Below are 576,716 nucleotides of genomic sequence, written 5' to 3' on the forward strand. Positions count from 1 at the left end.
GCAATTACGAATTGTGTTTATATGTATACGTAAATATATAAGCCATAAACATAACATGAAGAAAATCCATGAGACACACATTAATGCTAATATATGGCACTGCAGATGTTAATGTACTCGTGAACGGGAGAGGTTTCAAGTGAAAGTCTAGTGAATGTGTGAGAAATAGAAAAATAATAATTATCATAACAATTATGGTTGAGGTGCAACTAAAATAGGAACTTTTTACCTTTATTTAAAGCATAGTTTATTATTGCTGATTAAGAGACGATTTAACATGGCTGAATATTAACAGAGTGCAGATAACCCAAGTGTGCTGTAATCCCAAGCATACATTTTTCTATCAGCATCTTGAATTTAAACAGCTATTGTTACGTGTTTGTGAAGGTTATCATTATTATCTATACACATATTTTGTGAGTATCATTTGATAATTGCTAATTTTATATTTGAGTTTTTCAAACATTATTTTAAGGCTAACAAGTAATAAAAAGTTATGTAAAAATGCCGTAATCATGGAAAATCATCGAGTCCTCTGAGTTTGAAATACATTATTTGATTGAAATGATGCAATTCCAAATATAATTGTATATATATAACCTTTGTATATTATACAAAGAAAAAAAGAAATATTTGTTCCACAGAATTTTCGAAAATTCTTTTTTTTTTATTTTGTAAGTATTTATAAATAAAATTTATGTTTGACATACAGGAAAAAAATAATAATAATAGCGCACAAAATAAAATATATAATATACATATAATTCAAAATAATTAAAAAAATAAGACCAGAACAGAAAAAAAAATATTTTCTGACTTATAATAAATCTTGAAAAAGCTCTTTCTTCAATCTTCACACACACACACACAAAAAAAAAAAATCATACAATTCATGCACAGAACGAATATACAGACAGACATACACACACAAAATGCATGCAATTGCAACGAATACACATATAAGAAGAGATTGTGATCACAAAATCACACATCACCTTCTCGTAATTATATAAAGCCAAGCAGCTTTCTTCTTTTTCTTAAGAAGGAGATATATATAATATATAGAACAATATATATCGAGATAAAAAGAGATTAGAGATAGATTCGTGAATATATCAGGCTACACTGCAATACATCGAGTGTAAATGCTCAAGGATAAGCTTTTTTTATTATTTAAAGGGTTCGTTGTTTCACAATATATATATATCCAACAAGGCCTCTGGATTAAATTAGCGATGCACTTTTTTCATATTCACCAGCAGTTCTGACGATTTTTATAAAAAAAAGTTATTATTTTTTGCGATTTAACAACAGCGAAAAATCAGCAAAGAGTTTAGAACAGAGGCTTCTGTGCACTTGAAAAAAAGCTAAAGAGTATATTGTCACCAGACGTCGCTTTCATTATAATAATTATATTTTTTTTCCACACAGTTTTTTTTTTGACAAATACACCACTTTCACAATGAAACACAAGTATATATATAATATATATAATTTTTTTAATGGAAAGTTCAAACAGGTATTTCCTCATCATTTCATAATAGATTCTTTATACATTGTCTTTGGGTTATATAAAGGAACAATAATCACATCAAAGGTTTCTCAATGGGGGGGGATGAACAGAGGTTTTTGTGTGTATTTTTTGGGGTGAAGGACAAAGCATTTGACAAGGGGGTGGGGGTAGGTGGGTGTTTGGGACAGAAAATGATCTCATGTCTCTCATAGTTCCAACTGCCAGATGCGAAACAACCGGACACACAATTAAAAAAAAAAGAACAAAGTTTTTTTATACATAAAAGTAACTGGACACACCATAAAACAAGTTTTTTTGCTTAAAAATGAAAAAGAAATGTTAACTGTAGTTTTTTTGAAGGCCACCACATCCATCGTATTCAAGCCTTTGAAAGACAGTGAAGTAAAGTGTCTAAACAAGTTTGACTTCTTTTTTTTTTTACATGCAAATATTCCAAAAAAATAAAAATAAAATACACAAAAATGTAAAAAGAATGCATATACATTTTTCCATTCGATGCGATGACCAGATGTCTCATCCATATTAAATCTGTCACCAGTTTCAAAAAGGTACGGGATTTTTATAAGAGAAAAAGCACTGGTGTGTAACACTTTCAGCCCAAAGAAGAAGAATAGAAAGGAAAACACAAAAAAGCTTGTCCACAAAAAGGTTTTTTTTTTCTTTCATCATCTATACCTGAGAGAAAACACATTCCAATCTGTAAAAGAAAAATCAAAATAAGTTGGAATAATAATGAAAATAATATGTGTTGCTACAAAATTAAGCCTAACACAAACCACTTTTAGATTTAAAAGATAGTACAGTAAAACTCCTCTTTTGCCGACACTCGTAGGGAAAAAAAAATTTCTGTGAAAGACGGGTGACTATCAAAGAGGGTTCCTGTATTAATTGTATTATATCGTATTAACAGCAATTGAAATGGTTCTTTATTTGAATATGAATGAAATTCTGGCAATATGTGATATGCATTTGAAGTCATGGAAATACATAATTATTGCATAGACACAAAATTAAAATTACAAAAGAAATATTATACAAAGTTTGCATACTGGATTTACATCTTTTGGGAAAACTGGTCAGTCGACTTTTAGTGAATATTTCAACTCCTTCAAAATATATTTTAAGATGAAAGATTAAATCCAATAACTTTCTGTCAATGCGTTTACAGAAAAAAACCTATTTAATCAATGCATTGAATTCATCTGCAAGAGCACGAACTCCAATTTTGTTTTTTACTGTATTTGACAGATATTTTTGATATTTTTTTCCTCAGCAATAAAGAGTGACAATTATACTAGAGCTGGCCAACGGGGGAATAATGCAAAACATAGGAGCACAATCAGCATGATTTCAGATTCTAAACGGACATCAGAGGTGCCAAACATTAACAAACTTCAAGCCAAAATTTCATTCAAAAGTAGCCACAGTATAAAAGAGTTGATCAAATATATAACAAAAATTTCGCTGCCATCTAGCGAGCATAATTCAAATGAAATGCAGAAAAAGAATGCATGAATAAAATAAACGAAAAAAAAAACACCTAGACATAATATATCAGATGAATTTGAAAAACGAAAACAAAAAATACTAAAATAAAATACTAATAAAAATGTATTAAAAATATAATTAAACATAAATAAACTGGAGGTCTTACAGTTCTTTCATAGGCCTTACTGGGCCCATTCGTAACCCCACAATCAGCCAAGAGCTGGGCATGGGGGTAACAATTTGATTCTATTGCTACAGTTTAAATAGATGATTTCTAAAACACTTTAACCCCTTTAAGTGGCAAATGACGAGATATCTCGCCTCCATATAAAAGCCTCTTACTTCAGCATTTACAAGCCCAGATGTTTTGTGAAAATGATTTCTCAATGGAAAACTTTTCCCTATACCCCTTAGTTTGCACTTGCTAAAAATCTGAAGAGAAAGGGCCTAATTCATTAAAAAAATATGATACTTTGAAGGGAGGTTTAGTGATTTCTAATTGTCGCTTAAAGGGTTAAATTGAACGAAAGATATCTAAGTGCCAAATTAATAATGGAATGATTTGCCTAAGTCTTTGACAGGAGGGATTCATGAGGCGCTCACCCCGATAAACCCCCCAAAAACGAATTGGGATAATTCATGGAATTTTTGGAACTTCTATATGATAATATTGCATTCAAACATTCCGGTAAGAAATGCATCACATTCTATACTGTGAATAAAAAATAAAATTGAAAAAGAGGGAATTTCTCTTTTCTGAAATGTGAAAAGCAACTCTAAAAATGGTTACATGCTTCAATTCAATTTGGCAGCACTGTGTGGCGTATAATTTTCGACTTCTTCATCAGTGATTCAAGTTCATTGAACGGGAGCGAAGAATAAAATGATGGGAAAAAAGAAAAGGAAATAAACAAATTCAAGGGCAAGAGAATTTTAATGGGATTTTAGAAATTAAATTATTATTTATATTTGAAATGAAATTATTTATTATTATGATGATGTTTTGCTGAATTCACTGTGATTGCGTTAATCCTCAGTGCAATCCATAAGAGTAAATATTCAGAAGACATGAAATTGGTTAAATTTCACAAAAACATTTCAATTTACATCAATTTTCACCTCTGTCACATGGTATTTTAAATACAAGACTGTTAGATTTGAGTGTTGTATGATGGGACTCCACCTCTTGATGGAAATTCATTCATTAAAAAAATTCATTTGAAAACAAGTTGAAAATTTCAAGAACAACATGGATATCGTCCCTGCATGGCATTTTTGCAATTTTTTTTGGATAGCAAACTTATCATCAGTCCTAAATCCAGCCACTGGGGTGCTTGAGTGGTCAAAGTGACGGACCCGGGTTCAAGCCCCAACATTATAGTGGTGGTCGGTCAAGCCGCTAATGCGAGCCAATCTCCCTGTTAAAAAGCATCACCACAGAGAGCAACTCGCCTACAACGATACAATAATTTAATGATAACACTTCACTCATAGTTAGAAAAATTGATGGCAGCACTTAACCAGCATTACACAGAAACAAACTTCACATTTGATTCACAACACATACATTCCAACATGTACCAGTTCATTAGAAGATCCGCGGAGGAATGTGGACGAGGTGCATGTCCAATTCAGTAGTAGCCCTAAATCCATGTGGCTTTGGGCTGTAGAGATATCTCTTAAACATCAAAACTGTGATAACATCAGAAATTTGCAGAAATAGAAAAATGTGATTTATCAATATGTATTCATAACCTTCCGTTAAAATGCTTCAGTATGATGGAAAAGCCAACAGCACACTTTCACCATGTTGCGGAATATCGTAAAAAAATGGGAAAAACTATTAGCTTATCATTTGTAAAATTTTTTATATTGCGTGAAATCAATAAATTCAGATTTTTCCCCGTTAGCGACTTTTTAAATCAATTTGTTCTGTAGACCAGTGTTTCTTAACCTTTTTTTGCCCGTGGCCCCCTTTGAACCATATTTTTTTCTCGTGGCTCCCCTGTCTCTCCCAGAGTTTTCAACTCTCATCTAGAAGCAAGACACTTTATACGTATTGAAAGGATTCATATTTCCTATTTATTTTCAAAATTAATTGTATTATACAAAATATCATAAGGTGGGGGTCACTTATGGGCATGAGGCCCCTCACAAGAGTGGGACTCACAGAGCTACAGCCCGGGGCCTAATATGGTTTTCATAATTTTTTTGTTTTTGTTTTTCATACAATAAATTTCAAATAGGGAAGGGGTGTTGTGAAAAATTTAGCCGGGGACTTCAGAAAAACCCCATCCTAGGGAACTTGTTGCAAAATGTAGGCGGTGAGGCCTGGGTGGGTCCATGCCCTAAAGAAGACGCTGGTTTTATGGGTGGTTTTGTTGGATTCTCTCTCTCACTGTAAGTGTTAGTCACTAATATAAAATCTTTATTTCTTCACACCTTAATTTTTCTTCTCAGCTCTCCCAACCACCTGTCATGGCCCCTTTCCCCATTTTCTTCCGTGGCCCCCTTGAAGTATCCCAGTACCACAAGGGGGCCATATGGCCCCCGGTTGAGAACCACTGCTGTAGACCACGAAGGCCTTCTGTATACAATTTTCAATATTTTTTAAAAAAGTGTTCTGTTGTTCTGCTCATACAGTAGTATGGTATTTACCTCTGCACTGATCATGCTTGGCAGTTGTAAAGCTTTCTTTCCATTCAGTGGTATCCATTGGTGAAAGCTGCAGCAATCAGTGGCCCCTGCAGTGTTAATAGAATAAAGAAAACAATCATATATACATACAATTATATACCATATTGTGTATACAGTGCACACATCAAATAATATACAATATTCAAAATTTATAATCTTTATATCTTTTCAGAAACAGATATATTAGCAGAATCAATAATTAATGTGACAGTTACATGTTTGATGGAACGAGGAATGATGCAAAACAAAATAGGTCAAATTAATATGGACTGAAAGAGAAATTTTCTTTATGAATACAATATTAACCACTGAGGTTTCGATAGCTGGTTGATGCAAAGGTAAATGCAGGAATGAAAATTCAACTGGCCTTACGGGGAATGGAACCCACGTCCTATTACTTGCCAGGTGAGCATCCTAGACTACAAAGGCAACAAATCCTCTTTTCTTCGAGTTTTATAGTCTCAACCAACAAAAGAGAGGATGTGGGCTCGATTTTTCCGCAAGCAGGGTCGGTTTTGGGTATGACAAGTGTCAAAAACAGGTCTAAGCTGTCAAAAACTTGTTTAAATCATAAAAAAACTACCAAAAAACCTAAATCAGTGCTTTTTGATAATGTTTTGGACACAATAGGTATGTAACATGATGAAAACTTACTTTTTCGTGCATTACAATTTTTAAACACTAATTAAAACAAAATATATAATAATTAAAATTTACAGTTTTGAATTTTTTACTGATTACCCACGTTAAATTTACTAAACAAAATAGAGTTGTTTACTCAAAATATGTGTGATAGGATATCACAGGAACAGTTTTTGATCTCAGAATTGCTACCGCAAGGGGTTAGTGCACCAACTTCTCGATGATAAAAAACAAGCCTGCAGTTCAGATTTGGCAATAAATTGTAGGTCCTGGTCTAATTAGCCCCTGTGTGCAGAAAATGACCACGGTGTGACAAAAATGATCAAATGATCTCAGAAACTTGCTCTGTATTAACAGTCCAAAACTTACTGCCAATGTTGTCAAATAATTTTTCTAACCTGAGTGATATACTTTCTTTCTTTCAAACCAAGCACAACTCAGGTCTATCACCATCTATGGCCAATTTACTACCTAGTGAGTTGCGCCGGAAGTGTAAATATGCGTGTACCTAACGGTCTGAGTGTGTATGTAGTGTTGTGTTCGATTTTTCAGTGCTGCAATCTGTGTTTCAGAAGTGAAGTGAGTAATGTGTTATGATTGAATTACATTTGTACTGTTTGTAGGTCTGTTGCTTTCTATGGCGAGACTTTTTAAAGGGGAGATTGGCTCGCATGAGTGATATACTGAATAACAAAAAAACTTAAGCAAGGTTTTCCTGGGAGCAGGTTGGTTTTCCTCCACTGGGTGAATCTAATATTACTATTTAGCGTTGGCAGAAACGTGTAACTTAATGACGTGTTTACGTTTTCCTAGTGTGGCACATAAGCTCTGGGCAGCTATATAGTATGTGGCCCTGGCACCAGCTATTCTGCTGTCTGTATGCTCTGGTTTAGAGGGAAGGAAAAGAAAACAACCAAATTGAAAAGAAGATGTGTAAAATGTGTGGTGTATGACACATTTGATTCCTCTAGAAGCAGTTGGCCAATCACACCCGACGTGAAGCGCTGTCATGAGGCGCATTGTGCTCTGTAGGAAAAGAGTTGTACTGCTTTTCCTGTTGATAAGTGGATGGATGGCGTGTCGCGCTAGGCAATTCACGTTGCACAGAAAACCTGCTCCTAGGAAAACCCGGCTTAATTTACTTCTATGCAGAGTTAATGTATTTATTAATTTATTATATTATATTTTATATAATGATTATAATAATAAATTAATAACAATTATTATATTTTAAATAATATGGTGATATTGACGTCCAAAGATATTCAATTTTTTTTGAATATCATATAAATATTTACTTCGTTTTTTGATGCACTTGGTGTCCCTTATGCAAGATAGAAGTGTTGTAGAGTGTTGTAGAAGTCTTTGATTTTCATATACAGGGTGATTAAGAAAGAATCATCCAATTTCAAATTGATTCTACACTTGAAATCGACCATTAACAAAAATTGTTCATAAAACGTAGACACAATTTCCCCCATATAAATAGATATTATTTATCATTCTATTCTGTGCTTTTAATTTTTAAGAAATATACAATTTTGAAATCGGGTGATTCTCTCCAAGCCACCCTGTAAAAGTGCTAACTTTATATCATCTCTCACATGCACCAGAAGCACGAATGTACAAATTTTCCCTTTTTTTTATTAGCTGTTTGGACCTTGCTCTATTGAAACACACATTACAAAATAGTTTGGGAAAATAACTTCTATAGAGTAACATGGGTAGAGTCATAGGCGTACGCAGAATTTTCTCAAGCGGGAGGGGGGGGGGTTAAGTTTTTTCCTGCAAATACCACTATAATCACGGCTTGAAGCAGGGGGTTGCGGTTAGAACCCCCAAAAAAAAACCCTTTTTGTACGCCAGTGGGTAGAGCAAACATTCAAACACCATTTCCCATGTCTTTTTCTTTGCAGTCATTGCACATTCCTGATTCTGCCATAACAGAGCTGATGCAGTAATTATTGTAAAGTAGAATTTGATAAAATCACATTGTATGGTACATGGTTATTGGCTTAGCTGAATAACGGCATTCTTTAGTTTCGACACATTTTTTAAAGGAAAATGAATTTCTTATTTGGAAAGTTTTTAAAGGAAAATGAATTTCTTATTTGGAAAGTTTTTAAATGAAAATAAATTTTTGAGAACCTCTCGCGACCCCGCTAGTTCATTGGCATGAACTCGTGACCCACAGTTTGCGCGGCTACCGTTGTTTCATTTACTTTAGTGAAAATATTTATTTTAAACACAGAAAAATCACCATAGAATATTTCTTTTTTTTATCCGGGAATTGTTTATTATTCTTGTTGGCAATTTTTATTATTGTTGCGATATTTCAATTCATGTCGGGATAATTTTATTATCTTATTTTTTCCATTATTGTTGTGTTTTATATGCTGGACATTTCTTTTCTTTTTGCATCAGTTTGTCGAATTGTGGCGACTTTCGTCAAATGTGTTTGGCGCCAAGGAAAAAAGTCACCAAAAATCTTCAATCTCTGGATTATACGACAGCTGTTTCAGTAAATCATATAGATACTGTGTGCTCCGTGAAGTGCAACATCTCAAATTTTTCTAAATATTGACATTAATATATTTTTTTTACGTCGTGTGATAGCAGTAGTGAGCGAGCAAGACTTTTTCGAAATTATAATTTTAAAAAAGAAATGAACTCTTTTCTATAAATTATTTTTGAGCAATTAATCGATCATTTTAATTTTTCTCGTTCACATTTTATAATGAAGTACTTACCCTACTTACAGCGATTGGTGGGAAGCCCGTGGGTTGGGGACTGGTTGCTTGCACGTATCCAACGCTGTCTTGGCCAGTCGAAGCATACAAATCGATAGGACCAGGACTGTTGGTGGTCGGGAAACCACGACTGTTAGCTGGAGATGTTGGCGGAGCAAAGCTCTGGGGGCCATAGCTGTTGATCACTGTCAATGGTACAATCAAAAAATTAAATATTACTATATGCGGAGGTAAGTTATTAATTTTTCAGCAAAACATTCACAAAAAAATTTAAAATGGATGTTCATAACTATTTCAGTAAATCAGTAGACACTGTGATGAAAAATTTATTATTAAATTGATTATACGAGAAACCTTAAAACCGAGGCTACGACACTGAAAAAACTAGGCAGTTTTAGTTATTTGTGTGATCGAAAGTTCCTCTGATTAAACTATCTGGCGTGATAAAAACAGGGCCATCTTAAGAGCATCACGGGCCAAGTCATTTTTCTTAGGCCCTACCTGGCAAATTGTCAAAAAATGCAACTACTTCTCATTTTTCTGAGGCCCCCCTATTCTCTTGCGGCCCCTGGGCCATGCACAACCTTACACAAAAAAATAAATACAAATTTTGTATTGCTCTTCCATTGTTTTCAGTGATATTTGTACAGTAGAATTTTCCCATTTTTTATGGAAACGGTTCCATATTTATTGTTCAGATTGTAATCACACTGATGATGGTTACGGAAGAAATATCATCTGTTGCGTGCATATAACTTCAATCTTTCTAGTATGCTCAACACCAAAGTTGCCCGATCCTTAAAAAATTCCTAGTCAAAAATCATTCTCTAAAGTAGCGCAAAATATTTTAACTTATGCTGCCATCTAAGAAACAGCACACTAACTACAGTATTCAACAGTAATCTAGCCTACAAAAGGCAGTGCTTTACACTTTCTCTTGTAAAAAGAACCCCCCCCCCACAAACTTTCCTTTCCCCTCCAAAGAAAAAATTGCAGTTAAAAATTTTTTTTACCAAATAAATTTAACATCAGGGAAATGTTGTGAAAGTCCAGGCTAGACACTCGTTATTCCCCCCTGGGCTGTTTTAATGCAGGGACACCCCCCTCCTGGCACGACTATAACTGGGCTACATAGAGGGACCTAATGACGATGAAATTCGGTTCAATGAATCCAAACTTCAAAGAGTAAGTATGTTAATTGGTAGATAGGCACCTCCAGACATGTTCCCTCGAGTGTAGGGCCAAGAGGAATTATTCTTACCGCTTTTTGCTTCTTCACACAAGAAATTCACTAAAGTGCAGCCAGCTAAAGATCCTACCAAGGGGCTCTGCTGCAGAATGCAGGGAAAGGGCATGCGTTCAGGACAACCTGTCCTGTTAAGAAGGCTCTGATCTTCAATTCATGTTAAGAGCATCATGGGGGGCAGAGATACAGGGAGGCATTGCCCCCGCCCCCAGTGTCAAAGGAACGTTATTAATGGAATGCATATGTATACTTGTATATATGAATTGACATCATCGTGCCTCCTCAGACTTTCACGTATGTCTCCTCATAAAAGACATCTGGTCAAAATTTTCAATTGTAAGCATATGCAAATTGAACGGCACAAATATATAGACAAGTAGGAGGGGGGGGGGGGGCACGCTAGGAAAAATCACTTTTTATGCTATGCCTCACCCCCCCCCCCCCACTTGGATGTATATTTGTGAAACTTTGACCAGATTTCTGTTCAGGAGCCCACTGCCGCTTTTAAAGCCCTCTCTGTTATAAGAGGCCTACTGGATTCTAAAAGGAATAGGGGGGATCATGCTTTCCCCGCCATTTTTTAAAGCTCAAATGCATCACATCTGTTTCTTTCAGGGCCCCTGATCTGATATCTTCTGTAGAGCACACTTCCTCCCGGGGCTAGATTTTTCCTAGGCTCCTGCATAGTGAATGCATATCTGTAAGCGGCTGGATCTGTCAGCCCCACCCTAGCGGAGGTCTATGGTTTCTTTCACAGCAGGGCTTGAAAAATTGAGAAAAAACAAACCATTTAGGTGCTAGCCCAATTTCTTAGGAGTCAAACATGGTATTTTGCTCAAGAAAAAAAACGGTTTTAAATTATGTTTTCTTTTAGACTAAAACTTTACCAAATGTGCCATGGATCGCTCAAGTGTTCTGGAACTGTGTCACAGATCACTTAAGTGATACTCGAATGCACGAACAGAATGTAAATGTACCCCAGGCCAATAAGAGTGATCTGAAAATGTACCACTGGCCATTTAAATGATGTGGAGTTATGCCACGGGTCACTTAAGCGATTTATAAATGTGCCGCTTAGTTCATTTTTAAAAAATTAGGTGTGAGGGGGCACGCCACATCAGATAACCTCCAGGGTCATATTTCGCCCGCGGGGCAAGGAAGTTCCATATATGGCTTAAAGGCCGGGTCGCAATGAATTTCAATGAACAGAAAATTTGAGTTCTTACCTTTCAGAACTCAAAAATTAACGAAACTCTTGAAATTAACAGAAATTGATTAAAATAACATATAAAGGGTTTTTTTTAAATTTTCATGAAAAAAAGAAGTTCCCGATCATCTGAGGGTAGGGGGCAGCGCACATCTCTGATCCCACCCATATGCATTAGGAGGTGTGGGGGGGGGGGGGCAGAGCTAATGAAAGTTTGCTGACAGGGGGGGGGGACGGCTAAAAATTTGCTGACTTAATACTTGAATGGCCCTAAATAGGTGAGGGCTGAAGTGAATGAAAAGAAACAATTCATTTGCTCTCAAGCAAAGAAGAAAAATATATACAGTGCCGCAACTAGATACTTCGTTACCCATGCAAGTCGGAATTTTGGCGCCCCTTGAATGTCGAGAAAGCAGTTAAAGGGTGAATTCGGCGCCCCTTCTGGTTCAGCGCCCGGGGCACCAGATTCACCTACTCCCCACTAGTTGTGGCCCTGTATATATATATATACAGATTGTGAAATTATCCACGAAAATTGTTGAACGCTAAACCTAAACATTTCCCGCTGAAATTTTTTCAAATCAACCCAATTTGGCGGGAAAACTCGCGGAACAGCTTCGGTATAAGGGGCAGCTTGGCGACTTTCAGCGCCAAACATGTCCGACGACCCGATCAAAAGTCTCTAAGGCCGTCAGACACATTACGGGCGCCAAAAAAAAAAAAAAAAAATCGCCAGCATAAAAAACCAACAAGCACATACCCTCTCAAAGGCACAAACACATAAAACCTTTGGTATGGACGTTTGTTTACTGTTGCAAACGAGACCGGTGAGTTTGCCTTTGTATTAGCTGAGCCTGTGATTAATTTTTCAATGAGGCTTTTTCGGATCACGTGATATTTCCCTTTTTCTTGAGGGACATACGAGGTAACCAATATGGCAACTTCCTGTGCGACTCATGAAAGAAACAAATCTAAATTAAAGAAACGTAAAAATGAATCGTTTTTTTTTCTTTTTAATGGGAGATCTAGATATTTCAAAATTTCTTTTTAACTTCAAGTTATCGATCTAATAAATAATCAACGTTTAGGCCACAGCATTTATCGTAAGCCTACTCACACCAACAGATATGTGCATAAGCTCTCCAATCATCATCCTCACCAAAAACGAGGCGTACTGAAAACCTTGATCGAGAGGGCAAGAAGACTATGTGAAGGAAAAGATCTAGGTAAAGAGATTGAGCACTTAAAATCAGTTTTCCGCTCTAATGGGTACACGAAAGACGACATCAAGAAAGCCTTACGCTCCATCAAGGAATCACCAACGGAAAATGAGCAGTCACAATCAATTGGAAAAGCTGTGCTGCCTTTTATCCCCGGAGTGACGGCAAGAATCAGCAAGGTCATGAAAAAACATCGTATAAAGACCATTTTCAAACCAACCAGAAAAATATGTGAAATGCTGCGATCAGCAAAAGACCACCGTGACCCTCTATCAACACCGGGGATCTACCGAATACCGTGCACCTGTGGTCAGGTATATATTGGAACCACAAAAAGATCTGTGGCCACGAGAATAAAAGAGCACGAACGATGCTGCAGAATGGGCCAAACAGAAAAGTCGGCGGGGGCAGAGCATGCGCTTTACGACAACCACAGTGTACAGTTCAGCAAAACACAGGTAATAGCTAATGTTGACCACTTCTTCCCACGAATCTACAGAGAGGCTATTGAAATATACAAGCACAAAAACAGCTATAATAGAAGAGAAGAAACTTATCTGGATCCGTCTGTAACCTCACAGTCAGCCTCAACGGCTGGGAATGGGGGTGAAAATCTAATGCTGGTCTGGCTGGAGACTCCGGAAAACTTGACTTTGATCCAGTTTATCAATTCTCCTGATGATGCCAACCACTAGTGTTGGGGAAACGTTGAGAACAAACTCAAACGGACGACGGTCTTCGAACCCGAAAAAACAATTTTTATCAAATGATGGCCGCGAAAACCTTATAGACTATCGATCTAATGCTTCATTAAAGCTGCGGAATTTCTTCATCGGTTCCTATGAGGGGAAAAAATTATTTCGGTTTACGAACTCACTTCACGAACGAATTAAGTTCGTAAGCAGAAAGTCGACTGTATGAAGCTTGTTCAAGCTGACGATATATAGGTGGTATATATTTCTTCCATCTTTAACGAGGAAGACTTGACTATTGGCAAGTTCTAAAAAATTCAAACAGAATTGTGCGTTACTTTTTTTGAAAACGGAAATTTTCTCAAACTCAAAATTTTGCGATTGTTGCCAATAATGTTGGGCAACGGCAGAACTATTTGTTCGTTCGTCCTTTTACAACATGTTTTGGGATGTTCCGTAAATCGCAAATTCAGATTCATCTTCGTTTGATCTATACATAGATGTATATATACTCCTTTTATGCAGTTTTTACATAGGATGAAATATATACGCACAAAAAAATTCTTTGGATGGATCCATCTCCAGATCACCCATCACGTGGTGGCAGGCTGGTAGCCAGAAATTTTGTTCGGAGGGGGGGGGGGAGAAAAGGAACTTTGGAAAGAACCAAAGTGATAGAACAATAGATTTACCCATCTTTTCCTGTTTTTTAGTCATTTTCTCACGTTTCGGGTGGGGGGGGGGACCAGACCCCCCAAGTGCGCCTTTATGGTGGTCGAGTGGTCATAGTGACGGACTCGCGTCGCGAGGTCCCCGGGTTCGAACCCCACCGTCGCCACAGTGGTGGTCCGCTGAAGTTGGTTTTCTGTGGTTCCAACTTCAAGGCGCGAATGCGAGCTGATCTACCGTTTAAAAAGTCTCCCCACAGAGAGCAACAGACCTACAGACAGTACCAATGTAATTCAATCATAACACATCACTCACTTCACTTCTGAAATAAAGATGGCAGCACTGAAAAATCAAACACAACACTACATATGCACTCAGACTGTTAGGTACACACACAGTTACACGTCCGGCGCAACTGACTAGGTAGTAAATCACCCATAGATGGTGATAGACCTGAGTAGTGCTCGGTTTGAAAGAAAAAAAGAAAGAAAAGACCCCAAGTGACGCCTATTCCTACGGAGTTCTGTGGTGACAAAAAACTCTTTTCGATATGTGTATATGTGCCGAGTATCTATAACAAGGGTGGCCAACCCACGACACGCGTGCCACAAGTGGCACACAAACGCTTTTTCAAAAATTAACGAAATTCTACTTCATTTTTCCCAATCAAAGAAATTTTCTCTATCTTTCAAAAATGCATAGGTGTCAGAATTATTTCAGATCTGCGCGTGCTCAGATTGAGTTTTATGCAGGAAATTGTGATTTATGATTCAATGCTGGGGTCGCTCTAACCTGTTCTGCAAAATTCGAGCACCCACAGAACCCCTGGCTCCAAAGCCAGTGAAATGATCTTGTAGGCAGCCAAAACAATGCGTTTCTGTAACATTTTTCATCTTTACGTCCCAAAGTACGCCCGTGTGTTGTTAGACGTCCCATGTGTACGAGATTCAGGATCGTTCGCATGGGGGGGGGGGACATGCATTGTATAATACAATTACAGTGTATATCCATGAATTTTTTGGGATGGGGTTGGGATTGGACTAAGACCTTTTACAAAGTTTATAGGGGAGGAAGGCCCCAAGCCACGACCTCCTATATAGGTTATATAGGAGGTCGTGCTCAAGCACCCTGAGCCCTCAGGTTCCAGTGCCTGTGCACAACATGGTGTAAGGATAGGATGAACTTCTATCGATATACGTACGTACACACTCTGCATTGCGATAATGGAATTTATGACTCAAAAAATTAAAAACAACTTAAAACTCAAAAGAGAGGCAAACTGAACATTTTTTTACGAAAATAAGAGGACAACCGAACAAAATTTTGAAGGAACGGAGAAATTACTGGTTACCCGTAAAAACGAGGCGTATGGTCTGCGTTTTAAAATTTGTAGAGTGGCACGCGCAACGAAAATAACCTTGATTGTGGCACGGCTTGGAAGAAGGTTGAACACCTCTGGTCTATATTAAGTTGTTACGTTCTCATGTTCTAAGCTGTCTACAGCCTTAACTATCTGTAAGAAAACTGAGAAATTTTGGGAACGTCTCAATAAAGGGATGGGAAAGAAATCGGGATTAGAGTGTTGAGACCAAAACACGCCAACTTTAATTATAGATATCCTCTACGTTGTTTTAAACAATATATATATATCTTCTTTTTTGCAACATTGAAAAATAAATAGATATTTGTTATTAGTAATCATAGGGATTCATGCAATCCGACTGATTTTTCAAAATTCATTTCATGGCCATTACCTGACAGTGCTTGAGTTAGTAAGGGAGGAGATGTCTGTTGACCATTCAGTTCCACTATAATTCAAGAACAACAAACACACAAAAAATATATTGGATTAGCAAAACACATGGGTTCAAACATTACCATTCTTGCAATAACAAAAATCTCAAAAATATCCATCAAATAAATAACAATAAGCATGCTATAAGTCACATATTAGTAATATATGCATATATGTTTAATATATTAGTAATATATTATGCGGAATGTTTTAATTTAAGTATGTTCATGTCTCTAGGGCATACATTATGCACAGAAAAAAAAAAGACGAATTCTGAAATTATTTTTCCTTCAAACATGAGGTAGGAATTTTCATTATTTCTGATATTTTCTTTTAATATTAGACATGAATTTCCATCAAGACTGAAACAATTTTTTTCATTAAATATAGTCTTAAATAATTCTGAAAATATTTCTTTCATTATTTCTGTAAATATATCTCTCATTACTTCTGTAAATATATCTCTCATTACGGAAGAATTTCTCTCATTAACTCTAAAATTAAATTTCTTTCAATACATCTGAAATCATTCTCCATTAATTATGAATTTATTCCTCATTAATTATGAAATTATTCCTCATTAATTATGAAATTATTTCTTGCATTAATTATGAAATTATTTCTCGCATTAATTATGAAATTATTTCTTGCATTAATTATGAAATTATTTCTTGCATTAATTATGAAATTATTTCTCGCATTAATTATGAAATTATTTTTCGCATTAATTCAAGAATTCATTTCTTCGTTGAGGGTTTTTTCCAGCATTTATATAAATTTTCTAAGCGTATAAGAATTTTCGTTGGAGGCAGCCGTCTTAAGGCATGGGCCCCCCCGGGCACGGCCTGGGGGCCTGAAGAGAAAAGGGGCCTCAAAAAATGAGACTTGGTTCAAATTTTCAAGAATTTGCCAGGTAGGGCTTCAGAAATATCACTCGGCCCGGGGGCCCATGATGCTCTTAAGACGGCCCTGGTTGGAGGACTACATATGTGTGCCACGGGCCATGTTTTGAAGACCGCTGTATTAGGCGGTAGTCCTGCTGACCTGGCTACCACGCCTAAATTTTATTTTTGGAAAATGCATCTCAAAATACATTGTCATAATACATAGTCAATCATTCGTCACGACATTGAAAATATTAAATATCCATTGGTTCTACTTCCTAGTTAATTCCAATTGTTGAACGGAAACAAATTATGTTCACGACTGTTAACTAACTAATCGGTTGCTCTCGACCTGAAGTAAGGAACTGAATAGTTTCCTAGACATTGTTTCTCACTATTGAATATGTAACATAATGAATAGCATAATGCTAAGGAATGAATAATCGAAAATCCATGATTAAATAGGAGAAACACGAAATTAAATAATGCTTGATTAAACAATTTATGTAATCTGGGATTTTTATATACTCAAGGAATATCGTATTTAAATGTTTTGGTAACTAAATAGTTCTTTCAAGAATTTTAACTATTTAATCGTATTTACTTTAAGATAACTCGATGTAGTGAATTTAGACGAGTCTATTTATCAAGCTTTTGATGCAGAGAAATGCCTTCTATCAAGAAGAATAATGATAAAATTTCTCAAGAAACGTCACGATTCAACTAAATAAGAATTTTTTTTCAAATTTATCTAAAAGTATCGATGGGTTTTGTACAGCTAACTTAAGTCAGGCTGAAAACAAGAGAACATGAGAAATTTATTTAATTAATCACTTTTTTTACGAAATCTTACCTCAAATTACATCAATCCAGATGAAATATGGAACTGTAGGTTCCATTCAAATGTGTCAACTAATCTACAAACTACTAGTGGATCAACTACAACGGGAAAAGGTCTAATTTTTCTAAAGGATATGTCTAAATTGTTTTTACAATATAGGAAAAAAAAACCACCAATCCTAGAGACCTGGTGTGAAATAGTTTCTGAGAGAGATAGAGAGGGATTTCATCAACAAGAACTATGAGAAATTGTATAGATGTCTAGTGCTATACGGGAAATAGTCTTGGTAGGGTGCTATCCCTATATTAGGGCTCTCTTTTACCTAGATAGGTCCTAATGGCTTCTAAATACTGAGGCAGTGAAGTGGGTATTGGTCCTGCTAAGGACCAGTTAGATGGATTCAAGAAGTTTTTCAGAGAAGAGGTTGCACGCGTAAAAATAATCACTAAAAAAGAAGATCTAAGAAACAAATTTTTGAAAACAATTGTGTCACTGGATATCAAAAGAAAGAAAAAACAAACTATAACTGAAAAGAAAAAATAAAATTATTTTCTAGTAGGAAGTATACAACACAGCAGTGGATATTCAAAATATTTCTATGATACGAAGTACTAAGACGAAACAGGATTTACAACAGTTCTCTATATAAAAACAAGGAAACAGAGATTTTACGATATTATATATTGCTAGAAACACGTACTTGAATTAATTTGAGCTATTATGCACAGTTTTTTTTTTTTTTGGATAAAGTGATGATAATATTGAGTTATGAGAATTTCTATACCGCACTCTGCTTGATGTGAGTGTTAAGTGCTACGTATAAATTCTCCGTATACCTGTTTTCCTAACTTTAGCAATATCAAAAAATAAGACATTGCACAATGCACACAGGAAAACACAAAACAAAAAGACACAATCTCAGAAATAAAAAAATTATATCAAAATTTGAAACAAAAATATACTCGAAAAAAGCGTATGAAACATTACATTCGTAAAATAATACAATGATCCTTGTTGTATTATTCTGATGATACCCTAATCTTTTAATGAAGTCTGATAGCATGCAACTCAGGAGCATGCAGCTAATATATGATATATGAGTCCAAAATAATCTCTAGAGTAGTTCGAGATGTTTTCAGAAATTAATTGGATAACATGCATAAATCCGAAATGGGAATTATGTCACAAATTATAAAGGGTATTTCGATTGTTCAAATATACATATTGACAGCTAAAAATTTCCAGTGAGTTAATGCCCTTAAGATAGCTCTTCTCTTAGGGGGGAAAAATACTTCTAAAGAATTTACTTATGAAAAGTCTTTTGTCTCTGATTTTTTTAAACCCAAAATGACGTGACATGCGGCGTGAAATCACAATGAAATTACGATAAGAAAAGACAAGATTCGCCAAACAGGCAGAATCGGAACTGCTGATTGATGTAATAACATTGCCCACACGTACCTCCGGACAAATCTGCTCCGTTTGTGGCTCGATGACGATTTTATGATTAGGTGTTGAGTAATGACAGGTAATTTTTCGATAACTGGTGAAAACTACACAAATTAGCGTTGGATTCGTTTTCCAAAGGGAAAAAATCCCTGCTTTGTTTTTCAATTTTTTTTATGCAAGTGAATATTTTTTTCTTTAAATTTTTTGAAACAAGTAAATCCAAAGATAAAATTTAGACTATTTTTAGGACGTGTAAAAAAATCGATTCGGGTGTGTCTATTATTTTAAGTCACATGCCCGATTAGGCACGTGAACTTCCGGTGATTTGTCCAGCCTGGTTAGCAGCAATGAACTTGAAGAGAATTATTGTATTTCTCTCAATACAAAGTTATTCTCGTTCCAATTCTTCTTGTTAGAAGTGAACGTATCTAATATGATAACAAGGAATAATTTGCAATTTTTATTAGGTTCTACCACATTGATAGGGATTTCGAAAACTCAACCTACTTATTATTTTAAATGAAATTAAACGAACAAGAATCTAAATATACAAAACATAGTTATAGCAAAAAAAAAACAAAAAAAAAAAAACACATCAACTCAGTACAACATTATAATTATGCATAACATAAAAAAAACATTTTAGTACCGTCATTGGGAAGCTATATAGGAATTCTCACGCTAGCAGGTTCCATTTGAGATATTGTCATTAGTTATCATCAGGAAACCCGTAAATGTTCAGGAATGTGTTAGTCTAAAAACAAACCTCTACAAGAGAGTGCAGTGCACATTTTTTTTTCTTGAGTAATTGGGTACGTGTTTCTAACATAGAAAAAATACATGAACATGCGTGATAAGGACTAATACTATGTTTCAACGAGTAAAGAGGGTTCTTGCAGTACTTTTTTTTTTCATGAAGGCTATAACTACAAAATTATATTTCCATATGAAAGGTTCAGTTTGTACTAATATCCTAAATTCTACGCTATTCAATGCAATACAACACACTAATGTAAAAAAAACCAAAAACCTATGAATTTTTTTAGATAAAACGAAAAAGTTTTTCTAAATCACTAACTAACAAGTGATTTTTATTTTCTTTGAACATCATAGTTGATTCATTCCAAGCTGAATTATTCTGGAACTGTATAATCGCCGTCATCCTCTCACTGCTCAGATTCTGTTTCATCTTCAAGACTCACCAACAGAAAAGCTTTGTTTTTTTTTTCTTTCTCGACATTCATCAGGAAAAGCAATTGAAAAATTCTCTGCAGATTTTCTTATACATATTGCATGCATTCATTCACTTAAGAGACAATATGAGCTATATAAATATGTATAAAAACAGTTTTGGACGGAAGAAATTCAGTCCAGAATTATGCACACGTATGAGAAAGTTCCCATGTGGAGAAGAAGAAAAAATTTGAAAGCCAACAGCTGGTGCACCAGAATACATGCATTATGCATTACAGAAAATGATACTATCACTAAAAACTCATTCTCCTGCATATATTTTGTACTGCCTGCTAATACTTTTCCCTCGTAATGCCTAAAATGGTTTCCGCTGTCATCATAGATAATTTATAGAGCTGTTATATTTTTCCCTCCTTTTATAGATAGAGAATTATCTGAGGAGTTAGCTGAACAAAATGTGAAATTTTTTTTTTCAAATTATCAAAACTCCAAAAAAGAAAACAAACCATCATTATATCTAACAGTTTAGGGTACTTTATGTATTATTCCCAATATGTGGATTTCACACAAAAATACTCCTTATTTATAGGACGCAAAAAACTGTTCTCAGATGGATAAATTAATTAGACCTACAGATGCTGGTTAGAGCCATATTCCGAATTACTCGACAAGCATAAATACTTCGCACGCACACAACTGGGTCAATCCCATGTAATCCTTCCATAGTAAGCATTTTATTTACTTGGGGGAAAATCTTGAACTTTCTCAAGGGAGGTAAGCTAACGAAGCTGTGTGGTCTGAGCTTCGAAAATATAAAATCTCTTCCCAAAGGAGATTTGCGTCACTCCTCCAACCAATGGTGCTCAACCTTCCCTTCAGAGAGAGCGGATGATTTCATTGGTTTGTAAACGTGTCGCGGGCCTCTTAATTAAGTGATCTGAAACAGCGCCGCAGTTCATCTAAGTGATATGGAAATGTACTACTGGCCAATGGAGTGATGTGGAACTGTGCTGTAGGAAATTTAAGTGACCTGTGAATGTGTCACTGACCGTTAAAGTGATCTGTGAATGTGTCGCAGACCGTTCAAGTGATCCGTGTCACGGGTTATTTAAATCATCTGCAAACGTGCCACGTGTCATATGTAAATATGCTGTGGGTCACTCAAGTGATCTGGGAATGTGCTGCGAGCCACTTAGGGGATCCAGGAATATGCCACAGGCCATTCAAGTGCTGTGGAACTGCACCTCGTGTCACTTAAAAGTGATCTGTTTATGCTCCCTTAGTTAGTTTTTACAAAATCAGGTGTGATATTGCGGGCCACATAAGATGACTACGAGGATCACATTCGGCCCGTGGGCCGAGCGTTGAGCACGGCCATGCGTTGAGCACGCATGCATGCATTAAGCCCTATTTGGATCAAAGTTGTAATCAAGAAATGCCTTCCGCAAAATTTATTTTAAAATTTACGTACTCGCCTCACAACTCTCTCCCGGGACATTACATTTTGGCAACTATTGTGGTGCTACATTTCTTAACAGTTCAGCAACGAAACCTCACCATCAATTCCGGTAAATAAACATATTTTTGTCCAAAAGAGATTCATAACTAACAACTTTTGTTCATTTTGGAAGAATAATTTATTTCAAGACATTTAACAATCGGGAATAAGCAGAAAATGAAGTTCCAGAGCAAAATATGAATGACATAAAAAGCATGTAAAGAAAAAGGAGAGAGAGATAAAAAGACGAATAAAAGAAAAAATAGAAAAAAAAAAATCAGAAGAAAAAAAAAGTGCGGAACAAATATTATAAAATTTTTTCCGATAGTGCAACAAATCGACAAAAACCGTTTTTTTTTGTTCGTTTTTTTTTGAAGTATATAATATGTACAAGACACAAAATAAGCCCAGCATAGCTTTGCAACGCAGCATTTTCGGAGAAATAGATCATTTTTGTATTTCCTCCCTTTCACATTAAAGCGCAACAGAAAGACCTCAATTATAAATATTCTCAAAATAGTGGAAACAGTTTTTAACATTGGAACAGTAAATAGTTGAGCAAGGCAGACTTTTTTTTTTTATCATTTAAAACAGCAAAATGAAAGCGAAATACATAGTAATAGTTACATAATATATTTTTTTTTAGAATGATATTTGTAGTATATAAGCAATAACAACTGGCAAAAAAATTCAGTGCAGAAGCTGAATTTCTTATGCATACAAAAATTATTTTTATTATAATTACCATTTGAAAATACAAACTATAGTGGTGATCATTCCGATATGGTACAATTTATGAACTAGAATAATTAAATTTTTTCGATTACGGTAAATTTTGGGGGCAATGAAACGGTTGCAATATTATACGGGATATGCGTTTATAATGCTCACGAGCTTCAGCTTATTGCAGAGACTATTATTCTATTACTATATTTAACAGTAGGCCTACATGGAAGTGTAGAAGCAAATAAAGAATTGGATAAAATTAGACTATTAAATAATTTGAAATCGAAAAGAGAGAGAAAACATTTAAGAGCATACTAACGCCTCTATTTTTCTCAGCATGGATTTGCAAACATCTTGCATAATTGAAATAATTTGTTATTTATTTATAAATTTATGAAAAAAGTAATTTGAGGGCAGTTTAAAGGATTGTTTAACTGTGTCCTATGAATTCGTAAACAATTAAAAAATAATGAAAATTTGAGAAATTTGTATACTTGAATATGGTTTGCGTAAAAGTTGCCCTCACGAAGAAAAATATTTTTTGATACAGAAGAACTCAGTTCGAATTTTTGTTAATAGAGAACTCTGCACGAAAGCAAATCAGTGGAAATATGCAAATCAGAGCCCTATAAATGCCGGGTGTACGATTAACATGTCATTTCTAAATTTCCCTGGAAGTGACGTTTACATAAGGGTTTCATTGTGATGTTGACATTAGTGAAGATACTTCACCCCAGCGATGAAGTACCAGTCGAAGTTATACGATCGTTTCGAACATAGAAAAGATTGAAGAAAGTTCAGGTTCAATCACCCTCCCCCCTCTCCCGATTTGTTTTCGTGCGGAGCCCTATATTCACAAAAAAAATTGAATTAATTTTTTTCTGCACCGAGTTCCCCCTTCGTGAGAATAACTTCTGCGAAAATCGCATTCAAATATACCAATTTCTTCAATTTTTATGAAATTTTAAGCTATTTATATCCCTAATGTTGAAACTTAGCGGGAAGTTAGTAATATCGGTACCCCCCCCCCCCCCCCGTTAGTAATCATGAATATCTTTTACGGCCTTGTGTCTAGTTTTTGTGGAGCTACCTCACGGCAATGTGATTATTTTCTTGTCATTTAGCAATGTAAAACAAAAATTGTATGGCTATTGTATTTGTCAACTTTGGGTCAGAAATAATCCGCTGATTTTGAAATAACATGAAGGAGATGGTGAATTTTTACCACAACCAGCACAATTTTTGAAAACTCTTTAAGGAATATCATACTTTGAAACATTTCTGGCCATAAATATTTTATATCACTATATTCGTTATACTAATTGATTTGATTGAAAACAAAGACATGTTTTTATTCGCTAAAATTCTTTAAAATTTTGAATTAATACTTTATTAGGTTGATGATTTTATAAAAAAAAAATTTGATATTTCGCACTAGAAACAAATTGACCATTTGTAATTAAAGTTATCGATGAATAACTTTATGAATATTCAACCAAATTGTATAAAATACAAACTTCAAAACTCAGATGGTTTCAGATTCGCAAAAAGATCGAATTTCGTTTGAATGAGAAATATTTCCTTGAACATAAGATGCTAATCAACTAAAGAATTGATTTAAAATTTACTAATAAGTAAACAGTCAGAAAGAAAATACCCATCAAAGGGGAATGAGATTAAGAATTATTCATATTTGATACCTTTTCCAATCATTATGTCATAAATTTACGAATTTTCACTGCGGATAACCAGATTTTTGGAACTCAACCTCACTCTGGTAGGACTTAATAGCTCATTGCATGAATTCTTAATAACTAGAACTGCCAAATCAAACATTTTACAATGAAATACTGTTTGAATGTTTATGCAAGCATAAATAATTTCAACTTCTGCACCGAAACAAATAACAAGCCACAGACATTACCAGTAAAAAAAGAAAAGTGCACAAGTTGGCATGTTGGATGGGTTTAACTTTTCTTATCTTAATTTCATTGAATGTGCCTCCCTGAAACATATCAGAAACATGGCTGGAAGCAATGAGATATGTTTGGCACTGAGACAGAATATAAAGCACGGCGAAAGGATGGCAAGAAATTCATATGCATAGTTTTGAATATTTGCTAACGCACACAACAAATTCAATAAATACGAAAAATTACCCAGACTGAACTATTTCTCTTACCCAAAATAACAATAACAATAAAGTTAATAAACCCTATCTTATCTTTGATCAAACCTTGCGAATCAAATTGAAATTATATCTTATCTTTCGTGGGAATTAGAAAAAAAAGAAATACAATATATATTGAATACGATTGTCAGAAAACATTTTCATTCGTTCGCATGTTAGTCATTACCTAAATAAAGGAAGACTAATTACATACTTTCATTCTTAAGATAATTGAAAATAAAGGAAATATCAACTAATAACTCAAGCATCAAAATTATTATTATCATAAACCCTGACGCATGTTGCGACATGCAGAAAGAAATCAACTGTCAAAAAACTTGGGGAGAAAAAGTATTTGAAGTCTATTCGCTCATGTTTGTCTAAACTTATTCTTACTTTATCTTCGCTTTTTTTATTGCTTCTGAGTTCCAATCGAAATACCGAGATCGAATTTGATTATGTCGATACTAAAACTATAATAACCAGCATATATATATATTATTAGAATCGAATAACTTGATTAATGTCATAAAAACCTGTAATAGTTCAGTCTAAGTTTCTGAAATATCATATAGAGCCAATAAAATTTTAAGGGATAATCATTTACTCATGCAGCGAAGGATGTTATATAAGCAGCACACTTAGTTATACGAAGATAGACAATATTATATATTCGAACGTACATACACAGTAGTATTATTTATACAAGTTTCTAATGATGCTTTCATTCATGAACTGCAATATTCGATTGATAAAAAATTAAATATCTCATTTGTAAGTTATATTTTTAAGGGAATTTCAAATGAAAGATAAAATTATTTTTACTCTTTAAAAACACCGGCGAAGTAAATTAATTTATGAATTGAAAGGAGCTAAAACGTGATAAAGTTTACAGAAGATTATGGATGTAGTATTATATCCATATTATGGATATGTATGGAAGTGGATTATGGATATGTATGGAATTGGATTATGGATATGTATGGAATTGGATTATGGATATGTATGGAATTGGATTATGGATATGTATGGAATTGGATTATGGATATGTATGGAATTGGATTATGGATATGTATGGAATTGGATTATGGATATGTATGGAATTGGATTATGGATATGTATGGAATTGGATTATGGATATGTATGGAATTGGATTATGGATATGTATGGAATTGGATTATGGATATGTATGGAATTGGATTATGGATATGTATGGAATTGGATTATGGATATGTATGGAATTTTTACGTGAACATTCTATGAAACAAGAATTTTAATTAATTTTTTTTAGAATATTGCAGTTTCACAATCGATTAAAAGACATTAAATTTTTCTATTCTATTAAAAGTGAAATACATTGAAGCAAAACAACGGCTTTTCAGTGTATTGTCACTTCCTATATATTAAATTTCTCACTATATATTTAACCACAATTCACTATAAGATATCTCCTCGAAACAGTCACTTCAAATGGAATTACCGAGGCTATAAAGAACGGTACATAAATGTATTATGTAAGAGTTAAGATTTTTAATTTATTTTTTACTATTCAATCGCAAATAACTTTCTCTTCTGCGTGTAATTTGTAAACTCCAATTAATACTTAGGGGGGAAAAAAGAAACGAATAAGAGAAGATAGAAACAGGTAAAAAACGATACGATTTCTAAATGATGTACCATGCTGCTTTTGGATACGTAAGAAGTAATCGGGACAGGGACCAACAACTGATGTATCGTAGCACTTTAGGGCGCCACGTCACTAGAATGTCTCTAATCCCGAAAGATGCCGTGAACGTTGAAAGTTTGTGAATCCCTGCTGCATTTTCATTGAATCAATGAAAAACTAGGGGGTTCACTGAAAAAAAATAGGTGTCATCGTTTCTTCTTTTGGTGATATGAATTTTTGATGCTATCATATATGCAAAAAAAGTAGAAAAAAATTGCAAGCTTCATTTTTCAAGTGCCTCAACTTGAGCTGGGGGTTTTTACGTCTGGCTCAAGAAAATGGTGGTTCCGAGTGCTGCTTTCTGTATTGACGGGTAGCAAGCACTCTAGGTTGCAAATTATGAGGATGTGACGTAAATGACTCGAAAATGGGCCGGACTGAATGATTTACGGTCTCACGAAAGACTGAGAGTGCAAAATGCAACCCATGAGCCAAATGTCACGGAGAACAAATGTGACCAGTAGAAATAGTAATTTAGCCATCAAAAAACATTTTTTTTGAACTTTTAGTTTCCAGGTGAGAAATGAAATACTGTAAAAGTAATATGATTTTGTGTTGTATAACGTAAATCTTCCAGAAAGTGATAAGTAACAGAAAGCATACTCATAAAATCAGAAATTCGGTTCACAGATTTTTTTCCCCATGCTATTAAAGCTAAATAATATGAAAAACGTTAAACTGCAATTGGATTTTATTTTATTTTTGGCCCAATTTAAGAACTGACACGTTGAAGCGTGTCAAATCCTTCAATTCAAAAAAAATATATTAATAAAGGAATTATTATATCTCACACGGTCATGATGAATTAAAAGATTAAAGAAGCATGTGGTACTTTATTCACCTGAATTCTGTGATTGACACTATCAAAGGCTATTTTAAGGTTAAGAAATATGACAATAGTTTCTTCATATTTATCAGTTTTTACTATTGCGTAACTATAAAAATGTTTGTAGAGAATTTCTTTTTGGCAATTTATTTTGAGCCTTTATTTTATTTAGGATTTCTTGCTTTCCTGATCTAGTGAAAAATTAAAGTACTCTTAAATCAAAAAATGTTATTATTATTAATTAAATATAGTCAAATCATACAGTTTTTTTTATCTTTCCCAACATTTTATTATACCGTTCTTTGTGGCATCAGCGCTAGTGCAACTTTACATAGATCTTGACATACATACTATGCAGTTACGCCGAAAATACATGATTCTATTCTAAATCTATAGTATACACGCACACACACACATACATATATAATGTATTATATATTATAGTCTACAGAGAGATACATATATATAATTTTGAATTAATCCAAAGAGGAGTCTGGAATATCCACTGCAGAGATATAAGTATCAGATCAATAAATATAGAGAAGCCAAGACTGGTTGTGGAAATACATAATCTTCCTGACGAGTAAAATGTTCCAAGTAGATGGTTTTGGACAACAAAACAATTTCAGATTTAGGTAGGAATTAGAAACAAAATTAAACTATCACGGGACTTAAAATTAATTGGTTATAGATATCACACGCTGTGACAATGCAGAAGTTTTTTAAAGTAAGAACGATAAAAAAACAACAAGAATTTGAATTATAAAAATATTTTCCCTGAAGAATATTTCTAATAGAGCTTCAATTATGAAAATTTAAGAATTAAAAAAAAAAAAAAAATCATTATGGAAGATGAGTAACTAATGCAAATGACAACGTGATGTCAATTAAGGGAAAAAAACAGGTAATTTAAATTCTCCTTGAAGCAATCTAATTAGAAATGGCCATCCAATTAAGATACAAAAAAAAGCCCTCTTCACATAATCGATCACTTCTCTAAAAAAATTATCAGATTTTTGCAGTTAGTTTTTATGCTAAAAATAAAATTTATTGCTATTTTTTCCCTCCAGGTAGAAGTATACAAAAAACACATCAGCAATAAATAAAAATAATTATTTGAAGCTCTTTAAAAATTTTTTTCTTGTTTTTAAATATTTGGACCAGAAAATTTTGCTTATTCCTGATTGACCGGAAAAAATTAGCAAATTTTTCATTATTGGGTGGAAATATAATCGTTGTGTTTCCGTATACGGTGCATCATAGTATAAAATGGCAAGTAAAAATGATTGGCCGGAATTATACGTGGATGGTTATTGAGAAAAACGTTGTGTAAAAACAAGAAGTATTATCATTCGGCAACTTCTGCATTTCACAGAGAGATAGGAATAAAATGAAAGAAAAGGGACACATTTTTTATTTAAAGAGGACAGAAAAACATAAATAAATAAATGAATATGTATATAATATACAACTGAAAGAAATTGGTTCGGGGACAAAAGAAAAAAAAAATGACCATCGAATCATTTAGAGTTCCAAGAAAAACACAGTCGGCCACAAAGGGGGCAAACCTGGATTACCTTTAGGGGAAATGAGTTGCTCTGCAGGGTTTATAGGAGGGACCAAGGATCGACCAAGGGGTGTAGTTGTAGCAGAGGCCCAGTCGACAGGGAGGGCGCCACCGCTGGTTCCTGCATGAAAATATGAGCAGCCTATTTGTGTTGGCACAATATCAATTAGTGTAATTATTTGCTTTTTTTTTTTTGCTTAGCAGAATCTAATTCCCGAGAACATTAAATCAAGAAATAGAATGAAATGCAACCGTTTGACATACAAATACAAAATTGGATTGAAAACAAACTAATTTTCTTTTGTAGTATTTAAGAGAGTTTTCTAAAGTTAAGAAAACAGGCGTAAATATTTTCATTTTCCTGGGCTTTCTCTAAAATTTCGATACATAATATGTTCGGCGATTTTTTTTTTTTGCGGCTAATTTAGTTAAGGAATCTTATTATCGGGTGAAGATTTGTTACAGTGTTAAACTAATTGCTTAGTCGACAACAAACATGACATTGAATGAAGCAAGAACTGCTGTGCAGTAGGATCAATGACAAGAGTGAAAGAATTGCATTTGACTTTTTTTTTTTGTTTGTTTGTTTGTTATGAAGCAAGAGTGCAATAGTTAATGCTTATTAGAGTTGCATGGCATGCAAATTGCAGATATTCACGGCTGATTCCGATAGCAAAGGTAGACAAAGATGGTGAGGAGGACTCACACTCATACCTGCAAATGGATAGCTGAAACTCGGGTAGCCAGGGAATCCTCCTCTTCCGTAGCTGTATGCAGCGAATCCAGCTGCTGAAATAAAAATTTATAAATCATCATCCACTATGATCTATTTTGAAAGCTCGTATAATCACCTCTAATTAATTATCATATATATGTATGTATACATATGTATTTATACAGAGTATGTATACATATGCATGCATAAAGTGTCCTATAAATTCGTAAATAGTTTATAAATTCATGAAAATTGAAGAGGATCGGCATATTTTAATATTGTCCTCGTGAAAAGAGGTTATTCTCACGAAAGGGGATTTTTTTTTGACGCAGAAAAAAAAAATTAAGTTCAAATTTTTTCGATAGAGGGTGCTGCACAAAATCACGAAAGAAGCAATCGGACTAGGGTTACGGTGTTCGAAAACGGTGCTTTATCCACCGATGCAAACATCGCAACAAAACCTTATGTAAGCGGCCAATAACGAGAAAATTCAGAAAAGAGTTATTAATTGTGCACCTTACATTTTTATATATGACTGATTCGCATATCTCTAGTGATTTGCTTTCGTGCAATGCCCTGTATCGACGAAAATTTAAACTAACTAAATTTAAAAAAAATCTCCCTAAGTGAGAATAAGTTTTCTGCACAAATCGCATTTAAACACAACCAATCCCTTCAAATTTTTATTAATTCATAAACTATTTACGAATTTATGGGACACCCTCTCTAAGGTGAATACAAAATTAAAATAAAAGTTACAACACACACACACAGTCGAAATTTTAATTGAAAGTGAGCTGTGATGTGTAAATTTCATAAACATGAGAATTATTCTATTAAAACGTTGCTAATCAAAATTCGCTAGTAAAGTTATGATGTAGAATTTTATATCAGTCTAAGTTGTGTGAAAGCTCGTATTATGTTCCAGTCTAAACAAACAATGATGTAGCTGGACGAGAAGTTTTCGGGGCAAAAAACAGCCACTGGGAGTTTATTGTTCTCAACGTTTCATCATCAAGCGGTTTCTAAGTTGCGTAACCGTATACGCAATTATTATCAGATTATTTGTTTAGAGACGGAACTCCAAGACTTTTCAACCGCTGACCGACCAATGATCACAACGTCTACTTATGCTTTTACAAGCCTATCTGGCAACCCTTCATTCTGATTAGTCAGTAATTTGTTGAAAAGTCGAAACAAAAATTCGAAAAGTTACTACCATGGGAAAAGTTGTCAAGGTTTATTAACGTTATTGACATTATAAGAGATTTTACAAATAAAATTTATGCTATGAATTTTCCAAAGTGCTGACCAAGATGAAACGTGACGAAGGAGACATTTCTTATTCAATTGTAGCTCAAAATATATCAGTTGGCATGTTACAAATAGATCTATGAATTTTTATATTATGATTTTATCGGTCAAACATGATTTTTCAAACATGAAGAGTCATATATCATTCCATTTCAATAATTGAAAGGCTTCGACGAAAAAAAATGCGCATTTTTATACCGAAAAAATCGTGGTGTGAAGGTAAGAACTATACAAAGATTTTATAACAGTTGGTTGATGCGAAAATATATTTTTTTTTGGAAAGAGTGAAAATTCAACTGCCCCTGCGGGGAATCGAATCCACGTCCTTTCACTTTCCGGGCGAACGTCCTAGATCACTCAACTACAGAGGCAACGAGTATCTCAATCTATCCATGGAGCTCATGTGCACTGAACGGGATGCTGTGGAAGACAGAAATGACCGCTGACCGCCCAGTGAAACCATCTTGGGATGGTTTGCGCTTTTCTCTTCCCAAAAAAATATATCTTCGCATCAACCAGCTGTTAAAAACCTTTGTATGGATAGCAGAGAGTGACATCATCCTCGGATAAGGTAAGAACTCGCACATAACGAAAAATAAAGCCTCTCATTGTGCACAAAAATGACTATCGTCATTTCTTACGGGTCGAGAATCGCTGAGGTAACAATGTAAAAATTCAGCTTTTTCAATATAATAAATTTATCAGACGCTTTTTTTTCGTGAGGAATTTTCTAAACTTCAAATCTTTTGCAAAAAAACAAAATCCAACAAACGTATTTATACTATTATCAAATTTCGAAATTTTCGGTTCAGTATTTTTTTGGTTTTTATATTGAAACTTTAGGTATATATAAATTCATAAGTTAATGATATTGAATAATTTATATAATGATTGTTTTTAACAAACCGCAATGACATTCACCATCTGTAATAAGTAAGATTAAAAATCATGATTATACAGGGTGGCCTGTAAGTGCTAATGTGGCATTTATCTCATCACTCATCAACCGTCCGTCGTAGAGTACTAATTTATTTAAATACTGCTCAAGAGAGGTGTTAAGAAATTACCCAATGTACCAATTTCGTAATGTACCAATTTCGAGAGTTAAAATACAGTGTGTAACAAAATAAAGAGCTACATTTTTTATACGGTTTCCCTTTTTCCTCGTAACTTCCAATTAGAAAGTTGTTTCTTCTGTCTTTTTTGAGTCCAACAAAAAAAAAAAATCACGTTTCCAAGTGCAATATTCGCCGAGATATTCGATTTCAAGTACCAGAGAGAAGGTGGGAAAGGACAGCATAAATGAAGTAAAGGAGCGTTGTCCGTAACAGTTTTTGCTGTTATTTCATAATTTTTCTCCGATTTTTGGATTAAAATATCTCGGTGAATATTGCAGTAGAAAACATGAATTTTTTTTTTGTTGGGCAACAACTTTCTATTTGGAAGTTAGAGGTCAAGCGGGACTGTATAGAAGTTTAGATTTTTTTGTTATATTTCACACTGTGTTTTCACTCTACTGCTGTAGGGTAATTTTTGAACACCTTTGAGCAATATTTAATAGAAACTATACTTCTACGACGGACGGTTGATAAGATAAAAGTTGCATTAACACTTACAGGACACCATGTATATAAAAATGTATTCACATTGAATGTAAAATAAAGAAAGAAATTTAAGAAAACAGACAAGTACTTCGAGAAGCTGTAGTAAGCGGGACACAGAGCATCCCATCATTACCATCAGTCAATGCTCCCAGTGGCCATACAAGATCTGCAACAACGAAAAACAAATCAAACAATACTGTAGAGGTGTCCGAACGAGGATTCATTCAAGAAGAAATAATTATAATAATTGCCCTTTCGGAATTTTCATCGACATGTTTCGACGCCATCATTGATTATAACCAGTGTTACTTGGAAAATATTAAGATTACCAACTTTAACGCACAGGGCTGTGATGCTGGAGCAGGGCTACTGTGTTGTAAATTTTGTTGCGGCCCATACATCTTAAATTGCTATCGGACCTTCCTTTAGTCATCAATTTTACTCTCTAATGAATTTATAGTGAAAAATAAGTTTCAGGGCAACTTTATTGAAGCTTGGCCTAATTCTGCGTGGCCGGGTATTTTCGATACATCTGATGTATATAAACAAGCAGATCTGTGATCGATACAAAAATATACATGTTTATAAATACTCTAGGACGGGGTGGGGGGGATCCTTCAACCTTTCAGACATCGTGGGCCACCAATTCATGCTGAGGTATAATTATAAGAAAAGACTTCAGATTTAAAGGGCTTCTCATGCAATTTATAGTGATGCCTTAAATAGATGGCCAACGAGGCCCGAGTTAGACGAGGACTAAACGAAGTGAAGAGATTCTTATTTATTTTGATATTATTTCTTTTTTTAATTATACATTCTTATTAGTTCTGAAATAATTTTCCCACCAATTTTGGAAGTTTTTTTTGGTTAATCGTTTCTTTTTATCTGAAATCACTTCAAATTATTCTGCAGTTATATTTATTTCGGCAATTCTGAAATTATCTCACGTAACATTTTGAAATAATTTACTTTCCAATTTATCTTGAAATTGTTTCTTTTATTAATGCCGCAGTGTAACACTCAGTGGTCTGCGGGCTCAATCAGATTATTGTTTTTCTTCTTTATCGTCTTTAAATTAACTAAAACTACACTAAGGGCCCTGCATTGACGCAATCGATTCAGAAGTGAAATATTACAGCAAAAATAATTAGTTCATAAATTAATGTACAGGGTGGGTGAAATGTTCATGACACCTTTTAAAAATTAATAAATAATCAACCGATTAAGTTGAGAAAAGTGTGGTTTGCACTAAAATACTGATCATGGCGTAGAGTTTTCTCATTATTATTAATAATTAAAAAATAGTTTAAAATTTTACTCAAAGATGGCGCTGAACCATAAAAAAACTAAATAAAAACGACACAAACAGAGCATAATTTATCTGTAGAAACAGTATGAGTTGTTGCAGCATTATAAAATTACAGCATTCGATACGAGCAACCTTGAATGAAGGAGGAATTTTTAAATTAAAAAAAAAATTATTTTAACTTTAGTTGCTCGAGCTACATCGGATCAGGCTACAGGCGATATTGTCGGATTACATTCCATTGTGCTAAGCAACCAGCTGCAAACAATAATGCTGTTTTACCATGATGCGAAACAGCTCATTTCTGGATCACTTTTCGCTCACCCTGTACATCGCTGGTGCACAACCTCTAGCCTGTGAGCCGAATGCAACCCACTAAGCTGTTCCATCGGGTCCGTGAAAGTTGTTCTGGTAGAAAAGTATCAATACATACAAAAATACAAATACGTAGGATGGCCATTTTTCTTTCTTAAAAAAAAACGGAATATCGCCAAAACAAGCTTTCAAAGTAAGCGAAGTTACCGACAAAAGATTTGGCAATGGCAAGTTAAGTTGCCGCTCATCGCTGAAACTGCTGAAGAATAATCAAGCTCGGGAAATTGTGGGTTCTGCAAGTCAAACTGTAATTCACCAAAAATAAACGTTTATGCTGACAAATACACGAGATGAATATAATCTGAGTACAGATGTACAAGGATTACCAGATTTTCTAAATACAGAATACAGACTCCCAAGAGCACAAAATGATTAATACTGAATTTACTTCTTCAAAATGAAGACAGGACTGAATATCCTGTTATGGTGAATCACATCCAATCAGTGCACAGAATCGGTCCAATCACCGGTGATTACTTCAATGGAGACAAAACCAGGGCAAGCAAATTATGGACGTATAAGATGTTTAATCTGGCCCTGAGTCGAACACGTGAGACTTGCTGTCAATCATGGGTGAAAAATGGTTTGGTGGTTGGTACTCTTTTTTTCCTAGTTACTTTCATGGGGGCCGTATAAGGGCTGCATTATTTCGTCGAGGATTAAATATGAACTAAAAATGAAAACACTATTTCGTTCAGTGCTAATAGTGAACGTCAATTACAATATTTGTAATTCACTTTATTCTACTTGATATAATATATAAGGGGTCATTCAAGTATTACGTCAGTATCGCGATGGGTGGGGGGGAGTTTGGATAATGCTTACGTCATCAATCACCCTTTATGAAAAGATAAAATATTCTTAATGGTATCTTACTCGGTGCGCTAAAAACGAGAAAAATCTTTCGATAGTTTGTGGGCACTTGAAGTAACATTACCACTATTGATAAGTCCCCTACAGAGTCACTTTAGTGATCTCTAAATGTTTCTCGGATCCAAGTGAAATGTGTCCGGGCCGTTTAAGTGCTCTGGAACTGTGCCACGCATCACTCCAGTGATCCGTCATTATGCCGCGGATCACTTATATTATATGAGAATATGCCGCGAGTAACTTGAGTGATGTCGAACCGCACGGAGGACCGCTTAAATGCTCTAACACTATGCCACATGTCACTCAAAGAATCTCTAAATGTGTCACGGATCGCTCATACCATTGAAAATACCATTGAAATTAACAGAAAGTTATTAGCATATAAATTTTTTTTCTTAAGAAATTTCAATTTAAAAATAATATTTTTTTGCATCAAAAAAAAAAAATGTTTGATCGTGGGGGGGGGGCGGGGTACGAGCCTCCTATGTCCCCTTCCCCCAGTGTACGTCTCTGATGCCACCAATATGCGTGTTAGGATTCAGAGGAGCAGAGCTGATGACAAAATTTTGCTGGCGGGGGGGGGGGGGGGGGGTCACAGTTTTGCTGAATTTTGCTGACAATGTGGGGGGGGGGTCAAAAATGACTAAAAATTTGCTGACGTAATACTTGAATGGCCCTTAACGTCAGGTCCTTTGAATGATAGGATTTTGAATTGCTTAGCGGGCCGGAGTTTGTGCACCCGCATTGTCAATATTAACGTGCACTGCAAGGTATGCCGGACCTCACAAAAGCTCTCCGAACCTGCAGTGTATGTAGTGCACGCGAATTCGCAACACTAATATGCAAAAAAGAGGAGAGGTAAATTATACTAAAGGCATAAAAAAAAAATAAATATTGGGAAGATAAAAAAAAATAAAAAAAAAATAAGAATTTCAAAAATGTGCGAGAAGAAATACAAGAAAAGAAGAAAAGAACACATGTTAGTCAGAAGAAAAATGTATCAAATAATCGAATCACAGAAATTCATAATCATAACAATATCGAACATAAAAAAAAAATAAATTGCGAAAAAAATTCAAAACAACAAAAAATTTATGCACACAAAAAAAAAATGTACACGCGAGAGATAATTATTGCAATAATGACGAGACGCTAAAAAAAACGATGGGTGTAAATGGCGCTATTCTGCCAAAAAACAGGAAAATGTTTTTTTTTTTTGTAAAAAGTGAGAAACAAATAAAAGATAAAAAGGTAAGGAATTTAATATAAAGGAAGAAAAAAAGTGAAAGTGAAAGGAAGAAAAGAAAAGTTAAAATTGGAAAAGTGGGGAGGGGTGTTTTTATAGGAAAGTGAAGAAGTAAGAAACAGAGTCGAAGAAAAGAGAAGAAAAAAGACAGAGAAGTTGGCATGTAGCGCCACCTACCGTACGTAGCCCTACCTGCTCCCCGGCCACGGGCTACGTTGTTGGGCATCATGACCTCCTTGGGCTGGGCCTTTTTGCATTCCACCTGAAATTACAGAAAAAGAAAGGAATGAAACATTATTATGTCGAACCGTCTCAATTAATTTTTAATTTACTCGATACAGTAGAAACTCCCGATAACGGACATTCATGAAACCAAAAAATTTGACCGCTAATGGAGAGTGTCCGCTATTTGGAAGGTACGATATACAGGGGAACCTCATTTATACGACTTTCACATTTACACTCGGTAGCAATTGGTTCATTTTATTAATCATCATTAGTCATTATTTTAATGTTAGAATGCATATATTACCGTGTGCAAAAGTATATACACACAGGTGGTTATGCATATTCACCAATCGTCTCGATAAAGAAAATTTGATTAAATTTTTTAATCAAATTTACAAATTTTCACATTAAAACAGCGATTAGGCATGGTTCCCAACTGAAGTTGGAAAGTTTGACAAACGTGAAATTCCTCTTCACTATAGCGATTAATTATTTTTACCTGTACATGATATGTGCACTGAATATATTTTTCAATCAAAATTAAATTGAAAGAAATGTGAAGAGGATGAAAAGATTCATGAGAGAACATTATCAGTCGTGTAATGTTGGCTTCCTTCACACACACTCAACAAACAAAAACATTGCCATTCAAATTCACCATCCTAGACCATAGTTATGTTCATTTAATTGATGATTTATTATATTCACCAATACGAGCTTAGGATTAAGCATAATCTTTGTTGAATACGTGATAAATCCTCGATTTACAACCAAAATTGATGAATTAGAGTGTGCTTGATTTTAATGTGCGCTATCAAGAGTGTCCGCTAACGGGGAGTGAAATACATTAAAGCCCTAATTCCACTGGAAAGGAGAAAAGTGTCCATTAACTCTTTTGGGCTAGGTGGGTTAAAAACTGTCCCACCTTTTGCTTAGCTTTTTATGCATGTGGGAATATATTTTAACCCACCTCGAAAAGTTGAAGTTACTCATGGTCATTACAGTTTAATATTTTATCTAAAGTTTTTCATTCAGTTGGGGCAATGCTATGCTATAATAAGAAAAAAATTCTGTGTAACTAGGGTTTTTATTTTCTTTAAAATCGTGTGCCTCAAAGAGTTAACGTGGAAGTTCCACTGTATATATTCACTCCTTTAATATCTAATAAAATTCGCTGAAAAAACAATCTCGGATGCTTGAGCTGGCCCCGGAGGCAAAATATGGCATCTTCTACTTCAAATTCCTCTAGTTTAAGTTTCTCCGATTTTTTTTTTAATTTCCCAAGTTCATTTGTTACTTTTTTTTTTTTAATGTGTGATATTTTCGTACCAGAGAACTTACTCTGTGATTTTGTTATAAACATTGTGTTTTTTTTTCTCTTATGACAGAATAACATGAATTCTGAACTGGTTTTTAGTCTGGTATTGTCTTATAGGACTTCTTTCTAAAAAGATTTGATCAGTCTGAAGTTAAAACTAAGGCGCTCAAACATAAATCCCATACACAAAAATTCTGTCCTGACTTAGGGCACCCGTGCCAAACTTTGGACAGGGGCCATTTTAATTTTTTGGGTACTATATGTATACCTAAAAATTTCAAATTAGCAGTATGAAGGGCCTAGACACTCTTGAGAATGTGGGTATTTTTATTTTTTTTTTTAATTTTAACCTTTCATTGAGGGGTTGTTTTTCCGCGCCAAGTTCAAAATTGTCCCAAGTATGGACCCTGACTGGACCTTAAATATTTATAAATATAATATAATATATATATATATACATATACATATACATACATATATATATATATATATATATACACACAGGGTGATTATAAAAAAAACTATCCCGACATATGGGCCCCTAACTATCATACCATTCACAGAAACTGAATGAAATTTTGGCATAAGTTATTTTGAGGTATGCGCTCAAGAATGATATGGAAAACAACAGTGTCACTCTAACAGTTACAGTGAGAAAATTTCGAAAATATCAAATGACAACACCAAGTTTTTTGTATTGGAATGTGATCACCATTGTGAAAAACCCTAAATAGCGTTCGAACGGCAACTGTAGCATGAAAATCACCGGCGGTAGATAAGATAAAAGTGAGGACAACCAATAAGGACAGAGAAGCAGCATAAAATAAAGCATTTTATTGTGTTTCACAAATTTTCCACATGACCTTGTGGAGGACTAATCAGGCTGCGATCTCAGCCGAAGAAACGGTGTGACGAATGAAACAAACATTAATGCTCTGGTGCACGGCAAAGTCCTTTTTCCTTGCCTAGCTCCGGGGATTTTCGTGCTACAGGTGCCATTCCAACGCTATTTAGTGTTTTTCAGTATGGAGATCGCATTCCAATACAAAAAACTTGGTGTTGCCATTTGATATTTTCGAAATTTTCTCACTGTAACCGTAACTGTTAGAGTGACACTGTTGTTTTCCATATGATTCTTGAGCGCGTACCTCAAAATACCTTATGCCAAAATTTCATTCAGTTTCTGTGAATGGTATGATAGTTAGGGGCCCATATGTCGGGATAGTTTTTTCATATTCACCCCGTATATATAATATACATAATTAATACTTTAAATATTTATACCTACTATATTGAATTATCTTTTTGAATTATAAAATATATTTCTTTCTCATGTTTTAATCGTGTCTCTTATTTTGGCTCATCTAGTTTGTTTTTGGATTTATTCATGCACATTATTATTTTTTTCACCTTTGGAAATGAAGTAACAGTCAATTTACTTGCCATGTAAAAATTTTAATTTTTATATTCCTCCCAATTATTATTTTATGTAAGTGTCACAATCACATACATTTTTCCCTTGCTTTGCTGAAATTTGTTTCATATTTAACTTCGATCTTAGAATCAACCTTCAGAATTTTTATTCTTCTCGGCAATCTTCATCAAACACATTTCGTATATGCAATTCCATACAGAATTGCCCGAAAAAATATGTAATTACTTTCGGAAGACATGCTTCTAGACAGAGAAAGTTCGAATAATACTTATTTATTATTATTTACTTTATATATTATTATTACTTATCCGAAAATCTAGCTCAAGTTCCGTTTTCAGCAAAATGACAGGTTATTATTAGAATTGACGTTAATCAGCAGCACTTCGTTATTAAAATACGTTTTTTTTATATATAAATGGAAATAATTAATATTATTATCCGCGGTACGATACATTTATTTCATTTGTCTTCCGTTGCAAAAATAACTTCTAAAAGTCTTAATTACCATTTTATTGTTGATTTCGTGGAAATGAATTTCGCAGACTTTATCCACAACGTCTTCGTTTTCAAACGTCACGAAACCAAAACCTGCGGGAGAAAAAGGGATTTTCACGAATAAAATATAAATATTTCCCATTACGCTTTTAATTGAAATCATCATCATAGTACATAAATTGGATGAAAAAACAACTTTTCTCGACGATTATCAATACCCTATGGAAATCATGAGTTTACAAGGTGATTAGAACAATTGAACGAAAAACACCGTATATACAGTAGAACATGGTGGATTCGAATTTTTTCGAACTCTCCTTGAGTTTCTTGTCTAATTTAATGTTGAAATTTCTCGTTTGATTCGAAATTTTTTCCCAATGTTTCGGATAATGTTTGTTTTGCTGGAATCCATACTGATTGGCTGCAATAAAGTTATTATGGTTTAAGAAGCTAATTAGTTTCCCATTCATATGTTTTTCAATAACTTTTGAAAATATCGGAAGAACTGAGGTTGGTCTGTGATTTTTCATATTTGAGATCCATTAGGTTATTTTTTTTATGTACAAGGGAGAACTCCATCATAAAAATGACTTTTACTTAGTGAAGAATCAATTAGGTTTTTCAAGATGTCAATGTGGTAAAGTGCAATAATTTCAACACTTTTTGTGTTGTCCCATCATGCCCTCTTGATTTATGTTCATTCAAATCTTTGGACTTCGAATTAACCAAGTTTGACTGGATATGCGAGATGGCTACAGTTCGCGAGCCAAAACCTGGTGGAATTACCGTGTTGTGCGGAATAGATATACTTATTAGAAACGCCTTTCACGTTTACCTGTCTAACTTCATTGACTCACATGGTTCCTACCCGAGGACAAAGATGGCTGTGGCTTGGTGGAACGGTTGGAATCTACTTTCCGGGACATAATTCATGCACCCATGCTATAGTGGGGGATGGGGGATAGTACAGAAACTTCACATTTCCGTTCTAATGAAAATCCTCTACAATTAAGAGGAAGTGAGGTGTGTGAGTTGGACTAAAAATGACGATAGATAGCGATACAGAATGGAGAAAATAAATTACCACATTTTAATATACTTATTATTCGTAGTTCTTGTTCCGTAACACTAGTTAGTGGATTTTGTCAGTGTACCTGTAATATTTGAAGTGACCCTCAAATAAAGAACTTCCTTCATACAATACAAATACAAATACAAATACAACGCCACAACAGGCAAATTGCCCAACGAGGTGGCTGACTTAAGAACACCATGGATCCCCGAGCCATTTTTTGGAGGCCCTACCTACTACTACTACACCCCACATGCATACGTACTACATCTTTCGCGACATCAGTCTGCTTACAAAATATTTGACTATTTTTTTCAATATGGTTCGAAATTTCCTAAAGTTCTCTCATAAAAAAATAGGAAAAAACAGTAGCCTACATCTTTCTCACTGAACAGTTCTCAGGTTTTGTTATTAACCTTCAAATTTGTCAATGTGGTATTGTAGGTCAATTGTAGTTAATTTTTGGATACGTTGTATGTATTCGATATTCATAAAACAAAGTTGGGAAAAGATTCCCCCACATAGACATACACAATCAGTACTTTTTTTCCTTTCACTGAAATGAACGACTCTTTTTGACGACATCGTTTCTGTTGAAAGTAGAAGAAATTAAAAGGGAACACAGACCCAAGATGAGTTTGTGCTGAGGGTAATTATGTGAGGGGTAATTCTGGCCATGAAAACGGCTGAAAGGGAAATAAGGTTCTTTTCTTGCTTCATGCGACGACGACGACGACGAATTACATAACATAACAGGTGAGCGAAATACAAAACAACCAATTTTCGTCCGCTCATTAGCTCGGCGACGGAGAACAAAAAAGGAAAACAACTCTGGTGATTAGAAGGCTTCTTTCGGCGGACGAGGTTGGAAGTGTCGTCGAGAGTCAAACAGTGAATGCCGCTTAGGCTTAACTAAACGAATAGATATCCACCCGCGTTTATTTAAAGGAGACGTGGAAGGTAAAGAACGTATAATGCGGAACAATCGGTACACACAGTGGAGTAAAGAGAGCAATTCCCAAGCGGCGTTAAATGGAGGGGAAGCACATTTTCGTTCGTTCATTCGTTCTGGGGTAGAACGGACCCCCCGAATCTTCTCCATCATCCACCCCCCTAGACATCGAAACAACAGCAACCGATGCTCTGCACCTTCTTCCTATCCCGTCAGCTGCAGAAGCTTTCAACCGTAATGGGGTGATAACGGGCACAAACTAACGTTAACTGTTTCGTGAACTAATCGAAAAGCCTTCCCCGAGCCTTCCGAAATCTCCTTCTCCATCCTGCAAAATTAACTGTGTGTTGTCGTTACTATGAACTAAAAGTTGCGCACGTCGTGCCATTTATTGCTGCGACGTCGTGTGTGTGAAGGACGGACGAATCTGCAAGTTGGGAGCAAAAGGATGGAGTGGACGACACGGTGGAATAGCATTCCTTCCATTTCCATACGCATACGGAAATTCACTCGCGCATGCATGCATGAGAGATCCCCTCTCTCTGTCTCTCAGGGATCCCTGCAGATTCAGGCAGACAGTCAGAAAGAGAGATAGAGAGAGAGTGAGACAGACAGCAGTTTGTCTGTTACGCCGGTAATTTCGTGACAGAGACTCCGTTATTACCGATTACCCAGCTCTGGATAATTATAGAAATGCGTTTGAACATCAATACGTAATTTTATGTTTGCCCTCCCCTCCCATGTCATTTGCCCCCTCAAACTATTGCAGCAGCAGCAGAAGCAAGACGAGACGTTAATTCAATGTTGATTTGTGCCAGCGTCATTTTCCACACACGGATGAACGTTTTGAGATTTTCGTTTCAAAGGCATAACATAGTGCGAGATTGTGCGCCGTAAACCGCAATGGCTTGTTACAGATGATGCATGGTGATCGTAAATTAGATACAATCTCTCTATCTCGCTTTTGGATTTCAGTGAGACTGGATGCAATGCATTAATTGTACGCGTCTAGGGCCTCCAGAGAACTATTTGCGAAAGCCGAAAACTATTTCTGTCATCTAATGGCTGGCAAAATAAAATGCCGTTGTGTGACGGAATCGCATTTGTTAACACTCGAAGTTACACGCGAGGGGGGATATACGGAATAACTGAACGAATTATTTACTATGGAATATCCTTTAACATACATGCATGCAAAAATATCATGTTCACAGAATCCACGAGCATTTTAAACACAATGAAATGACAGTTGTACAATTGCATACATGAAATGCAATCAGTTTTGTAGTATTCATTTTAATAAAAACTGTATTTCTCATGAATATTCTGATGATTTATGAATTGATGAAAATGAGTAATCTATCATCGACAAAACTGATTTAATGATATTCATTTTTGCAAATTGAATGTTTGCCGTCGACTGTCAAGTCAGAGCGCCGGGCCAAAGGGACTAGCCCCATCTACTTTATCTTTAGAATCAGTTCAATAACAGTTTCAATTCTTCTTAACAAATAGTTATTGGAAGTAATGTTGGCCTATTTGGTTATACACCCGGGCTTTCAGTATAAGATTAATGTCAGGATTAGGTGCTGATCATTCTAGTCCAACTTCATGATTGTTTCCAAAACATTCTGTTTTGTTGATGCAGACCCGTAATCCGTAGATTATATTATAAAAAACTTCTGAATCGTCCTGACTCATTTAAGTTGGTTCTGCCATCTATATTGTATGTTTATAGCTTTCTAAAAAATATGTGATTTTTATTTTGATTTTTGAATTTCAGCAACTTATGCTTAAGGAAATAAGAGAAAATTTCAATTTCTACTCAAATCGAAAAATTATTTTATGTCTATTATATATATATTGACATATTTCAATGGCATTTTTTTATGTGTAGAAAAAGTAATTAATAAAAATATATGTTCATTCACTATTTGCTGCGTGACAGAATCGCAATTGACAACCTTGAAAGGGTTGCGATCTATAGTATCTCCGTAGAAGCCACGGAAGTTTTAAACACGTGAAATGCAATCAGTTTGTAGCATTTACTTATTTACTTTAACGAAAATTGTATTCTTGTATTCACATACACACACACACCAACAAACCTTTTTTTTTAATGAATATTAATTTGTTGCGAATTGAATGATAACATTCGCGTATATACACTTGGTGTATTTACTTGGTGTAATATATTGCCTTTTGAATCTCGATTGGATTAGGAGTTGGGAATCCAATATTTAATGATTAACTCACTTGATGATTAATTTCTAACCATTTTTTTTTATTGATACCCATTAATGTATATGTATAGGTACCCGTTTTCCTATAATCCACGGATTATATGTAACAAAATTCAAATCAAGATCACTCCGGTGATAATACATATAGGTTGCTGTTGCTATCTAACTTTCATGTTTATTACTTTATTGAAAAATACATGTCCTATAGTCTAATTTTCAAAATACAGCAATTCATACGCGCGCAAAAAATTAAAAAAATTGAGTTTTTATTCAAAACCGAAAGGTTATGATAGTATGTTCAAATAAAATTTCATCAAAAGCATTATTATTGTTGTTTAAATAGACGTTAAATTAAGTAGCTTTAAATAACAGATGCGCATATTTAAATGTATGAGCACACTCAGTTGTGGTTAGAACTCATTTTATGATTCATGAATACAATGAAAATTGTAATCATGAATCAGGGATAGTTTTGTGATTAATGAACAGATAGAAATGAGGACTCTCTCTATCATCGACAAGGCTCTTTTAATGAATATTCAATTTTGCGAATTGAATGTTGGCCTGTTTAATTATATCCTTGGGCTAATATTACTTCTAGGATTGGATCAATGCCTGGGTTAGGTGTTAGCCATTCTATTCCAACTTCATGGTTTTATTGATACAAACTTATGCATAGGTAACAGTTTTCCTACGTCACAATCCGCGTATGTAAGGTATAAAACATTTGGGTTTTAACTAGGGTTACAAACCGTCATCCTTTTTGATGTCATTTCAAGCGTCCTTCTACGTTTCGGAAAATTCGCCCTCTTGTCTCTTCCTTTTCTAATTTCCGTAATTATTTTTCTTTTCTTCTGGGGAAATTTTTCCCCCCACTGTGAAACACATATTTCTTCATTGATACGAGTGTTTATTGTGGTTTTTTTTACCAACACGCATTTACAAATAGCCGCAGAAATTCTTAGAATTTTTTCTGTTTCTGCTGTTTTTAGCGGTTCTGTTTCAGAGTTGGGAAAAATTATTGTTGTGTGGCCAGTTTTACATTGGTCAGAATAGTAGAACCATCTATTATAAAAATTGGGATAAGTAACGTCACTAAGGGTGCGTGTGCAGGCGTCCTCCTTTCTCAGTTTGCGAACCTATTAACCCTAGTTGTAACCAATGGAGATTTGAATCCTGACTTAGGGGAGTTTGTGCTGCCACCTCTATTGTATATTTATAGTTTTATAGAATATATTTGTCTTGCATTTTTATTTCCTAAATTTAGCAACTTTTGTGCAAAAATAAAAGAAAATATAGTTTTTGAATGTTAAATTTATATCCAAGCGAAAGAAGTATTTTATGCATGCTGTATTGATATAAATATGTATGTATATGTATCGGAATTTTGAAAAATGTGCGCGCGCTTGTGTATACACATGTATATATATCATTGTAAATATTCAAACATTCAATGGGTTCATATTTAAGGCACTGTTCAAGACAATGGTGGATAAGACAATTTTCCGCAAAAGAAAGTGTTATTTTCTTTTTTTTCTTCCCCCATCAAATATTATCATTTTATGCCACCATCACCAAACATACTCCCGCTCTGCCTCCAATGGAAGATATAAGCTGTGAGTATGCTGGAAGAATCAGCCATGCCATTTCATGCCATGTTTTATACCAATGTAATACTGTGTTACTCCATGATGAAGGAGAATATGGCTCTTTTGAGCTCGGTGCTCTGTATAACGTTCAACGGTCACGGTGGTCACAAATCATAATCCAACATTGAAGCGTTCATGTTGGAATTTCTGCGAGTGATTATCTTGCTCTGCGTATTCTGTGCAGATTTTTTCCTGAGAGGAACGAATAGAAAAAACGAAATTTCATACGCGGATTATCGCAGGAAATTATGATAAGTGTTATTGGAATGCTTTATCGTCCCCGCTAATTTTTCCGTCGAAGGCAGAAGATTGTTACTAAAGGCATCCTTAGCGAGCGATATTGGGTAGTCCCATTCATTGCGAAGCTTTCACATACTTTAACAGATTCTTTTCCCCGATTTGTCTATGCCTGAAAAGTACAGTGAAACAGAGATGGAGCGCGAAGGGAGAGCGAGCTTCCATCTACTCTTGGGTGAGATATCTAACCTTTGTATTGTTGAAGTACTTAATATCTTGATTTTACGTTTACACACTCACGTTGTGCGTTGCCCTTGAGACATTCGCTGATCTCTTGAATGTGAATGGGATGACATGACGATGACAGGCTACACTGACTCGGAAGACAAGCAACGAAAGTCATATTTGTGATGATCCGTCGGCAGTCGGTACATTGAAAGACAAGTTGCACCTCTTGGAGTTTGTATAATGAAGACTGTGGCCCTACGATCGCAACCAGTTTGTGAGTGGGCCGGAAGAAAGAAAATCACAAGTCTTGTTTATTTAATTTATTACCTCAAGGTCAAAGTAAGCATATGTAGACCTATCTTTAGGGTTGCTATAACAATAATCCTTACGCGTATTACGAGCTAGTAAAGTTATCGAAACGCCAGTAGATTTACAGAGCTATTTTATAATTATCGCTGGGATACCACAGAATCGGCACTTACAGCAAAAGTTGGAATTTGGCTCCTACTTAGCTGAGAAATCGCTGTATTTGGCTTAGGGTCCAGATAATACGCAAGTATATCTTTGGTAAAACCTTTCGCATTCGTTTTGGATGTTGGCTCCGTTCATATTTTATTCAGAAAATACCCACACTTTGCATTTAAGAGACTTATTTATTATTTATCTTATTCGTTATTTTTAAGTTCAATTAAGAAAACATGATAATATACAGGAAATTCACATTACTTTTTTTTATGAATAATAAATAAAATTATGAAAACGCAGGAAAATCGATTCTCAACATGGAGACAAAATATCCCTGGATGTTTGCGTATTATAGCGTATAAGATGTATGCATGACCGAAAATTCACATTAGCGTGATTACATATAGCAAAACATTGGAAGTTTGTCCTAATTAACGCCGACTTCATTAGCGGACGCCCCTAAGCCTCTCTTTACGCTGATGATGATGATGACGTCGTTATCTTAACAGATTACTCGTTCCGAACAGAGAGTGTGAGAGGAAGCCCCATGCCTAATGCCTTGGATAACGCCCTAGAAGACTGACGTCCATCTAGCCTCTCTCTCTCTCTCTTACTTGAGAAGATGGGAGAAAGAGGTTCACCTTGGGAAACGCCGTCAAAACGGGATGATGATGGTGATGGTAGCGATGATGCCGCTGCTGCTGGCAACGACGGCACTGTGTATGTTAAGTCTTGTTCGCAGCGAATAGTGCGGCTTATTTGACGTAATTAGCGTTAATTATTCGCATGATGACGAGATTCCAACATTAGATCTTTCGATTTAGCGGACGGTATAAAAGGGTGGGGGAGCCGTTGGTTGACGATTCGGATTTAGAAGACCCCCCCACCACATCGGAATAGATTGGCATGAGCAAAGAGGAGAACTAGGAGGAACGGATGGACAGCGACCACATCATCATCTTCTCATTAAGGTCAATCTCGAGGCTATGTGTGTTGTGGACAGGCACAATGCGATTCATTACCAATATCTCTCAAAAGGAATGATAGCAGAATAATCCGTTCTTCCCCGTAGCCGAAAGTGTGAATGAAGCGTTTCACGCGCATTTGCACTGTTTTGATCCTCGTCCGCCACGTAATACCGTCGGTATCAGATGCACTTTCGAAAAATCAAATAATACTGATCTTAGAATAATGAATACAGGACTTGAGAACTGACAGACTCTAATTTAATCCCGTCAATGGTGAAATCGCTGTACTAGTAGCAGCCATTTTAGAAAAGAACGAGCACAAGCTGTATTTACACTGATCTCGGTCATAACGACCTTTCGTATTGTGACAGAGGGTGATCTTTTCAAGTAAAAATCGATACAAGAATCAGATGCTATCATGAAGGGATTATTTCACCTTAAATCAGGAGTCCTTTATGCGTTCCATGGATCCATTGAATTAATAAAGGGAAAGCCAAGAACCCTTTTCCAGAATACACAATAAAAATAATGAGGCATTTTTTTCCCTCTTTCAACCTCACTGACTCCGAAGGCTCAGGGAATCCTAAGCGGTCCGTGGACTTCTGGTTCATATTGTGATCTTCACTGAACCTTGCTCTTCCCGTCATGCCGGGAATGGACCAGACCCCAACATTCAAACCTCGAATTATGCTGCTTGCCGTCTAATGCAGGGGAATAAGGGAAGGAAAAACACCACTTGATATACTGTATTACTTAGAACCACTTTGTGTGTGACGCATAAATAGACACACACAAATCAATATCTCCAGCTCACCATAATGCCTCCAGGAGCCGTGATGCACATTTTGAGAAACAACTACTCTGCTTATTAACATGCACAGTTAGGTTTCACTATGATAAAAAATTCCAACACAGCCACGTTTTCGGAAGTGAAAAGGTAGTATAAAACTGTATTATTCGTGCATTATAAGTACAGGGAAATGGACTGCTGATTTTCAGTTCGAATTCAGAGTCAGATGGCAGCACTTCTCTAAAGTGAAACTGAAGAAATTATCAAGGTCACGAGTGAATTGGAGAGGTGGAATTGTCGTCGAGGAGTAGGGATGTTGCACCATTTTTTGTCATAAATGGGTTAAGAAAATTGATTGATCAAAGTTTTGGTTGTACTTTTTGGGATATGATTTTAACAACTTTCTACGATTGCTTATTATTGGTGCCAGTAGGACTGATTTTCATTCGATTCACCCAATTTTTCGATTAAAATGGTTTTCATTACGATGCACTATGTGTAATCTTTGACATCTCAAGAAATTCTGGTTTTGCCAAAGATTCTCGGGTCCCCCTGGACGGTGGAGGGGGGGGGGAAGGCAAAGTACTTACGTTGCTTCTTGCTACAGAGCTTGTGTGTCTCGTGTTGTGCCCAGTTCCTCCTCCAGCGCTTCTGTAATTTTCAGCTTCGATTTATTTACCTCTATCATAATTTTTCGATCATAAACTGTATACTTGTTTACTGGCGAAGTGCATAATCACACCTGCCCCTGCATATATATCTTGCTCAAGCTAAATAAATGGTTAGGTTCCCCGGAGGCACCCGAGTCTCCTAGGATAATGTGATAATATGTGACAGAGATTAGATGTCTCTCGGTTCCTATCATAGCTTCGAGGTGCAAATGCGAGTCGATCTCCTTATTAAAAAGTCTCCCCTCAGAGACCAACAGGCCTACAACGTTACAAATCGTCGACTATTACACTTTACTTATAGTTCGAAAAATAGATGGCGATAGAATAACAAGCATTACACAGAAACAAACTTCACAACACGTACACGCACATTCCAACATGTACCAATTCCTTAGATGTTCCACACAGGAATATGGACGAAGTGTATGTATGGTTAAGTAAAATAGTAGCAGTAGTAGCACTTCTGCAACGCATAACATGAAGTCCCCTTGACCTCTTACTTTCTTCACTTTTTATTTCAAGGCATCGATGGGAATGTTGGCAAATTCGCAGATGACTTAAAGCTAATGGGGGTAGTCGGGTAAAATCAAAGAGATAGGGAGTTGCTCCAGATCAACCTAAACAGTATTGCATCGTGGGCAAATGAATAGAGCATGTATTTTAGCATTGATGTGCATGGTCACTCATTTTGATTCGAACAATCCCCGTTTCACTTACGAGTTGAATGATGCTATTATTCCGGAACCAACTAGGATCACCGATCTAGGTATTATTATTGATGAGCGACTTAGGTTTTCTGAATACTATTCAGCGGAGCGGTGGTCAAAAGAAAAGGTCTCTTCGCATTCCTCTAAAGTGATCCTCTCACTTTTCTGAGGCTTAGTTCTTACTGGATTGAAGTATGCCGCCAGGTTTTGGAGACCATACCTACAGAGGGACATAGATTTGGTCGGAAGGGGGGGGGATGCAGCAAAGAGCCGCGCGTGCGTACCTATGAAGAGAGAATGGATTTTTTATGAAAATGCTTACATTGATTAGCGCAGGTGTCGGGGAGATATGTTTGAAGTGTTTAAAACTTTCAACGGGATGAATAGGATGGACCATGAATTATTTATACATCGTCAATCAATTGCTTTGACAAGGGGCCACCAGTATCGATTGGTAAACGATAATTCTAGGTTGTGGTGTCGTAGGGATTTTTTTTTATAATAGGGGGTTTGCGAATAAATGGAACAGCTTACTTACCTCCGGGGGTCGTGTTTCTAACAACACAACTGACACGCTTAAAAAGAAGTACGATAAACATATTGGGATAAATCGAGACGATACTTAGACAAGACACAACCATAAATATTTTATGGCAGTGTATTTATATTTTATGATAATCATTGTTTTTTTTATTGGGTGTGTTGCTGTATTTTTATATGGTTTAGATACGTACTGGACATCCATATTTTTTATGGGCATCTTTTTTTCAGCAGCCTCGTTGGACATTTTGTCCGTTGTGGCCGCCTTTGTATTTGTATTTAAATCCTTAAAATAATCACATTAGGTATACACAGCATTTTTCTGCATACACCGATTCATTAAACCCCCCTTCTCCCCCATAAAATAAAAATGTGAACGAATTTGTTACGTTGGAAACAGATGCGTCATGGTTTCCCCGGAAATTATGATGAATCATGAATAAATCATGAAATTAAAGATGGATTGCCAGATATTGTCCTCCAGTCGACATTTTTTTTTACCACCGAAGGTATTCATAATTAAAACGGATGCAGCTTATTATCTTAATCGCATGTGCACTGACTGCTTGGGAAAAGGGAAAAAGTGCCTTCTCTCTCCCGCCCCCCCCCCCCTCCCATTAATTTTTCATGATCGACATGGAGGTGGGGGCGATATCATGGGCATAACCACACCTAACACAGCATATAGTTTCACGCTCTTCTAAACCCGCGACGTTAAGACTCGACAGCCACCGCCGTCACACGCGAAGCCTCATTTTCTATAACGAAGTGATCATCATCGTCATCAAGGCCCCCGTCTTGTTGGTCACGCTGCTCCAGGAACTGAGGAAGGTTGGTCGGTCCATGATGAGATTTTTCCGGTTCAGGGGACCCCTTCCTCCTCCTTCTACCGTTAATTCCAACGTTAAAGTTTCATGAAAATTCACTTCGCGGTCACTGGATATAAAAGATATGCTCGGAGATTCATTCATTTTCGGTAATTACACGATCCTTGCCCACCGCCTTCTATGAATTGTCGTCTTCATTATCGGAGTGTGATGATCACTCACGATATTTTAATGAATACCTGGTAGTTTTCTCTTTTCTTCTCCCGTCAATTTCGGAGACACGTTTTCATTTTGGAGATACGTGGACTAATAAACTTACAATTCGAACGAAGATTTTAAGACAGATAACAAAGGAATTTAAGTGATTTGACGCGTTTCGGCACTCCTAGGTACCATTACGAATATATGACGTAACAGTCAATCTACAAAAACGGAACGTCCGTTACTTTCACCGTGCGATTGGCCGTCATCCCGATCTTCCAATTGGACAGTTTATGTATCTCAGGCTATATTGAAAGGGACCTGAGGCTACTAAAATGACCATGCATAGAACCAGGGCCATTTTAAAAGATGGGGGAAGGGGTGCATCCAGCGCTGTCTTAATGGGCTCACCCGGGCCTCAAGAGAAATGAGGCCTCCGAAAAAGGAGAAGTAGTAGAATTTTTCATTAATATTCCATGCAGGGCTTCAGAAAAATCACTTGGCCCGGGGGCCAAGATGTTCTTAAGACGGCCCTGGGTGTATGGTTTTCGGAAGACTATCGCAACTTCTCTACTTCCAATCAGGAGCACGATTGATAGTTGTTTCAACCGGTCAATGCCCCCATTCCCTCATCTACATCCACCAGCGCTAGAATTGCTGCTAGTAAGCGACGTGAGTTGGAGTGGTCAGCTATGAGTCCAGACCTAAATGTAATAGGAAAACTTTTATGAGGGGGGGGGTATCTATTAATACTTCGTATTTATTCCCAATGTCGTCCGTTTTCAAGTATCACGGCGAAGTTGGTTTTCTCTGGATTTCGTTCTTCTTATACGTCTAGGGAAGGCCAGAGGCCAAGTTTCCGTCAGAAATTCTGATGTCGATCAAGTATTTCAAATGATCTGTTGCAATACAACAAACTGCAAAAATTTTTTACTCTTTTAATTTTTGCTAATTCCATTCTTGAGAAAAATTCTCTTCAACTGATGTGAAATGACTTTACCTGCATGGGGTTCATGTATAAAAGATTTGAGTGGAAAAAATGCGGAACGGGTGACTTGCTATTCACGAGAAACGACTGTCTTTTTGCCAGAGGGTGCATGCAGGTGAGACAGCACTACATAGAACCCCCGACGAAGACCCACACTGAATCAGGCGTCGATCTCACTCTTATACGTCTCGTACAATCGGGGTGACCTCACAAATATTTGAAATAACCTTAGACCACAGTAGGCTTATTCTTGCCCAAGAAGAAGTATGACTTTATAACGAGATCCAAATAAACAAACACTATATTGTAAACCATAAATCCCACTTCAAGAAGAAGGAGAAAAAAATCCAGCTTCAGTATAACCAATTGTATGCAAACTTTTTTCCACGTGAACCAAAAAAAAAAAGGTCTCATCTCTCCCCAAAAGCAAAATAAATTCGCCCAAGACGTTATAGACAGCGCCCTCTGCACACTTGAACCAACCAAAAAAAAAAAAAAAAAAGTTAAAAACACGGGGGTCCCCCCCACACTCGTTAAGCTTTAAATCCTGTAACCTTAACCGCAAAGCGATTTGGAGAGCAGCCAAGCATGCTTGAAAGTGTAATCCACCAACTAAGCAAGCAAGCAAAAAGAAAAAAAAAATCGAAAAATGAAAAAAGAAAAATCTCTTTGAAAAAGGTAGATTCTAGTGAAAAAAGAAAAAAAGAAGAGAAATTGAAAATCGTGAAGAGACGGAGAGCAAAAGTTCTAGGAGACGAAGAAGAGGCCATACTTTTCAATGGCTCTCTCTCTCTCTCTCTTTCTCTCAACCCTTTTAATATCTTTTTTAATGCATCTAGAACGTTCTTCCTAATGGATGGTTTCACCTGGTTTCCCTCCACATATACGTATAACAAGAGAGAGAATCCTCTCCATGCTCTTTTACCACCAAAGAAAAGACTCTCTTCCCCAAACTCTTTCTTTGGTTTTTTTTTTTTTTGCCTGCCCACAAACTACAATTCAGTCCATCTTCTTCATGGATTCCAGAAAAGGCGACCGGGAACCCCTCAGCTCTTTGTGTTGTTCAACCATGGAACAGTTTTTTTTTAAAAAAAGAAGAAGTTATGAGTGAAAACTGGGTGGGTTTTTTTTTTTATTCTTTTGACTTCACAAAAGAAAGGCCATCAGTTATCCGAGGGGGTAATTAGTGCAGGAGTTTGCGAAGTTTTCCGGTGAAACCAAGCGATAAATTCGAATTTTTTATTTTTTTTGGTATTATATAATAGAGAATTATCAATTTTTCGTCTTGCTCTTATTCTCTGACATGATGATGGACGGATATATCGCAACGCATTCTCATTATACGGATTCTTTATTATTATTTTTTTTTTGGAGTTACCGTGATAAGAGAGAACCTGCAACGAGAATCTGTATGTGGAGGGAGTTTTCCGACTATAAGTTCTATTTAAAAGCTTCGCGTGAAGTCGGGAGGGTGCTCCGTACAGATTCTTATTCTATGAATTTTATTATTATTATTTTTTTTGTTTTGTTGTTGAAATATTTAAGGTGAATTTTTTGTTATGATTACTGCTTTTAAAATGTCGAGGAGACTCCTTTTTACAGTGAAATGTTTCAGGAGTTTTAGGACGCCTTCAGTATAGTCAACGTTGGAGATGGATGTGAAATTTTTTGGTGAAAATAGTTATTTTTTCTTCTTTAGGTTCGAGGAGCCTTCTTCTGGCTGACCTATTTCAAGCCGTCGTTTAACAAAAGAAAAATTTTGTATAAAAGCCAGGTATGAAGTCACAACGCGTCAGTGGCGCAGGGGTAAGATGCTCGTCTTCCTCTATGAATGTCGCCGTCAAGGTCATAAATGAGTTCCAATTCAGCCAAAAGAACATCAGAAAAAAGTATAGGGTGGGAAAAAATCCGTAGAAATTTTTAAAAATTTGTAAAAACCGGAAAAATAACCGAAATAAAAGTATGGTTTGCAGGGTTAGTATCGCTAGGTCACGGGAATTTTTTTTATAGGAAAAAAAACAGCCGATTGGTGGTACTTGCCCGGGTGTAGCGATCCGGTGCATTCAATCTGTCGGAACTGAGAGATGCGACCCGCCGAGAGGTGTCATGTATACATCCGGACCTGCCGCACTCTGCCGTTGCTGGATTTGTGACTCGCCTGCAATGTATGTTATCCCCCCTGTGGTGGTGGTCATTTGGAACACATACTGCGGTAATAAACGATTTGGAGGCATTCTGTTCGTTATTTGCGTATCTTTTCTTTGACTTGTGTACGTCAGCACCACCTATCGGCTGTTTTTTGAGTAATCTTTTTTTCCCAGTCAATATTCCCGTGACCTAGCGATGCTAACCCTGCAAACCGGTTTTTATGAATTTTTAAAGTTTATATTTTTGCCGACCATGTATAAGACGTTACATGCTTAACTTTTGGAAGCGAGTATATATAACTGAAGTGTTTTGTTATTGGTACTGTGGTGATCGAGTGGTCATATTGACGGACTCGTATCGCGAGGATTCGGGTTCAAACTCCACAGTGGTGATCGGCTAAAGTTCGTTTTCTGTGGTTCCGAACTTCGAGGCACAAATGCGAGCCGATCTCCCCATTGAAAAGTCTCGCCGCAGAGAGCAACAGGACTACAGCGGTATAATTATTCATCCATTACACTTCACGCACTGTGAGTTGAGCAAAAACTCATACTTTAAAAAAATTTATTGCAGATGGCAGCACTGCACATAACAAGCATTGCACTGAAACAAACTTCCCTGAAGGTTCACTATACATACATACATACATTCCAACATGTACCATTTCGTTAGAGGTTCCGCAGAGGAATATGGACGAGGTGCATGTCTGGTTTAGTAGTAGTAGTATCTTTTCTTTGACTTGTGTACGTCAACGCCACCTATCGGCTGTTTTTAGTTATTTTTTGCTTTCGTTTTTTATCTCGGTTATTTTTCCGGTTTTTTGTTCATTTTTAAAGTTCTTACGGACTTTTAACCCACCCTGTAATTTACACCCAACACTTCCTGGTTCATTCTATAGCCGATTGGCAAACTTTAGCCTTCACATTCAATAACCCTCTCAGACCCGAACATTCATTTTTTGGTATTTTCAAAATGTTTTTGTGCATTTTTGAAACTCAAAAAATGCATTAAAAACATAAATCCAAGCAAATCTTAATTTTTTTAAAATGTTCAATTCCTTTATGATTCGAAGAAATGATTCAAACCCCACCGTCGCCACAGTGGTGGTCTGCTGAAATTGGTTTTCTTTGGTTCTCAACTTCGAGGCGCGAATGTCAGCCGATCTCCCCATTAAAAAGTCTCGCCACGGAGAACAACAGGCCTACGACGATACAATAATGCAATCATTAGACTTCACCCATAGTTTGAAAAATTTATGTCAGATGGCAGCACTATAACAAACGTTACAAAGAAATCAGCTTCACTTTACGTTCTCAACACATACCCATCATGGCCCAGGTATTCGACCACCTGCCAAAATCTCTTTATTGAGACAGAGCGGTGGGCCAGGATCTGGTAAGCAGGAGGAGCTATGATGATGCAAGATATATCCACCTTCACATGCAATTTTTTCCCGAATCTCAATGCTAAATTTTATTAAATTAATCACACTTTTCCCGGAGGCACTTTCTCCTGGAAGCCATCTTAAAGACTCCCTGAAAGTTCACATTTAAGTGCTGCCCTCTGATGAAAACCTGCGATGTGCATATTGACCATATTTTTAACGCAAATCTTATGCAATCCTTTAAGTCATGGTTTCTTGACACTGTTATATCCAGAAAGCTTCTTGAGGTCAAAAGAGAAAATTTCTGCAGTGAGAAAAAGTAACCCGCACATTTGTGGCATCAGGGTCTGAAAGGGTTAAGGGACATCACCGAGAGGTCCTAGAGGTCTCTGCTCTAACAACTCGGTGTGGGAGACATTTTACAATCACCTTATGCATAATTTTACGGTCGTTTTGGCTTCATTTCTCTTTCGCATGTTGTACTTATGTATAAGAAAATATTTTGATAAGGACTGCGGTTAAACCTCTGAAGGACTGCGGTTGAACCTCTGAAGGACTTCGGTTGAACCTTTAAAGGACTTCGGTAGGCAAGTGTCCTATTATCGATACGATATACAATTTACCTATACAATATTTATTTTGCATTTCGATACGATGCAATTTAAAAATCTTTCTAATGTCTCAGCTCTTATAACCTTGGTTTGCGTAAAGTTAGAGTCATATAAGCTTATCTGTATTCACATCATGAATTCATATTTCCTACGAACATATAAAAAGATCACAAAGCTTTTTCGATGCTACTCATTATTTATTAACATATTATTATGTCGCGCCGCCGGGTCACTCGTCGAACCTGTGTCACCAGATTCATCCCGTGTCGCGCGGATCTCTCCCGGGTTCTTCGCCAAGGACTTGAAGATGGGTAGGCATTCACAGGAACGAGTATTCGAGAACAAATAATCGCCTTTATTTACATGAACTAAAAGTGCTGCTAAAACTAGAGCAGCCTTCGAAACGTCTTCTCTCTTCGAATTCTACTGTCCGAGTCCATTCAGAATCTCGTTCTTCTATTCTTTAACGATCGCGTGTCACGCGTACCTTGCATGCGTTCACAGCCTCTCTTCAAATTATACCCTTCGTAACAATATTATTCAGCAAGCACTGTTATATTCAGAAAATTTATTGACGGGAATATGTCTTTAATAAGACGGGATGCCCGTCTGAAAACTGAGCAGATTTTGAAAGATTATCCGCTATGAGAAATAATTCCACGGTCGAGGTATATTTTGGCTAGCTGAGATTTGAACGCTTCCTGTGTGATAAAACTTGAAAGCCTGTCTTTCTAACATGATTTTCACGAGAGGGGGTTGTAAAAGGCTTTTCAATGCGATTGATGCACACAGTGAACTTCGCAACGCTAATTCTATTAGAATATAAAGAATAGATATCGGATGAGAATAACACACATATCGAGTCTATTCCATTCATTGCGGTTGCAACGCTCAGAGACTGCGGATAAAATATCAATAACTTGCCAACGAAAACCGAAAATTGACAATTCCGATGTCTTTCGACAATATTTGCCAGCTGAAATACATAACGTCAGATAGATCTCGTTAAGGCAATTTTGACGACATCTCATTTTGAATAACGTAACAAAAAAAAAACAAAAAAAAAACGAGTCGATAAATAAAAGTTTAAAGAGCGCTCGGGTGATGATGCAAAAATTATAATGGCAATGCATTTCCTCAATAATTACAATAATCACCGGCCAAAGTTGACAAATTTGGTATCTGAGGACATTATCTCTTGAGAAATTCCTAATGGTATACAATTCGCATCAATCCAAAAGACAAGGATGAACTTGGCCAGCTGCAGAGTGAAGTGTTCAGCTTGTAAAACCGTTTCTTAGCGAGTCAGTGGAATTCCATTTAATGCATGGGCCGGCCTTTGATAAATCAAATCTTATTCATATCATTTCCATCAGATTTATTCAGAGAAATGATGTACCAAAACAAAAAAAAAATGTCTTCTATAATCTGAAGAAATTTGAGCGGTGTTAAATGCGAAATTGACGATGTCGGGAAGCTCATACAAATACAAAATCTAAGGCCCCAACAGCCGAATTTTTCCAACAAGGTGACTGTAAAAACATTAAATCAAAATGTTATCTCCGAACACATCCTACGTGTTGTAATCTGATTGAAAATCACGGTCCTCCACCACATCCGGAAGCAGAGCTCCTTGACTGGGATCTTTTATGGGCCTCAGACCATTTCACGGGCCCCTATATAGTCAATTTATAATGAGAAAAAAAAGAACGCTGTTCCGGTTTGGAGCCCTGTCAGCCCTACCATTGTCATGAGGAAAATGTGAAGAAATCTCTTTTTTGTACGTATTAAGTTAATAAACTGATGAAAAAGGACTTCATTGGCTCTTAATTTGGGTGAATCTAGCATTATGCGGATATTGTAAATAATAATAACGAGAAATGAAAATATGTTGCTACGTCATTAACGAAATTTCGCGCTTTTCCTCGTCGTGGCAATTTGACATTGATTGTCGATGCAATATGTATGTGGCTTTGACTGGAGCAGGACTCGAAAACGGGTAATCACTGTATTTTGAAGCAGCTGCGGAAATACACATACACACACACACATAGCGATAAATTAACGGTGCTTTGGCTCTCTCTCTCTAGTACAGTCATATAAGATTCAAACGGGCTTATACGAGGGTGGTTCCAGGATGAAGGCGAAACACTGTTAATGACAAAGTGACAAAGGTGCGGAAATAACTGGAAAATGTTGGAGAGAGAGAGAGAGTTGACACATAGAAGAGAACCACCACGAAGACTGGTGGTTTACACAGAAAACCATACTAGAGAGAGAGAGAGAGAGTGCGCGCGTGTGTGTAAGGTCTGGAGGATTGAGGATGGCGAAGAGGATGAAGAGATGGCAGTTTTCACTAGGCGGTAGGAAACGCAAATTGAACCAGATGTATGTCATTAAGTCGAAAATCCGAGCTTTACCTTCACCAAAACTAACGCTCTCTCTCTAACTCTCCCAAGTGGCGAGGAGAGGCCCCCGAGACAGAAATTTAATTAAAACTCGTGACCGCCCGTTGAAGCGATTCGATATTTCTGCTGTCAGCGGTGGCAACGGTAGACGTGCCAAAATGAAAAAAGAAATGAAAAAAAAAAAAATCTTAAGGAAAATAATAAGAGAAAAGAGAAAGAAAAAGCTTTCGTGCCAAACCGTTTCTGGCAGACGCGAAAAATACACGCTCGTTTTTATTATATATATATATTTTTCAGGGTTTTTTTTCCCCTCCCTCTCCCCTCTAGAGACGGATTAATAATGAAAGAATAATGAAAAAAATAAAAAAAAAAAATCCATTAAAAATGAACACACGAAAAATATCTTTCCAGATGAAGTGTCATGAGATTTTTATCGCAATTTCGCTATGGCTTTTTGAAGCGAAATTATAGTAAAGGCCTGAAATAATATGTTCTCTCGGACTTGTATACCCGTCAATTATTTACTCGTAATTGAAGGGTTTCTCGTGGCAGGTGATACAAAGTATCACGGGCTCTTTTTTTTTTTTTTGTTTTTTCATTATTCCTCTCTCTATTGCACGAAATTTTAATTGTATTCGGTTTTTTTATTTGTTTGGTCAATTCTATAGCGGTCATACATCAATTATTTTTCTTGGACTTGAAGAAAATTTGTAGTATCTCACTGATTGGTTGCAAGATATTGAATGTGTAATATAATATTAAAAATTATTCAGAAAGGAAGAAATGATGGTTTGATGAACGGAATTTTTTTTTTTTTTGGAAAAGAAAACAGAATAGATTAGGAAGTCACCAATAGATGGCGATAAAACGCATTATAAGTCACCGATATATGGTGGTGAAATGCACCAATAGATGGTGTTAAAATGCGCTACAAGTCACGATAGATGGCACTAAGATGAACTATAAGTCAACGATAGATGTTGATAAAATGAGCTATGTCATTGATAGATAGCGTCAAAATGCGCTACAAGTCTACTACAAGGATAGAGGGCGCTAAGATGCACTTTTAGTCAGGGATAGAAGTTGGGGAGTTGCGCTTTAAGTGATCGATAGATGGCAATAAAATTCACTATAAGTCACGTTAGATGAGACTAAATTCTCGCTATAATTCAACGATAGATGGTGCTAAGGCCCGCAACTCCAGGCGGATTTATAGAAGTTAGGCTGCTAATAAATTGTTGTTTCTTCATTAGAAGCCAGAAGCTTGATTTTAATAATATCCTTCATATGTTTCACTTCAGTGTCATCTATTGATGACTTCAGACTTTTTTCAAAAAATTCAGATCTGTCTCTGATCCTAATTCATGCAAACCATGTATGATCTACACCATAGTTTCCCAACTATTTTTGTCCTATCGCCCCCTTCTTCAGAATTTTTTTTCTCCCAACGCAATCCAACCCATAGGATCCTATGTTATACCCGTAACTTCTACCGCCACCCTGGAACATTCCATCGCCCCCCAGGGGGCGTTAACTCCCACGTTGGGAATCACTGATCTATACTGTTATTATTTTTGAAGTCTTACTTTTCCGCTAACTTTGTGATTGAATGCGATGGATGGTGCTGCCTTCTGCTTTCAAAATTTGCAGTGAATAATTGTAATGAAAATAATGAAAATATGGATGCGTTTTATGGATGCGTAAATATGCAAAATGGTATACTCCTCATTTTGTGGTGTTTTTTTTCCTGAAGATAATCGAGTTATTTGGAGTAGTAGTTCTCAACCCTGCGCTATATGCCCTCTCTCTTTTCATAAGTAGGGTAAAAATCCGGAAAAATTCGTGGAAAATAAGCCATTACAGATGACTAGGGGGGGGGGGGGGTCCACATGGAACCGAAAAAAAAATCACATCTACGGCAATTATTACTCAGATAAGGTATAATTTTATGCTGAGATCATTTGATCACTTTTGTCGCACCACGGTCATTTTCTGCACACGAGGTAATTAGTCCTCGTGTGCGGAACTAATTACGAGGACCACACACGAGGACATCTCGTTGTTGATTACGGTACCGGTCTACGACATCGCCGATTCCGAACGGCAGCCTGTTTTTATACTCACCGAGAGGTTGGTATGCTAACCCCTCGATGCTCCTTGCGGTAGCTTCTTAACATCTTTTTCTGTGGTGATGTCGCCGTGTTTCTGATATACCCCTGCGTCAGGAAAGTTCCTAACAAGTCGGGTATCGAACTCGCGACATCCTCCAACCTTTGGTACTTCAGGCAAGTATCCTATCGACCTGAGCTACCGCGCCATTTTACGCTTAAAAATCAAGATTTCAAAAAAAGAGCAAAAGTTGAAGCTTATCTGTTGAAAATTAAATTAATAGAATTTTTTTAAATCCTCTAATTTACGAATTTACTAAGCGAAATCCTATTAATAAATTAACGGAATCAGTTAATTATCGATTCCACGAGAAAGAATATTTCATCTATCAAGTGTGTGAATGCAGCGTGAGAGTTTCACGTATAATAAATTACATTGCGTACTCATATTGCCCGAGACGGGTTTCAGTCTTCAGGCACCGATGTTTTAATGCATATGATCCTCCAAATAGGATCGCCTCATTTGAATTATAATCCCTCTCTCGATACAGAGTGGAATATGATTGGTAAAGAAATAATGAAGCTTAAAGTAAATATCTATCCAGAATTGAACGTAGCAATTGAATTATGCGAGTTCTCACCTGAAGGATATGGTGTATAGGATAGGATAGGAGAGAGAGAGAGAGAGTAAAAGATGGGAATAGCAAATCGTTAGTCAGGGGAAAGTGAGATATGCCTCGGCAACACAGAATCACCAGCTGTAGTGATGTGCAGTTTCCGGATCACGCATCTCGCTTTTATTTACTGCTTACCAGTCTGTGCGCTCGCGAGCGACGGACGGCCGGAATTTCCAAAGCTAGTCGAGCATCCGCCAATTCGCGAAAATGTTAGGCAGTAGCGGCGGTAATGAATGGTTAAAGCTGGTAGTTTCGGCCTGCAAGCCATCAATTCTACGGAGCGAAACTAAAGGGTTACCCCCCCTACCGTTAGTTGTGCTTTGCTTGCGCCGAAAGTTCGAGGAGGCGAAACCTTAAATACGTCAGTGCTGAGAATAGAATAGAGTATAGAGAGGGACTGGCTGAGACCTTTCACGGCTTACGTGCGCGCGAGCGAGATAAAACAGTATTTATTGCCGCTACTGGCATCGGAAGCTCTTCCCATCAGCACAGCAATATAATACAGGATGCCTACAAATTTGAGCTGCTTCAAGATTACTCTATCCGATATATGATTATCATATTTTAAAATTACACGGAAAAACTCATCCAGTACATCCATTTAACTGAATTGGCATACGTCATAGTGTATCAGGCTGTGAACCTGAAGACCCACGTTCAAATCCACCTTGAGGAAGTTAATTTCTTCTCAGCCACCTCGTTGGGCATTTTGTCTGTTGCGGCGTTGTATTTATACTTTTTGGCAGGCTACAGCGATTCGATAGGTGCCCCTTAAGTAGTTTCACAGACATCAATTCTGTATCTGCTTCTCGTCATGTACAATGATTCTTATCGAAATTGAAAGAAACATCGTCGATGATAACTCGCAGTTGTGGAAGATCGGCTGGTGAAGGAGCCATCAAATGCTCATCTTGAGCGTCTGAATCCGCGTGCTATGCGTTGCCTTTGAGTATTTTGCTGAAGTTTCCCATCAATGTATATGGATGGCGCAGAATATTTCATTGCGAGCCAAGCAACGCGCGTTTCACGAGCGTTGAGTTCGAGAGGACCCATGGGCGGTCGTTGCATCAAAGATTTGAGTTACTGCTCTTGGATTTTGTATAACGAAGTTTGAGGCGAAGTGATCGCTTACCGGTCTGTTCACAAACTCAGAAAATGAGTTTGACAATGATTTTTCTCGTCCTTTGATATCATCCTCCAGACTATAAGACAGGTTCGGTCCACTTACGACCACAAATAGGAACCGAAATGCTTTGATTTTAGACCTTATGGGCAGCAGAAACGTCGAATGAAAGATTTGAAATCCTTACGAACTTTTCTAACCACAATGGATGCCGTCTTTGGAGAAAAAGAAATAGGATTCGTCATACTATGTATGACCTGGAGACCCCGTGAAAACTAGCGGGACGCTTCTCCACCACAGGTTGCTCATAAACAATTTCAAAGTCCCGCTTGATATGATAATTTCAGCGACTTTTCCCCGCTTAATCGAATATTACGGTTCACACGACAAACTTATAAAATGGCAATTGAATTGTTCCCGGAATAATCGGATACCACCTCCTCCTCCAAACCAGATAATGGCTCGCCGCTCTGTCTCAACGAAGAGATATAAGCCGGTGGATAAACCTGCACAAAAATTTCCGGCATGTAACCATTCGTTAAAAATACCCCTATATATAATGTACACCCACTTGAGATTAGAATAAGCGATATTATTATGCAAAGAATCAACGACAGTTGCTAAGAATCACGGAACGAACACTCAATTTGCACTTAAGATCTTTTTTTTTTTGTTTCTTCGAAATCTCTCTCTCTCCAAACCATTATCAAAAATTGCATTCTCTTACTTCCCATTTCCTGACTGAAAACTCAATGAAGTCAGGGAATGACTCGAAACCACGCTCGTAGATTTTTGAGCTTCTGAAAACGATTACGTATCAGTTCGACTTCAGTTGAATCGTGGCTCCCATCGCACCGAAATTGAACAGTTGAAGAAAACTTCTTGGAAAATAGAAGCTCCTTTTCAAAAACGTTGGGAAATAAATTCTACTTAATTGTTTTAGTTTAGAGGAAACATCGGTTAAACTAGACAATAAAATCTCGAAAATTTTCCGAATCTAGTCATTAAACACGGAGGCAATTCTCGAGCTAGAAAGCTTTTATTTTTCGATACGCACACGCGCTCTCTCGCTCTCTCACTGCAAGTTTCCCTTCTAACCCCTTGTCGAAGATTCTACAGAGGAATATCGAATAGAGAAACTGGAGCTGGAGAGAGAGAGAGAGAGAGAGAGAGAGTTAGAGGGTAAATGTGCATGTGTTTTGTATGAACTTTTCTCCTTATCATAATACGAGGCCTCCCTTAAAACGCGATGCGGAATTATCTCGATGAATTTTCCATTAGCAGTTTTAGACAACGAGCCTCATTTCCGTCTCAGAGCCAGCTAGCAAGCAAGCAAGCCCTTGTTCTGCTCGTTTCGTTCGTGGCTGTTGCTACTACTTTCCTGAGCTTTCTGGCAAAATAGATCGAAATTTTGTGCTCCGGGGTGGTAACGAACAACGGAAACAACAACAACAGACTTTTATGACCTTCTTTGAATGTCACGAGCGACGAAGATGTTGCTCGTAAATGGATGTAGGCTCGATTCTGATTCTATCTCTTTGTGTGAAATACGGATACCGTTAGGTAAATCCAGGTCTAAATATTATCACTATCTGGTTTAACTTTCAAAGATCCGGATACAGTTCAAACGAGCTTTAGAGGTCTCTACAAATTCAATAGAGCATGGCAAAAAGCAATTTGAGCTGAAACAATCCGAGTATGCGAAACTTTCAGGTGATGCTGTAATCGATTACCGTTAATTAAATGGTTCTTGCGGGTCTTTTTGAACTAAAATTTCCATAATATTTCCCTTTTCGAAACATATTTAGCAATTGAATCAACCCTTATTATAATGTCTGGATACATAATAACAGAACGTAGTGGATTTTCTGTTTTCTGAAGGAAGGCATTCTGCAACGTCCAGTAATCGACAAGAACAGACTTCAGGGAAATCCAGACATCTTTCCCAATTGATAACCTTTTGCCTTTTGCAAAGATCGATACCATTATATCGATCTGTGCGAGGTAGAAGTCAAAGAGAATTCTTGCATGATTTTGACAGCTAGTCACACACAGTCAATTTCGAAATAGTAAATTGAAATACTCGAACCTGATGAAGAAAATCGATACCTATGGAGCTGTGAAACAGTTGAGACGCTTGTGAAACCATTGGTGTTAGTACTGAGATGTAAAACTATTGCGTGATGTTAGTATTGTTTGGAAAACTGCGATGTTCGAACCGGTATTGTTTGAGATACTCTGATATTCTTACTTATGTTGAAGAATTGCGTTGAAGGTAATGGTGATGTTTGTTCTGTTGAAAAGGATTGTGATGATGGCAACATTCGAAACAACCGTGATATTGGATGCCATACAGCTAAAAAAATATTTCAATGTCAGTACTTTTTTTGTTTGGAAAAATGCAATATTACAACTGCTGTACGAAATTGTGGTGTTGGAACTGCTGTAAACTTTTGTTGTGTTAGAACTGTTGGAAAAAAATGTCTTACAGCTGGCTGTAAATAATTGTGACGTTAGAACAATGTCAGTAAACAATTGTGGTGTTAGCATTATTCAAAACAATTGTGGTGTTAACAGTTCTAACGTCACTTATGTGAAACAATTGCGATGTTGACATTTATGTAAGACAATGATAAAATACCATTAATATCCAATGGTGATGCTACTAGTACTGTTATGATAAATATTTCAATGTTAGTAACACTTGAAAAACTGTGATGTTAAAACTTTCGACGAGACAATTAATATATGAGCAATATTTCAATGATGATACTGTTTGAAACAAACGCTATCTCATAATTGTTCTGTTATCAGCCCGGAAAAAATACCGTAGCCTTATTTGAAAGTATCCGTTCCTATAAGAGTACCCTGAAACCTTTTTCATTCATCGCAAATATCTATTGGAAAGACCAATTTCGAAGAACAAAAACCATATTTTTTTAATATATATATGTTTAAATACAAACGTTCGCCGCCTCTTCACAGTTCAAGAGAATTCCGTATTCAATTTTGCTGAAGTTACTTCACACTCTAAATTAATTACTTATAAGCAAAAAAAAAAAAAAAAAAAAACAATTCCTATGAAAAGTTTATAATTTGCTTTTAATTTTTTGAAAGTGATCATTTCCATAGCACATGTGAATATTAATTTTTTTCATGGTTTATTGGGAAAATGAAAATTTCGTAAGTTTTATTTTTTTGGAATTCCAAAAATACGCACGTTTCTACGAAGCAACCGATCGGAATAAAAATTCAAGCGCCTCACACACACACACACGAAGTCAAGCAAATCAAGTATTTTAATTATTTCACTAATTAACTTTTATAATTTTCTTCTGCGTCGTAAAATGAAAAATAGTCAGTCAGTAAAAAAATAAAATAAAATGCATAGAGAGGCGTTTCAGGGATGGGGGGGGGGGCTCTTTTAAGGCTTTAAAAAGCCCTTTTTCTGATAAAGACAGAGAAAGAACGACATATATATACACACACACACACAGAGACCAATGTGCGTGACTCTTTAATCATCGTGACACATAATTAAAAGACACAGAAAAGAAATAATTAAGAATATCGGAATTCGAAAGTGTTTTGCATTTTTATCGAGTTCGAATCCTATAATATATATATATAAATTTTTTTTTTCTATTATTATTTCTGTAGATAAAGGAAATGGAGTTCGATCGATTGGAAAGCGCTTCCCCCCTTAAGCTCTGTTCATGTGTGTGTGTGTGTGTGCTTTCATTAAGCTGAACTAGAGAAATTTTCTAGTTTTCAAAGAGAACTGAGAAAGTTTGATTAAAAAAAAAAAGCCCGTCAATTGTTAGAATTGCTTTCGCGATCGTATTTGTCTTTTTAGAAAGGTTCTATTCTCTCTCCGAATTCAAGTCCGTATTGTGGGTTCTATAAATCTCGAAATTCACCGGTAAATCCCAACATTACTTTAATGTTTTCTATGGCTCCCCAGATCCGTGTTTGTACAACTGCTTCAAAAAAAAAAAGAAAAGAAGACGGAAAGAATTAGAACAGGGTGTCCCGTAAAAATTCGTAAATAGTTTCAAAATTCATAAGAATTGAAGGAATTGCCATATTTGAATGCAGCTTGTTAAAAAGTTATTCCCACAAAGAGGGAGAGAGATTTTTTTTGGTACAAGAAAAAAATTTGGTTTCAATTTTTTGTCAATGAAGGGCGTTGCAAGAAAGCAAATAACTGGAAATATAACAATCAGATTCCTATAAGACGCAGGGTGTGAGATTAACAGCTCCTTTTTCCTGTTACTAGTGCTTACATAAGGTTTTCATTGTGATGTTGAGATTGGTGGATAAAACACTACTGGTGAAGTTGTTTTACTTTACCTACGAATCGACGGTTTAAGCTTTACGAACGTTTTTGACAAAGAAGAGATTGAAGAAAAGGATCAGATCTAATCATTCTTTCCGAACATTCATGCAGCGTCCTCTATAGACAAAAGTTTGAACTAATTTCTCTTTCGGTACCAAAAATAATCCTCCCTTCGTGAGAAAAATTTTTTGGCAACTCCCATTCGAATATACCAACCCCCTCATTTTTTTAACTATACACGGATTTATTGGACGCCTTGTTGATAAATAAAGCCCGATGATATACAATCTCTTCCTCTTTGTTTAGAGCATCCATAAACAATAAAGTGGTAACAAACGCCCATTGTCGAGAGGTAACGCATAGGTGAAAAAAAAATTGCTTGTAAGCTTTGTAAGAAGAAACACTTTCCCAGAAGAAACAGTTTTGAAGCTAAGAAATCATTGTCAGATAGATTTTTTTTTTATTGGGGTTCGGTAATAGTTAATGGATGACAGCCATTGCACTGTTTGTTATTCTCCATACTAAGGACTATTAGGGTCGTAAATTGCCGTGAGTTTTCGGGTATATATGACCATCAGAGCAAGGAAGCCTATTTGACCGCATTTGAACGCAGGGCTATATAGTAAGGGCTGTCTCATCCCTTTCAATTTGCGTTTTTCTACCGCCTCGGCTCAGTGGGCGTGGTCCTAGATCAGATTCGTGACGTCACACCAGGGTAGCCGATGCCAATTAACCGGTTCAGTCAGGGGGCGAGGACATATTATTAATATTAGCTCATACCGACTACGACACGTCATGAGACAGCCATTATTATATGGCCCTGGGTTAAACGAGGTCTAAAGACTGTTGAGTAAATGAGCGAATGAGCGCTAAAGTAAAGGGGTATGCAGATTACTAGAGAGAGAGTTAACTTATAACCACGGGCGAACAATTTTTAAGGCTAAGAAAGAGGTGGGAGGAGGCAGACGTTTGAGGTCCACTGACCTATGGATAACAACCCTCCAACTATAAACGATAAATTGTTTGTTATATCATGCGTTAAAATTTATTTTATAGTAGATAATCTTGTGGAAAATCTTTCCCATAGTCAAAGAGAGGCATCATTTGTGAAATCGGCAGTAATTTAAGGAATATTAGTATAGTTTTGATATAGTATTATATTAGTATCGGCAACAAGAGAAATAATGTGCTTGCTTCTCTTTATTTTTGATGCCGGTGGTTTTCTTTTTGAACGAAGATCACAAAATGAAAAATGAGCTTAACCATCCACAGCGAAATCTCGTTATCGAGTCTTATCTTGTTCTTCATCTGGTTCTTCAGAAAGGCGAAAAGAAAAAAGATTGTCGTCTTTCAACTCTAATTTCTCATCATCTTCATATTTTTTCTAGGAGGATGTGAGTCCTTGGGATCACTGTGGACATTCCTTGTTTTTTTGACGCGAGTAAGCCTTTTAAATCATCTGACAATACTCGATGCATTCGCAAAAAGTTACGTAACGAAATAATTTAAACGCTCACAGGATCTCAGGAAGTATCCAGAACACATCCATGTTTTGTATGAGCGCGGGTAGATCTCAGTGAGACAAATTGAATAATGCTACTCTGGTTTTAGTCTTTCTTCTGGTCTGGGCTCAAGGCTAGCGATCCACTTTCGTAACGAAATTGTTTTCCCGCTTTATCTCGAGAGGTGCTTTGCAAATAGGCGACATTGATATCGCCTGTTAGCTATTCTAGGGACACAAACCCGAGATACCGATTTAATTATGTCAGTATTTAAGACGAAAAGGTAAGCCCAAAGAACGTATTCACGCAAAACCTTGCTTCCACGTCTATGACAGCCCACTCCAACTTTTTTGATAATGCCAAACATGAAATTTTATGCCCTGGGACTAGATGCGAATATCTCCTAACCGACGAAAGCTCAAGAAAGTTGTCAAAGGGGAGGTAAGCAACGATAAATTATTTACTATATAAAATATATAAACACTTACTTAACACTTCAAAATCATCCAATGCAGTCTTTTTTTTATATGTGTAGGCTTTCTATTGATTTTCAGCAGGTACATGTAAGGAAAATCAATGCGTTTCATCGAAAAATCAGCGTTGCAAAATATCTGGGTTTGTCTTCTCTAAAATAAAAGGCTTTTATGAAGACGAGATATATCGTCAATGCCAGTGAGAGAATTAAGCGGTGAATAATTTTCTTCCTTACTACACGTATTCCTTTCCAAGAGAGGTATCGTTTGTGAAATCGATGGCAATTTAAGGAATGAGTATCGTTTTGATAGTGTTATTACTTATTAGTATCGAGCAACAAGACAAAAATAATGTTTCTTTCCATTTATTTTTTCGGCCGGTGTATTTTTCTTTAAAATAAAAAAAAATGACCATTCACAGCAAAATCTCGTTACCTTTATCGAGTCTTATCCTGTTCTTCTTCATTTCGGGGTCAAAGATTATAATAAGAGAGAGAGAGAGAAAACAGATTGTTGTCTCGCTGCTGACTTTCAACACATCTTTCTCATCATATTTATATATATTTTTTTTCTAGGAGGTTATGAGTCCTTCGGATCACTCTCGACATTCTTTTAACTTGTGGTTTTGTAACGTTAAACATGCAATTCTATGCCCTGGGACTACTACTTTACCGCACACCAACTCAGGTCATATATCGGCATACGGCAATTCCCAACCAGAGGAGTTGGGTGGGAAATGAAGGCTCCATCCATCGGTGGTCGCCCCAGTCTCAGTAGGTAAAAAACTTGCTTCTAACGTTCTAACGTTTCTGCTCAAGAAAGTTGTTGAGAGAGACAACGATAATTTATATTCCTTATATAAAATATATAAACTTATTAAAGACTTTAAAATCTCCCTGAACACCCTGTGAAGTGACATATATAAATTTTTAAAAAGATGTAGGCTTTCTTACGATTTTCAGCAACGATAGGCAAATCGATGAATCGGCTTCACAAAATATCCGGGTTTGTTACGCCAAAATAAAAAAAAATAAAACTTTTTAGAATGCGAGATATCTCGTCAGTGTCGGTGAGAGGGTTAAGGGTGGAGAATTATATGGAAAATTCTTCTTACCTAACTACGTGTATTCTTTTCCTAGCAGAGGTATCGTTTGTGATCATAAAGGGGTACGCAGAATTTTCTCAAAGGGGATTTACGTTTTTTCCGGCAAAATAACACTATAATCTCGGCTTGGGGGAGGGGGGTTATAACCCCAAACCCACACCCCCCCCCCTTTGCGTACGCCAATGTTTGTGATATCGATAGTAATTTAAGGAATTAGTATCGTTTCGATAGTGTTATTAGTATCGAGTAACACAAGAGAAATAATGTTCCTTTCTCTTTATTTTTGCAGTGTTGTTTTTCCGTTTTTAAAGGGAAAGAAAATGCGCTTAACCATCCACAGCGAAATCTCGTTATCTTTATCGAGTCTTGTCTTGTTCTTCTTCATCTTGGGATAAAAAAAAAGAAAAAAGAAAAACAGATTGTTGTCTTGTTGCTGACTCTCAACTTCTTTCTCATCATCTTTATATTTTTTTCTTTCCTGGGAGGATATGAGTCCTCCGGATCACTCTCGACATTCCTCTCCCTTGTTTTTTTTTGTAACGTCAAACATGGAATTTTATGCCCTGGGACTAGACGTGAATATCTCTTAACCCACGAAAGCTCAAGGAAGTTGGTGGAGGGGGGGGGGGGACGTAAGCAAGTAAGTAAAAGTAAGAAAGGCGATATATGAAGAGGGGGGAGGGTGGCGGGGGAAGGAAAGATGAAGGGAAAAAGATTACCTTCTCAAACCACTATAATCAAAGGGACATATCATGTATTAGCTGAGCCGCCAACTGATATTGATCCCAAATCGTTATCTTGTCTCCGCGGGGGGTCCTTAACTCGAAACAAGTCTCCTATAATCTTGCCTTCCTGGTTTTGCTCTCGCTCTATTCCCCCACCTAGTCTCACCATCTAAGGGCCCCCCCTTCCCTCCACAGCCACTAGTGGCACCCACTACTTACATCCCGTTGTTGGAGAATGGCAAAGGCCCCTCCCACACCGGGGTGACCTAGATTGTCACGTGATTTATCCTCGTATCCGCCAGGAACAGGCTGCAGTCGACAATGACGCAGGAATAGGGACCCCATCATCGATAACGGCGGAAATCGATATCGTCCATCGTTGCGTAAAATTAATCGTAACATTTGTCTCCAAACGACAAAGGGAACGAGAGAGGGAGAGAGAGCTTATACCGCGTATTTTAGTCTATTTACTTTTATTTCTCTAAAAAGAACGCTAAAAGAGTTAAGCACTTTTCTTCTTTCATTTAATATTAGGCTCTATTTCATTTTCCGCACGAGATACTCGATTTAAGAGGCAATAATTTATTAGAGTTATTTATTTCTTAATAGAATGCGTCTCCAGAAATGCTAAGCCTTTGAATCACGATTTACAGGGGGCATCTCTCTCTGTCGGATGGCTTGGCATCAAAGATATCTTTTTATTTATTTTATCTTTGTGAGATGCGTTTCGAGTTAATCCACGTGAAATTCTAAATAATCCCAAGTTAACGAAGTCAGAAAGATGGCAGCCGGAAATACATGGCTGCGAAATAGAGATTCCTGTTTGTATGAGTTTTGTTTTAAAATTTGTGCCATGTAGTGGAAAAGATTTCTGATCATCAAGTTTCTTGAAATATTATGAATAAAATGCGTGTTTGACTTTATAGGGTGACTTTAACTGAACTAACGGTATCGAGACAATCGCGGGGGCTGTTTGTGGTGCTTGCACCAAGAAACAACTGCTGTAAAAAACAATTATGGTGATAGCACTATTAAAAACAATTGTGATGGTGGCACTTATGTGATAAAGTTTTGTTGCTGATACTTGTGTGGTACAGTATTGTTGCTGGCACTTATGTGATACAATTGTGGTGTCGAGCAATGGAAAGTAAGGGTGATGTTGAAATTCATGAGAAAAAATAACGGTGACACTTATGTAATATAATTGTTGTTTGTCAGCTTCTCTAATACAGTTGGGATGTTGAAACTTTATGTGAAATAATTGTGATGGTGACACTTATGTGGCAATGATGTTGACACTTATGTATGTACAATGACGTTGACATTTATGTGATATTGCTGTGATGTTGACACTGATGTGATAATGCTGTGATGGCGACACTTATGTATGTGGCAATAATGTAGACATTTATGCATGTGGCAATAATGTAGACACTTATGCATGTGACAATGGTGTAGACACTTATGCATGTGGCAATGATGTTGACACTTATGTATGTACAATGATATTGACACTTATGTGATATTGCTGTGATGGCGACACTTTTGTATGTGGCAATGATGTACACACTTATGCATGTGGCAATGATGTAGACACTTATGCATGTGGCAATGATGTTGACACTTATCCATGTGGCAATGATGTAGACACTTATCCATGTGGCAATGATGTAGACACTTATGCATGTGGCAATGATGTTGACACTTATGTATGTGGCAATGATGTAGACACTTATGTGTGCAGCAATGATGTTGACACATGTGTCTGAAGCAATGACGTTGACACTTATGTGAAACAATAATGAAAGAAAGGTTAAAAGATTTGGGAATTTTTCTTATTCTTTCATTTAATATCAGGCTCTATTTCATTTTCCACGCTAGATACTAGATTTAATAGGCAGTAATTTATTACACAGTTATTTATTTCTTAATAGAAGGCGTCTCCAGAAATGTTAAGCCTTTGAATCACGAACTACAGGGCATCTCTATCTCCCCTTCTCTGTTTGTCGGGTGGCTTGACATCAAAGATCTCTTTTATTTATTTTGCATATGAGATGCTTTCCGAGTTAATCCACGTGAAATTCTAAATAATCCCAAGTTAACGAAGTCGAAAAGATGGTGGCTGAAAATACGTGATTGCGAAATAGGGATTCCCGTGTGTTCGTAAGATTTTGTTTTTCTCGTCTTTGAAGCTTTCGATATGTTTTAAAATTTGTATTATGTATGTGTAGTTGAAAGATTTATAACTGATTGTCAAATTTCTGAAAATATTGCATATTGATGCGCGTTTGTTTTTAAAGGGAACTGGAAACATAACTGCAATAATCGTCCTAAGACACTCGCAGTACCTGTTCTTATTGAGAGATAAGAGTAAAAGTGGGTGTGTACATGATATGTTTATGAAGGAAATATTATTGAAATCATCGTCTCTAGAATGAGCAAGAATGTAGTGTTTGCATTGACAACCGCTGTAAAACTTAAATTTTCAAGCACCGTCAGTTTTATTATAACCATCACGTATTTTGAGCATGAGCATGACGAAACACTCTCAGAATTTTAATTGAAACACGAGTGCTCTTATATCTGTTAAGTTTTTGCTTATTATGTAGATTTTTTTCTAAAGATTGAATGTGGGGTTTCATAATTGAATAAAAAATAATCGGTGGCAATTTTTTCAAAACCAGGGATATGGGTGAGAAAAAATATTTACTGATAACGCAAAACTAAAAAACGCCTGCACTTCAACTGGAAACCGAATCAAAAATTTTGATTAGGAATTCCCTCAAACATAAAAAAAAAAACGTTCGAATTTTCCGAAATAATCGAATAGTCTCGAAGCATTCGATTTAAAATTCTTGAATGTTCTCGTATCGATATTTAAAGTATAAAAAAAAATCTCCTCAGGGAAATAAATTTAAAACGATTTTTTTTTCTGAAAAAAAAAAAATTCAAAATTTTTTTAATATATAAAATGAGTCGAACTACGATTAAGTATTGCTAAGATATTTTTGTTTTCGTTACGAAAAGGGACCGAAGTTGTTGAATATTTCATGGCACTTTTAGGCAAAAGACACACACATGAACATCGAGAAAGGGAGAGATTCATGGAGAAAAAGAGCCACAGATACAAATTTACTTTGGATTAAAACTGTGGCGAGAAATACCGAGATATTTAGGGCTGATCGCTGATGAAACACAAAAATAAATGTCAATGTAAAATACTAAAACAATGCAAATTATCGTGTTACTGGCAGTGGGGTATATATTTTTGCTTTTTCAACAAAATTTTCACATCTATCGTCTAAAATATTCTTCCTCACAACTCCACATTTTTACTAGTGGTGATAATTTCAACCATTTTTCTATCGAATCGTATTTCATGACAAAAGCAGGTACAAAAGTAGGATTCATGAAGGCGCTGTAAGTTTTCGCACAGCACCAGTTTGATTATAACCACCATGCAATTTGAGTATGAGCTTGAGGGAATACTCTAGGATGTTCAGTTGAAACGTGAGTACTCTGATAACTGTTCAGCTTAAGCTTGATAAGTAGAATATTTTTTCAGAAGATTCAATGGATGTGTTTGTGTGTGGAGTTATAAAATTGGAAGCGTCGATATGAAAAGTTCGTGAAGGATTTCAAAAAGGAAGATTAATCGAGAGGTACGTCTGCAGGTGGAAAGCGGTTGGATATCGAGTTGGCGCTTGAGTTCAATAACGGAGGCGGAGGATGACCAACAGTTTAAAATCGCCCGAGTGACGTAGTGGTAAGGTGCTTGTCTTCCACTATGCAGATTTCCGTCAAGGTCCACGGGGTTGATCTCAGCCAAAACAACATAAGAAAAAGTTCTTTACCTATCGAGCCTGGGGCGACAATCCATAGATGGCGCCTTCATTTCCATGGAAATATGTAATATAATAATATATTCCATATGGCGATATATGACTGCAATTGGTGTGCGGTAAAGTAGCAGTTTAAAATAAAGCTAGTGGGCTTATTTTGAATAGATTCCAATTTGTCTATATTGGAGAGAGAGTATGGGGGTTCCAGACTTCACAGGCATATGAGAGTACAGGAAGGATATAGGAATCGAAAGAGAATGAAGAATACAAGAATATATATATATATATATATATATACACAGGATATAGGAAGCACACGCACACAGTGATGTCTGAGGTGAGAGTGGAGTTTTTAAGGCTTCGACGAAGAAAAGAAAAGAGTTTTTGTGAAGACATCTATGAAAATGCAAAATCAACACGTAGGTTCCAAAGGAGGTCGGCAGAAATACATAATTACACCTAGATATTTATAATATGAAACCTTACTGATCAAATGGTGATAAAAAAAATTGTATGCACGGGAAAAATATATATTTACCGATAACATACGCAGAAAACGCTAACACTTCAGCTGAAAACCGAAACAAAAATTTTGATTACGAAGAGCCCAAAAAATAACGTTCGAATCCTCCGAAATAATGTTATAGTCTCGCAACATTCGGTTCAAAAAAATCCGCATATATATTCTCGTATCTAGAAAGTATATATAAAAAAAATCTCCTAAGGGAAATAAATTTGAAAGTTTTTTTTTTTTCCTGAAAATTCTTTTTTCATACATGAGTCGAACTACGATTAAGAATTGCTAAAAATTTTTTTTTCGTTATGAAAAGGGTCCGAAGAAGTTGAAGATTTCATGGCACTTTTAGGGAGAAAGAGACACACACACACACACACATAGACATCTAGAAAGCGAGAGAGAGAGAGACTCATGGAGAAAAAGAGCCAGTGTCTCATAAAATGTGCTTCAGCATCGTAAAAATCTAAAGGCAGGAAAGAAATGAAGACCGAACACATTTTTTTTTCCCTTCAAGATTCGATTCTCCTATACGCAACCTAAACTACACACACCAAGAGAGATAGATAGAGAAAGCAGAGCATGGGCAGCATGTTCTCTCTGAGCATGCTCCTCAGATTACCTCGTTTTCGGAACTCATGTCTGAAGCATTCAGAATAAAAAAAAAATCCGAGAGTGAGAGGGTTGGTGGTGAAGTCTGGCTTCTCTTGCAAGTTCCCATTTCACAGGATTTCCAATATACTAAGATAGATGTTATCAAATAAAAGGCCGAGCGTCTCTGGGGCATCCTCACTATCAAAATTTTCAGCAAACAGCCGTATCTTTATTTTTCGGTGCTGAAATTCTTTATTCGATACCACCGTGAAGAAATATATTACGGATTCCTTTTACTTTTTTATATTTTTTCACGCTATTTATTTATTACTATTTTTCTAAAGATATCTCTCATGTGTGTGTGTGTGTGTGGCACAATTTTTTTTTTCTTTAGATAAAGAGTTTTTGGCGGTAAGGTTTGTGTGTTGAGAGCTTTGAGAATCACGGTTTACCTCAAAAATAAACACGGAATTTCGAAGTTGATAAATTCGCTAACGCAGTAGGCTTCAGAGTTCTTCATCTGATGGCCGTCCGAGCTTTTGTCTGTGGCCGGCCGACCCTGTTTAGAAGGGGATCCGCTAATTTCGCCCCAGACGTTTCGTTTCCGGTACATTTCACCACCAGAAATTTCAGCCCTGACATTTCGCCCCTGCTACGTTTCGTTACCGGAAATTTTGCACCTGATATTCAGCCTGCCCTGACATTATGAATGAGTGACCAAGTGGTTAGGTGAGTGACTATATATGTATGTGAGGGACCTTATGAAAGAATGAGAAGACTGTGAGTGAGACTAATTGATTAGGTGAGTGACCATATGAGTAAGTGAATGAGAGACCATATAAGTGACTGAGTGAGTGAATGAGTGACCATGTAAGTGAGTGAGTGACCATATAAGTGAGTGAGTGAATGAGTGATCATATAAGTGAGTGAGTGAATGAGTGACCATATAAGTGAATGAGTAATCATATAAGTGAGTGAGTGAATGAGTGACCATATAAGTGAGTGAGTGAATGAGTGATCATATAAGTGAGTGAGTGAATGAGTGACCAAGTAAGTGAGTGAGCGAATGAGTGACCATATAAGTGAGTGAGTGAATGAGTGACCATATAAGTGAGTGAGTGACCAAGTAAGTGTGTGATTGACTGTATGAGGGAGTGAGTGAAGCATGAGTGAGTGAATGAGCAATTGGCTGTATGAGTGAGTGAGTGAGTGAGCGACTGACTGTAATGAGCAACTTAGTGAGTTGATGAATGACCTAGCCAGTGAATGACAAAGTGAGCGACCTAGTGGGTGAACGGCCTACTGAGTGAGTGATCGAGTGGCATTGTGTGAGTGACTTGGTTGACAAAGAGAGTGGCCTATGAGTGAGCGATAGAATGAGCTACCAGTGACAGGCCGGTTCCGCTAATTCATTCACCAAGTCACTCACATTCTTATTCATTGACTCACTCGTTCACTTGCTTACTCGATCATTCATTCACTCGTTCATTCACTCATGTCGAATTCAGGTCGGTGAATTTTCCTGGTGGTGAATCACTGTCAGTGCTTTTCCCGGACACGCTTCATGAGATTCTATGAGTATTAGTGAATTAAGTGACTTCAGTCTAAGTAGATTCAAGTACAGTTCTCTTTCACTTATGTATTGCTGCAATGGAGCAAGAAAAATAGGTGCAGAAGTGAGAGAGGCGTATAAGTGAATATCGGAATATTCACACGAATATCTCTGATCGGGAGTGCAGAAAACCGTCTTATAACTGAGAGAAACGTATAAGTGACAGGGGTTCTAATTGAGAGATTACGGTTGGATTAGGGTGTGGCAAACCTGCGGCACGAGTGCTATTCATTGCATGATATCACAGGCGAACGTTTCCCAAATTTTTTTGAAAATTTAAAAAATTATCAAGGGATGGGAAAATTTTCGAATATCCACGTAAGAAAAAATATTTTGGTTGCAAATGAAGAGAGACTGTTTTTCGTATGTGAGTACATACGATATTGCAATATACGGATATTTTTTTGTCACTGTGAGGTAATGAGGATCCAGGTTTGAACCTCGTTAGTGGTCGGCTAAAGTCGGTTTTCTCATGTTTCCCAACGTCAAGGCACGATCCCCTATTGGAGGAAAAAAAAAGTCCCTTCACAGAGAGCAGGCAGACCTCTATCATGATGAGTTCTGATACGGTCCCACCCTTTTTTCAAGGGGACAAATGTTCAAAACTGTCAACAGATCATGGCCGTGTACGGTAGGGAAAAAATACCTTAAACCCAAAATTTCAGGCATCTACCGTTTTCACTCCCAATGTGAAATACAGATGGCATCACTATGAAACACGCACAAGTTTGACAACATAAATATCAGCGCTATATTTTTTCATTTGAGAACGAACATTCCGACATGCGTGGTTAAGTAGTAGTTGTATACAGGGTATTTCAAAAACATCGCCGAAATGAAAGGACAAATCACAGGCATACGATTACAATCCAAAATCACATAGAAGTATAGATGCGCAAACGCCATCTCGAATCAGCAGACGTCAGTTAAACTAATACGTAATACTAGGATGACGAAGTAGATTTCTTCTACACTAATTTATCTAGGATCAAAAGTCTTACACTAGAGGCTCAATTTATGCCAGATGCACTGACACACGCATTACATCGCCGCTGCACGAACGGCTATACCTTCTCAAAAATACCAGGTGCATTTACAAGTGTGTGACAACAACGCCCTTTGGGGCCGTATTCACGGACATGGTTTAAACTGTAGTCACAATGTTTTAATAACAGATTGGCACGGATTGGTTAAAAACCTGAATTTAACCAATCCGTATCGATCTCTTATCAAAAAATGGTGAGTATAGTTTAAACCATGTTGGTGAATACCGCCCTTAGCGGATCAGGATGGCGTTCATATGCGATTTTGGATTGTTATCGTATTCCTGAATTGCCCTTTCATTTTGGCGATGTTTTTTTTGAAACACCCTGTATACGAAATAGATAAGTTTCAAGCCCATAGAATCAGTAAATGATGTAAAAGTATAAAATTCGAGTTAGAAAATACTGAAATAGGAAAAAAAAAATTAAATTTTTCGGGTTAAAATTACCCCAGACACGGAGATTTATCGAAATACGCGTCAAAATCCAGTAGATACGAGATATCTGGCAACCCTAAATGAAGACAATGGTGGAAATGAGTGCCACGTGTAAAGGATTTCATGTTTGAGAGCAGCAGGGTTAACGTGCGTGGTCTTGATAATTTCACGGCTAGGTATATGTTGCTCAACGATATGATCTGAATGTTTGCTTCTTTACATATTTAGTGTTATGGCAGTGAAACCAACACCGCAACACATGATTTTATTTCTCTCGCTCAATAGCGAGTGAACTCGCCGATGAAATAGGCCTTTGAAAATCAAATTACGTTGCAGAGAATGACAACACAGAAAAGCTCTTTTCTATTGTCACATACGATTCATAATCATTCTTCTCAGTAGTGATTCGAGATTATGTCGTAATGCTCGTGGTTTCTCATATTTCTAACCGTTCATTACAGTGAAAACTTGTTATGAAATGTTATAATGATACGTGTTTTTAGGATATTGTTTTTTTCCTTGTGAAGTGTCTTCGTTAGCAGAGTCACAAGATTTGCAACTCAAACACTATGGATAACGATGACCATATTACTTGGATAGGAAAGCGGGACAAACACAGGTCTGTCTCTCGGGGCAGAAATGTCAAGATGCTTGTGTACCACCATGAAGGTCCACGGGTTCGATCCCTGAGAAGAACGTTGATACTTTCTTTCCCTACCGGACCTGAGACAACCACTGATAGATGGCGCCTCCTCGATATGCTCTCGCAAAGTCTGCTCAATGCTTAAGACGAGTACGGAAGTATATCATGAGATTTTCTCCAGAAAGAAAGGTTGCCGACCCAACTTCGATCGGTAGTAAATTGCAATATGGCGATTTGAAATTGGTGAATATACGATGTGACCGTAGTTGGTGAACGGTAATGTAGTGGTAGCTCAGTCTCTCAATAATAAGCTATATATTGGGTGGCCCAAAGTCAGTTAACGTTTGGAAGTTCAGTAATTCAAGGAATGATGCTCACAGAGGGAATGAAATTGACCCATATGCTGGTAACGATATGTGGAGTTTTACTAAAACCCTAAAAAAAAAAAAATGGCTAACAGATGTCGTTTCATCTGATAACAAAGCAAAAATTAGCATTAAAATGCATCTGTTAGCAACTAGAAAGTAGGCCGGTTTTATATTGAGCCATCATTTAAGTATAGTGCATGTATTATTCCAGAAACAAAAGGTTTGAGTATAATCTACATGAAAATTTGAGTATTATTTCCGTAATGTGACGGTATATGCATATCTGTTAAAGCAAGGGTGCTCAACCTTAAGTAGAGTGCGGGCGACTTCATTGGTTTGAGAACGTGAAGCGGACCACTTAATTGATCTATAACAGCGCCGCAGAGCACTTAAGTGTTCTGTAAATGGGAAACGAGTAACTTAAGTGATCTATAAATGTGTCGAGGATCACTGAAGTGATCTGGAAATGTGCCGCAGGCTGCTTGATTGATATGGGATTGTACCGCGGGTGACTTAAGTGATGTGGAACTGCAACGCGGGTCTCTAAAGTGCTCTGGAACTGTGCCTGAGGTCACTTAAGTGTGCTGTAAATATGCCGTGGGTCAATTAAGCAATCAGTAAATGTGCTGCGAGCCGCTTTAGTAAGGTATAATTTTTTTTTGAAAATAACGTGATTCTCACGTATTCCCAAGGGATCAGTATGACCCGTCCAGGGAATTTGTTAGCGTTAGTAAACATCCATGCTCGAACCGGGATTCGAACCCAGACCCGCACAGTGAGAAGCAACTTCCCTAACCACTCGACTGCCAGGCGGCAATTGTACCATGGTTCGCTTGGGTGATCTGGAACTGTGTCGAGGATTGCTCATGCGATCTGTAAATACGCCGCAAGTCACTCAAGTGATCTATGAACTACTTGTCCCTTGATTGATCTTGAAATGCGCCACTTTGTTCATTTTTTTTACAGAATTGAGTTTGGGGTTGCGGGCCACATCAGATATTTCAGATGACCACACTTAGTTCGTGGGCCATAGGTTGAGCATGTATAGGCTAAATCATATATTTTGAGTTTTTTTCTGAAAAAAAAACAAAGCCTCCATGAACTTAAAATTCAAAAAAATAAGAGAAGTTAGTGTTTCCTCCAAAGTGAATTTACGCCGACGTGTAATGACGAGTCATCTCGGCTCAGAGACGTGCTCGAAATACTTAGGTTAACGTGCCAATATGTGACACTTGGCAAAGACGGCGGGGGAAAAAAATATATTTACATATTCTTAGAGTTACATTTTTGTTTTTTGGCTAGACACTGCTAAAAAAAAAAATGCATTCCGTCGTCACGTACCGGCTATGAAAAGGTGTTACCGTTCATCGTCGGAATATCGTCACGGCCATAAACACCTGAAACTGCGATGGCTGCTGCACCTTCGGCAGCTCTTCATGCAAATCGTTAGGAAGCCGAAATCCCAACGTGCCATGAAAGTAAGGAGACTTTATCATAATGTCAGGTACTATGGTTGTAAAAAAGATGGCTGAAAGGGGCGAGGTGTTCTTATACTCAACGCTATTAAGCTAGGATGACGTCACAACCAGAATTTTTAATAGTTTTGGTTTTCTGCCTGTCATAACAACACGTTAGCTTTGATAAAAATTTAAGGCACTAGTTTTTATTACTTTTTGAAACACTCTAAGTGTACTTCGGTTCTCACACCCAGAGTGATATGATATGTCTGTGATACTCAATTCATATTCGGGCACGTCCAGTGGCACTTAGTTCACATTGTCACACTCCTCAAGTGGTAAGAATGAACGACATGGAATCAATGACAGCGATTCTATAAGCCGTGGCTAACTTTGAATTCCGGAAGATAATCACACTAACTACAACCCGACATGCACTTCGTGCACATTCCGCTGCGGAATTTCTAACGAAACGGCACATGTTGGAATGTGCGTGTACATATTGTGAACCTGAAGTAAAGTTTGTTACTGCGTGATGTGTGTTATGTGTAGTGCTGCCATCTGCCATCAATGTTTTAATTATGTACAATGTAGGTAGACCCGTGGTTCTCTGAGGAGAGACTTTTTTAAAAGAGGAGATCGGCTCGAATCATACTAACTATGAACTCAGAAATTATGCAGCCAAATGCATAAACACCGATCAGGAGATCGCGAAAACAGCTAAGTATTACTATGACAGACGCAACATGATGATTGCAATTGACGGAAATGTACGAGTTTAGGATTAGCAGTTGGCATTCTAGTTCTAACATTTTATAACGGTATCCGTGGGGTGCAGAGGGTAGACAGACCTTTAACACGATACTTACGTGACGTGAGAATGTAAGCACTCACCACCTTCACTTCAAAATATGCAAGGCATATGGCAGCACCAGCAAGAACGCGAAACAAACATAAAACTGACAGTACAAATAAGTTAAGGGTCATACATCTACTCACAACATGCATTCCGGCATGTACCGATTCGTTAGAAATTCCTCAGAGGAACGTGTATGAAGTGTATGTAAGGTTAAGTAGAAACAATAGCAGAAAATGCCAAAACACGTCTGGAATTTTATCATTACATGATGGTTATAAATAGACTGACACTACTCAGACGTATGTAGCGCACATTCTGATGGAGGTATATATATATATATATATATATATATATATATATATATATATATATATATATATATATATATATATATATGGTGCACGGTTAAAAAAAAGAAATAGTCGATACAGAAAAAGGAGTTTGATTTTTTGACCGCCAGGTGAGAAAGTGGCGCTTTTTATCGCAGTTATATTTTTAATCACTGTCTAAATAACGTGCTGCAATGAAATACGTCCACCACAGTGGGTGCCACACGAGTCAGAGTAGCGTCAGTTTATTTATAACCACCATTTATGAATGTTCGTCTTCAAACCTTGTTTTTAATTACTTTTCTAATTGTTATTCACGTCACATTTTCCATACTTCCGAATGGTATACAGTTCATATTCTGATACTTAGAATGTGGTTATTGACTCTTATTCTCCTATATACACCCTAAATTGTATTCAGTTCACATTTTTAAAATCAGAATGTGGGTATTCGGTTCATATTATTATAATCCCAATAATGATATTCAATTCACATTTTTCACACTTCCACTAATGGTAAATATATAAAGAAATACTCAAAATTTCGCACCCAAATGCTTTTTAGCAAGGTGTGCATACATCCCTGATTGACAACAACTACTACTTCAAGTAGAATACACAAATGTAGTAATTAGAATATTCTGTAAATTTTCTCTCGAGAAAATTTCTAAAAGATGCCAGATAGCTATTCAAGCATATGATGACGAATATTTTAGATTAAAACCACTCATCAAAGTCAAACGTGCCAAAACGAGTTCCAAATGGTCTCAATTTCTACCGTATGTTTTAATGATTCATATCCAAAATTATAAAATGATTTAAGTATTTATATTCAAAAATCATTATTGTGATTAATATTGAAAATTACATGATATACTGCTGATATCAACTCTTTGCGGTCCAGAAGGTTTTTCCCGGCATTTAGTTGGTACGGTTCGTATTTTACAGCACCTACCCAGCTATGAGGAAGACCCGTGGAAGTTTGTCCCTTTGTAGTTTTTGAATAGCTTGTGAGAGAGTACAGATAAGGACGAGAAACTAACATAACAGTGGAGGGAACCCTTAGTACCTGGCTGAATCCACCAAGAGGAAGCATCGTTCCCTACTTCCGGAGGAGATTTTTGGTGTTTGGTGGGGCCCACCAAGAGGAATCACCGTTCTCTAGTTCCGGAACTGGATGGGCCCACTAAGAGGGAACAAATTTCAACATTTTCGTCTGAGGGCTCTGTCAGAAGATCTAGAAACTTTCATCAGACTATATGTAACACAGAATAAATATAGGGCGTGCGATGTGCTGTTACCACAGCTCCAGAAGCTGAAGCCCGTCTGGGTAATCGTTTCTCGAACTAAACAAATTCTCCGTGTGGTCCGTGGTCGTTGGAGAGGGGAGACGTCCGTGGGAAGTCCTCTGAAACAAGCTGGGAAACCAGGCGCCTGGAAGGACTATGTCCGTTCAGGGGTCCGAGAACCCTGGTGCTCATGAAGTCTTGAAAGCTTTTTCCGCTTTAACACACCCCCTCAGGGGTAGTAGGCAGTAAGTCATCATTTGACAGGCCGGGTTTGAAGTCGGTTATAGAATACAATACGGCTAAGGAACCGAATTCACAGGGGTTTTCCCTGTTATCGTTGTAACGATGAAATACCGTTGTTTCCAAATGCGAAAGGTCAAAACTCGCAAAAGGTTAAAACATGGTGTCCCATAAATTCGTAAATAGTTTAAAAATTCATAAAAATTGAAGGAATTGGTATTTCAATGCGATTTACTGTGAAAAAGTTATTCTCAAAAAAGGTGGGAGATTTTCTTTTTTTTACAAAAAAAAAATTAATTCAAATTTCTTTTTTGATAGAGGGCACTACGCGAAGGCAAATCAATGGAAATAATCAAATCGGAGTCCTATAAAACGCTAAAACGCATGGTGCATGATTAACAGCTCATTTCTGAATTATCCTGTTTTTTTTGGCTAAAACATAAGGTTTTCATTGTTATGTTCACATTGGTGAATGAAGCACTGTTGGTGAAGTTGTTTTACTTCAGTCTACGAATCACCAGCTGAAGCTTTACGGACATTCCGGACATGAAAGAGATTGAAGAAAGATTCAGGATTCAGGTAAAATATCTCGTGCAGGACTAGTTTGTCGCTGTGGTGGTCGAGTGGTTATAGTGCCGGACTCGTGATGCGAGAATCCGGGTTCGAACCCCACAGTGGTGGTCGGCTGAAGTTGGTTTTCTGTGGTTCCCAACTTCAAGGCGCAAATGCGAGCCGATCTCCCCGTTAAAAAGTCTCGCCACAGAGAGCAACAGTCCTACAACGGTAAATCATTCAACCATAACACTTCACTCATAGTTAGTAAAACTGGGGGCAGATGACAGCACTACACATAACAAGCATTACACAGAAACAAACTTTACGTCAGGTTGCACTACACGTACACGCACATTCCCGCATGTACCGATTCGCTGGGGGGTTCCGCGGGGGGGGGGGGTGCATGTGTGGTGTAGCAGTAGTAGGTAGGGGCTCGGTGATTCGTGATGTTCTTAAGTCAGCCACCTCGTTGGGCAATTTGCCTGTTGTGGCGTTGTATTTGTATCTTTGTATCTTTGTAGTTTCTAGCGCCTTCTATCGACAAAAATGTCAAAACTAATTTTTTTTTCTACATTAAAAAAATCCCCTTTCGTGAGAATAACCTTTGTTGCAAACCCCATTCAAAGATACCATTTCCTTCAGTATTTATGAACCTCCAAACTATTTGCGAAGTTATGGAAGACCCTGTAGATATTTGCTCATGAGGTGGCGGTGATTACTTCCTGATCAACGTGGAAGTTGTTGAAAACCCCGTCTAATAAAATCACAGTAGGTACACACATCGGTTAAAACTTACGACTAAACTGAAAATTTACTGGCAAGCTGCCAAATTTCAGTCCACGAGCAGAAAAAAAAGGGGAGAGCTATCAGATTTTATAGAATTTCCCCCGGTTTAATACGGTAAAAATAAGTATCCAGTGACTACGTAGTGGAAATCTGACGGTAATGCTGAAAAGTTATGGAGGAGAAGGAGACGCGAAACCGTCGAGGACGCAAATTCTTGCTTTTCTCTAAGTGCCCGAGAACCAGCCTCATCCTCAATACCCCACGGTCCATGCTTATCGGTCTTTGTGTTTGCACAGAACCCTTAAAATATTCCAGTATTCTTCTCTCTCTTTCTCTCTCTCTCTCTCTCTGTCCTAGTCGAACCTCACTCGTCACCAACACCCTTTCTTCCTACACCGGCAGCAGTAGCAAGCAGTAACATCTACTTTATTCCGTCCCATTTCGTAAGCGCCAAAACTCCAAGACACGCGTCAGGCCGATAAAGCGCCGTAGATGTCTTTATCTCCGAGCACAGATAAAGTAGCGCTTTTCCTGCAGAGCACGGATCTAGAATAAAAGTGGTGTTAGAGATGCCAACCCTCCCCTTCGGCTCTATAACACCCTTTCCCCCCTCCTCCGGGTCTGCACATCTTGCAATGCATGTACAAAGACTTTTAGAAGAGGAGGGTCACATTTCAAGACACAGAGAGTGAGAGTGAGAGAGTGAGCACATACATAAACGGGAAACCTTCCTCGTGCAGGCAGTATACTCGTAGTTTATGCCAGACAAAACAAATACCAAGAAAATCACTGAAGATGAAGCGTAAGACGAGTGGAGAGATGGTGCGAGGATACGACTAGAGAACAGGGTATGGTTTGGTATTGTATGCACAAGTAGGGTACGACGAGAGTAGAGAAGAGATTAGAAGCGAAAACTGGTTTGTGATTTAGCAAGAAAAAGATGGGCGAAGCTTGTGTTTCGGATTATATATATCAAATATACAGGGTGCTTAGCAGATAAGGGGGTATGACATTTTACTGGCGAACCGTTGATCCTAGAGACGTAATTCCAGTTAGAGAAAGTTTTCAAGTAACGTGTAGTACCCAGATATGTCATTTTTGTTTCAAGGGGTTGTATAATTATTAAAGCAAAAAAAATTAATTTCTTATAGTCTTTCTTCCCTGTCTCTCCTGATACCAAAAATGAAAATTCCATGTTTCTAAGTGGAATAGTCACTGAGATATTGGAATTCTAAAACGGAGGAAAATTGGGGAAAAAAAACAGCGCTAAATTGGGGGAAAAAAACAGCGCTAAATTGGGGGAAAAAAACAGCGCTAAATGTGGAAAGACCGTTTTACACGTATCAGTATTCACAACGTCTCTGACGTCACGTGGTCCCACGTCAGCGTACTGGCGTTCATTCATTCATTCATGCACGCGGCGGCTGACCATCGTTTGTTGCCCTCTGCTCTCATTGTCAACTTGAATGATGATGCAATGAGGATATCATTGAATTTGTATTAAACAGAAAAATAAATCCGTAAATAATCATTTCGCATGTTTCTGTTCCGATTTCTTGATAAAATACATTATTGACTGAATGACTAAACACATGAGAACGATGTTAGTAATACAGTCTTCAACGGGGATTAAGTACTTTTGAAACGATCTACTCGACTGAACGCCCCCTGAGAATAAAGAAGCCTTGGCATTGAGATGTTATAATACGAATCCGTTACACACAACAAGTGAATTAATTAATTGGACCAATGTCATGAAGAAAACTGCTTCCATGAATAAATATACTGCCATAACTCGCTTTTTTTTCTTCTTCGGACTCAGTGAAATAAAACACCAGAACTGACACAGTGTGTAATATATACGCGTATGAAACTTCCTCGGGGATGTAGACCGTAAAATAAGTTATACGGATCAGTAGCCATTCTTTCCCGCCATTCATAATGTATATCGAGGAGAAAGTAACGTTCCCTTACTCCACTGGATCAATTCCCAATACCATACAATTTCCATTCATTTTTAATAAATTTTTTTCCCCGATATATTTATACGTATATGTATGTATGTATGCATGCCACTAGCTCCACTTTCGTGTCAAGTCATGGTTCAGGAAAGATGATTTCTGAGTCCGGCCAACTATCCGACATCAATCAAACTAGGTATCCATTACAGCGCGCGAGCCGCTGATACTAAATCAATAAATCTCTGGCTTTCCAAAGCCACGTCTCCCGCTCACTGCAACCAGTGCTGGTGCTCCTGCAAAAAAAAAGAAAAAAAACAGGACCCCGTATCTTCAGCCCATAAAAAAAAGACATCTCAGCATCATCCTTTTACATCAGTTTCGGGATGATTCCTCTATATTGAATTTTATTCAGAAATTCACGGTCTCATCATCTATTTGGACCATGTTATGTATATTCTCGATAATCTTCCTCCTCGTTCCGTGGTTGTGTTGTTGTATGAGTTTGACGGATAAATCTTTCGGTCGCGAGCTGCAAATTTTGCTAGTGATAGCTCCATTGTCAGCAATGTGCAGGGTTTTCCATAAATTCGGAAATAGTTTAAAAATTCATTAAAAGTGAGGAATTGGTGCAAGTTTGCGAAAAAGTTATTCTCACGAAGATATTTTTGGTAGGGAATCGGATTTGGTAGGTTCGAATTTTTGTCGATAGAGGGCACTGGACACCATTCCGACATTAGTGATTAGACCCCGAACGTTCCTTCAATCTCTTCCGAGTCCGAAACGTTCGAAAGATTTAGCCGTTGATTTGTTGGTTGAGGTAAAAAAACTTAACCAATAGTTTTTGCCCTCCAATATCAACAATGAAAACCTTAAGGCAAGCAAGCGCCGGTAACGGGAAATTTCAGAAATAAACTCTTAACCGTACACCCTCATTTTATGGGACTTTGATTTGCATATTTCCAGTGATTTGCTTTCGTGCAGCCCCATGTGTTGACAAAACTTTAAACTAACTTTTTTTTTTCTGTACTGCTAGATTGAACCGGACAGAAGCTCTGTAACGGAGGGAATTAGACGGTAGCCCTGCACTAGATCGAACTGAACACAAGCTTTGCACTAGAAGAAACTAGTTAGACGGATGCTCTGTACCAGAGGAAACTAAACGGAATCCCTCCGTTAGCTTTAACCAGACAGACGCTCTGCACCATAGGAAACTAAGCGGTAGATCTGCACTAGATGCATTGGAAATGAAAATTCAGGCGTTTTGCAATCGGTTTGCAGAAAAATTTTCTATAAAAGGTACTTCCAAAGCCCGAAATTGGCCAGTTCGCAAATTGGTCGATTTCGTTGAATATTGACCCGGCTAATGTGTCCAAATTTCGGGGCTTTGGCCAGCCAGTTCGCGAAGTGGCCGGAGATTCCTTGACGAAGAAGGATAACAAAAGAAATGATTCGGGGTTATCAGTAAGTTGACATATTTTTTTTCACGAAACCACGGTCACGCTCCGGTATTAAATTTTTTCCTGCAAAATTTGACAGAAAAACTATACTCCTATATCATTATTGTATATAAATGTATTTTATCTCAAATTTCTCTCACCAAGAGAAGATAATCCAACACAGCTACTACATATGGCCATGTATCATTCATTGGCGATGAAAAAAAATGGATTTGGCGCCTACCGGACCATCTTACTTCAGCACATCGAACTTTGGCCAGGGATCTCCGGCGACTTCGCGAATCGGCCTTCCAAAGCCCGAGTAATTTCTGAAAACCTAAGTTTGTCAAAACCTCTCGGCCATTTCGCGAATTGGCCTCACTTCGGCCTCACACTTGGCAGTAATATACATACATACGAGGTGGAAATGTTCGGGTACATTTTGGCTTAGGTGTGTCCCGTAGGGATGGATTTCAGAAAGAATGGCGGAAAACAAGCCCAGATATTTTTTCGATATTTCTTGAGATGAAAATGAGAAACAGACGAAGGAAATTTCTAAAAAAAGAAAAGGAAAACTTTGGCGCAAATCGACGAAGTAAAATAAAAACAAAGCAAAACTGCAGGAGATGATGGGTGAAATTGATTTGGGTGGGATCGATTCCCAGTAGCTGCTCGGAATAACGTGACCCTAACGTCGTTATAATGTCTACGGCGGACAGAAAACAGATAAAATTCCTCTTTTTACGAGCGATATAAAATTTTATGAAATTGGAAAACTGAAGCGAAAGAAAACATCAAATATTTAAGTGTTTGAAGAGTTTTGGTTATTGTGACGTTCAAAACACACCCAAGGTAAGAAAAAACCATCTCTTCCCTGAAACAACAGAAAGCAAGCCGCTAGTATTTGAGCATTCGGCTTCTTTTATGAGCGAGGAATCTGTTATTTTGGAAGCGCGACACTCTGTCACAACAACACAAGATACCTGAATCAAGCAGCATGTGAACAAAAAAAAACAAGAAAAAAAAACTAGGAAAGGTATGAAAAAAATGTGTGTTTAGAGCCTTTCTCTCATAAAAAAAAGAAGCCCGTAACATGCTCCTAAAGCATGCAAATGCCGAAATCGTTGGCCGTACGGCCAGAATTACGTAACAGATTATCTTGAAGAAAATTGTATGAAAACTGTAATAAAATCATGTACAGATTAAGATAACAAATCATCCATAAATACACATCCTAATACATTTACGAGTTGAAGAAAAAAAATCAACCATGAACAGAGAAGAGAGACATCATCCATGAATTAAGATGAAAAATTATATATGTAGAATATCTTATACAGAGATTACTGAGAAATCTTATACAATTTGAAATGTAAAATCTTATGCAATTTGAAATGTAAAATCTTACAGATTATAACAAAAAAAATAATCTGTAAAAAAATACAGATTAAAATGTATCATCATGTACAGATTAAAATGTATCATCATGTACAGATTAACATGTATCATCATGTACAGATTAACATGTATCATCATGTACAGATTAACATGTATCATCATGTACAGATTAACATGTATCATCATGTACAGATTAACATGTATCATCATGTAGGCTACAGATTAACATGTATCATCATGTAGGCTACAGATTAACATGTATCATCATGTAGGCTACAGATTAACATGTATCATCATCTAGGCTACAGATTAAAATGAGAAATCATGTACAGATTAAAATGAGAAATAATGTACAGATTAAAATGAGAAATAATGTACAGATTAAAATGAGAAATAATGTACAGATTAAAATGAGAAATAATGTACAGATTAAAATGAGAAATAATGTACAGATTAAAATGATTCCTCATCATAATTCATATATATTATTTTTGTCTGTACATGATTTTTCATTTCATTTTAATCTGTACATGATTTTTCATTTCATTTTAATCTGTACATGATTTTTCATTTCATTTTAATCTGTACATGACTTTTCATTTTAATCTGTACATGACTTTTCATTTAACCCCCTGTACATTTTTATTTATCTGAGTATAATTTCCTATGTATACAATTTCTCATCTCAATTCTTGGATGATTTCTCTTTTAGTTCATGGATGATTTCTCATCTCAATTAATTCATGGATGTACAGTAAAACCTGTCTAAGTTGGGCACCTACGGTTTCATTAAAATCTGTTGAAGTTAGAGAATTGTCCAAGATAAATAGAGGTTGTAGTTTTATGAACATTCTGTGTTATTTAGGATTACGGTCGGTCCCATTCAAAACCGTCCATTTTCGGGAAGTGTCCAGGATATAGAGGCGTCTAAACTGACAGTTCCTGCTGTGACAGGATGTCTATTCATGGATGATTTGTTATCTGAATCTTCACACGATTTCTTCCGTATACGATTTTCAATCCAAATTCATGGCTGATTGTTAATCTTAGCTTATGAATGATTTCGCATCTGAATTTATAGACGATTTATGATCGCAGATTACAGATGTATCGTGATATATATTCATGGATAAATACTCTTTATTCACGGATAATTTAGCATTTATCATTCATTTAATTCATCATTTCAAATCCTATATGATTTCCATCATCGCCTAATAAATAAAATCTTTCATTCTTTTCGACTCAAAAGTTCTTGTCTCAATTTATATGTAATTTCTCATCTCGATCCGTATCGAGTTTCTTTCCTTATGTTGAATACACAATTTTTCATCTCACAATTAATGTTATCGTATTTTCGTGAGTACAATACGTAGACGCGTATTGTCGAATATGCAAATTTCTTTCACCACTGATGAAATCTTAATGGGTAGAAAGAGAGAGGATACTGGTCGTTTTCTTGTACATAAAAATGTTTAATATACTTTTGGCATATTTACGCTGTTTAAATACTTTTTACACATCAATTTTTTGAATTATTAAACCTCTTTTTTATTTTATAATATTTCTATATTCTGTGGTGTATAATCAGCGCTAAGAAATCCCGATGTTTTTTTAACGAATACCGTGTATAGGTTATACTGTGGTGGATTATTTTGAATCCAGAATGATTTTCATAAAGAATCCTATAGTTTTAAGTATCTCTAGAATTGAAGTATTCGATGAACCGAAATTGAGCTTCAAGACCGTGCTTTTAAATCAAGAGCTACATATTTATTTTCTAAGTAGAATACGTGGTGAATCATTGCAGAAAATAGGAAAAACTTGTACCTTGACCATAGTAAACTTTGAAACACTTGAAATAGTTTTGATAGTACTGTTTTTTCCTCGCTGATGTTTTTCGAGTGCAAGAGATCAGAAATACATAACCTTACAACCGAACGTGGTTTCAGCTCTTTCTCTACGGCACTGGCAGAGATTTAGCGAGTAAGCACATAAAGTAGAAAAATTGTATTTTTGTTTTTGATGTGTTTCTTCTCCGCGTTTCAAGTGAACTATATTTAGTAAGTATACTGCTATATATGTATTTTCCTGATAAATCGTGCCAAGTGCTCAATCATACCAAGCACCATGAAAGAAGTTATTAATATTGTTCACAAATAATATAGCATCGCGTACCTTGAAACAAAACAGATTGTGTAGCTTGGAACAGCATAAACCTTAAAATTTTCGTAGTTTACTTTGGAAAACTCGACCTACATTAATTTCTGATCCCTTTTTTTTTTGCTTTTAAATACAATTTAAGTTCTATACTTTTTTCCTATAAATGCTTCAGCTATATTCATTTCTTTTCTTACATTCACATTCGTTTATTTCCTGGTTAAATCAGTTGGAAAAAACAAATTTTTCAATTTGGGATGCGATTTATAGCAATTTTTACCAAGTGAATTTCCTTAGAAGGAGAGGTGAGAAATTATTTTATTGTTTTATACAGCAAATGTTGACATCACGGATATTGTATCTCTAATGCAATCATCTAGTATCAAAGAAACTGACAGAACTGAAGATTTAGGAACATAATTTTCCTTTCTACAAGTATAATAAAGAATAGTTATGCATTTCATTTCTATAAATACGTTCCTGCCTCAATTAGTGTTACTTTTGTTTCAAAAAATCCATATTTCATGATCGCAGTAAGAAAAAAAAAACCAGTATACAGTTTCTAAAAATGAATTTTGAAATTTGAATGAATGAAATTTTACTGCGAAAATTGGCTGAGGGAAAAAAGTTTGAAAAACTTTGTCTCAAAGTATAACAGTCTCCCTCATATATGCATTCAGGGAAAAAAAAAATTTTCCTTAATTTAAACTCATGATGACAAAAATATGCTGGATAAGGTCACAGCGAGGAATCAAACGGATAAAGGAAAATTGGCCAGAAAATGGAAAGATCAAAAATTTCAAAGAAATCAATGATTTTTGCTCTCTATTCGGTTCTTCCCCCTGACGTAAAAGAAATTTCCCCAACTTTCTGACGGCTTTAAAAAGCCTCAAAACATACCAATTTTGATTACAGACATCGTGATTCATAAATCAATAAAAAAAAAAGTCTTAATCCAGAAAAAACTCGATACCATAGAAATTCACGATCGATTAAACATCGAAAATGCAAATTGAAAATTCTTAACACTTTAATTTATCCTCGCAATAACCCTTCATCTTTAAAGCCGAACATTTCCTTCACGATGAATACATGACACACTAAAAAAAGGAGTAATTTTGACGCAATACCGCATTCATACAAGATATAATAACGTTATTTACGCTTCTTCAATAATAAAATAAAATTCCACGGTTTCAAAGAAGAAGAAAAAAAATTGATTTTCACTTACTCATTCAAATCGATAAGATAAAAAAGAAAAAAAAACCATGATTGAGAAATGTACATAAAGCACTCGATTCGAGTCGGAAATGCCTCGTTATTTTCCCTCCTATCTTAAAGACAGAAAGTTGAAGTAAAGAACCTAAGATATATTTAAAGGATAAAAGTAAAAAAAGGAAAATTCCAATTTTTCTTATTTTTTCCTATTGAAAAATATCGGCAAATACGTCCGAAGATGCCCGTCATTCATTCATGGACTCCGCCTCTCAATAAAGATTCATCCGATAAACGTTTCCTTTTCTTCATCGTTATCGTATCGTTCGTGAAATAAATCGACGAGAAATAGGAAAAAAAAAAAAAATATATATATATATATATATATATAGACGAAAATGAAAAGATCGTCCAATCAAAATGTCAGGAGAAAGTGGGCGGAGTAAAAAAAAAAGAAAAAACTACATATATAAAACGGACATTTTTCGACAAAAATCTCTCTCTCTCTCGAAAAAAAATTGCAAGATATGTCCTAAGCATGCTAGCAAAAATGACATTTTCGCTTCTATATGCATCATTGATTTTGATATATTTAAAAAGGATTCGTTTGAAAACTCGAGGCCCGAACGATTTTTCACTGAATTCGAGATTGACGGCAGTTGCGCTCTCGACCGAAAGAAATATCCGCCAGAATGACTAAAATAAGCGAGGTATACTTCGAGGGAATATATATAAGCTTAGCCTATATATATATATATACCGTTTCTCTATAGATCCATATATTCATACACATACGCCCAGTGAAGTAGCTATTCGTGTGATACTTAAGGTGGCGGCGGTGGGAGAGAGAGAAATCCTTGGGAATATCTCGAGGATTATTTTATAGAGGGAGTGTTTTCGAGAGAATTGTGAGAAATTTTCGCAATGTTCTACGGATTTCGTCTCGTCTTCCGTGAAACGCGATTACAAGGGATAAGTAAGTGTGTCGTCCTCTGGAACCAAGTACTCACTTTGAAGTGAAAATTTTCACTCGCCATGAGATGAATATACCTATATGGATCCAGAAATATTCATATGTATGTGATACCGCAGGTTTGTCTAAAAACGAGGTGTATCCGTGTATACAACTGCTTCTGTTTGCGTCTTGAGGTAATCCACATATAGCATAAATGCTTTTTTTCATGGTGCCTGAAAATGGAAATGTGTTTACATACGGGGTGGTTATAAATATATTGACACTACTCAGCTGTATGTAGCTGCCATTCCCATGGAGGTATTTTGATGAAACTTGGTATATAGGATATATGGGAGAAAAGAAAGATTCAATAAACAATAGTTCAATTTCTGACCACCAGGTAATAAAGTGGCACTTTTTTCATCGCAGCTATCTTTTTGCCGTGGTCCAAATAAACCAAGTTTCAATGAAATACGTCCACCACAAGGCCGCTACACAGGTCGGAGTCAGTTTAATATTAAGTCAGTACCGTGAGGGGGAACGTAGGTGTTCCGCCAAGAGAGGAAAATGACTAAACTCTTTCTAAAGTAGTCCACACACATCATTTCGTAGCTCTTTTTCATGTTTTGTTTCAGAAATGTTACTTAATTTTTTATTACCATAGTGATAAAGTGCTTTTCTAAATTCCTAATTTTCGCCCATTCTTGAAATCTGCCTTTTCCATCAAGGAAGAAATAATTCCAGAATTCTGCTTTTCTAGGTAATCAAAGCAGAAATAATTCTAGAATTCTTTACTTTCTCATCTAGAAAAAAATAATTCTTAAATTTTCTGCATTTTTTATCTAGAAAGAAATCGTACCAGAATTCTGCAATTTATCTACAAAAAATAATTCTGTAACTGTGCATTTTCATCTAGAAAGGAACATACTAACGGCCGTATCGAGACATTATGAACTAAGTACAGATAATGTACAGATATGTTTGTGTGCAAGAGATGCGTGTACTGTACATATACCGACCTCCTCAATAGTCCTGCAGGCTGATGACGATAGCATAGACAACATAAAAACCAAGTCTGGTTAAACGTCAGCTTCAACATACCGAAGAGTAAAATTGATAGCATAAATTGAAGCCTCGATTAGATTTTCGTTTACGTTATGACACTGGTACGGTTCGTACTCAATTTTTAATGACTATACTATAGCATAAATGATCGATATAATTGAAGAAATTTTTCATATCTAAAATGAACTTGAAAAAATTTCAATTTCTAATAATTAACCAAATCACACACAGGACAATAATACAAATTAATTTTGATGAAATATTTTTTTTTGATATATTGTTATCAGAAATGAGTTGCTAGATTAATTTTTTATTTGTAAAAAACAGTTTTAAAAATTGATCAATAGAGGACGCTAAAGAGATACATTTTGATTCCGTAGCCAATATTTACGTCCACACCCGACCTATAATCTCAGGTTGACCGATTGACATCTGAAATATTTTCTGGAGCTTGCTGTTATATATGTGTGCGTGTACGTGTTTAAACGTAGGTTTCGTTAACTGTTAGTTGCATGTAAAAAAGTACTGCCTCCTATATTTGAAATGTAAAGCGAGGAACTCGAAGTGAATAAAATATTGGAGGAAATTTTTTGATATTTGGCTCGATATATTGCTCACAATAAAGGCTCCACACTCTTCCGCGTTTACTTTTCGAAGCTGTGGGGGATCGAACGTTGCAAATCGCCCTTTTTTCAAGTTGACCGGTTGATTTTCTAATACGCGTTTTAAATCATCTGACGATACTGGATGCATTCACAAAAATTTGCGCAACGAGATATAATTTAAATGCCCATACCTTAGAAAGCATTCAGAATATATCAGTGTTTTGTATGTCTGCGGGTAGATATCGTTAAGACAAATCCAATGATACCCCACTCCGGTTCAAATACCTCTTCCGGTCTGGTCACCAGGCTAGCGACCCCACTTTTGCAACGAAATCGTTTTCCGATACATTTCGAGAGGTTCGCAACGCAAGCATAACCCAATTGTGCCATCTGATTCGCATTTTTGAGACGAATCCTGTGACATCGCTCTCGTTTCGATACCTCTTCCAGTCTTGGCACCAGATCCGCGGTCCGTATTCGCAGCGAAATTGTTTTACGCTACATCTCAGGACTGTATGTTCACAACGCAAAAATAAAAGACAGGTATATCGCCTGTTATTCCAAAGACGACCCTTAAAAATTTCAATACGTCTTCCGATCTGGACACCATGTACGCGGCCCGCATTCATAACAAAACTGTTTTACACGCTATATCCCGAAAAGTTCGGAACACAAATAGACATCATTGATATAATCTGTTAAGTTAGTTATTTCAAGGATAAATTCGATGATTCCATTATGTCAATAGGTAGGCCTAGAGAACGTATTCTCGTCAAAACTTGTGGTCGTGCCTGTGACATAGCCTACCCCCTATAAAATTTGTCAAAGCATTTTCAGAAACTTCGTATTTTCCATTCACATTCTTGTTCGTAAAAACGGAAAACGGCGTAAAATTCTTCCACATTTTACCTATTTTTAAATTTCCAAAAATCGATGGTTTTATTTTATTCCTCAACTCCGATCTATAGACTAAAGTAAATAAAGTCTAAACAAAAAAAAAGTAAGAAAAATGAGAGAAATCGTAACGGACGAGAGGGAAAAGTTCCGAAACCCACATGACATAAAACAAAGGCCGTCGCATTCAGTTGCGGAACGTGGGGCTCGAATTTCATTCTCCCCGAAACGTGTGGGAAACGAAAACTCCAGGGCTATCATTCAAATGCTAGCGTCAGTTTCAGGTGGCCTGGAAAAGCGACTCAGTGTTGTTCGTTGGCGGGAGGCAAAAGGAGTCGGGCTCCGTTCGAACAATGGAGTAACGTCAGTGGAGCTGATGTGCAAGAGTCAGCTACGCCCCTGCCCAAAACAGCTGAAGGACCATAAAGCAAGACGAATTGCTTATATAAGTGCGGAGCCCTTTTGCAGAGGCGTGGCTTAACCCCTGGTTTGTTTGGAAGTGGCGGCCTGTCCGGATGTCCCTTTTACGAAAAATCTCTCCTTTTTTTTTTCTTGTATATAATATATTTTCCTCTTCACTGTAAATCTCGTTCATCCATTTTTATTTTTTTTCTAAATTTATTTCCCATATTTTTCAGATAAATTTACAACTTGCAACAGCCCCTGTGTGTTAAAAATTGCCCTTCTTTTCCTAGTCTTGGAGAAGTAATTTGTTCCTTACAGCTTCATAGGTCGAGTGTTGTTCGAAGAAAAGTTTCTGCATTTTATTTGATTTTTTTTATTAAAGCTTGAAACATACCTCTATGTCAGATAAATTTATTAAGGAAAAAAACTAAGAATTGAAATTTTCTTCTCTATGAATGTCAAAAATCTTCTGCTAATGATATCCATCTGCACAACATTGCTTGAGTTTTCTCAACGATAGATTGTGTGAGAATGTGCTCTAAAACAATGTTCCTCAATGTTCTAACAACTACACACCGATGAAAATAGTTGGGAGATTTTGTAATTTTGCAGACAGGCTGAAATGGGAGGAATAGTTTGCGTACCAGCAAAAAAAACCTATATATGAAAATTAATTTGAAAACAAAAATACTGAGTGAAAATTTTATAAATAAGATTGATAAAATTGAACCTGCGTGAAAGGACTTTTGAACCCTGGGTGAGTCACGGATCCCGGGGTAAAAGGGGCCGACCATCCTTGCCAAGAGCCAAACTATAGTCATACTTGATTAATTTGAATTTTCCATAAGTTCAAATTATCCAAAAAATTTGAATTGTCCGATTAATCAATCCTGAATCCGTAAAATGACTACATATAACTTAATCATCACCATTCACATACGAAAATAATGATTAATTATTAAAATTTTACCATCAGTTATGAAAGTGTTTCATAACTTCTAGTAATTTATAATTATAAAATGTAATTGATCATAGCTGCTACGTTACGCCACTGTTCTGGAATCAGCATCACTCCAAAATTTCTTGGTCTGGTTCAAAGCCTGATTTACGGAAAGAGTTAATGATGTTACCAGTTACGAAACTCTTTCCCAAATTTTGCTCGCCATTCTTATATTCTTCAAAGAGATATACTTTCATTAACGCATAACAATCTGAGAACTTCCCGTTAACCTCCTGGACTCTTAATGAGGGCAAAGAGATTCAGATTTTGAGTGTTACACTTTGATCTATAGGTTGAAAAGCATAATCGGTATCAAGTGACACACAGTCTCGATGCACACTTTAGTTAGCTGAACAATATTAAAATGGGCATTAAAAATTATCAAAAAAAAAGAATAGAAGAGAACTAGGATTTTCAAACGTTTATCAGTCTTTAAAAATTTTTTATTATATAAACTTGATCGAGAAAAGCAAAGTTTGGCTTCTTTTGTAATTTTTCCAAACCAAATTTTCTCATATAAAAATGAAATGATCTCCCTCCAACTCCAAATTATCCAAAAAATTCGAAAAGAACTCAAGTGAAACAAGAAATTTCACTATTTAATCAGAGCCGTCTTAAGAGCATCATGGGCCCCCGGGCTAATTAGTTTTTCTGGAAAATTCTCAAAAATTTCAATTAGATCTAATTTATGTGTGGCCCCTCTTCTCTTGAGGCTTCCGTGCAGTGCCCGGATGAGCACATGCGTTAAAACGGCACTGTATTTAGTTGCATAGAAAATTTAAGGAGAGTTCGTAAAAGTTCAAATTAACCAAGTTATACTTTATGTTGAAAAAGTTGGTCCTTCACGTGAAATAGGCGACGATGTAACGGATGTAAAAAATGGGCTTCGTAACTGTTCAACGTACCTCTTATATATTGCTCTGGGGAATTTCTAACGAAATGGTACGTACAGGAACGTGCTGTGTTCATATGCGTGGCTCCAACGAACCAAGTTCTACCCTTGGCAAGAGTTCAGTAAGCATCCTGTTTGTAATGGAGGGGAAGGGAGTTCTCAAAATCAAAGTGGTTACCAGGGCAAAGGGATGGTCTGGGGCTCCGTACTTAAACTGTTTGATATTTGCATACTTAATCGCGAAGATCGTAGTCATAGTACCTGAACTCATCATGCAGGTTTTCCATGGGCATGAGGTCCCCGAGCCATGCTCGGATGGGCCTGTGGGTTGAGGTGATGCAGCACCCCTTACGTTTCCGGGATGAGAACTACTGGTCTAGCAATGGGCCTGACTTTGTATCGCTTGTCTGATTTCCCAGTTTGCAAAGAGATCGACCAGCGACGGTTCCTGGCCAATGAACTTGTAAAATATGATGTGAAATTTTTTTATGCAGTTCTTGGTCACCTTTCTATTTGACCCACACTTAATAACACTTAATTCAAATAGGCTTCAGAATCCGGCCACTATATCCGTAGACCGAAAATCCTGAGCTCAAAATCAAACATTTCCAAGAATTCGTGCGCCCATGCTGTAGATATGGATTTACAGACACCTAGGGCAGCATAAAATGGATCTGTACCTCCTTCTCCTTTCGGGGTGGTATCGATATATTAAATCTACTATAATTCTGCAAGAAGGAGTTTATACTCTCGCGCTCTTTGAAATAAGGGAGCACGAGATGTAGGGGGTGGGGGTGGGGAAGGGGTGTGAGAAGCATTTCGCACAAGCGGAGGTTATAAAAGCTAGTGGTCGTCAATTTTGATGGCAGACATTAAAACAACACTTGGGCAAAGTTGTGGAGATAGCTTTTGATATTATCGGGTAGGGGGGGAGGGGCTTCTGTCCTCAACATTTTCGGTAGTAGTAATCTGTCGACGACGACGAGAAATGTCCCGGACAAACCTTGCGTAAGATTAGCTCGGGGGGGAAAAAGGGTAGGATAAGGAGTAAACATTTTAGTACTTTACACTCAGTTTTCAGTTAGTTCTGGATTTTATTGCCCTCTAGCTATCGCTCGCTATAGTTTTGTTTCCTTCTCTCACCCATGTTATTTCATTTTTTTTTTCAAAAACCACCATTTCGTAATGTGTTCACCCCTTAAACTCTCACGTCGCCATTTAATGTGAGCTGATAAACTGGTTGAAACGCGTTTGAAAAATGTCCTCAATTTTTTTTTTTCCTATATACTTATATTTTTATTTGTTTTTTTTTGTGAAAATTTAACCATTATATTTTAACAGCATCGTTGGGGGGGATTTTCGAATTTTATTGAGCTAGTATGGAATGTGAAGGCGACGGACATGCCATGGTCTCTCTCTCTCTCTCTCTCTCTCTGTCTGATGGTGTTGTGTGTGTGGGGGGAAAAATGAAATTTTCCGTCGATCCGAGATACGAGTTTTCCATTTACGTAAATTGCCGGAAGCGTTAAGCAGGTAATATCCACACAAGCGATACAAATCCCCCGATTTTAGTAAAAAAACATTAAGCCGGGATCAATTTTCTTTTTTGTTCAAAAATATAACTTCGGATATAAAAGTAGGAGGAAAAGCGTTGGATTTACTAAAAAATATTCTTATAAATGCTAGATATTTCAGGATAAAAAGTATCGGGAATTCGAATGAGATGGAGACTCTCGATGTTTTCAAATGTTGTTAGCATTGCATCTATTGGGATTTTAGCACGTAATCTTTATAAATTTAACAATAAATAATCACGGTGTATGATTGATTTCGTCGGATAATTGAACGTCGTGGTCTGTTTCAGTAATGTATGGAATGGGACTCTCTCTATTTTTTGAAATTAGAATAATATGTTATTATTTTAAATTTATGTTTTCATTTACATTTTAATTTACCGATGTTGGAGAAATGGTATCGAGTCCCAAGTTCTTTCTTCACATCAAAATGCACGTCGAGAATCGGTGCCTAGGCAGAATCGTGGCTAATTAGAACTCAGGGCCCTACTGAAGTTGGATCTAGGGTCCATTTTTGCTCTGCAGCTTGCAAGACACTCTATCTCGTGTGAGGGAGGAGACACGGGAGGGGATTATTCTGGTAAATATACATCTATAATGAAACATTCAGGAAACAATAACTCATGAACCTATGGTCTGGTGGCAGCGAGTGACTGACTGACTTCGCGAGTGAGCATTGTGGCTTAAAACTTTATTTGGACGTGTTGCTGCTCTCAAGCAACATGGTTTTCTTATAATTTTTAAATAAATGAGTTGTATATTTTTTGATCTCGTTTCGGCATTGATACTTTCAAGCAACTCCTACACATTCGATTTTTACTTGTGAGTTATTCATGAAGTTTCTGTAATTACCAGCGGAATGGTCCAAAGGTACAAACGCCTCCCATTTCTTGATAAGACGAGCAAGTACGATTTTTGACTTTGGAATTTTGGAGGAAAGTCATGTGTGGAGGAGACATATTGCTGTGCATTCTTCAACAATGATAGGGAAGTAAGTTGGCAAAAAATAAGTGATATTTTTATACTATTCAAATCTATGTAAACCTTATAAATACAAGGTGTTCCCTGAAGAGCAATGTTCCATATTTTTTGTTTTTTTAATATCGACAGTAATTAATGAAACAGATATTATCTGGATGAGAAAATGCCAAAGTGAGCTCGGAAAGAAAAGTCATCTGGTCTCCACCGGCCCCAATTGTCCGGGGAAAATATGTTGTAAAACAGTTTGTATGCTTTTTTTTTTTCTGACACAAAATAAAGTGTTCCAGACTTTGCCACGAAGCTGGGCTGGAAGAGATCTCGGCAACGGGATAAGTCCAGTGGCAAAGTTCTGGCGTTCATTCATTCATGGTCTCCACCGGGACTCAAGCCCTGGCCCTCTTGCTACACAAACCGGGACATCATGCTATTATATACACCACTGGAGATTCGACCCTGCCTGCAAGAGGGCCGGGACTCGAGTCCCGGTGAAGACCAGATGACTTTTCGTTCTGAGTTCACCTCAGTATAATGTCCAGAAAATATTTGCTTCCTTGATATCTTAGGCTGACAAAAAAGCCGTCTATTGACAATAATTTCTCTCGTCATGCAATATCATTCAAGGCACATCATTTTCTTAATATAACCCCTCAAAAATGTTCTCCTTTGAATATTTCAATGCTTGTCAATCAAAGGGTAAAGGTGACTGTGTGAAAGGGCCGATTTAGGGTCACTCCAGATCTGTTTGAAAATTATTTTCATAAACAGCAGAAGACAAGAGGCGTTACATTGCTTGCCTGAAATTGTGATTCAACCTGTTTACCATTTCCCAACGATTGTCTAATTTATTCATTATACTGCATATTATTAAAAGTTAAAATAATAAAAACTAACGAAAAATAATTTTATAAAAGAAATCCACTGATGTTTAGGAAATTAGATGCGAGTCATTGTACTCACGAATGTTATAAACATGCAATTTTTCCCCGGAAAATTTCGAATTCAAATTCGATAGGGGGGAAATTACAACAAATTCCAAAAAAAAAAAAAAATCGTATTCGCAAAAAATTAGAATACATGTCAATGAGATCAGCACCAAAAAACACAGCCCTTCACTGAAAACAAGCAAAAAATAAAAGATATAAATATCCAAAAAGACAGATGAACTTCTAGTTTTTTCTAGTAAAACAACATCCCCCAGCACGCAATAGTTTTAGAGAACCTTATTAACCAAAAAAAGGGTGACCTATAGCCTTTATAAAGGCCTTCCCATGCATCCCCCATAAGCCAAAAATGAAATGATACAAATTCCAGAAAAACGAATGAGGGAAGGCCCTGGCCGTGGGCGACAGTGCTGGCCATTAGTGAGAGTATAAAAGTATAAATGCAAGTTATTTGTATGCATGGTAGGTGCAATCGCGCATAGAATTTTGGGCGCCAGAGTGTGTATGCAAATTATACGAAATGATATGAAAATACAATGAAGTTCGAAAGAGGAGAGGGTATTTATGTGCGAATACGAATGAATACTCTCAATATAAACAACTCTTCACATCGGAGACTGACAAAGTTTTTGAAAAAAAAAAATGCAAACATATTCACATTCAAAGTCCTGATTCTCAATTATATATCCCATAATATAGGGAATTGAACATGAATCATTACTCTCACGAATGTCATAAACATATGACTTTTCTCCCGTAAATTTAATGTTCAAATTCGATAGAGAAACATTGACAAGAAATTCAAAAAAAAAAAACCTCATTCACAAAAAATCAAAATAAATGCCAATGAGATCAAGTCCAAAAATGAAAAAAAACAAAAAAAATACAGTCATTCACCGAAAACAAGCAACAAATAAAATAGAACAAAAACCATATAAAAATCCAAAAAAAGACAGATAAATTTCTATCTTTCCCTAGTAAAATAACGTTCCCCAACACGCAATAGTCCCCGGGAAACCCCCCGCCCTAATCCCAAAAAAAAAGAACGACTTATAGCCTTTATATAAAGGCCTTCCCATTCTCCATCGCATACATCACCGAATAAGCCAAAACTAAAGTGACACAAACTCCAGCAAAAAGAATAGGAGGAGGAGGAAGAGGCCCTGGCCGCGTGGGGGCAAACAGAAATCCGAGAGGAGGCAAAAGGTTAAAGAAAATAAAGTCCTAAAAATCACCGGGGCATAAAGACTAAACAAAAAATAAAATAAAACGGGACAGAGATGGCGAATATATTTGGATACATTTCCATAATGGCTACGAACAGTCTTCCATGATCTGAAATAAGAACAAATATTTACCACACACACACACAAAACTCTACTTACCCTCCTCCCCCCCCCCTTTCTGTAAAGTAGATTAAGGGGCGGCTGAGGGGAGTTTTAAGGATGGAAATCGAAAGGGACCCTTTATACATACATATATAAGAATTCAGCTGAAAGTTATATACATACATAAAAAAAAACTTAAATATATACATACAAAAATCCGCGGAATTATTTATTTATCTGAATCATGAGGAAAGAATTCTGGTCTTCGATCGTATTCTATTTTATTCTAAAAACTGAATTCAAAACACTGCGGGATTAAGTTTAAATAAAATAATAAAAATATAGATATATATAAATTGACGTCGAGAGACGTTCTCCTCGAGGATTTTTGTAAACCAAATAAGATGTACTTATAGCAGCAGTATGTGTGTGTGTGTGTGTGTGTGTGTGTGTACTTTAAGAGAAGGAAAGATAAAATATATATATATAACAATTGTGTGAACTGAATACTGATAAAAAATTATGTTTATGTGACACGAAAAACGCATATTTAATCATATTATCGTGTCTTTCATTTCAAAAACCTCAAGATGTCTCTCTCTCTCCTTTTTCTTTCCTGGAATTTATGTGAATAGAAATGGAGGAAAAGAAAGATCACACAATTTCGGAAGTATATATATTTTTGTGTGTGTTTGTGTTTCTTTTACTATATCGAAGACTCATTTGGTTTGTATCTAATCAAGAATTCTGCTCGGATGCGGAAAGACCTTTTCAGGGACATGACAATGAATGGCAGTTCCTTGTGACCGAGATAAAAGACACCACAAATAAGTAGAAATAAAAAAATCAAAATGAAAACTTTCTTTCGATCAAAGTACTTCAGTCGTCTTTTGTCTTCGAAATGAAAAAAAGGAAATATTTCTGATACCTTCTCGAATATATATATATATCAATAGCATAAATGAAAAGTTGTAGCTACTATAGATAAAGTTCATTTTCCATCTGCTTGTATTTGCTCGATAGAATTCTTTAGTATTTGATCCCCCCATAGAATTTTGCTGAGGGATTCTTAGGGAATGTTTTCAACAGCGGAGATTCTTTTTAAATTGAAGTAGGAATTTGTACGGACAATTAGGGATATTTTGGGATTTTCGTAAAAATTCGGAAGATTTGAGAACTTTTCGGGCGGTCGAGATGAAGCTGAAATTCGGGAGACTTGGCAGCTATGGTTTAACATATGAACCCATCAGTTATGAAAATTCGTAAAAATGATTCGAGTAAGTTGAAAGTTGGAATAAGTATGCCCAATACTACACATTTATCTACCGAAAATATTGAATAAGCTACACGCAAGAAGGCGTTCAGCTGCCATACATTTATTTGTATTATAAGTAGCTGAAGGGGCAGAATAACTATAATGGAGTTACGTTAGCGTGATCTATTCTCATAAAGGGTCTAGAGCAACTATTTAATATAAATTCAAAAACAGATTATATACGAATAACGTTAAAAAAATGAGTACGTTCCTTATTGGAAATCTTTGAAAAGAAAAACATTTCCCAATACATGGTTTGGGGAAAAATGTTCAAGAAGAGAATATAATTCTTGAATATCTTCACCAAAATAAAGAGTAAAATATGGTAATTCAATAACATTTATAGTTTTATGATGAAATATCCATAATGAGATTACAAAAATATGTATATTTTGATGATAAAACTGATCAAGAAGACTCGAAGATCAACAAGGAATTGAACTTGATAGGATTAAATTTGTAATGGATAGTCAGCTTCATGGCCTAATGGATTTGATACAAAAATGTTAAGGATATAAAATTTGCTTTGAAATTTCACCTCCATCATCGCTTTTTTCATGAACCGTCTCATGTAAACATGTAAAAACTTAAAGGGGCATAACATTTTATTTAACATTTCATGTGGTTTGTTTTTCAAAATTTTACTTATCCACATTATTACTGCTGCAGTGGAAATCACAAAACTTTCTAGAAATTGCCACCAAATAAGTTTTTTTTTACAATATTGTGAGTTGATAAATGGTTTCCTACAACATCCGAAATAATAATACAGTCCACATCGCTTAATGTGATCACATCAGGACTCAAGTTTTCTGACAATAATAACCAACTGATAACTATATTCGAAAAAGTTTCGTTTGCAAGTACGGTGATCATACATCCCGTTTTATCGAACGGAATTTATGGCAAGTGGGTATTGGGAAAACGGGACTAATTTTTTTTTCCTCTCTCCCACGTGATTGGTTGCAAAATGTTCAATCGTTCCATTTTAAAAATTTCATTCACAAACGGAACTTTTTCTTTTTCCTTTAAGCTTAAATACTGCATTTGTTTTTTTTTTTATTCAGCCACACATAGTGAGGCGTTAGAGTGAAACTGTCTAATGCGCGTTACGAATCAAAATACTTTTTATAATGGTATATTCCATACACTCCCTTTTGAGAAAGTCTCTCGGAAAAAGGAATTTGAATCTGTTCAACTGAAAGAAACTGGTGAAGAACTGAACGGAAAAGGCTTTTCTTTGTCATACATGTGCTGTCCCAGAGCTGCTCTCAGCGTCTGGGGCTGATACTCGAGAGGTCAATTAATACCACTCAATTATTCATTCCTGTCCTCAGGTCGGAGTAAATTATTATTTATTTACAGCTATAACAAATAATGTATATATGAGGATGTATTTAAATTACATGCTTTTAAATCAGTACATTTGTTTTATGCTACTAATCCTTGAGCGAGAGAGGAATGGAGAAAGCAATAGGTCAAGACTTACCCCAGACTTTCGTCATCTTCCGCTTCTTCCACTTTCCTCCAAAAAACCCCGGACAACCACCTCTGATCAAGACCTAGTTCGTTCTGTCTCTTTCAACCACCTTCTCTCCTCCAATTTCCTCCTGTTTCCCTCTCATTGGTTCCGTCTCCTACACGTCACACCCCCTCCCCTTTGGGTCCCAGACTGGAATCCCTTACTGGAATCTCGCTGCTGCCCCGATGTCTACATACCAATGATAAATCCATCTGCCACTCCTTCTCAAGGTACCACTGCCCAAAAGGGCAGGGTCAATTCTGAGAATCTACAAAAGACGTTGGAGGTAACACCTGTGCAAATAGGTGCCTCACCTATTTCTATACACGATACCTGAATAAAAGTCCAACCCAGTTCCCAGACTGTCTGGCGTCGTAAATAAAATTATATTCTAAAAGGCTTCATTAAAATTTAACTACAAATTAATGTAACAAGTTAGCGAGTAGCTTGTTACATTCCTCCCCCCTTAGAAAAGAACCTGCAGAGAAACGAGCAGGTTCGGGGAAAAAAAAAACGCGGCCGTCTTTCTATCCTTGTCCAAACCAAAACTAGGCAAAGTCCTATAATAGGTCAATCCAATCTCCTCCTCTTTTCACACAGCATCAGTTGACCGCTCCTCCCTTGGACTTGCGATAAGTAGTAAATGCCAATCAAAGAAGAGGTATTTCCGTATGTGCTTTCTCCCTTCCCCTCTCTTTGTTACAGAACAATGGACCACAGCACCTTGTGGATGCTTATCACTACACAAAATTATACATGTTTATCAAAGAACAACATTTCGAACACCAATTAACATATTCAACCATAAAAGAAGGAAAACAATCTGAACAAGAAATTGCTTGATACCTAATTAACCTATCTATGCAAAGATAGAATGTATCTGTAGCTATAAAATCAATCTGCGTCAGTGAAAAACGTTCTGCTGAAATCAATATTACATCCGAACATAAAAATCAAAATTTTAACTTTGTTCTTCAAATATCGCAGAGTCACTAATATCACATGAGTTTTCAAAGAGAAAATAATTATATAATTGTAATGAGAGATAATAAAATATATGACGATAGTTATTCACAAAGCTGAAAAAAAAAACACACACACACACACACATAAACCAAATAGCACTCTAATTCTTATAGATGCATGAAGAAATATCCAAATTGTATCGAAAAGTTCTCTACAATCGATCAGTTCATCTTCACCTGAGTTTTACCAACGATAATAGACAGCATCGCTTGCTGTCTACGATGACACTACGATCACACTACTCGCGATCCACAACTATGCATCTGTTGATGCCCTGATGAGATGAATCCACTCCTAAGACACAGCTTTCCAACCGCAGTACGAAAACTATAGCCGGGTTGTTTTTCACGCACGTAACTAAATGTCTATTATGTAATTTTACATAAGTAGAATTAGTCTAGTGAATGTAGAGAAAGCTACTCTACTTAGTGTGGCGGGACCTCCCCACGTTTCAGTTGGCAGTCAATCATCTACCGTCTAGGTAGGGGCAAGTGTTCCTTGAAATTCGGTAAAATGTATAATAGGCACAAGAACCGCTAAGCTACGTGGTAGTTCTTTCCCTCAATAACATATAGCTTATTGGGTTCCTGAATTTTACCAGTCACGGGTTGCGTCGAGGTATGTAGCACTTTCTGACATATCTGATCGTTATACCTCGAGTCGAGCGGTAAACTTTACGAGCACAACATTGAGCCAGTACCGGTTTCGGAGCTGTGAAGACGATTAGTGCAGAGATGTGAAACCATGATAGTTCAGGTGATCTCATCGTAAACGAGTTTGTCTTTGAATTCGGCATGGAGAATTCTACATTCAGACATGAAGGCTCACTTTGAATCAGCGAAATGAATAAAAAGGGTAAAGTCTTACAACTAATTGCCATCACCACTCTCTCTCAGCTCATTACAATATTATTACTTTTTTTTTTTTTTTTTTTTTTTGAGAATAAATATTTTGATATGCACAGCAAAATTGTTATCGAGGACAAAACAAAAATTCACATGAAAAGTTAAATGAGCTTATATTCTAAAATTGCTATTGCACTATAAATACGATCAATTGCGGTCTAACCTTGTTTTCTCGGTTCCATTTATGTTTAGTGGTTGTCTGATCCATGAGAAAAACCATTCTGACCATCCCTGGTCAGAATCTGGGCTCAAGGTCCCTTGAATGAAATTGGGAGACGAATGAGCAGAACTACTACTTGAAGCAAGGCCAGCTGTCTCGTTATATTTTGATGTCCCTGTGGTACGCATTGTTCTAACCTGAACCGCCGTTTTTGCTCGCCCTGTTTCATCTCTATCTCTTAGATTATACGTATGAGTAGAGCTTGGCGGGAGAGGAGTTACTGGACGTGTTTGATTAGGGTAGGTTGTGGGTATAATGGGAGATATCGGATCCTCCTCATCTTCTGAAACAGTTTCAAGATCAAATTGTCTCCTAACTTCAGGCTGTAGGTATTCAAAAGGCAGGGATGCAAGTAGCTGTAGTTGGTCGTCACCAGTGTCTTCTAGGATATTACTATCGGAATCATCCCCTTCATTTGGAACTGTGTTATTGCCCTCAAACGGTATTGATTCTTGTGGTATAGGATCCTCTATAACTTTTACTTCTGTATTTTCCATGTTTCTCCCCCCGTCCAAAAATTCCCTTGCTAGGTTAACTTTTGTTAATCTATCAACGTGAATTAGCTGAGTATCCCGAGGATTATTGATATTTTTTACACTGAATAGAACTGGGGACCGTTGCTCCTCCACCCGATAGGGTCCCTTTGATTTCCTGGTGAGATGTCGTGATTCCCCTTTTTGTATGTTCGGAAAATATACATAAACTAAATCTCCCACCTTTATGTTTTTATCTGTTGCCACCCGAGAACGATAATACTCTTGTTTCTCTACCGCCAGCTGCATGTTTTTTCGTACTATCTCGTGCGCTCGGCGCATTCTAGGTAAAATCTGCTCAGCGTAGTTGTCAAACGCAAAATAACTTAACCTAGAGTCTTGTAGTATATCAGGGTAGATTGGCATGTCTCGCATAAATAATAGAAAAAACGGGGTGTCCAATGTGCTCGAATGAATAGAACTTCTATAGGACATTAAAATGTGTGGAAGCCATTGATCCCATTCTGATGTTTCGTTTACCATACATGATAACGTGTGACCTATGGTAGCATGACTTCTTTCATTTTTGCCATTAGTGCTTGGGTGATAAGAAGACGTACTTAACTGCCGAATGTTTAATTTATCTAACATTTCCTTGAATACAGATGCGTGCAAATTCGCACCTCTATCACTTAGAACGTAATCGGGCTTACCGTATCTACAAACGATTTCCGAATAAAAGGTGTCTGCTAACGTTTGAGACCTCGTGTTTGGTAATGCCACCGCTTCTACAAATCGAGAAAAATCGTCCATCATAACAAATATATATTTATTTCCCCTTTCTGTAGTAGGAAATGGTCCCATGATGTCTACTGATACAAGTTGGAAAGGGTAGTCGGGCTGAAAATTTCTCATTAATGGGGCTTTCTTATTCGCTTGATAACCTCGGCTTTCGATACAAATTCTACAACTTTTTACGTATTTCTGACAGTCACTGTAATAGTTAGGCCAGAAGTACGAAGAACGTAACCTCTCAAACGTTTTCTCAAAGCCTAAATGGCTGCCCAGGTTATCATGAACTTCTTCAAAGATCTCTCTTTTCATAGCTGAGGGAATAACAACTTGCTCTATATATTCCGCACGAATCGGTCGGATGTGACTTGGGGCGTAGTGACAAAGAATACCGTCTTTTAAAAAGAACGCGTCCGAAACTTTCTTAACTGCCAAAGGGGTTTGTTCGGTCAGAGACTGCATTATAGGGGCTAATTGTGGATCTGTCTTTTGCAATTCTCGAATACGCTTTTGCCGCTGCTCCTTTGTATCTACGGTGATTATGTGCGCTACTTGTCGAGAAAGAGCATCCGCTACCAGATTTTGACTTCCCGCTTTATGGGTAACATCAAAGCTGTATTCACCAAGACTGAGAGCCCACCGGGCTAATCGGGGGTTACCAGTCTTCAAAGACAAAAGGTATTTCAATGGTTTGTGGTCTGATTCCACCGTGAAGTGTCTGCCTATAAGGTATGAGCGGAAATAATTGATACCCTCCATGATTGCTAATAGCTCTAATTCAATAGCCGGGTAATTTTTCTCTGGAGGTTTCAGTTTTCTTGACATAAATGCTATTGGTCTAGGACCTTCTTCATGTATTTGATATAAATATGCAGAAATGGCTATTTTAGAAGCATCACATCCGAGATAAAAGTGTTCATCAAATTTTGGATATGCTAAAACGGGAGGACTGATTAGAGCAGCTTTTAAATGCTGGAAGGCATTCTGCTCAACTTCAGTCCATCGGAAGTTAACGCCTTTCGCGGTTAAATCTGTTAACGGCTTAGCATTCAACGCGTAATATGGGATATGACGTCTAAAAAATCCGCACATGCCGAGGAATCTCCTAACTTCTTTGACTGTTTTAGGGGCTGGGAAATCAACAATGGCTTTCACATTATCGTCATGTGGTCGAATGCCCTGTGACCCAATAATATGGCCCAAATACTTTATTTCGGCATGAAAGAACTCGCATTTCTGAGGTGCTAACCGTAAATTATATTTGCGCAACATTTCAAAAACCTTGTGGAGTTTATGTAAGTGTTCTTCAGCAGTTTTTGACGCTATAAGCACATCATCGATAAAACAAAATATTTTATCATCATGAAGTTCGGAAATGAATGCATCAGCCATTCGCTGAAACGCAGAAGGGGCAGTTTTTAATCCCATCGGCACCGTGTTAAATTGGAAAACCCCCTCCTCGTTCCAAAACGCTAACTTCGGTCTATCTTCTGGTGCAACTTCTAGTTGATAATATGAAGACGTCAGGTCTAAACTACTAAAAATTTGTGCACCATCGAGTTGTGCTAATATGTCTTGAAGTAATGGTAGAGCATAACTGTCATTTTCAATTGCCATGTTTGTGCGTCGCAAATCCACACACATCCTATATCCACCTTGTTTTTTTTTCACCATCAAAGTCGGAGCTGGGCAAGAGCTTACGCATTTAGATATAATATCTGCCTCTAACATATCATTTATTTGACGTTTTAGTTCCCCTCTGAGGGCATAAGGTGTACGGTATTTTGGTGACGTCTGAATAGGTTGACCGTTCCAAGGAATTTTGTGGGTTGCTAAAGATGTGCGACCCAACTCCGTAATGTCTCGGGCAAATATATCACTATATTGCTTAAGAAGTGCTTCTAACTGAACGCTAAGCTCCCCAGGCACATCGCCTAAATTGAAATCTTTTCCAGATAAGGGGGGTAAATTCTTTTTTGTCAAGGGCACTGGTTCTTCCAAACAATTTTTGTCCTCATCAAAAGCTCGAGCAGTTCCTAATTTCATACTTTTATTTAAGTGACGGGGTACCTCGGACATATTAGAAATTAACACCTTAACTTTTCCTTGGTCATCTACTGTGCCTACCGAATGGGCAATTCTAATATCACTGTTTTGTTGTTTGTCAAGGGGTGTGATGAGAATTTCACTACCGACTGGGAACTCTGCAGTGGCTACTGAAATGACCTTTTGTGTACGAGCAGGAACTCGCAATTTCTTTGTCAACGTTAATGTTTTGACAACTTCTTCCCGATCCAACAATGTAGCTATGACATTTTTATTACATAGTATGCCTTTCTCAGAATCTAACGAAAATTTGCCATTCTTTAAAAAATCATAACCTAAAATTGCTTCGTACTCGTTACTTAAACTATTTTCAGTGACATATACCTTTTGATTAACGCAAAAGTTATTCAAACAGATTGGTACAATATAACATGCCTTATAATTAAGTATTTTCCCTGTAACACCTTTTATTTGAATATCATCATTATCTATCTTTACGCCTTCTTTACCCTTAAGTAATTTATTCATGAGACTACTTGTAATCAGAGAAATAGAGGCACCAGAGTCACATAATGCTGAAAACGTTTCATCGTAAGCATTTACTTTTATAATAGGAAGGGGAAAAACCTGTACATTGGAAGACGTTGCGTGACACGTCGGGACTGAACGGCGAGCTACTGGATTTTCCCCACTTGATTGTCAATTGTTTGTCGGAGGTCCCTGCTGGTTTCGTTCAAAATTTTGGTTCACGGGATTTCCTTGAAAAAATTCACTTCCATGGAAATTTTGCCCGGTCGTGTTTGGTGAAAAATAATTAGCTCCGGAGAAATTGCTGGTATTTAACTGCTGGGTGCGTTGGTGTCCGGCTATCGGACAAAATCTCTTTACGTGAGGTCCCCCACAGATATAGCACGCAATGGCTGGATTATTGCCATTGAATCTCCGATTCAAATCTCGTCTGTATCTAACTGTATTATTGTCTCGAGAAGGACGTGCGAAAGGTGAGACAGACATTGAAGCTTTTACCTGTGCAAGTTCCTCAGTTAATTTCTCAATCAACTCCCCCTGTCTCTGAGACTGGTGGAGAACTGTGGCTAATAATTCCTCCATAATTTTAGAATTTGAGGTTTCTACATTTTGTGCACTCGATGCATTCACATCACAATGTGATTTAGACAAAACTTTCTCATTTCCCTCAATTAAGGCGGCAATGCGTACTGCACTATCAAAATCTGCTGGGTTTTGATTCATTACCGGTAGCTGTATAGTTGGAGTCAGCCCCGCGAGAAATTGGGACAGCCGTGTTCTATCAGCCAATTTTTCTGCTGCTGCATTGGATTCACCATCGCTCTGTAAGAGACCAAAAGCTGCCCTGCGTATTCTAGAAGCATATTCTCTCACCGTCTCCCCTTTTTTCTGCTGACAAAATGTAAATTCTCTTAATTTATGAACTAGAGGGAGTTCCTGTTCATGAAATTCTAAAAATGCTTTCTTGAATGTCAAAAAATTTTGCTCTACCCTTAATTCTGGATTATTTGCCAGAAATTCAGCAGCTTTCCCGCGTAATTTAGATTTCAGCACAATAATTTTCTCTTGGGAATTCCAACCCGCTAAATCAGCTACTTCTTCTAACTGCGAAATGAAATAGGACGCCGGAAAATCTGCCTCAGACCCACTAAACATTGGAAGTAATGATATATAACCAGGAATTGTACTCGATTGCGAACGTGAACCGTTACTACTACTAAGTTCGTCCATTGCCATGTCAAATATAAATACAATATGTAAATAAAAAAAACAAATAATTCAAAAATTTACTTCACTATGCATTAAAATATTTGAACGAATAAATTTTCGTGAAACCTCAATGAATATAATATCAGAATATCATATCAGTCATGGCAATGGCAAGGTCAGCGGCACCATTTATGTCCCAGAGCTGCTCTCAGCGTCTGGGGCTGATACTCGAGAGGTCAATTAATACCACTCAATTATTCATTCCTGTCCTCAGGTCGGAGTAAATTATTATTTATTTACAGCTATAACAAATAATGTATATATGAGGATGTATTTAAATTACATGCTTTTAAATCAGTACATTTGTTTTATGCTACTAATCCTTGAGCGAGAGAGGAATGGAGAAAGCAATAGGTCAAGACTTACCCCAGACTTTCGTCATCTTCCGCTTCTTCCACTTTCCTCCAAAAAACCCCGGACAACCACCTCTGATCAAGACCTAGTTCGTTCTGTCTCTTTCAACCACCTTCTCTCCTCCAATTTCCTCCTGTTTCCCTCTCATTGGTTCCGTCTCCTACACGTCACACCCCCTCCCCTTTGGGTCCCAGACTGGAATCCCTTACTGGAATCTCGCTGCTGCCCCGATGTCTACATACCAATGATAAATCCATCTGCCACTCCTTCTCAAGGTACCACTGCCCAAAAGGGCAGGGTCAATTCTGAGAATCTACAAAAGACGTTGGAGGTAACACCTGTGCAAATAGGTGCCTCACCTATTTCTATACACGATACCTGAATAAAAGTCCAACCCAGTTCCCAGACTGTCTGGCGTCGTAAATAAAATTATATTCTAAAAGGCTTCATTAAAATTTAACTACAAATTAATGTAACAAGTTAGCGAGTAGCTTGTTACAGTGCCTTCACTGTAGGAAGGCCATTGTAAAAGCAGCTTCAGGCGTACATGGAGAATGCAGCGAATGTTACGGACAGATCACGATATTAAGTACGGAAATGTTGGTCAACATTGGGGGGGGGGGAAGGGCGTGAAGAAGAACACTTCCCTAGGTTATATTTGCATGCATGATGTTCTTTTTGTCCGAATAAATTTCAACAGAAATGCCGCTTTAACGTTTGCGGAGCGGCCGTTACGAAACGCGCTAGCACTTTTACGTTTCGTGTTAGACCATGCATTATTTGATGACAATTGTTTGTATTGTACTATCACTTCTTAAAGTTTTTCTGTCTTTTCTGAATCACCCTGTGTATATATATATACGCTCTTTCGAGGAACCTTTTATTAACAAGCGGAGATATAAAATTTCTACACATATGTCGCCATCTGGTGGCCTATGGCATTCACGAGCTATAAGTTCATTGCAGCCGCCGTCCATTTACGGAGCCTTTCAACGCATATATATACGCTCCAAGGGAGAATTGTCCTATCTTTTGCCATAGTTTAGTTAGTAGAGCACTCGCCCGGCAAACGCAGAGATCGGGGTTCGAGCCCTCGTGGAGGCAGAGACGAATTCTCTTCCCTGCAATCACCATCTCCAAAATATAACCAGTCTTTCGAGGAATCTTGCAATACAGATATTATTGATCATTATATTATTTGTTATTATACTCTTATTCATTTAATAAATATTTCGGTATAAAGATATTAATCTCTGAGATTATTTCCTCTAAAAAAATAATAAATTTTATAAATTTTAATGTAGCGAAAAATAAAAAACCCCCCATAATATTAAAAATTCAGTCGGTATGTAAATAAATATTTTGCATTATATTAAACGTCACAACAAGTCGGCTTGAATGAGCTCCGTGGCATGTCTCGTACTAATATTCCTCATGTAAAATAATATTCCGATTCCAGACTCGTCATCACCGAAGCGTTTAACAATGAGCTCCAAATATGAATGAAAGAATGAAATTAATAAGAAAAGAGGAGGAATTTATGTGGAGGGGAAAAAAAAGAAGAATACAAGACAAATCGAAAGAAAAATGAAAAAAAAAAAATTGAGGAAAAACAAGAAAACGTTTAATATCGAGCCTACGTACACTATCGTCAACACGTAAGTGAGTAAAAAGCCTCTCGTCGTAAGATATTGTGCGTAGGAAGGAAAGAAATGGAGGTCAGATAAGGAAAAAGAAGAAACGCATCTGCAAAATAAATTGCTCCTACACATGTTAAACACAGAAACGCTGGAGAATATATACACATTACAAAAAAAAAAATTGTATTCAACATTGAACCGAAAAAAAAGTGCGGAAAAAGCAATTTGAACAGAACGCGAAATATCGTGACGTCATATCGCGTGTGTCGCTATTTTTTTCTTCTTCTTTTAATTCGTATTTTTTTTTATGTACATAAAAAAAAAAATACGATTTTTTTTAATGTACATTTCAATTTTTTCTTCGTGTTATTTTCTTCGAAGGAGGCTGCTGTCGACAGCTACGAAGCACGTGAAGCTATCTCTTATTGCCTTTTTCTTCTTCCAGGCACACACACAACAGCAGTTCGCTGCTTTCAATTACCGCTGCCTGCGCGCGTCGCGATATTCATTTATAACGTTCGCGGAATCTTCTCTAAAGATAAGCCATCTTGAATTATTCGTTATTTAGGATAAATATAGAAACGCATTTTCATTTTGTTTTTTGAGGGCCTACGAACTATATAGTTAACTTTCTCTTTAATTTAATAATTGTTTATTTATCATTTTCCCATATAATGAAATAATTCCAATAATTCTACTACCAATTTTTCTTATCCCAGTTTTGACTGACGTTTGACGTTTGCGCGGCGATTTCTTTAAAAAAATTGTTAAATTAATTTTCATTCAAAGTTTTGTTAAAAACGAACATTTCTGGATATGAGAGAGAGAGAGAGAGAGAGAGAGAGCAATAGTATTTTGTAAAATTTGTTTGTGAATAAATCATGACTTTATAAAAATGAAACTTTTGGAAATATTATCTTGATTTTTGATCTGGAATCTTTCCATGACCATGAACAGAAATAAATGTATTAAAAAAATAGAAAAAAAAAGAGAGTTTTTTCTTGAAATTTATTTTGTTACATGACGCGTGCAAGGTTTCCCGAAATAATAACAACTAATTATTTTAATTAAATAAAGTTAATTAATTTATATTTATTAAAAATTGATTAATTAGATAATTGTATTAATTGCAAAGGAAAAACACGCTATTGATGTCCAATTGTTTTATATTTCTCAAACATGCTATTCAAGTATAACTAGTTATCAGACATATATAAAAAAATCGTGCACTTTGGCCGTGAATTAGAAGAGCAGTCAAAAATGGGTAAAGGAGGCGTCACGATCTCAGAGGATTCAAAAAGTCGATTTTTCAATAATGGCTTTGAAATATATTCAAATTTAATTGCAAATCAAATGCAAATAAATGTGTGTCAATCGGTTCTTTTAAAATAAAAAATAACAATAAATGTACGACCGTGCTAACAACAAAAAGCGACAAGCGTTACAATACAAACTAAAGTCCTTTTTGCCTGTTTTAGGGTTTTTAGGACGAGTTTTAGTTAGAAAATGAGAAGTTAAAAAAAAAAAAAAATAATGTTTGTACCCTAGCCCAGTGGTTCCTAAACTTTTTGAAGTACGGCCCCTTTATGACAAGAATTTTATTGGCAACCCAAATTTAATCAACATATGGCGTTGCACCGGTAGTGTTCATTATGTGCATAATTAACTCTGCATTTCTTAGATTTTTTGAAAAACCGACGTTGCGAGATCGAGATACACCAGTGCTCGTGCTTGTATGTATATATATCCAGCGGATACATCAACTTGTGTTTGAAAAACCAATGAAAGTTGAATGATTATAGTGTTTCCTATCATCGAAATCTGCAAGCAAATGATTTCGTCAAAAATCTGATAATTAAAATTTTAACAAGGCTGTCTGCAAGAATGAAAAACAAAATAATAATTTTTCCTTTTATTAACCGTTATGCGGAATTTTATTTTCTAAACACACTGTAGTTTCTAATTTATTTAGTTTTGTGCTTTACGTTTAGCGTTTCTCACACGACACTTTTCTGTGTTACACAGAAAGTAGCTTTACGGCAATTGCATTGACACTTTTGTAGTTGGTGCAAATACCGATGTTAAAAACACCGTTGAAAGAACAAACACTGGTGATAAATTTAGAAAAATATTCAAGGCGATTTTCAGTGGAATATAAAGAATATCGATCGTTACAGCGGTTTCAAAACAACTCCAAATAATATCGTCATAGAGAAGGATATTGTTGAGTTTAACTTTAGACTATAGGCAATTCAAAAGAAGATTCGAGAAGAATATCATTGTAGAAGAATTTGTCATTGTATCCAGTATTATTGCAGTTTAATATTCAAGGAAATGTAGAAACTTAGGCTTACATACCTTGTGAGTTATCTTAAAATATTAGAAAAACGAAAAAAAACGTCTAATAAGTTTAAACACAAGAATCTTGAAATATTCAATTTTGTCATTCGATGTTGTAATTCTGTCTACTTCGATGTTAATATTTCAAATATATATCAGTTTGAGGTTCCGTAAATGGAATAAAAGATGTGTTCACAAACTTTAGCAATACGAAAACTAACATGTGAACAAAAAAAAAATAAGAACTACGTCCATAAATATTTGCTAGCGATTCGAGTCTTAAGAGTATTCTCTAAAACTCGGAACTTGAGAGTTTATTGCCAAAATAAGGTATAGAAAACTTCCTTGCCGGTATATCTAGGTTAAACTCTTAACTTTTCATTTTTTTTCCTAAAAAAGAAATATGAACAAAAGATCATCGGGCGGAAGAATAAAGTAGAGCCTAAATGGTAGGAAGATGTCCCGAAAGCTCAGTGGAGCATTAGACAAGCCGTTAGCTCATTCCAAGAGCAGTTTCCAAGACAGAAAAGGGAGCTAAACTCGTATATATATATATATGTATAAAGATTCGCCAAAACTTTTACGATTTGTAGCAGCGAAGAAGCACTTCCGTTTGGAGGAGAGACGATGGCACCAAAAGGTAAAGGCGAGATCCAAAACTCTTACGCTAAGGAGACTAGTTGGAGCAAGGAAAAATAGGAGAAGACTTCCGCAGAGGTGGACATGAAAAATTACCCCACGCAAATCAAAGAGACTGTGAGGAGGAGGAGGAGGACTTGAGCAGTGGCGTAAGCAAGCAAGTATGTACACTCGTGGTGGCGGTGGCGGTGATTGTAGGAGTAGTACTAAAGCAGCAGTAGTAGTAGTAAGCATGGTGGGATTTGGAAATGGGGCAGAATCCTCTTCCTTCTTCCATCCTTGATGCCAAGTGACAGGTGACCGCGGTCATAACTTGTCGCTCATTTCTGGAGACATATCGTCTTATATTCCTCCTCCTCTTTCTCCCCTTTTTTCCTACAGGGCAAGAGACATCACTGGATAGGACGGGAAAAATATTATAGGGAATAGCAAAAAAAAAGAACGGCCGTCCATTTTTTTTTTTTCATCATTCTTCTTCGGGATAGATAGTGGCCTGACAGTTTGTCCGCGAGGGGAAGGGATTATAGTCATATTGCCATACATATATAGGCATTTGGCTATTAAAGGGCAAAGGACGTCGCGTGTTACTTGGTGGAGCTTTATCGTGTTTGGAATCCCAAATGGATCGGCGCGAAAATTAGATTAGATCGCAGGTTTTAGGTGAATGTTTCAGCTGCTGGATGCCACTTTTTTTTTCCTTTTTGGTCATATGGAAATGAACGTTCTGTGGAGAACAAAGTGAAATTGACAGTCCTCTAAGGCAGGGTTCTTTAACCTTTTTCTATTTGCGGACCGATGAAATTAAGTGATCGATTTCGCGGATCGGCATGAATGGAATAAATACTTTGAGAGCCTTCGGAAAACATAATAATAGGAATTTTAACTAAAAAGTATTTCCCAATAAATAAAAAAAAGGAATTATATGATAAAATATGTAATATATAAATAATGAAAAACCTGTTAATTATGCATTCAAAATTCACTGGTATATGCGAGAAACTTCATTAAGCTGCGATTCCCGCTGTCACCCATCGAGTGAGAACAGAATTGTTGGTTCGACTGAAACTGGATGTTGGTTTTAAACCGGTCTGCAGCATAAAAGTGAGGCCGCTGTGGTGGTCGAGTGGTCACGAGGAACCGGGTTCGAACCCCCCCCCCCCACCGTCGCCATAGTGGTACCCGGCTGAAGTTGGCTTCCTGTGGTTCACAAATTCGAGGCGCGAATGCGAGCCGATCTCCCCATTTAAAAAGTCCCGCCACAGATAGCAACAGGCCTACAACGTTAAATTATTCACTCATTGCACTTCACTCATAGTTAGAAGAACTGATGACAGCACTACACATAACAAGCATTACACAGAAACGAACTTCACGTCAGGTTTTACTACACGCACATTCCCACGTGTACCAATTCGTTAGAGGTTCCGCAGAGGAACGTTAACGAGGTGCACGTATGGTTTAGTAATAGTAGTAACATAAAAATGAACAATATGTCATATAATACTATATTTTGTTCTTTTTTTTTATGCTCTACTACTTAACCACACACATACACCTCGTCCACATTCATCGCAGGAACTTTTAACGAATCGGTACATGTTGCAATGCACGCGCAAGTGTTATGAACCTAACGAAGTTTGTTTTCTGTGTTATGGTTTTGATACTGCTGCCATCTGCTTCCCTAATTATGAGTAGAAATGCAATGATTGAATAATTGTACCGTTTTGTAGGCCTGTTGCTTTGTTTAGGGAGACTTTTAAAGAGGAGATAGGCTCGTATTTATGCCTTGAAGTTGAGACCTCTTTTTTATGTACACTGCACACCAGTGTAAATTTTTTGGGCTAAAACATCGGTTGCTATGTTTTTACTCTGGTCGCTTTGCAAAAAGAAAAGATATAAATAAATATAAATAAATAAAACGTATTAACCAGTATTTCGGTGCATACAATTTACGCCACCATGCAGCATAAAAAAGAAACGATATATTTTTGATATCATACACACATGTTATTAATTTCTATGCTGCTCACCGGTTGAAAACAACAATAAATTTTAGTTGCAAAATTGATAGCAAATGGTTTTGAGGCTGTTTGATAGATGGCAGCAGAAGTCCTAGCCCAACTTTTTCGTTTATTTTGATTAACATAGAACCAACTTCTTTCTGTTCGCGGGCCGACATAATGGTCAGCTATAGCGTCGCGGGTCGCATCAGTAGTGCAACTTCGGTGTATAAGCCGCTCCATTATTAATTGAATTAATTAATTATTCATTAAATTAATTTCGTCACTAGAAATAAGAAGTTCGTAAACAGTTTGTTAATCAAGAAATCTGCTGTTGGAATCGATGGTTCGAATAATGATCATAAATTTTATTTTTTCACGGTACTTTCACCTTGTCGCGGGCCGCACGGAATCACTTCACGGGCAAGTTGTTGGCCTGAACGCAGCAGAAAATAAAATTTAGACTCTGAGACATTAGAGGAGTATATCTAATAATTTTTATAACAACTCAGATGCAACACAATTTTGCGGTACCGTATGTACATCCGGGACGCAGAGAACGAACTTGTATTAATGCAAGAGCGAATAGCCTAATTTATGCGATTGGGACTGCAGTGGACACAAGCAAATGTATTCAACTAAACGAAAACTCTAGACAAATGCGATGCACACACACACAGATGAACAGTCACGGGATGTTCAAAGGGCATCACACACACACATGACTGGATTCTTCTCTTCAACTCTCACTAACTAACATATATTTAATCAAGCGTTTATTCAGAATTCCGCCCAACGGGCCTACGTGTACCACAGTGGCGTAGTCGGGAAGTGTGCGCAAAGAAGAGATGAAACTATTCCGGATTTGACAAATTCGATTGCACGATTGGAAAGATGTTTGCAGATCCCGTCATTGCGTATGGAAAACTTTAACAGAGGAACGTGCTTGTGACGTGCTACTTTCATGTAATTAACCAATTAACCGATAACCTCTACTAACTTATTAACTAGCCAAGTTCGATTCACATCTCATGAGGAATTTTCAACCCAACTCGAAAGCCTTGGTGTGCGTTGAAGGATTTGCTCCCAAATCAACGTATGATTGTAGATACATCAGGATCATGAGATGTCCCTGCTGAGTGTCAGTAGCTACTCTTGAACTCTTAACCGTCACTCGTGAGATGCGGTCACCTCTATTTTGCGGCCAAATAAAAATACCTTGGCGAAAAGCCTATTTGAATAATATTTTTCGAACCCCTGCGTAACCGGACACCCTCAGATACGGTCGCGGACACCATTTTTTCATCATTCGTTCCGTTGGACTAAAACTCCCTGTACGGACACCAATAGTCGCGATTTTTGGTTCGAATTTATGCTCACTGGATGACAGCACAAGTTATGATATTTCTTACCACCGTTTTACTACGTTACAATGAATTTTATCTTGAAGTTTGTTAATGTTTGACAACTCTGATGTCAGTGTTTTCTAGTAGTGCTCGTATCTTTCACGTGATTAACGTATGTTATATTTTCAGTACTTCGTTTTCATATTGTACAGAAGAAGATGATGATGATGGATGGCGGATTGCACAGCTTACGTACCTTTCATTAATACTAGACGGCCCTCTTCATTTCCATTCATACCCGCTCTTTCTTCGTAGGGCTATCGCCAAGGCGATAAATTTTGCTTTCTATGTGTTTATGTTGGTGGTGGTGGCACCAACAGGTGCAATTCGACATCACTTCAGTGGCCCGCGGCACATTTTCAGATCAGTTGAAGAACCCGCAACATATTTCACCGATCACCTGAGTGACCCCACCTCCGGCAAAATTCCAGAGTACTTAAATGGCACATCCCCAGATCACTTGAGTAACTCGCAACACAGTTACATGCCACTGGAGTAACCTGCGACACAGTTACAGAGCATTTAAGCGGCTAGTGGTGCAGTTCGATGTCACTTATGGTACCAGCGGCACATTCACAGATTGCGTAGATGACCCGCGGTCCTGTTCCAGATCACTTAAGTGGCCCGCGACAGGTTTTCAAACGAATGAAGTGACCCGCACTCTCGAAAGAGCACTCCGGTTGAGCACCCTTGATATAATGATCCAAACCGGAGAACACTCTCGTTATTCACCAGTAGGATTCCAAAATTTTATTTCTTTTTCATTGATATTTGCATAGAAGAGATCAGAAGGGTAACAAAAACCAATAACAAAAAAAATCCCGTTGCACCAATAACAATCAGCATCATCATCTCTTTAGGGCCACTTAGCGTAGAAGGGGATCTGGGGTGGGGGGAACCGCTGCCCGCACCGAAAATTCCTCTGGAAAATGACGTACAACAACAACAACCTCAGCCGCGCGCCATCAGAATTTTTATTAGCCATCATCCATGCAATATTGTGTGATGATGGGTGGCGGGTGCGCAGCATACACATACCTTTTATTAATACGGGACGGCCCTCTTCATTTCCATTCCCCAGCACACCCTCCCCTCCCCACTTCTTCGTCGGACCATCGCTAAGGCGATCAATTTTGCTTCCTATATCTGTTTGCATTCCAGAGTGGTTGTTGGTGGTACAGACACCGCTCTGGTACGTTGTTACTGGATGGAAGAGGGGTCGGAAAAGAGCGCGTGCTCTCTCCTCTCTCTCTCTCTCTCTCTCTCTAGCTCTAGCTCTGTACAGCAAAATTAATGGGGTTGATGGGGGGTCGGAGGAAAGGCTCATACATTACAGATTACGCAAACATTGCAAATTACCCTTAGGGTAAATCTAATAGGTTTAATAATTTTTCCGTTTTCTTCTCGGTAGAAATTCGTGGAGCGAATCGCCTCGTTGCGAATCTCTCTCTCTCATGGAGCGGCTCGAAATAAACGCTAATGACACGATAATAACATTACACCCCACCCCACCCCCCCACACACACATACATACATATATATACACATCAAACAGCGGCATGCTGTTGCCCGGTTTTAATGTAATACGCGATATTTCGGATAATAGGAAAGCATTTGTTCCAGTAACTGCTGCTGCTGCTGCTGCATCGAAAAACAAATAATTCCGGTTGCGCGTAGGAATTGGGTGAGCACCCTCTCGTGGCGAGAATACACTCACGATGTGCTACATAACACAGATTATGTATTCTTTAGCTGCCGGGTCCAAAGTTCAAGCACGCAGTCATTTTTTTTTCCTCTGTCGCGTTGACAAAAGTTTGTTCATGAAGATATTACGTACTTTCAATTCTTACATCTCTGTTGGCGTGAACGCGGTGAAAAATTTTCGATACACTTTTGAAAAATATACGGGGTGACTTCTAAATTTCCCATTGCCGCATTTTACTGGCGAACCGTTGATCTTAGAGGCGTACTTTCAATTAGAAAAATCATCCAAATAACGCTTAGAACTCAGAAATATACATCGTTCATGTTTGCTTAGTTATTAAAATAAAATAATTATCCTTCTATACGGACACCCTGTTCTCCTAAGTCCAGTTAGAATGCTGTTGCCCTATCTTTTCTGAGGATAACAAAAAAAATCCCTTGTGTATCTCTCTCTCTCTCTCTCCACACACAAGAGCAGTATTCACAAGTGCAATAATTCACATTCAGTCACTGAAAGTTCAAAAACTAGATGACCACAAATACTTAAAACACCTCTAGACACACATTTCTCTGAAGATATATGGACTAAAAACCCCAACACAATCTGTCATTGCGCGTTCGAATTCCGTACGGCAATAAGACTACACAAACTCTGTGCGGAACAGAAATATAGCGTTCAAAAACCATACCAAAAAATACCACAGATTCATTCTCCTCCACCAGAAAAATATCCATAAAAATATGCAATACGATACCGTACCCAGCGTATTATTTGCCTGATAGTGTAACAGCATCCGGAAACCACATAACATTTTCAATTGAAAATGTTTGTTTGCAGTTGGACATAAATAGAATTCGATTTCCTTCATAGACTCGTATTTCTTAAAAACCGCAAGCAGTTTTTGGGAAGGGCAGTCACAAGAGGGGAAAAAACATAATAAAATTGAAAAATAAAAGAAAAAAAGAAAAAGCTCCATCTGGAGGACGTGAAAATCAAATAAAAATCCCCGGTACCGACCAGAAATAACCAAAAAATAAAATAAAAATATGTACCGAACACAAAAAAATAAGAATTTCCAAGCAGCGGCGGGAAAGAAACACAATTTCAGCTGAACTGACAAACAACGGGATGGAGACGATCCCAAAATCATTTTGTGGAGACTCTCGGGGTAACTCAATTTTATTACGAAACACAAATAAAATATAAAATATATATTATATATATAAAGAAAACACACATCGTAAACTCGATGTGACGTTCGCGATAGGCTCGTGGATTCTCCCCATCCCCCCTACACACCCTACTGTAAATCAGAACTCTGCACAGGTCCATTCACAATAGGAATAGCAATGCGATTTGGATGGAAACTGTGGTGTCCGTTTTATAAACATCACAAAAAAGCAGTGATTTTCAAACATATTTTTTTTTTGACGTTAGTGGTCATTTTGAACATTTCGTTCGTCAACTGCCGACTCGAAAGGTAGATGGCAGCACCTCTGCGCCATCAGTTCTCATTGCCCATTCGGCATGATATATCACGACTTTACTCACACCTTTTAGGAGTGAAACGTCAGAGGAATTATCTGCATGAGCAGGATTGTTGCGTTGTATGTGTTTCGGCAAAAGCTCGAAATCAGCCAGTTCGGTCGTGGCCAGTGGCGTATTTACAGAGGTGGGGGGGGGGTGCTTAGCTGACTATACACCAGGGTGGAAAATTTGAGGAATGAGTATCCAAGAAAGTTATTAGAATGGGAGAAAGGTGTGTGTGACAAAATTTATGCATCCCTTAATAAATCTGGATCTGTCACGACAGCCAGCGCCTAGATCTGTGAGTGACCATAAAATTGACCTGAAGAGTTCATAAGCATGTGAATGAACAAAAGAGCGACTTGAAGCGTGAGCAAGCAAGTGAATGGCCAAAAGAATGACTTACAGAGTGAAGGACCAGGTCAGTGAGTGAGTTAGAGAATGTGAAAGTATTTGAATGACCAAAAGAGTGATCTAGAGCTTGTGTAAATGTGTAACTGAACAAAAGAGTGACCCGTAAATCAAGGAACCACGCCAGTGAGCAACCAAAGGATTTACCTGGCGAGTGTGCAAGCGTGTGAGTAACCAAAACATTGTGCAAGCATGTGAGTGGCCAAAACATTGCAGGAATATGGTGCGTATGTATATGTGAAGCTGTAACGTATGTATATGTGAAGCTGTAACGTATGTATGCTGACAGAGTTATGTTTGTCAGCGGTCTGCTAGTGCTGCCACCTGTGCTTAAGATTTTGAAATGAAAATGACAAAAGTCTAAATTTTCATCATCATCTTCCCAAATACATTAGGGCCAAGCGTATACGTGCTCACACAGAACTTTCCCGCAAGCACAAATTCGTTATAAATTCCTTGACGTCATGCTTACCAATTGCATTTGCGGTTCAGTATTTGTACGTAAAGGAGGTTAATAACTGCACCAAAGTGCAAAATATTTGAGCCTATTTTGAAGCAAGGCTATCATTTTACAGAAAAGCTCACTCTCGGAGGAGATGGTTATTTAAATGGTATTTAAGGGTGATACATCGCCATTTATTTTTCAAATTGGAAATTCTAAGAAATTTGGTGTCATTTTCTATGTTTTGATCAACTGCCTGTCTGTGGAGCAACTTTCTTTCGCAGCACACTCTTAATGGCTATAGGGTTGATTCCATGTAGCAATAAAATAGTTATCTGAAGTGATTCTAATGATGTGTTGATGTTAGAGCACGGCCATCAGAAATCACAAGAATCTCTCCCAAGTCGAGTTATCATGAATTCATCGAGAAAAGTTATTAATGTCACATAAGAGTACAGAATTATAAGTGAGAGAACTTACCCCTGTGTCTATTCGTTTGTTTATCAAACATCAACATGGCGTCTTCTATCTGTTTAATTGAAAGAAAATAGTATTTCATTTAACAACGGATTTATAACACAATTACAACGAGAGAAAAAAGTTATACACAAACACAAATTCAAAGGCCAACAAAGACAAAATGCTCAATGAGGTGACTGAGAAGAGATGCCCATAGAAGTATGGTTGCCGAATATATATCTAAACTATATCTCTCAAAATTGTTATAAGTTATATAAATAATACATTTACTCGAAGAAAAAACATGATACAAGATTCATGATTATGAAAAAAAGTCGATTGAACACTTGGTTTGACTTCAAGAATTTAACTGTATTACATTGCTGCTCACATTACATTATGCTTCATATTACGTTAATTCCAATTACTTTACCCCAATAAAACAGTCGATGCTCGTTATATCGACCTGCCATATTTTCATCGAAAACGGACGTTATATCGGTTCGTCATTATACCCCCCACAAGAGAAAACTTAGGATAATCGTTATATGAAACATTTGGAACTTGTCGTACCAGTCGTATAACTAGCGTCCCTTTAATTGAGAGAAAAAGGGATTGTTTGTGCTTACTGTACAGGCATGAAAGCTATAACGTCTGGATGTTATAGCTTATAAGATGAATGGTGTTATGTACTTTTAGGTGCTGTCATACCAATCTCTCATAGTATTTCAAATGATTGAATATAGGTTCGGAATAAATGCAATGTTTTGGGGGTTGCTTCTGTGTTGTGTCTTACCTATCTTGATTGATGATGAGGAAAGCGGTCTACTGTGGATGGAATCGCGCTATAGAATTGGGGAATACTTGAAGCCGCCACAATGCTCTGGCTGCTGGCGATTCCACCACTCAGCCAAAGTGTGCAAGCGGGAGAGCCTTTGTAAACGGTGTGGTGAAACAGGACATAGAATAGCCGAGTGCAACAAAAATGTAGAGGTAGGAACTGCGCTGACTGTAACAGAACCCGCAGGACGAATTTGAACGCTTATGTGTTAGTGGGGAGTGCCAGGTGTTGTAAAGGGAAATAACAAAACTTAGAATGATAGGGACTATCACTACTAGACTGGTAAAAGAGTTGTAGTAAATTTAAGCACGAAATTGCATAGTTAAATTGTATAACGGTCATTAAATGGCATTGTGTTGTGCCTACAGGTTGTGTCAACATTGTCAATATATTGTCAGGATTAAATTTTTAGAGATACGTAACACTATAAAGCTCATATTGTAATAATAAAGAACTGTGGCTTTACTCCGGCGGTGACCCATCTGTTAGAAATTCTTCGGAATATGGACTGGGCCGCTGTTTCGGTTGGTAAGTAAGTCGCAGGGGTTGAGTGGGGGGGGGGACCTCCAAGAGGGTAGGATTCACTTATACTATAGTTTGGTAGTATTCATTTCGAATTGGGGCACAAGCAGTGCCTCACCTCTCGTCCTGAGCCGGATTCCTCTCCGATGTGGGATCCTCAGATACAAGCGTATGCCCTTGGGGCGGGTCGAACAAACCAAATAACTTACCTATTTTGATGGACTTTTTTTTCTTTTTTTACGTGCTTACAGTCATGTTTCATTAGTGGGAAAACACCGTCAAATCAAAACCATTGACACGGCTGACAAAGAAAAGGCCCCAGGCTATCGTCCCCAAAAAATTATGAAGAAAAAAATTGAGGTTTAACCGACAAAAAAAAAAAAAAAATTAAAATAAAACAAACCCCCCCCCCCACGGCGGCGGAATTATTAAAGCCGCAAAAATTGTTCAAAATTAAAACAATCGGCTACTCATCACCTCTCACGCTTCTTAGCAATATCTATAAAAAACTTATTTTTACTTTCTTTTCTCCAGTTTCTCTGTTTCAGAAAATAGAAAAATTTCAAAATATGATTCCACGGGATTTTTTAAAATATTTTTGTGCATATTTAAATGAGAAGAATCAGTGGTAATTTTTTCAAAACTTTTTGGAAACATCACCTTGGGACCCTTTCTTTGTAAAAGTAATTCATATTGAAAATGAAAGAATCCATTTAGTAATGTTTGCTGATCGACTCCGTGGGGAAGGCATCGAAATGTTATAAACTTAAGAGATAAATTTGACTGTGATTAGATGTGGCATTATTATCTAATTACTTGATATCATTTCAAGCAAAAGTTCTTCGAAACAACGACTTGATCGTATAATCTCTTAATTCGAGAATTTTCACCATTGGAGACATAAATGTTGGAGAGGAATGAACATAAACGCGAAAAACAACACCATCATGAAATTTCGTTTCCCCATCTCTCATCACAGATTTTCATCAAAAAAAAAAAAATAAAAAGCTAATCTCCTCGTTCCAAAAAGTTGTTTCCAGATAATAATTTTTCATTAGTTTCCGTATAACTTCCATCGAAAAATCTTTAGGCCCTCCCTCTCTTCGCCCTGGAATTTGTTGTTAGATAAAAGATGACTAATAAAGATACCACTGAAGAAGAAATAAGTATTCTTTTTTTAAAAAAAAGAAAAAGATAGAAGAAAAGAATGTGACACTCGGGCAAAAGAATTTCTCGTACTCTTTTCCACGGTTTTATCGGTGGAAAATTCTTTTTATCTTTTTTTTTTTTTTTTATTCTACGCGTCATGATTTCCTGGAAAAGATGAAAAATAATGTGTACACACCCACACATACACGCGAGAAGATAAAATGAGAAGAGAGATTTTAGACCGTGATCTTTCTGTAGAGAGAGAAAGAGAGCGTTCTGCCATGTCGTCGAATGTGTATTTGTTCAAGGTATTAAGCATCCTAATTACATTGTCGTTTAAGGTTGCGAATACACATCCAAACTCTGGGGTTGTTATGAGAAAGAGAGAGAGAGAGAGATAGAGAGATGAGAGGGATCACATACTAAATTCGGAACGTTCTCTGTGGAGATCTTTCGTGTATACATTTTTGTTTCTCAGATCATTTATACGAGATAAGACTGTCTCGAGTAGTGGAAAAAAATTTGAAGAAAATGAAGATAATGTATACATGGATAAGCTTTGGAGAAACTCTGAGAAATAATTGGCCGTTAGTACTTAAACTACTTTGCAATGTTTCTAAAATGGAAGAAAGGAATCTAAAGGTTTCTCTTTTATTATTCAAAATAATGTTTTCTTTTTTCTGCCGGAGACGTTCAGTGTTTTGGTGATATTTGCCCTTCAATGTGCATCCTGGCACATGCGAGAAACGTTTTTTTAGACTCGTATTGCTGATATTTCGAATATGAATTTATAATTTTAAGCACATGTTCCTGAAGAAAGTAGTAGGATACATTATTAAGCAAAACAATTAACAAAAAAAAAACAACAATATAGATTTCTCTTTTAACCTCCAAATTGCAAGAATTGTCAACACGAATTTAAAAAAAAAAGTGATCTTTTAAGGGTTGATAAAATTTTGATATTATTTCCCGATAAGAAAAATCCGTTGGCTTTGAAAATATTTCCAAATAATAAGTTGCTAATAAAATTTCGAAAATAATAAACATAAAATAAAGACTAATCTGACTAATCAGGTTATTTTTTTTTTAAATCGATTGACTTTTTTATTAGAACTTTTTAAGGAAAAATATCGATTCAAGAACAAATTTTAAATGAAAATAACCTACAAGAAATGACACATTTTTAAATTTAAAACCAAAATTTAAAAAAAAGTAAAGTTTTTCTGTGTTTTGGAAGCCGAAACACAGTAGAATTCTGTGTGGAAACTATGAGACGGAAATGAAACGATAAAAATTGAGAACTTCATCACGTGATTTTTTTTTATTAAAAACTCGCTAATTTTCACGCATGCGGAGTGAACATAGCGATCACAGCTCTATATTCATATCAAAATCATTAACCTAATCCAAAAAAGACATAACATTCGACATCTATATTGACACCAAATTACGACGAAGGCAGTCGAAGAAACATAAAAGACTATAAATGCGGCCATTAATAAACTACTTCACCAAACACCGGACATATCGCTATATTGAAATTTACTCCCATTAAACAAGTTAGGTAGGAAATAAAGACGCCACGTGTTCGACGGTCGCCTCAAGCTCGTTACGGGAAATATCTTTTTAACCTACATTCTTCCACCGATTCCAGACTAAGACCTGAGAGCAACCTTCACGGTGATAGACGAGCATTTCACCACTGAGTCACTCGAGCAACCCCGTTAATAAACTGGAAACGAAGAACAATTGCTCGAGAAAAGAAATTCAAAAAATAGCAATGAGAGGTTTTTTTAACGGCACTTCGGTACAAGACAGAAATGCATGTATATATATATATATATATATATAGATACCAATTTTAGTATATTTTCAAAAGCCAGGGGGAGGCAACGGTCCCAGCTGACCCTACCAAAGGACAGGCCTGGCAGTGTCTGAAAATTGTAATATCACAGTAAATCCTCAACCCAATTTAAAAAGACTTTTATGACAGGCCGACTTACAATAAACGAAGTTGAAGCAAAAGTAAAATACAGTAAAACTTCGATGAAACGTCACTCGTTTAACCGCCGGTTTCTGTATCCGTCATCGTCTAAAAAATAAATAAATGCATGAGTATCAACATTCAGACATCTTCCAAATTGTCGCGCGAGGATTACTTTCACACCCTACTGTGAATAAAGCTGGAAGTGACTGTACTGTTATGGATGGTGAGTGACTAATCGTCGGTGGCCGAGGAGTTGAGCTTGAGATCTGGCCCGCCACAAACCCATCATTAACCAATCGTTATTGTGTTACATACTGGTTTCAGTGGTGACAGAGCACCCTGTGTGTTTGAACGAATGTGCGTTTCATAGTGCCCTAATTAACTTTCTCGGCATAACGTTACGATATATAGTGCTACTGTTCTGTATTTTCAAATTTCGATTTCGCCGCTATTATATTAAAGTTTATATTCATCGCTCTGTAAAATTAAGTACAATATGTATGTATTATTCACTTTTTTAAAGGATTTTATTTTAATTTTCGTTCCAAGGCCGCAGTCAAATCACGTTACTGTACATATGTAATAAGAGGTTTCTGTTATCCGTCACATCCCTGGTCCGGACGGTGAATCGACGTTTTACAGTACTGCAAATGCGGTTATTGAAGAAACTGGAATGGAGTAATATAATTGCTGCTGAAAGTACATACAAACTAAATCGTAAGAGAAAAAGCAACGGGAGGTTTCTAATGACATTTCGGCACATAAATAGATCTTCCAGTGAAATTGACTACTCAAACGTCTTATCCAGTGTTTCTCAAAGTGGGCAAGGCAATACCGCCCTCTAGGGGAGGGGGGTGATGGAACGGTTCACAGGAGCCGTAGAAGCTACGGGTATAGCATGTGACCCTATGGGCTCTTTCGAGATGGGGGGGGGGGGGTAAGAGAAAAAAATTTTGAAGAAGGGAGCGATAAAAGCAAAAGTTTGGGAACCTATGGTCTAATCATGAAGTTGCGCGAAATATGGGCATCCCGTTTAAAAAGAGAAAAAATACATATGAAATTTTCAATACATATTGCCAACAGAAAACTTATTATACCCTCGATATGTATCACAGAAAGTCTAATGTGTTAAAGATATACATATGTACGAGTTATGCAAAATTTGAAAATACTCTGTGTATAAGAAAAAGAGTAAGCAACCCGCTCTTCTAGGATTAATAAAGATAAGGTTCCTCCTCATTATATGCCATCAATAAATCAAGTTCCGGATACAAACAAAATCCGTGTTATGTACAGACTTTTGAGTATTACATCCAAAATATAAAATGTTCTAAGATAAAATATGGCTACAAATTACTTTAGAAAGGCTTAACGAAATAATTAATCAACAAGCATTATATATACGTCTCAAGAGAGAGAGAGAGAGAGAGAGAGAAAGCTAGACGCGCATTAGCAGTACAGGTGTAATCAATACCCCCACTAACACAAATAAATGAGCCATTGCGATGGGGGGAGGGAAGTTTTGCAGCCCATAGAGGGCGCTAACTTTCGCCATGAGAAGTAAAATTCTTAGGTATTGTAAAATCGTGGTAATTCACAATGTAATTTTCATTTTAGATGTTTCATTTATATCAGAACCTTTATTAATATTGTTCCTTCATCACTTTCCAATATGCAAACTATACTAGCGGTGCTAACAACATTGTTCCCCGCATAATCGAATACCCCCGCTTAATCGGATATTGTGTGCTAGAACTGTTAACATCCGTTTAAGTGGGGCCTATTGTAGTTGTACGAAATATAAGCAGCGTCTGTTATATTTTTGAGTATTACATAGAAGATGTAAATGTTTCAAGTTGAAACATGACTGCAAATTACGCTGGAAAGATTAACGAAGTAATTAATCAACGGTATACGTCTTGAAAGAGAGAGCTAGACGAGCATTAGCAAGTACACGTGTAACCAATACCCTAACACAAATAAATGGTCCATTGCGATGGGATGAGGAGAAGTTTTGCAGCTTTCACGGCGGTGTTCAAATGGCGAACTTACGAAAGACACGAGATGGCAACTTTTTGAAAAGGCACTCAGCAACCTTTCAGGCACAGCATACACGATTCCCACACGGTGTCAAATGTTAACACTATGGGGGAAGAGAGAGAGAGAGAGAGGGCGGTGGTTGTGAAAGACAAAAATCGAACAGCCCCATCACTTCTCTTTCTTAGAAGTGCAATTTGTCGTCGTTCCCACCGTTGTTCTTTGACGACGACTTTCCATCTACCACCGCCACCAACCACTCCTTCTTAGAGTCTGGCAAGAAGGATACACACACACACACACACACACACACACACACAGCAGTGATTAGCGAGCTGACAGAACCTTTTGGTGGATAAGCAAAAGGAAGGCTTTTGCTTTCGTGGAAGAGGTCAGTTGGGAAGGTGGAGAAGAACAAAGAAGAACAGGATAAACAAAAGATTTAGCGATGCCACGTCCGAAGAGAATGATGATGACGAAGATGAAAGAGAGGTTTGGGGGGAGTGGGCGCGAAATATACCTTTCGCTCACTCGCTCGCCCTAGGATACTAAAGGCACTTCCTATCAAAGCTCTTCTTCCAATGCTATTCTTCTTATCCCTGAAGGGAGTGGGGGGGGGGGGGAGCTAGAAGAAAATAGCTGACGTCGGAATAGATCAAATTAACTCACGAGTGTTGGACTGAAGTCTATGGTTTCTGATGGATAAACGTGGAAGACAAAAATCACGCTATTTTATACGATAAGTTCTTTTTATCAGTTTTTTTTTTTGGCGAGATGATAGTGATGAAAATGAAACTTGATTAGCTTATGGCTCAGTTTTGCAACCGAAAATATTTCCTAGACGCAACTAATTGCTTTTTCGCGAATATCTGATTATTGTAAAACTCATCTCCTAATTCGATTAGCGATCGGCTTCAATTTCTTGCTTATTATTGTATTGAGAGAGGCACGTCGCGTGATTTTGGCTGAAGTTATTTTATGACGTTTTGTTTTTGCTGTATGTGTGTGTGTGTGTTATATCCTTGTTTGCGGTTGTAATTGTCTACGATGCTCCGCCCCGTGTGTGTATATGGCAGAGTATAAATAAATTCTAATTATCCACTTCGAAATGTCCCATAAATCCGTAAATGGTATGAAAATTCGTAAAAATCGAAATAATTGGTGTATTTGAATGAGTATTTTTTGTGCAGGAAAAAATAGTTTAAATTTCTGTCGATAGAGAACGCTGTACGAGACAGAGTCCATGCAAATGCAGGCGTGTGCGATCAACAGCTCACACGCAGTTCCGAATTTCTGCAATTTTTATTACCGTTAACGAGTCGGGTTGGAAATAAAGGCGCTACCCATCGGCGGTCGCCTAAAACTCATTAGTGGAAAATATCTTGCTATGTATATTCTTCTCCAGGTTCGAACCTGGGACCTGACGGCAACCTTCACGGTGGAAGACGAGCATCTTACCAGCACGCTACTCGGAAGCTAGCTCGTTTGCGTGCTACTGGCGCTCACATACGCTTTTTATGGCGATGTTGATATTGGTGTATATAAAGCACTATTGATGAAATTGTTTTACTTCGGACAATAATCGTCGGCTGGAGCTTTATTAAGACTTAGGACATAAATTGAAGAAAGGTTCTGTTCAAATTGGAATGGTTGTCGATGTGAACCAAAATTTTTTTCTGTCAACGAAAATTTGAACTAAGTGTTGTTTCTGGACCAAAAAAAAATCTTCTTGAGAAATAACTTTTTTCTGCAAATTGAATTAAAATATACCGATCCCTTCAGTTTTAAAGAATTTTTAAACTAATTATTTTGTTTCATAGCCGACTCCAAGAGACTGAAGAAATCACTTTGTAACAGCGAAATTGAAAAATAATGGAATTCCAGGTTTTTATATTGTTTCTATCTGAACTTATTTGAGGGGTTACAAAAGTTTTCGTTAACACAATACTTTTTCGCTATAACGGTATTCGTTAAAACGGGAATCGACTGTATAGTTTGGGGGAACTCACCAACAAATAATTTACAAGAATACGGTGTTTTTTTTGTAGTTTCATACAAATTTGTCGCATTTGACGTCTTTGCTTAGACATAAGCTATAGAACAAAAATAAGATTAGAACATTCATATATGCATAATTTGCAATTTATTCTCGTATTTATGTTGTAAAACACTTCTAGGTCGGTATATTTATTGTTTCTTCTAAAAGTGAACGGGAGTCTTGAAAATTTGAAGAAGAAAAAACATTCTCACAGACACGACAGAATTTAGAAGCAAAAGAAATGTTATTCGTCAAAAAATAATTGGATATGAATCCTCGCAATCTTAGATAGATGATTCAATCATATTCGAAACCCAATGAAATTTGGCTTAGTGTGAAAAACGGAAAATAAATGAGAGAAAGAGAGAGAGAAATATAGGAAAGTAAATAAATGATTTGATTCAACATAAATGAGGAACTTATTTTCAAAATGTAACAGCTCCACTTTTTCTCCAAATGCACTTTTCAACGGTTTTTGGACCTTTGGGATGAGTTCTATCGGATTATGCAACAGGATTTGTTCAAACGGGAGTAACTTTAGTTGAAGTCACAATGTTTCTACCAAAATATACATATTTCAACTGGTTCATTCACTTCGGTATTTTTCATTCAAAAGGGAACATAACAAAGCAGTTGTCCTATTGGCGTTAAGGGAAATCACTTTTAAAGTCTCATTCGACACTAGAACGTCTCGATAATGGACACCCACGTAACCGAATACTTTGTGAAACGCTAACGTGGAGTGTCCGTACATTGAATACCGTCGACGAAATTGAAGAAAGTGTCTGTCCGTTATAGGAGGTTCCACTTTAGAATGATCGTGTTTTTTATGTTATTCACAAGAGATAAGCAAGGGTACCTTACTTGGCTGGATGAAATCTGCTGAAAGCAACGGCTAGAGTAGAAACTTCCAATTTTTCTCAGACTGATACTAGCTCCAATTTTGATCAGAAGGTAACATTTCAACTAATTTTCTTTCAGAACGGAACGTTTCAAAAATTTGAATACTGTTAACTACTTTGAATGTTGATCAAGAAACATAACATTTAAATATTCTTATGCGACTGATTTATGCTACCTGTTTAGGGGTATTTTCTACATTTTGTAAAGCAGTCCAATCAGAAGAAAAAACGTTTTTCACTTCTACCGTAAATTTAGCAAAAGTAGAAACGTTCCCTTTTTGAAAATAAGCCCCTGAAATAAAGTATGACAATTCCATGGAATGCATTTTCACTACGCACAAACAATAAGTAAACATCCAACTGAATATACAGTCGAATCCTGAGATAACAAACTCCAAGATACCAGAGAAATCACTTCGCAATCACGAAATTTCGTTATAATGCAATTCCAGATTATTACATTGTTTCTATGTAAAGTTATTCGAGGGAATAGAAAAGTTTTTGTTAAAACGAGATTTTTTTTAGCTATAACGGTATTCGTTAAAACGGGAATCGACTGTATTCCAGCATTGTAAACTAAGGGAGAAAAAAACATCGTGGACAACATTCAAAAGGCAAAATCACCTCATACTAAATAAGCTAAAAGCCTATAAGAGAAATATTCGAACAAACTCTTTGAAAAAAAGATCAATAGCATCGTTTCATTCGCGGTAGTTTTTAAATTCTAGACATTGTTTTCTTTTTTAAATATTCATTAATTATACGCGGCGTGTCAAAAACCAAACAAATAAAATTTAGAGTTCCGTGAGATATTTATTAATGTTATGCTAAAAACCAATGTTATGCAAAAAGTTGAAAATTTTCCATCGGAGCTTAAATAACCTATTACAATAGTCTTTTATGCATTTTGTTTTTATTTGTTATTTAAATTAAAAAAAAAAGAACAAAAAACTGCTCCATCTGGCGGTGACCCGGAAAACTATACGGCTTTTCCTGATTACAAAATCAATATGCTAAACACATGGAAGGGAAAGAAAATGTTAACAACTTTTATCTATATTCAAACAAACGCTGAATTCAAAACGGCGAGGAGAAAAGAAGAAGAAGAAGAAAAAAAAAAAGAGACCATATAATAATATCCAGCGTAGCTGAAAAAAGAAAGCTGAATGTGCATCAGCTATTTTTGGATAAGAGCTGAATATACGGAGGAGAAAAAAAAAAACTTAGGTGTGTTTCCCCGTTCGTATAACACATGTGTTACGGTATGAAGATGAGGAGGGAATCAAGTATAACATGTACTAAGCTTGAAGAAAAAAAATCATTTTTTTTTATAAACAAGAGCAATGAAAACATACCTCATCCATGTTAATTCTTGAAACGGGATACTTACAGAAAAGCTAAAAATATTCCGACATTAGGCTTCAAGATCACGTCTCTAAGGCGTAAGAAAAGCTTCTGCATTCCAGTATGGAAACGGGAATGATCCAAAAAAAAAAAAAAAAATGTCTTCAACTCATATTTTTTCACATTACCATGTTTTTTTATACTTGACTTTTTTTCCCCCTTATATTTCTAGCCCTTTCCCGTAATGATCACCAAGTTCCCCCTGACTTCTTACAGAGTTCTGTGAATTTAAAAAAAAAAAATTGTATCCCATTTACGACCGCAATTTAAAAGGAAGTAATAAAATTCAGGAACATAAAGCACTTTCTTTCTCTTTTCTTCTTATTTTTAAATTATGGAAAAAGAATGTTGCTAATATTTTTTCTACCAATTTTATTTTATTTTGTCTGTTCGTGACGTTAAAAAGCAGTTACAAAAAATTTCGTTCCTAGCATTTCGAGTACGAAACAAATTTATTAATAGAATTTAGTCATTTTCCAAAATGCATAAAATATTGAGGGGGGAAAAAATGTGGATTGATCTCTGGGTAATAATAATAATAATAATAATATACTTTTTTGTGTATAGCACTCCGTGGTCTTATACTTGAAATTCAGAACTTCAGCTATTTTGGAAATAAGTTTCTACCTTGTATGAGTGGTTAGGAAGCATTAAAATGAAATCACATTCGTAGGTTAAATGCGAAGTATGCAGTTGTACAGGACGCAAAAATATTTAGGGCCATAAAATGAATGAAAATACATTCGTAACGTTATTCGAGTTTTCGTTTTACTTACTGGAAAAAAAAAATCCCCTGCTCTGATTGAAATTTTATTAAACTGTAGACATGTCATGGCAGTGTTACGCCTTAATAGCAAACACATTTTTAGCTGCTAGTATTACAGATGCAGCAAAATTGTCACATCGGGCTGCAAAATAACCAAGTCCATCACTACATATTCGAATGATCCGATACACTGTGGGTCTGAAGACTCTGACAGAAGCCCACCATTTAGCGCTATCGCTTTTGGCGTCTCTACTTATGCTCTGTTGTGTGAATATGGTTCAGTTATGATTAAATATGGTTTATAATACGGTTCACTTTTATTATAAATATGGCTTAATAATATGGTTAATTCTTATTAAATATAGTTCATGATATATTTCATTTCAATTAAATATGGTTAATTTCAATTAGGTCTGGTTGGTTTTGACAAAATATGGTTGATTTTGACTGAATATGGTAAATTATGGTTTTATATATATGAAAAAGCGATTCGTAATTAAAATGAATAATATTTTTTAGGTTTTCTTATAATATTCATACAGTAAAGTTATATGCAGTGAAGTATTAAATAGATAAGGTAGAGATAAGAGAATTTTTCAAGAGTCCTCTTTTTTCACTCTCGCCCTACGTGTTTTCTTTCGCTCTTACATGTATAGAAAGATGCATTATATATGTGTGGAGAAAAATCAGAAGTGGAAGGAGGGAAAGAAAAGCCAGCGTTACTTTGCGGGGGGGGGGGAGAGAAAGGATATAGACAAGAGATTATAGGCATGCGAAGTGGATTATCTTTTCACCCTCACCTTACCTGTTCTCATTCGCTCTTATGTGTATATAGTAGAAGGTTACATCATATATATGTGGGGGGGGGGAGGAGTCACTAATAATTGTATAGAAATAACAGGGAAGTAAGAAGAACAACTTCGTAGGGTTACAACAAAGCTTCGCGATGGTGAAGAAAGAGGAAAGAAAACACAGAAGACTAGTTTGAATTTATTCCACTGGTGTTTGGGCGTAATATACATCCGTGATCGTAAAGTGGTTTAGAAATTAATATAGAACTTTTAAATAACCGCGAAAGCGTGATAGCGTTTTTCAAATGCTCGAGTACTGTAAGGAATTATGAAAAGGCAAAAAGTCTACGATTTTTCTAGAAATTTTTTTCCTTATTTTCTTTCGAAAAGTAAGAAAATTTAATTAAGAGACGCAAAATTTTCTTCTTAAAAATCAGACGTTTTGGTATTTTTCTAAGTTTATATTTTCATATTAAACTTTAATAATAGAAAAGTGAGATTTTTCAAGTGGTGGGGGGAAAAAACCCCGTGTTTAACGAAGAAATAGCTTATAACGTGTTTTTTTTTTTTTCATTTAAGAGAGGTATTTTTTTAATGTTTTGTGTAACGTTATATTTTAATCTGCTCAAGATTTCAAACACAATCCAAGTAAATGATTTCACGTTACTCGAAAAAAAATTGGAAATATTTATATATAATATTGAAAATTGGATGCAACTAGATAAAAATTCAATTCCATTTACCTGCAGTAAAACTAGGGCGGAAAATTCACCGCCACGCAATTCACCGACATGGCAGTTCATCTGCAAAATGATATAGTGAGTGGATGGATGAGCAACTGAATATAATTGATCAAGTGAGTCAGGGAATTAGCGAGTGAGCAGGTGAGAAAATGCGCGAGTGAGTCACTCATGCGTTCGATCACTCATAGCATGATCACTCACTCATGCGTTCGATTACTCATAGCATCATAGCATGATCACTCACTCATGCGTTCGATTACTCATAGCATCATAGCATGATCACTCACTCATGCGTTCGATCACTCATAGCATTATCACTCACTCAATCGCTCACTCGATAACTCACCCACTCACTCACTTACTTGGTAACTCACCCACTCACTCGCTCACTAGATAACTCACCCACTCACTCACTTACTAGGTAGCTCACTCACTCAGTAGTCATTCCTACTTTAACTCACTTGGTTACTAATATAGTTATTAATTCACCCACTCACCTCATAATCCCTCGGTCATTCATACGTTAACAAACTCGGTCATTCACTCACGCATTGACTCGTATGGTTATTCACTCGCACATTGACTCGTATGGTTATTCACTCTTGCACTCACTCATGCAGTTACTCAATCGTTACTCATATGTTTATTAACTCGCTCACTCACTCATGCCGTTACTCACTCACCCACTCACACGGTCACTCATGCCGTTACTCACTCACCCACTCACACGGTCACTCATGCCGTTACTCACTCACCCACTCACTCACGCGGTCACTCATGCCGTTACTCACTCACTCACTCACTCACACGGTCACTCATGCCGTTACTCACTCACCCACTCACACGGTCACTCATAAAGTCACTCCCACACTTGATTGGTTACTCACTCGCTCACACATTCATTCACTGCTCAATCACTCTGACACTCACTCACCAGTGACACAACCGTTATCGGTGAACGTTTCCAAGAGGTGAATCCTCCTATCAGTGAATTTCGTGGCGGTGAAGTGTTTCCGATGGATTTCCATAAATTCCAAAATAAAAATCTGGAAATACATCAAGAAAGCAAATATCAAAAATATATCGTTCCCAAATCATATCAAGAACTTTCCAGAACGAAACTGAAGACGTAAATCTTTGAATGAGAAACTTCAGAAAAATTGCATCACGCAAAAAAACAAAAAATCTTGGTGAAGGAACTTTTACCAATTAAAAAATGTTTAAGTTTATTTAAATGCAAAACCTGTTCCAACCAAATATTTTGGAGAAAAAAAAAATCCATTCTGAATTTTTCGGAAAGACATCACTTGAATTCACTGAAGAAGTTCAAGGACTTCACCCGAAGAAAAAAAGGATAAAATTTCATCTTTCTTTTATAAAAGAGAGAGAAAACATGTCTCGAAGACTGCTTTTGCTTCTGAATATCTTACCAGGCACGTCTGTCTTTTTTTTTTCTCTCTCCTTCTTCAGTTTCTGTACCCACTATTTTTTTGGTATTCTCCAATGCTACTTTTTGTGAATTTTTTCCACTTCTCTTTCTGAATACATTCTTCCATAGTTTTGATTTCTGGGAAGGAGGAGAGAAGGAAAGAGAAAAGGCACGATCCACACACGCGCGTTTCTTCTCTCTCTAGAAAAATTCACATCCCACTATTTTATTTTCCTCGATGAGGAGAATAGAGTGAGAGTTTGTCCTTCTCTATGTGTATCTCTCTATTTTATTTTTATTATTTCCGATTCGGTTTTTAAGGTTCGTTAGGTTGGATTGTCGGATGAAATTTTCGAACCGGTGGATCACTGACGCTGAGGATAGTTTCGAAAGCAAAAACGTCCAGTCAAGTGTCCCCAGAAGATGGGCTGAAACTTCTTTATATTTTTCCCCTTTCACGAGCGTGTTTCGCTGAATTTGGTGGAATTCGAAAGTGTTATTTTCCTGAGATCAAAGTTTCTAAGGGATGTGTTATGTAAGAGAATTTTCCGCGGCTGAGAGATACGCATTGGAGTTGAGAATTTATTGAAAAACATAATGTGCCGCAATTGACGTGTTAGAAAATAATACAATCAGTCCCGCTTACTTTCATCTTTGGACACACTTGCTTGACGTACCATGCGTATGAGGTTCAGGATTATCGGCATGTGAGACATGCCATTGTGTATAACACGCTGTATAACACAATTACAGTGTATGACCATGAACTCTTTGAAGGGTGCTAAGCCAGCACCTCCTAGAGATAGAAGGCCTCCGCAGTCCGCTTGTGACGTCAGTAAGTGGTCCATTTTCCCTCAGAATGTTCAGGGAAAAAAATTCCCTGGTCGTGTTAGTATCATCGTTTTGAGGAAAAGAAATGATCGGGCACGGAAGTGGCGATTTCTACGCTCACATCCAATCACCATGTGGTATTTGTAAGCCAATCAGGAAGATTCTACGCCAACATAAGAAACGAAATAGGATGCTGTATTTCAAAATGTGGCAAACTTGTTACGTAGTCTGGATGACGTTTATGGCAAACAGTGCAGAGGGCTTCTATCTCTAGGAGGTGCTGGCTAAGCCCCCATACAAAGTTTATTGGAGGAGGGGAGGCCATCAGCCCGAGTCCTCAGGTTCCGGTGTCTATGTCTAACGGGATATAGGTAAGGTGAACTCATCTACCGATACACATACAAACGTAATCTGCATTGTGATAGTCGAATTCATTTCTCAAAAATAAGAACAATTTAGAACTCAAAACAGTGACAAACTGAACATGTTTGCGAAAATAAGAGGGCAGTCGAACAATATTTTGCATGAACGGAGAGGATGTCCTGTGAAAATGGGACGTGTATATAGCCTGTGTTTTAAAATTCGTAGAGTGGCGCGCGTATCGAAAATAATCTAGATAGTGGCACGGCTTGGGAAATGGTTGGCCACCCCTGGTCTATGAGGACTTTTCTCTGCAAGCCGTATAACGCGTACTTCAGTATAACGTATACAACCCTGAATAACACTTAAGCAGCTCTTATTCAAATTGATTCCTACGAAATTAATCAACGTTTTTCAATCATAAGAAACTCAAAAAAACTTAGAATTCATCAATAAAAACGCAGTTATTCTTAAGTATGATAAAATCACACACAAATAACCAATAATGAAATTTTCTCAAGTTCAACGTAAATTCAACTGTCAGACTTTTTTTCATTCTTCTTCAAGTCTTAGTCTCTATTATTTTACGATTCAGAATCAAGTCTCGGATGCAACCCAAAAAAGAAGCCCATTCTGAATATTCAGTCGAATTTTTCTCTACAGAAAAGAAAAATATTAAATAGGAGTCTGGTTTATATTCCTGAACGATTTTTTGAAAATCTCTCACGAAGGAAAAAATATGTATAAAAAATGTGTATATATATATATATACACACACACATACATATATACATACATATATTTCATATATATATATATATATATAGATTTTCTTACTTTAACTCAAAAACTCGGTCTAAAACAACGACGAAAAAGAAGAAGAAAATTCAACGAAACTGAAACTTTCGGAAAAAGAAACACTTTAAACTCAGAATAATACAAAAAAAACGGAAAAAGATTTTCGTTTTCCAGACTGTGTTAAAAAGAACGGGGGAAAGTCAAGACATAGGCATATCGAATAGTGCGATTCAGATAAGGAAAATAATAAATATAAACTATATATGCACGGAAATGTTTCTTACTTATTTCTCACGCGCCATCGCTTTAGATACCGTCCGAAAAAAATACATATGAAGCGATTCTGAATTTTCTCACCGTATGCCCTGCATTTCCCACCCCCCCCCCCTACAATTTTCTTCAACAATTTACTCGACGAATGTAAAAGCAATAATAAAGATAGAAAAAAATTTAATACTTGCATTTAAAAAAAATACTAAGAATGTAATATAAGAGTTATGCTTCAAGAAAACTGGAGGGGATAGATAATATTAAATGAAAAATAAAGGATATATATATATATATATATATAATAAATGATACATATATATAGAAAATAAATTATATATATATACAGAAAATAAATGATTAATAACAAACAATAAATGCCTAATAATGAATAAAAATAAATGGTAGATAATGAACGAAAACAAATGGTAAATAATGAATGAAAATAAATGGTAAATAATGAAAGAAAATAAATGGTAAATAATGAAAGAAAATAAATGGTAAATAATGAAAGAAAATAAATGGTAAATAATGAAAGAAAATAAATGGTAAATAATGAAAGAAAATAAATGGTAAATAATGAATGAAAAAATAATAGAAAATAAATCGTGATGAGAGAAAAACCATCAAATGAATTATGTATGTTATTATGGTTTCTATCATTTTTTAAGATGATATCGCATCAAAAGGATAGATTCGATAATTATCCATCAGTGATTATTATTTTCTAAGTCCTTGTGTCACCAATAAGATGTCAATCTGGGCTGACACCAGTTTGCACTGACAACCATGTTCCAATCATAAAAAACTCGGAGAAGTTTAATATGCATCAATAAAACGCATCTGTTCTTTGCGATAAAAATATTACCTAAATATAAATTTATATTTTATATCGACATTTTCTCAGGCTCAGCTTACATACATTTCAGACATTATTTTCATTTCTTAACTCCTCTATTATTTTACGATTCAGAATCAAATCCCTCATGTAACTAAACCAATTCTAAATATTCAGTAGAGTATTTCTCGACACAAAAGAAAATACTAAATAGGAGTCTCGTTTATATTCCGGAGCGATTTTTTTGAAAATCTCTTACGAACGGAAAAAGTATTTATCAATGTATATATATATTCTCAACGGCCGTTTCTCTCATTTTTCAACTCAAAAAACTGGGTCCTCAACAACGGACAAAAAATAAGAAACTTCAACGAAACTGAAACTTATGGAAAAGAAACACCTTAAACTCAGAATATAATACAAGAAAAAAAAACGGAGAAAAGATTTTCATTTCCCAGACCATGTCAAAGGGAACGGGGGAAAGTCGAGACATAAGCATCGAATAGTGCGATTCACACGGGGGAAAAATAATAAATATAAACTACATATATATGCACGAAAAAATGTTTCTTTCTTACATATTTCTCACGCGCTATCGCTTCAGATACAGTCTAAAATGATAACACAGGGAGCAATTTTGAATTTTCTCGCCGTATGAACTCCTACAATCCCCCTCCCCTTCAATTTCCTTCACCAATTTACTCGACGAATATAACAGTAATAATAAAGATAGGAAATTTTAATACTTGAAATTAGAAAAATGAAATTAAAGAAAAAAATAATAAGTCAACGAATATGTAGTATAAGACTTACACTTCGAGAAAACTGGAAGTTATATAATTTTTTTTGAGATAGAAACAACATTTTTGTAATATTTTTCCTCTCTTAATTGCGAGAATCGCAACCAGAGGCTGAACTCAGTAAACGAAAATGAATATGTAAAAAAAACAACAACAAAAACTAAATATATAGAAGTAAATAGACTTTGAGGAAAATAAACTCGAGATGGAGCTAGAGTTTGTAGAAAAACAGTTATTCTCGGTTTTGAATAAAGAAGCAGCAGTGAGAGAGTAAAGTTGTTGTAATTATTATTTATCGTGGTCCAGTTTATATAATTGCAGTCTTGTTTTATCGTGACGTTGTTTCTTCATTATTTTATGAGGTTTTTTGGTTCCGAAGAGAAAAATTTAAGTTTGACTTTCTTGTGTGTTTTAATTTTTCAAATAAAAAGTTATTTTCCTTTATTCAGAAATGTATTTAACAATGCAAAAAGAAAAATATATGTTTTCTTTTAAGATATATAAATAAAATAATTTATTATTTTTATGTATTTATGATTTGGTGCATCAATTTGTAGGGAAAGGTATGTTTACAATGAACGAAGGAAAAATAATATTTTTTAGTTTTTTTCAATCTATATATCTTTGATTCGGTTAATTATTTTTTAAAACAGGAAAAATTTTGTATTCGTAAAACAAATATTCGTTTAAATAAATATAATTGGTTTCTTTCTATAAATTTTTTCATTAATTATGTAAATAAAAGGAAAAGGAATAAAATTTCATACAATGTGAATATCATATTTTATACATGATTTAAAAACACATGTTTTCGATGTTTTGAAATTTCAGGAGGATTTTGATCATAATTATTTCATATATTTTGGGAATGCTTCCCATTTTGTTTTCAATGTTACGCCTAGATATAAAAAAATTATAAACAATAAATGAAAATAAATGGTAAATAATAAATGAAAATAAATGATAAATAATAAATGAAAATAAATGATAAATGAAAATAAATGATAAATAATAAATGAAAATAAATGATAAATAATAAATGAAAATAAATGATAAATAATAAATGAAAATAAATGATAAATAATAAATGAAAATAAATAATAAATAATAAATGATAAATAATAAATGAAAATAAATAATAAATAATAAATGATAAATAATAAATGATAAATAATAAATGAAAATAAATAATAAATAATAAATGATAAATAATAAATGATAAATAATAAATGATAAATAATAAATGATAAATAATAAATGATAAATAATAAATGATAAATAATAAATGATAAATAATAAATGATAAATAATAAATGATAAATAATAAATGATAAATAATAAATGAAAATAAATCATGAATATAAATAAAGAAAAAATATGTTATTCTTATACTTCATTTATGAATTTAGAAATATTTTTCTTACACAACTTATAATTCTTAAAATACTCACCAAACATTATTTTGCATTGATATAGTGATTATTTTGGTGAACGACTAAGCTCAAAAAGTGATAGAAATCGCTGTTTTTACAGCATGTTAATTAGTAAATATTTGAAAAACATTGGGAAAGTCAATGATTTCCAATATCACATGACATGTTGTAGAATTAAAAAGGTGTTTCTTAGATACATCTTTCTTTAGCTTTCACGGCTATATAAATGCAATACTTTTTAAAGAAATCTAGTCTTGATTCCTTGTCATTCGATTTTTTTGAGAGCTGTTGATAAAAGAAAACTGCATGTTTCAATTGGTCATTGTTACTAATCAAAAAATCTACTCTAATTAATTAAATTGTCGTGTTTCAGTTAAAAGTTAATGATATTGTGTTTGGATCTTACAAAAAAACTGGGCTACATTATGAGAATTACCAAACATTTTAAAGATACTAAAGTTCTAACTGTGCTGTTTAACTCTATTATTCTTTCCAAACTTGAATATGCATGTATTATTTGGGACCCAGTTTGATGATTACCAAATAAAATTACTGGAGTCAGTCCAATACAGATTTTTCAAACATTTATTTTTCAAAAAGTTCGGTGTTAATCATGATATTCTTACTGGTACGTTTTTACGCTCGTTATTTCATGTTGTTGGTCCAAGCGATCGAAGAGATCTTTTATTGATATCCTTTTTCCAATAAGTTGTTCCAGAATAAGATTGATTGTATGCAAATTTTACAGGAAGTTAATATTAATGTCCCAATGTACCGAACGAGATCTTGTAATTTATTAAGACGTACAGAACAAATTTATGTAATTTTGATCCTATTTATAGATTCAGCCAGTTATATAATTGTCGAACAGGGAATCTAGATGTTTTTGATTCCCCCTTTAATGAATTTTAGAAATCACCTTTTTAAGACTATCGAGGCGTAGTCTCCTGTTTATTATTATTCATGTAATTCATGCATTTTTCAGCTTTATTTGTTACTATTTATTTTGTTTGATGTGCAATTATGTTAATTTTTCCCCTCTCCAACTGTAACTGGATATTTCTGTTGTTAGAATGATGATGATGATAAATAAATAAATAAATATTCTAACAGCAAAATTTACATCCGTATTTGTGAAAAAAAGTTTTCAATGCGTTTTTTATGAGAGTGAACCATAGCTGGGCTATACAGGGTTTCCTGCAAGTGCTAATGTGCCCTTTAAATCATCAACCGTCCGTCGTAGAGGCATGATTCCAATTTAAAAGAAGCTCAAAAAGTGTTCAAAAATTATCCTGCACCACTTTTGTGAATGGAAATATAGTGTGTCGCAAAATAAAAAAAAATTAAATATTTATACGGTGCCCTTGTCCTCTAACTTCCAATTAAAAATTTGCTGCACTGTATCTCCTGAGACAAACAGGAAAAAAATCCACGCTGCCAAGTGCAATATTTGCTAAGATATTTGAATTCAAAAATCGGAGAAATGTTATGAAAGGAGACATAAAAAACTAATGAGTACTTAGTTCCGTCATTTACGCTGTTTTTCCCAACTTTTCTCCGATTTTTGAATTCGAATATCTCAGCGAATATTGCACTTAGAAACATGCAATTTTTTTGGTTGGCCTCAGAAGAGACAGGAAAACAACTGTATATGTGTAAGTTAGAGGACAAGGATATCGTATGAAAATTTAGATTTTTATTCTGTTAAACTGCATTTCCTCTCTCAGAAGTGGTACACGGTAATTTTTTAACACATTTTGAGCATTTTCGGAATTCAAATTATACCTCTACGAAAGACGTTTGATGAAATAAAGGGCACATACAGGACACTGTATAGTATTAATATTTAGTATATTATTATATATCCCTGCAACTATACAGAATTAATGGCCAGTTGTTTAATCGATAATATTGGCTAACTTTAGTTATTGTGCTTATTTTAATTACCAAGCATTTTAATTACTCCAAGTCCCTTAATCGCAATTCGTCAGTTTAGTGTTTGAATAGTTATTTCCGAAATGCAGGATTCATCTATGAATAACCCAGCACATACCCGATAAATTTACAATGGTCTCAGTTTTCTTTTTGCAACGGAATTTTCTCCGAACCGGGTGACTTTCAGTTTCACTCGTTCAGGTTACCAGGTTACGGGAGACTCTACTGTATTAGTTACCGTTGCACACACACAGGGTAGAAAAGGAGACAGTTGAGGAGGGTGGACGCGTGCAAACATCTGTTTCTCATTCCGGACAACGAATCTCATAAATGCTAATCACGCTCTTCTATGAACTTCTCAGTGTCTCTCTCTCTCTCACGTAAAAATCACAAGAAAGAAAAGAAAATCCGATATCCTCTGTAACGAAACGGTACACGTCCATCGAATTAAAAGGTAATTTACGTTCTCGCCGGTATATATAATACCGGAAAGAGAGAGAAAGACAGTACTTTTCAACTTTTCCCCCTCTCTCCCTTCAGAGAATCTTCCGCCCGAATAGCCTGCGAAAATTTCTGGGGCGAAAAAGCAAGCACGAGCAAACGTTGCTGCCGACGACGCTACGGGAATTAAATGACAGCGCATCTCGAGCGCAATTATTTTCGCATCACCTCTAATCCGGACAAAAGCGGGCGAGAAAAGGAACGGGGTTGCGGGGGAATAGAATAAAATGAAATAGAAAAATAAGGCGGCGCCCCCCCCCTCCCCTCCAACCCCCCACAACTTCCGCTTCAGCCCGAAAGCCGGAAGATTTCCAACCATTCAATCTTTTGAAGGCGCCAAAAGTGAAATTGATTTCTTATCTTTGATGCAGCACCATCAACCCAACTCGAAGGTGGAAAGGTGTACGTGGTAGAGTATATGTGTGCGCACACACTTACACCCGTGGAGCCGCTGCTGCCTCTGATTTAAGAAACTGCGAAGTCATTAGTAGGAAGAAGAGGGTACTTTTCTTTGGTCTTCCCAACCACCTTACCTTACCTTCTCTTTTCGCCATCTTTTGGGTAAACTCTTCCTCGATCTTGGTACTTGGCGGCGCGGAAAAATCGCTTCTTTCGTTTTCGTCGCTCTTACCTTTCCCGTCGTGAAAAGTCGACGAAATCTTTCCTCTTTTTCCTCCTTTTTTTTTTTTTGTAAAATATCTTTTGCTTTTATTTTATTTTTTTTTCCGCTATTCCCGCTGATAAATAGAGGTTCTAATTTTGTCTACAAGTTTTCCCTTTTAGAAGAGAATATCATTCTCGCCATCTCCGTTATCCTCTTTTTTTTTTTTACTCTCCCATTCTATTTTCCGGAATGTTTTCTGCTCTGTTTTCCTTTTTTTGGGAAATGTATGCATGCGTGTGATTTCTCATTTACGTCGTCGGAAGCTCTCATGGAAATTTTTCATTTGCACCCCCTTTGATGTTGTTGTTTTTTTCAGAAAAAATGGTTTGGAGATCGTGGTCTGGATGCGTTTGTCTATTCTGATTTGATGATACAATTACGTTATGGGGAAAGTCGCGGAATTTGTTGAAGATTCTGATACGCCAATGAAATTATACTATTTAATTAAATACGGAGAAAACCAACTTTTTTCGGACGCCGGAGGGACAAAATAAAATTAGTCCGTGAAAGAGAAGTGACCGTTAATTAGGGGGGTTTTAAAATGCATACTTTCATTATAGAAGGGGAAGTTATTACTTGGCCGTAAAAGAGAGGTGTATATGTTACTGCCAAGCGTAAAGTTGGACACTTTCACCGAGGCTTTCTCGACCCCGATATATCGATCCCGATGATTCGGGGTCATCGGCACGGTGGCGTATTCATTTTTTTTTCTTGTTGATAATTGAGACTATTTATGATTATTCATTCCTAACCATAATTATTATGGTCAGGTATGGCAGCCCTAACGATCAAAGAAATCTGATATCGATAACGTATTGATCCATATAAATGATTATGGTGATTATAAAAAAACTATCCCGACATATGGGCCCCTAACTATCATACCATTCACAGAAACTGAATGAAATTTTGGCATAAGGTATTTTGATGTATGCGCTCAAGAATGATATGGAAAACAACAGTGTCACTCTAACAGTTACGGTTACAGTGAGGAAATTTCGAAAATATCAAATGGCAACACCAAGTTTTTTGTATTGGAATGCGATCTCCACACTGAAAAACACTAAATAGCGTTGGAATGGCACCTGTAGCACGAAAATCCCCGGAGCTAGGCAAGGAAAAAGGACTTTGCCGTGCACCAGAGCATTAATGTTCGTTTCATTCGTCACACCGAGATCCCAGCCTGATTAGTCCTCCACAAGGTCATGTGGAAAATTTGTGAAACACAATAAAATGCTTTATTTTATGCTGCTTCTCTGTCCTTATTGGTTGTCCTCACTTTTAGCCGGTGATTTTCATGCTACAGTTGCCGTTCGAACGCTATTTAGCGTTTTTCACAATGGAGGTCACATTCCAATACAAAAAACTTGGTGTTGCCATTTGATATTTTCGAAATTTCCTCACTGTAACCGTAACTGTTAGAGTGACACTGTTGTTTTCCATATCATTCTTGAGCGCATACATCAAAATACCTTATGCCAAAATTTCATTCAGTTTCTGTGAATGGTATGATAGTTAGGGGCCCATATGTCGGGATAGTTTTTTTTATAGTCACCCTGTATATAGGGATGCACAAAGATCGACATATAGGGGCCAGCGAAAGCCCGAATTTTGGATAGTTTAGTCGTGAATAGTTTATGAATTCATAAAACATGAAAGAATTGGGGTTTATTTGAATGCGGTTTACTAAAGTTAATTCTCACGAACGGAATTTTTTTTTTGTTGCAGAAAGAAAATGTTGCAGTTAACATTTTTGTGAAAAGAGTGCGATGCATGAAAGCATATCGCTGGAAATATGCAGATCAGCATTCTATAAAATGCTGGGTGTACGATAAACAGCTCATTTTTGAATTTTCCTGCTACTGGTGCTTACATAAGGGACCGTTCAAGTATTACGTCATCATCGATGGGGGGGGGGGGCAGGGGGTTTCCGATTTGCTGACTTTTGATGACAAGGGGGGAGGGGGTTTGGATAATGCTTACGTCATCAACCATTTTTTATGAAAATACGAGTTAGGATTCAGAGGGGCAGAGCTGATGACGAAATTTTGCTAACAAGGGGGGGGGGGGGGGTCAGCGTTTTGCTGACAAGGGAGGCCCCTAAGGTATTCATTGTGATGTTGACATTAGTGAATAAAAAACGCTATTGGTGAAGTTGTTTTATCTCTCAGCCACGGAATCACCATATAAAGATTTACAAACGTTTCGAACGCAGAAGAGATTGAAGAAAAGTCCACAAGTCTGTGATTTTCTTCTGGGCCGCACCCTTTATCAACAAAAAGGTGAACTAATTTTTCCGTACAACAAAAAAAAAAAAACCACACCTTCACATGGAAACAGTTCTTTCGCAACCCCATATTCAAATGTACTAATTCCTTCAATTGTTATGAATTTTTAATATACATTATTTACGAACTTATGGGACACCCTGTATAACTATAAAACTACTTAGGCGTATGCAACTGCTGCAAAAGCGTGAAAAACGCTGGCCTCTTTGAATAAACATGAATAATTTTCTGATTGAAAGACACGATAAAAAAAAAATCCGACAAACAATAATTTAGCATATAATCAGCTACTACATTCCAATGACATTTTTAAATTATCACATCGACAAATTACTATATATATATATCAACATTTCATAACTCCATCGTATAGTTGAGATTCCCATTCCTAAATTTCACGATATATTTCTGAGATATAGCTTTACATGTTATTCCTGCTGCCTCGCAATATATAGACTTGGAAAAAAAATGTAGAAAACATAACGTATTGGCAATGATTCCCAGAGAACAGTATTTTTTTGAAGAAAATACGAGATTAAGAAAGGCAAATAAAAGTAGGAAAGATAGTGACGGGAGCAATTTTAATGCTGATATCCAGGAAATGGAAGGAATTGATGCACGCATTTAAATGCATTCCATTATCTCGAGATAATGTCACGGGAATTAAGTATCCGAGCGTCGTTCATTCGGATTCCCGAAGATTTCTAGTAATTTCGGCTAAAGTAGCTTCTCTCTCATCATCATCATTACTGGAAACGATTACCTTTTTTGGAGTTTTGTAATAGTTCTCTTCGGAGATGACGCAAGAAATAGCGTTTCCTGAATTTAATAACAAAAAAGAAAAAAGAAAAGAAAAGGCAGAAGATAAGAAAGAAGAACACGACTTTCGCCACTGACAAAGACAAAGTCATTTATTTTTACTTGCCTTCATTGCAGATAATTTGAATGCTCCTGAGAGACTTTATATAGATAGATAGATAGATAAAACACTAACTAGCGCGAGGGCAAAAAGGAGAGAAAACAAGTTTTTTAGATATATTCCGGGAGACAAATTCCATTTTCAGGTATTCTGTTTTTTCTTTGTCTCATCTGAATTTAGTGGATAATTATTTGCATCCAACCGCAAATTAATCTGAACATGTAATAGAATGGCTCCACCTTAACATTTTACCGCACTCCAAGCATTCACGAATACACGCGTTTTTCTGTTCCATTCATTTGAAATGAAGATAATCGATTTCGGTGAATGTGAGCACTATTATATAAATTTTTATGGAGTGCACATGGTCAGTGGGCCAAATGCGGCCTTTGAGGTCATCTGATGTGTCCCATCACCTCAAACCTAATTTTGCAAAAAATGAACAAAGTCACACATTACCAGATCACTTTTGTGATCCTCGGTGAAGTTCCACATCATGGTCTGCGGTACAGTTACAGAACACTCTGAGCTGCTCGCGGCATATTTAAACATAAAGTTTTAAACGCCCTGTAGGAACTGCTCGGAATAAGGAAACTCCGACATATTCGTGTCAACGACGTATCTTTGAGCAGCAGTTTATCTAATTCCACCTGAGATAGATACTATTTAACACTTGGTAAAAGATCGAATACCACGTTTAGACATCTGTGGATATGAATAAGGATCTCACACTGAATTTCATTAGCATACAAATGAATTTGAGGAGTTGATCTTTTTAATGCAACTAAAACTTGTAATTGATCATGGGTTGCTCTCTCATTATAGGGTATTAGAAATAATACTTTTGAACACACGTTTAGCTCGGACACCGTGTGTAAAATTCGGCCGAAAGTACTGAACGTGAGTTCTGAAAACCCTCGAATGTGATAATAAATGACCTTCCGTTTCTTTTGATACAACTATCAGATGCAGAGGAATACAAGCTGACGGCCTTACTCGAAAATATTAATTAGAGAAGGAATGTTTATGAGGTATATGTAGGGTTTTAGTATAGTACTATGTTAGTATCCTTACTTTGAGAGCATGAACGCGACCGTTGGATACGGCAGGATAGCGTCAACTTTCATGTCGAAAAATCCTGCACGTCGATACTGAAGAAATGTTTTGGCGACTAAATCAGCTGTAAATTACTGTGTGAATATCTTACTGAAGATCTTATCCGAAGATTTCATTGAATTGACCAAATACTGTAAAATACCGTTTTAACGAATACTGTTACAGCGAAAATCTCGTTTTAACGAACACTTTTCTAATCTCTCAGAGAAGCTTATGTAGGGACATTTTCAAATAACCTGGAATTCCTTGGTAACGAAATTTCGTTATAACGAAGTGATTTCTGCGGTCTCTTGGAGTTCATTGTAACGGGATTCGACTGTATCTTATCAGTGTGGACCTGTAGTGTTGGTATTTAAAACATACATAATAATCTAAGAGTTATTTGAAGAGCTGAAAATGGCATTACCGTTGTTATCTGGAGTATAGAATTCGAATGTATTATCAAGTCACCAGAAACAGAATGAAACGAGCAGAAAAATGCATTGTAAAGCTAGCACATTATTGCAAAAACTTATAATTAGTTTAAGAGACGCATTTTTTTTTCTACGTGGATGTGCACATCGATATATATACTCACTTATGATGCTTTTTCACTGGGTAGAATTTTAAATTAAACGCATCAAGCAATAGAAAGGAAAAACGATTCTTTTACTTGGATTTTTTTAGGGGTTTCTAAGTTAAGTTAATTATTTGACTGAACATTTGTTCTGTTCATTCGGAGTTACTAGGTCTCGCGTAAAGGATTTCGTGGACGTGGGTAAAGGAATTATAAAGGAATTTGAATAACGTAATAAATGGCATTGACGTTTGAAGATAACGTCGTTGAGGAAGCAGACTAAGATGCATCGTAGATAGTACAAACAGACCTGTAAGTGAAAATACCGTTTTTCCCCGGCCAGCTTATTCAATACTACTCTGGGAAAAACACGCTAAATGAATTCCGAGTTGACAGGCAACATTCCACGGACTGACCATTACCGTAAAAATATAGGAACGAATGTGGTTTGTAGGGTGATTCTATTCATTACGCGACAGCTTTTCGCATATAATTGCATTTGTATTTTCCAAAGAGAGTAATGTCATTTGATGCCGCGATTCAAACTGCCGGAGACTTGCCGATAATTCAATAAGACCGAAAACCCCATCCTTTGACTTTGGATTGCGCGGAGAAAAGCCTTTGTCAGCTGCCAACACGGGACAGAAACGGGCTGATAAGTACGCAGCATACACACACACACACACGAGTACACGCACACGTATAAATCAATGGATTTACGCTGAGATAAGCAGAGACAGGCCTTGTTTGTCCATGCGGAGGGGTAAGATACATTATGCAGCAGGATCGCGCATCTTGCCCATGCACACTGAGAGTGAGAGGAAACCGGAGACGGATGATCAGCAAGCACGCGCGCGATTGCAACATTACGCAGCATGTCAGCAACAGACAGGACGCGGACGTGTTTCCACGAGATCTCGATGGTCTGCACATCAATTCTCATTTCGTTCCGACGGGCTTGAAGAGCGGAATGTTTCGAAATGTTATGTGCGAAATCCTAACGAACCTTTGGTAGCGTGACGTAAGTATTCAGAACTCGTCAACATGAAGAAAAGAAACGTGCTGTGATTATATAATATCAGTTCCAGACGAAATATTTCACGCGAAACAATGGTGTAGTTAGTCACCTGGAGATATCACGTACGGAATTTTTCGGCATCTTAATTTGCATTGACGTCAGGAGACTTGCCAATAGACGATATGCAGAGTGATTATTCAATTCTCCCACTGCCGCGTTCCACCTGCAGTTAACTGGCGAATCATTGAGTCTAGAGGCATATTTCCAATTACAGAAGTTACTCCAATAACGTGTAGAAAACTACATTCATATAGCAAGGAGTTGTAAGTTATAAAAATAAAATAAAAATAACTTATTATACGGGCACCCTGTGTTCAAAAACCGAATTAGAAATGTTTTTCCCTGTTTTTCTCGAGTGCAACAAAAGAAATTCCACGTTTCTAACAAGGAAAGGATCTAAAAAAGTCCAAAAAAGGTCCTCAAAATTCCAAAACAGATCCTCAAAACGTTTCGATAAAATAACCACTAATTTTACTCATTTAATTATGCACGAAAATATAAAAGTAGCCTGCGGAAATGTTATGGATGACTCAAGAAATATTAATATTCAAATATTAATATTTTGAACGCCATTATACGCCAAGAATGAATTTAAAAATCCCGCAGCCATGAAGTCTTAGAGTGACGTCATAGACGCAACACAAGGTTAGATACACCAGAGACAGAGAAAGAGGGGAAAAAAGAAAAACAACTAGTTTCCAGAGGGGAAAAAAAAGCCGGAGAAGAAGTTTCTTATAGATATCGCCAAGAAGCGCGAGAGGGGATCAGTAGCCAGCTGTTGCCATTTTTCATTAGATTTTTGTAGCTTTAATAATCGCATTCCGCAGCTCATTTTTGTTTTTATGTGTTGCTTTGTGAGATGAATGTACTTGAATTTTTTCATAACATTTTGAGGATGACACCTTTGGACCTATACAGAAAACGTCACTATAGTGAAAAGGTGATCCGCGGCATAATGACGGATCGTTTGAGTGATGCGTGGCGCAGTTCCAGAGCACTTATGTGGCCCGGACACATTTCCAGAGCACTTGAAGGATCCGCCAAACATTTAGAGATCATTAAGGTGGACCTGTAGGGAAGTTATCAATAGGGGGAATTGTTAGTTCAGGGGCCCAATAACTATCGAAAGGTTTTTCCTCGTTTTTGGCGCACTGAGTAAGATGACATCAAAAATATTTCATATTTTCATAAAAGGTGGTTGATGACGTAAGCAACATTCAACTCCCCCCCCCTTTATCACCAAAGGTCAGCAAATCGGAAACCCACTCCCCCCCCCCCCACCCCCATCGATGCTGACGTAATACTTGAATGACCCCTAATAACAAAAGAAGTATAAGAAATTAAAAATTTAATGCTATTCAAAAAAATAGTTTCTCATAGAAAAAAAAAAATGTGCAACAAAATTTTTCATTTAATTCTGAAAATATGTTTCGCGGGGAACCTATCACTATATTAAATGAGAAAAAATATAATAATAACACCAACGAATGAGGGCTGGGGAGAAAAACGGAATCAACCGAGTGTGTTGTTTACCGTATTGTGTGTGAATTTCGCCTCTTGGCAACTGGAATTAATTTACAGGTATTTCCAGTGCGATGGCTCCACTGATGGGAACCGGTGTGCACACTTCGGGCAACGTGGTGTGAACCACAGCGTGAAACAGGCTGTCAGTTCTGTAAAACGGGCTTCTGTTCCACTAAAGTAGTTGCGTGGCAAAGCCATCTTTACACACAAAAAGAAATTCAAGTCTTACACTATCCACGCATTAGGTGTACGTAAGAACTTTTGAAACAGCACCATTAAGACGATTAAATCTAATACACAACAGGGTCGGTGAAAAGTCCATGACACCTTTTAAAAATGAATAAAAAAACAAACCCGTGTATAAAATCTGAGGTTTGCACTGAAACATGTATCAAGGAGCAGAGTTTTTTTCTTTGTGAATTAAAAAAAAATCCACTCCCAGATGGCACTGTAGCAATGAATTATCACTATTTAGTGCTAAATGTTATAACGATTATTTAATAAAGTAACGATGGAGAGGAGTCATGACGATTTATTGCTACTCGTTGGAACCTGCGTATGACCAATTAAGCTCTTCAGCAGCGTTTTAACACTATAGTACTGACTTGCATGCTCATCCTTGTCTTTCTCTTCACACGCCCGTCGTAGCAGTTTGTGTCACCCGATTTTGCCAGGAAGCGACGAACAAGTTAAATTAAGTAGGTAGGTAGTGTTTTAACGTAAGTTACAAATACCTGATTAATGATAAACTTTTCAAATTTGTCATGAACTTTTTATTCATCCTGTATTTTGATCGTGAATGAAACATATTGAAAATACCTTTGATTTCTATTTTTGCATTCCAAAATAAAAAATGCATTTAAAGCATTTTTCTATCCGGTGCAAAAAATTATTCAAAAGCATAAAAGTTTAACGAAAAAATGCTAACGACGTAATTCACAATAGCCAAATATATAGCAATGCTGTAAGATCGAAATGTTAAATTTACCGTCTTTTTTGGGATTTCTCATAGAGAATTTCATATAAATGACTAGATATTCACAGAATAGTCACGTGGGCACTTTTTTTCGTCTTTGAGGCCATTCAAGATTCATATAAAACTGTATAAAATGATGCCTACCCAAGAAACTCATTTTTCTGCTCATATTTTGATTTCTCACGAGCGATTTTGTTCATGGCCTGTTTATGGCGGCGGGGACACATTTCCTTGAGCGGAGAGTTATTTTTATGACCATATACTTTTCGCGTTTAAGGGACAAACATTTATTTAGAGCGTGGATTCTCGGAGAAAGAGCATTCACATTTGTGCTCCTGTGTTATTATTACTTTCATGTATATGCTTGGATTGCAATCCATTATAATGATTCTAGTAAATTCCGAGAAAAATTACAACGATAAGAGTTTAAGAGGTCGTGAGTAGGACTTCTTAACCTACACGAGAATAGGTTGTGATTTGATAGTACAGACAATAATGAAATAAGTAAAACTTCTTTAAGAAGCACCCCCCCCCCCGCTCCTCCTCGTTTTTCAGATAGTAAAATGCTCAAAGAATCGTGAATAGCAATGAATTCTAAAACAGACCGTATAAAGCGGTGAGATTTGTAAACTCGAATCAATGAATTATAATTTTTTCAGCACATCGCTATGGTCATTATGTACCTAAAAAAAAGGAAACAGAAGTGCTATTTGAATTCTACCTTTTATTGCTAGTGCTATTATACAGGGTGTCCTGTAAGTACTGATGTGGCCTTTGTCTCCTCAAGAGATGTAGTTGATCGTTTTCTGAAACACCACGGCCATTTTTCTGCACACGAGGGCTAATTAGACCGGGACCTACAATTCAATGCCGGATCCGAACGGCAGGCTTGTTTTTTATACTCATCGAGAGGTTGGTGCGCTAACCCCTCGATAGAAGGTACTACCTCCCTGCGGTAGCAATTTTTGCTGTGGTCATGTCGCCGTTTCTGCTGTATCCCAGTGTCAGGAAAGTTTTCTGACAAGGACGAACCGGGTAACGAAATCGCGACACCTCTGAAACATCCTTTGGTACTTTGAGCGAGTATCTTATCGACCTGGGCTACCGCTCCCAAGACATATAGTTTGAACTTATAAAATACTCAAGAGGCGTTAAAAAGTTACCCGGTACCAGTTTTGGTCTCTCTGGGCGGTCAGCGGTCATGTCTGCCTGTCTGTACCAGTTTTGAGCGGGAAAATACAGTGTGTCGCAAAATAAAAATAATAATAATAATAATTTTATACGGTCCCCTTGACCTCTAATTTCCAATTAGAAAGTTTTTGCGCTATACCTCCCGAGTCCAACAGAAAAAGTCCCATGTGTCTAAGTGCGATATTTGCCGAGATATTTGGATTCCAAAATTCGGAGGAAAGTCACCCGCAAAACTGAAATGAAATCTCGTCTAATCTCGAAAAACATTAAGACAAGTTACCTACCACGCAAGAAAATCATGTGGAGACACTGGCAAAAAAAAAAGTAGCAGCAGAAACAGCAGAGCGGACTCTTCGATTTCCAACAAGTCTCTATCACGACAGAACATGGAAAATCGACAGCGGAAAAGACGAGAAAACACACACATGCATATACAACATCCCCCGGAAAACTTGACTGCTGCCATTTTTTCTTTTCTTACTTCTCTTCATGCTTTTCCGATAGAGGATTTTTCAAAAGTTGAAGAAATAGAGGATGTGTTAAGAGGAAAAAGAAGAGCAGCAAATGGTATTCCGTTTTACACCAAAAAGAAAAAAGAACTTGAAGCAGTGGCGTAGAAAAAAAAAAGAAAGAAGAGCCAAAAGAGGTGAAGAAAGAAAGAAAGAAAGAAAGGGTGTTTTACGCTTGTATATAAAATTTCCTGAAAAACGAGAATCTTGGAAGTGCTTTGAATTGAATGTCTGTTCGAAGTATTTTTCAACTTCCCCACCTCCAACATTTCAAAATACAAGCTGTGCACTTTTCTTACTTGTTCTTCTTTATTTCCTTGGAACTCGCTTTTGGCTTCATTTCCCAATATCCTTTACACACACACACACACTCACAAAAGTTTCCCCAAACGTTACGTTTTTCTACGGCTTAAACTGTGGATATAGCGTTTTCTGAAATAAATTTTGGCGTTTCTGAGGGGGGACGGAGAAAGAAGCAGCTTTTTTTGTTTTCCCTGCCATTTATCGCATTTTTTTGTTGTCTTTTCTGCAATACGTATATGCGAATTTTTGTGCTATGGTTGTCGTCAACTGGCTTTCCAGTTGAATTTCACTAACTGAAAGTAATTGAATTTCTTGAAATGGTTTAGAGTTTACAATTTGTAGTCGATAACAACGGTTTTGTATGAGCAGTTTCTTTTAGACCAGCGGTTTTCAACCTTTTTTGTCTCGCGCGGAGCCCTTTCAAGTAGAAAAATTCTATGGCGGAGCCCCGTAGGACAGTTTTTTAATTATTAATCAAAGTTACTGATTTATTTTGTTACTATTTAAAAATATTTATAATTTTTTTTATATTTTTATTGTTTTTTTATTTTACTCCCACGCGCCCCGGAGCTCCTGGAGAGTGCACAAGGAGCCCCAATGGCTCCGCGGAGCACTGGTTGAGAACCGCTGTTTTAGACCATGGGTGGCCAACTTATTTCTGCTCAAAGGTCAACTGCAACGTCGCGGGGGCCACATTACAGTGTCGATCCGATGTATAAGCCGCACCGGATAAAATGACCCGGAAAACGCTGACTTTTGTATGCGCCATAAGTAATATGGCAAAACACGGGCAATTTAGTCGCTAAACTTTTACCCTCGGTATCGTGTTACAGTACAACCCAGTCTTAACAGACACCCCCCTAGATGTTGTCATTCCTCTTTTATTGCCAAATAATAATTTTCCCTTGATAATAAAATTATTCATTTCAAACTTTATTGTTCAACTTTTTCGTCTGTGGAATCAATTCTGATATATCCCAGTGTCAGGAAAGTTTTCTGACAAGGACGAACCGGGTAACGAAATCGCGACACCTCTGAAACATCCTTTGGTACTTTGAGCGAGTATCTTATCGACCTGGGCTACCGCTCCCAAGACATATAGTTTGAACTTATAAAATACTCAAGAGGCGTTAAAAAGTTACCCGGTACCAGTTTTGGTCTCTCTGGGCGGTCAGCGGTCATGTCTGCCTGTCTGTACCAGTTTTGAGCGGGAAAATACAGTGTGTCGCAAAATAAAAATAATAATAATAATAATTTTATACGGTCCCCTTGACCTCTAATTTCCAATTAGAAAGTTTTTGCGCTATACCTCCCGAGTCCAACAGAAAAAGTCCCATGTGTCTAAGTGCGATATTTGCCGAGATATTTGGATTCCAAAATTCGGAGGAAAGTCACCCGCAAAACTGAAATGAAATCTCGTCTAATCTCGAAAAACATTAAGACAAGTTACCTACCACGCAAGAAAATCATGTGGAGACACTGGCAAAAAAAAAAGTAGCAGCAGAAACAGCAGAGCGGACTCTTCGATTTCCAACAAGTCTCTATCACGACAGAACATGGAAAATCGACAGCGGAAAAGACGAGAAAACACACACATGCATATACAACATCCCCCGGAAAACTTGACTGCTGCCATTTTTTCTTTTCTTACTTCTCTTCATGCTTTTCCGATAGAGGATTTTTCAAAAGTTGAAGAAATAGAGGATGTGTTAAGAGGAAAAAGAAGAGCAGCAAATGGTATTCCGTTTTACACCAAAAAGAAAAAAGAACTTGAAGCAGTGGCGTAGAAAAAAAAAAGAAAGAAGAGCCAAAAGAGGTGAAGAAAGAAAGAAAGAAAGAAAGGGTGTTTTACGCTTGTATATAAAATTTCCTGAAAAACGAGAATCTTGGAAGTGCTTTGAATTGAATGTCTGTTCGAAGTATTTTTCAACTTCCCCACCTCCAACATTTCAAAATACAAGCTGTGCACTTTTCTTACTTGTTCTTCTTTATTTCCTTGGAACTCGCTTTTGGCTTCATTTCCCAATATCCTTTACACACACACACACACTCACAAAAGTTTCCCCAAACGTTACGTTTTTCTACGGCTTAAACTGTGGATATAGCGTTTTCTGAAATAAATTTTGGCGTTTCTGAGGGGGGACGGAGAAAGAAGCAGCTTTTTTTGTTTTCCCTGCCATTTATCGCATTTTTTTGTTGTCTTTTCTGCAATACGTATATGCGAATTTTTGTGCTATGGTTGTCGTCAACTGGCTTTCCAGTTGAATTTCACTAACTGAAAGTAATTGAATTTCTTGAAATGGTTTAGAGTTTACAATTTGTAGTCGATAACAACGGTTTTGTATGAGCAGTTTCTTTTAGACCAGCGGTTTTCAACCTTTTTTGTCTCGCGCGGAGCCCTTTCAAGTAGAAAAATTCTATGGCGGAGCCCCGTAGGACAGTTTTTTAATTATTAATCAAAGTTACTGATTTATTTTGTTACTATTTAAAAATATTTATAATTTTTTTTATATTTTTATTGTTTTTTTATTTTACTCCCACGCGCCCCGGAGCTCCTGGAGAGTGCACAAGGAGCCCCAATGGCTCCGCGGAGCACTGGTTGAGAACCGCTGTTTTAGACCATGGGTGGCCAACTTATTTCTGCTCAAAGGTCAACTGCAACGTCGCGGGGGCCACATTACAGTGTCGATCCGATGTATAAGCCGCACCGGATAAAATGACCCGGAAAACGCTGACTTTTGTATGCGCCATAAGTAATATGGCAAAACACGGGCAATTTAGTCGCTAAACTTTTACCCTCGGTATCGTGTTACAGTACAACCCAGTCTTAACAGACACCCCCCTAGATGTTGTCATTCCTCTTTTATTGCCAAATAATAATTTTCCCTTGATAATAAAATTATTCATTTCAAACTTTATTGTTCAACTTTTTCGTCTGTGGAATCAATTCTGAACCATTGCAGACCCGCTTTAGCACTGTATTTCTCGATAAGAATCTTATATGTATAGATAAATGTGAAAGTATGTTTGTTTGTTCCCTATACGAATCTACAATTTTAGACTGATCGTCGCCGAATTTTGTACATATACCAAACAGGACCGGGATTGAACCGTAGGCTACTTTAAAAGTTCGTCGGAGTTGGGCGGATGCCCGAAATGGGCAAAAACCGTCAGGCAACAATGGTTCCTGGGCCCCAACAGTCCCTTTCGGGATGTTTACTTTGGTTACCGTGGTTCTCAATCAATGCGTTTCAGACATGCATTCTGCCTTTACAATTGTCTGTCACATCTTTAATGATGCCAGTATTATGCATAATAAATAATTCCTTTATAGTGGTTTGTCACTTTTTCGATCCTTCCAGTAATTGAAGAAAACCTGGGCATTGCCGGGTATTATGGCTAGTTATTTATATGTAGTAAGTGGTGATTTAGCCAACAATTGGCAATGTATCTAACGAGAACTGGCGATGTCCCGTATTTATGATCTGAATTTCCTGTATTTTTCCTCATCAGATACGGTCACCCCCCCCCCCTCAAACAAGGTATTTGATTGGATCTGATCATATGTTTTATACTTGAAAAAGTCTTGAAAACGTCGACTTTGGTCGTAACGACATTTCGGTTACAATGGCGAAATTCCGTGGAATCTTCGACACCTCGTTATAACCTAGTTTGACTAACTATATAAGCATCGAAAAATATGCGCAAGGTATGCTGTTAGGTGCAGAATCTCTAAGGAAATATTTTTCCGTATTTCTCTGGAAATATTTATGTTTTAACGCATTTCAGGCAGAACAAACTGAAATGGAAGAATTTCCGTTATGGGCATGGCTTTCAAGAGAAAAAAAATATACCAAGAAGTTTCTGGATTGTGACTTTTCGTACGTGTTCGGGAATTTCCCACCTCCAACCATTCTATTTTTTTTTTCCTTTTCCAGTTTGGTTCACTTTCACCATAGAAGGTTGAAGAGGCACAGCATTGCTCTCATGATGGTGATGACGGTACTACCTTTATTTTTTTTCCTTTTCTTCTTTCATCTTCCATTTCAGCAACAATAACCCATGAGAGAGAGAGAGAGAGAAGTGAGTCTTCTTTTTCTTTTCCCTCTTCCCTTATTTCTTCCGTTTTCTCGGGTTTTTTGGGAGAACAACAACAACAACGACGACGGGATTGAGGAGAATAGAGAGGAAAGACGTTATAAAGGAGGAATGGTCAAGCTATTACCGCTGAGAGATGGTGCAACCGAAGGTAGAAACGTTATGAAGCCAACAAAGAGGAAGGATTCTTGACACTAAAATAAGGGAACGTCCTCACAGTATATTGATGTTATTTTTAGATTTTTGGCACGTTCTTAAAGAATGCCATCAAACAGACTTCGCTTTTGCTTTTTTTTTTTTGACGTGAATGCGTCTTTTGAATCGTCTGACGATACTTGGTGCATTTGCAAAAAGGTCGTGTTACGAAATAATTTAAACGCTCATATCTCTAGTATATAGGATGTCCTGTAAGTGCTAGCACGGCCTTTATCTCAATGACCGTCCGCCGTAGCGGTATGATTTCAGTTTAAAAAAATGCTCAAAAGGCGTTCGAAAATTACCCTGCACCAGTTTTGAGAGTGAAAATGCATTGTGAGATAGAATAAAATATATAAATTTTTATACGGTCCCCTTTGTGTCCTCTAACTTTCAGTTCGACAGTTGTTGCACTGACTTTCCTGATGCGAATAAAAATAAATTCCCTGTTTCTAAATATTCGCCAAGATAAATATGAACTTTCTATCCAAAAGTCGGAGAAAAGAACAGCGAAAATTAAAGGACAGCGCTCCTTTCCCTCATTTATGCTGTCCTTTCCCAACTTTCCTCTGATTTTTTTAAAATTCGAATGTCTCAATGAATATTGCACATAGAAACTTTTTTGTTGGTCTCAGGAAAGACAACGCCACTACTTTTTAATTGTTGGAACTTAGAAGACACTGCCTACAAAAAAAGAGAAACCCGTTGTTTCATCTACAGCTTCTCGATTTATCCCAATATGTTTATCGTATTTTTTTTTATACGTGTCCCAATTGAGTTAGAATTCACGACCCTCGGAGATAAGCTATTCTATTCACTCAGATCCCTATTGCAGAAACATTCCTTGCGACACCCCCCAATCTCGAATATTCCCTTACCAATCGATACTGATGTCCTCCTTGTAGAAGCAGTTGATTGACGGTGAAAACAACTTCGCCAATAGTGCTTCATCCACCAGTGTCAACATCACAATGAAAACCTCATTTAATCTCCAGTAGGAGGAAAATTCAGAAATAAGATGTTAACCGAACACCATGCATTTTAGAGGTCTCTGATTTGCATATTTCAAGTGATTTTTGTTTTCGTGCAGTGTCCTCTATCGACTGAAATTTGAAATAATATATTTGAAAAAAAAAATTTCCCTTAAAAAAAAAACCTTTTCGCAAACCGCATTCAAAAATACGGATTTCTTTCCATTCTTACGGATTTTTAAACGATTTATAAAATTTTGGGGCCAACCTGTACATGAGAGTATTAGATTTAATTCGAAACATATAAGTACGAATTTCATCTTGGAATGGAGAAGAGTCCGAAGAGGCTCGTTACTTCCGAGAAAATGTCTTTCCAGTCAGTCAGTATTTCATCTGGAAATATTAATAAGCTCGTACGGAGCAGCGCCTATCAGAGAAGATTGGAGAGCGAATAAGCTCGACACGCCCTGAGATATAAGGCATCTATGTCAGTCATGAAATTAGTGGAACATTTCTAAGTATCAGTCATGTTTAACACTCAAAATTTATATCCGTTTTAGTAACAAACAAGAAACAATAACTTCAAAAAAAAATCATAACATGTAAAAAAAATCATCTAAAACAATGATTCTAGTGCCGTCTTACTTCAAAAACAACCTCAGAAAAATAAAATTTATTATTTTCCATATCACGTCTGCATACAATACTTAGATAAACACGAATATAGGAATAAAAACATTTTGAATCACGAGGCTAGTTATACTCTTCCCTTGCATCTCGGTCTCAATCATTCAAACAATCAAACAAATCAAAATATCAACATCGATAACGTATCTCGAATGAAATGGAATCTCTACTGATAATACCAAGTAGGGAGAGAGAGAACAAAGAAAACCAAAATTAAAAAAAAAACCCTCTTTACTACCAACATAAAATAACCAGCACAACACACACAACAAATATATTTTTATACGTACGAATATCGCCAGACATTTTATATCCCAGACGCACAGGGAAATCAAATGCAATCGAGACTAGAATAACAATATAAAAGAAACATAGAAAGAGAGACGGGGAAATAAAAACCCGTAGGAAAAAAGAAACTCCCAAAATAAAAAACACAACGAAACAAGGCACGCAGTGGTTGCCACACACAAAAAAAAAAATGAAATAATAATAATATGCCATAGAAAAAAATAGAGCAAATCACTACAACCAACGCCACGAGATTCCATGGAGAGTAAAAAAGAAGCAACCGAAGGATATATAAGCAGAAAAAGTTGCAATACTTACGTACGTACGAATGGACGTGGTTGCGAATATTTTGGCAAAATTCCAAGAAGGTTTTTAAAATAATGGATTTTTATCGGGTATTTACCCTTTCAAAACTATCGCCATTATTTTTACCTTGTCGTAACTTGCTATTCTACCCCGAGTTTGCAACATCTGCAAATTTTTGCCGACCGAGCGCGCATATAAACAGCTATTTACAGCTTTCTATCTATCTCTCTCTCTCTCTCTCTTTTGAAAATAATACTGGATAGAGAGTGGAAAAACAGTTTATTGCCATGGCCTGTCATTTTTCTCCCAGCTCGTTCTTTATTCCGAGCTGTATCTCAATCTTCTGGTTTATTCATTTTGAACGGAACGAGTTAAGCAAAAAAATTATTCTAACTCAAATTTCGCCTTTAGTGAATGTCTAAACCGGTGTTTTGCAAGGAACAATGTTATAGTATCACGGAGGCGAGGTGAATCTTTATTGTTTGAAAAATCACGGAAAACGTGAGTAGCAGGAAAAGTTTCGAGATTTCATGGTTATAGTATTTGGCTGACTCTTTTGGATCTTTCTGGTAATTGATTTCGTAATTTTTCACGGTAAGGTTCCCAAACTCTGAATTTACCCCAATAGTAACCGATTTTAATTAAACCCCATAATAATGTAATCCAGTGGGTCTCAAACTTTTGTTACTCGTGGCTTTCTTGTCGTATTCATGGTTCATCTACGGCTCCCCAGAATAGTTGAGTAGATATTGTGCATCCTTAAAAGAACCACTTCAAAGCATAAATAGGCAAGCGCATCAATATTTTCAGCTCATCACGACGCCCCTGACAAAAGTTGGTGTCACGCACTTTGAGAAACACTGATATAATCGATGAAATATCCCTACAGAAGGAAATAGATATAGAGATCCAGAGGGAAAAATATCGAGATAATTTTGATGTTGAGAAAGGGGGGAAAAACTAATGGTAAAGAATAATAAAAGGACTGATAAAAATAATGGGAAGATTGACGAGATTGATATTGAATGATATTATTCATGTTGCTGATAAAGTAGATTAAAAAAAAAGACAAACAATCAAAGAACTGAAATTTTGATCAAGAGAGATTTGAAAAAAAAAAAATTGGATAGTTATGGGGAATGATGAATAATAGAATGAAGAAAATTATTGGAAGAGTTATAAATATGAGAAAGAGATTTAAATTATCAGAAGAGTGATGAAAAATGATAAAAATTGTAGTTTCATATTCTTCTTCTTCAGAAGGTCAGGGGTTGGGGCTTTTCTGGACATCTGCTCAAGTGGACTGAGTCATACCTTACTGGGAGATCTCAGAGAGTAATTTTCAATGGTTGTAAATCCTCTTCTTATGCATGTTTTTCTGGTGTTCCCCAGGGGTCGATTTTGGGTCCCTTAATTTTTATTTTATTTATAAATGATTTACCTGATTGTATCGATACTAAATGCTTAATGTTTGCTGATGATGTAAAAATTTTTCATGTTATTAATAGTGCTGATGACGCTGCTAAATTACAAGAATCTATTAACAAACTGAATTTATGGTGTGTAAATAATAAGTTGTATTTAAACATTGATAAGTGTAAATGTATTACCTATAGTGGGAGGCATTCTCCACTTATATACGATTACAGTATTGATGGTCAATTACTTCTAAGGGTTGATTGTGTGAAGGATTTAGGTGTTATATTTCACAGTTCTGTTTCGTTTAACCAACATATTAATTATATAGTGTCTAAAGCATCCAGAAGTCTTGGGTTTATGATTCGTAATAGTAAGCTTTTTCACAATGTTGGAACTATTTTGTTACTTTTCAATTCCTATGTTCGATCTGTTTTGGAATACTGTAGCATAATTTGGAATCCACATTGCTTATTTAATATAGTTAAAATTGGACGTGTTCAAAACAGGTTTTTGCGCTATGTATATTTTAAGAAACATCAGTCATATAATCACTACTTACCAAACGAAATACTTCGCTCATCGTTCTGTTATGATTCCCTTGAAACTCGCCGTCTCAGGACCCTTACTAAGTTTTTTGTAAAAATTATTCACACTGATATTGATGCACCTGATATTCTAAACCTTATTACTTTTTATTGCCCACGAATCAATCTTAGATGTCGTAATCTTTTTTATGTTCCTCCATATCGTTCTGATATTTTGAAAAATTCTCCATTGTACCGATTTCTGAGATGCAGTAATACTGATGATGTAAATTTTTAAACTTTGATTTTTGTATATATTTATGTTTTTCTTGTATTCATATATACAAACTGTAACTGGGCTCTTGCCTGTGGTTTGTATTTAAATAAATAAATAAATAATCAAAATGGTAAAAAGAGTGATGAAAATGATAAGAAGAATGATATAAATCATATGAAGAATGATAAAGAATTAAATATATGATAAGAAATGTGACAAAATACAATTATATAGTGATTAAGAGGGAAAAAATGTTAAGAAGAATGATTAAGAGTGAAAAAATACAATTATAGAATGATACAACTGATAAGAAACATTATATAGATTGATAGAGAAAGTGACAAAATGATAATGAGCATGATAGGGATGAAGGCAGTAATAGATAGATAAAGACCGACCATCACTTCTCTATATGCCAATCTCTATAGGGAAAGTGATAAAAAGTGATGCATATATGTAAAACAGTTATGAGGAACGCGATAAGAAGAATGATAAAATGATATTGAGGGAAATAAGGGATAAGAAATTTTTGAGAAATAAGTAGTAAACGAGAGATTTCTGGTCATAATAACTCCGCTTTTTTCACCAAATGATTAGAGGACCTTTTGTTATTCCGTTAAAATTCCGAACCTTATATGCCTCAAAAAACTTGGTAGAATAAAATGTTGACCGAGCAATAATCTCTGTTTTATTAAACAGAATTGAAAACTTTAGGTTCACTTTCTCTTCTACCATCTAACTCATCAGAGCATTATTTCATCCCCTACGAAAAAAAAAACCCAGACCTGAAAGATCAATCTTCAATAAACGTCATAACGAAATTCCCATTCATTCGAAAATTTTCCTAAACAATCTACTAATAATAATGCACTAGCCAAATTCCGTACAAAACGGGCAAGAACGAGATATGTACATGTACTCTCTTTCTCTCTCTCTTTTACTATCATTTTTTTCTAGTTTCCCAGAGCGGACGTGAGTTACAGACATAGCTCAGTAAAAAGTCGCTATTTTAAAAATAAAAATACCCAAGTTACATGACGCCGAGCAGATCTTCCCTCCTTTTACCAGGGCACGCAATTTATAACAGAAATCCCAAAGGCTATGAAGTAATAGGACAAGAGCAAAAGAAAAAAAATAATAATAAAAAATGGAGGAAAAGGGCGCGGTACGAGCCTAAAATCCCAATAAAGTTAAAATTTTCATTTCTCCCCGAGCTCAAAGAACGGAAGAAAGAGGGGCGCAGGGCGGTGAAAGATTCACATAATAAGCCTCATCATTTTTAACGTCAAACTTCTCATAGAAAATCCCTTCTTGCGCGCCCTCTTTCCACCCACTTACCGACTTGGCATTCTCATTCATTCGTTCCTTCATTCATTCATTCATTCCCCACCATCATTCTTTTTATTATTATTATTATTATTTCCTATCCTTTCTCTACTCTTTGCTGCCAATCGTTCTTCAATGTCTGTCTGTCTGCTCTTATTTCCAAGATAAGGACGCGAGGATTTAAAGAAGAGGAAGAGAATCATTCTCCGAATAGGAAGGCAGGCTGGTCTAGGCTAAGAAAAGCGAATACTGCTGGTAGGTAGGTAGTATTACTCCCTTCCCCCCCCCCTTCTGGTGCTATGGAAGAAAGAGAAGAGATTCATTCGACTTTGCTTCTCTCTGTCCGTACCGTCAACTGGAGGAATGAGAAAAAAAAAGGGTTGTGTGATACTTCACTAGAACTTCCTCTCTGAATCCCGGCAATTTCGCGTGTATTTCTTTTCTATCCTCCAGAACCATATGTTTCCCACTCCTTTTCTTTCCTATATAAGATGTCTTCTATTTTTATTCCTGAACGCGTCAAGGCAGTACATGATTGCTTCCGGAAATGTTGGTAGATTATGGAATGTCACTCGGTTTGAAGCTGCAGAGAGCTGTAGAGCTTAATTTAAAGCGCCTATGAGCGAACCAATTGATCACTTGCAACACGGGTGACGTGTCGCTCCAACCTACATTCTTTGATTTTTTTTTTTGGAAAAGAATGAAAAAAATATCATGACACACACTTTCAAACAGCAGCGTACGCAAGGGAAGCCAACCAGAATTTTTTTTTAAATTTTAGTCATTTATTCATACAATATTGTTGGTCATGTAGGCCTATACAAGAGAATGCGGTTGAATGTGACATAGATATTGTTTGATATTGTACACAAAAACTAATGATAGTGGGGGAGTTGACAATAGAACTGGGAAGATTTTTACATTCTCCAATGGTATGAGGAAAGAAGCTGTATTTAAAGCAATCAGCAGAGGCAAAAAATTGGTTTTATTTTAAGGAAATGGTCGAGTGTTCGGGAGATATAGGATGATTTTGCTAGAATATCAGAAATATCAAAGTTTAGATGACCATGGGAAAATCTTATAAAACAGGGTTAGTCGGGAAGTAAGACGAAGAGTAGAGATTTAGTTCGTTTTTAAGTTCAAAATATTTCCGTAAAAAATTAAAATATCTATCATTAGAAATTATCTTTTGTATGCTGGCTGTTCTTAGCAATTTCTATTAATTTAAATGATTTTCGAAGTTTGGTAACAAAAAATTTATCTGGAAGAAATTCCTTGCGCCCCTTCTCCCAAGTGTCGATCCTGCCTACGAACACACCTATATAGCCCGCACAAGCCTAACTTGGTACCTGAATCTACAATGAAAATCACCTTCTATGCCCAGTAATATTTCTTGAGTCTATTCCACGGTTTCGATCTTCTTTACTTTTGGGAAAAAATATTATATTGTTCGTATCGGCATGTGAATATTTAGTTCACAAATGTAGAAGTTTTAAAGAGCAAAAAGGTTTTGTTTCCCACGCGTTTATTTCTTCATTCACATGTATGTAGATAATCTGCAAATTTTTAAAAACGTATTTTTTTTATAAATTAATGTTATGAATAAGACGCAGCAGGATATATAATCAGCACTGGAAAATTCCGATACATTTTTTAACGCATAATCCGTGGATAATATACAGAAATATACGGTACTCACTATAAAAGAAATTCCCTAACTGGTATGTGCCATTATCTATAAGCACAGCCAAGATAAAAAGTACATAGTATACAAAGTTTTTATGACCAGAGAAAGCACATATCTATATATCGAACGAATCAGTAAAGTTTACTACGAAAAAATTAACTCTGGAAGAGATAATCTCATCATTAATGCCACATGGGAAGAAGAAGTTTTAGCGAAACTGTGATCTTATTAACGCCGAACTTGTCGCTAAAAATTTGCAATTGATTTAGTGAATGCTCATGAGTATAATCGACGTATCATTGACGATAAATTATTTCAATCTCCTGAGATATGACAATTAAATTCCTCGAAAATCCACCATTTCTCACCATTCTAACTACCGCAACTTGGAATTAGGATCAAAAAATCCAATTGAATCGGTGAGAAGAACAGTACCAGAGTAGAAACTTTGGTTAACGGACACCCATGGGACCAAAAATTCTGTCGCCTAACGGGGAATGCTCGCTAATGGGGAGGTATGATATGAAACGGGATCTCGTTTATACGACTTTCACACCTATACGACGTTTGGCTTCGGTCGTAATTGGTTCCTATACATTCTAATGTTAAGATGTATATGTTACTCTCTCTGAAAGTGGTGCACCGGTGGTTATGCATAATTACCAATCGTCTCGATGTGAAGAAAGTTCAATAAAATTTCACTAAATTTTTCGTACTTTTACCGGCAACAGTGCATATTTCCCAAATGAAGTTGGAAAGTCTAACAAATATGGAAAAATTTACATCCATTCTTATTTTCATTAAACCAACTAATTATTTCTACCCGTACATGACACATGCACCACACGCATTTCGCAATAAAAATTAAGTCAAAATAAATGTGAAAAGAGGATAAAGGAATTCGTAACATAATCAGTAATGTAATGTTAGCCTTCTTCACACGTGTCAACAAACAAAACCAACACATTATCATTAGAATTCACCATCCTGGAACATAGTTATGTTCAGTAAATTAAGTAATTAATTGATGATTTCTGGTATTTACTAACACGAACTTGAAATTAAACATAATCTTACTTATTAATGATTCATAAATTATAAATTGGAAAAAACATTGCCTGAATTTACTGTCCTCTATCGAGAGTGTCCGCTAACGGGAAGTGAAACACATTAAAGAGTCTTATTCCACGGGAACGGGGATCAGAAAAGTGTCCGTTGGGGGAGGTCCCACTGTAGACCGAAATTTTCAATTCGAGATAAACAAGTTTTATGCACTGGGTAGGTACTGTTTGTCCCACTGATTCAAAATTAAAAACCATGCCCAGAACCAATCGGAGCGGTATCTCGTAAGATATTAAAAAATTAAAAAAAATTATAATAACTGATATAAACCATTAAGTATAACCATAAGCATCAGAGAAATTGTAATTTCAGAGAAAATGTATGCAAAACCCTTCCATCTTCGCTTTTAGAATGATTACAATATTAAAAATTCAGTATAACCTCTATTAACCAAACCTTACCAACTACAGCGATGCGAAAAAAGCTGTCTTACTATGAAACACCCTCCCCACCTTGAGGCTTAATCTCAGGAGCAATAACGACCTAACCGAAGTGTTTCTGGAATCCAGTTAATCAGAGTACTTCCTCAATTAGTCATTAAGATAGGAGATTTTCGATGCGCGCATTAGCACTTTCTTTCTTTTCTGATATTTTTAATAATATTAAAGAACGGCATTTTCTGTTTTTTGTGTAAAAAATTGCAAAACAACACCATCCGTCAGAAACAACTCTAAAGATCCTCTCAATGCGCAATGGACTCCACGTCTGTCTCTCTGCAGCAAATCTTATTCTAATGCTTTACAAATATCGATAGTCTTTTCTGTTCACTACTGAAGAAAAGTGAAAATGAAAAAAAAAGTCACTGGAAAAATGCCGGCCCTGAGGATGGTGATGGTGAAATTCTGTGGTGTTTGGTCAGAACATGATAACTCCATAATCACATTTTTGAGATATATATATAAGCATTTTCATTGTCATTTAAAAATCAAAAGTAAAGCATAAACACAAATACAAATGGAAATATTATACATTAGCATGTTGTTTAGCCATACGCACGTATTTGTGCATTTATCTCACTTCTAATTAGTTATAATTAGCAAGACTCTTTTTTAGATTTTTGATCAAAAAGCCATTTTTTGGAAATATCATGTTGTGACCAAAAACACAGAATTGAAGTAGCGATGAGGCCCCTTTAATTCTCCCTTGGCGACAGGGGCCACCTGTAGCCCCTTTATATTTGCCCTCCGGCGACAGGGGCCACCAGCCCTGGCTCCTTGAGCGGGATGGGGTGAGGGTGCACTGCACCCAAAGCCCTCCCATCTTTGGCTCTCTTCGAGCCCCGCCCACGAGAGGAAGAGGGTTGTCTTGGGTGTCCTCCCTAAGAGAGGGCACCCCAGACCCCTCTCGACTGTCGTCGAGCCTCCAATGATAGACTTACCAGCAAGGGCGCTACACATGGGCAGAACCAACTGAGGAAATATCTACAGAAAAAAAAAAAGGGAATGAGGGATGTGTAGACTTTGTCTAAAGCTGTAGTCTCAAGGAAGACGTATCATTATTGTTTTTCAGTACCTACAATAGCATAGTACCTACCTACCACCTAATAAAGTGGTTTTCAAACTTTTGCCATCCGCGGCTCCCTTACCACATGACAACCCTTACAGAATAGAATATAATTAAATATAATAAATAATAGTATATAATATTTGTTGCCTAGAATAGTCTATAACAACTTTTAGTTATTTTGGTTACTGAATGGCCTGCATACTGTTTTACTTTTCAAGTCACGCATTCGTTATATAAATTTCTTTCAAATTTTGCTGCATAGTGACTCTCCTGCACATTGTATTCGTTTTCTAGTCGCGCATTTCTGTATAATCCATATCTCTTTTTGATTTTCTGCCTCGTATCATTTTGATGGAGCTCTTGACTCGTTCCTCCGGGTCGCTGGTTGGACTTTTTTCCGACACAACAACGTCCTTCGAGACACTGAGCTAAAATGGCTTCGGTGACGGAGCCTGGTCAGGACATTGAGCTTCAACGCACACTTTGAGAAACACTGACTAAATGAGACAACATTCATCATTCAGCCTATATACCGATGTTTCTCAAAGTGTGCGTCACGGCCCCTAGGCATGTCGCCAATCAGGAGCGTCGCGAAAGGTCGATGAATTGATTTGTGACCGTTCAGTGCAGACCGTTTCTAGTGGTGAATTCCGATACCTACTTCCTCGATTAAGACTGGCGATTCAATGCGTTAGCACTTTTCTTCCGTCTTTGATATTTTAATCGTGTAAAAGTCGAAATTTATGTTTCTTGAGAAAAACTGAACGCTATCTATATCACCCGCGAGAAACCACTCCGGGGACCCTCTCAATGTGTGCAGTGGTGTACCACGCCCCCTCCATCTCTCTCAAACAAACTATGTTATATTCTTGTACCCCGAAGATATCGACAGAATTTTTCTGCTGAACGTGCAACTTCCGCAGAAAAGTAGAAAAATCTACTGAATGCAGGTCGATGAGAATGGCGATGATGACGACGAACTACCAACGAGGTGGTGGTGGTGGTGACGATGGTGAAAGTGACGTTGGGATGGAAAAATGGTAGACTTACAGGAGAGCCACACATAAGCAGAACCAACGGAGAAAATGGCAACAGGGAAAAAAAAATGGAGAGATAGAGAGTGATGTGTAGATCCCTTTCTCTCTGCTATAGTCTTTCTTATTGGAAGCCGAATTCAAGGAAGACGAATTGCTATTGTCTTTCAGTAGGAGCCGCTCTCTCTGTACTATTTTTCTTATTCTATTATTTCATCCTTTTGTGCCTTTCTTGGGAGTATCATCTCCTTTCTCTATCGGTCTTTTTTATGTACATTTTTTTTTTTTTTACGGAAATGCTTTCTTTACTTTAGGGCATTTTTTTTTATCCACCACCCGGTATCTCTAGCCAATCACCCCCTGTTTTCGACAGCATGAAAATTAGATGGGCCAGGATTAATCTTCACTTTCAACGTAAAATACTGAGAGATATCTAGCTTTTTCCTCTTCTTTTTTTTGTATTTTCCCTCCTTTCATTTGATCTGTATTTCTTTTAGGCTTTTTTTGAGTTTTTGTTTTTTGAACTGATGACTCGTGGAACTTTGGTATTGGATTCGGGTTCGGAGGCGGAGGAAAAATTCTTCTGAATCCACCCTCTCGCGAAAATTATTTTACCGAACCAGTTTCAGAAGGAAAGAAAGAAATGCCTTAAGATTTATGATCGAAATACACATCCGGAGAATCTAAGAAATGAAATGATAAAAAGAATCCAATGTGGAAAGAATTTCTTTCCTTCTTTTTTTTTCAGTCAGAACAATAAGAAGCAATGAAACTGAAGTAAGAGAAGAAAATATATAAAATGATATAGGAAGTAAGTTTCTAAAAAACAAGGAAGATATCTAAGAAATTCATGTTATGAGAGCCAGCGATTTTCTTGACGGTTCTTATGGTCTGGCTTGTTTGAATTATGAGTGGGGAGGACGGAGTGTATTTTTTGATAATATGCACATATGGAATTCAGTTTTTGTGAAAAGGTATTCTAGAGTTTATAAATATGACTTGACCGATAAATGTAGCGGTACATTCAAACTCGGTTATAAAACGACATCGGTTGCAACGTCCATAATTTGCGGTCCCGTAGATTCTTCTGCAGAGCAATATTAGCAAGCGTTGCTTATAACGTGAATGAAAACGCAACGACATCGGATGCAACGGCACATTTTTTTGTCATTTTGCTTCCGTTTGTCCCGTTTTTTTTTAATCAAAAGCTTGATCCAATTCAAATACTAACATGACGGATGAAGATATAAGTATATATATGTATATTGCATAGAGATAGTAGAGATAGACAGTTTTTTCTCATCCCAATATATCAAGGAGATTGATATTTTCCCGATGTTATGCCGAGGTGAACTCGGAAAGAAAAGTCATCTGGTCTCCACCAGGATTCAAACCTAGGCTCTCTCGCAAACCGGGCAATCATATTACCGTCTACATCGCTTGAGACACGAACCTACTTTCCTTATTCCACGCACTTTGGCGTGAGGCGCTGAAGTAGAGGCAATAGTAGCCTCTATTAACTTTGATAAATGACCCCCAGGTAGGAGCTCTAGTCCTCTGAATCAAGTATATGTAACTGTAACAGCCCCCCTCATTTTTGGCCCCCTCACCACCCCTCATTTTTGGCCAGGTAGTGTGTTTTGGAAATAGTGCGAAATTTGTGCATAGGTGTCTTCGAATATCCTTTCCAAATGGCCCCCTGGCAGTAAAAGTGATAGCGGGTTGTCAATAATGGAGTCAGATGGGTTATTGCGCTCTCAATGACTCGAAATTTTTACGGTCTTTAATTCGGAGTATTTGTTGCAATCCTTTTTTTTTAACAAATTTATCAATATATAATCCAGGGCAATCTATAGAGAATATTTTTAAATTCGTGCGTATCTTCCTGTGAATACGTTGTGCGGATCTCAAGATTACTGAATAGAAATGCCTTTTTCCAACAGTTATGTCGATAATTTTGTCGCCGTTTCGTTCAATTTTGATGTGCCCAAGTCATTAGTGGCCTTTTCAAATCCTGAAATCAACATTCCTGACGAGACAGCGGGTCTCTTATTAAATTTTAAGAATCACAGCGTTTTGGGATTGTGAACGCGGAAAAAATAGTTTTTCATGATATTTTGATAGTATTTATTAATACTTTGGTGAAACTGTTATAAATATTTCATGCTCGTTCTTACACAGAATATAAAAACAAAACAAGGAACAGGAAAAGACACGACAAAACCCTCCGTAATTTCTCCACGGAAGTCCATTAAAGTGTCACATACTCGGGATGAGAAAAGAGCTAATTACTGCAAAACTTTCTGGTAAAGTTTGCCACTAAAATATTGACCAGAAGCCGTTGTATCGAGGGGCCATTATATACATAATGTAACACGAGTTTACTTTAATGCATCGGCTTCAATATAATTTTTTTTTAAAAATAATCATTATCATTGAAAGGAAACTTAATCCGGTCGAAAATGATAAGAGTAAATTAATAGAGTAATTAACTTTTGTTCTCCACGCGCTTTCGATAAATATATTAATTTTACTGGAAACGTTCGGAAGGAAAGTATTATTATTATTATTTAAAAAAAAAATAGGACGTGTATGCACGTCTCTCTCTCTCCTTCCATTATTTGATTAGCTACTGCACAGTCGCACTTTTCTCCTCTTTTCTCGCCTTATTATTCGAGACGTCTTCGATCGACAACGTACTTAACGAATTTTCCTAGGAGTTTTATCGTCGATTCTTACAAGTTCACTAATAGTAAATCACTAATAATATCCTAAGGGGGGCTGGGGAATGGGTAGAAATGAAAGGGAGGAGAAAAAAAAATGGTGAGAAGAGACAAAAGAGAGAAGAATAAGAGAAGCGCCGGATATAAGGAGATTAATTTTCTTCATCTTCCGTTTTTTCTTTTTTGTCTTCTCGTTAACGAGGCCAAATGAATTTATGTCCGAGAGCCAAGAAAGCAAATAAGATTTCGACTATCCCTCTCGGCTTTTTTGTTCTGATTCTAACACGTCTACGTCACCTTTAGACACTTTATAAAAGAGCCACAACCTCCCCGGGTAGCAAACGCAAACGATGCTTGAACGCGTATTCCTGTCGATTTTGAAGTAATTAATACCGTTATAAGCCTTATTATTTTTGCATTTTTGTTTTGCCTGCCGAGTGAGCATCAATGGAGGATAGTTTCACATGAGCGGATGGGATTTACTCTCGCTAAATGGGATGAAGAATTATTCCACTCTAATGAACCGAATGCTAAGAAATTTGGTGAAAATTCAAAATGAGGAAATATACATGTGTGAAAAGTATTTATACAACCTCAGTTTTTAAACCGTTTTGATCATAGAAACATAATTTCATTTGGAATTCAATTTGGAATATTCAAATAATGCACAGATTTCATATATATTAGTTTTCACGAGGGATTTTATTACATATAAATTTTATTAGTACTATTATTTTAAATATCATTGACTTGTCATAAACTTGTTCTTAAAACATCTTGTACTGCATATAATAAGTCGAATAAATAAAAAGTTTATTTTGTCCGGGAACACTCACAGGGATATTCCATATTGAATGAATTAGGGTGTTATATCGCGGCTTCTGAGAATTAAAAAGTATTATGCAGGCTGATTCTAAATTCATGGGACAAACTTTAAGATGTGATATAAGACGCCTAGACAAGTATTTTTGGTCATGGAGTATGTGGTGGAATTGCAATAGCTAAAAGCGCTGTAGAGGGAGTTTTTATAGAGTTTACAACAGCACTTCACCAAAAGAAAATATATTTTTCTAACGTATTTGCTGTGACATGTGCTATTAATAATTCGAGGGTGCAGCGTAATGTGGTAAGCTTCCTCATGGTGCAACCTCGATAACGCAAAATCTCTCTCTAACGCAAGTATTTGTACCGCTTACCACAGCAAGGATCCAGAGAGGAGCAATGGGGTTGACCAATCCTTTCAAAAAGCTGAATAAAGCTGGGGAGAAAAAACTGCTGTGTTTCGTTACAGAGCAATCAAACGAACCAACACATCAAATTGCCTTCTCACACATTTCTCCGGTTCCACGCCTGGCCTTCCATTGTTTAGCGCAGCATTTGACCTTGATGATAAACACACGAATCAAAACCAAATTTTGGTTTAAAAAAAGTTTTTTGTTTTTATTGGTACATATGCACCTTCGTATTAGATTGGAGTTTGGGTTTTATTCGTGTGAGGATATGCGGCGCCGAACAATGACAAGCGGTATATTGTATTGTGATAAAGTAAAGCTCAAATGGAATTTTTTTTCTACTAAAATGTATAGCAAAAGTCTATGCGCGATAAGCTCATTGGTTTACCGATTTTGTTTCATTGATATCTATTAAGGTAAAACTTCATTTACTTATTGTGTTTTTTTGTTCATCTGAAACGAAGTAAATAAATGAAAGACCTCAATGAAACATTGTGAGCTAATTACAGTAAAGAATCATGGAATTTAAATTGATAATCTCAGGATATTTCATTTGGGAACAAGGACTTTTTTGTCTGCCTCACTAAATACAGTAGAAAACGTTTCTGGATACAAATTATTGTTAAATAAGACGATAGATTTGTGAACTGCGCGATAAGCAACAATGTCTTTTGATAATACGGAAACTTCGCTTTACGAACTACGTGTAAAGCAACAATGTAGTTTGATAATACAGAAACTTCGCTTTTACGTAATACAAGGTTGTTTGATAATACGGGAAATTTTCGTTATTGAAACTACATGGTGACTAACAATGTGGTTTGATAATACAGGAATATTTTGTTTAATTACGTGATAAGCGACAACGTTGTTTGTCAGTACGCAAACTTTGCTAATCGAACTACGTGATAACTGATAAGAAACAATGTTATTTGATAATACGGGATCTTCGCTTTACGAATTACGCGTTAAGCAACAACGTAGTTTGGTTGTACGGAGAAACTTTGCTTTACATTTGCGTGATACAAGGTTGTGTGATGATATGAGAACTTTGCTAGACAAACTACTTGGTGACCAACAATGTGGTTTGACAGCAAAGAAACTTTGCTCAACTACGTGATAAGCAACAAGGTTGTTTACCAGTACGTAAACTTTGCTTTGCGATTCACGTGATAAGTAGTAGTTACGGGAAAAACTTGCTTTCGACCTAAACAATAAAGAAAACAAAATAAAATATTACTGTAGCAATTTGCGTCTTACATATCCTGAATGAAGAATATGTGAATCGTATACGGTGCTGTTTCTTGTACGCTAGGGAGAGGTCCTGTCTTCCAGAACTTTATACAAATGGTACATCTAATATTGATTAATGGTACCTACACCTCCAGCTACGACAATACATACGCCAAAGAAAGTAAAAAAAAACAGGACGTCAGATACATTGGCCACATAATACATTTAATTCGTAACGTTCCTAGAAAACTCATTAATGAATCAGTTACAGCTCCTAACATGACGTTAAATAAGCGGGTCATAAATTCTGAACATAGAAGTAATTTGCAAAAGGAACTACAGTCTTCCTTCCCCTGTATCTTCAAGAACAGAAAGCCAGCCGACATCTCGCCTAATTTACTTCGGTTCTTCTTTTTTTTAAAAAGTGCTCTCGAAACTAGATCCATTACAGGTCTGTAGCGTGCGGTTGATGATTTGCCGAGTCGCTGGTTCCTCGGAGCTATATGGACGCCTGCGATACAAGAAGACGCCAAACCCTATTTCGTTCGTTCGAAATTCAATTTTGAAATACATATTAAAATTTCCCGCGGTGTTCAGGTATGCATGCATGTGTGTGTGTGTTCCAGATACGGCCGCATCCTCCGTCGACGGCGAAAACTCTATTGTAACTCCATTAAACTGCGCTACTTCCAGGGAGAATGTAATTCGCCCAGAAATTCATCGACAACGACAGGAGGTGAGGAAAATGGAGTAGGACGTTCTACTTTAAAACAGTGTAGAGGCCAATTTCCTCGACTATTTTATACTTTGACATCCTTGACGAGAGAGAACATGGTTAAAAGAACATTTTTATTTTATCTGTGGAGTAAGTCACTAATAGGCATATCATGTACATGCGTGTAATTTTTTTTATTATTATTTTTTTTGAATTTATCATTTCATTCACTTCCACGTAACGGCGTTTTAAATTAAGGGAATAAAACAAGGGTTTGTTTACAACTTTTGTTATTTCCGGACCCCATTCTATAGAATATAAAATATTATCAATTTATTTTCCCCCCACCGTTTTCTCAGTCAGTGGAAGAGAAAAATCCCTCAAATACGGTCTTGAAAATATTTTTTTGATACATTTACTATGCGATTATATAGTTATTGAGATGACTTCAAACTCTGAATTGCCCGTGTCATCCCAATAATTGCACAAACATCTCAAATCGTGGTTTTTTCCTACCTAGACACAAAAATAATAACTAATTGGCTTTTAATAGAAAAGACGGACAAAACGGTTTGTCGTTCTTTCCAGAATAATAAAGAAAAAGACAAATTCACAAATTGAACAACAAATTTACAGACATTTTTCAACACTCAATTTTGATTTAAAAAAATATATATATACATATTTAGCAGCACACATACTAAATCCATGTATAATAATTCTAGGTAGTACCAACAACAACAGGCTTGAAAATATCTTAACATATTTGTATGAGTCCGAAGGTACATTGTTGGGTTTTAGTTCCCATGGGACAATGAGCTGAAATCACTTTGTGTGTGTGATAAAGTCTGGGTGTCTTTCGGTTCTCTCGGTACTTTGCTGGTATGGCGTTGATAGTAGTTGGTAACACAGTGAAAATTATATGGGTTCCTTCGCAATGTACGGTATATTGGTACAAAATCTTTTCAGTCCGTAAGTCAGGTATGCGGTAATTTTGCTTCTAGCGGGCACGAAACTATATGTAGGGTGACCTGCGTTTTACGGGACATTCCTGTGATTATTTTTTTTTTCATCCCATGTTTTTCATAGAATATCTTGCTTTTTGCCCTATTTTATACGAGGCTCATTTGAATTTTTGAGATCCAAAGAATCAAGTTTACAAATTTCGATAAGTATTATTATGAATAGGGACCATGAACATTCTTCGTACTAAGCAGAAAAAGTGGGAACATTATAAGTGGGATCCGCTGTTATATTCATGAAATTTTGTTGCAATTTGCAACTTTACTTGCGTTTGATAATATTTTTGTCTGTAATTGGTAACTACGCTCTCTTGATTATTTTTTGGGCTGTATTTGGTGACTTCATTTGCCTTTGAAAATTTGTTTCGGTCGTAATTGACAACTTTAGTTCCATTTAAAAAAAAAAATTAGGCGATAATTGGTGATAACCCGTATTGGTCGTGATTTCCCTAATTTTTATGAAGGAAATATGGTCAGCAAATTCATTTATCTACGCAAGAATAATTTTCTACCGGACCACTTCTCGTGGGCCGGATGGAACTCTTAGTGGGCCACAGATTGTGAACCGCCCGCGACATACCTTCCTATCGCCAATTTCCAACTACGCCAAAACAGCGATATGTTGTGCAGATCATCATTCTTGGCGATAAACAGATTCTTTGGTTGTTCTTATCGTCCAGCCTGTAACCCTAGCGAATACTTGCCAAACCACGTCTAACGAAAAAAAAAAAAATAGTTGCCAAACAGCGATGTACCGTATATATTTAGAATTTACCATACAAAATAACGATATCTATCTCATTGCATCTTTCATAGTGTTAATATATTCCGTCTGTAACGATACGTTTTTTTTCTCTTGAGTATCGTTATATACGAGTTCCATTAATATCAATACGGAAGTTATAAATTTTTGAATCCAATGCGAGGAATTTTTTTTCTCCAATTACTTCATAATGTAAGTCTCGGTAGAGAAATATAAAATAATTATTTCCCTTATATTTCTCAATCGCACACATTAATACTCAAGAATTTACAAGTAAGTATTCTCAAGTAATTATTTATTCCTTAACCATCCCTAGAAGACTTATCTCCACCATCCCCCTGACAATTCGTCATTCCGACAATTCAGAAAAAAACATTTAAACGTTGAAACGATATCCTAGCAGAGTATCATTTACTCTTTTTATTCATCGAAAGATTATCTCAGCTGACTAAGAAAGGATAAATTCAACCACGCATATACAAGTACGAATGCAGTATGACAGATTCATGGTAAAAGAATCCCTTAATCCTAGAAGTCGAGTGCTCATTACACTGATCGAACGAGAGGATCTCGGGCACGGATTATAACATATTAACACGAACCTTATCTGCATGAACGGTCTTTTTTTTACCTGTTAAGTAAATTCATTCCAAATTTATGGTGGTTCCGGTAAGAATTGAAAACCCCTTTTAATCTTAGAGAGAAATCATCACGTATTCGTAATCTCTCTACGTTTGTTTTTGCTTATTCTACTCATACGTGAATTGAACCCCCAAGAAAGTACTAGGAAATTAATACAGCTTAAGAAAATTGATCGAGGAAAAAAAAATAAGACATTTTTTCCCCCCTTCTTTCGTACATCGCCAACTTCTTCGAGAGAAAAGATATATAGGAGCGTGGATCTCTCGTTGAAATCTCGACAAATTTACCCCTCGCCCAGAAAACATCGTCTTATTTTTCTTGTTTGAAATCTACTGCATTTCGGGACATTATCGTAATTACCGCCAAGAGAATTGGCACACGCTCGATCCCGATCCTATCGTAACTGAGAAAAAAGATGCAGAAAAACAAATTTATGTGGAATTCATAGCTGTGTGTTTCCTCCAATTTTTTTCTCCCCTAAGCTGTTTGGAAAACAAACACCTACTTAAAATATAAAAAAAAAAGGAGAGCTTATTAACCTTAACGCAGAGGCGATTTATCGTCGAACCAGGCAGTTAGCGAATTGCATATTATCCCTTTTACCACCACCAGAAGCAGTGGAAACATCGCTTCTTTAAGCCACAAATCACGGAAAATGGCTGCTTCCGACGCGTTTAAGTGAGGTGAAAGCGATTTCAATAGCGGTTATAACTTTATCACCATTTTTTTCCCCCTTTTTGCTTCAGTCTCGATATTAGATACATTTTTTTTTTCCATCGGACATCCGATGAGATGTCTCCTCATTTGATAATACGCGAGATTTATTATTATTGCTATTTGAAATTTGATTTGAAAACTGATTCCCATTGTAGAGAAAATGACTTTTTTCTTCTGGTTAGAATTCGAAACGTAGTGACGAAAATCATACTGTTGAAGATTTGAAAATCACTGTTGTTTATTGCGTAGTTCGTTTCCTATTACCTTACTATTCATTATGACCTAAAGCAAAATTTCCCGTGTTTAAGCATCCGTTTCAAACGGTAAACATCATTGTTGGCTATTGCGTAAAGATTCCTTATCGTCATTGTTGCTCATCCAGAAAAGCAAAGCATCCTATCCTTATTGTCAAACAACATGTTTGCTAATCGCATGAAGCACTAAGTTTCCGTATTAACAAACTAAGCTGTTTCTATTATTGCGTAAATCAAAATTTGCGTGTTATGAAACATCATTGTTTTAGTATAAAACAAAGCTTCCTTATTATCAAACATCATCGTTGCTCATAGAGTAAAGCACAGCTTTCTTATTACCAATTATTGTTGTTTACGGCGATCGCGGAAGCCACAGTTTCCTTTTTACCAAACATCATTGTTGCTGAAAACGTAAAACGAAGCTTCCGTATTATAAAACAATGCATTAAGTAAAGGTTCTGTAACATCCAACAATGCTGTTTCTTATCGTGTAAAGTAAAGGTTCTGTATTACCCAACAATGCAGTTTCTTATTTAGTTGCATTTCTGTATTATCAAACAAAGCGGTTGCTTATCGCGTAAAGCATAGCATCCTTGCTATCAAGCATCAGTATGGCTAATCGCGCAAAACAAAGCTTCCTTATTATCAAACTTCATTGTTGGTCATCACGTACAGCAAAGTTTCCTGAAGTTCTCATATGATTTTTATTGTATGCAGCATTTATAAGACAACATTTTCACCGGTTTCTGCCTCTCTAGAGCAACCGTTTAAAAAATAAGCTAATAATAAATTTACGCCATTACATTATTTTTTGATCCAAAAAATGACGTCTTCATATGAATAGAATTTTTTTCCCCTACAAGGTCAAGAACAACGTTTAGTTGCAAATTTAATTAATTCGTTATAGTTACTAATGTATCAGCCAAAATGACGCCAAAACAAGGGGGGTGGGGAAGGAACAAAGGAGGAGATATTCACAAGACATGTTGCAGAGCCCTCTCGAGAAAACACACACACACACAAATTAAGTCAATTATTATTCTGTGGAATGCCATCGTCAACATCATAACACACACACACATAAAAGAGAAAGAGAAAAAATAAATAAATGCTTGAAACAGAAAAACTGGGGAACGGAAACATTGTTCTGTTTGCATGCTATTCATTTATCAGGCACAATGGAATCCATTCATCGTCGGTGTTATTAATAAGATGTCACGCAAAAATAGCCCTCTCTCTCTCTCTCTCTCCGCTAAAAGTACAAGACCGTTTGCCCCGGTTATTAAGGGGTGGTATTGAAATGAGAAATGGAAGCGTGTATATGTGAAATGAAACAGCGATCATTAGTTTTAGACGTTTATACGATGTATCGAGGACGCCTTCTGGAGATGCTCAAACTCTCTCTCTCTCTCTCTCTCCGTCATTAAACTGCGTCTCCTGAGCATCATCATTTCTGCAAAACTCAAATGAACGAGCAAATTATTCATCCAGAGTTGAATGTTCGTGGAAGAAAATTTTCCTATCTATTTTTTTTTTTTTTTTTTTACAAGGCATTAAATTTTAGAGGAAAAATTTCTGCATAACGTTTAAATGTACGAGAAATAAATATTACAAATCATTTAGAGACAAACGATTTGATTCGTTCTTCTTTTTTTTTTCTCCCTTTAAAAATACGCTGTAGCGATTCAATTCTAGTGTCTCTCGGATGCATAATAATGAGCAACAGCAACACAGAAACGAATAATAATAATAATAATAACAATAATGGTGATGATAACAATCCTCCAGACGAAAACATTCGCAAAATGAGAGTCTTCGTTGTAATGGATCGAGCACTTACTCTCTTTCTCCCTTGTTCCTCAATTACATTTTTTTTGGTTCTTTATCCGGATAATAGAAATATTATGTAAAATTGCGGTCGTCCCCAAACATGTTAGGAACGACGAACAAGAAATATTTGCTTTATGTGTATTAGTAATTTTTCTAAAATTCATACACTGCAAATGGTTATTAAAATTACTGCATATTTTTCGAATTTTTTTTTTTTCTCTCTCTCTCTCTCTCTCTTCAAATTTACACGACGGGATGAAGATATTCATCTCATTATTTCGATGCGCCCATTTTCATAATTAAGAGGAGAATATTTCCCGAGGCGTTCCGCGCAAAATTTTCTTTGCCTTTTCGCCCTGCACTGGATGATAGACAGCAGGGCCGGAACTAGAAAGGGGGCGGAAGGGGCAACTGCCGCGTGTCGCGAAATTTAGGGGGGGGGAGGGGTAGTTTTAGGTGAAAACAAAGAAAACCATCATAAAATTGTCGAATTTTAAAGTTGATAATATAAATAATGATAATATAAATAATAATAATATAAATAATAATAATATAAATATATGATATATATAAAGATAAACGTAAGTCGAATGTTTATCTTTTGAATCGTTAAGGATTCTCTCTTTACCAGTGTTTCTTGCTATTTTTGTCTACGGCTCGCTTTGGACTCAGTTTTTTCTGGTTATACCCAGGGATTGTTTAATGCATGGGCAAATGGGGCAAGTGCCCAGGGCCCACTATTTTCCTCAAAAATCTCTACCATCTGTATTTCAGCCATTTACTTTCCTTTCGCACAACATTTTGATGTCTTTGAGGAAGTAGCGAGGTCATTCTCTCTCTCTCTCTTAATGCAATGATGCCACAAGAAAAAGAAAAGCACCTAGATGCAGGTTCATTTTGATGATGGGATACTGCATCCGTAGATCTTTTTCCTAGGGACAATTTTAGAGTGGCATGTCATGTTGCATTATGTGATGTGTTGATATTGCAACTGACATCAAGTGAAGTTGCTTATGAAAGAACTTTGGAAATTTTTTCTTTCTTAAATTTCAAAACAGATGAACTCTTTCACAAAGCCCAAATGCAAAAAAAAAAAAATTATTCTGGAATTTTTCATTTCCATCTAGAAAAAGAAATAATTACAGATTTCTGCATTTTTATCTACAAAGAAATAATTCTCGAACTGTCCATTTTCATCTAAAAAAAATTACTTTAGAATTATTGCTTTCAAAATTTGTGTATTTTCATCAATTCTGGAATTCAGAATTTCTATGGGTGATTTTATAAGTAATTTTCACAGGTGAAATTTATTCTGAACATTCATGGTCCTGGAATTATATCTCTGTAAATTATTTCCCTTATTTTCGATATAAGCATTTTTAGATGCCGTCCGCCACTTTTCCTCTCCCACAGAATACATAAAATCGGGGCTAAGGGGACCCGAAAGACGCCTCTAGACCAGAAATTATTTTCGAACTGGCCAACGCGTATGGTAAGGGCGGCCTGGACACACCGTATGTCATTGTTTGTAAGCTCTGTCATTTCAAAAATGAGACACTTCCGTCTGAAACACCCCGTACATAGCACCGAGTGCTTAATTTCTGAATATCGATGAAGCAATCAAATTGCGTTTAAACAAGCAGAATTGGCAGAGAATCTCTGAAGCGATCTATACATAGAAACTTGATACAATGTGAAGAAGCAACACATGAGATTCACACAATCACGTATAGAATATGTTTTTTCTCCTCCTCCTTTTGCGAAACTCATCCGCTCAACAACAACTATAAGGTCAATTGTTTTCTTCCGGATCACTTCACCATCGGAATCACGATACCATAATATCTTCGAATATGGGTAACAGTACGCGAAAATAATAATAATAATAATAAGGCATTTAATTACAAACCCTTTTACGCTCAGAACCAATTTCCATTCGTTTAGGGAGTTTTTCCTTCACAATGTTTTTTGCTCTAGGGACCGCCCTATAAGCATCATAAAGCGATACACGAAGGGCTACCTCGATCCTTATTCGCTTTCCATGTGTAAATACGCTGTCGCATGAATCATACAAGTTGGTCATGAGATTGACCTCGTGAGGTTAGAAAGTCGTGCACGATTCTGGCAGGTGGGGCATGAATGAAACACCTGCTACAAGCAAGGCTCTCCATGTCGTTGTTGTTGTTGCGGCATTTCATACAAGGCCCCGAAGCAGCAACTTGCTGAATACTTTGGCATGCGGCGAACAAGTTTTTCAGCCGTGCGTATTTTGTTTTCCCATAAATCTTTCGCAATGAAGAGGACGTATGGCAGTGTTTCCTCAACCTTTTCCAGCCCATGGACCCCACTGGACATTTTTTTTCCCTACTAGTGGCCCACCCTTGTCTTATCCACGGCCCCTACCATAGTCCTAGAGCGAGACCATTTCTACTTATTGATATGAATTTAATCACAACTAAATTTATAACGGACGGACATTTTATTAATAAGATTCATCTCTGGAACCCTGGGCCACAAGTATTCAGAAGATGGGAGATCATCCCACGTTCTCCCCCCAAGAGCGGAATTATATGGGGGAGAATAGGTGTGTGTAAAATTCGGGACGATCCAACGAACCTAAACGGTAGATTGAACCTTAGACACAGGCCTGCGGCCCATGACGCTTCTTCTGCGTCATACGGGGCGCCAAAATGCCGGCTTTGTATGTACGGGTGGCAAAGTATCTAGTTTGGAAAATGCCAAACCCCCCCCCCACACACACACACAAGGGCTCCATCCCTAGTGCCTGAGACGATCCTCATCATTCTTTTGTTTTTCACGGTATTAATTCATTATAGAACGGACCCGTAAAAAGTGTGGCCAGGAGCCGGTCAAAGATTCCTATGGGTCCTGATGCAGGATGTGGAGACCCATGGATGCGGCCCAGCTCAGCTGGAAGCAACAGCTTACATACTTGGATTCGACAATCATAGCATGATATCTCATCATGTAGGCTCGGAACTCTGGCTCTCTCAAAGTGTTCCGGATTCTGCCACGAAACTGGGATGGAGGAGATCTCGGCATTCTGGGTTCGGTATGGAAGAGGCACGTAAACTGACGTGCAGGAATTTATAGTGAGGTACGGGCTTCAGAAAACCACTTTGCCCAAGGGGCCCCCCATGACGCTCTTGAGACAGCCACCCATGACCAGTCCGCGGCTTGGCGGTTGAGGAAACACTGATATTCTTAGAAAGAATATTGCAGGATCACATGGAGACCATATGGGTCCTAGGTTGAGAACTGCTGGTTTGTGGAGCCCCCGTGGAAGGAGTAGGAGGTTCCAAGTGAAAGTCACATCACACTCATATTTTCAATATTTCTTTCGAGAATGTTACACGCTTAGCGGAAGAAAATCGTCACTTGTTATAATATTGGCAATGATTTTGAATATATCAATGATCAATGTCTGTCACCAAAGTTTACGATGCGTATCATCTCTTGTGTAATTCGAGAGGGGGAGAGAGAAAGAGAGAGAGAGAGAGAAGAGTCATTCCGGAAGTGTCACTGGTGACACGTAAAAAACATGACATTATCTTTCGAAAAGAAAGGAAACAAAATATATATAAAAAAAGGCGACGGATTTTTCCGGGGCCCGGCTCTTGTTTTCGGTGGCACGTGTCATATTTACCGTCAAACATTCCGCGGGAAAATCGGAATTCCTGGAATTTCTGTGACGCTTTCACGGCGATATCCGAGAGTGGAAAATTCCAGAAACGATGCAATTTGTACGTCAAAGGATGCCTGTTTATTGCCAACTTTCCTACGAGACACGGAAGAAAAAAAAAGAAATCATCCGAATGGCAGCGGACATGTGATGCTGTCCTTATGGGGGGGGGGGGGGGGGGGAGGGGGCGGAACGAAAATCCTTTCGTTATATTTTGCTGTTTTCTTTTTCAAATAACACTTTTCGACACGTGGAAGAAGATTTCCTATTCGTTGTAACTGAATACATATTTTACTTATGAGAATCGACTTAAACATGCTTTATAATTACCATCACCAGAGAGTGGTTACCAACAGAGAATGGCTGGATCAATAGCACCCTTTCTTCTATTTCTAACAAGAAAACCAGTTTGTTTTTTTCGATTTACCGCCGATGCAGATAACCCAAATTTGTGGCCCAAAGCCAGAACGTGAAGGGGTTAAACAACACATACACGACCCATTAATTGATCATTTTTGTCACACCATTTCCATTTTCTGCGCACGTAGGGCTAATTAAACCGGGGCATACAACTTATTGCCGATTCCGAACGGCAGTTTTTTTTATATACTCGTCGGGAGGTTGGCGCGCTAACCACTAGGTCTGGGACTCCCTCAGACAGTAATCGTTTTCTGTGGTCATGTCACCGTGTGTTTTTGTACGTCGTATTTGTTGCATCTATGATCACCCATGTATCATTCGCAATTCTTTTGTATCTTTTCATAATTGCATTGTTGCTATATGCTCATATATATAACTTGTATAACTAGTTTTCGTGGGCCCCAGTCGTGGCCTGCAGGCGATGTGCGTCTCCACACCTGCACATGTTTCCCCCATTTCTTTGTATTGATATATATATCACTTCATGTATAACAAGTAGGGAAGTGTGTGTGTGGGGGGAGGGGGGGTGTGAAGTTGTGGAAGGGGTCCTGCTGCTGGTTGGCTTGTGGTCTGGTGTGGGTGGTTTGCTGGTTTTGGATGTCGTTGGATTTTCCATCGTGGCCCACGTCTGTTGAGACGGATCAGTTTATATCCCCCTTGGAGAATAGACCGGGGCAACGGTTAGTCTGGTGGTGGTCACGTCACCGTTTCTGTTGTACCTTTGCGGCAGGAAATTTTCTGATAAGGATGAACCGGGTATCGAACTCGCGGCACCTCTAAACATCCTTTGGTACTTTAGTTTAGGCGAGTATTTTATCGGCTACTGCGTCCCTTACACGACCCATTTCGACAAAATAATCAATTCATTAGAATCTCCTCAGAGGAAAATTCACGAGATACATTTGCGATTCAGTTGCAAAAGTAGTGATTCATTTCTGGCCATTGGAACTGTTTCGGTTATTTTAGCAGTAGTCGGAATCTTTGCTTACGTTCGGCATCTATTTTAATGATAACTTGTGATTTCTCACATTTCTCTTTAGAAAATATGGCAAGTGCCCTTTTCTTTTTCTTTTAAATCCACCCAGCCTCCGTCTACATTCTCCAGTTTTAGCCATTGTCTCAGTTAAGAGAGGGTACGTAGAATACTGAAAATCCCGTGTTGGTTTAAAAATGCAAAAATGCCTGAGGTGGAACGAGAAATGAACGTAAGCACTTGATTTTGAAGGAAACCTAACGAAAATGCAAGTTTCCACGATAATGCAAATTCTCGTTGAGAGGAGCAAAAACCGGGTGAGACGTGATGGGTGCGATTTCGGGGGGGGGGGATGAAACGGGAGAGTGGAGATGACGCGCTCTTAACGGGGTAATTTTACTTTTATTTTTCCTCTCCCTCAAAAACAGACTTCGACGACGACATCGTCGTGACATTTCTATAGCAACGGGCCCAGGACCATTAATAGAAAGAAATATAGATCCTTATCCGTTGTTATCAACAATGTTATCAACTAAACGAGGCTCCTTGGCATCTGCTGCTGCAAAGATGTTTTATCGCCTTCAATAACATTAGGGCGGTGGGGGGGGGGAGGAGGAGGAAAAGCTCCTTTAAGAGACACACACAACGAGAAGGAGATCCTTATCGAAATGGGCGTCCTGGAGCTGCTTCTGCTGCTGACAATGCACTATTCTTGGTAAACACACCAATCAGTGGGAAAATGTTCATACTCTCAATTTTTGCGATTTGGCTTTTTGAGGGAGCACACCATCAAAATAGAGAGCTTCCTATATAGTTTTATGCTTTCGTGGGCACCAATTTTCATCTGGGCGAGTTCTTATCTAGCCCCGTTGATGATAAGAAAATCAAGCTCTATGATAATATATTTCTTATGAAATTTTTCCAAGTGCTTTGTCGTTTTGGAAAACTTTCGAATATCTCAAACAGTATTTGGCCGAGCCATTTTCACGGGCACTGATAAGATTTCCGGTGTGCAAAAGATCCATTTTGCTCGTTGTTTCGCGATGTCGTTAACGTAAAATGCAATTAAAGTGTATTCACCTTTTTGGAGTAAGAAAATTTATTACTACCGTTAGCTTTAGCCTCATACAGGGTGTCCCATAAATTCGTAAATAGTTTAAAAATTCATAAATTAGTTCACATTTTTGTTGCCAGAAGGCACTACACTTGAAGCAAATCACAGGATATACGCAAATCGGGGTCTATAAAATGCAGGGTGTACGATTAACAGGTCATTTCTGAATTTTCCTGTTACTGGCGCTTACACAAGGTTTTCATCATTATGGTGTTCATTATTGGTGGATGAGGCAATATTGGTGAAGCTGTGTTTTACCTCAACCACGAATCGATGACTCAGGAACGTTTTGGACACAGAAAAGATTGAAGAAAGGTTTCGGTCCATCACCACTGCCGGATATAAAGCGCCCTCTATCACAAAAAGGTTGAACGATTTTTTTTTTGTATGGGAAAAATTCCCCTACGTGAAAATATACCTTTTTTTGCAAACAATATATACAAATATACTACTTCCTTTAGTCATATTTATCAATTTCATGTATTATTAAATTCCATTTTTAGCGAAAATTAGTCATCACGAAATTTCCCGCAGTATAAAGCCGCTTCCTATTTATCATTTCGAAAGATTTTAAATTATTTTCATGAACTTCTGAACTAAATTATTTCCATTTCTTTCTAATACACTCATGTCCATAAATTGAGGATAATTCACAATCACACGGAAATCGAAATCTAAAGTAAAAATTTCACCTGTAGAATTATCACACACTTCTGCAAGAATGATATGCAAATTTCAGGAAGCCACCAGATGATACCTATAGTACGTCACAATGACGAGATTGCAAGATGGGGTGGTATATAAGGAATGGTGGTAAAGAAGTGAAATTGTTCACAAGAGTTCTGTAAGGTGCTCAGTGCCATAAGCGAATAGTTATGACACAGAGGACGCATGTGGATGATTTTTTACTTGGTAGAATTATCGGTCGCCTGGAATGTGGGCGTACGCAGATGGAAGTATCCGAGAAACTTGGAATTGCCCAAAGTGTCATCTCTAGGCTTTGGCAACGATTTCAAGATAACGGAAATGTCAGTAGACGTTACAGTACAGGTCGCTCCCGAGTTACAACGCCGAATGAAGACCGGTATTTGGCAGTAACTGCCAAAAGAAGCAGACGGAGCACAGCATCCGACCTGTCTCGTCAGCTATCTGCAGCCACGGGTACCACAGTTTCGAGGCAAACCGTGTACAGACGTTTGGGAGATATTGGTCTATATGCTCGCAGGCCTGTCAGATATGTTCCGCTCACGGCAACTCACTGTCGGCAGCGATTAGCCTGGAGTAGGGAACATGCAATGTGGACATCGTCACAGTGGGCTTGTGTGATGTTTTCCGACGAGTCCAAGTTTAGCTTGCAGTCTGATTCACGTCGGACTTTCATATGGAGAACGCCAGGTACCCGTTACCACCAAGACAACATCATTGAACGACACCGTTACGGTGGTGCAGCATTGATCGTTTGGGGTGGAATTATACTGGGTTCCAGAACAGATCTGCATGCTCAAACCGGAACCATGAAAGCCCAAATTTATCGGGACATCATTCTGGAACAACATGTACGTTTGTTTAGGGGTGCCATGGGCGCAGAATTTGTGTTTATGGATGACAACGCCCGTCCTCACCGAGCAAACATCGTAAACGAATGCCTTGAATCTGAGGATATAACCCGTATGGAATGGCCAGCATTCTCACCTAACTTGAATCCGATAGAGCATGTGTGGGACATGCTTGGCGACGAGTTGCAGCTCGTCAACCACCTCCTACATGTGTACTGGAACTTCGGAGAGCATTGCTTGCTGAGTGGAGTGATCTTCCCCAAGATCAGATCGATAATTTGATACTTAGCATGCCTAGGCGTTGTACGGACTGTATTTCATCGCATGGGAGACATACAATGCATTAACCATCATACCAAGCATGTAATAGTAAGTTTTTGTAAAGGAGATATTTTTTACAATTGCTCCAGGGAGCAAAAATCGTAGTTTTTATGAATGGTATCATACATACGCCATCGTTTTTGTTCTTTATCTTTTGTTTAATAAATGGGCTTTATGAATAAGTAACGTTTGTTTTGTTTCTGAACCTTTATTTGCCGGAGCTGGCATTATCCTTAATTTATGGACATGAGTGTATAATTAAAAACATATTTTTTTTATTTCACACGATGATATCTAATATTTATCAATTGAGTTTTAAATTTAAAAATATTCTAAAGTTGAACGTACAAAACTCTTTCAAGTACAGTACTGTTCCAATAAATTCATTTGAACGTTTCTCTTATCGAGAGTACGATAGTAAAAAATTGTTATTGGATAGAATCTATTCTTTATATTGACCATTAAAATTTCTTATTTTCCTAAATTTCTAAAAAAAATTGCCACAAATGACCAACGCGAGGCTATTCCCGTTAGATAGAAATGAAAAGGGATATAGTACTCAATTTCTATTCGAAATTAGCTTCCAAACGAATTTACTGGTCTTCTCGAGAAGAAAAGGTTTTTGAAAACATCACAAAAAAAAAATATCTGTACAAAAATATGAACACTCTAAACAAAAATTAATGAGGATTCACACTTATCGAGGTTTTGAAATTAATGAACGAAGCACTGTATATAATTCCAGAAGAAATGTGAAATAGTTCAAGAATTAGTGGAAATCATTTCCCCCGAGTTAATGCAGTTCATTATCAGAAACGGCGAAAGAAATATTTGAAAAATAACTATAACAATAATTGAAAATTAAGAAACAAAATAATTTTAGAATTAATAAAAATTCAAAATTTTACTATTTAAAAGAAGTAACTCCAGAATCAGTGAAACTTTCCAATAATTTGGCATTGTTCGAAATTGTCCCACCTGACTGGTTTACTCTCCTGGCTAGTTTCGAAAACCAAACATTTTGTTAATTAGGAATATTTAATACGTATATATTTTTAAAGTAGAAATGAGTCGCAAAGTTTATCGTATTGCTGATTTTTTGTCATGGATTATAGAATGTTGAAAAAACCCTTGTTATTGACTCTCTTAATCCTGCTTCACCATTGATAAATTTTTCGTCGGTTTCAATGAAACCATTTGAATGGGTTCCCCTCGATCGACAGATAGTTGGAATTGTTGGTGTAAGATATTTGTTCTTTAGTTTGACTCTTAAAATTTCTTGTTTTTCCGAAATTTCTAAATTTCTGAAAATTCTTAGACTTACTTCTACTTTTCTACTGTCTTATTTAATCCATTTATAAGGGGTTATATTTGACCCACAAATGGTTAAAATTGTTGTATGAAATCAACTTGTTCTTTATATTGACCCTTAAAATTTCTAAATTTTAAGAAATTCAATTAAGCTACACCATAGATATACTTTTCGACTGTATCAATAAATCTATTCGAACTGTTTCCATTTGATTAGCAATTGATTAAAATTGTTGATAGAAGGGATTAGTCATATTGACTCATAATTTCTTATTTTTCTGAAATTTCTAAATTTCTGAAAATTTTTAGAATATTTTAAAATCTTGTAAAACATCGATATATTCTTCGTCTGTCTCAATAAATCCATCTTAATGGTTCCCGTTTCATCGACCGTTAGTTAAAATTGCTATGTAGTAAGATATATACTCTCTAGTTTGACTTAAAATTTCTCATTTTTCCGAAACTCCTGAATTTCTGAAAATTCTTAGACGTTTAATTATGCCACAACATCGACATGCTTTTCGACTGTCTCGATAAATCCATTTGTGCCGGGTTATATTTGATGGACAAATGGTTAAAAATGTTTGTGGAAGGGAATATATATTGACCCTCAAATATATTTATATTAATTTTATTCAAAATCATTACATTGACCCTAATCATTACATTGACATCTAATTTTTTTCCGAAATTCAAATTTTTTCAATTTTTTCTGAATTTCAATTAAGCCACACCGTAGATGTACTTTCCTACTGTATCAATATATCTCTTCGAACGGGTTCTATTTGATCACAGCCAATGATTAAAACTGTTACTAGAAGGAATCTATTCTTTATGTTGACTCTTAAAACTTCTTAAATTCGCTAAATTTCTTAAATTTCATTAAATTTTATTCATTAAATATAGATATATTTTTTGATTGTTTCAAGTTCACCAAACTAATCGACATATTTTTCTACCGTCTCAATAAATCTATTTGAACGGGTTATATTTGACAAATGGGTAAACTTGTTATTGTGTGGGAAGGGACTTATTCTTTCTTTATATTGACCCTCAAAATTTCGGAAGTTTGAAGTTTTCCGAAATTTAAATTTTTTAAATTTATTGATGAAATTTTCAACTGCATCAATAAATCTATTAGAACGAGTTTCATTCGATGGCGATTGATTAAAATTGTTACTAGAATAAATCACATTGAATCTTAAAATTTCTTATTTCTCTAAATTTCAGAAAACTTTTATTACGTTATATGCGTTTATGCCACAACATAGATATACTTTTCGTCTGTCTCAACAAATCCATCTGAACGGGTTCTATTTAATCGACCTATAGTTGAAATTTTTACTGCAAGAAATCTATTGCTAATACTGAATTCTTAAAATTTCTTATTTTCTGAAATTTCTCAATTTCTTCATGAAAAAAAAAAATGCCGCAGATAACCAATACGAGGCCATACCCGATATAAAATCCATGCAAAAGGGTATCTCCCCCCTATTCTCTCGAAATTGACTTCCAAACGAATTTAATGCTCTTTTTCGAAAGAAATAAACCTCTTTCTACGACATTAGAGCGATCTTGCAGCAATCCTATCAATGGTTTCTATGTATACCTTCATGTCTCTCTCCAAAAACATTAAAGAAAACTTTTTTTTCAAGTTCGAATGTTCAACACTGGATCGGATGGGGAGGAGGGAAGAAATAAACTAGAATAACACACGCACAAATATAAAAATAACTTATATATATTATGGAATTTTGTAAGTAATTTCCTTTGTTCTTCTCTTTCCGGGCAATTTATTTATTTTTTTTCGGTGAAAATGGTCATCCATTTCAGCCAATTTTATTCGCCCTGCCCCCTCGCCGTCCTATTCTTTTGTAAATGTAATCCCCTTTTTCTCTCTTGTTACGATATCGGTACAGTTATACTCGCATCATAAACCATATACTTGTAGAAACGGTCCTTTATTTATTTATTTTTTGGGAGGATTTTTTTTTTCTTTTTCGATTCTTCTGTTTTTAAGAATCGGTAGGAGAATTTTCGAGAATTTTCGGTAGAGCCATCATGTCTCTTTTTCTTTTCTTTTTAACATGGCTGTAAACGCATCACGGAAAAAAAAAAAAGAAAATATATTTTTATTATTTTTCTGGCTACAAAACAATGACCAGGTTTTTCTATGTGTGTGTGTTGTAATGACCTACGATGCATTACTGGGAAATACAATTTTACGTGCAGTTGCCCCCGGAAATTGTTCTCGGTTTTTTCTTTCTCCCCTATTTTTTTTTTCATCCTTTCCCTTTCGGGACAACAGGAAATATATATAAAAAAAAAAAGTAAAAATAAAATAACACGAAATTGGAATTTTTCTGCTCGCCGGACTCAAAGAAAATTATACAATCACGTTCCTGCTAGAATCAAGGGAGAGAAAGCAGTAGCGTAACCAGGTAAGATACGCTTTTCTGATCTTTCTTTTCTTACCCTCTTCCTCCAAAGAAAAAATCTATCTTTTACAGTTATTTCCCTTTCCTCCCACACACAATTTTTATTTCTGTACTATTTCTTTTACTTACGAGAGATTGAATTTAAAGTAAACTAAGTTAGCTCAGAGTGTAGTTTTGAAATGACAAGGACGTATTCCCGTTTCTCAATTTGTTACTTCTTAAATCGACGTTAATTTTATTTCCCCTCCCCCTTATAAATGAGTTTTAAACTTTCACTATCAGAGATTGATTATGTGCGAGAGAAAATAGAGTCGAGGATTGAATAACGATCCATTTCTCCTATTCTTTGAGATGGCCACGTGGAATGTAATTGAATTCAAATATTTCAATACGATAGAGGATGAAAATTAAAAAAAAAGTCTCCGTACAAATAAGTAATTTAACAAAGACATTTAACAATTTCATTCACGTCCAAGACGCCTCCACAGGCGAAAATTCCGACAATAATATTGCCATATAATACACATACGGCTTAAACTATGGGTCCACTGCTGCCACCTGTAAAATGAAAATTTAACTATATGTTATAAATTCTTCCAGTAAAATTGACTGTTGGGTTGACCGGTGTGCAGCACGAAAATGAACAACATGTGATATGTACCATGCATTATTTATTTTCCTGCTACATGTAAATGTAAATCTTGGGCACCATTATACGGTTGCTAAATGTTTATGTTTGCCGCAGAATAAATTTGTTGAAAACATAGAGCATAGCAACCGGTATTACAGCGCATAAAATGTATTCCGTTATAGCACGTGAAACTTATTCCGTTATAGAACGTAGAAATTTAATCACATTCGATATCAATCGATATAAGTTCTTTTGCAGCATAAAAACTGTGGTATCGACTATATACTATTAAATTTTTCTGCTGCACACTGGTTTAAAACCAACAACCAATTTCACTTGAAGAATTATGATAAACAGTTATGCTTTTATTTGACAGGTGGCAGCAGGGGTCTCAACTCAGAGGTGTTTCTCGCATGATGGCATATAAAGAGTTAGAAGGTTATGAAGTTTTTCTTCAATTATTGCTTCCCCGCCAGGCCACAAATTATTTCTTACTTGTGTTTTCTTCTCTTTTTCATGCCGGTCGATGAAATTGTTTAGTGTTAATTTCACCGGTACACAAGTAGAAAAAGATTGAAAGAACGCTGCTCTAAGCGGCATTGACGAAACAGCTTGGAATCCTCTTATTTCAGCATTGACAAACCCAGATATTTTGCTTGATTTCTCAATTCGGAGAGAGTAAAACTGATTCTCACCATCATATTTCCAAGTTGTGACATTAAACAGAAAACAAGCACCAATTCACACGCAATGCACAAAAATTCTTCACTATACTATTCTTACACTTATTCCAGGAATGAAAAAAAATAAAAATTTAGAACAACATGGTGAAATTTTTTAATCATTAAATTTATTCATTTAAAATTCAAACTAATCGCTTTTAGGAGGAAAAAAAAAATCCAAATATACCTAGCATAGATAAATAATAATAATAATAAAGAATAGAAATGGTGCGTTTGGTTTAACGGGGCAGAGGTAAATGTCTCATCTAAAGCAGAAAAAATAAAATAAAATAAAGAGAAGCCACATCCAGGCGTGATTAACAAACGAAGCGAATTTCCAGCTTCAGGGCAGGGCAGGGTAGGGTGAATCTCTTCCATTCATTTAGTATGAAAAAAAAAATCCACTTGCACATTGGAAAGGATGAAGGAGACAGAAATGTCAGAAGAGTGCCTACGAAAAATAATGATAACTTCAAATAAGAAAAAAAAAATAGAAAAAGGACAATTTTTAAGACATAAATGTACATGGGAAAAAAAATTAGACTCAGCAAAATTGTGTCTCTTCGCCCTTCCACTAACTCTTATCTTTGTGAAAGGCGATGCAATTGACAATAAATAGAACCTACGAGAACAGGGTAAGAAAGAGAGGAACGGGGTCTTTTTTTGTAAAAAAAAAAAAAAAACGAAGAGAAAATTTCTCATTAGTTAATTACATGGATGGGGAATTTTAATGAATCGGGGGGCGGAAGAGGTTCATTAAGAACGGCTATGTCGGTTGAAGAAGGGAGAATTAAAAAAAGAATAATAATAAAGTAGAGGGGAAAACTACGGAGAAACTAATGAATGTGGGAAAAAGACACAGCAGCAGCAAGAGAAAATAATAGAAGAAGCATTGTTAAAGAGGTTGAACACAAGAAAAATGGAAGATTTCCCACCCGGCAAATAAATAAATAAACAAATGTACACATAAACAGGAATATGAAATAAATTACAAAGTGGCAAATTCGTCAACACTCTCATGATAATAAGTATCAACAGAATTGATGAATCAACAATTAAAACGAAAACATAACTCGAAATTCTTTAAATATGCGGAATGAAGGAGGAATGTCCACACAACGTTTCCCAGGAATTGTTTTATTTTTAATGACTTCGCAATATTTTTGTCCGTGGACAAACCACATGAATGCCATAATCCACCTTTTCAGAACATTAATCAGCTCACATACAAAAATAATGAGTGAAGTATTTTCTCACCCAAGCTCGGAGATCCCCTGAAATTTCGCGAAAGACCGCCCAGAAGTTCATTGATCCCTTGTCTAACTGGTTGGAAACTTGTAACCTTAGCAATCCATAATAACGTAATGTTACTTGCGTAGAAATTACATAGTAGCCAGTACAGTCGAATCCCGTTTTAACGAATATTGTTATAGCGAAAATCCCCCAAATAAGTTTACACAGGAACAATGCTAGGTAACCTGGAATTCCTTTATAACGAAATTTCGTTTTAACGAAGTGATTCCTCCGGTCTCTTGGTGTTCGTTATAATGGGATTCGACTGTATTATATTTGACTCGTAAAACGAACACCAGTGTGGATCATGGAAAAAAATCTTATCATGCCATATACCGGTTTGAAAACGACAAATAGTCCCAGTTCCATGACAACGTTTCATGCAAATTGAAATATTACGTTAGAATATTTGACAATATTGTTTAGAAAATTCATAAAAAAGTACTCTAAATATATATCAACCGGTATTTTTTCAGCATAAAATTCACCCTATTATTATTGTTTACATAAAAATAAATACTATATAATATTATATCACGTATTATTCATTCAGTTTTTTGCTGCAAATCCGTTTAAAACTAACCGCTAATTTCATTTGAAGTAATATAACAGTTCTGTTTCTGTTTGATAGGTGGCAGCGGTATTATTAGTTCAATGATGTGTCTCGCACGTATGTTATATTTCGAAATACAATAAGTAGAGGAAGAAAAAAGAAAAATTAAGCAGACTAATTGAAGAAGACTGTCTTTTTTTATCTATCTAATTTTTCAATTTACGCAATTTTATATTTTCTTTTTTAACTGCTACTTACTTCAATTCATGAGCAAATCGCACAATTTTTTTATATATGAAAACCAATTAATTAAATAACGTATTTGAAAAGTTAAAAAAGAGAATATTAATTTAGCGCGGTTTTTCTTTCTAATTAATATAAATTTCCAATTAGTTAATTTTATAATTGATATAAATGAATTAACTTCATTTAATTAAAATATTTATTTATTATTTTGGGAAACCCCTCATCTATCACGTGGCAAAAGAAATTAAAAGAAAAAACCCTTTTTTTTAATTTATAAAAAAAAAATTAATTCTGTTCGTGGTCGTGGGAAAAAACAATTTCCAGATCGAAAATCCGGACAAAATTTCCAAAAATTTTATTTTTGAAAAAAATCAATTTTTTTCATAAAAATGTTCATTTAATACAAAAATTTAAACGAAAATAAACTAAATTATTTTTGACAAAGCGTCCCGCAGATGCAAAGTCAATAAAAAATGGCTTGCGAAAATTTTCGCACCCTTCTCTGTGTGTTTTCCTCATATCAACTTGAGGCAAGACACCAATCATATCGAACAAGTTTAATATTCACAATTTCATCAAATTACAGAAAGGGAAAAGTAGCTCAACTTCTGTGTCACTCGCTTTCGATCATCAGGGAATATAAACTGCATTAAATGGAAACCGCACATGAAACAAGTTGTATTTGAATTAGATTCGGAAAATTATCGTATATACATTTATATATATATATGATATCACAGTGTCAACTTGGCATAATACCGAGCGGGAATTAAATGGCACAAGAATATGACATTCACAGAGAAATGTTATTTACTATTATTATTATTTTATTATTACTCTGGAATTCAATTCACAAGAAGTTTTGTGAATCGTTTGCAACTGCCGGAACATTACGAGTTTATTTGCTGGCTCCAGAATAGGTTTCGGGACATATAGATGATGGTTTTTCCCCCATTGATGTTCGTTTCAACGGAAACACGTTCGGTGAGAATGAACCTGAAATTATTCCTTTTATCAATGCAATAAAATATACGAGGGTGTTTTGCTCTAGGGAGAATCCATTTTATGGCATTATTGTTCAAACCATTATTCTTGTAGTTGTTGTTCTACATTTATTGATAAGTTTTCTACATTACAATTGTGTGTGATTCGCGCAAAAGGTGTTTTTTTATTCATCCCTTACCATCGTTTGTTTAAATGTAAATGAATTCTTTCAATGGAATATATTATTTTGCCTATGAATTTGAGCAACGTTTTGCCACTCAATATTAAGAGCTAGTCCAAAAAAAAGTGAGAATGATATTTTATCTCTCTCACAAATATAACTTTGTTTATCTCCAATAGAATCGAAATCTGTGAGGGCATCAGAGTTGGTGGGAGTCACTTCAAGAAGGACCGCATAGAGCTGGACTATGGCTAATATATTTATATTTTGTAAGCAATAAAATGTAATTAATCGTTTTTCGACTGACCTTCGTACGGGGTAGTTCAGAAAGGACTCCCTAACTTTGAATCGGCAAAATTTGGAAACAGTGATAGACCGAAAGATTGTTGATGTGTAGCCATAATGGCGGACTTGCATCGCGGGGATCCGGGTTGGAACCCCACTTACGCCATAATAGCGGTCGGATGAAGTTGGTTTTCTGTGGCTCCCAACTTCGAAGTATGAATGCGAGCCTATCTCCTATTTAAAAACGCTCGCGACGGAGCGACAAAACAACAGACCTACAACAGTAAAACTTTCCAATCAATTATACTTCATTTATAGTTTGAAAAATAGATGGCACCGCTATCATTTCATTCACTCAGACAATTAGGTACGCACGCACGCTTCCTGCGCGACGCATTCGTAGTAAATTGCAAATGAAAATACACCGGAGTTGTGCTCGGTTTGAAAGAATGACAGAAAGTCAAAACAAGAGGAACGTTTGATGAACAAGTTTGGAAATTTAAATATACAGGTTTGCAATGATAATCACATTTTTAACTAATAGATGACGCCACAGTCACCTTATTCCACGATTTCTTACTATGAGGCCTATTTAAAGGCCATAGTTTACAGTAAGAGTCCACAAACACTGTATAAACTTGAATCGGCGAAGCATACGTATCCATTGAAGTAGAGACGTTGCTTTAAATAACATGGAAATTCAAGCATTCACCAACTTCACTTCAAAATATGGAAGCCACATGGAAGCACCAGCAAGAACAAGAAACAAGCATAACTCCGACGAGATCATTGAATTCGATAAAGCCATGCACTCAAAACACACATTCGAATCAGTGGAATGAGTACGAAGTGCATCCACGCGGCTAAGTAGTAGTAGAGACAGTGCAGGAAAGTTGCTACAAACTCTACTCTTTACTTTTCCAAATGACTGCCAGGTATATTGACCATTTGGAATCCATCGTAATGTGACTTCACCCATGTTTGCGAAGGACAATATCATACGCTGTTTGAAGGACATTGCACGGAGACCTCGGTGTCATCTATCGGCCAAAGTTCTAAATTCCAGAAAACGGCGTTATTGAAATTCCAGGCCTGCCCATTAAACGAAGTACTTGTTCGATCATTCTATCTATCTCCATGTTACGTCATTTCAAAATGGTGAGCCTTTTCTGAAAAATCACGTACGTTGAAAAATAGCGAACACGGAAAAATGTTATAATTAACCATTTAAAACCGTTGTTCAGCACACCTACTATCACGGGTCAACAGCCACATTTCAATCTTAATTATCACGTTATAAGTTTATTGCACACTTATTCGTTTATTTTTGCAAATGTTACTTTCATTTTCCGTAATTAAAATAATATCTATCCTAATGTTTAACAACGGCCTTTAGCAAAGTCCACCAATCTCAGCTCTATTCATGTAAAGGTCTACTCTTAAAACGACTTGAAAGACTGATTGAATCATTGAAAGCTTTAAAAAAAGAATGAAAATCCATACACGTGTTTGTGGTGTGTACAATAAAACCGCCGTTTGTTTGATCTGCAAGCACGCATTTATATATATATTTATATATATATATATATATATCCTACAATAAACGAGAGTGTAGGCACTTCAGAAGAGTATCGCAGTTGCTACACCACCACTCCCTTGAAACAGAGACAACAAATGATTCCTTTGACTTCAAAAGAACAGCACTGCGCAATACGGATACGCAACCTTACGCAACACAATATAAGCGTAATCTTATAATTCGACTGAGGAAAGAAAACAAGTCGTCGGATCTAAACAAGGACCTCAACGAACATGAATGAAACATTTGTTCGTCGAAAAAAATGATGGTCCGCGATAAAGAGTTCATTATTGTATAATATGATAATTAACGATATAGGTGACAAAGTGGTTCAAAAAAAAAACCCCCATCTCGAGCATTCTTCTTCACTGTTATCAGCCCATTTTTAACATCAAAAACTATTGCACTCATTAACTCATTAAAATGCATTAAAACCGTTCTTTACACATTTCCTCTGATTTCAACAACATAAAATGACATCAAGTTGTAACAAGCTAGTGAGTTAGCCAGTATCAGATGGAATTGTTTTTTTTTTTTCATCAGTTCTGAATTTTCATTAATTCCAGATTTATTTATTTCATTAATTCTAAACTTATTTCTTACGTTAATTCTAGATTTATCTCTTTCATCAATTTTCAATTATTAATCTGATTGTTTTTGATCACTTCTTTCATTAGGTCTGGAAATGATTTTCATGAATTCTGCAAATGCTTACATTACTTATGGAAAATTTTTTCATTAATTATATACATTTTTTTCATTAATTATAGAAATTTTTTTCATTAATTATAGAATTTTTTTTCATTAATTATAGAAATTTGTTTCATTAATTATGGACATTTTTTCATTAATTATGGAAAAAATTTTCATTAATTATCGAATTTTTTCATTATTTAAGGAAATTTTCTATTATTATTGTGGAAATTTTTTCCTTAATTCTGGAAACACAGAAAACATTATATATTGCAATATAATTAAGATCAAAGATTAAACTGATTAAATTTGGAAAAGGAGTCCGAAAGGGTGATGTTATCTCACCAAAACTCTTTACCGCTGTTTTAGAAGAAGTATTCAGAAAACTGGATTATGATGAGAAAGGAATTAAAATAAATGGAGAATTTCTCAAGCACTTGCATTTTACCGACGACACTGCTATTATCAACAGCAGTCCAGACGAACTGGAAGAAATGATACAAGAACTGGCGAAGGCAAGTATTCAGGTGTGTATGAAAATGAATCTGCAAAAGGCTAATGGTATGTTCAACTCCTTTGCTTTGAAGAAGTTGATTTTGCTCAACAACACAGAGATAGAAGAAGTAGAAAGCTATGAATACGTGGAACAAGAAATTACCATGGTCATAATCATTAAAAAATAAACAGAGGAATCAGGATCGGATGGAGCACGTTTGGCAAAAACTGTGTAATCCTGAAGAACCACGTGCCATAATGCCTGAAAAGAAAAGAGTTTAACCAGTGTGTACTACCGGCACTGACTTATGAAGCCGACCCATGAACAATCACAAGCAAGATGATACAAAGGCTACAGACAACACAAAAGAGCATGGGAGGATGTGTGATACGCATCACAAGGAGAGACAGAAAACGAATCACTTGGATAAGAAGACATACAAAGGAGTGTGATATCATAAAAATAATTAAACGTTTGAGATGGAAATGGGCTGGACATATTGCAAGAAGACAGGACAACAGATGGACCACAAGTATTCTGTTTGGTACCCCCGTGGCGTTAACGTCCGAAAACGCGTTCCCGCGCAAGATAAATCGACAAGATGCGAAAAGTGGCTGGAGCCAACTGGATGTCAAAAGTATCAGCCAGAGTAAATTAGAAAAATTTAGAGACCTTACAAATACAAATACAAATACAACGCCACAACAGGCAAAATGCCCAACGAGGCGGCTGATAAAAAGATGCCCATAAAAATATGGTTGTCATATGTTTCAAAAATACAGCAACCCAATTAAAAATGCAATTAACACAAATTACAAACAATATATACACATGATAAAATATTATACAATGCCCATAAAGAATACTTATGGTTGTCTTATTCTAAGAATGGATAGCTTCTCGATTTACCCCAACATGTTTATCGTATTTCTTTTTAAACGTGTCAATTGTGTTACAATTTACTACCTCCGGGGGTAAGCTATTCCATTTATTAACAACCCTATTGGAGAAAAATTCCCTGCGACACCATAACCTTGCATTGTCCCTCACCAATCGATACTGGTGTCCCCTTGTAAAAGCAGTCGATTGGCGGTGTACTAAAAGTTCATGGTCCATCCTATCCATCCCATTGAAAATTTTGAACACTTCGATCATATCTCCTCGACACCTGCGTTCATCCTTCACCCAACAGTGGATAGGTAATAGTTGATGATGATGATTAGGGCTCGGATTTATGTTTCATATTTTTTGCCTTTGCGTATTTCGCTATTTTTACGTGATAGAGCATATTTTCAAATCTTTAAGGCGAATTTTGTATAGTTCATGATTTTCGATAAAGAGTTAATTCCTTGCTATTCTAATCCCGCTTCAAAGTGATTTTTGCGGGTCCTGCCTCTGACGAGAGCTCTTAAGGCCAGAATTTTTATGCACTAACAAGGGAACCTCGTTGCTGATTGGTAAAAAAAATCTGAAATTAATTTTTTTTTTCAACCAATCATGCAAGAGCATAGAAATACTAGCCCTTCAACAACACTGGTGTGTGTGTGTGGGGCTGTAAATAGATTAATTATCTGAATCGGTGTCGGTGACTCGTCGGTAACTCGTGGAAATGACTAAAATTGATAGACGGGGGGGGGGGGCGTTTGCGGGCAATTTGAGTGAGTTTTTGAGTTTTTATCAAATGAAAAGAGAATCATTTATTTATTTTTTTATTTACTATTTTTAATTGTTCTTTTCTAAAGCTACACTACTTGGCAAGGTATTTTTACCTATAGATGGCAGCACATCAATTCTGAATTAGTAGGGAAAAACTTTCCCAAAAGGGAAATTTTGGCTCATACTAAGTAAAAATGAAGAATTTCTGTTCATGCAATAAGTAATGGTTGAAAATAGTTTAGACAGCATCGACACTTCTCATTATCATATCATTTTGCTAAAACTAATGTTATTTGAGATGGGAATGAAAAAAAAATTTATAATACATTTTTCGTTTTAGGGCATATTTACTGTCTTTTAAGAGAATAAATGCATATTTTATGGAGCATTTGTTAGAAGTTTTTAGAGCATAAAAATCAATGATGATGAATTAGGACGAAGTGTTTATGATGAAGTGGTTATGATGTTGCGCATTAATTTTAACATTTTTATTTTTCACGGATTTAACGTGTTAAGACGAGCAAACGTTGCAATCAATCACCTTAAATTAGACAAGTATAATATCATTATAATATAGCATAATTCTGAGGTATTTGGTCAGCACATATCTCCAAAACATCTTTTTGATCTAAAAGTAAGTCTTGCTAATTATAACTAATTATAATAGAGATAAATGCACAAATACGTGCATACAGCTAAACAACCTGCTGATGTATGATATTTTCATTTGTATTTGTGTGTATGATTTATTTTTGATTTGTAAATGACATGGAAATGCTTATATCTCAAAACTGTGATTTTGGAGTCATCATGTTCTGACCAAACACCGCAGAATTATAATGAGAATATAATAAATAATATTTAGCGTTTCAAACGTCAAACGACCCAAATCTAAAATTCACAATCAGTATTGTTGAAATCCTAATATTCTTAACAATCTCTGCTGAACACTTTTTGTTTTTTCTACTGAACACGACCCAATTCATTTTTATAAAAAAAATTTATTTCTAAAAATATCATAAATTATATGAATTAAGTCACAAAACTAGAAATCGGGTCCAACAAATTTTTACGATAGAACTCCTTCTGCTACGACAGTTTTTTTTTCCAAAATTTTTATAGTAAAATATATAATCAGAAAAAAAAAAGTCTTTTACGACTTTGACGGAGCATAAACGAAGTTACAGCTGCGTGAACAAATTCTAATTTTTTTTTTTTTCAGTTCCTCAGGCTTAATATATAATATTTTGTTGTTGTTGTTTTTTTCTTAAAGGGAACAGATTGCGGAAGCGCTTCTTTTGACGTAAGTAACAGTTGCTCTTGAAATTTATACTCAGAAGTCATTTCTCCCTTTAATTATCGCCTCGTCGTAGGTATAAGTATCTTCCAAGCTGCTTGTCTCAAGTTTTTGAAGGTCCACAAACTCAATAAGAAAAATTCAATATTCGCGAAAATGGTAGGAAAAAGGACAAAAAAAAATACACAATGAGAGAAATCCGTGTAAAAATAAATCTTGAAATTGGAGCTTTTCCCCTTATTATTTCTATTGACGAGATTTTTCTTATTTTCTCTTGAGTTTCACACTTCCAACTCAAGTGCCACTGTTTCTTATTTTATTTATTTTTTCTTCTTAGAGTTTCTTCCGCGTACTCTAATGTTCACTGAACCATTCGTGATTTTATGTAAAGCAAAAAAAGAAATCGAAAGAAAAAGAAGCAAAATAAAATTGCTAGAGGAACTCGATGAGCTTGCGTAATCAAGTAAGAAACTCTGAATTTTTCAAAAAACAAGAAGAAGGAGAAAGAACTTTGTGATTTCTGATTTATTTTTTCTTATTATTATTTTACTCTTTCTCATCCGAGTTTTCCACTGATTGTAATTACGTCTTTGTTGTAAAGTTTTTTCTTGCATGATGAAAAGTTCGTCTTACGTCGTTGGGGGGGAAAAAAATAGTAAAATGAAATTCATTATAAAAGTTAACATTAGTTAAAGTACTTATAATTCATCGTTCGAGAATGGAAATAATTTAAACAAAAATTTTTATTTTAATTTGGGAAGAACATTTTTTGTATATCATCGATGGTAAACCTGTGATGAAAATTGTAATTAAATTTAATCAAAATATGTAGGATTTTATGAATTGAATTATTTTTGACTCATGAGAAACAGTTTTTCTATAAAATGTAGCGAAATTCAGACAAAAACAATATATTAATTCATAAAATCAGACATATTTTGATTAAATTTAATTAAAATTTTCATCACAGTTTTACCATCGATGATATACAAAAAAATGTTCTTCCCAAAGTAGATTATTTCCCATTCTCGAAGCACCTCTAGTGTCTGTTATACAGTTTGTCGGTGTTTAGAGCCCAGTTGAGATATTTTCTTTAAAATCAAGCCGTTCATATCCAGGCCGACTTTCATAACATACTTACATAACATTGAAATTCAGGAATTTGCCGTTTTATTTTCCAAATATGAAGGGGACAGATGGCAACACCAGTAAAACGCATAACTGTGACAACATAAATACGTTATGGCCACACCTACACTCAGAAATCACGTTTCAGAATGTACTGTCAAATCGAGGGTTACGAGAATGTAAGAATTTGTTAGAAATATCCTAGAAAAGAGGAATGGTTGCGAGTTTCATGTATGGTTAAGCAGCTCTATTAAACCACACATATGCCTCGTCCATATTCCTCTGCGGAACTTCTAACGAATCGGTACATGTTGGAATGGGCGTGTCAGTGTTGTGAACCTAAAGTGAAGCTTGTTTCTGTGTAATGCTGTGTTATATTGCCGCCATCTACCACGTATTTTTTGAACTATGAGTGAAATGTAATGATTGAAGATGTTACTGTTGTAGGCCTGTTGCTCTCTGCGGCGAGGTTTTTTAACAGACAATGTGCCAGTGCTTATAAAAATATGGTTTCCATCTCAGAATAGAAAGCTTCATGATTTTCCCCGTTGTGAGTAACATATATAAGTTGAACAGTGAACATTGGCATAATTGAAGCTATTAATTGCAATGCTCAGTTGGATGTTATATATATATATACTGATTTTGCTAAAGCTTTCGATAAAATTTAGCATGCTATGTTAATAAAAAAATTAAGAATTTTCGGTTTCAACTGTGATCTGGTTGATTTTTTCAGCAGCTATCTAGGGGCAGAATTTGTTATGTATTTTATTGTTCGGCTTTTTTTTTTTAAGCAAAGGTTTTGATGTAACATCTGGAGTCCCTCAGGGATCGATTTTGTGACCGTCGTGTATCAGATCTTTATCAATGATCTGGCTGATCGATATAAATAGTTTACCTACATGGTGTGATCGAAATAATCTATATTTGAATATTGAGAAGTGTTTTGTCATAACATATACTCACTAAATTTCACCTTTAATCTATTCATACTATATAAACAATACCACTTTGTCACGAACCGATTCAACAACTGTCTGACAAAGAACTTGATTGTATTATGAGAATCACCAAAGATTTTGAGGATTTTAATGTTCTAATAGTGTTTAATTCTTCAATTCGATCAAAACTTGAATATGCCTGTATTATTTGGAACGCTGTTCACGATTACCAAATAAGGCTGTTAGAATCTGTACAATACAGATTTCTCAAACATTTGTACTTCAAGAAATTCTGTGTCGATTTTGATGTTCTTACTGGTACGTTTTTACGTAATTTATTTACTGTTTTAAGTTTGGGTAATCGTAGAAATTTTTTATTTTGGTATAATTTTTTTTTCTATAAATTATTTCATAATATAAGATTGATTGCATGCAACTTTTACAGGAAATTCACATCAATATACCAATGTATCGCACGAGATCTTATAATTTATTTGCAATTAAAAATTACCGATCAAATGTATGTAATTACGATCCCATTCATCAATTCTGAAGGCAAAACAATTGTCGGACCGGGCACTTGGAAATATTTCATACTCCTTTAAAAAATTTTAAAAATCACCTTTTTCAACTGTAAAAAATTTATATACTTTACTTCCAGTTTTATATATATTTATTTTAAAATTTTTACATTCATTTTTTTTGCATTTTATTAAAAAAAAAATTTTTTTTTTCTTGTAATTTTACCAATTTTTATGTTCTTTTTTTCAGTACATCAGATGCAATGCATTATTTTTGCTCGATTATTTCATTTAATTTTAAGCGTTTTTCTGTTCTTATTTGTTCTTGTATATATGTGCTTTGTCTTACATATATTTATTTTTTCTCCAACTGTAATTGGATTATCTGTTGTTGGAGTGATGAATAAAACAAAAATAACACGATCCTGCATGTACTATTCGTTAAAAATTCCGCAGAGGCATGTGTACGAGGTGCATGTGTAATTCAGTAGTAGCCAATTAGAGATCATCAGATAACTGTGATGAAACAAAAAAAATTTCTTCAAAACAGACTAAAGCAGGCGTGATTACTGAGTTTTTAGGCACTGATGGAAAAACATATGACTTAAACTGGTTACTAAAGTCACAGAATAAACTCCCATCGTGTAAGCAAACGTGTTATAGGTTACCACCACCGCCACCACTTTTTCCCTGGATTGAGTAAGTAAACGGGGATCTTCCCTTGGCGTATGTAGGCATCGTATCCAATCAGCCAAGAGTCCATACGTCAAAGGTCTAGAGGCTAGTGATACTGGATAGTGTAATTAAGGAAAACCTTCCGAATATCGAGACGCGCACGTCAAACTCTGACAACGATTCGATCGTAACAAAGTTCTCAAACTTTCACGGTAAAAAGTTGGAGAACAATTTTTTTTTATATATACACACACACAGGCCTACGTAGAAAGTTTCAGATGCGACAGGAAAGTGATCCGTCTAAACTTCCTCGCAAAATAAAAACAAGAGTATCTTCGACCCCCCATCCACTTAATGAAGAATCTAAAATAGTCTGGAGTTATTTTTACCGCCGCCACCAGCAGGCGAAGCTCATCATTTTCTCCATTGGGTGCCTTGTTTTCTCGGGAGAAGATACCTAACAAAATAGCACACCTCTTTCTCTCTTCTATCCTTTACTAACCTTGTTTTTTGTGTGTGTATGTGTGTTGTACTGTAACTATAGCTACCAACTGAAGGCAATAAGCAATGAGCGATCGTAACTAGAATCGCACGAAAATTCGCAGCAATTCCACTGATTGGAGCCCTCTTTTCGAACTCTCTCTCTCTCTCTCTCGCTCTTATTGTTCTTTCTAATAAGAGAGAGCATCGGAAAAAAAAGAACCAGGCCTACCGGGACAGAATGATAATAAAAGAACCAAAAAAAAAATATATATATATATAACAAAAATCTACAGCTAGAACGGTATTGCTTCTGTTCGCTGTCCGGTAGGAGCGTAATTCGGTAAGCAACGGTAGTAACACTTACCAGGCCCAGAAGCTAATCGAAAACTTATACCGTGTGCCCTAACAAGTATTAGGCCCACACTTTAATCAAATAGACGAAGAAAGTTGCGAAACAAAAGAAATATCCTTTGCGAAGGAGGGGGTCGTTTTTCACTTTCATGATAGCGCGCATGCAGTCGGGAAAGAAGTGTCTTGTGAAGAAGAATGGGTGGCTGATGGATGAGATGATGATGAAAGCTTCGTAATTAATGAGTTTCGGTTCTTTCATACGAACTTTTTTTTTTTGAGAAACCAGAAAGGAACGCGTTCCTCCCGTTAAAGTGTGTCAAATTCTATTAACCTCGAGTCATCACGTAAAACTCATTTTCCCCTCTTCGTTGCTGTTGTTGTTTTTTGGAAGAGAAAGTGTTAGATAGTTGAATTTTCTTGCTTATGTATCGTGTTGAAGGTTATGCCTAGTTTTTTCCTCTGAAAGGTTAGAAAATCACATTAAAATCAACTTCACCCCGACCATCGATGTGGGAATCGACACTTTATATATCAGATTATGGGGAAAAAATGAATAGTTATATGAAAATTTTCGGTAGGTTATTTTGGTTCTAATTAAAACCTAGAAACAAAAATATAGCCTTTTTTACATGGGTGGGAAAAGAGATTTCCCCTTTCAATAAATAGCTACTACGAATGTGTCCATGACCAACATGCTATTGAGCAGTGGTTCTCAACCGGGGCTGCGACAGGCATTTTCGCGGGTGCGGGATGCAAATATATAGAAAATTGTAACATATTAACTGATTTTCCCGAAAAAAAAATTGAAATTATGAGAAGAATTGAACTGACATTTTTGAAAAATATGGATCATATTGACATTTTCACACCTCAATTTTAACCTTTTTCCAGAAACGTGTCATGCGAAATACACGTTGCAAAAGTTTCTTTTTTTTTTGCCCAAAATATTTGGCAGTTTGTTTACATTCGTGTGTTACATTCTTTGTGTGTGTTATTAGCACATTGCTGCGCTTTGATATGCTACTGTCGTGAGCTTGACTCACAAAAAAACGTCGAGAAATTTATCAAATGCTAAAAAGACATATATATATTACAGTTTTTTTCCGGCGAAAACAATTCATTGAAGCTTTTCAACTAGAATTTTGAAAATTTCAAAAAAAATACGTGTAAAATTTTAGTTTAAATTTCTAAATTTTAATTTAGTTTTTGAATTAATTTAAAAAAAAGAATCAAAACATCTACTTTTTACAACAACAACTACTACAGAAAAAGTCAGAAAAGTAGAAAGAACAAAGAAAGTAAGAACCAAATTTCTTTTGGTAATGGATAGTTAATGTAATTGTATTACAAAAAAATTGAATTTCGTAACAAATAATCGTCCATTGCAAAACTTGTTCCATTTAAATTCCACTTGGATAGATTGGCCCTTGATTAATTCTAATGTTTCACTCCATTTCCGTACGTCAAGTTCTTATTTAAGGTGGGGAAATGTTGCGATGGTGTGAAATTGAATAATAACACGCTTCTCCACACCGACGTGCGAGAGAAGGTACCTATCGTATAATTCCATGTAATTAATCCAACTACCACCTTTTCTGACACGAATCATACGGATGACGAATGGCGATTCCATTGCTGATTTTTAGGCAGTTGCAGCGGCCAAAAAGACCAGACGATTGCTGGGAATTTATGGCAACCCATCATCATCAAATCCCTTCTCGTCTAGATGCTCGAATCTAATTATAGGCCTTTGTGGAAAGATTTCCCCTCTCTTACTAACTATTCATAATTTTGATTTTTTTTTTTCATGATCGAGGAAATCACAAATGTATCTAGTTTCTCAATCTACGAGTGCCATCTCTACAATGTATAATTTGCATTATTTCTAACATCCCGTACCGATGTCACGGTAAATGTGATAAATCGGTAATTATGCATACTTACCAATCGTCTTGGTAAATTTGATAAATTTATCCCACTTCTACCGGCGAATACGCACAATACCCAAGCGTCGTTGGATTTACGTAAGCGTATTTGATTAATACTAAAAACATTACCAGTTTTACCGGTGATCATGCATAATGACGAACTGTCGTTAGTAACAAGAAAACACATATTTTCTGGATATTATTCTATGCTGAGGTGAACTGGGAAATAAAAGTCATCTTTGTCTTCGCCAGTACACAAACCCAGGCTCACCATGCAAGTGGGTCTGGGTTTAGTGTAGCCGCTTGCACTTTTGCAAGTGGGCCTGGGTTTAGTATAGCCGCTTGCACTTTTGCAAGTGGGCCTGAGTTACATCTAACCACTGGAGACCAGACCCTACCTTCCTTATTTCACACACTGTGGCGTGAGGCGCTGAAGTGGAGGGCATTAGTAGCCTCTCTTCACTTCAGGAAATGGCCCCCCAGGTGGGATAGTATAGATACACGGCTTTTTTTCTTAGCTCAAGATATCAAGGAAACAGATATTTTCTGGATAACATGCTGAGGCGAACTCGGAAAGAAAGGTCATCTTGTCTCGGCGAAGTGACATGATTTTAACCCGTAGCCCTATTGGAATATCCCAAGACCTAATAGGGAACCATTGGTTCAAATCTTGGTGGCTTCACCTGTTGGCGAGGTTTTTACTAAGAATAGAACAGCTTTGTGAATAATATTTATGGCCTATTTCGATACTGCGAAATATTTTTTTATTAATTAATTTATTTTTTCAAACAAAGCGTTTTCTTACAAGGTGTCGTGTGAAAATTAATGTTACCTTTACCTCATCGACAAAGTATGTGATTCCAGTTTATAAAATGCTCAACAGGCGTTCAGAAACTACCCTGTAGCAGTTTTGAGATTGAAAATACAGTGTGTAACAAAACGAAAATTTTAAATTTTTAAACGGTCCCCCGTACTCCAACTTCCAAATAGAAAGTTGTTGCCTTGTCTCTCTTGATGCCGACAAAAAAACCTTTCATGTTTCTAAGTGCAATATTCACAGAGATATTCGGAAAATGGAGGGAAAATTTGGGAAAGAACAGCGTTAAATACGGGTAAAATGGGTACCACTGTATTCTAAAACAAGTGACACTTTTGCTCGTCATAATTCACTTGAACGCTTCACATCTGTGTTTTTTTGCACTGGTTTCTTTGATCAACTGCCACCGCTCTCTGTCACAGGATTTTAACCACTGATTTAAATCATTGTGGCACCATCTGTTGGTAAGGTATTTACTAAGAATAGAACAGAGCTTCGTGAATGATATTTGAGACCTATTTTAATAATCTGTTGCGGATTTATTTTCTATTTTTTCCCAAACTGATCGTTATCTTACATTTTTTTTTTCATTAAAAACTCTTACTGTTTTCTAATATAATTAAAACATATATATTTTTCTTTTGCTTAATGGTTCCATTTCTAATATTAAGTGTAATCTGAGGGAAGTAGTAAACACGATGTTTTAACTTTTGCAAAATTATGAGAATGTAAATCAATATACTTGTATTGTATTGTAGCAGTGGGAATATTTTATGTATATAATAATAATATTATATGATATTAAAAAAAAATCACCGATGTGTGTGGTTGTTTTTAAGCAACCATTTTGCCATTGACTGATCAATGTCTCTACCTAAGTAGAGAAACCAAGACGAGAGCTCAGTGCTCGGTACTTCGCATCGACTAGCAACGGCAACTATTAGCTCGGATTTTTATACCCTAAAAATTAAAAGTCGTTGCTGATAGGTTAAAAAAACCTGAATTTACCCCGGTCAGCAACGACGTTTCATCTTTAGGAGGGCATAAAAATCCGAGCCCTAATAATTACAAATGTCCTCCACCAAAGCTAAAGTTATTCTTCCAGATTAGGAAGAAGACGTTGTTGGTATAACCCCGTGAGACACTTGCGTTGGGAACACCCGAATTTCTTCTTGTCTTGGCGAAGATACTTCGAGGTCGGTCGGTCACAAGAAAAATACAGACCAATTTAGATCATATTGACGGAGAGGAATCGAAGATGAAGTGCATCTTATGCAATATGGATACGAATTTTTTTTTCTTTCTTAATCTACCGATTGGAGGGAGAATGTCTTCTCTACAGATCTCACTCTAGCTCTTTTATTTCGTTGCCCTACGCAAATACTGAGCGATATATTGCACACACGCATCATCTTCTCTCTCTCCTCTAATTCTATTTTTCCTCTCGACACATAAATAGGTTTCCCTCTCGTCATCGTCGTCTCTATGTTAGGAAATGTCAAACTAGTCTTCATAACAATAAGGTTTCTTCAGCACAAGCGGGAGGGGGGGGGGGGGTAGATGCATATATTCCAATTCACCAGGGCAACGAGACTACAGAGAAAGATCTCGTGCTCAATGGGAAAAGAGGGTCCGTGTAGATATTACTCGAATAGAATAAATACACACGCAATGTAGCTTTTTTTTTTTCCTGTCGTCTTTTGAAATGCACGCCGTATAGCTTCAATCTACGATTTCACGTGTCGAAAAAAAGTGGGTGGTGGAGAGTAGAGCGCGAAAAATGCTGCGAATCAATTTGCGAGGGAGTTTGTTGGAAAGCGTGATAAAAATGGAACTAAATAAAATGAAATAAAACGGAATAAAACAAAAATAAATAAATAAATGTGGAGGAAAGGACTCGGCGAAAGGGAAAGTGAAATTGACTTGGATTGAAGACCGCTCGGGAATTTCCAACTGCTGGAATTTTACTTGGGTTAAATTTATGTATATTGGAAACCATTTGGAAAGTGCGAGGGGGGAAATTTTATTCCATTCCTTTTCTTATTCTTAATATTATTTTTTTTCCCCCTCCTTATTTTCTACATTGGTTCGTGGGAAAAGAAGTAAAATTATTCGCATCCTATTTTTCGACGAAATGTCCGGTATTTTTCTCTCTCATGAAGATTTCATATGAATGCTTTTTATAATGAAAAACGCAGATTTGCATTTTTCTTTATATATATTTTTTTTTTTTACTTCATATAAGGAAATGGTTTATATTTTGAAGAAATATCGTGTCACAGTTCCAGTTTCGATCATTTCCCACCATAAAAAAAAATATATTTATATATATAGTAATAATAAATTTGAATTTAAATGTATGATGGATTCATCGATATAACTCACGTAATATTCGATTCCTGTTTCTTTTTTCTTTTTTTATAACGATTAAATATTTATTTGGAAAAGATCAAAATATTTTATTTGTAAATAGTTTTCTTAGGAAATGTTCAGGTATATATTTTGAGTTGTGGTTATTACCGACCGCAGTGATTGATGTTTCCAGATAAATTATTACTTTTTCTCTTTATGTTTCGAAGATTCTAGGCTTTAGGAGAGTCCACGCTACATTGGATAGAAAACTTACAGCTGGCCAAACAATCTTTGAATGTGCCGCAACCAGTTTAAATGCTCCGGAAATGTTCCGCGGGCCACTTGAGTGATCCGGAAATGTGCACTGGGGCCACTTGAGTGGTATGAAGCTGTACTACGGGCCGCTCGAGTGCTCTGTAACTGTATTTCGCGTCACGTGGGTGATATGCAAATGTGCCGCGGGTCACTTAAGCGGTCTAGAAATTGTTTTTTTCTTCTTCTTGTGGGCCCCACTCGTGGCTTGCTGGTGATGTGCGTTTGTGCACCTGCCTTATGTATTTCCACCAATTTTCTGTAGGATGGTTCGATTCTTCCTCCTCAGTCACGGCTAGAGTTTTTCCACCTTGACCCATGCCCTTGTGGCAAACCAGCTTATATAAGCGGGGTTCAAGGCTGGTCTTGTGGTGGTCTAGAAGTCTGCTGAGGGACCATTCAAGTCCTCTGGAAATGCACCTCAGGCCACTTGAGTGATCTGGAAACATAGAGCGGACCGCTTGCGTGCTATGGAACTGTGCCGAGGGTCACTCGAGTGATCTGTGAGCATGCCGTGGGTCACTTGAATATCTCTAAATTTGTCGTGGGTCACTCAAGTGACTTGGAAATCAAACGATTAGTTCATTTTTAGAAAATTAGGTTTGAGGTCGTGCGCCACATTAGCTGACTCCGAGGGCCATATTTGGCCCGGGTGCCATGGGCCGAGCATGTATGATATACAGGGCATTTTACGAATAGTCTCTGAAAGAAATTTAATTTCTAAATGTTTATTCTAAAATCAAAATAAAATATTTGATTTGCAATAAAATAAACTAACCACATTTTGAAGCGTATATAATCCTCAGATTTCATTATACGTTAACAAAAAATTTATAGTGTTTATTATATTCTGCTCTTTATTATAATTGGAGCTTTTTTTTGCCTAATAGATTGGAAGAGAAATAATCTTCAAAAAGAGATAATTGGCAAAACATAGTTTTTTTAAATACGACTTATAAAAAACAAAGGTAATTAAATTGATATAAAACTATAGTAAGGGTCTGCAAACAGAGGGAAAGCATGATATATGACATATAGTTATAATTTAAATAAATATAACTATCGTATCATACTTCAGTATCTATACCTCTGTTTCAATAGTTATTGAAAGAAATATAAAATTTTAAATTTATATACAATCAAATCCCGTTATTACGAACTCCAAGAGACCGGAGAAACCACTTCGTTATAACGAAATTTCATTATGTAGGAATTCTAGATTTCTTCAATTGCATTGTTCCTATGTAAACTTATCTGGGTATCAGAAAAGTGTTCGTTAAAACGAGATTTTCACTATAACGATATTCATTAAAACAAGATCCGACTGTAATATGAAAATTGGCAAAAAAGATCTATGATAGAAATTCTTGATTACTACTATGTACTACTTATTTATATGCTAAATATTTTTGAAACAAGAAGTGAAAAATTTACAAAAATTTACAAGAAATAGAATTTCTTCACAAGAATTTCTACAAAAGATATCTCGGTAAATTTAGATCTAAATCTTAAAAGAAAAATTTTTTTAGATAAAATAATAGCGGGGAAAAATGTTTTCTTGTAACAATTTTTAATTGTGTTCTGTTTAAATTTTATATTTCCCCAAATAATTATTTAGATATTAATAATTCATATGAGTTTAATCTCCGTCTTGTTGTCGATCATTTTCAATATTTATTTTGAGTTTGGAATTGAATTGAATTCCTTTCAAAATGCGCATGAAACACCTCGTATGTAATTCTGTTAAAATTTCATATTAACAATCATTTCCATACCCCCTTTTTTTGGAAAAAATGCGTTTCTATACCCTTATTATTTTTATTATTTGAACGTTTCCCGTCCAACGAGGAATACGTGCTGAATGTACGCCTCAGAATCTCCGCAAGACACGTACAGCGTTTTTTGGGACGTAAAAACTATATTCTTTTATTCGTGACCTATTAGTACCTGAAGGTAAAATATTACAACGGGTATAGAAATAACAGCTATTCTTCATTCCACTCCCGTTACTTTCTAAAGGAGAAATGGGAGGATAGGAGACACACACACACACACAAACCACTAAAAAAAAAGAAAGGTACAGCCCAACGAGTGGAACATTTTAGACAGGCGATTTTTTACAGCCCAAGGCAGCGACGGGCTCTACTTGCTTCGTGAAGTGTGACCCACCCACTGCATTAACTTTCATCTTTTTCCATACTGCGCATTTATAGTATACGACCTCAAAAAACACCGTCGAACAAATGGCCGATATCAATTTTTTAGTCCGACCTTTAACAACAGTCAATAAGCAAAATAAGTTTTAGACATTACCACCTACGCGGCAGCAGCACGTGTACCTCATACCGTACCCCCGTTGGGGGTGCTCGGGACCTCATTCATCTATCTGTCCACCGTGAGCTACGCCCAGTTTTAAATAGACAAGAATTGGTGGACAGAATAAAAAGAAGTAAATCTCCCCTTTTTTTAAAAAAAAGGTCTCATTTATGTGAAAACCATCAATTGAAGGGAGGGGAAGGACAATCTGTGTGCGCACACGATTAATCGCGTGCGACATGGATGTTGTCGAACGTCGATAAGTGAAATCTGGATGCAAATCAGAGCTTTTGAGTTTTATTACATGATCACGCAATGTTTTTTTTTTTTGTTTTTTCTCTTCCATAATAACAATCATTCAAGATTTCTTGATTATTATTCCGATATCGGGGGGTTGGCCGTTACAAGAATAACATAATTCCGGTAAACATCCATGATTATTGATCGAAAGTTATGATGTAGAAACCATCAATGATGTCCATCAGAAATAGGTTGTAGAAGTGAGTTTCAATTGAGATAATCACCTGCGGCTTAAACCTATGTCATTTCTTTGGACTGTCCAATCAAATTATCAAACCATTTTAAACTCGGATTGAAATCGATGATTAATGCCGAAAAAAAAAATTATTTCTTTCATGAATTCTGAATCATTTCTTTCATGAATTCTGAATCTTCATCAATTGTGAAATTATTTCACTAATTTTTTCATTGGTTTTCAGAATAATTTTTCATTGGTTTTCAGAATAATTTTTCATTGGTTTTCAGAATAATTTTTCATTGGTTTTCTGAATAATTTTTCATTGGTTTTCTGAATAATTTTTCATTAATTCACGAATTAATTTTCATTAATTCACGAATTAATTTTCATTAATTCACGAATTAATTTTCATTAATTCACGAATTAATTTTCATTAATTCACGAATTAATTTTCATTAATTCACGAATTAATTTTCATCAATTCTAGAAATATGTTGTTCTTTCATCAATTTCAAATTATCATGTCTGAATTTTCATCAGTTCAATCTGTTTATATTTTTATGTGGATAACTTGCAGCATTTCTAAGTATTCTGTAATATTTTCATGCTACTAGTATTTTAGAAGTTGACTTCTCTCAAAAGAACTGCATATAAAATCATTGCTCAAGAGAGACCCGAAAATGTTTGGGTCGCAGCTCAGGCCACCGGAATCGTTAAGACACTCCCTAAAACCGGTGATGCAACAAATGGATTTATAATCGAATTGTAAGGGGATTCGTACGACCCATCTCAGAAGCCACTGCGAATTAGTTTGGTTCGCGATCCATAGGTCAAGAATCTACGTATAAGAGCATTTTTTATGCATTTCTGACCACTTTAAAGAGGGTGTGGCACCTCCTCAAACTGTTTGTGTTGAAATAACCTTTCGTTGTGGGCACATGGTTTTACACCACCAACCACTTGACCGCACATACAGTTCGTACACCTTCCTCTAAGGCATTTCGAACGAATTGGTACACGCCAAGATGTGTTTTATAAGTGTATGTGGGTCCCAATGTATTTATGTTTTCAGAACTGTGTTTGTTTCGTGTTCTTGCTGTATATGTTTTACAGCAGAAATAATGTTAGTCTGGTTGACTTAAAGCCATTTCTCTCCAACAAATGCAAGTGGCACTGCTGTGCCAAAAAAAACAATGTGGCCAGGAGTGAATGAGATAGAAACTTCTTAAAGTCCATTTCAACCAGTGTTCTTCAACCTTTTTCCTACTTGCGGACGGTTGAAAACAAGTGAACGATTTCGAGGCATAAATGGGAGGAATAATTTTAGAACCGGCGAATATATTATATATATAAGATATACAGAAGACTGGAGGAGACTGGACAAGTCTTCTGTATATCTTGTATTAACAAGTGGAGAGCGACATTCATGTCATATTATATATATATATTTTTTCAATTGGAGGAAAATTTTACAACCTTCAACTCATTATATTTCAAACTCTACATGCGAAACACATCATTGAACTAAAATCTCTGCTGTCACCTATCGAAGAAACCCAGAACTGTGTCTGATATCATTTCAAGTGAAACTGGCTGTTAGTTTGAAAAGCAGCGTGCAGCAAGGAAATTAACAATATATGTGAGATAATACTGCATAAGTCCATTATTATCCTGCTGCATGCTAGTGGAAGTTTTATGCGTTAAAATACCGGTTGCTAGGCTTTTATGCTAGTCCCAAAATCGATTTTTATTTTTAAAAAAATCGCCGGTACCTTGTCGCGTAAGATTTACGCCACTGTACAGCTTAAAAAAAATCAACAACTTGTAACACTTATTATACAAATACAAATACAAATACGACGCCACAACAGGCAAATTGCCCAACGAGGTGGCTGACTTAAGAACATCATGGATCCCCGAGCCATTTTTTGGAGGCCCTACCTATTACTGCTACACCCCAAATGCACACCCCCCCCGCGGAACCCCCCAACGAATCGGTACATGCGGGAATGTGCGTGTACGTGTAGTGCAACCTGACGTTAAGTTTTTTTGTTTCTGTGTAATGCTTGTTATGTGTAGTGCTGTCATCTGCCCCCAGTTTTTCTAACTATGAGTGAAGTGTTATGGTTGGATGATTTACCGTTGTAGGACTGTTGCTCTCTGTGGCGAGACTTTTTAACGGGAGATCGGCTCGCATTTGCGCCTTGAAGTTGGGAACCACAGAAAACCAACTTCAGCCGACCACCACTGTGGGGTTCGAACCCGGATCCTCGCATCACGAGTCCGCACTATAACCACTCGACCACCACAGCGGTATATACCACCACACCACATATTATTAATTTCCGCGCTGCACACCGGTTCGAAACAATGATCAACTTTTGAAAAATTAAAAAGAAATGGTTTTTGGTTCAATTTGATAGATGGCGAGAGGAATCATGTTTCTCCATTAGAGAAGGTGGAGTCTATAGTGGTTGTTTGTTTATTGTATTATGAAGGGGGTTGAGTCTATTTAAGAAGCAGAGGAGTCCATTTATATTTTGAGTAACATTCGATTCGATTATTTCTTCATTTGCTTTATATTACTGATACGGCTGAACAGTTTTAGCTGTTTCTTTTTTTTCCCCCCACCTATATAACAGTTTCAAAAGCATTATTTCCACCATGCTAGTGGCTTTACGAATCCAGCGAAATGTTTGAGGAACACTGATCTAAACGACTTATCAAGCTGGGTTGTCGTTACCCTTTTCAACTACACCGATATTTGCCACGTCCTCGAAATCATCAAAAAGTACAGAATACTTTGTACCAAATCGAACAAAACAAAACCCTTCGTTATATTCAATTTTTTTTTTTTTTAGCCTCGCTTTTGAATTTTTACTCCAAGAAATTTCTAATAAATTTGAAACCAGACACGGTTCACCAAGAAATTATTTAAAAATAAAATAGGGAAGACACACACACAAAAATAAAATTTCCATACGAAAAACACTGTGTGAACAACATCTTCTTTTTCAAAGAAAAAAAATAATAATAATAAAAAAACGACCTCACGGAGAAGACGATGATTAGTTATTAATGGGGAGAAGTCACGAAGAAACAGTTTATTCGCAAACTTTTTAAAAAGATTAATAATTCATGAAGACTAATTAATTATTTCTTTATTCTCTTTTTTTTTTTTATCTTGTGATCTTTAAATGTTTTCTCGCAAGAAGCGATTAACGGGAAAAGCGTAACTAGATTCTTTTTTGCCCTTCTTTTCTTAAAGGTATTTAATTGCATTTAATGAAGTTCACGTCCTTTCAAGCTGTAAATTTTAATTTTTCCCTAAACCCCCTCCCCCCCTTTTTTTTTAATAAATAATTTTTTTCAAAGAAGAAAATCTGGAGATCTGGTGTCAATGGTTGACAATTTTTTCCTGGCGTTTTTAAGCTTATGAGGTTTCTACCGCTACGTGGTTTAAGGTTTGTCTGCTTCGTTATGGATTTTATGCGCTAGCTTTTTGAATTATGGTGCTTTCGTGAGTGAACGTTTCTAGTTCATATGGAAATGCCCTCTCCACTTGTTAGTACCAGATTCATTCAAAGGCCGGTTAATTGTGGAGGTGAAGATTACAAGGAAGAAATTTCATAATTGTATGTGGCCATTCAAGTATTACGTCAGCATCGATGGGGGGGTTCCGATTTGATGACAAGGGGGGAGAGGGGGGTTTGGCTAATGCTTACGTCATTAACCACCCTTTATGAAAATATGAAATATTTTTAATGGCATCTTACTCGGTACTCCAAAAACGAGAAAAACCTTTCGATAGTTTGTAGGCACTTGAAGTAACATCCCCTCCCCCTATTCATAAGTGCCCTACAGTCTCTTTAGTGATCTCTAAATGTTTCGTGGATCCAAGTGCTCTGAAAATGTGTATGCGCCGCTTAAGTGCTCTGGAACTGTGCCTCGAGTGATCCGTAATTATATGCCGCGGATCACTTAAATAACCTGAGAATGTGCCGCGGGTAAGTTGAGTGATGTAGAACCGCACTGGGGGCCACTTAAGTGCTCTAAAACTACGTCACATGTCACTCAAGGGATCTCCAAATGTGCCAAGGATCGCTTAAGTGTTCTGGAACTGTGTCTCGGGTCATTTAAGTGATCTGAGAATGTGCCACGGGCCGCTTAAATGCTCTGGAATTGTACCACGGGACACTTATGCGATCTGTAAATGTGCCGCTTAGTTCATTTTTACAAAATTAGGTTTGAGGAGGGCAGACCGCATCCGATAACCCCAAAGGCCATATTTGGTACGTGGGCCAAGGACCTTTATGCGATTTATCATTATATGGCTTAGAGGGTTGGTCGCAATGAATTTATGAAAGACAAATTTTGAATTCATAGCTTTGAAATAACATTGAAATTAACAGAAATTGATTATAAAAACATATAAAGGTATTTTCTTCCGAAATTTCAATTTAAAAAAATATTTTTTGCATTAAAAAAATAAAATTTTGATTGGCGGGGGGGGGGGGGGGCACGAGTCCCCCTATGCCCCCACGTTTCTGATCCCACCAATATGCGTTAGGATTCAGAGGGGCAGAGCTGATGGCGAAATTTTGCTGACAAGGGGGCGGGGGGGGGGAGAAGGGGGTCATAAACGGCTATTTGCTTACGTAATACTTGAACGGCCCCTTATCTGCTTCCAAAGCTTAGACGGTAGAGCACTCGTCCGGCAAGCGAGAGACCGGGGTTCGAGTCCCCGTGGGGACAGTGATGAATTTTCTTGCTTGTAATCTTCATCTCCACAAATAACCAGTCTTTCAATGAGTCTTGTAATAAGTTTCTAGTTACATTAATTTTTTTTGGAATTTGGAAATGATAACGTTATTAATGTTCTTTGTAATAGAAAGATGTCGCTTATATGTAAATGGTTATTATGAGATGAGATTAGGTAAATGTTTCGAGGTACTAATTGATGAATGATATTCGTGGGACTTGCTTACAGGGTGCCCCTTAAATTTGTGAATAGTTTGAAAATTAACAGCAATCGAAAAAAAAATGGTATATTTGAATGCCTTTTGCGAAAAGGTTATTCTCACGAAAGGGGATTTTTTTTTGCGTACGGGAAGAAAAATTAGTTGAAACTTTTGTCGATAGAGAAATCTGCACGAAAGCAAATCTTTGGAAATATGCGAATCAGAGTCCTATACAATTTTTATATGTACGATTAACAGCTAATGTCTGAATTTTCTCGTTAATGACACCTTTCGGATTGAATTTTACCTCAGCCACGAGAATCGCCGCACGATGTTATACGAACGTTTAGTTCAGACGAAGAAAAGATTGAAGGAAAAGGTTCAGGTCCAGAGTTTTGTGAGTAGATTTCTTGCCGCGTCCTCTATCGCCGAAATTTGAACTATATATATTTTTTTCTGTGCCAAACAAAAAAAATCCACTTGCATTTAGAATAAACTTTTCAAACCACATTTGACTATATCAATTCCTTCAATATTTATGAATAATTTTCCAATCTATTAGCAAATTTAGGGAGGACATCCTGTATTATTGTGTTGAACCAGTGATTTGATCAAAGAATTTTAAAGGAAATTTTTATCTTAATTTTTATATAACTATATAATTAATCCGACTTTATAATTGAATTATTCGATTGGCCCAAGCGTAGTGATAAAGTGCTTGGGAGTATACGATAAAAGGAAATCCCAAATTGCAATGGAAAGACTCTTCCGTTTTTGCCACCCAGTTGCATGTATCACTAAAGAGCAAGAAGATAATGTAAGAACAAATTATTAGACCTGTTCTTACATATGTTGCACCGGCTTGAGCTTTCGCTCATAAAAGCAATATTTGCAACTTCCAGAAACATCAAAATGATATTCTAAGGAGATTCACAGGTGCTCCAAAATACTTCAGACTAACCGACCTGCACGCTGATCTTCAAATTCTATCCATCTACAAATATATAAAGAAACTGACCAAAAAGTACTAGTTAATAATTTGCCAAGTGCTTGTTCAGATTTTTACCGCTCATTCAAAGCTACATAAAAAAAATTAAAAAAAACACTCTTGAAAATTCTTGATTTAAAGTTGATTTTTTGCGACAAGGCTCAGTCAGACCTATCTTGGGACAACCTGGGACCCATAAACGCGTGGGGGGCCCTCGCGATAAGAAGGTTTGGTTCAATGATTTTTTTTTTCAGGAGCGATTACTTAAAATTGATAAGCAAGTACATTAGACTCTCGACTATCCGATCTCTGTACTATCCGGCGTAGTTAAAAATTAATAATTGATAATTCTCTTTGATTCCAAGCTGGAAAAAAACCAGTTTTGGGGTGTGGCTACATAAAATCGATTATTAAAATCTGACCATCCGCACTGTGCTAGCCACACCTCAAAACCGAACCGGTTTTTTGCGCGGGTTAGAACGTTATTGGAGGGACATTGTATCGCGGAAGAGGACTAAAAGGAAGAAGCCCTCAGTCATCTACATCAAGAACTTTTAAAAAATAACTGCAAGTTTTGACTCTTCCATCTCAGGCCAACCTTTGACATTTGCGTCATCATTTATCAATAAAGAGTGAAATAAGTTGAAATGATTTTTTTTGTAAGAATTGGTTTTGGTTATTTTAAATGGGAACATTTTTGTGTGTTCATATTATACAGGTACGTGATTTAATGCTTCATGCAATAAAGTTAGGCATAAGGGGTCATTCAAGTATTACGTCAGCATCGAGGGGGTGGTTTCGGATTTGATCACGGGGGGGGGGGGGTTGAAGGTTGCTTATATAATATGTCAACCACCCATTTTCGAAGATATGAAATATTCTAAGCTGCTGACGAAATTTTGCTGACGGGGGGTGGAGGGGGTGGGTCAGTGTTTTGCTGACAAGGGAGGGGGGAAGGTCAAAAATGGCTGAAAATCTGCTTACATAATACTTGAATATCCCCTAACGTAATTTATCCTATAAAAGGTGCCCAAATAATTGCATTCTTGTGTGGATGATTTATTCTATAATACATTTTTGAAACGTAAAGCTCGGTACTTAACAAACATTTATTGAGTACTCATCTGTACTTAGAGGTACCGTACATGGTATAAAGAACTCACATTTATACATGGTATATCCCACCCATAGAGACAAGTGTATCAAGTGTATATGTGCTCTTCAATAGTCTGCGGAGAAATATCTGCAATTCCAACACAACATATTATATTTGTATTGATATTTGAATCCGGATTAAGATTCATTGGGACGTATCTCACAAATGCAAAAGGGAAACACTCAAAACGCCCTGTTTTTCATTGATATCAAGATCTTCCGTATTTATCATCCAATATTATCAGTATAAGATATTGAAAACCCCTCAGCATTGACGGTAGTATTTAAGAGTAAAATTAAGAGGAAAATCTGTGACACCAGATGGTTAACGGAAACTTAGGCCCCCGTCATTTTGTTTCCGACGTTTCGCCACGAACGGGACTAAATAAGTAACCGTACGAGTGACCGAGCGCATGAGTGAACACATGAATGACAATGTGAGTGGGCGTGTGACCACATAAGTGGGCGAGTGATCGCATGAATCACCAAGTGAGTGGGTGAGTAACCATCTGAGTGACCAAGTTATTGAGTGACCGTATGAGTTAAACAGTGAGCGATCGAATGAGTCAGTGACTGTATGTGTGACCAAATGAGTGGGCGAGTGACAGTATGAACGGCCGCGCTCTACCACCGTTGAAAAAGGTGCTGTCACGATCCTAGATTCAAACCCTAGGGAGGATATAGATACGATATTTTCCCGAATGAGCTTGAGACGACCGCCGATAGATAGCGCCTTCATTTCCAACCCATCTCATTAATGGCAATAAATTGCAATACGGCTGGAGTTGTTGTAGTAGTATGAATGGCTCGGGTGGGCATACGATTGCGTGACCAAGTGAATAGTGAGTTATCGACTGAGTGAGTGATTGAGTGCCCAGTATGAAAGACCCATTCCACTCTCTCATCATCTCACTCATACGGTCACTCACTTCGCCCCGTCACAAGCGAAACGTCCAAAGGTGAAATGTGCAAGGTAGCGAAACATCCTGGGGACAAAATATCGGTGGCGAATTTTCCGGATCCCGGCAAGATACCGACTATTGGTACATTCTTAGAAAGCTGGTTATCATCGATGAATTAGCCCGTTGAAATGAATCGTTTATTTGTACACCCGGCAAGAAATGTCAGCTCCAATTCATGCTTTATGTAATGAGGGAGTTTGCAGTAGACTTCTAATATCTTTTTTTGTTAGATTTCCCGTTTTCGCATAGTAAGAAACCTTTTTATTCCTCAAGAAATATTTCGTGCTGAAAGAAAAACATTCTCGTGGAACCCGTTTACAATATTGCAATACGTGGACATGAATGTCTTTAGGCAATTAATTATATTATATAGGCAATCTAATTAATAAACATCGGGTACATACAGTATAAAAGCAATATCTTCCAACACTTTGGTACCGAAAGAAATTGCTAGGGGTTCCGGGAAAAATATAATTACTTTAGTAATGGATATCGGTGGGGAAAACGCGTAGTAATGTTCTAGGGATTCCCTATATCATGTATGGTTACCAGACGTCCTCTTTTAAGAGGTCGCGTTCTACTTTTTGATATCATTGCAAGCGTCTTCCTAGGTTTCAGAGAATTGGTCTTTGCGTCCTTCTTTTCAGGTTTCCGGGATTATTCCCTTTTTTTTCCATGAGGAATTTTGTTTTTTCGTTCTGACACATTTATATCCCTTCATCGACATGAGTGTTTTTGTGTGCTTCCCCCCACACGTTTACACGCTTTGACCTATCACCCTTGAAATTAGCCCTTTGAAACAGCCCCCCCCCCAACTCCACCAACATGGCTATTAAAGCTTTTCCGAAAGCCAATGAATATAACAAAAGACAAAGTTCTTGGCCAAAGAAAACCTCGTCGTGCTCCAGGCAAAGGCCACAATGCAATAAAATTGACCGGACGGTGGGGGCATTTAATAAAGAGTGAAGAGATACGGATCACGAATCAGCATTTGTTTTTTTTCCTTCTATATTTGTTTTTTTAGTGGTTCTGGTTTAATTGGCAAAATCAATTGTGGTGGCCGGCTAGTGTAGTGGTGCCATCTGTTGTGAAAATTGAGAAAAGTGACGTTACCAAGGGTGCATGCGAAAGCGTTCTCCTTTCTTAGTTTTCGAACCTAGCAACCCTAGATATTTCTGCAATTTCAGATATATCTGAAAAGTTTGGGGGACTCAGATAAACCACTTCACCCGGGAGCCCTCTGATGCCGTTAAGATGCCCTTGAGGGAGAGGAGTGTTGCCTCTTTTTTCCAATCAGAAATACAAAAAATATTGGTAAGTAAAATAGAGTTCCTAAGGATTTTTTGTGACTGTGGTATCGGCATCTATTGTAAAAATAGGGGAAAGTGGCGTTACCAAAACTGCACGCACGAATGTCCTCCTTTCTCAGTTTCCGAATCTGGTAACCCTACATTAATAGGGAAATGCTTTTTTCACAAGGCAAAAATTTCGAGAAACTGTGGGCAACAGTAATGTATTTAGTGTTTTCCCATGATAATTTAGAATAGTATTCGGTATTGCAAGTAATATTTTGAAAAAAAGCTAAAAATTGATGTTTCAATACTATTTTTCATCGCAGTTTTTTGCATCAAGTGCCGATATTTGAATAACACTCAGTAACTAATGTAAGGCGGGGATCACACTATAAAAGTTTGATAAACCACTTTTATAAAAGTTGAAAAATGCAACCGATAAGAGCATTGGTAACATTACAGCAAATGCAATCGATCACCTTATGGTCGTATTTTTCGAGTTTTATTCAAAAAAAATGAACTTTTATAAAACTTTTATAGTGCAATCCCAGCCTAATGTTATTTTCATCATCAAACAGAAAATAAAAAAAGCTATGGAATACTTTTGCATTATATACCAGGTACCAATCAAACACATCATCTTGGAAATCTGGATAGAATAGGAACCAAAGAGACTCATGGACATGTACTTACCCTACCGAATTGCTGGAAATAGTTTTTGACATCCTCTAGAGTCGTTGGGGCTGACAGACCCCCTACAAACACTTTTTTGGTCCTGGTCACCATCTGCAAGAAGAAAAATAAATACTGTTATGCATTCATATTTACAGCAGGAAATATTCAGGAATCGATATGCCCCCATCAAATCAACAAGCTATAATGAATATGAGATGACTTAATTGCTGTACCGGGATTCCTTCAAGTTCTAATTCGACCTTTATAGCATCAACCGCTCGTATGGTTGCAGTTTAAAAACTGCTCAAAATGTGTTGAAAAATCACCCTGTATCAGTTTTGAGAGTGAAAATACAGTGTGTCGCAAATTGAAAAAAAAATCTCAATTTTATAATATTGATACCCGTCCATAAACCGCTAGCTAAAATACCCAATCGGAAAGTTGTTGCCCTATATCTTCTCAGGCAAAAAAAGCACTTGGATCACGTTAAGCTCAATATTCGCTGTGATATTTGAATTCGAAATCTAAGATAAGTTGGAAAAGAACAGCATAAATGAGGGAAAGAAGCATTGTGTCCATCAATTTAATCTCATCGATGTGCACCCCTGATCCGGCCCAAGGATATAAATGAAAAGTTCGCAAACCAGACGCCACCATCCTGCTCGGTACAGATCTGGCAGGACGAAACGAAAATGAATCCCGAATCGAGGGCCAGCGGAATCGGGGTGGGGTGCCACCCCACTTCATGTCCGTCGTGGGGTTTTTGCCAAAGATACAGACCTATAGACTTCAGCCATCAGGAATTGGCGCTGCATAATGGGAATGCCAAACTGGAGAACTACCCTCTACACGCAAGGCAAACGAATTACCAAATAGTAGGGTGAAACTAAGCTGTCTCACGACGATCTGCCCATTAGTTAAAAGCAGGCATCTTCAACCATCTGCACCCGTTTGTTGCTCGCGGGCACCATGGCTGTCCATGAAGCACCTAGAGTGCTCGATGCTCGTGTCCGATTTCGTGCTCGCGGGCACTTGATCAACGTCCCAAGTAAACGCCTCATTCAAATTGCATTGAAGGATTTAAATCATCTTCATTTCATGTAACGGTATGTCGAACTTGCCATAAGGGTGCTGCTCTTTTTGATGATGTGCACAGGCAGTGCTCGCGATTAAAAAAAGGTTGAAGATCCCTGGTTTACAGCCTCTTTTCCTTCAAACCGAGCACAACTCAGGTCTATCGGCACTACCTAATTTACTACCTAGAGAGTTGCGCCGGAAGTTAAGTGTGTGCACCTAACAGTGTGAGTTCGCATCTAGAGTTGTGTCTGAATTTCAGTGCTGCCATCTATATTTCAGAAGCCGTGAATCTTTCACTCAGAAACGTGGAACTTTCTTTGTTGTACCCAGAAGCGACAGGGAAACAACTTTTCAACCGGAAATTAGAGGACAGGGCGTCCATATCATAATTTAGATTTTTTTTTTTGTGTTCAATGTATTTTCTACTCACAAAACGGGTAAAGGGTGATTTTTCAACACATTTTGAGCAGTTTTTAAACTGGAACCATACCTCTACGACGAATTTGATGATATAAAGGCAGCGTTGAGACTTACAGAACATCCTGCGTATTCCTACGCATGTAATACAGGATGGGAAAAAGTCCGTAGAAACTTTTAAAAATGAATAAAAACCGGAAAAGTATAATCGAAATAAAAAACGGTTTTGCGGGGTTAGTTCACGGGAATTTTTTTGACAGAAAAAAAAACTCAAAAACAGCCGATAGATGGCGCTAGTACGAGTGACTTCGGTGGAAATATGTAAATGAGAAGGTTATAAGAACTTGCGCTCTAATACACAACACGTTCACCATTGTAAACCGTGTATGTGGACCTGCTGCACTCTGCCGTTGTTGGATTTGGGACTCGCCTGCAATGTGTTATCCCCTGTGGAACGCTTACTGCTGTAATAAACGATTTGGAGCAATTCTGTTCGTTATTTGCGTATTTTTTCTTTGACTTGTGTATGTCAGCGTCACCTATCAGCTGTTTTTCAGGTTTCTTTCCTGTAAAAAGAAAAATCCCGTCACCTAGCAAACCATTTTTTATTTCAGTTAATTTCCCGGTTTTTAAAATTTCTACGGACTTTATTCCCACCCTGAATTTTCTTTAAAAAATGAGATTCACTCGAATTGCTTTGAATAAAAAATTATATTCTTTATGTATTTGATACGAGTGCTCGCATTCACCCAATTAACGACTTCTAAATTACGCTCAAAGGGATTATTTAATAGAATTAAATATAAGTATAGATAATTATATCACATAATTGCACAGTGCGCTGCATATGCCGATGAAGCATTATGTTATTTGATTCCGAGGCAATTATGCTTATTTCATTTCGAAATATGATTAAACAGAGGCTAATTACGTTAATTGAAATTTACTAACTGAATTTTTCATATGGTTGAATGGGATATTAGTACGCTTCGTTCCATTTTGGAAGACAAAAATATTAATTAATAATACGGTATGCAATTTTTTTTCTCCTTGTTGAGAGGAATGAGAAAAATCTTACCAATGACATTTTTTTGTGAAATTACGTAAAATGAGTTCCGTAACATCAGTGTTTGTCGATATATCGTAAGTAAAATTTGGAATTTTCTTGCTGAAAAGGTTTTAACAGAGACCCGTCTGGAAAGTATGAAGTGTATTTTATGAAGAATTATCGGAAGAAGAGAGAGAACTTTATTATAGTGAGTGATCTGCGCTATATCACACCATTTCCCACTGGGGGGGGGGGTCTATTATCCTTAAAATGACTGTTTGGTGTTTCGAATTTTTTGTATTTTGAGTGATAATCGTTGAATTACAATTTATACATTAATCCCTTTCAGATTCTGTTGCCACAAATGTGTGGGCTGCTTTCTTTCACTGTAGAGTTGCATTTTGTTTCTTTTGACCTCAGAGACTTGAGCCGTGATTTGAAGGATTGTGCAAATTTTGAGTCTGAAATATGGTGAATATGAATTTTAGGAGCTTTCATCATAGGGCAGCACGCAAACTTGAACTTTTCAGGGGAAAAGTGTGATTTATATTACATAAAATTTAGCAATGGAATTCTGGAAAAATTTCATGTGAAGATGAATAAACCCTGCATCATCTTGGCTGATAAAATTTGAACAAAGTGAAATGATACTTCACAAAAAAAATTAAATTTAAACAAAAAATGAAAAAAAAAAATAAAGATTTCCTGACATCCATGTTTTCAACGCATTTTTTTACGTTCCGAAAATGCGAAGCCATTTTGAAAATTCCAAAAAAGAAATGAATGCATGGTTCTTGAAGGGTCATTACTTGGAGTTCACGAAGCCCACTGATGTTCTCAGCCACAATCGCATCATATATAACCAAACGTGCACCAATATTGAATACTCATTTCTATGATACACGTACCATATAAACCTAAATTATAGTTCCGTCCCATTGAAATGAATCGTGAGAGAGAGAGAGAGAAAGACATGCAAAATATATTAATAAACAAAACAATCGGGGGGTCAAAGCACCGACAAAAATATATTTTTGGTGTTTTTTCTTATTTTATTGTCACACATTTAGACTTTTAACATGGGGAGGAAGAAATATTATTTCCTTCATTTCGTGTGTGAAAGTGAATAACCAAACTACACGATACAGACAAAAGCGACCAAATTTGTAGAAAACTATACACTGTCCTCATGCACAGGATATTTGATAGGCTCCTAAAACAGCACATTCGAGAGCCAACATGGATGCCAAAAAAAAAAAAAATCGTTACTCGTATTATACATATTCATTGACAGACTCCTCATAAGAAAGAAGTAATTTCCGCGTTTGAAATCTTGGTACACTGAAAGGGTATCATTACGATATCTTTTTCAGCTGTAATGGCCGCTATTGTAAGTCACGAATGTTTCGTTATCATCGAAAAGATGACGTGTTTTGTAACATCGGGAGGATACATAAATGTATAAATTATCTGTTACGTCTACGAAAAGGATATATAACTCGATTTTCTGCGGATAAATAAACATATCCACACAAAAACACGCGTGAAAAGGTGTAATAAAAATTTCACAATGCGGGGATGGCAAAGAATATTGGGCTCGTAGTCAACCGGAAGGAAAAAGACATGATCTTGTATATATTATTATTACTAAGAAAAACCAGGTACCTCCCCCGACACACAAGATGATGGACGGACCCAACCGTTCGGTGTATGCTCAAAATATTTCTGACAAAACGTGGAAAATGGAGCTGCTGCATTCGGTGAAGAGCTATCCATCTTCTCATTTTACCATCTTTTCTAACAAAATCTGAGGAAGCCAATTTTTGTAAAAAGCCGTGAATCGATCCAAACTCTTCGTTTTTTTGCCGTTTAATATTATCGCATTGTGATTTGGGATTCTGGTAAGAATAACCAATTGATAACTATATCCGAAAAATCTTTTAAGCTCCATGGCCATATTTCCCGTGACGTAAGGAAAAGTTTTCTTTCTAACATAACAGGTTTCAAAATGTTAAATTATGCATTTTTTTTTCAATTGTTCTAAAACAGGATATTTGGCCCCTTTTGTGAAATATATAATTTCCTCTTCTCACAATTCAGGAGTTATAAGGGAACAGTGTAATGTGTATTACGAATTACCATAATTTTCATAATATACGGTACGTTCCGTAGATTCCTCATTGAAAGTCTTCCAGCCGAAGAACCGTGAATAAGGTCAGTTGAAAGAAACTGACAGTGAACTGAAGAAAGGGACTTTTTTTTCACATTACATATGCCTTCACTATAGGAGAGGAATTGGAAAAGAAGCGCTAGGCGCATATGTATCATAGCGCATATTACGTCTCGATTAGGACAATGTGATCCTGAATACGGAAACGTTTGTCAATAAGCGATCCTTTCTGACCTCCAACATAGTCTTGCAGATTGATTGATAACTTAACGATAACATATACGGGAAAATGAGTCTGGTTCAACCTTAGCTTCAAAATACGCAAAATGTAAAAAAATAAAAAAAATCGACCAAAAAAATTATCAACTGAATTCCGATAACTGCGAATTTTTTTCCCATGTTAAGGGTCATTCAAGTATTATGTCAGCATGCATCGAGGGGGGGTTCGGATTTTCTGACGTTTCATGACAAGGGGGAAGGGGGTTTGAAGGTTGCTTACGTCATCAACCACTTTTTTTGAAGATATGAAATATTCTAAGCTGCTGACGACATTTCACTGACAAGGGGGGTCAGTGTTTTGCTGACGGTGAGGAGGGCTCAAAAATGGTTAAAAATCTGCTGACGCAATACTTGAATGGCCCCTTACGATAATGGTCCATTCCGTATTTAGCGAGAGTGATACCAATACCCAAATGACGACATTATCCGTTGGTTCTTATAAGCGGCGCCTACTGTACCTCGATTTTCCGCGGATAAATAAAAATATCCGCACACAAAAACACGCATGAAAAGGCGTAATAAGAATTTTCACAATACGCGGATGACAACGGTATTGTGCTCGTCGTCAAACGGAAGGAAAAATACATGTCCTCGTATATATATAATGTTATTATTATTTAAAAAAAACCAAGGACCACACACACACACACAAGATGATAGACGGAACCTTCCGTTCAGCGTATGTTCAACCTATTTCTGACAAAACGTGGACAATGGAGCGGCTGCATTCGATGAAGCTATCCATCTTTTCATTTTACTATCTTCCTCACTCTAAGGGAGCCAATTTTTACAGCCGCAAATCGATCCAAACACTTTGTTGTTTTTGTCACAACAGGAAAAAATAAAAATACGGAGTATATGTTGTATTATGTTTTTTTCTCCAAACCTTCCTTCAATCCTTCATACATAACCAACGTCTTCATTGCCACGTACTTTTATTTTTCCAACCAACCTCTTAAAATGTATGTATTTACGGAAACCAATGGAAGATATCAGCGTGTTTTTTCTTTTTGGTTTTTCGTGACCGAGTCTAAAGCTGTTTCTCTTAAAGGTGTACTTATTCTTATATATATATATATATATATATATATTTTCCTGCCTTATTCTTCGGCGAGAATCGAAGAGAATTTCTGGGAGAATAAAAAGAGTCTAAAAAGAAACACACATTCCGTACACCTCACATGGAAATAAAGCTTCTAGAATCGATACATAAAAAGGAATCGTGGGGAAGGGGGGAAGAATAAAATAGTAAAAACCGCAAAAGCTTTGCTCCTACGAATTCGATTTCCTTTATGGTGGAATTGAATTCAAAAACTGATACTGCATACTCCCAGTATACATATATATATATATATATTTGTTTGTTTGCAAGAGCAGACAAAGGATTGGCATCCATACGAACGGAAGACTAGAATCTTACAAGCCGCGCACAAGTATATTCCCGGGCTTTATTCAGCGACTGTTCAAACAACGGCTGCGCTGTATTTTTATGGGGGGGGGGGAGCACCGGCAGTTTCTGAACGAAAGTAATATTAGAAGAAGATATAAAGTCATAAAATTGCATTCTTTTTACATAGGTTATCGAAATTAAACTCAAAGGGCTGTGAAAGTCGTTCGATTGGTCTCTCTGAATGACATGGAATGTCGGTAATAGACACTCCTATTTTTTGTCAATGAGCCCCCGTTTGGACCATATTTTCTTTTTGTTTTCGTGCTCCTCTACTCATCTATACTCTCTTTACTAAATTGAATTTGGTAAAAACTAAATTTATAATGAAAATAAATTTTGTAGATAAGGTCTATTCCTGGGCGCGGGCGATCCGGGGGATTAACCCTTCCAAAGGCCGAATAATATGGGAAGATTTTTAAAAAAGAGACTACACAATAAATCACGTCTTCATACATATCACAATGGATTCACTCCTACCGTGAGCTAGAGTTCAGTCAGCTTCTTTTTTCTTGGAAGGGCCCTGCAGCGCCCATTTCAACATCATTGGGCTTCTGAGAAAGTGTAGTTCTAGGACCTCTACATAGCTGAAAGTAACAACTTATTTGTATGCTTGCTCTCGAAGATGATTGTGCCAGATTTAATCATGTAGGCTTCCATGACACTCCCGGACAGGCTCATGGGTTCTGATGTATGTTCCAGGTATGGGCTCTGAAAGTAGTGACATTCCCCCACTAAGTATCACTTAAACGCTTCATTTCTTCCCATCTAATTTTTTTTTCTGAGCACTCAGTGACCCTCTTGACGACCTGTGTCAGGACATTCTTTCTTTCTTTTCTCCCGTGGCCACCTTAAAATACTCTAGTACCAAAAAGAGACCCCGGTTGTTTCTTTCTATCTTTCAAACCGAGCACAACTCAGGTCTATCGCCATCTATGGGCAATTTACTATCTAGTGAGTTGTGCCGGAGTGTAATCAAGTTTTTTTTTTCAGTGTGCGACATCTATGTTTCAGAAGTGAAGTGTAATGTTTCGAATTACAATCGTACCGATTGTGGGTCTGTTGCTCTCTGTGGCGAGACTTTTTAAAGGGGAGATGGGCTAGCATTCGCGCCTCGGAATTGAGAACCACAGAAAACCAACTTTATCCGATCACCGCTGTGGCGGTGGGGTTCGCAAGGGATTCGACTTCATTCGGAATTTCAGAGCACAACCTTATTCAGAAAAGGAAAAAATATATATGTTAGGAATTCATTCATCAAATGAAGTTAATGAGTTGATTCGATGAGTATCATATGAAAAAAAAAAAAAAAAAAAACTACGACTCATTATTCTATTACTCAAACCCCGGTGGGGGTTCGAAATTCGATAAATCATTCAATCCTTACACTTCACTTATAGTCATAAAAACTGGTGGCAGATGGCAGCACTACACTTAACAAGCATTTACACAGAAACAGACTTCACGCCAGGTTTCACTACACGTACACGCACATTCCAACATGTACCAATTCGTTAGAGGTTTCGCAGAGGAATATGGACGAGGTGCATGTCTGGTTTAGTACTAGTGGTGGGGGTTCGAAACCGGGACCTAGCGATAAGTTTGGTGTCCATATAACCGTGTTTACTGAACTCTTATAACACGAAGGAGCTCTATCCCTCCCTATACTAGAAATATTTGATTGATTAACATCATAAATTTTACGGAAACGGGACACATTCTAAAAAGGGGAAAACATCTCTTTTTTTTTCAGAGAGATGAAAGAAATCACGTTTTTAGTGAACAGCGGGAAAGAAAAAAAAAACGTGAATCAAGACTTTTCTTTTGGAAGCCCAACAAAAAACATCGATGACGACAGAAAAAAAATCGATAGAGACAAGAAAAAAAACGAAGTTGAAAGAAAATAACGAAGAAAAATCTCTTTTTAGCAGCAACATCATCGATAAAAACGAAATGTTGTTGTTGTTGTTGTTGTTTTTGGGTTAGTTTATTTATTTATTTGTTTATTTTTTGTTTCCTGCTCTCATCGCAGTCATTATCTAGATTTAGTGTTTGTTTATATATGTTTTCTTTTTCTTTCTTTCTTTTAAATTCTGTTCCCATGGTTGAAAGTTTAACGATTAGTGGGGGAAAAAGAAAGAATGCGTTTTTTGTGTAACGATTCGATTGTCTCATGGGATTATCACATGGTTTCGGTTTAGAGAAATCACGCGTATGGAAAATAATGAGTCGTAGTTTTTTTATTCATGATACTCATCGAATCAATTCATTAACTTCATTTGATGAATGAATTTCTAATATCTGTGGTGTTTTTTTTTTTCTCCAATCAGGTTGTGTTCTGGAATTCAAAGTACAAGTCGAATCCCATTATATCGAACTCCAAGAGACCGGAGAAATCACTTCGTAATAACGAAATTTCGTTATAAAGGAATTCCAGATTTTTAATATTGTTCCTTTGTAAACTTATCTGGGATTAGAAAAGTTTTCGTTACGACGGGATTTCTTCGCTATAACGGTATTTGTTAAAACGGGAATCGATTGTATTTACGTGTGACACTTATCCCTTTAAAAAAATTGTGTCTGATAAACAGGCGCGACTTAAAAACCAACGTATTTTACACGAAAAACTCTTTTACTACATCACCACACATAAACGAGTTAGGTTGGAAATGAAGGCGCCATCTCTCATCGAGCATGATAGGGAAAATATCTTATTATCTATATTCTTACCCCGGTTCCAACATGGGACATGGCGGCAACCTTAACGGTGGAGCTACTGTACCCACTATACAATTTGTCTTGTAAGTGCTAATGCGAGGGGGGGGGGAGGGTTATCTAATGAACGTTCGTCGTGCAAATATTATTCCAATTTTTAAAATACCCAAAAGGCGTTCAAAAATGACCTTGTACCATTTTTGAGAATGGAAATACAGTGTGTAGCAAAATAAATCATCTAAATTTTTATACGCTCCCTTTGACCTCTAACTTTCAATTAGCTGTTGCCCTGTATCTTCTGAGGCCAATAGAGAACAACCCATGTTTCCAAGTGCGATATTCGCTGATATATTGGAATTCAAAAATGGTAGGAAAAGTTGGGGGAAAAACAGCAGAAACTCACTGAAAACGCTTCGTTCTCCCATTTATGTTGTTATCTCCCAAATTTCCCCCGATTTTTGAATTAGAATATCTCAGCGAATATTGCACTTGGAAACGTGAATTTTCTTGGCTAACCTCAGTAAAGACAGGGCAACAACTTTGTAATTGGAAGTTTGAAGATAAAGGAACCGTATAAATATGTAGATTATTTTATTTTGCTGCATGCCACTACTACTTCACCACGCACCAAATACGGTCATACTGCAATTTACTGCCGTTAACTGGTTGGGTTGGAAATGAAGGCGCCGTCTGTCGGTGATCACCTGAAGCTCGTTACGAAAAAATATCTTTTCATCCACATTTTTTTCCCCGGTTCGGACTTGGGAACTGACGGCAATCTCCACGCCCCTCCTTCTTTGTAATTTCTGTTACAAGTTATATTTCCTCAAAGCTGGCACGCTGTGATTTTTAAACGCATTTTGAGCAGTTTCTAAGTTGAAACCATACCTGCACGACGAGCGGCTGATGAGATAAAGGCCGCATTATAGCGTTTACAGGACACCCTGCATACATATGTTTGCGATGTGCAAAGTGAAAGAGACATGGACGCCAAACGCGAGATTAATCGGCGTAAAAATCCTAAACTGAACTTATATAAAAAAATTTTCCTAGTGAATGGCTGGGTTATATTATTAATTAAAATTCTAATTACGTTCGCGTACGAGTCAAAAAAAGTAGGGGGGTGGGGGGGGGATCATATAAGTTTGCAGTGCGTGTTTATATGCGGATGTTTCGCGAACTTGCCAAATTCCAATGTTAGCAAAAGATTAATTAGGTTCGATTTTCATCAAAAATTCACGGTTCTCTTAAACCGAGAGAAATTCATTGGCGCGCAGTTTTAATAACACACACACAGACTTCACACAGTATGTTTCTGACAGCTGTCGAGATGTTCGAATTCGCGTTCGTAACGAGTTTACCGGCTTATGGAGGAACAAAGAAAAAAAAAAAAGAAGTAAAATAGCAAAATTTTTAGGCAGCGACACTCTTCACGTGATAATTTTATTCTGAGATAATGAACAAAAAAAAAATGTTTCCCCTCCGATAATAATTACAATGAATATCGGAAAATACTTTTGAAACGCAAAATCCATTTCTGTAAAATCAGTTCCGTGCTAATTCTTTTACGAGAGAGGCGGGGGCAAAAATAAGAGAACGTCTCTCTCTCTCTCTCCCTTTTAATTGTCGCTTTCTGAATTAATTTCTAAACCTACAATTTTCTGACATTACACAAAAGAATTGGAATGGAACTTTTTAGATTGTCAATGACGTCCCAGTCAATTTTATTTGAAGTGGATTTAATTCGAAACTAATTTTCGTAGCGGGTTTTAGGGAGCTAAAATTTTGTAAAAACTTTCTTTGCATTTTTTTTTCCTGATGTTTGATTGTAGAAATATACTTAAATACAGTATATATATATATAGAATATCCGGCCTAATGTGGCGGAAGACCGGGGCGGATAAATGAATAGCCGGATAGTCCGGAGTTCTATAAATGCTCACTTCCTACCCTCACCGTACCATCAAAAATACCATTTTAATACCAATAATCGCTCCTATTTCATATATACGGATCAGTACGTTATACATAAATTGCAATGTGCTTTATGCATAAATGTATATGTTACTGAAGCAGCCAGCAGAATTTGGCCACTTCAAGCGGCCAATATCCGAAATTCGGACTTTCGCCGGGCCCTATGTGTCGATCCCCGTACCTATTCGATGTCTACATGCATCACTAAGATATCGATATTCAGATTTCTTTGATCGATAGGGTTGCCACAGCTAACCATAATTGTTATGGTTAGGTATGGCTAATTGTGAATGGTTATACTCATAATTATCACACCAAAAAAAAAAAAAAAACATGCAAACGTGGCAAATGTCAAACTTTCGCCGCGACGCGACGCTTTAGCAAAAATTGACGATGTCCTAGGAACCACGACATTCTCATTGAGAAACACTGTCATATACATCAAAGAATTTTGCAAATTAGGAAATTTTTAATCTTTGTTGTCACATTGGCAAACGTATATTTTCCATTGAAAAATTCATAAATTCAAGCACAAATTCGCAAAAGTATATACAATTGTCATATTTTCTATCTCTCCCTGTGTGTGTGTGTGTGTGTGTGTGTGTGTGTGTGTGTGTGTGTGTGTGTGTGTGTGCGTTCGGATATTGTGGTGTATATTGGAATATGAACAAAATTGGGGTCAACTTGAACGATAGGCTACTTTAAAACTTGGTTAAAACTGGGCAAATAATCCAAATGGGCTAAAAACTATTGGGAAAGAATGGCTTATAACCCTCAACAATGACTTTCGAAATGTTTACTTTGGCTACACCGTAGTTATCGTACATGGTGGTTACCCCGAATTGTTCGTTAAGAGGAGGTTTTACTGTACTCTTGCACTTTTGTATTTATCCAACTTACTCATCAGAGACAATATTTTTTCTTTGAGACGTGAGGTTTCTAGAGGAGGCAAAAATAAGAACAATAAAATCACGAAGTTTGTTACAGCGTTTGGTTGTTTCTTTGGTAGAAATTCCTTGACAAGAATTCTTTTATATCAAACAAGCACGCAACACGAGCAAATGAGAAATGAAATGAAACAATACGTGCGCCCCCCGTCCCCTTTCAAAACTAAAACAAAAATGTTTGAAATCCTCGAATATATACACACACACACTCTTCTGACGCACGTCGAAAAGAACGCAGAGTAGACATTCTTTTATGAAACGAACAAAGAAATACATATATAAAAAATATATTCTCGTTTGTTGTTTTTTTTTATATAAAAAGAAAATTGTACGTCAAAATGACAGAAAAAGTCGCACGGACAAAAATTCTCTCTTCTCTTAAGAATCCACCCAGAAAAGATACGGACATTGCATACGAAAACATTGAGAGCAAAACGCTGGTAAAAATAACTCTCTCATTTCAGTGAGAGAAATAGGAAACAACTTTCCCAAGGTTTTTGGCCAAAGAAAAGGTAAAAAAATAGAAAAAAAAAATATACATACACATAGCTTTACCTCATCTTGTAAGAACACAATTGCCTCACGGAAACAAAATTTCATTCCGAAATTAAATTTAGTTTGCTACTCTCTCTCTCTCTCTCTCTGAAAAGGGTCCAAAGATAAACCAGGCGCATACATAATTGCTTAAGATGGAAGAAGGCTAAGCAATATTCTTTCAACTTACTAAATATAATACCAGAAGTGAAAAAAAAATCGGTTAATTTTTTTTTTTTTTCTGAAATATATAAGGATGAAATTTCGTTATCACTCGACACCACACACATACACAGAACACACTCGAAACGAAAGAAATTCCATAAAGAATTGAATTTTCCATCTAGTGAAGCCAATATCTATCCCGTTGCTCGTTTGTATGCAAGTCCGTGTTTTTTTTTGGAGATGGAGAGAAAAAATTATCTTTCATTAGTCCATATTTTATTTATATGAGAGAAAGAAAAAAAAGAGAGATGAAATTAATTTGCGTCCGAATTCTCAATACATGCAGAAGAAAGTTTATATCCGAGTGCTCTTCGTAATTTATATTTTGTCCTATCGCAATTACCTAAATTGTATAACGTGATAAAGCGTTTATAGAATTTTTTTTTTTACGCACGTATGACTTTCTTTCGTGAGGTGAAATCTATTGAAAATGTCGGGTGAATATTAAAATGGAATGCGATGCTGTGAATTATTATAGATATATTTATACTCTCAATAAACGCTGTTCTAGAATACATACTACAACAATAATAGTCATAAAACAAAACGCAATTAAAATAATTAATTCTCAAAACTACAAAAATATAACCTTTTCCGTTTATCAACTAAAAAATACATGTGAATGTATAAGGCTGGGAATCGAAATTTTTTTAATCGATTAATTGAATTTTAATCGAATATTTTTAGTAGCAATCGATGCTATAAAAATGTTATTTATTCATTTCATGCACCTATTCACTAGATATAAACAAGTATAGGAATAGACTAGAAAAATTAATGTTGTCACTTGAAGAAATTTAATACTCGTATGCTGAACATAATTTGTTAAAGATTCTTCATTTGGATCTTGTGGGGTTTTTAAATCGATTATTTTAGGTTAGTCACTGATTTCGAAACTACTTTTGATCATACTGTTACTCTTGTTTTCCTTCAATTTCCTCCCAAACGGAGGGATTTGAGGAGAGGAGAACTGATACTTCCAAGAATACAAACAACTACTGTTCATAATGGAGACAATAAATTTTGATCTATTTTTTCTAAAACTCTCATCAAACTCAATTTGAAATTATCACAATTTTTCGTTGAATGGACTTGCATTTCCCAATGCCGAAAAATTTGATCACAATATTGTTTCAAATGTTTTCGAATATGACAATTTATCGAAAATGCTATGTATTGGTAAATTAATTTAGGATATTCAATCGGTTTCATTAAATAAATAGTCCAATTACAAACTTTTACTCGAATTTTAATCGAACTTTAATCGGATTGATCGAGTCGATTAATTCAACTAAAACTTTTATCTGCGATTAACAATTGATCGATTAGATTATACATGAATTCTGTGTTATGTAACTCGAATAATTTTGTATGTTTACATGTATATATGTTTCCTTTGTTTAGTTAAAAAATATATAAATATACATATATACGACTTTATACTGTAAAATATTAACCAATTAGTACTGTAACAAAGCTTTTGCATAATCCATTTAGTCCTTTAATTTTGTGTTCAGTCCAATAAAAAAAGTCAGGAGTTTCAGGTTTTTTTCTTTAAACCCGTACAGCGGTAATGACGAGAAAACTCGCCTATCTCGATATCCTGTATTTCGGTAATTTCGAGATACAGTAGACGCCGCTTATTAAAATCATGGTTAATATTATTGTTCGGGTATTGCTATCATTTTGGCCAAGTACGGAATCAAGTACCAATATCATGACATTGGAAAAAAATTCGTTTGGAATTTATAGGACTTTAGTTTTATGTTATGAATTTTTTTTCGTAGAAAGTTTTTTTTTTTTTTTTTCATATTTTGAAGCTAAGATTGGAAAAAGGGAATAATTTTTCCCCCTAAAAGCTATCGTCATTAATCTGCTAGACTATGTAGGATAGTGCTGCGTAACCTCCGGCCCGGAGTCAAGGGGCTCCATCCGGCCCACGAACGTTGTTCCGGTACAAAAGTTGCCAGTGCACTATTATCTTTGATTAATAATGTTATTTATACATCAATCCTAGGTTGACCATATTTATTTCAAAAAAAATTTCCTTAAACAGTTGTCTAGGAAAGTAAAGTTGTCAACCGAAAAAATTGTCAAACACAGTTTAAGTTCACAGTCGAAAAAAAAAAGTAAAGTTGTCAGCCGAAAAAAAATTGCCAAAAGCAAGTATATTTGTCCATCACAGCCAAAAAATTGTCAAACTCAAGTGAAGTTGCTAATTTTAGCCAAAAGAAATTGGCAACTATCGCAATAAAGCGAGCTTCATATGAAAAATTACTAAAAACAATCTTCGAACGACTCTCCCGTAAAATTTCCCTCTAGAGACATGGTGCCCTTTGCCTCCGGCACAGATGTAAAATCTTAGATAAACGGAAGCCCCGAGAAACATTTGGGAGCACCCTTAGCTTGTTAACACGACTCTGCAGGGAAGTGTGAAAACACTGAGCTACACTGTGTGGTCACAATGCTACACAACACATATGACATACGCATATCCAAGTGGCAACACATATGACATACGCATATCCAAGTGGTACTTCAATCACGAAAAATTGGAAACCACTGAACTACACTATATATTGAAGGATTGAGGTACATCCCTTTAATCACGAAATTATGTTCATATAGGAAACGGTTACTAAGGTTACTGAATACACATAAATTTTATCAATGCTTCAAACCATTTTTCTCCACTGAATTGAAAACATGTCGAATATAATACTCTACGAAATGAACTCAATAACAACCAAAGACAGTTTATAAACCAAAATAAGCAGTAAGAATCACGCTTTATTCAGATCCAACATAGGAAAAAGGAATATAGTTAGTCTCCAAACGAGGCAGTCTAAATAGCAAGCAGCACAAAGAACTGCTCTCTTTAGTCACTCGAACAACAATCACTGCACTATATAATCGCCGCCACATAAACAACAACAACAATGATATAGCAGTAGTGACGTTTCCCAGCGACTAAGCGACGCCGAACACATTATCAGACTGCATTGTTTCGTCGAATCTCGCGTAGAAAACCATAGTCTTCTGCTTCAGCGTAAAGAAGAGGAAGAAGTAGAGATGGTCAAGTCCGAAAACGACAAAGAAGCCACCTCAATTTCTCAACTCCCACAAAATGACACACGGACGAAATCTTTTTAACCCTCGTCCAACAGCCGTGAAGAAGAGACGTTGCCAGCCACGAGGATTCAACATACGAACCTCTCCACTACCTTAATAAAACGACGACTACGAATTCGTGATGCAGCTACTATTAGCCTTACCTAAGCACTTTTTAGACAAAAGGATAATGATTCCAGAGCCGCCGTCACCACCACCACCAACATCATCACGACTCGGCTCGCAGCACAAGAAATAAACGAGACATAATTCAGCTTCCGAGTCAGAGAATTGGATGCGAGTTTTGTCCTTTCGCTTCCATCTAATGAATGAATTGAACACTACTCTTATTATAAGAAGGGAGCTTACTTGGCTATACTGCATATATATATATACACACGACACGAAAGTAAATGTAGACAGAGAGAGAGAGGGAGAGAGGGGAAAATACGAACTGGGGTTTTTGAGAGCAAGTCAGGCTGAGGATTAAAGCTCTAGAGCCGTTCTAATTAATGACACCTTTCCCCCAATTAAATTAAACTTAATTTCTCGTCTCATTCACCGGAGTAAGTTGAAATGCAGTCCGCGAGAAAGTATTTATCCAGTTCTCAAGGTTTTATTCGAGTTCTATGTAGTAATTAATTAATTATAAGTAGAAACCGAATTTAGAGTGTACGTGGATTCGAAAGTGCTTTGGTGTTGTTCGTTTTATACATGAGATCGATCAGCTTATTCTCAAAACTGAATCCGCTTGAAGTGGCTGTTCAACGGTTTAATCCCGTTGGAAACTTCTTCGACTGTCCGGTCATTTTTCAAGAAAAATTATCCAGAAATAAAAGTGTTATATACGGTATGAGATTCTGAAAATAAAGTAAAATGTGTAAACACAAAAAGATTGAGCTTTGATAGCTTTGTTCTTGTGAAAGCATGGGAAAATTTTGATACAGTCAAACCTCTCTAACTTGAAATTGACCGGACTGAAAAAAAAAATTCGAGATGAAGGAGTTTAAGAGAAATAGAGTGCTTTTGATAAATATATAGTAGAACCTCTGGATAACGGGCACCCATGGGACCGAGTACTTTGGTCGCTAACGGGGAGTGTCGCCATTGGGGAGATAAGATCTACAGTAGAATCTTGTTTATACGACTATCACATTTATAAGACGTTGAGCTTCGGTCCCAATTGGTACCTATAATTATGTTACTGTGTGCAAAAGTGATACACCGGTGGTTATGCATAATCACCAATCGTCTCGATGAAGAAATTTTGATTAAATTTCACTACATTTATCACTTTTACCGGTTATTATACATATATTTACAGATGCGAGCTTAGCATTATACATAATCACAGTGGAATATGATAAATTTTCGATTTATGAACAATAATTAGAGTTTGGAAAAGAAATAGAGTTTGCTCTATTTTACTGTCCGCTATCCAGTGTCCCTAACGGAGAGTGAAATACATTAAAGAGGACCAATCACTGGAGCAATGTAAAAAATAATAATAATTGAACAAACCAATGACGAATTTCTTAAACTTTTTTAAGCTGGATATTAAAAACCTTTTATGGGCAAGATTCAGAAACAAAAATATTCCAACCAGGGCCGTCTTAAAAGCATGATGGGCCCCTGGGTCAACTGGTTTTCCTGAGGCCCTACCACATAAATTCTAGAGCAATTTAACTAGATCTCATTTTCGTGAGGTCCCTTTACTTTTGAGGCCCCTGGACCGTAAACTACCGATAAAACCACCAATAAAAAGAATTATGGATGTCTTAGTCTAAGTATGGATGGCTTCTCTATTTATCCCAACGTGTTAATTGTGTTAGAATTCACAACCCCGGAGATAAGCTATTCCATTTAGTAACAACCCTATTCGACGAAAACTCCCTGCGACACCATAATCCGGAGTTGTTCCTTACTGAACAATATTGGTGTCCCCTTGTCGAAGCGGTTGATTGACTTCTGCATTATTAACTCATGGTCCGTCCTATTCATCCCGTTGAAAATTTTGAACACTTCAATCACATTCCCCCCCCCCCCCCGATACCTGCGTTCTTCGAATGTAACCTTATTCAAGAAATCAAGTCTCTCATCATATGTAAAGTCTTGTGCTAAGAAAAGCACGCTTAGCTCTTTTCCCAACCCCTTCAACCAATTCTATGTCCCTCTGTAGGTATGGTCTGCACAACTTTAGGGTACACTCCAGTCCAGGATGAACTAAGCCTCGGAAAAGCGGAAGGATGACTTTAGGAGAACGCGAAGAGACCTATTTTTAAGAATGAAAAACCAAGCATTCTATTTAATTTTTTTGACGCCGTTGAATAATGTTCAGGAAACCTAAGCCGCTCATCAATGATAACTTAATAATCGGTGAACCTAATTGCATCCGGGGTAGTGACACCATTCAACTCGTTAGAGAAACGTGGGTTGTTCGAACCAAAATGAGTGACCATTCACTTGTCAACGCTAAACATCATGTCCCAACTGTTAGCCCATGCTGCAATCATATTCTAGTTCGTCTGGAGCCTCTCTCAATCCCTTTCGCTTTGATTCTCGATTATCCCTCATTAGCTTCACGTCCTCTGCAAATTTGCTGATAATCCCTGAGATACCCTGATCGAGTTAATCGATAAAAAGTGAAAAAAGTTTGCAAGGTGTGGATTCGAACCCCCGCACAGTGTTACAATCCATTACGCTGCGGACTGGCCCATCGCGATGAACTAAACACTCATACGAAACATACTCGAGGAAATATGTCAGAAATTGTGAACGATGACGATAATACGTGGAATAAAAGGAGACGAATCAGTATCATCAAAAGTTAGTCCCCGAACCATTCACGCAATAAATGAAGAGATGCTTCAGACCATTTCGCTTAGAATAAACGGCCGGCCTTTGTCATATGATTTGACCTTAAAAAAAAAGAGGACGATAAAAAAATAAATAACGACATACCTAATAACAATATGAGTTAGATGGACAATAAAGAGGCGTGTCCCGCCCTTAGTTCATTGTCATTGTCATACAATTCCGAAGAACAACGCAGCAGGAAGTAATCTTCTGTTCACAAAACCCCCCTCTCTCTCCCTTTATACATTTTTTTGCGTATTATCCGAGTATATTTGGAAAAAAGCGAAATCTGGCAGAAAACGTTCGAAATTTCGCAGTGAGTGGACATAAAAAAAAGAAAAACAGAACTGACAGAAAGGGTTACAATGACCTCAACGGGTGAGATGGAAATGTTCTTCATTACTGACATTTCCGGCATATTATGTGTCTCCACCCCCTACTGACGTTGATATTTGCACACTCTCAATAACACACAGGCATTCTTGACGCATATATTTTATACAGAGAATGACGTTTTTTTTTGTTTTTTTTTGCTATTTTCTGTCCCTTTTCTGAAGGTCATTATAACCTTCAAAAATTATGATTCGTATAATTGTTGTAATTGTTTCATACATTTATGGTACGAAAACATAGCAAACTGACTATAGTGTGAAATTTTTGATTTATGATGAGTCTGTCCATATGAAACCGTTAACACTCTAACGACACTGGCGAGATATATCTTGCCTACTTTATTAGCCTTTTACTTTAGCAATGGCTAATAGATATGTAATAATAAATCCCTCTACATAGATAATTTTTCAAATCTTGTTTAGAATTAATTACATATAGCAGGGGTTTTCAACGCATGGACCGCGGGCCACATTTAGACCTCGGAGCTTTTTGTCGAGGCCCGCAAATAATTTTCAGAAAAATGGTTGAAAAAGAAAATGAAAACTATCAATTCTATAGAATGAACGAAAGAAATAATTCCGAAACGAATTCATGAAAACTCAGAATAAATGAAAAAAGTAATTATGGAACAAATGAAAGAAATCTAGGAACAAATGAAAGAAATCTAGGAACAAAGTTAAAGAAATAATTTTCTAAAATAAATGAAGGAAATAATTTCGGAATTAATCAAAAATATTTCTGAAATAGATGGAAAAAAAAATAATTCCAGAAATATTTCTAGAATAAATGAAAGAAATCTGTAATAAAAGAAATAATTCCGGAATAAATTCAGAATCACTGAAAGAAATAATTTCAGAAACAAGTATATTATTATTCAGAATTATTAATTAGCTTATTAGTTGCAACCATTTGTGGCGAATAAATACTAACGAGTGAATTTTCTGGTTGTTCTAAAAATGCCGTCTTGAAAGAGATGGACAAGAGCAGCATACATTTGGTAGCACATGATGGTAATGCTACCTTGATATAACGAAAATCCCTCTACAACGATATTTTTTCTAGGTTCGCAGAGTATCGTTATAGCGAGGTTTCACTATGCTTTGTAATGTTGATCATCATCCACATATCAATTATCACAACACGTGACATGCACCTCGTACACATTCCTTTCCGAGATCTCTAACGAATCGGTACATGTCGGGACGTGTTGTGTGTGCGTATATCCGTGGTCCTAACGTGTTTTTATGTTGTCAGCGTTGCGCTTGTTGCGTGTTTTTGCCGCTGCTGCCATCTGTCTTTTGAAGTGAAGATCGTAAGTGCTTGAATTTTTATGTTATGTAAGTATCGTTTTTGGTCTGTCTGATCTCAGCAATGTTGGCCAACTTTTTGGTGGGTGCGTGCCACTTCTTTGGTTTGGGTGCGTATTATGGGTCACTTACGTGATCTGGAAACATGTTGCGAGCCGCACAAGTGATCTGGAAACGTGTTGCGAGCCGCACAAGTGATCTGGAAACGTGTTGCGAGCCGTGCAAGTGATCTGGAAACGTATTGCGAGCCGTGCAAGTTCTCAGCAAATATGTTGCGAGCCGTACAAGTGATCTAGAACCATGTTGCGAGCCGCACAAGTTCTCTGCAAATATGTTGCGAGCCGCACAAGTTCTCTGCAAATATGTTGCGATCCGCACAAGTGATCCAGAAACATGTTGCGAGCCGTGCAAGTGATCTAGAAATATGTTGCGAGCCGCACAAGTGATCTAGAAACGTGTTGCGAGCCGCACAAGTGATCTGGAAACGTGTTGCGAGCCGTGCAAGTGATCTGGAAACGTATTGCGAGCCGTGCAAGTTCTCAGCAAATATGTTGCGAGCCGTACAAGTGATCTAGAAACATGTTGCGAGCCGCACAAGTTCTCTGCAAATATGTTGCGAGCCGCACAAGTTCTCTGCAAATATGTTGCGATCCGCACAAGTGATCCAGAAACATGTTGCGAGCCGTGCAAGTGATCTAGAAATATGTTGCGAGCCGCACAAGTGATCTAGAAACGTGTTGCGAGCCGCACAAGTTCTCTGCAAATATGTTGCGCGCCTCACAACTTAGCTGTACGCTAATATCTTCATTCTGCATAAGTTTTAACTTTTCACATTGAAAGCTTGCCTAAAATCGAGTCCCGAACTCCAGGTGTGCCCTCTTTGGGCACATCCACAAAATTGAAACGGTATAAGTGCAATCTTTACAAAATTATTCCTACGTACTCCTCTAGGCCTGAATAAACTGCATACAATTTTTTTTTCTAAATTCCAACATTAAAGGATAGCGTGCCGGAAAGGGTTAAGTGAAATGGATATGCAACATTACCCACTAAAGCAGTGTTTCCCAAAGTGGGCAATATCGCCCCCTGGTAGGTGATGGAATGGTCCAGGGGGGCGATAGAAGTTACGGATTTAACACAGGATCCTATGGGATCAGTTGAGTTGGGGGGCGATGAGAGAAAAAAAATTTCTGAAGAAGGGGGCGATGGAACGAAAAGTTTGGGAAACTATGCACTAAAGTGATCTAGAGGTGAGTCACGGACAGTTCAAGTGATCAAGAAATGTGCTGCGGAGTATCGAATTCCAGTTTTTCTTGCATTTACTATAACAATTCCGGTTCTTTGCATGGTTAATTTCAATTGGTAAAAAGAATAATCAATTAATTGTGCAAAGTGGCTCACAAGAAAAGGATCTTGAAGGTGAGTTGTGAAAAAAAGTTCTGAAAAAAAAGACCAATTGATTCTTTCTACTCATTGAAAAATGCAAAATAAAAATCTGAAAAATTCCGGCGGAATTATAATGGGTAACTCAAAAATAATGTAAATATCGAAATTCTGAACGCCAATAGAGGCCAAGAATGAATTTAAAAATCACGCAACGCCCTAGAGTAACGTCATTCAAACAAAACGTGATCAGGTACAACGCAAACAAAGAAAGAAACGGGGGGAAAATAGAACTAACTAGATTTTAGAACAGAGATGCTGGAGAAAGAGAAGAAAAGAAAGTGAAAAGAATTTTTTTTATTCTAGACATCACTAAGAAGCGCGAGAGGTGATAAGTAGCCAACATTTATCATTTTAAATGATTTTTTGTGTCTTTAATAATTGCATTCTACCGTAAATAGTCTTGTTTTTACTGTTTCTGGGTGATGTTATGAATGTCCTTAAATGTTTCATAACTTTTTCAGGGACCCTTTCCTTGTTAGTGCACTAAATTTAACCAATAACCATTGACATAAGATATTTTGCAGATACATCGTCAAAGAATAACAAATACAAAGATTTCTAATTAAATTTACAGTTGTCAGAGCAAACGAAAATTCGTAACGCGAATTTCACTTGAATGTCTTCAATCTCGTGGAAGCGAATCTCTTAGAAAGACTGTAAATCCATCTGAGAACACTGATTCTGACGCTGAAAGCACCGGCTTTTGTCCCGTCCTTCTCTAGAGAATGGTGGGGATGGACGGACGGACGGAGGATCGGTCCATTGAAACTGGCCTACTAGGATACGTATATAACTACTGTATCACCAAGTTCCCGAGACCGTACGTACAATAACAAGTCAACTGAGAGGAAAGTGAAATTGCGAATTCGCTTAACGTTGAAGACGTTGATCTCTGTAACCGAGAAGATGGGGGAGAAATAGGTTGGTATTTCATTGGGATAACGGTAGGGAAGCCCAAATTAAGGGCAGTGAGAGCGAGATTGAAACTCTACTCTAGAGTCCGGAGCACAAGGAACGGCGATGGTGGATGGGGGGGGGGGAATCCCCGCAACCTTCTCCTCATTGCTTCTCCTCCAGTGGGAACATCGAACAAAAGCCTAATCATGGAATACATTATCCGGGATCCCGATCTCATTTCCTGAGAGAAGTTGAAGGAGATAACTATTATTAGTGACCCCCTCGTTTCGCTTTTGCGTTGCCGTATCGTTCCGCACTATGGCCGCATTCATAGATATACGAGTGTGTGTTGTGATGATCGAAATCCCGGCTTCCCTTAGCGTGAAAAATGACCAGTTCTAATTAAGAAGAGCGATTTCCTAACGGATGGGAAATTCTCTAGTGGGGGGTTTGGGATCAATTGAGCGATTGTTTTTGCCTCCCTTTTATTTCATATATATATATGGGATAATATTAACGTTGCATATGGTTAGGATTATTGCCACAATATAAGTCACCGAAACTGTTGCTGTCTTCTGGTGAATAGGGTGGATCAAATAAAACCCGTTTGAGTGTTTTTATCTAGATTGACGAAAAATTATATCTACCCCCCCCCCTTCCACCCTACCGTAGAATTTTTCTTTCGACCAGTTAAGCCCTGACTTATAAAGGATTGTGTAAGTTTTGAGTTAGAAATATTGTGAATATGAATTTTCGGAGCTTTCATCACAAGGCAGCACTTAAAGTTGAACTTTCGAGGGGGGGGGGGGGATTAAGATCTCTTCCTGGAGAAAGTGCCTCTCAGGGAAAAGTGTAATTTATTACACAAAATTCAGCAATGAAATTGTGGAAAAATTTATATGTAAGAATATATACCCTACGTCATCTTGGCTGAAAAAAAATTTATGTAGTGCCTCCCACAGGTGACGCCAGGACTGAGAAGTGCCGTCTTGACCAATGGGCCCCACCAGGACACGGCTCGGGGGGCCTCAAAAGAAGAAGGGGCTTCACAAAAATTGGTTGAAATTTTCGAGGTAGGGCATCAGAAAAACCACTTGGCCCGGGGGGGACCCATGATGTTCTTAAGACGGCCCTGAATAAACTGATCCATAATAGATCATGAGGATGACGTTCAACTCTAAAGACTGATTTTGATCAATCGGCGGCTGAATATTCAAACGGCGGAAATTGAGATTTTTAATGACAATAATATTCATCAACCATTCCGAATGCTGAACAAAATACGAATTGAAACGCGGGAATTTTTCAAAGAAAAATATTATATCGATAATTTGGAATTAGACACATATGGTTCGGAATTACTATGTTCCAAGAACTGGCATACAGTGTATATAACATAACATACACTGTAATTGGAGCTTTCATAACTGGAGATAATTAACGGAAGTATAAAACAAAAGTTATTTTTGTACCTTGGGGGAGTAAAAACAACTTTTAATGAGAAGACGCTGAAAATAACGAACGTGTCCCTTTTATATATACCGTATAATGTTTTACGAAGCAAAAGGGTAGCATTCTCTCAAAGAGAAACGAACGGTTATAGGCAATAATTATAGAGAATTCTCTATTAGACAAATAACAAGTAGGACTGAAATATCGTGATTTCACCAGCTTCCATAATAGTGTTTCTTCAATATACAGGGTGGAAAAGAAGTCCGTAAAAAGTTTAAAAATTCATAAAAACCGGAAAAATAACCGAAATAAAAAACGGTTTGCAGAGTTAGCATCCCTAGGTCACGGGAATTTTAAGACAGGAAAAAACCCCTTCAAAACAGCCGATAGGTTGCACTGACGTACACAAGTCAAAGAAAAGATACGCAAATAACGAACAGAATGTCTCCAAATCGTTTATTACAGCAGCATGTGTTCCACATGACCACCACCACAGGGGATAACGCATTGCAGGCGGCGAGTCGCAAATTCAGCAACGACAGAGTGCAGCAGGTCCACATACACGGTTTATAACGATGAACTGGTTGTGGATTAAGAGCGCAAATTCTTATAACCGTCTCATTTGCATATTTCCACCGAAGTCCACTGTATCAGCGCCACCTATCGGCTGTTTTTTTAGGAATTTTTCCCTGTCTTAAAATAGTTCGCGTGACCTAACGATGCTAACCCTGCAAACCGTTTTTTATTTCGGTTATTTTTCCGATTTTTATTCATTTTTTAGCAGTGCTTTTAAAAGTGCTGTGGTGTCATTGTAGTGCTTAATGTGATTAAATCACAGCAATGACATAGAGGAAGAGGATTCTTAGAATCCGGAAACTCTTATACAACGATCCACGGTCACAGTCACTTTTAAAGTTTCTACGGTTTTTTTACCCTCCCTGTATTTCCCTACATGCAATGTACGGTGTAATACCCCAATATAAATAATACCCTGATGTTATGTTATAGGTGGGACACACGCGGCCCTCGAAGCTTTTCGCAGTGGCCCGCTGATGAAAAAGGCTCATATAGTTACAGAATTTAAATAAATAGTTGTTAAAAAAATTAAGCTAAAAATTAAGATAATTAAGAAATTATTTCTCGATTCATTAAAATTCATTACGCATTTATGAACATTTTTTTCAGAATTATTAAAAGAAATATTTCCAGAGTAAATCAAAAAATATTTCCAATTTCCATAATTAATGAAAGAAGCGATTTCGGAATTAATGAATATCCATAGATAATAGTGAAAATAATTTAGAATTGTGAAAATTCATATTTGATTAAAATAATCTCAGAATGAATGAACTGTTGTAATGGCACAGGCCTCCTCTTAATTTGACACGGGGCCGTGAGCCCCGTTGCGTACACCCATTAAAACGCCACCGTGTGAATTTAAATACCACAAAATGCTGGCCCTCGGACTCCATGGAAATTTTTTTTTTTGGACATCTGAAAGTTTGAAGAACCCTGCACTAAATGGTGACAGATAGAGAGATAGAACCGCTCACAACCCTGGATTGATGCAAAGCTACTTACTTCCGCTACCTCAAAAGAGGCAGGGTTGTGTCGGAAAAATTAGCAAAAATTAATAGTAATGGCCCCCTTGCCCCGTGCTCGCAAGTATCAAATCACTCTCGTCGTTCTCCCTATGAAGACAGCTATCAAGTCGATGTAACGTACTAAAAATGGATAGCTGAACTCAATGACCAGGGAGAAAAATTGCACGTGCGCCCAGTGGCATATAATGGCTGGAGACCGCAGCTTGGGATTTCAAAAGAAGCGAGGAGAAGACTTGGGGGGGGGGGGAGCGGGTCAAGTAAAAAGATGAAGTTGGCATGTTGAGGTGGAAGATTCGAATTATCTAAATGCACAATACATACAAAATATATATACAACACCTCCACTGTGACGGGAAACGAGGAAACAAAGCCTCCGTACAGTGCTGAATAGTTTTGCTTCCCTTTCTTTTTACAGAATATGCAATATATACACACAGAGCCTCTACTGCGACGGGAATAATCAAACAGAGCTTCCGTTCGCAGTGCTGGGCATTCACACACTAAATGGTAGGCGATCATCCTTTAAAAATGAAAGTTTTGATTCAAAATGGTTTCGATGCACAAATTGATTTCCAAAATGTCTGGCTAAGTTTCGTTTCCAGCTGCTCTTCTCCGGTTTTTACTATTCACAGCTTAAAGGCCAGCTTAAGACTACATATCGTGTTCTGATTGATTGGACAATATATTCTCACCTAATTATCACATCATAATTAATATATTTTTTTCATCTCTCATATAAATGCTCCCGAATTATACTGTATTCAGAGAACCAAGGAGTTTTCACAAAAAAAAAAATCACGTAAATCAGGGGTAGCATAAGTCGGGTTATGACTGTGCACAGTATTTATATCCCGTTCGATTAGTTGCACAGGAACTGGGTGTAAGAAGATACGATACATTCGTAGACAAGACAGGTATAAGTTAGGTTCGGTTCGTCATCTTCATAATATATACGGTCACACGACTAGACTGAGATCAGAAATTCGAAACTGTAAAACAACACTTGTGAAAGAACGTAATTCTAACTTTTCACATCCGGGAAACACTCGGCGGAGTCCCATTGTGTTATAACCGCGATACTATGGAGCCTTATTAATATGTACGAGGATTTGCGAACCTGATAAGTGGACAGGTCAATAGCTTCTGGGTAGTTTGTCCGCTTCGATAATTCGGTTTTGGACTTCTTCGTCGACGATATAATGTACAACGGTGGACATAAAATTGGTTTGTCTATTCGGAGCAATAAATAGAATCGATACGAAAATTTGTACGTGTACTAATCGAATGATGCGCTCGACGCTTTTCCGCAGGAAAATAAGTGAAAATCTCTAAACAGAGATTAATTGATTGTCAAGCAATCAATCTGAACAGAGAGGCCACTTTTGCAGTTGTATTCGAAGAAACAGAAATGTAATGATGGAAATGCATCCATTTCCCATTCCAGACTAGGCAGTCTTTACTGCCGTGACGGAACCCCTGGGCAAAGTGATATTTTGGGTCCGTCTAGAACTTTAGAAGGAAATACAGTTGGCGCCACCTTTTTGATCGGATATCAACGAATCCAGCACACAATATCCGATTATGCCGGGAACAATTTAATCGTCATTCTACAACGATAGTATAATTTGTATCTATCGTAGATACGAGAAGCTATCCATACTAAGAATAAGACAACCATAAATACATTATGGGCATTGTATAGTATTTTATCATGTGTATATATTGTTTATAATTTTTGTGATTGTGTTTTTAATTGGGTTGCTGTATTTTTGGAAATATATGAAATCCATATTTGTTATGGACATCTTTTTCTCAGCCACCTCGTTGGGCATTTTGCCTGTTGTGGCGTTGTATTTGTATTTGCATATATATTTGTAATATTGAAAACTGATGAAAGCTTATCGAATAAATTAAACATCAAAAATGAAATGAAAATTATATTGAATTATAATGATCACAATACCCAAGATTTTTTACCAAAGGAAATTTACAAATTATCCTAAATATCGGAACTCTTAATGCAACTTTGACTTTTACTTTTCATTAGGAAAGTTATCGCCCTCTATTGGCTCAACAGAGAACAAAAATAAAATAATTAAATATACGTGTTGAAGACAACTTGAATACTTGAAAGCCAGTACTACACTCAAATGTGTATATTTATCTTAACCTATTAGGTAACATATTTTTCATTAATTCTAAATGTTTCGTTCAATAAAAACATTATGCATGTGTATTAACAGTTGAAGTGTGAAGCGTTATGTTCCATTAAAAGAAGAAAAGTCGTAATTTATTAAGGGGCCGAAGGAACTTCAACATTGCATCTAGGGGAGAAATTTTGGTGCCGGAGGATTTTATCCGTTTGAGTCGGGTGCCCCTATACAGTTATCCGATTAAGCGGGTCCGATAGAATACTAATTACACATACTTATCGATATAACATTTTTTCAAATTAATCCACGTTTTTATCCGAATTATATTTATCATCCGCGAACTGACTAATCAAATATTATTACTATTGGTTGTGAAATTGGCCTTTATAATTGAACACGATGCACCAATTACTCCCGAAAGCTATAGAACCAAATCTCATTATTACGAGACCGGCCATGCCCAGAGAGATTACCACCTGCTAATATATCTTCCTTGAGACAGAGCGGAGAGCCATAATCAGAGCCGTGCCCAGATGGGTCATGCGTTCAGACGACTCCTATTCCAGGACCATTCAATATTGCTCGCAATATGTGGTTCATTATAAATTCGCGTCATCGAAATGCAATACCGTTGTATATAGTTAATCGCCCTTGATGTGGAGCGATACAGTCTTTCAGTCCGGCTGACGTTGCGACGATATCGTGTTCTGACCAGCAGACTTGAGGTGTATCGGAAATTTGAAATCACGTGAATTTCGGGAACGGGAGAACTGCCGAGAAGTGTAATGTAACTAATTGCTTGATCATTGGTGAAATATTTACTCAAAATATTATCCGGAGGGACACCATCCTGCATAGAAGAGATGGGATCGAATCACTGTTTCTCTTGAATCTGCAGGACTAGCAAGTTCGAGTGAACGGCGCGATGCCACAGTAAGGAGAAAATGACTGAAGACTATTACTTTATTAAAACCACACACTGCCCCAAACTCTACCAATATACATAAAATTTACTAAATTAAATATTTAAGGAAAAAAAACATAAAGGGGAAAACTGTACATGCGAATTCGCATTATGAAACTATGCATAAAACATATCCAGTCACACAGTTGTTATTTTGATGTTTCTTTTATTGCGAAATCATTAAGCAAATTTTTTTCAATGGTTTTTGAAACGTACTTTCACATAGCTTGCAGAGTTTTTTGTCTTCTATCTACAGCAAAAATTAACATAGCATCTCATCAGCATAAGTATTAGCGTTAATGTGTCACGATTAATGTAAAGTATTATTGTGAGAAAAAAAAATTGATAATTTTTCAGAGAAATTGATTAAAACAGTTTTCTCAATACTAGCATGTTTCACCTTATTGAATTATTACACGAGTATTTAAAATCGAAAACATAAGAAGAATATATTCCTTTCAAAATAAATTCAAGTCTAATTTCACCTGGAGAAAGTGCGGCATATACGTCACAAATATATATTTTTATATAACGTTTTTTCCGGCCTTATGTGGCGTTTATCTCGAAAGCATTTAATAGATACTGTAATTTCTTTGCGCATAATCCGCATATAAGAATTTCGCTATTTACAGAAAAACAAAATACCATCGTACAGTCCGCAACAGCGTACAATCCAAAACTGCAATTTTCTCATCCATAATGAACTCTTGAAGGAAAAATATAAGGGGTTATTTCTCACGTTTTTGTAGATGTATCGATTTTTGTCTTGACATTTACTGCAACCATAAATCATTAAAAAGTAACATTTCACTTATAAATTTTCAGAATATTTAGTTCTACACGTAGAATGAAAAGCAGGGAATACGCATCAAGAAATTCCGATGTTTTCATAGCGGATTGATTACACGCACGAAAATACGATACAAAAATAATCAAAAGATCACGTATTTATTCAGTCAAGAAACTCCCAATTCGTTCTGAAAGCACAAACAAACATAGACGACGGATCACAAAAATGTGACCCATTGATTCTGGAAACGATCCCCTAACAATTTCTTGGCGGAAGCAAACAGCCCCGAAGGGCGATTTCGACAGGAAATTGAAGCCGGCATCGCCAATGGCAATCACAAAAGACGAAAAAGAACCACCTATACACACACACACACAAGGTTTTTTCACTATTTTTCCGCTACAACTCCTACCTAGGGGAAAAAAAGTGAAAATAGAGAAAAAAAAGGCAAAGTAATGGAAAGAGAAAACTCTTTTTCTCTATTATTTTTTGCCATTTCCTAACAACAAAACCCCACCTATAGATCGACTCCCCTTGGAACTCATACACGTATGTACCCACGATTAACAAATGAATAGAAACGTAACATATAAAAAGAAAGATAAAGACAGCTTTTAATTAGATGCCTCGATTTAGCATGCAAGGAAAAATAAATAAATAAAACATTGGAAATACGTGTGAGAGGAGAGAAAAAGTCAAATATATTGCGTTTTTTTTACTGCTTTTCGACTTTTTACTGTTTTTTTTTTACTTATATATTTACAGCATACGTGTTTGCTTAAACTAGGGAGAAGAGCTATGGGCCGATATGTACACTTTTATTCAATTAATGCTAGGGATATTTTTTTTTAACCGCTCAATAAAGGAATTGGTTTCATTGATTAGGGGTAGTCTTTGATTACCGGCTACAAAAAACCATCGTGTGATGTAATATAAACGGGGGACTTATACGAAAACAAAAAATTGAAATGAAATGTTTTTTCCGATGTTTTTTTTATGAGTGAGTTTTTTGTTCAAGGAGTCACCCGTTATTTTTATTATGAAACTCGAGAATAAACTTGTTTTTGAAGTTTTTTGTTGTAATGGAAAGAAATAAATAAATATATTTTTTCGTATATATTTCAGTTTTTTTTTTACGTCGAGAAGGTTTACTGATATAGTGAATAATGAATAAAATACAAATGCTGGTCTTGACTAGCATAATACTTCAGTTATAACGTCAATACTGGTTGTTTCCCGTACGGAATAAATACAATGTAATTTATTTATTTACAAATTGCTGGGAAAGTCCTCGCAAGATTCTACTTAAGAGAACGTCGCTGTTTAACGTCTCGGATATGAACAAAAATTGATTCTCAGAATTTTAAGTAAAAATATTGAAAATGAAATTTTTGTCTGTTTTCTAATGAAAACTATATCTGTTTTTAAAAAGGGGGATTTCTTGTTTCATGGCAACATTTTTGTGTCGAGAATATTACTGGTAGAGTAAGATGTTGCTGTTATACGTGGGCGATATCTGTTAACCAGATCGACAAAGTACAGTGGAACTCCTTTTAACGGCTACTCCTCTAATACGGCCAAATAATAATTACGTTACATTTCGTACTCTCTAATAAGAATCGTCCTTTTTTTACGGTCATCTCTTCTTTTACGGACGAATTTTCGCCCCGCCAGTGTTCGTCAAAGAGAGGTTTCGCTTTGTGTGAATAATGAATGAAGTATAAGCGATAGCTGCTTATAACGTCATTACTGTTCGTTTTGATTAGAGAATGAATGCAATGAATCTCACTGTTTAATGTCTCGGCTAATATATTACGAATGTCTTTGTACTAGCAAAATTGTACGCATATAGTAAATATAATTATAATAAACCCTCAGCAAACCACAATTATCTACACACACATTCTATGTGAAATTACACAAATATTTTTAACGATTGTATTGCAAAATCATACATTTTTTTCGTACTATATCAGCTGCCCTTAGAATAAACTAAATAACAAGTCCCACGAAGTTCGTTATAGCGGGTTTTTACGACCATGTTCGAATTAAATATTAATTTATTCGAATATCTGATTTAATTACTGTATAACTCTTCTCCATCAGCAACTTACTTCATCCTCCATCATTTCCAACCAGGCAATTAAGTATAAGAAGAAGGAATCAAAAAAGAACATAAAAAGCCAAGGTGGTGTATGGAAATGTTTGCAGCATTAAGCGGCCATAATCCAACTTTACAACTGGTTTTAGGTAAGGATTATTTTCGCGTGTCTAGTACATTCCCCCCACTTTCTTCACTTTCACGTATTAGAGACCGATATACCCAAATCCGAATTGGTTGTCCTGGATTACCTAACGCAATAGAAAGAATCTCTCTTTCACTCTCTATTTTTTTTTTATACAGAACCCCTATCTTTTCTTCTTCATTCCTCCTCTACTAATTACTGGAGAATTTAATTAGGAAGAATCTAAAGTTAGGTGGGATGTAATAAAAAAAAAGAGGAGGAAGGATTAAAGAGTCCGGCTAATTGGATTTTCAACGGAAACGATGAGAAAATACAGTATCCGTGGAGTAGAAAAGAATTAAAAATAATAGATCCACGTGCAAATAACTTTTCAACCTCGTAAAAATATTCGAGGGGGGAAAAAATGGGTGGAACGGATCGCTTCTGCTTTGAATATAGCGTGCATTTATTTTCATCATGTTCGTGATTCTACCGCCGACACTTCCCCGTATTTATTTTCCTCCCAATGGAAACGCTTGAAGAAAAAAAAAACAATTCTTAGTGGTGTGGTATTATTCATCTTATTTAAGCTAATATAAGACGAGGGCATCAGTATATGCTTTACCGCACACAAACTCCGGTCATACGCAGCCATATGGCAATTTCCAACCAGTCGAGGTTAAGTGGGAAATGGAGACGCCATCTATCGGTGATCGCCCTAGGTATGGTAGGTAAATAACTTTTTCCTGATGTTTCTTCCCAGATTCGAACCCGTGGATTTTGAACGTAACCTTCGTAGTGGAAGATGAGCATCTTACCATTGCGCCGCTCGGGCGTAATATCAGTCTATAGGCGCGAATCCGAGCTGGTCTTCTATTTGAAAAAAGCCTCTCCACAGAGTAGGCGGACCTTCAATGTATTCTTACAAACATGAAAATTCAAACATTTATCAACTTCACTTCAACATATCCAAGAGAGATGGCAGCACCAGAAAGAACACGAAACAAACCTGACAACATAAATATGCTAGGGCCACCTATACACATATATACACACACGCTCAGCACACGTTTCTGCATGTACCGTACCGATTCGTTATATATTCCGCAGAGGGATCTGTACGAGGTGATTGTACGGTTGAGTAGTAGTAGTAGTCTGTATTGTCAGTATTTTTCAGACCATTTTTATATCTATTGGCTCACCTCAAATAACAATCAAACTCAGTTGTGATTTCGGCATTGAAGAGATCGCAAAATTGTGACGTCTTAGCGGAGATTCAGGTTTTTACGGTACTAAGGGTGATATTAACAGACGTGGTTTAAAACATAGTCACAGTTTTTGGAAAGGATATCGACACGGATTGGTTAAAAGCCTGAAAACCTGAATTTAACCAATCCTTGTCGATGTCCTATCCAAAACTTGTAACTTTAGTTTAAACCATAGTTCCCAAACTTTTTATTCCATCGCCCCCTTCTTCAGAAATTATTTTTGTTCATCGTCCCCAACCCAAGCATACCCATAGGATCCAGTGTTAGACCCGTAGCTTCTATCGCCCCCCCCCCCCCCACGGTCAATTCCATCGCCTACCAGAGGGCGATATTGCCCACTTTGGGAAACACTGGTTTAAACCATGTCGATGAATACCCCTCTAAGTCAGATGCTATTGATACGAAGTGGCTGCTTTAGTCTAATACGAAAGATGCAGAAATAAACAAAGCTTGCACAAATTTCACAGAACGGTCTGCGTATGCGCAGATGTTTGGAGCACCTTCGATAAAAAAAAAATACGTGCTTTTATACCCTTACGTATTTTTTAATAATTCTGAAATGAATTAATGAGGGCTCTTGAAACCAAAAGATGGAGCTCAAAAGGATAATAGGTAGATAGATTAAAAAAAGTTAAGGAGCTTTATCGTAGAGAGGTTCAAAGAAGAAACACCGTGTACCTCCTCCCCCCCCCCCCCCCCCGAAAGGGTGGAGATGATAGGGCCGTGGGACCGAGACAATTCTCAATATTTTTAGGTTTTTCACAGTACAAATTCATTATACAGGCCCGTGGAATGTTTGAACTGAGGGCCCACCAAAGACCTCAGCATAATGACCCCCTCCCTTCAGAATGTGGACGGGAGGGGGGCACGAGAAAAACATATGAATAGGAATCCATGCAGTCGTCTTAACGCATGGGGTCTACATGGGCATGGAGCCTTAAGTGCAGAAGGGGCCTCAGGAAAATGAAATCTTGTTGAAATTTTCGAGAAAAAGCATCTAGATTGGTAAACAGGCACTTCTAACCAAGTATGGCGCCTCAGAAAAATCGCTTGGCCCAGGGTCTCAAAGTGCCCTTAAGACGGCCCTGGATTCATGATTTATTTTGAAATGGATGGAAACTAGAGGATGATTGAAAATCGTACAACGAATCCTGTTTTTACTGTCATAGTTATCAGTGAAAAATTATACAAACATTTTATCAATGTGCTAAGCTAAAAATAGATTAATGTTTTGGAAAAATATCTCGAAAGGCTGAAAAATATGTGATTTTATCCGGCATTTCATTTGCGTGGAATTTAAGAGCGAGATTCATTAATATTATTCTCTAAGGGAATCGACAGGTTTACCGTTTATGGACATTAGAGCCGAAGTGTGGTTATAAACGAGCTAGATTGTTATTTCTACAACACACCAAAAACGGCTTCCTTCTTGGATTATTATTGTCAGTTGCCACCGCTTTTAATTTTTATATTCAATTCAAGAGAAGATAAAAATGACTAATGAGATGAGAGAATGCTTATTTTTACCTATAAAATAACCAAAAATAGAATTGGGATGCTTTTCTCATTGAGGTAAAGAGCTCTGGCATTTAGTAACAGTTGCTCTATATCCAGCTATGTTCGGCCGAGTTAACTCGACCACATCAGGAAAGTAATTTAATCAGTGTGGGGGAAAAAATAGACGGTGGATCAGCTACGTTGAAAAAAGAGGACAGAAGAATACAGCAGGTTTTCTTAATATTCTTGGGCAAAGTTGATCAGCTCTTCCAGCTCTTTGACGTTCACAAATCTCCAACTCGGTCACGTAGAACTTCCGAATAATAATCACAAAGTAATAATAATAATAATAATTCCGTCCAATTGAAATAACTATTCTCCGGTATTTTCTTTCCCTACTAATCGCAATAATTCCTCCCATTGACCATTATCCACTGAGATTCGTATCAAGAAGAGGAAATTACTTGAATACAAAGAAAATCTCTACGCGGTAATTATGAACGACTTCCTATACTACCGCGCTCATGTAATTTCCCGGACATTGCATTTCAGGAGACGTGCAAGCTTCGTACCTGGTACTGATTGGATACAGCAAGTATGAAAGATGAAAGTAATAGCTTTTTTTCTTTTTTTTGTTACGACACCGTATCAAGAATTGATTCGAATCGAATGGAATTTCCTAATACACGAGGATCCGACGAAATTTAGAGAATTTGAACTATCTTTGAACAAAATAAAAATATCGTCAACTTTTAATTAATATTTAAACTATTTGATTCAAAATCGAAGATTTTTTATTTTGTTGCTATGCTTGAATTTATTGCATTAAAAGGCTATGGGAATAGCTATAAAAAAAAGAGCATGCGCCTACTTATAACCACCGGAATCTCCGTGAAACGGAGTAAAATTGATCGGAGTAATAAAATGTTGATATTAAGAGGGAATACGGCACACATTGTAACCAGAAACAAACCCTGAAACACGGGTGCTAAAACTCCAAGAATCACCCCATACCAAACAAAAACTGGGATTACCTGCATCCAACAGTATCTCACAATGGCTTCTTTCTCATTGACACAATGTAAAAATAAAATAGGAAAAGGAAAAATGCAATTCCGGGGGTTTGTGAAGTCCTTTTATTTTACTTCTTATGCGATGCAACGGAGTCACGCCGCCATCATGCATAGCCAGCAGCAGCACCTCCAGAAAACGAATAGTAGGCGCATGCTATGAGAGCTAAGCACCCTTAAAAGTTGAGGGGGGGGGAAGCAGAAGTGAAATCCTCACGGCAAACACACCTTCCCCCCCAGTCACTTTGTCAGATTCTAGTACCTTAGCAGTGAACTCTCTCTCTCTCTGTCTTGCAGGAGAAAATACCTCTCCAGATCCCACGGATCTACTCATACAGTCGAGTAGGTAGAGCTTTTTTTCCCAAAGGGAACGTAACTCAAGTACCGAACATATACTTTCCGAGGGAGGTAACCATAAGGGAGTGAGAGAGATTGCCAACGAAGCACTAGAAACTCTCAATATGAAGCTAGAGAGATCGTTTTTGAGAAGACGGATAAGCCAAAATGAAAGGGGATACGTACTACGGATTTTTGTTTCCCCTTTTCCTTAGGTTTTTTTTATTTTCTCTCCTCTGCATTTTCTATATACGTCTATATACTATATTACCGAGATGCATATATACGGAAGGGGGAAAGACTTGGTAAAATACCACAATCAGCCTCTCTTCTGTGACTTCCTACCGCAAGCAACCTCTTGTCGCCTCGATGTCTCTCAAATGGATAAAAATCTCTATGACTGCAACATATGCGGTATATGAGCGTAAAAACGTTTTTTGAATGAATCTTCCAAATTAAACTTTTATTAAATTCTCTATTCGAGGGCACATCCTGCTTTCATATTTGCATAATTGGTGTTTCGGTGGAATATTTTCTCATTACATTGCTTTTAAGATTGTAGATATTATCTCTTTTGTATAAAATTTTTCTCCTATTATGCGAAATAGAAAAGAAAACGAAACTTAGTTCATGTGTAGCCTAGTGTCTGGGGTTGCAATTTTGAAAGAAGGACAAATATGAGGGGGAAAATGTTTAAGAAAGGTTTTCCAAGGTGTTCCCATAAATGCGTGAGTCGTTTAAAAATTTATAAAAATTGTAGGAATCGGTGTATTTGAATACGTTGAAGTTATTCTCGCAAAGGGAGATTTTTTTATTTTTTATTTTGGCACAGCAAATACTTCAGTGCAAATTTTTTGATTTGGAAACCAGTCCGACAAGTGTGATTAGATCAGAACATTTCTTCAATCTATTCTGAGTTCGAAACATTCGTAAAGCTTCAGCTGGCGATTCGTGGCTGAGGTAACACAACTTCAACCAATAGTGCTTATTCCCCCAATATCAACGTCACAGTTTTTTGAATAGATCTTCTAAATTAAACTTTCATTAAATTCTTTATTCGAGGGCACATCCTGCTTTCATATAAGCACTAGCAAAAAATACCCGGCGCTTCCCAGGTTTTCTTCAAATACTTAGGGGGTTTGAAAAAGTGACAAACCATTATGAAGGAATGAACTGTTATACATAATACTGGCGGCATCAGAGAAGTGACAAGCCATTGTAAAGGCATGTGCATGTCTGGACCGCATTGTTAGAGAACCACGGTAAAAAAAGCAAACATTCCGAAAGTGATTGTTGGGGTCTAGGAACCATTGTTGCCCGATGGTTTTTCGACCATTTCGGGAATTTGTCCAGCTCTGATGAACTTTTAAATTAGGATTCAATTCCGGTCCTGTTTGGTATATATGTAAAATTCGGTGGCGATCGGTCTAAAATTATAGATTTGTATAAAGAACAAACATGCATACATACCTTCACATTTATAAATATATATATATACATATATATAACTGGTGTTTTCAGTATTTCAAAGCAATTTCATTCATGTCAACAAAAGGTTGAACGATACAAAATTGTTGTTGAACTGAAAACTACCAAGGATCCAACTCTGGCCATATCGCTATATATAACGTACTCATATATTTATTATATACTCATTACCCAGAGTTTTATGACAAATTAAAAAAAAAAGTTCAAATTTCTTTCACAGATGACGCTGTAAAACAAAAAAAAAAAACTCGATATAACGCATAAAATGAAACACAAACTGTGTATAATTAATATTTATGGAAATTTTCGTAACATAAAACGATTGCATTTCAATATGAGCCATTTTTTTTTAGCTCGTGCTACATCTAAACGGGTGTCCCGTGATATGATCACCAATTCTCACCATATATCGCCGATTGCCACCATATAACACCAATTCTTGCCAAATATAGCCAATTTTCGACAAGCATTACCTATTTATAGCCAGTAGTAAAAGATAATTTGCTCTCAATTTGTACCCACGTTAAAACTTTGCCAAGGAAACTAGAAAACCACCGGGACAACGGGATTATCAACTCACTGTAGTCATAGACAACATGAGGGAAAAAAAATGCCAAGACCTCGTGCGTAAATCCCCGTGCTTCGCCCTTAATCAGATAAATAAATAAAAATTAAAAAGCAGGTAAACAACGGTCCAAATGGCGTGAACCTTGTCCAAGACTGTCAGATGAGACGTCGCACAGGGAGGTTTCTTTTCAACTCCTAAACATAAATTGAAGTTTAACTCGTTCCGAATAAAAATCTTGTATTCATCCACAGCAAAAAAAAATAAAAAGAAGACGAAGAAGGGATTATATCGATGAGGCTCTAGACAAGGTACTATCGGTTGCGCCAAATCCTTTCAGGCCATTTCACGTAAACGATTTAAAATAAGCAAGAAATAAAATAAAAAATAAATTGCTTCGGTTTTCCCCAATTTTTTTTATGTATGGATATGTGTGTGTGTGTGTGTGTATATATATATATTATTTTCCAGGACGAGAGAAAACGGGATTACAAACATGGCGGTAGCAGGGGAAAGAAGGAAATCTTGTAGCTTCAAGTTATTTCAACTTGATTTATTTTGGTTTTTCGGAATGCACAGTTACTTTTAATGTGTTTTTTTTTTCTTCAATATATATATATTTATATTTTTTTTACATAGGAAATGGGAAATGTTTCTTTTCGATTTAAGACAGTTTCTCCTTCTTCGGGGATTTTCTTGAAATCAAATCCCGTTTTTCTGCCTCAACGAACAAAGAAATGAAAGAGAAAAGGATAAGGAAAGCGATCCGCTCCAAAACCGCGCCTCAGCTGGTATTATTATAATAATAAATACATGTATTTTTTTTAAACTTGTATTTTTAAACCCCCCCCCCTTATGGGTATAATGTATACATTTATCTAGTTATATGTGTATGAGTAATACACAAAAATGTCATGGGTTTAGTTATAAAATATTGATATCATAGATAAATAAGTGTTTGAATTGCCTTCCGTGTGCTTTAGTGCCGTCGAATGAGACTAGCGTGAATTCATACAAATCTTAATCAATTTTCTGTTATACAGGGTGAGTTGCATACACTGTTATCGTTATTCATTATTCTGGTATACAAAGCTAATTAACCACTTTAGTACACAGAAAACTCACAATGTTAATTATCAACTTGGGTATGTAGAAAAATCATAATAATGCAGTGATAGTAAACAGTGAACCTCCCTCCTCCTAAATCTGTGGTCAGATGGTAAAATGTCACAACAGTCACTTTTCTTAAAAAAATTAAGATGTTCGCATTCTGGTGTCTCGTTCGTCAAAATTTTGGAAGGTGAAAAAATTTCGTCCATCTCTTCCGGTTTATGAGGAACCAACGGAGGCAAATTGCAATACGTCAAAACGCCGCAGTATCACATTTTTGCAAAATTTTGTGTACAAATTTACCCTCGTGAAATTTTGATAAAGTAACATTATATTTTGCCATGTGAGCACAGTCATTATGTGAGGCAAATGATAAGAGAAATGCCAATTTTCTCAGACTATCTAACTTGAGAGGTGAAGAAAATAATACAACTTCATCGCTTCTAATCTCCCCCCCCCCCATGGATGTAGGGCAATTGAAAATTAGATTTAGTATCGATTCTACTTCCAAATTTTGCTTCCCGACGAGCCTTAACATCTTTACATCTATCTTTAATGACTTCTTATTTGTGGGATTCTTTGCTTCTGGAATGGTTTTCAACACTATATCTATCAAGTTTTGTTGTTCCTCTGTTTCTCGACAATCACCTTTTACACCTATTGCAGAATCCTGCGCTGACACAGGGGCTTGTTATCCGTTTTTCAGTAGTCTCATACCACAGTTGATAAAGCCAATGCAAGTTGGTAAACGAGGTGAGCATATGTTCGTTGGTTCCACTTGACTCAATACAGGAAAAACGGGGGGAGGGGGGTAAAGTGTAACCCTTTTAATTTCCACTCTCCCTGAAGAAATATCGTAATTATATTAAAAGGAGAGATTTAATAATAAGGAGGAACTTGAAACCGAAATACCTTTATAAGATCAATTCGAACTTTCAGAAATGGTTCAAATGCAAAGGACATTTCAACCAACATGATCATAAACCTAATCTATATATATAAAACAACATACCCTGACTGAATGACTGGTTCATTTGATGATTTTTTTCTCACCACGACCATTTTCTGCACATGAGTGCTAATTAGACTGGGGCATACAATTTATTGCCGATTCTAAACGGCAACCTCTTTTATACTCACCGAGAGAGGTTGGTGCGTTAACCCCTCAATGTGGGGCTTCCTGGGGTAGCAATGTTTTTCTGTGGTCATATCGTCGTTTCTGATGTACCCCTGTGCCAGGAAAGTTTCTGACAAAGACGAACCGGGTATCGAACCATCGCCACCTCTAAACATCCTTTAGTTTCCTTTCCAAGCGAGTATCTTATCGACCTGGGCTCCCGCACCCCTAATTGATTCATCATCACCGAGCTGAAACTGCTGAAGCTATAAATATGAAATTTTGTCAGTAGTTTCATTTCATGATGTAAAGACTAGCTAAGAAGAGATTTCTTGAAATTCCACACTTGGGGGATCATGGGGGGGGATGGAAAGGTAATATATAGATATCACACCGAGCCGAAACCGCTGGGCTATAATTATTAATGTTGGTCAGTAGTTTATTTCATAACGTAAGAATGGGATTTTCCGTAATTCGACTACCCGAGGGGGGGGGGGGGGAGAGTCATATCGGGGTTCAAAGGTTACATATAGAAATCATGCCGAAGCGAAACCATTGAATCTAAAAATATGGAATTTAGTCACTAGTATTATTTTATAGTAAGGAGGAACTTTTCAAATTTCAACCTCTAAGTGGTTCACATAATGTGGTTCAAATGCTATTTAAGGCTGACACGAAACCACTGAAGCTAAAAATATGAAGTTTTGTCAGTATTACATTTCATGATGTTGGCTGGATTTCAAAAATGGATTAATAAAGATTATTAAGGGAATCGTGTCAAAACGACGATAAATCCTCCAATCCACACACGAATCATGTGAGAATATAAAGAAGTAAATACAGGGTGTTCCATAAATTTGAAAATTGTGTAGAAATTCATAGGAAAATTAAGGAATTAGTGCATTTGAACGTATATTACGTACATATATGATGGGGGATTTTTTTTGTACAGAAAAAAATTAATTCAAAATTTTGTGGATAGAGGACTCTACATGAAAGCAAATCACCCATCCGAATTCCATTTCGGAACCTTTCTTCAATCACTTTTATGTCCGAAACGTTCGTAACGATTGAGCCGGCGATTCGTGACTGAAGTAAAGCATTTTTTCACCAATGTTGCAATAGCATTTTATCCACCAGCGTGAACATCACGATGAATATTTTATGTAAGTGCCAATAACAGAAAAATTAAGAAATGAGCTGTAAATCGTACTCCCTGCATTTTATAGGACTCTGATTTGCGCATTTCCGGTCATTTGTTTTCGTCAAGCGCCCTCTATATCGACAAAAATTCTAACTAATTTTTTTTTACTGTATCGAAAAAAATCTCCGTACGTGAAAATAGCACTTTTTCCTTAAACCCCATTAAATACGCCCACGCACATTCTTCCCATTTTTAGAAATTTTAAAACTACTCACAAATTTATGGGACACCCTGTATAAAAAAGTAGTAAAAAAGTGATACGTATTATTTTAAATTAAAAATAGGTTATAAATAATAATATTAAAATCCCAAAGCAAACCAAACTAGATAACATGGAAGAAATACAAACATAAAAATATTTCATTAGAATATCTTATAATCTCTTTCCATCTAATGTAAGATCACACGTTTCAATTGTTTCTTGAAGTATAATGAGCATAAAAAGGAATTAGTGCGACGCACTTATCAATTTCAAATTCAAATCCCTTGTTATTATGCATTATCATTGTTATTATTACTTCATTTTTATAATAAATATCCTCACCCAACTTCCACCCACGACGTCTGCACGTCTCAATGTGGAATTAGTTGAGAGGAAAAGCCTTATCGCAAAACCGAAACGAATAAGATTATCAAGAAATGTGATGTTGCGAAAATAATGAAGGGTTGAATTCATGAGGGAAAAAAAAAAAGGAGATTCATGTGGTGGTAGCGACAAAAAAAAACCAAGAAAAACCACCCCGTTTTACCGAAACCTTGTTCATAATCTGTTTAGTTCGTGGAAAATTACTCTGTTACGAATCATTCAACCATCAGGGGACCGTACGGACTCTTCGTTAAGATGTAACATGAAAATAAAATAGAAAAAATCTTGAATCTATCTTTCTGGTGGTTGTATGTGTATCCCAAAAAAAAAAAAAGGATTTTTTCCCCCGGATTAAGTGGAGACGGAGAGAAAGTGGAGATCAATTCTCTTGATTCAGTAGAAATTTAATTCCCTTAATGAGGGAATTAGATTCTTTTTCTTTTCTCCTTTTCTAACCGTACTATATATATGTATGTCTACTTACTTCGTTTGATAGCTTCAACGAAAAAGAAAATACTGATGACGAGGGTTATAGAAATCTGATGTCTCTTTGTGTCTGGAAAGCCTATTCCTCCCTTTTGTTATTTAATCGTTCATATAAAGAAGTAGTCCAGGAACAGAGAAATCGATTAGCGTTATAAAATATTTACGTCCAACGTCTCTAGAACTTTTATGAAGGGCCGAAATGGCAAAATATTGGATTGTTCTCGAAAGTTTTGAGCGTTTTTCTTGTGAGTTATTGAGAAAAAAGTTCGAGACTTTTATTAAAACTTCAATTTCAGCATTCTGTTCTTCGAAATACTCTCGAATTTTATTTCTTTTTTTTTAAGCAACTTCAGTAACTATCGTTTTTTTTTTATAATTCCTATTCGGATCTAGTGGATTTGGAAGCGAATATAGTCTATCTATGTGGCTTTTGACAGCATCCACATGAGTAAGATTCCCCAGACTGAATTCGTTTGCTGGAGATGAAGAAACATTTTATTTTTAGCATTGTACCTTCCTGTGTGCTGATATTTGAGCTTGATTCTTACTAGCAATGATTACGCATTGGAAATAAACCGTCGAATATAAAATACAAACACAACAGAAAAAATGCCCAACGAGATGGCTGAGAAAAAGATGCCCATAATAAATATGGATTTTCATATATTTCAAAAATACAGCAACCGAATTTAAAATATATATATATATATATATATGCATGAAATATTATACAATGCCCATAAAGACTTATGATTGTCTTATTCTAAGTATGCCCATAGCGATAGACCAGAGTATGGCTAGGAAAAAGAAAGAAAAACTTTGAAAGAAAGAAAAAGAAAAAGGGATCCTAAAATATGTGCAGAATAATTTCTTTATAGAAAACACTCATACACTCAGTACACTAACTAAATTATACTAACTATTACTAAGACTACACATTATACTAAATACGCTTATACTCAGTTATAACGACATCGAAGATTTCATTAAATTTTGTCAATTCGAGGCTGAAGTTTTTGCGACCTTTTAAGAATGAATAACAAAATCAAATTCAATCAAATATTAACAATCAAAAGAGGTCATTTTAAGCGTTGATCATTTTTTGTCTCACCACGACGGTCATTTTCTTTTTTTTTTTGCACCTGAGGGCAAATTGAAAAAAACATGTTCTAAGACTGTATTCTTCAATATTTTATAGTTTCGGACTGGTGAATATGTTGTGGGAAATATTCGTGGACTGGCGGAAATGTGAGAAAACATTTGCGGACCATCAAGAACTGCATAAAAAGGAGAAATAATTTGAATACTCGAAATAAATAAATAAATGGGAAAAAATAATTTGGTTTGATAATTTCTGTCCCAAGGTCATTTCCTGCACACTTAGGGCTATTTAGACCGGGACCTACAATTTAGTACCGATTCTGAACGGCAGCGTGCTTCTGCCGAGAGGTTGGTGCTGTAACCCCTCGGTGTGGGACTCCCTGCGATAGTAATTATTTTCTGTGATTATGTTGTCGCCGTTTCTGTTGCAACTCCGCGTCAGAAATGTTCCTGACAAGGAAGAATCGTGTATCGAACATGTGACGCCTTTAAACATCCTTTGGTACTGTCTACGACGACTATCCAAAAGATATACAAGTTTGTAAGGAACTGGAATTTATTTCAAAAAAAAATCTACATGACAAACTTGTTCGATAAATATATTTATTAGGTATGGCCCAATATTAATCAATTAATCAGTCAATTGTTAATCGCAGTTAAAAATTTTAGTTGAGTGAATCGATTCGATCAATTCGATTAAAATTTTTAATAAAAGTTTATGAATTAACTCGGTTTTTTTTTGGAAAAAAACCGATTATATAAAGATGTCATAAAAATCATGTTTTAAAATCATCTCATTTTAGATAAGTGACCATATTTAAAAATATTTGAATCAATATTTTGATCAAATTAGATTCAATTAAAATAGATGATTTCAGTTTCAAATTGAGCTTGATGGGAATGTACTGTAGGTGTCGCTGTGAAAGTTCTGTATTAAAGGAGTTTTAAAAGACGACCAAAATCTATTATGTCCACTATAAACAGTACATTTGTCGTATTGTTGGAAGCATCAGCTCATCTCCTCACAAGTACCATTCGAGAAGAGTTTTTAGGAAAACAACCAACAATATAATCGAAAGTAGTTTCGAAATTAGTGAATAATAACCAAAAATAACCGATTTTTTTTAAAAAACGACAAGATCCAAATGAAGAGATTACACGTTTAGGCAATGATGTTCAGCATATCAAATTGTTTGGAGCGGAAAACCTCAATCTTTTTAACATATTCTTACATTTGTTTGCATCTACCGAATAGGTGTGTGAAATTAATAAAATATATTTTTATAGCATCGATTAATATATTTTGAGCACAAAACTATTCGATTAATCGATTAAATTTTTTTGATTAACCAGTTAAAAATATTAATCGATTCCCATTCCTAATGTTTATAGTTGTTTTAGTTATTATAATTAATAAATTATAAGAATTATATTTATGATCAATTTGAGTGATAAGAAAAAACCGTTACAAAGTATATCGTAAGGACTTTTACAGAAAAGGTGGCAAAATTACACTCCCTCCCAGCCCGAAAAAAACTGGCTATGACTGCTAGTGATGGCACTGTGTATCAGTAGAACATTCCATGAATGAGCTAAGTTCTAATGGTTGGAATTTCATTGGGAAAACGCCATAGAAACACACGCTAAATTGAAAAAAAAAATTATCAGAGAACCTTAACGTTTTGATCGGCGTTATAAGCCAAGGTTATTGGTATTAACAATCATTGTTCACTAACATTATACTCTTCAAGCCACGACCACCAGTTATTGAAATTAAAGCCGAGGTTTGACTGTAATAAGAGACGCAAAAATTGGAATCACATTCATTTAGCTCTGAGGTAAAATAATTAATGAATTAAAATCTTCGCATTTAAAAGTAATTAATGCTCATCAAAATCCTTTGTCCAGACTGACTCTCTCATTAATTATACATTTATATATATTTATTTATATTAATATCAACCCAATAATAGGATAGTTTATGCGATTACAAAGGGTGGAGACAATCACGAAAAAAGAAAAGTCGGGAGAGCTACGTTGTGAATAGGAAATGGGCTGCTGTAGCGTTATATGCACTATGTAGGGCAGGGGAAAGTAGAATAGGCCGAGAGAAGAAGCAGGAGATGAACAAGAAATGGTATTAATGAGAGAACAGCGCAGGAGAACTCATGAAAAAAAAGGAAAGAAAGGAATGTTGAGGGGGGGGGAATAAAAAGAACAATATTCGATGAGGGAGGGGTGAAAATAAAATAAGAGAACGTTGGTGGAGAGAGAGAGAGGCACAAGCGTACGAACGAGCAATTTGTGCAACGGGAGGCGATTGTTATGAGTCTGATGAGTAATTGTCTTTCTGCTGCACTCTTAGAAATGGATTATTGATTGATGACAATCAGTGTTGTCCTCGCCACGGAAGAAAATGATTGGAGGCAAGGAAAGGCTACAACAAAAACGAAAGAAACGCTCAGAGAGAGAGAACATTCCGCATGTGTAGGCGGGACCGTATATAAAATTACCGACCTGCTCCGTCATTTCGAATATACGCTCAGAGAATTACGAAGTGGTTTTTATTTTTTTACCCGGGACGTGCCGTGTCTAACAACGAAATCCCCTAATTCGTATCGAATCCGTGTCTGTCATAAACGCTTGACATCAAGTTGAAAATAAAAAAATTGATTCTTTTTTGGCTCGAAGTTTAAAGTAAATTGCAACGAGGGGAGGGGGGGGGGGAGGAATTCCATAAATTACTCCGCATTGCATGTATGAATGCCCTATGTACCCGTTTCAAACGTGAAACACACCATCAATCAATAATTTGCAGGATCAAAATAAGAAGCCACTCAACGGTGCTCAAAAGAAAAAAAAATGATTGATATGTTTCATTGTTCGAGTGGAAGTCGATTCTCGCGATTCGTGGCGTAGTCGCTTCAAGAAGCGTCGGGACAATCGACGAGGTAAGTGAAGGAACGATCATGGAGATGTCGAGGCATGCATCGATTTGGATGGACGACTTGATTGATTTAGTTGTTTCTCTCGTTCGAACCGAGCACAACTCCGATCTAACACCATGGACAATTTACTACCCAGTGAGTTGCGCCGGAAGTATGAGTGTGCGTGTGTACCTAACAGTCTGAGGGCGTATCTATTGTTGTGTCTGATTTTTCAGTGCTGCCATCTACATTTCAGAAGTGGAATGAGTGGAATGATTGAATATTTGTACAGTTGTAGGAATGTTGCTTTTTGTGGTGAGACTTTTTAAGGTCGGCTGGCATTCGCTCCTTGAAGTTGGGAACCCACGGGAAACCAACTTCAACCGACCACCACTGCAGCGACGGTGGGGTTCGAACTCGGGTTCTCGGGATGCGGGGGCAGTCACGAAACAGTGCCAAAGTACGAATGTTTCAGTTCCATCACAAGCTGATAGTAACCCTTTATCAGACTCAGACTATGATACTCTGGCATGAGATGAGATAGTTAGGGGTTGTCTCGCGGTGTCTTTGTGCGCGGCTTCTAATAGACAATGAAGTTTCTTGATTCCCGTTGGTGTCAATGGACAATGGTCTTGTATATATTATATATATATGAGTGTATATATGTTTGTATATATAATGTTTATATATCTCTTATATATATATATCCATATTTTTATGGGCATCTTTTTATCAGCCACCTCGTTGGGCATTTTGCCTGTTGTGGCGTTGTATTTGTATTTGTATATGTGTCTCTAGTTATTCGTGGGCCACCTTCGAGACCTGCTGGCGACGTGCGTATACACCTACCCATGTAACCTCAACTTTTTGTCTTCTTGCCCGCTGGTCGTCTTTCGGTGATTAGTGTTCCGGACGTTGCATCTCTCTTCCACCATGGCCCAAACCATCTGGGTGACCAACTTATATCCCCTATGCGGACAGAGCGGGGGTCGTCGTCGGTTTCGGGTCCTCGGTTTCGAGTCCGTCAATATGACCAATCAATTACCACAGCGGCTGATCGATTAAATTGATGGCATAGGTCACAAATAAACTGATATGTACTTGATTATACGGGGTGCATAGCTAAAGTCCCTTTTGCTGCATTTTACTTGCGAACCGTTGATCCTAGAGGCATACTTCCAATTAGAAAAAGTATCCAAATAACGTGTGAATCTCAAATACATGTTGCAAGGGGTTGTATAGTTATTGAAATGAAAAAAAAAACTTTTTATATACGGACACTATGTGCTCAAAAACGCAATTGGAAGTTGTTGCCTTGCCTCCCTCGAGGCAAACAAAAGACATTTGATCATTTTTGTCGCACCACGGTCATTTTCTGCACACGAGGACTAATTAGAACGGACCGCCTTGGTCACGGGGTCATCATTGAGGTGATCTGGGCTGCTTAATGCTCTGAAGATGTGCCGTGGGTCACTCAAGTCATCCGTAAATATGTCACGGGTCACGTAAATCACCTATGAATGTGCCGCGGGGGCATTTTTTGGAGCTGCACCTCAGATCACTAAAGTGACATGGAAATGCGCCGTGAGGTCACTGAAGCTTTATGTAACTGCACCGCAGGCCATTTAAGTTCTCAAACTGCGCCAATCGTTACTCAATAGATAAGTAAATGTGCCGCGAGTCACTTAATCGATCTGGGGAAATGCCACGGGCCACTCAAGTGATGAAATGCACAGCGGGTCCGTTAAGCGATCGGTTTGTGTGCCGTATGGTTCATCTTTTACAAAATTGGGTTTGAGATCGCGAGCATACATCGGTAAGTTCGAGGGTCTCATCCACTCGCGGGCGTAGGGCTGGGCATGTATGACCTAAATTGAAGAAAAAAATAATAATATCGCGTACATAAATGAACTGGATTCCCGTATCGTAATATCTGAACGACCCCCCCCCCATCACCCCCCTTCTCCCACCACCACCACCACCACCACTCGTGTTCACATTCCTGGACAAAAACCAAAGCCTATGCGTATCAGTAGGTAATATATAAAAGAGAAAATTGGGAACCTTTTTTCATTCCGAAGCCCCCGCAATCACACGTAAGACACGAAAGTTAAAAAAAAAAAAAAAAGTGAAAATGTGAAAAACGGAAAGAATCAAAGAAAAGAAAAAATAGAACAATAGAAGGAGGACATACACGATAGAGAGAGTTTCGTGCCACGGAAGTCGATACACGATGTATCGGACAGCAGCAAGCAAGGGCCATACGCCAGCAAATGTCCAATTACAAAGTATCTCCTTCTTTTTTTTTTTTGCCCTCCTTACCCTGCCCTCTCCCTTGGTTCTTATATATATTTGACTCACGTAACATCCAGATTGGCTTCAGCCCCGAACGTGTTTGTATCATTGGATAGCAGTTAATGTCATTACTGGGACATCAGAGTCTGGCCCTATTGTTTCGTATATATCTTGTTAGAAACGATTTCTATCCACTTCTGAATCGATCCCAATGATTAAGACAACCAACTGACCCCTCTCGCGCATCGATGCTTCTCTTCAGACGGAATGGACATAAATGTGGCTATGCATCGACCGATTCCTATATGCGTGTATTTACTTCAAGGGTCACGCATGTTATGTTATGCAAGCGCGGCGATGGGATGTCAAATGAAGGGGGGGGGGGGGGAAGCCACCGATTCCACCGACATCGGTCGAATGAAATGCGCTAATTAATTCATTCTCTGGAAATTCTGTGAATCATCGGTCATGCATTCAGTCGAATTTAAAACTCCATACCAGTGTTTCTCGACCTGCGATCCGTAGAGGTTGCATGAGGCATTTTATGGGGTACGGTGAGAAATATACGTGGTAATGGGAATAAGTATGAAAATCTATATAGTATTAAACAGTTGTAAAAATAATTATAGCGATTTTGTAGAGGGTGGGAATAAGGTTCTCTCGAGCTAGTATACTTCTAAAAGTGATTCCTAGTGTGGGCGGGATGACCGTGGAAGGCAAAAGGGAGGGCAGAGGGGAAGGAAGCTCACGTCTTGTCAGATAAACGACATTTACTAGAGAGAGAGAAATGATGAACATACATGTTAGTGGTTAATCTGGGATAAAGAAAAGTCCCTATGTAAGGGAAAAATTGCGCATACGGGGGGAAAAAACCTGAATATACATATAGTAAGTGGGGGAAATGATATTATTCAGGGGGTAATGATCAATTATTACTCCAATACCTAGAACATGTACGAGTACGTAAATTTAAATTTTTTTTCTTAGAACACGTACGAGTGGGTAAATTTGAATTTTTCTTAGAACGTGTACATATGATCAACATTGAGGGAGGGAGGGAAAGAGCGGCACAAAAATCTTGGAGGAGGGGACACAATAAATTTCTTCCAGAAAAAATTTGGGGTCACCAACTTTCGAAAACCATTTACAATATCTCTTAAATAAACAGAAATTGATCAAAAAGGCATATAAAAAGGTATTTTCTCTTCTGATATTTTAATTTTCTTACGAAAATATTAAAAAAAAATAGCTTTTTGGATGGGGGAGAAACTTATTGCCACGTGTACGCATCTGCATGCGTATGGACTCGTAAGGTATGTAACTTTCAACGTACGAGTTTCATACGAGTATATAAATTTCCCTTAGAACGCATAAGAGGATCCCCCAAAACGTCAGTGGCTCTACAACCATCGATATTGTTTCAAGGATTCAATAAACCTTTTATATTGCTTTGCTACGAGTGTTTCTACAAACAGTGCCGTCTTAAAAAATGCACGGGCCTAGAACTTACTCTGAGCTCGATAGGGGCCCAGGAAGATTACTTTTCCTGAAGGTCCCATTTGCTGTTAAGACCTTCCATAAACCATCGATATGTTTCTACAAGAGTTCCATAAGTTTTCAATGTTTCTTCAAGGGTTCCATAAGTTTTCAATGTTTCTTCAAGGGTTCCATAAGTTTTCAATGTTTCTTCAAGGGTTCCATAAGTTTTCAATGTTTCTTCAAGGGTTCCATAAGTTTTCAATGTTTCTTCAAGGGTTCCATAAGTCATTGAGGTTTCTACAAAAGTTTTAGTTAAAGTTCTAATTTCCACAGAGAGCGTAGAGAAAATATTTCAAAGGATCCAAAAAGGCAAAAATATTGAGAAACGCTGCTCTATACACCATTTGGGTACAAATAATCTTATTTTCAAAGCGCAGGTTTTCCTCAAATGGAATCTCGGTAAAGGATGCCAGATGCGAACGATATGCATACGTATTAAAGCAAAATTAATAACTTTATATTACACAGGGTGCGTAGCAAACAGCGGGTACACACTGCCATTCTTGTTTCAAGGGGTTGTATAGTTATCAAAATAAATCAAAATAATTTATCAAGTCCCCGTGTACTCCAAAACCCTATTAGAAAGTTGTTGCCGTGTCTCTTTTGATGCAAACGAAAAAAGTTCACGTTTTCAAGCGCAATATTCACAGATATATTTGAATTCGGAAAGCGGAAGACATTTAGAAAACAACAGCGTTAAATGTGGGTAAAACGGTTTTACCCGCATTTAACGTTGTTTTTTTCCCCAAATTTCTTCCGTTTTTCGAATTAGAATATCTCAGTGAATATTGCACTTACAAACATGGATTTTCTTTCAATTATCATCAGGAGTGGCAGGGCAACAACTTTTTAATTGGGTTTTGGGGCCCACGGGTACTGTATAAAAAGTTATGACAAATCTGGGTACTGCATGTTAGTTGGAAACTTTTTCTAATCTGTAGCTCTAGGATCAATGATTCGACTGTAAAATTCCATACACCCCCCCCCCCCCTATTTGCTATGCACCCATTTCTTTCAATGTCATTGTTCAAATTCTTCAATTATATTTTCATCGATAGATGGCAACATATTTGTAAAAATCTGTGGAAGGAAATATTATGAAACGGGAAATTTTTCGTTAGGCCATAATATAAAAGTTTTATGAAAGCTCTTTTGCAATGTGTGGGGAAAAATTTGCTCGAAAGGGAAAAAAACTAAGCAATGTTCATCGGGCATGTAAAATATTGATACGGACACGTATTTTTTCAGTTACATGCCCGACCGGGCATGTAAATTTTTTTTAAGATTTGTCCAGCGCTGGAGTGAAACCATAGACATTTAACTGCTAAAACAACCAAAAAAAACATTCAACGTACAGTGGAACCTCTCGGTAACGGACACCCATCGGGGCCAAAAATTTTGTTCGCTAATGGGGAGGTACGATGTACAGTACGACTTCGTTTATAGGACGCTCGCTGTTGGTCCCTATGCATTTTAATGTGCAAATGTATATGCTACTCTGAAAGAGGTACAGCGATGGTTATGCGTAATTACCAATCGTCTCGATAAAGTTTAATTAAATCCCATTACATTCCGTGGTTATGCATAATTACTAAATAAAGGTAGAAAGTCTGATAAATATGGAAAAACTCTTGCAGCCTTTCTTCTCTTCATTAAACCAATTACTTATTTTTACCCCTCACTATACATATTTTGCAATAAAAATGAAATTAAAACAAGTGTAAAGAAGATAAAAAAACATTCCTAACAACATTACATTATCAGTCTTGTAATGTTGGCTGTCTTCACAGGTACCAATAACCAAAACCAACATTACCATTTGAATTCACCATCCTGGACCACATTTATGTTGAGTTAATCAAGTAACTAATTGACGATTTATGATATTTACTAACACGAGCTTGGGATCAAACATAATCTCAGCTGAATGAGATAAATTCTGGGTTTGCGACCAAAAGTTAATAAATTAGAGTTTGCTTTGTTTTACTGTCCGCTATCGAGAGTGTCCGCTAACGGGGAGAAATACATTAAAGCCCTATTCCAAGGGACAGGGAATCAGAAAAGTGCTCGCTAATCGGAGTGGTCCCTTAAGGGAGGTTCCATTGTATAAGTCTATCTGAAAAAAAAATATATCCATACAATTATAGATTTTTATTTCTTCTCACGCAACGCAAGTATGAGAAGAAAAATGTAATTTCTCCACCTCTAAATTTACAATCGGGATTCCAAAAATCGAAAACAACCCAATCTGGCTTGTGCTGTTGGATGGGATTGCGCAGGTCGCATCTTCAATTTCCTAAATCCAATACTCCTTGATCGGTTTCTTGTGACTTTCCCACACATGGGAGAGGAAACAAAAATATATATATAAAAAAAAAAACTATTTCAAAGAAGTGAGCAGTCTACGAATTTTTTTCCCCTTTTTTGTCATGTCCGGGATAAAGAAGTCTATCTGGCAATACTCCGAATTCCTGGAGAGAGAAGGGACGACGGACGGTAGAGAGAAGGACGGCAAGAAAAATGTCGGGCCTGGAGAAGGAATCTGGCTCTTTTCCTTTTTTCCCCCCCCTCCTCCGAAAAAAAATATACAGAGAGAGAGAGAGAGAGAGAGGACGGGAAGAAAAATAGCCCGGGAAAAGGTGTCCTCTTTTCCGGGATTTATTTGAACACAGGATATTCTGTCCGTTGCTTCCCGGGCGGAAAAAAATAAAATAAATAAAAAGGCCGTAAGCAAGAGAGAAGGCTATTTTGTGCTTTCGCTTTTTTTTTTTCTCTCTTCTTCTTTTTCTTACGCAGCTGTGCAATCTGTTCGTTTTTTGGTTGCGTCTTTTTTTTTTTTCTGTCCTGGCGTCCATCGGATGCAGTTTCAAGTGATGTATTGGTAGGCTATCATCACTCTTCAGATAAAAATACTATGCAATGGACAAGGAATACCGGGAGTCACTTTGGTGACTTGAATACGGTTTATACGTCTTCGAATGAACATCTAATACAGACGAATATTCGAGTTTTAAAGAAATTTTAGATAGAGTCGGACTCGGTTATGCCGATGGTGTTTGGTGGGGCCCATGGTAATGGGCAAACTACGGCCCACTTAGAGGTTCTATCTGGCCCGCTGCAGATTTCAAAATAATAGTATAGAAAATTTCAGTTTCTTTTTTTTTAATGTGGGAAACATAGTTGTGAGAGGGCGCGGTAGCCCAGGTGTACCAAAGGATGCTTAGAGGTGTCGCGAGTTCGATACCCGGCTCGTACTTGTCAGAAACTTTCCTGACGCATCGGTACAATATACACGGCAACGCGACTACAGAGAAAACGATTGCTACCGCATGGAGTCCCACATCGAGGGATTAACGCACTAACCTCTCGGTAAGTTTAAAAAAAAAAGCTGCCATTCGGAATCGGCAATGAGCTGTAGGTCCCGGTCTAATTAGCTCTCGCGGGCAGAAAATGACCGCGGTGCGACAGAAATTATCAATGATCACAGCTGTGTGAATTTAGATAAAAATTAATTTATCCATAAAAACGTATTCGCATATGCAAAAATGTGGAATGCATATGCATTAAATATGCATAAAGTCGCTAAAAATTATCGTCGATATTAGTCGTTAACTTATGAGCATATTATGCAATCCTTTACATTTTTGGTTCATAACCTTACCGGCTAAATGTGTTGAAAATCACAAAACATTTCATTAACAAATTCTTTTGCAATCGTGTTTAGAAATACTGCGTAAATTTTGCCTACAATTTGACATAAAAATGACTTTTTCATAGAAAATGGCATAGGTAGACCACCGTTTCACCATTTCCAAACACTTTATATCAAAAAAAAATGCTATTAAAGTTCACTCCAGTTCCATTTTGTAGAAAAGTGCTCTCGAACACAGTCGGATACCTTAAAGTATCTTTCCTCAGATGATATGCGATGGACCCATATATCGTTCAATCCACTTTTCAAAACAAATAGCTTTTTTTTTCTTGGAATAACTAAAACCCGCACAGCTGAAATAACTAATAATTCTCCCACAAAGCTTCTCCTTCAACATCGAAAGCAAACAGGAATCACATGGTGCGAGATCCGGATTGTAAGGGGCTTGTGGCATGGTTTTAATATCGCATTTACATACAGAATTATATTTCAGTTTTCAAAAGTTCGTGACAACACATATCGAGAAAAACGTCGTGAAATAACTGGTAGAAATTTCAAATTTCTGTAGGAGGAAGTTCAACGAGGAAGCTTCCAGATAAATCCTTCTCTGCTTGCTTTGAAAAGTGGATTGAAAGATGAGGGTCATTTCAAATCATCTGATGGAACCTGTTTTGAAAAAGAATGAATTATTTTCTGCTGTACCTAGGCTGACCATATTTCCTCGAGAGAAATAAGAGAAATTGGGATTCCAAATACGGGAAAATACGGGGCATCGCCAATTATCGCCAAAAATGATGCCAAAACCGAACAAAGTTGCCAAATATTGCTGGAATTAGTTAAAATCACAATGGCGGCAAATGCAGCATTACTGCAAATCGCAATGGATTAAAATGAATTCCACGATAAAAATGAAAAAAAACGTTTACCAGATAAATGTGGGAGATTAATATTCTTATTTATAGTTGTAATTATCATAATATAATTTATGAGTTGAAAAATAATTTCAATCTTTGACTTCAATAAAGAATAAAAATTCAATTAGGCTTCGTGTAAAATACGGGAAAAACCGGGACACTTTTGCCAAAAAGTCGGAACGGCCAGAGAAACAGGGACTTCCCGGGAAATACTGGACGTATGGTCACTTTAGCTATACCCGTATTTCTTGATTTTTTTTATAATTCTACTCATGTTCTTATGGAACTCACACCTTGTATACATGCAAATTTGTGTATACAAGGTTCTCGTTCGTTTTCTTTTCTTTATTAGATTAGTTAAGTTAGGTTTTTACTTTATTAAGTTAGGTTATTTATTTAAAATAATCATTACTGTTTTTTCAGGGATCTCAAACTAATCTAACAGCAATGTGTTTCGCATATTTGCGTGATTAAATCAATTAATAAACTTATCTTATCTTGAAAGGAAAAGCGAACGATATGTTTTACTCGGCAAGTTACATGCTATAGAAATGTCAAATTAATAAAGCATCGTGAGCATTGACATAAATAGCGGAATAGTATTTTAATATTGGGTTGCTGTATTTTTCCAAATATATGACATCCATATTTGTTACGGGCATCTTTTTCTCAGCCATTTCGGCTGTTGCGGCCTTGTATTTGTCTTAGTAAATGATTCATTTCTAAGACGTTTATAGACATTTACAGATGTGTTTAGGAAGAAATGTGATAATTACTATTGGAAAATCGAGACGCTCTTTTTACTTAAATGATGATAATCGTATTTTTATGGACATTTTATTAAAGTTTTTTTTCAAGTTTATTTCTTCGAATATTTCCAAAATTTCGTTTGCTGCATTTAGGCTATGACATTCATGTCTATGAGTATTTTTAATGTTAACGTTATTCCTTGATATTATCTTACTTCATTACATATTTTTTTTAATTCTTGACCAATGCTACTTCATTATACTTATATTTTTTAAACTTTATTTCTCATTTTTCTCCATTTCAGTCATCTTGTTCGGCATTTTTTCTGTCGTGGCTTTAAAATTTGTGTTTGTAGCACCCACATAAGTTTTGGAAATATTCACTTTATTTATGTGCAATTATGAATACGATCTATAATTACACTAATATAAGCAAAGACTATGTTACTTTTCTTCCATCCGATAAAATCTATTCAAAGAAACTGTGAATCTCATTTTCATAACAACAAGGTTCAAATTCTTACCTAGAAAGAAAATAAAAAAATGTGTTGATTATCAAACTATTCACATTATCATTATTATCGTATAATTCACATGCATATCATAGAAAACATATAACGCTTGAAATGAAAGGAAAACTTTCACAGTACACAAAGAAACATCGTTCAATGAGCACTATTGTATCAATGCCTAATGGATTGGGAGGCCGTTTTCGAAGCTACAATTTGATGAGCAGTTCAATCAAGCTCCGAAAACTTCATCACCGTCGTCGTCGTCTCTAGTTCTTGATTCTTTTGTTCACAGTCGTTTTCTTCTACGACCCGGTTCTTTTTTTTTTCTTCTAGAGTTAGTCTTGGCTCCTACACTAATTACTAGAAGAATTAGGACTAATTTAAACATTCTTCCATAATGCTGCTGCCTCTACATTTTTTTTTCTCTCTTATCTCTCGCTCTCTTCGTACCGAGAATCATCGATTTCAGGCACATCATCTAGAACCTGGCAGTGAACGTGCAACTCATTAGCGTCCTGCAATTAAAGTAAGAGGTGGGAACGAGAGGTAGAGAGGACTGGATGGAGGTGGTAGTATAAGATAGTGGGGTGGGAGGGAAGAGAACCCCACGCACACCATCTCTTCCATAGATTTTTCGATCAATCGATCTCTTCCCTGATGCGAATAACATTCGATTCTTTTGGTATTTGCTCTGGCTCATAATACAGTATCGCAGTGTTGATCGGAATTCATTAGCAGGGACTGTTGGAGGGTTGGTGATATGGTGTGTGAAGTTAACGTGATAAGAAACGGTGATGATGTTGCGTCGTAAGATATAGTGAGATAAATTCTCACCTAACACAGCAAAGTACACAGAAAATGTGTTTAGAGTTTCCAAACACCGCTTACATCATACCAGATAGTGTGACAGGAATTCTATATTCCAACTCATATCTTTCTTCTCAGCTTTGAGGAATAGATAAAATCCCATTCCTCAACAAGAAATATCAAGAGAAAAAAAAAATCCTCATTAGATTACAGTGAAAACTCGCTACACAGCGAAGCTGTATATAACGATGAATAAATCTGCAACGATATTCTTTTCGAATCTTGCATAGAATTGCCTACAGTCTAATGTTAAAAACTCCTCTCGATGCAACGACATCCACTACTATGAAATAAATGCAGTAGACTCTCGTAATCCGGCAAATATCTGAACAGGGGTACGCCAGATTACCAAAAACGCCGGATTACTGGCAGGGCTTCGAAAAAACCAATGCATTCAAATTATTTAAACCACTGTACGCCAGTTCACAAAGTGTCAGTCATATAAACCTGTAAATGAACTGAACTTTACATATCGTTCCCCCTCCCTCCCATGTGCAAATTTTCGATTTTTTTTATAAGCTAGTTGAGAGTCATTTATTTTTCTACCTAATTTTCACCTCTAACGCAAATGGGTATCTCCTATTGAAACACGTTACAAAACATTTTAAGGAAAATAACTTCCATAGAGTAACATTCCAGTGTTATTTCCCACGTTCTTTTCTTTCCAAACACATTGCACATTCGTGCTTCTAGCAAAGGTGACGATATCCATTTAGAATATTGCATATTTGATAAATTTACCGATATGAGTTTGCATAATAAAGCTGTACATTTCTTTTCCGTAACAAAAGAAAATGCAATTGTACAAACAACAGTATTATTCCATTGGAGTAAAAGGAACTGCGGTTGCACGGGGTAGGGGGGGGGGGCATCTTAGCACTATCAACCAAAATTGTTTTATGGCCACCCTGCACATTAACTAGTATCAAGTTCATCGGATTTTACTGGAAAGAAAGATTATGTGATTTTTGAAGATAATTTTCACAGAGAAACATGGCCCGGAACTTTTAGAAATGATGTGCATCCATCCAAGATCAATTTCAGCCTGTGGAAATTGTTGAATTGTTGATGAAGGAGCTACTCGCGAGAGATGAAAAACTGGGGGTGAGGGAAGTGTTGAGCGACTGCTTTTCATTTTACAAGAAGTAGAAAATCCGGTAATTAAAGTTAATTGGTGCAAGGAATATTGTTTTAGATTATTTTTCTATAACTTATTTATGTTTTGCCGGTCTACAAATTATTTCTTACCTACATTTTTCTACCGCGGTTCGTAATTTCTTTTTGTTATTTATTATTTTTTTTCTTTGCAAATTATTCCTACCATTTATTTTTTACTGGACCTAAAATTATTTCTTCCATGTATTTATATTCACTAATTCTAGAAAAAATTTTCATTCAATTATTCTGATAGTTTTCATTAAATTATTCTGATAGTTTTCATTAAATTATTCTGATAGTTTTCATTAAATTATTCTGATAGTTTTCATTAAATTATTCTGATAGTTTTCATTAAATTATTCTGATAGTTTTCATTAAATTATTCTGATAGTTTTCATTAAATTATTCTGATAGTTTTCATTAAATTATTCTGATAGTTTTCATTAAATTATTCTGATAGTTTTCATTAAATTATTCTGATAGTTTTCATTAAATTATTCTGATAGTTTTCATTAAATTATTCAGATATTCAAATACTATTTTTCATTATCTTATTCAGATATTCTTATTCAAATACTATTTTTCATTATCTTATTCAGATATTCTTATTCAAATACTATTTTTCATTATCTTATTCAGATATTCTTATTCAAATACTATTTTTCATTATCTTATTCAGATATTCTTATTCAAATACTATTTTTCATTATCTTATTCAGATATTCTTATTCAAATACTATTTTTCATTATCTTATTCAGATATTCTTATTCAAATACTATTTTTCATTATCTTATTCAGATATTCTTATTCAAATATTATTTTCCCTTTACTTATTCTGATACTATTTTTTATCAAATTACTCTCATAATATCTTTCGTTAATTTATTCAGATAAAATTTCGATTAATTTATTTTAATAACATTTTCATTGCTTACGAATTTTCAGGAAATGCGAAATATATTTAATCAATTCTGCATTTTTTTTTTCATTAATTATGAATTTTATGGAATTACCAAAAACATTTTTGCCATTGATTCTGAAATTATCTCTTTCCTTAGTTCTGAAATTATTTCATTCAATAATTGTGAAAACATTTCCCCCCGTGAATTTCAAAACTACTTTTGAATAAGTTTTGAAATTGTTTCTCTTTTGATGATTTTGAAATTATTTCACACCTATTCCGAAATCGTTTCTTTCATTTATATTGAAGGACCGGACACAACCCGCTTCCCATCTCTCAAGATCTCTTTCATTCTTTTCATTTATAGCAGAAACACCGCCCAGAATATGGAGACGGTATTCATTCATCCAAGCTCACTCAGCTTCAGTCTGTGGAAAATTGTTACATCAGAAAGCGATGAAGGAGCTACTCGCGAGAAGATGGAAAGGAGTGGGGAGGGGGGAGGGTGTTTGAGCGACTGCTTTTCGGTTAACACGAAGAAGAGAATCCGTTAATTAGAGTTAATTGGTACAAGGAATCTCATTTCGTACGTCAGAGCAACAGAATAACGTCTTAACGCGCGATGAGGAGGAGAAAAATAAGAAAAGCAACAAGAAAACACAAGACATTCCGCATTTCGAGATGGAAGAGCCCTCCACCACCCGCTTCCGCTTCTTTGAATCAATTAATTCACGGTTTTAATTAACGCTTTTTAAGACGAAATCCCCTTTCATTTGGTCTTGAGAAACGGCCCTTTCGAAACCGTTGCATTCGTTAATTTGAATAATATGTTTCGCCGGATTTCAAAACTGCAAGGAGAGCGAGGGGCGAGTGAGAATCTTCATACACGAGAGGAAAATTTCAATTTCCTAAAATGGGAGAGTGACGTTCATGTCAAATAGAAGCGAACATCGTTTCGTATGACACTAATTGGGTTTCGGCACGTAAACACGGGAATCCATTACCCCCGTTACAATTAATTTATAGTGGCGGAACAACGTTACTCAAAACTTTCAAATCCATATGTATATTTAATTTTTTTTTCAAGTTTTTAATATTAAAGAGGAAAAACATGGAAAATAATCCACCACCGGATACTTGTCATGAAAAATTCAGAAGTAAATAAGTCGATAATTTTAAATTTTTTTAAAGGAATTAAATCCGTTTTTACTACTTGCTATTAATCTTAAATATTTCAATGGGCATTTGATGGTTATTTGAAATTAATCGTAAGTAAAAATTCTTAAAATTCCAAAGCTAACGGTCATGTATTTTTTATAATCGCATTTGTATCTTATAGAATGTCAAAAAGCATATAATTAAATCCACATTTCCCAGGATTCATCAAACATACCACTCTTCCTTCTCACCCACATATATATCTTGTTATAGATACTTGTGGTAGACACATATATTATCCTGTTACCATTCAACCACACGTCATATTTCGCCATATTCACCAAGTATACCATTCATTCACATATATACTATTTCCTAACAGTCGTCTACATACACCATTCTTTTATGTCATCTCGCCATAGTCACCAAGCATACTGCTTATCAACATGCCATTCATCAAGCACGACTCTCTTCTCTCGTGCCCATACCTCTACCAGCAAACAACAATCATTCACGCAATTCATCCACATATACCGTTTACATAAATTCATCAAGCACACATATATATTGCCCATTTTTAAAAAAAAAATCATATTTCACCATTCATTAAGCATTATTAAGCCATTCACCCACATATATCCTACACTTTCCGCCATTTATCCACATTTCATATTTCCCGATTCAGCACCTGTTTCACATATTCCCCCGTCATCTACATTTTATATGCCACGATTTATCCACATCGCCTAGCTCGCGATTCTCCCACATATATCGTACCATATCCTTACATTCAGAAAGAGCATTATTTACATTTAATATCGCAGCACTCATAGAGCCTATTATTTTTACACATTTTATATCTCACCATTAATCCACATCACATTTTTCTGTGATTCATCCACATCACATTTTTCTGTGATTCATCCACATCACATTTTTCTGTGATTCATCCACATCACATTTTTCTGTGATTCATCCACATCGCATATATCTCGCGAATTATCCATATATATCCTATCATATATCTTGCATTCATGAAGCATATTATTTATCTACATTTAATATCTCAGTGTTCATGAAGCTTATTATTCATGTGCATTTAATATATTTCACCATTCATTCATTTTGCATATCCAGCGGTTCAACCCCATTGCATATCTATCTCCCTGCAAATATTCATCCCCGTTTATTATCCATCATTCACCCGCATAGCATATATATCCCATGATTCATCCACATATCCCCTATCACATCCCAGTATTCATCAAGGATATTATTGATCAACATTTAATACCTCAGGATTCATCAAGCATATTATTTATCCACATTTAATGTTCCACTATTTCATCCACATTGCATATAACGTGATTCACCCCGAAATCGCATGTAACATGATTCATTCCCATTGCATATAACGTGATTCACCCCGAAATCGCATGTAACATGATTCATTCCCATTGCATATAACGTGATTCACCCCGAAATCGCATGTAACATGATTCATTCCCATTGCATATAACGTGATTCACCCCGAAATCGCATGTAACATGATTCATTCCCATTGCATATAACGTGATTCATTCCCATTGCATATAACGTGATTCACCCCGAAATCGCATGTAACATGATTCATTCCCATTGCATATAACGTGATTCATTCCCATTGCATATAACATGATTCATTCCCATTGCATATAACGTGATTCATTCCCATTGCATATAACGTGATTCATTCTCATTGCATATAACGTGATTCATTCTCATTGCATATAACGTGATTCATTCCCATTGCATATAACGTGATTCATTCCCATTGCACATAACATGATTCACCCCCCCAAATCGCATATAACGTGATTCACACCCCCCAAATCGCATGTAACATGATTCATTCCCATTGCATATAGCGTGATTCTTCCTGATTTTTAAAGCCTCACAATTCATCCACATTGCATATAACGCGATTCAGCCCGTCCCCCTCGCACGTAACATGATTCATCCACACTGCATATAACGTGCTTCATCCTGATTTAATGCGTCACAATTCATCTATATTGCACATAACGTGATTCCCCCACATTGCATGTTATCCATCGACAATGCGTATAACGTGATTTATCCCCATTTCACATCCCCTTCATTCATATAAATATCATGCACCAACATATTTACCAACCATACCATCCACTCACCCTTCATCAAGCATACTATTCTCTCTCTCTCATCCATATATCCCCCATCGCCCAACTTCATCCACGTAACACATCCCAAGCATAACCTAGCATAGCATATCATCCACGAATCATGCTTATTACCAAATGTAAGGAAGGTAAAAAAAAAAGATATTTATATAATAGACAAAAAAAAAAATTACAAAAGTGTAACACAACAATTTTCTTAAAATTCACAAAAAACTGTTCGAAAAACAACATTTTCTTTTTATTTCTCCCATATTTCCCCTTTATTTTTATTTATTTTTTTCATTTCTTAGCAAAAAAAGTATTTTTTCCCCCATTCATTGAATGAGTTTTGTTGCATCCTGAATTTTTTTCTAAGGAAATTTTTTTTCTTTTCCCAAGGAAATATATTTCTATGTACTATCTAGATTGGGGGGGATGGAAAAAGTCTTCTTTGTATTATTTCAAAAAAAGGGAAATTCTAAAAACAGGAGAAAATTATGAAGAAAAGAAAAATTCCCCAAAAAACATCGATTTTGAAGAAAATAAATGTAGTAAAAAAAATTTGCTTTTCTTCATCTATGTAAGTGTTGACTTGAAACATTACTTGCTTTAATACATGCCGAACTACTCAACTGAAGAACCAAACCAAATATATATATATATTTACAGTAAATAAATACAGAACATAAGAAATCTTTGGGAAAAAGAAAAACGGGATTTAAGGAAAAAAGTAAGAAAGAAATAGTTTTTTTTTCTTTCTCTCTTTCTCTCAAACATCATGGGATTTATTCATTTTTATTCTTTATTTATTCAAAAAAAAAGAGACATTGTTCAAAATTGTCATCCGTTGAACCTCTTACATGCTTAATGCATGCTCCACGGGCCAAATGTAGCCCCTGTAGTCATCTGATGCGGCCCGTAACCTCAAACCTAATTTTGTAAAAAATGAACTAAGTGGCCCATTTCCAGATAATTTCAGTGACCCGCACCCATTTGCAGATGACTTGAAAGACCCTCGGCACAGTTCCAGATCACTCAAGCATCATCATCACACACATTTGCAAATTGTGTGTGTGTGCGATGATGTTTGAGTAAATAAGTCACCCGCGGCATATTTACAAATGACTTAAGTGACCTGTGGTACAGTGGCAGCGAATATGAGCAGCCCGCAGTACAGTTCGGTATCAGTAAACTGGATTGCTGCACAATTATAGGTCACTTATGCGACCTACGGTACAATTATAGATGACTCGAGCGACTTGTGGCACATTTATAGAACACTTAAGTTCCCGGCGACATTTACATATCGCTTGAATAACCTATGACACCGTTCCGCATTACACAAGCGGCCCGCAGCACAGTTCCAGAACACTAAAATAACTCGCAGCACAGTTCCAGAACACTAAAATAACTCGCAGCACAGTTCCATATCACTTAAATGATAAACAGCACTATCCAGAGCATTTAAATGATAAGCAGTACTGTTACAGAGCATTTAAATGATAAGTAGCAATGTTGCAGAACACTCAAATGACCGACGGCACTGTTACAGGTCACTTAAGTGGCCCGCGACACGTTTTCAAGCCAATAAAGTGGCCCGCACTCTCTTGAAGGTTGAACACCCTCGCGTTTAAACGTGGAATAAAAAAGACAATTATTTTACTGATCTAAATTAACTAGATAAAATTAAACGTTACATTTTTCATAGAATTTGAAACAAAAGAAGCCCAGTTTTAACACGATAAGATGGCAAATAATGATAATAATTCATTCTCCTATCTCTCAGAAAATAATGTCTATAAAGAAGATAAATGATGAATGACAAATGATGATTATAATAGAAGAAAAATTCGGAAAATTCATCCCATAACCTAGTATAAATCGTTAATTAAAGCTTTCATATACTACATGCAAAATCATTTTCTTCCATTAAAGAGGGAGGATTCCAGATAAAACGGGACATACAATAAAATATATAATTATTTATATATTTACACACGTAAATATATATATATATATATATATATACACGAAATGTAATTGGTATCGACGTATAAATGGCTCCGTTCCATCTACTTACTTACTTAATTTTAAGTACTTTTTCCTCTTTGAACTATGTTCTAAGTAAATCCTTTTTTTTTCCTCTTCTACCATGGAAAATAATATATTAATTTTATTTTATATTTACATGAGGATGAGTTTTTATTTTCAATTCTAACTGTTGAATTTAAATTCTGCGGATCATTTGGTTGAATCAAGTGAATATTTTGGAATTGATTCGAATTAAATCGTATGCGTTTACTGTTTTTTCGGTTTATGTGGTTTCACGTGTTAGCTTTGATCATTGTAATGAAAAACTAAGTAATTTAAAAACTTTAATTCCCATGTTTGGCATGCTAATTGCCAAATATTCCTTTTCATCCGAGTCATTTATTATTAGTATTCTCCGTGGGATATATTTTATGCAGATAGAACAATCTCATGAATCTATATATATATAAAATTGATTTTCTGTCTGTGTGTGTATGTAATTTATACAAACGCAAAGTTTCGCATTTTATACCGAACGGGAACCCGACTTGAACGATAGGCCACTTTAAAAGATTGTCAGAGCTGGCAAATACCAGAAATGGGTAAAAGAACTATCGGGCAACAACGATTCTTGGGCTTCAACAACTACTTTCTTAATGTTTTCTTTGGTAACTGTGGTTCCGAAACAATGCGTTTCAGACATGTATATGAATTGACAATCGTTTGTCACTTCTTTAATCCTGGCAGTAATTGAAGAAAATCCGAGCAGTGCCGGGTATTATGCAATTCAATAATTACTTATTCGTATTCCGCGTCGGTTTGGTTAAAATATACTTTCTACTATTTCTCAGTTTGAGATAAAATGTGTATTTCTGCTGAAATAAGATTATTTAAATTTCTTACTAAGAAGAAAATAATGTTTTCAATGATCTAAATCCACTAAAAATAATTATGCTTTACATTATAGAATTTAAAACACAAAAATGTCAAGTTTCAAAGAGATCAAAGTATTATTAATAATAATAATATATCAATTCATTTTCCTATCGCTCAAAAAATGTTTGTCTGTAAAGAAGACAAACATGATGAATGAAAGATAATTGTGATCGAAGAAAAATTCCGAAAACTCATCCCATAATCTTCAAATTGTTAATTAAAGCTTTCACTAAATGTAACTTCATTTCCCTCCATTAAAAAGGGAGTAGTCAAGATATCAAAAAACGTACAATAATAATTATTTATATAATTATTTATTTATGTGCATATATACAGAAAGTAATTGGTATCGACGTATTCTCCCATCTGGTTATTTACTTGATATTTTAAATATTTTTCCTTTGAATCTATATTCTAATTAACTTTTTCTTCTTATATATTGGAACTGATTCGAATTAAATCGTGCGTAGTGGGTATGTTTTTCGGTTTATTTATGTGGTTTCACGTATTAGCTTTGGTTATTGAAATGAAAAATTGAGTAACTTAAAAGAATTCAATTTACATGTTTGGAATGTTAATTGCCTAAAAGCCCCTTTTCTCAGAGTCATTTATTATTATTATTCTCCATGGGATCTATTTTGCGCAAAAAGTACAATCTTGCGAAGAATTCATGCAAATTCGATGATTAATTACGACTTTAGACGACTCGCAACTTTTCATAGTATATTTGAAAGATTTTTTTCTATATTGGTATTTCGTGTCGGTGTGTGTGTAGCTTAAAATATAGTTTCTACTACAGTCGAATTCGCTTATAGCATATCTCCCTTGGTGAGTCAAGAAGCGTAGGACTTTCTTTCTTTCTTTTAAATCGAGCACAACTCAGGTCTATCACCATCTATGGGCGATTTACTACCTAGCGAGTTGTGCCGGAAGTGTAACTGTGCGTGTACCCTAACAGTCTGAGTGCGTATGCAGTGTTGTATTTGATTTTTCAGTGCTGCCATCTAAGAAGTGTAGGACTACGTTATAACCAGAGACAGAGAGACACTCTTTCTTGAAAAATTAGCTTATACAGTAGAACCTCTCAATAACGGACACTCATGGGACCAAAAATTTTGTCCGCTAACGGGGAGTGTCCGCTAATGGGGAGGTACGACGTAGAGGGCGATTTCGTTTATACGACTTTTACATTTATACGACGTTTGGCTTCGGTCGCAATTAGTTCCTATAAATATGTTAAAAAGTATACGCGTTTTACTGTGTGTGTGTAAAAGGGAACTCCGGTGCGGTGGTTATGCACAATCACTAATTTATCTCCCGTTAATCAAGTAATTGATTGCTGGATTATCATATTTACCGAAACCAGATTGGGGGATTATACATACTCACCGTTAAATATGATAAATTTTCGATTAATGGACAAAAATTAATAAATTATTGTTTGATTTTACTATCCACTATCGAGAGTGTCCGCTAATGGGAGAGGTGTCCGTTGACGGGAAGTTTCCGTTCTGGGAGGCTCCACTGCATAACAGTTGTATAAAAGTACATTATCGAGATTGTCGTGGACAAAATATGCTCTTACGCCGTGCGTAATTATTATTACGTATTGAATGTTATTACACTTTTTGGTTGATATGTCCTGGAGAATTAAAAAAAATATATTAGAGTACATGATATACCGAACATGCATAATTTTTTCTTTAATTGATTTGAATGGCATTATTTGGGTTTATGATAATAGTTCTCATTCAAAGTTAAGTTGTCATCATATTTATAATTAACTTATAAAGAAAAAAATAACGCCCATAAATTTTGTCATCAATCAACATGCTTTTGCATATTCTTTCAACAGTTCATGATTTGATACATTGAAAATAGTGCAAATTTCTGTTTTACCCAATCACATGGTTTGTTCTTTTATCACTGCCATCTACGAGGTAATGAAAAAGTATCATAAAAACAAACATTCGATGATTTGAAAAGCATCGACGATGCAATTTATAAACAGAGATAGAGAGAGGGAAAGAGTTTTTATTTTTATTTTTTTAAATAACAAGAAATTTCCCGAAAAGTATAATTACGTACTAACAGGTAGCGCTTACTGGTCGTGTAGCACAGACGCGGATCCAGAAAAATATGTTGGGAAGAGCAAATTTATGGAAACCAAGGACGTACGGTGAACATATATCCCGTATTTTATCGGGTGAAACCATTATTTTAAGTTGTATTTCTGGCTCTTACAAACTATCTTTTCTGTATCCAAAAGGTGGGGGGGGGGACTCTCGCCCACAGCTGATTCATTATAGAGCCTATTAATAGCAAAGGTAATTATTTCGGCAAAAATGTTCGTTATTAAAGAAATTCTCTCAACTTTCTGTGAATAATACATCCGAGATATATCACCAGAATACAACGAATGTTGCACAAATAAGTCACTTTTTGGCTTCAATTTTTTTACAGATTTTCTTTGTAGAATGTTATATCCGAATTATTTTCTAGGTTAAGCGAATGTTTTTTGTATGTTATATCCACAGTGTATGTTTTCAGCGGACTTATAAGTCATAAGTGTTATCGACTGTATTTCTCAGTTTCAGAGTAAATGCATATTTCCGCTGAAATCAGATTATTTAAATTTCTGGCAAAGTAGCAAATGTTTTTTTCGTAGATCTAAATTAACTTGAGAAAATTAAACTTTATAGAATTCTCAAAACACAAAAACGTCAAGTTTCAAAGAGATCGAAGTAATAATAATAACAATAATAATTAATTTTCCTTTCTCTCCAAAATGTAATAATATCTATAAAGAAGATAAACATGATGAATGACTATAATTATAACAGAAGAGATTCCGAAAATTCATTCCATAATTTTTAAATCGTTAATTAAAGTGTTCATATATTAAATGTAAAATCATTTTCTTCCATTAAAGTGGGAGTATTCGAGAGATAACGACGTACGGTGAAATATATAATTATTTATTTGCACGTATATGTATATAGGAATTGTAATTGGTATCGACGTATAAATGGCTTCGTTCCATCTACTTATTTACTTAATTTTAAGTACTTTTCCTTCGAATCTGTATTCTAATTAAATATTTTTTCTTCTTCTTCCACCATGAAAAACAATATATTAGTTTTCTTATATCTATATAATGTTGTACAAGGATGAGTTTGAACTCAGATGAGTTTTTATTTTCTATTTTTATCGTTGATTTTAAAATTCTACGGATTATTTCGTTTAATCGAGTAAATATTTTGGAATTCATTCGAATTAAATCGTGTGCGGTTACTGTTTTTCTTTAGTTTATTTACGTGGTTTCATGTGCTAGCTTAAATTATTATTATTATGAGAAAATTAAGTGATTCAAAAAATTAAGTTTATATGGTTAGATTGTTTATTACCTAATATTCGTCCATTATTTAATGGAAATCCCACTTCACTTAGTACAATTTTGATAATTAATTATTTTTAGAAGATTTTTGTAAATCGTAACATTCATATTTAATAGTATTCGGGGAGATATGTTTTTTTTTTTCAAATAGTATTACTATTTTGTGTCAGTATAGCTTAAAATACACTTTCTACTAAAATGTGCATTTCCTCTGCAATCAGATTATTTAAATTTCCTACAAAGAAACAAGCTAGCCATAAATATATAGACAGACATCTTTCCTCATACTTATTTATTTTGTACATAACGTACGTATTTGTTTTAATACCAAGAGACACATTTTCATTCCATGAAATAGCTTTTCCTAGTTTTTATACACTTGCTTACACAATGCCACATTTCAAGCTTACTTTATTTATAACATAACACTCCAATTTTCGGAGAGAAATATGCATATATGCTTAATCTCAAATTTTAATGAAAAAAATTAAATTTATTTATTCATTAATATGAAATGGCATTAATATTTAACAAAAGTATTGCATAACTTAACTGATATTACTTTTTTGTTTCAAGAAAAATATTCTCGTTAACGGTTTTAAGGGATCTCACGATTGACGAAAATTGTTTCATTTTTTTATTACATAGTAAAGGCTCTTAATTCAAATATACTACGTGTATGTAGTAATCTGTGTGTTCATAATTGTTTTTCTTTTTTTTTAATTTCTCGTTGTTTACATTTTTTTTTATTCAATTATTTCTGAAACTTTACATTGAGGCTTTCCATTTTCTGTAAGCCTTGCTGATGTAATAAAACATGTTCATATTTAAGTTGATTTTTATGGCATGAAATAAATTTTAATGAGTTTCCATTAGTGAACTTTACAAACTCACCAGAGTTTGAAAAAAAGGTTGAATTCAAATTTTTAATTTCTTAAAAACGCAACATTTTTTTCAGCTTGAAAAAAAGACTTAAATTAAAAGTTGTATTATTTAAATTATCAAATTCTGAAAGGAGAAGTGCACTTATAAAGAGACTTATATATATATGTCTCTTTATAAGTGCAATTCTTCTTTCAGAATTTGATAATTTAAATATATATATATATAATTTTAACTTATTTTGTTTATTCATCTATTTAATGCTATAAAATAGCATTTTTTTAAGCTTTATATAGGGATGGGGCGAATAGTGATTCAGCCGAATACCGAATATTCGGCTAATGATTTGGCCGAATACTTAATATTCGACGGCGGAATATAAATTTCTTAAAATTCATCACAATTATAAATAAAATCGATGCTTTTAAATGAAAAAAAAAATTGGTAATTTCAAATGATTGGTATTGAATTTTAACTATAATTTAAAATTTAAATGAATATTAAAAAAGTTGTAATTGGACAACTTTTATTATCATGATAGCGACAATCAAATTTAACGGTATATTATATTTAATATTAATCACAGAATCAATTTTTTTTTCAACACTTGTTAGAATTTTAATTCTCATTCAGAAAATGCCAACCATTATTCACTCTCAATTACTAATGCATCTTAAAATTTAGGACTTCCTCCTTAGATGTTCTTTGCATCTTTCAGTAGCTCAATACTTATCTTATCTAAGTACATCCTTCAGTTTATGAACTCGTATAATTCATGCTCACTTTCACCTTAGTGCAGTAGGATTCTATTTTCAGTTTCATGTTTTCCCTACCTAGTAATTCACCCTAACATAACCTCTTTCACAGAAAGGGATATATACACCACACAATACAATATAATCAGTAATTATTTTTAATTTATGGAAAAAATTCCAATTAATACAATTTTTTTCAAAATAAGTTTGTTGTGCTTATATATATACATAGATTAACACAGATATTCGTCCGAATTCCTAAGCATTATTTGGCCGAACCGAATATTCGGGATAAGGGCCGAATACCGAATAACAGCCGATTATTCATCCCATCTCTAGTTTTATGGACACGTTCCAAAAAAAACTGCAATCGCAGAAAATCACGTTAAAGAAATTACAGGTTATTTTAAATTTCTAACTTATTTCTCTTTAATTATAAGAAAAGAAAACATCGAGAAGCGCAATTTCTCTCTTTTTCCCGATTCCCCAATAGAATAAAATATTTTTTTAAACCAATTACTGAGAAATCGATTTCTTTAGGCCTCGAGGGATTCCACACCCCTAAAGAAAACTATTGTTACATTTTTTTTTCTTCTTTTCAATGAGTGAAACAAAATAACAAAATAGAAAAAATCGTAAGTAAATTCGTCAGAAAATGTTTGTTTGTAAGATTTTTCTTTCTCTTCCAGTTATTTATTTATTTGAGTTGAAATCGAAAGAAACAAAAATGAAACAACCCCATGTGCGAAGAAAAGAAAAAAAATAAGACACGTTTCCATGGCAACGTGGGAGTTTTTATAAGCATGTGTGTGTGATTGCTATTTTTGTAATCAATTATTTCTCAAAGTTTACACATTGAGGTTTTCCACTTTCTGTAAAAGTGCTTAAGAAATTAAAAAGATAAGTTTATTTTTTATGGTGTGAAATATAAATTTAAATGTGTTTTAAGGAAGTGAATTCCAGTAATTTACCAAAATTTGAAAGAAAATTGATTTGATTCAAATTTTAAATAAACTTCAAAAAAATGACTCGAATAAATGAATTTTTAAAATTTATAAAATTATAACTGGACTAATTGGATTTGGTGTCCCTTGGGACAACCTTAGTGTGCATTATGGCGTGCATTTATGCCTTTTTCTTTTGCATTTTTTGTATTTTTCCCTTTTTGTAGTTTTTGTTTTCGTATTTTTTTTTTGCATTTTTCTTTTTTCACGTTTTTCTTATTTTTCATTTCTTCTTTTTGTTGTTTTTTTTTTGCATTTTTCCTTTTTTATATTTTTTATTTTTTGTATTTTTCGTTTTTGCATATTTCATTTTTGTATTTTTCATTTTTGTATATTTCATTTTTGTATTTTTCCTTTTTTGTATTTTGTATTTTTTCAGTATTTGTGAATGAGTATGCGTGTGTCTTTTGCAATTAAAAAATAGAGCAAATAGAATCACGCTTACCTTATAAAGGTACCTATAACGCTTTAAACTATTTAGTTTAGTTATCTATTTATTACCATTTTACAGCAGTTTCCTTTTTCAATTTAGTACTCCAAACACTGCAATCATAGAAAATCGCGTTAAAAAAAATGATAGAATATTCTTTTCTGTTTAATTGATTTCTCTTTAATTAAAAAAAAAAAATTGGCAATCGAAACGCACATTTCTTTCAATCCGATTCTCAAGAGAATGCAATATTTTATAAACGAATTACTGAAAAATCGATTTCTATTAGGCCTTAAGAGATTCCACATCTCTTATAGGAACTATTGTTTTTCTCTATAATGAGTTAAACAAAAAAAAAAAACTTTAAGTAAATTCATCAGAAAATGTTTGTTTGGAAGATTTTTTCCTTTTTTTTTTCCTTTTTTCCGTCGAAAACGGAAGAAACAGAAATGAAACAATCTCATGTGCAAAGAGAAGAAAAAAATATATGTTCCTATGGCAACGTGGGAATTTCTATAAGCATGATTTGAAAACTTTTTAATCAATTATCTCTGAAACTTTACACATTAAGGCTTCCCATTTTCTGTAAAACTGCTAAAGAAATGAAAAAGATAAGTTTATTTTTATGTGTATCATAAAATGTAAATTTAAATTTGTTTTAAGAAAATAAATTCCAGTTTAGTAATTTACCAGAATTATTTTAAGTTTATGAAATTCTAACTGAACTAATTAGACTTGGTTGCCCTTGGGGCCGCAGAATGTGTAGTATGCATATTTTTTGTCTTTTTTTTTCTTTTGTATTCCTTTTGCATTCTTTGTAGTTTTCCTTTTCCCCCCTCTTTTTTGTTGTTTTCCTTTTTAGTATTTTTTCGCTATTTTCCTTTTTTGTATATTTTTTCTTCAGAATTTATGTAATGTGTATCTGGGAGTTTTTTGAAATAAAAACAAGAGGAGAAGAATCACAATTTTATAAAGGTAACTACAAAAATCTAATTTATTAAGTTAATTTATCAATTTATAGACGTTTTAGAGCAATTTTTTGAATTTTATGGACACGCTAAATAAACTGCAATTACAGAAAATCAATGTTTAAATAAATTATAGAAAATATTTTAACTATTTAATTGATTTATCTTTGATTAAAAAAAACAATTGACGATCAACGCACCGCGTTTTTTTCCCATCCAATTCCCAATAGAATAAAATATTTTTTAAACCAATTTATGAAAAATCGATTTCAATTAGGCCTCAAGAGATTCCACACCCCCTTATAAGAACTATAGTTTTTCTCTATAATGAGTTAAACAAAACAAAAAAAAAAATACGAATGTAAGTAAATTCGTCAGAAAATGTTTGTTTGGAAGATTTTTTTTTCCTTTTCTTTTATTTATTTATGTTGAGTCGGAATCGGAAGAAACAGAAATGAAACAACCTCATGTGCAAAAGGAAAGAAATGAATAAAAGAAAAAAAGACGTTTCCATGGCAACGTGGGAAAAAAGACAACTTTATTCCCTGGAGGATAAGAAAAATAAGAAATAAGAAAAATCGAAAGGCAAAACATCCATCGTTTCACTGAACACGCCTTTTCTGTTTCCTCCTTCTTGAAGATTGGATAAGACGAGAGACTCGCTCGCGAATAAGACGCTATAGCAGAAATACGTACTCCTATTATATTAACTAACGCTTTCGAGAATTAAAAATAATAATAATAATAAAAGATTCCGAACGATTACATCGTTCAATTATCCCACATTCGGTTCCCGAAATTAAGATCTCGGGTCATTTTTTTTTGTTTTAAATAGAAAAAAATGAGAAATCTGGCAATGAGGAAATTAATTGGCGATATTTGATGATTGCGATTGTAAAGTCAACGGCAAAATCTGTATTTTGTTGATAAGAAAATTTGATTGACGGTGGCGACTTTATGATTATAGTTTACTTTCACGAGCTGTTTATGGCCGGAAATATTGATCAGAAATACGCAGGATTTATAGAACGTCTAAATAAGTAGATGGCATGAAAGTTTAAAAATTTACCATAGATGTATGTTTACAAATGGATGAAATGAGTGTCGCTAATTCTCAGATTCTCACTCAAACGTGATTGCCAGTTTCAATAAAAACAACTAGAAGTAATTTGAATGATGATAGATTCCCGGACCTGAATCTGAATTTTTTGTTTTTGTTTTGAAAAACAAAAAAAATGTCTAAAAATTACGTATTTTATCCAGGCCACATATCCTGCCTATTACAACGTTGAGCCTGCTATTACAAGCACTCAAATGATATCAAAAATGGTGGGGCCATCGTATTCGTCTTGAACGTGCGGTATTTATTTCTAAATTTTACTGTGGTACGTCATCTACTAAGTAATTTTGATTTTTAGTTTTGCAACTGATTGTGGAGCAGGGATACCCAAACTATTTATGTTCGTGGAACCGTTAGAGATTCTGAAGTATTTTGTAGCACCCCTGTCTGATCCCGAGACAGACGCGGCACCCTAAAGCTAACACACAGTTTTTCATAATTGTAATACTACATTCAATGTAGTAATTTTATTCCCAAAATATCTCACGACACACCCTTTCCGGAACCACAGCTATAAGGCATTATGTTCAAAACATTCATGTTCTTCTTACCCTTGGCAACAGCTTCTATAGCAAAAAGTATCCGCGCGAAGCTTTGACGTCACTGAAGTCGTTCATTTCACCTTTAGCCATTGGATATAGCAGGCCGACGTATGCGAAATCTTTACCCTTTTTTTGCAGTATATCCAATGACTTTAGGTGAAATGGACGACTTAGTGACGTCAAAGCTTCGCGCGGATACTTTTTGCTATAGAAGGTGTGGCCCTTGGGAATGGGACTGAAATTTAAAATTTCTCTCACACAAAACCAATGAAGAGTATTTTAGCACCCTAGACACACACACACACACACCGTGCACCATTTGGGATTATCTGCTCTAATACACACAATGCCATCTGCCGTCAATTTTTCTAACTACAAGTGAAGTGTGATGATTGAATAACCGTATCGTTTAAGGCCCGTTTCTCTAAATCATTTGAAAATTTTCGTCATTTTCTGCACACGAGGGCTAATTAGACCGGGACCTATACTTTCCGAACGAGCGCGAGGCAGCCTTTTTAATACTCACTGAGAGGTTGGTGCGTTAACCCCTCGGCGTTGTACTCCGTGTAGTAGCAAATATTTTTATGTGGTCATGTCGCCGTTTCTGTTGTAGCCCTGTGTCAGGAAACTTTCTGACATGGACGAACCGGGTATCGAACTCGCGACACCTCTAAACATCCTTTGGTACTTTAGATGAGTATATTATCGACCTGGGCTACTGCGACAGTCTGTTTCTCTATGTGGCGAGACTTCTCAACTGGCAGATCGGCTCGTACTCTCTCCTCAAAGAGTGGCAACCAGGCACTTTGGCCCACCATATCTTAAAAAAATAGTGAAAGCCACTTAACTCACAAAAGCTCCCTCTTTTCCCCGAATTGGAATTGAACGCTTCCCTAAAGGATGACAAATATCAAAATGTGAAACCAAGGGTTTCTAAATAACCAACCCTGAACAGATTCGGTTCCGATCGAGCAAAATGCGCCACCACCTGTATTTGCCACAAAGACCCCAAAAAATAAACAAATGAATGAATAAAATGTCGCCGCTGATAAGATGTCGTCTCCTTTCCGTTGCGGAAGAGAAGATTTTAGTACCGCAAAACCCTTGATCTCCCACAGGATAAGTTCGTTCAGCCTCTATATACTAAATCAAATATTTACTCAAGATTTCTGAGAGCGTTATTATTATCATTATGCGTTTTCGTCGTCCAAAGGTCTTTATCGACGTCGTTGAACGAACGAAGGATCTCGTGACTCGAGAGGAAGAGTAAGTACTACAACACATACTCCCATAAAGAATGAATGAATAATGTCCCCCCCCCCCTAACATAATTGATATTTTAACCGTGGAATCCTAAAATTTTCAATAAGCCGTGTTTGCTTTACGAATATTGACTCGACCATTGTAAGCCTACAGCTAACGCCTTCGGTAAATATTCAAAAGGATTTTCAATGAAATTATTAAGGGATGAGCAACCGAGTTATCAAAATATTTGATAGTTTCGCGCGATATCTCCCCCGTATAACTTCCCTGTTCTTATATTTTCAACGATGTTGTTACCTGTAGCAGTGGGTCGAGATGGCTCACGTGCCACCTAGAAATGCGCAGGAGCGTTAGTATCTTTTAAAATGAATATAAGTCGTGCGTATTCCTTGGAATGAATAGATCGCGTGCGTATTCCTTGGAATGAATAGATCGCGTGCGTATTCCTTGGAATGAATAGATCGCGTGCGTATCCCTTAAAATTAATAATAGACATGCGCATTCCTTGAAATGAATATAGGGAATGTGAGTGTTCATTGGAATGATTAGGAGACATTCGTATCCCTTGAACTGCACAACCGTTCCTACCTTGAAATTCACAGAAACCGTTCCTACCTTGAAATTCACAGAAACCGTTCCTACCTTGAAATTCACAGAAACCGTTCCTACCTTGAAATTCACAGAAACCGTTCCTATATCTTGAAATGAATAGAATGCATGCATATTCTTTGAGAATGAACAGAGAGCATGAGTGTGTTCACATTGAAATGATTGGAAGTAAACGATTGGGATTCGTATCCCTTGAAATGCACAGGAAGCGTTCCTATACCTTGAAATTAATAGAAGACGCGCGTATTCTTTGAAACACAAATTGAAGGTGGACGTACCTCTAGGACAACGTGGATCACGTTCGTATCTCTTAAAATGAATAGAAGGGTACGTGTATTCCTTGGAATAAATAGCTCGGATCCGTTGAAATAAATAGAAGACCTGCGTATTCTTCAAAATGAAAAGGAACCTTGCATACATCTAGACATGCGCTGGAGGCATTCGCATCTCTTGAAATGAATTGAGGGTGTGCATGTTCCATGAAATGCACAGAAACCTTGCATAGCTTGGTTCACTACATTCCTATTATATGGTCATGAAAAAAGTTGAATTTGAGTTGGGTTGGGAATGAAAGTTCCATCTATCGGTAGTTGCCCCAGGTTCGATAGGTGAAGAACTTTTTCGGATGTTCTTTTGGCTGTATTCGAACCCATGGACCTTGACGGCAATATTCATAGTGGAAGACGAGCATCTTACTACTGCGCCACTATTAATAACTGTAAAATATTACAAATTTAATTAACGGAAAATTTTTTAGTGTATAATGCCAATCAAGCTGCTAGACGTAAGTTAGTGGGGGCTTTAATTGGCAATAAATGTTTCATCCATGAACTTCTATGCAGTTATTTCAATACCGTATACAGAATTTTCTTTCATATTCCTAATGAACGATATCCATATTTCCTGAAACAAATTAGCCTATTCAGCCACTAATTACTTTGGGAATGAATACCAGCGAATATATAGTTTTGTTTGCTGTAGAACTTATTATCGTGAACGGGCACGTGGTTTTATTAATGAGGACCCCTTTTTTTTCTCAACAAAGAACCGAATTTCAGAATTTTCATTTTTTTTTCTTGACCAGAACAAACATCCGAAAATGAACGTTCAGTCATTTAGCTGCTTTGTTTACTGTAGTTCTTCCACACACACACACACACAAAATCATCAATCATCATAATCATCATCTACTTGAAACTGTTTTCGTCTAAACCATTCGTACCAATTTTTTTAATTATTATCATTATAACCTTTCTCATATCTTTAGCTTCTCATCATCATAGTACATACACGAGCCAACGTAGCCACGTGTCTTATTATCACCGCAACATGCGAACTAATTACGCTTCTGTGCTTCCTTTTTTTTTTCCTGAGAGTAATTATGGTTTTTCGCAAGCAATCTGCACACAAAATTAAAAACCAATGCATAGGAAACATCACGAAGTTCTTCTCATTACCACAATTAATTATATTCATTAAACTGTTTTTTCTTCCTATTTTTTTTTTCTGTCCCACACATGTTGCATTTATCTCCTGAATGCTTATTTACTGTGACAAATACCAAATGTAAGAGGATTGTCACATGTCGTATGTTCAACATACGCCGCAATTCATGGAGATGGAAACTCCGCTTCTTTTTGTGTGCACGTATCTGCAAAAATTTGAAGAGTAATGGAACGTATATAGAATTTTCATCGTACAATGCAACCGTCAGACGGCGTTGTCATTGATCGCATAATTGAGCTGGTTTTGCTAATTATTGTCATTTCAGTCGTGGATTGCAGAAAGGATGGGATTATTCCCGTCCGCAGCACTACACTATAATACATTGCATATACAATGCTGCGGACGGGAATGCCTTCCAACAAGACGCGGGCCTTTACCGAAAGACTTTTGAGGGATTGCTGGCGTTTGTGTGCAAAGCGAGCTTCTTTGTCAGTGGCATGCGAGATACAGGGTGTATCAGGAGTGTAAGGGACAAAAAGCTAGTTTTGTACAGACACCAGTCAAATCGCTCATAGATTTCCCGATCTGGCACGCTTCTTGTAGGTGAATGCACCCGGTACTATCTTCGGGATTCCAAAGCAATCACTTCCGCAGCACCATACATGAAATGCGTTGCCGCTTTCCCATCCCTTACGCAATCCGCAATCCACGGGACGATAATGTCAAAACCACAGCTTCTTGCGTTCAATGAATAGCGCCGTCTAGCGGTTCAAAGCCTCCATTACAAATCACTTGTTTATATGTTAAGTTTAGGCTTGTTTAGATTTTTCTAAAACTCTTTAATATCTTACGTATAGGCTTTTGACAACATATTTGGGCGATGGAGCAGTTCAACTAGCAGAGATAAATCTCGAAAATTGGTAGAATTGGTAATACATGGGAATTGTGTGGGGGGGGGGCAAAAAGGAAAAAATATAAGGGAAAAAATGTGGGCATGGAGGAAAAAATATATCTGAGGAGTTGGTTTTTCGTTATTCCGCCCCTTCCCCCACACACACTCACTCAGCCACCCTTTCTCTACGTATGTAATACTTTTTTTTGACTTGTGAGCCGTAACGAGGGAAAAGGGGAAAAAAAACGATGATGGTGAGAATAAAGGAAAATGAAATTTTCTTTCACAGGGTAACCAATGAAGAGTCCGAAAGAACGAAAAGAGTGATCTCGAATGTGAGTTTTTTCCATTTATACATGGCCGAGATATCTCGTGCTTGATTACTTGTAGGGTTAAAGACAGAACACGAGTTTGAATTGCTTGTTTCGATACGTTCCGAAATTCTGTAAAATTTTCAGCATGAGTTCCAATCTGGTTTCATAATTTTCCGTTAGAGGCCATTGGAGAGTAATGGCCTTGTAATGTACTTAAGCAGATTTTCAGCCATTTTTGACCCCCCTCCCCCCCCCCCCCGTCAGCAAAATTTCGTCAGCAGCTTAGAATATTTCATATCTTCAAAAAGGGGTGGTTGATGACGTAAGCAACCTTCAAACCCCCCTCCCCCTTGTCATCAAACGTTAGCAAATCCGAAACCCACCTCGATGCTGACGTAATACTTTAATGACCCCTTAGCACCGTATAAAGATCAAAACATGGTAACTTCAATGGTGTGCACCCTGTATCTGCAGATAGACGTACAGTTGGCCTCGCTTAATTGGATATCAACGATTCCAGCACACAATAACCGATTAGGCGGGGTATTCGATTATTAGAGGAACAATTCAATTGACATTTTACAACGTTAGTACAGTTTGTATATTGAAAACTGATGAAGGATCAATATTAATAAAGATTCTCGATTAAATCAGACATAAAAAATGAAGTGAAAATTATATATAATTACAATTTATCCAAAATACTTAAGATTTTTACTTTCGTAAGAAAAGTTAGCGCTCCCTATTAGCTTAACAGAGAACAAAAATAAAGTGATTAAATGCACATATTGAAGGCACATTTGAATACTTAGAGACCAGTAAATACTCTCAAAAATGCGTTATCTTAACCTAATAACATATTTTCCATTAATTAAAAATTTTTCATTAAATAAAATCATTATGTGTATAGCGGTTGATATGTATTAACAGCTGACATGTGAAGCGTAATATTCGAATAAGCGCGAAGTCGTAAAAAGTGGGGAAATTTTAACCTTGTCTCTATGAGAGATATTTTGGTGCCGGAGGATTTTATCCGTTTAACCGAGGTATCCATTTATCCGTTATCCGATTAGTCGCCCTGCCCCTTCCTTTCATCTATTTAGATTCCATTAGGAGCAAAGTTCAAACGTAATTGCTGTTAATCAATTTGTTATGGAAATCAAGCTTCATAATCGCTATTTTCATAATATATACCGACAGTTTTCTCCTCTCTTTCACCTTTTAATTGCACATTTATTTTACATCGTTTTACCAATGGCGGCTGCGGCAGCTCGAACACCTATCTAGCTACGAACAAAAGAGAAATGGTTCAGTTGACGGATGACTCTTCTATCTGGTTCGGCTGTTGGCACAAATGGGTTGAACACGTTCCAAGGTATGCAACGTTAAAACATCTCGCTGTCTTGCTTCTCCATCACCGTCTTCAGAGTTTCGTCGACCTCCACCTCCACGCGAAAATATATACTGTATGTATATTTAAAAAGAAAAAAAAAAGAAAGAGGGGGATTCCATCTCTCTCCCATTCGTCTTTCTCTCCTAGACTTGCGGAGCTTATCTCTGGAAACGGGTGAAGAGGTTTGTGAATATGTCCCCGGTGTGTTAAAGCATAGTTGATGAATTCTATTTTAAACATCACTTCTCTACCTCCGACATGAAACTTGTCTCCTTCTTGAAAGAAGAAGAAAAAAAAAAACACTTTCGTTGGAAATACCAAGGGGCGTCGAGACATGGTTCTGTTCTGGGATCGGCTTGGAAAGCTCTAACTTCCCTTGACGCAAAGATGAGCGTCTGCCGCGGCAGAAATAGGCAATAAGCGATTACGGGAATTTATGGCAGGTGTATGCGTATCATGTACGCGTCGTTTAATCAAGCGTGTGCTTCCCCGCTCACGGGATAACGAGTAACGATGGAGAATTCACGTACCCCAGGAGAGCATTTTTCGCGTAGTTTCTAGGAAATGACGAAAATCCAATACAAAAATATGACCTCGAGCATCCGGACTAAATTGAATGTGGACTAAGATCATTGAAGACGCAGCGATTTTCCAATAGATGAAACTTCGGATCTCGTCGTCGTAACTGTAAGCATATGGAACAGATGCCAAAGAACGCAAGAGAGAAATAAAATTTATATATGAACTGTCCTCTGTTTTACAAGCCTTACGATACCACAAGATCAGGATGTCCAACCCGACACTAACATGCCGCATGGGCAATGGTCATTCATGAACATTGTCCGTGAACAAAATGATGATAGAAGAGTATGAATCATTTAAATCTTTTTATTCGGGAATAGTTCTTGAATAATTGATATAATTTGATCAGAGCTTCTTTTCAAGGATTTTTATTGGCTACTACCCACGAGTGTGGAACTTACCAGAGATGTGGAGCATATTGTTCGATGCAACACAGCGATTGGAATAACCCTATCGCAGGTTGATTCAGTTATCATTAGAAGACCACGAAGGAAATCGCGGGTTTCAGTGATGAATTCGTGAAAAAAAAATAATAAATAAAGCCGCCTAATGATAACTAAATCAACCTGCAGCAGGGTTGCTGTGTCGCGTCGTACGATTAGCTCCACATCTCCGGCAAGTTCCATCGTATAGTGGGTGATAGCGATATAGCGATAGGAACCGATAGATGCCTAGGCTTTGTCACACTAGGTGATACAACCACATCCCACTCCTGGGTAAAAGCCCTAGATGAAACACAAGGGTGATGATAAAAAATATGGTCCAAAAGGGACCCATGGACGTGCAAAATATATGAAGAAAAAGAGCCCTAATGGTGGTGCGACTATATTTCAAACCAACATAGATAAATATTTTGCTAACATTCAGATAGATGTCAAGCGGCTTTGATTATCAAGTAGTGTGATTCATGTGGCACAGTAAAGCAATACAAATCGTGACTAGCTTTAATTCCCGGTGCTGCTCGGATTTTTTTGATATATACGTGTTGAGGAGCCTGAAGAAGTGACAAATCGTTGTAAAGGAATAAACATGTCTAAAACACATTGTTCTGGAACCACGGTAATCAAAGGTCATTGTCGAGGCCCATGGACCATTATTGCCCGACAGTTTTTCGGACATTTCGGGCATTTGTCCAGCTCTGACGAACTTTCAATGTACCCTATCCTTTAAGTGGAGTCCTAATTGGTACACACGCAAACTTGGTGAAGTGTGGTTTAAAATTGTTGATTTTTATAGAGAACTTGCACATACACAGACACACATAAAATCGATTATTCATATGTATGTGGATTGTAAAAAATATATATATTCGAGTTTAAGGACATGTGACTTGAGAAAGAAATGCCATAAAAAATGCATGCACAATTTTTCAACATTCTTTTCATCATTATTTGCTCGAGATACTTTTTTGTATGTACATTCTTGCATTGAAAGGGGGGATCGAATAAGATTTATCTGATTCTAACGATAAAAACACGATTGGCATACACGACATATATTTGAGTCAAATGTTCAACATGATATGTCTCCGAAAAGAAAAGATTATTCGATAGCTTGCATTATATTGCATGCGTACATGTCTTTTATATAAAACTAAAACGTTCTTTCAAAAGGATTCTTTGGGTCTGGTAAAAAACGCCAGTGGAGAAGTACCCAAAATAAGCTCTTGAACTTCGATTTTGTTTTGTACATAAATACGTAGGTACATACTTTTAGACTTGCATTTAGTTATAAGCTTTTTCTTTTTCGTTTCTTATAGAGATATCATGGAAAACAAAAAAACGTGCATTTTGTTTAAAACTAGAGAATCTGAATTTATGCATTCGTAGGAAATAAGGTTTATGCCATGGTCCTAGGTTTTGACTGACCCTCAATTCCTTCTGCTAACGGTGATCTCGGGGGTGAATACAACAATCGAAGTGCCCTATTACCCATTCGTGAGGTATACCTACCCGCCCCCCCCCCGTCATACTATGATATAATTATAAAAACATGTTATTCGATTGTGACCCACGACCCCCGAGTGTGGCCAACGAAAGACTACTTAATCTCTTAAGTGAAACGCGGCAATTGACGAATGTCGACAGAGCCTGGGTGGTGTACGGTTTAAAAGTAAAAAAGATCACTTAAAAGTAAGCCGCGACTTATTTTAAGATCACTTAAAATGTCCGCGACAGGCTTCCAGAGCACTTGGCGCGCGATATTTCCAGATAACGTAAGTGCCATGCGTACGCACACTTCCAATTCATTCGTGCGGATCCTGCTGGTATATTTCCAAATCAAAGTGCCTGTGATGCATTTCAAGATCACTCTTTTGCCTTGCGGCAAACTTCTAGATCACTCAAATGCGACATGTTTCCTGATCACTTAAATGGCTCGCAGCACACGTTCCAACCAATGAAGTAGCTTGCGACACATTTCCGAACCAATAAATCGGATCGCGACACATTTCCTAACCAATGAATTGGAGCGTGACTCATATCTAAACCGATGAATTGGCTCGTGATCCATTTCCAAACCAGTGAAGTGACTCATGACTGATTTCCAAACCAATGAATTGGCTCGCGACACATTTCTAAAACAGTTAAAGTGGCCCGCACTTTCTAAAAAGTTGAGCATTCGGAGTGGTCTATTAATGGAAGATCAACAGCGATAGATGAGAAAAGCGAAGGAAATTTCTGAGCAATAACAACCTGATGATATGCAGAATATGAAATCACCCATCGTATAGCCCAGCTAACATAATAATTCTATTTACAAGCGGAAGAAACATCATGTAAAAGAGAATGCTGCAACTGCGGCCAAATTACTCTCGATGCCGTAAACACGTATCTTGTATATATATTTATCTTTCCTTCATTCTTAGTCTATTATTAAGAACTGTGGATTCGAGTTCCTACGGATTTCTTTTTTCTTTCTTTTCTATCCATCCATATTCCTCAGAGAATGTGAATGGCCATAGCCTCGTGTGTGTGTCATTTCTATTTTCTCGTGTCCGTTCGTAATATCGGTCTCGCGTGCGCTGCACCCGTTCACATTCTGATTTTTTCACTCGGACACGTGACTTCTTGTCTGCACACACGTACAGTATATATAGAAGAAAACCACGCCCGAAATTTCGGTCTGGGGTAACTCGATTACACGCGAAGACAAATGATCTAAAAAAAAAATTATTCCAACATGGACTCATAAGCATACTGACTGTTGTTTTCTTATTGAACTCAAGAAGCTGTAGATCAAACAGACGCATTATATATATTGTTATTGTTATTTTATGGTTTCTCTGTCTGTAAGAATAATAGTAATAATAATAATAATAATAGAATAACCCTTCTATTCCAGTTCACAGTTCGCCTGTTCCGCCAAATAAAAAGAGTTTCTGTGACTTTTATTTTCACATAAACGGTGCGGAGGACAAAAAAACCTCACTGGCGGTGTAAGTAAATAGCAAAGAGACAAAGGAACAGTGACAGGTATCAACTACGATTCTGTTTTTTTTTACAAAACCATTTTTGGTTAAGGTCAGTGTTCTTACATTGACGTCAGTGACCCCCACGAAGTGCTGTTTGGGAAAAGGGAAACCGCTGATCGTTACAGTTCACGGTGAATGGAAAATGATTTCACTTCGAATTTAGGCTGTACCCCCTACTAGTGTTAATATGGTGCGAATTGATCTTTATACACTTTTATACAAATACAAATACAACCCCACAACAGGCAAAATGCCCAACGAGGTAGCTGATATATGAATTAAGTTCACAAATGTAGTTTTCAACCCATTGATATTGCGTTTGCCCAGCGCTTTGTTTATAATTTTTTTTAAAAAAAGTACTTTTTCATGCAAATTTTGGTATTGAAAAAAAAAACAAATTCGCCAAAATAATAAAAAAATTCTCTGACATTCCCCGACCAAAACTCCAAAATATACCACCAGCCTAACCTAAACTCTGAAATTCCCTTCATTTTCCCCGAACAAAACAGTTTTCCAGATTTTATCCGAGGAAAACTTAGAAAGTTCCCTAATTTTGTCTCACAAAAACTCGAAATATCACCAACTTTGTCTGTTCAAAACTCGAACATTTCCCTGATTTTCCTTGACCAATATTTAAAAATATCCATAAGTTTGCTGAACAAAAAACTGCAAAATTTCTCTAATCAAAACTTAAAAATTTCATTAACTTTCCTTGACCAATAAACAAAATTTTCATTAACTTTCCTTGTACTTAAAATTATCCCCAACTTCCCCTGACATAAACTCCGAAATTTTACTGATTATCCATAAACAAAACTTAAACTTTCCCAAACCATACTTAAAAATTCCCCGGGCTTTTTCCCTGACTTTCAATTCAGAAATTTCCTTAACTTTCCCTGACCAAATCTCAAAATTTCTCTGACTTTTTTTCCTGACAAAAACTCCTGAAGAAAGAATTAAGATTCACACAAATATTTCGTAATGTTTTCAGAGTTTCAATTTTTCTTTTTTTTTATCTTCAAGAAATTTTTCCTGAACTTTTATGAAATATTTGCATATTTCCCTGATTTTCGAGAGACATTTTTTCCTGATCATTTTATATTATCCTGACTTCCGAGGTCTTCGGGAACCCACAGCATCAATTTAGCTTACGTATATATATAGATCTATTTTCGAGAAGAAGGATATTTCTTACTCGATCTCTGTTTGGACATGAAGGGGGTTAGGTGACGGCTATAGCAACATAGATGGCCACTAGAATATTCCAGACCATTTTCTTATTATGCAACAGAAGTGACAATAATTCCGTCGCGTATTTATCAAGGGATAAAACTTGCGCTTCTGAAAAAGATATCCCGGCTGAATAACTCTATTTTCTTTCATCTTTTCCTCCGGAATACTTGATACAGCGAATTATGTGACATACTCAAATAAGTTACGAAAAAAATGTATAAGAATAAAAAAAAAAAAGTGTATGTAGTTTTTTCGCTTGTCAACTTCCATATATTTTTCTTTTCATTTTTTTTCTGGGGGGGGATTCGTGGCGAGATGAATATCGCATATACGCGGTAGGGCAATGCAATATTCATGCTGTATAATGAATATTGCATAAACTGCTGACTGACGCTTGCTATTTTTTCCAGTGGTGAGTGAGCGATGCTAAGCAATAACCTTGGAATTGGAAATATAGTTTGTGCAGAATTTATACAAAGAAGAGAGAAGAGAAATAAAATAAAAAAAAATAGGAAACGTGTATAAGCTCGTATGAACGAATAACAAAAAAAAAACGTCCGAGCAAGTCCGTGAAATGCGGATTTTGTGACGGCATGATGATGCGCTTACGCAGCTGTGTTCCTGACTGAAAATGAAACAGAAAAAAATAATAGCCCTTTGAAGACAGAACTAGAAATTTTGCTTTAGCAATTTGGCACCTGTTACGAGCACTATCTGAAGTTCTGGTGGGAATGTCCGCATTGTGTGTGTGTACTTCTGTGACGTTGTTGAAAAGGAATAATGAGAGAAATCATATTCATTCGTACTCCAGGGCAGTTTCCTTCACAACCGTTTGTCCGTGGGAATTTCCTGCCGGTTAGCGAAACATTTCGCCCAATTCATCGAGAGGGTACATAATTCTAGATTTATTAAACTATACCGTCTCTAATGTAAGTTTAGAACAAAGTTTCCCAAAGTAGGGAAATATCGCCCCTCCGATGGAAATGTCCAGGGCGGCGATAGAAGCTACGGGTATTATAACATAGGTACCTCTGGGTACCCTTGAGACGCGGGGGGGGGGGGTTTAGAGAAAAATATTTCTGAAGAAGGGGGCGATGGAACAAGAAGTTCCGGAAACTATGGTTTAGTGAGAAGAAATTCAAGCTGGTTGGACACTTTGAAAAAAAACATTCAACGAGAAGCTGATTTCAATCATACTTGGATAATACTTGGTGAAGGATTTATAAGCTATGTGTGTTCAAAATCATTCAAGAAAGATTTGGATGGTGATTTCAAAGACTATTTTACCGCACACCAACTCCGGTCACATCGCCATACCACAATTTCGAACCAGTGGAGTTACGTGGGGAATTAAGACGCCATCTATCGGTGGCAAATAACTTGTAGGGAAAGAACTTATTTTCGATGTTCTTCATCGGGATTCGAACCCGTAAACCTTTATGGTAACCTTCACGGTGGAAGACGAGCATTTCACAACTGTCTCACTCGGGTACAGTGTCCAAAGACTGGACTCTCGGGCAAAAAACGACTACTCAACGTCCAACTTGCAGTCGTCACCGACTAGTTAATGCTAGGGCGGAAAGGGGAGTCCCCAGACTTGTGAAGGGCAACAGAATGGTAACAGTGCAGCAAATTGCAACGGATCGTAATCAAGGACCGTCACAAAGGATCTCTAAACGCAATGTTCGCCGTGAGAAAAAACGTCTCGAATTCACTCAGGAGCGCAAGGATTGGACAGCGGATAATTGGGAACAAGTTATGTAATACGACGAACCATGTTACACCATGCAAACGGACTAGTGAGAATTCGGAAGACACAGCACGAAAGCATGGATACCAAGTGCATTGCAACAATCCTTCAAGCGGATGGAGGCAATTTGATGTGATGTGGCGAATGTTTTCTTGTTGACATCCTTTGGGCCCTTTGATTCGTGCTCATGAACTTCTGAATAAGACATCATACTAAACATCGTTGCTGACCAAGTACAGTCGTCTGCGCTTAATCGGATAACGGATAAACGGATACACCGCTTATTGGGATAAAATCCTCCAGCACAAAAATTTCTCCCATAGAGACAATGTTATAATTCCCGTTTAATATGATAATTTCTTTTCCCCCCGCCTAATCGAATATTACGCTTCACACGCCAACTGTTAATACACAGGAACCACTATACACATAATGTTTTTATCGAATGAAACATTTGAATTGATGGAAAATCTGTTACACTAGGTTTTACTACGTTTAAGATAAATATATTTTAGATTAGTTTTGGCTTTCAAGTATTCAATTTGTCTCCAATACGTACCTTTAATTATTTCATTTTTATTCTCTGCTGAGCCAATAGAGGGTGCTAACTATCCTAAATTCATTCCAGAAGCTTTACTAATATTGATCCTTCATCAGTTTTCAATACACAAACTGTTTAATTGTCCCGCTTAATCGGATATGTGATATATGAGATTAAGCGGGGCCAACTACACATACTATTATGTTCATCGCAATAGTGACAGCTACTTCCAACAAGATAATGCACCTTGGTGTTGTACAGGATTGGTTTGAGGAGCATGAAGGAGAGTAGAATTTGCTTAGGGTGGGGCCACAATCCCAAAATCTCAATCCCATTGAGCATTTGTCGGGTAAGGTTAAAAATGTCATCAGACATCTCTAAACCCACAACATTCGATCTTACATTATTGGAAAGTGCTATTCATCAAGCAGGGGGGGGGGGCATTAATTGTAGAATCAATCATTTCCAATGTTATGACAATTTTCTGGAAATGATCGGCGGCCCGCGACGAAAAGCTCAAAAGGGTCAAACGTGGCCCCACTGGGCATGCGCTGAAGACTCATCCCTGGTGTATACACAATAATTTTCCGAAACCTTTTTTTTTGCCCTATTATGTATCAGTCTAATCCAAATAATAACCAAGAGACATCAATTACAGAAAAACTTCTGTGCACCAGAGATAAACTAAATGAGGGAATGATTGTACATGTGTTAGATTACACATATAACAAATAACTGTACGGTATGTTTTTTTTGGCAAAAATTCTATTTTCCATCACCTACGTACTTTTACCAGGAGCCTTGACTGAGGCGGTAAAAAAAAACATCAACTAATGGCAAAGGATGGGTGGCAAACAATAGCTTCCCGCCAGCAATAGGAAAAAGAAAAACATAGAAAATAAGTGAAAAAGAAAATGCAAGAGAGAGAGAGATCAAGTTTCTGAGAACATCGCTCTCTCTCCTAATCAAGAAAGCCACGCCGCCGTGATTTGTACCCAGAGTCTTTTATTTCCCGAGATTTGCTTCCTCGGTAATCGCAGATTTATGGCTCGTATGTAAAACGACCCGTAATACACACGGCCGTCTTACCCGGAATTAGCTTATCTTATATATATCATTTGGGGGGAAAAATAATCTCAATATTAGGTATTGCACGGGTATTATTTACGTTTTATTTTCCTCCATTCGTCCGAAAAACTACATAAATTCTCAAAGTAATCAAATTATATGAACAGGCAGAGGGTTCAAGTTATTTTGAAAACGGAGGGAGGAAAATACATTTTTCTCCGTTACGTCTCTCGGAAATTCATTTTTTTTTTTTTACATTTTCTCCTCTAGAAATTTATTGTTTCGAATTTAACGTCTAAGGATTTCGTATACAACAATGTTTAATTTAATTGGAACTGGAAAGTGGAAGTTGAAAATTTAACCGAGATACGTTTGTTTACGTTCATTGAAATTTATTGGTGCTGAAATATTTAGGAGCGGCCGAATGAGAAAAGCAGGGCCGTAACTAGACGGAGGGAGAAGGAGGGGCAACTATCCCGGGCGGCAGTTTTTGGTGGGAACAAAGGGAGAACACCATTACTAAATTATCGAATTTTAAAGTTGTGGGGGCAGCAAAATAATGTTTGCCCTTTTTGCGGCTGAATCATGTTTGCCCCGGGTGGCAAAAATCCTAGTTACGACCTTGGAGAAAGTGACGTGGTTTATTAAAACAATGTCTTGTACGTTATGGAAAAGCTGAGAGTTATGCTGTGTATTGCAGTTTCTTCAGTTATATTTCATGAAAACACTGTAATTCTCAGCGTTTCTCAACCTATGGTACGTGGACCAGAGGTGGGCTTCAAGCAGACTTTCTAAAACTATTTACCCGTCGTGATTGGTGTTAGTAATATTCATATGGATTCAAATGTAACTATACTTTCATACTTAGATTCACCCATACATCATCGAAGAAAATGTAGGAAATTGCGATCTTAAATAAGGGATATCAAAAAATTTTGCAAAAAAACTGCAATTCAGTGCTTTAAATGGGATTTGCTAAGTAAATGTAAATTAGCTGAGGGTATGGAAAAAAAAGAGCTGCTACAAATCGCAGTTTTCAAAAGTGTGCAGCGTTTAATGAAAAAAAAAAAATATTCAACTCATCTGATGACCATAATCCATTCAGAAAAATACAGTAGACTGGAATCTTAAATAATAATCAGTAAAATACGGGACATCACCTATGCCTTTAAAAAGCATTGCCAAAAGTAGGCACAATCACCAATCGTTATTAAAATTGCTGAAAAACTGGGGGGGGGGGGAAAAACGTTAAACTTGACAAATATGTGAAATAATTATTTATAATTTTTGCCATAATTATCATAGCATGATTTATATTATGAAAACGCTGTGTATTACGGCTTTAGTAATTATTACAAATTCAAATAACCATCGTTGAAAAAAAAACCATGACAAATGTAAAAAAAAAGTCGGGAAAAAACGAAAATTTCATCACTTATGTCCCGTATTACGGGACATGAGTGATCCATCAAATTGTTTTAGATATTTTACTGGTTCTTGTTTTCAGAAAGGTTGAGAAACATTGCTCTCGACCCTAGAATTTCAATTAAAAAGCAGATTCTATCGGGCACGGAAGATAATATAAACAACGAGAGAGAGAGAGGTGTTAGAGCATCGTGTTTCGGTGCGTGCTATTTGTATTTCACTCGAACCATCGCTAATGGTGCAGAAGCGAACAACATGACGACCACGACGATTCAGTCATTGAAATTCAGCTCGAGGTGCGTGTAAAAAAAAAACACACACACACACACACAAAAACGCACCAAATAGAATATCACCCATCAACGTTTCCATTAACTCTCGAGAATAAGCAAGAAAATGCGCGCCGGCTTATGAAAAAGGCGTATTACGTGCGACGAATGTCGAGAACAAGAAACGATGAAGAAGAAGACGAGGTAATAAGGATCCACGAGATGGGAAGACGAGATTACTACGAGGAAATAGGAGAAAAGAAAAAAAACCTCGCGTATTACATATTATATTTTTATCGAGATTGAGCGAGGGAATGTAACCAACGAGGTGTCGACATCTTAAGGGAAATTCGAGCCCGAAATAAAAGACAATTGGTTGAATTAATTGCCATTTCATGTTCCAGAGAATACAAGAATAAAAAAAAAAGAAATCCCACCAAAAAAACAATGTAGGGAAATGGCGGTAAAAAGGGCGGTGGCGTCGCTCTTTTATTATTATTATTATTATTATTATTATTATAAGCTGTATATTACGTATTATTCTTGGAAAGGGCGTCAGGAAAATCATTAGGTGCAGTCTGGGAAGTTAACCAACGCCTTTTTATGTACAAAGCTACCCACTTATTGACCTTGTTCGTTCTTGATGCTGTTATTATTATTATTATTATTATTATTTCAAGTTGTATGTTATAGCATCTTCTCTGAGGATAGATTATGATCGATAGATCGAAGACCGATCATGAGGAACATGATTTCCTTTTCTATTTATGTTATTGCTTTGAACTTTCAAATTTTGTTGGTTTCGATACTTACTATGACCTCTAATTCAATTTTTTTTACGCATCGCTTGCTGCTAGTAAAAAAAAACGTGATTTTATCGAAAAACTTATTAGTTTTACATAGTACTCAAAAAAATAACTGAACCCCCTCTAGCCCCATATAAAATGTCACATCTACAGCCGATCCCGCTTATAACGTTCCCATTCAGAACATTTTCTCCGCTTAGTGCGACTTATTTTCGTGGCCCAAACTTTAAGTAATTCTCATTGTTCACCTTCAAAGTGTTTTCCCGCTTACAAGGTTTTTATAATGACAGTTTTTTTTAAAAAACGTTATCTTTCCAGGGGACTCAAGCAGCTGGTGACATATTTACAAATAACTTTAGTGACCCGTGGCACAGATCACTGAAATGACTCGTGACAAATGTAGTGATCACTCACCGCTGCAACACGGTTTCAGAGCATTTCCGTTCCGATGTGACAGTCGACACTTTTACAAACTAACGGAGAGTTAGTTTGTAAAAGTGTCTGTCTCCAGAGGAGACGAAAGGTGGGTGTCAGTGATCGCCGAATGCGTTCGTGGGTTCGTTCAACATATCTGACGTAAGCAACGTCGCGAAATGCATGCGCTGGGGTAGGATCACACATTGCGGACGACGTAAATAATTAGCGCTATTGCGGTAGTGAGAGCACGTGTAGCAGTTGGTTGTCTGTTTCAATGAGTATCGTGATGGCTGACTACACGAACGAGGAATACGCTGATATGCATCTGATTTACGGTCGAGTAGATGGCAATGGGCGCTTAGCACAGCGGATGTACCAACAGCATTATCCGATGAGGCGTTGTCCGCACCATACTACTTTCGCCCCGATCGATCGTTTTTACGTCGATGTAGACTGTGCAATGACGTCACGGAGTCCACTTCCAATAACTCTTGTAATAATTAATCAAATAAATCTCTTTGTAGTTATTATTGTAGTTTTTTGTCATTCGAGCGTGACATCAAAACCTCCATGCGTTTTTCGCGATTTTCACACTCTCAACGTGGTTTGCGACACCATGTTCCATTGCAATTTTTTTCCTCTTGATGTCTACAAACAACCCTCTGAGTTTGTCGGTCCATTAACAGAACACCCTGTATCTCTAGCAGACCTAACCATCCATATATGATAAACGCTATCTCTGCTTCCGCCGACTGCTTTAAATTTAGCTTCTTTCCGCATAACATAGCTAACTAGAACTCACTTCCCTCCACTCTGTCGTTGATTTTTTCTGTCACTATCAACCTCATTCTCATGTACGGACCTCGGCCAACATTATTGCATAAATAAATAAATAATGAAGTCCCCTCCACATTCTCCTAAAGGTTCAGCATCCTCGCGTTATTTGGACCATGGGGAAAGAAAATATACCTGCGATTTAACGGCACCACTTTTTCACCTGGTGGTGAAAAATTTAATTTTTTTTTATTTCGAATCTCTTCCCCCCCCCCCCATAGTATACATATTTCCTATACATCAAATTTCATCAAAATACTTCCATTCGAATGGGCGCTACATACGTCTGAGTAGTGTCAGTTAATTTACAACAACCCCCATATAATGACATTAATTTACTGTCTTTAAATAGCTAGGATCATGATGAATTAAAATGCTATCAACACGGAATATAAAACCGGTGTTGAAGTTTCGGATGTTCCTTCTGTGACGCTCAGATCAGCAACAAACAAACCATCGAAATGCGTGCCAAGAAATTAAGAAGAAGAAAAAATATAGAAGAAGAGGATTCTTTTCTCCCTGGGAAAAAGAATAGACAGCGAACAAATTGCAAGTAAGCAAAGTGTTACTTTTCTATCAGTTACCCGATAAATGCACTTCGTCGCTAACATTTCAGTTGCTTTCCTTGCTGTTTTCTTAGAATTTGTTCCTTTTTTTTTGTTCTTGATGTTGCTTGGACGGGACGTGTGTATGTCATGGTGGTGACACACTTTAGAAAGAAAACACCCCCGTTTGTTTGTATTAGGCTGAAGGAAAAAATAATCTATTTTAACTTGGTGTATAATAGATTGTCCCATAAGCTACAGAACTTGGAATTTTCCAAATTATTTTAGTGTAAACGAAGGTATTGCAGCACAATAGGGATTTTTTTCACGGGGAGATCGGCTCGCATTCGCGCCTTGAAGATGGGAACCCACAGAAAACCAACTTCAGTCGATCACCGCTGTGTCTATGAATGTAAGCATATGATGTAAAATTTAAGTGTTGTCGAGATTTCGGTATCATCTTTCAGGATTATTGGCTTGTCAGGAGTTTGAGTCTGTAAGATTTTGGGATTGTTGACGTATCGTTTTGTCGGGATTTCCGTATTGTCGAGGTTTTTATGAGTCGGGATAAAGAGACAGATACAGATCCGTAGACAAAATCGTGCGACTGTCTATAGACACGTATTGCACGATTATCTATGAACGGTCACGCAACGAATCGGTTGTTCTGCGACTTCTGATAGACCAATATCGCATGTGTATGGTCCATCATTTCGAATGGAAAACTTGAGAGAAGTCGCGCGTCATTTTACGGGTATAAATGCGTGACAGAGTCGATAGACCGTCTTGTTCGGAATTGTCTATAGGCAAAATTCGCGATTTGTCTGTAGCCAGTCCCGTGATTTTGCCTTTGAGCGTGAACGTGACTTTAAGAAGGACGTACTGGGTACTGAGTGAAAAAAAAAACCCGAAATGTGGTGGTTTGGTAACAAATGTTGGCCGATTCAGCACCTATCATGATGCCACTACTTTCTCTCAAAATTTCCCATTCCAACCGAACAAACCAAAAGCAAACTGTAGTCTTATTTTGATAAAGCTCCAAAAAGCAACCAAAATCAACTTCTTTTTTTTTTTTTAAGCATTTCAAATACACGTCAATCCTCTTACAATGGAATATTCACTTCTTAATACTCAAACCCTGGCAGTGCCGAGGTTAATGCCAATTAATATAAATAACGTATTGTTATTTGTGAGGTATAATTTCATTTCCTTTATCGGACAGTAATACGAATATAATGTAATTGTACCTCTTTTCCTACTCCCGTAATCATTACATCCGTGCTGTACGTACGTATGTCTCGCAGCGATAACATCTCAAGTAAATAAAACGTAATGGGGACAAAGGGGGGAAAAAAAAAACGGATTTCCTTACGTAAAAGTAATATGACTATGCAAATAAATGACGTAAGGTGGGAGAGAGAGAAATGAAAATAAAAGGCTTCTTGACTCGGGCATCGTCCCAATACCTGAGAATATTTTTTTTTATTTATTTTTCCATTGAATGTCTGCTACCAATATTTTGAAACGTACATAAAAACTTATGAGAAAGAAGGAGTACATTTCGTTGGAGCAGATTTTATTAGGGTCATCAAAGCACACAGAGAAATATCCTAGCATTTTCCTTTTTTTTTTCTCTTTTATCTCTCTTTTTTTTTTTCAGTAGAGCATCATAAACGCTTGGTTGAGCCTATTTCGCTATGGGGGGAAAAAAGAAGTCACAAAAATTTCACAAAACGATGATAATAAATAAATAAAAAAAATTTATCGGGGAAAAAAAAAAAAAAAAAAATAGAGATATTCGGAAATAAATGTAAAAAAAAAAAATCTAGTGAGATAGGTATACAGGAGAAGAGAGAGAGAGCAGCAAATACCAGAGATATCGGGCGTTGGAATTTCTCAGCGAGTTTTAGACCGATGTCCCCAACTTTTTTTTTTTTTTTTTTTTTTTTTTTTTTTTTTTTGTCGTCGCTGACAGCGAGTTTTATATTTAATATATTTTTTTTCCTCTCCCTTTAAGCACTAAAAATGAAGCAGAAAGTGAGAGAGAGAGAACACAACAGATTCCTTAGACATGTCAATTATTGCCCTTTTCCTGCCCGAAATTTCGCAGCTGAACAAATTTGACAGGCAAGCAACCCAACCAGCGGAAAGAGGGAAAATATATATGTTATATGCATATGATGTGAGGAAGCGCTCGGTATAAAATAAGCATTTTTCTTTTCCTCTGCTAAAGATGATTTTTTCAACAATTTTTTTTTTTACTTTTTTCAAACCTTCGGGAGCATAACTATAGAATACTAACCGTGAAATTTCTACTACAGTTATGTAAGATTATATTTTTAGGGTTGTGGCATTATTGCATTTTATAATATTTAACCTCTTTCATTTCATTTCTACCCTTTTATTCTTATAAGTATGTATTAATTTCCAATATTTTCCCATAAGCGTATTTTACGCCCCTATGGTTCGCCCCCTATAAAACGAATTGAAAACAATTTTTTTTTTACAAATACGGATATTTGATGCTGTTAGCAGACTTTTAATTGGAACAATTCATCAGCACAACAATTTTATTGATTAGAATGGATTTTTTTTTTGATTAGCTAAAATAGTTAATAAAGTTGTAAATTATATAATTTCCTCGATTTTTTGCTGTTATCTACATATATATACGCTGATAGAATCTTGCTTAGCAAGAGTTGAATAGATTTTACCTTAAATTTTATATCCAATTCCCGAAATTTCACGTGGTTTTAGAAATTTCTAAACACGTTAAATTTTAGCAGCTCTCAGAAAATGACACCGCCAACGAATCCACTCTTTCTAGTTAAAGAAATTAGAAAGCGTGGCACTTATATAGCTATATTTTGTACTAAATTGTATCTACTTTCGAAAATAGTAAAGACAATTGAGAAGAGAAATTGATATAATGGGTTTTTTTTCTACCATGTATTTGCCATTTATATTCAAATATGCACTGGAAAATAGAGGGTTAAATTCCTTTTTTTTACGATCCATATAATGATAGCTATTTTAATAATATTTATACTTGATGTTTCATCAATCCATTAATCATTGTGGCGTCTTGATACTTATAGTTGTACCAATGGGACACGAGCCCAATGCACCAAGTCAAACGGGAGCTGCCAGAAATTATTAAAGCGTGCTATTAGTTCTGCAGTTATTGATTTCATGAAGTCGGAATTTTCAATGTGCAATTATTTTTTAACATTCTATATAGTCTGTAGCCAGGAGTGCTCTTAAAATATGTGTATAAGTATTCGTAAAGTATAAGTCCATAATACAGGTAATATGAATAAGTCTCTCTATACTATAGTTTCTCAAACTTTTAGTTCCATCCCCACAACTGAAACGTACCCATGTAATCCTATGTTATATTCGGCGCTTCTACCTCCTCCTTGGACCATTCCATCGCCTATAATATATTTATTATAAGTAAATCCATAATACAGTCGAATTCCGTTTTGACTAATACCGTTATAGCGAAAATCTCGTTTTAACGAACCCTTTTCTAATCCTCCAGATACGTTTGCATAAGAACAATACAAAGAACCTGGAATTGCTTTATAACGGAACTTCGTTATAACGAAGTGATTTCTCTGGTCTCTTGGAGCTCATTATAACGGGATTCGACTATAGGAGTAAATTTTAAGTTTGTTTTTGCGGACCACCTATTCCATCTTCACGTACTGCAGACCATTAGGTTGAGAAACTGTACTAGATGCAAGTCTTAAAAACTTATTTACATCATCACCCACCCCCTCTCTCAAATACATTATACGATGATGTAGAGAGAGAGGGAGTAGAGATGATGTCATTGAGAAAGAGAGAAAAATGAATATGAAATGCCAAAAAAAAAAAACTGACACTTTTTTAAATTATTTAACAGATTAGTAGATGATGGGGATATTGTATCTTTTCGGATTCATAGCGAAATAAATACAGGGTATCCATCACATCGGCATCGGCCGTAGATCAATGGTGTAGATGTAAATAAATGGGGGGGGGGGGAGGAGAGAACTACTCAATATACTTTTTTCTAGGACATTCAATCGTACGGTCAAAAAAAAGCAAAAAAAAAACCTTTTTTTTTCCTTTTATATAATGATACAGGAACATATAAAAAATGTTTGGCTGCTATTTCGACATAAAATTCGGAAATTGTGTGGCCCCAGCAAGCAGTTGTAAACCTACAGGCCCGTGAAAGATCACGTGACCGAAAATCCAAACAGCGGAAACTCTCCATTGTGTTGTGATCTCTTCTCTCTCTCTCTCTCTCGCTCTCTATCGCCCTGCCTGTGTACGCATGTTTTCAGGCAGGCGTCGGCTTATGGCCAAGGTCGCCACTGTCATCAAGAACGTGGCCAATCACAGCAGCCTCTGTATTGGTTCCCCCGGAGAATGCCAACTTTGGTATGACAATAGAGAGTTTCGAGTAAAAAAAAAATGATGATAATAGCAAATATATATATACATATACTATATATATATATATAAAAAAAAGCCGGCGAAATTTCGGCATTGGTTCGAAAAATACGCAAACATTGAGGCAAACCGGTGGTGGCTATGCTTTCGCAAGCGTCATTCGAAGAGCGTGTGAGTAGCGAGTTGCGAAACTCCGCAAGAAAAACGTATGAGTGATGACTGTGCAGAAAAAATAAAATATATAAAATAAATAGCAAATGAATAAAAAGAAGTGAATCACGTTGATTCGAGCCCGAGAAACGGGCCATTTTTTTTTTTTTTTTTCATTTTCCAAAGCGTTGTCCACTTACGAGAATAGTAAAAAAAGAAAAAAAATTGCCTGTGATTGTTGTGTGGGCGTATATACAGCAAATACGTTCAGCAGGCATACAATACATGCACAGTATGAACATTAAAAAGCCGTTCATCATTCGAGTGCCATCTGCAAGCACGTCATCGGTCTTCGTGGATTAATTTACAGCTCAATGCTGTATCATTGCGACACTTTTTCATATGTTCCGGCAGTGAATTTTCCGGATAAGGCTTTGCATCCCATGATTATTAAAAAAAAAAGAAAGTTATTTAGAAACGTTTTTTAGTCCCGATCGTATTATGGGGAGACGGGAAACTTAGTGGGCTCTAGCCCAGGGTAGAAAGTCTGGAAGAGCGGGGAATTTGAAGAATGAATGGTCAAGGAAATTAGTAGAATGGAAGAAGGTTTAGCAAAAAATTGTTAAGGTCACAGATGGTAAAACCATGAATCCCCTCTGGTGAGAGAACGAGGGATTTGGTCGATGAGTGACCAGAAGAGTAACTGTTAGTGTTTCGAAGCATGTGAGTGATAAAAAAAGTAGAGAGAGAGTGTGTGTAAGCACGAGAGTGATGTAGAGAGGAAGAAACCACAGGCCAATGAACGATTAAAAGAATGACCAAGAAAGTGTACAAGTGCAAGTGTAGAAAAGAGTCACCTAGAGCGTGTGTAAGCATGGGAGTGACCAAAAGTGTGTGTTGTGGAGACAAAGGGACCAAATCAGCAAATATTCAAGAAGTTGTGAAAGCGTATGAAGCGTGACCTAACGATGCTAAATCGTTAAGTCACGCGATTAGGTAGCATCGATTAGGTATCAATTAGGTAGCATTAACCCTGCAAATCGTTTTTTATTTCAGTTATTTTTCCGGTTTTTATTCATTTTTAAAGTTACTACACGGACGTTTTGCCTACCCTGTATAAAAGGCTTATATACTTGGTATATAATGGGACTCTAATTGTTCGCCACTCATTGTGACCAATTATTGGGCGCTAAACATCTCCCATACTCATATCAATGCAATATTTATTGCAATGCTTCCCGGTCTAATTGGGGACCGGGCTTATAATAGGACCATGGTGAGACAAAATGGTTCCAATGGTATTTTTCTATTTGGACATTTCATCTTATGCTATAAAATTTATTCAAAACAAGAAAAATTATTTAACTTGATTACTAATATTGTTTTGAATAGTAAACCTCATTTTTGATTACGATTTTATTTCCAAAGAATCTTTGGACAGGTTTCAGAATCGGTAGGGGTTCTGTGAGCTTGGATGAGATAACAATTAGTATTGTTTTTATATTTTATATGCTGTAAATTATTCTGGAATGGGGTCCGTGATCTTCATCTTACTGGTACAAGAGTTCATGGACCACAAAAGGTTAAGAACCCATAGGGACCTGATATCCCTTTTTTGACGGTTCTAACTCCTCGTTAGTCTTTGCCCGATTCCCTACGAACTCCTCTACTGGTCTGTCACATTCCTAGATACATAACATTTTTAGATCGGAAAACACTTGGGCATCTTGTTTCTGCAAATAACAATGGGAACAATGTTTCGTGAGAAAAATTAAAGTTTTCCGATCAATGATAGTCCTGTATCTTCTTGTGTGAATTCGATATAATTAATTAAATTTTAAATAAATGGGCCGTAAAAAGCAAGCGATCGCTTAGAAATTCCTTAAAGACATCAACAACATTTCAAGCCAAAACAAGAAAAGTCATCAGGGAGATTGCGTCAGATTTTCCAATCAATGTTGCAGAGATTTAATTAAATTAACGAAATGTGGGAGAAAAAAATAAAGATAGAATCATAAATTCTTTCACTACAAAATAAAATAAAATAAACGTATGACTTAAATATAAACTGGGTGTGGAACGTTCGCAGAAATCCTTTGGATTCAGCAGGAGTAGTAGTAGTAGTAGTTTCGCTCGAAGAACTAATTTGAAATAACTTAATAATAAAAAGAGCAACAATGTAATATCCGACGTGTTGCCACCGAAATATTGATAGATAATGGAAATCAATGAGCTTACAGTCTCATATATGAGTAAAACGACGCAGGGAGATATGGGAAAAGAAACCGAAGTAGCTAAGGACTGAAATTCTAAACATCTCACGGCTATTACTGGATATGACTCTTAACTTAGGACTGACAAGAAAAGGGTCCCAAGGTATCGTCTTGAAAAATACAGGAAGAAAAATCTGGCTGAATTGTTATGGGTCACTCAAAAAAGAAGTAAAGATTAATATTTTTAACGCCAATATAGAGATCAGGAATGAATTTATAAAAATCCCGCAACCGTAGAGTGACGTCATTAAAGCAACACGTGACCATGTATAGTACAGTTCGTTGAGACCGAGCGGTGGGGCCATGTTCTGGTTAGGAGGAGGTATACATGATACAGAAGAGAAGGGGGGAAAAGAGGAGGAAGAAAAGAAAAAGAAGAGCTTTAATGTGTAAGGAAAGTGAAAATAATATTTTTATAGATATCGCCGGGAATCGCGAGAGGCGATGAGTAGCCTACTGTTGTCTATTTTAAAATTTTTTGCGGCTTTAATAATTGCTTATTTTGTTTTTGTGTTTCCTGGGTAAGATGAATGTACTTGAATATTTTCATAATTTTTGAGGACGACACCCACACAGGCAACCTTTCCTTGTAAGGTTGATGTTTCTTATCTTGGGGTGTCCTTGGGCAATTACAAGCCTTGGGGGTCTTTGGTGAGTTTTCACGGATTCCTTGAGCTTCGATTGGGAAAAAAAACAAACCTATTGTTTCGGCATTATTTTATGCTGCATATTATTCTATAAAGGGGCCTGTAGCCTTCATCTTACTGGGAAAGAAGCTCCCTGGGAATTGTGATATTGGCACAAAGGGTCCATGGAACACAAATTGTTAAAAACCATGCACTAGTCTTTTATTTATAATTCTGGTTCTTTTATAACATTTTGAGACCGGAAAAATCTTTTCATATTTTTTTCCTTAAAACTAAAAATAAAACCACAAGTAACTTCAGTAACCATTATTCTTAGGGGTGGGGGGAGAACACCCTGATCAATGAGGTTTAATTCCAAGCAACTTCATTTAGAAATTAAAGTAATTAAATTTAAAAAGAAAAAACGGGTCTCTTAAACATCAAGCGAAAACGCCATCTCTTAGAGAATTCCTTAAAGACATCAACAACATTTCGAGCCAAAACAAAAACAAAAAAAGTCATCAGGGAGATTGTATCAAATTTCCCAACGAATGTTGCAGAGATTTAATTAAATTAACGAGAAATGAGGAGGAAAAAAAAAAGAGTAAATAAATTGTAATTTGCAACACTACGAGACGAAATAAAAGAAAAATATATCGCTGTAAAGAAACTTGATATGGAACGTTTTGCACAGAAATCCTTTGAATTCACCAGTAGAAGTTGAGTTCAGTTCGAATAGATAATAAAAGAGCAACAATGAAATATCCGACTTGCTGCCACCGAAATATTGATAAATAATGGAAATCAATGAGTTTGTAGTCTCATATGCGTAAAACGACACAGGGGAGTTGAAAAAGAAATCGAAGATACCTGTGTTAAAGGCTAAGAAGACTCTGCGGGCCTCTGTATAATGATGGCGGCGTTGGGGAAGCCCAACCGATAATTTCCAATGTACTATACGTACTTGGCGTATAACGAAGTATACCGTATGCGTATGGAGGGGAGTGGCGAAACAGCCGGAAACAGCTAAAAACCATCGACGCGGGAGGAAAAGATGTCTTCCCTCTCAAATAAGATTTCACAGACCGACTATTTCACCAAATAAGTAATTATCTGAATTTCAGCTGGAACGAACAGAATGCTTTCCTATCGTTTTTTTTTTTATTTTCCTCCCTTGATGATGGCGGGTATACGCAGGCATAAGGCATTTTCCCAAAAAGGGCCTACTGGGAGGGAGAGGAGCAAAAAAAAAGAGCCTCGATAATTGGGAAATTTTACAGGCTAGCTTTTATGATCCGGTTGTTGTTGCCACATAAAATGGGGAGGGGGGGGGGGGGGACTGAATTGGAAGACGCCAAAATAGAATGTGACAATTTCATGGGCCTCTCTCTCCTTCATTTTCTCCGGGGCCCCGTTGTATTTCCGATATCTGCCACGTGAAAAGCATTTGCAATATTGAAGTGAGGAGGGGGGAAAAAACCTTCAAGCTTTTTGACGCGTAATTATTGAAAAAGTTCAATTTTTTTGACTAATGAGGGGAAGGCAGAGGAAAATAATATAGCAAAAGAAAAAAATAGAGGGGAAAAAAATATCTATAATCATTTCCTTTATCCCTCGTTCGACTCGAATTAGGTTGATTCGACCATTAAAATTTCCATCGAATGCAACTTGAGGATCTAATTAAACGGATCTTTGGGATTATACACCACACGTAACGCGTAGCAACTGTGTGTAAACTGATTCCACTTTCGATCATCACCACTTATGTTCTTTCAACGTCACTGAATCTGTTGGGGGGGGCATCAATGGAAGAGTGAACAGTTTCTGTGTTTGACTGTTCCAGCGAAATGAAAAATCAAATATTTGTTTCTTTAAATTGAGTTAGGCATTGCGTGAAATCGTTGCATGGGATCGATTTGTGTTTTTTTTTAAGAGTGTTGGGAAATTATGTGTTTTTATTTACGTACGGTTTTTTCCCATGAGGGACCAGGGTCTAGCCTGTGGGGGTCCTGGAGATCAACCACATTATTCTATTTAATTTATACCATTTTTGTTTCATTTTTTTAATTATTATTATTACTTGAGAAATTCTGATAAGTGAACCTGTTAATTATTATAGTCTAATCCGGTTATAATGGAATCAAAGATTCAACAAAATTTTGTAATTATAACTGAGGTGTTGTTACAATCGTGGCTGATGTTCAAAAGACCTTCTAGGTATGGTCTATACATAGGTGTTTACCAGTGTTTCCCAAAGTTGGGAATATCGCCCCCTGGTGGAGCGATAGAAGCTACGGATTTGACGTAGGATAGAGTGATAGAGTGAAAATATAGTGTCACAAAAAAAATCTAAATTTCTGTACTGTTTCCGTCTTCTAATTTCCAATTAGACTTGTTGTGCTGTCTCTCCTTGAGGCCAACAAAAGAAAATCCATATTTCTAATATTTGAAAAGATATTTGAATTTAGTAATTGGAGAAAAGTTGGGATAGGACAGCATAAAGGAAGGAAAGGAGCGCTGTCCGTTAGCTTTTGCTTTGCTATTCTTTCATAACTTTTCACCGATTTTTGAATTCAAAAATTATCTTAGCGAATATTACACTCAGAAACATGGAATTGTTTTCTGAGATACAGTGCAACAATTTTCTAATTAGAAGTTAGAGGACAAGGGAACCGTATAAGAATTTAGATTTTTTATTTTTTATTTTGTGACCCGCTGTATTTTCACTTTCGAAACTGGTACAAAGGAGAATTTTGATATTGAAACTATACCTCTAAGACGGACGGATGGGCTAAAGGCAGCACCAGCACTTACAGGACACCCTGTATATACAACATAGGATCCGATGACTAGATTTGACAAAACGATCAAAATGCACGTATTTCAGAAGAAAAAAAAATTCCCATATAAAAAAATGCAGGTAAAACTTTTAATAGCAAAATGCATTGTATAACATCAAGCAAACATGAAGAAGCAATGATGTAAATTATGTATGAGCTGGAAATGCCTGCGAAATTCCATACTGAATTGGCGATTTTGCTGCAAATGTAATACAGTAATTTAGCTGGATGCCAAAAGGCGATAATTTGACCGGACATCACATTTTTTTGTGTATATGAATCATTTTGTAATGTCAAAAGTGTGTTAATTCTATGCTGTGAGCACCGCGGTGCTCCTGATCAGAACGGGTCGGTGATGTCCGGTCTTGATTATTATAGAATTAAAAAAAAAATAAATCTGTCTTTCTCAAGGTATTTCTTTCTCTTCAGTGATACAGTGGCTTCATTCTTTATTGCATTACGCAACTGGGAGAAGAAAAAAAAGAAGAAACAGGATAACTGTTTTCTCTTCGTACGAACTCGTGAAAGGATTCGGCAGCACAATTTACGGGCCATACGAAGCACAAATACGTGCATCTACTGTTGTATGCAAGGCTGCTCCAGTGATATACGAGTTATTGTTCGAAAAAAGGAAAAAAAAAAAGAAAGAAAATCCGAAATGTGTACGCGCATATGTGTGTGTATGTCTACGTGTTTGCTCTTCGTGGGTGGCAAAAACTTCTTCGTTTGTGAGTACGTCTCTTTCTTCCTACGCCAGCAACTATTCAGCCCCATCAGGATGGCCTCTTGCCGCTAAACAGACAGGCTAAATACAATAAACGTCATATGCGTCGTCCTTACTTCTCGAGGGGCCTCCTCTAGATCATTCCAATAATACAGTCAAGTAAACAGGACGTACCTAAAAACAAATCATATAGAGTTTCCCGTATTTCCCGGGACAGTCCCGGTTGTTTCTTTGGCCGTCTAGAAAAAAACAACATAATCTACAAGAAAACGCATTCCCCCCCCCCCACACCAAAAAACACTGGTCTATCGCGAAATCCAATTTACTACTACCGAGTTGTAAAATAGCTTACTATCGGAAGTGTGTATGCTTTACAATCTGAGTGAGCATCTAGTGGTGTGCGTGAATTGCTAGTGCTGCCATCTATTTTTTAAGCTATGAGTGAAGTGAGATGAATATTTTGGACTGGAGTGTATCGTAAGGTTTTGGAGACCATACCTACAGTGGGACATAGACTTGGTCGAGGGCGGATGCAGGGAAGAGCTACGCGTGCTCTTGTTGGCGCACAAGGTTGAAATATGAAGAAAAATTTGATTTCTTGAATATGCTTACATTTGAGGAACGCAGGTGTCGGGTATATGATCGAAGTGTTTAAAATTTTCAACGGGGTGGATAGGATGGACAGACAATGAGTTATTAATGCACCTTCAATCAATTGCTCCGACAAAGATACAGCAGTATCGTTGTGTAAGGGACAATTCCAGGTGTCGCAGGGCGTTTTCCTGTAATAGGGTTGACAATAAATGGAATAACTAATCTCCGGGGGTGGGGGTTTGAATTTTAACACAACTGATACGTTTAAAAAGAAGTGCGATAAGCATAGTGGGATAAATCGAGGTATCATTACTTAGATGAGACAACCATAACCGTTTTTATGTTGGCAATGTTATTATATATTATTAATTATTTTCGAGATATATTTTTTCAAATTGGGTTGCTCAAATTCAGTTCTATTTAACATCAGTATTTGTTATGGGCATCTTTTTTTCAGCCACCTCGCCGGGTAATTTGCCTGTTGTGGCCTTTGTGTTTATATTTGTATCATTGTAGGACATTTTTTCAATGTTCCCCTTTGAATGCTATGGCCATGTTTTTTCTCAACTACCTCGTTGGACATCTTGCCTGTTGTAGCCTTGTATTTGTATTTGAAAAGTCATCACTGTGGCAAAACTTTTCAAAGGAGATACAGGCTCGCATTCACGCCTTGTTGTCGAGACCCACGGGAAAAGCAATGTGTGATATAAATTTTATGACGTTTTTACATCAGTCTTATTAAAAAAAAAAACAACTAATATTTGAAAGAACACTGAAAAACCAAATTTCTCTTGAGTGTTATCACAAACAGGCAAAAAACATTGAAACATGCGAGTATCTGTCGAGTTTGTAACTATTCCACCTATTCATTCTTGTGCAAACAATTCTATACCCTAGGAACCATACCCTGTATGTATTCTCCCTCTCTCCCCTCCCCTTTCCCTGAAACAGTATTTGCGCATCACAGATTACCTACCGGTGACGGATCTTCACACGCGATTCAACGCGTTTGTCCGCTCGGAATGAGGCAGTGGAAGAGAACAACGACGGGTGTGAATACACACACACACACTGACTCTGAACTAAATTTCCGGACGAAATACTCTCCTTCTCTCTCTCTCTCTCTCTCTCTCTCTCTCTCTGTCATATGCAAATGCAATATATATGTGTTTGTATATGTGTGCTGCCAGTGCATCAGCTCAAATAATGTCTCTTTCTCCCTTGTGACGCATACAGCCTTCCGAAATGACCGAATTCCAGTCGCCAGGTGTGAAATTCTATCGTGTTCGGTGAATGGTCCTTTTTACCTGAGGCATATTATACAGTCTTACCTATATCTGCAACTAAACTTTGTCAAAGTTTAGTTCATTCAAATATGCTGCTGGTGCAACTACAAAGTCATTGAAACAAAGACATCAGAATATCCGTCCATAAAATAGAGATGTTCCTTAAACGTAGATTTGGCTTACTTACTTGCATACACCTCGTCCATATTCCTCTGAGGAATTTCTAATCAGCTGGTCCATGTTGGAATGTGCGTGTACGTGTTATGAACCTAAACATGAAGTTTCTGTGTAATGCTTGTTATGAGTAGTGCTGCCATCTACCATCAATTTTTCAACTATGAGTGAAGTGTATAAATGTACCGTTGTAGGGCTGTTGCTCTCTCTGTGGCGAGACTTTTTAAAGGGAAGATCGGCTCGCATTCGTGCCTCGAAGTTGAAATCCTCTGTAAGGTTTGATTGCACTATCGATGTGTGAATTTTCATCAACAATGATCAAAATGTTCTTGTTATAATCGACGTCTTATGACTAGAATCCAGTTTTATGACTAAAATCATGCGTGTTGAGCTCACGATGTCGAGCCGAATATGACCTTCACAGTGATATTCAGATATGATATGGATGTGCATGACCTCTCAAACATTTTCGTGTATATGTTTCTAATAAGGAACTAACAAATTTAGACCAATCTTCGTCAAGTTTTGTGCATAGATACCAAGTAATACACGACATTAACGATATACTCCCCAGTGATGGGGCAAACTGCAGCCCGCTTAGAGGTCCTACCCGGCTCACCGCATATTTTAAAGTTGCAGTATAGAAATCTTCACACACAATTGCAATATTATAAATACCATGTAATGCCCGGCAAAATGCTACTTTTTGTTATGAAGAAGGGGTTTTCCCAATTTTCAGAAGATGCAAAATAAGGGGAACATGAAAAAGAGAAATTATTAAGAAATCAGCTTTATAAAATGCCTGGGATTGTCATTGCTAAAATAAAAGGCATTTAAGAAAGCAAGATGAGGGTGAGAGGGTTTTGATAAGTTTTTATTGATTGAACACTAACGTAGAATAACTGTTCAATCCGGCATCACCGAACTGACTATTGGTAAAACTGTGAAGTAGGGACTTCAAGAGCGTACTTAATCAGAGTCAGTGCACACTGTTATAGCCTGTTTTTTTCTTCAGAATCATCATCGAAATTATTTGAAATATTAAACTTGCAATTGTCAAGCACTGAAATGCATTGAGGGTTTTTTTGAGTATCAAATGAAGTACCTGAATGCTATTATATGACACAAAATATTGTTGATGTTTAAAAGTATCTGATATTGCACTACAAGGTATGTAGGAACACACTGTATTTATATGATTTACATATATTAAGATTGGTATAAAATGTCATTTCTTGTTTTCCCGCTTACTTTTCAATCATTGTTAAAGAATGCATAGCTGTGTGTATCTCTCCTCCGCATATTTTGTTTCACTAAAGGCTAAACAATCGTCATTGGCTTGTCAACAATTAGGACACATGTACACCTATGATCCATTCCGCTGGCGATAACAGAAACTTCACATACAGCTCACGTTTAAAAATCGAATGTATACGAGTCGCTTAGGAGCACCAATGCCGGAACGAGCTCGAAATATACAATGTCTTTACTTAAGAAATATAAAAACACTCATGTTGCTTGAGAGCAACACTGTAGAATAAAGGGTTGAAAAAAAATAAAACTTATGAACATGTCACTAAGCGCTACACCCGATTAACATGGCAGGTTATCAAATTATGTAAGTGGAAAAGTTTGATCACCTCTGACTTATTCGGAGAAACGTAGAAAAATAAGCTCTCGTAACTTTAGAGATTTGAAACCGAACCACGAGTTAGACAATCACCGATAGAATTACACGATGAAATAACTGGCAACTGATTTGACAAAATATGGAATTAGAGACAACAGAAAGTCACGTTAGAAAATCAAGCCTCTGCTCCAAGGTTGACACACACACACACAACTACACTAACGTGAACACTTCAGACATGATTAGGCCTTAGATATTCATCGACAAACAAACAACAAAACATAATCTATCATATTTCCATTTTTTTGAAGAGAAAAAATCAATAACCATCGCCGCTAACGAAAATCCAACATTTTTTTTTCTTCAAAATCATTATTATTTGTTGTATTTCCAAGCGAATACAATATATAATACAAACGGCACAGGAAAAAAAAGGAGAGAATCGTTGTTTCTGGTCTTATTCTTTTTCTTTTTTGTTCTCGCGTTACTGGCACACCTCAAAAAAGTAATTCGAGCCTCGCTCTTTTCCATGTGGATTCTTCTTATTTTGGTGTTTTTTCTTTTTCCGTTATGGCCGCACTAATTGTGTTGACAACTTTTCAACATTAGTCGGTTCGAATTTCATTTCGGGACCGAGCACAAAAACCGACAGCTCTTTCTTAAGAGACAGGAGGCGCAAATTATAGAATAAATTTATCAAAAAACTCCTACGAAAGCGTTTTTATTTTTAGGAACGCGCTCCAGGGATCTCGAAATACAATTTCGACATTCATTCGAACCTACAAAGTCGCAAACAATTACTACGCAAATGATACACTAGCTTCTCTTTATAGTTCAATGCTGTTTTTCAACTTTGTTTTCATTTCCATATCCCTGTTTTTTTCCCGTGCCCTCCCCCCTTCTGCCTTATCCATCCAGGGCCCATTTAGGATTGAACAAGAATTTTATGAAAAATGTCAGTCTACGGACCCTTTAGAATGACTTCAGTGAGGTTCCCTCTTGTCCTGGTCGAATACTTGTTGGTACACGTGGCTTTAGCTATTAAGGGAGACTTAATTTTTTGAATATGTTTTGCATTTTGTTCGAATTTTCGTATTCCCGTCGGCAGGTCAATTGTTCAGTGTTTCTCAACCTATGGTCCACGACGATGGCATTGGTAGTCCGCAGGCAAACTTGATAAAATTATTCTCACCCGTTGTATATGATATTAGTAATATCCATAAAATGGATTCAAATAACATTAACCTTCATACTTCGGCTCACCATACATCATCGGGATGGATACAGGAAATTACGATCTTAAATACGGGATGTCACTAAATATTGTCAAGAAATCGCAATTTATTGCTTTAAATACAATTTACTAATTACTTCTAAAATTGCTGAAGGGTGTGGAAATAAAGATCTGCCACAAATCGCAGTTAACAAAAATTAACAGAATTTCACAACACAACAAAAAAATATTTAAATGATCAGATGACCATATTTCTGGTCATCTGAAAAATACTCTAAACTGGGATCTTAAATAATGATCCGTAAAATATGGGACATCGCCAATTGTCATTAAAAAACATTGTCAAAAATAGGCGCAATTACCAATCGTGATTTACCAATTGTTATTTAAATAAACAAGTTCAAAAATGAAGTGCAATTTTGTCAAGGAATTGGAAGAGCGATCAATATATATGCGCCAAAGAAAAGTTTTACTAGCGTCCTCTGCTGTTGATTTAAAATACTAATTTCTGAATTGATGTGAATATTGCAGAAATATTAATATATATATATATTTTTTAAAGTTATGTTGCAAATTATTATTTTGATCGATTCTAGGCATGTCAAAATAAGTCAGTTTTGTTTCTTACCGACATCTATCGTTGCTTGTAAATAAAATTTGTTTTTATTTCACGGGTATAAATTTTGGCCATGTTTTCAATTTCCATCGTTTCTTTTATTCGAAAAATCAATTTCTCAAGAATTTACAGAATAATTTAATATTTTGTTAAGCTGTGCCCACACTTATCAGATGTAGTGAAATACTGGTTGATTCGATGTTTCTTCCGCCTTCATGAGCTAAAACCATTGAAAAACGTTAAGAAACTTGATTATTGTAATGTATTTTTACTGTTTATTCATTACGTTTCAAATGTATGTTTCGTTATGTTTAAACACGGCTGCACAAATTGCCCGACATACAAAGGGCATGTAAAAACTTTTGACCGGGCATGCAATTTCTTATATGCCTATATACATTCACTAAGTCCGATACATAAATTTTCCACACGATACTGCATGTTCCCAATCTTTAACGTTGATACTTTTTGAATGACGAGCAGCACTTGTACGATTTTCCAAAAAGACTTCTCACCGCTTTTCTTTCGGCGTCATTGTATCCCGCTTATAAAGTTCCCAATGTATATTTTCCCGCTTATTACGACTTATTTTCGTGGTCCCAGCATCCATTATAGCCGGATGCACTTTTTTTTTGTCTCGAGATTATCTTCCAGCTCGTGATTACGAACTTATTTAGAATTATAAATTTCTTGCACCATTTTCATCGGCGTGTGGATTTTCTATTTTTTTATTACTTTTCTATATATTTTCCAAATATCATTGAAAAAAAGTATATTCAGTGAGAGCGGTCAATTTTTAGCCAGTTTTCGGACCCCTTAATATCCGGGCTTTCAGTTACCTTTCCCTTTCTCCATTAATTATAAATGCTTTTTTTTATAATTATTTCAAGCATTTTTACTGTCTTTTTTGCCTGCCTATTTTGACCACTTTTAATGCCTGAACCGGGATTAGTCATTACTCATTAGGTAGGCTGTGGTTCGAATTAACTGCAAAAGTTGCAAAAATATTGAAATTCTGTCCTATCCGTATTTTATATAAATGCGTTATTCTATAAAACCATATTGTCCGATCAATGAGCTCTGGGCCGTACAGTATCCGTAATGTCGAAGAGTTAATATATATATATATATATATATATTGTTTTTGGTAAAACAGTTCTTTCTACGATAACACACACCTCTCATACCAGAGTATTCGCATCGCACGAAATTCGAGCTTTAATGCACTATCGATTACGAAATTCATCGCATTCGGCAATTATAATAAACCCAGCATTTTTTAAGCCATTAAAATAATGGCAAAAAAATTTTCCTTTAATCCTTTTCTGCAATAATTTCGCAAATTCAAGATGGATATCGATAGTAATGTTTCAAAAATAGTGCTAGAAATACTCCATTGAGATCGAAACCAAGGTTGATGTCGGGAGTATTACTCCTGTATCCCCCTCCCCACCCTCCTTTTTTTTTTTCTGCCGTTATGAATGATACTTCAGGGACCTCATTAAATTCTAATGAAAGGTACAGCGATATCACGTTTCTCTTCGGGACGTATAAAAAAAGTGATGACGAGGGCCATTTATAATTTATTTTTATAATTGAAGTATGATCCCCGTAGCATATGACCCGTGACATCAACAAGCTATAAAAAAAATATAGTATTATGGTATGGTGTAGAGGCTAGAGACTAGGGAGGAAAAAAAACCTTAAGGTAACATTAGGCGAAACGAAAAATGAATAGACACCTTAGTTATCATTAACTTACCTTTGGGTGTGCCCGCTTCGGGAAGGCAACTTTAGGGTCAATCTGAAATTAAAGAAGAACATTCCGTGAGTAGATGTGCGTGGGATTAAGCTCTAATCATACATACAACAAAGAAAGGGGTTTCGGGAATGAAATAGAACACTTCCAAACGAGCTCGGAGAATGCATTTGATAAGGTTATGTTCGGAACACCGCGAGCGTGAAATCGATCTTGATACAGCTACAGTCGGGCCCCCCCCCCCCGATTTAACGAATCATGAGGTATTTTTATTTCTATAGGAGAATTCTGAAATAAAGAACGAGACGAACACAAATACACACACAGGGATATTAAATTGAGTTTTATTAATGGGTCTGACACATTTTAACATGGTCAAAAAGCCTCAAAACTATGCGTTTCATTTTAAAAATGTTATTCAACAACTGTTTTTATTATAAATTTGATATATATATTTTCGATTGTATATTCTATGCCATTTCAGTGTGTTACAGACTCGTATATAAAGTTTTATATAAAAATAATCCTCATATAAAAGTTTCCTCTTTTTGCAAATTTTCGAATACCATTTTTCGAAAAATGTCCAATTCATAATTAGGAAGCGAGAGATTGAAATTTCATTGAGTTAATCTTATTTAAAATTTAATTTAAGATTCGAAATTTAACTTTTTCCATATAAATCACCAATTTACAAATGGATCCCAGGTTAACCCTTTCAGACCCGAGCATTCATTGTTTTGAATTTAACATCACTTTTTATACTCAAAAAATGTATTAATAATGTAAATGTCTTTTTGACACATAAATCTCTAAATCAGCAAAAAATTTTTTCTTTTTTTCAAGTTTTCAGTTTTTTTGAATTTTTTTTTATGAAAAAATAATTCACTTCATCCAAATTTTATCAGCCAAGATGATTATTCGATCATTACATTTCACTCATAGTCAGATAAATTGATGCCAGATGGCAGCGCTACACATAGCCAGGATTACATAAAAACACAACACGCACATGCACATTCCAGCACGCACCAGTTCATTAGAAATTCCGTCGAGGAATGTACGGTGCGAAGTGCATGTGCGGTTAATTAGTAGTAGTAGCCAAGATGATGTAGGGTATATCCATCTTCATATGCATTTTTTTTCAGAATTTTATTGTTAAATTTTATACAGTAAATCACACTTTTCCCGGAAGCACTTTCTCCTGGAAACCATCATAAAAACCCTAAAAGTTCAGCTTCAAGTGCCGCCCTCTGATGAAAGCCCCCAAAGTTCATATTCACCATATTTCTAACTCAAAACTTACACAATCCTTTATATCCGAGCTTAACTGCACCGGTAACTGTACTTTTACCGGGAGGGAGAGAGAAACACACATTTCAGGCACTAGGGCCTGAAAGGGTTATTAAACTTCTTGTTGTGCCTCTCTGTACCTCTCTAAGAAACAACTAGTATAGGTTGTGACGCTCGCGTTCATTTCATGGTTGAAAGGAACCCAAGTATTAATGATAGCAATATTGACAATTATAGAATTACTCTTGATAATTTTGAAATAATAATAGTATAATTCTGTAATTATTTCCTTCTAATGTAAATAGTAATTATGTAATTTTTGTTTAATTAATTATAAATTTTTATCAATTATGAAATTATTTTTTCAATATTTCTATTATTATAACTTTCATGTATGCGTTTTTTAGTATTTCTGAAAATTCTGTAATTATATAAGTATACCTTTTGTATGCCAAATTTGGTCTCCCAAAATATGTAGCCTATGTGAAATCATAGGCCTTAAAAACTATTTTAACTCAGGGTCCCCGAATTACTTAAAACGGCGCTTTTTAATGTATCAAATCATTACTATTAAATCCGCAAAGTATCTCACAGTTCTAAATACAGCAGTACAGATTTCAGTGGCCAAAGCTCTTTTTAACGATTTTTTTTCTCTTTTTTTAAAAATTTAATCATTTTTCTATGTCAAGTCGCTATTTTCTAAAAATGGTCAGAAGGTCACACCAAAAAGCTCAGAGGGGCCACATTTGGCTCGCGCGTCATGAGTTGAAGACCCCCCCCCCCCCCTGGTCTAACGGTTCGAAAAAATCGAGTAAATCGTCGTGTAACGAAAGAAATCAATAAGAGACACTAAGAAAAAAATATATTTCTTAGACAAAACAGTAGAAGAAGAAACAACACACAGGGGAAAACGGGAATCGTACAAATAAACAGAAGCCATCATATATATACTCACTCACTCACTCACTCAGAGTCCAAGAACGACAAACGTCCAAGACAAAGTAAATATGCGAAGCTCCTATTAACAGGCTCGCTACCCTTCAATAAAGCCAGGCCCCCAAATAAAGTGACATTAAAGAACAACCGAAGAAATAATAGAACAGACCAAAAAGAAGGAAAAATAAATGCAGAAAAAAAATAAATAAAGACGAGCAAACAGAGGATCCAGAGAGAGAGAGAGAGAGAGAGAGATCTCCTCGAACTACATGAATGAAAAGCATCATCATTGCAATGTGCGTACATGTATGTGCGCCTAGGCCGACTAAATGAAGGCCTGTCTTATTTCTCTCTCTCTCTCCCATCTAAACAGAACAATACCAAGGAGCTTGGAGTTGAAAGCAAATAGGCTTCAAACAAAGAATAAGAAATATTTTCTTTTTCCACCCTAAATGGATGGAGGCCTTTTACTACTACAACTTTTGCTTTTCTTTTTTTGCCTTATTTATCGTCTTCCTACAGAAGAATTCAATCGGCCCAACTGGGTGATAAAAACGCTCTCTCTTTCGCTACTGCTTACGCCATCGCCTGCTTGAAAAGAACTCGTTGAGCATTGGCTAAGGGGGTGGGCACAACAATCTTACTTCTCTTCTCTTACGTACTATTTGGATGAGAGATGCTTATGAACCTTGACGGCAACACAAAAGCCTTTTTCTCCAAATACTTTCGAAATGAAAGAATCCATGTATAATTTTTTTCCTTCTCCTATTTGTTTCTTATTTTATCTCTCTCCCCGCGAGATATAAACTTCATGATGATAGTAATGATAATAATAATAGCGCGAGAAAATTTCAAAAGAGGACTGTTACTGGTGATGGTGGTGGTGAAGAAGCCAGAGATGTTTGTTACTTGATGTTACAAAAGAGTTCTAGTTCTGGCAGTGGCAGTGGGCATTATAACGAAGAATCGGCTCTTAGAGAGAGGAGACTATCTCTCGGAACACTTAAGAATAATCGCATCATTAGCCGAATTTGTTCAAATTATCTTTCATTTTTTTTATTTTTTCGTCATTTGGCTAATGGACAAGAGTATTAGAATCACTTGCTTTTGTCGATTTCTATTTCATATCTTTCTTTTCTGTCAAATTAATGGGGAGGTGTGTGTGCACGTAAATTTGCTAAAACACATATTTTTAATTTTTTTAATGTGGTAAAAATGTGTCTTCAACGTAAAAAAATCTTGGTCCGGTGATTGGACCAAGCTATAAAATACACCTTTAAAAATCTCTATTGAACGGAACATGTATAACGTGGAAATGGAAGTGAAAAAATTATACCTTCTTAAACGGAAAACTTCACACAAACACTCGGAGTGTTTTCGTGACCAATAGATCAAAGGATCATATAAAATGTTACATTGAACATTGAAGGACCGGACACACCCGCTTCCCATCTCAGAGAGATATCGAAGCTTTCCCGGGGGATGGGTGTATCCGGAAATTTATTAATTTATGTGAAAATAACGATGAAGTGCATTGTAAGTGTATTGTAATATACATATATACAATAAATAATCTGGAATAAATAATCGTACAAATTCTGATCATATAGCAATAAAATTTTACAGTGCACTACCGAAATTTTTCATGCGGTCTCTGCTTGCCAATGTGAGTTCAACATCTTCTACCCTTACATTAGCCTAAATGTTTCCGCACTTGATGCTGTGGTTTTAATAAGCCATGTGTAAGAGAAGCAGTTGCTTTCTGAAATTGTAACACAGCAATCTTACTTCTCTTTTATTACGTACTATTTGGATGAAAGATGCTTATGAACCTTGACTGAAACACAAAAGCTTTTTTCTCCTAATACTTTCGAAATGAAAGAATTCATGTATAATTTATTTTCCCTGTTTGTTTCTTATTTTATCTCTCTCCCTGCGAGATGTAAACTTCATGATGATTGTAATGATAATAATAATAGCGCGAGCAAATTTCAAAAGAGGACTGTTACTGATGATGATGGTGGTGGTGTACAAGCCAGAGATGTGTTACAAAAGAGTTCTAGTTCTGGCAGTGACCATTATAATGAAGAATCGACTCTTAGAGGGAGAGAGGAGACTATCTAGGAACACTCTTAAGAATAATCGCATCATTAGCTGAATTTGTTCAAATTATTTTTGCTGGTTTTTTTTTCTTTTTTCATTCATTTGACTGACGGACAAGAGTTTTTCTTTTGGTGATTTTTATTTCATATCTTTCTTTTCTGTCAAATTAAGGGGGGGGGGGTGTTTGCACGAAAGTTTGCCAAAAAACACGAATTTTTAAATTTTTTAATACAGTAAAACCTGTCTTCAACCGAAAAAAAAACTTGGGCCCATGATTCCAATGCCAAAATACACATCGGAAAACCTGGATTAAACGGAACCTGTCTAACGCGGAAACGGAAAGGAAAATTGTATCCTCTTAAGGGAAAATTTCACACAAACACTTTGACTATTTTGACCAATATACTAGAGGTTGCTTGTGGATCACCCAAGTCATCGTCGCGGACCACCTCTGGTCAGTGGACCATAGGTTGAGAAACACCGGAATAGAATACTCGGTTTCATTCTTAGAGAAAGCTCTCGCGTTCCCCTAAAGTCATTCTTCCGCTTTCTCGGGGCTTGGTTCGTCCTGGACTGGAGTATGCCAGGGTATTATTTTATACATCTCTATATATTTTTATATCATATATTTCTATGTCATTTATATTTACTACATGTATTATAATATTTTTTTTTTTTCGTAAGGTTTTGCAGACCATACAGAGGGGCATAGAATTTGTTGAAGGCGGTGCGGTGAAGAGCTACCCGTGCTCTTGTTGGCACACAACGCTTGAGCTATGAAGAGAGACTCGATTTCTTGAATATGCTTACATTGGAGGAACGCAGGTGTCGGATGGATATTATCGAAGTGTTTAAATTTTTAGCGAAATGAATAGGATGGACCATGTGTTATTAATATTGACACCGTCAATCAACTGCTTCGACAAGGGGACACCAGTATCGTTTAGTAAGGCATAATTCCAGGTTGTCGTAGTGAAGGAAGTTTTTCTGTAATAAGGGTAACAATAAATAGAATAGCTTGCCTCCAGGGGTCTTGAATTCTAACACAATTGGCACGTTTAAAAAGCATAGTGAGGGAAATCGAGAAGTCATCCATACTTAGAATAAGACAACCATAATCTTTTTTATTGGCAGTGCATTATATTTTATTAATTATTAGTTTTTTTACATGCTCTTATATTGAGTTGCCGTATTCTATATACGTTTGATTATAATTTAAGTTTTTAATTGGGTTGCTGTATTTTTGAAATATATGACATCCATATTTGTTATGGGCATCTTTTCCTCAGCCACCTCGTTGGGCATTTTGCCTGTTGTGGCGTTGTATTTGTATTTGATATTCATAATTTTAATGGGCATCATCATTTTTATGGGTCGTGGTCTTTTTGTTTGTATTTGTATTTAAAAACTTCAATCTCAGTTACAAAGAAAAAAATTCGCGGACGTTAAAATGTCGTTATAATCGAGTTGTATTGTACTTTATTTGCTAAACTTTAAAGTCCAAAATATTTTGAATTTTAAGAATAATATTAATGAACACATCTCTTATTCATAGAATTTATATGGAGAGAAGGTATGATGAATGGAACGTTTGCCTAAAAAAACAGAAAATTCCTGACATCTTTCATAAATATGCGAAAATATTTTCAGTTACATAATATAATAGATTTTTTCCCTTGAATTGAATACGAAACTATTGAAACATCGAAGGGCGAAAAAAAGAAAGATAACACCACAAAATGGAACAAAGCATCATGGAATATCTTTCACATGTTCCTTTTTTTAATCTGACATTACATACATGCATATTTCATGAGCTTCAAGAGAGAAATAAAAAAAATGATGGTAAACAAAAAAAAAAACCATTTCTGATAAAATAATCAACACGTAAAATATTCGTTCAAAAGAATAGAAAAAAAATTGAAACAAATTCAAAAAATACAAAAAAAAAACGAGATAGAAAGCCGGTAAGTACGCATGTATTTAAAGAGTAAAAATACGGTTTCTCTAGGTTATAGATTGTTTCGAGATGAAATATTCGGTTATAAAGGTTCAGTACACACAGAATAAAAAAACATTCAGCTAATGATCACGGAAAGAAGACATACATAGCCTGAATACAATTGAAAGAAGAAGAAAAAGAGACTTTTCCCATAGAAAATAAAACAGGCGGAAAAGGTACGGACATAAGTATCGCAAGAAAATTGCATGACAGCAAAGAAAACTTTCTACGGAAAAAAAAACGGGACAACACAGGAAAAAAAAAATCTTCATATATAACAGTACAATATATACATTTTTTTTCTTCTCTGTACATATTCGATGGGCCAACAGGGAGTGAAAGCAACAAAAGGAATAGAAAAATACGGGGCGAAAAAAAAGGGTAAGTATAAGAGTGCGACAGCTCCCGAGGAAAATAATAATAAATAGGAAAAGGTTCTTATAGTTATGCAGCTAGGACATATATTGGCCTTACGGATGAACGTCAATACTACCCAGGGACATCTATATATATCTTTTTTTTGTTGTTGTTGTTGTCAGCCAATCGTAAGCGACGTACCAAAGAGATCTGGGACTCTGGGTTCGTTTTTTTTGTACGTATCAGTGAGAAAAGTTCTATAAAAATAAAAGTCTAGTATCATGAGAATTACGGCGTCTCTTGTAAATGGAGCGAAAGCGATATATTTATTGAATGTTTTCTGTTTTTTTTCATGAATTTCTTGATGACGATCCTCCCACTCGGGAAATAATGGGTTGCCCATCGATTGTGTGTGTTTGACATGGCCTCTGGAAGTTGATGTCGACATGGCTTCGGGTTGGGTGGCCTGGAATCCCCTCTTACATGTTTTCAATTTTTTTTTTGCTTAATAAATTTACCAGGAGAATTAATACAGCAGACGCCTTTTATTGTAATCACTGATAATGTTCTAATTCTGGGTGTTGTTGTCACTTTCGTAAGGAATGAAACTCACCGTATATCATAACGTAGGAGAAAAAAATTCGTCTAGAGTTATCAGAATTTTGCTTCGCACAATAGAACCTCCCGTAATGAACACTTTTTTGAATTTTGTCAACGTGCTTCAATGGACAGTATTCGGTCTCAAGGAGTTACTGATGATTTTTATTTATTTAATACTGATTTTCATTGATTCACTGCTCATTTTTATTGATTCATTACTGATTTTATACATGTGATTGTTTTTATTTGGCAAATTTTATTTTGACTTGATTATATTAACTGGAACTCATTGCCGATGAGCATGATCTCACCTGCCCAAGTATAAAAACTTGTATTTGCTGCCAGTGATGGCCGGGGGTATAATTTTAATATTCAGAATTCTCTGAAGGCACTCAAGTCGTGCTAGAATCAACTTGTGTGATAGAACCTGGGTGTCTCTCGGTCCCAAGGTTGTATAACTTGGCATGTGTGGTCTTACTAGTCCAAAAGGTGTCCGTTATAGAGAGGTTCAACTGTATTATCAATTTTATTTTCGTCCAAATTTTGATCAGTTGCTTGAAGCAACTTATTTTCATACCACATAAACTATTAATCTTAAAGACGATGTAGGACCGAGTCGAACAACCTCCGGACCGCTGGCCAAATGCGGTCGCCCAAAGCGATTTCATCCAGCCCACGGGAAGTGTTCCGGAAGAAAAAATACCAATGCATAAAGCACGATTTACCTAGGCTGACCATATTTACTCGAAAGAAAAACGGAATCGCTACGATTAAATACGACGCATCTCCAAAAAATCACCGAAAAAGTTACTATTTTTCATTACCATTGATAAACTACCGGTTGCGGGAAACAAGATACACTTGCAAATCGTAGTGGATTTAAATGCAATTCACAGAAGAAAAACGTTTAGTTTTTGACAAATATGTTAAAATATATGAAACGAACAGATTTATCTGATCACGTGTAATCAATTACAGCCAATCTGAGTTATAAATTTTGTGTGATAAAGGGTTAAGATCATCGTCATAATATAATTTCCAAGTTGTAAAAATCATCTTTATCCTTGATTGCAGAAAGAAAAGTAAAACTCATCCTTCTCTTAATTCGGAAAAAATTGTATCTCCGACTTTTTTCCTACTGCGGCGCTGATGCTAAGAAAAATCATGGAATTTAATTAATACTGTATACTAATTCGAGGGACTAAATTTTGATGTTCTAACCCAGTGGTTCTTAACCGGGGCAGAGCATTTCTGCGAGTGAGAGATGGGGGAAAAATGACAACATGATAACTGATTATTCAGGAAATTCGAATGATGATAAATATCGAATTTTTCCAGCTTTTAAAAAAAAATGAAATCACACCAATGTTTCGACACCTCATCTCTTGGCTTTCGCTTAAAGAATTAGATAATGCGAAATTTGCGTTGCAAAAGTTTTTTTTTCGATTAGAGATCGTACTTTACTCTACATTTCGGTTGAGAAAAGTGTCATTATTTATCTAAGCAAGGGGTTCTCTTCGCGGTGGCCCTCGCAAAGGGATACATTTGCTGTTTGCTTATATTGGCATTCCGTCCTATAATCATATTGTGCTTAGATTTGATACTACTGTCATGAACATGACTCAGGAAAAACGTCAAAAAATTTAGTCAAGTGCCTCAAAGTAGCATTAAATTTATATTAGTTGCGGCTGGAATCAATAAGTGAAAAACTATTCAATAAATCTTTTTTCCCAAATCTCAAAAAACTATGAAACATAGTAATTTTTTTTTAGTTTCGTTTTTTAATTGATTTTCAAAAATAAATTTCAACTTAAATAAAGCCAAAATTAAAAATTAACCATAGCCGAAAAGAGGCATTAAATAATAAATAGAAGAATGCATAGAAAATAATCAATGGGTAATTAATGTAATTAATTGCAATTAATGTAATTAATTGCAATTAATGTCTTTAATTGCAATTAATGTCTTTAATTGCATCAAAATAATCAGAATTTTACAAAAAAAAAGCATTATCCAAGGGGTGCGGGAACGTAAAGTTGCGTTGCACTGGGAGATAAAAGAGTTTATGAACTCTACTGTTCTTACCCAACCTAAAATTTAATTCGTGGATTAATTTGAAGCGAAGAATAAAATGCCTGGTGAACGTCAATTTTTGTACTGCGTGAAGGAAATCAGTTGATACGTATTATTTCGTTGAGAGTATTAAACTATTACCAAATACTGCAATGCACCGTAGTATAGTGTTTATATAATTCGAAGGTTATATGTCAAAAATTTGAATTTATTATGAAATTATCTAAAAAAAGACAACTGCGTATTATTTGTAGCTTTCTTTTCCTGATAGAGTAGGAATGAATATGAATATTTACAAAAATAATCCACATGAGATACATTTTTAAAATAATTGATAGCGTCTACATCTGAGTGAAATGATTAAATATTTTCCCAAAAAAAATATGTCACTCTCTAACTTACATTCCTACACTACTCCTGCTTCTTAAGATTAAACTGGTTGATACAGATTACTACCACAAATTCACATTTACGGGTTATACCACAACGACGTGGATTTTTTATCACGCAATGAAGTGAATCTTGATCTATATATATATATTTTTTATCCCCCCTCGTTTATTTCTAGTTCGTGAACCAGAGAAAGCGATAGAGAGATATAAAACCGATTATACGTTCTTTACAAGGATCGTTCGATCGCAAAATTTTGTGCAAGCCTCTCATTAAAGATGAATAAAATATGATATCTGATTACGTGAAAAAAAATTTGAGTATTTATCGTGATAACAGTTGACATTCTGGACGAAACGACCACCCGTTACTGATGTTGCACTGCGAACACATAAAATAAATTGTTTACTTTCATTACCCATTTAAATGTATGCAAAATTTAAACTAAGAATTTATCATGAATGTAGTTTATTTCATTCCTCAAAAACAAAGAACTTAATTCGATTATCTAGATGAATACCCTGAATACGAGAGCATTCACGGTTTCTCCTAAAGAACAACTCGCTTTTCATACACGCGTATAAAAAAATAATAACAATAACGAGAAACAATGCGTCTTCAAAGAAAAAAAAGTTTTTAATAATTTTTCTTGCTCACAGTTTGGAGTTTTAATGAGAAAAATCGAGCTTTTTCCACGGTGCGAACGCCATTGAATTCCATTTTGCTCTTTTTTTCCCTAGCGCTAATGACACTGTAGATGGAATCGTAGCTTACAGAAATGGATATACATATACAAAAGAGGAGAATGGTAATAGTGATTTAATGGCATCGCTGATGTTTCTTCGTTTCCCAACGCATCAACTTGGGATTAATTAGCATTGATTAGGTTAATTGTCAGTAAGCTATTAATCATTTTGTTGTAATTATGATCGTAGGAGTGTCTAAATTGTTATTAATTACTGCCGTCGTGGAAGAAAAGGAGAAAATGCCTTTTCTGAAATATATACAGTGCAGTACTCATTTTAGTGGCTAATCTGAAAAATAAAAACAAACGGGAGAGAAATAGCTCTTCAGAAATTCAAAAAAATAGAATGCTATTCATTATTATTTCGTCAAAGCAGCGATTCGTTTCAGCTACTTCCAAAAAAACCGAATATCATATAATATTATTTTTACTACTTTGATTAATTAAGAGAGGAGAAAACCTTTTTTTCTTATGGCGTTGAATGACATTATAGATCGATAATCAACAATAACGTCTCTTTTCCTGAAAGTTCCGAACAATCGAAAGTCCTTGGACAAGTTTATGTAATGAAATCTGATTGATTCATAATGACTTGTATTTCAGAATTTTTTACACATTAGGACTAATTAAAGACTAAGACAGTATAGAGATCAATACAAAGGGTCAAACGCTAACCGACCGGCTTCCAGAGAGCAATGAGAAACACCTTGGTTATCAAATTTTATATGAAAAATAAATTTTCGTATGACTCAGTTTCTTTTGATAAATATTTCTTAGCTTTTTTTTTTCACTCGAAAAGCCTTGAAAGTCCTTTGTTTTTAGGAAACATTTCAAAATAGGATTCATGTTCTACAACGATTTTCTTCAACCACTGGCCCGCTCACTGGTGCCTGTCCGTGGGGATTTATACTGGACCCGCAAAACATTTCACCCAATTCATGTGCATATTCGCTCCATAATTTTACTTTTAAGAAGAAAAAAAATATATCGTCTATGTATTCAGTTCTGTGAATTATTTTTCTACTATGTATTTTTTTTTCTTTTTTTTTTACAGTTCCACAAATGATTTCTCTGTTTTTGCTAGTCATCGAACTACTTCTATTCATGTGTTTTTTTTTTGTTTTTTTTTTGATGGTCTTATATTTGTACTGTTTACCGGGAAATCTCGATATAACGATAATCTGCGGACTAAGAAAAAATATCGTTGTGGGGGGGGGGGGGGAGTTATTTTGTTTTAGCGAGATATAGCAGATTAAGGGGTCACATACCACTTAACATGGGAAAAAGTTAAATTTAACAAGTTATCATTAAAAATAATATTTAACCATTGATTTATCAGAAATAAATTCTTTTTCTACATATTTTTGAGTAAATGTGCTATCCTATGCTGGTGTAAAATTATAAAATTTTACATATCTTTAATATTTAGTTTTTTTAAAAAAAACAAAAAAATACATTAAAAACAGCTTTCGCGCACATGATGATATGACATGACATCATTATAACCATACAATATTAAAATGAAGAAAACGGTTCATTTCATAAAATTAACTAAAAAATTGAAATTGCATTAACTCATTCTTATTTGAAATTTAAACTTTCAAACATTCAAATAATAAATTTATGTTTTTTATAAATCAAATATTTATAAATGGATCTGAAATATTTTAGTTTATTTTATGAAATGAATCATTTTCTTCATTTTAATTTTAATATTGTATGGTTATATTCATGTCATGTCATTTTATCATGCGCGCAAGCTGTTTTTAATGCATTTTTTGAAAACTTTTGAGAAATTAAGTATTAGAGATATGCAAAATTTTATACCAGCATAGCATAGCATTTTTAATGAAGAATATGCGTAGAATATGCGTGAATATAAAATAGTTATAATAAATTAATGGTTAAGTAGTATTTTTGATGATATTTTAACTTTTTCTCATGTTAAGAGGTATGTGACCCCTTGACATTACAGAAAGCAGGCTGGATACAATCAACAGCCCAAAAATTACATACGTGATCACCTGTGAAAAACTGATATGGAAAAGTGTTTTCAGTTTTTTGATTTGACCAATAATTATGGAATTATAACGCATTGAAAACTGATGACATCACTTTCGGATCCGGCCAGATTCACCGAACGTGCGACAAACGTATAACTTGGCGCTTTTAAGATGACAGCAATGCTAAAACTTTGAGAGGAATCAAGAAAGCGGAAGTTTTGCAAACCAGTTTTCTATCACTTGCCCTCTCACTCAAAAAATTTGACTTAACCGTGAAAGAGAGGAAATTAACACATTTTGGCAAAAAAGTGTTGGTTCTGGGAAAAAAAAATTCTAATAGATCTGTTTGGCTCACATTTTACATATCTGGTGATAAATTTGTCAATGTAGTGGGACGAAGACAACACGTAATAACCAGGTTAACATAACTAACTCTACACGAAGAGGAAAAAGCGCTGATCGCGAGGGTAAATAACTGGACCTGGCTATTTTAACGAGATTGAACAGCTCAGTTCATTTTCAATTTCCAGCAACCCACTCATGGGAATTTTTTTTTTCGTTTGGTAATTGGTGCGTAACTGACCGTTAGAAAACATGGCACAAAATTTCAAAACATTATAACTTATATTCGTCCATTGTTAAAACGGAATGGAATAAAACTTTCCCACATTAGTTTTTCACAAAGAATCCCGTGTGTAATTATGGGGTGGTCGATAGTATCGACCCTGGAGACACCTGCGAATGAGACTTGAAAAAAATATATCGTTGTAGAGGGATTTATCGTAGTATCGAGTATCGTGGTAAAAAGGTTTTAGTTACTTTTTGTCGATACACGAAATTGTTCAAGTATTTTAACCAATCCGCAACTGTAAAAAATTTTTGAAGAACGTTGTTATAGAAAACCCTTGATCTATCTCCTATGGAATCTTTGAAGATATCCTCCAAATATCAATGTTCTGTGGATTTCTCTCTTGAAATATTTACGTGCTATAGAACCATTGAAATAATATCCACGTCCTCTACAACTGTTGTTATTTACATTGATACTCATTATTGTTTCCACGGAATCCTAAGTAATGTCCGGGAAACAATGCATTTCCTCATAAACCCAGATGATTCAATCTGTTTTAGATGTGTATCATATCTTTAGAGCTTAGCACAGGAATTTTAAGAGACACATCGAGAATATCCATCTTTCATAAAATATCTATTGGAAGTATAGCAATAGCTGACCAAACTTCGGAAATGAAAAATCGAAAATAAATTTACGAAAGTGCAAATGAATGTTAAAATTGAAATGAATGTTAAAATTGAAAATGAATGTTAAAATTGAAAATGAATGTTCAAATGCAAAAATTAAACCCATCCTCATATCTAGTCATGTATGACTGACTTTCTGTATATGCATTTTTTCAAGAAAAATCTTTACAATATTATCATAAACCGATTTTAACATAACGTGAGCACATTCTACATTTTCATTAGTAGGCATAATTCTATATTATTTCAGAATTCGATGGCATTTCCCATATAATCCGTCCTCATTACACCATTAACATTCATAAATAATATTCATAATACGCATAGTACATATCCACTCCAAAAGTACTCTATCTTTCAAGAAAACGCACCGTTAAAGTGAGAAAATATTTTTTTTATCAAGCAAAAATAACAAATCGAAAATATAACACGAAAAACACAATAACCAAAATATTTTTTTTTCTTATCGTAATCCTCAAAAAACGATTTTTCAGAAATAAAAATATTTAAGATAAAATTGGTACACAAAGAAAAGAAAATTATAATATCTCTTTATATTATCATTTGTTTAAGATATTGAAAAAAAAGAAAAAAGGAAACAATAATAATAATAACAGAATTCCTTTCTCTCGGATGGAATTCAGACCCCGTCTACGAGATTAGATGGCTGTCGAGTCAGACCCAAACAGGGTTCGTTAAACATTTGATTTATTTTGCCCTCGAGTGCTCTTTAAGTAAAGGAAAAGAAAATTACTGGAAGGTGGCCTATTGTTCTTTTTGGCAATTTAAGGCACACACACACACACACACACACACAAAAATAAAATAAAATAAATAAACTACTGGCAATAGTAGTAGTTGTTGTTGTATAAATGCCCGAGCAAGAAATTTAACGGTGAACTATTTTTTTTTTTTGCAATTTAAAGATTTAAAAAATAATAATAGTAATAAAATTCTTTGTTTTTCTTGGTAAAAATAAAATAGAATTTTTTTTCTTTTCTAGAGAGAGAGAGACTTAAGACTGAGAAAAGATATCATTAAAATTCTTTCCTTCCAATTTCCGTCCTAAACGGAGGAAATGCCAAAACGAAAAACCGTTAAGAACTTCCTCGTTTCCTCTATCTTTAAAAATTAAAATAATAATAATAAAATCGGTTGCATAAAATTTAAATTACTTCCTTTTTTCCCCATAAGAAACATTTGGCTCTGCTGCTGCTGCTGCTACGTCTTTAATTTTTATAAGGAGTATGAATCCCTTTTTTTAAAATTTTATTTGGATATATATATATATATACAACCTAGTTAAGTAGAAAATGGTCGACGAAATATTATGCATTATTTATTGGATCGTTTCCCCATTTTTTTTCTTATTTTTTTTTAATTTTTGTCTAAAATATATATTATCCTAAAATAGGCAGAGCGTGAGATAGATTCAGTCGGTATCGAAATTTCATTTTTTGCTTATGTGAAATTTCGAGGAGAGAGATTCAATATATATAATATCTGTAACATTAGTATTCTACTCTGTCCACTCTCTTATATATCCAATTTCGTTATCAACTATGATCACTCTAATTCTAGTCTTGCTATCAGCTATGATCACTCTAATTCTAGCCTTGCTATCAGCTATGATCACTCCAATTCCAAACTTGTTATCACAACTGTGAATACTGCGATTCAAAACCTCTTATCAACTGCAATGGAACCTACCCTAACGGACATCTCCCGTTAATACACGCTTTTCCTGTCCCGTGCAATAGGGCTTTAATGTATTTCATTCCCCGTTAGCGGACACTCTCGATAGCGGAAAGTAAAATCAGGTAAACTGTAATTTTTTTTTTCCCAAACTCTAATTTCACAACACAGAGTTATGTTTAATCCCAAGCTCGTGTTGGTAAAATATGATATAAATCGTCAATTAATTACTTAATAAGCTGAATAAGTAACTAGCTTCATAACTATGGTCCGGGATGGTGTATTCGAATGGTAATGTTGGCTTTTTTTTTGTTGATAGCGTATGAAGAAAGCCAGAATTTTAAGACTGATAATGTTCTCATGAATGTTTTCATTTTTTCCACACTTATTTTAATTTAATTTTTATCACAAAATATGTGTAGTGCGTACTTGTATGCGTACTTATCATGTACGGATGAAAATAACAAATTGGTTTAATGAAGAGAAGAAAGATTGTACATTTTTCCATATTTATCAGATTTTCCAACTTTATTTGGGAATTATGCATAATCGCTGGTAAAACTAATAAATAACGGGAAATTTAATCAAACTTTCTTTTCTTCATCGAGGCGATTAGTGATTATTTTCATAACCCGGTGTAATCACTTACAGTAACATATACATTTTATGTATAGAAACAAATTGCGAACGGTGCCAAACATCGCATAAATGTGAAAGTCGTATAAACGAGGTTCCACTGAATATCGCACCACCACATTAGCGGACAAAACTTTTGGTCCTATTTGTGTCCGTTATTGAGAGGTTCTACTGCATAACTAATAATTCTTTAATCTTGTTATCAACCATGAGCATGTTATCAAATATGACGTCTCTAATTCAAATACTATTATCAACTATATCCACTCCAATTCCAAACTTGTTATCAGCTTTGATCACTCTACTTCCAATCTTGTTATCAATTATGATTACTCCGATTCCAAGCATGTTATCAAATATGACACCAGTCTGATTCAAATCTTGTTACAACACAACTATGGTCACTCAATTTCTCAAATTTTAATCTTATCATTTCAATCCTGATATCACTCGTATTTATATCAATTTAATCACCTCTATATTTATTCAGGCCACTCTAATCCTTATGAGATCGCTGTTATTTCACTTAGATCACTTATGTTCTAATTCAATCACACTCATCCTAATCTGATCACTATTATTCCACTGTGTGATCACATCCTAGTACTATAATCCGATCTCGCTCTCTCTGGTACACAAATCCCAATATAAACACTTAAATCCACGTTGATAAGTCTTATCATAAGCTGATTCTGTTATTACATTCGTTTATCGCTCTCTTATCCTAATCTTATATGACCATCATCCTCTAATATTTTCACTCTCTTATCCTAATCTGGTCACTGTTGTTCTTTTCTTATCATTACTATTCTCTTATTACTCATAATTATAATACATCAATTATTATTCTCTTTATAGCAATCTTATCTCAATCCAATCACAATTTTATTCATTTAACATTCATTATTCTTTAAACATTCTTATATTTATCCGCGATCGCAATGCTATTTTTTTCTTATCACTATTATCTTTTTTTTTAATACGAAAGGATAATGTTATTCTTTTCTTAACATTCTTATCCTAAATCTCTTTCTGAATATTCTTTTATTATCACTCTTATCTCTTGATCAGATCACTGTTATTTTTTTCCTGATCACTGTTATTCTCCGATTACCACTCTTATCCTAGGATAGGACGGAAATGACAAAACCGTTAAAACTTCCTCGTTTCCTCTATCTTTCTCTAAAAAATTGGTTGCTTAAAATTTAAATTACTTCCTTTTCCCCCCCCATAAAAAACGTTTGGCTATACATTTATAACTTAGTTAAGTGGAAAATTGTCAACGAAATACCAATTTGAGTTGCAATTTTTGACAAAAGGGATTGTTTTGACAAAAAGAAATCCCATGTTTTGTTACTTAAAAAAAAGAAGTTTTTCTATGATTTTTTTTCAAGCTCCTGTAATTCGTGGCTTCATTTTCACTTGGCAGTTAGTTCACTGTCAAGGTTTAAAGTTCAATACTCTTCAGATATTTGTGAACGGATTCATGTGTAGAACGAACATGCGAAAAACCCGTGAACAGCCGCCAAATCCTGAGTAATGTATAATAGATACGTAGGACACAGCTTTTTTCATTGTGTACTGATTGAATTTGTGGTGGGAATTTCCTTTGCCCGTGATTTCAATTTGATGTGTGCATGGTACTCAAGACCTAGATTTTCTCTGCTTATCAACTGTAAAATTATTTTTTTGCTCAGTCGAAAGCATAGTGTGTGGCAAAATGATGGTTCCACACATCATCCAACAGAGTCTATAACCTGAGACATTTAGTGAGGGTACCTTTCAAGCCCCTCTATAGTTAATTTATAGTATGAGGAACCCCAAAAAATGAAAGAAATTGTAAGAATTGTCTCGGGGGCCCCCAGGCTAGAGCCTTGTCCATGGGAAAAATCACGAAAAAATTAAGATACTTTTCATCGTGTGACATGTGCCAGCGAATGCGATGCAGTAAAAATGCAAAGATCCATAGAAACGCTAAATGAATTGAATAACACTTACGATGACGAGCTTTCCGAAAAGTTTACCTTCAGATGGTGCAGAATGCGTACCGAAGAAAAGCAAACACCATGATAGAACATCTGTTTTCTCTCTCTCCCCCCCCCCCCACCTCCTCAATATTAATGTTCGCACAACAAGACTGTCCGTTTCAGCATGCAATATTTGTAAATATTACATGCATACTATTTATAAGAGAATCTCCTTGCTATTAAACATAATACAGTAAAACTTCGTTAACTCGTTACCCTATTATGTCGTCACTCCGGCGAAGTTGTAATTTTTCTTCTGCCCTGTCTAGCTTTCATAGATAACAATGTTATTAAATCCTCGTTTACTCATCGCTAATTTCGGTTAACTCATCAAAATGGCAAAGTTTGAGGGAGAGGAACAGATGAGATTTCTATGGCTCTCTATAAAGTAAGAGCTTCTTAACATCATTGCCATGTGTACAAAAGTGACCATAAAAGCCTTATGTGTCAAAACGGAACTGCTCTAGTAACGAAAGTTACGCTGAGGAAGTTCATTCGCCGACTAAAGAAACAAATTTCTAGCAACTTTAGGGGACTGTTCGAGCTGTACACGATTTCTGCATGGGCTCCACTAAATTAAGGTTTTAAATTTGAACACAAATGTCTGGTTTTTCACGAAATATATTTTTTGAAAAACCAGACATTTTTTCCCAAGTTGGCGCCTTCTAGTAACTGCTTTGCCCCTGCCTAGGACCCCCTGAAGTCCAAACTGGGCCGTGTTCGAGTGTACCTTGTATGTGTATTATGTATTACTGCTAAGTGTACAAGTGTATTTTACCATATAAGTAAAATACTAAAAGCTTAAAAAAAAGTAAAATTTTTTCTTTTTCGTTTCGTTTTGCAATATTGTAATTGTAGTTTATATTTTGATAAATTTTATATTGCTTTAAAAGTTATACGATTTCCACAACATTGGACATTGAAACCGCTTGAGTCGTCACTCAAGCCATTATAATTTCTCGATAACGTGAGTGACGACTTAACGAGGTTTACTGTATTTATTTATTCATTATTATTATTTTTGTACTTTTTTTAGTTTTAAACGTACCATTGCTAGTGTTTTTGTGAATAAACAAACACTTTCTGCCAGGGGGTAGTGAATGGAAAGTAAAACAAGTAGAGAAATATATGATTGTAATTATATAAGAAAAATAGAAATTTTACCTTTTTCCCATCTAGTTCATGTGTACCGCTGGATAAGACTTTATCTACGCTAGAGGGGTCGGCAAATGTTACAAAACCAAACCCTCTGGAAAGAAAAATAAGCAAAAAATTACACTCTTGAAAGAAAAAAGAAATAGATATTCATAGCATTATATTAAAAAAAAAACATTATATAGTATATTTTAATTATATATTTCATCACCAACGTGAAGTTGTTATGGAAATTTGGATCATGGGAAAATACCTACATATTGAAATACATGAATAAATATGAATTTCAATGCGAAATATTGTTACATAAAACTTCGTGCTCCCGCACAATATCAGCTGAATATTGATTTCCCTCGAAATTATTACAACTGTGTTCCACTTTAATGTAGCATATTATGTTGGAGGTTTTAATTAAACTCTCTCTCTCTCTCTCACTGCTTCTATTCTGTTTATATTACGTACGTTCTCGCCAACGAGCTCACAATAATCACTTAGTTGCATCAAATGCTTCGATGTTGTGATGCTGATTCCATACCATAGCTCGTAATTATTTGCCGCGCGAGTTCCGTTTTCGTCAGTCAATGAATTGCACTCAGTATAGAGTTACATATACACAAGAGGTCTCATTGCACCTTGAATTCCCTATGTATTGTGAATGAAATCATTCGTTAGGTGTCGTTTCGTGCGTGTAATTAGGAAAAGCTGCATTCTGCACACACGAGAAGTGTGTGCAGCTTTATACTTTCTCAAATACGTTCTCATCGGTTCTATTATAACTATTTCAATGTAGAAAAACTGAATAAAGCCCAAATATTTGGTGATTATGAATGAAGTTCCCGTACTCTGAGTAATTTTTCTAAAAAAAAAATTGCTTATCCGAATGCAGACAAATTTTAGTACACCTTAATGAGACCATGACAGAGAGATTTATGAAATAAAAATAAGTTAAATTTTCAATCACCAGGTGAAAAAGTGGCGCTTTTTATTGAATTTTTCATTTTCGCATGGTCCATATAGCGTATATACCAAGTTTCAATGGAATATGTCGACCAGAATGGCCGCAATATAGGTCTGAGTAGTTTCAGTATACTGACACTGCTCAGACCAATGTAGCAGCCGTCAGTATACTGACACTACACCGACATGTAGCGCCAGCCTTGAAGGACGTATAACATTGAAACATGGTATATATACGCTATATGGTTCATGGGGGGAAAAGAAAATTTAATTAAAAAAAAGCGCGACTTTTTTCCCCTTGTGTTCGAAAATTAAACTATTTTTTTATATATTTTTCCATAAATATCTCTCCCATAGTTTCATTAAGATATCCTAAAAATTTGGCTATATTCGGATAAGTAGTTTTTGAGAAAAGCTACACAGAGTACAGGAACTTTAATTATAACCACCCTGTAGTAATCTGTCATTAGGGCCAAAAACATCCTAACTAGTCAGGAAATTAGTATAGTCCCCCTCAGGCTTATACGCCATCTGTAAGTAGTTTGAACGTATGTTTCTGGAGTTTCCATGAAGGAATGTTCTCATTAGCTTTGTGATGATTATCACTGATGATGCCGCGGCCACTGTAGCAAACAAAATTTTCAGTTGCATCCTAAACCTTGAACTACAGCTACGATCTTCTGTTTTTCCGCTCCACTGACCTAATGCCTGTGTGTTGTGAGATTTTATCAAATACATGAACAAATTCTGATTTATTAATTAATTTTCGCGAAATTACAAATTATTTCGTTATATAGGTTTAAAATTTCTTTTAATTCTAAAACTATTTGTTCCGCTACTTCTGAAGTTAATACTTTTTTTATTTTCTTCTTTACGTCGAGTCTAAGACGAAATATTTTTTCTTACTGATATAAATTTTTAATTTACTCTGAAATTATTTCTTACTTCCAATAGTTCTGAAATTATATTGAATTTCAATAATTTTGAAATAATTTAATTTCAACAATTCTGAGAAATCATATCTAATTTCAAAATAATTCTAAAATATTGTTTCTCTCTTTAATATTAAAATTTCATGAAATCTGAAATTATGTCTTTCAATTATTCTGAATTTTCAACACTGCTGAAATTACTTCTCTTATTAATTCTGAATTTTCAGCCATGCAGAAAAATTATTTCCTCTCATTAATTCTGCAATTTTATTTCTTCTGAGTTTTAATCACTTCACGCGCAAGCTTTTGGCAACAAATTTGGATTATCTCCATTTGACGAATCTGAGATAAATCTGGTAATCGTGTCCTAACCTAACAGCACATTAGAAAAAGAAAGAAGGAGAAAGGAAAATAAATAAAAGGAAAAAGTATAATAGATAAGGTAGGCAAGAAAGTTTTTTTTTTAAGAGAGTTCTTTTGTCACCCTCACCCTACGTGTTCTCTTTCACTCTTGCATGCGTATACAGTTCGTCTCGAAAGATATATAATGCACTTTTCTCAAAATAACAATAAAAATACAGCGAGTAAAATTAGCACCCTCTAATGGATAATACCTGAATTATTTCTGCATTTATAGAAAAAAAAATGTAGAATATTTATAGTATCGACAATAAAAAAAACGGCAGTCTCAAAAGTTAAGAGAAAATTAAGATTTACAGCAAATCAGGCTTTCGTGTGGAATAGACTTTTCATTTTTTTTCTAACAACCTCAAACACATTATGTGCTTCATGGATCTAATTAAATTCTGTAGGGTTTCAACATCAAAACTGTGCTTCCTCGATAGAGCTCTTTAAGTCATAAACAGTCGAATAATGTATTTCGTTTGCAAACACATTAATCGTAAGTATGCCCCATACATTCCTAATAAGATTCAAGTCAGGACTCGTCGATGGCTAGTCTCAAGCCGATGCATTTTCGCAATTAAAGAGCTTTTTTTTTGTGGCAGCAGATCTTTGAATAGACACGTCATAATGCTGAAATGTCAAGTTTGGCCCTGCTAAATCTTCTCCAATCAGTAGCAAATTGTTCTCGAGAATCTCCTTTAAGCATCAGAGTTTTGATGACCAATATCAAAAGTTAAGGAAGTCTGACCATTAGAGGCAACTCCACCTCGCTTTCTGCTGAAAACATCCGTCTAGGACATGTGAGTTCCAATTTTTTTTTTCCACCACTAAATATTATGCCAAGTTATTTGTCTCCATAAAAGATATGATTTCGTGACCATTTCAGCCTCTCTTCTCCACCTCTCTTTGGTGCTTCCTTGTGGCAGGCGATTTCCTATATAACCCATTCATTTATGAATCAAATACAAACTTCTCTCATCTGTCTATGAACTGTAGCTGTTGTTGAAATTTTCACTCCAGGGTCTTTCATAATTTAATGCAAGGTCATATTTTTTGCGTTGAAGCCAACGGTTTTGTTTTCGCGTAAACTTGTACTGCGTTGCCTACCACAACCAGGTTTTTGGCTTTTGGGACACGCATTGGGTCAATACACGTCAGACACTTCATTTCGACCTGCTCAAAACAATAGCAATGTCTTTTACAGTCTTTCTTTATACTTTAAAATGAAGTACTCGAAGGATTTCATAGCATAAAATATGTGAAATGCAAATAATGAAATTAATGAAACAACCAATCGGATAGCTTTGACTTTTATACTATGACGTCTCTGATATTTCATATAGACGTAAATCTTCGAAATTTGCATATAATCGGAAGTTTTTCTAAGCTTTTTGCTATTCTAAGCTATTTCTACAGCTACTTTTTAAAATTTTGACTTTAAAAAATCCAAAACTTATTTTCCTCGACAAAGACTGAAGTTCAATGTAGGTTTTTTGCATTCTTACCACAAGCAAAACAAAAATGAAATCAAAATTTGAAACGGTATCCATTCCGCATTTAAAAATCTATCGTGTCTAAACTTTTGAGACAGACTGTAGTAGAAAGATACATTATATGTGTGGAAAAAAATCATTAACAGGAGTATGGAAAGAAAGAAAGTAAACAAAAAAGAAACTTCAGTTGATAGAGTCACTATAAAGCTACGCCATGATGGAAAGAGAGGAAAGAAAACAGATAGAACATGTTTGAATTTATTTCACTGGCGTTTGGACGTAGTATTGCGTCCGTGATCGTAAATAAGTTAATAAAACAAAGATTTTTTGGTTACCAGCTCGAATGTTTTACGAATTGGGGCCCTCACAGGTACCCAAAAAAATCTACCGGCTCCACGAATACGCCAAGAATGCAGGCTATATACTAAATATGAATGAACCTATGAAATAAAATGCAGGAAAAATTTTTATTTGATTTACATATTTTTTCCCCTTTAGAAATCCTATAACGGTATATAATGATAAAAGATTCACTAAGAAGTGAAGAAAAATTACTTTTCTTATTTTCTTGAAAAAAGTATATAGTATTTCCACCGAATTCATCCGCATTAGGAAGCGAAACATATAATGATCATTTTTTTTAGAGCCCGTCAAATTCATTAGAACCGCGCAAGGAAACTCTCTCTTTCTTCTTTATTTGAAAAATCCATCGTCGTTAACAATTTTTTTCGAAAAAACTGATATTCAATTTTTCTTCGTTACGTCGAGCCTCGGACGGAAATTTTTTTTTTTCATCTTATTTTATTATGAAATAAATAAATAAGAAAAAAGGTAGAAGAAAAGTTGGAAGCGATTCATCACACGCAGATTCGAAATGGTATTCTCGAAGATTTCAGAACCTTCTCTCTCTCCCCTCTCTCTCTCTATCTCTATCTTCTAGAGAGAGAACTATTTCTCTACGAGCACACACACATATATATACATACATTCAGAGTGATGGAGAAATTCTCCAAGGAGATAAATGAGGTTGAGGTAGAGACAGATACTCGAGAAAAGTGAAGGTGAAGAGCATGAGAAACTGTACCGAGGGTAGAGAATGTACGGATTTGGTGGGAATGCAGTTGTGGAGACTTTGGATACATATATATATATATATATATATATACACCGCTCTCCTTCTCCATCTCCCAAGCCAGCTGGATCTGTCAGAGAGCCACTAAGAATTTGGAATTTTCAGTTTAGGGAAAACTTCTAACCAGAGTAATCTTGGAGAGAGAGTACGAGAGGATATCATAATCTAGTGGATTGGATTCGCATCCTCTCTCTTCTTCGGATTTTTATTCGTGTGTGTATTTCTCATCTTTATCCATCGTGTGGCATAATAATTACTTTACTGAAACGTTTATCAAACTTTCTGAATCCAAGGAACCCTATACATGTACATTATATGAACCATTTACAGTATGTGAACCTGATTTTTATTCAAAACTATGTAATCATTGATATTACTGTGATTTTCTACGCGTAATCCGCGTGTGAAAACTTTATTCATCAATAATGAAAACTTAACCCACTATGGCAGGGGTTCCTCTCACACACGGCAAGCCAAATTAAAACTTCATACAAAACAAAATCTCTTGGGGTTGCGAGCTACACTTTGAGAACCACTGTACTAGAGCATAGGTTTAGAGGCTCTTTTATCGGTTCGAAAGTATTTGATTCCTCAAACATGAATGTTCCTGTGTTTTATTTCTTCTACAAAAATCATTCTTGCATTTTTTCACAAGCTTCAGATCAAGCATTTCACAGTTTCAACTTGATCAGAATCGATTTATATACACATTCAACTATCTGAATTCAGTTTTAAAATGCAGGCGTAATAGTATAAGGATCTTGCTAATAACGACAGTAGAATACACAACACCTACACCAATCAGTCAGTCAGTCAGTCAGCATACGAAATTAGCAAGCACGTGAAGATATATGTACTTTTTTGGAAAATATATTTTAGCCGGAAAGAGAAATGCCATTCATAAAAACTCGAATTTACTTCCAAAAAGCAACGCGTCAAGGGAATTCTAATAAACCGAAGTCCGTATTCGCCCATGTTTAGTTCCACTACAGAAAAATATTCATTAATCACATCAGTGGGAGAAAATGCTAAGATATTCATTTTAGACTATTATCATTATTATTATTACCCGCACTAAATAGTGAAACGATAATACTTTTGATGTTTTTCTTACTTACGAAATATTGAAGCAAAAAAAAAAAAAAAAAAAAGAAATTAGAAGCCATACTCCCTGTATATACAGTACACATATAATGGCAAATTCAAAATTTTAAAACCACTAAAAAAAGGAGTCTTTCTCACTAATTGCATATACACAAATTTAGACAACTATTCAACTATTTGCTCATCTCTTTCTCTTATTATTTTTAATAGGGGAAAAATTAAACAAAATAAAAAATTGAATGAGAAGCGAATACACACATTTCTTGTATAGAGTTAATTATATACTGCATTATGGTAATTACTAATTTAAGACCGACCCTTTTTATGCATAATTACACGAAACTATTCCTTTTTTCTCGTGTTGTTTTTCTTCTTCTTCTTCTGGTAATTACATCATGTATTCGGAAATCGGCCCTCGTTTATTGAAATAAACGAACACAGAATTCTCTATTTACATCTTTATTTATTCACATTCGGTAGTATTACAACGAAATGGGTTTTTATTTCCCCTTCCCCTCTCCCCTCTTTATTTTTCTTCTTTTATGTACTATTATTTTTTTGTAAATGGAGAATCTGAAACTAACATTATATGTTTGCCTTCGCAAAATATTAATTAGAACTTAAGACAATTAGTGAAACACTAATAAGCGAATTAATGGTAGAACAACGAAAAAGAGAAAGATATACACATACCAGTATTGATATCAATTATTACTACAGAGAAATTCAATGCTTTAATAAAAACGCTGTGTGGAATATCATCATATATTTGGTTCGTTTCGGGTTTTAAATATCATATAATTTAATTTTCTATTTATGATATATATGATGTATCGTGGGAATCATCAATGCGGATGTAATTAGCGAAATGCCTTTGGGAGTGAAATACGTATTTGGATATTAGGAATCAGACCTGTTATGAACAGCTTATTTTCGGTTCAATACTTTAGTTTCCTGTGATACATTGGTAAATACTTATATAACTTTTATCTTTTGAACCAACGTTATAAATACATACAGAGTCACAAATAAACTCGAAAATTGTTTAAAAAAAATTCATAAAAATTGAATTAAAGGGTATAGTTATATGGGGTTTGCGAAAAAATTGCTCTCACAAAGGGGAATTTTTTTATTTAGTACAGAAAAAAATAGTTCAAAGTTTTGTCGATAGAGGATTCTAGATGAAAGTCCAGTAGGAATGATTGGACCTGAACGTTTTTTCAATCTCTTCTATGTCCGAAACGTTAATAAAGTATCAGCAGGAGATTCGTGGGTTTGGTAAAACAACTTCCCCTTCAACAATGTCAGCATCATAATAAAAACTCTATGTAAGAGTTTGAAACAGATAAATTCGGAAATGAGCAATTTCTCCGAATTTCAAATTGTATTTTACAAAATTTTGCGAATTGCAAATTTTCAAATTCTATTTTATAAAATTTTGCCAATTGCAAATTTTCAAATTACGTTAAAAGAACCAATTCCTTCCATTTTAATGAATTTTTAAAACTATTTGCGAATTTATAGAACAACCCGTACTTTTTTCATTCGAAAAAGTATCTAAAGTAGCTCATTTAAGATGTCGATTATTCATTTATTGTACTTGATTGTATATGTATCAAGATACAAAATGTAACTTTTTACACTGTTCCCCTTCTTCTAACTCTCGTATAGAAAGTTGTTGCAATATGTCTTCTTGAGCCCAACAGAAAAAAAAAATCCATGTTTCCAAATGCGATGTTATCCCAGATAAATGAGTTCAAAAAGCGTTGAAAATGAGGGAAGAACAGTATGTACATATATTTTCGGTGAATATTGCACCAAGAGATATGCAACGCTTTTTGTTGGACTCAATACAGACAAAAAAACATCTTCTTAATTGGAAGTCAGGGGACTGTAAAGAAAAAAAAATTAGTTTTGTGTCTTAATACATATACGGGCCCTTGTAAAATAAATGGCATGTCCAAAATTTGTACTACGTTATTTGAATATTTTTTCTGATTGAAATTATGTTTCTGTCGCCAACTGTTGGGAAGATAAAGGTTATGTGAAGACTCAACACTGTATCCTGTATACTTCACCGTATTTTTAACCACCGAGAAATTAGCGTCTAGTCCATCTCAGACCAGTGGAACAAGTAATTTTCAAAAAAGTTTGATCAAAGGGCAAATATCCCCGTGATACTGCGTAATCGAACTTATAGCGCAGAGGGTAAAATTTACATAACGTGTAGTAGCTCGCGACGTAAAAAAATATCATCGGGAAACAATTGCGATGGTGCCGCCATTGTCAAGCGTGCTCTATAAGATTTGAAACGAAATGATGAACCTCTCCGCTAATTATACGAAGGTTTTAACAACTGGCTGTTGCGAAGATATATTTTGGAAAGAGAGAAAATTCAACTGCTCCTGCGGGGAATCGAACCCACGTCCTTTCACTTTCCGGGTGAACGCCCTAGACTACAGAAGCACCGAATCTCTCAATCTTTCCTTGGAGCTCGTGTACACTGAAAGGGACCATACATGGACGGCTGGACCAGACTCAGGCCAAGCTCACAACTGCTGACGCTGCCACCAGATGCAGCGAAGAAAATATATCTTCGCAACAGCCAGTTGTTAAAACCTTCGTATGGTAGCGGAGAGTGACGTCATCCTTGTATAAGTCGCCATCTGGTGGCAGCGTCAGCAGTTGTGAGCTTGGTCTGAGTCTGGTCCGGCCGTCCATGTACGGTCTCTTTCAGTGTACACGAGCTCCAAGGAAAGATTGATAGATTCGGTGCTTCTGTAGTCTAGTGGTCTAGGGCGTTCACCCGGAAAGTGAAAGGACGTGGGTTCGATTCCCCGCAGGAGCAGTTGAATTTTCTCTCTTTCCAAAATATATCTTCGCAACAGCCAGTTGTTAAAACCTTCGTATGGTAGCGGAGAGTGACGTCATCCTTGTACAGATGACTATACCGCACACCAACTCCGGTCATATATAGTCCTACGGCAATTTCCACCCAGTGGAGTTAGGTGGGAAATGAAGGCGCCATCTATCGGTGGTCGCCCCTGGCTCGGTAGGTAAAAAAAAAAATTTATTAATCTCAATGAACACGGATGCATCCAAAGAAGCCAACGAATAATCGCTGCTGATTGTGCTCCTTGATCTATCGAAAAATATAACCAAGGATAAATGCTGACCCTCGAAGAGACTAATCGAAGACAGCTGCTGATTACTCTCCTAGAACTCGGATGGATTGAAAAACTGACCAAAGATCACTCGCTGTTGTCTGTGCTCCTTGAACAGGATCTCGTAGAGACTAATCAAGAAATACTGCTGATTCGGCTCCTTAGATATGGGTACATCTAAAAAGCTGACCAAAGATAACGCTGATTCAGCTCCTTGAACGTAGATCTATCGGAAAAAAGTTGACTAAGGGTTACTACTACTTAACTGTACACGCATCTCACAATCTTCTGAAGAATTACACCAGTGGTTCTCAAATTTTTGCGACTCACTGCTCCCTTACTCAATTCGCGGTTCATCTGTGGATCCCCAGGGTGGTTTGGGTAGATATTTTTCCATATGAAAGAACCACCTCAAAGCCAAAATTACCACACAAATAAATATCTCCAGCTTTCCACGACACCCCTGAAAAAATGATGGCGACAGCCCATTTCCGGAATTGAACCCGTGGACCTTAATGTTAACCTTTATAGTGGAAAATGAGCATCTTAACACTGCGTCACTCGAGCACCGTACAGATGGTTGGATTAGGAGAAAATAATTGTGGAAAAGGGAAAGTAACATTCTTCTCTAGGGAATCGAACCACCAACCTCGCAAATTCTGGGTGCGTGCTCTACTGTTAAGCTACAGAGGACAGGCATTCTCATTCCTCGCAGCACTATGTTTCTTTGGGATGAACAGTTTCGTTGCAAGCTGTTGCTGAGTTAGGAAGCTGTCTATTGCGCAGTTCCTTTCAGCTCACAGGAACACAATGTTCTTAGGAAATTAAATGTCTGCCTCCAATAGGTTAAAGGGAAAGACCGGGAAAGTCCGAGATTGGTGGTTCGATTCTCCCACAGAGGAATGCGATTTTTCTTTCCAATTATCTTCGCTTGGTATCCAGTCATCTGTACTACGTCTAAAGTTGTTTTACAAATATGATAACTATTTTGCAATTGATGATTTTTCACTGTATTCACCTTTCTCAATGATTCACCTTATTCTGCTTGTAAAAAAAATTGTTTACCCATGCTGTAGAAGAGGAAAACTCGTTACTGTGTGTCTTGGGATAGATCTTAATATGAAGGGCTCAAGGCAAAGCAAAAATTATGGAGCTTCCTGAGACTAAAATCAAAGATGTTTCGTTACTCAGTGATTATATATTATGGACATTTCTGGGCAAAAAAACAACCATTAAAATAATGTATACTTGTGTGCATAGACCTATGCCCAATATCCGCATGGACAAATAAGTCATTCGTCTAGGCCCCCAAAATCCTAAATCCCTGGATGAATGTTTTATTTGCCCATGCGGAAATTGGGTATAGGTCTATGCACACAAGTATAAATTTTTTAATGGGATTTTTTTCAACTGTCTTAAAGTAATCCGGCATAACCCTGGTCTGAAATGTGGCGTACTAGTGAGAGTACTACTGCACTTTTATTTGAACCGCTTGTTATACCGTATATCTAAATAACATTTGCCCGTAATGATCATGCAATATCTTGATATCGTCACGGTAGTCTCAGCCAGCAATTTTGTCAATTGAAATGCTAGATTATTGTCAGGTTACTAGGCACTGGCCATGAGTGCCTGCATGCTCAGACTACTCTGATGATATTTGTCTTACGATAACGAACGATTACATTCTGCAGAGTCGATAGTGGACACGAAATAACTAGCTATATTCTAGTGTCGATTCCCGATTATTCCACAATCAATCCGACAACGAACAATTTGTCATCAATCGTTCCAAAGCATAGGAACAATTGTTACAAACGGTGTAGCTATTGTCGGGAAGGAGCTAAAAAGAGGATGAATGACGCTACAAGACCGATCTTTACTACAAATGAATGCGTTAAGAACGAGTATCGCCAGTTGAAAGAGATGAAGGATTGCTCGCAAAGAACCACCATAAACCAATAAAATGCCTTACACAAAGAAGAACATGGGAAAGAGATAAATAGAACGAGGAAAGGCGCTTCCCGAAATGAAGTTCCGGAGTGATTCTCTCGGATAACGAAAAGGGATAACCCTCGTCGTCAACCCTCTCTCTACAGCATATACTGTCCAAATTAAAAGACATAGGAAACACTGGGGATGGGGGAAAGTTCTCGGAGAAACGAAAGGAAAGAGCTGCTGCCACAAGCAGCGCTGCGGATGTAGGGGAAGGTTACCCAGGATTGATGCGTCCGATGGAAGGAAAACCCCATTACTAATACCACAACAGCGAAAACAAGTTGAGGAAGGGACGAGAAGAACGATGGATAGATGATGTTCTGGCAGAAGACGAAGCAGATTGAAAAGCAAGAGACATAGAGTAAAAGAGCGAGAGAGGAGAGGAGAGAAAGACTTTGAATACTTACTACTTACTCTTTCTCAGAACAAACTACTGTCGGGACTGGCGAGGCGCCAAACAGCGAACCAACGTCTTCAAGATACGACCCGAGACTTCCCGAAACTACCAGCCGGAGGTAAACAGGAACATCAGCTGATAAGCACACGGTCTCTCTCATATATATTTACATACATATACACACACACAACACACCTCTCTGAAATCGGTGTATTTCGATGGCGATGACGCTCACAATTTACCTCTATAAAAGTTCCCGCCTCTACTAAACGTATGCGTACGCCATGGATGCGCTATAAATATCGGAGTTACCGTAACGCCCTGTCATGCTGTCAAGACAAGTGCATTGCAATGTTTTTCCAACAAATCTCACTTAAAGAATGGAAGAAAAACATTCAATGGATACATAGGGTGCGATCTAATTCAATGGTGACGAGGGCTGCAGAAAAATACACTTCTCATTTTTGCAAAAGCGGAATATTGTGCTTTGTGAGTAATTTACTGTGCGCAATGGTGGTAATGTTTTATTACATTAGCATGATGCTCGAGAGCTTGGGGAGAAGATTTTCTGATACGAATAATCTAAGGGGTGCAGCTACAAATCAGTCATCTTTTATGACCAAGGAACTCAATCAGCAGCGCTCCCTTGGGCCCTTTGGTACGTAACCTAATGAAAATGCTGATAGACTTATTCAGCACAGATTTAGAGGATAGGCTGACCAAACATCTCTGGTGATTGATGCTTGAAAAAGTCCTCGTAGAGGCTAATCAAGGATTGCTCTTGATTGATCTCCCGGAACTTGGATAAACTGATAGAACTCGAAAAAGCTGACCAATGATCACTGTTGACTGTGTTCTTTCAACAAGATTTCGAAGAAACTTATCAAAAGCAGCTGCTGATTGTGCTCCATAAACGCAGATACACCGAAAAAGTTGAACAACGATGGCTGCTGATTGTGCTCCTTGAGAGTGGATTTCTCGAAGAAACCAACCAAGAACCGCTGCTAATTGAGCTCCTTGGATACGGGTTCATCGAAGAAGCTGATGCTGGTTGAGCTCCTTCTACACGGATCTATAGGATAGTTTGGGTAGATATTTTTCCATATGTGTGTGAAAGAACCACTTCAAAGCCAAAATTGACACACAAATCAATATCTCCAGCTTGCCACTGCACTCCTGAAAAAAAGTTGGCGACAGCTCTAGGAGCCGCGACGCACGCTCTTTCAAACATTGAATTAGACCAAGGGTTACTGCTGATTGCTCCTTGGACAGAACTTCGAAGAGACTAAGAGAATCAACCTCGAAGAGAACCGAGGACTGCTGCTGATTCAGCTCATTGAACGCAAATCAATTGAAAAAAAAAAAAAAAAAACTGATCAAGGACCGCCGCTGATTGAGCTCCTTAAACGAGGATCTTTCGAAAGGGTGGAGTGAGGATCACTGCTGTCTGTGGTCCTCGAATCATTGATGATTCAGCTCCTTGAACACTGATAGATCTAAAAAGTTAACCAAGGACGGCTGCTGTTTGAGTGCTCGTTAAACGTAAAACGATCATCAACAGTCAATCGTTTAAGACATTCTGCACCGTGCCACAAAGAGCGCTGATATCATCAGTGCAGGTGTTCTGTTTTTGCAAGATACGTTCATTTCGCATATTTATATTATCAGAACGTATGTTCTCGTACACATGTTCTAGGAAACAAAAATTCTCCCCACCAAATCCCACTGGGTGGTACCGTGGCATCCATTCTATCATCCAGACACTTTTTATCTTTCAGGCTCCCTACAAAAAAAGCCTCGGATGATGAAGACATCGATCTGGATAGGTTTTTGCATTGGTCGGTCTCTCTCTCAGAACTCAGTGTGTCTTCTTTGAGCGGAACTTACATTTGTTTGCAAGAAAATAGGGGAAATTTAGCTCGAAATGGTACATTACATCGTGTCGTCACTTTTGTTGAAGCATCAAACCTACCATTTGATTCTACAGTGTCATCTCTCTAATTATTTTGCCGAGATCACCAAATTACACGCTTATCACTTCGAAGATTCTTGCCGATATCTTGTACCGACTAAATAATATAATAGGCAAAAAATGTATTCTTTTCTTCCTTCTGTATTGGTTTCTTTTTTTTTCAATTGGAGGAGAAAATAACGCTATCCTTGTTTTTCATCAGCGTGAAACTCACCGCTTAAAAGTTGGACCGAAGCCACGGAGAGACATATAAACGTACATTTCTACTTCGGAAAAGAAGAAAAAGGACACGACAGCTAGAAAGGACAATTTTTTTCTGTTTTCTTTTTTTCCATGTTGTCCTTTACTTTCTTGTTCTTTAACATTTCTTATTTTCTTCAAAGTCAAAACGTCATTTTCTAAAACTCACTCTTTCTGATGCTGCTGCTACTGTACCATCCGCACGACTTCTCTGTGTTATTTTTTTTATTATTATTATTCTTTTTGGTTCCTCCTCCATTTTAGCTGATCTTTGCATTTTTTTCAGTTATTTTTTCACTTGTCTATATGTTCCTGTTTTTCTTTTTTTTCCCGAGCTATAAATAATGAAGTGAGCGAAAACACTTTTCTCTCTCTCTCTCTCTCTCTTGGCTTTTATATTTTTCTCGTGTTCGTACAATGACGTAAGACATCCTCTGTTCTGTTCTGTATACTCAATCCAACACCATCATCTTCTCTGCATACAGACGTCAATCACCGTGTCCCAATTCCGTTGAATTCACGAGTACAATGACGAGTATACTTTTTAGACCTTCATTGCTCTCGCTTTTCCTGCTCGATTTTTCTTTTATATTTTGGTTAAGTTCTCTCTCTCTTAATCTAGGTGTTTATGGCTCGGTGAAAATGACGATTTTATAGTTCTTGAAATACGATAGTTACTTTTTTAGCGGTGTGCGTGTGTGTGTGTGTGCTTGAAGCTATCTGTGTATTTGTGAATCGTAATTGTGTTCACGGGAACGACTTGAAAAAATCGTTATTTTCTCATTTAAATCTGTGGCTACCTTCACCATACATGCTCAACCCATGTCCCGCGGGCCAAATGTTGCCGTAATCTGTTGTGTCCCGGTCTTTTGACCTTATTTCGTAAAAATGAACCAAGTGACACAAAGACGACTCGCGGTGCGGTTCCTCATCACTTAAGTGGAACGCATCATATTTACATAGCCCTTGAGCAACATGCGGAAGATTTTCAGATCACTTAAGTGACTCGCGGTGCACTTCCGCAACACTTAAATTATACATTTCTAGACAATATGGATCACTTGAGCGACCCGCAACAACATATGGAAGGCAGATGGCTCCACTACTCGAACGCGAAACGAGCATAACTCTGACAACATTAATATGTTAAAGAGGAGGATACCTTATAAGCATTCGTCTGAGGAATTTCTAATGAATTGATACATGCTGGAATGTATTGTGTATGCCCTAACAACTTCTTAAATTGCATCATCCTCTGTTATTCGAAGCCAAGACATATAAATGATGCCTTGGTGACAGTCAAGGATGCCGAAAAAAAGACAACCATTTGATCACATCTTGGAGTTCAGAAGCCAAAATTCACCATTTACGTAACAATTGTGATTATTCCCCAACCTTTTTTTTCATTCAGCCATAGTGCGTCATCGGTTATATGTTTTCGGTTACCGGCGTATATAATAAAGCCACGATAGCAACGTAGCGTTGTATTCAAATGTTCTTGTTTGCGATTGTTTCGTAAATAGCAGAGTCGCTATCGTTTCAACAGAGCAACGGCAGTATGCTTTTTATCTGCGATTCCATTCCGCACATAGAGGACTGGTAGACGGTAGAAAGGGGCAAGCAAGCACCAACCAGCAAAAGCATCTTAGGTCTCAAGTATTTCTACACAGAGATAAGAACATTTTTAAAGCCGGTGGAGCAATACAAACATTACCTTTCAACCTTTTGCGCATTTCCTTCGCTTTCTTGGTTTTATCTGAGAAATTTCGAAGCTCACACATACACACACTTATCCCTTGCGTAATAATAATACTCGTCGAGACAGTAACAGAGAAAATATTTCGTGACATGAAGACAGTCGAGTCATATTTATTATGAAAAAAAAATTTACCTATACCACCAAAAAAGAAAATACCCCCTCATCAGATGGGGTGAGAATTGCCAAAATTTCACGTATACTCATGATCAAAAGTTAAGCGAAAAACTCATAATTCTTCATTGTAGCGGTATCATTATCTACACAAAAATTGCTATTAGCGCCCGCGTCGAGCTTCATGTCTTCACTAGAGGTTTAGAGACGGTGCACGATCGAGATGATATCCTTTCACCATGTGCTCGAATCTCTGCTCCCTTTACGGACGATAATGCGAAATTCGGCCCTATTTATGCTGTCGAGCATTACGTTCAGTCTGAAACGAAGACTCGTATGGAATAGCCACTCATTTCTTTTGAATTGAATCCAATAGATAATACATATTAGACATCCATAGAACATGTTAGACTCTTCTCCATGATTTCATTTCGCGCGCTGCAACAAATCTGTTGCGATGCACACAACTTATTCGAAATTCACTTACGAATAAGTTGTGTTGGAAGTGTGGATGTGTACTTACCAACAGAGCAATATAGAATGGATACTCGGGTAGCCAATGGCAATTAACTGCTTCTGTCAGGGCGATGAAGTCAGCTGTCGTCATGAGACAGAAATTAGTATATAGCACTGACAGGTCTGAGTGCGCGAATGTCGAAGCTATCACAGTTTTTCAAACTATGAAACAGTGAAGTGTGATGTGATTGAATATCTCTACCTCTGTAGGTCTTGTTTTGGCGAATTTTTTTTTAAAGGGAAGATTGGCTCGCATTTACGCCTCGAAGTTCGGAACCACAGACAACCAACCTCAGCTGACTACAACTGCTACACCAGTAGGGTTTGAACCCGGGTCCTCGAGATGCGAGTCCGTCACTATGAACATACGACCGCACGGGGGCCGATATGGATATCGTTGACTCAACTTCCTGTAGCACAGAAAGTTCAGGTTTCAATCCACTGCAAGATAAAAAAAATATTCTGTCAAGTACCAAACTGGTTCGTACTCAAGAAAGTTCGGAAAACCCTTCGGTACATTAGGAGGGTGTCTTATCGACCGCGCCCTAGGGAAGCCTAGGATGTTCAGTATACATTTCGGATGTACAATATACGAACGAAACGTGTTTCGTATATTGACATTATGATTCGAACGTAGAATCCGGTGTACGGAAGAGGAATTATCCAGAGACATTCGGGCTGCATAACATTTTTTTTTTTTTTTGCTTCCATCTCTTAAAAAAAAGACCAATCAGATCGATTTATCGGAAACCATTTTCCCGAGTTTTTTCTAGAACTTTCGTCCGAAACGTGTTGCCACAGACAACAGTAGAAATAAAACACGAAGACGAGAAAAATAATAATAAATTTAGCCTACAGGAAAGAAACTAGCTACAAAAAAACTTCTTAATCTAGCTCAAAAAAAAAAGAGAATCTTTGAGTAAATAGATGTCAAGATGGCGAAACTTCGTAAATAACACAATTTTTTTTCGGTAGTACCATTTAGACGCTTGTGTGTGTCTCTTGCACCAGCGACAAAATAACGGATATTTGGGTTATTTCTCTTTTCTTTCATCAATGGACATAGTAGTTTGGGAATTAAAAATACTTTGTCACACCTAAAATGTTTGTTTATTTTTCAGCTCTGCTTTGGAGTCCAATAATCCATTCTGTACAACTCTATCGACAAAAATAAACTTGCGAAGGAACATTATTTTCCGAGATTTCCAATGAAGTCAATAATGAAATATGTCCAGGTTTTGGAAAACAATACAGAACGCTTTCTACAAATTGAATAGGTTTGTACTGTACGTTAAAACGATGCGCAGCCGACCCCGTCTAATCGAGTAATGGATGAAGTGATACCCCCGCTTATTCGGATAAAATCCTCTTTAACAAAAGTTTCTCCCGTAGAGATAGTGTTAAAGTTTCCCACTTAAGTAATATAAATACAGACACAAAGGCCACAACAGGCAAAATGCCCAACGGGGTGGCTGAGAAAAAGGTGCCAATAACAAATATCAATGTCATATATTTCTAAAATACAGCAACCCAATTAAAAATGCAATTATAAAAGCTAGAAACAATATATATACTGTATATACATGATAAAATATATTATACAATGCCCATAAAGAATACTTATGGTTGTCTTATTTTATGTATGGATAACTTCTCGATTTACCCCAACACGTTTATCGTACTTCTCTTTAAATGTGTCCATTGTGTTAGAATTTATTACCCCCCACCCCGAGGGTAAGCTATTCCATTTATTAACAACCCTATTGGAGAAAAATTCCCAGTGACACCACAACCTATAATTGTCCCTTACCAATCGATACTGGTATCCCCTTGTCGAGTCGATTGACGGCGTATTAAAAATTTTGAACACTTCGATCATATTCCCCCGACAACTGCTTTCTTCCGATGCATCTTCAAAAAATGCAGTATCTCTTCATAAGAGGCCGTTCAAGAATTACGTCATCATCGATAGGGGGGGAGGGGGTTTCCGATTTGCTGACTTTTGATGACGGGGGGGGGGGGGTTTGGATAATGCTTATGTCATCAACCACACTTTATGAAAATATGAGTTAGGATTCAGAGGGGGCAGAACGGATGATGAAATTTTGCTGACAAGGGGTGGGGGGGTCAAAAATGGTTAAAAATTTGCTTTCGTATTACTTGAACGGCCCCTAACTCAAGACCCGTGTGCCAACAAGGAAACGTGAAGCTCTTCTCTGCACCCCCTTTCAACCAAGTCTATGTCCCTCTGTAGGTATAGTCCCCAAAGCTTACAGCATACTCCACTCTAGGACGTAATAATTTCAAAAACTTTTTTCCTGCTTAATCGAATATAAGAACCCGCACGATAATTGTAAATACATATTAACCAATATAAAGTATAAACATTATTTTTCATCAGATAAACATTAAAGCATTAATATATTAGAAATTAAGAGTTATAACAAACCTAGACTTGAAGGTTTCCCTAGTGTCTAATCTGGCTCTAGTACATTTTATTTTGTTTTTGTTCTCTATTTGGTGCATAGAGGGCGCTAACTTTTTTCGATGAAAATTAAAATCTGCATAACGTTACGTCATCATATACAATGTCTTATTCAAAATGAAATGGAAAAAAGAAATTGCATTTCTCATTTTGATATGTTTGATTTATTGATGTCGATCTTCCATCGGTTCCCAATGCACGAGCCATACTATCGGTGTGAAACAGCAATTTAATTGTTCCTCGCATACTCGAATACCCCGCTCAATCGGATATTGTGTGATTGAACCGTCAATATCCGATAAGGCGGATGGGGGGGGGGGCGTTATCTCTAACATGCACGTAGTTACTGAATGGCTCTTCAGCAAGGAGCTCGCTGAAATACTTAAGAATGATAGTGATTGATTTCATTTTTTCAGTCTTCGTCATATTAGGAAGGACAAGAAGATGGTTCAGTTCCGGGAGGGAGGGGTAGATTTGGTTATACTGATCTTTGTGGTGTGCACATTGATGGTGCATAAAAATGTAGCGATATTTCAAAGCACCTACTCGATGAAGGAATTTCTTGTCTACCTTATAGAGATTTCTTCCAAGGATTTTTCCTTCCGTGTGCGTGCGTAAGGACTACAAGAACAGAGTGACTAAGTGGATTTTCCTGTCATAATGTTTATATTTCACAAGAAGCAGAGGAGCTAGATAAAAATTGAATTGCTAGAGGTTATATACGTAATAACATAGAGCACTCCGAAAGGCTTTTGAGGCACCTCCATTTTCTTGAAAAACAATAGCAAGTTAGGTAAAAGCTTTCAATGGAACATGGTTAAAAACGCCACAGCTTGCTGATTTATTAAACTGAAGGAATTGAGAAATGCTCTACTATTCTCCACATCCTCATTAATTAAGTTTCGCAACAGCAATTCTGAGATATCACTCGCCTAACTTAGGCAGAGAGATATCCCGCCTCCTAGAACACTCTTACTTCGGCAATGACGAGCCCAGAGACTTTCCAACTTGCTTCCTACTAAGAAAATGTTTTCCAGGGGATGGGTCAGTTGCGCTGGAAGGTAGGCGTGGCTAACGAATTGCACTGCTTCACTCTTGTTATCTACGTCCGAATTGCACTGTGGACGCCTCTTCCTCACTTCCCTGCTGATACCGATTTTGTTTATAGATAACTTTTTTATTCCCTCTTCGCGAATTATTTTTCCTTCACACTTCATCTATACTTAGGACAAGCAGTGTGTAGTGACTGGTGCGAAAATTTAATTTTTGGTAATTAACTAAATTAATTATCCAATTATTAATTGCTATAAAAATTTCAAACTTGAAATATTTACTCTCTAAATTACAAAATTAATTTAATTTTAAAAAATGCACACGGGCAACAAAATTAAAATTACTCTACATGTGAACTTTCAGTGATTAACTTGGTTTTTTTCATAATAAATGAAATTTTGAAATTGAGATATTCTTTTTTTTTGAAAAGGCTACACTTGCATATCATCATCTACATTCTAATGATTTGTGGTTACTTTTTTCACAAGCAAAAGTGATGAAAATTCCCCCCCCCCTCCCCGGCCGCCTATTTCGTAAATGAGTAGCGACTATTAGAAGTGTTTTCCAAGATGTCTTCCGTAGCCTTGGAAATGGTTCCAACTGAGCACACGGAAATAATTCTAAATAAGAGTTTTGAAATTCCATTTAAATATGTGCGCTGGTTCGAAATTTAATAAAATAATTTTTTTATTAAATTATCATCATTTATCATAAGTTCAAAAAGACATGTATCGTTCGCTAACAGAAAAAGAAACTCAAAAAAAGCATCCGAAAACTGTTTATAAATAGAGGCGTACTTAATTTCGAGCGCATTGATATTGGACTCCGACTTCTGGAGAGGGCTCAGCCACGGCCGACTAGACATTCAGCCTAATTGTTTAGTGGGCTATGGCTCAGCCAAACCTGAACTTTACACTTTCTCTAATTTAAGGGTTCCAATACAGTATTTTCTTCTGCGTACGGAGCTCCAATCGACCTCAATCCGCCTCTGAATATAAGTGTGTGTGTTTCCTAAATCCCTTCAAATTATATTTTGTATATAAATTTTGCCGACATTCAAATTACGCGCAACACATTTCTGAGAGCGAAAGGTAAAAAAAATGACGTTTCAAAATGATAGATATGATTCGTATTTTTGAAATAAAAAATTAAATATTTTGTATTATTTTAATTTTTAAGAATATAATCAACCATCATTTTTACTCTACATCTCCCACTCCCCGAAAATGCTTTCCCAGGGGCATCCCCTGGTTAACAACCACTGGTCTAGTACATACTTCTTCCTACGCCATCTACTATAGATAAAATAATGAGATAAGGTTCGGTAAATCTTATCTAGCCCCTTCCCGTGCAACTACCCCTTTTGATAAAAGGGAAGTCCAGTGCAATTGACTCTCGGATTTGATTGACAGGTCTTACAAGCACTGCAACTGACCCTCGTCCGTTTTCCCACACACCCCTTTTTTGCTTTCATTTTGATAACAGAAGTATAGTATAAGTAATAGAAAAGGATAGAGTATTTCTCTCTTCCTCGCATTATAATTTTCAGACTTCGGGTGGGAGTGACACTATCAACTGCAAAATCGGAGGAAACGTCTTAAAAAAAGAAAGAAAGATGTTGGTTGCATCTTTTAGAGGGTTTGGCTATTTCTATTCTGTCAGTTGCAATGTGGGTCAGTAGAATTAATAAAACCGCCGAAAGCTTTAGTATAGGGACAGCTATTTATTTGTCAAAGACACCGAACACATTTATGGTTCTAAATTTATCTCGCCTTTTCAATTTAGTCGACAGCTTTATGTAAAAACGTATTGCCAATGAAAAACCGAGGAAAAGAAATACTCTATAGTTTTCTATTGTTTATATTGCACATATATATACAACGCCCCCCTCCAAAGGGAAGGGGGAAGGTATATTTCAAACCACCGTCTCTCTCTCTCTCCTGCGAAAACAACGAGTGCAAAAACTGGCTCCGCCCACATTCTTGATCGACAGGTTTGCGGGAAGGGGGAATGCAAAACATGCTCGAGGGGGAGAAATACATAACACAGTTTCTGGGATCGTCATTGCCGAAATAAGAGGGTTTTATGGACGCAAGATATCCCGTACTTGCCACTGAGAAAGTCTAAATGCCCAATTTTCTTTTTTTAAATTGAAATTTAACACCAACACATCACAGTTAGATACAAAGAGATCACGATCCGTCCAGGGTTCCATGATTTGCATATATATATATATATACTTGGGGAAACAGACCAGTTTTATATATTTACCATTTAACCAAGTTATAACCATGAAATATAACTAAGCCACCCACACAAAAGAAAAAATATACACATATATGGTTTCTGTTAGTTACTCAACAACAGCAGGGTGATATAACTAATTAATAATCGTTTAAATTTTTTAACTACATCTTCCTGATTTTATTTCGTAATTTAAATCGTTATATTTAGGTGCAATGCATAAAAATTGCTTAAGAGTTACGGTTTTATAACTTCACATTGGGTTTCTGTTCGTCTAGTTTGTCTCACTGTTTGTTATATTTTGTGTACGAAAAATTTACTAAACTAGTGCTTTATTCATTAGTTCAGGTAAGGTACATCTAAAAAACTGCTGTTGTTTCCTGTATTTGATGTAATTTAATGAAATGGAAAAGAAGTGCCGGAAGCGTAACTTCCCAACGCAATTTTTGCAACATAAAAGATTTCATATACATGGACCGTTTCGTAATTAAATAATTGAGAAGCTCGAAACAATAAGGCCTTTGGAAATAATTCTCTTTATCTCCTCAGACGAAAGCTTCACGCAAATGAGCGTTTCTCATTTCTTCAACTAAACTTAGTCACAGAAGTTATTTATATCCACACGTGATGGCGCTTTTTTTTTTTTTTTTTTTTTGTGTGTGTGTTCGAAATCCTACAAGAACAGACAGAAAGGGGGGAAAAAATTCAATTTGTTACGATATTACAATAAAGTAACTTTTCCCCCCTTTATCTTATTGCACTTCACGGTGATCAGCATAATATATTGTGGGCGTGATAAAACGTTGTTATAATGCATACATACAAACTGTGCGATAACTAGAAGCAGCCAAACTCCCCGCCAATGGGCTACGACAGACGTAGGGTGCAATTAGAAATAACCTTGACCAATTTTATTTTCATTTTTTTTTTTACTAAAGTAACAACAATCGTCGACGAGGTTTGAATGATAGAGACGAAGGAAAAAGAAAAAAATAACCCTTCTTTTTCATTTGACATTTACAAAAAAAAAAAAATAGTGGCAATTTGTGGTACGTGAAAGAACCAAAAAGAAAGTTTTGGCGAATTTCCGACGTTGTTGTTAAATTCAATACTGTCTAATTATTTTATTTGTAATGTTTTAATTATTTCCGGCTCAAAATTTCCAAACTCAGGCAAACTTTCAAGAATAAAGTACACGAAAAAAGAAAAATCTATAGAAAAGGGGAGTAAAGAAAGGAACAATGGTTATCATTTTTATTTATTAAATTACAATCAAATACAAATGCAAATACAACGCCACAACAGGCAAAATACCTAATGAGGTGGCTGAGAAAAAATTGAATTATTTATTTTTAAAAATATCAATCAATTATTTTAAAAAAGCAATTATTTCAAAAAAGCAATTATTTCAAAAAAAATCAATTACTTTAAAAAATCAGATAATTTCTGAAAAAGATCAATGTTTCCAGTCAATTCCAATTTTTTGTTTTTTTACCTTCACAACAGATTCCCCCTGTGACTTTCGTAAAATGCTTCTGATTTTCCCTGACTTTTCCTTTCCTGATCATATACCATTTTCCAGACTTTTCCTAGCCATATAATATTCCCTGATTTTCGCCAATTATTTTTCACATTCCCTGACTTTTGCCAAATATTTTTTTTACATTTTTTCTGACTTTTCCTGAATATTGATCGTTTTCCCTGACTTCCATTGACAATTTATAATTTCTCTGAATTTATCCAAATATTTTACATTTCAATGACCATCTATCATTTCCCTGGAATTTGTCAAATATTTTTAAATTTCCCTAGCCATTTATGATTTTCCCGACATTTGACAAATATCTTCATTTTCCCTGACTTTCCCTGATCCATCCTTCATTTCCCTGACTATTTCTGCAACCCATAAAGTGATTCTATATATTTAATATGATTATTCTCGCGCCAGAGATTGGTCAAATAACAGTGTAAGACTGGTTATTCCTCTTTATCTTTTTTTTATAACAAAATGAAGCTTTACTCTGCAGCCAAGAAATTTAACTCGCTCCGTACAGAGATGATGAAAATTCTTCTCAAATCATTCCTAAAACACACCGGTCATGGTTAAAAAAAACGGTATTTATTCATCGCGTGACAATAATATTCGTTTTGGAGAACGGCAGATTCTATTACTATGCATTCGCAGTCACCTGAGACGGATTCCTTATGAAAAATTCATCCAAATGATAAAAATATTGAAAAAAAAAATATAATCATACAAGCACCTTTTGGCGATTGACTGGAACCTGCTGGAATCACATCGTCGTTCGTCGTCGGTAGAGTTCTATTTTTGAACAATAGCCAGAAATAGAAAACGACCGTATTGAACTAGCTCAATGTGAGAATTATAAAGGCTTTATATATATGTATATATATATATATTAATAGATTCATTTTACGGTTCAATCATCGGTGAGCAATGAATGTCATTTACTGCTGCATCCGTTCTACGCTGTGGTGCACGCAAAGGAAATTTAAGTTCCTGAAATTCTTCTGATCTAACTTGAACTTCCCGTTATTTCTATCAGAAAATCTTCCTCTGAATTGTAATCTATGTAAAGGAGAGTCACATTCCCGATTGAGTCAATTCTTTTTGGTCCGGAGGCTTTCCTAATCACGGGACTTCCTATATGAAGATTCAGATTTCTGGAGAGTATATGGGTATTGATGCAATACTTTTCTGAGAAAGGAGGGGGGGGGGAGGCCTTGCTGGGAGGTTTCGTTGCGCTTAATTAAACAGAGGTTTCTTAAAATGGAGTGGCATATAAATTAGTTAACATTGTCCTAATTGACGCTTCTAATATAAGTTTATCTCAATCTAGTGACTGATCTCAAGTGCCGTGGCCCACCATTTGCGTATCGCTGGTGCATATGAAATGATATCTCTGTAAGAGAGAGAGAGTTCCACTCTCTCTAGTATTTAGGCACCTTAGAGCGATGTTCCTTAATCAGGGTTAACGACGCTGATTTCCAAAATGTGTCATTTGGCGGATGGATAAAAGATAGAATTCGCCAGATGACGACCGTCCATTCGCCAGCAGCGCGAGGCATCAGCGCCATTTGCCCACAACATATAACTAAAAACATCGTGCCAATTCACCTATTCTGCCATATAACGGGTGTTTAATGTCGCTATGTAATGACGATCCATATGACAGTATTGCCTTCACAGGGGTGTCTGTTCAGGTAGGTTCTGCTATATTCCGAATTCAATGCATTAATTACATTGTGATAGTTACATTTTCCAACATACTTCCCTCTACGTATCCGCTATATCGATCTAGAATAGACGTTCTTAACCTTTTGTGTTCCACGGACCCCCTGTGCAAATGAAATGAAGGCAATGTACCTTTTTTACGTAATAATATTCAGAATATATCAATAGAAAAACGATGAAATGAATGTTTCCTCATCCGAGCTAGCGGACACCCCCTGCGAAATCTCCCCTCTTAGCTCTGGTTAAGAATCCCTGATCTAGAGGGTTTTGAAATTTTGATGGCCATTTAGACTTACAATCATTTATTACTAGGGCTCGGATTTTTATAACCTAAAAACTGGCACAGAATATGCTCCATAAAAAATGCATTTGTGCCCTAAAAAAACTTAAAATATGCCTTTATAAATAGATTGGCCATATTTACTCGAGGTAAAATACGGAAAATCTCCAAACATTGTCCAAAATGATGCCAAAGCCACACAAATAATATTGCCAACAACTGCTAAAATCACCAATCATTGCCAAAAAAACGATGCCAAAGGTCAGTAAACATCTTAATTATTGCTAATATCGTTGAAAATATTGCCAGTGTGGAAAATCAAGCTAGTGCTTTCATCTTCCATGAGCTTGGCAAAAAAAAAATCCTGAAACATGCAAAAATATAAAAACATGCCTTAAATTCTGAAAAAGATGGAAAACGACTCAAATTTACTGAAAAATCATGAAAAAAATCCTCCATCGCGTGAAAACAACGAAACATGTAAAATCATCAAAAAGTATGCGAAGGCATAGAAATCCGAGCCCTATTTATTACTGCTAAAAAGCTGCAAAAAATACATCGATAATTATAATTATCGATTAGGTTAAGTCTTCTATGCAGTACAGTTTTAAAATGCGTTCGATGCTCCTTTTATTCAGTTTCTTTAAAAAAAAAATATTTTAGGAGCAAAACACACTAAATTGCATTTTTCATAACAAAATAAGATTACTATACTGTTAAAGAGAAATTAAAAATTATCATGTTTAGAAATCTTCAACCATTTCAAAGCACATCGGTCTAGTCAACGTTTGCCCAACCTCTAAGATGTTACCTCATCTTCTATGACCTCATCCAACTGCACATATATCTCAAGGAATACCGTTCAGAGTGAATCGTAATACAAAATATTGCGTTTGAATACATAATGTCGGAGAATAAAATTCAGAGAAACACCCATAAAATGAATTCCCGCAGTAAAGAAAAAAAAAAGCCCCTTTTGCATCATTTATTCAGTATCTTTACCAATTGGGTAATTTTCTTGAAAGTTTAAAGCCAGAATTTCCAGGAATACTTCGAACATGGAGAAGAGAGAGATTTATTTTTCCTCCAACGCGTTACTTCTCCTCCCTATATTCATTATTGTTATTATTTCTCGGTAAATAATTAATGATTATCTTGCCTTGCAGTTCTTCAGTCATTTCGGCCGCAAAACGACAGTAAATGGGAGAGGCATTTTTTTTTTTTTCTTCTTCTACTGCGACCGAAATTCCGATAATTTTCTACTTATTTTCGTAGCAGGAGAATTCCAAGTTCTGGAAGAGACGAGGAAACTATCGCACGTACGCGAGTGTATATTAATTTGAGGACTAGCGCCGAAGTGGCAATTAACTGCGGGTAACATAATTAAGCAGTGTCACACCTACCTTGCTTGCACGCAAGTCTAATGAACAAGGCCTCGTTAACAAATTGCGCAACACGACGATGGAAATGGCTACCACGCACGTTGACGCTTTCGCTATTTTTGGAAAATTTTATTGTTGTTATTCCTTTGCTTTTTAGAATAAGCGCTGTGTAATATACGCTAGAAAAGAAAAGTTAGGACGTATTTGCAGGTTATTCTACCCACCACTGTCTCGTATTTTTTCATTATAACGAGCGAAATAATCAACGTATGGATTCGAATTACAGTAGGGTTTTGTTTGGTCTATCTTTTATAAGTAATATCGGACCTCTAAAGAAGTCTTGAAATAATATTCGTGTTCTTATGGAACTCTTATGTTACATGGGTTCCCTAACTAAAGTATAAGTAAGAAACACCTATTTTTTACCCAATTAAAGGGACACATAGGAGGAAAAGAACGTTTTAGGATTGTTGAAAGTGGATGGCCCTATATTAATGACTAACTGTATCGAGTTGAAATAAAGTAGACATTCCCGATAGTTAAGTTATGAAAATCTTGTAATTTTACAGTTTATTAAATATGGATGTTATCGCAATAATTCCATTGACCATAGATATTGTCTCAATCTTTTCATAGAAGATGACTCCTACAGAGAATGGATAATACATCTCAGTCCTTCCATCAATCATAGATAATATTTCAATCCTTCGACAAAGCATGGATGTCATCTCAACCCTTTTCTTCATCATGGCTTCCATAGATCAATATCTCAATCCTTCCACCGATCGTGAATATTATCTCAATCCTTCCATGAAGCATGACTAATATCTCAATCCCTCCATAGAGCATGGATATCATCTCAATCTTTCCATAAAGCGTGGATGTTACTTCAATACTTCCATAAAGCATGGATGTTACTTCAATACTTCCATATAGCATGAATATTATCTCAATACTTCCACAGAGCAGTGATATCATCTCAACCCTTATGTTTCTTCCATTAAACTTGGGTAGCACCTCAAACTTTCCGAACAGCTTTGATGTCACGTCAACCTTTCCAAACTGCATGGATGTTACCTCAACCTTTCCAAACAGCTTGGATATTATCTCAATATTTCCACAGAGCAGTGATATCATCTCAATCCTTATCTTCATTCCATTAAGCTTGGATATCACTTCAACCTTTCCTAACAGCATCAATATAACCTCAATACTTACACAGAGCAGTGATATCACATCTCAATCTTTATCTTCATTCCATAAAGCATAGATATTACTACAATAATTCCATATAACATAGATATTATCTCAATCCTTCCACAGAGCATGAATGCTTCAAGAGTTCTTTAGAACAAGGATATTATCTCAAGGGTTCTGCAAGTGCAAAAAAAAAGTTGGGCTATAGAAAGGCTAAACGCTTCTTGGATAAAATACGTAGAGTTTGTTACTTCAGTCGAATGTCATAGACTATCATGGTAATAGAAGGCTACACATTGCCGAAACAACTGCTTCAAGTTTACGATAGCATGAAGCGTCGCATTCAAGCATTTTTCGGGTCACCAGACACTTAAAATTTCATTGCCACAGGTTGATTACACAAGGTTATCAGGGAAAAAAACCGGGATCTTTCTATAGCAAGTTGGTGACCTTAAATTAAAAACTATTGTGCATACACCAGCACTGTGAGAGAATCAGTTTTATTGGTTTCCAGACACACGAGAGTTTTCCTGTATTTCATGTCGGACTTAACACTAAAAAATTCATAATATATATTTAAAACACAAACTGCATTTAGAATCATAATAAACTTGTGTTTTTTCTTTCTTTTTGGCGTCCTAGCAAATAAACAGCAGTTGTAAAATGAAATAATAAAAAAAAACCTTGGCGTCCTCTCTAACATTCACCGGGCGACTGAGGTGGCAGAAGAAAATCTTTTGTGCTCACGCTTTGAAATACAATTCTGCATAATTCAAACTCGATGGTTTCGTCGTTCGTACAGAAACTCGTGACTTTCTCGCGACTTCCATTACGAACAGGAGACATTTTTTTCCAAGTCAAAAAAAAGAAAATCCATCTCTATGTATTTTTAGACACGCTGCTCCTGCTGTTCGTTGCAGTATTTTCACAATGCGAAATCATTCTCCAAGAATAAAAAAAAATGATATAAAATATGGTAAGGTATCAAGAAAAGAAAGCCACTCCTTCTCTCTTCTTGACTAATCTGCCATTGTCTCTTCTTCTCGCAGCAGTTTTCTGGACACAGAAGCATTTTTTTTTTTTTTTTTTTTTTTGTTCACTTCCACCAACGCCATCATCAGCCAACAACAGGAACCACCCAACATCACCAACAGCCACACGGTGGGTATATGGTTCCCTATCAATATCTGTCGCACATTTCACACAAGAATGCTCCCGTAAGCTATTTGCCCACCCACCATCCTCTTTCCCGATCCCATTTTCATTCTCTCTTTTTTGCCTCTTGATGCCCGACTTCAGTCACGTCCCGGTTAGAAAAAAGCACAACAGAGCTCTCCTTGTGTGTGTGTGTGTCTCTCCAAGAAAGCTGTTGGAGAGAGAAGAGAGGATATTCATCCCAAATCTTTCACCTTTGACTTTAGAAAACGCGACACGCGCAAACTATATATAGTTTCTCCTCCCGACTCCTTCCCAGATTAAAGGTTATAATAAAGGCACCGTCATACTAGCATTATGTCTCTTCCCGTGTTTAGTCCCCCCACCCCATTCTTTCTACCTTTCTCTCGTGGCTTTTAGAATTGTCAAAATGGAGATGTAGCCTGTCTTTTCTGTCTCTACCGCCCATTTGGGAGCCAGCCTACGAGCACGCAAGTATTCTTTCGCCTTACCTCTGGAATTTCGGTTTGCCCTGTGTTTCTAACGGATGTGGGCTGTTGCCTTGAATTCATTTGCCTCCCCCCCCCCCCCCTCGTGAATGAAAATTCTACGCATTTTTTTAAACTAAATCAGCGTTTCTCAACATTTCTGAATCCAAGGACCAGTAATATATCTTAGACAATTCGAAGAACCTCTAACTTACATTAGGAGTAGCGTGATCACGCGTCCTGTATTTTACGGGACATTCCTGTGCATTTGTCCCGATTTCATGCAATTGTCCCGGGGTTGTTTTTGTTTTTTTTTTTCAGCGAAGCTCATTAAAGTTTGCAATCTTCACTTAAAATGGCGAATGAAGATAACTTTCATAACATATAAACTATACTATGATAATTATGACTCAAAATATAAATACCTACTCATCTTAGATCTCAAATATTTTGTCGTCTGTGTGTTCAACGTTTATTTTCCGTGAACTGCATTTCAATTCACTGCGAGTGTCCCTGAAGTTGCCCTTCACTTTCCCAGATTCATAATTTCCAGCGATTTCCTCAATAGTTGGGGATTTTGCTGACTTATGCCAGCGTTTTTGGCGATAATTGGCATTGTTTCATATTTTACCGTATTTCAGATCAAAAGTATCCCGAAATGAAAGTGGTCTCGAGTAACAATGAATCTTTCTTGCGTACGTCAATGCTCGTGCCCAGGGTTCAGGGTATTGTAATTGTGTGGTAGTCCTTCTCATGGGGCAATCAGGTAACGCAAATTCTACCACGTTAGTCGTTATACCGCTTAATCATTGTTTGACGCAGTATAAACTTGATGGTCCTTGCGCCAATAAAAAAACGAACTCCAATCCAATCCGAAGGTGCATATGCACCCTCTAACGATTGATAGTACATATGGCAGCGAATCCGTCTGATAAAATATGTTTCTGGTGAAGAGAGTGCTGTTGTGCACTCTCCAAAAACACCTTCGACCGCACATTCTATGATGAAAATACTGGTTCTGGTGTCTTATATCAAGTCGTAAAATTTGTTCCATGGATCACACTGTATTGCACGTGAGAAAAATCATGAACTAGAGCCCTTCCGCCACCTATCAAATAAAACTGTTACAATTCTTCGATTAAAATAAATCTACAGAATTTTGATTGATATGCCGCATGAAAAATTAGCACTATAATATGGTATTAGCTGTTATTTTATAAGTAATAATATTAATTGAACTGTTAGTCTTGTATTGAAATTTTATTAGTTGTTATTTATGTTTGCCAAAATAACATGACTATTCATCGACATTGACTACTTTTTAACCGCACACAAATAACAACTATTAAAATTTTAAGGTCAAACTAACAATATAATTAATATTATTTTTTATAAAATATTATCAAATATCTGTCATATGGTTTTCTTACATACGGCATACTATCAAAAAATCTGGTTTCCAATTTCAATCGAAAGATAGTAACAGTCTTATTTGATAGGTGGCGGAAGTGACTCCAGTTCATTAATGTCTTTCTTATATGTAGTATAATACTGTAGTGCATAATTGTTTTCAATATTTTCTAGAAGGCATAGTTGAAATTTTATTTTTACCAGTCTATTGGTTATGGACAAAAGTGCCTAAGAAAGGCACCATTTTTTTTCATGGTACAGTTTACAAAATATGGGTGTTTACAGTCTGAGAATGATTCCATGCACAGTTTTTTTTTTTTTTTTTTTTTGCTGCGTGGAAAAAAAATTCCCTATATTGTATCAGACATATTATTTTGTCATTCGGCACAGATATAGAAATTCTTTGAGCAGAGAAACAGGTCTGTTTGTGCAGGTAGAATAAACGACAGTGTGCCCCCTACATCTGGAAATAAAAAAAATGAAAGGCGCATTTCATATGTAAGAATAGCATTTTTCCTATTTATACCGCGAGCATCTCGGTCTCACCATCCCCCCCAAAAATGATCCTGGAGTTACCCCCCCCCCCAAGACAGATCTTTGGTGGGGCCTCTTCTATAGTAAATTTATAGCGTAAAAAAACAATGATGTTTGTTCCGGATACCAGTGCTACAGCCCTGACAGCCCTGCCCTTGTAGGGTCATAGTACTCTCTTAAACCATTGAGGATAAATTGTTTAAGAGTGATTTAATACAATTTTACACTCGGGAGATATTCACCGACAACTCAGAAGAACACCCTATGATTCAATGATTAGCATCATGATTATTTCAGTTAAAACCACATGTCAGAGTTCTTGTGCGGTTGCTTTTCTTCTGGTGATGGCTATAATCAAAGCTCTCTTCGTGAATATTCCTCCCAATAGGCTGACAGGGCTCCAGCGTGAATCCATCCTCGTGAATCCCAATCATGAGTTCAACCAGGCACGGCAAAGAGACCAATGGCCTCACATCCCGCAGTAGGCGCATTGTTTGGTGGGCCCTCAGGTCAGACACTTCACACCCCCCCCCCCAATATGAATTCGCAGTGTGAAAAACAAAAATAGAATTCTATCTGATGAGAATCATGTCTGGCTCCTTGCAGGAGCCCTGCCAGACCTCACTCTTTTTGTGGGGACCATGTAGGGACCTCAGTTGAATAGAAACTTCTACGATAAGATCTGGCGCAATGATTTATGACAATAAATATGTAAATCAAGGGGTGTTGCCTAGGCCCTCTTTCATTTTGCTCTGGGGCTATGATGTTGCTGGGACGGCAGTAGGGACACTTTGTTTCCGTTTTTTATTTGAATTAAGTATACAAAAATTCGTTTGAGTACTGTAGAACCGCCTCATTATCATCAAGGGTTCCGCGGACCAGCCTTATAACTATCAATGGTTAATCGAGAAACTTTACTCTGGTATAAAGAACAGATATATAGGTATACAAAAGTGGGCAGATTGAACATTCCGGAACCAAACAGCGCCACACTAGATATTCTTCTATTATGGTGTTGGCTGAAAGAGGCATTTGTCGGAAGATGAAAAAGTAATCCAAACTTACGATGGGGGATTCCAATAAGAAAGGAAATTCAATTGCAAAAATGTTGATAAGGAGTGAAAAGATCCTTAACAAAAAAAGAGAAGGAACCTGGTTTTACTTTTTCAAGAACCAGCTTCTCTAAAGATAGATGACCCTTTTGGAAGTGTAAGGAAGGAGGTGTGTTGAGATGAATTAAGCATTGAATAACAAAGAGTTGAATAGAGCATTTTCAACACTGGAAACTAATGGGTTTATCTTTGCTTATTTATTCACTAGCGCTTCCCTTCAAAATTATTTCGATGTGTATAAATTTGCGAGACCGTCATAATAAATCTGTCATAAAAAATGTCGCCTTCCCCCCCCCCCAGCAATCATGCCACCTTAGGCGACCACTTCGTCGCCTCATGCCTGGCCTGGCCCTGCATGAAAAGGAGTCAGGCAGTGCCATTTATATCAAAGGTCAGATACATATCTACCCTGCCTAAGAACAGATAGACTTTTTGCATACCTTTCCCCCTAATATACAGGGTGGATAATATCAGCCACTTAATAATTACACACGTGATTCTTTGCTTTAAAAAACTAATACAAACATTTTTTTTTCCATTTTAGAATAGGACGAATATTAACGGACGAGAAACGTTGTATCTGAAGAGTTATAATGTTTTGAAATTTTTCACCATGTTTTCTAACGGTCAGTTACGCACCAAACATCCAACAGAAAAAAAAATTCCCCATGCAGTGGGTTGTCGCAAATTGAAAATGAACTGAAATATTCAATTCCGTTAGAAGCCACGTTCAGTTATTTTCTTTCATGATTGGCAGTTTTTCCTCTTTGTGTAGAGGAATTTCAACCTTGTTATTACGTGGTTAACTTAGCCCACTATATTGACAAATGATTCACCAGATACGTAAAATGAGAGCCAAACAAGATCTATTTGAAAATTGTTTTCCCAAAATCAACACTTTTTTGCCAAAATGTGGGAATTTCCTCTCCTTCACTGCTAAGACACATTTTTTGAGTGAAAAGAGCAGGGAATATAAATAAAATAATTTCCTAACGAGCTTGTGAGGTAACCATCGATATGAACGGTGCCTTTATTTCCAACTAATTCAACTCACATTCCAACTAATGGCAGTAAATTGTATTATAACAATATTACAAGAGTTGGTGAAGTAGCTCTACGATGGAAAATACGATGCGTCCGCCTTCCTAGGCACCTTACGTTAGACCGCTAGCTTACAGAAATCCAAATATCAATTCCATTCTCGTGGATAGAATAGAAATATAGCTATATGAAATACTTGCTAGACATTAGAAGAAATTTGCTGGCATCAATCGATCATCCCCTTTCAATCTTGTTTTACAATCAAGGAAATCTGACCGAAATATTTGGTTCTTTTGTTGCAAGAATATTGAAGCCAGACATCGGAAAACGAAGAAATTGTAGCAACTGAGAGCTGATTATGTAATCAGATGATCGCAACGTATCGTTATACGATCGCCATAAAAAGGGAAAACTCACATAGCCAAAATGATCGTTACCATTGCTGAATGGCCTTTCAGCATTCAACCACAGGTTTTCCCCTATCTCTTATTGTGAGCATCTGAAGTCATGTACTAAAACTGCATCGGAGTTACATACGAAGCACATCATAAATTTTCCGTAAATGGAAATATGCATGAAAATGTACGGAAATGCGAATCTCTGCAAGTAGTTCGATTTTGATTGCTTTTGAATTACCAAAGGCATCAAATTTGAATCCCATCTTCATGGAAAGTTACAAACTCCACTGCATTTGATTCTGCCCCTGGCATATTTCAGGTTTTGAAGATGCATTAAGGGTAGCAAAAATTCTTCATGAATCCACGTTGGTAGAATCGGGATATTTTGAATCCTCCACACAAATTTTCCAAAGGATCGAATGTTTAACATTTGGTGCGCAATAAATTTTGAAAATTAAAGAATTCTGGGGGGGGGGGAATTCTCATAGGAAATGTTCCATTTGGCTTTCACATATCTGTAATATTATCTGATTATTGATTTTTGTAGCCTTAACTTCAAGAGCATTCCTATGCAAATAATAGAGATCTAATGCGTTTAGACTGCTTTTCCACTATGGGTCGCCATGTTGAATGGTGATAAGATTGAATCAAACAGAAATGATTAAAATATCTATAACTGTACTATTTTACTCACCAAAAATTCTTAAGCGGTCTCCCGACCCTCAAAGTAGAATTTTCAAAAAGAAATATTTCATTAAATTGCAAACTAAATACTAAAAATTCCGTGTCAATCGGTTAATTTGTTCTTTCATAATAAAAGAAATAATGAATTATAGTGTAAACGTATATGTACTAGAAAAAAGACTGAACTCGATTTTCTCTCAGATTGCAGGTTTTGAGCTCACCCGTAAGATTTAAAAAATACCTACTGACCCAAAAATTCTGGAAGTTTGCTGAAATGTTTATTTGACATGTGTTAGTAAGAATTTAGCAATTGACGGATGGGAAGTATTTTCAAATAAATGTTGAATTTTTAGACTCTTGAAATTTATATATTTTTTCGAACTTTGATAATTCGTAAAATTCCAACAAATTGTCAGATATCTAAGTTCGAGGTCTAAAGAAATACATTCTTATTCACTGCAAAGTTGCCCAGCGATTTTTGCTGCGGTAGGATTGGAATTTAAATGGTGTTTAATCTATTATTTCTCCCAACTATTTTAGACATTTTTGGATAACCGTTAGCTCATGTTTTTCAAGGTTTTAGGGAAATTTTGGATAATTAATAAAATTAGAACATTTAGAAGGTTTTAGCGACTTTTTAGATAGCGGGTTAGCTATATGGTGTAGGTTTTCGGCAACAATTAGCATATTTTTGCAGGTTTTTGCCACTCTTTGTATAACGGTTGGCACATTTTGAAAGATTTAGGTGCTTTTTTTTGGTAACGGTTAACATATTTTTGAATTTTGAAGGTTTTCAGGATTGATTAGGGATGTTTCTGCTGGAGACAACTAGTGATGTCCGTTTTTACTATCCCGAAATCATGGTTTTTTTTCACGACTTATGGTCAACCAAGTTACTTATAACTGATGCTATGCTCCATGTTTTCGATCGTAAAAATTACGATGACAAGTAAGAAAAGAGAATCATAAAATGTGATGATAAATAACCAGGACGAGCCCCATCCTGTACAATGTATGGAAAATGAGGCTCCATCGTGGCATTCGTCACCGTCCAAACGAGCTTCCGCGTACGTGTACTGGCATCTGTTTTTGATGTTTTAAGCAGCGAAAGCAAAAAGGAAAAGGCCGAGCCCGATCTGCTCAAAAGAAATTACATACATAACATTGAAAAAAAAAATAGACAAGGTGAAGAACTCGTTTTTTTGTTCGCCCACCAGTTCTTCTTTGTCATGATCATCAACAGCAACCTACTACTTGATCTCACGCACCTTGAGAAGGACATCCACTAGAGGTCGCAGTTAAGAACTAGTGGCAAATTGTGTAAGTCATTGGGTGAAACACTAACACAAACTGATTTACGATCTCTCACACCACCTGTGACTAGCAACACTTGATACCCATTATCGTAAAAAAAAAAAATATATATATATATATATGGAAGGCTTGACGTGTCCATATTTATTTTAAGGATACGTGATCTAACCTGTCGTGATTCATCTCTTTCTCTGTCTCGACTGACTCGTTGATGTCAGATCTGATCACAAACCCTTAATCTCTTACGAGTGATCCGATGAGAATGATAGCTTTATTCAAGGTGGTGCCGAATTAAGTTATTATATGTACTTTAAGGGAATGTATCGTTACCTCGTCCTTAACGAGAATTCAGAATAACATCTGTGCACCTGCCCATGTCCCCCATATATTTCTATTGATATATAATTTCATGTACAACAAGTGGAAAAGTGTGTGTGTGTGGGGGGGGGGGGGAGGGTGAAGTTGTATGGAGGGGTCCTGCTGCTGGTTGGCTTGTGGCTGTGTGGCTTGGTGTGGGTGGTTTGCTGGTCTTGAATGTCGGTGGATGGTTCCACCGTGGCCTACGTCTACTGAGACGGACCAGCTTATATCCCCTAGGGGGACGGAGCGGGGGTTACGGTTGATCTGGCGGTGGTGGTAGACACTGTGTGTGTGTGTACCGTAATTCAAATCTGCTGGTGTACCTTCCTCGTTCTTAGCAAGAGACCAGTTTTTGCACCCTATCTTACACCTAAATTAATTTAATCCTTAAATGGGGACGAAAAATAAATTTTAAGTGTTTTTTTTCTTTTCAAACATGTCACAAATTGGTACCAAGCATTTAGTATAAGAATGTGGAGATGTGGAGTCAGTACCCTCCCAGGGCTCCATCCGTCTCATCAGCAGTTCAGCACTGGCCGAAAGGTTAGTCACCTGGGCTTTACAGGAAAATAAAATCGCGGCCTCCCCATAAGCCTACCGTCTATTTCATTATTAAGCTCATCTACGGCAAATTTAAGGATTGATATTAATTTGACTCTTTTTGAGGATTCGACGGTCAGGGATTACTTCATGGAAATAAACTGCGGATGTTTGTGACCCGCAGTAAGCGCGGAACCAGAGGGGAGCGATCGCCCCTCCCAAGAGACGAATAATGGGAGGAAAATGTGTCCGTGCCGTAAAATACGGGATGAATCGATGCACCAACACAATAAGTCACTTCTCGGACACATCACCCTAGATCCAACTGGCTCTTTTTTGCTCCATTCGAATCTGAATATGTCTGTCTCCGCTGAATTCGTAGCTGGACATGTTTGCCTCCGCTCTATTCTTAGCTGAAGATATCTGCCTAGGCTTCATTCTCAGCTGAAGATATCTGCCTAGGCTTCATTCTCAGCTGAAGATATCTGCCTAGGCTTCATTCTCAGCTGAAGATATCTGCCTAGGCTTCATTCTCAGCTGAAGATATCTGCCTAGGCTTCATTCTCAGCTGAAGATGCCTGCCTCCACTCAGGTGTGGATCTGGGAGGAAGATAGGAACGACCGTCCCTCCCAAGAGCCGAATAATATGAGAAAATTTGTCAGTCCCGTAAAACACAGAACGATCAAACAAGCTTATACAATTCGCCTCTGCCGTCACATCGTCCTGGATACGTGCCTAACCCGCAGACGCAGGATGGAAAACCCAATTTTCTGTTCAATGTGATGTCAAAGTGACGTCTAATTGTTTAAAAAAAACACAGCATAGGGGACCGCTATTGGCTGTAGCGATAATACTGACGCCACACTGCACATTAATGGCTGATGGTGATTTGGCCTGGTTTTATTCAGTGCTTATACGAACAGCGTTTGGCTGTAGCGATGATACTGACGCCATACTTTCTCTCGAAGATGGCGGATGAGTCAGCTTTGGGAAAGAAGGAGATCCAGCAGAAAATACGTTCATCAGACAAGAGAAACAAAACCACAGCCTGCGTATTCATACTTATGCAGCCTGAATTGTCCGAAGTTGATTGAAATACCGGGATTTATAGTCTAAATACAGAGGCTACGGCGATGACATCCCGAGTGTAATAAACAAAGAGGCAGACAGATACAGACAAAGTCACAGAGAATAAAAAGGGAAGCTACTTTGGCGCGTTGGCAATAAGAAAAAAGAATACTAAGGCTGGATGTAATAATGTGTTTCATCGAGCCAAAACGCTTAATCTTCAGCAAGGCCAGTTACTGGTCATTACAGCATTGGCTAAATTGCATTTTCGACGTGTCAGAAAAACGATTTGTTCCAATCAAGTATAGCGTTGCCAACAGCTGGTAGAGAGAGAGAGAGAGAGAGAAAAGAAAACAAAGGAAGGTCGAGTCTACATAGAGAGAGCTTTCATTCAATACTCTCTTTTGCTCAACGTCGTTCTTCCATTTGTCGAATGTCGGATCAAAAAAAGAAGAGATTAAAGGTCACGAACAACGACACACACACACATAGATGAACGATTATTATCATTATTATGCCGGCTATTAAAGCACGGCCATGTAATAGCCCCCCCCCCACCCCCATCAATACGGGCATCGGTCTACTTCCATCCACAAAAGTGCGACAAAAATACGGAACGTGCCCACAATCGACCCATGGATATGCGAGATGGAGGGGAACCCTACACCAACAACTCCTCTAGATGCATGTGACGCCACTGGAAAATTACGCCGCAACGTCACAACACGAATAGGACGACGTCACGGGACGGGATAAGTGAAAATAAGTGAGCGAGACACACTCTTACACACACACGCAAAGGATGGTAAATGGGGGGTAGTGAATGTGAGTGGTCTTTTATCCATCGGACGTGAGTGAAATACCAAAGAATCCGCTCGCTCACATATAATATAGAGACAAAACTCTTTTTTTTCCCTTCTCGTTATAAAGATAGTTTGTTGTTGATGATTGTGCTTGGAATCGCTGAATGGAGAGCGAATTCGTGTCGTTGATTAGACCGCTCTTCTTTCTGTTATCTCGAGTTGTAATCCCCCAGGTGTCGCGCGACAGCTTGAAACGTGTGTTCCAATGATAATTGTGAACTTCACAGGAATAACAATGGTTAGACAGCTATTTAGCGTCGTCGTCGTCGTCGTCGTCTCCCACCAACCCCATACGTAAGTAGGTGCAATGGGTGACGCCACACAGGGCTGCAAAATATTAGAGACTGCTGAACGAGTTTACAAAAGGTTCAATTCATGGCCCACGTGACACTTGGAGCTATCTGATCTACACTAGAGCCATCTACACTAGAAATGGTATATATATATATTCATATATATATACAAGTATATATACATACATTGAGTACATGTGCTTTGCCCCCCGCTCCCCTGGAAAAAGTTGAAATGAGGGCCCCGTTTCCAGATCCCTTGCGCAATCCGCAGCGCATTTCCAGATCACTTAGATGACCCATGGCATATTTAAAGATTATTTAAGTGGCCTATAGCCCATTTACAATTCACTAAGTTGACCAGCGGCACACTGTTTCAGATCATTTAAGTGATCCTCGGAACAGCTTCAGAGCACTTAAGGGCTCGCAATAACTTTACAGGTCAGTTAAGTGACCCACAGCACATTTAGAGATTATTCAAGTGACCCATGACACATTTAGAGATTATTCAAGTGACCCATGACACATTTATAGATCGTCCAAGTGATTAACAGATCACTTAAGTGATACTTGGCACAGCTCCACAGCACTTAGGGGGCCCTCAGTAACTTTACAGATCGGTTAAGTGGCCCACAGCACATTTAGAGATCATTCAAATGACCATTGGCACATTTAGAAATCATTCAATTGACCATTGGCACATTTACAGATCAAAAGTCGGGGGGGGGGGGAAACTGCTCCCTTTGACCTCCACGGATTCTGAGTACTTTTCTTCTCGACAGCTCAAAAGAGACCGAAACCTCAATCAAAGGCATGGCGAATGCTCTTGCCAAACAACATAAAAAACATAATGTTAGCCTATGGGATATCCTTGTTATATGACCTTCCACAAAAGCCAGATGCATTTTCAAATTTTCATCCGCATTGGCTTCGTTATATAGTGCGTACTTTTGCCAAGTAAATTCTATCATCATTAAAATATAAGATACAGTTAATTACCGATGCGATTAGAGAATCAGACAGAGATTACGCCACTGACACAACACAAACTTTCCCGCAAGAAGTTAGAAGCTCGTTCTACTTTTAAGACGCGAGACCTCGGAGCCGTTAATCCGTCTTAATCGGTCAAAAGCGAAATGAGATCCGTGGAAGAAGAAGAGTGATGAGACAGCGGGAAAAGACCCGCGGATCGGGTCGAAGTGCTGTGCCAACACATAAAACTTACAAACTTACTCAGTATAAGCTTCGCTTATACAATGCAAACAAGTACGGCACGGACCCGTAGCGACTTAGTGCATAGGCACATTAAGCTCGAGATTGACGAATTGTTCGGTAGTGGTGGTGATAAAACAACAGCAGTCATTCACATTTGTTCTTATCGGGGCGGTGAATCTCGTTTTTAACGACTCTTTTCGAGAAATAAAAATAAAACATTCCACCGAGAGAAGGAGCAGCTAAGAAAGAGCAGATATCGTGCGGCTTGATTACCAAGAGGCGAGAGTTGAATTTCAACACTATGTCCTTTTTTTTTTACTGGCATTTTTTGAGGTTATGGCAACGTTACGGTGTTTTGGAAACGCGATATTTCACGTGGATTTCTTGGAAAGAAAACAACTGTAAACGCCGAGAATATAAGTAGTTTTCCATTCATAAAAGGTCTATTGGAAGGTGAAGTAGAGGTTCCATTCAACAAAACATTGTAACTGCATAGGGCAACCAACACCGACAGTTACTGGCCGATTGTATCAGAGTACCGTCAACCTAGAACTGCTTGGATTAATAGACCGACTCATCCGCCATCTTCGAGAGAATAGTGATGTCTTTAATCAATCGCGCCACTCCGCCATCCCATCCGCATATAAAATGGGAAATTATTATTTGGCCGTAAAAGAGGGGTGACCGTCAAGAGGGGTTTTACTGTATTTCGAATCAATTTTTTGAAAAAGCAAGTTGTTTTCAATACTTTTTTTTTTAATTTGTAAAACATTAAGTATTAGAGGTAAGTAAAATTTTGCACTGATAGTGCACTGTAAAAATAGGCATAGGATAGCACATACAATCAAATACCGTATATACTCGTGTATAGGCCAAGGTTTTTTGTGGAAAAATTCGTTCCTCAAGTGGGGGGGGGGGTGGGGGGGGTCAGCTTATACTCGGGTCATGTTTTGATGAATATCGACACCCGCAATCAATTGTCATTTTTGTAGCAGTATTCTAGAGATCGGCATTATTGGTATGGGATATGTTCAAACCCCCGAAAATGTCAAAGACGAGGCAAAGAAATCGAAAACATCATTGACTTTGATACCAGATGGGCTAACGTCGATTGTAACGCCTTATGTGAGCATCAACAAGCCTTTCAAAGGCTGTTTGAGGAATTTGTGGATCGAATGGATGAGTTCCGATGATAAAGAAACGACGAAAGGTGGTGCTTTGAAGAAACCTGACATTGGCCTAGTGTGCCAATGGTTACATGAGGCGTGGAATTCTGTCTCCACGGAAATTATCATCCGATAATTCAAAAAATGTTGCATCAGCAATGCGATGTACGGAACTGAAGATGATATCCTCTTTGAAAGTGACAATGGCGATGACAGCGTACCCATCATAGGGACGATGCCGCACCCTATGATGATCTGATGGATTACGATGAGCTTGGAGACTCAGAAGAAACGGTTTAAAAAGTTTGAATCGTTTTCTATTGTAAATTTCCGTAAGCTATTCATTTTGCATGGAAATATAAGAATTTTATTTTTCTCTGAAATGCACGGATTTTTTAGGGTCGGCTTATACGAGGGTTTTCAATTTATTGCGGCTTTGGTGGTCCTGAAGTAGGGGGGGGGGTCGGCTTATATACGAGTATATACGGTATATGTGATAAAAATTTGAAATAAATCAGTGGAAATAATATTGCTACATAAGGAAGTTCATTACCATGTTAAAAGGTGGGAGTCCTCTTAAAAAATTTCCTAGTTATCACTTACAGATAAGGCGCCTATAATTGAGAGCGGGCTCAATCATCCTACATCTTCGAACACTGGCTGGCAGTTTCATGTGACGTCATCGTTAAAAAAAATAACGGGATGGGGAAACAGCGATTATTGGCTATAACGATCATTCTGACGTAGTAACACTTTCTATCAGGGGTTTCAAGAAGCTCTATTTGAAGGCAAACCTGTTTCTTGTTCAAATATGGACGACGATGAGTCCACTCTATTTTATAGGTGCCTTGGTCACGCCTTATACTTTTTTGGCCTGACTTTGTTATTATTCCCAGTGGTTTTCACTTTTTTTGGTCTCTATAAGCCGGTATCTTGAAGGAAAAAAAAAAGCTTCGTATAAATTAGTGTTTCTGGAAGTGGGCTATATATCGCACAATGTGCAACGGACCAGGAGGGGGGTCAGAAGCTTCCAATATGGCACGAGATATTATGAGAGGGCTTAATAAGATAAAGAAGAGGCTACTGGATTAAAAAAAAAAAATCTGGGAAGGAGGATGGAGAGACAAATTAATTTAGGAAAGTGTGGGCAGATATCTCGGTTTTTCGCTATTCCATTCGAAAAAGCCTTATGGGACGCTCATTTGTCCTGGTTTTTCTGAGGGTAGGTACAGATCGAACGCAGTCCGCCCCGCTCAACTGAGAGCAACGGGTCTGTAAAATTACGTTGGTGATCATTTACTTATGAATGACAAAAATTTTTGTCTTAATATAATTTATATATAATAACTTCAAATTTATATTAACCACTATGTACACAATATTTTTATTCAATACAATATTTGTTAGTTGAGATAGTTAAAGCATATGGAAAACTTAGACTGAGGGCTTAAAGAATCTAAGCTGTCTTCAGTACGTACATTTATTTAGTTCATTTTTGTTCTCTGTAAAGCCAATAGAGGACGCTATACATATAACATTTCGATCAAAGTAAAAATCTCAAAAAAGTGCACAAAAATGCCATTGCATATACTGTACTATTTGACTGGACTAATACCTTCATGAAATATCATCAAGTTGGAAAAATTATCGCGAATTTTTTTTTTCTTTTGCTTGTGCAACAAATTAAAAGTTTTGGATGTAATAAAGAACAAATAAAACCCTCTTTCATGGTGTACGCCCTTCAATCCCATGTATACGGGACGTCCGACATTCATAGCCCTGTCCTGATGTTTTACTCATTTTGGCAGCTTTGTTTAGAAGCAGTGTGATAACATTTTCGTAATACATTAGAGGTTTGCAATTTACACAGTAATGTTTCCCAAAAAAGAGTTTTTTTTCAAATATCCCAGTTATGTCCCGGTTTTTATTAATGGATTCCGTGTTTTGTGCAGATATTTAATTAAGAACTCCGGGATTTGTGTGTGTGTCCCGGTAGCTCAGGTACCTCATATGGCCACCCTACATACTGATGTTTATGGTTCAACAAAAAGAACTGCGGGATGCTAGAATGCAGAATCTTGCTTCTAGATCTTGGGAGGGGGGAACCCATTGCTGTATGTGTTAGTGTCAGGGGGGGGGGGGTTCTCACATATTCCAGGAAATACCAATCTTACTCCCATGACTGATGAACGGGTGATGCGGCACGCCTGGTGGGAGTCGCTGAGGTATTCGACCTCTTATTATTATATTCTCTTAGTTTTTGTCAAAATTTACAATTCTTGTAAATCAATATCACGACGGGAATTTCAAATACATATCTATTGAAAAAAGACGTATTTTTTCGAAACGGTGGAAAAACTTGGAAAGAACGCTCATGATCGATTTGCAGCTCACTGCAACAATCACTCAAGTCACGTGACCGGAAAGAACGTCACGTCAACCACAAAACAGTAGAGAAAACCATTAAATATATTAGACAAAAACTGCTGCCAGACACCATTCTCTTCGTCAAATACAGACACGTACGAGGGAATAGAAAATCGTCGAAAGTAACCGAAATCACATACACGGTGCGTAGGAAAGTCCCTTTATCCTGGAATAATTCGCGAACCGTTGATCCCAGAAGGGTACTTCTAATTGGAAAAATAAATAAATAAAATAACGATAGACCTCAGATACGTCATTGATAGTGTCAGGGGTTGTGCAATTATTAAAATGGGAAAAAATCATTTTGTCACCCTGTAGTAAAAAAACCCAGTTAGAGAGAGAGAAATAAAGTTATTGTCCTGTCTCTGCTCTCTGTGGACGATAAAAAAAAGTTACACGTTCCTATAAGTGCAATATTCGCACTTATACATTTGAATTCGAAAATCGCTGAAAGTGAAGGAAAGAATAGCATATATGGGGCGTAGAATTTACTTGTCCTATAGTCTCTATGAGGTTCTTGAATTTCTTTTCAGTGATTTTCAAATTCAAATACATCAGCAAATATTATACATGAAAACATGGAAATTCTTTTTATTTACCTCAGGAGCGATCAGAGTAACAACATTCTGACTGGGGTTTTTAGGACACCAAATTGGGGGTTTTTAAGGGGGTGAACAAATGAAAAGTTAATTTTTTTTTATCTAATGACTGTGCAACCCCTTGCAATATGAATGACGTATCTGAGGTCTATATATTCTGAGTTCTCTACTCTGCACATTATTCGGATACTTTTTCTTCTAATTGGAAGTAAGTTTTTAGAATCAAAGGTTCGGTTCGCGAGTTACTCAAGGATAAAGGGACTTTCCTATGCACGTTATGTATTAAACATAGAGAGGGGGGGGGGGGGTTTAGGTTTCTCAAGTTTGAAAGTGCTTGTTGGGCACCATTAATATTTCTTCTGGCCGCATATGACCGCAGGCCACTGGTCGGAGCACCCGTGGTGGAAAAGAATGCGGAAAATTCATACCAAAGGTTGGTGTCAAGATTCATCCATCTGGTGGTGAATATTTTCAAATCTCGATACTTCTACTAACACTAAACCAGACGTGCACCTCGTCCACATTCCTCTGCGGAACTTCTAACGAGTTGGTACGTGTTGGAATGTGCGTGTACGTGTTGTGAAGTTTATTTCTGCGTAATGCTTGTTATGCGCAGTGCCGCCATCTGCCACCAGTTTTACTGACTATGAGTTAAGTGTAATAATTTAATAATTGTATCGTTGTAGAGGCCGGTTGCTCTCTGTGACGAGACTTTATAACGGAAAGATCGACCCGCATTTGTACCGATACGGTATGAAATCTCGATACTGCATGAAAACTTTAAATTTTTTAGTCAAATAAACCCAAAAGAATCTTTATATAATGACTCGCCCCATTTTATACACCAAATACCATCTTGTTCTCTCTAAATCTAAATTTAAGCATAACTTCTGCCGTCGTTTAAAAATATGAGAAAATTTGTCACGAAAGGAATGCCTCCAACCCTATAATTAATGTAGGAATAGATACATTTCCATCCAACGTTTATTTTTTTTTTCCCCAAAGAAAATCCAAAATCACGAGTTACATCATTGTTATTATCATTATAATCAACGGGTGAAATTGCAACGAATACTAATCGTATAATTAGTAGCAAAATGCCGAGAAAGAGACATCCCTTTGTTGTTGTTTTTTTTCCTACGGGAAAGATCGGAGACGAAGAGCGAAAAGAACGGTCTAATTAAAGATGCGCCCATAATGATGCGTTCGTGTGTCGTGATTGATGAGGAGGGACTTCAACATTATGTGCGTTGTCATTTGGGTGGAAAAATTCTTTTGAACATATTTTCTTTGTAAGTTGTATTTTAAGGATAACAAAACATGGCAACGCTTTATTAAGGTTTCAAACATCAGAGAATGACTGATGTGTTATGCTTTTTTTTTTTCAATGCTCATTTTCAGGTTCGGAATGCAACTGAAACAATATTGTTACGGTTCTGAGCGGCGTGAAAGAAAATGTATTTTAAGTGTGATAGAGTGCCCTTTTAAAGTATATACAGGGTGTCATGTAAGTGCTAATGCGGCCTTTATCTCATCAACCATCCGTCATAGAGGTATAGTTACAATTAAAACAAATGCTCAAAAAGCGTTAAAAAATTACCTTGTGCCAGTTTTCAGAGTGAAAATACAGTGTGTAATAAAAAAATCTAAATTTTTATACGGCTCCCTTTTCCTTCAACTTCCAATTAAAAAGTTGTTCCCCTGCCTCTCCTGAGAGTTCCATGTTTCTAAGTGCAATGTTCCCTAAGGTATTTTTGAATCCAAATTGAAGTCGCAAAAGCAGGTCTAACTAACTGAACGTTTAGTGCACTAAAATCTCTGTGAAAAAGTGTTAGAAATTGGCTTTTCTCTGTATGACATTAAAACTATCCTTAGTCCAAGGGGCGTATAAAATCCTTGCATTCACCCACCTTCGCGTATCGGTTTATTATGATATAGCGGAAAATAATAATAATCATTACTTACACGTAGGTCACCCTGAAAGTTTCAGACTAAAAGAACATCAACAGTTGAAACTTTTTTTTTCAGTCTCAGTTTCTTAAAGTATTCAAGAGCTTTTGAAGTAACGTGTGATGCAGATTTTCTTCTTCAGAATCTAAGAATTAAATCACTGAGCCCATTCCTATTACTCGCAAGTCAATAGCTTATGCATTGACAGCATCTTATGTAGAAGAGAAGTGCTTGTCTTTTAAGAATTCCTTTCAGGTTTTGGGGATGTAAGGTGGATGTGTGTGTGTGTGTGATATCACAGTTGAGCCTCTTGCATAAACTCGATTGCTCTTGATCTACGATTGTCTTGGTGAGCTGCTGCATTGTTGAATGTGAACGCGCACTTATCCATGACTTCGAGTGCCTGTATTACGAATCTTGGAGAAACACTCAGCAGCAAAATTCATGTTAACATTATTCAAATTAAAAATTTCATTCTAACAAATTCAGCTGAGTCAAGGCTCGTGGTACTCCCCATTTCTTTTAGTCACTTGTTTCACCATAGGCTTTTGCACGAAGGACATTTCAGGGGTTACAGCATCGAGCTTATAATAGTGGAGGGAGCAAGGAGCCACCGTGGCGGGAGCAACATCGAATACAAGGATATCACGTGACGTGTTTAAGGGTTAGTGGTGCGCGATCTTGGCTTCCGATGTTTTCCTATGGGAAAAATCCCCTGCCTCTATGCACATTCGAAAATTTTCTATTCCCTATATGACTTCAATATTTTTTCTCAAATTTTGTGAATATAGTTGAATCTCAGCTGTCTGGCTCCCGACTATCCGATCTAGTGGCTTGGTGTCATGTCGTTCGCCAAATCATCCGATCTTTCCCCAAACTTCATCAAGTTTGCTGCCGATTTAGCGATATTTATAGAGGAATGAGTAAATTTTCATTTTTACACATGATAACGACTATGTACGGGCAAAAACATGGCATGATACATTTGCCATTAAGTAAAGAACTATTTACAAAATTTGCGTAACAATATTTATATTCTTAGACATCCTTTTTCCTGTAAAAAAATTGTAAAACGTACAGTACAGAACACAACATTTGCATTATGTATACATTTATGTATAAAATACTGACCTGTACCAAGAGGTCACAATATATGAATAGGAGTTTTTGGTCATTAAAATGGTGTTTTTGATGGTATGGTGGGGTTAGGAAGTGAGCATTTAAAGAACTCCGGCCTATCCGTATGTTAACTGGCCCGCCCTTGCGCCACGTTAGGCAGGATAGTCCGGATTCTACTTCATTTTTATACAATTCAACGAGGGTTTTTTGAGTTTATTTAGTTGATGGTTATTTGTTTTCCGAATTTCAACTTCAGCAACATGAAGCCTTTTCAAAAAAAAACCACAAAAATTTAGCCATACATTTTGGACCAAAAAAATTTATTTTTTTTGAGTCATTTTAATAAAAAATCCTCTCGTTAAAGCGTGTAACAACCTCAGTGCGTGTTAAGATGCACACAAAGTTTCAAGAAATTTGAGCCAGTGGTGTTTGAAAAAATGTTACTTATCTAACAAAAAAAAAACATAGTTTTTCGAGAAGAGTGTATTTTATCGGAAAACATTGGCATGTACAATGCCTGCCAACAATTCATATTAAAATATTTTAAAAACAATTTTAGTACAGGTAGGAAAAAAAAACTCGAAATCACAGTTGGCCGCAGAAATTTTCATAGTAAGCCTATTTAAAAAATTGAAAATGTGGTTTTTTTTGGAAAATTTGCGTGCACTAACCCTCTTAATACACAGTTTGTGACAAGCAATTTCCCCATTGAAACATATAGTTCAATCTATAAAGATTTCAGTTAATTGTCTTCTAAAGATAAAACAAAGATTAAATTATCTCTTTCATTAACTCTGGTAATATTTCTCTCATTAGTCCTGGAATTATCTCTTTTATTAATTGCAGAATTATCTCTCTTTTATTAATTGCAGAATTATTTCTTTTATTAATTTCAGAAATATCTGTTTTATTAGTTTTTTAATTTTCTTTTATTAATTCTGTTATGCTTTTCATTGATTCTGGATTCATTTTATTAATTGTAGAATATTATTTATTTTATTAATTCCGATTATTTCTTTCATTAGCTCTAGAATAATATATCTTGGAAAGAATAAGTGGTCTCTTCCTTCCATGACATTAAACACGTCACGTGACCTACCGACGAATAATGTTTGTTACACCGTTCTTAGCATTGCTGGGGCGAAGATCGCCGACATCATACCCCCTCCAGTAATATAAGCTGGGTAGATAACAATTGTTGGAAACGATTGGATTGGTTCTTCATCTTCAAGTCATTGGTTCTTCATCTGCATGTGAGAATGCAGATGTCGATTACCATTGCGTCAAACAAGTACATAACGCGAATCCCATAAAATGTCATAGATCGAAAATATTCTCGCAAAAACTTCTTTGACACAGAAAAGTGAGTAAACATTGGTAATAGACAACATCTCCCCTTCTATTCTGAATATATAAATAGACATAATTAATACCTTTGGACTCAGAGAAATACAAAATTTTAATATTGCTTCCCTTTTTAGAGTTGTGGTTTTTCTTTTCATAAACCCAAAAACTTTCAGAGTGGCCTACATATTACGCCAGTTTTTCTTCTCCGCGAGATGAAAACCACAGAAATGAATTTCGACTTAATTTTTCCTGGCAGGAAATGTGCCAATAAAACACGAAATTCATTCCACATTCATGAATCTCTGTCAACTGGTTCGATAAAATAGATGGCTCCTAAGAAAAGGGTGGTTAGATGCATGCCTGAAAGAGAGAGAGAGAGAACTCTGTTCAAAGGCCATCATCAACTTCATCAAACAACTTTTCACATACACGGAGTTTGCTCCTTCCTATTCTAGGGTCTGCGTCTGATTGTTGAATGCTAAAATGTGTTCGAAGTAAAAATTGGAAGGCGGTAGATACGATAAGAGAAGACAGAGAGAACTCAAATGTTTGGATTCCATCCAAAACAGCGAAGGTTAAAACCCAGGGTGCAATGGGGGGAAAAAGGATGGTTTCAAACGAAATGAATTCCCATACGCGCATTCACAAACGACTGTTATAAAAGATGTTGAACCAATTAACTGACGGGGGAAGGGGGGGAGAAGAATTCAATTGGAAAGTTTTAAAAGGCGAAAGCTTTTCTCTCGGAAATGAATTAGCACAAACATTCCCTTCACTCTTCACCATTCATCGCCTGATGAATATTCGATATTCGAGTAAAATATTGTTGAATAGTAAAACGGAAGGAGGGGGGGGGGGAGGTTTACACACAGAAGAGATCCATACCCGTGATCTATGGCTAGTTCTTGTTTGCTCGAGGGAGAAAATTCATTGATATCAGATAATGAACTGCATCGATTTCCAGGGATTCTTCGTCTTCGATACTTCGGAATTTTTCGCGTCTATAATGACGTTGAATTGAATTCTAAAACAATATATACGTACGTTCGCTTGAATATTTCTTAATGCATCATCTTCATCATCATCCGATCATTTTCTGTTAACTTCATAAAGCGAAAATGTAATCTTCTCTTAAATAGAAAATGGAGTTTGAATGTGTTTGTAAATTCGCGAATGGAAATTTTTACCAGTAAATGCCTGGGGTTAGGTTCGAATCTATATTGGATTTTTGAACATTTTTGCTACACAGACAGACACCTGTGAAATTCCTAGATAAAAAATTTTACAATCAAACTCTGAATATATTACAGAGCAGTCACAGAAAGCCATTGGCTCAACTGGGTAGCAGTGGAAAGAGGATTAACCCGTGAATTTTCCTCCTTGGTTCATTCATGTATTGAGTTTTTCCTCTGCTCTCATCCCTCATGTACCTGATGTGGTTATTATAATTTGTATCGATCGTACTTATTCACTCGCATTGGATTTCAGATAACAAACGATTCCAATCATCACCTACCCTATTCAAGAAAATATGGTACCAGGTACGGAGCTCCGTCTTTCCTGAATTGTGACAGATGTTCAATCGTGCCCGAGTGGCGCAATGGTAAAGATGCTCGTCTTCCACTGTGAAGGTTGCCATCAAGGTCCATGGGTTCGAATCCGGGCATACAACATCAGAAGCAAGTTCTTTACCTACCGAGTCTGGGGTGACCACCGATGGATGGAGCCTTCATTTCCCTCCCAACTCCACTGGTTGGAAATTACCGTATGACGATATATGACCGGAGTTGGTGTGCGGTGAAGTAGATGTTCAATCTATGACAGAGTTTCTCAACCTTCTGGTGTACCCAAGAACCGCCAATAAAATGTTTAAATAAATTCGGTGGACATAATATATAGATGTGAGTATAGCTCAACATGGTAAACAATTAAAGCGTTTACATGAGATTGGGATTAAGGCAACTTGTTGAATTGGATAAAATCGTGTGGTTGAGAGATAGGTTACAACAGGTTATGGTGAAGGAGGAATTTTCTGATTGGACAGGAGTGAAAAATGGAGTTCCTCAAGGAAGTGTCCTTGGGTCCATACTTTTTAATCGATAAACCAAATCAGGATATCGATGGGATTGTTAGGAAATTCGCAAATGACATGAAGCTGATGGGGGTAGTGGCGAATCAAAGCGATAGGAAGATGCTCCAGATGGACTTGAATATAATTGTAGCAGGGATAAGAAGTCACGCTTTGAGCATAACTTCCAGCGTTGACAAGTGCATGGTCGCTCATTTTGTTTCGAACAACTTACGAGTTGAATGGTAGAACTATTTCGGATGCAACTAGGATCATCATTCCCACGGAGCTAATCTACAGCTACTATTTATAACCATGTAGCACCCGTTGGCAATGAAAACAAAATAATGGATTTGGAGCCTACCGGACCGTTTTGCATCAGTACATCGAGCTTTGGCCAGGAATCTCCGACCACTTCGGGATTTGGCAGTAACATACCTATGGCTAACATTCGTTCATGATGACCCGCCAAGTTAGTGCCACTATCGGTGAGTGGAATAAAATCGATATTTCAAATCAAAATTTTAAGTACTGTTGAATCCCGTTATAACGAACTCCAAGAGGCCCGAGAAATCCCTTCGTTAAAATGAAAAATTTCGTTATAAAGGAATTCCAAGTTTTTGCATTGTTTATATGTAAACTTGTTTGGGGATTAGAAAAGTGTTCATTAAAACGAGATTTCCGCTATAACGGTATTCGTTAAAACGGGATTCGACTGTATAATCACTAATTAGTAAAAATGCGGAAGAGACGGATCACGGTGTCTCCACGGGATGCAGCATCACATTCCTCACCGAACCGAAGTTTCTTGAGAACGTCCTTTTCTCCCAAGGAGAAAAAGAAAAAACCGTCTCAATTATCGGACGATGAAATAAGGACGTTTTCCCGGTTTTTTTTTTGCGGGAAAATAGGAATTTTCTTTTCCTCGTTCGATGAATGATGGTGATAAATCATCCTTCAAATTCTTCGATTTATTACCCAAAGGAATGCGTCTGCTACAAAATTCCAACGGAAAAAGCGATTTTTCCCCCCTGTATTATCATTATTTATTTCATTTCGTATGTACAACCATTGTTTATATCCATCTCTCATCCTCACGACATCCGACATGACAGGGCCTCGCCTATATATGCCAGCAAAGCAAAAACTTTTTCCCCCCTCCTCGCTTTGAGTTTTGCTCATCCACCTCATCCCACGCCAAGGATGACTCTATTTAGGTTTGTGCCCGGTGACAGGGACGGATAAAGAAAACTCTTAAAAGTAAATACATAGAAGGTATATGCCTCCTCAACACATAAGCTGTATGAATAGTTTGACTTAAGCAAATGTCAGGAGCAAAATACAAAATACTATGAAGGTTATGTGTTACGTTTTCTTTTCCATCAATATCTTTGGCAACAATACATTTTTTCAGCAATGAGCCAATTGCGATATTCTGTTTGCAGGGAATAACAATGCCAGAGGATGTCCCGCCTCAAAGCGCCGCGCTACCCTATTGGCATGGCCGAGGAATGTAATGAAAATGGCATCTGGTTGAAATTTTCGAACGTAAGAATGTAAACTGGTAGAGACATTTTTCTAGTCAGGTAGGAGGTCTCAGAAAATTCATTTTGCGCAGGGCCCGAGGGTGCTTTTGAGACGGTCCTGGCCCCCAGGGTGAATCAAATCCTCACCTAAAAAGGTTTTTCTCCTTTAAAGTTACGACCGGATCGTAACGCAGTCACAATTTCACCAGTGAAAATCTTTCTTTTGTTCTTAAATAAGGACTGAAAAGGACGAAAGGACTTTATTCTCGTGAAGAACTAGGAAGTGATGATACCACGTGATTTGAATTACAAATACAGCCACTCTTCGAGTTACGAACATAACTATTTCAACAAATCTCCGATTTGTCTTAGCGATAATTAGCGGAAATGCTTTGAACATGCCAAATACATTAGCGTCGTCAAGTAGACGGAATAGTATTTTAAAATGTAAAATTTTCATTCCGAAGCACTCCTTGCCACCATAAAGTAGACATTGATCGGTTGAAAATCAGTGTCTTTAATAATTGAAAAAACTGATTTTCAACTAGTCAGTATCTAAAAAACACTGATTTTCACCCGGTCATTGTCAACTTTAAGATGTCACCGGATGTCTTGAAATAATTGCAAATTTTCTACATTCATATTTTATATAGATTTCCATTGAATGTGGAACTATTTATTTCATTGAATATGAATTCTCGTTAAATTTGGAATCATTGCTTCTGTTGATATAAATTTTTATTAACGGTTGAATCATTTTTTGATTCATATGAAAATTTCCATAAAAAAAAATCAAACTATATCTTCCAGCAATTCTTGAAGCAATATCTCTCTCTCTCTCTCTCTCTCTCTCTCTTTCAATAATTCTGCATTTATTTCTTCGATTGTAGTGCTTACGAAGCATTTCCGTAATCATGTATGTTTTTTCTTCGGTGATCCGTAGCAAAAAAAAGCCCCAATCTATGGTCTGAATACTCGTTAACGGGTAAAGCAATTTGTCTTAGCCTCCCATTAATTTTTCAAAATTCACGCTGGCAAAATATGTCAAAATATAACAACACTTAACAAAACTCCGGCAGACACTTTTATTATTTTTCGGTCCTTATGACGTTCGAGTCCGAAATTAAAAATTTAATAATTTTCTTTATAGAATGAAAAAACAAGAAAGAAAAACATGAATGAGAGAGAGGTGGAGAAAAAACACGGACAAGATGTTTCATTATAAACCACAGAATATGCGATAACATCACTTTTTATTTTGAAAGCTAAGGCGTGTGAGCGCTAATTAAAAAAAACTAAGTAACAATAATAATAATAGTAATAATAAAAAACAATCTTGGTATTGATATTAGCGCACGTGGGAAGTCTTCTTGAAAGTTAACTCAAGGCCAGTTCATGTAAATGCTTCAATAAAAGTAAAGATAGAACAAGGTAAGAACGAGTTATTGCTGCCGAACTAAAATAACAAGGCATGTGTACGAAAAGAGGCCGTATAATATAGAGGCCAAGTTCAAGGTCACGAGGCTTTTTCCCGCCATTTTTTTTTTTTTTTTTTTTTTAATATATTATTTTCTCACGTCCCCACACACATCTCTTTTCACTTGAACTTCCCACTTTTTACGTCAAAATCGTTCCCCTGATGATTCCCTCTCCTTCTAGGTTTACATACAGAGACATCCCATCTATCCACTCATCCTTCCCTATGTTAGCAAAAAAAAAAAAGGCCAAGGTTGGGGAAACTTGCCCCTTCCTTCACCTCATAGATTTTTCTACCTTATAAAACTGTTCTGTTTAAATAATACACAACAGGGGATGTATACATATTCCTGATACTTCAATTGATTCAACCATGTTATTAGCGGGAAAAAAATGTAATTCACTTAATGGCTAATAGGCTAAAAAGCTGTGTTTCTTTACCTTTTTTTTCTTCCCGTGGCCCTCTTTAGGCGTTATTTTGTTCCCGCCCACCCCCCTCTTATTCAGGCACCAGGAGTGAGCCCCCTTTTTAATATTGAATCATTTTTTTAAAAGGAATTATGAATATGAATTGTATACATTTATACAGGGTGTTTCAAAATTCGCACACATCGTAGTTTGATTTTTTTTTAATGAATATGACTTCTTCATACAAGGATGACGTCACTTTCCGCTATCCATACAAAGGTTTTTTAGAGCTGGCTGATGCGAAGAGGAATTTAGGAAAGAGAGAAAATTTCAATCGCCCTTGCGGGGAAAATCGAGGTACGTCCTCTCACTTTCCGGGTGACGTATTTCAAATAGTATTCCGAATTGATGTAGGCAGGGCTGCTCCTATGAGACTCTGAGCCCGGTGCGAAAATACTTTCGGGGCTCCTAAGCCTCGATTCTATATATTTTGAGGGGGTTGGGGTACATTGCCATCCAAAGATTCAGGTATCATTACAGAATATACAGGATTGCTGAAAAATATCTACTCATTAATGAAGATCCAGAATTAATGAGAGAGAAAAATCCGAGAATTGGTGCAAATTCAGAATTAATGAGAACAAATATAAGGTAAATATGCACATGTGACAGTAGGAACTGGCCTCTAAGTGTTCAAGTTGTCTTCAATACGCGTATGTTCAATTATTCTATTTTTGTACTCTGTTAAGCCAATAGAGGGCACCAACTTTACTGGTATTGTGAACATTAGCGCTAGGATTTCTATGATTGCATACTTTTTATTCATTTTGCATATTTGGCTATTTTTTTAGCGACATAGCGTTTTTACAATTTTCAGTAATTTTGAAGCGTTTTTGTAATTTTCAGTAATTTTGAAGCATTTTTGTAATTTTCAGTAATTTTGAAGCATTTTTGTAATTTTCAGTAATTTTGAAGCGTTTTTGTAATTTTCAGTAATTTTGAAGCGTTTTTGTAATTTTCCGAAATTTTGAAGCACCTTCCTTGAATTTTAGTAATTTTTTGATGAATCGATGAAGAGTATATTTCATGATCTTCAGGATTTAAGACGTTTTCATATTTTGGAGCATTATTTTGCATATTTCTGATCGCAGTTAACAAAAATGAACAGAATTTCACAAGAAAAAAAATATTCAAATGATCTGATGACCATATTTCATTGGGAAAAATACGGTAAACTAGGATCTGAATAATAATTCGTAAAATACTGGACATCAACAATTGTCATAAAAAAAAATTGATAAAAATAGGCACTGATCGTAATCAAAATTGCGGAAAACCTGACAAATATGTGAGAATAATATCTATAATTTTTGCCAAATTATCATAATATAATTCATATTATGAAAACGCTGGTGTGTATTATACGGCTTTGGGACTGTTCAAGTATTATGTAAGCAAATTTTTAGCCATTGTTGATCCCCTTCTCCCCTTGTCAGCAAAATTTCGAAATCAGCTCTGTCCCTTTGAATTCTAACGCATATTGGTGGGATCAGAGACCTACACGGAGGCGGGGGCATAGGGGGACTCGTGCCCCTTCCCCCCGCGACTATCAAAATTTATTTTTTTAATGCCAAAAACTAATTTTGTTATTTGAAGGCTATAAACTCAAAATTTATCTTTAATAAATTCATTACGAGCCGCCCTTTAAGCCTTATAAAGATAAATCGCATAAATGCCCTTGGCCCGCGGACCAAATATGGCCCTGGAGTTATCTGATGCGCCCTACCTTCCTCAAACCTGATTTTGTAAAAATGAACTAAGCGGCACATTTACAGACCGCTTAAGTGTCCCGTGGTACAATTCCAGAGCATTTAAGCGGCCCGTGGTACATTTTCAGATCACTTAAATGACCCGGGACACAGTTCCAGAACACTTAAGCGATCCGTCACACATTTAGAGATCCCTTGAGTAGCATGTGACGTAGTTTTAGAGCATTTCAGTGGCCCCCAGTATGGTTCTACATCACTCAATTTACCCGCGGCGCATTCTCAGATTATTTAAGTGATCTGCGGCATATAATTACGATCACTTGAGTGATGCGTGGCACGGTTCCAGAGCACTTAAGCAACCCGGACACATTTCCTGAGCACTTGAAGGATCCGTGAAATATTTAGAGATCACTAAAGTGGCTCTGTAGGGCACTTATCAATAGGGGAGAATGTTACTTCAAGTGCACACAAAATATCGAAAGATTTTTCTCGTTTTTGGCGCATCGTTATTTTCATAATGGGTGGTTGATGACGTAAGCATTATCCAAAGCCCCTCCCCCACCATTTGTCATCAAAAGTCAGCAAATAGGAACCCCCCCCCCCCCATCGATTCTGACGTAATACTTGAATACTCCCTTTCGTAATTATTAAAAATTCAAATAACTATCGTTGAAAAAACGGGACAAACGGAAAAAAAATCAGAACAACGAAAATCTACAAGTATGTCACGTAATACGGGACACGAGTGGTCCGTCAAATTGTTTCAGACATTTTACTGGTACTTGTTTCCGGAAAGGTTGAGACACACTAGACTATATACTAACGTCGTAAAATGGCAATTGAACTGTTTCTTCGCATAAAAATCGGATATTGCGTGCTGGAATCATTAGCATCCGATTAACCGGGCAGACTGTATTAGGCTGAGGAAGAAATACGTTTGAACTCACAGATTCTCTCTTCAGGATCGACCCTAAAAAAAAGTCCATAAGATAGAAGAGGGCCCCTCCCCAGCTTCCCTCTTCCTGAATTTGGTCCACGTGTGGCTTCTTGAAGTAAGGCCCAACGCCACATGGGCAGGAAGAGAATGTTAACGAAAGAAGTAGTAATAATAAAAAATAAATAAATTGTGGTCTATGTGTGAACGAGCACACACACACGCACACATTCTCTACCCGTCAGCCCCGTTGGAAGCAAACTTACTTATATTTCGTTCGGCAAGCGACGACCAGCTGTAGTTGGGCCGTGAAAGGAATACCTAATAAGGGAGGAGGGCTTGCTGGTTGCTCGCTTGCTTGCTCCTTTTTCTGTGGTGTGGCCTATTGCATCAGCAATGAATGGATGCGTTGAATACGTTACACAGGCTCTTGGGGGGGAGTAGCGGAAGAAAATTCCTGCACGAACTCTTTCGAATAATTTCCCATCATGAATAGTTAAAAATTATGAATATAATGGAGAGTTTATTTTTGCAATAGTGTAATTATAATTAGAAATTATCAATACTTATTGTCGCTGCAGACTTTGAAATTATTTATCTCATTAATTCTGAGTTTACTTCAATTCATTTAATTCTAGAATTATTTCTTTCATTAGTTCTTAAATTATTTCTTTCATTAGTTCTTAAATTATTTCTTTCATTAGTTCTTGAATTATTTCTTTCATTAGTTCTTGAATTATTTCTTTCATTAGCTCTCGAATTATCTCTTTCATCACCCCTCTCCAATCATTTTTCATTAATTCCCCAATCATTTTTTCATTAGTTCTCGAATTATTTCTTTCATTAGTTCTCGAATTATTTCTTTCATTAGTTCTTGAATTATCTCTTTTCTTTCATTAGTTCTTGAATTATCTCTTTTCTTTCATTAGTTCTTGAATTATTTCTTTCATTAGTTCTTGAATTATTTCTTTCATTAGTTCTTGAATTATTTCTTTCATTAGTTCTTGAATTATTTCTTTCATTAGTTCTTGAATTATTTCTTTCATTAGTTCTTGAATTATTTCTTTTCTTTCATTAGTTCTTGAATTATTTCTTTTCTTTCATTAGTTCTTGAATTATTTCTTTCATTAGCTCTCGAATTATCTCTTTCATCACCCCTCTCCAATCATTTTTCATTAATTCCCCAATCATTTTTTCATTAGTTCTTGAATTATTTCTTTCATTAGTTCTCGAATTATTTCTTTCATTAGTTCTCGAATTATTTCTTTCATTATTTCTCGAATTATTTCTTTCATTAGTTCTCGAATTACTTCTTTCATCAAATCTATAATTATTTCTTTCATTAGTTCTTGAGTTATTTCTTTCATTAGTTCACAAATTTCCAAATTCTTTTTGAATTTTTTCATTAGCTTCAAGTTTTGATTACTTCTGGAAAATTCTCCCATCAGTTTTAAGTACCGATTAGTTTTGGAAGTGATTCATTAGTTTCAAATATTCGTCAACTAAGAAATTATTCCTTTAGTTTCAAATTCTCATTGATCTGAAATTTTTTTCAAATATTCAATCAGCTCTGGAATTCTTCCATTAGTTCCACATTTTCATTAATTCCGAAATTCTTTCTTTAGTTTCGAATTTACATTAATTGATTTCATCATTATAAAATTTTTTACATAAAAAAAGTTTCTTTCATCAATTCATTCATAGAAATAAATGGCACGAACCTTCCAAAGACAATAATCGGATATATATACGGCCAATAAACGGAAAATAGGAATCGGTACCGAGTCAACGATCATCCGAGAACCATTGGAGCGGGGCGAAATCTAATATATTTATTTACCTCCAAATAAAATAAATGAATAAAAATGTTCAAAAGAAATCATTTCCTTCATTTTTCTTTTCACAGGAAATCTCAAAAGAAGCTCCAACCGCATCTACTGAAAATTCAAATTTATAAAAGAAAACCAAAGAAAATATAAAAAAAACTCGAAACCGTACACGAAACTCAATAATAAAAAAAAAAAGAAGCCTAAAATTTCTTAGAGAAGAAAACTTCTTTTGCTTTTCGGAATAAGAATAAATAAATTAAACTAAAAATAAAAAGTAGAGAAAATGTCCCATAAATGAGAAGAAGGGAAGGAGGAATTTTTGTTTTTTTTCGGAATAGCAAATGAGAAGAACTTTCGAGAACGCAATTTATTCTGAATCAGAGAGAGAAGCCCATGTGTATGTGGTAGAGTCTCTCTCTCTCGCTCTACTTTGGGCTTCAGAGAACATTTTATGCGATCGCGATGAAGACAATCGACCTGAAGTAATCAATACATTGATTCAATGGGGCCCCTCTCCATCGATCTAGGAAGTCTAAAAAAGAAAAATTCCATTCGTAAGCTAAGAAACGAGGAACATTCGGAATTTTCTAGAATGTATTTACCAGAAATGTACGTTAAGATATAGACTCTCTGCCTTCCGGATTTTTAGTTATTTTTATGTGTTTAAAACGATATTTTTTTTCAATTGCTTACCTCGCGAGTTTTCGAACAGCACCTGCTCGGTTACCTACTGCTGATGTCGTTGTATATATATGTCTTTTGGTATTTTTCATGGAAGACATTAGCCAGTCTTGTATTGTAAAAGAACGGTTGGAAAAAATGTTTTTTCCCCCTAGAATGCAATGAATTTTTCAGGACAGTAAAGGATCGAAATGGTTTTTTTTTTGTTAACTGAGAAACAAACGAAAGTACGACCGACATTACGGGGCAGTCGTTTAACTGAAAATCCCAAAATGTCTGTCAGACAGATGGATTTTTTTCAGTGGCTGTAACTGTGGAAATGTATCGACCATGATGACTGGCTAACTTGGCGTGAATTCCATTAACGCAGGGTCTGCATTGCAGATGTGGTATAGGCATATGATGTTCCGCCGTATTACCTTTTACATACATACAGCAGTGGGGGCTGAAACTTTTGTGACCCGCTGTTTCCTGGCAGTAGTTCATCCGGGGCTCCCCAGAACAGTGCAGTAGATGTTCTGCATCCTAAACCACTTCAAAGCACTGAGAATAAGACCACATCAATGTTGTCAGTACTCTGTGACGCCCCTCGGAGCCGTGTAACACCACCTATAGAACAAGGCCTCCGCACGAAGCTTGTGACGTCAATGAAGAAGGACATTTCTCCTATTGCCATTGAATGTACTTTTTTTTACTTTTATTACCAGACGCGCCCCGCTCCCCATCCGATACAGACATCAGAGCGTTCCATGGAAAATCCAGCGAACTTTTTTCTTTCTTTTTTTCATTGAATGTGCTGCAAAAAAGGTAGAGATGTCATATGCGTCGACCTGCTATATGCAATGACAATAGGTGAAATTGCTTTCTTCAATGACATGACGAGCTTTGTGCGGAAGCCTTGTTCTATAGGTGATGTTGAGCCGTGACGCACAATTCGAGAACCACTACCATACAGGGTTCCCAGCAAAATCCGCTCTGTTATTTCCCTAATGAAAACTGAAAAATTTCCCCTGGCCTAACATTCCCGAAGAAAGAAATGTAATTCAGAATCTTAATCTTCCAAATGTTTTTCCAAGTTTCATTTTTCACCAATCACAAAATTTTTCTCTGACTTTTACCAACCGCAAATACAAAATCTGAAGCCACAACAGGCAAATTGCCCAACAATGTGGGTGGGAAAAATGAAGAAAAAGGTTAAACATATTAAAAGAAGGACAAGAGAATATATAAATATTTTGACATATTTTTCTGACCTTTGCCTGATATTTTAATTTCCTTTAGGAATTTACTCCCGGAATTTTCTAAAATATACAGGGTGATTATAATTAACGTTCCCGTACTCTGGGTAGTTTTCCTCAGAAAAAAACTGCTCTTCCGAATACAGCCAAATTTTCAGAATATCTTAATGAGACCATGGGAGAGAGACTTATGCAGTAAAAAAATTTTCAATTTTCTACCACCAGGTGAAAAGGTGGAGCTTTTTTTTTATTGATTCCCCCCTCCCCATGGATCATATAGCGTATAATACCGCGTTTCAATGGAATACGTATATCAGAACAGGTGCTACATTGGTCTGCGCAGTGTCAGTATAGCGAGTGTCAGGTTATCCAGGAAAAAGTCCCACCGGTGTCCGCAAAAGAGGGATTTTACTGTACTAAGCTCGCATGCACCTCGTCCAGGTTCCTCTATGGAATTTCTAACGAATGAGTATACATGTTGGAATGTGCGTGTACGTATTGTGAACCCAACGTGAAGTCTCAGGAGTGCTTTCAATGTGTCAAAATAGTGCAAACCATCTTTCTTCCGAATTCGGAAGCAGACAACTTGGATTGTTTTTATTTTTGCTTGGCTGGAGGTTTATCAGAGGTCTTTCATTTTTTGACGCTAAAAGACGAAGTTCATTAAAAGTATTACTATAATATTTGAATACTTCCTCTGGAAATCAGCTGACGTACCACGTACCATCGCTTAACCATTCTGTAACCGAGGTTGTTATGACTGACTTTGACTAAATATTTATTTTAATACGTCCCGGTTCGTCATTATCGTGAATTTAGTCAGTGAAGAGGAGCGAATCCTATGAAATGATCATAAGAACTAATCTTCCGTTTGTAGATCGAAATAATGCTGTTAATTAATAATTAGTGCGGGCCTCGTTCCCGGGACACGAACACCGTCTCTCATTCCAGCATCCCATAAATCCTCTCCGGGAGATGAGTTCGTCAAACTGCAGATACTAACTCGGGAAAAGGGGGGGTGAGTTTCGAACCGATCTCCCAATTTCGCGTTTTATTATTATTGTTTTTCCAGTAGTGACTGCGACCTCGAACAACCGATAAGTTACTGTCGTTGGGCGGACAGAATGTCAAGTCCGAGATTCGAACACACACTCACATACATACAGTGCAGGCGGAGCAATTTTAGATTGGCTTTCTCCAGAGTTTGACAGTTTCGGAAGCGGCAGCGTGAAATTGCTCGGTCTAGATAGATATTGTCTCGCCCTGGACTGACGAGAAGACACATTTTACGCACTCGAATGAAACAGGTGGAGCCAGCCGGCTGACTCTTTGGTATCTATCTGGAAGATGAATGAATAATTGAAACTGAAATAGGCTACCAGGACCGAAAAAAGAAAAACCGATTACAGTGTACATGCGAAACACACGCAATTTATACGGAAGTTTACCGTTATCAACTAGAAATACGGTTTACGGAGATTTGTGTGGTCCCCCGACATTTTACTTCCACCATATTTCGTGCTCGGACGTTTCGCTTCTGACATGCCACCCCTTTCAGTTCTCCCCGGACAGGGCCAATTAAATGGTTGAGTAACCGAGTGATTGCGCCTATGAAAAACTCACCTGCTCACACTCGCCCACTCACATGGTAGTATGCGATCACTCACTCAATCACTCATACTGTCACCTGCCCACTCACTTGGTCATTCATGCGATCACTTGTCATAGAGCAATGTTTCTCAAAGAGTGCCCCGCGGCTCCTAGGTGCTTCGTTAACTATATCAGAAGCATCGAGATGAGATGAAAATATTTATGAAGGTGCCTATTTATGTTTTAAAGGGGTTCTTTTATGAACACATATTTACTGAACTATTCTGGGGCGCCGCAGATGAACCATGAGGCAAGGGAGCCGCGAGGGACAAAAAAAAACCACTGGAAACGTAGAGAAATGTTTGAGAAGTGCATGTGTGGTTTAGTAGTTTTAAATGAAAACCGTATTACAGGATGAAATTTATCCAATGAATATCCTTAAATTTTGCCGCCCGAAGCAGCTTGTGCACGCTGCAACCCTTCCGAATAAGGCCATGATTATGTGTATGGGACCGTAAATATATTCTTGTGTCTTTGAATTCTTCTTTTCCATAACCAATTGGCTCTTTTTGAAACGGCCATGAAAAACAAAAATAAAAATGTTTGATGCAAAAAATGACTCAAATGTTATTAATTGAGGGAATTTGGCTGAATCTCTCAACCAATAATCTTCACGTTCATCTTGATGACAGTGCTGTGACGAAATGGATCAGAAGAAATTCCATTGACGTTCTTATCTGACAGTGGGGGGGGGGGGCTATTTTCTCCTCCATTTCGATAAGAAGTTCATGCATTCAACATAAAAGATTTCAGTTCTTCTCGAGACCTATCCAAGGTATGAAATGGCATTATCCGTATCTGACTCGAACTTTATAACAATATAACGTAGACGACTCTCTCTCTCTCTCTCTCTCGGACACTAAATGATATGGCAATGGTAAGAACTGAGCGAATGGACCAGAATTCCTGTGCAACATGATCTTTTTTGGAAATATAGCCGGGACAATTTTATTATTTTTTCCGGGAGAAAATATATCGTTTCCGGGAACTTTTGACAGGTCTAAAACTAGGCCCATGTTGCGACAAACCAGGCGCTATCTATTTTCTTTCTCCAATAGCAATGCTCTTTAAAAAGATTTTTCTTATTTTCGTTAAAAAGAAATTTAGCTAACATTTCATCTACTTTTTTTTAAGACTTCGAAGAAAGCCGAGCAGAAGAAGTTTCTTACTTATTTTTACTTTTGCGTCAATGATATTTATTTTGTTCTTTTCTACAAGACTTCAAACCAGCTTATTTCGCTATGGAATATGTATGTATATCATTCGAATCATGAATAGAATCTTGATTGTCTGGATTGTTCCTTTTCTATGGTCAATTGGTCCTTTCTGAGTGGCTATTTTATAACGAAAAAGAAAGTGAATACTATTAATCAAGTGAATACCGTTGAAATTTCTCAACTAATTATCTCCATAACAATAGTATCCTGAAATGGATCAGAAGAAGTTTCATTCAAGTTCTTATCTGACGTGGGGGGGGGCACTATTTCCCCCTCCATTTCGGTATAAGAAGCCTACGCAACATAAAAGTTTTCAGTTCTTCTCGAGACCCATCCAAGGTATGAAATGGCGTTATCCGTATCTGACACGAACTTCATAACAAAAGAAAGCAGTAGAAGTCTCTCGTCTCTCTCGGACACTAAATGATATGACAGAATTGTAAGAACTGAGCGAATGGACGAGAATTCTTCGGCAACATGATCTTTTTGGGAAATAACAGCCGGGATAGTTTTTTTTTTTTTCTATTTTCTACCAGGAGGAAATATATCGTCTCTGGGAACTTTTGACAGGTCTAAAACTAGGCCCGCGTTGCGACAAACCAGGCGCTATCTATTCTCTTTCTCCAATAGCAATGCTCTTTAAAGAAAATTTTCTTATGTTCGTTTAAAAAAAAAAAAAATTTAGCTAACATTCCATCTACTTTTTTTTTTTTTTAAGACTTCGAAGAAAGCCAAGCAGAAGAAGTTTCTTCCGTATTTTTTACTTTTGCTTCAATGCGATTTTTTTTTTTTTTTTCCTTCTCAACAAGACTTCAAAACTAGCTTATCTCGCTTTTTTTTCTTATATTATTTATTTTTCTGGGATGTGAGCTTTCGGATCTATTCTACTTTCCGCTCGCCGGAGCAGGCGCTGGCGAAATTTTACGGATTGTCTTTTCCCAAAACTGGAAACGGAGCAGGAGAATGAAGTAAAGAAGAAGGGGGGAAAAAAAGAATAAATAAAATAACCGATAACAACAAAAGGCGTAAATAACAAAGGAAAGCCATTAGGCTATAACAATGATAACAGTTCTAGCGCAGTGCGTCGGGTTTAGAGAGAAAAAAAGTTGGTGGAAGCAAACATCTCTCGGAACAAGGCAAACTATGGTGAATAGAAAAAAAAATATATATATATTTCTCTTAACATGAAATATTCATTTCGCCAAATTCAAGGAAATGTCACCCGAGTAATGTATGTTATCAGTATTGTTTGAATTCTCTGATACGAAATACTAACAATCGGGGTTGTGATTTGAATATATAGTTCTCTTAAATCAGTTATCACGACACCTCGGATATAACTCGAATGAATGAATGACGGTCACGGCTGATTTCCACGGAGAATAGTAGTAATGAACCTCGCACTTAACGTCAATGAAATGCAACCATCTCGGATAAAACGACAGATTCATCGGTAATTTTGCTTTCATTTTAGTGTTGAATTCTCAAGAAATTCCTCGAACTCGAATTTAACGCATTAATTTAATACCAATGAGTACCCAAATATTACATAATTTACAAAGGATGTAAACTTTTTTTGTTCAGAGAACCCTTTGTGCCATAAAACCAATAATGTACTAAAACGAATATCAGTGTGCCCTCGTGCCAATAAGATGAAGACCACGGTCTCCCTTACTGAATAATGCTCGGCACATAATAATAACATAGCACGTAAAAAGAATAAAGTAATCACTTCCCCCCTCCAAGTTCAGGGACTTCCCCTGAGACCGTTTCAAGGACCCCCCCCCCCCTGGTAAAAAAAAAAACACAGTGCTAGTGGAAATGTTATGATCGGAGTTGTTTCAGTTAGGCTGAACAAGGTTCAGCAAATGAAGAAGCTCCCACGAATCGGAACCTATAAGAGGCCGGGGCTGTACTATTACCCGACATATATGTAATATTTTTCGGGCATCTAATATTTCAAGTTACATGCCCAAAGATCGGGGTATTTATACATTAAATACTTATATTATATACTTATTTCAGGACTAGCCAAATAAATTTAGGCACTAAAAAAATTGTCTCAGAAGCCAAACATAGTTATTTTCCCAAGAAAAATTATCGCAAATATTTTATTTTATTTTTGCCCGACTTTTCCGAGCTTTATTAACCCCCAATTTCCTCTAGCACGACTCATCATTATGAAATCAGATTTTGTGATAGAAATTTTAGGCACCAATACCGACTTTATAGTCACCACGGTGGCCTGCTGAGATTTTCAAGACCTGCTTCATTTATGTGAATATAATTTCATGCCAGCAAAAAGAGCATGTGCATTCAATAACAGAAAAAAGGGTTTGTTTATTTCTGCGTTATTTAGCTATATAAGGAGTGCATAACCCATAGCATCTGAATATATATTCCATATCAGTCTCTATACTTCAACGACACTAATTTGGTGGTCTCTTAACTATTTCAATAACCAAATTTCCTTGCTCTTTCTTAATTGCTGAAATAACCAAATTTTTTTTCTTTTTTTCCGTTCTAAATTTCCTTCTTTTCGTTTATTTTTCTTTCTTGTTCAAATTTCCATGTGAGTGAACTATAAATTATTTTGTTTGTTACTACGAATTTTAAAAGTGATTAGTGTCTATAAAATATCCGAAAAATATTTTCCTATGACTTTTCCATAGAAATTTTACGGAATTTTATTATTTTTTTCCTAACGGACAGATGCAACTGATCATATGAATCGATTCTTTAAGATCATCGAAGGTCAAAACTTTCAACTTCTCTCCATCGCCGAACACGATATGTCGATGAAGATTCAATGAGATCTTTGACTTTAAACGTCTCAAGTGCTTCATCTCTATGGCCCATCAAAGTTCAGAAAGAAAGAGGGAAAAAAATCATCATCAAAAGAGGATAAGAAAATTAAGTGGGAAACATTTTCAAGAAACTTGTGCGCGGGGAAGAAAAGAAAGTTACAGAAAAGTTCGGGTTGATGGCGAAAGTTTTCAGAAGAAAAAGATGATGATGAGAGAAAGAGTTTCAATGCACTTCGTACATCAATTCCTATTGAAGAGAAGAAACCATTCACTCCCACTTTTCAAAGAGCTTCACAATTACAGGGCTCTACGAAAAAAATCCAGGAAACATTATAAGTTATATGAAGGGAAAACTCAAATGGCTGGAAAAAAATAAATTTCAGGACTTCGTTTCTCTTTATTCTCTTTTGGGGGAAAAAATAATTTTCGTTATATAAGATTAATAGTTTATAATTTCTTGAATTACCAAAATGAAATTAGAATTTTTCTTTGGAAATGAAAAATACAGAGCATTAGCGATCGCCATTGATAAGCATCGCAGAATTTATGTTAAGGAAAATATCGAATAGACGTCAAAAATATTCTATCACTTGAATTAGTATATAAGCGTCAGAAAGGAGTCAAACTTCTATGGCTGATAAATTCTAAAGCTACAGTAAAATGTGAATGTGAAAATCCATAGACAGCGGAAAATTCGATAGCTGCACTTATGTAAAATAATGGCATTGACCTACTACTACTCAACCGAACATGCACCTCGCGCTCATTCCTCTGAGGAATTTCTAACGAATCTGTACATGTCTGAACGCATTCCTCTGAGGAATTTCTAACAAATCAATGCGTGTCGGAACGTGTTGTGTGAGTGTATGTACACGCTATGACCCCGACGTATTTATGTTGTTACAGGGGTGTTACTGTATCGTGTTCTTGTTAGTGCTGTTCAATATTTTAAAGTAAAGATGGTAAATGCTTGAATTTTTTCCTGCTATGTAAGTGTCTTGTTGAAGGTCTGTCTGCTTTCTGCGGAGAGACTTTTTTAAATGGGAGGCCGGCTCTCACTCACGCCTTGAAGTCTTGAAAGCTAATTTCAGATCTGAACTTCAAAAATGGCCATCACGTCTAGTGTGTGTGTGTGTTTTTTTTGGTCATTTGATATTTAACACTTAAATGCTTTTTTTCGCACTGACAATTTCTGTGCTCAGATGGAAAAATGTAATAAGTCACTTTTTCAAAATTTCACGATAGTAAGTTTGTAAACAGCATTTTGCCAAAATGCTATATTGTGGATTTTGGATTTATTGGAATTTGCCTCCGTTGTTTCCTCATAAACTAAAAGAGGAAAGACGAAATTTTGTCACCTTCTAGAATATTTACGAACGAGACCCCGGAATGCGAACAAATCAATTTTTGGGGAAAAGTGGTTTTTTTTTACATTTTGCCCTCTGAACACTGATTTTTTTCACAGTTGCTGACATGTGTAGAACGCCTGAAAAATCGTTAAATAATCTATTCCGAACTGTACTGCTTATACAGGGTGTTAAATAGGATGTAGAGGGGACGTAAAATCGCATGTAAAAGAAATGTATTGGAGTAATATTAATTTCCGAGTATACAACTACCTTCTTTATAATTCAAACTATAGTAAGGGTTGCAAACTTCAAGGTAAAAGCAAAAAAAGGCATTTTAATAAATTAGCGAAATCGCAGACACACATGCTCTGCAATCAACAAAGAGTTATTGTCGGTAGGCTGGGGCATCTGCCAGCAAATTCAAAACATAAAATAGAAAGAAAATCATTTCAACTCATGTGCAAAGTTGATTCTGAATTTCTATTTTTAAACTAGCTGCAGTAATGAACGTTTAACGGACCCCTTTGCACATATACAAAGCTACGCATTTAAGGGTTAATATTTAAGATTTTTCAAAATTAGCGTATTTATATGCCATACATCCCAGTAATATGTACTGAAGGACTTGTGAAAGTATGAAGAACATTCTCTCTGCAATAAAATACGATCAATTAAGTGGTAACTACATGGCGAACTGAAAGTCCGTAATATCCCGTCTTGCTTAAGCTTCACAAAATCCTGTTGCTTTCTTTGCATGTGGAATATTAAATCTCGAGTAGTCATTCATCGTTATAAAAGAAAATATTGGCCGAAATGAGATGTCTTCAATTCCAAGAGAAAATAATGTAACATTCATCATAATCCTCTTGTTGATCTGATGTTTTGAGGCCACCACTTCGCATTAAATTGGGGCCGATGAAAAAACATTTTCTGAATGCCACGGATGATACTAGCCTATGTTTCTAGCACTGCCAAAAAAAATTCCGAAATTAAATGAGGCAAAACCAAACAAAAAAAATAATTTTTAGGTCTGATATCATACATATATTACGACTTTTTTAAGAAAATTCTTGGGTTTTGCTACTGAAATACCTTTTAAAAAATTCCTCAGAACTTCAAAAAAAAAATTGTAAAAATTAAGACTGTCATCGATTTGTTGGAAAATTGCCATTTTCTCTTCTTTATTCATCCGAGAAAATGAAGACAGACGCAAATTTTACTCGTTGTGAAAAATAATCATACTTTAATTTTATGTTTCCTCAAATTAAAATTTTAGGGCAGCGGAATTTTCCTCTTTTTGTTGATATTTTTTTTTTGTTCTAAATTCAATTTTAAATTTCATATCAACCATAGAATTTTCATCCCTCTTTCGGACAATCACCTGGTATTAGCAAATGTGTAAATGGATATGAAATTTTTAAATCTTACCTTGACCTTCGAGTCGTTGGGTCTTTCATAACCATGACTTCGGTTATCTCGCCGAATTTACTAAAGTACTCCCTAAGCCCCTCTGAATAGAAGGAAAAAAAAAACTAATTAGTTTGATTAGCTGTGATTTTCAAGTAATATAAGAAAATTTCACCTAAAAATAAACAAAAATTTTCTATGATGTTTTAAGGAGAAAGAATATTCTATCATGAAATTTCGTTTAAGCAGCACATGAATATTGTGATTCATTTATGTTGTTAGCATAACTCTGTCAACGAACATTGTTGAATAACTTTACAAGAACATCATATCGTATTGAAGTTTTCATATGTGCATATGTCATGGTAAGCGTTATAAATCCGTTGATTATGCATAATCACCAACCATTTTGGTAAACTTGATAAGTTTTGTTCATATATTGGAAATTTGTAACATTCACCGCTGATTATGTATAATTCCCAGGCTGAATCGGTAATTATTATGTATCGTCAATGAAATTTACTAGAATTGTGGGTGCGTAAACTTCAATATAATATGGTGAATTCAGTCGGTTATACTGGTTCTGTTCATACATGTTAATAAATGCAAAGAAAACAAGAATTGCGAGGACACTGATAAAAAAAAATTTTCATTCTTTTTTAACATATATTTCAATCCAATAAAAATTTTATGTCAAAATACGTGTAAAGCACGCATCACGTACGGGCGAAACTGATTCGTTGCCGAATCAAAGTGTTATTTTCACGTGACTTCTTTCATATTTCTGAAACATAGCAATTTCATTTGGGAGTTATTGTGCAAAATCATTTGTAAAAGTGATAAATGTGAAATTTATCGAACTTCCTAGATAATTATTCGGTGATTATGCATAGTTACATATTTGTTACATTCGCCGTAACATATAAATCACTCATTTCTATTGATTCTATTTTAATACGCATGCCGCAAGTGATTATGAAAGTTAGACAAATAATTTCAATTATTTTCTTGTTTTCCGATCGACGGAAACTAATAGAAAATTATATTTAAAAATTTAGCTAAAAAAATGATTACATTATGACCCTTATTCCCACATTGGAACGTCAACCCATTTGTACCTCAAGGAGATTTAGCCTAATATAATATTTTAGCCTTGCATCTGGATGTTGCATATTTTAGCACTTGCCAAATGACAACCCTACTCAAAGATTGGCATCGAAAAAATTCTCGAGAAGCCATTTATTGTTTAGACAATGGACAAAACTAGTTTTAATCTTAAAAAAATGCGCCCCACGGACTCAACAAGCAATTTAGGCCCCGCAGTGACCGTGTTAAGAAAATATGAATTCTTTTTTTTTTAAAGCTTGGAAAATCTCAGAAGTTCTATACAGAGGTCTTCAACCTTCTTCTAGCAGTGAGCACTGTCTGTACCCATCATAAAAAAAAACCATTCTAATGCCAAGTCTGACACATTAATGCATGAAATCAGGATGATTTTAATTCTCGAATGCAGTTTGTACAAGGCTCCTAATCGGGACGTTCATCAAATGCTCGCGAGCATGAAATACGACGCAAGCGTAGAGCACTATGTATGGGTGCTTCGAAGGAGCACCACGGTGATCGTAAAAAGCAGGTTGAAGACGATTGTTCTATATAGATATATGCTTAGATATACGTTCTTTATATGGTTTGGTATCTAAGGAATTCAGAATCAATTCAAAATATTTCTTACACGGTACTTTCTCAATTACTCATACAGTCGAATCCCATTATACCGAACTCCAAGAGACCGGAGAAATGACTTCTTTATAATGAAATCTCATTATAAAAGAAATCCAGGATTTCCACATTGTTCCTCTGTAAACTTTTCTGGGGGATTGTTGCATCTCGTTTTCGTTAAAACGAGATGTTCGCTATAACAGTGTTTGCTAAAATGGGATTCGACTGTATTTGTTTTATTCCGTAATATTATGACAAACAAAACTTCACAAATGACAAAAGAATGGAATAACACAAAAAAATGCATAAATAAATAAATAAAATTATCAATTAATGATATAGAATTGTTTCTTTTTCTTGATATGGATGAAGATAGTCCACTTAAATTTGGAGGAATGGGTCAATTACATACGAAAACAGACATATTGGTCAACTCGCATAGCTGTTCCATGTCTTCTCCAATTCTAAATTGAGCAGATTGTTTGCTTCTATCGACCACAGTATTTGCGGGAAATGTAACTGACCCTCGTCCGAATGAAGTTCAATCAGTGTAAGATGATTCCCCCCATTAAAAACAGCCTAGTTCATATCTCTATCCAATGCCAATGAAAGCAGAAAAACAAAATTACGACATTTATTCTTCTTCCGGCTTTTAGATTCAGTTTTCTTTCTCATTTATTACTACGAGATATCGAAAAACATAACTAAATTGACGGAACTTCGAATTCTCCTCCGTGAGAAGAAAATTAATCGCCAACAACTCACCGCTACACCATTCACTGATATGACAATTCACCGCTAGAAAAATTCACACAGGAAAAATTCTTCGGCTAAGCGACATAGTGAGTGAGTGGATGATTAGTTGAATGAGCAAGTGGGTGACTTATCGAGAGAGTTAGTCACTGAGTGAGAAAATGAGTTAGTGAGTGAGTGAGCAGGTGAGTAAATGAGTGAGCAGGTGAGCACAAATGAGTGAGTAGATGAACAGGTGAGCAAACGAGTGAGCAGATGAGCAGGTGAGTGAGCAATTGAGAAAATGAGTGAGCAGATGAGCAGGTGAGTGAGCAATTGAGAAAATGAGTGAGCATATGGGCAAGTGAGTGAGCAGTTAAAGAAAATCAGCGAGTGATGAGTCTCCCATATGGTCACTCACTCAATCTCTCCTTCACTTAGCAACTCAACCAATCATATAATTACTCACTCACGCTGTCGCTCAACCACTCAACTGATCACCCATATGGTCACTCACTCGGTCACTCACACATTCACCAATTCACTAGTATCTTCACCCAATCGCTTTCTTACTCACTCATTAAATCACCTATGCGGTCACTCACTTCAACGCTCACTCGGTTGGTGTAACTCACTCGCAGGCTAATACTGTTATTCACTTAACTCGGTCACTCACCAAATTGCTAATTCGGTTACTCACTTAACTTGGTCACTCGCCCAATCGCTTGATTACTCATACTGTCTGTCACTCACTTACTCGGTCATTCATACGGTCATTCACTCTCTCTCTAGCTTTAACGCTAGTGCATTCACCAACTCATTGAAAGTCACTCACTCGCTCACATGCTCAATCACTCTGTCAGTCACTCGCACACTGGCGGCGAATTGTTGCACCTTAAATTTTCCCAAATGTGAGTTTTCTTATTGGTAAATTGCTGTCAGTGAAAATTTTCTGAATACCGTCTTATCAACCCATTATCCCTCCAAACATCAGTGTTATCAGTATAATACACCAAAAGAAGAGAAAAAAACAAGAATGATAATAATTATTCAAACTTTTAAACATAGCAAATACCAATAACGATAACAATAAGTATTCTACCTGGGGCAGTCTGCCAACTTAAGCCACCAACAAACATTTTCCTGAAACATAGAAAAAAAAGAAACACATACTTTTATACGAGTAAGCATTCAGAATACTACATTATCAGAGAAATAAGCAATAATGATGCGTTTTATTTTTTACATTTTTATGTGGAAAGTGCTCGAGAGTGAAGAAGATACAAAACATGAGCTCTTTCCTCTCACGGAAAATATTCTAAATATGAGAAAGAGGAAAAACAGGAGTCCATTGATCGGCTATTAGTTATGAGAAGGTTGCCTATTTAGCAGTTATGTTTATAGCGCGAGTGGAAAGTCATTCTTCGGCTGCTTAATGTCAAGAGGCTGAAGCTCAGCGGCAGGTCCAGCCAAAAAAAAATAATAATAATAATAATACTCTTTCCCGTTAGCGAAAGACAAGCTGTTAGCGTTTACGACCCCGAACCGAGTTTTTATGGCCGTGTGTTGAGCTCGAGTATACCTACGGTACTCCCGAAGCGCTAGTTAACCACCGTCCCTGCGACAGTATAAAACCCTCCGAATGCGCACCAGTAAGTAAGTAATATGTACACAACACTACAAAAACAACAAAACACGTATAAAATAAAGGAGGGAGGAGGGGGGGTCTTTCTTTTTATCGTCTTACTGCTGAACAGCTGAATGCAAATAAGATATTTTTGTTTCTTCGGTTGTGGATATCATCTATCGCCGGGTTTCGCGAGAGGAAATTGGCAAGTGAGGAAATTGTTCTTAATTCAGTGAAAATTCTTAACACCATCTCTTAATACAAAAACGCCAACTGGGGCTGATATGTCTCCACTCAGCGCTTCACGCTACTAATGCGTGTTATAAGGAATTGAAAAGTGTGCCCACAAACAAATACTTTTTGTGGGTGTAGTACACTTAGCACTATAGTACACTTAGCACTGCAGTACACTTAGCACTGTAGTACACTTAGCACAGAGTAGCTAAAAGAAGTAGAAAAACAACGTAAGCTTCTAACAGGAACAGGTAAGCAGAGCACGTAGGTCGCTCAACCCTTCGAAAAGAGCGGGTTACATAAATGACTTGAAAATACTGATCCTCAATAAAATATAAATATCCAGAATTTTGAATTTATCTTTCACAATTTTGAACGAAAATATAAGGATTATTATTTTTCCCGTGGACCAATTCGCCGCAGTCTTCTATGTGACTTCGAGACGTGAATCCGAGCCGATCTCCCCGCTAAAAAAGTCACGCCGCAGAGAGAGAGAGCAACAGGCTTACAACCATACAATTATTCAATCATTACACTTCACTCATAGTTAGAAAAACTGATGGCAGATGGCAGCACTACAAGCATCACACCGAAACAAACTACTTCACGTTAAGTTCACAACACGTACACGCACATTCCAACATGTAACAATTCGTTAGATGTTCAGCAGTGGAATGTGGACGAGGGGTGCATGTGTAGTTTAGTAGTAGTAGTCTTCGATGTAAACTTACACCAGAGGCCTCGGCAACAAAAGGCTAAACCACAATTAAACACAAGATATACAACAACAACAAAAAACAATTCGGCATCCAACAAATGGTTGATATTTTAAGAGTTGAAATATATATATTTATTTACAAGATATACAGAAGACTGGATGTTGTGAAGATATTTATTATTTGAGATGTTAATTTTTTAAGGAAGGAAAAAACTCATCTCTGCCTCTACCGGGAGTCGAACCCGGGTCCCTTGATTGCCGGACGAGTGCTCTGACCAGAGCAATCGAGGGACCCGGGTTCGACTCCCGGTAGAGGCAGAGATGCGTTTTTTCCTTCCTTAAAAAATTAACATCTCAAATAATAAATATCTTCACAACATCCAGTCTTCTGTATATCTTGTATTAACAAGTGGAGAGCGACATTCATGTCATATATTTATTTAATTTGTAGTTAAGACAAAAAAGAAAACTTAAGAAACAATAAAACAGTCGAACTGATGACGATTCGATTGTTGGCATTTTTTTAGTACCTAACTAACAATCATATAGTACATTTTAGTTCCATTTTAGTTCCTCATCAGATGACTCCAAGAGCAACATTTGGCACGGGTTCTAGCATAAAGTATTCCAATATATGAAATTAAAAAAAAAACAAGCTGGAGTCTCTGTTAATTCTTAATTACAAAAAAAAAATTGGCAACGATATTGTTCTGGATCTAGCTCGAGATGACATTTTGATGACAGAAATACTCTTTATCATTACGCACGAGCAAACTTGCCATCATTAAGCTCATGATCATTCTTAAACGATGAACACTTGTAACATATATTATTAAAAATAAAAAGAAAATTATATACTATTTTCGTATTATCCTTGTGTCGTCACATCATCAACCGCTACGTGTGGTATTCGCATTACTGGAGCCATAAAATTTCTAAAAACTGATACCCACAAAGATGTAGTCCCACCCTACACAGACAATAGAAAAATAATACAGTAACTGACAATAATCTTGTCCGTATTGTAGAAATATCGATTACCGTAATTTCCTGCGTATAGGTTCATTGATGTAAATTTCACTACTTCGAGGATAAATGTCATCGTATAATCCGCATATTGCGTAATTTGCCTGTTGTATCCCTTGTATTTGTATATACAAATTTAGTTGTCTAATACTGAAATCTTACATGCATAATAAAAAGGATTGTAAAAAAAATATCGATTTTTCTATCTATACGCCATCTATGTGTTACAGTAAATGTAATAAATCCGGTTATTATACATAATCACCAGCCATTTTTGTAATATTGATAGATTTAATTTCAGCAGAACTCGTAAATTGTCGATGAAATTACTGAAATTTACCGGAATTGTGAAAATACACTTCAGTTGATACATGTGAAGAAAGTCAACATTACAAGACTGATAATAATTTTTGTTTTCATCCTTCTCACACCTATTTTATTTTTAGTTCATTTTTATGGCAAAACACGTGTGGCGTACGCATAACACACGAGCTAAACTAATAAACTGATTAGATTAAGAGAAGACAGTTGATCATTTTTCCTTATTTATCAAATTTACCAACTTCATTTCGGAATTATACATAATCGTTGGTAAAAGTGATAACTGTAGTGAAATTTATCAAATTCACCGAGAGGATTGGTGACTATGCATAGTTATTAATTTATACCATTTAGCGAGACATATACAGTCAAACCTCGTTAATGAGTCACTTTTGGGAGAGCAAAAATATGACTTGATAAGCGGAGTGACTCGTTAAACGGAGTAAGCCATAGCTGTGCCAATTCCTGCCTGAGGATAATTGGGATCATTATATTCTCTCTTCAATGCCTAATGTAAATGGATGTCTGTTCCAAACAAAAAGAAATGAACAAAATAATTTTTTTTTTCACACGTCTTTCTGACAAAATGCATTCACTAAAAAATTCGAACTCATCTGCTGAGATATTTTTCCTTAAATAGAAATAATATAACATTAAGCGTTAAATAAAAAGGAAAGAAAGACAACAAAAATAACATTTGGATAGAGAAGAGACGCAATGAACAATATTAAAAAGCAAATTTCATCTGTCAATGATGGAAATTTCGAATAATACATAGACTTGTTGGTTAAGTTATTGCATAAAATATATAATTTTTCTCCTTGCATCTATACATCTTTGAAAAAAAGTTTTTATTCACAGATTAGTTATTTAAAATATAACGCATAATTCACAGTTCTACACAGTACGATGACATATATTTTTGGTTAATAATTCATGGTAATATTTATTAGCATTTTTGTTTTTGTCCATATACTTAATATTAAGTTCACACATATATCTAAAAGATAAAATTGATAAAATAACAAAAAAAAATGTTATGCATACTAAAAGTTTAATTCGTTTTTTGTCATCCGTAAGTAAAATATAACAGAAAATGAAACAATATATTCAGCATTTGCCGTACAAAAAAAACGAGAGATGTATGGGGTTTGGCATGGTTGTAGGAATTGATAAGTTGAAGCCATCCATTTCAAAGCCTAGCGACATGAATGTACTTTTTTGTCATTATGCATTCTCCTCGATGTGCCTAATTCTAAATGGGTGTTTGTTCCGATACGAGAAATTTGATCGCAAATAAAAAAAAGAATGAATAAACACGTATATGTTTTTGTCTTTCACACGCCTTATTTGAAAATATGTATTCACTAAAAAATTCGAACCGATCGAGTTCATAAAAACAAAGTAAGGACACGCAAAATAAAACAACATTTGGATAAAGAAGTAGGAAAATGCAAAAAATTAAAAAGCAAATTTCATTAGCCAATATATGAACTCTTAAATAATTATTTTGAATATATAATAATAAATGTATAATTCTGTGGTGTTTGGTCAGAACATATCTCCAAAAACGACTTCTTGATCTAAAAGTAAGTCTTGCTAATTATTACTAATTAGAAGTGAGATAAATGCACGAATACGTGCGTACGGCTAAACAACATGCTGATGTATGATATTTTCATTTGTATTTGTGTGTATGCTTTATTTTGGATTTTTAAATGACAGTGAAAATGCTTGTATGTCAAAAATGTGATTTTGGAGTTATCGTGTTCTGACCAAACACCACAGAATTATTATAGTAGAAGGCGATTTTATGAAGGTTTTCAACAGCTGGCTGATGTGAAGATGAATTTAATAATAGGGAAAATTCAACTGCCCTGGCGGGTATCAAACCTTGATCTACGAAAATATACGGAGTTGTTGCCTTTGTAGTTTAGTGGTTTAGGAGCGCTCACCCGGTAAGTGAAAATATTTGGGTTCGATTCCCCGCAAGAGGCGTTGAATTTCATCTCTTTCCTGCATTCATCTTCGCATCAGCCAGCTGTTAAAAACCTTCGTATGGATAGCGAAGAATGACATCATCCTTGGAAGTTGTTTCTGGTCACGTTGTTGTATGATATGTTGATTTTTCTCCTCATATCTTCAAAAATCATTTTTTCACAAATTAGTTATAGTATAAGTGAATAATCCCAGGAAGTTCTACGCATAAAAATACGGTGTGTTTAAGCATTTTGGTTTTTTTCCAAATAATTAATATCAACGTTTCAAATATATCTGATGAGATAGAATTTATAAAATTACTATTATTTGAACATATCAGCGTTTCTCAACCTATCCTTCCGTGGACCAGAGTTGATCCGCACGCAGACTTAATTGGATTCTAACTGAATGGAAAATCATTCGATTGTTCAATTTATATTACTAACTATCCATTTCAGTTCAAATAAAAATTTTATCTTAATACTAAGGTTCTTCCTACTTCATCAAGGAAAATACTGGAAATTTCTGTCCTGAATACTGTATACAAGTGATTGTAGCCAAAAGACGTAATTCATTACAAATTTCCTAATTACCACAAAAATAGATGAAGTGTGAGGAAATAAAGGGCTGCTGCAAATCGCAGTAAACAAAAATGTATTTGGCGAAGAAAAAACACTCAAATGAATGGATGACCATATTTCATTGAGAAAAATAAGGGGAACTGTGATCTTAAATACTGTAAAGTACGAGGAGTCACCAATTATCATCAGAAACGTTGCGATAAGTAGGCAAAATCCCTAATTGAAGTTAAACTCGAGGAAAATTTAAAAAGTGGGGGGGGGGGAAGCGTTGAACTTGACAAATACGTTTGATGAATATTTGTATTTATATAACCATAATTAACATAAACGCTTTTTATTCACGATTTTAGTAAACATTCCAAATTTAAATAAGGGATGTTGAAAAAACTGGGTTTGAATATATAAAAACAATTCGAAACAACTGAAAACACTAGAATGTCCCGTAATCCCGAAATACGGACACAAGTGGTCCGTTGAACTGTTTGATATTTTACTGGTCCTTGGGTTTGAAACACGGTTGAGGAAACGGTGGAGAACATATCAAAACAGTTCAATTTATTTTGTGGCATCCGGGAGTAAAATAGAGTAGAGAAGAGGAATAATGGGGTTTTTTTTTTGGAAAATTTAGTATTTATCGTATAAAAATACTTAAAGATGTAAAAGAGGGGGGGGGTAAAATAAAGTAGAAAAGATATTATTTGTGAAAACTTCGGCATTTATCGTACAAAAAACTGAGAGATGTATGGAATTTGGCATGGTTGTACGAATTTATACGTCCAAGCCATCCATTTCTAAGACTAGCGACACCATTATGTATTTTTTATTATTGTATTTTCTCTTCACAATGCCTAATCTAAATGGATGTTTGTTCTGATACGAGAAAGTTTATCTAAGAAAGAAAAGAAATGAATATTTCTTTTTGTCTTTAACACGTCTTTCTGACAAAATGCATTCACTAAAAAATTCGAACGATCGGGTACATAAAAAAAAATTAACACATTAAACGTTCACTAAAAGAGAGAAAAAGGAAGGGCACACACAAGAAAAACAACATTTGGGTAAAGAAGGAGGACAATGCAAAACATCAAAAACAGCGAATTTCATCAGCCAATAATGGAAATCTTGAAGAATAGATAAAGTTATTAGTTACGTTTTTGTATACAATGTATGATTTTTCTCTTCGCATTATACATCTTCGAAAAAATTATTTTTTCTCAGATTAATTACTTAAAGTATAACGTAACGGTTCTACACAAAAAGGTAACATGTATTTAAGCATTTTTTGTTTTTGTCCGTATATATTTCATATCAGGTTCATATATATCTAGAAAAAAAAGAGATAAAATTTATAAAATTACAAAAGTTTTAAATGTATCCTAAAAATTTAATTGATTTTTTTTGTCATCCGGGAGTAAAATAGAAAAAAAAATGAAACAATATATTCAGCATTTGTCGTACAAAAAAAAACGAGAGATGTATGGGATTTGGCATGGTTGTAGGAATTGATAAGTTGAAGCCATCCATTTCAAAGCCCAGCGACATGAATGTACTTTTTGTCATTATGCATTCTCCTCAATGCCTAATCTAAATGGATGTTTGTTCTGATACGAGAAAGTTGATCTTAGAAGCAAATAGAAAATAAAATAAATATATATATATTTTTTTTTGTCTTTCACACGTCTTTCTGACAATATGCATTCACTGAAAAATTCGAACGGATCGGGGGTACATAAAAAAAAATTAACACATTAAACGCTCGCTAAAAGAGAGAAATAGTGATAAGAAAAAGGAAGGACACACAAGAAAAATAACATTTGGATAAAGAAGAGAGACAATGCAAAACAAAAAGTGAAAAAGAAATAAGAGAGAAAAGTATGAATAATGGTTAAAGTAATAAGGCTGGCTAAAGTTGTTGCTTGGGCTTCAAGGGGGGGAAACAGAATGTACTTGCCAAACAGTTTTGAGAGCATTGTCAAGAGTGTCTTCCGCAAAAAGGAACTCGGATGCTGAAAGAAAAGGAAATGGCAACCAGAGAGAGAGAGAAAGAGCGGAGGGAGTCAATGTGTAATGCGTAAAAAGCGCCGACATCCGTATAAATATTCATCAAGTCCGCAAAAACAATAAATCAAACTGAACAATAGAGCCGTAAATACATTCATAGGAAATGAACTGAGCATTTTTCGTTCAGCTGCTGCAGCTCCTGCGAAATATATATATTTTTTTAATTTTTTTTTTTTTTGCAAATCACTCACAAATGCTCAATGGCAGCGGCATTTTCCGCATTATATATACATTTTTTTTTTCCCGAACTGGAAGCTTTTAATTAATACCATAGCTCCATAACAAAAATAAAACGGGAAAAAAAATTATCATTATTGAGTTTCATTAGAATTAATGGTTCTTATTACAATGTCATTCCCACGTTTCTCAATAGGCTTAGTAGATGGATTTATTTCTAAGGATCGTGCTTGTGTTTGTGCCTTCAAAGGAACGTAATTAATGAATGAATGTTGCGAACGTTCAGTGTGTGTGTGTGTGGATTAAGAAACGCACTGAACGGAAAAAAAATTTTGCTTTAATTTCTTAAGACAAAGGATCCGAATGATGTTTTCTTGGTAGCAATATTTTATGACCGCATTTGTCAGTGAGAACTTCGATGAGAATCACTTAATCTACTTCGTTATTTATTATGTGAAACAGTGTTTCGCGCAGATGAAGTGAATTCGAGTTGCTGTTCTCTCTCTGATCGATTTATCTCACTGAGAATATGAAATAATTTAAAACTATGACTGATGGATTTCCTATTGTTATAGCTGCATCGTATTTCACGTCCCTTTATTTCGAGGTTATCAAAAAACAGCCGAATAAGTCACTAGAAAATCTCCCTTTTTTCTTATATATTTGCAATTTTACTTACTGGAAAATGGATTGCTTTCCATGTTGTTTTGGAAAATACAAGGCTGCCAACATGGTGGCGGCACATTTACATTGAGATAATTTATAAATGAGGAGCTAATTTTCAAAAGTAAATATTTCCACAATTACTAAATTCGCGGTAGTAGATGAAAACTGTTTCAATATTCTCGCAGAACATGGATCCGATTTGAAAGGTTTCTATGCCACGAATCCTATTCGAAGGGTTTTCTGTGCACTATGAATCCTAATCTGTCCAAGGGGGTTTATGTACCACAGATCCGATTTTGAGGGTTTTCTATACCATGGATTCCATTCGAGTTTTTTTCTACTCATATACCTAATTTGAAAGGTTTCACGTACCAAGTATCTTATTTGTAGGGGTTTTCATACAAAAGATCTTATTTCGAAGATTTTTCTACACTGTTGTGTTACTATTCAAAGGGCTTCATACTGTGGATCCTATTCAAAGGGTTTGCTACACCACGGAACATATTTAAAGGTTCAATACACCACGGATCATATTTAAAGGTTCAATACACCACGGATCCTACTTGAAGGATTTTCTATACCACGGATCCCATTCGAAGGATTTTCTATACCACGGATCCCATTCGAAGGGTTTCCTACACCACGGATCCTATTCGAAGTGTTCCTGCACCACGAATCTCATTTGAAGAGTTTCTAAACCATGGATCTTATTTGAATTCTTTCTGAACCATGGATCTTATTCGAATTCTTCGTGAACCATAGATCCCATTTGAAAGATTCCAAAGACATGGATCGTATTTGAAAGGCTTAATATCGTGGCCATTTCATTGGTAATTTTTAGAAAAGAACGAAACTTCAAGGAGCACTGAAAAGTCGATATTACCTCAAAGGTAGTACGTATGATAAAGTATCATAAAGGTATGTTGAAACATGGATACTATTCCGCCATAGAACCCATGATTTTGATTCAAGGATTCAAAAGAACATATATATTAGATATAATTTCATACCCAGAGTATAGATTCCTGCTTTTAGCCTTTTGCACTTCTCATGATCGGTAGCGGGGGGGGGGGGGGTTGACCTGGTAAAACAGTAGCAAAGAAAGAAAGAGCATAGATTCATTCCAAGGATCCCTCAGAACTAAATTATTTATTGAAGATTTCCCTAGAATATAGAGATACTGTCCCAAGGATTTTGCAAAGGCATAAAACAACTGACAAACGCAGCATTACTCCATCGATTTCAGGTTCAATAATGCAATGAAAAGCGTAAGTTTATTCCAAACCAGCCGCTTGTTCGAGGAATATTCCCGGACATTAAAAGCAAAACTCCAAACATAAACCACGTATTCAGAAATGGATATAAACAATCCCCTTCGAAATACTGAAAAATATTAAATGAAAATATTCGAACGAAACTGGACTATTTCTCCACGTTAAATACGAGTATCTATACTAAATAATAGAAAGAAGTCTATATAGGCTTTTGCGCGAACAAATTATCTCATGTTTCAATGGAAATACACTCTTTTAAATCAAACACACGCAGTTGTTTCAGTTTACCGTTCAATTAAATCTGGTTAATTGATGACGCGAAAGATTACGGGAAACGTCTACTGAAAAATCTTAAGAATAAAAAGAAAGGAAGAAATAAGTATCGAAAGAACTAACTCACCGTAAAATTAATTAAAACATATTTCTTTACAGAGAGAAAGGGAGAAAGAACGTGATATAGTATTTCTTCGTAGAGAATAAATGGCGGGTGTGTTTAATGTAACTAACTACTACTTGTTCCTCAGATCTGTAAATTTAAGGCGATAATTAAATTAATGCGAATTTTCTCTGAGCAAATTTATCTGGCGAGTTTCTTTTGAGAAATTTCTAACGCTTTGCAATTGAATATTTCAAACGTAGTTTCAATACGTTCAAGTGAAAGCATACATTAGTATATTGACTTTACTGTTTAAAAGATCGGTATGAAAAAAAATTAGATTTTACTGATTTGGGGATGGTTTCATTAATAAATTAAAACAAATTTTATCAACACACAGTGTTAATTCAGATTAAACGCGGTATATTTATTTGTAAACATTCAATGTACGATGAATCGAATTCTATTTTTCGGTGTTAGAATTTTTTGTTCTTGTGGATAGCTCTTATTAAGTAGAAGTGTTCAGGGTTTAGAGTAATTGGGTAAAATTGGTTGTTTGTGTGTGTTTGATTCGAGACTCAATAAATAATTTTTGAGTTTCAAAAAAAAGAATTATTCGATTGTTTTGTTTTTTTTTCGAACACAAACGAGCATTTTTCAGCAAAGTGCCAACTGCTGATACGGCTTACTGCAGGGGTCTTCAACGCGTTAACCACGAAGGCTTTCGAAGCTTTTCGCAGTGGCCCGTCGAAGACTTGCATAGTTACACGATTTATAGAAATGCCCTGAGAAACCGCAATGAGAAAAAAATGCATTCTAGAACTGGTGATATAAGTAATTTCGAATTCGCTTTATCGAAAATATTTCAGAACTAATTAGGGAAATAATTTTGGAGTAAATGAGGAATGATTTCGGAATTGATGGAAATTCATATTTAATAAAAATATGTTTCGAGATAAATGAAAATTCGTATTCAATGAAAAAATGATTCCGGAATTAATAAACATTTATATTTTGATGTGCAAACATCAAAATGGCTTTTCAGCTCCAACAGTGATCTTCGAAATATTTTCCCTAATTAAAATGATTCCTAAGTAATCGGATTTTAGGTCTTTACGTTGCTGTTTCTATAAAATGCTCAAACCATACAAAGAAACCGAGGAGCGGCAGGAAATTTTGCTTAAATACGAGTAATTTTATTCCTCTTCAAAATTTTAAGAGCTAGTTAAAACAAGACTTGCTAAAAACAAGAGTACTTTTTAATATAACAAAAAAAACAAAGAAATAACTATATCAAAAAAATTACTTAAAATATGGAAAAGCATTTTCACTCCTAAACGAAATTTGAAGAAGTAAATTCAAATTTTTGGTGCGTGAATCACGCCTCTAGCTGCGTATTGACAAACACCGGGTATGACTATTAGCAAAACTTGCATGGGGAAATAGCTGCTTTATGCGTGAACACTCAAATACCTAACAACTTGTGATAAACAAGGTAAAGATATAGGTTAGGCTTCTTGAAGCGCCAGTCACGGATTACGCCAAGACTTTTAAAGAAAGACAAAAATGTCGATAGTGATAATTACCCTACTGGAAAGAAATAGATTATTTCAGAAAGCACAAACTTCGATTTTACACACTATCTATGTTATTTACTACCTATTATCATCATCCTGGAAATTCCGAAGTATCGGAAACTACTTTGTAACGTCGTCTCCCGATAAAAGAAGATATTGTATAAATATATACATTTTTAGGGAGAATATTACACGAATGTTCCTATCATCACATATTCCCAAGATATATTCTTTTCCCACCCATAGGAAAGACGCGCATCCAGCATCTAGCGGAGGATGGAAAAAAGGCAATCCTTCTTCTCCCTCGCGACTTCACCTGGCTTATAGTAAATAAGCTCTTGGACTCTAAAATATATAAAAATATGTATATACAAATTTTTTTCCCCCTTTAAAACTTTCTTAGAGACAGGAAGTTTACTTACATATTTTATATATATATATTTTTTCCTTTCTGTCCAATAAACTAACACCTTGATAGTTGATGCTGCCTTCGTATTACAAATAGCTTCTTCTCTTCACTGACTTTTCTTTGAGCCGAGAACGAGAGAGAGAGAGAGAGAGAGAGGCTCGGTTTTTATCAGCAACGGCGCAAAAACTAAATTCCCTTCCCATTAAACAAGTTTCAAAGAGAGGGAAAAAAATGGAAATTTTTGGGGGAGAAAAAAAGTAATTTAGTCAAAAATAAAAGCAAACACACGGCCGAATAGATGGTTTATTCATCACACACAACAACAAAAAAACACGTAAATTCGGAGAGTTTATGGATAAATTCAAAAGGAATTTAACTTTTGCGTGGCAATAAACGTTTAATTTCGTTTCCACGTATTTTAATTTCCATACCGTCGAACTCGGTTATAACGATATTAAAGATTCTGCAGAATTTTGTCGTTACAACCGATGTTAACGTTTTCGATATACTTTTTTTCACGAAAAATATAGTCGGGAGGGGGAATATTTGCATGAAGTCTTCATTTCTTTGTGATGAGAATGATCAATTTGATCCAGAAAAATACGAAAAATTTGGATAATTATTACGGGGCATCGCCGAGTCTCACCAAACATGTTACCAAGTGTTGACGAAATTACTAACTAATTTTTAGAAATGACCATTGGTGAGAAAAACAATGGTATAGTGTCTTCTAAAATGTATTCCACGGAAAAAGATGAACTTTTCAGATATGTGAGATGAATATTTATAGTCATACTTAATTATGACACTATCTATAAATTGTGCAAATTGCCTTCATTCCGAATTGTATTCATTTTCTTCATCTAGCAAAGATTAAGAATTGAAGCAAGCTTTTCTCTCTCTCTAGTTGAGAAAAACGGAGCATTTTCAGAAAAAAATGGTTGGGCAAGCCGCAAAATTGTCGTAGGCAAATTGTCGTAGACTGGTAATGCCAATGAGCAAGTCGCAATGCTAAACACGCACTAAAACGTTTTTTCAACGTTAGGTATAAATAGTACAACAAACATTCCCTGGATGTTATTAGGGGAATTATAATTCATTAATATTATATATTTTCTAGGAAAAACGTCATTGAAAAGGAAACAATATCGACAAAAAGTGTGTCGTTATACTCAAGGTGGTTGCTTTTCATCGACGATATAAGCAAGGTTTATTAACATTATTCTCTATAGTTTGACTATATTATGCCTATTACATCTATCAAGTCAAAATTTGTTGAAAAAGTTAGCTTGTATTGCAAGACATTGCTCATCTATCAAGTCGAAATTTGTTGAAAGATTTTGCTCGACTTGCGTAGAACTCGTAAACTGAGTAACTCGTAATCTGAAGTTTTACTGGACACGATAAGAATCATAAAAAGAAATTAAGTTCAGGTATGGTATGGTACAAACAGACACACAGTTTGGATGCAAACAAGGCAAAAATGGAAGATTTTGAAGTCTCGTGACTCTTTTTGTGGGTAGCGAAACGCTTTGAAAGCAAAGAAGTTGAAGCTGAGGCATCTTATAACGACGCAACACGAGGAAAAAAAATACAATGATGACAAAGGTATAAGGGTAACAATGTTACAGATGCGGAAGACACATCGGTGAAAAAAAAATCCATTTCTTAAAGAAGGGAATGCCGTGGCACAAATGCTATTAAGCCGCTTATGCAAGAGTGTGTTTCTCCCCATCACTCTGTGACTAAACTTTCTTAAGTCACGAACGTCTAAAATGCTCGAAAACGTTGAAGAAAGAACTGGAATCGCAGAAACAAACAAACAAACACGAGAAGAAGAACTTCACTAATTGGAGGAGTCGGGGAGGAAAACCCACATTTCGCTTAAAGAGCGCACAGAAAAGCACTTTCATCAGCTTCTCTCACTCCGTCTTTTCTTAAGATAACTTTTCTTACTGTGTGTGTGACGAAAGGATTCTGACAGAACTTTTTACTCTTCGCCTCAGATACGGACCGAGAAGAAAAATAATGTATATATTTTTCTGGTTATTATTATATTATTTAAGCTAGCTTACACACAAGTTGCACATGTGCTTTTTTTTTTTCTTCTCTTGTTGAATCTAATCGCGTTTACGATGTAACATTAGTGTTGCCTCCCGAGTAATTTCCCTGTCGGTTTTCAAAATAATCTTTGCAAACGTTTTAGGAGCAACACTGCAGTGCTCAGGCTATGTTAATCACACTGGCACGATCAAATGTTTTTTGAAAAGGCCCAACTTCTCTTATCATGCAAAATCCTCTGGTGGAGCTTATTCTATAGAGTAGTGTTTCCAAACATTTTTTCGCTCTCGACAACTTCCGAACTGTATTTTTACTCGTGGTTCCGTTGTCTTTTTTCGGGATTCCCCCCCCCCCCCCCACCCCGTCAAGAAAAGGGACCTCGTCTACTTATTCAGTTTATTGACCACGTTCGGAGTGCACAGAAAAATTAAAGCCAACCCCTGATTCAGCAGAGGTTCTTGTGAAGGTTCTATGCCAAGCATCTTCAGTCTGTGGGTTCCGTGGAATACCAGATGGAAACGTATGTTCTCGAATGTGTTCTGAATTGGGGTTTCCCCGAGCCATCGTTAGAAGTTATGTGAAAAATACCGTAATGATAAAAACCAGTGGCAAGTACAATTAATAATGTTTCAGAAAACTCTTACGCTTGAGAAGTTTCGTAGAACAGGGCCGCCCTTAGGGTGTGCGACAGGTGCGGCCGCACTTGGTCCCACACTCGCGTTGATAGAAACAAAAGAAAATGTTGATTATATATTTTTTTTGTTAAAATATCAGTGCCAAAATGGCTTGAACTTTAAATACCAGACAAATACCCACGTTAATATTCCTTAGGGAATTCTTTATTCATCCCCCTAAATGGCACGTTTAACGATTTAGATGTCACTATAGTCTGTTTCAGGTTAACTTTGCAGTGAAGAGAAAGGTAGAGAGTGTATTCCTTCGCCGCAAAATATAGTTCTCATATATCGGAGGTTTAAGATGAACCTTTATACAGAATATTTCAATTTTTTTATAGGATTTTGAAAAAATACTGAAAAAACATCGTTTTGAACCGATGTTTACTTGTTTAAAATTTTTAAATTATAAAAAATATTGGTTACCATTATCAAAAATCCATAGCAACGGCGACGACACTCTGGCGCGATATCCTAGAAAATTTCCCCGCCAATATCACTCGTGTTTTTTCCATTACACAATTGTATACTGTATATATATATTTTTTTTTCGTTATTTGGTTGAATTTTCCATAATGATACAATTTTTCATTGTTTTACATGCAGTTATAGGCTTACATAAAAACGAATATTCAATCAGTTTATTTTCTCCCAAGGCTCAGTGAGTTCAGATATTCACTCATAGATTACAAGAAGTGTTTTTCTTCCACGAGAGCACCGATATTGTTATGAGAGGCCCTCTATGGGTGCAGAAGTTTTGGTTTTAGTTCCTCCTTTTTTTTAATTATTTATTTTTTGCCATGTTTATGGGATAGTTTTAGTTTCCGATCACGGAGAGTGTTGACAGAGTCGCGACTTCCACTCGCACGAACGGACGCCATCTTCCACCCACCTGTTTCTCTCGATGCCCCTTGCCTTTAGTGTCTCTTCAGATAAAATAAATGGGGGGGGGGGGTCCACAGTGGTTTGGGTTTTCATCTTTTATGTGACAGTTGTGTCTTTATTTTCACCAGAGATAGCCACGCACCACATCAACCGTAACAAAACACTAAAGCTGCCGTGAAAACAAGTGGCATCGACGTATACCGTTCGGGGAAGGGGGGAGGTCGAGCGACGGAAATTTCGGCAAGAAAAGTGAGTAGAAAAATTCTAAACTTTTCCGTATCATTATTATTATTTGGTGCTATTCCTGCATTTACACGTGAAAACAGAGTTAATCTGCTTCTTCTTAATTTTTTTTGATTGGCTTCAAAAATTTTATTTAACATTAATTTTTTCCATATAAATTGAAGAAAAAATTAAAAATCCCCAAGTTTTTGAGAGCCATGGTTAATATACAGTATTTTAAAATTACATGTTGCTTTCATAATATTGTTTGGATTTTTTTTTTGTAAATAAATTTCAGCTGAGGGAAGGGAAATATTGCAGAAAAATATATGACTTTTTTGAAATTTTTAGTGTTACTTACGGCACATCAATGAAGAGTAAGTGACAAGCTGATAGAAGATAATTATTTTTTCTAAATTTTAAAACACTTTCTAATCAAAAAACAAAACAAATTATTTCAAAAACCTCACTTTAATTTCTGCAAGTATCGTCAATGGTTTTCTTTTAATTCTATAATTATTACTAATTTAACTGTGCAATTACGTTACACGTAAAAAATATTTTTCTCAGTGAGATTGGCGAGAATCGGCCATACCTTACAGAGGCCGCGCATCGATACATTGGTTAAGAGGCTTTCGTTCCCATAGCAACGAGTGATGCGGTTCCCTCGTAGCTTCCCCTTCACTGCAAAGTTAACCTGAAACGGACTATAGGTCCAAACATTTTTGACGGCCCCTTGAGCCTGATTTTATGAGAAGGGGTCCAAAAAAAACAACATATATTATGACAGAATGCATATGCTGAACTTAAAAATGCGATTCACATACGAAAGTAAAAGTTAACGCAAAAATCAAGTCCGAATTTATGAAAATTTTAAAATAATTTTTAAAAAATGACAAACTAATGAAAAAAAATAATTCGAGAAATAATTAAAATTTATAATTGATGAATATTCAGAACTTCCACAAAATAGTAGAAAATTGACAAGAGAAATCACTTTGTAATTAATGTAAATTCGAATTTGATTAAAGTAAAAAAAACTGATGAAGAAATAATTGAAATAGGTAAGAGAATATTCCCTAATTAACAAAAATTTGGAATTGATGGTATTTTAAAACTAATGAGTAGAGCCCGGATGTTTAGGCCCTAAAAATGGTTCAAATAGCGCAGGCACTAAAAAGGGGAATTTATGATCAATGGAATAAAGGAAAAAAACAACTAAAAACCATACGAAATAAAGGGTCCAAAACCTGCTAAAAAAACTGGCTGCACTCACTGGATGTTACTGTTTCAATAATAGATTGTATAACGAACTGTATTATCAGCAAAGTTGCTATTATCGCAAAAATGTTTGTGGTCTCTGAAGGTTATGTCGGAGTTCAATTTAATCGAACACTTTTAACATATAATTCTGTGATTAGAGTGCTAGCTGAAATTGAAGAATAATTACGTAAAAGCTATAATGTTTTCCATATAGAATTATTTTGAAAACATTCTCATGATAATGGCATACTTTTCCTGAAAATTTTTAAATACATTATTGAACTTTGTGATCGGTTTTCATTGTTGCGAAATCAAAATATCTGGAAAATTCTAAAGACGTGATTTTCCCCATATCCAAAATAACTTGATATGGTTGTTTGGAGTGAATTTATTTACGGTGTAAGAAAATGAAATCAACATAGCAAGGTCTCCAGGGCTTGACCCTCCCTCAGTTCCCACTCTGCCCTGTTACAGTCATGACGTCAACTGATAGGCTATTGGGACATCAGCTAACAATTATCTCGGTTAGCTATTCATCTACAATGAGTGAGCAAGACACGTTTTGGAAGAGTAGATCAACTTTGCCCAAGAATATTAAGAAGTCATCAACGAATAAGACACATACACGAAAAATACAAAAAAACTCCTATGGGAGTTTTTCTATACAAGGAGTTTTTTTTATATTTTTGGTGTATTTGGCCTATTCGTCGATGATTTCTGAATAAGACATGTTTTGTGAAGAATGTGTAGAAGCAAACTTTCTAGTTTATTTGCAGCTTTTATGCAAAGGTTGCTTTCACTTAGAACCCTTAGTCTTGCGAATTCGACCGTACGTTAATAGCTATGTGTAAGAAATGTAAAGTTTTCGTCAACTCTATGCCTAACGCCAATTTTCCTGTCTCGGTAACTTACTCCTATTTGCATTTAAATGAGACCAGGAGGGTGAAAATCTTGCTGACAAGAATCAGTACTGAATATTTTAAGAAGAAAAATTGCTCTGAAATTTTGATGCTAAAAACATCTAATTCCTACAAAATATGGCCTCTAGAATTCACGAATGAATGTAAAACGAAGTCGAAATAGACATTTACAGAAAAAAAATAAAAAGAAAGGCATTTTTTTACTACAAAAGTTATTTATGGCATTTTGCCTGCACTTCCGGGCTCTACTAATAAGAGAAATAATTCTAAACTTGATACAGTCCGTGAAGGGGGCCTTTGCACCAGGCCCCGCGTCTGGTAAGGGCGGCTTTGCCGTTGAACATGAATATTATTTCATGGGTAAACAAGGTTGAGAGATCGCCTTTCCTTGCACTAAAAACCAGGTATGGAAATTTTTGAAGTGATTAATTAGATATTGCAGACCTTGTGAAAAAATAATAATAGCCTTCCATGATTATTTTGATGATAACCATGCCATCCTTTCAATTTCTCTTCTTAATATACGCGTATACTATTAAGAGGAGATATTTATCTATTTATTTTTATAATAAATAGAAATATCGCCGGATAATTATCAATTTAATTTCCCACAGCATCTGTTTGTGGCTGGTATTGTACGCAATGGTTTTTTATCGACAAGGACAGCAGGTGCTTCAAACTCGACCTCTCCCCTGGGTGAAATCTACAATAAAAAGATCTAACGTTCGCAGGTGCTACTCTCACGATACCAGTGACATCGTGATACTGATTATACTGGTCTGGTCGATTGTGTACGCATGTAGCGTATAACGAAGCACTTGCACACTCGTAGTAATTAAAAATGCATTAACAGGACACGGCATTGTGATGGGTGACCAGTAAAGACCGCGTGATCTCTGGAGAACAAGGATCCTCTCTGGGAGTTGATGGAAAGTGTCCATATAAGCAACCATGCCATAGTTTCGAAGATGAACGAAAACGAAATTCACGGCCGGCGTCGTATATCGTCCACGGAAAGGGCACATTGGACAATATGAGAAACTTTGACGCATGCGTGTGAAACTTTTTGAAAAGGTGCTCGAAATTTCCACTCTGCATACCTTTGCATAGAAATGACGGGCTGATCACAATCGGAGAAATCGGTGCTCACAAATAATAAAGCAACTTGAAGAGCAATCTAATTCACATATGAGGGATTCGGACATAGGTGTGAATGAATTGAATTCATTACAATTAACACATTTATATTGTTCATAGAAACACGATCCATATTTCCCGAGTATAACGTAAAATAAGTTATGATGTTACATCCATTCTTGTACTTGAGTGTAGTTCATTGGCTCCTCGCTCGAGTGGTGCAGTTATGAAACACTCATCTTCCAACATACAAGTTACCATGAATGTTGACGGGTTCCAATCCGAAGAACATAAACAAATTATTTATCTACCGAGCCCGGTGCGACCACCGATATAGATGACGCCTTCATTTCCCATCCAAACCCCTCTGGTTGGAAATTGACGTATGGCGATATTATCCTAAAGTCACAAGTTAAAGGCGCGGTGCACAAAGGATGTAAGTGACGTACACCTAATTCTGAGAAAAATGAAGTTAAAGTTAAGTGTGACAAAGGAAAATTTTATGCCGACTCTGCAATATCGGTTCTGCGCTTGCGCATTGAGTTTTGGTCATTTTATAAAAAGTTATTCTTTACACAGATGAGGAATGTAGGAAATGTGACATCATGTCTTTTAATCAGAATAAGATTAATCTTATGTTCATCCAGTTCTACATCGTCCTCAGTATTTTGTCCAGACACGAGGATACACCCTCTTTTGTGTTGTTTGACTCCCATTCCCCACAAACATAACTGCATTTTAATCTTTCAGATTATGGACACAAAAATTATATGTTCATAACTGTCGAGCGTGGTATGCTCCAGAAAATCTCAAAATTGACGTTTGGAACATCTTCTGTCGGTCCAAATACACTGCAACATGACTGCATGTGTGTGATGAATATTGAATGCAATATATCCCTTATGCTCCAAACAAAATAGCTGTCTGGTGTGTGAAGTAGTTTTTCTTTACACCACTAGAATTCAGCCCTTTTTTGAATAACACGCATATACTTTTGCTCTGAACAGAAGGCAGTTTTAGCTTCACTCCCCCCCCCCCTCATGTTTAACTGAGATTTTTTTTAATTGCACTTATTTTGATTTAGACCCCACATACTAGGTTCGATCCAGAAAAAATTTAGGGAGTCACAGGTGTGATCACGGAGCCAGTAGGAGTTCACCGCACGACAACTCTGGTCATTTATATCGCCATACGGCAAATTCCAACCAGAGGGGTTTGATGGGAAATGAAGGCGACATGTATATGTTGTGGCCCCAGGCTCGGTAGATAAAGAATTTGTTTCTTATGTTCTTCCCCAGATGCTGGTAACCTGCAAGTTGGAAGACGAGCACCTTATCACTGCACCACTCTGGCGTTGAGCCGATGAACTTTTTTGTTGTTATTTTTATTTATTTATTTATTTTATTTATTTATTTATTTTATTTATTTATTTATTTATTTTATTTTATTTATTTATTTTATTTTATTTATTTATTTTATTTTATTTATTTATTTTATTTTATTTATTTATTTATTTTTGAAATATTCGATACATGTTCTTACCGAACGAAAAATCAAACCCTCTGGGTTACTCGGGGAAAGATTTACATGGGAGTCAGTTGACGGTGACTTGGGGAATCCTAAAAGAATGTTTCCATGTTATGAGGAACGATTATTTAAGAGTGGTTTTTAAATCATGTGCGAATACACGACGCATCCATAGCAATGAGAAACAACAATCTTGGGTGTTACAAGAGGGAGAATAATATATTGATGCTCGCTGTGGGTGCAGTCCGGTAAAATAATGACAACCGCTAAGCTAGAATTACAGATTTAAACTAGAATTTCGGAACAGCTTTCGAGGGGGTTTCGTGATATCAAATATCATAAAAAAAATTCGATTCCATAAAAGTGCAATAAAAATATCTGTGTTGAAGAAGTAGTCATGTTGAGATCTGGGTTCCATGCTGAGCTGGACAAATATCCAAAAATGTACATGCCCGGCCGGGTATGTAACTTAAAATAATATATACCCGACAATCAATATTTTTACATGCCCGAATTAAAAATTATCACTGGATTTACTTGATTTAAAAAAAATGCTGAAAACAAATTGATTTATTTGCATAAAAAGTATTGAAAGTGATATGTATTTCTTTTAGATTGCAATTTTGACGAAAATTCAGAAGAAATGTGGTCACCAATTTAAAAATTTAAAAGTGGTCGAACCACTAATTATAATTTTTCGTCGTCAAGTTGCAACACCCCCCCCCCCTCCCCACGTTTATTGAATCACAGTCAATTTACGGCAGGCCGGGCTTGGGGGTGGCCAGATCATCCGACAGCGAAGATAAAAACCGAGACATAACGCAAATTCACCCGGGACATCTCGAAAAAGAAAATTTCAGAAGTCTTAGTGTCGAATCGCGTGTAAGGCAATGTGGATAAAACTAACTATTGGCTCTAAAATCCTGGGCTTTGTACTGTTCAATTCAATGTTCTTCAACCTTTTTCCTCATTGTAGACCGCTGAAGTTAAGTGAAAGTTTTCGGGAACAGACATAAATGGTCGAAATAATCTCCAAACTGGTGGAAAAAAGATTATTATAAGTAGAATATCTGAAACCTTCTAACTTATATATTTCACATTTTTATATTATAAATATGAGAAACTGCTTTAAGATAAAACACCTGCTCTCGCCTCTTGAAAAAAGATCAACACTTGTAATTTTTTAAAATAAAACGATTGTTGATTTTATGCCGATGAGATTGAGCAACATATGTGCAATGAAATTTTTTTCATTGTAATTTTTTTTATGCATACTAGTGTAAATTTCAAAATCTAAGTTTTCTTTTTAATATCTTCCTAATAATAACATATTAACCGGCATTTTGGTACATTAAATTTACATTAGTACGTAGCATAAAAATAAATTATATATAATATTGTTACACAGTTTGTTTGTTTTCATGCTCTGCGCACCGATTTTAACTACTAACTTTACTTGAAAAAAGTCATAACAGATAGTTAAGTTTTCATTTGATTGGTAGGTAGATTGATAAGGTAGCAGAGATCCCAATTTTTATGATGGATATTCTCCCGATATTTTTGTATAGAAGAAAATTGCGAAATAAATATTTTCCACAATTTTAGAATCAATATTCGCAGATTTTTATCCTTTTCAGACACTTCATATACTGTATGTAATGACCATACAATATATATATACAGTAAAACTTCGATATAAGTCGTCACCTCATGTTATCGAAAAATTGTGACGGATTGAGTGGAGTGACGACTTAACCGAAGTGCCGTCAGTTAAATGTGCAATACTGTGAAAAAATCGCATAAATCTAAAGTAAAATAACATTTTTTTTAAAATGTAAATTATATTTACAATATAAATAAGCCCTAAATTAGTGGGCCCATGCAAAAATCAGGTCTAGTTCGAACAGTCCCCCCTAACGTATCAAAAACTTGAGTCGGCAAATGGACTTCCCCAGCTAACTTTCGTTCTTTGAACTGTTTCCTTTTGGCACGTTAGGCTTTTATGGTGACTTAAGCATACTGCATTGCTGTTAACAAGCTTTTTTTTGTTAAGGGGAACCGTAAAATTAATCTATTCCACTCTCTAAAACTTTTTCATAGTGACGGGTTAAGCGAAATTGTCGACGAGTAAACGAGGGTTTAATAGCATTGTCGTCTAGCTAGATAGAAGAGCCTGAAGAAAAACGACGACTTAACTGGAGTGACGACTTAGTAGGGTGACGACTTAACGAGGTTTTACTGTAGTTGTGTTTCTTTTTTTAAATATATTTTTACGTTTTTTTTTGGCAAACTAAGATTTTTTTTTTCTCTTCTTCGGGAAATACCATTAGCATATTCTATTTCGCTGAAAGTGAGGTTTTCCGTTTTCCCCATTTTCATATACTGCACACAGTCCAGTTACATTAGCCTATATGAAAGCCCATGACGGCACCGGGCAAATAGATCAAACTACATTGGCTACATATTTGCCCCATGACTGCCAATATTCAATGTATTCATATGGAATTGCACGCATGTGAGCAAAAAACATTTATCGTCCTTGAGAAAAATTTAAGAAAAAAAGTGGAAGTGTTACATTTCTTTATATACAGGGTGGGCAAAAAGTCCGTTGAAACTTTAAAAATGAATAAAAACCGGAAAAACCACCGAAATAAAAAACGGTTTGCAGGGTTAGCATCGCTAGGTCACGGGAATTTTTTTAAGACAGGGAAAAAAAACCTCAAAAACAGCCGATAGGTAGCGCTGGTACGAGTGGCTTAGGTGGAAATATGCAAATGAGACGGTTATAACAGCTTGCGCTCCCAATCCACAATTGAGCCACAATCCACAATCCAGCCGCTGTGGTGGTCGAGTGGTTATAGTGCCGGACTCGTGATGCGAGGATCCGGGTTCGAACCCCACAGTGGTGGTCGGCTGAAGTTGGTTTTCTGTGGTTCCCAACTTCAAGGCGCAAATGCGAGCCGATCTCCCCGTTAAAAAGTCTCGCCACAGAGAGCAACAGTCCTACAACGATAAATCATTCAACCATAACACTTCACTCATAGTTAGTAAAACTGGGGGCAGATGACAGCACTACACATAACAAGCATTACACAGAAACAAAACTTTACGTCAGGTAGCACTACACGTACACGCACATTCCCGCATGTACCGATTCGTTGGGGGGGTTCCGCGGGGGGGGGGTGCATGTGTGGGTAGCAGTAGTAGGTAGGGGCTCGGGATCCATGATGTTCTTAACTCAGCCACCTCGTTGGGCAATTTGCCTGTTGTGGCGTTGTATTTGTATTTGAATTCACCGCTATATGTTTCACCGTTGTTGAAAGAAAGAAAGAAAAATAAAGTACATCGGTGTGTGTATCAAGGTACCTACATACTACGCTGATGTCACGTCATGTCAGATACGTTGTGAATTCTCATTCGCGGAAATTGTATGACGAGGAATTCCCACGTCACAAAATTTCCACGAATCAGAACTCACAATGTCTGTGACGTGAAATCACGTCACGTAAGTGTAGTGTGTTCCGACCTTAAGAGTCTCATTCCTTCGATCGTAAATCCATGTTAGCATAACCAAATGGTAAAATGAAACATTACCATCGGGGGGAAAAAAATGAATCGTTGTTTCCTCCCTGGAAAAAAAAAATTAGTGACGAACACAAAAAAAAAACTGGAATAAATTTTTCATTTCATTATTAGAAAGGGAAAAAGAAAAAAAAAAGGGAAAAAATTTACACGATGGGGATATATTAAAATGATGACGGCGTATTCTCTGCCGCTGTTTAGATTAATTTGAGCAGAAATATTCCAGGAATGCCGTATCACATGCATCGTTAATCTCACGAGCGCGCACAGCCCGGCATCACATATCGCCGTGATATTAAGTAGCCACAAAACTGCCAATTCCGCCAACTTTTCAGAGAGCAATTCATAAATATTTATATTTAAAGGGATAAAGAGCAGAAAACATGAAATTTGATGTCGCCCACGTAAATAATTCTAAGAATATTTACTATATCCATAAAATATTGAAATATCTTCCGTATAAATTCTAGAATATAATAATTAAGTGATGAAAATATGAATTTAAAAAGTTAGGGGCACGTACACTCAACCCACAGCCCACACGACAAATGTGGTCCTCGGTGTGATCTGATGTGGCACACGACATCAAACCTAATTTGGAAAATTGACTAAGCGGCAAATAAAAAAAAAATTACTATGTAGTTTTGTTACTATGTGTACGCTACGTAGTTTCCATCACGTGAGTAACGTGCACAGTTCCAGAGCAGTTAAGTGGCCCACGGTCAGCGCCGGCGCGAGGCATGAGGCGACGAGGCAGCTGTGTCTAGGGCGGCATTTTTTATGACAGATTTATTATCACGGTGTTTTCATTCTTGTGCAAGTTTTTACCCATAGAAATAATTTTAAAGGGAAAACGCAACTGTATAAATAAGCGCAAGTAAATACAGTACTTTTCAGTGTTGAAATGCTATTCAATGCACAATTCACCTCAATACACCTTCTTTCTCGCACACTTCCAAAAAGTGTCGCCTATCTCTAGAAAAGCTGGATTCTGAGGGAAAAAAATATTAGATTCTCCTCTTTTTTGTTAAGGATTTTTTCACTCTTAATCAACATTTTTCCAATTGACTTTCCTTTGAATGAATGTCTTCAATGATATTCGTGAACTTCTGGTTCGAAAATTCGAATTTTAGGGAAGAGTGCTTTTTTTGGACGCTTACGTTTAAGAAATTTGCAGGTTTGATAGTGTTTTGCCATGAGTAGGAATTCAAAATGAACTGCTCTAAGGGGTTTTTTCTTTGATCTTACTTTTAAGAAAACATTATCGAATAATAAGCGAAGATGCGTATACTTCAACACATGGAGCCCACTGAGGGCCTTGGATGCATAGGAGGGTCTCCTGATTATTTGAGAACTGCCAGAATGATTCATGATTTTTTCAAGAGAACATATGTAAATTGGTTGGCTTTGCATTTCAACCAGACAGGAACACCTGAACATGACTTGCCCATTTACTTGCCCACTCTTGGGAGAACTCTTAAGACAGTCCTAAAGTCGATGCGTTGGCACGAGGTTGTAGCCTTATCAGCCTATTGGGAGTGAGGAATATCACGAACCAAAAGCTTTCACTATAACCATCACCAGAAAAAAAAAGGTTCCACACAAGAACTCTGACATGTACTATAACTGAAATAATCATGATGCGGTGAATATCTCCTGAGTATGAAATTAAGCATCTATCCTCAATGGTTCAAGTGAGCACTATGACCCCCACGAGGGTAAGGCTGAAAGGGCCCTATCATCGGGTCCGGGACAAACCTGATTGTTTGTTGTTGTTGTTTTTTTCACACTATAAATTCACTATAGAGGAGGTCCCACCAATGGATCTCGGTCTCGGGGGGAGGAGGGACTAGGAGGGTATGATTAGCACCGAGATGCTCGCGGTAAAAAGTAAAAATTTTATTCTTATATGAATGAACCCTTTAACCTTTTTTTTTCATGTGGGGGTGCACACGTTTATTTTATTTCACCTGCGTAGACCTGTTTCTCTGCTCACAGAATTTCGATACCTTAGCGAAATGACATGTTGCCGCATAGAATACAGGGAATTTTTTTTCTGCGCAGCAAAAAAAAAACTCTGTGTACACGGAAGCATTCTCAGGCTCGAAGCGTCCACATAATTTCTAAACTTTTTCACCATGAAAAAATTGTGCCTTTCCAGGCACTTTTGTCCATAACCAATAAAACGGGTAAAAAATTAAATTTCATCAGCAAAAAAATATGCCCTCAAGAAAATATCGAAAACAATAATACAGCACATCAGAAAGACATAAGACGGCACAGGTCCAGATCACTCAAGCGGAGACCGAGCTACGTTTACAGATCATTTAGTTTTGTGACCCGTGATACGTTTTCAAAACACTGAAGTGGCCCGAACTCTCCTACTTTTTCAGCACCTTTGAACTGGTGGAGGTCTGGAGCTATTCATTACGTCTCATATATTCTGTGTAGTGCCAAAATTTCACTGCTGATTGACCTCGCGGTGTGTAATTTCCGGTTTTTATTTTCCTAGGGAAAATATCCTATATGTACGAACGTATGTATATATGAACGTATATGTTTACATAGTTTGCATAGTTGTTGGCGGCACGGACTAGCCATTTCCAGTCGGCGACATCCCACACACAAAACACACTCGGAAGTGAATGCTCATTTTCGTCCACGAACCGCAAACTCGTGTCTAGCATGTAGACGACATAATAATGCACAGCAGAATGCATTATATGCCCGCGCACTTACCCCCACACGCAGTCCATCATTTCGACACACACACACACACACACACTAGGCATTTTTGAATAAGTTCTCTTCTCTCAGACCTAGGAAATTATGCCCATCGCACTGCCGTATTAAAGTAAACGTGATGCACCATATACCCGAAATTAACGCGGCGAAAAAGTCTGTGCATTATTTTTTTAAAGAACGATTAGGGAATTTTCGTAGGCGTAGTTAAAATAGCGGATGACCATTAAAAGAGGGAGAATATCTCTCTCTTTTCCAGGTATTATAACATCATTATATACTCTTGGGAGAACGTGTGTATGTGTGTGTGTGTGTGTGTGGGTGTGTTACACCGTAATTTCCTGCGTATAACCTGCAGATGCGAAATTCACTGTTTCGAGAAAAAAGTATCACAGTATAATCCGTGAATCTGCATAAGCACTTTCATTGACCAATAATGTAACTTAAGGAATGAAAAAGAAAATTCATAGAAAAAAAATTTTTTTACTCACATCTATGCGCCGTCTACAGTGGAACCTCCCCGTTATAACGGACACTTTTCCGATTCACTCCTCGTTATTGAACACTACCGATAGCGGACAGTAAAATCCGGTACACAAATTTTTTTTTAACTAATTTATTTTTTTTTTTGTCATATTAGATTCATCATAAACAACTAAGATTATATTTAATCCTAAGGGGCCATTCAAGTATTACGTCAACATCGATGGGGGGGGGGGGGGGGGTTCCGATTTGCTGACTTTTGATGACAAGGGAGGAGGGGGAGGTTTGGATAATGCTTACGTCATAAACCACCCATTATGAAAGTATGAAATATTCTTAATGGCATCTTACTCGATGCGCCAAAAACAAGAAAAACCTTTCGATATAGTTTGTGGGCACTTGAAGTAACATCCCCCCCTCCTATTGATAAGTGTTGAATGTTTCATGAATGTTTCTCCTCATGAATGTTTCTTCTTCACACTTATTTTAATTTAACTTTCATTCAAAAGCCACTTTAGTAATCTCTAAATGTTTCGCGGATCCAAGTGATCTGGAAATGTGTCCGGGCCGCTTAAGTGCTCTAGTACTGTGCCACGCATCACTCAAGTGATCCGTAATTATATGCCGTGGATCACTTAAATAATCTGAGAACGTGCCGCGGGTAACTTGAGTGATGTTGAACCGCACTGGGACCACTTAAGTGCTCTAAAACTACGTCACATGTCACTCAAGGGATGTCTAAATGTGTCACGGATCGCTCAAGTTTTCTGGAACTGTGTCCCGGGATACTTAACCGATCTTTAAATGTGCCGCTTAAGTTCATTTTTACAAAATTAGGTTTGAGGAGGGCAGGCCTCATCAGATCTCCCAGGGCTATATTTGATCCACGGGCCAAGGGCGTTTATGCGATTTATCATTATATGCCTTAGAGGGTGGGTCGCAATGAATTTATTAAAGATAAATTTTGAGTTCATAGCCTTCAAATAGCATTGAAATTAACAGAAATGGATTACAATAACATATAAAGGTAATTTCTTCAGAAATTTCAATTAAGGGGGCACGAGTCCCCCTATGCCCCCCGTGTACGTCACTGATCCTACCAATATGCGTTAGGATTCAGAAGGGCTGAGCTGATGACGAAATTTTGCTGACAACGGGGGGGGGGTCAGAGTTTTGCTGACTTTTGCTGATAATGGGGGGAGGGGGTCAAAAATGACTAAAACTTTGCTTACGTAATACTTGAACGGCCCCTAAGCTGGCGTTGGTAAATACGAAAACTTGGTCCAGGATGTTGAATTCGAATGGTAATGTTTGTTGATATATGCGAAGAAAGCCAGCATTACAAGACTGATAATATTCTCATGAATGTTTCTTCTTCACACTTATTTTAATTTAATTTTCATTCAAAAATATGTGTAGCGCACATATCATGTACAGGTAAAAATAATTAATTAGTTTAATGAATATATGAATGGTTATATATAAATTTTTCCATATTTGTCAGACTTTCAAACTTTACTTGGGAATTGTGTATAATCGTCGGTAAAAGTGGTGAATGTAGTGAAATTTAATCAAACTGTTTTTATCTAGGCGATTGATGATCATGCATATATATAATCGCAGCTGTATCTCTTATCATTAAAAAAAACTTATAACAATGAATTACGACCGAAGCCAAACGTCGTATAAATGTGAAAATAGTATAAACGTGGTTCCACTGTATGTATATCGTACCTCACCATTTTCGGACAAAATTTTTGGTCCCATGACTGTCCGCTATCGCTATCGAGAGATTCTACTGTATATTGTCTTTAAAAAAGATTTTTTTTTTTGCAAATTTATTTTTGAAAATGTATTTTTTTTACAAAATCACCCTTTCCCCGGCATAGCAAGAATCGATAAACATTCCTACAAAATGGCATTTTTTTTCCATGCAGTATATAGGCTATCTTCTGATTTCAACCTTTTTGACAGGCATAGTAGAAATCATAATTTCTGAACTGAGCCCACATAAAACTACATTTCCAAATGCAATATCAGTTCAGATATTTCGATTCAAAAATGAAGCAAATGAAGGAAAGAACATCGTGTATCGACACTTTCCTCGGCATAATTGAAATCACTAACCCCCCTATAAAATGTCACATCTTTTTCTCATGAAGCAGGCCGCGGTGGGGGGGAGGGGATTCTTAACCTTTTCTAGCCGCCACCCAACATCAACAACACGACCAACTTCGCGACCTCTCGTTCTACTTTTATTTTGCGAAAATCTTATTAATAGGACTTAATTAATACCTTTAACATGGTGAAACATACTATGCTCTAATAGAAATATCATTAAAAATAGTATTTATATATAGCCATTAATTTATTTAAAATTTTCTTACACATGTTCTTCATTGTATATGCTATCCTAAATTTCACATATCTTGGACACTTAATTTTTCAATTTAAAAATAATTTGAAATTTGAAATTTTAATCAATTTGATTGAATCAATGAAATTTCAAACTTTTGCTTCATTTCATGAACTGAACAGTTTCCGTTATTTTGAATCAATTCCTAATTAAATTACATTGATATAGGTATTCTATCATGCGCGCAATCTGTTTTTAGTGGGCTATTTTTTTTAAATTTACCAAAAAGTAAGTATAAAAGATATGTAAAACTTTTCACTAGCTCAGGGTAGCATATACAATTCAGAACAGGTGTAAAAAATTTGAAATAAATCTATGGATAAATACTGTTTTTTTATGGCATTTTATGTAAAATTAATATTAATAATATTCCTGATCAAAAAATGTTTCGTTTATGAAATCAGTGAAACACACACAGTAGTCAGTGTCGTCTTTATAGTTAGGTAAACGGGAACTGAGCCTAGGTAGTGCCGTTCTAACACATGGGCTAACCCGGGCACGCCTCAAGTGCAGAGAGAGCCTCTTGAAAATGAGATCTGATTAAAAAGTTTGAAATTAAACATGAAAATTGTTAGTGCGAGTTTCTAGTCTGAGAAAAATCATTTGCCATTTAGACGTTCTTAAGACGGCCCGAATGATTCCCCCCCCCCCAATTATTCGAAGCTTCCACTGATTTTGACCTCTTATTCCTTTCATAAATTCTATATTTGAATATACTATATATACTATCAAATACTATAGTTCTGAATTTCCCAAACATTTAGTTTTAATCACTCTAAAACTTAAAATGATTTCATGCTTGTATGATGCGACTGACCTCGAATACTTTAGATTCCAGACGTTTTAATCGATATATTCATACTTACACAGAATCATTTCATCCTAAAGATGCATAATTTTAACTGTAAGTAATTAAACATGATTTAATTATGAATTTAAATTGTTTCAATTTTTTATTTTAAATTTTTCCCATAAATCAAAAAACAAATCAGGAATAAAACTTCCCATCCTCTTTTATTTTTATTATTACACGATTCAAAATGTAAATTTATGTTCACGCTGGAAGCGTTCCAAAACAATTTTCTTCCGCTGCTTTATCGTATCCTCTTCCACTTTAAAGTCTTCTAATTAATATTTACCAGCATTTACGAAATTGAAAATAATTCAGTCCAACACAAATGCAATTTCTTTACTCGTATCGAACATTAATAACAAAAACCTTATGCATACACGTACACACATATATAATAATTACTTATTAAAATGTATATAATATAAGTCGCTAATCAACATGGGAATTCAATTAATTATTGTTGATAAAATTATATTCACGAGTGACTTATTTGGTTTCTCTTCATTAAGAAAAATAAAATTGAATGTTTACAAGAGGAACGGAGTGTTTTAACACAATAATGCTCAAAAGATCTAGTTTCCCTAATTGAGCTTGCAATTAATTAATTTCATACATGTACTTATTTAGAAGAAAATAATTGTATATTATGTATAAAATTTATTTTCCATCTTTTAACAAAATCAAAGATTTTTGACCGATCCTCGTTGAATTTTGCTTATGGACCAAACAGGCCAATGCACTAAAACTATAAAAACTGGAACTTGGATGAACTCTACAAATGTCGAATTACTTCCAGTCAACAGTTTTTCTCGGCTTATAACAATTACCTTTGGAATTGTTACTTTCTTTAGCACGATTACGAAACAGTTTTTTTCCCACAAATAAAGAGACATTTGTGTTGCTTAGTTCATCAACTTTTTTTATCCTTTTCAAAAACATTTCTAGATAGAGCCAAGGCAGTGCCGGGTTTGAGCATTTTTCTTGTCCTATCCAATGCGTGGATAACGTTTTCTGAAACATAATTATGGATCCTTGTAGTTCCTCTGCATTCATTTTTTTAAAACAAAAAACGAAATCTTTAAGATTCTGAAAATTAGCTTTGTTGTATTGTTCGAATAACAAAAAAATTAAGCTGTACTAAAAGATTAAAATTTAAATGTTAAAAACTTCCTTTCAACTAATCAGAACTCAATTGCATTTCAACTTTCCAGAATTAAACTGATTTCAGTTATTCAAAACTGAATTTCTTTCCACCTATTCGGAATTAAATCGCTTTCGCACTATTGAGAAATAAATTGCATTCTAACAATTCAGAATTAAACTCACAATCGAACTACCTTTCAACTACTCAGAATGAAATTTCATTTCAACCATTCATAATTAAATTACATTTAAACAATTCAGAATTAAATTAAATTTAAAATATTTTATTCCAAAACAGATCGAACATAAGAACTCAAAAACAGCAAGATATTTTCAACATTGCGAAAAAGCTTACTATTAAGGATTGTAAAACCAGGACTTCCGGATACTTTATAGATACAATATAATTAATATGTTGGTTAAACGCGAAAAAGAACTGTGAAATATTGCACCTGAATCCTTCACACAATCTACTTTCCTTGAGGTTATTACCTTTATTGCAAGATATACAGAAAACGGGATGTTGTGAAGATATTTATTATTTTAGATGTTGATTTTTTTTAAGGAAACTCATCTCTGCCTCTACCGGGAGTCGAACCCAGGTCTCTCGATTGCCGGACGTGTGTTCTGACCACTAAGCTACAGAGGAGATAGAGACTTTCCTTCGTTAGAGCGTATATATCCTTCCTTAAAAAAAATCATCATCTCAAATAATAAATATCTTCACAACATCCAGTTTTCTGTATATCTTGCATTGACAAGTGGAGAGCGACATCATGTCATATTACCTTTATTCAAAATTAAATTCACAATTGAATTTATAGAATGAAATTGCATTTCAACTATTCACGATGAAATTGAATTCAAACTATTCACAATGAAACTGAATTTAAACTGATCAGAATTAAATTGAATTTAAACTGATCAGAATTAAATTGCACATTTCCACGATTCATAATTAAGTCGCATTTCTACTATTCAAAATTAAGTCGCATTTCTACTATTCAAAATTAAGTCGCATTTCTACTATTCAAAATTAAATTGCATTTTGAGTATTCATAATTAAGTTGCATATCACCTATTCGCAATGAAATTGCATCTCCACTTTTCACAATTACATTGCATTTCAACTATTCAAAATTAAATTGCATTTCAACTATTCAAAATTAAATTGCATTTCAACTATTCAAAATTAAATTGCATTTCAACTATTCAAAATTAAATTGCATTTCAACTATTCAAAATTAAATTGCATTTCAACTATTCAAAATTAAATTGCATTTCAACTATTCAAAATTAAATTGCATTTTTCACTATTCAAAATTAAATTGCATTTCTCACTATTCAAATATGATTCAGAGCAGCATTTAGAAATAATTCTGTAACAGATATTTTTATCTGACGAGCACAAGAAATCAGTAATAACACGAGAGTTAAATTTAATCTGGAACGAAAGTGCAGGATAAGTTTTATTAAACTCCACTTACCAAGATCGTTATAAAGTTTAATGGACGTAAAAATCTATTAAAATAAACCGATTCGGTAACGAATAAACTGTACGATTATTATAATTAGATTATGCACTTTTATGACGAATGCTTTCTGTTATGGTAATCCCTTGTTTTATTGGGTGTTGCTGTATATTCTTCCTTTTCACTGGAATAACAAAACACATTTAACGAATGAGAATAAAATATCCGAAAATATAAAAGACCAGATGCATCAAAGAAAATGTATACGAAGAGAATATTTTTCTTCTCCTAAACGAATTAACGTAACTGAAACATCATTTGCCTCTTCACTTTCATGTGGAATTTTTGCTGTCTGTGCTTCTCGTGAAATCAGAATCAAATCTCGCAGCGCAAAAAAAATAAAAACCTTATTTGAGAGCTAGATTATTTTGTAGCATGTAAGAGAAAGAATAAAGTAAATCTTGTGACGAGATCTTGTTAAAATTACTCAACTAAGCGTTCGAAATAACCAGCAGACATAGTAGAATAATTTCCCGGGCATTCATCTCACATTTTTGTTACATTTCTTTTTCTTCGTAGAAACTTTTATTCGAGATTATGTTTGCACGCGTATCAGTTGAGTTCGCTTATAACATACCTACTTGATGATTTGAAAAGTGTATGTCATAAACGACGTGCATGTTATAAGCGAGGTTTTGAAATTCGCTTATATAGCAGTTGTATAAATGAATAAACTGCATTAAGATAGTCATGGACAAAATAAGCTTGTGAAGCACATAATTAAATTTTAGGTAGAAATAATATATATTTTGGTGGATATGTCCTGAGGAATTAAAAAAAATATATTACACATATGATATACCGAACATGCATAAATTACATGCTTAATTTAACTGATTTCACTGACATTGTTTGGGGGGTTTATGTTAATAGTTTTCATTCAAAATCGTCATCATATTTCTAATTAATTCATAAAGATGCAACTAATGTTCCTACACAATATGCTTTTGCATATTCTTTCTACACGTAGAGATTTGATGGTTTTAATACAGTACAAATTTATACTTTACGCGATCACAATGGTTGTTCTTTTTTCACTGCCATCTACCAGGTGATCCAGAAGTATCAGAAAAAGCAAACATTCGATGATTTGAAAAGCATCGACGTTGCAGTTTTCAATAGAAAAAGAGGAAAGAAAAAAATGGTTTTTTTTTAAATAACAAGAAATTTCCAGCAGAATAAAGTACGTACTAACAGACAGCGCTTTCTAGCCATCCATGCGGATCCAGAGTAATATGTTGGGGGAGGGCAAATTAGTGGGAACAAAGGGTGTACTTTGAATGCACGTCTCGTATTTTACAGGCAAAATCCATTATTTTCAATTGTAGTTTTTTTCCGGCTTTTAGAAACTATCTATTAAAAATCTAGAGAAGGTGGGAGCGGGCACCTACCGATTCATTACAGGGCCATCTATCAGTAGCAAATGTAATTATTTCGACCAAATGTTTCGTTATTAAAAAATTTCCATGATTTTCTGTGAAAAAATACATCAAAAGATATCGCCCGAATACAATGAATGTTGCACAAATAAGTCACATTTTGGTTTCAGTTTTCCAGGTTTTTCCATCCGAATCATTTTCTATGTTAAGAGAGCGTTTTTGGTATGTTATATCCACAGTGTATATTTTAAGGGGGGAGGGGGAGTATGCAATAACAGAGGTAAAAATGCGTGTGAGTGAATGGGCCAAAAATCGAGGATTACAAAATCGTATGTTATATTCACGGTGTCTATGTTATGTCCAGGGTGTTATAAATGTACTCGACTGTATCCAGAAAATTTAAATATAAATTCGATCGTATGCAGAAAAAGGGCCAGTTAACCGGTTCTGTAAGGTGATTGAGGAATTTGCGTATTTTTCTAGTCTTAGTGCTTCAAGATGGTATTGGCTATGCTGTATAACAGTGGTTCTCAGAATTTTTGAAGATCAATCTTCGTTTCTATGATAAATTTACCAATGACCCGCCTCCATCTGTTTTTTTGATGAAATCAATTTCATTCAAAACAGAACGATGATTGCAATGTCCATTTGCTACCAAATATTTCTATTGATTTGTTTCTCATTGTGTCCATATGCGTGATTAATCGATTCTGAAAATGCATTGATTATTGTGCAAATTTAGAATCTTAGGATATAATACATACATATATATATTAAGGCAACTGACTACGTTCAAACGTCGAATTTTTCAAAAATTGTTGAAAATGATTTCATAAATTTATTCGAAAGAATGTGTTACACAGAATCCAGAACTGGATTCTTTATTTTTGTACATGTAATGAATATATATGAAAATCAGTGTTTTTTTACATTTTTCCCCACGATTTTGTTTGGAAAGAGGGTATTCTGGTAGAGTACTTCCGATATTTTACACTGGGTGACAGGCTCTACATGGAAAGGTACATTAAAATCCTACATGAAAAAACACACACACAAAAAAAAAATACGATTCTACTACGCAATTCAAACAAGAATCGAAGAGCCACTGTTGTTGCTCTTCGTGTGTTCACTGTGGCCCGCGACCGCTTATCTATCAACCCAAGTGGCCGTGACAGGTTATCAAATGACTCGAGTGGTCTGCTCTGTTGAAAGGGTTAATCACCTCTGACGTAGGTGATATCAATGTGAAACATAAATTATCATTTTTATACTCGCGAAAACGATTCAACACTGGAGCGGAAAAATAATGTCATTTTTGAGATCCCAGAATATTTACTGTCCACACTATTTATATTGCAATTTATTATTCACTGCAAAGTAATTATTAATCTTTAGAAAGTTCCTTTTCTAATTTAGTAACTAAGCTACGATTAAGGTATCCGACTACCTTTCTTAACTGTTTTCTATGAAATGGTACTGGAGTGAACTTTAATAGCATTTTTTGATTGAAAGTGTCTCAAAATGATGAAAACAGAAATAAATATTTAACTGCCTAATGCCATTTTTCTGTGAAAAAATCATTTTTATGTCGCGAATTTTTTAAATAAAATTCGTGTAACATTCGGAACACGATTGCAAAATATCCTATGAATGAAATGTTTCGTTATTTTCACAGTATATTTAGCTAGTGACGGTGCAAGTTATGAATCAAGTTTTAAAGGATTGCAAGGTATGCTTATAAGTTACACCAAAATCTGTTGATGTGGTCTGAATATTTTTTTAAACTTCATTTTACATATCGTGTATAAAGCACTGTAATTAGACAAATGCAGACCTTAGATTTTTGTTCATAACCTTAAAAATATACGTCAGAAAATTTAAAATTTTGTAATGATATAATCAGTATAATTTTATAGAAATCATGATTCAAATTCTCTCTTAAGTAAAAAATATGTCATTCTTCGTAAAGCGCATCCAAGGTTTTTATTCACCGATAGCTTTTGATGTGTGTTTGATCATTTTTTTCGCACCACGGTCATTTTCCCCGCGGTCTTTGAATATGTTTCATTTCCTATTGCCAATTGGCAGCTTCATGTTTAACACATTCGTTATTCTCATTTTTCATTTTCATTCGAAAGCCATTGACAGTCAAACTCCTCAATTAAAACAAGAAATGTAAATCTTTTGTGACCTGTCTAAAAAAGAAAATCATGCACTGTAGGGTCAAAAGAATGATTTTATTTGCATTTCTTTTCTTTTTTTTTATGTAGACGTTTGCAACCCAATTTTTTTCCTTTCCATAGTTTGAATCACAAAGAAAGTAGTTATGTATATATATGTGGAAAGTAATAATATTTCAATACATTTATTTTATATGCGACTAGCTATAATACCCAGCGCTGCCCGGGTTTTCTTTAATTGCATTCACTTTTCAATTGAGCATTTAAAAAGTGACAACCCATTAAAAAGGCCTGAACTGCCATGCATAACACTGGCAGCAATAAAGAAATGGCAAACCATTATATAGGCATATGCATGTCCGGAACGCATTGGTAGGGAACCACGGTAACCAAAGTAAACATTCCGAAAGTGATTATTGAGGCCCAAAAAACCATTGTTGCCCGACAGTTTTTCACTCATTTCGGGCATTTTCCCAGCTCTGACGAAATTTGAAAGTAGCCTATCGCTCAAAAGTCGGGTCCTATTTGGTATATATGCAAAATTTGGCGACGATGGATCGAAAATTGTAGATTTGTATAGAGAACACACACACACACACACACAGCAAATCAATTTTATATAAATAGATGTTACGTCCTCTTTAAGACCCTGTATAAGGAGTACAATTCGGAATAGATTTTTTAAAATATTTTTCTATAGGCTTCATTAATTATGGAAACAATTATCAGCTCAAAATAAAAAAAAATCATGCATTGTATAGGGTAAAACCATTTGGAGGAGATTACCGAAAATAAAATAAAAAAAATCGTAGCAAAATTTATAACTAGAATAGCATGTAAGGTTCCTCAAGGTTTATTTTATTCGAATACCCGTCTAAAGATAGAATTGTCTAAAACGGAATGTTTTATAAGAATTTTTTTGTTGGTTCCAAGTAAAAACTCATAGAGAGATATTCGCCAAATTTTCTGCATGTTTTTTGTTTCGAAGACGATGTTTGTTCCAACGGAATAGCCAAATAATTCTCTCCCGGGCGAATATCTTCGTAAGCAAACAAAATAAAAATACTAAAAATGACGGAAGGAATGGTTGACTTCCTCTTCCCATTCCGTTTTATGTTTAGTTGCTGTCATCGCTCTATGAACGAGAAGAACCCTTTCTGTTTGGGGCATTGCTTAAACGCACTCAATTACAAAAAGACTTAGACTCTCTCTCTCTCTCTCTCTGCTCCGTTCATAACTAAACAATAAACTTTTAAGGATAGTGGCCAGGAACCGAGGAAGTCTAGCTTAGGAAACCAGCCAGCACATAAGCAAGCAGTCCATCCTCACTAAGTGTAAGGCATACAAAAACATATGAGAATCTTTCTCTTTCTTTTCTTTTTTTTTTTTTTTTGCCTGAAAACCGGAAGGTTGTCTATCAGAACAATACAGGAAACCGTAGCCGCTTCCTTGAAGATGCTTTGAGTTCCCATCGTATTTTTTCTCAAGTCGTTAGGCAAGATCATTGTTCGTTGGGAATGTAAACGTGTAAACCGGCAGAAAAATAAAAAACTTGTTTTGTGTAAATGCCGTTTAATTTCCTAACTATTCTCTTACATGAGATTAGCAAGGAAAAGACATTTAACATAATTTGACAGATTTTCAAGGATATTATATATTTTTTTCCCCGCTCGTCGACTAACTCAAGAAAACGAAATTACTTTGACCAAAAAATAAAAGTAAAGGATAATTACTTGGTCGTAACTAGTTGCTTTGTCAACCGGGGCAAGTGCGCATTTTGGCGCCCCCTTGTATTGTTGAAGGAGAGGTTTCAGAATAAATTAGCGCCCCCTCTGGTCCAACGCCAGGGGCACGAGACCCACCTGCTCCCCCCCCCCCCTAGTTGTGGCCCTGGGAAATTAATATGAATGGTACAAAAAGAAAAACATGCTTGCGACTGCTATACTTCATCTGTTTCATAACTAACAACATAATGCGAATAGTCCGCATTTCATTTGGCAATACTGAAAATCTGTCATCTCCTAAAGGTTCACTAGAAGCGCTGATTTCCAAAATAAAATCACCGAGGGGTTAACGCGCCAACCTCTCTGTAAGTATGAAAAGACAAAAATGTCCAACGCCCTCGTTCGGAATCGGTAATAAATTGTAGGTTCCGATATAATTAGTCGATATAATTAAAAAAAAACAAAAAAACAATAAAGATTCAAATAGAAGAATAAGTGAAATGAATAGCTTAATGTGCTAGAATACACAAAAGACTTAAGTTACTAATTTGGTAGCAGCATTTAAAGAAGGCATCTCCCACAGGTTTTAGAATAGTAAACACAGGGGATAGTTGAAATGAAGTCGACTCAATTGCCTGAACAATCTGGTATTTCAAGGAGCTGTAGATCAGGGAAAGCTGGCGCAGATGTTACAAAAATTAGCAGTTCTTCTGGTGAACATAGGAGATGACAGCTTTTCAGTTATATGCCGAATTCGAGAAATAACTCTTTTTCACTCTCTTGATATGTGTGAACACAATTAATTAGCACAGTGTCAGGCATGTTTTCTTTTTGCGTCATTTAGAATTACCCTGTATTGTACAGTCAATGAGCTTTTATTGAATTTGCCGAGATCGTTGAAAATTCGACAAAATAAAAAAGGACAGAAAGTTCGAAAGCAATGGCGTCTAAACCCGGCTGTCCGGAACAGATATTAGAATGGTGTAAAAAGTAATATTTCAGAATAACATAAATATGTATTTTTTTCCCAGGTCTGAGTCATAATTTAGACCGCCAAAACGAAGGCAGTCTAAATTTCCGACAAGCGAAAATTCTGACACGGCCGAGAAATCCCAACAATACCTGAATCCCCACAATTTGAAAATAAATTCCATAGGGAATGTATCCAGCTGAATAAATTCAAAAACACTTATGAACAAGATGTGGCGGCGCAGAATAGGTGAATGTATTACGATCGAATAAATTTTTAAATATTCTATTCTAAGCGGACAAGTCGCACTTTTCGCTTTTTTTTTTGCTGAAATATTCATTCCTCACGTATTGAAAAACCAAAGTGTATTCACGCGTAGACTAAAATAAATTTTGAGAATTTAATTTTTCAAAAATTGGATAAATGATTGCGTTTTTTATTATTATAAAATCGTTTTGAAATGTCGGGATTTTGGTGCGTCAAGATTTCGGTTGTGTCGATATTTTTGTCGTGTCGATATTTTGATGTTTCGATATTGTGACTGCCATTCGAGATTTTAGTCTGATAGGATTGCGACTTGTCGGATATTGTCAAGGGCTGTGTCAGGATTCCGGTCTGCCGGGATTCAGGCTGTCGGGATTGTGACCGGAACCCATTTTTTCCCTGATACATTAATACTATTCCGATTAAATTCGAAAATTCAGTGTTTACCACTACTATTCAACCGTACATGCACCTCGCATACATTCCTCTACAGAATATCTAACGAAAAGGTACATGCAGGAAAGGAACGTGTTGTATGTTTGAATATACGTAGTCTTAACGTATTCGTGTTGTCAGAGTTATGCTTGTTTCATCACCGGCTGTTTACTACTGACGCACGAGAACTTAGTTTTGCATGTATATTTCGGCCTAAAATAACAAATTTGGCTCTAAATTACTCTCAACCAGCTTCGTTGTCACTTCCAATGCGGCTTAGAATGATGGAGCATAAAGTGTTGGACACTCTTGTTGAAGGGTCAGTTGGGGAATAAATCATTATTTCTATTAAAACGAAACTTGATTGTGAAATAAAGCAGAGATATAAAAGGAATTATTATTTTTTATTATTATAATCACCGCGATTAATCATCGGATGTTCAATCACGACCATGAGATACTCTATTCAACATGACGTGTCGCTGATTTAAATGCCTCTTTTATTATTCGGGTTTTATTTATTGGTAATTCATTTTAAGAGACGGAACCGGAGTGGATGGTTGCAAGTTCCGTTTATTGCGACTTTCAAGGCTATCCAGTGCATAATATACGCTTTTTTTTCGTTCATATAACGAAGGAATAGTATACACAATATTTTTGAAAACTTTTTCTTTTACACCAAATGTTAGTCAATGCTAAGGAAACTGCTTTTTAAAAAACAATTTTAAGCCTTGAATTGCTTTTAGTTTATTGTCTTAATCATCGCAACATTGAAGCAAACAATTTGTCACGCTAAAGTGGAAAATCTAGAATACAACTAATTCGTTTTAACAATCTGCAATGAATGCTTCTAATATGAATAATTAACAATAAAAATTATTATATAATGAAAAATTAGTTATTTTTGCTACATTAAATTTGCAGCTTCTCTCTCAATGATATATTTTGCGATGTATGTGAAATTATCACCTACTGGGAAATTGACGTGCACACTTTTTCGTTATATTATTATTTTTGAAATTAATTTATTACTTTTTCTGGGTAACGAAAATTTAAAATTTTTAAAAGAAAGGGTACATTTTGTATGCGTTGATCAAATGCGCATTTCATGATAGAAAAATTAGAGAAATATAAGGATAAATATTCTGCTAAAGATTATTTTTTTCTGAATTTATTGATTAGAAATAATAATTTATCATGTTTTTTGCTAGCAATAAATTGAATCAAAGTGGAAATTTCTTTTTTTTAAAACATCATTGATTTATTTTTATTCAATTGTTTACTTTTTTGTGATCGCTAAATATCAAATCTGCCACGAAACATTACAAACGCGTAATAACTTCTACTAAAAATACAAAAGGCTCAACACTTTCAACACTGAAGTATTCCCGTGCAATGGTAACAGCAGCACAAGGCTGAAAAATTCTGGGGCCCATTACAATGCAGGCACGTCTATGACGTATGTACACAAACATATACGTAAATGATATTAAATATTTTCAAATGTTTTCCAGTATAAATTCACTGCATACGTATAATCTGATAACAATACTCGACTGAGAACTACATCCGAAAAAAATCCCGGTTGTAAGCACGATGACCATGTGTCTTGTTGGGTCAAACGGGACAACATCGCTTTCTTTCTTCCACATTAAAGATTTCGGTATGTTATTAAATCATGCATTTCCTTTTCAATTGTTCTGAAAATGTACTTCCCTCTCCCTTGAAGCTAAAATCTTTTTTTTTTTAAATTCAGAAATTGTGAGGAGTTTTAATGAAGCTGTCTAATGTTTAGTAATAGAATAAGATACTTCTTTTAATGTACACACGGTACATTCCATACATCCATTTGTGAAAGTTTTCCGGACGAGGAACTGTGAATGTGGTCAGTTGAAAAAAACTGAAAGTAGGTACTTCTATTTACCTTAAACATGTTTCACTATAGAACCGCAAAAGCAGTTTATGTATGTTTATATGTTCCGTTTTATTTGTTTCTACAAATTTATGGATCACAGTGGCTGTTACGGCCCGATTAGGACATAGTGAACAGAGTACGTGAATTTTTGCCCTATAAGGGAGCCTTCTACATAATCTTGAGATTGATAAAAATAACTTGTAGGGAAAAAACGAGTCTGGTTCAACCTTACTATCAAAATATGCAAAAACAGAAAAACCTTTCGATGAAAAAAACAATTGATAACATCAACCGTAGTCCTGATAAATATGAATGGATTTTTTCTTCCCATGTTACGGTATTGATTTGTTCCGTACTTAGCGAAACTGATCCGAATGATAACGTTATCCGTGATTCTAATAAGTGCCTAAGATGCTAATAACTGTATTCATCACGGTATCAAAGCCCGGTTTTGGTGGCCCAGTAGAGCTCGGCTCTTAGCCGAGAAAGTAAAAGTGTACATCTCACGAATACACAAGCAGTCACGAAACGTTAAAAAACATAAATACCGTTACCGAAAAAATATATAAAATAGCAAAATTTCGAATATAACTCGATCACTCTGATTACACGAATTATTTTTATTGTGTGCTCTAATAAGACTAAAACAGATTCACTCTCACAATTTTCTTTTTTCATAGTGTTATTTTATTTATTTTTTTGTAGGTCACGGTGCAAAGGCCAAGGACATAATAGACATTATAAACCCACCCAACAACGATAGAGGAAACGCTGTGTTTCGCAGGGTGCTGCTGTGGCTCTGCAGGTACGCCGTGAGTTATAAGTAAAAAAGACCGGTCGCGGTGTGCGCGGAGCTCTCTCTCTCTCTCTCTCTCTGTCGCAGGGGGCCTAGCTGTGCCTGGCCTATGCTAGGAAGCGTCCCGATCCACAACCTCACCGAGCAGATGTTTAGGCACACACACAAAGAGAGAAAGGCTGACTCGCTTCGTAAACACCTGGTCGTATTTCGCCGTGTTTCTAGAGACCGCACCTAACATTTCATGCAAAAACTCTTTAAATCGAGGGAATCGATTCCTAAAAATTCGTTCAGCGTGCGTGAAATGTCACAAAACTAATTGATTTTCTTTTCAATCATTACTTCCTTTAACTGTAATCACTTAACAATACATTTGCATATGAATATATTTAGAATACGACTGATATTGGATGGATATTTTATTCATTTCTGTCCATTGGAAAGGAACTTGCAATATACTCAGTCAACAGGACCATTGAACCCTTGGTTCAAAATGGTTCACCCCATAAAAACGTATTGAAAATTTTTTTTTTGTACAAATACGGATGAAAATGGGTGATGTTAGCATACTTTTAATTAAAACAATATATCAACACAGCAATTTAATTAGATTGGATTTTTCAGTTCTCCAAAATGGGTTAATTAAATGTAAAATATACGGTTTACTTTGATTTTAATTTCATTAGACATCTTGATTCTAATGTTATCTTTATTTTAACATTCAAAATCTTGCTTAGCAAAGTTGAATAGTTTTTACCTTGAATTTCATTTCCAATCCCCTCAATTCGGTGCGCTTTTATAAATTTTTGAACCCGTGAAATTTAAGCAGATCTCAAAAAACAATACCGACAAGGAGTAAACTCTGTAGATTAAAAATTTATGTACTTATGCAGCCGTATTTTGAACTGAAACAGCAGTAAAAGATGTACTTTATGGAATGGACTACAGAGGGTTAAACACCACGAATCGCAATCACAACAGGGAGAAATATACTCGATATATATATAAAACCTATTAATCACAAAATTATCGCCAAATAATATAAAGACAATTTCGGATGGAGCAGAAAATACACATTGATTAACATAAAAGAAAAAGTATTTCGTTTCTTAAGTGCGCCCGGATCTAAAAATTTAAAGAATACATATTAGACGCGCACCAGATGAAAGATTCCCAGCGATCACTGAGGTTTTTCTGGGGTTCCGAGAGCAAAAGCAGCGGTGAAAAGGAATATCGAAAGAATATTCATGTTTTTTTGGAAAGGTTCCTGGGAACAGCCTCGTAAAAATGACTCCCATTGCAAGCTAAAACATTATATAGTAATACAATTACTCAAAGTGCTCCGTCTCTGGCAACTGAAGACAATTCTTACTTAACGTATTTTTCCTCCAACAATTCAATCTTAAAAGATATATTTACATATATATATATATATATTCTTCAAAATAATTTATAGACTGTGCATTAGTTCAAAGCAAATACTATCTTGAGGCGCAGAAATTTTCTTGTTTAGTTACAAAAATAACATGAGTCTTTCAATCCCAAACACATACATTCAAAAGCTATTAATTGAAAAATTATTGTTAAATAATCCAGAGAAAATGCCGGATGCAGCTGATAATTTCACATTGATTGATATATAACAGAAAAGTTATTTCATTCCTAAAAAAATGAAATGTTTCCCCGTAAATTCAAAGAATTCATATACATTCACCAGATCAAAAATTTCCAGCCGGGGTCGGGAATCACTGATTTCTTTTCAGAGGTTCCGATATCAAAGGAAGACATAGAAATATCGAAGTAATATTTGTGTGTTTTTCGGAAGGGTTCCGGAAACAATCTTGTAAAAATCATGATTTCTATGCGAAGTGAACTAAAGCGATAGATAATAGCAAAGTGCTGCTCCATTCCAGTCACTGTGAAAACAATTTTTACTCAAACGTCTTTTCTCCAAGAACTCAATTTTGAAAAGGAAAAGAAAATGGAATTCACATGGTCTGTGCATTGATTCAAAACACACTGAATACTATATTGAATCACAAAAATTCTCTTGTTTAGACACATAAAATCACACGAATTTTCGATCACAAACAATATACTCATGTATAAATTCAAATATGCAGATGCATAAACTCAGAAAATACACATAGAGGCACCAGATAGAAGATTTCAGTTAGTGGGGTTCCGATATTAAAAGAGTTAAAATACCGGAAGACCATTCATGTGTTTTTCGGAAGGATTCCGGGGAACAATCTCATAAAAATCGCGATTTCCATGCTAACCATGTATTAAACGTTAGATAATAATAAAATTCACAAGGTACTCCGTTCCTGAAGATAATTCGTACGAATCTACCGATTACGATCAGAATAACAGCTATTAACTAGAAAATTATTGTGAAATAATGTAAATGACATTTCGGATGCAGCTGATATACCATCATATTTATAATCATAAAAATAATCATTTTTTTCTTAAAGTGTTTCCAAATATATCAAATAAAATGCAAATACAAACACGAAGGCCTGAACGAGCAAATTGCCCAGTGAGGTGGCTGAAATTCAAAGACGTTTGGTCAAAGATTTCCCGCAGGTGCTGCACGATCACAAATTATTTTGGTTCCAATATGAAAATACGAGATAAAAATATTGGAAAAAAGATATTTGTGTGTAATTTCTGAAGGGGTTCCGGGAACAATCTCGTATAAAATCATTATTTCCCATGCAACTATATAAAACGTTAGATAATAATAAAATTTCCTTAAGTGCTGAGTTCCTGGCACTGCCCCGACAATTCTTATTTCAGCATCTTTCATCCAATAACTCAATCTTGTCATCATTCGAGTAAGTTTCAATGACACAATAGAAAAAGGAAAAAAAAAAAAATTTCTTAAACGTCTACATACTCGAGATAACGAGAAGAGAAAAAAATCCGTAGACAAAGCTCCAGGTAACCAAAACCTTGTAATGATTTCGTGTGAACTATTTTTTCCTATTTCTCACGTTGCTCCAAGGAACAACAAGGAGAAGAGAGAGAGAGAGAGAGAGGAAAAAAATAGGCACTTCCGTGCGATAAATAATCACTAATGACACTCTCGTGAAATAAAGCATAAACAAAACAAAAAAAAGAAGAAGGAGATGAATAAGAAGAAACACACATACACACTAATCATTGTTATCGAAATGAAAAAGAGCTGGAACACCTTCGAAGACGTTCTTTTTGCTCCACAACAACACTCGAGACATGGGGGAAGAGATCTCTCGAAACGAATCATCAATCGCATATACAAACGCTTCTCCTTCCCGTCTCCGTTATAATGCATTTAAATCAGAGAAATATATATCTAAAAAATATGCACATATAAACTTACCCTGGGTCGTGGGGGGCATCGTTCTGAGCTTGGTTACTGTTTTGGTGGCTCTCGTTTTCCATAACGCAAACGTATACCCCCGTAATTCACACGCTTCGTGAATAGAGGACACAACCACTAAGAACAAACAGACGTTTTTTTTTTATACGATTTAAACCTTTTTTTTTTTGTATCTTTAGTTTGCTTGTAAATTTTTAAAGGTTTTTTTCGTGTATTTATTGTGTATATATATAATATATATAGTTTGTTTTTATATATTGTTTTTTTTAACTACAGCCTAAGAAAAATCTACTACTAAAGAAAGGGTGAGAGCCGAGATATCCGCTCTACTCAGTTTACCCTGTCGCTCTAACTACACGGCGATGAGCGGCTCTCACTACATCTACGGCAGAACCCTTCGCCGCGCGATCGTTTTCGGTGACTGACGCTACCGGGAAGAGGCCAACGCTCGCCAAATTTGGCTGAAGATAAGTAGCCAATTATACCCGTTGCGCAATCGAGGGAATTTATCAATAATTCCTACGCGAATCCTAGCGGAGAGAAGAGAGACGAAAAATCCTTTTTATGGAATTAAAGGGATATTATTACTATTGTTATTATATTATTATTATTATACACTTCTTTCTTCTGGATTGGATTTTCTCAATTAATCCCGATTTAAAAAATATGCATTGCTAAAAATGCATGTATATTTTTCATGACATTTTGAGCATTCTACGGATATATTAAAAATGTATCAGGTAAATACAGTCGTGGAAATATTTGTTTTATTATGGTAAAAATAGTATCCTATATTCATTTATTTATTTTGTTTCGAAACTAATGTTAATAATATCATGCAAAAAATACCTTCTCGCATATTGTTCTGTGAATAAATCTATAAATTATAGAATCTTTAAAAAACCTTATTTTCCCTATACGAAATCAGTTATATATTCATGTGCTTTTGGATTGTTAAAAATTTGACAGTATCCAGACAGTCGCTGAAAGAATTAATTAAAAATTACCAACAATGATTCCTCAAGGAACCATACTCGGTCCTATATATTTTTTTAAATTTATGATTTATTAATAAATATTTGTCACAATGGATTTTGCATGCATGATTTTACATGTATGTTTGGGATTTCGGTTTTTTTTCCCGAACAAAATTAATTAATTTAAACACGGCTAATTTTTCACATCTTGGTTTTACTTCATTATTGATTAGTTGTCTTATGATTTACATCAATGATTTATGAATACATAATTTATTAATAATAATTATTAATAATTTATTACATAATAATAAATGTATACTTTTTTAGAAAATTTTATTTATTTTTTCCAAAAAAAATTAGTTTGTTTAAATACGGTAAATTTCATACAAGTTTGGCTTCTACTTAATTATTATTGTGTAAAAAAATTCACAGTTTTAAAAAATTTTAAATTTGGCTGAAAGTGAATAAGCGATTGCTCAATCGATGGAATTTATCAATAATTCTTACGCGAATCTTAGAAGGGAGACGAAAAATCTTTTTTCACTGGATTAATGGGGGATATTATTATTATTATACGTTTATTTCTTCTGGATTGGATTTTCTCACTTAATTACGATTTTAAAAAAATGTGCACTAGTAAAATGCACATATATTTTTCATGGCGTATTTTGGCATTAAAAATCCAGGGATTGGTGAAAGTGTAGCAGTTAATCATAATCGCGAGAATATTTGTTTATTTTAATAAAAACAGATTTCAATATGTTTTATGTTTGATAAATATATCCATCAATTATAGAAACTTCAAAAAACAGATTATACTCAGAATAAATTGAGGGAAAAAAACTTATTTTGGTTTATATAAAATCAGTTCAGAGTATCCATGTGCTTTCGAAATGGTGAAAAATTAATTTTGACAGAATTCAGAAAGTGGCTGAAATAATTACTTACAAAATAAAATGTGGTAAGTATATATATATATATATATATGCAGGTATTTATAATTATAACAAATACTTATTCACTAAATAGTACTCATTCGATTAAAATTTTTAACTGATTAATCAAAAACTTTTGATCGATTAATATACCGATTAATCGAATTTATTCGAATATTTTCAAATGTTATTCATTCATAGCAAACATGGTGTTGGTAACTGTATGATATTAAAATTGATGCTATAAAAATATATTTTATTCATTTCCCGCATCTGTCCACAAAATGGATGTAAACAAATATAGAAATAGATTAAGAAATGAAAAAGACCGCTTAAAGTTATTTAGTATCGTCCCCTCCTTGCCAGAAACATGAATGTGTAAATTTCTAGAACTTAGAATATATGACTAGAATTTTTACTCTACCCTTGTTACTCTATGGAAGTTGATATTCTAAAATGTTTTGTAAAATGTGTTTCAATAAGGATACACATTTACATTTCCGGCAAAACTTAGATAGCACAATTAGTGATCCAATTAGCTGATAAACCCAAAAGTCAACATTTGCACATTCATGTCTATGGCATAAGGGCGATGATATGCTGAACATGCTTGTCATACCTTGGAATTTCTTAACTTGGATCTTGTAGGTTTTTTTAATCAGTAATTTTCGAAATCATCACTAGTTTTCGTTGAAACGACTGGCATTTCCTCATGTCAAAAAATCTGATCAAAACATTGATTCAAATATTTCGAAATACGGTCATTTATCTCAAATGTTATGTATAGGAACATAATTTAAGACATTTAATCCGTTTAGACAAATAAATCGTGTTAAATTATAAACTTTTAATAAAATTTTTAATGGAATTTCGATCGGATTGATCGAGTTAATTAACTCAATTAAAATTTTAACTGATTGATCGATTTACCATCGTGGAAAAAGATACACAAAGTTCTGGGAAATTGTAACTAGCCAAATATACCCGTTGTACAACTGAGGGACATTTTCAAAAATACCTACGCGAATGATAGCGGAAGGGAGTTGAAAAATTATTTTTATGGAACTAAATGGATGTTATTGTTGTTATTATTATTATTATACACTTCTTTCTTCTGGATTTTAGATTTTCTCACTTGATTTCAATTTAAAAAAACGTACTGTAGTAAAATTCACATCAATTTTTTCTGAACACTGTTCAGCGGTTGTCAAAAAATCGAATAGAATGCTTGGTCTCATTTTCAAAAAGGTCTCTTCGCGTTCTCCTAAAGTCATTCTTCCGCTTTTTCGAGGCTTAGTTCGTCCTGGACTGGAGTATGCTGTAAGGTTTTGGAGACCATACCTACAGAGGGACATAGACTTGGTTGAAGGGGTGCAGAGAAGAGCTACGCGTGTCCTTATTGGCACACAGGGCTTGAGTTATGAAGAAAGACTTCATTTTTTGAATATGTTTACATTGGATGAACGCAGGTGTCGAGGAGATATGATCGAAGTGTTCAAAATTTTCAATGGGATGGATAGGATGGACCATGAACTTTTAGTACACCGCCAATCGACTGCTTTTACAAGGGGACACCAGTATCGATTGGTGAGGGACAATGCAAGGTTATGGTGTCGCAGGGAATTTTTCTCCAATAGGGTTGTTAATAAATGGAATAGCTTACCCCCGGAGGTAGTAAATTGTAACACAATTGACACGTTTAAAAAGAAATACGATAAACATGTTGGGGTAAATCGAGAAGCTATCCATTCTTAGAATAAGACAACCATAAGTATTCTTTATGGGCATTGTATAATATTTTATCATGTGTATATATTGTTTGTAATTTGTGTTAATTGCATTTTTAATTGGGTTGCTGTATTTTTGAAACATATGACAACCATATTTTTATGGGCATCTTTTTATCAGCCGCCTCGTTGGGCATTTTGCCTGTTGTGGCGTTGTATTTGTATTTGTATTTGTATTTGTATAATAACATCTTGAGAATCTACGGTTTATTGAAAATGTATCTAGTAAAAATACAGTTGTGAAATGTGATTTGTTTCATTTTAATAAATATATGGTGTTTTTTTTTTTTTGTTTCGAGCAAATGCAAATTTGTGTTGATAATATCATGTAAGAACACGTCTCCTCGTACCTCGTTCAGTGAATATATCTATTAAGAAGAAATCAGTTTATATAATGCCGATGTGCTTTGAAATTGCTTAAAAATTAATTTTGATTGAATTCAGGCATCGCTGAAGTTATTAATTACCTAATAATGATAGGTGGTCTATATGTAAAGGAACCGTATTTGGTCTTACGAGGCATTCCCCTATTTCTTATTTCGCGATTACATATTTACTTTTAATTTATGATTTATGAAAAATAAATATACAGGGTGCATGGTGAACCATTGATCCTAGAGGCACACTTCCATTAAGTAAAATATCCAAATTATATATGCAAAACTCACATACGTCATTCATGTTGATAGGGGTTGTATAGTTATTAAAATAATGAAATTAACTTTTTTATATTGGACATCCTGTGCTTAAAAATTCTATTAGAAAGTTGTTGCCCTGTCTCTCATAAGGAAAACAGAATGAATTATAAGTGCAATATTCGCTGAGATATTTGATGAGATAATTCAAAAAATGGAGAGGAAATTACAAAAGAACAGCAAAAATGCGTTGGAAGAGCGTTTCCGTTAATTCATGCTGTTCTTTTATAATTTTCTCTCCATTTTTTGAATTATCTCATCAAATATCTAAGCGAATATTGCACTTAGAATTCATTATGTTTTCCTCATGAGAGACAGGGCAACAGCTTTCTAATTGGGTTTTTGAGTACAGGGTGTCCACATAAAAACTTATTTCTCTTTAATTTGTTTTAAAAACTATGCAACCCCTTGCGATATGAGTGACGTATCTGATTTCTACACGTTATTTGGATAATTTTTTTCTAGTTCAAAGTATGCCTTGTAGGAGTAAGGTTCTCCAATAAATTGTAGTCAGTTGCTCGCTATGCACCCTTTACGTATATACAGTTTTGGGCAAAATCGGTGTTTTATTTAGATACAATACTTTTTTTTTAAATTTCATTAAAATTTGTATTTTGCAAAAAATAAACAATATGATTATGAATTTCTTGAAATTGCGTAGTATAATGTGTTTTCGCAGACCACACTAATTTACATGCTGAAAAAACAAAATCATTATTTTTTAAATATGAATTTATATTTTATTACATTTCTTTCACCTTTAAGTATAATTTAACGGGAATAGCGTTCTATGGTTTTGTATACAAGGCCCGAAAAAAACTTGAAATTTGAAAAGATTCTAGTAAATAAAACTAAATATTTCTTATATGAAAGAGTAAGAGTGACAGAGGGTCGTGACATGATAAAGGATGCAATGTATATCTTTTACATCAATGTTAATTATGGCAACGTACATGAAATAGTGATAGTTTTGTACTTCAACAGAAATGTTCTATATAATAGAACATTTATAAATACGCTGCCCATAAAAGAGATTATGGTTGTCTTATTCAAGTATGGATAGCTTCTCGATTTATCCCGCTATGTCTATTGTACTTATTTTTGAACGAATCAATTGTGTTGGAAGTTGGAATTCAAGACTCCCAGAAGTAAGCTATTCCATTTATTGACAACCCTATTAGTGAAAAATTCCCGGCGACACCACAACCTGGAATTGTCCTTTGCTAAACGATACTACTAGTACTACTTAACCGCATGCATGCACCTCGTAAACATTCCTCTACGGAATTTCTAACGAATTGGTACATGCTGGAATGTGGGTGTACTGTCATCTGCCACTAAACGATACTGGTGTCCTTGGCAAAGCAGTTGATTGACCGTGTATTAATAACTCATAGTCCACCCTATCCATACCGTTGAAAATTTTAAACACAGATGTATGTTATTTAAACAAATGAGAACTTACTAGATGTAATGGCCATTCAGATAGGCTATAGAATAACAGACGAATATTTTTTTTAAGCTGTACTGACTGAGAATTCAAAAACTATATATATTTAGGTTTGTGGAACAAAATTATTAATAAATGCGTTAATATATTGTTAGATATTTTCCCATTCTCTTTCAAGCGCAATTAGTACTGTATATATTTATAATCAAATATTCACATTTTTTATTATTAATTTGAATTTTTGTTATTGTTGTTTGTGTATATGTAAATAATTATATTTTTTAAAGTGAATTTATGCGATGATATAAGTAACAAGACAGTGGCATGAGACGTCTAGAGAAGACTCAATAAAAATTATAATTTTCATTAACAACATTTGTAATATATTTGCGCATGTCTTTTAGACGAATAAATTTTCTTTTAAACAAAATCAGTAATATGCTGTATACATACTTTTTTATTTTAGTACCCCCACACACACACGGTAATTCTTTTTATTGTTGTTTCTAAAAATACATAACAGTAAAAGATTAACCACAGTAACATGAGCCATCTGAAGAAGATTGAATATAATTTAAATATTCCTAAGCTGAAAGTCTCATGATCATTACAATAAATAGCTAAATATGCAATGTCGTAACAATTTATATACAAAAAACTCAACAGCATAGCATTTTGTGCAATCTTATTAGCAATGAATGGGAAAAAACTAAGAAAAAATTACAGCAATATCAGTTGCAATAAAATCATACACAAGTCGAAATTTTTTTTAAAATAATATTCACATCATTTTAATTTAAGTTTATTAAGTCTGAAACTAGAAAAAAAATCATATTCAAAATGTCAATATAATTCATCACTTTCTCCTTCGAGAATTGATAAAAACAAAAATTACTAACAATGCTATGAATCTAATTAGTCTCAAAAACCGAGAGGATCCACAGTCTTGGAATGTTTAATAAATTTGATAATGTGTCAATATCACCACCAATTCTTTATTAACAAGCAGCGATTGATTTACTTTTCTATATGAGATTTATGGACTAAAAGATAGTCAATTCATTTATTTTCCAAAGGAAACTACAGTTTTCACTATACTTATTGTGGTTACTATTTTTTTTTTCAATTCAATTAAATTCACTTTATTGTTTCATTTTGTTACATACAATACAAGATGAGACAAAAAAAATCAGCCAAGGGGTCTAAAGACCCATATCGGTTGATACATTGCAAGTTTATAATGAATACTAACTAATAAACACTTATATATATATATTAGTGAATAATATCAACAAACTAAAACTGAAAAAAAGAAATAAAATTTTAAAAAAACGCAAAAGGGAGGATTTAAAAATTAAAATTTCCCTTCGTTCCCTTATGTTTTATAGTATACGAGGGGAAAAAATCAAATATAAAAACAAACTTTCACATGATTTGTAGTATTGTTGGCAACAACAAGGAGTGTGCAACTATATGAAATATCCACTGCATGGTTTTCAGATGAGTGCAAATAACAAAATCAATATAATGTTGCAATGCATAAGATCGAATAGATTCATAATGTAACTGAGTAAGGAGCACTAACCCCCGGAGGTAGTAAATTGTAACACAATTGACACATTTAAAAAGAAATACGATAAATAAATAAAATCGAGGTAAACGAATTAAACCGAGAAGTTATCCATACTTAGAATAAGATAACCATAAGTATTCTTATGGGCACATTGTATAATATTTCATCATCACTGCATTTTTAATTGGGTTGCTGTATTTTTGAAATATATGACATATTTATTATGGACATCTTTTTCCGAGCCACCTCGTTGGGCATTTGCCTGTTGTGGCGTTGTATTTGTATTTGTATGCTTTTTTTTTATAGTTGTAGTAGAAAACTCTCATGCACGTTCATATTTTGAAAAAATAGCAATTCATGAAATATTTGATTCATCTAACAGTTACAAAGTTTACTAATGAGTGTAATGAGTAATTATTATATTCAATTGACTTATAACGCAAAAAATCTTATTTCACAGGCTGTGATATTGAAGCAATAAAGATGTCAAAATTGATTACATTCCGGACATCTAAGCGTTTTATATTATTATTTTATTTTCCACCTAATTTCGTTCAGCACATGTTAAAACAAATTTTAAATAATAAACACTTCTTATGGAAATGGTAGATATGAATGCGTGAAACACATAATTTGAATTAAATAAACGCATGCATTTGTGCCATAAGAATAGCATTAATACTTATAAAGAAAAATGTGAACGACCGTTTTGCTTAATCCATGTAAAAGTAATTTACAAAGTCCATTAATAAAATAATAAGTTCACCTATTATATAGTCTGATAATGTTTGACAACGCTTCCAAAATATCAGCACAAATACATTCTTAAAATATTTTTAACAATTCAGATTAATATAGCATTCATTTTAATATACTTTAATATTTAACAATAATAATTGAAAAGAAAATTCCCGTTGAAACAAATTCACAAAAATTATTATATTTACAGAAAAAAATAATAATTTCTTCTGAAAATATAAATTTTGAAGGAAATAATTTAATCTTAATAGCAAAATACATTTATTTATTTATTTATCTGTTATTTAATTGATTCGAAAAATTACATTAGATTCCAAAATCTTTATAAAAATATTTTTTTTAGAAGTTTAGGGGGAATATTTTTATTTTTATTTCATATATATGAGATATGGGGAAATAATTATTTGCGTTTGAAGCGAAATGATATGAACGAAATACTAAAAAATTTCGCATTGCTTTAATTATCTTCGACGGAGATGGAGAAAAAATAATTATTATTAAAAGAAATAATATTGGATTCTGCAATGAATTTTCACCATCATGATAACCTTAGACAAAAAAAAATAATAGCAATAATAACTCCCCGGAGAAAATAAATTGGATGATTGACTGGAAAAGAAAAAAATTCGATTTTGTGAAAAATAATTATATTCATTTTTTTTAGTGTATGTTTGTTTGTTTTTTTTCATTATTATCATTATTATTCTGCCGACGTAATTGAATTTTTCGAGGTTAAATATTTTGGATTTCATTAAATTTATGTATGGTAAGTTTATATTCGTTGAGTAACACGAGATGTTTCTGCAAAAAATAAAATAAAATTACAATTAATTTTAACGTATTTTTACGAGATCCGTACAAGTTGACTCGAGTTAGCTTTTCTAAGATAAGATCACATAAAAAAAAATGTGAACTAATTGAACGCCGTTGTTACAGAGTTTTGAATCTCTTAATTGAAGAAGGCAATGTAAGCAAAGGCGCGTTCGTTAAGAGAAGCAGATGTAAGGAGAAATCGCAGAGAAAGTGGGTAGGAACGAAATAGACACGTTCAATAAAATAGAAAAATGTATAACACTAATAACAGAAAAACGAGGAGAAAAACTTATAGGAGGGAGACATTATACATCGCATGCGCCTGGGCATCACTGCTTTTTGGCGCGATGAAATATCATGAAATTCGCCAAACACAATCTTATGCAGCGGCCAAAGATTGGAAATACAATCGACGATTGCGAATTGTTTATTCGATAATGGCAGTTTGGCGCAACTCTACCGTTTTTTACGCCTGCAATATTTCTTTTTTTCGCATAGTGTATTGTAAATTCCACTTCTCATGGCAAATAGGTATTTTTTATACCGCGATTTTTTTAAATCTTGTAAAAGTCCCCGAAAACTCGAGACACCATTCATGATAAGCCAGGAAAAAAAAAAGCAATGCACTTCTAACGCTCATATAATTTTAAAATACTCTTAAAACTTTAGCATTATTAATGATAATAAATATACCGTAAGTAAAGGCATTTTTGTAACAGAGAAAGCTTTACAATGCCAGCCAAAACAAGTTTAGAATTAAAGTCACATAAAATTAAGCCGTATATACTTCTGTATTTTTCGGTGAATTTTCTCACGCATTATAAAATTGAGATAAGTCTGTGAATGCAAGGAATCGTGGATACGTAAATTACGGATAAACTTCCGCGTAATATGAAATGTTATGGTATATAATAAACGCAGCCAGTATAAGAAGTAATTGCTTAGAAATATCGAGAGAAAAAGTACTTGTGAAATATACCAATATACCTCAATAAACAGTACTTGGTCTTTTTCCGACATCCATTAATGGCTTACAATTCTTGAAATCATATGATGAAATCATTTGCTTCGCAGACTACACTGTTTTTCGAAATTATTTATTACTTAATCATTCAGTTTCATGATTTTTTTTTCAGTATTATGAATGATTAAATACTGTTCATTATTTAATCATTCAAATACTGTTCATTATTTAATCATTCAAATACTGTTCATTATTTAATCATTCAAATACTGTTCATTATTTAATCATTCAAATACTGTTCATTATTTAATCATTCAAATACTGTTCATTATTTAATCATTCAAATACTGTTCATTATTTAATCATTCAAATACTGTTCATTATTTAATCATTCAAATACTGTTCATTATTTAATCATTCAAATACTGTTCATTATTTAATCATTCAAATACTGTTCATTATTTAATCATTCAAATACTGTTCATTATTTAATCATTCAAATACTGTTCATTATTTAATCATTCAAATACCGTTCATTATTTAATCATTCAAATACCGTTCATTATTTAATCATTCAAATACTTTTCATTATTTAATCATTCAAATACTGTTCATTATTTAATCATTCAAATACTTATTCAATATTTATCAAATTATAAAGACTATAGTCTTGAGTAGGTTAGCATAGTGCATTCATACGGCTTAGCTGGCGAAAATGTTCTACTGCTGACTATTAAGAAGTTCAAGTGTTTTAAAATTAAAGATGAGTATGAAAAAAAAATGTTTCAAATTTGGGTTTTCACGTATGAAACGCAGTATGATTTAATTTTTTTTAACATATTCAAAGAAATTTTGTGAATTTCCCATAATAAATTACTAATGCAAAGAAACTGGAATAGTAAAAATGTAAGACGCAGTAGAAGTCATGTTTTAATAAAACTTGTGATAAAATAATAAATTCTTAGATGCTAACGTCAAATTCAATTTAAAATAAATCGCAAATCCTGAACTCTTTTAAGGAGTTTCCGACGCGCGGATCCTGTCAACAGTAGTTTAATTGGTTACGCAATTTCCACGCGCGGTGGATATTTACCATAGTAATACTGCATTCAAAAATATTACAATAACTTGCTATTATATTTTTATAATAACGAAAATATTGTTTATAACGTTTAATTTATTAATAACGAGAATTGTTAATAATTGGGAGTAATAGCGAGACGTATTGTTAGGTAACCACGGTAACCAGAGTAAACATCCCAAAACTCATTGTTGAGGCCCACGAACCATTGTTGCCTGACGAACTTTTATAGTAGCATATCGTTCAAGTCGGGCCCCGTTTGGTATATATCTAAAATTTTTTGCGACGATCGGTCTAAAATTGTAGAGAACATACACACATAAAGAAAATCAAGTTTATATACTCTTACTAGCTATTATACCCGGTGCTGCTTGGATTTCCCCCATATACCGACAGCATTAAAGAAGTGACAAACATTTTTAAGGCATATACATATCTAAAACACATTGTTAGGGAACCACAGTAACCAAAGTAAACATTCCGAAAATCATTGTGGAATTCCGGGAACCATTGTTGTCCGACGGTTTTTTGCCCATTTCGGACATTTGCCCCACTCTGATGAACTCTTAAAGTAGCATATCGTCTAAGTCGAATTATGTTTCGTATATATGCAAAATTTGGCGAGGATCGGTCAAAAGTTGTAGCTTTGTATAGAGAACACACGCACAGAGACATAAAATCAATTTCATATATTATACAAGCTGTATTACCCGGCGCTGCCTGAGTTTTCTTCACTTACTTGAAGGCACAAATTATAATATACATAATACTGACAGCTTAAAAAGAAGTGAAAAACCACTGTGAAGGCATATACATGACTAAAACGCATTGTTAGGAAACCACAGGAACAAACACCCGAAAAGTAATTGAGGCTCAGTAACCATTGTTGCCCGACAGGCTTTTGCTCAGCTCTGATGAACTTTTAAAATAGTCTACCGTTCCATCCGGGTCCTGTTTGGTAAAGTCGCAAAATTTTCTGACGATCGGTCTAAAATTGTAGGTTTGTACAGATTACACACACATACACAGGCGCATACAGAAAAGTAATTTTATATATACAGTATAGACTTATATAAACAGAGCGATTACTTAATTTACCTTGACACATTTTACCGATGAACCGTTGATTCTAGAAGCATACTAACAATTAGAAAAATGAGAAAAATAGCGTCTAAAAAACTCAGTCTCGTCATTCATGATGCAAAAAGTTGTAAAGTTATTGAAATGAAATAAAAATATCTTTTTATACGGACACCCTGTGCCCAAAAACCAAATTAGTAAGTTGTTGCCTTCTGTCGCTCCTGAGGCCAACAATAAAACTCCCACGTTTCTAAGTGCATTATTCGCAGAGATATTAGAATTGAAAAATCGGAGGAAAATTCAGAACGAACAGCACATATAAGGGAAAAGAATAGTTTTTGCTGTTCTTTCCCAATTTGCAAATACAATATATCTCAGTAAATATTGTACTTAGAAACGTGGGGATTTGTTTCTTCTTTTGGCCTCAGGACAGACAGAGCAACAACTTGTTAATTGTGTTTTTGCGCACGGTTTACGTATAATAAGTTAATATTTTTTATTTATTTCAATAACTATACAACCTCTTGCAACATCAATGATTTATCTGAGTTGTATACATTATTTGGATATTTTTCCTTATTATGTCTCTATAGATGTATATACCTCTAGAGTCAATGGTTCGCCAGTAAATTGCGGCAAAGGGGGGCAATTAAGTAATCAGCCTGTATACTAGTATATGAGTGTGAGAAAAATACATCGGTATTCATTTTTATACGCCATCAATTCTCACATTCAAGACAATTCCATATAAATTTTACAAAAGCATTTATGATCTTCATTGCTACTGAGGATGCGGTAACTAATAATTACAACGTAATTGTAAAAAAAAAATTCTAATTACTGAAGAAACTATCCCGGTAAGTTATGACTACCAAATGACCATGTAATTTCACCACAATTCCATGCGCTAATTTTTACTTATACTTCACGTGAACCTAAATAACAAATTATTGGGGGAAAAGGCAAGGAAAAAAAGGGAAGTATTAAAAGACAAAATTGCTTTCTGGTTTTTATTAGACCCGAGCCGAAAACCACAATTTTAAACGCGAGATTCCACATATTATAATCCGTGATTTATTCGCTTTCTTAATACTTCAAAAAAAATCATAAATAAATAGAAAGAGTTTGGCTTTTACTTTAAAATTATGGTAACTAACTAAATTAACTCGCTAAACCTTAACGAACTCGGCCGTAAAAATGAGCAGAGAAAATACGTATATATATATATATATATATATAAAAAAGTGAGAAATATGTATTTGTATTAAGCGAAGCGAGAAGCAACGCGCAGTTAATTTCAGCGATTAAGTCGCTTAATTGACTTTGGTGAAAAGGTAAAATTCACTCATAGACCGGAACATTCACTCACGTTTTGCTTTTGATTCATTCTTAAAAACCGAATAAAAAGAAAATTTCCCGTGGATAAAACTTTGAGACTTTTCACAATAGCTTTCCTCAAAACTGCGGACCCACTTCCGAAATTAAGTAGCCTAATATTGGTTTTTATAGTTACGGTTATGATCGCAATATACGCAAAGCACTCTCCAGAATATTTAACGATTTCCGAATAAGCCTCTAAAAATCAAATATACACGCTTCTTTCACATATTTTTATTGAGGCGAAAAAAATCACTTTCTTGTTTATTATCTTCTTGAGTTATAATTATAATTTGAGCCAATTTCCAAGAAATGGACGTTCATAAACCGGCTTTTGAAGGCAGAATATAAATAATAATGTGCATTTTTTTTTTAATCGGAACGAGTTGCTTCATCGTCGGAAACGATTTCGAAACGTAACATCATCTGCTTAATTATGAAGTACGAAATAGGTTACTATTATCTGTTTCCTCTACAAACGTTTCTAGATTTAATGAATATATATCATGAGTTGAAATGCGTTGAATATATTAGTTACGTTAAATTAAATTTCAGAACACCAACCCGTAATTTAATTAGTTATTATGAAAGTGATACAAAACGGTACGTTGATACAATAAACTCTACACAAGACTGAATACATTTGCTCTTTCTTCACTTTCGTTTCGACCTTTTCTCATAAGCTAATAAGTAAGGATTCAAAAAAAATTTTTTTATTCGTTCAATCGGAATTTTGGTTTAATTTTCACACAATTTATGAAGTGGTTAAAAGGATATATTGACTATTTCTCGAAAAGTAGTAATGATGAATACAAAATATCGGCCATTATCTCGAACGTCATTTTCTGGCTCTGAAAAACAGGAAAATTTTCTCTTCTTTAAGTCTTTAATTTGTGCTTAAAGTCCATAGGTTATAGTAGTTGTTCTCCACCGAGGGTCCTGGCAGAAGTTTCACAGAGATTGGACTGAGAAAATAGTTTTACTGTTCTTTCTATTTTTTAAGTGCCGAATATTATTTGGTAAAGTGATCCATGGCCTTAATCTCACGTTAAGGTAAACGAGGAAAACGAGGTCCCCTGATGCCTTCGTCTTATTGGCACATAGGGTTCATGGAACAAAAAATTTCAAAACCCCCGTTTGCTATAAGTATGAAAATGTGCGTGGTCGAGAAACTTATTAGGACGATTCTTGTGTGTGCGACTCTAGCGATTCTTGGACTGCACGACACGTGTTAAATTGTTTACACGATGATCCTAAACTCATGGGAAAATTTTAAAAACGTGATATAACACTCCTAAACAAGCATTTATGGGCAAAGAATGTGCGATCAAACCACAATAACAAAAGCGGTAGAGGATGTTTTTGGTCAAGTGCTATTGCGCGCTTGACCAAAAAGCAAATATATTTTTTCTGACGGATTTACTGCAATACGTGCAATCAACTATTCGAGGGTGCAGAGTATTATAATGTGGTTGGCCTTCTCATGGTGCAAAAACTATGAGCCATTACCATAAAGCCAAATTCTACATACATGGTAAACTCTACTATAAGTCATTATACCGCTTAATCATTGTTTGGCTCAGCATTACCTTGATGCTCCTTACACCAAAAAAAAACCGAACTCCAATCTAATCTGATAGTGTATATGCAGCCTAGAATGTTTGATGGCACATATCGCACCAAATACGTCAGGAAAATATGATATTAATTGCTTTTGGTGAAGTACTCTTGAGCAGTCTCTGAAAACACGCTCTACCGCTCTCGCTATTGCTTTTCGACCCTAAATTTATGGTCAAAAATGCTGAATCACCCAGTATATAAAGTTACTTTACATGAGTTTTAAACGTTCTAGATATGGCATGTTCTGGCATGTTCACCCAGTCGTTGCTGGACCACTAACTTTATACGATTATCGATTAATAAAACAAAATATCTATATAAGAAAATGACTTGTATCGAACCTGATGATGTCGATTAAAATTTCATCTGTGAATGACCACTAGACTGGTTAGAGCTTAAACAAAGTCTAATGAACGTTGTTTCACAGTAAAATAATAATCCTGATTATTAAGTTAGCATAAATATAGATTCAAAATATATTTAATAATCATAAATAAGAGTTTACACGATTTTTAATTGATCAAAGTTTTACATTATGATACGCCTTTCTTGTAACGATTAAATTATCACCTAGAATTGGACGGAGATTTAAATCACCTATAATTTAAGGGGGGGTTGGTGCAAGCAAATTTTCCAAAAAACACATTTTCGAAATTTTCAATTTTTAAATGCTATGAAATTTTCTGCGTCGAACTGTTTCAAGTTTTTGTTCTACCTGTACTAGAAATAGTTTTAAAATATTTTAATATAAACTTTTGGCAGAGGCATTAAATATGCTAATGTTTTCCATTAAAATGCTCTTTTCTCAAAATTCTTTTTTTTTGTTAGATATGTGGAACATTTATTCAAACACCACTCATTCTTGAAACTTTGTACGTCTCTCAACACTGTGGTGTTGCATACTTTAACACGAGGACTTCTCATTAAAATTATTTTAAAAATTTTTATGGCACAAAATATTTGTAAATTTTTTGGTTTTTGAAAAAAAAAAACATTGCATGTTGTTGAAGTTAAAATTTGAGAAAAAAATAATCGACAATTAAAATCCTGAAAGCTCATATTGAATTGTATAAAATCACCTATAGAATTTGAGAGAAAAAAAAATTGAATGCCTATATAAACAGAATTGAAAAGTTTTTTAAATGTTCCTTAAAGCAAGATTTTTCCCATGGGAAAGCATGGGAAGTCAAAATCATGCGCCAACCCCCTTCACCCTGTAGACACATGATTTAAACAATTTCTGTATAATTTCTCCCCATAATCTATCATCCTATAGTTTAGGGGGTTATTCACCTATGGGTCACAGGGACTTCACAGATGAGTAATAAAAAACCTCATACAATGATCCTCCGCCACTGGTTTAGAGGACGTCTCAACGATTTTGTTGACCTGGGCTGTGAACCAGAGATTTTAGAATGTGCATTATATTGTTTATAGAATACACAAGAATGTTCGAAAAAATTTCTACAAAAAAAATATGAGCACCCTAAAGAAAAAGTAATGAAGATTCATAATTCATCGAAATTGATGAAAGAAATATATAAATTCAGAAGAAATGAAAACATATCCAGACTCAGTGAAAACCATTTACATAATTAATTATGGAAAAATAATTGAAAAAAATAATAAGAGGAATAGAGAGAGGTAGGCGGCTTCGCTCCCCCCTCCCCGAGTCCTTCCAGAAAATTTATGTTTCCTTTATGAAATTGAAAATTCATGAACAAAATAATTTTCGGAATTACTGCAGTTTTCTCTGCACCTAATTTGGGGGCCCAGTGTCAGGCCTCGTTATCAGCCTATCCATTAACAAAGCTGTGACTGACTAGTTGAAAAAATTTCGAGACCAAGCATTCTATTATTAAGGAACATTTCATACACGATGGGTCGCAAAATTGATCGCGTTGGTGATTTTTAGTCGAGGCTAAAATAAAGTTAAGAACCCCCTGCTATATATAACTGGTTGAACACGATCACGTGTTGTACAGGGTAGGCGAATAGTTCGTAGAAACTTTAAAAATGAATAAAAACCGGAAAATAACCGAAATAAAAAACTGTTTGCAGAGCTATGTCAAGGGAATTTTTTTGACAGAAAAAAGTAACTAAAATAGCCAATAGATGGCGCTAAAAAAGTTAAAAAAACACGCGCACGCGCAAATAACGAACAGAATGCCTCCAAATCGTTTATTACAGCAGTAAGCGTTCCACAGGGGATAACACATTGCAGGCGAGTGACAAATCCAGAAACGGCACAGTGCAGCAGGTCCACATACACGGTTTACAACGGTGAACTGGTTGGAGTATTACGAGAGCGAGTTCTTATAACCGTCTCATTTGCATATTTCCACCGAAGTCTCTCGTAACAGCGCTATCTACCGGCTGTTTTTTTAGTTGTTTTTTTTTCTGTCACAAAAATTCCTGTGACCTAGCGATGCTAACACAGCAAACCTTTTCCTATTTCGGTTATTTTTCCGGTTTTTATTCATTTTTAAAATTTTTACGGACTTTTTGCCCACCCTGTATTTCGAAACATCCTTATGTTTGTTTTACGAATTGTTGTTTTTAGTATTTGTTATATAAATATACAGGTTATCCTGTAAATACTAAAGCGACCTCTATCTCATCAACCGTCTGCCATGGAGGTATGATTCTAATTTAAAAAAATGCTCAAAAAACGGGCGTTCAAAAACTACCTTGTACCAGTCTCGAAGATAAAAAAAATATGTCATAAGATAAAATACCTAAATTTTTATACGGTCCTCCTGTCCCCTCCAACTTCCAATTAGAAAGTTGCTGAGCCCTCTCTCCTGAGGCCAACACACAAAAAAAGTATTCCACGCTTCTGAGTGCAATATTCGCTAAGATATTTTAATTCAAAAATCGGTGAAAAGTTATAAAAGAACACAGCATATATAAACTAACGTAGGACGCTTATTTCTCTCTATCATGCTGTTCTTTCAGAACTTTTCTCCGTTTATCCAATTCGAATATCTCTGAATATTTACACTTGCAAACATGGAATTTTTCTTGTTGCCATCAGGAAGGGGACAAAGCAGCATCTGTTTAATATGAAGTTAGAGCACAAGGGGGGACTTATAAAAATTTAGTTTTTTTATGTTACGCACTGTATATTCACTCTCAAAACCGGTACAGGGTAATTTTTCAACGTATTTTGAGCATTTCTTAAACTGAAACTATACCTCCACGCAGGGCCGTCATAAGAGCATCATGGGCTCCCGGGCCGCGTATATTTTCCTGAGGCCCTACCTAGTAAATTCTATAAAAGTTTCACTAGATCTCATTTTCGTGAGGCCACTCTACTCTTGAGCTCCCTCCCCCCCCCCCTTGAGCCGTGCCCGGGTAGGTCCAGACGGCACTGTGGGAAGGGATTGTTTTTTCTCTCTATAGATTTTTTTTTCAACCTCAGGGACTTCGGCTTTAATTTCAACGATAACGCACAATTCTTGAAGTTTGGGCTGAACATCCCTGAGCAGGGCTGTCTTAAGAGCATCATGGGCCCTCGGGCCAAGTGGTTTTTCTGAGGCCCTACCTTGTAAATTCTACAAAATTTCAACCGGATTTCATTTTTGTGAGGCCTCTCTTCTCTTGAGACCCCGGGCCGTGCCCGGGTGGGCCCATGCGTTAAGACGCCACTGCCTCCACGATGGACGGTTGATGACGTAAAGACCGCATTAGCACTTGCAGGGCACCTTGTATATATCACGTACTTTTTTTATTTATAATTTATCTCAACTCTATTAATACTTGAATTTTTTTTCCCCCTTCACGATTAAAAATTCAAATAAGTCTCGACCAAACTTTCCGTGACCCATCATTTTAATATTTTGTTGGGTTCGTGGCAACTTGATCTATCGACTATAAGATAAAGCCCACAGTCACACTAACACGTCGGACGGAGTTTAACGATTTATGGCGGGTAATTAACAGCCGCAAATATGCGCATAAACTACTTTTACTCAAATAAATTAAGAAAATAGCTGAATTTTTTTTTTCGGCAACGAAGAGCGATCGGTTCCATACGTTTACTCTCTACGCCACAGCTGTTATCAATTAATAAATCAATATTCTTATTTTTATGCAATAAAAATAAATGCATTTCGAAACTTTCAAAACCACGAGCCAAGACTTCTTTTTGTCATTTTAAATTAAATTTGTGTTAATGTTAATTAATATATTGAAATATAAATATTTATTATCTGATTATAATATAGGGCTAAAATTTATTAATTAACAATAATGATGCTTATTAACGTTTCCATTGCGGGCTCTCAAACCATACCTCCGTGTTAAATTCTAGATTTTATTGATAACACATAAGTATGACCGATCTCTCTGGGGTTTTAGTTATTTATAACTAACTACCACAAGAAGAAGGTCCAAAATAATGCTTCTTTCTTTTGAATTTTTCACAGGGCCGTCATTTCAACTTATTTTTAGTGTATTTTCGAAAGCCAGGGAGGGGCAGCGGCCCCCTTGCGCCCCCCCCCCTAAATGACGGGCCTGCTTTTTCACGGCATAGTAACCCCTTTTAGCAGATATGCTGATATAAATTCCAAACATTTTGAGCTGCTCTCAGCCTGCAATTTAGTAACTACACAAAGAAAATTTTAGGCGCCAATACCAATTTTTTAATCGTCATAGTGACTTGATGCCTGGGATTTGTCCCACCCTGTTATTAACATCAGTATTATTTTAACATTTAATTATAAAGGAATGTTATAATTATTATTATTCTAACATTATTATAATTTGACAAATACTGGGTGTTTCACAAAAAGTGACCGAGAAGAACAAAGAAATCTACGGCTGATTTTAAAATTGGAATAACACGTAAGAGATACGAAACCTCGGCTTTTGACAAATAACACAGTGGTTCTTTCACAGTATGAAAACAGGAGCTAATAGATAGATAGAAAAAATTAAAGCCCCGGACTGATGCAAAGAACCTTACTTCCGTTACCAAAAAAGAGGCAGAACAGGAACTAATAGAATGTCTGGAACAATAGGCCGCTGTGGTGGTCGAGTGGTTATAGTGACGGGCTCGCGATGCGAGGATCCGGGTTCGAACCCCACAGTGGTGGTCGGCTGAAGTTGGTTTTCTGTGGTTCCCAACTTCAAGGCGCAAATGCGAGCCGATCACCCCGTTAAAAAGTCGCGCCACAGAGAGCAACAGTCCTGCGACGATAAATCGTTCAATCATAACACTTCACTCATAGTTAGAAAAACTGGTGGCAGATGGCAGCACTACACATAACAAGCATTACAGAGAAACAAAAAACTTCACGTCAGGTTTCACTACACGTACACGCACATTCCCGCATGTACCGATTCGTTGGGGGGTTCCGGGGGGGGGTGTGGGCGGGGCGCATGTGTGGTGTAGCAGTAGTGGGTAGGGCCTCCAAAAAATGGCTGGGGGATCCATGATGATCTTAAGTCAGCCACCTCGTTGGGCAATTTGCCTGTTGTGGCGTTGTATTTGTATTTGTAATTTGATGGACCACTTCTGCCCCGTATAACGGGATATTCCTGTAATTTTCGTTGTTCCGCTTTTTATTTATGCATTTGTCCCGTTTTTTTTCAACGATACTTATTCGAATTTGTAATACAGTAGACTCTCGATAATCTGGGGGTGCGCTAATTCGACCCGTCTAGCATTAAGGTATTTTTAGGCGGTTTTTCTTCGAGCATTGGAGAAGAAAACATATCTATGTGCAGAAGTTTATATTATTTAAATGCGCTTTTTCAATTAACTTCCAGTAATCCGACGCCTGATATGTGCTGGATTAGCGGGAGTCCATTGTATTTACCGAAGTCGTGAATACACGGTGTATTCATAATATAAATAAAATTATAATAATTATGGCAAAAATTATAAATTTCCATCTCACATCTCTCAGGTTTAACGTCCATTTGTGAGGACGACTATTCGACACCCCAGTTTACCCTATTTTTCTATTTTGAATTTTTTTTTTTTTTCATTTTAAAATGTATTTTTGTTTACTTCGATTCCTAGCAGCCCTTCCTACACCCTTCTGCAATTTTAGCAGTAATTAGCAAGTTGCATTTAAAGCAATAAATTGCATGCAGTTTTTTGGTGAAATTCAGTGACGCAGACAAAGAAAGAAGAAGCTCACAAAATTACAAAGTGGTTAAACACTTAGATCTCGAAATTCATTTGCATTACTAGATTTTTATGTCCGCTAGGGGTTCGTGTATCGGCAAAGTTATTTTATGACCACCCTGTATGTATTTAAAATAAACATGTGTACACACAGCTTCATGCTCTGTATATCCGTATTTGTTTGTCAGTTTTAACGTTTTTTCCCCAATTTTTCAGCGATTTTAAGTGCAATTAAGGATTTTGCGGACGTCCCGTATTTTACCGGAATTTAAAATCCAAGATCCGCTTATTTTTCTGAATGAAATATGGTCATCAAGTATGAATCTACCTATTTATTCGATTTCATATGGATATTCCTAATATCAATTACAACAATTGAATAATTCTTCATTCAGTTAGAATTGATGTATCAAGTCCGCCTGCGGACCACCTATGCCATCGTTGCGGACAACCTCTAGTCCGGGGGACCATACGTTAAGAAACGCAGATCTATAGAGTTCGAGTATCCTTGGAAGCTCGTCGTCTGCACAGTCGACCATTTCAGACATTCTGTATATAACATGACAACTAAGTCAGGATGCGGTACTTGTCAGCGTTTTCCCAAAGAGTAGAAGGTCTGTCCGTTTGCATTTTAGATGGTTGCGTGTCGTGGCATCAGTGGTGAGGGTGTTGTGGTAGTGGTTAGTACAAGCGCATTCACGAACATGCATTCGCCGACATGGCATTCCCGCCGAACAACGAGACACTTGACATCCAGGCATACATATATCTAATCAGAATTGCGGCTAATTTCCTTGCGCTCGGATGGTTCCGCCGGTTCTTCCCAGACAGAACCATCCGTGGAGATCGGTATCGGATGTGAATAAATCTCGTGACACATGTTATGGGCAAAACACAAGCTGTGACGTCAAGATAATACGGAAGCTTGTTTTCGTTCGTCCATACGCACATGCATGCATGCATACAGGCTGGACGTTCGATTCGATAAATGGCATTCGTTGTGAAATTCGGTGAAGGTGAAATTTCCTCGTAATTGGTTCATAGGAAATCGATGTGATGCCCGCGAATGAACGACCAAACAGCTGCAACGAATCTCAAAATTCAATTACTGCTTCAACAGCACTTTTAGGAATTGATAACTTATTATAATCATTATCATTCCGACTGTTGTTGACAGAAAGTCATCTGGAAAATGACCTTCCTCATCTTGTACCACCTCGTCTCTCGATGTGCCCGCAAATTCAGAGGTTTTCTCCGCTAGTGCCGCCTATCAAATATTTTTAAATTCGCATTCGAATTCATGAGCGTTATTTTTCCGATATCTCAATACGTAATTTATGCATTGGGTCATGTATGACCCATAATTACCGGACGTTTTCTTGAGCTGCAAGTACATGCATCTAAGAGAAGGTGCCCCATAAATGCGCGCGTGAATAGTTTAAAAATTCATAAACATTGAAGGCATAGGTATATTTGAATACGGTTTGCGAGGAAGTTATTCTCACGGGGGGGGGGGGAAGATTTTTTATTGGCACTAAAAAAAAATTGGTTCAAATTTGTGTTGATAATGCACAAAAGCAAATGACTGAAAATATGCAAACATATCCCTATAAAATGCACGGTGTACGATTAACAGTTCTTACATAAGGTTCTCTAAACGATATTGACATTGGTGGTTGAAGCACTATATATGAAGTTGTTTTACCTCAGCCATGGATTTCCAGCTGAAGTTCTACGAACGTCTTGGACACAAAACAGATTGAAGAAAGATTCAGATACGATCAATCCTGGTTCACTTTTGTGCAGCGCCATCTATTGAAAAAAACTTTTAGGAATTTTTTTTAACGTATCAAATAAAAGCATTCCTCTTCCATGAGAATAACTTTTCACAAACCACATTCAAATTTACATATTCTCTAATTTTTTATGAATTATAACGACGTGGAATTGAAATTAATCGTTAATTTTCATCAAATGTTTTTCAATTGAATATTTAAATACTGTTATAAAATAAACGTGAAAAATATGAAGCGAACTTTTGTTCAGTCATAATTATTGTAATACATGTATTATGCTTCTTCATCCTACCTTGAGGATATTACTAATTGATGTTTTTTTATTCATGATGACCACAAACCCATTTCATTCCTTAATTATTTATTGGTGAATGAAATTCTCCATTACAATCCCTGCTTAAAATAAAGATAAGAAAAGTAAGCTTTTTGTTAACACAAAATAGGATATTTTTACAAATATAAATTACGGGAAATGTCCCATATGCAGGTCAGACATGTAATAAATTATTTTTTCTTTAAATTGTTGTTTATAGAAAATTTGTTTCCACTATCTTTCAAAACAAATTACCATTTTCATGATATTTTAGAAAATTTCAAATTTTTTTACGGTATTCTTGGATGAAATGATGATGACAGTTTCTCACGATGTTTTAGAGAATTTAGTATTTCTAAGTATTTCAGAATATTTTAGATTGATTTTTTTTACGATAGTATTCAATATTTTTACATTCTTTAAATGTTTTATATATGATTTAAATCTTTGATGTCAGTCAAATACCTAGCCTAATCTAATATATTTGAGATTTACAAATATTTAATATTATTTAAATACTTAGTATTATGGTAATAATTATTATTATATAAATACTATCAAAACATTCAATATTAATCAAAAGTTTGATTTATTTTTCAATTTTATTGTACTGTATATTATTAAAATATTTTATTTATTTTTTTTATATTTGATACTAACCATATACAGTCGATGCTCGTTACAAAGACCCCACGTTACAGCGACCGGTAGGATAAGTCACAACTGTTTCCATAGAACGACTATCATATATGTTTTACTTTCGATATATAACGACACTCCCAATACAACGTCCTTTTCCGAAGAAATGAACGGGGGAGGGGTCGTTATATCAAACGTCGACTGCATTCGTGGCGGGCGAAGAGTCTGCTACACATTTAGAATATTAACAGAAAACAATCTGACTAATTGACATAGTATGGTTCAGTTAGGACTTTTCAATCAAAAAGAAAGGTTCGAAATTTTACTCACAGATGGCACTGAACAACAACAAAAAAAGCAATTTCAACGCAGACAGTGCATAATTAATGTTTATGACGATTTTCACATCGCATAAAACTACCACATTGCAGTATGAGCAGCTGAGGTTCCATTTAAACGGGTGAAAGGTTGTTCATGTGTTTAAATACGTTTGGGTAAGCTTCATGGAAGAATAATTGTCCCTTGGAGCCACATAGATGTCATTTTTGTGTGTGTATTTGTGTATTGCCTCATTAAAAAAATGTATAGATAGTTTTGTGTAACGAAAAATTGTCATAAATAGAGCCCGGATTATATGCATTTGAATATTTGGCCTTTTTTTTAGCATTAATGCATAACATCTTTCATAAAATTTAATTAAATCATAAAATTTTTTCTCTGCAGGTTGGATTTAGGGAATTATGGTAGAGTTAGTATAGTAGAGTTTCCAGATATCAACTGTTTCATTGTAACGCTATTTCTAGAAATAGTGTGTCAAGTATATTCAATTTCTTTTACAAATAGCGTCTAAATTCTTTTGTTACTGGTATTTCGTTGCTGAGCTGTGCCACGACTAACCAAAAAAATGAAAATGTGCAAGTAAAGGAGTATATAAAAGTTATTTGTGTGCATGTGCAGTCTATGTATATGTGGGATATTTTTTGTAAATGAATATGCACTAAGGGAAATAGACAATACGCAATTTGAAAACATATCTAATTTTTTTGCATTTGATGATTTTTTAACACATATTTTCCTCATTTTTCGGCACATATTTTAGAGAAAATTCCTAACTTTTTCAGAAGTTTTAGTGCATATTTTTGGTTTTTCAATTTTTTTGAAAACTTTTACATATTTAAGTGCATATTTTATATTTTTTAGTGCGTATTTGCATATTTTCAGAGCAAATTTTGTAGTTCATATAATCACTCTAGGGCCATGATAAGTATTTTCGCACAAATTGCAGCTTTTATGTTGATTGGTTGATTATTTTTATTCTGATTTTTGAAGTGTATCCAAGGCTTTCACCTTTCCTGTATATCTGTGAATCAAGTAAGTTCTTGTAAATAAAGTGTGACTATTTCAAAGTTATTGTCCTATGTATATAACACAATTGTTAAAATATAATTCATTAGCATAAGCTGCATTCTATCTAGCTTAAATGCATTTTTTTCAAATTAATCATTAAAATACATTAAATTTTTAAGGTTAAGATGCAATAGCAGAACGTGCGATTGTATGTCATTTCAGAAGAGGGGGGGGGGAGGAGAAATATTGAATACAAATGCATTAATAATGATTTCGATACCCCGAGCAAAATAAAAATTTTTACTTCTCCTAAATATATTCAAATAAATGAATGATAATAATATATCAACTTGCAAACGGATAAAATACGTGACTCGCGTAGCACTTCATCATTCAATAAAATTCTTTCTCCGTGCTAAAAAAAAATAAAAAAAAATACAAACTGTACTATATCATATGTTTCTGTTTCGTAAATTGATATAATTTAGAAACTACTCCAAATAACAAGCAAAAATAAAGAATACGAAGCACGCTCTAAACTCGATTCCGTCGAAAGTTTTTGAAATTTGAGCCTAGTTTTAAGAAATTTAGCGACTTTTGTTTTTTTTAAAAATTACTATAACGACAGTATAAATACGTAAAATAAAATAAATAAAAATAACATAGTCTTAAAATCTCATTTACTATCCACTAGACAACTGAAGAGAATATTTTAAAGTTCGCTTCTCCGTAAAAATAAAAAGTTTTCCCCAAAAAACATAAATAAAATACATTTTTATGTTGTTTTTTTTTTCTTTAAGGTTAAACACAGAAAGGATTGGTTCCCCGCTTTCACCATTTTTTTTTTTTCTGGGGAAAAAAAGAGGAAAAAGATGCTCATATTTATCCTCTCACTACTCACACTGTAATAAAATATTCCCCTCGGGAAAAGTAAAACTTCCTCGGAAAAATTTCCTTAACTGTAAATACACGCTCGTTTATTTGGTTTCGCATTATTAAATTTCTTGGGCTATCTTCTCGACGAGCTAAAATGGCCCGCTCCCGGGGCCCCCACGAGCGGGCGGAGCTGTTTTCGGGTTCTTCTTCCCACGTGACGCGGTAAAGGGAAAAACGGGAGAGAAAAGTATCAATATATCGATTAACGATATGCGAACAGCGCAAGGTAAATACATGGCCGGGGCGAAAAAGGAACTGGTACAGACTCTCCAACTTCACGCGAAACCCTCACCTATTTCATTTTAGTTTGCTTCTTTTTTTTTTTTTTTTTCCTTCAAAGGTGTACATGGATACCGTCAAGATATGCATTACGATTGCACTCACGGAAAGTACACATTCGAAATATATTCTAAGTAATGTATGTATATAACACACATATTAGTCTATGGAATTACAGCACCATCGTATCTCTAGGGGAGGTTTGAATGGCAGCAGTTACATTTCTCGTGAAGACTCATTTCTTCGTGGATGTGTCCTCGGAAATTTGCATCGTTATTGTTGATACGAATGTCATGAATCGTGAGAGATTTGTATGAAAAAAAATATATACCAAGTTATTTTGATGTGTGCCTAGCTTTGGAAATTAGAACATTTTTCCCTCTCGTTTGTACGTACCTTATATGTAACCATTTTCATGTATATGTTACTGCCAAAGCCCAAAGTTGGCGACTTCGTGAACTGGCCAGCCCAGTTGGCCCAGCTAATGTCCGAAATTCGATCTGTCGCAGGGCTTTGGCCAGCCCCTATGCGTCGATCCCTATATATATGAATCACTCCTCTATCGATATTCAGATTCCTTTGAACGTTGGGGTCGCAATAGCTAACCATAATAAAAGCATATAAATATTAGCTATAATACCCGGTGCTGCCTGAGTTTTCTTCAATTGCAGCAGAGGACTGAAAACTTAATTATTAATGATCTGTTATATAGACTATTCATTATCTCTTTCTTTTATTATGAAAAAACAAATTAACTGATTGGCACGAATTTTTTAGTATTTTATTTGCAATTGAATGAATTTTTTGAAGTCATTTTTGAAAATTCGACTTCATGGTCTGTGACACCCCTTAAACTACTAATAATTATTCATTATAATCAAGTATATACCCGGTTTGTCTTTGTCAGAAAACTTTCCTGTCACAGGGGTACAACAGAAACGGTGACATGACCACAGAAAAAATTGCTACCGCAGGGAGCCCCCCCCCCCCCATTGTGGGGTTAGCTCACCAACCTCTCGATGAGTGTATAAAACAAGCTTGCCGTTCGGAATCGGCAATAAATTGTAGGTCCCGGTCTAATTAGCCCTCGTGTGCAAATGACCGTGGTGCAACAAAAATGATCAAATGATTATAATCAAGTAGTTAACCAGTAGTTATGAAGTAGTTAGAATATTTAATTCTATTCTAATCTATTCTAGTTATCCAATTGTTATAATTAATGGTTAACTACTTGATTATAATCATTTGATCATTTGAATAACTATAATTGTTAATTAACAAACGTCAGGAAATAATAAATTCATGATGGTCATAATTGAGTCATTGAAAAAATGGGCTTTTTAATTTACTCCGAACAGTATGATCTTAAATATATTAATTCATAAATTTATCATAAACTAATATAGCGTCAGGAACTAATAAGTTTATGTTGGATAATTGACCCATTTGTTAATTGTAATTACTGAATATTTATAATTATTAATTAACTAATAAGCGTTAGGAACTAATAAGTGGATGATGGTCAATTGATTCATTAAAAACGGTCTTTGACTTGATTAATGTCTGAAATGAAAACGTTTGCAAGCGTACTTGAGGCTTTTACCAACTCGCCTTCGAGCTTTTGCCGTAAGATATTTATAGTCTTTAGTTTTTGTGATTGCATTTTTAATTTGGTTGCTGTTATTTTAGAAACATATGACATCCATATTTGTTACGCGCATCTTTTTCACATCCATCTCGTTGGGCGCTTTGCATTTTGTGTCCTTGGCGTTTGTATATTTAATCAACTAATACAAATCTTCTAATTGTGTTTTGCGCAGTGTAGAAGCAAATTTATTGCCAATTCAGTAAAACTGATTTAATTATCTTAGTTTGTAAATGAAATCTTTGGATGTGTTTTCCGAAAATTCGTGTTTTATGCTTTTTTCTTCACAAAAAAACTAGATTTCTCACACGTTTTTCAAAATATTTCTATGAAACTGTATCCCCACTATATTTTAGTTAGCTCCGGCTGAGCAGCGAACTAAAAACTAAACGATATTCCTAAAACTTTCTGATTTACATGATCTTGAATTGAGAATATCGAGTAATTTTTTACGAAAATATTTGTTCACGTAAACAATTATATCTCACAAAGGTTTCATAGTATTCTGAAAGTTTTTGGTTCTTTACACAGAATAATGTCGTAGAAATAGTCTGTGTGAAGAACATGTTGGTACAAGCAGTAGTTTTTATTGTAGAATGTCCTGCGCAAATCTGCAAATATGCTCATTTTACATATAAATTGGCAATACATTTTTTTTTGATAAAACACTCATGAAATAACAATTATTTTCTCAATTTCATACTATATCTAAACCAAAACCGCATTCGTTTTATCCAAAAAAAATGACCTTTTAAAAAAAAATACCCCGAAAGCAGGCCTTAAACAATGTAAACTATCCGTGAATCTAAGAACAATGTATTTAATGAATACAGAAAATTACAAAGAAAAATCCAGTTCTTGGTCCACTGATGACGATGAGGCAAGTTCATGAAGCTCATACACAGCTTAATCTCGTTATTCTCGTCCCCACAGGATTCCAGAATCATGGCATATTTAGCAAATTCTTTATTTCCCTAAGCATAACAAAAATAACAATAATAATACACCACGCTGATAATTACTCTAAATAAATGGGGAAAAAGAAAAATAAAGAATCACATCCCACAGATGAGTGCAGCGCACACAAGAAAAAGTTCAGCTTCTATTCATTTTCTCTATATACCGGATTTAGTTTTTTAATATACAGGGTGTTCTGTTAATGGACCGAAAAACTCAGAGGATTCTTATTAGGCATCAAGAGGAAGAAATAATTGCAATGGAACCTGGTGTCGCAAAAGTACCGTTGAGAGAGTGAAAATCGCGAAAAACGCATGCAGGTTTCGACGTCACGCTGGAATGACAAAGTACAGTACAATAATAACTACTACAAAAAAGATTTATTTGATTAATTATTACAAGAATTGTTGGAAGTGGCGGCCGTGACGTCATTGTAGCATCTACCGCGACGTAAAAATGATTTCCGGACGCGCTCGAAGATACCAGGTATGCTTTTGATGTCTGCCGCAGCGACGACAATTCGCGCTATGAGATCCTCCGGTGTGTCCACAGGCGTCGCTGTGCTGAGTACCCATTGTCATCTGCTCGACCGTAAATCAGATGCATATCAGCGTATTCCTCGTACGTGTAGTCATCCATCACAATACTCATTGAAACAGACAACTGACTGCTACACGTGCTTACTACCGCAATAGCGCTGATTATTTACGTCGACCGCAGCGCATGATCATACCCCAACGCATGCGTCTAGCGGCGCTGCTTACATTTAATATGATGAGCGCACGCATTCAGGGATCAACTGACATCCACCTTTCGTCTACTCTGGACTCAGAGCCTGCATGCGTTTTCAGCGATTTTCACCCTCTCAACGTAGTTTGAGACACCATGTTCCATTGCAATTTTTGTTCGTGTTGGTGCCTACTAACAACTCTCTGAGTTTGTCGGACCATTAATAGAAGACCTTGTATATCTACTCTATAATATAAAATCACAAACTCGAAAAGGGCCTGTTGCTAAGCAACCGAGTGACGGAAGTGGGTGAAATTTTTGAGTGACGGAAATCTGTTATGTTTTTGTGTTACGGAAGTCGGTTACGATTTTGGGTCAAGTATTCATTTAACTCTAGCACATATTGGGACCCATTTGACCCATCGGGACCATGTTATGTGCATGTACCGAGAGGCTAATATATCCTACAGCAGGGCCGTTAGGCTGGAATTTAGATGGCGAGCCCCCAACCAGCTTTTCAGGGCCCCTCTGTGGTTAATTTATAGTGTGAAAAATCAAAAAGTGATAAGAATCGTTCTGGTCTTGTCAGCCCTGTCCTTGTGGGGGGGGGGGGGTCATGCCGAGAGGTATGTATATGTATAATATACATATAACAACAGTGCTCCCAACACACAGGGTCGGGGTACCCGGGGGGGATTGTACGTATACCTTCATGGGAAAGTTAAAAGTTTTCATTTCCAGGGACCCTGGATGAATCTCATTATTTCCTGTTGTAGAATTTGCAACAGCGGATGCCCGAGATAAAGACAGTCTGGGCCCCCACTAACAGTATGCGAATTGGTGTCCCTGGTAATAAGTTGGGGGCCTGGATTTTATTCGTTGGTAAAACGAATACAAATGAATATGTTTCATGGCAATCACAGCGGGGGATGACCGACAAGCTTCCAAGTCAGGGGCCCCATGTTTACAGGTTTCATTTTGGGGGCCCTGGATGAATCTCATTATTTTCTGTTGCAGAATTTGCAACAGCGGATGTCCGAGATAAAGACAGTCTGGGGCCCCACTAAAAGTATGTGAATTGGTGTCCCGGGTAATTGGTTGGGCGCCCTGGATTTTATTCGTTGGTAAAACGAATACAAATGAAAATGTTTCATGGCAATCGCAGCGAGGGATGACCGACAAGCTTCCAAGTCGGGGGGCCCCATGTTTATAGGTTTCATTTTGGGGCTCTGGATGAATCTGATTCTTTTTGTTTTTTAACATTATGCAATTCGCAACAGCGAAAGACCAAGATAAATCCAGTCTGGATTCCCCACTAAAAATCTGCGTATTGTGTTCCCGCTACTGGATGTGGGGCCCTGGATTTTATTCGTTGCAAAATTGAAAAACAATGAAAAATTTTCGTGACCCCTTACAGGGGTGTGTCCTACAAGCTTCCAGGTCAGTGCTCCATGGGAATGTTGATAGGTTCTAATTCGGGGCCCCTGGATGTATCTCATTGATTTTTGTTGTTTAACATTGTAAAATTTGCAACACATCGGTAGCCCGAGATATATCCAGTGTGGGCCCCACTAAAATTCAGCGAATTGAATCTGGGGCTTCAGTTTCTGAGGGTGCTTGATGAATCTCATTTGTTTTTTCTTGCTTTATCATTATTTTTATTAAAATTCGCTTCTTCAGTAAGCTGGTGCTTTCACACGTCTCTTTCCATAGCACGCTGATAAAGTGGGACGAAATAAACAAGATATGTTGTGAAGAGAAGTGGGGGGGGGGGGTTGGCCGCCAACCAAGGCGGCAGGGGGGCAGAGCCCCCTTAGTATATAGTAGATGACCGTACTTGTGAGAGAGAGTGAACTCGATATAATTGACCCTAAATTAACGGTTTTTTTCCAAACATCACCGAAATACTCCAATTTGAGGAATTCTGAAATCGGGTCTCGATATAACGAACTCCTATTTCACAAATTTTACGATTGCAACCGATATAATGAACTCTCATTTTGCAAATTTTACGATCGTACTGCGGTGTAATGAACGTTCATTTCAAATTTCATGATCGTATCACGATATTACGAGCTCGCATTTAGCAAACTTTTCGATTTAACAGATGTTTCCAAGTTCTCAATTAACAGATTCGCGCAGGGACAGGATTTGAAAAAACATTGAATCGTAAAATTCATCTCATGCATGTGTTCGTTCTATCGAGATCCGACTATATTCATCAAACATACTACCGAGACTCATTTGAGAATTATTTCCATATTTATCAAATTCACATCAATTGCATTGAATTGTTATGCATAATCACCGGTAAAAGCGACAAATTTCAAATATTTATCCAATTCAACTGGTACGCTTTGGTATAATACATATTATCATCGATAAAAGTAATAATTTTTTTAGAAATCAAAATTTTCCAACGACAGTTGGGTATCACGCATAATCGCCAGTGAAAAGTGATAAATTTATCAGACTTACCGAGACGATTGGCGACGAACCAATATTTACCAAAACAAACATACGAAAAGTCACAAAGAAAATAATGATGGGAGCAAGTTCATGAGAGGCTTTACATGTTATCCCCACCCAACGGATTCAAGAATAATAGTAAATTTATAAAATGCCTTATTTCCCTTGGCACAACAAATAATATAACAATAATAATAATGCACCACGCAGATAATTACTCTAAATAAATGGATAAAGAAAAATAAAGAAGTGATCCCAGATGAGTACAGTGCACACAAAGAAAAGGATCAGCTTCTATTTATTTTATCTATAACCGGATTTTTTTTTTCGGATAGAATAAGAAAAAAAAGGGAATCCTTGGATCCACCAGGTAGAGAAATTGTTGGATTTCACGGGACTGACAAGAAGAATAAACCAAAAAAATAACAACTATTATTCCAGCTTCTGAAGTATTATTTTTTAATCAAGCCCCAGCAGCAAGTACTCGGTAAAGCCTCTATAAAAAAAAAAAAAAGTAGCCGGAGCCATTACGTATTAATGTCCTTGGTTTTTTCGGGGTGGGAGAGAAGAATATTGTATGTTTTTATTTATCTATATATAAGTTAGTTGATGGTAGCTTGGTTGTACTGTATGTACTGTGTACACACACACACACACACACAAGCAAAACGTAACACGGTAGGAATACGACCAACTTTTTCCCCTCTTGAGCAATCCACCACGACCTACGACGATTCCAAGAGGCTGAGAACGTATTGGTACGGTATATAGTCTCGTGTTTTTCTTGGTGAATTCCTTATTTTATGTTTTTTCCTGTTTTATTTTATTCTCTTCTCTCTAGAGGAATGAAGTGAAGCCAAAATCCTCCGCTGCATCCTTTGCTCCTTTATTTTTTCTGACAGGATATCTTTTCCCTTCCATTCCATTTTTTTTTTACCCCTTTTTAGAACATTTTTCCTGCCCTTATACCTCTTTATATAAAAAAATTTAATCTGAATATGAATCTCACTGTGAGATACGATTTCTTTGAAACATGCTAAATATCCATCTAGTCAAATGGGAGAAAGCTTCAAAAAATGGGAAAAACATTCGGCCACGCTTAATTGGGCAACGGATTAACGGATACCCTCCACTTAATCCTTTGAGACCCTCGTGCCACAAATGTGTATTGGTTGCTTTTTCTCACGATGGATTTTTTTTTTATCTTGACCTCAAGGAGTTAAGCCCAGACCTATAGGACTGTACATGTTTTAAGTTACAAATGTGGTGAATATGATTTTTGGGGACTTATCAGAGGGCAGCGCTTAGAGCTGAACTTTCGTGAGATTATTGGCTTCTCCAGGAGAAAGGGCCTTCGAAAATAATGATTTATTACATAAAATTAGCAATAAAATTCTGGAAAAAATTGTATGTGAAGAGGAATATACCTTGCATTATTTTAGCCACAAATAAAGTCAATTAATAATATAATAATAATAAAATATCTATTATTAATAATAATATATATTTATATTAATAGTAATAAATATTATATATAATTATTTATTATAACAATAATAAATAATTAAAGTCAATTATTTCTTCCCAAAAAAATTAGGTATTTGCTGACATTTATGCTTTTAATGCATTTTTTCAGTATCAAAATTGCAAAAGTATTTTGAAACTTCCAAAAATATGAATGCTTGGATCTGAAAGGATTAGTACTATGATAAAATAAAAAACAAAAAAGAATTTTTGAGGAAAATAGATTTAGAATTAATAAATAAAATAATTTCGGAAATTTTTTTGAAATTAGTGAAAGAAAAAATTTCAGAATCAGTGAACAAAATATTTTTGAGAAATATTGAAAGAAATTATTTTAGAATTGGTGAGTGAAATATTTTTCAGAAATATCAGAAAAAACAATATCGAAATGATTCTCCAGAATTAATGAACGAAGTAATTTCAGAATTAGTGAAAGAAATAATTTTCCGGAATTAATGAAAGAAATGATTCTCCAGAATTAATGAACGAAGTAATTTCAGAACTGATGAAAGAAATAATTATCCGGAATTAATGAAAGAAATGATTCTTCAGAATTAGTGAAAGAAATAATTTTCCAGAATTAGTGAAAGAAATAATTTTCCAGAATTAGTGAAAGAAATAATTTTCGGAATTAGTGAAAGAAATGATTTTCTAGAATAAGTGAAAAAACTATTCTCCAGAATTGGTGAAAGAAATGATTTTCCAGAATTAGTGAAAGAAATGATTTTCCAGAATTAGTGAAAGAAATGATTCGCCAGAATTAAGTAAAGAAATGATTTTCCAGAATTAGTGAAAGAAATGATTCGCCAGAATTAAGTAAAGAAATGATTTTCCAGAATTAGTGAAAGAAATGATTCGCCAGAATTAAGTAAAGAAATGATTTTCCAGAATTAGTGAAAGAAATGATTCGCCAGAATTAAGTAAAGAAATGATTTTCCAGAATTAGTGAAAGAAATGATTCGCCAGAATTAAGTAAAGAAATGATTTTCCAGAATTAGTGAAAGAAATGATTCGCCAGAATTAAGTAAAGAAATGATTTTCCAGAATTAGTGAAAGAAATGATTCTCCGGAATTAGTGAAAGAAATCGTTACAAAGCAAAATATTTTTGAGGAATAGTGAAAGAAATTATATCAGAATTAGTGAAAGAAATATCAAATAAATAATAATAAAATTAGTTTCAAAATAATTTATTAATCAATTTCAAATAATAAATAATCAAAATAATATCAAAATTAATGTAAAAAAATTATCAAATAAGAATTTCAGAATATATAAACAAAAAAAATGAATAAATAAATATCTTCGGTTATTCTGGGCCCGTTGTTTTCACTCGGTACAGCGTTTGTCCAATCCATTAAGACGCCACTGTGCATTAAGCCCTTGTAAATCCGGATAGCATCCTACAATTATAAATACCGCCGTATGACTTGGTGTGGAGACCCATGGGAATTTCGAATTTCGCCCGCAACGCATTCAAGAAATTTTCAAAATTCCATATAAATTTCTGAAAGAGAAATTTCAATCCACAACTAAGTAAAAGAAATATAAATGAACAAGATTCCTATTGAAATAGCGGAGGAAAATAATTGTCATCACACGCAGCAAGCAGTATCTATTATTTGTTATGATGTAATATATCAAATAAGGGGAATAATGAAATGGAGTTATATATAAAATTCAAGGAAAGTTTATACCTTATATTTTATCCGATTTATAGTCTTTCTCCACACAAAAAAAGGGGGAAAGGAGTCAGAGAGAAATATATAATTTATTCGCATATTGAGATTCTCCATGCATTAGATTATTCAAAAGATGAATTGAAGTGGATAAATAAACAAAGTCATCAAGGATATACGACCTTATATATGCAGAGAGAGAGAGAGAGTTAGACGGAGGGAAATAATCTCGGAGAAACGCGCGGGAAAAATGTTTCTATGATTCTTATTCCATTTGCCAACAAAATTTGCATACTATGATAGGAAAGGTTTTTTTTTTTTTTTTTTATCCTACGGAGGGAGTCGTAAGCAACTGCTGTGTGCAGCCCATAAATTAGAATGTTACTCCTTCCTCCTCCGGTCTTTTTCATCCGTTTTCCTCCGTATATTTCTTAAGATATATCCAGAAAAATTTTCACGCTTCAGAAATGTTTCTTTTTTTTATTATTTTGCTATTTTATGCATAGAATTTCTAGAGATGCAAGTCTCTCACCGAAAATGTTCGATTTGTAGTTTTGGATGCCCCTCAGGTCAGTGTCGTCTACATGCGGCCGGTGAAATTAAGTGAACAATTTCACGGACAGGCATTAATGGGAGAAATAATTTGAGAACCGGTGAAATTTTAGAATAATTTTATTGGTAGAAAATTCTCTAACCTCCTACTTATTATATTTCAAAATCTACTATTAAACATGCGAGAAATATCATTGAGCTGAGTTCCCGCTGCCACCTATCAAATACAAACATAACTGTCTGTTATAATTCTGTCATATAACATGTCACTGGACCTGTAGAACGTAGCTCCTCGTAGAAGTAGGGACTGAGAATAAATTATGCAGTAAAAATCCACACCATGCCGTCACATTTTGGTGAATGCAACGTAACCTCTAAGATAGCGTGCGGATTTTCTGGTTCCCAAATTCGGCAGTTGTGAGCATTGACTGCACCATCCAAATGAAAATGCGCTTCGTCTGTTCAGAGGATATTCCATTCTGAATAGACCTCAAGAAACTGCAGTAAGAACCGGAGTCGAGCGTCACAATCATGTGGAAGCAACCGCTGCACAAGTGAAAGTTTGAACGAATAATATTCCGCATGATCTCATGGACAAATGAACGTGGCCTATCCAACGCCTGTGCTACACGCCTGACACAAGTGTTACCACGAGAATTTGAAGCTCTGTCCTCTTCCACCTGAAGCGAAACCTCCTGTACTGCGTCTACAGAAACCGGGTTTTCTTCCTCTTCCAGGACAAACAGCCAAAGATTTCAAATTTCCTTATCATACTCCGAAGTTTCTTAACATTCATTGGACCTTTCCGAATCCTCTTCCAAGTCCGGTATTTCCGGGGAGCGGTTACTGCTGAATTGCAGTTTTGGTAAAACAGATTTTGACTAAGAAAGCGCGATCGCGCAAACTTATCGTCATTGTGAGCAGCAAAGACATTGAGAAACAAGGTCTCCGCGAATGTTTCTAGGTTTTACAACAGCTGCGTGACATCACATAAATTTACATCTTTACTACAGGTATTCAAGGTGAAACGCGCCTCAAGTTGGAAACCGCAGGAAAACAAACTTCAGCCGACCACCACTGTAGCGACGGTGGGGTTTTAACCCGGATCCTCGCGGTGCGAGTCCGTCACTATTACCACTCGACCACCACAGCGGCGACATTATTCACTGCGGTGTTTGTTATTTGTGATATTATATTTTGTCGTATATTTTATCTAGTTTTTGTTCGAAATGCGCCCCACTAAATATCGATAATGCTTCAGCCGGTAATTCGTGGCTGAAGTAGATCAACTTCGACAATAGTATTTTATCTACTAATGTCACGCATCCTAATGAAAACTTCATGTACGCGTCACTAACATGAAAATTGAAAAATAAGCTGTTTATCGTACACATTTCATATGACTGATTTATTTTGTTTCTTGCAGCACCCTCTATCAACAAAAATTTGGATGGATTTCAAAAAATTTTCTCTACCAAAACAAATCCCCCTTTCGTGAGAATAACTTCTTCGCAACCCGCATTCAACTATACCAATTTCATGAATTCTTACAGATTTTAAACTACGTATTTACGAATTCATTGGGCTCCATGTCTTTATTCCATTCGTTCATTTAATCAGCCTAAATTAATAGACTATGCGAGCAAACAGACCCGATGAGAATGATCACGAATCATGATCCGAGTGCTTGGTTCCACAAAGATACTGAAGATACTACTAATCAAGACACCATGTGTACTGTGGATATTGCAGGGGGATTAATTTGCATACTGAACTGAATTTGTTGATTGCTGCGGCAGCGGACGAGTAGTGCCGACGATGGGCGGTCGGATTGCTGTAAGCTGATTCGATGCGAGTCCACGCGTGACCAAGAAGGAACTATTTAGGATTAATTGAAAATCACTATTATATAAAATTACTGTTATAAAATCACTATTCACGAAATTATCAAGAAGTATATTCGCATATTTTAAAATGAAAATTCGAATTTCACAGTTTATTAAAAAACAAAATTACGTTCATCATAAATTCAAAAATATTTTTTTAAGAAAGTCACGAGAAAAATAAAACTCGAAACATAAGAGCAAAAGATGTTTCATTTTCAAAAAAAATTATTAAAAAAGGCTAAAAATCACCATAGATAGCAACTATAGTTCCATGTGAAAGCTTAATTACGTTTTAACGTTTTTTCACGTATTAGTGGGTAATTGTGTCACACACACAATCTCTCTCCGTCACCAGAATTTTTTTTCCTCCCCCCCCCCCCGATTAATAGGATCAGAAAACAATACATTCCAACTGTGTGAGAGTCTGAGCAATACCCATGGGATGAAAGTAAAGGAACTCCATTATCTGTCGCCTGAGATAAAATACCCACGCAGTACACAATGACACACGTTCAGTTCAGACTGGTCATCAAAGAAGCATCAGGAAAAGTCTATTAATTTACTTACAAGGAAAAGCAAAATTATGAAAAAATTTAAATACATTGTTTCACCCAGAAATACATCGAAACAAAAAAAAGAAAATAGCGTCGGAATGCAATTACCATTGTAACGAAAACAGTTGTTTAAAACTATAACAGTCGGCTACTCATCGCCTCTTGCACTTCTTGGCGATAATCTATAAAAAAAAACTTCTTTTCACTTCCTTTTCTTTTTTTGCTCCACAGTGCTTCTCTGTTATAGAAACTACTTATAGTTATTTCTCTTCTTTTTTTCTCTTTGTCTGTGCTGTACTTCGTAATGTGTTCTTTCATTGACGTCACTTCAAATCTTTGTCGTCATTTTTTATGAACTAAACAGTTTCTCTTTTTTTTCGAATCAATTTTTATTCAGTTTCATTGATGCTATGCTATTCTATCATGCGCACGAGTTGTTTTTAATAGGGTTTTTGAAAATTTTTAAAAATTTAAGCTTTAGAGATGTGAAAATTTGTAGTGTATAGGTTAGACAATTATTTGTACAATCACATAGGCTATATATATATATACTGTATATAGTAAGAAAGGAATATTTTTAATATTATTTCCCCATAAAAAAGTTTTTTTTACCATGTTAAAAGGTAGGAGATTCCTTAAGTATCAATAGAACAAGAGACGGTCATTCCCTCAATGTGCTACTACTGCTACTACTACTACTACTAAACCACACATATACCTTGTCAATATTCTTCTACGGAATTTCTAGCGAATGAGTAGATGTTGGAATGTGCGTGTACGTGTTGTGAACCTAACGTGTAGTGTATTTCTTAGGAATGCTTGTTATGAGTTGAAATATAGTGTTCCTATCTGTCTTCCGAATCCGTAAGCAGACACTTAGGCTTTGATCGCATGTCTTGTGTCATGCGTAAATTTTTTTTTAAATGTTGTAGGTCTGATTGCTCTCTATGAAGAGACTTTTTTAAACTGGTGATTGGCTCGCATTCGCGCCTTGTAGTTGGAAAACTACAGAAAACCAACTTCAGTGAATCACCACTATGCTGTCAGTGGGTTCGAACCTGGGTCCTCGCATTGCGAGTCTATCAGGATGCCTGCACGACGGCATAGCTTTTTTCTCAATGTACTGAGTTCTAATTCTATTGATTGCTTGGGTAAACGTCGCCATTAAAAGATAAAGCGCCGAAAAAGTGTCAGTATATCAGTGATTGTTGCGGTTTATGGACGTTATCAGCAAGGCTCATTACCATTATTCTCTATGGGAATTAGTCGGGACTGTTTTTGCCGAGGTGTCGTTACAAACTAGGTCATTATAACCAAACCAAAAAGCCAACCATGGCTCCCTGCTCTGTCCTCATGGGGGGATATAAGCTGGTTACATCGTGAGTCATGGTGGAATAACCGGCACAAACAAACCCATTGAAAGCAGGCTATAATGGCCTGGCTCGAGACCGATCGTAATAACCGAGTTTGAGTGCAATGTCAACTGACTTTTGAACCACCCGGTACCACAATCGTAGGAAATAACTCTAATCGATGGCTCAGATGACACGAACACGTTTTCCGCTGCGAAACATTTCAGCGATATGCCGTACAGGACGGAAAAACTATATTTTATTAAGTATTTTCACATATCGTTATCGACGAACGTCAGTCGTGTTTTTTTTTGTATCCCTCGTGACAAGGAAAAAAATATATATATTTCTCGTCGAGCAGTGAACTTGAAGCCTATAAAATAGACAGATAACAACAACAAAGTGAATGCGACATATTTATAACTCAGATTTCACATCATAGGATGAAGTAGGAAAAAAGGAATGTATATTATATATATATAACATGAGCCCCTTCTTCTATAATCTGGATGCTGCTGCTGCGGAAGGAAAAAATTGTCGTCGTCGTCGAAGAAGAACAAGACGATGTTATTGCTGTCACCAGCTCTGACGGGTTTGTTCCTAATATTTTCAAACTGTAAGTTTCTTTCTGCAAAAATTCTTCCCATTTTTTTCAGCGAAAAAAAAACAACAGAATAAACCATCTTACAAAAAAACTTCCTAAATTCAATATTTCCTGGTATGTTCGTTGCATAATCTATTAAATGACGCAATATGATGACGCAATCAATGACTATAGTGAAAAAAGTACGTTTGAGGAAACCAGGTGCCGTCTCACGCCAACCAAGACACCATCGACGGCTTTAGTACAAACAAAGTATTTGAGTAAGCAAGTGCTATCGTACAACAACAACTCAATCAATGGTAGCGGTATTAAAAATTATAGTTTTGAAATAAATACTAACACTGCAGACAATATCGATGGTAGTAGCATAAAGAAGGACATTTGAGGAAATAACATGATGCCTTACACCACTTCAGACACTGTCGATAACTTAAGTATAAACAGGACATTTGAGGATACAGGTGCTAGCGTACAGCACCTCAATCGATGGCAGCGGTATAAAAATTATAGAACTGAAAAAATCCTACGATGTTAGCCAAAAATACGTGGAAATGAATACCCAGACCGCTGCTTCGGAGCTACTATAGCCTCTTCGCCAGTGGAAAAACTTGTTATAGCGCAGGTCACTCGCTAAAATGAAAACACGTGGTTACACGGATCGTGGCAGCACGTGGTATGCCATAATTAGTTGCTACCCGGCGCTAGAGCCATACGCTTAGTCTGAAGGTCGGACATCGCGCTAGGAGTCCCACTCAACGCGTTTTTCTTTCATTTCAGTCTAAAAACCTGTCCATTCAATATTATACTATTATTATTACAATACTGCCATCCGCACTGTCATCATTACGCCTCTCCCACTGGGGAGGCGTTGTTTCTTTATTCTTCATTGGTAGTTAATTTCATCGTTCTAAATCGTGTACCACTTCTCTCTCTTGTTCCCCTAATTCTCCTCTCATTGCAGTCTTAGCAATTCTGGTTTATCTTAGCAATTCTTTGCGAATCGACGAAAAAAATTTCAGTTCCAACATCGCGCAGGCGCGTTCTTTTTCCTATTACGTGGACAGCGCCATCCAGTGGTGGACGCTGTCGCCACACATCGCACTTCACTCATAGTTCGAAAAATAGATGACAGCACTATTACAAGCATTACATGGAAACAAACTTCACATTAGGTTCATAACACTCGCGTACATTTCAACATCTACTAATTCGTTAGATGTTCTGCAGAGGAATATGGAAAAAATTCATGCGTGGTTTAGTAGGGGTAGTAGCCTTGACAGCAGCCCTGAAACAATCGATAATAGACAAGACATCACCGCTAAACTATCTATAGATGGTTTGTGCTCCAAATTTAGTGTCATTCGGACAAGTATAACGCCCTTGTAACATACACAACATGCATTCAGAACCAAACACTAGTTTGAAAAACCTCATAGAAATGGTCCAAAATTAGGTTTTTTTTTAGAAATGACGCATGTATAGCTTTATAGAAAATGGAAATCCTCGTGATTTTTCTACATTTCAGTTGATTTAAAATATTAAACTAATACAAAATTTGAAATTACAAGGGAAAACACCGATGGGGAAATCGATTCTATCTCTACATTCACTTCCGACTGGTAAGTATTGTTAAGAAACATGGAAATATCGTGAAAGGTGATTACGCGGTGGAACTTATATTATCTCGAACGATAAGAGATTTTCTCTAAAGATACACACACTCCCAACGTCATTATAATTACAACGATGCCGAGAAAGAGTAGGAGAAAGAAGTACAAGATATAACTGGGAAAAGAGGCCGCAATTAAACAACGGCCTAAGGGCGAATGTCGCAGTAAGGCTCACGAAATAAATTCACCGGGGTTTGCTCTTTTAGCTGCTTCTCGACTACCGAGCGAAAATCTTTCATGGGAGGGGGGGGGAGGGGAATGGCACCCGCGGCACTACAGCAGCACGGTCGCAAATTTGAAAAATTAAGGAATTTCTGCTGGCTTTGAAAAGTCTCACACGCCGCCGAGGAGTTCTCACAGGAGAAATCCGTAGAATTTTCTCGTCGCAATCTCCATTTCCACGCTCTCTTGACTCGTCCTCATTATACTTTACATTATTCAAGAGTCTATAAATAAATCGTGTTTTTGAAATGAATACTCATACACCGACTAGAGGTGGCTATTGCGATACGTCGCGTAGGTAATTGAGTCTTTTACTTTGAGTAACTGGAAAATCTATTGGAATTGATAACATTAGGAATGATAGGTACTGAATGTTTTGTGCTGGGGAAATAACCCGTGAATACATATAGGGTGGCTTGAAACTACTAAACTACTATGCGAAAACTTTGAAGAGAGGTTGCCGAAATTCGCCATGTTTGCATAGAAAACTAATTTGAAACAGATTTTGTTGCTTGACAACGATGTATGTAGCGATATAGCAGCGATACGATGCATGTGGCGATATAGCATCGACGCGATACATATAGCGATATATCAGCAATGCATGCAATGATATATCAGCGATATAGCATTGATATATCAGCGATATAGCATTGATATATCAGCGATATAGCATTGATATATCAGCGATATAGCAATGATGCATGCTGCGATATAGCTGTGATAACTAATTTGTTACATTTTTTGGGCATTGAAATTTTTTTTCTTCAATCAAAATGGACAAAATATCGATCGTAATCGAAATTGAAACTTTTGGATATAATGACAAGCAAACTTTGTGTCTTTTAAGTCTCTTCAAACTGGACAACTAGACACATTTGACACATATATAATGTGTGTCAAATGTCATGGGACATTCCAATGTCTCATGACAAATTTCTACAAGCAAAACCTTAAAGGTGCATTGAAATGTCGGTATAATTCATATTTCTCAAGGAATTGAAATAAGTAGATGTTTCTCATAATTTCAATCTTCCTGAAAGGTCAACACGTTAATGTTTTTTTTTTTAATGTAATACGCGAAATTCTTAAAATGACGTATAGATGGCGAACACATATATATTCTAGTTTTATTATTTTTCTCTATTCAGAGAATAAGATTTTGGCCCTGTAGTTGCACCATGTATATCTGTGGTTCCCAACTTCGTGGCGCGAATGCGAGCAGATCTTCCTGTTAAAAAGTCTCGCCTCAGAGCAACAGGCATACAACGGTAGAAATATTCAATTATTTCACTTTATTCGAAATTTCAAATAAAGATGTCAGCACTAAAAATTCGCACACAACACTTCATACGCACTCAGGTTGTTAGGTACACACGCACTTTGTTCCAGAATCTGTAATGAAACTGGACTGGAAGAGATCTCGGTAACGGGTTGCAAAGCCTGGTTGCAGAGTCCTGGCGTCCGCTGATTCATTGCACACCGTCTATATGCTGAAAAATATGAAGGAGATTGAATGTTCGGTGAAATAGAGTAGACACACGATCTACTGTAGTGTCTTCCCACGTACAGTTCACACGTGCTCCAGTCACACTTAGGCAGTCGAGGAATGCGCATCACTTGTTACCGAAGCCTCGACCATATTATATGGACATGAATCTAGAGATAGCAACATCAGATCTACGCTGCTATCAAAATCAGTCATGCCTGATTTCAAGGTAGCCAAACGTGTATTCTTGGAAATAAGAACAATAGAAGTGTGTAACAGTGGACCACCAAATCCCAGTCAATTTTGGTGACTAGTTATGAAATGTAATGTAAATTGCGCATACACGGGCATTTTATTGAATTTGCAATACCTCAGTGTGAGTGCCATCTATCATTCAAGAATGAAAACTAAAAAAATAATTAGTATTATTGTTTTATTTATTATTTTTATTCATTCATTTTTTTTTTTCTGCTGCTCCCGCAGTGAGAGGAGCATTTCTCCGACTATTCCCGCAGCCAAAGCGTAACTAACTGGTTTAGAAACTGACTAGTTTAAAGTTAGTTTTAGTAACTAACTGGTTTAGAAACTTTTCTCGTGATGCCAAATAGCTCACATGATGTTCGTTTCCATTACGTCGCAGGAAATCGATTCGAATACCAGAATAAAACTGCCGTTCCTCTCGTCTCTTGTAATAGATAAACCTAATATTTTTGATTGCTGAGCTTATTCAACACAGTAGAGAATGATCCAAAGTAGAACTACGTTAGTGTCGACATGGGGGGGGGGGGGGGCTCTTGTTTTGTGTGTAAGAGTAATAACCAACCTGGAAGATATTATTGGATTAAAAGATGTTCCTGAGAGAAGGCACACACACACGCATTTTCTTCTTGAGGTACGGTCGTTGTTCACGGTGTCTCGTTAGCAGCGTCAGTTGTGCTTCGAGAAGTGCTTTTCGGAAAGCCAGTAATTTTCCTATGGAATTCGTGTAGCCGCTTCTTCCCCGAAAAATTCTGGCATCTAGTCTCAGAAATACCGTTAATTAAAAGTCATCGAAGTCTCTCTTTCTCTGTGTGTATGTATTTGATGGCAGAGCATCTTTGATTGCCTGCCTGTCTCTTCTCCACCGTGTCCTCTCGCGTATCCTCTTTCTCCCAACCTCTTTCATCTTCGAGCTCTTCTTCAAAGTCAGTACTAGTATATATGGAGGACCCTCTGGGGACTGGCTAATCCAATTTCGCGCGAATCAGGTCCTCCTCCTCCTCCTCCTCACTGACTAGGCTGCCACACTTTTACCTTCCCCCCCCCCCACCACCATCGTCCAATCAGCTCTAACGACACGGCGAAGCGATTTGCATATTTTTGTTCTAAGCTTGACTTTATGTAACGACCGATCCAGTGGTAAGCCAACCAATCCAATTAAGGCAAAGCGAAACAGAAAGTTAGAGGAAAAATGAATAAAAAAAACAAAAGTAGAGGAAAATGGAGACTCGTAGGTCACACAACACACCAACACACACCGATGAGGTACGTACCAGGTATAGTACTCGAGATTGGTTGGCCGCCTTACCTTTTTTTTTTTTTTTTGTGTCTCTTTTTACTTGGGTTCGCGTTTCGCTCCCTTCAAATATTAACGTTGGAAGATTCACACAGGCTTCTTATGGAGAGAAGATGCTTATAATAAGGTTATAGCGTCTCCTACTTCTTCGTGCTTTTTTTTTTCTTTTATTTATTTCGCTACCGGAGGCGAAAATTAATTTTCCTCTGCTACTTTTACAATACCTCCGAAATAATAGCTAAACATTGGAACGAGGAAAGTTTTCTCCGGAGAAACTTGCTGAAATAAGTGCCACGAACGGTAAGTAGTGTTCCTTTTCCCCCCTCCCTAAGAGTCTGGGCAAAATGGGATTTCACGCAAATGAAAGTTTATGCTTGGTTGAATGTGCTGGATCGAATGAGTGAGTTCAGACTCAAAAAGATCGGAAAGATGTTTCTGTTGAGAGACGTAAGGCCCTTAAGTGAAGTCCTTTAAGAATTTCGAATATAAATGAAGGTTCTGGTAATCGGGGCTCTCCCAAAGAAATTAATATATTTCCTTAAAAATTAATACATATTCTGTGAATTTTTCCGAAGGTGAAATGCAACATATTGCGAAAAATAGTTGAAAAGTTTAAATTTTGATTCCTCCGTGAAGGGTCGGGCTTCACCATGGATTCTGGAGATTTCCCAAAAATTTTAGAAGATTGCCTTTTTCCTAAAATGCGACAAAATTTCTCGTCAGACATTTATTCTTTTGAACATATGCCACGTCATGCCACACTTCAAAATCAACTCAAGTATTCATTCAACCCTTACAACGGCAATGTCGAGGTACGTCATATAACTTAATGCCTTTTATTTCGGCAATTTTGAGATATCTAGCTTTCTTAAAATCCTCGTATTTCGGCAATGCTAACCCCAGGTACCGTTGTAAGTTTTCTGTTGCTGAAAACATGTTTTCCTTTCCCCTCCCCCCCCCAACCTGTTAGATCAACTGCCAATGGGCGGAGTCAGTTTTTGTTCAAAGTTTCATAATAGAAGGGAAAAAAGACGGTGTTTTTTCCCCTTTTTTCGTCAAAGTAGTATAGGGAATATGCGTACAGTGTAAATCGTAGAAAAAGGTGGAGGTATCCCTTGTTTGTTGTTTTCTATGATTATTCTAGGTGTTGGAAGGGAAAGCACTTATCAGCGGTACAAAATCGGGAGAAAACATATTCCTCTTAAAAAAAAAACCGTCATTTTTCACCGGTGTCGAGTGGTCATAGAGACGGACTCTCATCGCGAGGAACCAGGTTCAAACGCCATTGGTGCCACAGTGATGGTCGACTGAAGTTGGTGTTCTGTGGTTATCGACTTCGAGGCACGAATGCGAGCCAATCTCCCAGTTAAGAAGTCTCGCCGCGGAAAGCAACATGCCTACAATTGTACAAATATTCAATCATCACACTTCATTCACAATTTTAAATACAGATGATATATGGACCGATTATATACACTTATAAATCAAATACAACCCTAGATACGTACTCAAACTGGTAGGTACACACACTTGTTACAGACTGTGCCACGTAGCACGGTTGGAAGAAGTCTCGACAACAGAATCGGTCCAGCGGCTGAATTCTAGTGTTCATTCTGCGAGTTCAGTGATTAACACATTGGAAGTTATAATGCGGACCAGAGGCAGTTTTCTAAAACTGTTTAACTTATTACTAGAATAGACAAGACTTTTAAAATTATTGAAAAAGTGAACACATTTCAAGAAGTCGAAAAAAGGCGTACCACAAGGATACGTTCTGAAACAATGTTTTAATTGTCATTAAAATATTTTTGTAAATTGAAGCTTAATAGCAAATTGATATACTTTGCTGATGATATAGTGCAGGGGTGGCCAACCCGCGGCACGCTTGCCGCAAGTGGCACGCAAACTCTTTCCGAAATTTATAGAAATTCTGTTGACTTTTTCAATTCAACTCTTAAACAATCCTTTTGTTATGAATGGTGGTCTTGTAGGCTGCCAAACCTATATTCTGTAAGGTAGTTGCACTCTTAATAATAATAACTATATGATGGCATTCTACTCAATGCGTGTGTGTTCGGTTTTTCATTTTTGGGCATATTTGCTGTCCATACGTCCCATGTGTACGAGATTCAGGATCGTCCGTATGAGGAACATGCAATATATAATGCAATTGCATTCCATATCAACGAATTCTTGGGGGGTGGGAGGCTACGCCCTCTTACAAATTTTATTAGGGAAGGATGGGCCCAACCACCTTCAGTTCTCAGGTTTCGGTGTCTATGCCAGCATGGTGTAGGTAAGATGAACTTCTTCCGATATACATATGTACACAATTTGCATTGCAATAATTGGATTTATGACTCAAAAGTAAAAGCAATTTAGCTCTCAAAATAAGTGACAAACTGAACATTTGTGCAAAAATTAGGACAACCGAGCAATATTTTGCAGGAACGAAGAAAATGGTCTCCATGTCAAAATCCGCAGGACTGCGAGTGCAACCAAACTAATTTTAATTGTGGCACGGCTTGGAAAAAAGGTTAGTCACCCCTGATATAGTGCTTACGCGTTGACGATACTGAAATGGTGCACTCAAGCCCCCTCGCCGCGACAAGGCGTAGACTAGAGGAGGAAAACGGGGGAAGGAAGGCCCGACAACCCACCTCTCTCTTCCCCCTATGATCCCGGCTAGGTCTTAAAGCCGTTCAGGCAGTCAGTTATCTGCACGATGCGTACGGTCGACCGCGCTTCACTTAGTCAGTCCTAGAGGCTCTGACCCTTGCCAACAAATCAGCATAGTATTGGAGGTAGGATCCGTCCGAGATCTCTTCCGCGACGTCCTTTCCGCTACCCTCGGCATCCAGCTTGGCCAGCAACGTGGACTTGGCGTTCACGTCCTCGAAAGACTCGATGTAAGTTTTCTTCCGAGGCTGCTGGCGGGGAGGACATTTACGAGACTTGCTCTCGACCCTCTTGGCTGCCGGGCGCTCGGGCCTCCTACCCGCTGGGGTGGGGATTTTCGAGCGTGCACCGTTAACAGTACAAAAAAGTAGAGGAGGACTTCTTAAAATCGATTTATGCCTAATCAAACATAAAATTAAATTAAACACACAAAAACTAAATACATTGTGTTCAAAAACCAGAAACATAAACCCTAACACAGATATCACTATTAAAACCCATAGCCTAAACTACACTGACAATAAGCAGTGTAATTGTCAAGAAATAAATAGTGTCTGAATATGATTACATGGGCATAACAATACAAGATGATTTAAAATGGACATTTTCATTATGGGAAAATAATTTCACACCAATTAATTCGAAATATTATCTGATCTAGACCTGGTGGAAGGATTTTATAAAATTCCTACAGGTAGCAAAGTGTAAGTAAATTTCTTTTATTTGCGTAGTCTTCTATCATATTGTTTTTGTATTATGTCATTCACTGTGTTTCTTTGTTATTATGTGGGTCATGTCTTTGAAACAACAACAAAAAAAGTAACGAAAAATGTTTCCAGAATTCTTGGAAGAAATGTTTCCAGAATATTATTGAAATATTTTTAGACGTAATTGATACTTAATGAAGATATCTCCATATTTCATGTAAAAATAATTTCAGAACTAATGAAATTCTAAAGTAACTTAGGACTCTTGTTTAATTTGGATCCGCACAGGCCACGTTCTACCAGCACTTTAAGACGCCACTGTGTAAATCTAGATACCGCAGTAAGATTTTTGTGTCCTTGGGCTTCGTAGAAATCTTTTTTGGGCCGCAATGTCTGAACGTTGGATACCCCTGCTGTAGACCATCATGTGGGACATTTTAAAGTATTTTACCAATTTTCCACTACTCGGTCACACGAAACGGAAGAATGAACCCGGTATTCCATAATACCAATATAACTACATCCGAAAGCGTACGGTCACTTTCGACGATATAGTGTAGGTTTCTGTATTGCAAAAACATATACGACCGAATAGAGAGACACAATGGAAAATACTCCACTCTTCGTAACAAAACGAAATCGAAACATGTGTGTAGAATATCTCCCGAAACAGAATGAGAAGAATTGTTCAAAAAAATCCATTGAGTATCATTAGAGTAGCGTTTGTTCAAACGAACTAATGATGAAAGGGACAAACATTATACTCTTTGGAAAATAGATAACAAGGACCTACTTCAGATGAGAGAGATCTTTTTTTTCTTCAGTTCTCAGAGCAAATGGTGTTTCAGGAACGTAAATTCTCCAGAAGTTGTTGTCGAAGCAGCCAATTCAGATGCTTTATTTTCTAGAAGAGTTCTTTTTTCTCTATATGTAATGTTTCTCGTGTTCCCATTTATTTTGGTCCCAACGAATATATATTTCTCATTCAATATACTACGTACATATAAATATATATATTCTTTTTATTCTCCTAACACTTCTTCGACAGAAAAGCAAACATTTTGAGGGTTGTAAAGAAGACATGTTGAAAGTCGTACGTCGTGCTAAAAACCGGTGTTTTTCCAGTCCATTCGTTTGATGTTTCCTACGATGATCGACTTTAGTGTAGTTTTGTTCAGCTCACATGTGCATGAGCAATGATAACAAGAGCATTCCTTAATTGATGGGAAAAATTCATAGTTGATGGAAAAAATTCAGAATTTATGAAAAAAATTAAGAATTTATCAAAAAAAATTGGAAAAAATTTATAATTCGCGAAAATTCAGAATTGGAGGAAAATAATTTTCGATTTCATGAAAATTCAGAACTGAAAAAAATTCAGAATTCATGAAAATTTAGAGCTAAGGAAAAATAATTAAAAATTGATGACAAATAATTAAAAATCGATGAAAAATAATTTAAAAAATAATGAAAAATAATTTTAAAAAATGATGAAAAATAATTTAAAAAAATGATGAAAAATAATTTAAAAAAATGATGAAAAATAATTTTAAAAAATGATGAAAAATAATTAAAAATCGATGAAAAATAATTAAAAATCGATGAAAAATAATTAAAAATTGCTGAAAAATAATTAAAAATTGCTGAAAAAATCTAAAACTGATGATAAAAAAATTAGAACTCTTGGGGGGGGGGAAGTTTAGAATCCGTGGAAAAAATGCAGAATTCCGGAAAATTGAAACAAATTCGTGGAAAAATTTCAGATTTCCTGAAAATTCAGAATTAAAGAAAAATTGTTCAGAATTTATGAAAGTTGGAATTAAGGAAAAATTATTCAGAATTGATGAAAAAACTTATAACTGGGGAACTTTTTTTCAGAATTCATTAAAATTCAGAATTAAGAAAAAAATTTCAGAATTGACGAAAAAAAAATTAGGACCAATGAAAGAATTGATGCAAAAAGTAAAAAAAAAAATTCAAAATGCGTCTTTTTCGAACTAAGGGGATTTTTCAGAACTAAGGGAGAAACATTCAGAACCCCTCCAAAAAAATCCATCGAATATCATTAGAGAAGCATTTGTTCAAAACGAACTAATGATGAAAAGAACAAACACTTTACTCTTTGGAAACTAGATAACAAGGACCTACTTCAGATGAGGAAGAGACTCTTTTTCTTCTGTTCTCAGAGCAAATGGTGTTTCAGGAACGTAAATTCTGCAGAAGTTGTTGTCGAAGCAGCCAATTCGGAGAGGACCTTATTCTCTAGAAGATTCTTTTTCTCTCACTGTATATATATATATAATGTTTCTCGTATTCCCATTTATTTTGGTCCCAACGGATATTTCTCATTCAATATATACCACGTATATATATTTTTTTATTCTCCTAGCACTTCTTCGACAGAAAAGCAAACTTTTGGGGGCTGTACGGAGAGGTTGAAAGTCGTACGTCACACGGCATTATCTCGCTAAAAACCGGTGTTTTTCCTCTCTATTCGTTTGATGTTTCCTCCGACGACCGACCTTAATGTAGTTTTGTTCGGCTCGCTGGCTCTGTCGAATCCCAAGGCGGAGGAGAAGGAGGTTTGGTTCGGTCGGGCAAAAAAAAAAAACGTTTTTCCACCATTAGTGGTCTACTTTTGTGTCTAACGATTGCAGCGCAAGCAGCTATCTAGCTCATAGGAAAGACAGATAGGATAGATAGACATATAGAAAGACATCGGGTAAGAAGGTGAAAGACAACTCCTAATACGTACGTGAAAAGATTGTGTATATGTACATGGATGAGAAGGTGTGAAAAATTACTGTAGTTTATATGTATGGAAAGAGGGAAAAATAGATTAAAAAGAAGATTCGAATTTGTGAGAGAAAAATGACAATAAATCGAGAGAAAAGAACATTTTTTCGGTAATAAATTGGATGCCGCTGACTCCAAAAAAGAGTCGTTATTCATTAGGTTCTTTGAGGAGCTGCAACAACGCATCATCATCACCCAATGGTGGATGGAATTTTTTCCTTCATGTGCCTGATGATCTTGGTGTATGAAAAAAAAAATCCATGAATTAATGTATCACTCATGTATTTACTTGTCCTTAGAGGGAAAAAAAAGGAGATACTAGGAGACACTTTCTCTCTCTCAGCAGGAAATGGACGCGAATGATCGTCCTCGGATGATTCATGATCATCATGTTTCTCACATGAGTTGCGATGATGAGAAAAATCCCGATGTTATTAGAGTTTATTTATGTTGTGATTGAATTTATCTCGGGAAAAGTTTCACTTGTATTACTCTTTCAGCACCACATTATGAAAAAAAAATGAAATACGAGGATGAGTCATTAAGTTAGTCACAAATTGATATGATATATCTTAGATTAGTAATAAACACTTTCAAGGAATTGTTAATAGATGACAGCATTATATATGCAGCTTTATGATATTCATTTCTTATCAACTCGTAGCATTCGCGCGCATGCGTAATTCAGTTTCAAAATGGCGACGATTCACGATGATTGCACGATAGAAGAGCAGCCTACTGTTGTCCGATTTTTGTGGGCAAAAAGGACTTGACGCAAAAAAAATATTCACAAAGAAATGTCTCCTGTTTATTGAGAGGAGTGTTTATCGCGCAAAGCAATGCACAACTGGATCTAAAAATTTGCTAAAGGTCGCTTAAAATTGATTGAGATTTTTTTTCTACGAAACCATCTTGGAGGCAAACCGCTTTACAGATGATGAAGAGGTTCAAGATGAAGTCCTAATGTGGCTGAGACAGCAACCCAAAGAATTTTATGTAGTTGGTATTGGGGCACTGATAGAACGATGGGATAAGTGCATAAATATTGGTGGGGAGATTATGTTGAGAAATGAAAATAGTTTTGAAGTGACTATGTCTGCGAGTTATTTTTAATCATTTTTGTGACTTACTTAATGACTCTCCTATGTAATTATCCTGTGAATTTTTGGACGGTTGGTTTAGTTCCAACTAATCCCTAGAAGTCACAAAAATGTTTTTTTTCTAAATGTTAGTTAGTATACAGCGAATTAATTGGCATAGTAATTTAAAGTCAGTAGGTACTCTACGCTTACAATAAAAATAAAAAATACCTATTCAAATATGTTGAATATTGCAGTTGTAGGAGCATTTTGTTTTTGCATTTCCCCACGAAGAAAACCATAATTCTTATAAAACATTTGAAAGGGGGGCACTTTTTTGGGGGATATACAAAAGTATAATGCAGCAAACACTTTTACAGAGGTGAAACATCTAATTCAATTTTATTAATTAATCTATTAATTATAATTTTTTGATCGCAAATGAATTTCTCTACTTTAGTACTAACAACTTCGATTTGGAAAATGCATCGAGAACAGTACGAATCTGGTGGTGCACTATGATGATGGTCTGCCTCCCTATACAATGGTAATCTGTATTATAGATTTTTTTAAGGATTTTATTTTAGTTCACTTCGGTTTCAGGACCTTTCAGTTCGATTAATCTCCCCTGTCAATTTCTGAATTCCTACTATTTAATTCTCCAAAATGCTTCTATGTCCACGTCGTTGAACCTTTCCTCTATCCACCTGCTTCCACTAACGTAACAATATATTTCATAACCTTCTCGGCTGACTCCGTAGGAATGGACGTCTCTGTCCTCGGACACACATTGGGGCCAAAAGTTCTTCCAATACGAAATGTTCTCATCTTTATAGCTTCCGCAACTCTAGCAGTGACGCTAATGGCATCGGTGAAATTCATTCAGGATTTTAAGACGATTCCTGCATTTGCATCTTCTTCGAATGCCTGCACAATCAACAACGAGTGATTCGTATATCGGGCCCAATAAATGTTGGCATAACATCCGAACAAACAGCTGAATGCTAGATGTGGAGCTAGAATTCACGTAGAGCCACTTAAGTACAAACAAAAGATTCAGAAGGTGTTCTTAACACGTACAATTCATATTTTGTTCCGATAGAAGAATTAGAGACTGGAACAGAATTTTCGTAGAAAACTAGGAAGTAGACCAAAAACACGGAAAACCGCGAATATGAAATCCGTGAATATTGTATATTTTTCACACACAATAGACAAATGGTTACTCCCCTCGCCTATTTTCGATTTACTGCTATGTTAACGAACTTCCATCAAAATTTCCATCTATTTCCACGATAACTACAGTGTTATTATACCCATTATACACATTGTTATTATTACAATTATACCCATCAGGAATTTTAATCGGTTAAATCTCGTTCCAGGTTCACGAGACATTACCGAAATGTGGCGTTCCGTCATTACGACCAGTTCACTTGTGCACGTCCGGTTCACGCCGAACTTTGCAGGTACATGCCATGGAAGGCTTTACATTTTCCCGATAGAGTTTAATGTCTGCAACAAAGTATGTAATCGGGAATCTCACAATCGACACGAGAGAAGTCTGCCCCTTCTCGATAAACGGTGGAAAAATCCGGATGTTTGCTCCCGAATCTTAATAACACACAAGCCCTCCGTTACCAGATATTCAGCCTATAGCTGCACAACCACTCTTCTAGATTATCAAACGGCTTATAGTGGCAAAAAGGGGGAGCGTATTTCAGTTGTGAAAAATCGTCCATATCGATCGCTTTCGGAGAGAATCGATTCTTAGCTGGAATCGAAGCTTATGAGAAATGCCTTTTTGAGTATACGTGAGAAGGGTTGGATTTTTTTTTTCACAGTGTCAGCATTGTTGAAATGCATGCTCCGTAGCCAGACATGACGGCTATACTACAGGTTAGTTATATACCTTACAAGAAATGAACATTTATATTTGACTACATGCGCATGAGCAATGACACAAGAACAATTAAGAATTGATGGGGAAAAAATTCAGAATTCATGAAAATTCAGAATTTCTGAAAAAATGTTCGGAACAGATGAAAAGAAATTTAGAATTCATAAAAAAAAATTTTAATGCATGAATATTTTATAATTGATGGAAAAGTTCTTAATTCATGAACGTTAAAAATGGATGCAAAAAAAAGTAGAATAGATGAAGAAAAATCGGAATTCATAAAAATTCAGAATCGATTTAAAAAAATCCGATTTTTTTTAAAATTCAGAATTGAATTAAAAAATTAGAACTGATTAAAAAAAATTAAAATTTAGTTATAATAAGTAAGACTTACTAGTAGATCAAAAAGCCATTTTTTGGAGACATCATGTTCTGACCAAACACCACAGAATTAGGGTCCACTGTTTGACTTCAAGCATCGACTTCATATGGAAGAACCTTAATGGCATTTACTTTTAAGTACATAACGGTAGGTGAGGAGCATTCACTTTCTTCAGGATGAGTTGTGCTTCGTTGAAGTCTGTTACTGTAAACTGGGATGATTTAGTGACTTGAGTACATGCTCGAATTCGTTGTTTTAGATGATACCATAGCCTCTGTAAATGGAGAGGTGATTCCAAGTCCAGCCACCGGAGTAAGTCCGAAGTGCAGCCAATTCGTGACGGGGCCGGCCGAATTATCTAATTTATCTATGCTGGATCCATAAAATGACTACAAATTGTGTAACTTTATCATCAACATTCACGTAGGATAATTATCAGTTATTAAAATTCTAATAATTGATTATTGTTACCGTTACGAAACTGTCTTCCCATTTTTGCTTGCTATTCTTATCTATCAAAGAAATATAAACGTAAATATTAACGTATTGCAATTTGTGCTTTCCGAATCTTTCCATGCTGTCAATGTCGATAAAAAGATTCAGATTTTGAATGGTACTCCTTGATCGATAGGTCTGACAACATTCTCGATGCACTTCAACTGAACCATGTTAAAATGGGAATTAAATTATCAAAGAAAGAGTAGAGAAAAACTGAACTTGAAAGAAATTTTGTCAATTACTTTTATTTTTCAAGACTAATTTTGTCTTTAAAGGCATTTTTGTTTGACAATTTCTTCAAGAAAGTCTCATTTCTTGTAGAATTTTTCCAAACTGAATTTCCTTAAACAAAAATCATGATTTTTCTTCCAACTTCGAATCAACCAAATCGTTTAAAAAAAATTCAAATAAAACAATAAATTTTAACTTTAAATTAGATATAAATGTCAAAGGAGAGTTCCTAAGAGTTCGAATTATCCGAAATTTGGAATAACCACGTTCGAATTAACGAAGTTCTACTGGAAGAATGTGACTATATCGTAAAGACGGGATTGCACGGCTCCAATGTATGGCATTTCTACAACAATGTCGCCCCCGAAAATACAATTTTGCGTATTAGCTTAATTAATTTCTATGGCGATATATTTTGTGCAAAACATGTCTGTCCTGTGAAGAGTGAAAATAGAAGTTCATAGAATGTTGGAATGAGGACTTGAATGTCTTTTTCTAGCGATTCAAGGAACGCTCCGCTCGTAAAAGAGCCGATTCCGTCTAAGAAATCACAGCGATATGACTCGAGTTTTATTAATTACCGGTCCCCCCTTCTCTTTCAGGAATCTCAAGTCAAGCGATTATGGCTCCGTTATTCATGGATTAACCGGAAAAATTTCGGTTGCGGGAACAGAGAGAGAGGCTCTTCTCCACATTTACTTACCTCTCTCAGTGAACGCCGTTAATCAACATTTTACGAGGGGTTCGCGACAGAGGACGAAGCAGCAGCACAACTCCCTCTCTTCTACTATTTCTCCCCCCTTCACTTTATTTCACGCTCGTACACTTTGACTTCCGCTGCTCCGAATTCAATGCGTTTGCATTGCAGGGCTGCCCCGGTTCCGAACTTAATGGACACCTTCGAATGTACAGGGCAGGAGGCAAGTGGAAGAGAGACGAGGATCTGATAGAACTCTAGTGATTCCTACGCTTTCAACCATGTATATGGTGTTTGGTTGACGAGTCAATATGAGCAAGTTTAAACGCAAATACTGCTGAGTAAAAGCAGAGCTTTGTCTGAGGGAGCTTGGTGTACACTGGCTTCCAAAAGTTAAGCACGCGACGGCTCACATGACATAGCACCATCACTTTAATCTTGTTCTCTGGATTGGAGGAATAGTGTAACACAAACAGGAGATACTTAGGCGTACAGTATATTCGTGTGGAGCCTTCGACACACAATACTGGAAGATGTAAAAGGCAAAAGGTAGATGTTGTTTACTTTGATTTCCAGAAGGCATTTGATCGGGTCCAACGTAGTAAACACTTGAAGCGTTTGCAGGAGATTGGGATTGGGGGCAACTTATTGAACTGGATAGAATAGTGGTTGCAAGATAAGTCACGGCGGTTATGGCAAACGGGGAATTTTCTGATCCGGCAGGTGTCACAAACAGTGTCCTCCCAAGGAAAAGTCTTCCCCATACTTTTTTCGTTTTTTATCCATAAACTTGATCAGGGACTTGATGGGATTATTAAAAAATTCGTGGATGATGCTAAATTAATGGGTGTAGTTGGGTGTAGTTAGGAAGTGACAGGGAGCTACTTCAAGGCCAATCCAAATAGGATTGCAGCCTGGGCAAATGAATGTAGAATGATCTGCATGACCTTCAGCATTGACAAGTGCATAGTCGCTTATTTTGGTGAGAATAACCCACGACTAACTTACGAGCTAAATGAGGAAAACTATTCCGAAATTTAACTAGGCTCACCGATTTGGGAATTCTTATTGACGAGATTTTCTGAACCATTGTTCGGCAGTGGTCAAAAAAAATATCAAATAGAATTTTCGGTTTGATTCTGATCTCTTCGTATTCTTTTAGAGTGATCCTTCCTCTTTTCCGAGACTTAGTTCGTCCTTGCCTAGAGTGCGCCGTACGGTTTTGGGTGTCTTATCTTCAGAAGAATATATGCGTGGCTTGGGGTGCGAAGAAGAGCAACTAGAACACTTGCAAGGCTTGAGCTATGAAGAAAGACTTGATTAGTTGAATATAGTTTCTTTGGAACAACGTAAGCGTCGAGGAGATATGAATGAAGTATTTGAGATTTTCAAGGGAATCGATATGATGGATCATGAAATATTTTTCCGTCTTTCAAATTCTTTGACTTGGGGACACCAGTTTCGATTAGTTAAGGATAATTCTAGGTTGTTGTGTCGCAGAGAGTTTTTCTCCAACAGAGTTGTAAATGCATGGACTAGCTTATCTTCTGCTGTCGTGAATCCCCCCGCGATAGACACCTTCAAGAGGAAATATGATGAGTAGGAGTAATCAAGAAGCTATCTATATTTAAAAAATCACAATTAATAAGAATACGATCACAAAGTCAATCAATTCAATCTGGTCAAGAAAAAGATTCAAAATCTTACCGATCGGTGCTGCTGGCTCAGTCAGTGCGTTCTTCGTATAACATTCACCTTGAACCTTCATTTGTATAGCGGGGGTTTTTCATTCGTATGCCTAGGGTGTTGTACGTCAGCACCTGTTTCTCTCAAGCCTACAACATTTAGCCACTTCATGTACAAGTTTTTGGCAAGAAATTTGGATTATTTCTATTTAACGAATCAGTGATAAATCTGGTAACCTTGTCCTAACCTAACCGCACGTTAGAAAAAGGAAAGAGGGTAAAGAAAAACAAAATATAAAAGGGAGAAATTTAGTAGATAAGAGAGTCCTCTTTTCACGTTCACTCTACTTGTTCTCATTCGCTTTAACATGTACTGTATATAGTAGAAACATGCGTTATAAAGAAAGGAAGAGGAAAGGAAAAAACGATTTCCGTAGATAATGGGGTTGCTATAAAGTTTGCCATGGTGAAGAGAGAGGAAAGAAAGCACAGATAACTTGTTTGAATATATTCCAGTGGTGACGTAATATTACGTCTGTGATCGTAAAGAAGTTAAAATATTCACCACTGACTGTTATTGATTTATTACTGATTTTACACATGAGGATAGTTTTATTTAACACATTTTATTTTGATTTGATTATATTAGACGCAACTCACTGGCGATGTGCACGGCTGCACCTGTCCATGTATAAGCCAGTAGTGCCAGTTGGCTGCCAGTAATTTTAATATTCAATAAATCTCTGGAGTCACCCCCCCCTCCCCCAGTTCCCATGGGACAATGTGCTTTAATCACCCTGTGTGATAGAGCCTGGGTGTCTCCCGGTACCATCTATTGGCTGAAGTTGTAACTATTTCTCAAACCGGCACACTTCAAATCACAGATCCTGCCCGTCTGCGGGTCAAATCAATGCTGTAAAATCGATCTCGTTCAAAAATTGAAGGATACTAATTGATAAACAGCCTTCACTGATATATTAATACATACCGTATTTACTCGCGTGTAGAACGAGTTTTTCATTCAATTTTCACTGCTTCAAAAACCTGGGTCGTCGTATATGCACTAGCGAGTATCTAACCAAAAAATATCATTAAAGCCGGGTTTTCCTAGGAGCAGAATTTCTGCGCCGTGTGTAGCGTGAAAATGCTGATTGGTAAATATAATAATAATAACGTGATCCTCACGCATTCCCAAGGGATCAGCATGATCCGTCCAGGGAATTTGTTAGTAAACATCCATGCCCGAACCGGGATTCGAACCCAGACCTGCACAGTGAGAAACTAGTTCCCTAACCACTCGACTGCCAGACGGGTTATTGTTATTAAAAAACTTAATGACTTATTATTAAAAACTTGAAATTCAGGTTTTTTTGACCAATCACAGTTTTTACGCTGCACGCACTGTAGAAACCTGCTTCTAGGAAAACTTGGCTTAACTGACGAAAAAAAAGAATCAATTTAAAAAAAATCAGAATCAGGGAGTAAAATAATCAACTCAAATCAATCAATAAAATAATCAACAATTGATGAATAAAACAATCGAGAACTATTGAGAGAAATTGTTACGGAATTTTGATGAAAACTCAGAAATTATTAAAGACATGATTTTCAGAATTTGTGAAGGTTTTCAATAATCGGGGGCTCCTCTTTGATTCAGGGCTCATAGGCAGCTTGCAACAGTGGTGTCACAGTTCGGGAAGGGTGGGGGGTGACGTAGAGGATATTCACAAGCACCCGCGGTATTTTGCAACACCATTCTCAGCGGCCACCAGAATTTATTCAGAAATTCCCTATACAATATATATACCCGACCTACGTCACCTTGCATTTAAGCCATCTCGCCCTAAAAACCAGAGTTTTCACTGTACAATTACACCTCGTCTCACATTCGGGTAAACATCCAGCTACTTAACCCTGTAAAGTAATTATTCAGCGCTGTATAAAATCATAATTTTGATTATATAAATAAAAAATGTCTTTTCCCGTCAATCTTTTTTTAAATTCACAAATGCTTCAAAAATTTATAAAAATTGAAAAAATTGGTGCATTTTTTAAATGCAATTTAAGAAAAACTTTTTCTTCACGAAAGAAAAAAAAAAGTATAAATTTCGTCCATAGAGGGCGCTGCACCAGATCTAATCACTGGAAATATGCAAATCAGTGTACTTTGAAATTCAGGGTGTATAATTAGCAGCTAGTTTCTGAATTTCCCTGTTACTGGTGCTTTCATAAAGTTTTCCATTGTGATGTTGACATTGGTGGATAAAACACTATTGGTGAAGTAGTTTTATCTTTACCACGAATCACCGGCTTAAATTTTACGTACGTTTCGGACACAGAAGACATTGACGAAAGATTCAAGTCGAGTCAGCAATGCTTTTTCGTGCAGCGCTCTCTGCCAAAATTGACATTGATGGACCGGGTACATCTAGCACCTCCTAAAGACAGAAGGCCTCTGCACTGTTTGCCATAAACGTCATTCAGACTACCTAGCAAGTTTGCCGCATTTTGAAACACAGCATCCTATTTCGTTTATTCTTATTTTGGCGTAGAATCTTCTTGATTGGCTCACAAATACCGCATAGTGATTGGACGTGGGGCATAGAAATCGCCAATTCTGAGCCCGATCATTTCTTTCACTCACAACGATGATACTGGAACGAGCAAGAGATTTTTTCACCTGAATATTCTATAGGAAAATGGACTACTTACTGACGTCACAAGCAGACTGCGGAGGCCTGTACATCCCAATTCACATCTTCAATGAGATTTCGAAGCGTTTTCCGAGGCAATGGTGCATCCAGAAATCTAAACGCACCATTGTTTAACTTACAGAAGAAATACATCAGCAGTAGAAATCAAAATAAGAACTAGCTTTGACCAATTTCACTCGCATTAACATAAAACAAAAAGCATAAGAAACATAAATCATTAAGAGAACTGTCTGTATATAAATAAATATTCTATCGACAATAATTTTAATTAAATGTTTTTAATGAACAAAAAATTTCCCTCTTCGTGAAAGGAACTTTTTTCGCAAAAATTTCCGATTCCTTCAATTTCAATGAATTTTGAAACTGTTTACGAATTTATGAGTCACTCTATGCATCTTCAGCTTTGATTACCAGAGACAAGTCACATCCAGGGTGACCGTATGTCCCGGTTTTTTCTATTTCCCTGCCCATCGTGAATTTTTCGCAAAAAAATGTCCCGGTTTTTCCAATTTTATAAACGGAGTTCAATTGGATTCGTTACTTCCATCCAAAAACGTTGATACAGGTAATTTTCGTAACTCATTAACTATGAGTTTGACGAGATGGCATTATTTTTAGTGATATATATTTCTTTTTTCTTTGAATATTACACGTGCTGTACAACACTTCGAGTGTCTTAGACACACCAGTTCGAGTTCGAGAAATTGAGTTTTAGTTCTGGTTTTCCTGCTGACACGAGGAAGGCCCGCCCCTATTAGCTCTCTATTAACTTTACCTTTATCTAAATATCGTGGGGCAGTGATTATCGAACTTTTGTCACCCCCGGACCCCTTGTCTAGTTCATGGTTCATCTGCGGGTCCCTAGTTTTGTAAAATTTCGCAAAACCTTATTTCAGTTAAAGTTAGTTTCTTTACTTTAGTTTCTAGTTAACTTTCATTCCGTTTAGTGAAATTTTTCACTTTTAAGAAAAAGCACTTCAAAGCAAAAATAGGCACACAAATGAATGTTTCCAGCTCGCCGCGACACCTCGGACATAGGTTGACGACACCCATACGAGCCACGACGCACACTTTGAGAAACACTGTCGTAGGAAAAGATCCTTTAGTTGGCAATAGAACTAGTAATTTTTTTAAGATTGAGATTGTGTTCTAGAATTTTTTCAAGCGTCCGAAAATGTAAAAAAAAAAAAAAAGCATATGCAGTTTCAAAGATGTGGTGCTTTATTATTGATTTCATTAAAGTTGACGGCACGAAAAAATACAGTTGAATCGATTTTTGAGGAACAAAATATTCTGAATTCTCGAATCACCATAAGCAAACTCACTTTGAAAATCTTTTCTAACTTGGGGGAGAAGGGGGTTTGTCCGAAATTTTTTTTGTCTATTTCCGGGAGTTTTGTCTATTTGAGGTAGTTTGAAAATTTTGCGGGAGAGAGAGAGACATAGTTGGAAATTTTTCCGTAGTTTATCGAATGTTTGACGGTAATTGGTGATGTCCCGCATTTTCCCGTATTAACGAACCGAATTACCCGTATTTTTTTCGAGGAAATATGGTCAGTCTAGTCATATTGCACTAATAACGAGGCATTAAATATCCTTCCTTCCCGAGAACAACTGTAAAGCATCCGTTAAATTCAAAGTACATGTAATAAAAAAAAATACATATATATATATTATTTATTTTTCACATTTTATACTGATCAGATTATGTTACCGAGCTAAACTCAATAGGACTTTTCCCACTACGAGCATGATAAAGCATCAGTATAAATTATCTTTGATAACACAGATAAAAGTATTCACCAAAGAAACAAAATTCTAAAAAAAAATTATACTGCGTGTACTGAAGCTGAAGGTTACAGACACGAACGCATCCATCGCTCATTGTCGGGTGCCGTGATAACGCTAAAAATGAACGAGAAAAGAACGTTATAATATAGAGATATGGATGTTGCAACCGAGTCCGAAAAAGGAAGAAAAAAAACATTCAGAGCTCTGATTTTGGACTAGAAAAGGTAAAAGTACACAAAGGCAAAAAAAAAAAAGGAACAAGATGGAGAGAAAAAAAGAAAAAAAGAGAGAAATCGAAAGATTGGAAAGGACATTTGGCAATACCTCTAACGCAAAATCGATACTTCGATACTGGCGCCACCTAGTGAGACATTCCGTAGGCGAGCGAACTGCTTCCACGGACTCTTATTTGTCTTTGAGAAATGGTACTCTGGAGCCAATAAAGCATTTTCTTCGGGAGATTATGGACTTCAGACACCTTTTTTTTTTGCTTATTTTATTTATTTATTTTTTACGCCTTGAAACACGTCACAGGTGATGGATGCGCGTGCATTGTTCTGAAACCTTTTATCCATTTACAAAGTATGTACATTAAGCCCCCGCTGGCACCTTTTTTTTTTTTTCCATTATCCTTCAATCTTTTGTTCTAAATGGGCTTCGAAAAATGGAAACTTTCTTTTGTGGAAATATAAATATTTTTAAGAGAAGAAGAAGAAAAAAAATGCCACTCGATAACGTGAAATCTCTCGTTTTTTAATTTTTTCTACTTCTATATTTTTGCACGTTGCTTTATTTACATACATGTCCCTTTAATGCGCTTACGTTGATTAACAAGAGGAAAGGAATTGACTTTTAACACTTTGTTCCAGAAAACCTGACAGTTTTTATTTTTTCTTGAATTTATATAGATACATCATCATTACTTTCAACATTTTTTCCTTTTTCCGCTAGCTGTAATTCCCGGTTCTGCCCGGGTTTTCTTTAGTTTTTGGGAGGACTGGAAAAAGCGACGAACCATTGTAAAGGCATAAACTATTGCACATAATACTGGCAGCATTAAGAAAACTGACAAAACCATTGTAAAGCATATACATGTCCGAAACGCATTGTTATGGAAACCATGGTAACCGAAGTAAACATTCCGAAAGTGATTGTTGAGGCCCGGGAACCATTGTTGCCCGACAGTTTTTGCCCATTTCGGGCATTTACACAGCTCTGGCAAACTCTTAAATTAGCCTATCGTTTAAGTCGGATCCCGTTCGACAGACATGGGAAATTTCGCAGCGATCAATCTAAAATTGTAGATTTGCATAGAGAACACACACAGACAGAAAATCAGTTTTATATATATGTATATAGATAGATGGATACTATTGTTGATATCAGGATCATGAAAATAATTTTTTCATGATCATCGACGAATTTTTAAAGATAACGTAAGCGCTGCTTGAAATAATTATTTTTTTCGGAGTTCTTATCACTTCCTCACCCTAAAAGAACGAGCTTGATCATAAATTTGGACCGATTATGAAGTTTAAAAATAATTTTCCTTTTTCCTCATTAAAAAATTTTATATTAGGACCAAAGAAAAAAAACACTTAAGAACTGAGTGTTCTGATCAAGGATGAAGAGGTTGTAAACTTTCGGGTTTAAAAACAAAATGCCATCAGAGACAAAATTGATGTCACTGAAAACGCCATATGAGAAAACGTCCTTATAGGGACTTTTTCGCAACTTGCACAAAATTATTTGAGAGACAAGTAATAATGGTAAATTCGGTTTATTCATTGATAACTTCGAATGAAAGCTCAAGGAAATTATATTGGTTAATTAAATGTAAATTTTAAGGATTAAAAACTCCTAAGGACGAGATTCCATTGCCCGCCCTCCCAGTCTATATAGGACTTTTTATCTTTGTTGCTCCTCCCCCCAAGTCAGATTCTTCGCGGGACCCACAATAGCAAATTTATAGTATGAAAAGGTATGATGGTGAAATTTTTTCCTTCTTTTCTGTAAATATAAATATTTTTAAGAAACGAAAAAAATAAATGTCACTCAATCTTACTTCTATATTTTTCCACATATTTACATACATGTTACTTTAACATGCGCAACATTAACTTTAAAAAACAACATTAATCAGGGTAAGAAGCAGTTTCCGTTAGAATCACCCTCTCAACGTGGTTTGCGACGCCATGTTCCATCGCAATTTTTGTTCCTCTTGATGCCTACTAACAACCATCTGAGTTTGTCAGTCCATTAACAGAACACCCTATATGTGCGTACGCCATCATTTAGAGAATTTCATCTTAAAAAAAACAATTTCTGTAAAGGAAATTATATTTCTGCACTTTCTAATCCAACAAATTCCACCCGAGACGGAATTGTCGTCACTGAAAACGTCGCATGCGAAAAAATCTTTATCGGGATTTTTTACAATGTACACAAGATTATTTTAGAGACAAATTTTTATAAAAAATTTAGCTCATTCATTGGGAGCAATGAATGAAATTTCAAGGTAATGGTAAGTCATTTTCAAGGACTAGAAAGCGCTCTGGGATATGATTCTCGTTAACGACTGGGACGTGGTACGACTTCTGATTAAACTGGGATGCCTATACAACCGAGCGGAAGTATCGTCCTCCATCGTAGAGCGTGAAAACCAATTTTTTTTTTTTTTTTGTTCAAAGTGAGGACTAATCGTTAAAAATAAAAGGATAGGGAGCAATGACGTAACACTTTGTCCAAAGATGGCGGATAAGTCGGTCTGAAATTTCAAGGAGCCCTAGATTAAACAAGTTAGCACAAGAGACAAAATTTACGTCAATGAAACGTCACATGAAGAAAGATCCATATCGGAATTTTTCAAAACATACAAAAATTTATTTTAGGCCAAGATTATAATATAAAAGTTTGATAAAAGATATTTTATACAAAATGAACCTATTGGTTACACTCGCTAAAATGTGACAGTACGCTTATTGATTTCATCTTTTAAGTTTTATTAAAAGAACTTTTATCAAACTTTAATAGTGTAATGCTGGCCTTAGAAAAATATTTTCCAGCATGTTTAGTTTATTTAATAAGAGCATTGAACGAAATTTGCAGAAAATTATACTGGTTGCTACACGTAAATTTTAAGGACTAGTACACGCTAAAGGACTGGACTTTCGTTAATGCCGGGATTACACTACAACATTTTGATAAAAGATCTTTTATAAAACTGGAAAAATTCAACTAATAAGCGCATCGGTTACATGCGAGCAAATGCAAGTGGTGATTTTATTGGTTGAATTTTTCAAATACTATCAAAGAGCTTTTGCAAAACTTTCATAGTGTAATCCCGGCCTAAGGCAGGCATTTACAGTATAAAAGTGTTTTAAAAGCTTAAAAAATTCAACTAATGAGCGTATCAATTACATTCGAGTGAATGTAACCGATATGCTTATTGATTGGGTCTTCTTTTCGAAAGTTTTGTAAAAGATCTTTTATCAAACTTTTACGATCATCCCGACTTGAGGATGAGGAGAGATGCTACACTTTCTTGTTCAAAAAATTTTCACCAGAGACGAAATTCTTGTCACTGAAAACGACTCGTAAAACAAAGAAAAAGACATCGAATTTTTTTTTCACCACTGCTGATGGTATTTCCATTGATCGCGCGCTTTTAGGTGCGTCCTCAGAATCGACCAATCATTCTTTTTTGTTTTGTCTTCTTATAACGTCAATGTATACAACAAATACATCAAAATTGGTCATAAAAATACGTCGATAACCACCGAAAAAAAGCTTGCAAGCAAAGCCGAAAAAAAATGCATCTTAACATTGTATATATATAGCACGTGAAATATCCTCGTTGGTTCTTTTGCGGAAGAGCCATTCGTTTGCCTACATTTTGAGCAAACTGCCACCAATCACGATATTTTGTTCGTTCTTTAGCTTCATACAGCCTAAGCAGCGGCAAATTCTACTGCTAATGCACTGACACTGCTTGTGTGTGGAGAGGAATCAACATTTTCTGTACGAAAACGTGGGGATATATAAACGCACTTTCATTTCTTAAGCTTTCCAAATACAAGGTATCCCATAAATTCGTAAATAGTTTAAAAATGCATAAAAACTGAAGGAATCGTAAAATGTGAATGCGGTTTGCAAAAAATTTATTCTACCGGAAGGGGAATCCCCCCCCCCCACACAGAAAAAAATTCATATTTTGCTTGAAAGAAAATCACTGGAAATATGCAAATCAGAGTCCTGTAAAATATATGATGTAGGTATAACAGCTCATTTCTCAATCTTTTTCCGTTACTGGCACTTACATGAGGTTTTCATTGTGATGTTGACATTGGTGGATAAAGCGGTTTTGGTAAAGTTCTTTGATTTCAACCAGGAATCACCAGCTGAAGCTTTACAATCCAGACACAGAAGAAATTGAAGAAAGGTTCAGGGACCCAATTAACATTAATTTCATTTCAAGCAACGTCCTCTATTGACGAAAAATTGGTCGAAAGTTCCCTTTCGTGACAATAACTTTTTCGCAAACCAACATTCAAACACCAACTCAAATTTTTATGAATTATTAAACCATTTACGAATTCCTGGAACACCCCTCGCATGTTCGGTGTATATACGCTGACGTGGATTATATTTAAGAAATAAAGGTAAATTCAAAAATATATACATTACCGTTATTTCTCGCGTGCAATCCTCGTCAATGGCGTAATATCCGATGATGTTAACCACCAACATTGGTGAAACATTGAGAAGAAAACGAACTCTAACAGACGGAGGCTTTTCTTTGTCTTAAAGAAACTCTCTATCAATTCCTCAACAAGGTGCAGGAAAATGGAGAGCTTCACTTACGTTCACGAAGAAAATTAAAAGCAAAGCAAGTGCTTCTTACACAATTAATTGATGAATTACCATACTTTTCTCATTATGTTCATCAAAAGAATTAATTTCTCATTAATAAATTATATTAATTTCTTTTCTATTTTTTTTCGTTTAACGAGAATTCTGTTGTTTTATTTTTCCCCCCTATGAAAGAGCTCGTTAAGTATAGTCAGTCCCCCCCTTGAAGGATGTCCTTGGCTGTGTAGCCAAGCAATTCATATTGATTTTCTTTGGAGTCCTTCCCGATCGATTCTCAGTCGATATAATCCTTATCTAGAAAATCCTTCTTAATAGAGTTTAGATTTACGGTCCCAATGAGATAAAAATCCAGCCGCCTCTCTCTCTCTCTCTCCCTCGTTCTCTCTTTGGCTCCAAATAGTGTCTCTGAGACATTGGCAGGCGATACTTTCTGAAAACTTCGAATGTCTTTTGCGAAAAGTTTCACGCGATTTCCCGGAAGTACGATGATGTGAAATTATCGTCGATAAACCTAATAAGTCTCGTTGTAACGCACCGTGAAATTGATCTTGAGAACGAGATGTGTCGCAGAAACCTTGTGTACATATAACACACGGATCGACGGTGAGAGAATGAATCGAAATTCTCTCGATTTTTAAGTGAAAGGATTGAAATTTGATTGAGTGTTCAATGGGTTACGGGACTAGCTGGTCTACCCTTCGAGAAAAAAAAGCTCTCTCCACCGTGATTATTAGACAAACGACTATAAACTGAAAACTATAACTCAAGGGCGGTGATAGAAAAATCTAAGATAAGAATTGTATTAATTTGCTGGCATTAAAAAAAAACATACAGGGTGCATGGGAAAGTCCCTGCATCGTAGGATAACTCGAGAACCGTTGACCCTAGAGGCATACTTCCAATTAGGAAAAGTATCCAATTAATTATCTGTGTAGACCTCAGCTACGTCAATCCTATTGCAAGGAATAGTATAGCTACTAAAATAAAAAAGAAATTAACTTTCATACTCACACCATGTCATAAAAAAAACCCAATTAGAACGTTGTTGCTCTGTCTCACTCATAAGCCCTCCCAAAAAAAGAATTCACGTATTTTCCTTAGGTATTTGAATACTTTTCTTAGATATTTGAATCGCTGAAAATCAAGAAACAAACGCATTAACTAAAACGAGAAGCTCATCCTACACTTCATATGCGGTTCTTTTTCCTCATTTTTTCAGTTATTTTCCAATTCAAATTTTTCAACGAATTCTGCACTTAAATAGAAATGGAAGTTTGCTATGTTTTGTTCAGGAAAGATAGGAAAAAACTTTTTAAATTTGGCTTTTTGGGATACGGTGACCAAATGAAAAGTTACTTCTCTTGTTATAATAACTATAATCCCGCTTACAATATAAATAGCTTATTTGACTGAATTCTACACGTTATTTAGATACTTTTTTGCCAGTTGGAAATATGCTTCTACGCTTCGCGAATTATTATCCAGGTATATAAGACAGAAAATTCTAATACCCCCTTGCGGGGAAACGCAGGGGCAGTTGAATTTTCTCTCTTTCCTAAATATATCTTCGCATCAGCCAGCTGTTGAAAACCTTCGTTTGCTATGTTTTGTTCAGGAAAGATAGGAAAAACTTTTTAAATTTGGCTTTTTGGGATACGGTGACCAAATGAAATTATGGATAACGTAGTGACATCATGCTCGGATTAGTCGCCATCTAGTGGCAGTCTCAGCAATTGTGAGCTTTCGCCTGAATTAGGTCCGACCGTCCATGTACGGTCCCTTTCAGTGCACACTAGCTCCAAGAAAGGGATCGAGATATTCGTTGCCTTTGTAGTCTAGTGGTTTAGAGCGTGGATTCAATTCCCCACAAGGGCAGTAGAATCTTCTCTCTCTCTCCTAAATATATCTTCTCATCAACCAGCTGTTAAAAACCTTCGTATGGCAACTTTGCCTCACATCATGGCGAGTGACAGGGAAAATTCATGCGAGGCGTAAAAGAGAAAAAAAAAATTTTCTTCTCCTGGTCACAGGCGTTAACCCTTTCAGACCCTAATGCCACAAATGTGTGTGGGCTGCTTTTCCCTAACTGTAGAATTTTTTCTATTAACCTCAGGGAGTTCAGCCCTAACTTAAAGGATTGTGTAAGTTATAGAAATACGGGGGAATATGAACTTTGGGGATTTTAATAAGGGGGGGGGGGCAGAACTTCAAGTTAGTGGATTTTTGAGATGGTTTCAAGGAGAAAGTGCCTCCTGGAAAAGTGTGATTTATTATGTACAAAATTTAGTAATAAAATTCTGTAAAAAAATAATAAATTGAAAATTTGAAGAAAAAAGTGAAAAAATATTTTCCGGCATTAATGTTTCTAATGTATTTTTTGAGTATCAAAAATTCGAAAAAATTTCGGAAATTTTTGAAAAAATGAATTCTTAGGTATGAAACGTGTAAAAAATTCATTTGTGACCGATCCTAGGTTCCATTGGACTTCGTCTTGACGCAGTGCTACGACTCCTCTTATTTCACAGCGGTAGAGTTCTGAGACATCTTCTGCATGAAACATCTTTTGCAATTCAATTTGGTTCCACAATTTTTTCCATGTTGCAAAAACGGACAATAGAAATCTACATTTCACTCTAGTCACTTTTATTAAATTAACCGACATGAGGGTTGTAGTAAAACAACGAGAGAGGGGAAAAAAAGCGGACCTACCACCTAGATGGCTCTTGAATACCGAGTTAATAGACGACGTATATATTATTGAAGCAGTATCTGCTCGCGGTGTATAAAAGCTTCTTCGTCAAACGCACCGATAGCTATAAACACTTAATGGGAAGGCTCTTATTCTGTCTGTTCAGAACAGGATGGGTCATTATTCCCCCTAGGGATCATATGCTACCAGTGGATATCGATTCTAACAACATTTTCTACGCAATAAACTGAAACTCCTTCCGAACCGAACGGAAGGCAATGATATTGTACCATGAGGAATTCTTCTTCTTACCTGTGACCTCCTTGAAAATTTTCTAGAGATTTTGATTGCAGTGTTTGAAAAATATCCAAATTGCACAATACGAACTGTATAGTCAGCGAATGCGTATTTCTTTCTCCACATGAAATTTTCATGTAGTTAGGAGAAAACAATGTCAAGTGGATTACGAAACTTTCCAATTCGTAACTTGAAGTCGGTCAAATGAAGCTTATTTGACAGGATTTAATAATCCCTCTCGTCTTGTTGAAAGGTTTTTATTTGAGCAATGGCAACTCCGGATATCATGTAAAGCAGGAAGGTGCGCAACTTTTTCAGTCCGTGGGCCAGATATGTGGTAATTCAGCTACTGGCTGGCGAGAAACTTGCATAGATATGGAATGACCATACATGAACAGTATTTTAAAGGGCCATTCCAGTTATTTTTGTCATCCCAACATAAAATTCATAAAAAATGTCCCATTTTCCCCTTATTTTCAACAAGGCGTGCTTGCTTTAATTTTTTAAATCAACAATGTGGAGATTATTTTCATGACATAAATTAATACCTTGGACAATTTTTTTTTTGGCTATAATTGAAAATTTACTTGTCTTTGACAATTTTTAGCTATAATCCAATTGGCAGCCTTACTTATCTACAATTATTTTTTCGGCTGTAATTGTTTATCTTATTTACCTTAGATTTTTTGACGTAATTGATGACCTTACTTGGCTTAAACAGTTTTTTTTGGCAGTAATTGCCAATGTTACTTGCTTTAAGCAGTTTTTTTACTGTCATATGTAACTTTGACATTTTTATTTATTTTTATTTATTTATTTTTTTTTTTTTTTTTGCAATAATTAGTGATATTCCGTATGAATCCCGTATTTTTGTGAAGGAAATATGGTCAATACATACTTTCATCATATTGTGTGTATTGATACTTTTCTACCGGAGCACCTTTTGAGGGTCAGATGGAACTTATTGGTGGGCCGCATATGACCCGCAGGCCGGAGGTTGTTGAACCCCTTATGTAAAAAACTTATTTCTCAATAGAAGAAATTTTCTTACCCTCCTTTACTTTGCACCTGACAAAATCAGAAGAAAGACCACTCCGTAAAATAACATACAACATACAGTGGGTTTAGGAATTTCTGCTATGCTGATTTAAGTCGGTAGGCCACTGGGGGCTACCACGAGCTAATGCAAGTCGCAGAACAAGTCGCGTGTGTGCGCAAGACTACTACAATGGTCCTGCACATGCGCGCGACTTGTTTTGGTGCGTGGTATTTTCCAGTGGACGACCGGACTTAAGGTTTAAGACGAGCGAAAAGTTATACGACATTTTCACTTCACGACATCACATCACTTTTGGGATATTTACTTTGGTTACCGTGGTTCCCTAGTCGTTTCAGTCATGCATATGCCTTTACAATGATTTGTAACTTTTTCAATCCTCCCAGCAAATGAAGAAAACCCGGGCAGCGCCGGGTATTATAGATAGTTAAAATATAAAAATTAACTTTAGTAAAATAATATAATTATTAATTAAATAATAAAATAAATATAATAAATAACTTTTTACACAGTCCCTCATTTTCCCCAAAACCCAATGAGAAAGTTGTTGCCCTGTCTTTCCTAATGCCAACAAAAAATATCCCATGTTCTTCAGTGTAATATTCACTGAGATATTGGGATTCGAAAAACGGAGGAGTATTGGAGAAAAAAAAACAGCAGTAAATATGGGTAAACCGTTTTAACGGTATTTAAAGATCTTTTCCCAACTTAATTATCCCAAATTGTATACTGACCTGTTCGACTTCGTGCCTCGAAGTTAGAAAACCGCAGATAACTAACTTCAGCCGAAGACCACTGTACCGCCAACGGGGTTCAAACCCATTTATTGCCAATGACTGCTATTAAATAAAAAAAAAACAATGACAATTAGCACCCGGGATATATCGTTTTGTTTAATTCTGCGACGCCAACAGATATACCTTCGATTCGACCATAATAAATCCATTCGAACGGGTGTTTCATACGCGATCAACCCTTATAAATTCCATTCCATTATGTCAGGGACGGAACAAATACATGAATAAATATCCATAATTCATCATACCAAGATATACTAGAGCAAGAAACTTTGCGTGATAAAATGTCTTTCAGCATTAATCGAATTAAACGTTGGAAGGAGCTCAAAATTCGTGCGCGATGATAAGTTCATCGTAATTAGTCATCGGATTCCAAAGTAGAATTCGCCCGTTATCGTAAAAATCGAGAGTTTATCCTTTTTTTTCTCAGTGCACGATAACAAAACTTAACGGGACACTAATCAAATATAGTAATTCGATTAAGAAAATTTACTTATTGGTTTGTGTCTTCGGAGAACGAGAAGCGAAAGGGGTTGGGAGTGTTTCTCGCCAGATAAGATGGAAATGAGATCCTAATGAGAAAAAGGACTTTATGTTCGACCGGTGTAACTAGATGGTCAATAAAGGATAGATTGGCTTTTTTTAGTAGTGTTTGAATGTCTACGATGATGATACAGAGCCAACATCTGCCGAGTCGGTAATACGAATTTTTATTACGGATGTGCGGGTTCAGTACATAAAATGAAATTGATATTCTTTATATAAAGAAGAAATGAGCTGAAACTGCTTACTAGATATTGATCCGAAACAGAAAACAGTTAGAATGTGTATAAGTCAAGAAACCTTCGTTGTCATTTTTGAATCATTCTGACCTCTTTGCTGTGCGCGAAGAGCCTTTTGGTGATGATACGAAATTTAGTAAAAACTTTGTGTGTATAGCATATTTTCGTTTCTTTTCATTTACAATAGGAATATTGGATTGCTTTTTTGTGTTCAACGGACCCTTTGTACCGATATTATGAAGTCCACGAGCACTCTGTGCCATTAAAATGAATGTCCATGGACTCTATAATGCCAATGAAATGAATGCCATGGACTCTATAATGCCAATGAAATGAATGCCATGGACTCTATAATGCCAATGAAATGAATGCCATGGACTCTATAATGCCAATGAAATGAACGCCATGGATTCTGTAATGCCAATGAAATGAAGACCACGGACACCTTTGCAAAATAATGTTCGGTATACAAGCTGTACCAAACTGTTTCCATAGCGCTGATATCTCTGCAACCATTGACTTTAGAAACATACACTTTTTCAATTACAAAAAGTTTTCAAATGGCTTTGCTGGTTACTCAAAATGTCTTAAATTTTACAAGGGGGTCTTGTATGCATAAAAATATATATAATTAACTTTTTATGTGTACCCCATGTGCTAAAACTTCCAATTATAGTGAAATATAAATGCGGCTCTAAGAAATGTGTCATTTACAAAAAGAAATTCAGAGTTTCAAATCCAATATTAACAGAGATATTTGACCTTGGAGTTTTCAGCATTTATCGCCAATGATTGAGTGTATGGTTCACGAATAGCGAAATGTGAATTAAATTCAAAGTTCTAAGTTTAGAAAATCATTACCTACTATTATGATGAATATTCACTCATAGACGTCCCCCGCAATCTCTATATATATACCACATCGTCTATCGTTATTGAATCGCTACAACTTGTTTGTGTAAGTAATCTGGTACTTCCAAGCATTTAAAAAATATATATATAATCTAACTAGAAATACTCTCTTTTAACCTGTTTTTTAGAACCTTTTTACTGTTTCCAATTTTGATGAATGGAGGAATAAAAAATATACATTTCATTGAAAGAAAAAGCGAGAAGGAAAAAAAACATTGGAAGGGTTAATAAAAAAAATGCCGAGAACACGTACAAAATTACGAGAACATACGACGATGTCCAGGCAAAACCAAACAGCAAGTCGGGGTGTCAACCATGTAATAAATATAGAGAAAGATGTCCTCTCTCCACTCGTTAATGCAAGATCTTCAGACGCAAATTTACGCAAAATCAGGGTAGACTTTATCAGACGCGTGTCAGTGAGAAAATATAATCTCTCACCTTCAAATCATCTCCGCCTCCACGAGGACTCGAATCCCGGTCTCTCGCATGCCGGACGAGTGCTCTACTTCTAAGCTATGGAGGCCGATGGAATATTTCTCCTTCTTGGAGCGTGTATATGCTGAATGGCTCAGTGTAGCAATTAACTAATAGCTCGCAAATGATATCAATACCATCAGCCTTGCAACATATATATGCAGAGTAAAATAAGATCTTTGAAACATCTTTCTAGCCAGACTTTCGAAAATCTTGCATGAAATAAATATTATTTCTGAATTGTTTGTATCAGTAGAATAACAGGCGAACATTCCTTCAATGTGATGGCTCTAATAGTTATTTGGAAAAACACGTTTAAAACAGAAGCAAAAAAAAGTTTCGTTATATCCGAAATTGTTGCGTTTTCATAGACGTTATAAGCAAAAATAATCAAAGTTTATTTTTATAGGATATCTCGCCGACGATAATAATTATTGATATTATCATCGAAGAATCATTATAACTGAATTTGACTGTAATTGCCAGTGAATTAGATGTTAAAATTACTTCATTACTCTAAAATCTTCTAAATTTGGAACTTGCACAATTTAGCAGAAGAATATTCCATATGATATCGATTTTTATCCACGGATGAAATGCGTTCAAAATTGTCAAACTATACACAACTGATTCGAAAAAGAACAACAATCATAATAATAATAATAATAAAGCAACATATATATATTCAATTTCGGTTTTATTGCAAATCCACGACAATCAATCATAATAAAGTTTCTCGAGTCTAAATATTATGCTCAAACGCATATTGATTCAAACTTGCATCATTTTTCCTGAATTTCTTAGTCCATTATGATTTATTTAATTTTTTTTTTTATTTCACAGAGGTTAGTGAAACTGAGCGATATATAGACAGTAAAAGACTCAAGAAAAATCTACCATCAGGTTCATCTAAAAATCACGCGGCGCCAACGTTGTTCCTTTTTAAGAAAAGGAGAAAGAAAAGTAAGAGTAGAAACGTAATCCATAATTCAGTCTAGAGGAGTCCACTTCTTCTATGGAAGACTACAAATCGTCTGAATTTGAAGGAATCACTTTAGTGATCTTTTCTCCTTTTACCCTAGCAATTTTCTTTTTCCCCTTATATGTAGTAAGTAAGGAAAGAAAGTTTCCAAGAGTTCCTATCCTATGCAAGGAAAAAAGTAAGAAGAAAATAAATGAGAAAAGAGAACTTACTTACTTTGGGGTTTTCGGTTTGAAATCTTTTATTCCGAAAAAAACCTCAAGTAAAGTATGTTAGAACTCTCATCTTTTCATTCGCATCCCGGTTTAGTGGAATCGAGGGCGTAATTTAACAGCATTGATTTTTCCCTTTCAGACACTCGGGTCAGTAAGAAAATTCTAGAATGTATGTGCATATAAGGTATACAGTCCGTCTATAAATAACAGATGCACTTAGCACCGGTATACCTCTCTATGCATGAGATGGAAAAGTTTTTCTTTTTTTAGGGGGAAGAGGGGAAATTGGACTCTTTTCTTCAGCTGTCCTGGGAAATAGCAGCAAGTTTCGCGTGTAAAAACTCGTACAGATTATTTATATAATTTATTTTTATTGCTTGGTAACGTTATTACTCGGCATTCAAATGTAAATCTATTTTCATATCTGAAGAATATTCAAGAAAAATTGCTCACTATCAAAGTCTATGGCGATACTACAACTACTTTACCGTACGCCAACTCCGGTCGTATACCGCCGTACGGCAATTTCCAACCAGTGGAGTTGGGTGAGAGATAAAGGAGCCATCTATCGGTGGTCGACCAAGGTTCGGTAGGTAAAGAACTTGTTTCTGACGCTCTATGCCAGGATTCGATCCTGTGGTCTTGACGGTAATTTTCATAGTGGAAGATGGTCCTCTTACCCCTGTGCTACTCGGGAGCTTCTATAACCAAAACAATATTGTCATAGAGAGGTTATACAGTATACATGAACTGTATAGAACATTTATGTTATTTATTTCCATAGCTTGGCGAAGTTATTACTCGGCATTCAAATGCAAATCTATTTTCATATCCGAAGAATATTCAAGAAAAATAGCGTAATATCAAAATATCTAAATATGTTATTTTTCATTATTAAGATATCCGATTTCCTTTCTTAGCACTTTCTATGAAATGGTACTAGACTGAATATTTTTGATAGAAAGTGTCTCAAAATGGTGAAAAATAATAATGGATTTTTAATTTTTGTTGGGTTGATTGAAAGCCACAACTCAAGATAGATATCAAGGAAACAGTTATTTTCCGGATATTATGCTGAGGTGAGCTCGGAAAGAAAAGTCATCACGTCTCCGCCGGGACTCGAACCCAGGCCTCTTGCATACCGGGCAAGCATGCTACCATCTACACCACTGGAGACACATGAATCTGCCTTCCTAATTTCACGCACTGTGTCGTGAGGCGTTGAAGTAGAGGCATTAGTAGCCTCTCTTAACTTCAGGAAATGGCCCCCGGGTGAAGTTAAGAGAGGCTACTACTGCCTCTACTTCAACGCCTCACGACACAGTGCGTGAAATTAGGAAGGCAGATTCATGTGTCTCCAGTGGTGTAGATGGTAGCATGCTTGCCCGGTATGCAAGAGGCCTGGGTTCGAGTCCCGGCGGAGACGTGATGACTTTTCTTTCCGAGCTCACCTCAGCATAATATCCGGAAAATAACTGTTTCCTTGATATCTCTGGCTGAGAAAGAAGCCATCTATATCTCTCAAGATAGATAATTTCAATTATCTTCTGATTACTTCTTAATAATTTTTGCTTATCTTTCCCTTATCATTTGAATTAGGTGCAGCTTTTACAAGCCTTGGACTTTGTTATTACCAATGCAATTGCAACATAAAGACATGGGAAGCAAATATTAAAAAAACCTTTTGTAAAATGTTTAAGTTATTATTATTATTTTGAATGCTAATACCAAAATACATTATTACTTACCAACTCTTTCTTGGATTTGATCAATTTCTTAGCTTATAGATTATAAGATTGTAAAAATACTACACGCGTGTACTTGACACTAAAACAACGTTATGAACGAGAGATCACTCACTTAAAACAGTAAAATAAGCAACTAGCATCTACGTGAACAAAGCCACGTCAATTTTCAGCACGTTTCGTGTGCTGATGCCGTCTGTTAAGAAAATGTGTTTGAGAAATTACGTCACGCAGTAGATCCGAGACCACGCCTACTGGGCCAAGGCGGCAAGCGCGACTTCAAAGGGATGAAACAGCCCTTACTATATAGCTCCAGGGTGTAAAACACTGTAGTTAGACAAATGCATCTGATAGACATAACCTTTAGCAATTTACGCACAGAGTACCTGATCAAAATTTTGTAATCGATAGATTTATAGAAATCGTGTTTTCAAACTCTATACAATGTCAAAAAAAAAATAGCATTCTTCATAAAACGTGTTCAAATTTTTTTAATCACAGATCACTTGATGTAAAAACACAGCACTAAAGTTGACGTTCAAAGCGCCATATAAACAAAACAAGTCCTGTTTTGGAATCACAAAAAACGGGTGTTTCGTAAAAAAAAATTAAAATAAAATTAAAGATATTTTCTTCCAAAATGACATTAGTATGTACTATATTAGTCGGACATCTTAAGTTTTGAAAATCTGCTCAATAAAGTTCTTTTTTGGGAAAGTTGGGTTAAATAGTTTTCAAAATTAAATTATATCGTATCGTTATACAATCACGTACCGTTAAAAATAATAAATGTACAGATAGAATTTCCGAATATTTTATCAGAAAAAACATCATTATACATTGTATAAAAAGATTTTCACCGCGATGCGTCAGATTTCAGTCAGAAATCTATAAATTTCTGCGTGAAAATAGCATGTTCCTTGTAGTGATTTTATATATAGCAACAAACTATTCCACGTGTCACCCATAATTCGTTAGGCAAACCTGAAGCCATCGTACAATGTTAAGGTGAAACAATTTAACTTCGGCGTCCCTTAAAATTGGGTTTTAGGACAGTTTCTTAGGATTATTTTATTTAAACATTTTCATTACTCGGTAGAATATAGTTTTCATTTTAATGTTAACTGACATTTTTGACTATCGAATAACATTTAAATTTATGATGCGGAGAAAAAATTCACAAAATCACAATCAACTCGTCGTGAAGTCAAAGCTTTTTATCTGAACTCGACTCTACTAGTACTTTCAACATTTGATTTTTTTAGAATTCTCTACGGATAAGAAAAATCATTTTTATTTTTCATTCACCTACAACAGACAGAACTTTGAGAAAATCAAGTCGAAAACAAGAAGTGAAGACCTGTCATAACCCCGTGTCAGGATTTTCTTTTCTCTCTCTTTTGTTTTCTTTCTTTCTCAAAGAAATTTCGCAACTCTAAGAAGTGAAGAAAAAAAAAACTATTTATTTCTTCGACTTTTAGAATAAAAACAATACTAAGAAGGAAAAAAATCACATGAAAGTTGAAAACTTCTGATTTCGAAAGCACAACAAAAAGCATGAAGAATTCAAAGAAAAATACTTCTTTTTTTTTTTTCTATTCTGCTATTACTTCATCGTTGTAGAATGTAATTATGAGATTAGTTACTGAAGTTGTTCTCTAATATCTCCAGCTATAATGTTAAAATTATTAAGCAAATTCTATCAGTTGCCGTTCAAGAAATTTACCAGTTTCAGCGTTGGAGCGTAACACTCTGGACGTAACACAAACTTGGCACTGTGCCTGAGTGTCAATTTTTACAGGAATCCAAAACAGAAAAAAATTATATTGTTGATCATGAAATTAAAAAAATATATATGAAAAAATAACAGTAAAATTTCATATGTAATAGTTTTACTGTCGTGAAATAGCAACTGATGAAACTGCCGAAATCAAAATCTTTATACGGCTTCTAATCACAAACTCAATATCATTTTTGCATGACCTGTAATCATAAAATACCAATTAATCAAATTGTTCACGACCTCTAATCATAAAATGCCGCGAGTAACAACATTGTTATACGTCCTCTAATGAAGCAATACAATTTGCATAAAAATGATTTTAATCAAAATATCAGTAAACACATTTTCTCGTTTTTTTACAGCCTCTAAATTTCAAAATGCCATTAGATGAACTTTTTATGATGCCTGGAATCATAAAATGTCAATTAATGAACTTTTTGCATGGCCTCCAATCATAAAATGTCATTGATACAAACTCTTTCAGATCTGTTATTATAAAATATAAATGAATAGTATTTCTGTATTTCTGTACGCCCCCCAATCATAAGACGTCAATTGATAACAATTTTATTCGGATTCTAACCATAAAATTTCAATTAACGACGCCAATGTGCGTTGTGAACTTCTCGAGGTATAGCGCGAAACAATTTCGTTACGAAAACGGGCACCAATTCTGATATTAGACCAGAAGAGGTATTGAGATCAGAATAGTATCATTGGATTTGTCTTAACAATATCTATCCCCAGACATACAAAACACTAATATAATCTGAATACTTGCTGAGATATGACCGTTTAAATTATTTCGTTGCGTAACTGCGAATGTACCAGTGTCGTCAGATGATTTAGAAGACGTATTCACGTCAAAATTTTTTGTACGGCCTCTAATCATAAAATATAAATTAATAATATTTGTATGATGCCTCCAATCATAAAACGTCAATTAATAGCATTTCTATACTCGAATAGTCTGGTTAAATTTCAAAATACGAGTTCAATTATGTAAATAAAGTAGTCAAATATTATCCTAAATATTTCGTAAGAGTTTCACAAATAGATAAAACATTGATTTACAGGATGTTAATAACAGGTATCGTATGTGAAATAGAGATAAGAACGAATTCTCCTCAGGAAATAACCTCGTTGAAACTGTACATAATATTGCTCCACCTGGAGCTCGGATATAAGATATGGTGTTTATCGCATGACAAAAGTGTGATAATTTTCTCTGACGTAGCTCGGTATTGTCTCGATAATCCTCGGAAATTTTTAAAGTTCAAAAAACCAAAGTTAAGTGGAAAAGACGCTAGGAGCAAAAATTATTACCCAATGAAAAATATTTACTTAGACCGGAAACTGATTTATCGACAGGAAGAAACAGTCCAGCGAAAAATCTGTTAAATTTACGAGCAAAGAAAATATATTGAAAATACACAAAAAATAATTACGTTCCGAGATTTATCGTTTCTATAAAAATGTTCACGGCTTTCTTTTTCCGATCTACAGACGAAAACTTATGTCAAACCCTGTTATAAGGAATTTTCAGATACAACGAACGGCATCTTTCGACCCGTCATTTTCCTTATGCATATACTGTATACGGTTAAAATGAACATGATAAAGTAAAACAATCTTATGTAATGAACGTTTTCGAGATCTTTGACAGTATAATACCAGTATTCTTTTTTAAGCGGACGTAGCACCTCCTCGTGCTCAACGAGAAAACTGTCTTTTTTTTGTACTTTTTATTCCTTATTGACGTCTTTTGAAATGAAGTAAATTAATTATACAGAGTGAACACTATCGACTGCCCAAAAACTACACCACGTGATTTCTTGTCAAATACTCATATGGCTAAGTGTTTTGAGTTTTTTTTTATTTCACCAACGATTCAATAGTTATAACGCTTTGAAAATTGACTACCTCACTTCCAAAATTTGTCAAATTCACTGAACGTACACCACGTATAACTTGGCGTTTCTGAAGCCGTTAACAATGCTATCAACTCTCAGAGAAATTAAAAAAAGCTAATCGTGTAAGAACCAGTGTTGTTCTTTTGTTTGCGCTTCCCACTCAAAATATTTGACTTAACAGCGAAGGAGAAAAAAATTACCACATTTTGGGAAAAATATATTGAAGTTTTTTAAAACCAATACAGTTTGGTGAACAAACTAATCTTATGGTGAACAAAATTTGGTGACAAATTTGGCAATACAGTAGACGGAGGTAACGCGTAATAACGAGGTTATAACATCCCACTACATGAAGAGAAAAATCGTCATTCGTGAAAGAAGAAAGCTGAACTTGACGTCTGACGGGGATTGAATATTTCAGTTCATTTTTTTTTTTTCGAAAAAAATTGTTGCAGCCCGTTGTAATGGGACAAATTTACTTTCGTTAGGTGTTTGGCTCATAACTGACCCAATCAACGTCACTGACGCGTCACAAAACTTTATAACCATCGAAATATTCGTCCGATCGTAAAACGGAAAACACTTTTACTATTAGTTTTTGACAAGGAATCACGTGGCGTAGTTTTTGGGTGGTTGATAGTATACACCCTGTATAGAGCTGCATTTCTCAACACATGATCTGCGAACCAGGAGGTGGTCCGTTATCAAAGGATACCAACCCCGTCTCCTTGGAGGTCAGCAATCAGTCTTGAAAATAGGTGAATTATATTTTCTTTTTCAACTGTTGCTCCGGATATCATATTCACATTGAGTTAAAATGGTCAAACACATGCTATAAGTTGATGATCCGTCGAATTGATTCAGATACTTTAAAGGTGCTTTAGGTACAGAAAGCTTGAGAAACGCTGTCATAGAGAGTATTCGTAATTATTGCGTTTCGTTTTGAAAGCTCTATTAGATTAATTCGATGGATGGTGTAAAAAAGAACGCAGGATTTTACGTTCTACCGAAGATTTTAGTTCGCGAAGTCAACATGCAGGGGAGGGGGTTAGAGATAAGAGTTTATAGGTGGCATTGTCATTACAAATCACTTTACGAATAACAGTTGTGTTAATGATTATTATGGTGCTGCCTACCATATACTCTGCAACAAGGTGAGGCGCAATATTGCGATTTATGCTGTAATGTCGAAGACAGTGAAGTTAGAAATTGCATCTTTCAGTGCCGTCAAATCTGTGATAATATCAGATTCTTTTTTGTGTCTTCGGAACTGGAAGTCACGTGATTGAAGAGTCTGATCACAGAGGTGGCCATTTAACGGTAAAGGTGAGCAAGAACACTGTTGCCAGCAGATTGTAGCAGCCTTTAATGCATTTTCTAATCGTTGGTTGAGCTTATTTTGTAGTAAAAACATGCTGTTGAAAATCTATCTGCGCATGAGACACTACCTATGCGATTTCTTTTTCTCAAAAACGGGAGACCTGTTGATGACATAGCATAATTTGTCATATGCCACAAAAAACAGTTTTCACCCTGGTGGTGAGTTTCCTTATTTTCGTTTATGAATCATGAATATTTCCATGACTTTCTTCACACAATTTCTAAATTAGGAAACCTTTCTCGTTGCAATTCCATCAATTATTTTCACCTTGTGGATTACACGTAATTACCTTAAATTTATCATCTTCAAGGCAATCATTGGACAGAAAGTTTTGGGAATAGATCAGTTTCAAGAAAAACTCACACGAAATTATATACGTCTTTACTTTCCTCGTGAATTTTTTTTTTCTCAAGATGGATGACAGAATGTTACGCCATCCTTTTGAAAGTGAAAACGAGTTCCCTTTTCTTAGTGAGTGTGCGCGTGGCACACGTCTCGAAGTGAAATCCGATCTCTTTTCTTCCATCGGATGAGATGATGTCTGAAAGGAAAGTCATGTTGTTTGCCCGGCAACTGTTTGAGGCAACATTTTCCGAGCTTTAAAGATAAGGGGGTAATGTTCCAGCCACTTTCTCGATTATAGCCAGCTGCCTCCTTGCGAAGTTCCGTTGGCAAATAGAGACATCAGTGAGACGAGCAAAATAGTTCTTCTCTTCTATGGCTCTCCTCGTGAAATTTGCTCTCGCCATCTACTTAACACCAGCACACCATATAATATCAAATTACTTTAGATAGAAGGAAAAAAATTATTATATACATATATGTTTTAGCATTTTTTTTTTTTTTACTTATGCTAAACATTCTAATTTTTTATCACTGTTTTATTGGCATCGTATCTTGAAATTTCAATTTCTTCCGTAAGATTTCCCCCTTATCGATAAATTATTTCAGTAGATGTTATTAAATTACTAAGGGACAAAAGCTAATTAAATGCGGTGTTTCGCAATGTGATTGATGTTGCGTGTGCATTGCATCGCCGGGATATTACGAGTTCGGAGATTTGTAGAGAAAAGAAGTGAAAAAAAAGAATAATAGTTTTGCTGAAAAGAAGCAGTACGAGTTTATTGGCTACCCGATTTGTTCTAAAAGCTTCAGTTTGGTCATCTTATTCAATGACCTAGAAACACAATAATTAGTGATCTTAAATCATGTTGTTCAATGACTAAGGAATTCAATCATTCACTCAGCCATCTTCTTCGAAGGCAAAGGAATTGAATCAGCAGCAAACCTTGGTCATCCTCTTAGGTTACCAGTGATCCTTAGTCATCTTCAATGGCCAAGGATTTCAATCAACAGCTATCCTTAGTCATCATATTCAGTTCCCGAGGAATTCAATCGGTGGTGATCCTTAATCATCTTCTTCGACGACCTCCTCTTAACCAAAACATTGCCCACCTCTCTGTCTCAACTAAGAGATATAAGGAAGTAGTCAAAGACCCTTGGGCCATGCTGGTATTCTTCGATGAACAAAAAATGCACTTCATCATCTTCTTCAATAGCCAAAATGCACGCACTCAGCAGAAATCTTTAGTCACCATTTCTTCAATGACCAAGAAATTCAATCAGCAGCGATCCTAAGAAATCTTCGATGAACAACTTGTGGCGCTGCGATCGTCACGAGAAAGCGCGCGCGTCCGTGGAGAAAGAAAAGAATTATTGCTCCTTCTTCCGGCGCTCGACAAGGTTGTAACACCTCTGTGTGAATAAATTTCTCTTTATCTATTTTGTCGTATTGTGAACCACAGTTTGGTGACCCGGCATCGAACGATAACGATGTCCAATCCATCGGAGCAACCAACGATGCCCAATTCATCAGAGCAACCACCTGCAATGTTCCGAGTCGCTGTCAAAGCCCCACCGTTTTGGGCCAAACAACCTCATCTATGGTTCAAGCAATTGGATTCTCAGTTCCTGGCGAGTGGAATTACCTCCGATGCCACTAAATACCACACAGCCGTTGCAGCCATGGATACGAGTGTTTTGGCACATGTGAGTGACCTCATCATGAATCCACCGGCGGCAAACATGTACGACGCACTAAAAAGACGCCTCCAAGCTGAATTTGCTGAACCAGATGAGCGACGCTTACAACGTTTGATGTATGAAGTCGAGCTGGGCGATCGTCGACCTTCGGCGTTACTCCGAGAAATGCGGGATCTGTCCAGTGGCCGTCTCAGCGATGAAATACTTCGAAGTCTATGGATACAACGGTTACCATATCAAGTTCAAGCAATCCTCTCCACAAGTTCAGAAACGTTGGAAAAGTTATCGGAGATGGCAGACAAGATCATCAGCGTCAGCGGCAAAGCAGAAGTACAGAATATTTCACCAAATCTCGATCACCCACAACAACTTGACGTGCAGCAGCTGACTGAAAAAATAGAGACATTGACATTGCAAGTTGACGCGCTACGTCGATCTCGAGAACAACGCGGAAACCCTCAACGTCCTCCCAATCGAAACCGCCACGAAGGTGCAAAATCCATGAGGTTTCGAAACGATCTCTGCTGGTATCACCGTGAATTCGGACCCAACGCCCGTAAGTGTGTGCAACCATGTAGTTTCTATTCGGGAAACGACCAAACCGACAACTAATGGCGACGAGGGAGTCGGTTTCATTCAGCAGTCGCCTTTTCATCGCAGACCCACTAAGCAAGCTTTCGTTTCTCATCGACACTGGTGCGGATATTTCCGTAATACCCCCTTCTGCAGCTGATAGAAACAAACCACAGTCACTACTCACGCTTACCGCGGCAAACGGTTCTACAATAAAAACATACGGAAAGAAAATGATAAAACTAAGTCTCGGATTAGCAAAAACTTTTTCATGGGTGTTTACCATTGCTGATGTATCCCGACCAATAATCGGCGCCGATTTTCTGAAAAGATTCCGACTCACGGTGGATTTGGGAAACCGAGTTTTGGTCAACAACGGGGGTGAACGGTCTACAACCGGAACAACTGTTTCTCCAACTGTTTCCCCTGCAGTAACTGTGACATGTGGACATGAGATTTTCCACAATCTATTACAAGAATATAAAGAGCTCATGGAAGAAACATCAAGTCCAGTGCAAGCAACACACGAAACGGTGCATCACATCGAAACTACAGGAGTACCGGTTTACGCGAGAGCCCGTCGATTAGGCCCGGAGATGCTGCGAGCTGCCAAAGCTGAGTTCGATAAAATGATTACCATGGGTATATGTCGCCCTTCAAATAGTCAGTGGTCCAGTCCCCTCCACATGGTGAAAAAATCCGACGGTTCGTGGAGATGCTGTGGCGATTATAGAGCTCTCAACGCGAAGACGGTTCCTGACAGATATAGCATTCGGAATATTATGGATTTCACTATGGATCTGCACGGTAAATGCATCTTCTCTACCATAGACTTGAAACGCGCTTATCATCAAATACAATTGTCTGCTTCCGATGTACCAAAAACTGCTATTGTCACCCCTTTCGGACTCTTTGAATTTAACGTCCTCAGTTTCGGGTTGCGAAACGCTGCGCAAACGTTTCAGCGCTATATAGACGAAATATTGCGAGGACTTCCATTCTGTTTCCCTTATCTAGACGACGTGTTAATTGCATCTTCAAACCTTGAAGAGCACGTCGGTCATGTGCGTGAGGTCTTGAAACGTCTGTGTACACACGGATTAAAAATAAATATCGACAAATGCGTGTTCGCATGCAGCTCAATCAAGTTTCTAGGACATTTAGTCAACTCTCAGGGCATTAAACCGCTACCAGCCAAAGTCGATACCATTGACTCTTACCCAAGACCCAAAAACAAGGCAGAACTTCGCCGATTTGTCGGTATGGTTAATTTTTACCGTCGCTTTTTACCGAAAGCGGCTGCGATACAATTGCCACTGCATCTAGTACTTCGAAATTGTACGCGTCATGACAAAACACTTATTACCTGGACACCAGAGCTCATTAAAGCTTTCGATGACACAAAACTCGCTGTTAGAGAAGCAGTTCTTTTGACACATCCGAGGCCCTATTCCCCAATTGCACTCGTGACAGATGCCAGCAACATAGCTATCGGCTCAGTGGTACAACAACGAGTCAATGATAGCTGGCAGCCGCTCGGGTTTTTTTCCCGCAAACTGAGTGATACTGAAAAGCGATACAGTGCTTATGACCGCGAACTTTTGGCAATTTTCGCATCGATCATTCACTTCCGATATTTACTGGAAGGTAAACCTTTCACGGTTTTCACAGATCATAGGCCGTTAGTGTTCGTTTTCAATCAGAAAGCCGACAAGCTTTCTCCTCGACAAATTAATCAATTAAATCTAATTTCTCAGTTTACAACTGATATTCGTCATATCGAGGGAAAAAGCAATGTGGTAGCGGATGCTCTCTCGCGAGCAGGAGTTGACCTACTTTTTCCTTCTTCCATGAATTACGACCTCATCGCTGAAGCACAGAAGAATGACCTTGAACTGAAGCAGTTGCTTGACGGAAATATACCATCTTCACTCGCTCTTCAACAGCTCTCTTCCCCATCTGGAAAAACACAACTTTTTTTCGATACCTCGACATCTAAACCACGGCCTTATATTCCTAAACAATACCGTTGGGAAGTGTTCAAAATTATTCATCAACCTGCGCATCCGGGTGTTAAATCCACTGTTAAAATGATCATCGACAGATATGTATGGCCGAACATGAAGAAAGACATCCGACATTGGGCTCAAGCGTGCATCGCCTGTCAGAGGTCAAAAATTCATCGTCATACCAGCCCTCATATTGGACAGTTCGTATCTCCATCTCGACGATTTAGTCACGTGCACATCGACATAGTGGGCCCGCTTCCATTATCAGAAGGTTATCGCTACTGCCTCACTTGCGTAGATCGCTTTTCAAGATGGCCCGAAGCCATTCCTATAGCAGATATTACTGCTGAGACTGTTGCTAAGGCTTTCATACATACTTGGGTTGCACGGTTTGGAGTACCAGAAGTGATCGTTACTGATCAAGGTCGACAATTTCAGAGTGATCTATTCCGATCTCTCGGCAAACTACTGGGGATCAAACAAAATCGTACCACTCCATACCATCCGGAAGCGAATGGTGCCGTTGAAAGGTGGCATCGCGTCCTTAAAGCAGCGATCAAGTGCCATTCATCAACAGATTGGGTGGCAGTATTGCCAATCGTCCTTCTAGGACTAAGAGCGGCATACAAGCCGGAACTGGAATGCTCCACATCTGAACTGGTATATGGTGAACCTATCAAACTCCCTGGCGAGTTCTTCTCAGCTTCCACCACAGACGTCAATGAAAAACAGTTGCTCACTGAATTACGACAACACTTTTCGAAAATTCGACCTGTCCCAGCGTCTCACCATAATAAATCCAAAACATTCATCCATAAAGAACTTGATCATTCCACTCATGTTTTCCTTCGCAATGACGCTGTCAAGAAGCCATTGCAGTGCCCATATGATGGCCCCTATGAAGTGGTCGCAAGGCGCAATAACACTATCACCATCAAATGCAAAGGAAGAAACGTATGTGTGAACATTGCACGAGTGAAACCAGCGCACATTGCCACTAACAGTGACAGTACAAACAGTGAACCCATTGTGACCCGTTACGGCAGAGTAAGTCGTCCCCCGAATCGTCTCATTGTATAAGTGCATTCATAATCCCGTCCTTATATGTGTATATATATTTTTTTCTTTCTTTTGTTGTCAATAATTAGTTCGTGCGATCCGCACTGGAGGGGGGGTACTGTGGCGCTGCGATCGTCACGAGAAAGCGCGCGCGTCCGTGGAGAAAGAAAAGAATTATTGCTCCTTCTTCCGGCGCTCGACAAGGTTGTAACACCTCTGTGTGAATAAATTTCTCTTTATCTATTTTGTCGTATTGTGAACCACAAACTCAATCAACAACGATCCTTAGTGAATTTCTTCAGTTCCCCAGGAATTCAATCAGTCTTGATCCTTAATCATCTTATTTGATGGCCAAGAAATACACTTCGTCATCTTCTTCGATGGCCAAGGCACATAATCAGCCACAATAGCCTTAGTCGTGTTCTTCGATGCCTTTCCGACGAGCAAGGAGTTCAATCAACTCTGATTCCAAGTCATATTTTTCGATGATCAAGTATAGTCAAACCTCGTTAATGAGTCACTCTTGGGAGAGCAAAAATATGACTTGATAAGCGGAGTGACTCGTTAAACGGAGTAAGCCATAGCAGTGCCAATTCCTGCCTGAGGATAATTGGGACTTCCAAACAGTGATCCGGTAAGCGGAGTGACGTGTTAACCGGGTGACGCACTAACGAGGTTTGACTGTATTTCAATCGGCACTAATTCGTAGTGATAATACTTAATATCCACCGCTGATTGAGCTGCTCGAACACTTAACCAAGTAACCAGGCCCGTTATTTCGGGGCGTTAAGGGAGCCATTGCCCCCCAGCTTTAGATAATACACTAGAAATGGTATATATACACACACACATACACTGAGTACATATTCCTTCTCCCCCCCACCCTCTGGAAAAGTTAAAATGACGGCCCTTCACGTAACTGTCACTGTATCCCAACGTCTGCATTGTGCCAAAAACAAAGAGAATAAAAGGAATGTCCAGTCCAGATGTTGCATTTTTACCAATACAAATACAAAGTCCACATTAGGCAAACTGCCAAACGAGGTGGCTGGAAAAAAAATGCTCATAAAAATATGGATGTCAAATGTAATTAAATACAGCAACAGTAAAAGCATAAAAGCATTGCACGATTATGCCCAACTGCATGTCTACGAGCAAACAACTAATCTTACAAAATTCTCTACTGATAAGTACATACTAGAACACACACCCTACAGTGCGAATCCGTGATTCTGTGACTTTCATTTCCTCCTCCCTCCTCAAACTACATTGAAACAACATAGCTCAGTCTCAGTCGTACAATTGATCGAAGGACATTGTGAATGGTTTCCTCTCATAAAGACATACAAAACGGCCGACTTGCATCTCAACCTTCAGGTTTAATGGCGCTTATTCCAAACAGGTACGTACATTTCATCATCAGTTACCATTTGATACACTGTAAAATAAATCGGAAATTCACGCGCTACACTTTCCACATCGAACTCAACCGAAAATTACGGTGGCGCCATCTGCCTCCGGGAAATTAAAAATACTCATTAATCTTCGAAAAAAAAAAAAATCTGAATATTTTTTTTTTCAGTGAAATTTATTTTTTTCGTCGTTGGTGGATTTTTCTCTTTCCTTGAAGTTTTGAAGAAGAAGAAAAAAAATTGCCAAAAACGATAAATTCTCAAACGGTTTCTTCTAAGAAAGTTTTTTTTTCATTCCTAATGCTGTTGAAGGAAGATTTCGCACAGCCCGCACCCCGTCTGCCCTCTTTTCCTTTTCTTTACTTATTAGTATTCTTTTATTTTTGTGTGTGTGTGTGTGAGATGCTTCTTTTCTTGTCTCTTACGTGCAATTAAAGACATCAAGTGCTGCTCCAAGAAGAAAAAAATATTTCTTTTCTCTACTGTTTTTTTTTTTTTCCTTTTATTGAGTATCTTTAGAGCAGCACTAAGTGATTTATTACTATTTGCGTCTCTGAAGGGGTTTTTTTTTTCTCCTCCCCTTACTTTCTTATTCTTCTCTTTGTGAATTTCTATTGCTACCATCCATTCGTTCCCCCCTCCATCCCGTTAAGAAGAAGAAAGAAGGTAAAAATGATTTTTTCTTCTTATCCTTTCCATTTATAATCTCTTTCCTTATGCATTTAAAACATCTTACACATGAATTGAAAGGACTTTCTAATGATTGATTATTATCAGTTGCACCTTGCATTTTTGACAGTGAAGACAATATTTTTTTTTTTTTTCGAAAACTTGTGACTAATTATTTGGATAAATCTACATACTATATGTAATTTTATTTTTAGCTATTTGTGTGAATCCGCAAACAAAATAATCCATTCATTTTTTTTTTACTGTCCTGTATCGCCAAGAGTAGAATTAAATGCAAAATTGTTAATTTCTAATATCATTGTAAACCCGCTTGTGTCGTTGGAGGCGGTTGGTTACGTTTTTGTAGGAGGAAAATGTCGATATTTCTATTCAAATTTATACGCAAACCATAAATATTTTTAAAAAAAATGTTATACAATTTTTTTCGAATATTTATTCCATTCGAACTTCTGAAATAAAAGCTGTAGATAAGACGCAACGATATATAATCAGCACTAAGAAATTCTGATTTTTTTTTTTTCTTTTTAGCGTATAATCCGTAGATTATACGCAGGAAAATATGGTAGCAGATCGCACTATCGAAAGAGGCCCCCATGCTTCTGAGACTCCGAGTGCACCCCCCCACCCCCACCCCCTCCCCCTCCCCATGCATTTAAGCAGATGTTATGTTATTCAGTTGCCAAGTCCATACGTCCTCTAAAGCACTGTTTCTTAACCATTTTTTGCCCGTGGCCCCCTTTGAACCACATTTTTTTCGCGTGGCTCCCCTGTCTTACCCAGAGTTTTCAACTCTCATCTAGAAGCAAGACGTATTGAAATTATTTTTTTCAGTGAATTTATACTGAACAAAAATTTTGCAAAGAAAATTGGCCTCCAGACCAGTACCCTAGAATCTATTGATCGCCCCGCTAGTCCGAGTTCTATCAGGACCGTCTCAATATCATGCCCTCCCCCACCTCCTTAGGCAAAGTGATGCTATGGTAGTCCCATACTTTAGCTAGAGTGGGACTGAAAGAGCTACAGCCCGGGGCCTAATATGGTTTTCATCATTTTTTTTTCATACAATAAATTTCATATAGGGAAGAGGGTCTGAAAAATTTAGCCGGGGACTTGAGGGAAAAACCCCATCCTAGGGAACTTGTTGCAAAATGTAGGCAGTGAGGCCTGGATGGGTCCATGTCCTAAAGAGGACCATAGTTTTATGGGTGGTTTTGTTGGATTCTCTCTCTCTCACTGTATAAGTGCTAGTCACTAATATAAAATCTTTATTTCTTCACACCTAAATTTTCATTCTCAGCTCTCCAAACGACCTGTCATGGCCCCTTTCTCCATTTTCTTCCGTGGCCCCCTTGAAGTATCCCAGTACCACAAGGGGGCCATATGGCCCCCGGTTGAGAACCCCTGCTCTAAAGCACAAGGCGTTCATCTTCAGTGCAGTCGACGGATTCCTCGATGGCCCTCTTTAGGCCATATTTTCTTCTCATTCCCACACCCCCTCCAATTTAGATCTCCGTCCCCACCATGAAGGAATGATGGTCGTATTCGCCGACACAGTTTAAACTACAATCGGAGGTTAAAGGATTAGCGGTCCACACGGATTGGTTAAAATCCTCAATTTAACCAATCCGTTTCGATTTCCATATATATACACACACACACACACACACACACGTAATGACGTAAGGACGTAACATCTCGTGAATGCCGGTTCAAAAATATTACCTTAAAGAATTGATCAACGCATTTGACCTATATTTAATCCATGACTGCTATACTCTGACGTGTGTTCAGATATATATATATATATCAAATTTTTAACACATGTTGTCGATTGTGTATGTTATCCTATGCCGGTATAAAGATTTACATATCTTAGATACTTAATTATTTGTAAATTTCCAAGGAAAAGCATTAGAAACAGCTCTTGCCCTCATGTTAAAATACCAATTTAGTTGAATGAAAATTTATTCATAATAAAGGAAACTCTTTATCTTTGCTTCATTTCATGAATCGAACAGTTTCCTTTATTATGAATCAATTTTTATTCAATTGAATTGATGTCATGGTATTTTAACATGCGTGCAAGCTGTTTCTCTAATGCTGTTTTTTTTTAATTTACAAATAATCAAGTATCTAAGATATGTAAAAGTTTATTCCGGCATAAGATAGCATTTGCAACCAAAAATATGTGTAAAAAAATTGAAATAAATCAATGTTTAAATAGTGTGTGTTTCTATTAGAGCATAGTTTTTCTATCATGTTGAAGGTATCAATTCCCCTTAAAGGCTTTATTCTAGCAACAACAAACCCAGATATTCTATAAAGCTGTTTTCTCAAGGAATGCATTTTCCCATTCATCCACCTCACTTTGCAACAACTGAAAATTGTAGAAGAAGGCCTATTTCATAAATAAAAATGAAAAAAAACAGGTGTGAGGTGTGGTATTTATTCACAAGTTTATTGATTTCTGCTACGTCGGTTAAAGGGTTTAAGAGAGAACATTTTTGTAACACAAAAAAGTTTTTCCGTCTGTACACATTTCGTTTTGAAATGTTTATATTGAGCAGAAAGTTCGAGAAAATTTCGTCCGCATTTTTTCATATATGAGTGAAAAAAAATATCCGAACTCTGCCAAAGGAATGGATGAAGAACTATAAGCAAGAAATGTACGAAGTCGGAAGTGAGAGAGAGAGAGACACAGAGAGTAGTATCCCTCCGGCCGCTATTTCATATCAATGGTAATAAGGGTAGCTAGAGCACCAACATTTGCAATGTAGATCCCAGATATTTCTTTCTTTCTTTGGAAATTCGGAAATGAAACATAAGAGGGAGCTGGCGTACGTATTAAAAAAATAATAATAATACGGGATCCGTCGGAAATATTTGAAGCGGAAACGAGAGATTGTTGCACCACAGATTGAAAAATCTCTGCGTTTTTTGAACCCTGTGATGTGTTAGTTCGTCCTCTCTTCTATATATTTTTTTTCTTTTTGCTATTTATATGCTCAAATTTTTTTCTTCCCATTCTTCAAGGATCCGTAAAAAAAGATGAGAAACAAAACATCGAAATATTTTTAATAACTTATTTTTGCCTCAAAGGCATTGATTCATTGCGCTCCGATGAATCTTCTTTTCACCAATGAATGAATAAAGGCCTTCTTTCTTTTAATGAATTTATAAGCTTGAACTTCTTTTCCGCTTTTGTCTTTCCGTAACGATGGATAGATTTATTCGATGCATTTCCTCAGAAACGTTGAAATATTTTGAATGCGCACGTGTCCAAAAAGTATAGCCCGAAATCGTGCTCGAAAAAGCGTGGTGGAACAGATAGATATTTACTCTGGATATTATGCCGAAGTGAACTCGGTGAGAGAAGTAATCTTGTCCCTCTCGGGACTTGAACTCAGTCTTCTTGCAATTCGCGAGTGCACTATCATATAAGCCGCAGAGGACACCACCCTGCCTTCCTTATTTGACGCACTGTGGAGTGAGGCATAATAAATATTTTATATTGGAAATTGACAAATACGCGGAACATTGGAAATGATGTTAAAAATGTTGCCAATTCACATGAAAC

At 36.1% G+C, this 576,716-nt stretch overlaps 2 protein-coding genes and 1 non-coding gene across 14 annotated transcripts; 2 read left to right on the forward strand and 1 right to left on the reverse strand.

Annotated features, from left to right (window-relative positions):
• Positions 1–1,441: 1,441 nt before the first annotated feature.
• Positions 1,442–483,240, reverse strand: Rbp6 (RNA-binding protein 6). Of its 12 annotated transcripts, none has more exons than XM_089250878.1 (15): positions 482,845–483,240; positions 436,447–436,487; positions 432,915–432,996; positions 363,386–363,470; positions 344,108–344,149; positions 232,135–232,227; positions 127,284–127,332; positions 39,738–39,820; positions 36,444–36,513; positions 32,543–32,620; positions 29,536–29,610; positions 15,900–15,953; positions 9,112–9,296; positions 5,681–5,766; positions 1,442–2,231 (listed from the first exon to the last, which is right to left on the reverse strand). In XM_089250878.1, the coding sequence occupies exons 1-14, from the start codon at positions 482,904–482,906 to the stop codon at positions 5,725–5,727; spliced, it is 1,041 nt and encodes a 346-aa protein (XP_089107004.1). In that variant the 5' UTR covers positions 482,907–483,240; the 3' UTR covers positions 1,442–2,231; positions 5,681–5,724. The 12 variants fall into 12 exon arrangements, with proteins under 12 accessions (XP_089107004.1, XP_089107005.1, XP_089107010.1 ...); XM_089250879.1 differs by having other exon boundaries at positions 1,954–2,231; positions 32,588–32,620; positions 36,429–36,513; positions 482,845–483,194; XM_089250884.1 differs by having other exon boundaries at positions 2,143–2,231; positions 29,536–29,607; positions 32,588–32,620; positions 482,845–483,053.
• Positions 372,174–372,247, forward strand: TRNAS-GGA (transfer RNA serine (anticodon GGA)). Its single transcript has one exon. It is a non-coding gene; the product is annotated as a tRNA-Ser (tRNA).
• Positions 483,241–567,186: 83,946 nt separating the features above from the next.
• LOC149069266 (uncharacterized) lies at positions 567,187–568,008 on the forward strand. Its single transcript, XM_089250364.1, has one exon. The coding sequence runs from the start codon at positions 567,187–567,189 to the stop codon at positions 568,006–568,008; it is 822 nt and encodes a 273-aa protein (XP_089106490.1).
• The last annotated feature ends 8,708 nt before the right edge of the window (positions 568,009–576,716 follow it).

The sequence above is a fragment of the Pholcus phalangioides genome, unplaced genomic scaffold, assembly GCF_987345545.1.
Source record: "Pholcus phalangioides strain wild (caught in Gottingen) unplaced genomic scaffold, Ppha-v1.0 ptg000024l_1, whole genome shotgun sequence".
Classification (NCBI taxonomy): domain Eukaryota; kingdom Metazoa; phylum Arthropoda; class Arachnida; order Araneae; family Pholcidae; genus Pholcus; species Pholcus phalangioides.

Bases quoted from the DNA above. Each gene is read 5' to 3' on its own strand.
- Rbp6 (XM_089250874.1), bottom strand. From the start codon at position 482,906: ATGGAAAACGAGAGCCACCAAAACAGTAACCAAGCTCAGAACGATGCC. The intron at 436,488-482,844 runs GTAAGTTTATAT...TCTATGTTTCAG, and splicing joins GATGCCCCCCACGACCCAGG to GAAAATGTTTGTTGGTGGCT. The intron at 32,621-36,428 runs GTAGGTGGCGCT...TCGTTGTTGCAG, and splicing joins AGCAGGTAGGGCTACGTACG to ATCTTGTATGGCCACTGGGA.
- LOC149069266 (XM_089250364.1), top strand. From the start codon at position 567,187: ATGTCCAATCCATCGGAGCAACCAACGATGCCCAATTCATCAGAGCAA.